The 576,716-nt window shown below is 42.5% G+C and overlaps 1 protein-coding gene across 1 annotated transcript; it reads right to left on the bottom strand.

Annotated features, from left to right (window-relative positions):
* Positions 1-276,960: 276,960 nt before the first annotated feature.
* Positions 276,961-538,401, bottom strand: SETBP1 (SET binding protein 1). The gene is made up of 7 exons (XM_050912893.1): positions 538,375-538,401; positions 521,499-522,159; positions 487,673-487,756; positions 419,765-419,836; positions 353,805-357,267; positions 283,304-283,471; positions 276,961-277,705 (listed from the first exon to the last, which is right to left on the bottom strand). The coding sequence occupies exons 2-7, from the start codon at positions 521,988-521,990 to the stop codon at positions 277,149-277,151; spliced, it is 4,836 nt and encodes a 1,611-aa protein (XP_050768850.1). The 5' UTR covers positions 521,991-522,159; positions 538,375-538,401; the 3' UTR covers positions 276,961-277,148.
* Between the last annotated feature and the right edge of the window lie 38,315 nt (positions 538,402-576,716).

The raw sequence follows: 576,716 nt of genomic DNA, 5'->3' as shown, positions 1-576,716 counted from the left end.
TCTAAATTCTGTAATTTTGAATTCTGCTTCCTGGTGCATGATGGCTTCTACAGTGTAAGTCCTTTTAATAATGACTAGGATATTGTGGTTCATTTACCTTCCGTGGGTCAGTTATTACTTTTCTGCAGTAAATGGCCGCGCACTATGACAAACACACAAAAATCAACTCTGCCCACAAACACACCTGCCTTGGCTGTCACTGCGCAGTCGCGATAACAGCCTATCTAGACTCAGCATTAGCTCCAGACCAGACCTAGCCCTAGCTGAGGCTCATGGTATAATGGTACCCTGAATTTATACAGATGGGACACTGCAGGAGATACTCTCTTTGCTTGTTTAAGTTTTTTCTAGCATCTGATCACGAGGGAGCAAAAGCTGTTGACATGTTGTCCGGTTGCTGAGTGAATGGCCCCTAAAAAGTCATTCATGCATCTATTGTGCTAGCATTGGGATGCTGGAAAGTGGTTGTGTCAGCAGAGAGTCGCTGTTGTAAAATTGGTAAAGATATTCTCAGGGAATGAGAAAACCAAGCCGGAGATATTCAGGTGAAATACAATTCTTAACAAAGAGATTTTCTGTGCAGCAGTTGCAATATAAATGGGGGACTTTCTAGTATCCCCCAATTAACATTACGTGGAAGTAAAGAGATGGATTTCTGGAGGAGACCCCAAACTGTTTATGATTCTGGGCCCATTTCAGCAAATTCTTTTATCCAAAAAAGGCACAATTTTTGAAAGCGTTTCACACTGAAATGCTTTTCCACATGAAATGTTTCAGTTCAGGAAATGCCAAAGCAATTCATGTCAGTATTTTTTTAAGAAATATTTTGACTTTTGTTTCAAAACATTTTTTTATATTTAAAAATTGACTACAGTGAAAAGGAAAAAAAAAAAGGTTAAATAAAAAAATCCCTAAATACACTCAGGACATAAGAAGATGTTTATTTTTGGAGTGAACAAATTCCTTCAAGTTGACCCCAAATGAAGTTTGTTATTACGCTTTTTTTACCTAGCTGGAAATCTTGAACATATTTCCTAGTAGACCTGCCCAGGATTTTCTCTTGGATTTCTTTTAGGTCACTGAACAGAAAAAAACCAGAAAAAAGGAAAAATCCATCTCTGCTGCGGAATGTATTGCAGGGAGCAGTCATGCCCTGGTTGGAGATGACACTGCATCTCTCTCTTATCTCTATGACTAACTTTCAGACAACCAAATTGCCTCCTAACATATGGAAGATGTATGGACAGGATTTTTTGTACAAGCCAGACTGCAGCAGATGGGTGACAAGTACAGCACTCTGTCTTTGATTTAGCAAAAATAATCTACTTCACATTCATGGAGACTGCATGGTTTTTCCATGAAGTTTCTATGCAGACTTACTTTGCTAAGGGCTCTGGTTATATTTCAAATAATTTGTAACTTGATTATGCTAATTTTTGTTCCGTCAGGGAGAATCTCATATATTTGATGCCCATTTCCTCTCCCTTGACCAGCCCTGTGACATCTCATGCATTTGCAGAGCAGCACTAGAGTCTTAAAGTGAGAGGAAAACTGCGGCTCAGCGGGTTCCTGATGGAGGCACAGTCCGTGGGCGAGCAACCACCAAGGCAGCCTGCAGAACAGCCCAGGCTGGTTCACAGAGGACTCTGTCACCCACACAGGAGGGCTGGACCTCCTGCACGTGGACAGTTAGCTGTTGGCCCCAAGGATGGGTCCCGATGAGCTCCAGCTCTCAAGACGATGCCATAATTCACCTTCTTACCCAATGATCACCTGGCCCATGCAGGGTTGTGCCTGTCCTACGGCTGTGATGTTCACAGAAACATTTGTGTGTCAGTCACATGATAGTAACACTCTGATGTGCCACTGTCACTCAGGACGTGACCCTGGGCATGGAGTTTCACATCCACATAGGCATGACAGGCACTGAGAGGCCTGTAAGCCACATCTGTCTGAAGAGTCATATGGTCCTGGCCCCTGAAATTCAGTTACAAATGTCTGTAAGATGTGTATAAGCCAAGGGCAAAGAAACCCTTTCAAGCTCAAGTTACATGCGATCATTCCAAATCCTAATTTCATGGCACAATTTGTTCTCTCTTTACTGAGGCTGTTCTCACACCCAAGCAGCCAGACAAAATACTTTTCAAGATGGGTGGAAAAAAGGAAAAAGAAAAAGGAAAAATAAAAAGGAAAAATAAAAGAACATGACACTCAAATTTATCCACCAGTGCTGGGAAGTGGACATCATGCAAGGATCCTACGCTGGAAGGGATGCTTTCTCCATGTCTCGAATGAGGACATGAGGGACACAAGAGGAAGAGCAAGGCTGATCACTCTTGCCCTGCTCTGTTTCTAGGCCAGCGGGTGCTGGCAGCGCTGCAGAGCAAACTCATTTCGCAAAATGAGCCTTTTCGACCGTGGTGCCCTGTGTGTTTTATAGGTCTACTCCCTCCCACACCAGTAAACTCTCTCGCTCTTAAGGCTCATCAGTGCAACCGCACACGTTCCCCTGCAGAGCAAGGACAGCTAGCCTCAGCTCTGCCTTTGAGGACTCAAACTAGGCTCTTACTAAACACAGTGAGTTTTTTTTTCTTTTTTCTTTAATTATCTATGATAGGCTGTGCTGAAGGAGCAGGCAGGGTGGACTGCAGCTCTGCTCTGTACACCAGGTGGCCTCAGTGGTATGTGCTTCAGTCCTGATGATCTCAAGGTGCAACTGTCGCTCCTGCTGATACCGTTTCTGTTTGCCGTGAGCTGAGCATGCTTACAGCACAGTGAAACAGAGCCAAGAATCATGCAACAGGAGAAAAAATAGAAGATAAAACACATGCATGGATGGGATTGATATCATAAGGCATCTGTTAAACACACATAATCAATTGCCCGTTGATATGAAACAGCTCTGCAGACAATACTGCTGTGTTGTAGCTACCTGGAGGAACAGAGAGTTGTTATCCTCTTGTCTTAGAATAAAGTCCTTAAAAAATAAAAACCTCAGCTGCAGTCAAGCATTTTGCATGTTGCCACATAAGAATTTATTCGTTAAAGAGGAGATGCAGGAACCGACAGATGACTGATAAACTGGCTGCATGGGAAACTGCATCGGGTCTCAGTGAGAGGTTGATTGTTCACAAGGAGGGAAGCTACTGGTGGAATTTCTTATCTCACTGAACTGACTTAATACGTGCACAAAGCAGGAGTACACTGATGAAATCTGCTGGTGACATGAAGTTAGAGGACACTATCAATGCAATGGAAAATTGTGAGTCATAGAAATTTGGCAAGGTTCAGTAGTACAAAATGTAGGTTGTCCACCTATGGTGGCAGTCATCGGACTAAATGTAAATTTCTATGCAGGAGTTACTCGCCATGAATTCTCTTTACTGTTAGCAGTGACAAAAGCACTGTAAACATACTATCCATGTCTTCCTAAAATAGATACCTAAGATACAGCTAAAGGACTTCACACTAAGCATAGCTATCACTCACTCTTGATGGTAAGAACTCCATAAGGAGTCTGGGTCAGCTGCCGATGCGTGAACTGTACTCATCTAGATATTGCAAAATGAACCACATCTGACTTCAGAGGAAAACAATCAAATTTCTGCAAGCTGGTGGCATCCATGGGGAGGGATGAAGAAAGGGCGGCTTGTGCTCTTCAGGCATGGAGACCTCTGATCTGTCACTACATGGGAAAAAAACCAAAAAATGAGAAGGTAAACTATGATCCTGGGATTGTTCAGTCAATATGTTTCCTCTATTGAAAGTCTTGATATGAGATTGTCATGGTTTAACCCCAGCCAGCAACTAAGCACCACGCAGCCGCTTCCCCCTCCCAGTGGGGTGGGGAGGAGGATCGGAAAAAAAGGTAAAACTCATGGGTTGAGATAAGAACAGTTTAATAACTAAAGTAAAATAAACACTACTAGCTAAGAATAATAATAGTAATAATAATATAATATAATAATAATAGTAATGAAAAGGAATATAACAAAAAAAGAGAAATAACACCCAAGAAAAGACAAGTGATGCACAATGCAATTGCTCACCACCCACTGACCGATGCCCAAGCAGCAATCCGCCCCTCCAGCCAACTCCCCCCAGTTTATATACTGGGCATGATGTTCCATGGTATGGAATACCCCTTTGGCTAGTTGGGGTCAGCTGTCCTGGCCATGCTACCTCCCAGCTTCTTGCACACCTGCTTGCTGGCAGAGCATGGGAAACTGGAAAATCCTTAACTTAAGATAAGCGCTACTTAGCAACAACTAAAACGTCAGCGTGTTATCAACATTATTCTCACACTAAATCCAAAACACAGCACTGTACCAGCTACTAGGAAGAAAATTAACTCTATCCCAGCCAAAACCAAGACAGAGACAGAAATGAACGGTGCCTGGATTTCCAACAGGAGCAAGTGCTAAGAGTGGCTGTGATGATGATCAAGCAGTGACCATCACTTCAGACAAGACTGAGGTAGTTTGACCAGTTGGCACGTGGAGGGCTTGTTGGCTCGAGACCCAACTCCAAATGAACTGGTGGATGTAATAAAACCAGTGTGTTTGGAAAGCCTGTGTGGCGTGCATCAGCCTGGACAACCTTGATGGAAGAGCTGTTTCTCACCAGGCATTCACTGCTGGACCACCAGAGCCTGAAGGAGTGGGAAAAGGAAGGGAAGGGAAGGGAAGGGAAGGGAAGGGAAGGGAAGGGAAGGGAAGGGAAGGGAAGGGAAGGGAAGGGAAGGGAAGGGAAGGGAAGGGAAGGGAAGGGAAGGGAAGGGAAGGGAAGGGAAGGGAAGGGAAGGGAAGGGAAGGAAGGGAAGGGAAGGGAAGGGAAGGGAAAGGCAGGCTGTGGGGCTTTCCAGATGCAGTCCAAGGTTTCTTTAAGAAGATTAGCCCTCAGGCTGTGAACCATCCTTCACATTGTCTCTTGCTTTTCTCAGCAGTATCGAAGCTGGTGCCATGTTTTCACTCTTTTTTTCTTGAGCTGTCTCCCCAGATACCATGCTAGCTGCATCTCTCCTTAGTATGGCTTCTTCCCCTGCCATGCCTACAGGGACCTGGTCAAGTGATGCCCCAGACTGCAGGCTTTTCCCACTCCCAGTAGGCTTTGCCAAGGATTGCTAAAAAAGCTTCCAGCCCCCTGCTCTGACTGCATGGGGATTAACTGGGCCCAGCCTGGGCTGGGGGTCAGTGCCACATCCTATAGCTTGACTTTTCTCCTCCTTTTTTCCCCTCACTTTTTATTCTTCCACAAATAGGAGAGGTACTTGAATGCTGAGTAATCAGAGGAGCCATTAGGACTGCAACTACTTGCCAGGGTGGAGAGATACATGACTGGAGAGACAGAAAAATCACAGAAAGATCTAAGAGAGGGAGGGAATAAGGAATTAAAAAGATCAATATCTAGAATTAAACCACCAGTCAACAGAGATTAATTGCAAGGGGAAGCAAGGCAGGGCTATGCAATACCTGATGTATTCTATTACAGCAGGAGGAAAACTCTACTTTTAGGAACTGGTTAGTAGCCAAATAAGTTGGTTAGAACATGTGAAACAATTTGAAATTCTGTGTGCCTTGCTTTTGGCATAGGAAGGAAAGGAAAGGAAAGAGGCATGGTTTGAAGATGACAAAGTTACTTGGGGAAGGTGGTGAGGTACCTTGGTGAGTTTAAGTACAGCCATGCAGTTGAAGAGTTAGACCAGAGACCATGCAAAGGCCTGATAAGGACATGGTGAGTCAGATACTGGACAATAGGGAGAAACTTTTTTCATTATTGTAAACAAAGACATTTTTTCCTCCTACAAGGTTTAATTGATCTCTGGAACTCACTACTATGAAGTATTACTGGGCATGCAATTTAGCGGGAGGAAGATATGGTTGGGAATACTCTGAGTTATCTCGCAGAGGATAGATGCATAATGGAAATACAATGTAATGTAAACTCTTATACTTTAGGGTATACAATCATTAACTGCTGACAGGCTTATATGGCAAAATTAGTCCGTAGTTGCTCAAAGGGGATTCTTGTGTCTTCCTCTGAGAAACTCTTGGAGGAAGGATACTGGATTAAAAGCATTGCTAATTGGATCCAGCTCCAGTCTTCCTATAACTTAGCAAATCTTTTCCATTTCTGACTCATATGGTATGGAAAAAATTCATATCTCCTGCAGGTTATATGCATTTCAATAAGAACAGAAGTTTAATTTCTATGAATGGCATTCTTGGGAAAAGGAAAAAGATCCAAAGAAAAGCAGAAAGCTGTAGTGTACTGGCTGTTTTGCAGGCTAGCCTACCTGCAGGCAGCTCGTGGAACTGCAGCGGTTGATAGTCAACGAACATCTCCCACAAAAACACTGCCTTAATTATAGGGACCTCTGAGACTTCCTCCACTGAGGCCTATTTGGCTATGTAGCATATGTTCAGATTTACAGAAGACAGAATTGCTTTTTCCTCCCATTTTTTTTTTAAATTTGAAAATCTATAATTAAAGACTATAAATCCCAGCATACAAGGTCATATTAAGGGAACTGAGTTAGAGACCAACACTTCTCAAGGTTCATGGGCCATCTGACTTCCCTGGGGGTGTTAGGTGCCCATTAGGTGCTGTTAAGTGGCTCTTTGGTACCTGGGCTTTTAGGTGCCTGTGCTGGTTTTGGCTGGGGTAGAGTTAATTTTCTTCACAGTAGCTGGTATGGGGCTAAGTTTTGGATTTGTGCAGGAAACAGTGTTGATAATTCAGGGATGTTTTCATTATTGCTGAGCATTGTTTACACAGAGCCAAGGCCTTTTCTGCTTCTCACCCCACCCCACCAGCCAGGAGGCTGGGGCTGCACAAGAAGCTGGGAGGGGACACAGCCGGGACAGCTGACCCCAACTGACCACAGGGATATTCCAGACCATATGACGTCATGCTCAGTGTACAAAGCTGGGGGAAGAAGAAGGAAGGGGGGGACATTCGGAGTGATGGCATTTGTCTTCCCAAGTGACCGTTACGTGTGATGGAGCCCTGCTTTCCTGGAGATGGCTGAACACCTGCCTGCCGATGGGAAGTGGTGAATGAATTCCTTGTTTTGCTTTGCTTGTGTGCACAGCTTTTGCTTTACCTATTAAACTGTCTTTATCTCAACCCACGAGTTTTTTCACTTTTACTCTTCCGATTCTTTCCCCCATTCCGATGTGGGGGGAATGAGCAAACGGCTGTGTGGTGCTTAGTTGCTGGCTGAGGTTAAACCACGACAGTGCCTCAGATGGTACACAGTCACAGCAAAGATGAAGAGAACTGCATTTCATTAACCTTTGGGATTCCTATGGTTTAAGGAAAGAACGTACGCTCTTGAGACCTCAGCTGGTATCTTTGACGAGAGCTCCTGAATTCTGTGGCTGTGCCAATAAATAGTGATAGTAAAATATCTGAAGAGGAGAAGAATAATTATTCTTCAGGATGGTAGGAACATATGATGGAATTCCCCATCCTCTGATAAACATATCTACAAACAAGTGATCAAATTGAAATACTTTTGGTTCATAAGCAGCTAATCTGCAAAGAAATCTCTCCCTTGTTCCTTCCATTGCCTTCACAACATTATTTTCATTTCTATCTAGATTTGTTTGCTTGTTAGTCTGTGGCCTCCCTCTAAGGATATAACTGCAGATGGATGAATTATTTTATTTTATTAAATATTATTCTTGGCTTTTTGGAGACGTTTTTTGTTTTGCTTTAATGATTATTCCTCCTGGTGTTATTTCAGTTTTCAATTACAACTTGTGCGTGTATGTGTCTGGTACACTACCATTTTGTAAATGGGTGTATGCACTTATTGTTAATTGATTCCCCAAATAAACCCAAATGCTTGCATTGAAATCATGTATTATATTTCTTGCATGCCACTGAGCTGGATGCCTTCCAGTTTGGCATCTATTGCTACTCCGGAGGTGGGCATCTTTCTCTCCCTGCCATTACATGAACAGAGATGCTCAAGTCAATTTTCTCTGCAGACCTCATAGCACTGGCTGATATCTCTGAATAAAGGTGGCCAAAGTTGCACTTCTAAGTGTGTATTTAACCATCTATAGAAATTATTGCTTTTTTTTTTTTTTAAAAAAAAGCACTGAACTCTCAGGAGCCCTCACAGGCTTCAGTGAGGGTTTTATTCCCTAAAGTCAGGCCATTATGAAGGATATTTTTCAAAAGCAGCCCTTGTTGGCCTATATCTGTTCCCACTGAAACCAAAGTCTGCTTGAGAGTTATCTCAGAAATGAGAATTAATCCACAATTGGTCCTTTAGCCAGTTTTTGCAGTCCCATATTTTTTCAGGCTTTAGCTAGAAAACACAGCTGAAGTCCCTGATGGTGGGACTGTGTACTTCAGCAGGTTTCAGCAGGTCATCTAGTTCCCGTTTATGCCAAAGAAGAAAGATAATCCCCTTTCAACTGTGATTCATCCCACATATTACAGACATCTATCTTAGGAGAAGATGAATCATTTCCTGGAGGTGCTTCTCTCTCTCTCTGTCTCTCTCTCCGTTTAGGAAGTCTAGAAAAAAGCTTAAGCAAGACTATAAATTGTAGATAGCTAAAATGAGGGAGATGAATCCCACTGTGCACCGAGAATCAATGACTGCTGATTCATTGAATTCTAACTTTCAAATGCTGTCAGCATTTCTGTTTTGACAGCAAAACTCTTTTTCTTTGGGATTTTCTACCGGTAACTAATTACTGCCATTTTTAACACAGACCCCCAAAAACATTAAACTGGCCCAATGTGCTGGTAGCCGTATGGACATCTGTGATGGAATTCAGTTGCTCAATCACAGGCACCTTAGTGTTGTTTTAGACACTGAGGGGTTTCATGTCTGGTCTCCAGATGCCAAAATGAGTCAAGTCTCCCATAAGGTTGGCTTCGTGTCTGCTGGTCCCAAGAGGATAACCCAAACGCAAGCCTATAGTTGGATCAAGCCCCTGGTAAGATGCCTTCAAAGAAAAGGAAGCAGAAGCTGGAGAGGTTGCACGTCCTGCCCCTGGCTGGATACCCATTAGCTGTTGGGCTGCCAAGGGGTGCTTCAGCCCTGCTTCTGCTGCATGTTGTTGCCTCCCACCCTGGTCAGTGTTACTCCTCAGGGATTTGCCTTCTGATGGCCATTTGGTAAAATAAGGTTATGCTTACTGCTTACAGATTCAAAAGCAAAGTTCATCTTGCTAGAAAGACGCCTCCACACTAATATTTAGCCAGTGGGAAGAGTGGTGTGAAACAGAGCAAACCATCCAAGGCATAAGTGTTCGGGGCTCACCTGCGCTAAAGAAACCTGAGCTAGCTCCCACCATGGTGTACATCTCGACTGCACAGCTCCTGCCATCGTGCAAAGGCAGCAGCTGAGGACCTGGAAGCAGAGTCGTGCAGTGGCCTGGGCTGAGCAGCCTGCTAATTAGCCTGGCCTTTCAGCGGGATTAATTATCACTGAGCTGATACAGCACAAATGCTTTTGGCTGCAGTACTAGCTTGGTTGGGACCTCTGCATGGTGTTGTATTATATATTGCAGTCAAGGCCAGAGTCAGCAAGGAAAATGTTTTGATGGTGATTGCATAATTGTGTGTGTTGATGACAGTGGCTAAACAACTGGAAGTGAGTATGAAAAGCACATGTAGCAGCTTGCTGAAAATAAACTACTCATCTCTTCAGACAGATAGCAGCAGCCTCACGTTCGCAAGCCCTGGTCCTCATGGGGGACCTCAACCTCCCTGATATCTGTTGGAGGGACAACACAGCAGGGCATAAGCAATCCAGGAGGTTCCTGGAATGTGTTGATGACAACTTCCTTCTCCAAGTGCTAGAGGAGCCAAGGAGGACAGGTGCTATGCTGGACCTTGTTCTCACCAAGAAGGAGGGGCTGGCGGGGAATGTGAAGCTCAAGGGCAGCCTTGGTTGCAGTGACCATGAAAAGGTGGAGTTCAAGATCCTCAGGGCAGTGAGGAGGGCTCACAGCAAGCTGGCTACCCTGGACTTCAGGAGAGCAGACTCTGGCCTCTTCAGGGATCTGCTTGGTAGAGTACCATGGGATAAAGCCCTGGAGGGAAGAGGGGCCCAAGAAAGCTGGTTAATATTCAAGGATCACCTCCTCCAAGCTCAGGAGCAATGCATCCTAACAAAGAGGAAGTCAGGCAAAAACACCAGGAGGCCTGCATGGATGAACAAGGAGCTCCTGGACAAACTCAAACACAAAAAGGAAGCCTACAGAGCATGGAAGCAAAGACAGGTAGCCTGGGAGGAATACAGAGAAATTGTCCGAGCAGCCAGGGATCAGGTTAGGAAAGCCAAATCCCTGATAGAATTAAAAGTGGCCAGGGACATCAAGGGCAGCAAGAAAAGCTTCTATAGGTACGTCGGTGATAAAAGGAAGACTAGGGAAAATGTGGGCCCTCTCTGGAAGGAAACGGGAGACCTGATTACCTGGGACATGGAGAAGGCTGAGCTGCTCAATGACTTTTTTGCCTCAGTCTTCACCAGTGAGTGCTCCAGCCTCACCACCCAAGTCGCAGAAGGCAAAGGCAGGGACTGGGAGAATGAATAACTGCCCACTGTAGGAGAAGATCAGGTTCGAGACCATCTAAGGAACCTGAAGGTGCACAAGTCCATGGGACCTGATGAGATGCATCTGCAGGTCCTGAGGGATCTTGCGGATGAAGTGGTTAAGCCACTATCCATCATATTTGAGAAGTCATGGCAGTTCAGGGAAGTTCCCACCGACTGGAAAAGGGGAAACATAACCCCCATTTTTAAAAAGGGAAGAAAGGAAGACCCAGGGAACTACAGGCCAGTCAGTCTCACCTCTGTGCCAGGCAAGATCATGGAGCAGATCCTCCTGGAAACTATGCTAAGGCACATGGAAAAGAAGGAGGTGATTGGTGACAGCCAACATGGTTTCACTAAGGGCAAATCGTGCCTGACAAATTTGGTGGCCTTCTACGACAGGGTTGCAGCATTGGTGGATAAGGGAAGAGCAACTGACATCATCTCCCTGGAGTTGGGCAAAGCTTTTGACACTGTCCCGCGTGACATCCTTGTCTCTAAATTGGAGAGACATGGATTTGACGGATGGATGGCTTGGTGGATAAGGAATTGTCTGGATGATAGCACTCAAAGATGACTGATGAGTGGCATTCCTCAGGGGTCAATATTGGGACTGGTGCTGTTTAACATCTTTGTTGGCAACATGGACAGTGGGACTGAGTGCACCCTCAGCAAGTTTGCCGACAACACCAAGCTGTGTGGTGCGGTCAACATGCTGGAGGGAAGGGATGCCATCCAGAGGGACCTCGACAGGCTTAAGAGGTGGGCCCGTGTGAACCTCATGAAGTTCAACAAGGCCAAGTGCAAGGTCCTGCACCTGGGTCGGGGCAATCCCAAGCACAAATACAGGCTGGGCGATGAGTGGATTGAGAGCAGCCCTGCCAAGGACTTGGGGGTATTAGTGGATGAAAAACTGAACATGGGCCAGCAATGTGCGCTTGCAGTGCAGAAAGCCAATCGCATCCTGGGCTGCATCAAAAGAAGTGTGGCTAGCAGGGAGTGAGGGAGTGGCTGGATGGTGCTTGGCTGCTGACTGGGGTTAAACCACGACACAGGTCGAGGGAGGTGATTCTGCCCCTCTACTCCATTCTCATGAGATCCCCCCTGGAGTACTGTGTTCAGCTCTGGGGCCCTCAGCATAAGAAAGACATGGACCTGCTCGAGCGGGTCCAGAGGAGGGCCATGAAGATGATCAAGGGGCTGCAGCACCTCCGCTATAAGGACAGGCTGAGACAGTTGAGGTTGTTTAGCCTGGAGAAGAGAAGGCTCTGGGAAGACCTTATAACAGCCTTGGAGTTCTTAAAGGGGGCCTACAGGAAAGGTGGGGAGGGACTCTTTATCAGGGAGTGTAGTGATAGAATGAGGGGTAACAGTTTTAAACTGAAAGAGGGTAGATTTAGATTGGATATTAAGAAGAAATTCTTTACTGTGAGGGTCATGAGGCACTGGAACAGGTTGCCCAGAGAAGTTGTGGATGCCCTCTCCCTGGAAGTGTTTAAGGCCAGGCTGGATGGGGCTTTGAGCAACCTGGTCTAGTGGAAGGTGTCCCTGCCCATGGCAGGGGGGTTGGAACTACATGATCTTTAAGGTCCCTTCCAACCCAAACCACTCTATGATTCTATGATTCTATCTCTGTGAAACTCTTCCTGGTTTAGCAAGTGACATTTTATTCCATGGAGTACCATAATGTCCCCTAAGCACCTGAGAACTCCTAGAATGATTTAAAAGTTGGTAGTCCTTCATACCAAAGTACAACACAGCATCCAAAGATTATTGAGCCTTAATACAAAGTCAAAGAGCATTTTTAAGATACCTCAGTATTACCTGGTTATCTACTGCTAAAGATGAAGCCATCATCTGGCTGAGCATGGGAATGTTTTAGAATTGGAAACACATAAACACTAAAAAACCCCAGGATCCTACAAGAAGTTGACAAAGGAGGTAATTTGTCTTACTCCAGTACTGATCATTCCTCAGCCACAAAATGCAATACAGAAATGTTAAGCATTGTGCCGTTGCTCAGCGTGCCCAAGTTTTCTGACGTGATCATCTGGAGTGGAGCTCATGCCCTTCTAAATGATACTTTCTCTACAGGTGGGACAGCAGCGTAAGGATGGCTGCATCAGAAAAGCCCAACTATCCATTTACTCTCCAATCCTGCCTCCAAAAGAAAGTTAGAAGAAATAATTCCTGAAAGTTGCAGCTAGGAGTTTAACACTTCCCAACATGAGAGATCTCTTCCTAGTCCCCATGCATGTATGTTAGTGACACTGATTATATCATATGGGGAGATGAACTTAATTGGAGTTGTGTTTTTCCCTAGAACTCTTCCTTATTTAGTGGCTGGCATGCATTGAAACGTAAGGTCAATCAAAAACCACGACACAACTACAAAACCCTCCCTGAGGCTATTTTCACAGTGAGGGAACTTACATGCTTAGGTGATTTGAGTTCACCGTTGTAGTCCTGCAGGTGGGTGAGTCTAGTATTTTGCAGTGACTTTGGCGTTTTCTGGCTATATCCATACAGTCAGGTTCAGGTAGTCATCCTGTTACTCTGTCCTTGCTCCTGGCTGTCATGAACCAGGTGCAACATACCAAAATAGCCCCTGCTTTAAAGCTAGCTCATGTCCCACCAGTGCCGGTGGGATGATCCATACCTGTCTGCAGAGGATGGCAGCTAATCTTCAGGGGAGACCTGAAGAAAACCCCCAGGATTTATTCCAATGTCCACATCTGACACCAAAATAAATAATCTGATGCAAAACCACAGTGATGTAGAGCTCTATCTAGTTTTCTTGTTGGCAGACATAAGCATTTGCTACATGCCAGTTTCAGGAGCATTTTTGTAGTCAGACTTTGTGTACCCTTTTCCTTTTGAATACTAGTAAAGGTCACATTGGTCTTGGCTACTCATTTATTTCCTTTCTCTCATTGAATTTTTAACAATAACAGGCGTTCGTCCAAAGCTCTGGGCTCCTCTACATTGCATTAAAATTCACAATGTCATTTGCTTTCAGTAAATATATTCAAATGGGCTGCCTTCAAAACTATAAATGACTCACCATACAATCAATCATAATTGCAGGACCCTGAATTTCTCCTCTACATGTTGTCCTCTAATGCCCAGAAGGAACACATGATGTAACTCTTACCAAAAACTACTTGGGGAAAAGAAATTACGTGTGATCATTTCTATTCTCTAAGGAAAACTTGGTAAGTTAAATACAGGACCAGTTTTGGCTGGAAAGTGAGACAGATAGATACATGTAAATTTTATGTTACCACTCAGAGGTCTGAGAGTTGCTGCACTTAAGAAAACTTATCTCTCTAATCAATTATTAAATTTCAAAATGGAACATGTGCTTCTCTCTTACTAATTTCCCATAAACCTCCCCCACGATATTAAACATACATATTCACATGCTGAAAGTCTGCTCGTTAAAACACTACATAGTCAAAGCTTCCAATCAGATAGAAATGATCAAGGCATCCCCTTATAGGATATAAAGAGTTATGCCAAGGAAACAAAGTAAAAGAAATGGCTAACTAGAAGTTATCCAAAATATTTTTTAATTGTAATCTCATTTTCCTCACAACACTGTGCAGTTAAAAAAAATGAAAAAAGAAAAGAAAAGATTAGGAATCTGATTAGTCCTGATTGATAGATAACAGTGAAACTACTGCCTTCCCCCTGTGCTCTTGGTAAGGTCAGGCATAGGTTTGTCACTAAATCACTGATATGAGAGGTAGAAGAGATCTATTAGGAAATCCTGACTTCTCTTTATAAGTGTAGAATTGTTCCCTCCAACATACTTTCTGAGGCTCTGTCTGGTCAAGCATTTAATGTCTCAAAACAGCGAGGCTCCAGTCACTTCCCTTGAGAGACGATTTTATTACCTAATAGATCTCAGTGTGAGGGACTGAGTTCCAAACTAAATTTTACTTTTCATGTTGCTAGAGAGTTACTCTGTCTCGGGAACGACTGCCTTAAACCCCTTGCCCTTTATCCTGTGATAAATCCGCCCTGTGTTCATACACCTTTGAACCGAGTGTTCAGCTCCTGGTTTACTGACTTTGCTACTTGAATCCATGCGCTCTTCCTCAAGGCTGATTTAAGTTACTATCAACTTTATTTAACCTACTGGTGCTTGATGGGTATGTTCAACGGAATGGTTAAATTCCCAATAGTCAACACTGTTCTCCTACAGCAAAGCTTACAAGAGATCAGCAACAAATATTGTTAGAGATGAAGAAATATGGGGAGATTGTATCTGTAGATCCCAGCTGTAGATATTCCTGAGGATAAAATAAACAAGTGCAATACATATCAACTTTCCCCTCTGCCTTTTTCATACATTACTTGTCTTCTTTGGGTCTCATCCAAAGACCTCTGAACTAAATGGAAAACTTTCACTGACTTCAATAAGCTTTGGGTCAACCCCTTAAGGGCAGCAATTTTGTCTTCCCAAAGTGTGTGACCATGATTCAGTGAGATACTTAAGCACACAACTGCCTTCAGTATTGGAGTTATCTCAGGGCCTTCAGTGAGATTTTTCATACACTAAATAAGAATGTGCTTAACCACCCTGCTGATTCTTCATATTTAATACAGAGTGGGCCCTATGGAATGCCAAACGTCGTATTTTTAATACTATGGATTTTATCTATATCAGATGTGTTGAAGTTAAATTTTATATGACGATAATTCAAAACACAAAGCCAATTACTCTGCTGGTATGGTCTCGTGTATTTACACTGCTGAAAAATCTGTCCCTTGACTTTATAACAGCTTGCTAATACAAGTTTCTTTCACTAACCTGTCTCAGAACATCATACAAAAGCGAAATCAAATAGAAGTATAAACTTCATAACCTATGATATATGTGGAGTAAATCCAGTGAAAACATTTTTGATAGAACAATTTTATGTTTAAAATGAAGGCTCATTGAAACTGAAATATTTTGTGGGAACATGACTATTTCAATGACATTTTCTATGGGAAAAATGTCTCAGCAAATTGCTTTGATTTTCTTATTTGTGCCACTAATGTAGAAATGATTTGTTTTGACAAAACAAAAAATGCATTTTTGAGTTTACCATATTGTTTTGTTTTGACTTATAGCAACTACTGATTTCGTCATGTAGTTTAATATAGTGTATTATATTCAATATTTCATTACAGTGTTTTTCAACATTATAACAATGAGGCATTTCTACTTTTCCAAAATAGTGCATCAATATTTCTCCATGAGGATTTTCAAAATTTCTGTTCTCTGAAAGTTTCTCTTTAAAAGTTTCAAATTTTTACTCCAGTTCAACCTGCAAACATGATTTCAGCATGTTCACAGCACTCACAAAAGTTTGAATTTCTGGACACTTGTAGTACCACCTCAATTATCGGTATTTGCTGGTTTAGGTCCAGATTCTCAGCTATGTCCAGTTGCAATCTGACCCAATGCCTTCCTTTGCCATGCATATCCTCATGACTGACTCTGAGCCTGCAATTTCAATCATGAGTTAAACTTTTATGAAAACTAGATGAATTTTAGAAAAAATATGCTAAGTCAGCAAGGTTACATTTTACATATAGATGTGAATAATCATAGCAAGCTATAGGCAAAGGAGAATCCAGCTACCTGGAGCTCCTGGCTGGAGACCAGCTGCTCCTCATCCTGCACCACTTGCTCACCCCAAAACCTGATGGTTGAAGCACTAGAGTCATTAGAAATCCTGCTCCGGGATTCCACATTGTAGTGCATGGTAGTGAGCCACACATGGCCACGTTTTGTTTATGACAGATGGCTCTTCCCGAAAATATGATGTGCGAGATTATGCTGACTTGGACAGTTCTGCATAAACTGTGGGGGATTGACAGGGTGTAATATACTTTTTCTGTTTACTTAAAGTCTAGAAGAGAATGGGCCAAACCCAGCGAAGAACAGCCTGTTTCAAAGATATTACGGCTGGAAAATGTTGTTTCTCACAGAGATCATCTCTCTATAATAAGCTTCATGGTGATCCTGTATGGTGGGGGAAAAACTATGCAGATTGGGAAAAGAGTCAATCACATGATTTTCATTTGTGTGTTATCATGGAAATGTCTGTGAGAGGAAAACGGAACTTCTGCTTGTCTCCACAGCTTAGCACAAAGCCAGCCTAGCTGGAAACAAGCTACCTCATGGCCTTGAAACTACTCATGGGAGCCATGTCAAATTCAAATGTAAGAAGAAGAATTTGTCAGTGATGAACAGGCACCCTTGGAGAGGCTGAGTTGATGGACAATTTGCAAAAGTCAGCTGGGAATTGGACCAAACAAAACACACATGCAACCTTGCTTGAATGACAGCTTGGAAGAGCTATACTGAATTTCTCAGCAAGCTGGGAAGCTGTAGCTCACACATGGGATATGCTCTACCTTTGTTTTTTTCCTAAACTTTGTTGAATGTTTGCTAAATGGAGAATGCATGCGTAATATGGGGTTAACCAAAACTCTCTTCCTAAAGCCTGAGGATTATAATTCATCATGAGATATTGGGGATATTCTTATGGCCCTCAATCAGTATAGATTAGTGTAGGTCTGGTGAGGTTAATGCGGCTGAACTAATTTGTGCCAGCCGAAGATCAAGTTCTGTTTCAAATGTTTTACTGAAAAAGGAGAAATTGAACCTGCTACTGAAAAAGGATCTCTCATCCCTTTCGGCTTTTCAGATTACACAGCAGACAGACAGACAGACAGACAGACAGACAGAGCACAGAGGGCATTTTGGTTGCAGCTTCTATTTTTGTCACTTCCCCTGAACTGTGTAAACCTCCCATGACTAAAATGTCTTTCTTTGGCACGGGGGAATCACGTCTATTGGGATGATATAACTAGAGTTGCGTGGGAAGCATTTTTTTCCTAGACTAAGAAACTGATATTAAAAAAAAATACCATTACATTCCAAATTGAGATCTTTGGACAAGTTCATGGGAAATAGGAGAGACCTACCCTCAAAACAGCTGGTTACCTCACACTTAGGTTAAAATGTGGGACTTCACAGCATGTCAAAGTCCATGTTTTTAGGTGCTTGGGAGGAGCCTCCTTTTCTGTAGCTGTCACATTGATTGGAAACTCCTTTCGAGAAAAAAATTTAAACCATATGTGCTTCTCTGAACAATTTTGTTTCTATCAAACTAACATTTGTTGATGGCAAAACATTTTGTTCCAAAAATTCCTCTGATGATAAGAATTCACTAAGTAAAGTTTGCCTAACCTTTTTGGAGCCCTTGACTGAAAAGCCATGGCTTGAAAGCAGCTGAAATCTGCCTGCTTAAAGAGCACTATGTCTTTCCCTCTGCAATTAGTATGGCTGAGTTCTGCACGGAAAAACGCTTCCAAATTTCCTCGCTGGTCTCACCAGGTTTTTGTCTCAGACTGTGTAATCCCATGATTATATGGTGATGTTGATGCAACGTGACATGGTATGTCAGTGGAGTTTCTAACAACTTATTTTGTAGCAGTGAAGGAAAAACCTAGCAGCTTGTGTGCTTAAACCAAAGCAGAATTAAGTAAAAGAAGGAAATCTGATAATCACTATGGAAGTCTGCTCGCAGGTAACTGGCAGCCTTTCCTGGAAGTTTCAATTAGTGCCCTTGTGCACAAAATGCTTGACAATCTGCCAGTCTACTCAATAGGTATCTCTGCCAGTCCATTCAGGAGATATCTGTATTTAGCAATATTTCAGGAGGATACTTGACTGGTTGACAAAAGGTCCTCCAGTATCAACCTTGTGTATGAGCACACAGATCAAATCCTTGAGCTGGTTACGATACACCCTTGGACATTTCCTCAGCTGGGGCTCAGAGTCCTGTTGGCCTTTTCATACACCTCTCAGAAGCGATTGCCTTTTGATCACAAATGGTAGGAGTGGGTATGATGGTCTCACAGACACTATTTAGGTCTCTGCTGCTACAGTCTCTCCTCAAAAAGGGGAATGTATCCCCTCCACTTGAAATTTCATATCTTTGCTAATGATTTTACCCTTCAGTCAAGAAAATACATATTTCTCTCTTTCTTGTTATGGGAATGCAACTTAGCTTGAGTTCTATCAGGAGAATAAAAAAAGCACTCCAGATTGCGTAAGAATAACCGCCTTCCTAGCCTTTCTCAGAGAGAGGTTAAATCGGTATAAGGTGCAACAAAAGATCAGGGAAGATTTTGAATGTTGTACGACATTGTTGAACCACAGATGAACATCTCTGAACACCAGCTGATCACAGAGGGAGTGCTGAATCCAGAGCGTGAAGAATGGCTTTTGTGAAATGTCAGCTGGTAATAATGCAGTGTGGTGTATCAGGGAGCACCGAAAAAGAGGTAAAAATCTGCTGAGCTGGGGTAGCACAGATTCAGTTGTGCAAAATTCATCTATAATAAGTACCTAAAAACCTTAAACAGCCTTGATTTTAAACTCCTTTGAAAATAATATAAGGCAGGGCTACTCAGACTACAGGGTTTTGATCCAGACCATTTGGGTGTTTTTGGAAGTAGACTTCTCACTGTTCTCTCAAGAAGCAGCGGTGATGTGGTACCTTGGCTCCGCACCATGAAGGCCTATGGAAGAGATGGCATGAGCTGGCATGCTCTTACATCTCCCAGAGGTGGAATGATTCCTGCTGAGTGGATACTTTGATAATTGAAGCCCTCTCATTGGAAAAGCCATTTGAGCATCTCCAACTATGAAACCATGATCGTTATTTTTCACCTATTTCCTAAAAGTTCTCCACTGCAAACAGATATAGCAAGACAATACTTAAGAGTCAGTGTTTAGCCCTTATAGGTGTGAATTATCTTAAGTGTGGTCACCCAAGCTTATTTTTCTAAGGTCATTCAAATAGGTGGCAATAAAATCTCATCTTTGAATTTATCTAAACTTCTTAAAAAAACTCAGAAAGAATTAATCTACAAGGGAACAACGTCCTGATTTAGAACACTCAAAATGAAAAGTAGCAGTCTGAGCTGTGATTTTTAGAAGTGTTAAATGTGTATGATTTTCAGATGAAATCAAGAGGAACAGGAGGGTGTTGTTTAGCCACAGTTTCACACCTTCATCTCTAGTGAATGCTCGCTTTGCTGGTCTAGTCTACACTGGTCTTGAAAGACAGCTGCTGCTCTCTGACGGCTCTTTGGAGTAGAAAGTGGTGCATGTTTTACTCTTCACCCTGTGCTGGCCAGAGGAACCAAACTCACCTTCAAGTTGTAATGGCCCGAGAGCACGCTGCAAGTGAGCTGTGCTGCCATAACCGCATGTGTGAGTGCACTTTGGCTGAGACTTAAAATGTCTCTTCACTTACAGCACAGGCTCAGTGCGTACATCTGGGTGAGTTACCCCACCTCAGGTGAGGCAAAGGTGATCATCTACTGCAGTCATTTACGACATATCCCTGTACCGAAGGCATAGGTAGCTCTGTAGCTCCCAACTCCTTTTACAGCTAGTACATGTAACACTTGTAAGGCAGAATTCAACTGACTTGCTTTAGATGCCTACTGCAGATAAGATGAATCATGTCCCAGAAGTGCTATTTCTTTCCAACACCTTTTTTGGGAGTCTAGAGAACTAGCTCAGATGTAGGCATCTATATTGCTGATGTCTAAAGTTAGGCAGGATTAGTTCATCTCAATAGAATTTAAGATATGATACTGGGAGTCTGAGCCCACACTGCCCTTGGCCACATGATTGTTAGATAAAAATAACAATATACAAGTGCAGCGGTCAAAGGCAATGCAGACAAACAGACTCAGTCTCAGCTCAGCTATTAACATAGCTATACAACCTGTGGGATCAGCTGACTCCCTCCAGACAGCTCAAAATGCAGCCAGGAACCCTGAAGGCTTCATTATCAAATTAGTGAAAGCTTTGACATCTCAAGATGCCCCTGAGAAGGGCTGTCTTTGTTGGCCACCAGACTGCTAATCCACAAAATCTGGTGAATAACTGGCTTGACATACTATTAGTATGTTTTATTAACTTGTCACGGATCATTATTAGTTCAACAATAAAAATTAGAGATGGATAAACACGTAGTCAGATTTGGAATTTGTCCTACAGCTTCTGCAATGTCCCTGTCTTAAGAATGTGAAAAGCAGTCCCCCTATTTTTCTAAGAAGTGTGGGTTTCCTTTTCCGAGAAAGTTAGTGATATTCACCTTGGATTAACTCAGAGAGAAGCAGGACAGTGCTTATTAGGCAAGACACATTAATACCTACACGAATAGTGACCACTCGCATATTGTGGATGCTGTTGCATATACAAATCCAGTATTAAAGATAAACAAAGACAGAGAAAGCATCCAGTTTTCAAGAAGGTATTCCTAAGGATGAAGGACCACAGCTGAAGAAGAGCTCTAGGTCTGTTGTAAGTTTGTTTTTTCCCTTTATTTTTCTGGAGCTGGCATGTGACATAGATTCATCTTTATCTTCATTTCCCTACAAATGTCTTTTTGTCTCTTCAGGTGTGAATTGTTATTTTCTATTGCAATCAGATGTCACCACCTCCAAATGTATCTCTGAAGAAATTTTTTGTTCATAATAAAAGAGAGTGATCGAGGGAGAAAGTGAGGAGATTTTAAAAAAGATACAAAGAAATCATTGATGTGATTGTAGAGTCTTGAACCTAAAAGGGGAATACAACATCCACTGAGTAAGGTGATGTTTCTCTGTTGCTGAAATGCCTTTTCACCAGTGTAATAATTTCAGCTGGTTTCAGTCAAGGACTGAGGAAGTGCCTGCTCTAGTTACGCCAGAAGGCCTCTTTCTGGGGAGATTTAATAAGGACTGCAGCACATTTAACCTCAGTCTTGCCTTACCTGAACGCTCATCCCCCTGCACGCTGCGTGGTTGGTGGTGAGGAGCCTGTCCTGAAAGGGTGAAAGATTTTCACTCCTCTCCCTCCTGGCAGTTAGACGGAATGGATCTGAAATAAGATGTCTCCAGGTAAATGTCTGCAGACCCCTCGGGAAAGAAGATCACCACACTCAGACCACTCCTGAGTGGGCTGCTGGGAGAAAGGGGACCAGGAGCAGACGCTGATGCTGTTTTGTGAGTTTGGCTCTTTGTTCTCTGGGCTTCTGTTAGAACCGTCTGAAAAAAGAGTCTGGCTAAAACAGCATCTTTGGGGGATTTCTCTGTTTTGATGAGAAAAAGTGAGCAGCTTTATTTTGTTTATAGCTCTGCTACTTTTATTTTGTGTTTTCTGCTTTTCCAGCCAAACTGAAGAATTAATTCTTTGTCCAGCCCAAGTGATATCCACAGAATGGAGGAAAGGAAGATAAATGAACAGGAGAATAAAAGAGATGATAGAAAGAATTGTACTCGTAGGGAGAAATTTCCTTGGAGGGTCTCATGATGTGTTTATGCTGATGGATACAGACAGACTGAAGCTCCCTTTCATGAGCAGCCCCAGACCTGAAACGTGGTTTTGTTCAGAGAAGTGCAGGCTTTCAGGGTGGGAGCTTGCTTGGGTCTGGGGGCCATCCAGTCACATTAGGCCATAGCTAAGCTTGAGCCATCAAACCTATTTTAAATGCATCTGAAATCCTGGTTAAATGGGGAGACTGCATTAGGGCCTTGGTTGGGTTCTTGACTCTCCTGGCTCAGGTGGTCATAGGGCCCATTTTCTGTGTGTGCTCAAGGGAAAAATATCCCTTTGGGTCTTTCTTTGTGTTCTGGTTGCAGAGGGGGACCATTCATCTGAAATCATGGTGAAGTCACAGACATTCCTATCAGCTGAAGTTTTCCCTAAAATCTGTGGAGATAGATTTTGGGGAAAAATGAAATGATATTTCGGTGAGGAGCAGCCATTTAAAGCTCACTCTTTTCCTGCATCTTGAACATCAGCTTCACAGAAAAACAGGTCCCAGGTAAATTTTAACCAAACCACACTCTTGAGTGCTGTCTTTTTGAATACAACTCACAAATATGACAGTTGAAATCGGAGACTTGACACTTGAGACACTGTCTTCATTTGACGCTGCCTTTGTTTGACGGATATTTGGCCTATTGGAGAGAACAGAGCTAACGGTCTTGTTAGGAGCTTGATTAACAACCAGCTTTAATGCACGGCCAAGCTGCCATGTAGCACGGCAATCATTCCATGCCTCTGTACTTACTACATGACCCTAGCAATAAAAACACTGCTAACTGCCGAGAGCAGCTAAAAAAGAAATAACCTTGAAATGGGGAAGCTGAGACAGTGGCATGGGATTTTACCACCATTTTGCTAATGAACCTCCCCCAAACCAGTTGCCTTCAGCTATTCAGCGGGTTTGAAACCTGCTGACTCAGAATCCAAATAGTGACAAGGCTTAAAACCCATGGTGGGGCTGGAAAATCAACCTGAATACCATTTCCTAAAGGTTTAGGTTGCTTTGATTCTCCTTTTGTTTTTTTTTTTCCCCAGGACCCTTGACTATCTGCAGTGAAAATAAGTTACTCTGCTTCCAGAAGACTGGTTTGAAGCAAACCAAGAATAAATGCGTGTGGGGAGCAGAGGTTGGTGTGTGCTATGGGCTGCACTTTACAATCCTATGGACAGTGTGTATCACGGAGCCAGGACTCACTCCTGATCAGGGTAACAAAGCTTGGAAAAAACACCTAAAATCATTTTCCTCCTCCGTGCTATGCACCCTTTGTGTACAATCAGAACCAAGTTTCTTGTCCTGGCTTCAGCACTCTGCCTTGTGCTGGGAACCGTCACAATCCTGTTAACTCTCGATGCAGTTCAAACAAAACATGTACTGACCCAGGCTTTACTTTGCACAGACACCTATAAACTCCTCTGACGATGCAAAAAAAACGCCCAGGAAACCTCTAATGACTCTGACAACTTAGTAGTCTGGGCTTTCTGCTCTTCTGAGAGATGGCCTCTCCAGCAGCGTACGTGTAGGCACTGGTTCAATACTGAGTCAGATGGAAGAGATCCAGCAACTGAATCACCAGCACCAGCTTCTGCCATCTACCTACTCACAAAGTTTATGCAGGCTTAGCCAGGGATGTCTGCTGGGTGCCTCCCCCAGCATGGCAGACCGGTCAGAGCGCTCCTAGAGCTCATCCCCTTGCCCCCAGGAAAATAACTTTCAAGACTAAAATACTGGAATAATGATTGAAACCCTTGATATGCTCCAGAAACAGTAGTTTCCTTTTCAGTTCTCATGCACTGTTGAGAATTAAGCCCTTTAAGCTTTCGTTTGTTTGTTAAACACAGGATGGACTATTATATTCTTCTCTGGAGACGCTTTTACTTAGAGTTAGAGATTGTGGAGAGATACTGTACTACAAACCAACTGTGAAAGCTTATTGTCCCTATCTCCCAGCAATAAATGAATTCCATAAATTGCAATTAATGATGCAACTGGGGAGTCTAGTTAAATGAGTGGCAGTCCTCCAAATACCTTGGCTTTTACTTTAAGAAAGGGCAGAGGTTTTCTATATTTTGGCAGTGTTTGTATGCCTCCTTGTGCCAAGAAAGGCCCACTGAAGCTGGAGAGACATTGCCTACAACAAAGCTGTTATGGTTTAGCATAGCAAACTATCGTACGTTTTGTAAGAGCTCTGCTCAATATCCATTAAATCAGGCCCGAGAGACAGGGGTAGTGTTAGTCACCAACAGCTAACACAGACCTAAATTGTGCCTGTACTGGGTGCAAATTTAAATTTGAAACTGCGCTGCTAACTTGCTATACGCTGCTTATCTTTGCAGGGTTCAAAGTTGGGTTGGTGTAAGAAATAAGGGCAATTCTCTGTTCCACAGTTCAGAACGAGTTTGTTGTGGGGAGGGGAGTCTAAGGACAGGCTATCTTTCACTCCTTGTTTAACATTGCCTGATGCAGCTCATGTTGTCCTGATTATGTGACAGGGAAAGTCCCACATGACTTCCCAAATCCTTATTAAATTGGCAGTGTCTCAGTCTTGTAGCTCTCCTGGTCCAGAAAAGAATTATTTTCAAAACATCAGAGACATGTCATCAGTTCAACCAAGTCTGCCTGAGTTTGCTGAGAGTCTGAAATAGGAGCTCTGTGCTGCACTCTTGGGCATTCATTTCAATAAATGCCATCAGATTTGCAGTGAAAAGTCAAAAGTTGATGAAGAAAGGACAGATATGTTGCACTAGAATATCTACAAAGTATGCAGAGTTTGTTTGTTTTTAATGGTGATGTCAGGAGATGGCAGTTTCAGAGTCCAGACGGACAAATTTGGCTATAAAAGTCGAGGAAATCTCATGTAAAGAATTCCAGTTTCACATGAAAACTGCAACTATTTTCCCAGCTAAGCTATTTCTGAAGGATACAAGAAGAGACAGATGGTGTAAGGAAAGAGGAGCTTGTTTAAAAAAAATAAGTGAAATCCACTAATGTATGTGTGTGTGTGTGTGTGTGTGTGTGTGATTAGTGCTGAAAAAAACTTTTACCCCCAAGAGTCTAAATTCATTTACAGAAAAATGAAGACGTCCAAGCAGATCCATATGTATCCAACCCAGATCACTTTTTCCCACTCAAAAAATGATAATTAACAACATTTTTCTGGAAATGTAAAGCTCTGGACTTCCTCCTGCCCTCCCTCCAATTTTCCCTCATTTCACCAAACTCAAAACCACCTTGTTGCTGTGCCCAGCATGAACAAAGGCAGGGAGCTACTTGTTACACACAGGGTCTATCCATCCAAGCTGTGCAACCAAACTCTTTCCTCTACCAGAATGCTTTTTCAGGTCAGGTCTTTTTTTTTTTTTTTTTTGAGCTGTTTTGACTGGTGCTCAACTAGGCAGAAATGTCAGCTTCAATTTGGAAAATACCTTACCTGCTCAAGTTTATAATCCTTTGTATATCATGTACCAGTTTTGTAACTGAATTGGCTCCTGGCGGGGTGCGGGTGATATTGCTCCGGTGGGGCTGTGCGCGCTCGCTGCAGGTGAGGACCTGACTCCTTCCAACAGCTGCTGCCATTATGTACTCAAATAACACGGCAGCCTTTACGTTGCTTTGTTTGCACTTTTTTGGTATTAAACTATAAAACACCCCACCCAGCTGTGTTTGTCTTTCTTTTTTTAACGTTTCCTTTCCTCCAGTTTTCTCCTCAAAGTATTTGTCACCTCTTCTTTTTTTTCCAATGCACGTATCCTTCTGTTTCATTTATGTGTACAGGGCAGTTCTGCTTTCTCTTGACCTTTTTTTCCCCTTCTTTCCTCTCCTGCTGCTTTTTCTGCCCTTTCCTCCTCTCCCTCTCTGTTTCTTCTCACCACCCTGTATGAGCATCACCGGGCCTGTCAACACCACCAGTGTAAAGGATGCTCCCTGGAAAAATGCATAGAGGACTAGAGGAGCAGCAATGGGTCTTGGGGAAGGTGGCTTGCTGGCAAATATCCAACTGCCAGGTGAACTGTGAACTTGCTGTAAAAAATACTTCCCACCTACAGGCTTCTGCTCCTCCTTGCAGGAGGATGCTCACTGCTGGTCGGCTTGTAACGTGGATGTACGGTGTTTGCTGTATGGGGCAAAGCTCCCCAGAAAGTCTGTGAGTGGTCCCATGGACAGGTACCTGTGGCCAGCCCAAGGTTTGCTTCGTTAGTGTTAGCGTGCCATGGGGACAATTAGGTGCCAACCATGCTTGGAGGTCCAGTGCAGAGGTCCACGGAGATGTTTTTTGATTTGGGGGGAAAAAAACATCAGGGAAGCTGAGCGAAGGGGTGGGGAGGATGGTGAGATGAACCTCCAGCACAGCGTTTCTGTTGCTTCCTTTTGCAATATGCCTGGTCACGGTTAAACGAGAAATGCAGGAAAAACTTGCTTCAGAAGCAGGCCGTGCAAGGGCTGAGCTCAGGAGCTAGACTCTCTTTTATTTATTGGGTTTTTTTGTGTGTATCTGTGTGTGCAGAGCCGGAATCATCGCCACAAGCTGGGTGGAGCCAGCTTATGGAGAATATCCAACTCGGGGTGAGACTGTAGTTTATGTCTTCCTTTCGCAGTCCACTTTCATTGATTGTTCCTGAATTGAAGCGTTTTCCAAGTGAAAGCTGGCTTACAGGCCCCCAGCTGCCTGCAAAACTTGGCAGCTGGGCTGGGGAGGAAGGTGGGGGGACGAAGCGGTTGCTTTTGATGTTCTCCTTGCAGTGCTTCTCAAGTGGCTAAATTTCAACAAATTGTCTCCTTCTCGGTCCACTGGCCACTGTTCCCAGATGTATGGAAGTAGGCAGGGTCTTTTAGGGCTACATAGTGCCGACACTTCTCACGGCACAGCATTTATGGAATAGCGTAGAGCGTTCAGAGGAGACAAAAATGTTCTCTTGCAGAAAGCAAAAAGATGGGACAGGGGTGCCTATTGCCTGGTATAAAATATATAGGAATTGTGCTTTCTGATTCTGCTTTCAGGATCCTGGATAGGCTGAAAGTCTAATGCAGGTAGTACTTTTGAGACCTGTAGGTTTCCATTTGTGTGTTTTGATTATCTTTTCTAAGTCATCGATGACTTGCATAGACTAGGAAAACATCAGCCACAGGTAGGAGACCTTTCTGAAGGATCAGCAAAGGTCTTCTCTAGCTGACGGTAGCAAAACGGCTGCTTCCTCAAACCTAAAGGGTATGCTTTGAACCATACGGTTACTGTTAAAATATAAACAGGGAGCCCTCACAGGTTCAAAAGATACGTGTGCGCTATGGTCAAAGGTGGGATGGTACCTTGTGTGGGAATAATGGCATTGGTTTGATGTTGAAAACATTGCTACCACCACAGTTTGGTTGAATCCACGTGAATCAACTGCTTAGGGGTTCACCCAGCATTTTGGGCAAAAGCTGAGCTTGCTGTCTGCTCTGCTACTGCTACTCAAATGAACTGATTTGAAGCAGTGGGTGCATTTACATGAGCTCATTTGCAGTGCAGTCATGCCAAGAGTTACCTGCATTGTTCAAGGCTGCATCTTCTGAGATGTGCTAGCTACAGTGATGTGAAGCAGACATAAACTCACTGGGGCGTATCAACTTTGGGCATCACCAAAATAGCACACCACTGAGTCTGAACTGACAGGTTTGAAACGTTCCTCTTGCCCAATGTCAAGTCCCTCTAGTGAGCAGTGAGAACAAGGATTCTTTAAGGACAAAATTTCAATATAGAGGCAGGAAAATATTTTAGGAGAGAACTGAGGTATTTACATCGTAGAAAGAGGAAAGCACATAACTGAGAGCACCTTGAAAAATTAACTGTCTCAAAAGGTGGATCATATTTTAAGGTACCCTAATATTTCCAAAATTTCAATATAAGAAATTTGAAGCAGAGTAAAGTTGGCATGAAAGAAGCAATACTGATACAATTTTAGAGCCTGACTTTGCGCACGCAATAGCCTCCAGCATGACACAAAGGGCACAAAAATGTAAAAATAAGATAAAGACTAGATGAGAAATTTTTGGCTCAGATGATTAATGAGGAGTGACAAAACCTTCTTTCTTTTTAAAGACATATCAAATTGACAGCAACTGAATCTTATTATCTGAGATAACTAGGACAGTGGGTAGTGCTGGGAGAGAGCTTTCTCCACAGCGGTGTACCTGCTGAGTGGCTGGGTAGAGATTTTCAAGAACCAACACTACCACCCTGACACCTTTGCCATGCAATAAATACACCACAGATTCATAGCCCTGATTCGTTGAGCTAGATGCGAGAATCACTAAGTGAAATGTATGGTCTGCATTGTGCGGCGGGTCAGACTCAGGTGATCCTATTGGTTTCTTCTGACCTTAAAACCCATGAATCATGGCACAGCGATGAACACTTCCCGCCTAAAAAACAGAGTCCAGAACCAAGAGAAAGACAGCTATGGAACAGAATGAGATCTGGGAGGCTGTATGGGAACTCAAGTTGTCTCCTTTCAAAACCCTTTTGCTCAAGGAAGGTAGCGTGCAGCAAGCCCAGGAGCAGGAGGATTTGCAGCCCAGGAGCTCCTGTGGGCTGCCTTGGTGCAGCTGGTTGGTGCACACCAAATGGGCTGTAGCAACCTCTGCTGTCACAGAGCAGAAAGGCCAGAGCCTGGGAAAAGTTGGAGGTGCTTCAAAATATGATTTTTAAGTGCCTAAATCCAAAATCGTGATGCTGGTTCAGCTGTTATTTAGCTTCACAAGCAGTTATATTTCAAGGGCACCTCAGGTTTTTATGCTTAATTTTTCCAGATGCCTGAAGATTTTTCTCACTCCCAATAAATTTCCAGAAATCAACAATGACTTTGGTTTTCTCCCCTGAGAAGCATGAGCCAGTGGATTTTCTCAGATTACCTCCAAGGCCGGGGTTTTTGACTTTTGCCATTTTTTAAAACACCAGAAGGGAGACCCTTCATTCATACAGCAGCACTCACCCACAAAGGGGATATCCACACCCAACTCTTTCCCTCCATGATGGTGTCAAATCCCTGTTTCTGGCCTCTCAGGAAACTGCTGTAACCACTAGTCTGTAAAGTGGGGTAGGAAAGAATTCAAGATTCATGGTCAGAAGGAGTGAGGCTGGTTCAGCTCACTTCCAGCAGCATACAAGAGGAGCTGGATCCGCTGTCAAGGGTAGAAGAAATTGGAGTTTTACAAGAAAAGCACTGAGAATGGCCAAGCAGAAGTGGAAGATTTAGGCAGATATCGTGTTACTGTTCATACAAACAGTATAGTTGCTCTTGGAAGGCAATAGGTTAGTGTTGGATCTCATCTCTATTCAAATCACAGCGAGTGGCCTTTTGTCTTCTAAAACAGATTTTCTTTTTTAAAACCATAGAAAAATACAGAAAGACACTAAATCAAAGACCCTATTTAAAGTAAGGATCATTAAAATGCAATATTTGCTATTTAAGTTTGTGACAGTAAGCTGGTATCTATCTTGTCTGCTCCAAATATAGTATTTTGTTTTCTGTTGAAGTCCAAAGATGGCCTTCTTTTTCAAATAACCATCTATTTGTACAATAAACCAAATCACAATGTCAGCACTGAGCATCTCGCAAAATTCTTTTTTTGTGAATGGTTGCTGTTTTCGTAAGTCTTTCCCCAGCCCAGATGAGAACCCAGAAATTCCCCCCAGAAGTCAGTGGGAATTTTTCCTTTAATATTCACAGGTCTTGAATCAAATGCCTCAGAAAAAAGGAGTTGCTAGATGAACTGAAGAATTAAAAAAGTGCAGTTTCTTCTGGATTTGTGTCCTGTTTTCCTTCCACCCCATTGGGATGACCTCAGTTTTCTGAGCTGTTTCTGTCCCCCAGCTGCTGCCGAGAGGATGCAATCCCTGTGTACATCCCCAATTCCTGTCCTCGTGGATACTCTCTGATCCTTCCTCTGAGTCTCAATTAGCAAGAAGCAGCACTTATGGCTCTTAGAAATGCATACACTGATTAGCGACCAGTAGTCTCATGCATAAAGGCCAGCTGGCAGCTAAAACTGAACAGAAAAGCTACTGATTTTCATGAAAAACCCTGGAATTTAACATCTTGGAGACCTCTACCCTTCTGTCAAAGTTGATCAGTGGGTTTACAGGTTATTGAAAGAGACTGACAGATGGCTGGACAGGCACAAAGCATGATCACACAAGCCCTGTTTTCTCAGGCTAAAGACCATGATTAACTTTTGAAAAACAAAATTCGATGTACCTGAATTAATCTTATCTCTAGTAGTGATTTATAAGCAACTTAGAGAATAACATGCAGCATGAGTTATATACTGGTGATGCACATCTAGAAACTTTTCCAGCATTATGAACTTCTAAACGTCTGTTTTTGATAGCATCCTCCTCCACACAGCAACAAATTCAAGTCAGCTGAAGAGATAAGCAGCTTATCTATTTTTAAGTTGCTTTTCTTTACTCTTTCTTGCAGCTACTTCATCAGTTAGAAAGCTCATGGAAAAAGGGCATTCCTAGGAGAGATTCACTAAGTGAGAGAAGGAAAGAACAAAATGCAAACACAGCTGATCCTCAGTGAATTGAAACTTCCCCCAAACACTGTCACAAATAGATACACATACTTCTAGCCTGGGATTTGGGATTCTGCTTTCTTATGCATCATATGCTAATTATCTTACCAGTCAGCCTGCAACATTTGATTTGGCATTTTTTCCTGCTTCTTGCTTGTAAATTTACATCAGAGAAGAGATAGGGTGAAATTATTAATGAAAATGTATCCACAGGTGTCTTTCCAAAGGAAGGGAGCAGAACTAGGATATGAAACAGATCTCACTTTCAGGTTTCCTTTTAACACATTTACATTTACCTCTGAACCCCACTAATTTGCATAGGCAAGAGGATAAAAGCAGTAACAAACATCTCAGCTGGTTCTGAATTTCCCCCACAGACAGAATTATATATCTGCTGTTCCTTTCTCTGTGTGTTTCTCTCGGGAAGCAGACAGCACAGTGTTCGCTCGCTGCTCTTGGTTCTTTCTAGTGGCATCCCAAGTTGTGCCTGGCAAAAAGAGAATTCCCCACTGAGCTGAGACATGGTAGGTGGGATTTCTCTGAGCAGAAGTGTCTAGAGCTGAGCTACTGCAGAGAAAGAGGGACTTCATCAGAAGTAAAGGCGCGCAATAAGATTAATTGTGGCCTAACAAGACCTATTTAGCTCAGCTGACGTTTGCTCTGATGAAGCCCCCGTCGTGACCACTGGGCACTGGAGCAATGAGGAGGAACCATGGAGGAGATATCAGCAATGTCACAAGCGGTTGAGAGGGAACGAAGGAGGAAGGATGAGCTTTTTTTCCCTCTTGATGTGTATGTACGTGCCTGTCTTATCCTGCAGCTAGAGTAAATTAGTCTTAGTTGCTCAATAAATGGGAGGCATCACACAGCAGTAAATCTGGAAGATGGATGTGAGCAGAGGAGGATGCGCGAGAAGATCGGCTCAAAGCAAATGTGTTGCTTGAGGAAAAAGTGCATTTTTTTTTCACAGTCAGTTAGGAGGTACCTTTTCACCAGGCAGTGACAACATGCAGGACAACAACTAGGCTGATTTGCATGTCTAACTTCAGTAAATATAACAACGAGGGTGGGTAGCTGTTAGATGCTCACTGCTCTTCAGGCGATGAAATGTGGGCTCACCAGGCTGTCTGTAGTGCCCTGCTTTTGAAAGCTCAGTGTATGCACGTTCGTAGCAGGAAGGAGTCAATTATTTTTTGGTCTGTCACAGAGTTGCCCCTTAGCCCACGATATACAGACGAGCATTCATTGTCCAGTGCTCTATTAGGCACGCTTTCTCCAATTTCCTGTTTGGATGGTTATTCTTTTCTTTCTGACCAAAAGAATTGCTTCAGTTTTTATCTGCCACAATTTGCTATATGACTAACCAAAACTTTTCATCAAAAAAAAATATTTTTTCTTAAAGAAGCAAATTCACTGAACTGCTCCCCCGCACAAAGAATCAAGCAAATGAAAACAAAACCACCTTTGATTGAGAAACTGAAAATGTCAACTGCAAATTCAACTGCTTTTATTTTTTTGCCATTCTTAGCTGAGTATTTCCATTTTTGAGCATTTTTTTCCCTCATTTTCAGTGTAGAGCAATGAGGAATCCTTGACTTTTAGTTTTTTCTACTAAAAAAATTCTGACCAACTCTTGCAACCAACCTATGGCTTCAAAACAACCCGATTCTAATGTAATTTACATGAGTCCTATATCACCCAGATGCTCCTGACAATTCAAAGAACTTTGTCCTGCATTTCACCAGAATACTTATGAACCATATTGGGCACAGCAGAGCTGTTAATGAAACTGGAACAGTATAATTACAACACGCTCATCCTTGAAGATGCAGGCAGATGTGGGGAAGTGTACTCCATTTGTCTCATTGAAATACCATTGCAAATTACCTCTGCGCTAACTACATTTAAATAGGAAATAAGGGGAAAAAAATCTTCCTTGATAATGACAAGACAAGAATATCCATAAAAAGGAAATAGAGATGACATACTTCTTTGCCTGTGACATACATTTTTTACATGGCTTAGGGGCTTTGCTTCCTGAGAGTTTACATCGTCAACTGTCAGGGCCCTTCCATGCATGATTTATGTACGCATAATAAAGACATTGCAGTTGAGGAACTGATCTGTGATTTCCAACAGCTTTGAATCTAACAGTAATAAAATATACAGCATATGAATAATATAGGCTTTAGTTAAAAAATATCAAGTTTTGAAAAATGGGAAGCATATTTATTTTCCATTGCTTCATCTGCTCTTTTTTTTTGAGGCAAATTGAACGACAGCTGTTAAGGGAGGCAGGCCAAAGATTTCCAATCCGGGGCCAGGCTGTGCACAGAGCATTGCATGGGCCCTCTCGCTCCCATTGCGGATCCCAGGCGCTCTGTGAGAGAGCAATTGGTAGTACAAACCCAGGGCAAGTCATCTCAGATCAGATTTGGAAGAGGACAGACTGTGAAGCTCTTGGAGCATGCATTTAAATAAGCTCTTCCTTTAATTTCACGAGACTTCCTATACCACTTTCGTAGCAAGGCTCGTGTACTAGCAATGCTGACTACTAGTATTATTTTACAAGACTGTCGAGAGGCCATCAGCAGAGATCACTGTGGTCATACTCACGCCATGCAATGATGAGCAGTGCCATGATGGCTCTCAGTCCAGTGAGTCTTGCTGAAATACATCTCATCCAGCTCATTAGCCTGCACGCATTCCTGCCTTGCACAGACAACAGGGCTAGGTTATAGAGCTGGTTTTCTTGGTGCTGCTGTTGGCTGTTCGCAGCACAGGACAAATGCACTGGAAGAGGCCACACCCCTTCTGAAAATCTCACTAATTCAGAGACTAGATGAAAGGGGCCTTTTTATTTTATATGATAAAATCAAGATACAGAGACTCAGTGATTTGGATAGAATCATGTAGGAAATCTGTGCTAACCTGTCCCTAATTCCTGTGTTCTTGTCCATCCCCATGAAATTTTCCATTTTATACTGACAGAGCTTTCTCAAGTGTCTAGGGAAATTTTACTGGTGCCGTGTCGCAGTCACATTTTAAAATTTGCCCCTGTTCAGGTTAATGAAACGAAATGGAGGATTAGATCGTGCTTAATGACAACAAGAACATGGCAAAGGTGCAAAACCCTTCAGGAGTTATCTCCAAATCTACATTAAAGTTCTCATTTGGCTCCGTAAGCAGGGAAAGCGGACAGAGGTCCTTCATAGCCTCAGAACCTATTTTAATTATCCCCTCCCTTGGTAATTATTAACAGGGGAGGAGAGAACTGCCTGCAAGTGTAAATGCTAATGGGTTCCCCTGAGAGCGCGAGTCCAGAACAGCAAGGAACGTACGATGGGCTAACAGCCTCTCCAACACATTGCTGCTGGCTTCGAGGGGGGATGGTGCAGTTGAGATGCCGATGACATTCTTCAACGACTTGAAGACTAAACTGCATGTCTTTATAAAAGCAAAGCTGTTCCTGCACTAAAATATTCAAGGGGAAAGGAAACTGTATAGCTAAAACTTGGGCTTTTGACATAGTCAAATGCTGTCAGAGCAAATAAGGAAGGGAAGGTAGAAAGGGGATCTGAAGGAGGTGGGAGCTGTGTCTTCACCACTGGTTAGGGTGTTGCCTTTAACAACAGCTCTCCAAGTGATTTCTAAAGTGGAAGGAGGCCTCAGAACAAACCAGAGAAGAGAAACCAGTTCATGCTCGCACCATGTCAAGAGGATGACAAGGCTTGTTAGAAAAAATAAAAGCCCAAACACTTGTGGGACTCAACATGCATCTGTACCTTGAAAAAGTCAGGTCCTGAGGTGTTATCCCAGGTCTAGCACATCAGGTGTTTGTTAGACCATTAACTAAGTATATTATTCAAAATCACCCACCTCCCTGTTAGGTGTTCCAGGTGCCAGATGAGAAGCACATTTGAAGGGTCTGTGATGAGCAGGCACTGATTGTGTTAAAAATAATGCTTTTCTCCAGAGACTTGAAACCAATTTTGCTATGCTTGGAGGGAATTTAGCACATAAGTGCCAGTGCGGAAGATGGAGTCAGAGGAAGTGATTCTTCCACTTTCTCAGGTGTTTTCCCCTGAGGTCCTCCCTCCAGCAGAAAACAGTCTGTGGAAAAGCCTTTGCATGGAGGTGGCATTGGGATATAAGAACACTGTTTCTTTGGTAGCCAGTTTGCTCTGAAAGTAACTTAAAATGGGATTTCACGTTTGTTGTTCCTCCCAAATTTTATGCATTGAGTTCACAAGACTCTTTTTTCAACGTCTACCAAATCTGAGAGCTGGCTGGAATTTGTCCCAGCTCAAACCCAACCCTCGAGCCACCTAGTGAGCATTGAGGTTGGTCCCACCCTTGCCGTTCAGCCCCTTTCCCACCATAGGACCTCCTGGAAGGCCTCATGAAGCCAGGGGCAAAGCTCAAGGCAGTATCTGGGAACAGACTGCTCCCTGGCCACCGCACACGAACGTTGGGTCATTCAAAGGCACATGAGAACAGAGCAGTTGATGTGGTGACAAATAAGCACATGAAAGCTTAGGAGAATTACCCTAGATTGGTTTGCAGGCGTGTTTATCACCATTTGGGTCACATTCTTCTTCTCTACATTTTGTACAGGGAGGATGGTTTGGGTTCTCCCCCATGACCAAGCCCTCTGGGGTATCTGTAAAACACCATTATTTCTACATTAAGATCAGAGAGAAGGCTTCCACGGGCTGTCTAGAAGAGGACTAATAAGGCTGAATGCTCTTAGAGGCTTTATGAACAAGACAAAACCTGGTGCACTGTTTTCTAAGACCTGTCTACATATGGGCCCTTTGGAGGTTGGTAGAGAGAGTAACCAAACTAGCTCCAGAACCAGCAGCTGCATCTCTGCTAATTAGTGCCCTGGGGTCAATTAGTCTGCTCATATCACCATATTGCCCTGACTGTCATGCTTTCAGGGTCCAAAGCTGGTGTCTTGGCATGGTGGGGACAGGACCCCAGCTGTCCCAGCTCTGAAAGGTGGATGGTGTGAAAAACTGTTGGAAGGCAGTGGGTAAGAGCCTGCGTGCAGGGTGAGGAGAGGGAGAGGTGCCGGTGCTGAGGACTTATGGTCAGAATTGGACCATGCTGTCATGGCCCCCTCCCCAAATCACACAAGACTAATTTAGGCAATGCTGCCTCTCCTGTGCTGCTGTTCTCCCTAACAAAGACGTAATGCTACAGCTTTCTCCCCCTCTGTCTTCTGCAACTGTCACCACCTCATGCCAAGACTCCAACATTTGGAGTGTTCTGAGCTAAAAAGCCCTGCTCGGATGATCATACTTATCTCAGCTGAAAGGCTTTCAAAGCCCAGCTTAGCCAAAATATGTGTGATATACATCACGAGTCCAGTCATCCCCCTTAGAGCCATCTATGAAGAGTTGTTTTTTAAAACCAAGCTTTTCCATTATCATTTTCTTCCATTCTTGTTTCAGCTCACTAAACATTAACCACCATGACCTACTGCATAAACCCAAACCATATTAAACAGATTAGGTTTATAGCCAAATCCTAACACCCTATTTGGGGAATGGCTACAATGCCTGGCTGTTTCTACAGTTCTGTGGGTTGGGGTTTTTTTGGACAAAGTTAAATCTTTTTACTTGACTGAAACATTTTGGATGTGTTTAACACCACCCTGCTAAAGCAAAACACATAGATGGAACCAATCCATTTCTTTAAGAACACTATTAAAAAATAAAACAAACATAAGCCCCAAACATATCTGCAATGTATATCCAAAACTTGTAAAAGGAACTGACAAGTTTTTATGAACTAGCTTATATATATGTGTGTATTTACATTTTATTCTTGCGGATTGTATTTATATCAGAACATAGGAAATGGCCTCTACCTTTCAATTTACATTGTGGCTCAACATAATCACATGCTTTCCCATGGATAAGAACGCACTACTCCTAACAGAGCTGCCAGCAAGCTGATGTAGAAAAGAACATTGCTGAATATCACAGTTTTAGTTTTCAAAGGAAAAGGCAAGGGAAGGCAAGGGGGAAAAAAGCCCCATAGGATGATATCAGCTGACAAAAGGATAAATGACAGGTCTGAAAATTCAGATTAAATCATCATCAACTAGAGGCATTCTGAGCAACGTCTCCACAGAATCAGTCCTATGCTTGGGGCTACCGGATGTTTTCATCAGTAATCTAGAATTAGATATAAAGTCATCGCTGACAGAATTTGCAGCTGATGAAGATTGGTAGAAGTATAAATAACTGCAGGGACAGTGTAAGCTAGATCACTGGTGAAGCTTGGCTTGTTCAGGCAAAACATGTTTTAATACAGCCAAATGCAATGCAGTCCATGCAGGAACACGGAATGCATACTTTGTTCCTATCACATAGTTATGAAATTTCATACGTAGGAAAGGGACAACCTTCCTGCAGGCAAGGAATGTGAGGGATGTTTATACGGGAGAGGTCACGATGGGTAAGTAACTCAACCTGAGCTTCACGTGTGCTGAGACACTCAGCATTCCTGCTTGTTCCAGGACACGTAGTGATGCCTGAATGGAGAGAGACGACTGCTGCGAATGGCAGGAGGGAGGTCCCAGCAGAGGTGGCTGACCTTGGTCCGAGGGGTAGCTTTCAGCCTCCCATCATCAGGAGTAGTGCTGTGCCATGTAAAGCCTGTTGTCATCCAGACAAGAGCTGGGAAATGAGAACTGAGGAGCTCAAGCCAAGGAAGCTATGCCTTCATAGCAATACATTTGAAAGTATTTTAATTAAAATCTTGACTAAATGATATAGTCAGTGAACAGGGAATGTGAAATAAATATGACATGACGAATTCCTAAATGGGTGAGTATGAATGATATTGCTGAGAAGATACAGATGACACATTTTACAAAGAATTGAAGTCTATGCTATAGGTAATACTAAGGAGCCCAGCCTGCTTGGAACCGAGTTTTACCTAAGTGCCTGTGATCCAGAGACCAAATTTTCGGCAAAGACCTTGGAGCGGACAGGAACCTCTGTCTGACCATGAGTTCAGGGCAGGAGGTCTCCACTAAGAGCTGAACATTAATTTAGATCTAGATAAAGCAAGCAAATCTACCTAACTTGTTATTAGTGGCCATGCTTATTACACTCTCCCAGTTTATGCAAGACCCTGGTTCATTTCTTGTTTCTGACACATCTCGCTTCTGACTTCTTTCTACCTGTTTTTCCCTTAACTGGGCATTAGTCAGCTAAACTTACCTGAAGGCAGAACCCACACTACTACAGAATAATTACTTCTATGGCTGTTAGTTTGCAGAGCCAAGATGCATCTAAATTTATAGGTATTTATCTGTATGTATATATGCTATATGTACTGTATAAATATTCCATATACTGTACTTCAGGGCCTTTAATGTTAAAAGTCATGATTCTTTCTTATATGCATATTCCCACTTCAATAGAATCTGATTGCAGCCCTGCACCTGTGTACAAAATCAAGATGAGTGAAATGGTAATGCTGCATACATCCCAGTTTGCTTTCTTTCAAGAATGTAAAAAAAAAGGGAGAAATCTCAGAAAAGAGCCAGACAAGGGCAGGATAAAATTCCTGAGAACGAGAGACTTTTTAAACTCATCCTGCTTACTTGGACAAGGAGAAGATGGAGAGGCAATTTGACTACTGGAGAAATATTTGTGTGGAGAGAAGAACCCGTTTGGAAAAGGGCTCTTTAATCAGACAGAGGAAAGCATGAGAGGGAACAGTGTGATTTAGAGTGAGATTAACTTTTTGCTGAGGAGGATTACAAGCCAGAACAAACTGCTAAGGAAAGCGACGGGTTCTCTGTTTTGCCCTTCCTGCAAATCAAGGCTGGGTGTCTCTCTGGAAGAGAATTTTCACTGAACATCTTGGGGGCAGCTGGGTGAAACTTAATAACCTGTGACATAGGTGATCTAAGCAAGATGATCCTTTGGCCTTAAAATCCCTGCATCTTGGGGATGGTGAAGAGCAGAGCCCTATATAGCAATGGAAACAGAACCAGAGTGTAAATACTGGAGGGGTAGAGCAATTAGGTCCAAGCAGCTAGGACGAAGAGTGCCATATCATTCGTTTTTTACACCCAAATGTCAGCTGGATGTTAAGTGGATGTTTTGAGACCATGAGGGTGGCATAAAGCCTTTGTACACAGAGTAGATGCACATAAGCCTTACTGCATTACTAGCCTCCTTTTAGGATCTCTCCTTTCCATATTTTGAGCTCTGGGGAAGGGATGTGCTCTGCCCAAATAGGAATTACATGAAGAAAGGACAAGGTGCTGTGCAGGTACCTTGAAGCACTGGTAATTCCCTTTTAGCTCAGTTTGTGTCTTGCTGTGTTTTTGTCATGAGGATATGGTATTTCATGAGTGGAAGAAGCTATTTTACCATGCCTTCTCTCAGCTCATGGTTTATTGCAAATATTGATGTTTTACGACATGGATGTTTTATTGTTGAATTTTCTGCTGGGCTGTTACTCGATTTCAGTAATGAATTCCAGCCTGCTTATTTATTTATTTACTTATTTTAAGGAGAGCTAACAAGTTTCACAAGAATTATGTGTCATAGGAAGGTATCTTAGCTAATTCAAAGAAGTAAATTGCAAGGGCAGGAAACCTCAGCATGTGAATTGCATTTTGTAAGAGACACACAAAGTGCAATATGTTCTCATCGTGGTAGAGGTCTCTACTGAGATAAAGAACTGCTGCACCAGGCAACGCGCACAGGCAATGCCATGCAAGACTTTTCCCATCCCATGGAGACTGCAGCAGGTCAACTGGCTGGGCTGACAGCTGGAGCTGCAAGATATTAATAAATAGCTTTCACTGGTAAACAAAAAAGCGGTTTATAAGGAAGGTAAACAATCCTGGTTTAGGAAACTGAGGCAGACAGCAAGGTGTGTGGCTATTCCTGAGGTCTCTTAGTAGACCAGTGGCAGTTGCAACCAAACAGGGCAGACTTCCTTGAGAAAAAGTGAAGTCTCACTCAATCCCTATCAGAAAAAGCCTCTTTTGTCTCAAAGCAGGGAAATCCCTCCTTGTCTGCAGCTGAGCGAGTGGACCACACACCCCTGAAATGTATGGTGCAATCACTAAACACAAGACGCTTCATACTCACATTTCCCTCCTCTTTAAAATATATCCAGAAGGCTTTTTTGATCCCAGATCTTGATCTGGAAACTAAATTTTGAGATGTTACCTATTAAAGTTGTTGGTAAGCAGGAGAGGGAGATCCCTTGCCAGCCTACTGGATAAATTTTTAGAGAAACATATCTTTCATTGGCTTGAATACTGATGAATCTTATTCTTTCTGAGTTAGATTTCTTATCTGAAAGTGAGTGCTTTGTTATCACTCATGCTTATTTCTCACGGGGACAACTTTCCTACCTCCCTGGCTATGCGAGGGTTAATGCGTAAATGAATGCTGGATGTACTGCATAAGTAAAGTCTTATCCTAAATGCTAAATTATCTTCCTCACTTGGACCCTCTCTGGACTTTGTAACTAAAAAAGGAAGAAAAGAAAACAGAAGAGAAGAGGCCACAGAAATCCCAAACTCCAGGTTTTTTTAATTCTTTGTTGCAAAGTACCAAAAGTATTCCTGAACTAGAGCAATTTTTAGTGAGAGAAAACACTACTGATATTTTTCTGAGAATAATTGACCTTTCTCCTTGCAAGATGCAGGTCAAACAATGTGCAGGGCAACATTTCCTTCTCCATCCATCACCAGACTTTGAGCTCCCGGGAACATCTCTGCATCCAGAACTGACTTCTCAGAGCTCAAATGTGGAGACCAAACCCTGCTACAACTCCAACACTCCAGCTCTTCCTGGACACGGAGCTTCACGTAACCCAAAACTTACATCCCTGCAGCATGATTTCCCTGTCAGTGCTTTCTCACACACTATAAAAGCCTTGAATGACTAGCTATGACAGCATCACCTCGTAAAACATGTCATATTACTGTCTTTCTTGACTCCACGCTGCATGTTCCCCACTCGTACAAGTGAGCATTCGTACTGGTCTGCCAAAGCAGCAGCAGAAGCCTCCAGCATCATACTTCTGACATTGGCCAATGCTAGATATCCTCCAGATGGTAAAAAATAATCTTCACAGACCTTGGAGGCACTGATGTGGTACCATACCAGCTGACACCAGCTGTTGATTACCTAAACCTTGTAATTTTTATTTTCGTTAATGTGCATCAGCTGCAGAGCTTACTGTCACATGACATATACAACTGTCTAATCTCTGTATTCTCCTCCAGATCAGGAATTTTTCTCAATACTGATCTATGATGCTACAAATTAATTATATCAGACATTAGGATATTTGCTTTGTTCCTTTAAAATGCATTCACAGAAGCACTCAGAGGACTACATAAGGTGTAGATGAACAATTTCATTTAGAAGTATCATTCTTGTATATATATTTGTGAGAGGTCTTTTATTTATTCTGTTAAATCAGGAAAAATAATCGTCTATCTTAATTTTTGTCTTTAGAAGCAGTATAATATATGCCAAATCAAACATGTAACTCATCCATCTTTAATAGCTTTCTTTGTGCCATATAACTGCACAGCAGCTGCTTTGTCAAATGACCAAGAAATTAGAGTTTGGCAAAACAGTGGTTTTCATCAGCATATGACCTTAAGATAACATTTACATTTCAGGAGATGCTGTTCCAGTCAGAACAGAACTGCAGGGCAAACTCACATCTCTGGATACTCATGGAGGCATCCGACAGAAAAGCTAATAAACGCACTAGATTAGTACAGTTCTATTTTCCATAAATCTGGGACATGTCCAGCAATGTCAAACTTGTTCCCGTGCGTTTAAATGAATAAATAAACCTAAGCTTACTCTGAAGCTCAGAAGTGAGGTGGAATTCATTTAGCTCATTACCATTTAAATGATAGATGGACAGGGTAAACTCTTTTCTTTTGAGGCAGGGGACGGACAATGTGGAGGCGAGAGCAGTGGTATTACATAGACGTGGGCTCCCAGGCTTAGATGATTGGATTCAGATGTTTCCAAGAAAATTATTTGCTCCAAAATGGCTCTTTGGTTACTAACAGGTATAGCAATCATATTTAAAATGTTTTTACTCACAGTCAGGCTCCTATAGCTTCAGTCACATAAGATTTACTGGAGGGTTTATCCTTGGGCTGCTCTGTTGAGTGCAGAGAATTCAGGTGGGTGTTTTCAGAGGGTTAGGCTGCCAAGACATACAAAGTAAAAACCAACATGTTTAGAGGAGAAATATTTTGCTTTTGCCATTTTAGCTATAATTTATTTCCAGCTTTTGCAGTAGGTCATTATTTGCCTCTCCTAAATTGCAGAGAAATTCAAAGGGGAGAGAGGTAACAGGTAGGTTTTTTGTTTGTTCATTTATTGTGCGAGAAAAGGAGGTAGAAAAGGGTAGCTGAGAACAAAAAGCTAAGATCTTCACACCCAGCCCAGGATGAGTGAGAAAGAAATATTTCACTGTTTTGTAAATTAATACAGTTCTCTATCAGCTAAGTTCCCTTAAGAAGAAGGAATAAAATGATAACTCATTTGTATTTGTCTTATTAAAAAGAGAAAAAAAAAGGGACCCCAAAACAGAGCAGAGAGCAGGAGATTTCACGTGTGACACTTATGCTGCAAAATCACAAATGACTTGCTGGATTTCTGGTTTTCTTGTAACCTTGAAGCTCGATGTAAGCTCACCAAAAGTTTCCTGAGCACCCACAGGTTCTCTTCTCACCAGTTTCCAGGGAGCTAACAGCTACTCACTGACTTGAGTCAGAGCTATGGACAGCTTGTATGTGTACAGGGCTGTGACAATATTTTGATCCCGATATCAGACACAAGTGGTGGCATGCGGAGCAGGATGGAGATAGTTGCGGGAATAGGTCACACATCTTATAACTCTTCTTCATACTAATTTTTCTTCCTAACAACGGAGCTCTTTAACAAATTGTCACACATGGGTGTTTTCTCAATCCAGCCAGTGTTAGTGGCCTCCTGGGTGGTGATAAACTCTGCACCAGCCCTGCCAGACCCCTGGGACAAGCCTTTTCCTATTCTTCACATCTGAAGCCTGATGTTCTGCCTAGACCTGGCTTTTTCTGCAGACCTCCTTTTTGCTGGGTGTTTCAGCATCCCCCCCTGCACTTCAGATCTCACAGATGAACATGGTCTGAGCTCCTTAGGGAGCGCACAGCCTTTCCTACCTCCCAGATTTCTCTTTCTGCAACAACTGGGAAAAATGCGAATAAGCCGTTTTCTTTTTTGCTGTCCAGGAGCAACTCTTGCATGACCATAACTTACAATAAGAAAATATACCGGATAAAATCCATCATAGCACCCTGTATTCCCTGCCATCCATGCAGCTCTGTCTCAAAGCATGCAGGATCCAAACCCATAAATGACGCTCCGCTCACACATCCAGCTCGGCACCAACTTTGAGCTCAAAATTGAAACAACCGTTTGCACAAAGAGGGAGACTATAAGTTGGAAAGGGAAGGTACGTGGGTATCATTGCTACTGGTGCAGCTCTTGCAAAGTGACTGGTGATGTTGCGTGCCTCAACACTGGGGCTACCAACATGCCAGGTCTGCAAAGCACTCAGTTTGCAGAATATGGAGTACCTGATGTTTTGAGTAGTTGAGCTGTCCAAAGGTGCTCAAGAAGAAGCACCTGAAAATCAATGGAGTGGAAGTCAGTACTACTGTAGATTTCTTTTTTTTGTGTTGGTTTTGGGAGTGTCTTTTTTACTGTGTGGGAGAAATCCAAAGCTTTCTCATTTTAGACTTGCAAATATGAGAAATTTTAAGAAAAGACAGAGAGGTGGAAGGGTGGTGTAGGACAGTGAAAACAATAGGATGATCCTTCATTTCCTTCCTTTGGTGAAACAAATAATGACAGCGTGAGCAGTAAGGAGGAATTTGGATGAAAAAGGGTGATTGACTTGCCATTCTGAATGCCGGAGGGTGTTATGTGAGCAGATGATAGTACTGGCAGATCTGCAAGTGACTATGGGGAATTAGATGCAAAAATGGCACTAAAGCAGAATCACTGGGGGTGAATCAGTATCTCAGGTAGGTTGGGTGTATCAGCAGAAACCAGCTTGGGAGAACGTCATATGTGACACCTAACCCAGGAAGAGGACCAGAGCAGGAGGGGCTGCAGGGTAGGTTGGTGGTGCTCGTCTGGATGCTCCTGCAGAGAGGAACCTGCCAGAGAACTGCAGGGAGAGGGGGGAACTTTTTCTCCTAAATAATTTAAAAAAGAAAATAGTCCCAGGTGACTTTTCACTGTCTCAGGGGTGGACTCTATGCCAGACTTGCTTGCTGCAGCAGAGTGTAACTAACTCAAGTGTCTCTAGACAGAGTCCCCGTTTCTTGACATTAAGGGAGCTCCAAGAGGGGCACTTTCTCTGAAGGCCTGTAAAGTTTTTTTTCCCCTCTTTCTTGGCCTGGAACAACCTAAATTTGTTAACACAAGCAGAATACAGTGCAAACTGCATTGCTTTTGGGAAGGACTTAAGTGGGTGAGCCTCGGATTTCCACTGAGGAGGGAAATTTTCTGAGAGGAGTTTATTTATGAGCAGGTTTGTATGCAGCTTGCCTGTTTGTGGACTGGTGTGTTGGCATTTCCTCTCTTTCGTCTCCCCCCAGTTTTGGAGTCTACAGCAGGCCTCCTTTAATACACACAAATAAAATGAGATGAAAAAAAGTATTAAAAATGTAGCTGAAGATTGGAGGAGGCAGAAAGAGGAGGAAGGGGAGAGACTTTTGCTTCTACAACACCAAAGAATGAAAACATCTGTGTCCAGTTGACTCACTTTCATAAAGATGCACTAGTCCTTAATCAAACCCATCCAGGGGATCTTGCCTGAGCTGTCGGGTTTATATCAACATTATGCAGCTGGCTCATGGGCAGCCATTCACTGGCTAGGTAGCTAACAGAGCTGAGGGATTTGCTTGTGTGTGACATTTTTTATTTTAATTTAAGGAGCTAGGCTGCATTTGCAAACCACGAATTACATTTCTCCGCTGTCGACAATTGCAATCGTTCTCATGGATGCCTCGTTGCTCTGGGTTTGAACCTCAGCCACGGTGCTATTGCCTCTGTGCCCACCTTTCAATTGCTGTTGATCCACCATCCATCCTCCCGATTCCCTGGCAGAGCAGCCTGTAGTTAGGCAGGCATGCTGCACCTCACCTGCTGCAAGCGTTTTTATTTTTGTTGGCTTGGGAAAAGCTGTTGGTCTCAGTTTCTTTTAAAATATTTTGTGCTAAAGAGAGGAAACGAAGCTGAGCTGCAGAGCCTGGGGGCTCCATTCACTGCTAAGCTTAACTTCTTCAGGTCAGCTGCCAACAGCTACCAACACTGTGTCTTGCAGCATCTGGTGTTGGAGGGTGATTTGGTAAAGCCCTCCATCATGTGCCTCCCTGTAAGCCCATGAGTCATCCTCCTGATTTCAGTGAGACTATTCAAATCATTTACATGTCTCAGCTGTAAATGGAGGTGGCAAATGGAAACAAAATGAAATATAGAGGTGTTTTCCTTTTTACATGTCGCCCGCAGGAGTGAATGACTTTGTTGATGCTGACAGGTCCTCCAGCCACAATATATAGTTTCTTAATGTATATTCATTAAAAAACCCCACTTGTTTAATTTCCAAGGAATAAACAAATGGGTTTCCAGACATCTTAAATTTAAAGTTTGTTCCCTCATATTTACCAGGGACCACACTCAGACTAGGATTACTCTAAGCAGCACATGGAAAACCTAATTGAATAGCATATTACAAGCTGAGGTCTGGCAATACTTTTCAGGTTAACTTGAGCAGAGGGCACCAGTTTTTGTGGCCAGCAGACCAGCATCTCACCACCTTTTCTTGCACCCAGCACATATCCACAGGTGGATCAAATGGAGGCTACCTCCAGAAAAAATTCAGACTTGCATCCTAGGCACAAAATAAAATGCCTAAACTGCTTTTCTACCTTGTCTAGGACGTTCTCTGGGTAAACCCATACTTAACCTCTGAACATGATGTTGGATCTTAATAGCTGGAAGGACCTTCATACAGAAGTGCAGTTTTAAGGCCAGCCATCAATTCCCAAACATTGCAGATGGTGCTGCTGGTGGTTGGACATCATTTGAACAGCACTAAATTACCCTCTGGCTCTCAGAAACATCCCTATTACCTAGAGTGGCAAACTGTTTCGACAGCTTAGGGGGCTTATGAGTAAAAATGTGGCAAGACAAGGGCAAACAGACAAGTGACCACAGGCTAGTCCAGTTATTCTCCAGAGAGCACCATAGACATGCTCTTACTCATGCCAGTCCAGGAGCAGGTTATCTCACATTTTCCTCAGGACTGAGTAGGTATAGGTAGAGTTACCACCGAGCGGGTGACATGCCAAAAATGCACACTGTTGCTTAGTTCATGGTGACGTGTTCATCTGCCCTTGTCTACAGTAACTTTGGGGCTATGACGAACAGAAGCTGCTGCAATGCTAACCTTACAGGGAATTTGCCTTCTTTTCTGTAAAAAAAATGTGCTGTAATGTATGGCTCTGGAAACTCCTCCGACATGCACATCTTCTTTCTTATGAATGATATGGATTTCATATCCCAGATTGCGTGGCTTTTCCGCTGGTGATCCAGGGAAACACCCCTTGGCTTTCTCATTCTGGTAAGAGTTTGTGAGCGATGGAGGAAGGGGAGAAAGGTCTTGTGAAAGAATCAAATCTGATCTGGAAATGACTGAGACCTGTTAAGCACAGAGCCTTGCAAAGCCATTTTTAGACCTCTGCTTTATAAATATAGTCCTCGCCACCAGCACCTGCTCTACCAATAAAGTATCATCTGCGAGATGTCACTCACTGACATTGCGTGTCACATACAGAAGCAGGCCAAGCATTTGCCGAGCTGAGTGTGTTCTCTAGAGGGAGGAATACAGCTACAGATTATATGACCTGGATAACATTTGACAGGATTATGCCTCCATGCATGTTTGCTCAGCACCTTATGCATTGAAGCTCCCCCAGTCTGGAGCCACAGGACATTACTGTAACCCAAGTATTATTTATGTTGGCAACCGAGAGATAGATCATGGGTGAGGAAAGAGAAAAAGAAGCATTTCTAGTGAATGAATTTGGGTGTTATGTCCTTTATAGCATCAAACATCTTAATATTAATAGAGACTATACTGACCTAAACACACAACAGAGAGATTCTGTCCCAGAAGCTTTATTTTCCATAGAGATCTTGATTTTCAGAGCTCACTCATATTTTTATACCTTTTTGTGGCTCAAATTTGCTCTTTTCTGCGTGACAGCTCCACTTCAGTGAGTGATGGAAGGATTTTCCTCCAGGAGAGGAGAGAGGTGGCAGAATTGCAGTGCCCCTACCTAGCAGCTACCTAGCAGGGCACACAACTGCAGTGAAGGGACAACTGCTTACCTCGTCTCTTTCCATTCCCAAGTGGAGTTAGAACTGGATTTGGACCTCATGGTTTGGGATTGCCTAGGGCAGACTTGATATATCAGCCAGACTTTGACCATTGCCTGCCCCAGCTCTACTGAGATGTGCCAGGGCAGGCAGCTTGGGCTCGGCATGGGGAACCCAGCACTCATCTGGAAATTTCCACGCTGAGCTCGTGGGCTCCTGTGCTGCGGTCACTGCTGGTATTCGCTAGCAGCACCGAAGCTGAACCCTACACTCAGCTCTGAGGTGGGTGAGCATGCGGAGGAGGTGATGCATCTGAAGTCTTGGTTGCTGAAATCACTGCCTGGCCATGTCACCACCACTTACCCCAGTCAGCCACTTGCTGGACATAGGGATATTAAGGGCATTGCTTTCCACTCCCAGCTTTTATAAGGTGCAATTGGGGCTCTCACTGTTCTTCAAAGCATCTCAGCTTAACTACCGAACTGTGGCCACGCAGCCTCCTTTCTTCTTCCTTTTGCTGTCCCCCATCTCTTTTTCAAGCACCTGCAGTGGCTTTCAGCATGCATTCATTCTCTCTCTTTTGCTTCCTGCATATATGTTCAAATTGTTATTTCCCATCAGATGTATCGCGTGAAGGTATTGAATTCCCACCCTTCCCACCCCTGTCTCAGAGCACTGACTCTGCTCTCACAGAAGCACCAGTTTTGTTATAACAGAGCTCAGCATTTAAGCTTCATTCTCAGATTCATCTGTCTTAAAACAGAAGATATTAAAAATATTGGTGATGGCGAAGCAGCGAGTGTAACCTCCAAATCTCCCCTGTTCAGATCAGATGTAGCCTTCCTGCTGTAATCATTCCTCTCTCCCCCTCCTCCCCTCCCTTCTCTCTCTTTTGGATATGTGTTTCTCTCTGACTGTGATTCTGCAGTGGCAGAAAGGGGTCAATCTATCTGTAAAAGATGGACTCAGCCAAGCTTTTCTAGCTCTTTCCTGCTGATGGCAATTATCCGGAGGTTGGCAGCGGTCCCAGAAACCTGCAGTTCCTGCAGTCCTGCTGCTGTGGGCCTGCTCCACAAAGCCAGCATCCTAAGAGGATCACTTGGTGTGATGCCCAGGAAATGACAAACAGAAAAGGTCACACGTACTCCAAAAAGATATACTGCTCGGCAAATTTAATTGACATTGTGCAGCTTTTCAAAGCGTCCCTGCAGACATTCCAGCATTTAACAGATGCAAGCAAAGAACAGCAAAATAACAGGGCTTTAGAGAAAGAGCAGAAAAAATACATTCTGTCCCCCCCAAAGAATTTTTTCATACCCCGGTAATATCCTTTCACATGGTCTATTGGATCAGGATAATTTTTTGTTACCCCTGGTCTGGCAAGTGAAATCTGCCATCCCATCCCCCAGCCTCCCTTCCTTCCCTCACGCACACACTGCTGCTTTTTAAATCATTGAGCTTTCATTACACAGGGTAACTGTCCTTTTTTTTCTCCTTGCATGTTTGTCTGTTAAAATACTGTACGAGGAACGAGCTCCCTGTCAAGCCCACTGCTCTCTGGAGGTTCACCGTTGTGTCCTGTCTTATCTAGCCAGAGGGAAAAATGCTGTCTGCATCAATGGGTGCTTTCTTTAATGAAAAGAAACAGGAGATCTGTGGAAATTTAAGAAGGTGTCTGATATCTAACGCTATTAGCAAGAGGTGGTGGGAAAGCAGGAGCGGCCAGAGTGATTCTAGGATGAAGGCAGGTGGTCCTGGTTCAGCAGCGACTGTACTCAGGAAGGACTCAGCTCTTCAGTTTTTTTATTTCAGCCTCCTTTTGCTGAGAACAAATTTAAAATCAATTTGATTTTGTGACTTTGTTTTTAATGTCCCCCAATTAAATAGAAAACTGTGGCCAAAAAAAAAAAAGTATAGTATGAGTACTGAAGATGAAGCAAACATGTGACACAACAAATCTGAATGCTTGGTCCATTTACACCCATGCAATTTGGGATGAAAGGCATCATCTTCCCTATATAGCTGGGACCATGCAATCACCATGATTTAGATGGCTGGGATAGTAAAGAAGCAAGGTTTGAGTCCGTTGGGAGCCTTGAATCTTCACGTCATGAGTCCCAGCAAGTATGTCAGCTGGACTGCTATAGAGAGAAGTGATTGATATTTCCAAAGTTTTCACAAGCTGCTAGCTATATAGAGGGCCAAAACTGTCCACTTGCATAGATGGTGTAAACTACTTGGTGCATTAGGCTAAACACTGCAGGACTGTATAAAGCAAACACAAAGATCCATGTGGGGTTTTCTCTGGTTACTGTATTTAAAAAGAATTAACTATCATATCTAGACTGTGAGTGTATACATGGATAGCATCTGTGAAACCCTGTTACTTATTTGCCTGAATATGGCTAGACTTTAGTCAAGCAATCTTACAACTGTAATTTCAACAGTCAGTCAGTGGGACAAATCATTTTTATTTAGCCGGAGAGCAGTATGATCAGAGATTTTACAGGGCATAAGAGCAGTACAACAGCAGCCTGTAGAAAACAGGGAAGATGGACAAGTGAAAGTAATTTTGCTTTGAAATACTGCTTTTCAATAATAAAACATACAGCTGGAAGTGTCAAAGTACCCTCTGAGCAACACCTAGGTCTACCAGTCATAAAAGGTGGGGAAACATGAGTTGACTTTTTTTGTAGCAGGCAAAACATCATTGTGGTAACTGTTGGGACCAGAACCCAAGACTCCCAGTCCACCTCTGTGCTTAAAGAGCAGATCGTACTCAAATAGAGGGGACTGGATAGTGACAGATCCATTTCAAGGTAAATTTCTCAATTTCGGTATTTGTCTGCTTCAAAGGAAGATGCCGTTGGGAAGAAAACATGACATTTGACTTCTTCAGCATGGAGGTGGCAACATCCACTTTCTAAAGGAAAGCTGAGCCTTACAGTTTAAGGAGAGGTGGTACCCTGTAGCTAAACCACAGATGTGGGGCAAATTTTCAGGACATTCTTTCTGATTCTGAACAGGATTTGTCCGTTCTTCATCCACCTCTGTGCCAGGGCAAAAGCTCAAAGCCCACAGTTGTAAACCTCATGTCAGTGCCTACACCAAGCCATGCAGAGTGGGAGAAACATTAGCCCTTCCTTTGAAATGTCCTTTGAAACTAGTGCAGTCCCATAACTGTTTTCAGCTCTGACAAAGTTTCTTTTGGTTCAAAATGTTCTGACTGTCAAGAAATGTGTGAACAAATATGCTTCAATTTACATGGTGTTATCAAAGGATTTTGGCTTCCTCGTGGACAAGACAATTCTAGTCTAAGAACCTGCTATCAGAAATAGTTAACTTTCCAACAGAAAGTGTTTCCAAGAAAGGGGTTTTGCTCTTGACAAAATCAGTGTATATTAAGTGACTCATAACTGTGTAATATTAATGGCTGGTTTCATAACACACTCTCCTGTTACACTGGACTTCACAGAAGCAACACAATAAAATTCAGAAGTTGAGCTCCTCTGTACTGCAGACTTCTGTTGACACAATTATATTGGTCAGGAGAGGCAAGAGGTGAGATCTCTGGCCAAAGAGCAGCATCAAGAAAAGCCTGATTGTAAAAAAAGGCGCAGAAGCCAAAACTGAGCTTTTACCATATCACTGCTTTCACTTCAGGATGGATGGGGCAGAGGAGGAAAGCTACGCTTTTCCCCCCAAATAGCCTAACCTTTTGTTTTTGTCTTCTGGGGGTGAAGATCTCTAAAGCATCTTGAGATTTTAAACACAAAATGTTTTCTGAATTAAAGCTTGATTTAGTTCTTCTGTCTCAAAAAGCAATAGCTCCAATCCTTTAGACCACAGGAAACTTGCCAGCTGTGGAAATATTAAGGCTTTTACTGTATGCAAGTGAGCTGTTCTGACTCCATCTGCTAAAATGGTAAATTTTCACATATGCTTGTTTTGACTGATACCCAATCCTGAGTACTTTGTAAGGCAGTTACACATGCAGGCCTGGTAAAAAATATTCAGCTCTTGCCAACTCAGGAAGACGATCGGTTCGTTAGAGGAAAGCGACAGGATGGGTCTTCATGATTAACTGGAGAGGGACAATGTTTGTAAACCACTGCCTTGTTTTCTCAGCAAAAATGTTACAAACCCCAAGAAGATACTGTAGCTTTTCTGGTCATTGTGGGAAAACAGGTGAAATGGCTAAAGGAAGGCATATACATCCTGATGAAATTCTTTTGATTTATGGACTACTAATATTCTGCAAGTCAATGTTGGGTTGATTTTATAAATCTTGCCACTAGGCTTTCCTGTTTTCATCTCTTGTAGCTAATAAGTGCCTGGAAATCTTAGTAGATTAAAACTTCAGGAAACATAGAAAATTTCACTTTGAAGCCACTCCTTTCTTCTCATGGAACATTTAGAACTAGAATAACAAAAAATTCTAAGAATAAATCCCTGTGGTGTATCAGTGTGAAATATTGTCAGTGGGAACTCAAAGAGTGTGTAGTCTCAGGAGAAAGGAGAGAACTCAACTTAATTAAAGCTTCTCATTTTAATTGCAAAATTTTATCATTCTTTAGTTCAATCTTTGCTAGGAAAAAAAGCATAAACTGAATTATGGCCAAGTATGATGGATGCTTCTTGCTATTACACAACTGTTTAGGAGGGAGTCGTGGAATCTTGCAGTAATTTTGTGGAAGGGACCTCTGGAGGTCACCTAATCGACCCTCCCCTCAAAGCAGGAAGCACTGTATAATCCTATTTCCAATCAAAACTGTGGGGAAATCAGGGCAGGAAGGAGGTCATGATCTGCCTTCCAGACAGCCTGCCTGCCTATGAATTTTATTCTCCCAGTTTTCAGCACAGAATCTGAACAGCTTGCATGGAGAACCAGCAACGTCAGCAAAGTCCCTAACAGATTTCACAAGGTCTCCAGATTTTCCATCTTTTTGAGATAAAAGTTCTGGAAGGAGTGAGGGTATTTTTCCTCTTTTTTTTTTTTTTTTAATATTTTTGAAAGATCTGATCAGCATCCTCTTATCTTGCTGCTGGGAGCACAGAAATAAGTCCAGGCAGCAGCATTATACACCTAATGATGAGAATTGCTTTTTAGATGAAAGCTTCATATTGCATCCTTAGGAGAGGGAAAACCTCGATCTACCCACTCTTTTTAATGCGTATCTTGCTGCTCTTGATCAAGAAATGCTTTGCCCTCAGTCCTCACATGCTCAGCTCAGTTATTTAAAATATGGTTGTAGGCTCATTAAAGACAAGAAGAGTCAGGATTTTGGTTTTATGTTTTGCTTGAAAGACTTGGACATTCCAGCCTGTACAGAGCTTTCTAAAATAATTCTGAGACTTCTGTCAGTTTTGATTTATAACAACATATGTCAGATTTAATTACACCATCACTCTATCTATTCATCACCGATGTTGCTCTCTGCAATGATCTTCACCGAATCTCCAAGGGACATGGTGACCTGAACTTGTTTCACCAGGGAACAACAGGATTAGATGTCCCCATGCCATCATGTTTTGCAGATTAGTGACTGTGCTAAAACTGAGGGGCATGGTCAGAGAGCACAAAGGGGCATAAAGCGGAGGTGCTGGGGATGTCCTTGCCCAAGCCTGCTCCATAACCAGCATTACTGTTAACAATCCCTGCTGAGAGGACTTGAAGCAGACCTGCACTGTGGATATATTCTTTATATGTAAATCTAACACACTCTTAGCGCCTCTGAGCTGCATTGTGTGAGTGTACCGATTTCACTGAGTACTGGCTCTAAAATCTTTAAGCCATGCTACGTTAGCTGGTAGTAGACAATTTATGGGATTCTTAACTTGGTTTTATGCAAAAAAATACCCCAACCCTTTTCTCTCCCTTAATTATCAGGAAGGAGGTTTTAATCAGTGCCAAAGCACTGTTTTCTGATGAAAAGTAGAGGAGATATAGGTATAATTATAGAACTACTTTATTGCTTCAGATCAGCACTTGCTGGAGTAACCACTCACGAAATCTGAGCTCTTTCTTTGGATGCTTTAAATTTATAGTCAAAATACAATATTGGTGTTTATTTTTTGTTTTACTTAATTTGGTTTGATCTCTCCTCAGCTTAAATTTCCTTACAGTCATAAATCCAAATAACTGTCAGACTATCATGGCAGCAGGTTCATCATTGAGCAGAGACTGAAGATCAAATACAGAATTTAATTAGCATTGGACAATGCTTGTAGGAGGGCAAAAACTTCCTAAAATGCTTGTAGGAGGGCAAAAACTTCCTAAAATAATTTTTTTTTTTTTTTTTCCTGTGAAACATTTAATTCTCTTGAGAGGAAGTTTGATTTTGAAGCTAAAGGCCTGAATTGGGGCTCTAAAGAGTTGAATCCTAAACAGCATTTTGGACCTTGGACAAATTTCAGGTAGCTTAATCCCAGATAGACATCATACAGTATCACAAATTTATAGAATAGTTCAGGTTGGAAGTGGACCTCTGAAGGTCATCAGGTCCAACCCCTGCTAAGCGCAAGTTATGCTTCAAAGTTAGATCTAGTTGCTCAGGGCCTTGTTCAGCTGAGTTCTGAAAATCTCAGAGGAAGGAGATCTGCACAACCTGCTTCCATGTATAACCACTCTCCAAGTGAAAAAGATTTCCTTATATCCAGTGGGTATTTCCTTTGCTGTATCTGGTGATCCCCTCTGAGAAGAGCCTGGGTCTGTCATACCTATGAATCCTCTTTGGTAGTCAAAGACTGCAATTAGATCCCACCTTAGTCTTTCCCTGGCTAAGCACTGCTGTTTGCATCTTTGCATGCAAACTACAAGGTCCCCAGAAACAAGAAGAGAAAGTTGGGCTCCTTAGACATGCCTTTTCATTTTGCTTTTGTTTTTGTTTTTTCCCCCCACTAGTATTAAAATGCCTTTGGGCAATATATTGAAATAACGACTGAAATTTCCTCTTCTGAACCATCTGAATTCTTCATTCTTTTATGCAAAGTGAAATAGGAAGGTCTGGGATCACTGTGTATGGCAACTGTGTCCACCTTTAGAGATATGACACAGTCCAGATAAGTGACACAGGAAAAAGTAAAATTCCTGTTTCTTGTACAAAGAAAGAGTTGAACTCATACTTTCACATCCTGGTTGTCAGAAATAGATGAAATTAAGTTTGCCACGACAATCATCAACTGCACAAGCAGATGCGTAACCGTATGACCTTATGACTTCGTAGATGGGTAGAGACATTTAGTCCATCCCATGAAACCTTTCAATATTAAAGAAGTTCTGCATCTAGTTCTGGGGCACATACAAAGATGAAAACCAAGAATAAATCATGAACTATGTACATTTATGCAAAACAACTAGAAACAGAAAAACTTAGATAAATGGAAAGGCAAGAAATTCGAAACCATCGAAAGGCTGAAATTCTGGCACCAGGCTATGGAACTCCTCACCACAAGATGTCATTGGGGCCAAGAAATTAGTAAGATCTGAACAGATAACAGGAATATCCAGAATGATCATAGATAACGCTAACAAAACCTTTGTGAAAGGGATTTAAGACTTCATGTTTCAGGGTTTAGACCGATCTGTGATGAAACATTCACTGAGAACAGATTACCCAACATCTGCCTTCTGCAGGCTTAGTACACATTCCTCAGAGGCATCTGGCCTGGATTGCTGCTGGAGACTGGATACATACTAGCTAGTCCATGTGTCTGATCCAGTCTGGCACTTCCTGCTTCATTCTGGCGCTTTTTTTTTTTCTTTCCCCTTTTTACCAGAGTAAAACATTACCAGAGAAAAGAAAGTTACTTTCCTGCAGTGTTCCCCTTCTCCCTGAACACCTGATTTTATGTACAGAATGGTGGAGATGAACAGAAAATAAAACTTCCCTGCACCATGATGGCTCTGGAGCTAGAATCCTCCAGGACAAGTGGCCATTGCCATTTTCCTCCTCTGTATCATCCATTCTGCTCGCTATGTAGCCATGTATTCCAAAAGAATGCATTTACCACCATTCTCTGTGCACCCCCATGCAGTCTATCCCCATTTGCTTGCCTAACTGCCTTGATTTCCCTAACCGCAATGAAAAGTTCAGCTCATGGGTTTCAAACCCCCAGGGTACCTGCTTGGAGAGAAAGACGTGAGCACCCATAACATCATTCCTTTTCATACTGCATGACCCAGCACTCCCTTACTTTGTCTTTGTTTCTGGCTGGCTGCACAAAGCTCTGGGATAGATCACAGCTCCATTGTGCATGCACATTACTCTCGCCCAACCTTCAGTACTATGTTAATTTTAGTACTCCCTGCTGTGGATTTAAATCACTGGGACAATTTCACTTGCCATGTAACTCAAACTAAGTCTGTTAGAGAGCAGAATAGATTAATTGAGTATACTACTTTTGTATCTTAAAGATCATTGTTCTTTTAAATATCACATGAGTTCTAAATATGTAACAGAAGATGATTGATATGTCTATTTTCCATACAGTATAACACAGCTTAATGGAGTCATAAGATTTCTGCCAACACATTATACGATTTGGAATCTAAGTAACTCTTAGATTACTGGCATCCATGTCTCCTACCACAAGTGATCACATACCGTGGTGGCAGCTGTGATATAAATCACAAGAGTATCTCTCTCTGACTGTCATTGCTATAACTAGGTTCCAGGAAAAGGAAAAAGGAATCTATCTACAAGCAGGTGAAATCCAAAGCGCTTATACCCAGAGGTTTCAGGCCCAACAGTTTAATTGCAATGGCAATACTACACCACACAACAATTTGTTCAGAACTGAAAAAATACTTATGTTTCGCTTTTGAAGACATCCTGCAATACTAGCTCTGTCCGCATCCCTCTCTGGTTGATAGAGGCTAACTCCATGCCAGAACTATACAACTGTGTTGACTCTTCGCCATCAGCTCTACTAGACAGTGATTACATTCAGGAGGACGGTGTATCTAAAGTTTGACACTTTTAGGTAACCTGAGGTTGTAGACAACCTTATTCCTTCAGATACTTTCGGTGCTACAGTAGGATGGTACTTCCTCCAGGAGGTGGGTGTAGTTTAAGTCAAAGGAGTTCTCAAAAGAGAGGTGAGGAATCTCTACTGATTCAGATCACATTTATTCAGGTTTCATCAGCAGCATTGCAGGTGGCTGTTGCTCACAGTTACTACTAAACACCTTTTTCCTGAACTGATCACTGTTCACCTTAAATGAGGGAACTGGTCTTATGTGGAAAAAATATATAGTGAAAAGCTTCAGGAAGTTCCCTTAAAGAGCAAAGGCATCACCTCTTGGTTCTACCACTCTACATATGTTGACATATAATCAAAAGCTCAACATTTACAAACTTCAATCCAAGCTAAGGGCTCAAACCTAACAGCAGTGGTGAAATAGCTCTACTCTTCACCCCTTTCAAGGTTGACACCACGAGACTCTCTGGTGCATGGAGAAGTAGAGATCAAACCTCCAAAGAAGAGCTATCAGTACTGCTTTTTTTTACTCCCACCACCGTGACATGTCTACTGCTCACCTCTCTGCTCTGTGAATAGTGTTCCTGAGGACAGACCACATCCCTGCCCACAGCCCTGTGAGTAAGAGCACTACAGGGGGGCCCTTACCCAAAGTGATTTAAACTCTCGCCGAATTGCCAACAAATCTGTGGGAGGAGAGGAGTCACTCCAAAGAACACGAAGGTTATTTGAAAAGGATTCGGATGTTGATTTTGACAGAAGGAGAAGAGCTTGTCTCTGACTCATCTTAAATTACAGACAGTATTTTTAAGAATGGTTTAGCTACACTGTGCACTATATTCTGCTGGGAATGAAGCACTCTGCTCATTGTGATCTTGATACCATCTGAGTCATTAGAAATGGTTGCCATGGATGAACCCATTTCAGACCTCGAAATACAAATTTCTCTGGACGAAGTGGCTGTATTTCTCCACTAATTTCATATTTGGATTCAATAGCTGAAATGAATTATGAAACTCTCTACACTGTCACATATTAAGAAGGAACTGTAAAATGCTGATAAGATGCCAAAATGAAGGCAAGGGGATTTAAAAGTCATTCTGTTGGTCTTCTTGATCTGGTAAGGATTTTAGACTGAGCTAATTACCATAGTACCTGAACACTCAACAGGCTGCGCAGAATTTGGTAGTGATCTTAGTAATAAGCTGAGTACACAATCATATCTATAACGTCTCCAAACATCTTCAACACACAGGTGAAAGCAGGGCTAATGGATCCAGTCCACATTGGACTGAAAGATCCATGTTTAATTTCTAAAACAAATGATCTGTTGAGAGTTTTCCCCCCTTGCTCATTATCACCTCCATTTAGACTGTGAGAGAAAGAGCAAGTCTAAGTTTGTACTGAGCACAGCCAATACAGTTGGGTCTCTGGGAAGTACTGTAATGTAAGGAACAATTCATACCACGCTTCCTAAGCTAGAGAAGCTGAGGATCACTGATGTAAGCACGTCAGCAGGCTTTGGACTTGAGAAAGAAGGGCTAAATTCTCCTGCCTTTTAGTGTCTCTATTCATTCCCCTTCTTTCATTCTGTAAAGAAGAGATGAATCCTTAGAACATAAGTTAGCTTTGGTATAAAAAGAAATTTTAAAAAGTTGAAATTAACAACTGAAAGGGAAAATCAGCTAATCAGTTGATTTTTTCCATCTTGAGTTGTAACTACAAGTACAGTAACAGCAGCATGATATTCAGCAGCAGGCAATCTAATTTATAGAAATAGGTGCCCAGAAGTTTTGAAATGAAATGTTTTGATGCTTTTTTCATCAAAAAGGATTGAGTTTAGAAGCTGGCCATAAACCTATGTCCTGGTTTCGAAACCAAGACAACCTATAACATTTATTTTTTTCTAAACTATAGGTTCAGCCATTCATGGAAGAAGGAACCAACATTTTGGGTACTTACACTAAGGTCTGTACAGATACCTGTGTTTCAGTTACTCACATCCTCGCTAAGGTGCCCTGGGTATTCACTGTGGTCAGATGCGGAAACATTTGTCTTTGTTTCTCGTGTTTTGACATGAGATGCCATCCTCATTTGACACCAGTATATGAGTTTATGTGATACTTTGGAGGAGTTTCTCAAAAAAATTCTTGAGGAGTTGTCTACAGACCCCCAATTCGAAAAGTCAGTCCTATTGACACCTGTTTGTTTATTCATATGACTGGGTGTGTAATTACAAGGCTGTATGAATTGCACTGTAGGGGGCAAGGAGATGTCATTTAAAATCAACAAATGCTTCCTGCAGTGTGTGCCATGGCACACGCTTTTTTTTTTGGCTACACTCCTCCCTCTGTAACTCTTCATTATGCTTCATATTGTAGCACCTTTGATGTTCTCTGGGCTGCTCCATCCTGATTTATATGTACCTCAGAATTTGATCCAAGTAGTAGGTTATTCTTATATTTTGAGAGACATGCATTGACACAAATGCAAAATCGATACTAAACTAATCCTCTTTGTTGCAATTACAGATCTCATAGCATAAAGCTTTGGTCAAGAATATTAGAAAGTAAAAGGAAATATATAAAATCCAGCCAAGAACCTATTCCACACCAGTGGCTCAGCCATATTCTTATTGACTTCAGTGGTATAAGATCAGGGCCAGAGTGTATCTAACACATACAGACAGGGCTCATGGTTTTAGTCCTATTCCCGTGTTTTTGTAAGGAGTCCTGTTCAAACATTTCTTTATGAAACAGGAGACTCATGATTTTAACAGTTTGCTCTTCTATGAGCACATGACCTATAACCCTGGCAGTTGGGTAGATTATTTCAAATCAAATAAGGAAGCCATTGTAATTAATCATTTGCAATAACTAAAACCAGTGATTGGCTGAGGATCTTGATTATTTCTACGCTAACTCTACTTATTTGTGAAATGAACTTTGCAATACTTACTATTATCTGTTGACAAGAGTTATCCTTCCTGTGTTATTCATAGTCTTATTCACTACTAATTTTTCCTACTTTTATAACCAGTACTGGCTGCCTCCAAGAGGAAGATTTTCACAGGGAAGAGAAAGCCTAACACAATAATTCTCCTCTTTTTTTTTTCTTTTTTTTTGGACTGGGACAAAAATCCCCAGCATATTTCTTTAGAAGGAAATCTTAGACTTTATGTATTCAACACATTGTGTGGAACTATTTCAGAGCTTTGGGTCATGAATGGCTTATTTCCATTAAAAGTAATGGTGTTATTCCTGGCGACGTGAGCTTGCGTGATTTTGCTCACAAGTAGAGATCTGCCTATACATATAAATCAGCCCCTGCAGTTTCAGGAGAACAGAGGAAGAGGAGGCACAGCTCATCTCGAACTTCTAAGCTATACCGGCAATTTACTTTTGCATTCTCCACCGCTGAGATTTCCATTGTTGTTTTAGTTCTATTGAACTCAGGATTAAATTGAAGGAAGCAATTTTGAAACCTGGCCTTGGGGGCCTCAAAGGCAAGGTTGTGGGGAGAGCAGCTCATGAATAGACTGCAGGCTGGGGTCTGCTGGGAAATGCACACCTGCCACAGAAAAGCACGATTAGCGCCGGCTCAACAAGCCTCATTTGCAACCTGTCTAGGAACCGCTCCTCGCCCTCTACTAATCAGGGCTTAACTTGTAAGAGGTGAAAGCAGCCTCCACTCAGTGCATTCCTCATTTTTTTTTTTTTATTTTTAATTTTAAGAAACTCCAAATACAAACTCTCCCCGGTGCCAAGACTGGCAGAGTCCGTCCTTACACAAAGAATGGATCTAACCTGCTGTCTTCACCAAGGCTTGAAACAGCCTAGGGCTGGGAAGAAAGTGTAGCATTTGGCTTTTTGCCCAGAAAATAAGACCCTCCGAAAGGTCACGCGCACACACATACTTGCAGAGAGGTCTCGTGGGAAAAGGAGATGGAGAAAAAATACTATTTTCTCCAAGGTTAATTGACTATAAGGTGAACTTCATCTGAGGACAGCCCCTTGGGCTGAATGCCTCTGTTTGTGATTTGGTTGGAGGGGAATAGATGATGCACTCAAAATAACCGTGTAGCAGGAAGGAGCACAACACATGGGAGAGCTGATTTTTATAATCTGGCCCTAACAAACAGCAAGCAGGGCTCAGTATCCACTGCAGCTTTCCTTTTCAGGAGCACTGGGCGCTTCACACCCTCTGCTGACGTCAGCAAGGACTATTAAGTGCTGGGCACCTTTGAAAAAGAGAATCCATGTGTAGGTGGCAAAATATGGACCTGGGGGCTCTAATTCAAGACTCTTAGTCAAGATCGTCCAAGGTATTTAGAAACCCAACTCCCACTGATTTTCAGTGAAAACCTTGGTACCCTTGAAGATCCCAGCCCTCATCTTTAACGGGGGGAAAATTATGATTGTGTGATTATATCAGCATATTAAATCAGTCATGGGCCCTAGGTAGATTTTAGGAGAGGTAGTTCACATGTACATGTTAGTTTACAGTTTAAAGACACCGAGAGGAACTCTGAAAGCTTATCTTTCCATAATGCCTTTTTGATGTAGCTTAGTATCCTTTTTTGTTTGAAGTGTGACACATCAGTGCACTGATTTCATTTAAACAGTCACTTGCTTTCCCGGACTTCTTTCCTTTTCCTGACAAAGCAATAGAGAATGGTGGGAGGAGGGGTGGATCGTTGTGTGCAGGAGGAGAAGCCCTTCAGTGGGCAAGACCTGCACTGTACGCCCTCAGGAGGCTCACACAGATCCTGACACTTCAGCTGTTAGCTCTGCTGTTAGTATTTTCCTAAGTAAGCAAGCCATTCATTGCTGGAGTGCCGTGCCTGGCTGCTTTTATACCATGAGGAAAAGGAAGAATTACAGGGAAGGGTTCAGCGTGGCAAGTGATCTCACAGAGTATGAGCCAGGTTTGGGTCCAAAATCTCATTGCGTTGTGAATGAAGAGCTGTTCCCAGGATAATGTACACCTCCTAACACAGGATCTTGGCCCAATGCTATGCTAACCCAACTATGGGATTTCCAGATCAGAGCAAGGTCTTGCTCACACAGCCTGGGAAAAGCAAGACTGGGTACATACCTGTACAGATGTACCTGGAAGCTGTTGACAATGGGTCAATGCTGTTGACAATGAGTCGATACTTGACTACTTAAGTCTTTCGACCATAGAGAAAATTAGCATCACAAAGATGGGCTGTTGTAAAAAGCCAGGCTCTAAGAGGAAGCACTAAAGATTCATATTCAGCTTTAGAGAACAGTGATTAATTGTTATTTATAATACAGGAGTACCTGGAGATCCCAGCTGGACTCAGGGCCTTGTTTTGCTGGCTTCTCTCCACTTCCCCTCTCCTGCTTCTCACAAAATACACCTTCCACTAGTATCAAAGCACTACTGAGAATACATTGTTTTACGGCCAAAGCCTAATCCTTCAGGAAACCGATCCTGGCCACTGTCTTATCAGCCACATATCGTTTGCCTTGATTTCAAGTTTAATCCTATCTGCAGATGGATTAACAAGTTGCAAGGTCCAGTAATTATAACCCGGAAAAAGTCCAACAAACCTCTTCACTTCTAAAGGGTGGGGGAAGAAGAAAAGAAATGGAAAAAACATCAGCTCGAAATATGTCCTCTAAGGACCACATTAAAATTTATAGATTAAAAAAAATATATCATGTATCAAAATGAAGCCAAATCAGCAGTTTTGGCCTTGCTTCTCTAAGCAGAAAGGCTTTGCTGTCTGACTTCTCCTTGGCTGCTTTCTAGGCCTGCAATTCACAGCTGCATTGAAGCGGAGCAGGTCCAATAATGCCATTTGTTTTCCACTTAAAAAAAAAGAAAAAAGAGAAAGAGGGACATATAAATGGATCATAGAAGAAGGGGGCCATTAGCAGACATTTAGTCTGACCATGGCTAGAAGTGCAGATGGTTCAGAGGAACACAGCCAACTTGGCGTTTATATAAGCTATCTTGTATCTCCCTCTTTTTTTCTGCACTGGCACTCAGATTGATTAAGAGGTCAAATAAAGGCTGCTTCAGTGTGAGAGTGTGCATGATATATGACAAAAAATTCTGTCTCACAGTTAAGGCTTTCTAAACAGCATAAAAGACAAATCAATGTATAAACTAACTCTCAGCCTGTTTAAGTCTTTTCTTCCTGAAAGCTGTATGGACCTCTCTCTCTCTTTTTTTTTTTTTCCTTTTCCAAATAACCTAATGACAAATATTTAGAGAAGTAAGTGAAGAAAACCAGGCAGAGCAGTGGAATGTGAACACAAGGAGGTAGAATAGGAAGGGTATTTTTAATAAAGCAGGTGAAAAATACTATAAACATATCTGATTTATTCAACAGACACAATAAATATTCTTCAACAAATGTCTTTTCTAAAGTGTAAGGAAGAAAAGTAAAAACCAAAGTGTGAAGGTCTTCCTAACTGACTGCTTCCCATGTGGCAACCTACCTACTGCACTGTCTAGCCTTTTGGCTCAGGTGTTTCTTGTGTGCTTGCTTTGCAAAGAAAAAATTTTGACTCTATGGAAGACAATTGAAATTTGATGGAGGAGATGTGTTCTACAATAACAAAAGTAATGATCTTTATAGGAATTTAGGCACCTGGGATTTTGATCCACCATGGTGTTTAGACATCTATCTTTCACTTGCTTTAGGGATACAGGATGTCTGAATACCTAACTGATGCCTAAATCATAGGCTCCTAACAAAGAAACCCTCACAAGACCTAGCTGGTGACCTGTTTGACTCTTTGAAACCTTCTGGGCGTAGATCTTCTCCACTGAACTTCAGACATCTTAAAGTGGTTCAGCATCTGAAAATCAGGCAAAGCTAGGAGCTTTATTAAAGGCAGAATCCCACCCCTCAGTACATCTAAAGATTTGGGTCTGAACTGAAGCTCAGGTTGCAATAGCTCAAGCAGGCTGACTGAACTCCTGCCTGCACTTTTAATGCTTAATTATCCCAGGTGCCACAGGGATGGATACATAGAAAACAGATGGAGAGGTATTCCTGAGCATCTAAAGATAAGCAGATCAGTTAGACCAGGTTCTGTAGATCTTGTTTGAATAGTTAATCACAGGAACACAGAGATGAAAAGAACCACATGGGTCACTGAGCCCGGGTCTGTGATATTTTCTCATTATGATTTACAACCTGGATAGTATCAAGAGCATGCCAGGTGCTTCATATAGTCAAACAGTCTGAGAAGCTGGTATTTATTTTGGAGCCAAAGGAGGCCTGCCTGTTTTATGAATCAAGGTTGTTGTTATTTTTTATGTTGAGGCTGGGAGATTGCTAATCATTTTGTTTACACTGTACTTTGTGGGGTGATATTTTTGCTCACCTCCATTACTGTTGACTCTGCATCGCATCCTAGTACTTTAATTTAAGAATCATGATTGTTAAAGCTTTCTTCATAACTTTACTGAGTTATCCTTGAATGTATTTTGCTTTGGGCTATTTAGACACAGCTGCACACACACATAGTTAGTGGAAATTATCAGTAAGTAAATATGTGTGTCATATGTGCTTAAGCCCACCCATATACATTCCCCAAATTTGTACATGATTTAAACATACTTATGCATATAGCATAAAAACTTCTTAAAAGTCCAACTGAATGGGAATTGTCCCATTACCTGAAGCAACCGATTGTTACTTTTCCAAACACAAAACAAGAAGACGATAGATACACCTTTTGTAGCTGGGATTATTGATGCAGTTTAATCACTTTGAATGTGCATAAAAGAATTAACAGCAGCCTGAAGTTAAAATTGATAACCAAAATTCTCATTTACTGAATGTGAGTTTACATGACAAAACCACATTGTTATGTCTGCTTTAAGGAAAAGTCTGTCATGGAGTTTGACATACTGGTATAAGTTTCTCTATAAATTTCACAGAGGAAGCAAGTGTAGATGATTTTAGAAGCATTTATTGGACTGTAGAAAGTGAACATTATTGAATAGGTCAATATTTTTTGAAAGATGCTCATATAAAACACTACTGAAAGATTCAGAAATGATCAGTAGATATTTTAAGCTTGCTACTGACAGAAGTGACATCTGACAAAGATGGGGATAAACATATCAATAAAAGATGTTATCTACAGTATACCATCCATTTATTTGAGTTGGTAACAATCAGATTATTGACTATTAATAATTTTGTAGCCCTTGGTAAATTATTTATGAATGTGCCCTTAATAAAAAGGTTTTGTTCATATGATTTACATATGAAAAGCTCCCTCTGATGCATAAAGTGCCCAAAGTGTTCACTGAGCAATTTTTTCTAGTAATGAAATGTCTTTGAAATCTGGCTGAGAGTAACAAATTTAAACCAGTGAAAACCACTTTGTAGGCACCACTATGAAAAGATCAGCTAGACTTCTGAAAATGGGCACAGAATGGAAAAAAACAGGCCTGGTAGGATGTTTCTTACAGCAGGAGTGTTTTCAGGAGTCCTTACAGATACCCAGTGTAAGGAGGTGTAACAGGAAGCATTTAAAGGTAATTTGGCTCAGGTACTAAACATTTCAACAACTGAATGTCGCTCAAAAAGTCAAACATAAAATGCAAAACCATCTGAGAAAACCCTTAAAAATAATCCCCAAACATACAGCTGAAAACACAAGTTCAGACACGTAAGCAGAAATGAATTTGCCAGACAATAAATTACGATAATGTGCCAAAGTATGACAGTAGATAGGCATGGCAGACATCTGTAACACATAAATACACAAGTGAGCTGGACACAAGCTATTGTGCCAAGACTTTCAGTGTGTGAGGACAATTTATTACAAGAAACAGAATCCAAAAGACATACAGAAAGCTCAAGAGATTCCTGTTAACCCTCCCTCCAAGACCGGTAAAGATCTGTTATGGTGGGACAGGCTACTTAATGGATTATTACTTAGCTTTTTAGTAATACAGAAGTATTCAGCGCATTAAGCGATGATGTACTACTAGCTTGTAAATGACAGATTGTTCATTACAGGACTTCAGAGAAGTTAATAATCATGATAATGGACCATGAGTCACAAGTGTCTCTTGTATATCACTTTTTCACTTTTATAGACAAGTATAAACTTATCACATCAAACGCTTGTACTACACAGTCAAGTGGGAGAATCAATTAAGCTGAAAGGATTCGCAGTGAAAACTGAGGGAAAAGTTTACCCAGCACACTGCCCTGCCTTTGTCAGCCATTCAGAGAGCTGGGGGAGGAAGAGCAACATCAACATCTAACAAGCTTTTTGAGGTAAAGGCAATTAACTTTGAAGCAGCTATGTAACCCTTTCGTAATAAAATATCTCAATCTATTACACTAAAATAATAACAAAAAGAAAAAAGCCATGGAAAAACTCCTGCAGAAAAAAGCTGAGCTCTTTAGAGACTGACCCTAGCCACCCTAGGGATTACTTATATGGGTAACAAAAGACCTGTTTTCCAATGACAATCAGAGTGATTGCCATCCATTGCCACATCTTCATTCTCCTTTTCTCCCGCTACAGTGGAGTGAAAACCAGTCCCTATTTCTAATTATTCACAATTATTCTAATTATTCCTTAACAATCACCAGAGGAAATGAAAGGAACGTCACAGACTGCAACACCAAAAACAGTCACTAAGACTTTCAGCAGATCTCCATATAGATGCCACAAAAGTTCTTCTGGGATGCAACCATATAGATGCCACAGAAGTTCTTCAAGGATGCAGATAAAATGATGACCGACATGACGATGTCCAACCTCATCCAAAAGCACCAAGAGTGAGAAACTCTGCCACTTTCCCTAGTGATCACTTCCAGTATCCAATTTTAACTTCTGGGCACTAGGTCTTGCATGTACAAAAAAAAAAAAAAAAAAAAAAAAAAAAAAAAAAAAAAAAAAAAAAAAAAAAAAAAAAAAAAAAAAAAAAAAAAAAAAAAAAAAAAAAAAAAAAAGTGTCACATGCCACCACTCGGACCTCCCCCCCCCCCCCCCCCCCCCCCCCCCCCCCCCCCCCCCCCCCCCCCCCCCCCCCCCCTGCGGCACCTGAGTCCTGGCAATGTACTTGCACAACAAAAAAAAAAAAAAAAAAAAAAGACTGGAAGGCTCTGTCCGCGCCAGGCATATATCTTTTCCATGTGTCATCACCTATAAAGTGATCAAAGAACCTTCTCACTGTTAAGAGGAGCAGATTGAGTTCCTAAATCTCTGCCGTGCACCATCTTGATGCACACATCAATATTGATAGCTTATAGTTATTTGGGACAGCATATTTAAAATACAGGTGGGCAAGTTCTGACAGGGAAGTTTTATGGAGACGATTTGGGGACTTTCATTTAACTTATGATAAAGTGATCCGTGAGTGATTTAGGATATTGCTAAAATTCTGGTTTGGTGGTATGGTATGCCAGCCTATTTTTTACTTCATACTTGTTAAAGGAAAATATGTTAAAATATGATTAAGTTTACTATTTTAAAGCCATATAGTTTTGAAGGTAAGAAAATGCTCTACGCCTTAGATGGACAGAGATTTTTTGCATTAAAAAAACACTTTTCCAATCTTTTTTGCTGTGCTAGAATTTTCTAATGTAAGAAGAAAGCACAAATGTTTAATGTGTTTGGAAAACCTTTCTTCCTAGTAAACATTGGAGTTTCTTCCCAGAACTCTTGGGACACAGGCCCAAGTTCATCCCACCTGCTTTCAAGAATTTATGTGAACCTCCTAGTTCTTCAAGCTCTGGGTTTTGTTTCTAGACTGGAGAGAGCATGTTGAGTGCATCTAGAAAGCAAGGCATTTCAGCTAAGATCACCTTTTCACCTGTTTCTTGATGATGTGGAAACATGTAGTGGGACAGGCAGGTCAAATATATTCAGAGTAGAACATGCACACTGTTGTCTGTCATATGGCAAATACTGTCCTTTACAGGTATATCAAGGAGTCAAGGTTTTTCCACCAACACTAGAATGGAAATTGGATGTTTTATTAAAACTGAAAAACTGCAGCATTTTGTAGAACAAAAAAACCTAGCCCAGAAAGTAAAATAACTTTCCACATTAAACTTAGACTGTTTGGACAACCTTGATGAAAGGAAAGCTAGAATTCTTTAATTTTTTTTTTCCGCAGATAAAGAACATCTCCTAAAATCATTATTACTAATTATACAATCCTGCTACACCTTGATTGTAGACTGTTGAATGAGGAGGAAAATAAAATGTCTTTATTAATGGATCTATTTAGTAACAATGAATATCAAAATTGTCAGTTTGGCCTTCTGGACCCAATGGCATACAGTAAATGAAGTAGTTACCATCATAGAGAGCTCCCTTGGCTTCCTAAACCCCATGATGTTGCTTAGAGACTCTTGGACCAACTTCAGGCTTGCTGTCTTTAAACAATTTAACCAGTGGTAATGTTTTAGACTCTTCCAGAAACATAAAAGGGCAGCTGGTATTGCCAATCTGCTTGTTTATCCTCCTGCTATTAAATTCATTATATTCTAATGAATTCGTTTTAAGCTGGAATTCTTCAGTAGCTCTACTGTTGTTACTGTCAATGTAAGTCAATGCTATTCTCATCTGAAGACTCCGATGTCTAATTTACTTGCTGTCAGTGCTCTGACTTTATGTATAGGTTGAGATTGTCAAATGCTGGACAGACACACTTGCAACCTAAATTTTATTGAGTCTAGAGTAAAAAAAAAGATCATACATAAATAGAGCTTAGACTGTCAGTGTAATGTAGTCTCTGGTAACAATATTCCGACTCCCCTCTTCTTATATCCAAAAGGAAGAACCAAATGGTAAGGAAAATCCACCAAGTAATGCAAGCAATTATATCTATTTTTCTGAAGATAATTAATCTGTTATAACAATACAGGAAGGCTACCATCCCTGCTTGTAAACACAGGCTGAGGTTATTTTATAAAACAGTGAAGCCACCCATTGCTGTTGTCCATCATTTATTACTTGCCTAATAAATACTTCAATTACATTTAATAAATAATGTATTCAGGCTCAGTGAAGTGATAATTCTTTAAATTAATTATTAAATTCATGCAAAAGGTTTTATTGCAAGTACTACTAAAGGAAATTTCTGCCTTTAATCTAAAGTGATTATTCTTTACGTGCAGTAAAGTCTCCATTTGCATATTATTAGTGAAGTAACCTTTAGTCTTCCTGGCAACAATAAAGATGCATCTCAATGTTGCTGTGCATAACGTTCTTGGTTAGCCTTCCAAAACTGAAGCAATGATAAACAATAAGTAATAAAGTCTTTGTTTATGGCCTTCTACCAGCTGTTTTTTGATATCTCAAATATACTACAATGACAAAATGTCCAGTAAATGTATTACAGCAAGTTGTTAAAAGGTGTTGCCTGCAGATGATTAGTTGATGGGAAACAGTAAAAGTGGAACGAATTAATGCCCTAGAGGTCTGAGTAGTAAATTCATCTCAAAAAGGTTTTTTAAAAGCCCTCTCTTTGATGGTCTCCCATGCTCTGAGCTACCCTGTACTTGCTGCTTTCCTTGCCTGCTGCACAGCAAAACCTCTGGGAGTTAGCCATGTTCTTCGGGAGGGCTCAATTCCCCAGATGGCAGATTTTTTTCTGTCTCGAGCAACTCTCAGCACTAACATAAAGTGTTTCCAACACCATCCTCATGTACCTGTCCTAACCTCCCCAGCAACGTGAGGAGGAACTTGCTAGGGAGGGAAGTCCCACTGACTTCCAATGAGAGAAACCGTTGAACTCTTTCTGTCTTTCTTTCTTTTTCCCTCTCTCTGTGTCTTTCTCTCTCTTCTTCACAGAAATCCTTAAAGCAGATATGATCCAGATTAGTGAGTCCAGAGGACCTGATTCATTCCTGTGAAGATTACCAGCTCATGACTGGAAAGACCTATCCCATGGATAAGCCCTTCTCCTGCAATATGGTGTAGTCCTGGAGCTGAGCTGGCAAACTGGTGCCAGCTGAGCAATAATTACCACTGATTCACAATGCTGCCTGAAATCAATCTTGAAATGTCAAGCCTAAGTGGCTTCTATGAGTACATCTGGCCAGGAGATGACTGCACTGGCTGGATTCTCCAGGTCTTGGTCCATCAGCTCTTCATCCATGGAGCCTTCTAAGGCCTGACTGCTGGGACCTTCGATATGTATGTACTCTGGGACTGATCTGTTTTGCAGTGAAACCCTGGCCTGATCCCCCACAGAGGTGTTTTCCTTTCAGAGATGCCATTTCATAGTGTAGTGCCATGATCAATGCTTAGATCTCAGCCAGACACGTAATCAATGCAGGTAACACCATCCAAGCACGTGGTGAGCAGTGAGGAACGTAGGCAAGAGTAGAGAGCACAATCTCTCCCTGGGATAAACAGAGGCATTGAGCACCCCTCACAACAACTGAAGCTAGAGTTTTCATTAAGTGGTCTGCTGCTCTGGATGATGGAAATCTAGGCTGCGTATAGGTCCTCAGATTTTTAACTTGAGTCCTGGGAGAGCCAATGATCCAAAAAAAGAGAGAATAATTACAGGTATTAAATTATGATCATATTTCCTCTCCTACAAGTCTATCGTCTCAAGCATAGTGAGGTTTTTAATGGATGTTCTCAACATAGTGCTTTGGTTTAGCCCTCTGTTTTTAAGCCGTCTAAAAAAAAATAGCCTCCAGAAGGACAGGACTGAAGTGAAATATTAAATTGACCACAGGCTCCTTTTTCCAACGTGCCAGGTGAAAAGACTTTTTTTCTTCAGAGTGTGTCCCTTGCCTTTTCTTTTTCTAGCTGCCAGTACAGGCCAAGTACAGGTTCTTTCGCCTGCCGGGTGTTTGGAAGTAAGATTTCTGAAAAACAAAGTCACCCAATGCATCCCAGTTGGAAGGACATTATTTGAAAGATGTTATGCTGTATTTAGTAAATCCACACAAGGAAAGCACGTACTGTTTCCCATAGGTTAACTAAGAGGTCAGGTGGGATTTTTCCCACCAAATGTCAAGTGTATAAGTTTTGTTGTCTGTTTGTCTGTGGTCAGTAAAGAAAAGCACCTCTAAAAGGCAATGCAATGTATCCTAAGGTGCATAGCTGGGACAAGCAGGGTACTTTTCCCATTGCAGTGGCCAAGCTCTGTAGAGGGACCCCAGTGCTTTACAGTGGCGTGTCTGAGACTACTGAAGTTAACCAGGATGAGTCCTGCCCATTGTAAAATCCAAGCAAAAAAAATTACAATTTGTAGCTTTTTGTGCTTCAGCAGATCAAGGCAAATAATGGGAAAGCATCAGGATGATTATTAAATTGTTAATGTCCAGGACAGGAAAACAGCTTGTCCTACATTAGCATTTTACCTTGTGTTGGTTGTCATGAGCTAGCTAAGATGCAGCTCCCCTTCCTTTCTCATGAAGCAAGACCCATTTTGCTCTTTAGCCAGATTTTTGTCCCAGATTTGGAGGCTGCAGAAAGAAGCTGCCGGACTGTTATCTCCCTTTCCAGATCTGATTCCAAATTAAAGGCATCTTCATTGACAAGTGACTCACTAATTAGTACAAAAATGCAATATATCTCAAATCTCTATAGACTCTGCTTTGAGATAAGAATGAATTCAGCATTTTAGGGAGCCAGGCTCCCTTCCCCCATCCTGCTCATATTCACATCTCTAACACGGAGACCTCTGGTTCACCTTTGAATCACTTATGTTCTCTTCACCGTAGCAATCAGCTCAGTCCTACATAGAGTGTAAAGTGCTGACATTTTCAAGCAGCCTAATGTTTCTTGCAGTCATCTAGCAGCCTTTCAAATGCAGAATCCTAGATGCCCTTGCTTTCCTTAATCAGCTAGCAGTGAAAAAGAAAAATGGAATAAAAAGACCTCATATATCCTCTTGTCCCCGCCCCGTGCAATCTGCTGTCCGTCCAAGCTAATCCGCCTACATCCCTCCCATTATACAGATGTGGTGAGATCTCTGAACACAAATATTGTAAACCTCAACATAACTCCACCGATTCACACTCAGGGAAATAAATTTAATTCACTCAGCTTCTCATCATCTTACAGCTCCTTTAGGGCTAATCATCTGTGTTAACTTTCTCTGGAGTCTTTCTAATGTCTAAGTGCTGCCGACTATTTTGTAGCCGAAATACATGTGGCAAGAGAACAAATTGCCCCACAGTGGATTTCTTTTCTACAACAGTGGTTTTACTATTAAAGAGAAAAGAATCAGGTTTGGAGTAGTGTTGGTTTAAGACTTGGATGGCAGGATATGTGGCTGACTATAACAGCTTCATACAGGAATTTGTAGTCAAATATTCTTTCTTGAAAAAAATGTACAGTATTTACGCATCCAGATAAACTTTTATGTCTATTCAAGAACCACAATGATCCCTTTGGTTTTAAGGAGAACGATGCTTTTCTCAGCATCCCAGTTTCTTGAATTACCAAATGTTAATAGCTAACCAGCTTGTTTTTGCAGATCTGTAATAAATACAGTCTTTAGTAGCAGGTCTTGAACGTTGATAAAAGGATACTCCTAATGCCTGACTTCAATCCTGACTCAAATGTGCTTTTTAGACATGTTACACAACATAGACACACTTTTGTTCAAGGCTGTGGATTCAAATTCTTGTTCTTCCACAGATTTACTATGTACTTGTGAGTAAGGACTTTCTATCTTTAAAATACTACTGACCATATATTTTTTTTCTTTACTGTCTGCTTAACATTCTCTGAGGGGCAGGGGTTGTTAGCATGTGTTTACATCAGGCTGTGAATTGCACGCTGCAGAAATCAGCAGAATTTATTCTCCTGCTTGTTGCCTCTCTACACCTACTTTGGCTTTCTTTCCCTTCACCTATCTTATTACCCTTTTTGATCTTAAGGGCCTCAATCACCATGGAGAGTTGAACTCCTAGGATTAATCCTCGTCCTCTGGCCTTTTCAATCCTGTTCATTCCTTGGTGGTAAGTGCCACTTAGACCTTTCTCTGTGATATGCCACCACCAGTATTCAATCTGTATGGCAAAACCAGAACTTGCCACCTACTCATTTAGCTTCTTCCCTTCTCACTTTTCCTCCTGGTTGCTAGGCCCTAAGGGGAATACACCTCTAATGGACATTTATCTGGTCTGATTATAGACTTCTGCTCTGAATTCCCTTCTGAGAGAGCCTTTCACTTTTTCCTCTGAGTTTACATAGAATCTGGGGAGATAAACCTCCTACTTTGGGCTAAATACAGATGTGGTGAGTAACACCCATGGGGTATCATCAGTTTTCAAACAGACCAAGCTGAAAAAAGATAATTTCCTTCACTAGAAATCTGATAATTCCTGCTTGTTTTCACACAGGGACCTTCCAAGGTTTTTAAGGAAGACAAAACCAAAGGCTATGCTAAGACCAATGCAGAAGAGGTGCTCGCTTGCAGTAAATGGGGATATATCTCTGCTTTGCAGGGTGAAAAGGGCTTCCCAGTTCTGTGCAGAGTTAGGACCTGGGTGTAACACCACTTTCTCCTCCAGCTCTCCTGCTTTCGATGGAGGGAGCACTTTCCCACAGACCCCTGCATTCTGGAAATGGAGCAGCAAAGACTGGGAACGGCCCCATCAAGGTCAGCTGCTTTCAGAAGGACACAGCTGGAGAGATGCAGTGTTTACCCCCAGTTCTCCAGCTCCCCAGTTGCCCCAGTTTTTTTGCTTCCCTTGCTTCACTTTGGATTCAATACTTACTTTGTGGACCAAGAATGGACTCCAGATATTGAAGCAGTGGCTTCTTCCAGTTGATCACATAGTTCCTATCTAGTGGTATTGATCAGGTTTTTTCCTTTCACAACAAAAAATCCATTTGGGGGCTGAAGAGCTTTTGAAAACTGAAAAGCCTCAGTTTTAGAAAGTAGCATTTTTCTTTGGAAGTCACAAAATTCCCAACCAGTTCTCACTATAGATTCAGGTTGCCAGGACCAGCGAGAGCTAAGCCTGGCACCCCAAGCACGGTTCTTACTGTTTGTTCCTTCTCTCTAGAAGAAGAGTTGCAAAAGCAGACCAAGAGTTTGGGTTTTCAGACAGCAAACTCCAAAGCTGTGGCTACTGGCATCATGTATGCCTTTCATATTTCAGCCAGCAACCATTCTCCTTATATCTTCAGTTAGGAAAAAGTGAGTGATGAAAATCATGACTGAGAAGATGGGCGGGTAAAGTGAGGATTGACTATTTGGCTCAGACACAGAAAGGCTGTCCACATTGTGAAGGGCACGTGGTAGCAGAGGTAGGGTTTGTTCTTTCTCCTTCTCCCAATGCAGCTCTGCAACTTTATCCTTTTCCTTCTGCAATATCCAGATGATGCAAGTGCTGCTATAGATGCTATTTCAGCTTTTTATAACTTCAGACACACAGATTACCTCCCCAGCACCCTTGTATTGCTGAGCATGTAAAAAAAAAATGGTTTAAAAATTGTAGTTTCCACTCATTATGTTCAATCTATTTCAATAGAAGGACTGAGTGGAAAAAGAAAGGCACAATGATTGCATGGCACTGTTCATATGCTTAGGGTGGAGGATTACATTTTGCTAAGCCTTCCAGGAAAATAAACCTCAGATAAACAAGAATGCTTTATGGAGGTATAAGGCTCTTTTGTCACCAATCAATGATATTTTGGCTTGCTTTGATTTCTTCACTGCCTGTCTCCATCTTCAGCTGGATGTATCATTCTGAGTAGTCTTGCTTTTTTTGCCTCTTTGTCTATTGATTTAGCTGAATTAATAGTACATCCACCAGAATGTCTGGCTTCCCCTGATATTTTTATTTGTTTTGCTATTAAAATTGTGCCTCATGTTTGATGGATCTGTTCTAGGGTGATGGAAAGAAAAGAAAGGTGAAAACAAAAATGTGTGGATTAAACTGGTTTGGAGGAATTATTGGGATATGAGGAAGGACCAGAGAGAAGTCAGGAACCGTATTTTGCATGAGAAAATACTTCCAAGTGCATGACACCAGATGCTCTCTCTGGTATTTCTTTGTTTTGAATAGCAGCTATTTGAAGATATTTAGCCAGAACTCGCTTTCCAAGCGGGAGAAGTAAAGAGAGGGAGGCAGCCCATCTAATTTCTGAATCATCATCAGAGCTGGAGCGCCTGTTCTCTCCCTGTCTCCAGTAACTAAGAGGAGCCTGCAGTGGCTACACTCCTAGTTTTGGCACCTCAGCTTAGAGGCTAAGGCTGTCTGGAAGGCATCCCAGATTATGTTCTCTTTTCCATCTTCTTCCACTTGTACTTAAATGAACATAGCTCCTGCAACTGTACAAGCAGGATCACGAATGACTTAAATGTGCTGAAGATGAGGTGTAACAGGGACATACCAAAAGTCCTGTCGAGCACCATCATCATTAGGAACTCAAATAGGCAAAATATGGCTGATTGCACCACCCTGTCCTCAGCCTTCAAGCTGACTGGAAATTGGTATTGAGGGTGAGGATTTGCTTGGAGATGTGAAAAAAAACAATTGGCACATATCAGATATCCTTCCTTTGGCCCGTCCTTTATTGTTTCTAAGTAATTATCTGCCTACCAGGGAGGACGTTGGCTCCTGCACTCCTATCCCACAGCCCAAAATCTCATGTTCAGCCACTTTGACGCAGACCTACATGCTTTCAGTGATTAGGATATTAATATTTCACTGCTGAGACCATAGGTCTGAGCTGATAGGATTTATGCCACTTGGTAAGGGAGCAGACTGGGAACTGCTCAATAACCTGGGGAGATTTTGCCAACCCTGAGGGGGCAGGACATGAAACAGGAGGACAAGCTGTGTACTTAAGCTGGTCAAGTATTTTTCAGAAGGGTTCTCCACTGGAAAATGTTGATTCAAGATCACTAAATGTGCCTTGGGAAAGTTTTGATTTCACTGGACATTTTCATTTGCATCAGGTGGGACTGAAGGTGAAATGTAGGCTCCAGGGAATTACTAAGTCACTGACCCCACAAGCAACCAAGGTCTGTGAGACCCAGGTATAAGGAGTAAGCATGAGTGCACAACAAAAATGTTCTCTACACCCAACAAGACTAAATCTCTACCATATAATGGCCTGTAAGAGAGCAAAAAGCACTCTACAGCTCCAGATACGACACTTAAAAAATCCTGCTGTTGGGATGAATCAATAGCAACTGAATTACCATTAGTAATATTAGCAACCATAACCTTTTTGATTTCTGGCATTTCTGGCAAGAGTTCATAGCATCAATTTAAAGCAAAAGTTAGTGGAAAGATGGCGCAGTGGCTCAGTTTCTATTAAAGTCCTCTTTGTCTTGTAGCACAGATGGAGTTCATACGGATAGCTAACATTGCTGCAAAATATGGAGATTATAATGAATAGGGCATCAAATGATAGAAAATACCAGTTAGAGTAATTACATTATCATATTTTTATATGGAAATTATTTTCCAGGCAAATGTTGCCTGTTTGGAGAAGTTGAAAACAACTCTAAATACATCCTTCTGTATGTCACAGAACAAAACAATTTTGAAGTTTAAAACCCATTATTTTAGAAGAGCTATTTATTTCAAGTAGGTGGCAATTTTCTTCCCCTCCCCCAGCCCACAGATTTCTGTAGCTATTCACCTCTCACAATTTTCATCTAGCCTGTTCTTTAGAAACCAATTGCAACTTTTAAAGTAGTCATCTATTTCCAATGGAAATCTTCACATCCCGCTCTTTAAGCTGCTTTTTCAAACTCTTAATAAATTGCCTCAGCTTGTAGAGTTAGTAATGACACTAAATAGTGGAGGGCTTTCATGAAATGTTCTGAACCTCAATTCTCTTCTCACCCTTTCTTTTGTCCACTGCTCCTTGCATTTTTGCAGAATTTCAACAATTGCTCGTTCAAGAGGAACAGATGCCTTTATTCTCCCACAACAGAATTTAGGAAATTTGCCAGATAAATGGGGATGAGGAGGGACATGTAAACAGGGTCAGCTGAAGTAGAATTGGATCTCGAAAGAGCAGTAAATACTTAGCTCTCACAAAGTACTTTTCTTGGCAAGAATAATCTCTTCAGGGAGAGAAAGAAGAAATCAGAAGGTGACTTTATGTTACAGAATTTACCTCCTGCTGCTGCTTTACAATCAGTGTCTGCAGTGAATTGGAAGTTTTTGAAAGCTAGGTAGGGTATCACAACACTGCAGCGCGCTCTGTAGGCACACTCCTTGTAGAAGTGCTGAAGATGAGAGGTGACCTCAAAGGATGGGAGATCAGGATTCGTAAACTCTTGAATCTGCCCAAGCGCCTGGCCGAGACTCTGGAGCTGCTGGCTGAGAAATGTGTCAGGATGATGTGGCTCAGGACATTACTGGCTTCCCTGGTGGAGAGCCCCCAACATAGAGAAAGAAGGGAGAATTCCTCAGGCTGCGTTTGATTGCAAGTTGCTGCAACCCTAGTGCCCATAAGACGGCATAAGATGGACACTCAGGAAGGCAGTATCAGATGAGGGAAATTTGTGTTAGCATGACTATATCCTGGATCATAAGGATATAGGGACACTACAAAAGAAGCAGGTGTCCTGAAAAAAACATTGTGGTCATGTAGGTACTAAAGCGCATATAGGTACCCAATGTTGTCACTAAGAGGGCAAATGCAATCCTGAACATCTAAGCAGGGGAATTACAAAGACAGCAAGGAAGCAATGTTTCTTGGTGTGTTATGAAACCGTTAGTGGAAGATGGTATCCCAGTGCTCGTTTCCACACTTCAAAAAAATACGAGCACGATTTAGAGTGGGAAAAACCTGTCTCACCATGAGAGATTTAAGAAGTTCAATCTATTCAGTTTATCCAGGAGTAGATTAAGAGGTGAATTGATCACAGTCTACGAATATCTATGTTGGGAAGAGATTTTAGAAAGCAGACAATTCTTTAATTGAATAGAGCAAAGCTTAATGAGATTTGGTAGTTTGAAACAAAGCTATTGTGAACTCAGAGTAGGAATGTGGCATACATTTTTTGACTGTGAAGATAATTAACCATTGAAGCAGTTTAACTGGGTATATGGAAGACTCTTCATCACTTGAAAATGAGCTAAAGATAAACTATTATTTAAACTCAATTAAGTGCTTGGTGCAGACATAGCTAGCAAGGTTTTGTGGTCTGGTGTTATGCACATCAGATTAGATGGCTATGATGGTCTCTTCTAAATTATAATTCTTCATTAATCATTTCTGTAGCAAAGGGATACTTCTTTAGAAAGGGCAGGATTTACTCTGAAGACTGCAATTAAGAACACTACATTATCACATATTTAATTCTATTGGAACATAAATGAGCTATAAAATTTAAAAGGCTTTAAGAAATAAAACACTCTGCACTTCTCAGGGCTTGCTATTTCTACCCTCTATAGTCAATGTTCACAGATTCATCCTCCCAGTTTTTAATCATCATCAGCTATCTAACCTTACTACAGAACTTCGTCTTCAGGAGCAATAGTATGGGAAACCATCCTTCTCTTCCTTTGCTATGCTCTGGGATCGAACCCCATGCCCTCTGACCTGAGGGGACAAAAGGAGTGTTGGAAAGCAAGGCAAGATAATTAGGGCATGCTCTGGTTTTGTTTGTTTGTTTTCTTGTTTTAAAGCAGCCTTTTAAAGAACCTCATGAGTAACAAAAATAACATTGCCATCTTCCATGCCAACTTGTCCATAAGGATGCTAGTCACCTGACTGATAAAATTCATTGATAAAAACCTCACTTGGTTATAGGAGAGATTAAAAAAATAAAATGCATGCAGTTGCCAGATCATTAGGGATATGAGGAAGAAACAGATTTTGTATGTGAGCTCTGCATCACTGCTGTAACCATATAGAGCTGAGGAAAAACAAATCACAAGATTACACACCAATGCACATCCATTGGTGATGGAGATGCTCATCCTCGATCAGGATCCTGCAGGGCACAACAAGCCACTGAGATCCGCAGAAGTAGATGCAGGGACTTGTACTTCTGAAATATAAACCTGTACTTGCTAAAGGAATTACTCACATCATCAACAGCTTGAGAAGTCTGCTGTCATTCAAGCAATATTAGAGTGAGGCATGAAAGAGGTTGTGCGTTTATTGTTTCCTACACCAAGGAATACACTTTTTGATATCAAGTCAATCCACCACCAAATCTATGCTAACTTCAGAGCATTCAGTACTTGTGTAGGTTTTTCCATGCAAGATTAATGGAATCTAAGGAAAATCTGCAGGTGTTTCTGTCACTCTCAGGCACCTCCTTCCAAATACTCCTTCCCCTAATGTTGTTCCAAGAGAAGTGGAGTGTAGAAAACGTACGAAGTTTTAAGAAGATCTTGCAAACAATTCTTGTAATAGCAGAACAGTGGGTCTCACTGCAGTGCCAAAAAAACCTGAAAGGTCTGAGTGAATAGACAAGCACCACAGGCTGCTTTCAAACCTGCTGAAATTCTTTGGACCTATCAAAAAATATTGAATTAAAGTGAAATACTGTGTTTTAACAAAATGAAGGAGTCCATATACAGAAATGTACAGACTTTCAAAAGGTTATACAGATTTAAAAAATAGATTCCCTATACCAAAAGTGAAGCTATTTGGATCGGCAATATTTTAAAATCAACCTGCATGCTCCAATTGTGACCAGTTAAAATGTGGGATGAGAAGCAGACTAATGAAGAAAACAATGATGAAAGGAAGGCTGATATGTTCAATGTATTTTTTGCTTTAGAAGGTGAAATACACTTATAAAGTTTGTTTTTCATAAAGAGAAGGCTTAAGGAGAACCTCCCCCTACACCACAGTGGAAACAATCTGGTGCCTTCAGACTCATGGAGTATGTAATTTCCCTTGGATTAAGATACTTGCTTTAGGTAGTTTGGTCTCTAAGACAATATGCAGACATTATTTTTTTTCCTAGGCAGCTTTGCAAAGCTTTGTCTCTGAGCTGTTTGCATTTGTTGTGGTTTTGACCTCCTGCAGTAGGTTGAACTTCTGTCTGGAACAGACAGAGTCAATGATGTGCCACAAAACCAACATGCAAAACCATTTGGGGCTTGTGTGGCTAAATGACTCAGTACCCAAAAGTCTGCTTATCACTGTACTTGGCATGAAGGCAACTTTTTTTCCCCTGAGTTTATGAAAACAGATTCCCATGAGGTCTTACAAAAAGCTGTGGCATGTTCTTCATCCCCACTGGGCAATTGAGAGAAAACAAACCACACTTGATTTTCCTAAAACAGGTAACTATCATAAATTAAGTAACTCATAGACACAAAACTACAGCTGAACAGAGCCATGGGTGACCCATGGACTCTGGAGGTATCCTCTGGCTCTGAGACATGGTGAGTCTCATACTCCACCCTTTGTAAAGTTAGTAGGATAGAGGTGCATAAATCTAAACTATCCTCAGATGAGAATATACCTCCTTATCCGGGAGTGAAACAAACCTACATCTAGAAGCTTTACGGTAACACTGTTATTTGCCCTCCTTAATTTCAGCCCTTTTCACATTCTTCTGGTACAGCTCCTCTGAGAAAGTCTTTCATTTTCAAGATAATGTAAAAAAGAGATTATACTCTCTCCTCCCTCCACCCCCAACCCCGCAAACCCTCGAGGAAACCAGTCTTCTAGTCCACACGACTCAGTCTTGATAAATCAGTGTTTCCAATGGGAAATAAATTGGTTACTTGACAAGTTCCCAACTGGTTCTAACAAGAAGTGGCAAAGGTCACAATATGATGAAAACTTGCTTTCTGTTAAAGCATTTCCCCTTCCACTGAGGTATCTCTGGACGCCTATTCTTGCCTTTCAGTCATTCTTCCGCTCGCTGACATCAAAACCTCCCCTAAGGAAACACCTGCCTGAGCTGGGAAAGGCGGCGGGAACTTTCTCATGGTGCTATGGCAGGGTTTGAACAGGGAAGGAGATCTGAGGTCTTTTCATCAGTTTTTGGACTTTCTCTTCCTCCCCCTGCCCTGCTCTGGGGCCAAGGTCTTGGAAGACAAAGTCCCCAGCTTGAGTTAGACATTTTGCAACTCATCTGTAGCTGCCAGCAGTAAAAACTCAACGGTCATCTTCACCCAAGAGGCATCCGTAAGGGATGCAAGGAAATTAGCAAGGAAGTGAGTCACAGAGTGGGCACATCCATCAGCCTGTTATCTTCCGTAAGGACCACCACAAAATCAGCTCATTCTTGTGCTATGCAGTGTATCCACATAGGCACAGGATGAGACGGGCTGTTCCAGTAACATAGTTAACGATGGTCAAGATAAACAAGTGGGACCCTGGAAATTAATACAAAGTTTCTCAAAGGTGCAAAGGATGGTGAAGTGACAAATTTCCACTGAAATTTGATGGAAGCCAGACACTGGCTTTTATTCATCCTTTTGAAATTTTCCCTGGTCTTTGAGATAGTTGTGGACATGAGTATTCTTTCCTGTTTATGAGGGGAAACTGGGAAGCTGATTCATTGATGAGTGTAGGAACATAAGAGAGAAAACTGAAGTCATTAAGGGGAGGAAAGAGATTGTTTAGGCTATAGCCTGTATGCGTCCATGCATATAGGTGTTGTACATTGTGGTAAATAGCAGATGACACTGTCAGATACTAAAATGAAACATAAGGAAGGAGTTTTTAGAGAGTGCAGCAACAAATTGTGGACCTTGTGGCTGTGGGGTATGGTGAATGCTAGAATATAAAGCGGCCTAACCACTTATGCTCTTAGCTAGTCCTACAACTTCTTTCATTGCAGAAGCAGTTTGGGCTCAAGAACTGGTTTGGTTTCAGTATCGTAATACGGTGCTTTACGGGGAAAGCAGCAAAAGAGTTTGTTTTCTACCTTAATTACTCTAATGATAGCAGGTTTTGAGGCACAATTGAGAACTAAATCTTGTTGCTTGGGTTGAGGACCTTTAGAAAGAGGATTGCCCACGTTCTGCTTACCCACCTCTATACTAGGCTGTTGGATAGAAAATAAACAACCAAGCTCGCCCAACATGATGCATCCATATAGCAAGCATTTGCAGTACTGATTTCTCCATGGCTAGGAACCTGACCTGCAAGGCTCTCACATCTGCTACTGCTCAGCAGAAGAGCAGCAATATATCAGTTATCTCACCATCAGCTATGCTTTGACCTTGGTGATGACTTCCCAGATGGATATTTTGTCAGTTCAGACTCTGGTACATACTTTTCCGGAGGCTTTTGCTTCCAGCCTTGTCCTTTTTACTGAAAACCATGTCCTATGTCTAACACAAGGAAAATTCCAATACTTTACATAGATTCTTTGATAATTTTGGCAGAAGAACTAATGATTCTTTTACATGCTTAAATTGAGAATATGCACAGCGTGACCTCCTGTAAAATCAGTTTTCCATCAAGCAACTGAACTCTGAAGATAAAGTCACCAGCTCAGGCTCAGCATCCTCCTTTGCTCTCTATCCATCTCTCCCCAGCCCTGTTTTTTTCTGTTAGTCTCTTCTACATGCTCTTTTAGGTGATTATCTCTGTTTCTGCAGTACTTTCACTTAGTCGTGAAAGGGTGAGGTTCTTCTCTAGTTTTTGCTGGTGAAATTCTCTGGAGGTCCATGCGATTACACCAGATTTACACCAACATAACTGGTATCACAAAGTGACCATAATACTCTTTCCCAAGCTCAGCATGAGCTCATGTCAGGGCTGTGCTTTCTTCTTCATTATCTCACTTCTACTCCATGTGGCATCTTTCCTGTCTGAAAATAGCTCCTAACTGAGCTATGCCTTCAGAAGAGTAGATGGAGAAAGAATCTTGCAAGTCTAGTAATAAACTAGAAAATGGCCGTGTCTTCCAAGGATTTGGGATCATTTGAGAAAGTGTATAGGTCCAGCTATTAGCTCAGATTGGAAAGTAATATTTTTTAAAAAAGTATTTTCATTCAATTTGTTAATTTAACTACAAATTTGTAGTTATTGATAAATCTTACTATAAATCAATATTCTAGAAAATAAGGCATAGGATGAATTACTTCAGTGCAGAGAAATAACTTCAAATAAATACTTTTCACTCTTAAATCTCAGCTTGTTTTCTCAGTATAAAACTTTTCCTTAAAATTCAGTCACTCTCTAAGTATTTCAATATGATGGAGTTCTTATGATGCATTCTACTTATTAACATTTCTTGATTTTGAGTCTTTTGTACAATTTTAACTAAGCATTTTTAGCTTTTCTTCCAGTCATAGCATCTATTCAAACCCATTTTCTTAAGAGAAACTGCCAGACACAGCCAGCGAACTCTCTTTCATACAGTTTCTTTAGAGCTTCAGTTGCCAATGCAAACAACTGGTTTTCAAGAAAGACGTGATGATGCAACACATGAACTGTAAAACAATCCAGAAAAAGGTGACATTGTAAAAATTCCATAATTTTTTAATATGGTTAAGAATTGCAGCATAAGTTTTCCTGGAAAAATAGCAGTGCTCTTCCCATTGCAGAAGAAAACAGATATAATTTTGTCTCTATTTGCACTCCTGCTGTCAGCACTTTTAATAATCTTTGCAGTGACAACTGTAGAAAAACTTGAAAATTCTGGGAGTTTTTCAACTCTAAAGTTCTGCACGACTCTCTGAAGGCTGCTGACTTCTTGGTAACCTTGCAGGCAGATGATGGGTCATGACGGGTAGGTCATGTAGGAGCCCCAAAGAGTTTCCACAGGTTGACCTACAGAGTCCAGCCTTGGCACATGATGCTCAAGAAGTTTCAAAGCCTTTGTGAAAGTACTGTAGAACAACCTGTACTTGACAACCATCAACCGGTCATAAAACCCGATATAATTCTGTAGTTAACCCAAGAGTCTTGTCACTATCTGAAAATCACCTCAGTAGTATCGGCAAAGCATTGCGTCATCTGAGTCGAAACAAATACCTCAACCCATCTCCTTCGGAAAGAACTGACTTTCCATGATTAGACTAGGGCCTGGATTTGATGGTATTGGAATTTCACACATGCATTTTGGGAGTTTTCATCTGATAATAGAGGAAAGCCATGCAGCTGCCCAATGTTATGACATTTTTTCCATTTGTACTGGGAATAGAAAGAGGATCTCTTTCATGTCTAGATGCTACTCATCACTATCAGAAAAATACCATCAGAGTTAGTCTAATTGCTATTCTTATCAAAAAGGCCACAGGGACAAACTTGCTGCTGGTGGTTTGCCTTGCCATTTCTGCACAAAAAGTACACTTTCCTTATTTCTTTCTGAGATATACTTGACCAGAGGGGACAGGTAGGAATTCTGTTGCCAAATAAAATTATTAAGGTTGTTTCCTAATATTTAAAGAAAAAAAATACATCTTTAAGGAAAATATATTATTTTATGACTTACTGGTTGTGGAATTGCAATAACTGCTATAGACATAGCTAGACAGGCAGAGAAGAAGAACTGCATTCTGCTCTCATTCCCATATGATATAGCCTGAAGTTTCATATGAACATTTTATAGCTGAATCATCTAAACTGTAGTTTTCCCTTCAGTTTTCCACACAGCAGAAACCCTCTTTCCCAGCCGAGTCTCCTGTTTAAGCCACGGATACTTTACAGTCCTCTTAGACACAGTTTCTGAAGAAACAAGGTGCGTGAGCAATGACTACCGCACTACAATGACTACCTTCATCAGCTCTGGTGAATGTATTCAACAGATAAAGAACTTAACTCCAGTGTACCTCCTACAAGTGATTCCGTGTGTGAACAGCTCCTTTGCCTGTTGTTAGAGCCAAAGGGTGATGAAAAGGCAAAGAAAAATAAGAAGCTACTGCAGATGACTCATCTCTTCTACCAGAAGCTAGAACAGGATAGCAAACCAAAGGTGTCTGCTGCACAGCTGACCCCAGGTGGATTCATCTTCGGCCTTAAGCATTATGTACATTAATTGTACCTTTATGACTACTGCACACACAATAAGAGTGGGAACTCAGAAATCAGCATCCTTATGAAATCAAATAATTAGATGAACAAAGTGTGAACCCTTTCACTAGGAAAGCTTCTGACAGTAAACTGCTGGTTTTGTTTCAGGCACAAAGGAGTCTTAAGGGCTGGAAAAAAATTGTTATTTTTTCCCTACACATATTGATTTGCTTAATAAATAGAACCTATCTTGGTGATATTAGCTGATATTTATTCCTTCTCCAAATCTGGTTACTAATAAAGACAATTTTCGGTATTGCAAAGGAAGGAATGCATGAAGGACGAAGGTCCCAAAAGAAAGTGAGTTGTGTTTGTGTATCTAATTCCCCTAAGGTCTGTGCAAATCATAAACATAGAATTTAGCAAGGACTCATGTAGGCTGTAGAAGAAAAATAAAACTACTCCAAAAGATTCATGTGTTTGTGCATGAAATCCAGCCTGTTTATTCAGCCAGTGGTTTGTGAGTAGTGGTGAAGAGGAAGGCATTCTTCATAAGGAAATCACAAATTTAGCATTTAATGTTCACAAATTGTGTCCAGAAACCTACATCTCAGGAGAAGTAAAATATATAGAGAGGTCTATGTGCTAAATCTGTGAGATTAAATCATCTAATCTGATATTTTGCATAAAGAAAGGTGGAAAATACCACCTCATTATGCCTAGATTAAGACAAATAACTTGTGCTTGACCAAAGCATTTCCAGCAAAGCGCTTGATCTTGATTTGAAGTCATCCAGAAAAAATACATCTGACTGAATATTGTCATCTGCAATGCATGTGTCTACATCTCAGCTAGTCACCCTGTTCTCCCATGAAAGTTATGGCTAAAAATATGTATTTATGGGGAAAAGTGCATCTCATCCTACAGTAAACATTTAAAACAGGTTAAAGAAATGGTGCCTATTTCCTAACAATGCCCATTTCAAGCCAACAGTAGTCTTTCTAACAAGTCCAGCAAGTTTTGATTTGGGTGTGGAGATTATGAGAACCTATACTACAATGAACCATCATTTTAAAAAACAGGTAGGGGCAAGACCGTACATTATTTCAGCTACTCCTACCTATCAGAGGAAGAAAGAGAGAACATTGCTGATACTTGCTTACTCTGCTTTTGCTGTTTTGTAAACTCACTTACAAAGCTCTATTCTGATTTGGGCATTTAAGTCTCTGCGGTTAAAGAAGCCCTATAGTAGCATTAAATATGAAGGCTACATTAGAGATGGAAGCTTTCTGAAAATTTCTGTACCTACAGACTAAGATATTATTTCTTCTGGAACAAAAATAATAATATTCCTACTCATATGCATGAGCTGGAGTTTACCTATGATGTAACTATTGTATAAAAATTACTGCAGTAATTTACACAGATCCCTAATCCCTCGCACATATTAATCTTTCCCTCTGAAACTATAAATTAGAAACGTAGTTAAATTCCTGTATTTTCTTTAAAATGTGGGTGCAGAGGGAGGAGTTCAAATACATAAGAAAGCCTTTCAACTGGTCTATTGAAGGACCAGGTGTGCAGCCTGCAAATTTCCCCTAAAAATGTAACTAAAAGTGGGTGTGAAGAATTAGAATGTGGCTCTGGCTTTAGAAGTTCCTTTAAAAAAAAAAAGAAGAAAAGTAAGCTTTATTTCCCACAAATGATTCGATAGTTAAAATTCACATTTCATTTACAGCGCAATAATATGTTATACGCACACACAGACACAGCTTGTCATTTTACATATGGGTTTTGTGAGGTTACAATGGCAATAAAAAAACAACCCACAGTTTTCCTGAAAAGGGAGCAGTGCTCCTTGCAAAGTTTCCTCTCACCGAGCACCACAGTCATGAAGAATGGTGCTTGGATTATGTTGTATCGATGGTTAATTTCAAATCTAGAAGTTGATTAACTTTGACTCATAGCATAAAAGGCCACGACCAATTATTATTCAGAAAAAATCCTGCTGTTTAGCCAAAGACCGCACCGAGCAATCCTGTACTTGATGTGCTTGTGATAAACGTTCGCATGACAAGGTTATTTGGTGTACAGCGGCTGGAGGGGTTGTCATAGCAACCCACGCACGATGCCCATAAATCTGATGTGTAGTTATCCTTGCTGTGTATGCAAAAAAACACAAAGCCAACTCAAGCAGTTTAATTTACAGCATTGACTGTCTCAAAAAAAAAAAAAAAAAAAAAAAAGAGGAATAATGAATTCCAAGGTAATAGACTTCTTCGGATTATATTCCTTCACAAGGAAAGTACTCCAAGAGCTGAGACAACCTCTTCAAAGCCAAAAAGACTTTTAAGACAATCATTATGGTAGGAAGTGCAGGTCATCATTAATACTGAGAAAGAAAAAAAAGAGCTCTCTTGAAAATCTCTGCTCAAGTATATTGATTGTTTTCTGCTACTTGCTCAAACAGCTGACTGTAAGTGAAAAAAAACCCAAACACCTTCTTTTTTATTTTGCTTTCGTTTTCCAGAAACGATGAGATGAAACCTTGAATCACCTGTCAAGTAGGCCACAACAAAATGCCCTCCTTTCCATAAAAAGTCACCAGGATAAGGAGAATCTGTCTTTCTCTATGGTTCTGTCTCATTCAAATACACGATAAAAATGAAGAGAAAGGTAATAAGACCACTGATTTCTGATGGGTAAAAAAGGTTGGTCTGGAGATTATAAAGATAGTAGAAGAAGAAGCAGGAGAGCAGGGCTTTTTAGGAACCAAGTCACCAAAACTTTCTGTTCGGCCAAGTTGCTTAAATTATGTGCCTCAGTCTCCCTATCTGTATAGCAGGGATGCCTTATTTCCATTCTCAGGAATAACTTATCACCCCCTTTAGAAAGAAATAATGTCTGGAAGAATGGAGATTTTAGAGTAAAACCACTTGCAGAGAGTAAGCGAGGAGCTCTGGACCATCCCCACCAGCACTGGGGAGAGCCCTGGTGGAAATCCTCTGCTGCTGGTGCCCCTCTAACCCGTACGAGGCTGCACCCACATGAAATACATGGGCACCAAGTAGCAACAGCAACGACTTTGTCTTGTATCTATACCTACACTGCTGTAAGCCACATACATGTGTAATGGGGTGTGACGAGTGCCAAATGCCTCCAAAGCATTTGGGACTCTCCTCTGGAGGATGCAGATATTTATTATTACTTCCAGACGCATAAATATTAATGAGTCAAGGGTCCTGGGCATAACCAAACCAAGAAGTTCCCAGGTGCAGAACAAGAGGGCATACTGTTCAGGATCATCTTCCTGCTCCAATGGCCAGGTCTTTCGCAAGGAGTTGCTTCAATAAAGACAGAAGATACTTCTAAATATGCAAAAGATTTCCCCAAAGTTTTCTAGCGTGTAAGACTGACATGATATTACATATCATTTATCTCCCAGGGACGACTGCAGCTATTTTCATCTAGAACAGCTGTTCTATGACTTCTTGTCATAGAAATAAATATCTAGGTATATAGATAAACTCAAAAGTATAGTGTAAATTACAAAAGGAGGAAACAAAGACACAACCTTACTGGCAAGAAATGGGGTGTCCTGACATAGACACTTCTGGAAAGTGATTCATCCCAGCCTGAGAGGGGTGCTCAACACAGTCAGATGATCACTGTCTGGAAAAGGATACTTCTGTCTGTCGGCACACAGGGATGCTGGGATGACTACCTCAAATTTAGATATCGAAAGATCTAAAAAGGAGTAATCTAAGCTTACCATAGGTGCCTACAGTGCAGATGTCTACACATGAGCTAGATATCTAGTATCCCACTATGCTCAGGGAGACTTAGGCAAGGCAGTTAATAAGCATTAGGGCAAAATTAATTTAATCCTTGAGTTGACTCTTAACTTTCAGTTAGAAGAATCACTTCCTAATTTCCATTTACTGCTTTGACTAGATTTTTGTTGATAATAGAAGTCTAGATGACTAGTTCATGTGTAGTCCCTTTCAACGTGGATCCCTAAACCTAGGTAAAATTGACCTCTCATGAAAATCCTTTCTTTTCACAGCCAGTATTGAAGCCTCAGTGACATCTGTGCCTCCCATATTCCTTCCTCCAGGTAACGGCTTTCTCAAGGATTCCTTCTTCCAAAAAAACTCATTTTGCAACACTACCCTTTTAAATGCCAAGTTGCTGTGGTGCCATGTTTTTAGTGAAGCAGGGTATTCCCACAGGGACAGTCAGCTTATACTGAGAAAACCTGCTACTTTGCCACTACCAACAACTTTTAGAGAAAGAATCACAAAGTCTCAGTGCGTGTGGTCTCGCACAGTGTAATAAAATGTGTCTCCAGGAGCGTGATCCAGCTTTGGTTAACTTCATACATCCACCACATAAATGGCAAAGCCCAAGCTGGTCATCCTGGGCTCCCTTTGTAGTCAACAGGGGGGAAGGGTGGGTGGGTGGAAAAAACACTTTTGGGACACGATTCATCTCACTGATTTTAGATCTATTTCAGGATAAAATGAATCACATCCTGAAAGATCTCTATAGGGAGCCCAGAGTGACTAATGCAGAAGTAAACACCTACATGACAGACACAGTCAAAAGACAATGGCTTCAATGCATCGCGTGCCATAGCAACCTCATGGAAGAAGAACATGATTTTTGCCTGTCCTTATAGCCTAATGACACAGCAATCAAGTGAGCAATTGCTCACTTCCAGATAGGTTTTATGCAGAACACAGAGTCAGAGTACAGTGGTGAAGCTCTTCTGTTTTTTTCTCTCCTGAGAAGCTGAAAAGACATAGTGTGAATCAGTGCTTCCTGCACAGAACCCATAGGACTTGGGCTGCTGCATCTTCTGAAGGGTTTCTGCTGAAACGAGTAGTGGCTATTTTGTTATTCTGTCTTTTCCTGCCTCTCGAGGGAAAAATAAATGCTTGGTATGTGGCAGTGGGGACCCTTGAAGCAAGGGGAAGCAAGAAGAAAGCTCTGTGGTTTCTCACATCCTTTATTTCTGCATGGCAAAAGGGAGAAATGGCCCAGTTGTGTGACCAGAGGGAATTTGTTTTGAAAACGGCTCTTCTGTGAAACTGCCAGGCAGCTGAAAGGAGGTTTTTCAAGCCAGTGATCCCGCTTCATGTCACGGGGGCTGAGAGCGGAGATGCTCTGGTCAGATTTCACTCTCCACAGAGTGCAGAGGTCTCACGCTCTAAACCCCGATGATCGAGGATGCTGGTGCTTGCTGAATTTCTTCTCTTTGCTGCATCTGCAGAAATGAAAGGTGAGCTTAAAGAGAAGCCCACAGGAGGCCACTGAGGGAAGATGTTAGCAAGAAACATCTTTCTTTCACTTTCTAGCCAAAGACTATTGACTACGTCGGTCCATATTTCATCATCAAAGGGTAGCTCAGAAAAAGCTACAGATGAAGGAAAGAAGCATGTTAAATTTAACATGAGGCATGTTAAAAAACTACCAGATGAATAAGAGAAGCATCTTAAAACAATAAAATACAGGATGTCTGGACCAACAGCACATACCACTGGAGTTCTCCAAGTTCCTGTTTGGTGATTTGAAAATATCAATGATTTATAGACTTGACTTTTTTTTTTTTCAATAAGACATTAAAGTTTATTACCTCACTTTACAATTATTCTCAATAATTTTAGAATAAAGCAAGCTAAGGAAAAACTCAGAGTTACTCTCCTTCAGTTAAATGTTGGGGGAACTAAAAAAAGATTGGAGGCAACCAGCTTTTCATACCATTTTCTTAAAGTATCTGAAAAAATACAATCAGATGGCAGCTTCTCACATTTTTTTTATGAGCCACTGATATATGCAGAGGAGAATGTAAATCTACCAGTCATGGGGACCGTGACACAAATGTGAAACTGATGTTAGAAGTAAAAATGAGAGAAAGCTCTGTTTTGGGCAAGCACCAGTGTTTGTAATGGTCAGACATCTCTGTGTAATCCTTTCCATAAAGGAAGATAACTATATCTTGGTTGATATCCTGGTGGCACCGAAGTGAAAGGAAAAGTAATTACTTTCAGTAGGACCAGTTTTTTTACCTCTTTATGTTTGGGTATATCCCTTCTAATCTGAAAAGACTTCAACTACATGTTCTGCAAACTCAACACCAGCTACAGGCACACGGATGGATTAACCTCTCCCAAGTCAAGCTGTCCTGACTTTAAAAAGCTGCAAACAGATGTCACAATCTCCAAAAGAGCCTTGGCTCAGACCCAGGAAAGGCAAATTTACCCTCTGGATGAGTCAGGGGCAATTTTCCCATGCGTTTTGCTGCCTGACTTTTAACTCCCCAGCTGCTCGTTTCTCACGCTCACGGACACACAGGCACAGGTTTGTGCCCAGCTGCCACTGTGCAACACACTCCAGGTTTATGCCTCGAGCTTTACCTCTCTGCTCATGTGTCCCCAGCCACAGGAGCTGCTTTGACTGTGACTGAACAGAACCCTTCCCTGGGTTGGATTAGACTATTGCACACACACACACACACACACACACACAAGGCAATGGAAAATACAGGGAAATATTTTTTTGTCCAGTCGTTCATTGAATTGTGATGTGAACGGTGCAGAAAAGAGGCATTACACAAAGTGCTGTGGACTTGTCAATGATCATAAATAGGAAAGCCTTCTGAATGATGCCACTGCTGTCAAAACAACACTCATTACCGGTATCCTGTTGAACAGTGGCATCACGGTGAAAAAATCCAAATATTGAATCATATGGATATTTTTTTTTGCAGTGTTTTGATGTTACCCATCCGTATAATAACCAGGTCCAGTTTGTGAGTTAGTGATTATTATCTAAGTGAAAATGGCTTACAGGCACAACAGGGAAAGTCATGAAATGGAAAACAAACAAGCAAAGTAAAACTGAAAATCTATTGACTGATCGATGAGGTGCATGCATTTCTTCAGGAAAACAAAGGAAGATTTAAGTCCATAAATGAGGCTGAAGCAAAATAAGAGAGCTTTGCAGAGGGCAGCTCATGAACCAGCAGTTGTGTTCACCCCAAGTGTTTCACCCCATCACACAAGATCCAGGAGAAGTGCTCCATGCCCCTTCACTCCCACTGAAACTTGCATTTGCTTCTGTGGGGCGTGTGTCTTTTTGACAGCTACTTCCCATGAGCAAATGAGTTCTTGCATGAGATGAGGGAGAAAGCAAGAGTTAAGCTCACACTAATTCTAGTCTCGCGCTGGAAGCTGCATGGGATCACACTGCTTAGCACAGCGGGGGAATAGGATCACCAGGAAAACCCTCAACCCAAGCTCTGTCAAAGTGACAGTCAAACAAGACAGACATGAATCTGACTACCACCTTCACAGCGAGGGCACTTGTTTAGCCTGACTCTGACAAGATAAAATTAAACTGCACCCAGCTAATAAATCTTAAAGGAGCTTAATTTTTATTTTATTTTTTTTTTAATAAATGATGCCTTGGGCAAGGATGAGTAGTCCAGAAGGAAAAAGGTTTATAATTTTTTTTTTTTAAATTCTATAATCCACCTTATCTGCTGTGTTTTCTAAATTATTACTGCCTCTGAAATATTCAGATCTGTGTTGGTTACATGAGCCCCAGTCCTGATGAGTTGTATTCAGCTAGTTGGGGAAATGAAACAGGAGCGTGCAACTTCCAGAGCCATTAAAGCTAAACAACTCAGCTTGATTTCTAAACACTCAGAGCCACTTACTGGTTCAAGAGCATTAAAAAAAATAAAATAATAAATATTATGTTGAAACTTGATTTTGAAGGAATCACAGTCTGCTTCTGGACATCCTGGCCTGGATTCATCTCACCTAACTTCAATTCTCAGTGAATGTGTCTCTCTAAACAGAAAGGTTAAATTTATTTCCAATAAATTATTCACTCAGGGTTGGTTATTACTATTCTACTGAATGCAAGTCTGAAAAGTTTGAAAGATATTCCTTAATGGATGGAAATGAGCAATTGAAAATGTAAGATGGGTATCAGGGGAAATTTCATAGGGGTAAGAAGTGCATCCTGGGATGCAGTTTTTCCTTACAGGCATAAAATTAGGTAACATTTCTTGGTCTGTCTTCAAGCTAGGTTAGATAAAGCACTAGGAAATGTCGTGAAAGGAATAATATTTGACCAACCTGTAGATTACTGGCCTTGAATAACTTTATGAGTTTTTAGCATAGTTTTGACAGTACTTCAATGATGCCTCTTTCAATCGTATTTCAGCCTGAGGTCACAGGGTACATGAGCATAACAAGGATAAAACCTACCAAAAGGCATTTACTCTGTTTGTTCTCTCCACACCACAAAAGAAAGAGCAGTTCAGAAACAGCTCTGACATGACTCTTCCAATAACACCATATCGCTGCTAGAAAACCGTAGCTCCAAAAAGACTTAAGATTGTTCCTTGGACAGACTTAATAACACTGCTGATTCTGACCCTCAGGAACACACGGTGACAAAAGACCTGTCAGATATATTGGGCCATAGTCGCTGAATGCCTTAAAAATAAGTAGTAAAACCTTGAAATCAATAGAGAATTTTACAGGGAGTTGGTGTAAGGATTGTAAAATAGGAGTGATGTGTTCACCTACGTGCTGATGCTTTTTTAGAGATGTGCTCTACCCTGTGCACGTGTCTGTGGCTGCCGTTGACATTAATGGGAGTCACACACCAGCGAGTGTAGGAAGGGGTTAGAGAGAGATTGAGGGTCAGGAGGACTCGTGTACCCTGAGCTGGATTTGGAACCCAGCTGCACAGGTGTAAATGGAGATGTGAAGTGACTTTTCCATATTTGTGCCAGTGTAAAGTTGATCAGTTTTTGTCTAGCCATTAAAAAAATGTTATGGTATATTAGATATACATTTTCTATGTTTGTTTTAGGCATATTGCACTAGATAAAAATTCTGTGTGATCTATAATAACTGTATGATGCACGCCTTTATTTCTATTTGTATATGCATATATACCTTTTAATGTTTATTATAAACATATTTTACGATTTTACCCTTTTATATCTGTTGGTACAGTTTTTCTTTATTTCCTATACAGGCATCTATGTACATTTCCAGCTCTTTTTTACTGATTCACTTGGAGATTCTCTTTGGAGCTGCATGCTTATTAGACACACAGACTCATATTGTGATGCCCTCAGTTGGCGAGCAGCTCCACTGGACTTTACTTCCAAGCGAAAGTTAAAAGTGCCCTTGGCTTTGTTACTCTTCCAAATATTACTCTATAGACCTAAGTTGGAGAAGCCTGTTCCGTTATTGCATCTGTAACATTTTTGTGAGCAGGCTGTGGGGTTTGCAAAGTTGCAGACCTCCTTGCTGCACCCAGAAGGTCACACTGTGGAGTCAAGGGCCACCATTCCCTTATCGCACCAGAGGTTAGAGCAAGGTCTTTCTGCCACAGAATTAAGGGAGATATTCACGTTATACTAGGTAGTACATAAAGCAGATGTCTTCCAAAGATATTTGCTGGTCAGTGTGAAGTTAGAATAAACCTATTTATACAAAATGAATACCTTCATCATACGCAAAAATTATTCTTCCCAGGTCAAAATTACCTATGCCTGGTCACAAAATGCCCACTTGAAACATCAACTTGTTGTCCCTTGTAAATAAATTAATCAAGAAATAGCAACACAATGGGTAATACTCCGAAAGAGAAGCCGAAGAAATGTGTCGTTCCATACTGAAGCAAAGACTGTACAGTTCATCTAATAAATCAGCAGGGGAATAGCAATGCAGAATCTGGTAAGCAGTGAAAGGCGCTGTGTATCCTCTCTACTCCTGCACTGACAGCCTTTTGAGGAAAACCAGTGTGTCCTCTCTTACGGATAAATGCTTTCCTCTGTGGCCTGTAAAGACAATTTTCACTGAAGGAAAGGCACCTTCACCTTTCAGAGTACTCCTGCAAGGGGAGCTAGATACGTAGCAGTGCAAAGTAGTAATTAAAAATACCTTTCACTCTGTAGTCCCCTTAGAAATTACAAGGGCTCCAGATTTTTATGAAGAAGAGTCAGTCCTGTGAAGACTGAAAGCTCTTTGGGGAAGGGACTGACTTCTTTTGAAGATGTGATCCAACTGAGCAAAAGGATACTCTGTGCTCACTGAAGGCATTTCAGTTCTATAATAAAACCAGAGACTACAACACCTAGACACCTGCAACTGCCTTTTCCTTGTTTTCTTTTCTGATACCCTCACTCATGACAAGGCTCTGTACAAATCACAGCTAGCACAGAGCTGATTTGCAGAGGAAACTCCCCACACTGTGTTTGTTTCAGCTGATTTTGTTCATTTATTTGTTTATCGTGTCTTGCGTCCCCTTAAGGTCTTTCATGTCAGATGCACACAGCATTTTATAAAGATCAAAGAAGTCAGCTTCATAGTCACTCCGCTTTGGACAGTGAGGAGCTGCTAGGTTTGCTTTACATGTAACAGCATCAGGCACAGAGAAAGGTTTTCCATAAAGCTCTAGCAGTCATGATGTTAGACCCCCACATATCCTGACTCCTCTGATTTTGAGCTTGTACCCTTAGTCAGGAGCAGAATCCAAGCTCTGGCTTTAAAACACTCTCACTGAAGAAAAGTTAACAGGTGCTGTTGTGCAAAGAGGTCTTCACCATCACGAATGACACTGTTTTAAACAGGTCAGGGATCTAAACTACTTCTAGAACTGGAAAAAACCCACATATTGGGCTAAAGAGTCTACAGGGTCTACCTGGACCTCCATAGTCTACAAGACACATTTTTGTATGTTAATGGGATGGTTTATATGTCAAGAGCGGCACACATGCCTGCACACAACTCTCGGTTCATTCTGTTACGGGATAGAATAAAAGATGCTTTTATTCAGTGGAAATATGAGCAGTGTAAAGGAAACGTTTTCCACTGAAGTATTTTTGGGCCTGGGATTACCATACAGGGTTTTGCTCAGATCTCTAAATGGATTCTCCCTGGGAAACAGGAGGTTACAAAAGCAGATGTCTGCCAGACACAATTGCCTGTTTCCCCCCAAGTGGCAAAGTCACTCAATTTGCTGAGTGTGGAAACCACTACAGCACAATATATAATATCTCAAGGCATTCATTTCAGGACACAGCATTCTTCCATTATCCACTCGCAGCCTTCAGCATTTCTTCAGACACACATTATTAAACCACAGCTAATTATTAAATATTTAACAAAGACTTTACAGTACATTGACTGCAGCTACCAAGGTAGGCAGAGCTATACAGATTGATTTCTCTGTGTCTGGAGCTCAGTATACATCAAACAGCATGGATGCTTTGAAATTTCAAATCACAAGGCCAAGTTTGGATGGTTGGTAGTGCTCAAAAGGAAGTGATTTCCTTATCCCACGAATATTTTTATGTTATTGAAAAGAAAAATCCAGAACAGAGAAAAAATCTTGGAATCTTAAAAAAAAATCTTCAAAGTGAAAGTATCTCTCGCTCTCTGGTTCAGTCAAAAAAATTCTTTCAGATAAATATGAAATATTTGGCCATCTTAATCTGTTATTATAATGTAATTCAATTTTTAAAAGGTAAGTTTCTTTCAAATGGAAATATTTTCATTTTTTAAATTTTAAAGGAAAGTGCCTTGAATTTTTGAGGAAAAGAAGAACAATTTAGCTAAAGTCAATCTCATTCAGTGGTAAGTTTTGCTAGCGTGACCTTTCAAACTTTGGAGTTGGCAGCTCGGTGTTTACATTTCAGCTTTGAAGACCTTTGTTTGAATCCAATTTACTTGTCATGTAGAATAAATGTTGGGACTTCTATTTAATCCTTTCACAGATATTTCTGCACACAGATTAATGAATTTTAAAGCCATTATGATCATCTAGTCTGACCTCCTGCGTAACACGAGTCATAAAATGTCACCCAGCAATTCTTACATCAAGCCAAATCATCTGTGGTTGAGCTAAGCCGTCACACCGTGTAGCATGACTTTCAGCATCTCCAGAGGAGCTGAACAGCAGCAAGAATCACAGTTTAGCAAAGATGATTTTTGTGGCAGAGAGGAGCATTGGCCGATTAGAGTTGCTAAGGTCCCATAGACTACAAAAAGTACAAAATTAACTGTTCGATGTCTTCAAAAAAAGCCAAATAAGAAGGCTGCTATGCATGTTTTTGGAGTCGTCCTTATTTATTAAGGTCAGGGATCAGCAATCTTGGGCACATGCTGTTAGCACTATTGCAACAGGATTGCAACCTCAAAATTTTGATCCACATTCCAGGAATGTGGGCTGGCAAGGGCAATAGCATTAAGTATGACTGGCAAGACCCGTGGCCCACTGCTTTGGTTCTTTTGGCACTCATTCAGGAACTGGTACTGCCAGTCACAGCTGCTCGGAGCAGCAGCTCTGAGGAAGGCTGTCAGAAGCTTTGGAAAACCTTTTTTCTCCTTCCTACCCACCATCATCATTTAGGGCAAAAAGATCCCCGGAGAGATTTTATCTTATGAAAAAATAGGGAGAAAGAAAAATGAAGGTTTCAGAGGGGAGATAAGAGAGTCAAATATTTATTTTGATGGATTTATCATTTATTTTCTCCTTCCATTGGGATACTGTGTTTCTTTGGAGGATTTTTATACACAAATGTGGTCATTTTGGCCATTCTTTGAGAATTATAAAATTGATACATGTGAATATCCACCTTTTTACCTTTTGAAGAAGCTGAGCAAATATTGCAATAACGGACCTTGATAAATATTATTGGTTGCTTTCGTCCCAAGCGTAGAATTACAGAGGTCAGATGGCAGGGAGGGAGTATTATCCTTCCCAGTGCCCGGGGCCAGTCCAGGCTTTCCCATCCTTCACCAGCACATTGCAGCTGCACAGCCATCTTGCTCCTCCATCAAGAACCCACTGAAGGTACAAATGGGTTAATTAAGAGACTCACATAAGTTTTTTAACAAAGCAGCCATAGAGGTGGGGTTAGATACCGGGGATGTTGGCTCCTCTGTCTGGTTTTTAGAAGTAGAGGTGATTGGGAGTGTTTGACAGAGTAGCCATTCTGTGGAAAATTGGGAATAAAGCAACATTTTCTCAGCTGGAATGTGCTTGCTCTGGTTAAACTTCTGTCAGAAAAGTTTTATCAGGGCCAAAATATTTTTTTTCTAGTCAAAATGAGAATCAGATGATTTTGATTCAGATGAAACAGGGACTCAGATACTATGTAGGCTCTGGTACCCCAAGGGGTGGGTCTGTTGATGGAGATTTATGAAAATTTACCCAGGTTTCTCTGAAACCGCTATATTTTTTTAAAGAAATTATGAATGAAAACATTTTGAAAAGTGCTGCAGAACAGCAGTCTCATTTCCCACCGAGCTTTGGGTAGGCTCAAAGGTCCTGTTCCTGCTTTCAGTCAACATTTCTCAGAACTGTTGCGGACTACAGGCTTCGGCCAAGCAACACTATCTTTCCTCAAAGAAATTCCAGCACCTTTTCCGTTAAGACCAAGAGGAAAAGTGCCTGTGCATTAAAGGGGTTGCTTCAAACCCATTTTGATCAATGGAAAGACTACCACTGATCGTGGCGGGGCTGGATCGTGCCCTGTATAGATACAGTATGGGGACGTACAGTCTGCAGAATCTGTTTGCAATGAAGTCAATGGGAGCTTTGCTTCACTACAGCCCAGTATTGATTCACTGGATGGCAAAATCATCAGATCAAATGTCTCTGCTCCCCATAAATTATCCAAAGCAGAGAAAAAAATGACCTCGCTGGTAATTATGGGAAACTTGCAACACATTTTCTTAAAATTGGGTTCCCTTGGGATAGACTTCGAGGAAGACTACATGTGAGTTGCCCTTTGAATAAAGAGGGGGAGATTTTTTCTGTGATGCTCAGCAAGTAAATAAGAAAAAACACAGAAAGAGAGCCCAATAAAAATGTTTATAATTACTGTGCTTAACAGGGCTTAGAAGAATGGCTTCCTCAGGAAAAAAAGCTCTTCCTTTTCCTTCCCTTCCTTGTTAATTGCATATAGAGCATTTCCTCTTCCCTTTTTCCTCCTATATTCTGAAAATAATTAGGAAGACAAATTTGAAAATTGGAAGACTTTTTATGGGCAGACTAATCCTAGAAGGAGACTAAATCATTGAAATTTGTGGGGGGACTATACAAGTCATCGAGCATGCCTCATTTGTCTCAATGAGGCAGAGCTAAAAAAGAACTGTGCTAGACTCAGACCTTGCAATAAGTGATATTTTAGAAATGTACTTTTTTTAAAAATGGATAATTCCCATTTTACAGCTGCTGATCTGACTGCTGCAGAGAGTTGGAATAATTTCTGCCAACACTCACTGCCTGGTTTGGTTTGGGCGAGTCACACCTATAACAAGTGTTTTGGGGCTTGTATGTAACCTGCTGGCTCTTGTTAAACTGCATTTCAGCCTTTGATGTATGTGAAACAATATTGCCAGTCCCCCTTACCACACAAATCATAAGGCTGACTAATAAAAATACAAAGATTGTGTATATAATAATGAGCTCCCAAAGGGTGGAAAGAAGGCTCTTTCACACTGAGCTGCACACAGGCACGTATTAATTCAGTTTGATTTGATCACTGGAAAATTGTGTCCTGTAATTACTAAGCAAACACGAGGTGGAATGACAGGGAAATGCAATGAAATGGGGCTTTGAGGTAGAAGACGAATTTTCAGAAAGTGCAGTTGGGAAGGAACACATACGAATCCTGCGCAACTGCCTTGAAATACAAGGGACCCATTGATTTGAAAATGAATTGTATGCTCACTTAGTGCTGCAGGACCTGCATGGGGCAGTATAGACCAAGAATTATCGTGAAAGAACTGGATTTTGGGCATCTGGGTTCTCATATAGTAGGCACCACTTTTGGAAAACATCAGCTTTTCTGAATGGCTCCCCTTTGGCATCCAAAATTATTGTTTGGTTTTTTTTTTTAAATTATATTTAGTTTCAATTTTAATAATCTATTTGCTGGATAATAACAACACTGTCTCCCTTTATTGGATGTTATGACAACTTACTAACTAAATTGGTTCAAAGTCCTTCAGTATATTCGCAAATAATGAGACCTAATCTCCTACATAATGATATCAATCGTTAGATATTAATTTTCAATGTTATTATTCATTAGTATTTGCAAATGAGGAAATGTATTTGCAATGTGGAGAGCTGCTCACCCAAAGTCATTCCACATGCTAGATGTCAAACTCTGCTAGAACTTGGCTTCCCTGGGTCCCAGACCAGGACTCTTGCATCTACAATGTACTACCCAAGTGCAATACACGTCTTTCCCTCAGGAAGCTACCCAAATTTGAATTATTCTGCAGAATTCCTTGGTGATGCTTAAAAAATTCTAGCCAACCTTGTAGATTGTGTGTACTGTGAATAAGAAATGGAAGGATGTATTCAAATACCAGTAAATCTTACTTTTTCTGCCTTCCCTGACAACGATGCTGCAAGATGTAAGGACAGCATGACAAAGCTGATGCTTTCAGCCTTGTTTCATTTCCTGCATTTGAATGCTTTAATATGGCAATAGACGTAGTTGGGCAGTATTATTAAGAAGAGTTTAATGCAAGGCCAGTGTATCGGCAACACGTGTACTGATGATAAAAGAGGGTGAGCACTGATCACCTTATCCATTCAAATCCCACTCTGAAGGCCAAATCCGTCTGCTTGCAAGTAGGTTCTCAAAGGTACCATTAACATGGAGAACGGTCTGTTCCTAGCAGTGCTTGTGAACTCAGTATGGGTGTTACTAATGGATTAGTGTCCTGACTCAGCTTCTCCACAGTTCTCTTTAATATACAGTAATTGCTTACGTTCAGAGCATTCGAGCGGTAGTCTGGCACATGCTGCAAAGTCTCAAGAAGGGACAGAGTTGCAGTAAAGCTTCTTGAGAAGAGAAACGAACAATTAATTTCCAGCAAACAATAAAAATAGAAGAAAAATTAAAGATGTAGGGATCCTAATAACGATGATGTGGACTGGTGGTGCCTTTATTAGTCTCCTTTGTGTTCTCGCTTGAAACATTTATCATCGCTGAACTAGCTGATTATTCTCTTTTAATTACTTCATATGGAATAATTAAATAAAATGAAGACAATAATCTTTTATAGATGGTTATGAAGAGGAACATTTTTTCTCAGGGAACTGAATACAGATTTCTTTCCCCTCCCCTTTAACTCCCAAGACTGTAGACATCTAATGCATTCAGTGCTACAGCATAAAAAGAGCTCCTGAATTCTCTGAATTATTTATTTTTAATAGTTAACCATCATTTAAAAGCCTCACCTGGATGACCTATGATTGAAGATCAAGCCTCATTGAGCACAGTATTTGTTCTGATGACACATTTCCAGACAATTTCCCGTGTGTTATATGAGAAGCTGAAAATGCTGCAAACTGCTCATATTTAAAAGGGCCATACCACCCTGCTGAGATTTCCCAGGCACCCAGAGCTGTTGATCTGTCCCTCTCTGCATAAAGCTGTGTGCCACACCGTGTTGAGGACATAGGACAAGAATATAGCAAGACTGCTTTGAGGTTACCCTTGATGAGATGGCACTTTCCCTTGCAGCAGCACTTCATAGCTTCTTGCCTTCTCCGTGGTCACAGCTCAGACCCCAAATCTGCATGAGGCTACAGGTCAGAGAGAGAGAGGCCAAGACACTTGGATGAAAATGTTCAAGAGCTGAGTATGGAGAAGCAGAAGCATGAAACTGGCTGCCAACTTGGCTTTCCCTCATCAATGTGAGGTGAAGACCATTTTTGGTTGTATCTTCTTGCTTTGTCCCAGCTAAGCTCCCTTGCACAGGCAGAGGTCTGTCAGGTTAGGAAGAAATAGATGGATGTGATCTATGAGCAGATGAGGTACGGATACATTCATGCTTCATATCATCAGAGAAAAAGTCTATGGAATAAGTTGCAGTCAAGTTGAGTCTTTAAAATAATGACAGGTAATCTAGTCCACATTGCAAGCAGAAGCTTGTGGCAACATGTAGGGCAGAGAGAAGGAAGCGTACAAAAGAACAGTAAGGGTGGAACTCGTTCCTCTACCTTGTAGATATTTGAGCATGTTTCTACCTACAGTCAATGAAGAAAAATTAATATTTCAAAGGAAGGGGGACACATTTCACCACCTGACATAGGGCATATGAATCATCCTCCCGTGCTCGTGAGCTGCTACAGCTCAGCCCACGTCTTACAAGCGTCCTTGGAAGAGGTGATGGTGAGGTTGTCAACAGGCAGATGGGTTGAGAATGGTAACCTATATTTCATACTCCACAGATCTGAACAACCACCAATATTTTTGCCTCTTTGTTCCTGCTGAGTTGCCAGAGAGGAGCAGACTAGCTGGCTCTCCTGCTGACTACAGTGGACCAAATTCTTTTGCAACAAACTCTCCAAGTGGGGAACATGACTGCTTCCCTGGAAGACGCTTGTTCCAGGAGGCAATGGGAAGGGCCTGCAATGAACTGTGGCTTTTCTCAACCTTTTAGCAGCCTTTTCTCCTGTGTAATCACAATCCCAAATGCAATCTTGATATTAACCAAACTTAAAAAATTAAGTTATAGATGGGATTTTTTTGAGAGGAAAGATGATCCTCTGGGTAGGGTTTTTTTGACTTAGTGGTATTCCTAAGAGTAAGAGTTTCTGAATCTGGAAAAGCAATCATTATTAATAACACAGTTCTTATAATACTTTCCTTTTCAAGATTTGTTTACCTATCACCATTGTTTGATCATAAATATACCCATTTTACAGCTTACTGAAAAGAACTCTTTTACAGCTTCAACTGAACAGATCTGGGGAATGCATTTTTTTTTGGAGGGGCCTGTGCTATTGAATGTCTAATCTGGGCTATGTCAACCTGCACATCTGAACACACAGACGCTCAAGATCAGACTCAATGTTGTTGTTGTTGCTTAAATTAGTTCACGGCCACACAGAAATATTTAACCCACCAATGTTTCCCTCTAGCCACCTGCCCTAATTCCAGGACAACACTGTTGCCCTGTGGTCTGAGTCCTGGCTCATTCTCAGTCCAGTTGAACAGCAAACTCTCTTAGAAAATTTGGTTCTCACAGGGCTTCCAGCGTCATAACCTACTGCAGGAAAAGACCATCATTTTGACTGTGCTTTACAGATGTCAAATCCTTTACGGGACTCAGTTTAAACTTTAGGCTCAATGTCAAAAATAATACCAAAAACTGGCTGTAATTACCTCCTGGAGTTAACTTGCAATAAATTAAAACAAAATTAAAAAAAAAATCCACCCCACATTTTAAAGGAATTTTGACTTTCTGCCTAGATATATATTTTTTCACTCCTTGCTTGGAAACTTAAAGAAGGGAACAATTAATGAAAACCAATTGCTAGAAAAGACATGGTTTTCAGATCATGTTTGTTTTTATATCTTAAAGTAGCCTGCTGTTTCTTAACATAGTTTTAATTCATAAAAAACCCCAGGACAGATTAGAAATGTAGATCAGATGAGGAAAGATATAAAATTATTTTTATTTTGACCCCATATTATTGACTACACTCCTGCATGCCTCATTTTTTTCTTGTTGGCTGCTGTAATAGTTTAGTATTTTTATAGTATGCATTATTATAATTAAAGGGGTGTATATTTTTATGGACGAAATACTCTTCTTGCAGCCATTGCCAGAGACTGTTAGTAAAATGCAATTAAATGCTGGCTTCTGGAATGGTAAAACATTTTGGTTTGTTTCCCTCCTCCAGCATACTATAGTTTTTACTTTTGCACCTTTTTCCTTCTCAGGTGCAACAGGAAACCAAAGGTCTGTGATGCCTCGAGGAGAGCAGATTGTGTGGGATTTGGGATCTTATCAGAAGTTGGAAATATGAGCCCAGATGTCTTGCTTAAATTTTCAAACTGGAAAAAACTGTTAGTTTGGGAAAAAATATCACTACATTTAGGTGTTTATCGAACACAAAACCTGAAATTCCAGGCTATAAGCAGGTAGAGCTCTCAGTCCACTCCTGAGACTGGACATTTGTCCACTGATGGAGATTTGACTGTGCAATTCACTGAACCAACAATATCAATGGCAACGTTGCTTCTTAAATTGCCTATTTCCAAAGGCAACCTCATCTATTTTGTCCCTAATTCATGCTTCCGCATCCTGTTTTACCGTCTTGGGTACACTGGAGTTGAGAGGACTCTGTTGCTCTAACATTTACCATGGGAGTAGGAGCTAACTGGGCTTTGGTGTCCATCTTGGTAAGCAAACCTGGAGATCTACCTTCTGCAAATAGACCCTGTTACCCTTTGAAAGTGATCTTTCCCTGTAGGATGGACTTTGCCACTCCTCTGATGCCTGACTGGCTATACTACATGGGTTTGAATCCCTCTTGACTTTCTTGTTTCCTGGACTTTGGCTTGATCCTGGACCATAAGTCTTGTCCAGATGTTAAGTTTGATCCAATCTTTGGTCTTTCTGGGTTTTGCTGCTTGGTTTTAAGTATAGTACGTAATTTATCAGTCTAAACTCAGTCTAGCTTCTGTGAAACCACTCTACATTTGTGTTATGTATGTATACACCAATAAACCAACCCCAAAGTAGTTTGCATGACCCCTCCTTTCAATAAAAAATGAGAGTCTAACTTTAAGCCAGAGTATCTGTGTCAGATCAGTCAGTCCTTGTTATGGGATTACCATTTGAGACTCAAGATAGCAACTTTTCAGAGTAAATAGTGAATTAATTATTCTATCTTTATCCCTAGAAAAAGAAAGTGCTAGTCTCTAAGTCGAAGACCTTGGATCCCCTACTACAAATGCTTGTGTTTTTCAAATTCAATCTATATAAGAAACATGAAGCACAGTGTGTAAAATATATCAAATTTTGCCTTTTTTTTTTTCATTTGTCAGTGTGAAAAAGTAACTCTGTGTGCGAGAACTAATTGCTGCCAGAAACTCACTTTATGGAAGTGATCAAAATGAGTAATTTTTTGAGTCTAATGGATTTGCTTCAAGAGGAAAGCAAAATGAGCCAAGAAAGAAGCATGTAGAGAGTTTTCCAAGGATTTAAGGTCAAATAAGACACCATCTTTCAGAAGTCTAATGAATGACAAGTAGGAAATCAAGACTTTAAGACACAGGAAAAAGTCACACTTTTACTGTAAGTGAGGATGCTTAAAAGAGAGTATCGTGATGGAGGTGAACCAATATTATTTAATGCATATAACAAAGTTATTTCGTTACCCCAACACAGAGAAACCCGTGTAAAGTCAGCATAATTACTGGTGAAATAAAGATGATAATTGTGAATTTTTTTGCATTTTTTCCCACATTAAACTTATTTTTAAAATTATCTTTAAATGCTTTATAAATGGTGAATCAAATGGTGGCATATTTTACAGTGCTGGTTGTTGGAAGGAGGGTTATCGCAGCGCCAGGTATATTTAATCACACCATCCCATAGTCCCCTGCTCCCCATTCATTATGCTGACAACTCCAGCCCAGCCCAGTGGCTTGTCTCCCATAGACCATTAGCTTGTTTACAAAAGGGGATGTAGAGTATCTGCCTCTCCCATCATCCTAAAGCATGACCCGAGACAAGAAGAGAATTCCAGTTTTGCGTGAGCGAAAAAGGGGAGTAGAGGAAGGAGGGGAGCAAAGGGGTAAAACCTGGTTTTTCCCATTGCTGGAGATGAATTATGAGATTTAAGTGAACAGGGGTGGGTTTGCCCACCTGATGCTTGTCCACTGTGTGAGTTGAGCTTGTCACTTCCACCTCTTTTTTCCATGTTCCCTGTTCAGATTGACCATTGTTCAGGACAGACAGTATCTAATGTGTACATGCTCAGTGCCTAATACAGCATGCAGTCAGTCTTGACAGGGACATCCAGGTGGTAGTGCAGCCAATACTTTTTTTGGACCCCAAGTGTAATCAGTCAGCTGTGCTACAGAAGTGAAGCAGCACAGCGGCTTTTCCAAATTCACTATTTTGTGATGTTCTCATAACAAGTAACTTGCTGGTTTCAGGTAGTCAGCTATGATCACCTGAGGAGAAAGGATTATAAATGAACTCCATCACTAAGGAAGGAGAATGGTGTCTGGGTCGGAAGGCAACGGAATTAGAAATGGTACTCTGTTTCTGAGATCACAAACATAGTGAATCAGAAAATGGAAAGCCAATGAGAAACAAAAAAGTCTTTGAGAGAAGAGAGATGGAATTCAGCATGTTTGGGGCAAAGAAATAGTCTCTAGATAAAACCCAGTTGTCCAGTCAGTGGAAGGTATACTGAGCAGTTTGTTCACCATCTTCTGCTATGAAACATACAGAACTTTTCCTGACTCTGTCTTCCTCAAATTTTATGTCTCCTATAACCCCACTAAATCCAATGAACTTATATCATAGTAAAAATGTATCTGTAGTAAATTCTACTCAGTCTAATAACTCTGTCACTAAGCTTGCAAACCCGTAATTTATGGATTTCGCTTTCTTGACCAATGTAGATGTGTGGCTTAACTAACCTTAAAGTGTCGCAAAAATCTATCAGACATTTGCCATTCCTACAATCTAGTACCAAATGTTTGTGGCAAAAGACAGGAAATTCAAATAAAAATAATAGTAACACTTAAGAACGCATGTTTAAAAACAATCTCACCAAGATATGCAGTAAAAGGCAAAGGAGAACCACAGTCACACCTTTTGTATATCTGCACTGATCACCTGTCCTTTTTACTCCTTTTCCCCATAGGGACAAGGAAGTCTTATGAATCTGCAGAATCCAAACAACATGTGAGAAGAAATTCCAACCTACCAACACGGAGAGAGAGATATGCTTATTTCCATTTCTAAAAAATGTATAACATTCAGGGGCTTTACAGGGATGAATTTAGAGGAGACAGGTCAAAAGGTCCGAAGTTCCTCCTCCAGCACTGCCTTACGTGTCCTGCACGCTTCTGCATGGCCAGACATGGCTGTGCGTTACTTTGCAGCATTTCCTAACCAAGCCAGCAGCATCACAGAGGTATCTGCTTCTGTGTTGTCTTGAGTTTTTAAAGGTTATATGTCTAGAAATAGCGTTTTCTCACTTTCCTCTGCTAGATCACCTTCAAGAGTCACTTGAACATGTTCTACCAAATGAATTATTCACTTCTGCAGTTGTGGATGTTAATGGTGCTCTAGTCTTGAGATCTCTGCTCCTCGCACACAGTAATTTTGTCTCTTGATGGCTGAAATGCCTTTTGTGTAGCCCAACTTAATAGGATCAGCTCAGAAACACTGAGGAGAAATGTAATGGTTTGAGATGCATAGAAGGGAAGACTAAGTGACCAAACAATCCTGTTTGGATATAAGGTAACTACAAAACTAACAGAACAAAACAGATAACTTTATTTCTATCAGTTAGAAAAGTTCTGTCTATTCACCTGTGAAAATCGGTTCTTGCCTGACACAGCAATCCTTTTTCTGCATGGCTTGAATTTTGCTGGCACTAATCAAGCTTTTATGGTGAACTATTTGAACGCAAATGAAGTTTAAAGATACTGTAATGTCTCATTTCAGGACGGATCTTTATGATTAGAAGAATAAATTATCCCAAGCATCCCCACATGCTGCAAGTTTATCATGCCTTTTTAACATGTCTGGAGAGATTTCACAGTGCAGATATTTTGCAGCTTCTCTTTTCATCTCCAAGAGAAACAATTACAATATGCTCATGTTCCTGCCATCTGATTACTTCTGCTTTGCTTTGCCCGCCCCTCCCCGTGATTTGCTGATAACATGGGCTGGAGAAGATCTAGGTGAAATATGGGGAGTTGATTTTTCACCAAGCATTTAGGATTGTGGTGGCAATGACCAGAGTTTTCCTGAACTAACACAGGGCTAACCAAAACCTAAGCATGAGGCTCACTGGGGACAAGAAAGCACAATGTGAAACAGCTGATGAAATTACTGATTCCTTAAGACTTGCAGCCAATGGTGGAGGCTACCCCTGTTAGAGGAGGAGAGGTGAGACCATCCTCTTCACTCCTCAATCTTTGGGAGGTGTTTCATTGGTTGTGGTAGATATCACTCTACTGGAGAATTGCAATAGTGAGACAAGAGTAGGCCTTGTAGGGGTCTTTTCTTTCACATACTCATGTCCTCTCACAGCAACAAGGCACATTTCCACCACAGCCCCACTAATGAGCACGTGCATCTTTTGGAAACCCAGCCAGAGTCACAGAGGAGCACTATGGAGCAAGATTCATTTGAACATCCCCTTCTTAACTCGGGAAAGGGAGCTCCTGGGCTCCGCATGGATCAGCCACTGCACAACCTCCTGCCCCATTAGGCTGGAGAGACTGAATACACAAGCCATTGCTCCCTGACTATTTGTACCACCTAGGTACTGGGACAACCTGACTGGGAGAGCTGGCTTGAACCTGAGTCATGCATCTTCATGCAGTGCTGCATAACTATCTGAAAGTATCTGATGCAGCGCCATCAACCCTGGCTTGGACAGGGCTACTCAAGATGTGTGCACCTGTAAGAGCAAGATTTTGATCTTGTCCTGAAAATGTTAAATTTTCTCACCTGGTTTCAGATGCATCCTCAAGTCTAATACTCCACAGCAATGAATTCCACAGGCAGACTGCACTGTAGGGTATTTCCTTTATTTGTTTTAAATTTACCTACCATTTATTTTAACGTATGAGCCCCAGTTCTCATATTACTGCAGAGTGTAAAGAGAAGGAATGATCAGCTTTTCTTATACCATTCATCATCTTAAATAGGCCAATTAAGCCCTTGTAATTATCCTTCTTTCCAAGTTAAATAATCCAAGTCTTTGCAGCTTCTCATATGGAAAGTCCATCATGCCTCTAAACCATTGAAAATTATATGGTGCTAATTTAAAACATGGCCACTTGTAATGTGTGTCTATGTCTATTTCTACTGACACTATGATTGTCAGCTAATTAAACATGTGTAACACAGAAAACACAACTCCAGCATTTTGTTCCCACATCCACTAACGAAGACGCAGTGAGTTCTAGGATGTAACAGCAATTTGTATGTGCTGAAGATGACCTGGCACCTTCCAGAGGGCTAGAAACCATGGAAGCTTACAAAATTGGTGAATAGGTTTTACTCCCTGACCTCTAGAGACAGGGAGCTCTTTGGCTATGTCCACACTATCCTGTCCTCCCGCTGGAGTTTCCCATCGCACTGATTCAGTCCCAGATAGAGGAAACTTCAGTCATTACTGAAGTCCAAATAACATCTAGGGTCCCCAGCTGAGATCAAGGCTCCATTGTGCTCGCAATGGCGTAAACACGTACTTACAGACAGTCCCTGCCCTAAAGGGCTTATAGTCTAAATAGAAGAGACAGATAAAGGGTGGGAGAGAAAATAAATGTGGAGTGACTTGCGCAGCTGCTGGGACAGCTGCTCTCGGAGGGAGCCGGGAACAGGACCCAGTTTGGAGGGGCTCGGGCCAGCGCATTAGCTACTGGGCTGTCCTGCTTCGCATTTTCTTGTGGAAAATGACATTTTAACCACCACATCTTGAAAGCGCCTGGTTAGAGAGAGCCTAAGGGACAGAGAAGTTAAAATACAAACGGTTACTCAGCGGCTTGGCACCCCTGTGTTGCGTCTGCTGCTGTTGTGGATAGAGCCAGCGCGATAGTTTTAGAGAAGACCTGATGTGGGAAAGGGGACACTGAAAGAAATGTGATGTCTCCTGTGGTTGCAGGTCATTGATTTATGTTAAACACTCAGAATTCAGGTCACATGCAAGCTTTGGCAAACTTCTGAGCAAATGAGCACTAGTAACTCATTTAGCACCAAAATGAAAAGAAGTCTTTGACCCAAAATCTTAGGAACATTTAAATTTGGAACCAGATTTTAGTGTGTCTTTGCACTCCAGTGTGGGGAGCTCTCAGGTCCTGCGTGGTGTATTGGCTATCACAGCATCTCACAGTTCACACGCAATGTTGACTAATAAATAAAAGGAAATAGATGGAAGACTGTGAGGAGCTTTCGCTGCCTGGGACATACACAACTTCACTCCCTATAGTCTTTCCTTGGCAGACTAATGTCTCCACTAAGAGCTGGTGAAAGCTGTCTGGGAGTCTGTGGCCTTGCCCGCATTGAATATCCAGGAAGCGATCCATTTTTGCCAGTTTGAGATGTGCAAACTCCCATGCAGTTTTATAAGCAGTAGTAAAATCTTACTCTTCTTCAGGGTGCTAAATCTGATGAGATTTCCTACTCATGAATGTATTGGTCATCCATATCAGCAGCATTTTACTTGCTTTGCCTACTGCAGAGTGCCAGCCCTGAATTTAAGACAGCCCAGTTCCCCAGTGTCCCAGGAAGACCTCCTAACGTGGGGATCCCTGCTGGGCAGACAAGACCTGACAGGGTGCTTCCTAAGATTACCTGATGCTCTTCAGTCACTCCTCATTTGAGGTATTTTTCCTGGCTGACTGAATTTCCAAGGGACAAAGCAGTGCAAGAGCCATAGGGTTTGCTGTGATCTCTGCAGAAGATCCCCTCTTCTGAGACTCTTTTTCCACCCTCTTGCTTGCAGCTACTTCAAGAGACAGACTTCTCCCTCCCATCCTCTTTGAGATGGAAATGACTGATCCAGCTCGTACTTGATTTTTTTCGATAGGTTGTACGCTTTTCTGCTTGTGTGCACTGCCTGGGTCTCTGCTTCATGCTCTCCACCCCAAGCACCTGCCAGCAAACCTGGTAGCCTCACAGCTTTAGCACTAGCCACTTCATTGCCAGTGGCACAGGAGGAACATTTTCTACGCACAACAACACTTACTTGCAAGCAGGTACACAGCCCATTAAGACAGTATATTTACAATAACATGCACGTAAGATTTTACAACCCTTCATGCCTATAGGTAGACACGTATGAGATTTGGGACCCAGTTTTCCTCAGGACAGTGTTACAACCTTCCTGCTATAACCTTCAATTTTCTCTCAGTGTATTTCCCTCTTCCTCTTTAAATCATAGCTAAAAAATCTCTTACAAATCCTAGTTTCTCAGTCTGGGCAAAACCTCTATATAACTAGCCCTGGGCAAAAAGAGTGAACACCTTATGAAGATATCCCTGACATATTCGTGTGATTTTTGGGATGTTCTCAAATTATGTTAACATGCATGTCTTCTTTCATCTCAAATTTGATCCAGTGACCTGGGTGCACTAGGATCCATCTTGATTGCTTCTAGCCACTGACGTACCCTCATTATCTAGTAAGGAAACGAAGACTGATATGCTCCTGACACAGAGGCCTATGCTTAGTAACTGAAGTTGGGTGAAACGATGCCAGCCTTGGGAAGGATCCTACTAGGGTGGCTTTGTTCCATCGCTGCTATACTACAGGGCCCTCTCCTAGCAGAGACAATGTGAAAGCCCTCAGAAGCCAGCATCCTGCCAACGTAGTTGTGAAAACCTCATCGAACAGCATAGCTGTGTCTACAGTAGGATTTTATTGGCAAAGATACATTGGCTGGGTACATCTGATTTTTTTCGTGCTTTTAGCCAAAGAAGCTATGCCAGCAACATCTCATAGCATAGACTTCACGGCAAGTAGCCCATCATAAATGCACTCACAGAGGCACGCAGAATGGTCATTAAAAAAGATGTTCCCCAGTTCTCTGCTTAGTTCTTGTTGGCCGCAGATATGTAGCAAAGTTAAAAATAAATAAATGAACCAATCTGCCAGCCACTTAATGCGAGTCAACAGCTGTCTCTTTGTGCTAGTAGGAACTCCAATCAGAGGTCATGATGTAAATGAATTTTAACAGCACCCAGTGTTCTCCCCAATGACTATGATTCTTTTGGGTCAGTCCTAGGTCACATAAGAGTGAAGGGAAAGTGCTTTCACTAACTTCTTTTCCTGGGACCAACTCACTCCAGAGATATTCCTTGCCAGAATTATGTGACTGCTTCACAGAACAAGATACTTTCCCTGGGTTAATCATTTAAAGATTTAATTCTCAGCTTATAAAAATAGTTCACACCGTAACAGAGAGTATTTTCAGGGTTTATCCTCTTCCTCTTTTTAAACTGATTTTCAATTCACTGTTACTCAATGTCGCTTCTGCTATTCATGGAGCACAGCCAAGTGAAACCAGGACCTGCTATGCTGCTGATTTACACTATAGAACCATTATTAGCTGAGTTCTGCATTGGCATTCCAGGCATTCCAGCTTGCAGCTAGTCTCCTGTGTATTTATTCATTCAAAATAATGACAGTGAAAGATGCCGGAGTGACAGCCTCATGGAGTGAAGAGGTCCTTCACTAAGCCGTGGAATAGGAACAGCAGAGCCAACGTGTGGCATCCCCTCCCCACACCTCCCGCACCCTCCTTGGTCCCAATCTGAAGGCTGTTTGCACCTTGCAGAGTTAAAGTACAAGGCAGAGCACTCACAAGGCCTAGTTAGTTTTTGATGAGATGCGCAAAAGTGCCATTTCTGCTCTCGCTGTCGGTTGTCTTTCATCATTCTTAGGCTAAAGAGTTCCCCAGCACAACTACACTCATCAGATGGCCCTATTTCTTGAATCACTAGGGCAAACACACAAAAAACCCCCTCAACCTCCAAACAATTTAGGACCCTAGGACTACTTTTCAGGAGTGACCTGGCCATGTAATTCACAGCTCCAGGTTACCGTTAGGGTAGATCTGAGGTCTCTAAACAGTGCAACCATTTGGCCCAGTGCCCAGAGCACACTGCTCACTCTTCTTCTTTCAGTCCTTTCCCTCCCACTCTTTTGTAAGAAGGAAGCATCATGATAGATCATTAATGTTATGAAAAATGCGCTCTTGGAGACAAGCGGGTGTAGCGGGGAGGCAATTAAAATGTTCCATTGTGTTAAGCGCTGTGCAAACAGTGAAACAATGGTCCCTGGCGTGGGGATCTCACTACTGAGACGCTGCATACAATAGCAGCGATACACACCACCTATTATAGACTATTTGGTGTATCCATTTTAGGTGTGAGTCATAGCCTAACTCCTCTGTATAGGCCAAGAAATAGATGCCTCCAGGGAGTGACTCAGAGCACCTAAGTTAGATGGCAAAAAATCATATGGTATTAATATCCCCGGTCAGTACACGGAGCAGAGTGAGGGAGAATAACCACCTTTCGCCTAATGGACCGCTCTCCCTAAGCTCCTTCCATTGCCAACAGGAGCAGAAAGACTTCTGCACACAAAGTGATTCAGAGCGTCCAAGTCGAGCTCTCCCTCCTCCTGATGGAAACCATTTCTCTTTGCTGACAACAGAGCAGGGAGTCTGGGGATAGTAAGTTCATTAGGCTAAAATAACCTCTCGTAACACCCTTGTAGCTAGCAGGAAAAGCAGCATGCAGCTACCTAACTTTGTCAGGTTGCCCACTAAATTTATTAATGGATATAAATTGGCCAAAAAATTGGGGGAAAGGGGAGAGAATCCATTTACAGGAAAACAAACATCTTTCCACATCTCAGCCAAACACACTCAAGAACAATAATGAAAAACATGCAGCATTTCAATAAATTTGACATCTCCTCTCAGACACCTCTGTGATTTACATTTAAAGCATGACACTGCGAAGCCCCAGCCACCACAGTGCTGGGCTGTTTAAGCATGAAGCTGGTCTGTGCCTTCAGTCTGGCTGCGGGGAAGATGCCCATGCAGAGGACTTCGCAAGCTGTGTGCTGAGTACCTGCCCTCCCAGGTCACACACACTGCCTTCGAGGAAGGCAGTACCTCTTGCCTAAGGTGGTTAGAAGAAGACACCGGGACTTAGGGCTGCAGGAACCACCTCCCAACACTCAAGGGCAGCTTGTGCATCACAACTGAGTTTTCTTCTATGCCATCCATAACACTGGTCTAACAGTATCTACTTATTTCCTATCAGCTTTAGTCAACTGATGCTTGCAAAGCACTCAGAGGCCCTCAGTTTAAATGTGCTAATGGAAGAGCAAAGTGTCATAAAAGCACGCGGTGCGACCGCCGCCACACGCTTCCCCTCCCTCTCCCCGGCGAGCTGACGTGCATGGCTGCTGCTCCACCATGACCTTCTACGGTGGTGCTGTGGCAGCCTATTTCTTCACGGGGGCATTTGGGCTGACAATGCGAAGCTCCTTTTCCCACATAATTGAAAGGAATTTCTGATTATGCACAGGGATGTCAGCAGTGCGAGGAGCTTGGACGCCTTCCAGCCGCAGCCGGATCCAATGACAGTGCTGCGATTTCTCCTTTTTTGGCACTCTACTTGTGAACTTTCTGCTCCCTTCTGGGAGTGATTTCTCAAGATAATACACTGCTGCTCCAGCTTCTCTCTCTGATGGCCTAGATTTATAGCTTCTGCAAGGCGTGAGAGGGGAAGGGATGTGGGAGAGGCAGGGAGGATGAAAGCAGAGAGGGAAATTATTTTTTGGTTGGGGTTTTATTATTTTGGTCCCACTCTGCTACAGTGACTGTCTCCAGGCTTTGCACAAAAACAGTCTGTCATTTCCATCTCTGTAATGCTCTTTACTGCCTGCAGTAAAAGGTTGAAAGTACACACGTGTTTTTCTGGCCTCTCTTTAGTCCAGCCCCCGTGAATATGTGGTACGAAGTGAGCACTACATTTATCTCTGACCTTTTCACCATCTCTTGCATCTGTTAACTGAAAAGAGCGGAAGATGTCCCCAGCCTCCTCTCCTACAGAGCAGATGATACTGGTGACTTGATTTACTTTATCTCTATCAGTCCCAACTTGCCTCAAATCTTTCCAAATGTCTAATTTATCTAAAGCCTTCATTGCTCTAGCTACACTGGGGAAAAACAAAACAACCGCCCCAAAAACCCCAGCCACTGATTTTCAGGGAGAAATATTTAAAAATTCCAGATGCTGTGCTCAGAAATTTAGTAACACCATAATTAACTAGGACAAAAATTTCTCTCTCTGGATGTGCTAAATGGCTGAATATCCTCTTTCCCCAGAGACTTCAGACTATTGAAGATGTTTCTGTAACATCAGAACTATATTGTGCAGGTATTTCAACCCTCTCTCTTAGCACCTCCAGGAAGGTGGGACAGTGCTGCCATCCCTGTTTTACAGGTAGGGAATGGGGAACTGAGGCACAGAACTTATCTAAGACAGGCCAGGTGAGTTACCTTTTGAATATACCTGTTCCTCCCTGCTGTTTATAAAGGTAGGTCATCGATGTCTTATAGGATTACATCCATAATCCTGTATGGCTGCGATCAGCTGAGATGAATACCACTCTTTGACGCTCAGCAAGGTCACCCAGGAAGCGTAGAGCAAAGCGGTGAAACAAGCCTTTGTATTTTACCAATGACCTGGTGAATAGTACGTGCACCCCCTTATGAGGTGTTAGTTCCTGAGATGTTCAGATAGCATTGCTGGGAAAGGCAGGGGGGTGCTGAGCAGCTCCTGGGGTCGGTCTTGGACTGCATTTCAGCTTTGGTGTCTTCCTGGCTGCCCTGGGGATTCCAAGGCAATTCTGTGGTGCTCACTGGCCTTAGCTACCAGGGCGTTTCAGTTCTTCAGGTTGCGTCTAGAAAGGGAAATAGCACTAACAAATCTGCCTGTGCTCAGCTGCACATTTCTCATCATCTTGGATAGCCAAATTGCCAGTGCTGAGTGCTCTTTTCTAGGGGTTGTGGCTCAAGTCCTCCCTCTCCAAGGAGAATACGTCAGGAGACTGACCTGAAAAACTTGCAATTTATCTTGTTCCTGTTTATCTTTTGCTGGTTGCATCTGCAGGAGTCTCAAACTTCCCCTCACTATAAGCTTTTTAAAATTACTTCTGGGAATCTCAGGTAACCCAATTCCAGGTACTGAGGCCTAAGGAAAAGCTTTTGCATATGGAGGGATGTAAAATCAAATGGTGACTGGGGGGCTAGACATAGTGCTTTCTTATGAGGACTGCAGGAAAGCATCCTAAAGGTCAGGACTGGAAAATGTTTGCACAACACTTTCCTGATGCTTTGAGTATTTCAGCACAAAACCACATGCTCTGGCTGTAACAATACATCCTAATTAAGCACCGCAGAGAATCAGATCGGGCTTGCATTCAAAGCAGAAATGAAGTTGACCACTTGGTGCCCCCGGAGTCTGGGTCCCTGGGCAGAGGCTGTGATTGAAATGACCTTATATACAATCAGTCACAGGAGTCAAACTCCTCCTCAGCGAGGATTGGTCTCTGGTGATTGGAAGCCTTTCGCTTCCTCTCAGAAATCAGAGTGACAAAGACGTGCCAACTGGTTGAGGAAATTATATTTTATTCAACTTATCAGCATGTGAAAGATAACAGAAATGAGCTGCAGAACCAAGTCGCAATCTCTTCTGTGATGGCAATTGCAGAGGGAGAGAAGAAATACTGCAGCAGGGCAGGTACTACGGATTGCTGGCATGTCCTGTGCCACCACAGACCTCCTGCGTGGCCTTGCAAGGTTGCTCGGGGCTGTGTGCAGGTGGCACAGCAGTCCCCATGCCTAAGTCACAGAAAGCAAAGAGCGATTCAGACGATGCACCATCCGCCGCTGTCAAAGAGTCCAAGGAAAACAACGGCCACAATGCCTGGATTAGGTAAATCACTGAGCGTGCGTGCCTCACGTTGAGCGTTGTGATGGCCTTGCTCTGCTGATGGCGTACAGATCAGGAGTCAGGCAGATGGGGAGAGCGGCCACTCTCAATTACCCGTTATTGTCTTGAACTGGGAAGCCACAGAAATCTGGATGCTTAAGCCAGGCACCTGTAGCAGGAAACTTAATGCAGCTTTAAGCGCTATGCTCGTCATTTCCTTATCTATAAAATGGGGTTAACAGCAGTGTCTGCTAGCAGAGGAGGGATGTGAAGGTAGGTGGCAAAAGCTGTGGTGTGCGCAGACACCCTGGCCGTGGAGATTGTGTACGCTCCTGTCTGGCTCTGCTACCCACCAGCTGCGTAAAGGGCAGGTTGTGTCCCCAAGGCTCCCATGAACGGGAATCCCCCTCTCGCCTGGAGACTTTCTCTCTTGGTGCTTTTTGTGCTCGAGGTGTTTTTGTGCATGAATGTAGGCAAAAAGAGAGTAAAGCTGACCTGGCCATGAAGCCACATGACATTTCTGGCTGCAATGATGCCTTTGCTATCCAGGGGGCATTCCCCCTTCTCCCCCTGAGTGAGTAAGGAGAGACCACACACCTGAAGTGGTAAAACCAAAAGTTAGGCTCAAGGTTAGTGTGATCAGAGACAAAATATTTATTAGCTTGGTAGTAAACTTTGTACTGGCAAGCAATACTAATAAAAAGTGTTTTTGATGTATGCAATACTTATTGGTATATGCATTAAAACATGTGGTGGAATCTGGGGGCATAATAAAATGGCTGCTTTAGTTAAACCCAGAAGAAGAGTGTCTGGTGGTTAGGCTGGAGAAGAGGATGGGAGCAGAGCGAGGGTACCCACTTTAACTGCTTCATTGCTGGATGCTGCTGCGGTATGGCCACAAAAAGGGTGTTTTTACGTGAAGCTACAAGGCCCCTGAACTAATGGTGTTTCCCAATAATGCAATTTTCCTCCACTGCCCTGCAGAGAAGACACTCCCCCCCCCCGCCCCGAACAATGTTTTCACTGCTATTTTATCACCAGACCTAATTTGATTTAACAAGCCTGGCCCAGATATTTCAAGGGCTTACAGATTAGGAAGTCCTTGTGATTACATGGACAGTGTTCATAAAATTCAATGTATCAGGCAAATTGTAAACAGGAAAAGATCAGCACAATTTTATTTACTCCACACTACTGCAGGTTTGATTCCGGTCCAGCTCCCTGGGAAAAGGAAGATGGAGGCTGTATTCTCTCTGCAGTCTACGCAGGACATTGCTGATGTTCATGCCCCGTCTGTGCTACTTTCAATATATTTTTAAAATATTTTCTCCTTCCTTGGCACTTTGATACTTGAGACACACATTCGTATCTCCTCTGAAAGGTGTGTTCAAGTCTTTTTTTTTCCCATGTAAGGGAGTCCCCTAGTTATTTGTATGTTTGAAGGGGAAAAAACTTCTTGATGTATAGCTGAAGAGAACGGAGTTAAAGATTTTCTTTATTTGTATGTTTATATGGAATTGGGGCATTTAGCATTCATAACCAAGAAGTTCAGAATTCTCCTAGAGAAAGGTGATGGCAGAGGGAATAGATCAAAATTTTCTTGCTGTCTCCATGAGCAAGGCCCTCACTAAAATCATAAGGAATAGCAACTGTGCTTCTCCATTTAATTTGCTTTTGCAGAAATGAAATGCACTCATTTTCCCCTGTGCAAAACTGTTTGAAGAGCTTAGAGATCCTGAGGCCTGATCAGTGCATATGTGGTACTGGGTTCAGTATATAACCCCACGAATGGTGCCTTCATTCGTTTAGGAACTTGTTCAACTGTCTGATAAACATCGTCGCTCCAGATTAGGCTAAATACAGCACTCTGCCTTCCCTTAGCAGGAGTCATCGCTAACAATCGTATGTTAGATGAAGTAGCCTGGGGGTTCTTTGTATTTAACATCAAAGCAGGGCAAAACAAACGCAATTACAGTCCGACAATGAAATTTGTATCTGTTGTAAATGTCCTTAGCTACATAGCAGAAAATCCAGATACAGATGAGCTAAAAACAGCTCCAAAATGAGTGGTGAGGGAAAGTTGCAATTTCTTTTTAATTTATGAGGAAAGAGATAGCAGACAGTATATAAACCTCACAAAATATTTACTTTTTGTTTAAGCTGCGGAGTAAAAATAACTTTCCATTCATCATGTGAGTGACTGTACAGTATGAGGCCAACTGGGAAACTGCTCTCAGCCTCGAGCAATGTGACGTTTTTGACTTCAGAGGCAGGGAAAGGAGATCTTCAGTGCTGTGCCTTGGACTAATGGCCAGCAAACACTCCTTGTAAAGACCTAACGCAAGATCACTCTTCATTTTGCCAAGATGACACTTATCCAACCTAAGAAGAGCAGTGGGGAGTGGGGAAGTGACTTTACTCCTCCTTAGAAACCAGCATTTGTTAATTAGCATTTCCTGTCCCACCTTTGGAAATCAACTCTCAGCCTTTTTACAGAGTCTCAGAGCAAGAGCCCAAGAAGCTGGGAAGAGGTTATCCTGTTTCCTAATCATTACTGTGCAGTGGGCAAGTAGAAAATTAACATTAAATCCAGTTAGGACTCCAGCAAACTAATTCTCTGTAATTTTGGATGAATCTCCTTTTGTCTGGCTCAGGACTGGTGGTGCTTCCCTAAGGGACTTTATGCACCATCCATATTTTTTGTTTCTTAAGTACACTTGTTTTAATATACCAAATGCTTCCTCTCTCTGCTGTGCAGTACCAATTGTTTTAATTTAATGACCAGGCTTCTGTTCCTTTACTTTTATTGAGTAATGTTGCAGTTTCAGGAGGGCTCCTTGAAGCAGAAGATGTGAACGTAAGTGAAGACATTAATGTGAATAACCAAACCAGAACATGTCCCTGAGACTGCTGGACTGAAAATACATCTTTTGCTCGCTAAAAAATATAAAAGGCTCTTGAACAAAACTCATCTGATGTGCAATCCGATTCATTTCCACCAAGTTCTGCAGTGGGGAGAGCCAAACTCTGAAGTTTTCCCTAGATGAGACACAACGTACAGGAAGACCGCTGAGCTCCCCAGTGAGAAAATGTCAAGAGTCCTTACTCTAGCTGATCTTGTGGCTCTGCAGACCGCTTGAATCACAAGGTCAGGGCATGGTAAGATAGCTGGTTATATCTTCTTTAAAACTGGCTAAACATATTTTAAATAATGCACGCCACAAATGAGAAAGTATTTTCCACTGAGGTGGGTTGCATCATCTCAGCTCTCTGAAGATTATGGTTTACTGCTTGTTAATGCCACTTGCCAAGGACACGTTTTATTGCCTTTGTGTTACTGTATGTCAGTCAGGAATAAATCTCTGTAGAGCTTCTATGTCACTCTTCAGCCACACGTAACCTCATTTATATTCAACAAACTTTCCTTGCCTTCTCTCTCCCTTGCCTCCCGCCCCCTCTTCCTTCGGAGAAGGCATTTCAATGAATCTGTGCGGGCACAATTTAGGACTGAAACGGAGATCTCTATTCAGAGGCTGAACAAATTCTCACCAGCTTCCTTAGACGTAGGGCTAAGCTCCTCGGTTCCCTTCGCCCCTTTGTCTGCAAGTTTTTCGGGGCCAGACTGCCAAGTTCAAGCGAGGCTCCGATCTCTCCTCTTTCACAGGCCTCCTGATTAGTGGCTTTCTTTTTCCAGGACTATAGATACAATTATTAGAAATTCCTTTTTTTGTGAACACATTGAATGAAGGTATGAATGGAGATGCTAAGACGAAGAAAGTGAGAAGCTTAATATAACTTCGGCTTCTGTAGTTAATTAGATTTGGATGGCTTCAGAGGAGCAGCTGTATTTTTTTTTTTTTTAATTGAAGTTACATAAAGGGCTATTCAAGGTATTTTGGGTGGGGAGGGGAGACTGTATAAAATAAAGAAGCTGTGAGATGGGTTTTGGAAATACACCCTCTCCCTCTCTTCCTTTTTGGGAAACAGTGGTGGGGAGAGTAAAAAGAGAAAAAGAAAAAATGTCCCATCATCAAAGGGGATAACAGAATCGCTGGCGCTACTGCTAATACCCTGTGTCTGAGGCACAGTAAGCAGAATGCATATTCAAACAGGAAGATTTCTTTTTTTGTTCAGAGATAATCTGAAATGCAGAAGTCTGAAATGCATTCCTTTGCACATCCAGAACACTAGATCTCAAACTTTAAAAGGACATTGCCAAGATAAAGATCACATTCAGCATTTAAAGCATTTCAAGAAAATATGTCCCTTCCTATCTGCCTGAAATCTTCAAGTCGCTAAAAGAAGGCACGGATTTTGAAACCCAAGTGACATTGCAGCAGTTAGTTACACTCTATGTTTATTCTTCACCCTGCCTGGTGAAGGAAATGAGACTGGTCAGCTCCGTCTGCTGTTTCGTGTCATACCAGATTTCTCTTCTTGCACCACAGACGCTGCAGCTGCCTCTGCAATCCCAGGCGTGCCCAGAACCTCAGTCTTAACTGAATTTTCAAATACATAAAAAGATGGACTTTAGATTGCATTAGGTTTTGCAGCCCTGTTTTTCTTTCACCCTAATCTACATGTTAATCCCAAGGCACTTTAGGAAAGTGGCTTTCTTTCACCGAGGGCATTTCAGGAGCTAAATCCTCAGCTCATGCAGACAGATATCCTTTGACTGCAATTGTGCTGATTTGTCCTCAGCTAAGCATGCAAGCCTGGGCTACAGGAGAGGGTGTCCGTCACTTCAGTCACACCAACACACTGCACTGATTTCAGGGTGGTGACTACATGATCACATTGATTATATTGCTAAATCAATCAGTGTATTTTGGCCTTCTCGCCTAGATTATCAATCAGGTGAATCAGGAAGGAGAATTCTGCTCTTGATATCCCACTGTATTATTTATAAAGGTGGAAGGATGAGAAAACAAACAAAAAAAGAATTCAGCTATTTGTCACTATCAAAATTTTTGCAGTTCCACAAGAAATGCCACTTACAAAATCCCTGTTTCCTAAATTTGAATTCTCTGATGTCTAATAGTACACGTATGCTCACAATGATATTTTTGTCTCAAAGAGAGGCAGTGGTTTGGGCTTTAGCCCTCTAACCAAGTGCATGTTTTCTTAGAAAACGGTAGGAGAGCATCTCTGAGATCTTCACTTCTTTATCAATACTCTTTTTAAATTGACTGATGTGTTGGGAAGGAGGTGATTTGTCAGCACAGCCTATCAGTCTCATTACTTTCTCTTTCTTCTCCTCTATTTGGAGCTGAAATAGAAGTTTTTATGAACTTAAAATTATTTAAAAAAACAAAAAATAAGCTCAGTTTCCCAAAATGTCTGCAGTGATTTGCTTAGGAAAAAAAAAAGTTGTTAGCATGGTATGAAGTTTTGAATTGTTATTTTTTTGAATTGAAAAAATGTTATGGAAATGTTGAAATGAAAAAATACTTTAAACTGAAATAAGAAAACATTTAATAAAACATTTCAGACTTCTGAGTGATTTTTGTCAAATTTGTCAACACATTCTTAAAACGTTGTGAAAACAGGAAAAAAAAAGTGTGAAAATTTTTCCAGCTACTTCACATTGGATTCAACTATACCAATCTTTTGTCAGTTCAGAACAGTATAAATACCATCTTTCCTTATGACACTTGAGAAAGGAAAAAAAAAAAGGAAGAAAAAGCTTGATTTGCCCTGTAGATTTAACAGTTGGAGAAAAGGTGTAGGTGCGTAGACTAACAAGGAACAGCGTTGGTGGGTTCGCAAGAATTCTGGCATGAACTTCTGGGTTCAAGACTGAGTGGATGGTCTAAGAGGAAGAAAAAGCTGCCAGAAAATATATGCAGTATCATTCTCAGGAGACAGGGTAGCAGTACCAGGGAATGGAGTTTGTGGCATTTGGTTTCTGGTTTAGAGACCAGCTTCCAGTTGCTAAAGCAAGCAAGCCACCTCCAGCATAGTCATGATGCAGAGATGCTTTGTTTTACTGTAAACATCCTAGCTTGGTTACTAGAGACTCCAAGCTCTATAAAGTCTGAAAAGCAAAATAAATTATCACGCCTGGAGTTCTTCACTGCCACAACTAAGCCGCTTCCACTTCCTAAGGTAAATCTTTTTTAACTAGCTTAGTTACCTCTAAACTGTTGTGCAGTTCTACCCAAAAAACATTTCTCATTTTGCTGTTAAGCTTTACCTTTCTATTAATTGTTCTCTTAGAGTAAAGATATGTGTTCATGATAAGGGAGTGTCTGCTGCTGGGAAGACGAGGAAGGAGAGACAAAGGATGAGGTTATGGTTATTAGGAAGCAACTGGATTGCCCATATGCAAGGGTCTTGGCTAAAAATCGGTGGAACTTAAAGTATTGGTATGTGACATAAACCAGATCATTTGAAGGAAATAGAAACATGGCAGAAAAGCTCTCATTGGAGTGTTCAAGAAGATACTGAGGAATAAGCAAAAGTCAGCACTGACCAATAAAAGGAAATGGGTGGTGGGAGAAGAAAGGTTTATTAATAACTTGTTGAAAAAATCACCAGCAACTTTTTCCTGTGCCTTCAATAGATAAGCTCAGTAGCAATTCTGGTCTAAATATCTGTGCCTTGAATTTAAATTCACTCTTTAAATATTTGTATAGTGACTTAAAAATTCCCTTTCTGTAAATATTCCCAACAGGATAAGGTGGATATTGAAATGTTTGCACACAAAAAGTGTAGTCACTGTGAAAGCAAATCCATTAAAAAAGTGTTGAGCAAATATTCAGAGGAAATGAGAATAAAATGAATGAAAAAGGCTTTAAGGGGGTTTGGAAAAGAGGCAGGTGAAGTCATTGTGATAGTGCCATGTCAGATTAGTGCTCTGAAAGGGCTGTAGGGTTCAAAGTAGTTAAGACATTATTTACCCCTGCAATAAAACAAGTATTATTTTTACTCACATTAATCAGTAGACTTGTAAACCCATTAGAAAACATAGTCCACATATAATAGGAAGGAGGAAAATCAATGTAGAATGGTAAACTAGTAACAATGAGTGAAACTAAACGAGTTTTCTGTGATTTCCTACCTTTTCAAATTGCATTACTTATTAGAATAAACCCTTCAGGGAGCTTGCTGTAGACCTGACTGAAATACTGTAGAACAAATTGGTAACTAAACGGGGCATCAAAATAAAAGAGTAACTCAATAATATAATCCTTTATCCAGAGGTCCTAACTACTAATCTGACTCTATCACTGGGCTGTCTGATTTGATATGTTTTTTCTAAGAGTATTCAGATTCAATTACCTTGATTGGAGAATTACATGGCACTCATCTGGAAGTAACTCTACTGCAGTCAGGGAACCACAGCCTTAGGAAGCAGCTGCCTTGCTCTCAGACATCAAGTTGCCAAGAGCCTGTGGTCAGAAGATGGCTAAGAAGGAAACTGGTGGGCTTCAAAAATGTCTAGGAAGTATTCAAGCTAATTATACCCATGACCTCCAAGAAATGGTCTCCAGACCGGGGCAGTGTTTAAAATGGCAGAAGGGACTTGAAGGAACCTTCATGAAACAGCTGTGGTTGGTGGGGGCTACCATAACTGCTGCATTGTCCGGATGCAGAAAGGGCTGAGTTTTGTTGATGTTCACATTATGGATGTGAACAGAGAAGCTGAGACCAGGAAGAAAGCTTCATTATCTTGGGAAGTGTAAGGGCCTGATTAGCCTCTCTGCTTTGAAGCACTTAGGGCCAAAACTTGATCCCTACTATGGTTTCCTTATGTTCAGTGGAAAGGTGCAGTCACATCCAGAAAGGATCTTAGGTCACCTCACATAAGGGCCTACAGTTAGGTAGGGAAAAATTTAGAACTACGAGATAGTAAAGGCCTCACTAGTGTTATAAAAACACAGTGCAGCTAACAAATCTAAATAAATTGCATTTTTACATCTGCAAACCTGTATGTTGAAATAACTCATGAATGAATAACCCCCTACCCACACAAAAACACTGCTGTTTTAAAGAATGAAGAACATGTTTTGCAGCATCAGAAAAGGGTGAGGAATAAATATACTTCTCAGCTGTGTCACATTGTTATCTTGGATTTTAAATAGTTCTTGTTTCTATTCAGTCAGAACATTTAGCACTGCAATTGTCTTAAGAAAATCTCCTTTACCAAGCAAAATGTACTTTGAATATGTTAAGTAATAATGAAATCCAGTTATTGCAATTGCAAACATTCATCTTAAGTTAAATGGATGGCTCCCTTCAAACCTGGGTTTGTTGACTGTTCTCAGCACAGAGCTGGCTAACGCTCTCTGTCTATCCCTAATACTTTTGAGATGATTTTCTCTGTCTTGTATTCCAAAAAGCAGTCAGATGGGAATAACTCTTGCTCTTGACACTGTAAACATGATCCATAACTCTGCAAGTGAGTCACCGGGTCACAACAACATGACCATGACTCTATGAAGAACAGGTTTGAGAAAGCGGATCTTATATTCACTTATTGCTCGTCACATTTGTCTGTTTGAGGAAAACTTCCTACACAGCTTCTGCACAATAGGAAAGACAGGCAGAGCCAGGATGTGTGATAGTGGGGTGGTGCATGAACCCCACTCACGTAGCTCTCTCCATAGCATGGCCTGCGGCTGCACAGAAGCAGAAAAAGTAAAACAGACTTTTTACTTCCAGAAACAGTTCAGCATTGACCAACGTGTAATCCAGCCAAGGGCGTGATGTGGTCTTCAGAAAGTTATGAGGGGGGAGAAAATCGTAACATCGTAATGGAGGGACACCTTCATCAGTGCTTGGCCACTTAATCCAGATTCTTATGTTCAAGATAAATAACAAGCTATCAAAAATACATAGGAGACAACTCCCCCGTGCCCAATTCTGCAATACAGTCCAGATATACAATGCATAAAGTTTAGTAGAATGACATTGATATAAGAAACATGAACCATCTTACAAGAACTGACACGCACAATGGTGGGTCAAGCCTATGAATACAAACAGTAAAAATTAGCCTTTTCCCCACCTTCTTTCCAGAGAACCGGGGGTGGAAAGTGAATCCTCCCCGCCCCCACAAAAAAGTGCTAGCAGGAAAGGGAGAGAGTCCTTGCCACCTCCCACAGATGAAAAAATGTTGATAGAACAGTGTAGATGGCAGATTTCAGTGAAACAGAGACATTATTCTGGAGAAATCACTTATATTGCTTTTGATTATGGATTTTTAACTGACCCACATAAAAGTAGTTCTTAGAGAGCCTAGATGTGATAATGGTTGTTTGGACCCTCAGAAGGACACTCAAAAATGATCTTCTAAGAAATCCCTTTCATTTCACCACTATACTAAGGCTACAGATGTGAGATTAGATTAAACTAAAACCAGAAAATCCTTTGAAGATCACCTGATCACCTTTCCAGTGCAGAATCAGTCGGTGCATTTTCAAAATTCTTCTTTCCACTCACTTTTACCAGGAGAACCAAGGGTTTCTCCAATAGAGCTTCCTTTGGAACCTATTCCAGGTTTTGAATGAGGTTTTCATTAGGATTTTCCTCCCTAATATTTTCCATTGCTTAATTTCGTCCCATTATATCTAATTACACTCCCCTGAGCAACTTGAAACTATTCTTATATCTCCCTTCAGATACTTACAGACAATTATCTTGTTCCCTATCCCTATTTGCCAAGTTACAGTTATTTAGTTGTTTTAACCTTTTGTTCCATTAACTTGACTTTCCTGTTATCCAAAGGCTATACAGTACCTTACTTAATAGGAAAGAAAGGTTTGGAATGACTCATACTATTGTAAGCATAATGGGTTAGGTTTGCAAAATATTTGTCTCCTCCTTGCAATCATAGTCACAAGTATTCCATCACATTTGAAACTCCTAGTTCCTGGCATTCTGTGGATGGTTATCAAAAAGATTTGACCTTTTAATAATTTCATAATTGATGTACTAGTCTGCTGCTGCTGAGTATTATTGACTACAAGGATTTATTAGCTTTCTTCTTCCATTACATGAGAGAAAAAAACAAAATAGCTATCTTATTGTTCCACACTGGTGATGTCATCTAAGGATTCTTGACCAAGACTTTGGAATATCAATCAAGGAAGAGACTATCTGAGGTTAACTGTAAGACCAGACTTACTAGATGACTTCAGTAACTCTAAATATTTGTGGCACAGCTTGTAGACTACTGGCTTTCAAACATTTCTGAAGTTCTCCCAAAGAGAAAATTTTACAGAAGAGAGGGAATAATAGTTTGGTAGAGTCAACGTGAACTAAATCACTAAGTTTTGGGTCAATACAAATGTTCAGTTCTGTTCAGATTCATGTTTTTAACAATAACAAAACCCTGGTCAATTAAGCCTCAACTCATTTCACCTAAAGGCAGCCATGTAGAAGATAAGCATGCAGACTAACCTAGTTCCTCCGCAGGCATCTCTAGAAAGTGATGTATTTCACCTGTCTTTGATATTGATCTTGGTGTATAACATGCTGCTAGAGCATATTTTCACGATCTGCCAGTAACACAAAAACAGAAAATACTTTGGACACAAGCAGCTTTGGAAACAACTCACCAGGCTGTAATACTCCCAAAAAACCAAGGTATTTAATGAGCAGTGGCATTAACGAAGCCTTTTTCCTTATCAGTTTGGGTAGCTTATTCTTCTAGCTTCCTTTCCTTTCCCTCACCCTGTATCATGTATGATGAAAAGCCGTGATGCCTTCCGTCCCCCCTTACATCCCACAGCTCTCCCCTGGGAAAGGACAGCCTGTGTGCTGCCAGAGATGTGGGAATGTCTGCACTGACTGCTAGGTACCCAGGCTGGATGGATACCTACTCACACAGCTCAGTCTTTTTCTCTGTGTGACTATTGGATCTCCTCTTCTAGCCAGTTGCCAGTCTCATGTACCTCTGAGGAATGTAGTATCACCAGGATATTACAGGAGAGTTATAAACCCATCTTCAAATCTGACTGAAACAGGCCAAAAGATCCCAGAGTTATTAAGTGGAGAACACAGATGGACAAATGATAGTATGATCGCAGAAGCCTTTTTCCTTTCAGAAACTCAGCTAAAGAAAGAACAAACCCTTTAGACAGAATTAAATCATAACTTTTTCTTTTTTTTTTTTTTTTTTTTTATCAGGGACTTGCTATCGGTTTCCCCCTTGCTGCCATGAAAATTGAGAAACTGGGAATCCAATTACAAAGGCTAGATAAAAGGGAATGATAGTGAAGAATTTTAATTGGATGGAAAAGACATTGAATGCATGTTCACTAGATACATGCTTCAAAAGCCCTAGCACTACGAGTGTACAGGCAGAGGTCACTGTAGAAAGGGATATAAGGTGACTTAAACACAGAAATAGTGAACCACAGCTCTGGTGTTCAATCAATAGGGCCAGCGAGAGCTGCTGGACCTCCGGTGCAATTGATTACTTCAAGAGGTAGTAAATAGTGATACTGACATTTAGAATGTGGCCAAAACAAAATCGCTCATCTCTTTTGTCAGCTTTATTTAAAGTGTGAAAAGCCTCAGCAGCAGGTACCAAGGATTTGGTAACCTTTTATTTCCAAGGCTTACTATAAGGAAAAGGACATGTTGTTTGGGGCTCTGTTCTGAATAGCTCTTACTGTGGCGTTTTTAATTATTATTACTGTACGCTGCTGCAGTAGAGAAAAAAAGGACATAGTCTACGCTTTCGTGTACAGCGTGGTGACCCAAAGTTCTCTTGATACTTTAAATTAAAAAAGTCCAAGTTGTTTGGCTTGAAATATGATTTGAACTTTGCAGAAGTTTCCTGCTAAATATGGCAAGTAGCAGTCATTCAAGCCCTGCTAAGGTAAGCAAAACTGGTTTGCATGCAGGAAGACTCAAAATTTAAATCCAGCTGAGCCTGAGCATTCCTCAAAACAGTTTGGTAAATTTTATCTTGTGGTATCTCCAGACCCATGGGATGCTGGCATTTAAATTACAGTGCAAACCCAATGGCAAAATTCCCACTGATTTCAAAGATGTCAGGATTTCACTCATCAGAATGAGATCATCTATCAAACCTCCTTGTTCAGCCCCTGTGAATACAGGAGCGTGCCACCTGAGGTATCTGACTACAATTCAGGCTGAGGTGTGTGGTTTTAATCTCTTTCTTTGAGAGAGGAGCCCAGCATCTGACAAGACTTTGAAGTTAGGATATGTACCATGAATTAAATTCCTTTGCTGCTGGGCTCTGTCTGTGGGGAAACTATTTACCTTTTAAATGATGCACTTTCTCAGACCTGTCACTGTAAAGCAGACCCACACCTGACTCTATAGCTTCTGTTAATGGACCTGAAGAAGTTTTATTGGAAGGACTGCAGGAAAACAGAAACAGCCACACCAGATTTGATGGTCCATCCAGTGAAGCTGTTGATGCTAGATCTTCCAAGGAAAAGATATAAACATGCCTGTAATGGATACTATAAAGATCCTGCTCACAGCAGAAATGTTCCCCTAATCCATATGTCTGCAATGCAGACAATGAAATCTCCTTCTCTTACACTGGAAACATGGAGCTTCCTCCTGCCCTTCCTTCTCAGACGTCCTTCAGGAAGGACAGACAACTGTGCCTGCACAGACTGAGAAAGAGTCACGTCTTTAAAGAGTGAAAGAGGTTGGGGTTTACACAAATTAACCCCTACTTGTAGTTGTTGATCCCACAAAACCGTTGCTATATTGTATTTAGCTACTGCGTCATACTTTGGTGTAGTGACAGTTAAAGGCATGCACTGGTTTTTGCACTGTAAAGGTGCAACCATAGAACATCATGCTCAGTATATAAACTGGGGGGAGTTGGCTGAGAGGGGTGGATCGCTGCTCGGGCATCAGTCAGCGGGTGGTGAGCAACTGCATTGTGCATCACTTGTCTTTTCTTGGGTTTTATTTCACGAATTTGCATGTCATCCTTGTGCAGGGGCCATGCTAATGTAATGTTAATCATGACGTTCCATGGTATGGAATATCCCTTTGGCTAGTTCAGGTCAGCTGCCCCGGCCATGCTCCCTCCCAGCTTCTTGCACACCTGCTTGCTGGCAGAGCATGGGAAACTGAAAAATCCTTAACTTAGGATAAAGCGCTACTTAGCAACAACTAAAACATCAGAGTGTTATCAACATCATTCTCACACTAAATCCCAAACACACTGTACCAGTTACTAAGAAGAAAATTAACTCTATCCCAGCCAAACCCAGGACAGAGTAGAAATATAGTGCCGCCTCACCTGTCCTGCCTCCACATATAACCACTCTGAAGCCAAAAAGAGAGTACCCATTTTTCTATGTCCCAATGAAATAGCAATGCACCATCCTGGATGTGAACTGGCACACACCATCCCTGCACTCATAACATGACCAATTCATAACCCGCTTGACCTGTTCACGGCATACTAAAGAGCTGACTGCATTGCTTTTTAGGAATAGTTTTATTCTCCTCCACTGTCTGAAAGGTCAAACATTCTTGACCTCCACAAATAATTGGTGATACTAAGACATGCTGGAGAACTGTTTTTATCTGTGCAATTTAAAATGACATTAGGAAAAGGAGAGATAAAATAATTGAAATGGTCACTTTAAACACTTTTATTTTTACCTCTAGTTCTAATAAAAAATGCAATGTAAGTATACAAAACTTCAGATAATTTTCTGAAATCAATGCTTATACAGGAACCTCAATGTATACCAGAGGGACTGAAGAGGAAAAAATAATTACATCTCTCTTCCTTTCTTTGATTTATATCTGTGTTTGTATCTACATCTTCTCTATATCAAAGTCTCCAAACCCTCTCTTTTGCCACTCTAAGGGTATTTATAATACCTTCAACATAAACTTTTATACACACCTACTATTTTCAAGTAAAATTTTATCTTTTTATAATTATTTTAAACTAATTTGACTGTCCATTAGCAGAGTTGTAGCAAAACATATTGTCATCTGTACCTTTCAATTGTACCCCTCCTTCTTCACCCTAAAGCTTGTTGCAACTCGCAAGCTCTTTCCAGTAGGTGATTACAGACACTATTGCCACCACCTCTAAAGACTTGCAACCCCTCTTTCTGGAAACCAGCTATAAGTGTTACATAAATATATGTAACTCTAGTTCAGTTATTTTCTTGCCCTTCCCATGCTACAGATCTATCTACTAGTAACTTCTGTTAACATACACACCCTCCTTATCTTGAAAGAATCAGGCACAGTCTGTCTGAAAACAAACTTGATTATAAGGCAGCAATAACAGATGGCAGCAAGTCAAAGAACATTATAGATGTCATCTGCCAAAGGAATTTTCTTACAGCTTGTGGACACTGAATTATTGACACAGAGTTAGGGTTTTTTTGGGTGGCTGCCTTTTTTTGCAATGCTGTTTTCATTATAGTATTATGATGGTAAAGTTTTCTAGAGGCTATCATTATAATTTGCTCTGTAGCTCTTCCTAGAGGTTCCTTTTGGGACCTGAGTATGACAGATATGTGGGTGAGATAATTAATTTCAGAAATCTTTAGATATTGGCTATGGACTGATCTGAACTAGTCATCAAGAAGTCCCTTTGGATACAGTTGAGAGGAAATCACAACTAAATGGTGATTCAGCTGACCTAGCTTAGGTAGCTAACTTAGGCTGGAGGGGCTTTGTCGTTAAAGTGCCCATTTCCCTCCATTGATTATAAAGGAAATCTAGACAACTAGATTCAGACAAAATTCAGACAAAGAACCACTAAAGTCAACTATCATTTTGTGAGAATAAACCTGTCCAAAAGACAGTCAATGGCCCTCAAGAAATCATGCAAAAAGGACTACAAACAGAAGTACATAGGAGGTTATGCATACTTGAGTGAGACGGTTCTGAGCCGTATGATTAGCCACAGACACAGTGAAAATCTCCTATTAGTAAGCACAGCAATATTTTTTGCAGATGTTACAGCAGGGAGAATTTTAAGGAAAGAATGGTGAAGGTGAAGAGAGCAGTTTCTGAGGATGTTTTCAAGGAATGCCTTCCATGCACTGTGGGAATGGGAGAAAAAAGTTGTTTTGCTTGTGAAATTTAACAAAAAATGTCATAACTCTGGCACTGCAAGTAGGAGGGAATAGGGAATGACCATACTGATTATATACAAGGAAGCATTGTGCATGGTGCAGATATAACATAAAAAGTCTTAGAAGTTTGTGTTGAAGCAATGGAATGGGAAGAACCTTTGGAAAGATACACAAAAGGAAGCAACATTTTCAAAACAATAGGCAAACAAAATGGTCTCTGCTGGAGTCTAGGAAAAGTAAATGCTTGATTTTCTTTTGCTCTTGCATTTCTGCAAGGCTTTATAGTACTTATCTGTCTCACTTTCCTAACCAATAACATTTGCGTATGTTTTACGTGCAGTTCTCAGCTTAGACTAACAGCTGGTGATGGACTCTTAAGTGTATTTAAAGGCTGAAGACTGTTCAGCAAAGGCACTGGAGCCTTTCCTCATGATACCCTGCTGATCCCTCTCCTTTTTTGAGGAAGCATTGGTGGGACAGAAGAATATCTGGATCTTTGCAGCTCAGTCAATCATTCATCCTCTTTCTGATATCATCAGTCTGGCACCAACAACTAAAGGAGTTGACTGCCACACCTAGTGTCTAGCTGAAATTTCCCTTGCTGCATTTTTAGCCCACAATTACTTTCTTTGTGCATGAGGGGCATGAAGAACAAATAATAATTTTTTTTCTTTGCAGCAGTCTTTTATGTATCTCGGGATTGTTATACCTTCAGTCTTCTTTTCTCCAAACCAAGCAATCCCAGTTTTTTCAATTCTCCTTTGTAGGCCATGCTTTCAAGACCTCTAATCATTCTTCCTGATCTTCTCTGAACTGTCTTCAATTAAGCCACATCTCTCTTGATGTTTACTGAACAAAGTCATCTGGATCTGCTGAATTTGAAGTAAACACAAACAAATAGTGATGCAAAGCTGTGCTGGAGCACAAGAGGCAAAGATTGTGGTTGAGAACAAGACAATTACGTTAATAACTTCTTATCCTCAGTCTATGTGTGTTCTTGGGAGTTGTCAGCTGAGCCCTAAGGAATGCTGAGCCATTGGTATTCACCATCTTTATTCAAATTAAACCACATAAATAAAAAGTGCCAACAGACAACAGCCTTTGAAGATACTGAATCTCTAACGCATATTGCTTTTCATTGCTGTGCTTTATTTTCGCTTAAATAATAATGAGATTCTGGAGAGGAGATAAGGCTGGGGGGCACACCTGAACCTGCACCTGGGAAGTGTTGCTGATTCTGGGCATTGGAGTTTGTGGGCATTGGTTATCCTCCAGCTCTACTGGCTTTGAGCAGCCCAACATCTGCAGTTACTGGGGACCAGTATGTACCAAGCTAAAAAGTCTCACAGCTAAAAAGTACCAAGCACTACCAAGCAAGTAGTCACACAATGGGAAGAGTATCTGCATTTTCTAAATAAACTCCATGTTCTGGATTTCCTAACTTTCCAGCATCTCTCCAGCTTTTTAGGTTGCTGACTTCCTTTCAGCAACAGCTCATGTCTTCATGTTCCCTTCTCATTCTTCGCCACAGCAGTCAGGTTCATAACTGCTCTCCCAGTGCTGCTCATGCACAATGTTGTGCATCCATCCCCTCTGGATATGTTTGCTGCCTTGCATCATTCTTGTATGACACAGACTTCCCACCCCACAGTTTACACTTTCTATCTTTCCATTCTCTGCTTCTTCACCAAATGTCCCCCAATTGCACCCAAATATCTGGTAAAACCACTCCTGACTCAATTTAACCTAAGCCCCATTCTCCAAAAGTTGCATCCCGCTTTCAGTACCTGACATACTTTTGTACCTCTCCCTTGCCTAGTGGGAAGACTTTTCAGGGACTCTGCATTGCACAGCACTGGAGATCAAAGTCTTCTCTTTGATGTCAGAAGACCCGGAGCCTCCCCTCTCTCCCTGCAGTTCCCCTCCCCCACAATTTAGCTTTACAACATTTTGAGAGAAGCAGTAAAATGGAGAAGAGAGAGAAAAAGGCAAGGTGGAATTTTCCTGGATTTCCCCTGTTCCCTCAGGATATACTCTATGCCTCTCCCCTTCTCCTTAAGTTATGTCTGCCAGCCCCAGAACCGGGCTCCTAACATTATGTGATCTCCATATACAACTGTAAGAAAAGCAGTGCAAAAGCCTCGGGCATCTTAAGAAAAAAAACATATTAACTACCTAAAGAAAAATCTTGAACAAGAGCAAAGCCATGACATTTTACAGCATAAGGATTAGCTACCGCAGAATATACTATTAAAGGTAAATTATTGCTTCTATCATTATCTTAATAGACTGATGGATGTGGAAAATATTTACAGCAATCCGGTAAGGTGAGGAACTCTGTATTATTAGAAATGAAAACAGCCGCTATTTTAGTTTTGAGGAAAATGAACTAACTTCTGTTTTTCTATTGAAAAATGACCTATGTATTTGAGCCTTCATTGGATTATATCTCAATGCAGCTTTTTCTGTCTCTGCTTTCTGGCTCTGGCTGGATGTAGTACTAGAAGCAGCTATGCAGGTTGAGGTGAACTCATTACACTGATCCTACCCCTAAATCAAAGCAATGACCTGCATGGAGCTCCAAGCCAGCTCCATTCACTCCTTCCCAGGGTCATGCAACAACACATAGAAAAAGGAAACATATTGCTACACCTGTAGTAAGAAGTGCAGAGTGGTTCAGTGTCCTTAGTGCAACCAGAAGTTTTCACCTCCTCTCCTTAAGCCAATGTGGGACCTCATCAGTCCTTCTTTTCAGTCTCACGGGGCCAGGCGGAGAGCCACCAAGGCCACCACAAACTCCCTCGTGGCAGAGTTATGCAGCAGGGCTTGCTACATGCCGTGAGATAGCAGAGGAAACATGGCCTGGTGAGATAACTAATCAGCTAACAGCCCTGAATCGAACAGGGAACAAAACATGTCAGCTGTCACTTATGGTAGCATACACTGTCCAATTTCATTCAACTGGGTTACATTAATACTCATCTCCTTTCCTATTTAAGCATAGCTGATTCTTAATTAACTTTTCCTAACATGTCACTCTCGATTGTATTCACTGCATACATTATCCAGTCCAGATATTTTGGGGAAGGGACATGTTAGAACAAACATCTTTCCAGTTATGCATAAATGGGGCCATTAGGAACACATACACCTTAAAAAGTTTAGTCACTTGAGTATATGCCTCTGGCATGCCTGATTTTCTTTTAGTATTTCCTTGTGTGTAAGAAGAAGACTGAGATCTCAAATTGTACAGACAAATGAACACCTGAGTTCATGAATTTTATTTTCCTTCCCAACTCTTTCATTCTAGAAAGCTCATTGAGGAAGGCTCTTCATTTTATACTGGTCACATTTTTGGTATATATTGCTCTTTCAACAAAAAACCCTAAGAGCCCCACACTTCCTCCATTTTAGTCCCAGTTTTCTCAACTGCTACATTCTCCATTAACTTCAGGGTTTTTTTGATATGATAATTGAGTGAGCAGTTGCACTCAACAGACAACAGAGAAAATAGCATATCAAAGCTTGATCTTTCTTGAGTGATATCACAGATACTACACCAGGTTCTATCTTGTCCAAGAACATCACCTCACCCTTTCTAATTTGGCTCAATTCTTTACCGTGCCTATCCATGCCAGCAACATTCTTTAGGTTTTCTCTGTACGGTTTCAATTCTATATTCACACAGGATGCAACATAAAATGATCTGCACAAAGTAGAGATCAGCCTGAATCATGAGGTTTGGGTCCTGTTCCCAAGAATATTCATGTCTTGGAGAACCAAATCTGGCGAATAAAGGCTTTTCTATATAATAAAACTTGCAGTAAACAGCACAAGCTCCAACACCCACCTTTTGCTGTACTGACTCTACTAAAGTGACACCAGAAAAGCTCTTCTTTTGCTAAGTCACAGGTATAAGGGCTTCTCACTGAGACTACAGCACCACTTGAATCAGAGCTGATATACATAAGAATAACAAGGCAAATAAGGAAAATAAATTGGAGGGGGGGGTAGGAAAAAAAAAGTGGGAAACCAGGTCACTCCAGTAGCGGGAAGAGGGAGGGAAAAGGAAGATTTGAGTAGGGTGGAGAAGTCCTAAAGAACTGGGATTCCCATTTCTGCTGCGATGAGGAAGGGATCATAGTGATGGAGGCAGTTGCTGCCTCACATTGCCCAGCTCCAACCCTCTCCTTTTCCTCTGAGGAGGAAGCATCAGGGTCCAAAATAGGCAGTTGAGCCACAGCTGGTTTGCTCCTCTTCCCTCTTTCTTAGGAATCTCATCTCCACGGTGGTTGCCTGCCTTGCCCGTGCCCTGACATGGACGTTGTGTCTAGCAATAAATTATTGTTTCTGTCAGCCAGCGCCAGAAGACCCTCAATGCAACAGAAACAAAGCACAGCCCTGAGATCCCATCTCTGCCAAAAAAGCCATCAAACTGAGTTCCCCTGGAGGGTTTTTAATCGACTACAGGTAGGTTAAAATCCAAAGAAAAAGAAAAAAAAGTGTTTCCTAATGCTCTTAGCTGCAGTTTTCTTGGAGCGACAATGCATTACTGTGGATTGCTACTCCATTTTCATCCTCTGCAAAAATGAGGTCTCTCATAATTAGTGTCTGGAAAGATAGCAGGTGTCCAAGGCTGGGGTTTTTTTTACCTTCCTTCTCTTTTTTCTTTTGTAGTATGAAGGTGAGTTAACAACACTCTCTGTTCTGCTGAACTCAAGCTAGATCCAGCTGAACTTCAATTCATCCCAGCAGCAAACTGTTTATTAAAGACCTGTCAAATGCCCATATTCTGTGGATCATCACAGGAGCTGACAGTGTGACAAAGGCTTGAAATCCAGTGCATATCACTGGAGGATGCCATTAAAATGAAAGTGAGACCAAAACCTCGCAGCTGTCACTCATTATCTAGGACATTCTCACACAGTAGATCTCGCACACTTCCCTTTATCTAACATGGGTCTCCTCTTCTAACTTCCCCATTTTCGCTGTAATGAAACAGCTTTCGAACAAAAACATTTTGAAACAAAAAAAATCCATAAATCTCTATTAAAGATGTGTATTTCTACTCCATTTGGAGTTCTCCTGCATGTCCAGTTAATCACTGTATCTCTCTTTTTGGTCACCTGCTGCTTATTTTATAGGCTGTTATATTTTAGAGCTTGAAAAGAAGAATAAATAGAAATGACTGAATTTCAATGATTCAAACAGAGCTTTTACAAGAAAAATTGTCCTCAGCCATTTGCCCTTATCTCAGACCAAGCCTGAACATAACTTTGTTCCAGTTCAAATGAGACAGGCTAATAATGTTTCTGTCCTCATTATTTTTGGGGTTTTCTCCCATTTTTCCAATTCTGGTTTTGACTGGGAATTTAGTGGCTGTGATAGCTAGATCAAGGCTGTATCAGTACTGTCAGCGAACAGCTCTTAGTCATGAGAAAAGGCTGGTCTTAGCTGTATTGACCAAAGGTGGGAAATACCCGAAGCCTTATAAGCTCATTCTGAAAATGCTTGATATCCAGTCTGTCAGACCAATTTTACACCCATTTAGCTCTGTCAACATCAGAGACACTATGCCAGAGCAAAAATAATGGAGTGTTGACTCAGGCTTCTATAATTTTTAAGTCATTCTTGATTTACTTTAGGCTATAGTATATTTAATTGCCTCTTGTCTTCACTCTTGAACCCAGGTCTCAAGGTCTTTCCATTACAAAACCAGTGGCCAAAGGAAGATCCAAATACAAGACAAAATCTACATTATAATTACTTGACTGTGACCTCATCATATGTCCGACCTAATTATGAAATGGTTCCACTTTTTTATGTCTATAATTGCTACAAATTCATATTAAAAGGAAGGTCATCCATATTAGCACAGCTTTCATATTTATTACACTACTCTGTCACTGCTTTGATGTTAAAGATTTTGACAAATATATTTGGTCTAAAAAACATATTAAGGGTAATTATGTCATTTACACATGGATTTTTGTGATTAAAGAATTTTATTTTTAGAATCTCAGTGCGCAACTTACCTTACACTGTAATTATTTAAAAGTTTCATTTTGCGTTAATATATACACAACTGCTACAAAAATTGTCAGAATAATTCTAGTACGACTGCAGAATAAATTCTGTTCCATTAAGAACAGAGAGTTAATAATGCCAGTCATACACTTAAACTTAGGGGTAATTATACACATTTAAAAATATATTCTAAGTGTAATTACAGTGGAATTGCAGTAAAACTGCTATGCAATGAAAAACACTCCATTACCCAGCATACCTGAGGCAGGTGGAAACTTAACTGAATCAGATGACTTAGTATTTAAGCCAGGTACTTGGAAAGTTTTTCAGGGACATGTTAGTTAATACAGAACAGCCAAAATACAGGGATTTTTTTTTTTTCTTTTAAATCTTTGATAAATTACAGTTAAGGCTAATAACACACAGCAGTGACAAAATGTCCATGACACTGACAGTACAAAAAGTGTTAGAAAAACTAGGCTATTCAGACCAAAGGTTTTGATTTTGGCCTCACTTTCTAAATGCAGTTAAATATGGTAGCAGTTTTGGGGAGGGATTAGACAGCAGTTATTTAGACTGGAGAAAGAAAAAGAGGACGGTATGAGAAAAGCCTGTGTAATGCTGCCCAGAACAAGAAGTTGCCCACTAGAAAGATGCCTGGAAAGATGGAAACCGTTCTGTGTGCCTCCTGCTCTGCTTAGGAAAATGAGGCATATATTTACATATTCTTCATGACTAAAAAGGATGGCACTCATGCATTACTTGACTATAGTAGCAATACTGTCTCCTGACAGAACAACCCTGGAGGCCCCAAATACTGATTAATTGCTCATGACATAAGGAGTTATGTTAGTATCAGCAGTGGGATTTGGTTCCCAGGGAGAGAAATCGCAGACTGGTAATTCCTCTTGATCCAAGCTGGAACAAATAACAGAAACGATCACACAGATCAGATAATCTGAAACAAGAACCAAAACAAGGGCCAAAGATGAAACAAGAAGGCTTTAAAAGAATATCTGGAAGCATCCCTGAAAGATCTTAGAGTTGAGCTGTATTTGGGGAGAAAAAATATTTGGTAGCACAAAAGCTACAAAAAGTCTGAACAGACCCGGGACCTCTCTAGTAAAGCTCCCGTCCTAGCCTGGCAAGGTGGATCAGGGAGGTGCAAGCTGACCCCAAGCGTAGCAGAGGACATGAAAAAACTTATGGCTCCATCTAGGATTTGCTACCCGAGATGCGCTGCAGCATGGATTTGGGGAGCTGAAAACATCAGCTTCCGAAAGAAATAAAAGGCGTGCAGACCAGCATGTCTGGATGAGTCAGTGGATGAGGAACTGGGCCAGTTGGAAGATTTGGTAAGACTGGGCACATATATCTTCCACATTGTCTGTAACCAACAGAGACCTGGAACAGAAAGGCTGGATTATCCCAGCCTGAGTAACACAGAAGCCAATTATTTTTGAGGGAAAAAACTCCCTGGGAGTTCTTGCTTCTGTTCAATTTCATAGTCCAAGTGAAAAACTTGGAGACTAGATAAAAAGTGTGCGAGGGAGAGAGGGAAGGGACAGGGGCATTTTCAGGCAGCCAACTCGCTTAGCTCATCTTCAGTGGTACTGCAGCACCGTATCCCCAGGAAAGAAGCTGCATTATCCAAATCTGGTAGAAGCCCTTTTTTTGGCATGTGATGGCAAGGACTCATCTCAGCTTGCCAGAGCGCACCTAAGGAGACCCCACCTGAACCTACAAAGAGCCTGTGGAGACTAGTCCTCCTGGCATGCCCAAACACCAGATCCCTGGAGCAGCTGACGGTTGAAGAAAGACACAGCTGTACTGAAGGTGGCAATTTAAGATCAGCAAAATAAGGCCCAGGGCTGAAGTGGAGACTCCTGAATTTACCAAAGATCCTGGAGAGTTCCTTGGTTCAGTCTAACCAAAGAAGAAGAAGGGACTACTCACAATGGAAGTGGGTCACTGTAATGCATGGCAACACGTGGAGACATGGCTCAGGTGTGTTGGGTAAGAGGTTTTAACGTGGCTCGTGAAAACTGTGGTAGACTGACAGGAGGAACTTTGGTCTATAACTGAGGGAAACGAGCAACTGGAAAAAGAAAATTTGCAGGAATAATTTAATTAAATACTGACACAACGAAAAGAGACTTTGATAAATCCAAGGCTGGACAGGACAGAGCCTCACCATTGCTCGGTGAGCACCACCCAGCTGCTTGCGTGAACTTGCAGATCATCAGCTGGAGATATACTTTGGGGGTAGAAGGCTCTGTGTTCAAACACGGGCAGTGGAAAACCAGTCATGGAATTTTGCTAATACAAAAATCTGTGAAGGACACAGGAATAACCAGCCAAACTGCAAGAGTTGATTTTCACATGATTCTAGAGAGAATGGAGCCCAGACCCACCACAGATGGAGACAGTGACAGGAGGGCAGGAAAAGACAGGGGAAAACTTGGATGCTGGAATTCGTTCAGAAGCCTGTCCACATGAGCAAATACTCAGTTTGATTTCATTTTTGGTAGTAACTGTGTCATAAACATCAGAAGTGGCCAACAAATGCAATCTTTAGAAAAGTCCTTTAAAGAGGCCAGTTAAGTAAAATATGATTTCTAAGCATTTAGAAATAATAATAATAATAGTAAAAATAAACCAACAGTATGTCCTAAAACCATGCTGAATTCAATTCCAGAGCTGTAACCTTGGACTCAGTGAAAATACGGATGATGCTGATCAAGCTGGAGATTGGCACAGCAGCATACATTGAACAGCTACTCCATCATGTCACAGTATGAAAAAGGGAAGACTGAACAAGTCACTGGGGAAAGATATCAGCACAGCATGAATTAGCCTTCCACCAGTCCCAGAATCTCACCATATTTTTGGCTAAAATACATAGCAGAAACAGATTTTCTTTGGAAGACAGAGGATGAAGTGCTAGAATCTGCTTTGTTTTCAGAATAGATGTTGACCAGGATGCTATAGTTGGCCCAATGTCTGTGTGAAAATATGCGTAGGGATGTGCAACTGGAACCTAAAACAAGGTGAGGAGTACTGTCACAGCAGGATGAGGCTTGAGGTCATTTAAAATGAGATTAGAGTGAAGCACACTGCAGCTTCCCAAGTGGCCTGTCACAAGGGCCCTTGGTTTACCAGGACCGCAATATAGCTGCAGCGACTGAGTGAGAAGAGGAAATTCTTTGGGGACTGAGTGTCATTGAGCTCAGAGTTGAACCCTAGTGACTGCTTCTGCCTTACCCTCCCCTTGCTTCAAAATTTTCAGTAATGCTTACAGACAGCAATACTTAGGGACTGGATTCAAGAGTCGAACGGACCTGGCATGGTGGTGCCATATGAAGAAAAGTTTCCAAAGAAAAGATCTTGGGAAAAAAAACTTGCCCAAAAGGAAGTTCTGGTTGTGGTTAAATCTGTAAGACATTTTTGCCATGGGCTGCAAGACAGCATAGCTGTGGTTAGATCAGGCCAAAGTTTCTTACACTGGCTCTTTTAATTCAGAAATCCTGGGGAAACTTGCCAGGTGGTTGAAAAAATTGCCTTGTTTTGATTTCATGGTCATATTGAGGCCTGGGTGTGAAAACATAGTAAAGCTGATGCTCTTCCAGATGATGTTATTGGGAAGCTAATTGCAAACATTGTCTCAGGCAGGAGTGGGAGGAGCCAGTTGCTCCAGAGAAGGCGCCTGCTTGGGAAAAATTGAGCGTTTCTTCTTTTTCCTTTTTTTTCTTCTTTTTTTTTTTTTTCTTTTTCCTTTTTTTTCTTCTTTTTCCTTTTCTGACTAGTTTGAGAAAGTACAGTGAGGTTGCAGAAGAGGACTCTAGGAAAGGACTTCCAGAAACATACATTGGTATCAAAATGGAGTGGCTAGAAAATAATTTGAAAAAATTGACCATCCAGAACCACAGTTTCCCTGCATGTCTCTACTCAATGTACGTGCAAGCTCTCACCCTGGTCAGAAGATCCAGAAAATGAGACACTCAAAGAGTAACACACTTGGGACCGATGTGTGAAAAACAGAGTCTAGGAGAGCTTTCTGGATTACTGAGAAGTCACTGGCAGGGAGGTGGATGCCCTACAGACCCCCGTATCCCATTCTAATCATCTCTGATTTATCTCTAGGACACTCTGCAGTCTGCCCACTGGTGGGTCTTGTGCTGAAACATGCTGGACAACCTCAGACTCAGGTGACAGTGACAACTTGTGAGTGCTGTGGTATATCTCTATGCAGGGTGTGCAAGCAGCAGACAAAATGCAGCAGTGTATATTAATTTCCTTACATGCTTTATATCTGGCTAAATGTAAAGAGTGAGAAACGAATCTGTTCAGGCAAAATCTGCTTGTACAGTTTGCCTCTGGAACAGGTATAGAGGCTTCCATCTGCAATGGTGGAGGAAAAGCTTATCACTGAATCTCAGTTAAGAAATTTATTTTTTTTTTCAGGTTGTATATCGAGTGTTTAATTACTTATCAAATTCTTGCCAAAGTGGAGGCATCTCAGAGTGAAGAAGAGAGTTTAATTTCAGTATCCATTTTGTTCCTCCTCCACAGTTCTCAATTCCTTCCTGTGAAGGATATTTTTCAGCGTCGTGGTTTAACCCAGCCAGCAACCGAGCACTGCACAGCTGCTTGCTCACTCACCCCACAATAGGATGGGGGAGAGAATCAGAAAAGTAAAAGTGAGAAAACTTGTGGGTTGAGATAAAGACAGTTTAATAGGTAAAGTAAAAGCCGTGCACACAAGCAAAGCAAAACAAGGAATTCATTCAGCACTTCCCATCGGCAGGCAGGTGTTCAGCCATCTCCAGGAAAGCAGGCTCCATCATGCATAATGGTTACTTGGGAAGACAAATGCCATCACCCCGAACATCCCCCCTTCCTTCTTCTTCCCCCAGCTTTATACACTGAGCATGACGTCACATGGTATGGAATATCCCTGTGGTCAGTTGGGGTCAGCTGTCCCGGCTGTGTCCCCTCCCAACTTCTTGTGCAGCCCCAGCCTCCTGGCTGGTGGGGTGGGGTGAGAAGCAGGAAAGGCCTTGACTCTGTGTCAGCACTGCTCAGCAGTAACTAAAACATCCCTGAATTACCAACACTGTTTTCAGCACAAATCCAAAACCTAGCCCCATACCAGCTACTATGAAGAAAATTAACTCTACCCCAGCCAAAACCAGCACATTCAGTTTGGAGTTTGGAGTTTCAAATCTCAAGACTTCCTTCTGTAACATGAGTAAATGACTTCTTTTTATTGAAAGTATTTGTTGTGCTTTAATTTAGCTGATTTTTTTTTTTCAACAAATGAACCATAAACTTTTTTTTCAATTTCTTTTCCTCCCCTTTTGTTTTAACCAAACATCATCTTTTCAGTTGCCGCTGAAAACCAAATAACTTCTTCTGGTTTTCAATCCAATTTTTCACGAAAAACTCCTCATTTTCATATCATTGCCAGGCTTTATTTCATATCTTAACTTTAAAACTTCTCTAACTAATTGCATAGTTTTAGCATGGGCGCTCGAAAAGTCTCGCAAACTCATGCCTCATTCACACGCACCAGTTCCCCAGGTTCAGCCACGCTCTAAAGGCAGAGTCCAGTCTTTTCCAGACCCCTAAAATTGGGGTCCCTTTATCATCTCTCAAAATACACATTTCTCCAAGCTGTAGGAGAATGTCTTAGAGGCCGGTGTAATTGGCAGAAGACAAAACAGCACTGTTTTGGGCACGGACTAGAAAGCATGTAGGCATTAAAACAATTCAACGTGGCTAGCATTAATTTACTATACTGTTTATGATTAAAGCAAACCTGTCCAAACAGTTAGTCAGATGGAGCTGAGTTTGCACAGCTTTGTCTAGATGTCTTGTCTTATTTAGGATCTGGACCTCTGGGAAACAGGAATGCAGAGGCAAAGATGCGTTGTGATACACAAGTACAGAGCGGATAAATTCATCAGCGCTGGGTGGACGGTGGCTAAATGCTGGTTAAAACTCTCCAAGCCCTGCTGCTTTTTGCAACGGGCATTGTATTAAATTCAAGTTTTACACCAGCCACCTCTTGTAGCTGTTCAAAAGGTCTGGTCTACGGTGGGGAGAGGAACTTTCCAGTAGGCTGAAGGAGTACAGGTGGTTGAGTTTACCAGCTTTCCAAGTGGTTTTCATTTCTTTTTCCTTCCTGAGATAGTTAAATGCACATTCCTCAGCTGTGTAAAAACAAATGGTCTACTCTCCCACTTCGGGTGGATTTTAAATGAAAGCCAGGCTTAATTAGAGCTTTTGAAAGCTTAAGAGTTAATACGTGCCCATTAAACAGTAACCACCAATCATTTACTGTCTGGTTGCTAGCAATAAGGAGCCTCGCAAGCAGCTCTGGCCGTCGGCGCTCACGGGCATGCCGACGTGGGATGTGGGGCTGCATTAGTGGGGACCATCTTAGGAGGAAGGATCACGTGCGTGGCACCATGCCCGGCTTGGGAGGGCAGGCAGAGGCCAGGGAAAGAAGGAGCAGATGTTTGACCTTTTGGAGGCTTGGAGAAATGTCTCCAGCTCAGAAACACGAGGAGGGTTAACTTGTCTCTCTGTTGAATTTGCCATGGGGTTTGAGCTTGCAGGGAGGTGGCGAGAGGCATTGGCTCTGAGTGGCCACCAGCAGACCGGCACCACTTGGCATTTTGCTGGCCAGCTCTTCAGCTCCGTAAGCCAACAGCATGAGGGTGACATGTACCTGGCGAGGATCACAGCTGCACAGGATGAATCCCTACAGTTGTCCCTGTGCAGGAAACACCACAAGAATTATTGTTCCTACTTTATAGGTTTGGGAAGCCGGGGATTAAATAAGTTGTCAAAGGCCACACAGAAAGCCAGTTGCAAAGCAGGCAGTACGCCGTGAGCCCTCTCTGCTCTCAGAGGCAGCTCGCAGACCACACTGCGTCTTAAAGGCAGCCATTCAACAACCCTGTGGCTTGTATATATGTTTAAATGGAAGACAAATTGCAGCATTTTTGTCTTTATTTGCACTTGTAACATCTGTCCAGACTTCTAAGACTGCACAATGACTGATGAGTAGTTCAGTAAAGATCTCTAGCAGACAAAACAGACATGCAACACACAAGGAGTTATATGTTTAGCTTCCCTGCAAAAATCTCACTGACAGTCTTGCAATAAATATATAATTTTATGGCCTATTTCTCAATCATATTCTGCTACATAATATCATGCTAAGAACTGCTAGCTACCTTGCCAATGGAAATATGTTGCTGGCAAGCGGTAAGTCTCTCCAGATCTGCTCAAGGAGTCATAACTGTAACAATATAAGCAAATAGATCATCAGCATATTCCTTTCTGTATTTTTTTTCTCTTTTTCTTTCCTCTCCTCCTTCTTTCCCCTCATTTTCCCCTCTCACTTTCTTCCATCTCCCCTTCTCCCCATCCCTCCCCCTTGCTCACTCCTCCATTAGTGTTTAGAAGATTTCACAGTTTTCTCCCAACCCTGGAAAGAATGTAAGTCGATGCTGCTGATTGCCTTTGAAAACATTTGGAACAAATTATCTCTACTTTTGGAATCTGAATAAAGGAATGCGAGCCTCACTGGAGAAATATGAAATACAGGGTGGGATTCACAGAAGGTCTGTAGCTTTTTTTCCCCTCTTTCTTTTAAAAAAAGAAAATAATACACTCTTTCTTTATTTTTTTTTTCCTTCTTTTTGTTAGTTCAGGTTGGAAAATATTTCATCTGGGAAAAGTGAAGAGTCTAGGGAAGTGCTTTTTGTGAAGTGGCATCTTCACAGCTCTTTTAAAGGTGAAAATAATGATTGGCGTGAGTCAATTGTTAGCATGAACTCCGTGAACCCAGTGGGCTTGATGAAGAAATGAAGCAGGTCTTGGATTCTCTCTGTCTTCTCCGGTAAGGGAGGATTTGGGTCGCTAAAGTCTCCTTTTCCTGCCTTATTCTGTTTTTAGATAACTTGCCTCAGTTTCCCTGTCTTCAGGCTGCTGCCACACTGTGGTGCTGTGGAGTTGCCATCAGTAAAACAACAGAGACCTCCTGAGGAAAGGTGCTGTGTAAATTTAGGACAAGTCACACATTTCCAGATTCAGGCTTTCCTACGTGTAGGAGTATTTGTATCCAAGATTTTATTTTGTCTCGTTGCAGAAAATGGTGCCAACCACAAAATTTGGTTCCAAATCATGATACAAATGGCTCAAATTTGGTGGAAGGAATTGGGAACTAGAGCTTTTTTTTTTCTTTTTTTCCTTTTTTGTTGTTTTATTTTGTTTTATTTTGTTTTGTTTTGGGTTCAGACTCATGTCTAGTATAAATGCAAAAACCTTATAACAGAAAGATGGACAACTTTGCACTTCTTGAGGCCTCAAACTAGAAAGCAGGTCAAAAGCAGAATGGCTAAAATTGGGATGTGCACTGGCTAATATTTTCAGGCTGCTGACACACAGACAGGTCTGTGGGCACAGCGGCAGGAGGAGCAGGTGAGAAAGCAAACACCAACCTTTACAAAATCAGTAACTAGCTGGTCCACAGACACTTGTTTGGTTTTAGGAACATTACATCCTTTTACTCTTGAGGCTTAATCAAAAGAAAATGAGGACAGAAACTTGCCTTGAGGACCAGCTGTTAGACCCAGTGTTGTTGGTTCCCTTGGGCCCCGCGTGGCCACCACGGGCCACTGGACCATGGCCTGACAGGTCTGGGTTTAGCCCTTCCCTGGAGAAACTTGTAAACTGGGGAAGAGTGTCTCACAGGGGTTTTCAACTACACTGAGCTTCTGCTTAGTTTGCAAAAAATGGAAAGTACCAATGACCAAGACATTTTCCCGTTTCTCTTCTGCTTTTCTGGAAACTCTCCAGCGGAGCTGAAGCCTATCCACACTAAAAAGCTGATGTGGCTACTGAGTTCAACCTGGTAAGCAGAACTGAATATAAATTGCTCTGAAGATCAAATAAACTTTTTTAAAAGAGCAGATGAAAACTGGTTTCTAAGCTTTGGACTTTTTGTTTTGTTTCCTTGACTCATAAAGCTTTGGTGAATCCTGCCCTTAAGTACCAGAGACGGCAATAGATGCCAAAGCCCTGGCAGGTTTGAATCTGTCCACATAAACCCCGTGGGTGTGAATTTGATTCTTTCCAATGATTGTTTTGGAATGATTTAGTCACATTGTTTTGACCTACTTTCCCTAGTTGCAAACTCCGTCCAAGCTGGTTATTGTTTATACAAAAGGACCGTGAAGGCTCTTTTATACACTGGTATGTTACTTCTGATAAATTTAATAAATAAGCTAAGAAAAAAAAAAAAGAAAAAAGAAAATAGGAAAAAGTCATTATAGGCAAAAAACAGACTGTACCATAGGATGCAGCTCTTTGTCCAAATTCTGGCAAAAGTCTCAATGCAAAGAAGAGGGTTCAGAGGGTGACTCCAGCAGGTTTGGTCCTCAGCATTTTGTAAGATAAGATATGAGAAAGGAACCAGGAGAGAATTCATTGTGGGCTGAAAAAAAGAAGATGGCTCAGAGGACAAAATCAAGTCCTCCGTGCCTTGTGGCAAGTCACAAATTGAAGGGCTGAGAGATGGCCAGGAGATGAAGGAAGGTCATCTACGAGGGGTTTGGAGACCATCACCTGGCAGTTCCCTGCCAGATCACAGGCAGTAAATTACCGGCAGCTGGGCCATGGGGGTATTTTTTGGAGACCCTCTCCTGGTTGTTCTGACAGGCAGTTTGGGCTCGTCAGTGCTACTGCGATAGCAATAATAGAGATGATTGGATTCCTGCTTCCTGGAGAGAGAACGTGCCCTACGGAGCTGGGGAGAGATAGGAATCAGGAAGATCATAAAAGATGGGAAGGCAACAGTTGAGGCAGGGAGTCATTAAAGGGAAGTTAATACTGTGAGTGGGAGGTAGTCTAAGAATATATTAGAAGCTGAAATGTAAACTTGAAGGGCAAATCTAACCCTCTACATCTACAATTGTCAAAACAGACCTAGGGACTGAAGTGCCACAATTTTTTACAGGAAACTTGACATCTAGTAGCTTTTTACGCCTCTGGTAATCAACTTCTTCATATCTGACAGCTGGACTTGGAGCAAGTACTCTTCTTCCAGTGTTTGCTAACACCTTGGAATAACACCATCACTGAGAAAAACACAAGCCAACCTCTTGTCTCCACCAGGGAAATCAGAAATGATCATTAAGACCATCGGGTTCCCACTTCCTATACAACATAAGCAGGAAAACATCTCTGTGTTAGGTCAGTTTTGAACCAAAGCACAGAAAAAATAAAAAATTGAGTGTAAATATGTCTTCAACACCAGATCTCCTGGACTTTAGGAAATTCACATAAGCATACAGCTCCACTCAGCTTAAAAGCTTACAGCAATGAAATATTACCAATAAAACATCATCAATAGACTTTCACATACAGTAATTGGAATGCAAAAGGTATTTAATCTTCAAGCATAGCATACATCATGGCTGCAGCCTGGAAAACTGAGAATAACAGCAGTTATATCCCTTTGCATTTTCTGCATTTTAGTTCTGTGCAAGACAAAGAAAACATCTGCAGGGAAAATATCAATCCTGTGGCAAAGGTTACGAATTAAACTGCTCCGTAAATATGTATATACATCTAAGATATATACATGATTCTGAAAGGAAGCCAGTCATCCAGACATTGATTTTCCTGCAAGAAATATAATTCACTGATGCACAGTTGCTGTAATTTAACAAGCATTATTTGCTCTTCTCATACATGGATTTTTGCATTCAAAGGATATGGTTTGCTAATAACTTTGTGCATATGTGTTGCAGAAGAGGGAAATCTTTACCTAGAAATCTTTATCTCCACTGAATGCTACCTTTCAGCTAATGAGATTGCTGTCACCTAAATTTTCATTGTTTTAAGAGCAAGTGGCTGCCGACAGTTTCCTTTCAAGCTTGAATGATGAAAGGAAAACACCACGCTGCCTCATCTGGCTAGCTTGCTGAGAGCTAATGAGCCTGAGGCTGCACCCATCTTTGCTATACTAGTGTGACCTTATGTCTGCTAATGCACAGAGAAGGAGTGAAAAATGTACTGCTAGTTCCCTCCAACAGTTCCCTGGGGACATGCTGAATGTGCCAAACAATTTAGTAAATATATATCAAGTTACTGTGTTGAAACATACTCCAATGTATTGCGACCCTAAGTATCTCAATCAAAAGATCATATTTTATTTTTGCTTATCTTCCCCCTCTGTGTTCAACATTTGATAATTCCTCTTTAAAAAGGATATATTTTCTTGCTAAATTTTAAACATTGTACAAAAATTTTCACTTGGTGCTTAGTTTTGTAGTAGATTACCTGAAATTTTTAACTGTTTTTTTTTTATTTATTTTTTATTTTTTTTTCTACCAGGTAAATAGAAGTTGATGTGAGATTTAACAGTGCAGATTTGAAGGTGGCTTAGCCGTTAGCCACTGAAAGCACTAAGTAGCATGGACCATGCATCTTGAAAAGATTTTCCATGCATAGTCAATAGAAAAAATTTCATGGCTTCCCCTTGATGGAATCTCTTTCCTTTTTGTGCTCAGTTTCCATAAATATTGCTGGAAATCAGCTTTACTGGATTTTAAGATCAAACTTTCATTTACAAACTTTACACTCAAATATGCAGTTTGAAATTCTCCCTGTATGGTAGTTATTTGCTGAAGCCATCTAATAAGGAACGGAAATGCCACCAAGCAGTATGTATATACATATATATAAATAGCCCTGTGAAATTGAAATATTCACAATGGATAGTGGGTTTTTGAAGGCTATAGAAGCTATAGAGATTTTTGATTAAAAAAAAAAATAATTATGTTAAGTCAGTTAAATAATGTTAGTTTCCTAATGAAAGTCAAAGCAAAACATAAAAATCTAAAAGTATCAAATAAGTTATGAGTGATTACTTATTTTCATAGCTCTGGGACTTGTCATCTGCTGGAATACAGTTCAGGGCCTTGATCTGGCCAGTGATCTTTGTGAGCTATGCAGTAGATTTGCCTTTTATCTAACAGAGCCTTCTTGTGTCTTGGTATTTTTGGCAACACCTGGAAAGCACAGCCTAGACTGATGAGTATCTCTGTTCACATAAATGTGAAGCATGGAGCAAAAGTGGATTAAAAAAAAAAAAAGAGTTTTAACCTCTGGCAGGAAACAGTCATCAATTCTGAATATTTTGGGGTGATCTGGTCAAAAAGACAATGGATGAATCGGGTTGAGAGGACTGCACCAGATCTTTTCCTGATCAAGTCAGTCTTGCGTCTTCTGGTAACATTAATGCTAGCTGTGATAAATGAAGAGCTTCGCTTTCATACCTCACCAGATGTCTGTATCACCCATTTATTCCATTATAAATTCAAACACAAACCTTTCAAAAGATATCTGTCAGGCTGGCCACAAAACAGAACAAAGCTCTGAGGTGGTGACTCCTCTAAATATACCCAGGCTATTCCTCTGTGGCATGAGGATGTGCTTAACACATCACAGAATCACTGCCTTATCCCAGGAGATAAATAACTTAGATTTTCTTCATAAGATACTGTTGGGCAAAAAGTCCCAAGACAGGCTCTGATCACTTCTCGCAACCTTGGAGCATGCAGAGTTTAAATCTTTTAGAGATGTTACTTACTCCAGAAGACCTTATCAGCTGTTGGCAGCAGCACCCTGTGTAGTTTGTCAGTTTATGAAGTTTACAGATCTTTACACACAGAAACAGAATAGACTTTTTTAGCTATTCCATCTAGCCCACAGCTCCCCTCCATGTGCTCTTCAGTCAAGCTTCTGAGGCCTCAAGAAAAAAAAATTCTACCATTTCCCTCGAGGACAGTCTTGGCAACTGAAGAGGTGCTTATCTTTTGGGAAGTCACTCCCTACACTGAAAGAAAGGAGCTTTACAAAAGGCAGTCCTGATCCCAAACAAATAAAGTACAGGGAGAAGACACTGCTTTCCCCATTTCGAGGGCAGAGGATGCCAGGAGGGAAGATGAGACTATTGACCCCAAGTGGCAGTGGACTGATCGTGTTTGCCCCCCAACGCCCCGGTGCCTGCCAGGGCTGTCTCTGCCGGGCTGCTCAGCTCCAGGCGGATGTGCTGCAAAGAGGCAGATCTGAACACAGACCTCCTGCCCTGTGCCTCGGTGTCCGCACTTTTTAGTAGGCTGTTTTGTTTTGTTTTGCGGTTGCCAACCGGCACTTTTTCCTCTGTCGTTGGAACAGTAGAAGTGCTGGCTCGTTGGCACGGGAGCTGCTTTTCCCTCAGCATTAAGGCTGTCTGAGTTATTATTGCATTGCAGTCACCCAGTCTCTTTTGCTTTCTGTGGCATCAGCATTTCCCTGCAATAGCTGGTGCAGTGCACTCTAACCCTGTGGATGTGCTTTATAAGCCCTGAGCCTCGAATAACAGGAGCAATGTTTTCTTCTTTGTGGTCTCTGCCTTCATTGTAAATAAGTATTAGGTCTGAAACATGGAAACTTATGTTTGATTTCCTTTATTTGCCTCCATCCACACCTTCCTGAACTGCTGCAGTAAATCCTTCATACTAATTATTATCCTTTAAGACTCACAGAACAGCAAATGCTTACACACTGCTTAATGCACAGAGATGCAGCATGGCTCCTATCCAAAAGCTACAATCAAACCAGGACAAGATTAAGTATATTCAAGGCAAACACACCCACAATCTAATCAAGACAAAAGAAGAAATCCTGGCTCTGTTTGAGTCAATGGGAGTTTTGCCACTGACTTCAGTGAGGTTAGGATTTCACCCAAGATAAACAAGTATGAGACAAGACAAAATAAAATAGTTTAGAAGTGGGAAGGTTTGTGGATGAGTCATGGGAGAATAAGGGAAGGGATATTTACTTCCTAGGGGGAATGAAGATGAGGCAAAAATGAAATATGAATATTTATATTTGGCTGAGTGCAGTGAAGGAAAAGTGAGGGGTCCCGGCGTGCACTGCAGTGTGGAGCCCGCACCTTTCTGACGGCTTCAGGGAGGCCACCGAGACGTGGCTGGGTGGCTGGCCCCGCGGGCAATCTGCTGACGAGGGGTCGACACCATGGCCCAATAGGCAGTGTGACAAATGGCTTTGCCAAAACCTCACCAATTACATTTTCCCTCATTGTAATTGTTCCCTCCTGCAAAAGTTCTGGAAGGTTCTTTACCAGGCTTTATTTTCCATTTTTTGACACCTGGAGGGCAATAATGAAAGTCCCAAAACTAAAAGAACCTCCTTTGATTAAAAAATAATAGAAGTAAAATGTTTTTGAAGAAAAAATATGGTTTTTTTCCTAACATGTCCAGCTTAGCATGAAAAGATTACTTTAATTTTTTTTTTTTTCAAGCAGCAAAAACATTTCACCTGTTGTTCTTTTGGGGTGTGGGTTTCTTGGTGATACAGTGTGAGTATATATTTTACAAAAGCTGGGATCTTTCACTCTTGGTCTTGCTCTCAATGGAAAGAGAAGCCTGGGTCTTGTCTTAGGAGACACCATCTATCCTCAACCTCGTGGTCCCTGCCACTTGCAGGACCAGTCACTAGGGAGAGGAGCTACCACTGCTTCCTGAGTAAGCGCATGGGTGCCTTCACCATGCGGGCTTTCTTCTGGCTGTGGTGAAATGGTGCTTAAAGTGGGTAAAATGTTATGGCAATCTCAGCAAGCAGTAGCCTTGCTGAGGTTGCCATCCCTCTGCAAGGAAAGCTGTGCTGCTCCAGAAAATGATCCTCCAAGATGCCAGCTCTGAATTACCTTCTGCAGGACTTTGCTGCTACCTGTTCTTGAAATCAGCAGCACAAAGTCCAGCTGAAGGCCAGTCACTGGTGGTTACCCCTGGGGTACAGGGGTACCTATACTGGAGCCAATACTATTTAATACCTTCATTGATGAACTGAACAATGGGACTCAGCAAGTCTGGAGAAGGTACAGAACTGGGAGGCTGATACACCGGATGGATGTGCTGCTACTCAGAGGGACATGGACAGCCTGGTGAAATGGGTCCACAGGAACCCAGTGAAGCTTAGCAAAGGGAAGTGCCATTCCTGTCCCCGGGGAGGAATAACCCCCGTCACTCCATCCCTGCAGATGCTTAAAACCTGACTGGACACAACCCTGAGCAACCTGCTCTGGCTGACCATACTTGAGCAGGGGGTTGAACTAGATGATCTTCTTCAACTTCAGTACAACTCTACCTCAGCTGCAGTTAATAGAGGTTTCTTGACACACTTGACTGGGAACGAGACTGAGCATTAGTAAAATCGGTATGACTGAATCACCTTATGAAACTAAAGATGCTGACAGTTTACGATACCTATAATGATGGTGGCTTCCATTAAAATGTCGTTCATGAAACAGCTCTTACCACCTTAATTTACTATTCCGAGTGCATAGGAGACTTTGGCATCCCATATACTAGTGAATAGCAACTTATTAAACTCTCTCGATCACAATTTCTTGAGAGACCTGAAGACAACAAAGAGGGAGAGAGAATATTTTGACTCAGTCACAAAGAGTCACTGTCCTCAAGGCTACTTAGTGCTGCTTCAGGGCTGCAGAGCTGCTGACAGGGAAACTCCACTGCTGCTCTGCTCTGCATTGAATCCCTGCTGAAGGAGGAACAGATCTGAAATCCATTTTCCCTTTGCTAAAAGGAGCCAGTAAGGAGCACTTAAGAGACAGTGTAAGAACAGAGCATGGGTAGTGCAATTTTTTCTACTGCTAGTCCTATCTAGCCGATAATAAGCAATAGAGAGACCTCCTCCTTGAATTTTGTCCAATTTCTTTCAACCTCCGTAACATCTTATGGCTATGAGTTCCCCTGGAACTGCAGGGGAGCAGGAGCCAAATGTAGCCTTGCAGTGCCCTTATATCTCTTATCTGGCTTCTGCAACAACCCCCCTGGGCATAAATAAGATCAGCTTCAAAGCAGCAAGAGGATGAAGAGGGATCTAGACTACTGCAGGTGGAGAGTGCGTGGTTTGTAATGAGTGCTTGAAAATAGCATAGCTGCATCTGTCCTTGCAGCAGAGGTACAGAAGAAACCAAAGACAGCAGTCTAAGAAGAGGCCCAAAGGCAGCAGAAAGCACAATAAACAGATAAACAGGGAAGATATTTTCTATGCTTTTCCATTCTTTCAGATTGCCTTCCTTTAAAATGCCCCTGTATGGGTACTTATACTACTTTGCAGTGAGGAGGAAGACAATTTGTGGTGAGACCTTGTTGATGTCTCAGCCCAGAAAGTTCCCAAAGAATTTTTACTTTCACACAAACTTCACCCTGGTCCCCAAAAATCACATTCCAGACCTTTCTTGCTATAAGTCTGTATCTGGTTATCTGTTACTGGAACCACAATGTGGCCATGAAACTCAGACTCATCCTCGGCGTGGAGGCCTGCCAAGATCTCCAAATCTTTTACAACTAGTGTTTCAATCAATTTATTTATTCACCTAATCAAAAAGTAAATAATATATACAATTTCAGGGCTTCAAAGATTCTGTCTGCCATGGTGGGATACAAATGAAACCACAGTTTTCGTAATGCTGGTGATAGCTGACAGTAGCTGTTTGGTAAAATAAGCTCTGACTGACTCACACAGAACATGCCTCCTGGAAGCAAGAACCATTAAAAAACCAGGCTAAATGGTGTGAATTAAGCAAGATTCAGAGCCTAAATAGTAAGGGTAGACATAGTTGTTATTGTCATAAAAACCAAGGATTTAACCCAGAAAAATACCTGTCTGCTGGGCTGAAAACATGAGTGGTACTTGGGGCAAAACTAAAAAAAAGCAAAGGAAGCTGATGAAAAGGTCCCCCAACACCCTAAGTAAGCCATATTACATATTCAATTCCAAGACTATCTTGGCTGGTTTCTTAAGCAATTGATTCATTCAGATAAAATAAAATCAAGCAAGATTTGGTGTTTCTACATCCATTTGGAAAAGTTACACTAATTAATTAGTATTTTACATGAGGATGAAAATTAAATAAGAATTTTATGGAGTCAGCAATGCTTTCCTCCATTACCTGAAGGAACAAAGGGTAACACCTGAACTCAGATTCCAGCCTTCACTGATTATAAACTGCTTTAGAAATTAAAGGTGTGGCAACCATTTTGGGCAGCAGCTGACAGCTGTGCCCTGAATGACAAAATAAGACAGTCAACTTAATGCAGTGAGAGATTCAAGAAAGAGATGACTGATCCGTTTCCAGATGAGATCCATAAGCAATGGATTTAAAAAAAAAAAAAACTAAAATACTGGGGGGACATTCTGGAAAGTGTGAATTGACAAAACAAGCTTGTTGCATCAACAGCAGAGTCTGAAAGTAGGACAAATAAGAATAGACAATCAAGAATGATAACAAGAAAGGCGTGGAGATAGACAAGCCTAAGCACAGCACAGAAGAATGAGACACACACCACACACCCCCTCCCCAAATGGATTTGAAGTAGTTATTGAAATGGGCCAGCTGCTTAGGAAGCCGAAGAGAAACATCTTGTGAATCTTGGTGCATTTTACTGGTTACTGTGAATTACAGATGCAAACAGCTGATATTAGAGAGCATTGCTAGTTCACCCCTCTATTACCACCTTTTCTACTAACAGTCTTTTCAGTCAGCTTAGTTAGGCTGAGTAGGAGTATATAAACATTTTCATGAAAGCTCCAAACTGAGCAACATGTTTCTGGCTTTCTCCCCAAACTGAAGCCTGAGATCAGTTTGTCAAGAAATCTTTTAGGGAACTGTTAGGAGGAAAACTTCTCCCTCTGGCAGAGCTTATAGTCTGCAAAAAAAGCCATGTGGAAAGCCCTCCCTCCAACGGAGAACCTCCATTCTTTGCGGCAAGGACAATTATACACTTACTAGTTTTGTAGGCACATGGCAATGATCAAGCGATCCTCATTTGGGATCATCCCTACTTGACCAGCTCTGAGCTATCTCTACTGTAGGCTCGCCTGTTGTGATGAACAGTTATATTTTTGTTATGGTAGATGCCACAAACAGCTGGCATAGTAGGTGGCAACACTAAGATGGGAAAGGCAGTATAAGCTCAGGACACATCCAACAGAACGTTGATTCATTCCCTGACAGACCAGAGCAAACCAGATATCTGTATCCTAACTACAGCATCAAAGTCTATGTTTAGTCAATGAAAAAGCTGGGAATAGCTTAGCATAACTGGGAAATACAAGATCATCCCCCTGGAATTATTTAAGCAGGATTGCTCTGCTTATACAAAGTGGTTTCTCTATGGTTAAGCACATTGTCTGGTCCTGGTATTAGTGCCTCCCCCTTCTAAGCTTGCTAAGCCCCAGTGGGATGCAAGATAGTCAGTGGAGACAAGCACTGGGACCACAATGTGAGACTCATAATGAACCTCCTGGACTGCCACCAAATCCAGCTAGTGTCTAAGTTACTGTGTCATGTGGATGCTTTTGCTTAGCACATCCGTCTTGTGATGCAAAATGAGAGCAAAGCCACTTGGTGTGTTGATCAGTAGCTGCTTATAGAATAGAATAGAATAGAATAGCATAGAATATTTCAGTTGGAAGGTACCTACAATGATCATCTAGTCCAACTGCTTATGCTATGCTAACCTTGTTGCTTGCAGTTTGTGAACATCCACGTGGCAGTTTTGTGGCTGCATGTATAGATCCAGAAGCCTGTGTACTTGAAAAACAGATCTTTAAAAAGGAGAACGGAACTGAAAGTCTGACACACCAAAACAATCATGTTGCATCCCATCCCGTTTCATGCTGTACTGATATTTTCCTTTAGAAGGCCACTCAAACACATACCAGCTGCTAACCTGCCTACTGTCCAAAGATGGGCCAATTTATCGGTCTCTGGTACCTTGTATAACCATTCGCACCAGTGAAAGGTCACTGTAAAAATACAGCACATCAGAGCTGCGCTGTTTAACACCCACTGTGTACAGATGTAAGTGGCTAGCCACTGCAGAAAGCAACTGAGAATAGATCCAACATGCTACGCTAATTAAATGTCTGACCAGACGTAACTAGAGGAAAAGCAGAGGAAAAGGAGGGCTCAGTTTCTTATTTGTTAACACAAACATTCAGACAATTTTTGTGGTCACAAAGCATATTTACACTTTCTATAATACCAGGAATAAACACAACAACAACAAAAATTACTGGAATTGCCAATGACTTCATCATCTGTATCAGAAATATAGCATTCTTCATGGTGTTCTGTGAAGAACAAGCTCTTTTGCTGTTGCATCAAACATCTTAAATAAATTATATTCCCCCCAGTGCCAATGTGAAGGTTGTAGCAAAAGCTCCGTGTTCGGATAGTTTGGAAACCTATCATCTGATAAAGATGTGTTCATAAAAAAGCAGATAGCGCCAGACTGTTCCAATAGCTTCCTGGTTTTCTACACAAATGTAACTGATTTTCTAGACAAAAGAGATGTGAAAAGCCTCATTTGTTAGGATGCTCTTACAACATTTGATGAAGTGCTACCTGAGACACAATCTAGCTACCTGGTGAAGATGGAGAAATGCACAGGAAATCATTGGGTGGGAGAGGGAGTGGCTAAAGAGCAGACAGCAAGGGGTAACAGTGAAATCTGAATTATTATTCTGGAGGGAGACAACGCTCTTGGACCTCACTGTTTTTCTGCTCATGCTGGCAGAGGGCACGATCTTTCACTGTTAATACAGAGGAACGTCAGAAGGTGGCACAGATATGGCATGAGCTTGGAAACTTGATTGAGAGGAATATCATATCATTCAACAGCACGGTGCAAAATCATGAGTCCTGGGGGCAAGTGTCTTAATATTTTGATATTCTGATAATTTGAGAGCTCATCCTTTGGAACGATTGAGGAGGGGATGGCCTAGAGGCACTAGCTGATCACAGGCTGAAGTTGTGGAATGACATATATGATCTAATAGTTTGCAAAAGGGGGAGTAATTTCTAGTGGAGAAAATGTGAAGAAGTGTTACTGGTGAGAAGTTCTCTGAAGACATGTTCAAGAGAGACGGAACAAGTGTGCAAGAAGTTATAGTGTAATAAGACAAAGGAATTCTTGCAACAGTAAGGCAAAACCCGACCATTTTTAAGGTGTTTCTCTTTATGAAGTAAAGTTCATAAAGTTTATGAAGGGAAGTTCGGTAAGTTTATGCAGTGGACTATATGAGATACCTGTAGTAGTCAAGGCTAAACTCAGTGGTCCAGGAGATATGTAGGCACATAACAATCTCAATTTCCAAGTTACTTGTAGCTCTTTATGACTTTTATTTCTTGTATAAATGCCATTTTTTAGCTTAGATACCTTCCTCTTTTTCCCCTAGTGCTTACCCCCTGTCCCCTTCACTTCAGCAGGCTAAAATGCTACACTCCGTTAGAGCATTCACCTGGTCAGATAGGCAAAAAGTGGGATGACTTCACCCACACTGTGCACAGGTGAGTATGGTACAGGTCCAGCTGACAAGGCACCTTGGGGCAGAGCTGTGCCATCCCCTTCAGCACGACTTATCTCTACACCATCAGCTGTTAATGCAACCTGATGGCTTCTAGACTGGAGGTGGTTCACTTCTGGTGAGCTTGAAGCATCTGCCCATTCAGTTAGACCCTCTCCACAAGCGTTGCCTCTCATTTAGAAGCTGAAGAGTGGATTAACGGAAGATACCACTGAGCTAGGGGTAAGCAAACACCTGCCCAAACAAAATGTGGTAAAAGCCAATGACCCTCAAACATTTGTATCAGGCAAAAGTCATACTTTCTTGGGAGCTCTCTCGTCAAGTCTAGAGAACTAGTGACACGCACATTTTTTATCATTTATGAGTTGCAGACTGTTGTCATGGCTTCCCAGACAAATGGTAATGTGTCGGGCATACATCTAAATTCCTCCCTCTCAAATATCAAACCAGAAAGTACTCGTGGTGCAGACAGAGGGGAATTACTCAGAAAGAACAGGACTAGAGGGGTCGGCAAGAAAGGAGCATTCGGCAATTCAGCCTGTTACACTGTCAATGATTTTGCAGAATCAGATTCTATCTGTCTCAGTTCTGCTCTAATTTTTCTTTGATTCTGTTGCAGTCAATATTTCTGTATTCCTATTAGTCTAGCAAATGTTAGTGTAAGCTGCAAATTTCACTTGTACTTTGAAATATCAAAACAGTTTTTTTCTTAACTGCAGCAATTTCTTCCACCTTGGAATTTCAGTTTTTTTCACAATCACTGCCTATAACCAATTGCACAGTTGCTCTTCTAACCAGCCTGGTTATAGACATAGACAGACTGCTTTTTTAAAAAAAATTTGCTTCACGTTAATCTCTTTGCAGAATTACAGATTAACCCGAGATCAGCTGAGATAAGAGGAACGAGACACCGGGTACTAAATATTCTCATAATTTCAGAGTCTCTTCAGACAAAGTAGTTTTGAATTTGCTCCTTATTTTCCAGATCATCAGCTTTAATTGTAAACTATTCATCATTACAGACTATGGCCGGCATGAAATCTTAACAACTGCGGAAGCTTTTTAAATCCAACACACAAACCTCCCTACCTATGGGGGTTCAGAAGGAAAGCTTTTTTAACTGTTTGTGTCCACATTGGTAACCAGCTCCTGAAATAGTGCTCCGGAAAGTGCTTCGAGATTTCTGGATGAGAAGAAATCCCATTCTCAAATCCAGTAAATATACAAAACCATAGCTTATTTGAAATGCATCTGCACATTTGAAATGCTTCCTCTGCTGTTTTCTGTAAGATAAGCCCTGCACCTTGAGAAGTAATGAAGACCTTTTGCTGGTCAGGAGGCACTGCTGTTAGTGAACATGCCAAAACCTGATAACATAAAGACAGAAAAGGAGAGAAATTTTCTTGTGTCACTTGAACCCACCAGCCCTGACAGTGAGACGCTGGATCAGCAGGCCAAAAAGGCCAGTTCAGCCAGATTAGCAAAGTTTCTATGACCACTCAGCTTTCTTCCAAGAAACATTTCTCTGTATGAAGGCCGTCAGCTTCAGGAACCTGTAAACTATGTTCCATTAGACTATTCTATAAGAATAGTCGTCATGAGAAATGTGTTAGTCACGCAGCAATATTAAGAATGTCAATTTCTGTAGGCTTCTTTGCAGTGATTAGGTCCAGGAGTTCAATCTAAATCAGCTGAAAAAATACTTTATTAATGCTAAGAAATAGCAGCTTTAGCAAAGACAGAAATATTGTGTAGAAATCCTGACTAGAGTAAAAGTTTTGGACCAGGGCTCAAGAAATTTAGAACGAAGCAATGCTTTTTTCCTTTCAGAATTAATAATTTTTGCCCAAATCCATTGGTTTTATTCAAGTTTGTCAAACAGTGCAGGGACGAGGTTAACTTCACCAATTGTAACTGTAGGCAACAGGAGTGGTCTTCCATCACCTTGCAGCCAAGGGCTGGGATATTCACCTACGCTGTGAAAAGTCCAATTCAATTTCCTTTTCTGCTGCTGACGATTTGAACTTGCGTATCCCAGGTCAGTGAATTAATTAGGATGCTCTGTGGGTTGCCTGGTGGCGAGACGCTTGGTCCCTCCTCCACATTCTCCAGCTTTCCACCGCGGGTGCTGTTTTATGTTGTATAAATAGTTAATCACAGGCACTGGGACTGCCACAGGAGCGCTCCGGCTTGCAGACGGCATTGAACTGGCAGGGCAAGGAGTCATTCAGCCTCTCCCTGGCTCAGTTCGTCTATTGAAATACAGCACAAAGGTTCCAGTAGACGAGATGATGAAAGGCCAGCCCTCTGCATGCCCCGCAACCTCTGATTAGGACACTCACTGCAACCGTAGGAGTTGTTCATCCAAATCCTTGCTTTGAACTTTTTTCCCTCTCTTTTCAGAAGTCTCTCACATTCTCCGTCCCTCAGTTTTCCGCCTCTTATGGGAAAACTATGAGGTGGCCAGAGCCTACAGTGCTGTAGGCTTTAGAAATGTTTACATTGTGTAGGAATAACACAGAAAGCAAAATGAGTGCATGGTGTAGCACGTTACATTCCACTGAAAGGTGATTCCCCCAGGCTTGGACAGGCAGTCATTGCACAACCATGCAGACCAGTCCCATGTGGAACAAACACATCATGTCATCGGATCCCACCATCATTTTGTAAGGTGGTTATATGTTGCCAGTGCTCTGCAAATTGATTCTGACAAGAAGGATAATAATAATACGCCATCCACTAGACCATCTGGTCTTTCTTCCCCAAAATATCTTAATCAACTACTAGAGATGTTTAATACGCATCACAGCAAGAATTATTTGCGGGTATTAAACAGTGGCTGAAACCAAACACAGAGAAAGAACATACACCCATAGTCTTAGCTGGTGTGGAGTACTGTAGCAGTCATTAAGGCTATGCTGACTTGAGCCGGTTGAGCATACGGCCCACCATATTTAGAAACACAGTATTAAGAGAGGTTATGCTCTGAAACTTAATAAAATTACAAATTGGAATATCTCTAGTGAAATTAATGATCCAAAATATTACAGTCAAGCAGAAGTCAGCCTTGTCTTGAATTTTGAAGGTCATTTGGAGTCATAAAAATGCAGGTTTATGCTTTAGAGCTTTGAAACAATAATAAGGTAAAGGGGACATTTGACAGTGAGGGGAAAAAAAGAGTCATCTGTCCCCCCATATTGCAATTAACTTGCTGAAAAAACCTATGGAGAACTGCCCCCCTCCCCCCAAAAAACCCTAAACCCACAAAACCAAACCCCTAGTGACATTCAGAATAAGCTGGTGGCCACTATGTCTTTTAACTTGTTCTTGTGACTGGGCAGAAGAGGGTACAAAAAAAAAGACCCCATGGAGAAGGTGTCTTAGCTCAGACATTAGGTGTTGCCTGGTTGCCAACCTGACATCCTTCTTTCCTCCTGCAAACCCATAACAGGAACTGGACAAATGATGGATTTAGGGAAAAATCAGGAGGAAAAAAGAAAATAGCTTCAGTCAAGCCAAAGCAAAGTACTTTGGCTTACTTAGTGGAATGAAAAAAAACCCAAAAAAACCTAAAAAACCAAACCCAACAAAGTCCCCAGGGAAACAAAAAGTTTTGGGGAAAAAAAATATTTATTCAGTTTCAAGGCAGTTTTTCTGGTTTTAGAGAAAAAATTGTTTCAGGTTATCTTCCCTTTCCCTAATTGTGTCAGCACCTTAATTTTTCTTCTTTTTTTAAAAGGGAAAGAAGGTTGCTTTTGAATTGACTGATTCTAATAAAAAAATCTTCTAGCTTTTTAAAACTAAATCTCTCATTTTGCAGCTTTGGAAATACATTTTTTTTTAACTTAAAAAAATCCTTCGTAGTCTGCTGCCAAAAGCATATGTTGTATTGGATCAAATTTTCAGATAATTACTTATCTCACAGAAATATTTTATCCATCTCTACGCAAGACCAACAGAGGGTGGAGATATTACTAAGTCCCTAGAGAGAAGAAAAAAGAACAATGAGGAATGAACTACTGAAAAAAAGAAATTACCCCAAATGAGAGAAGGAATTTGTTGCTTGGAGGAGGAGGATACAAGTGAATTAAACAAGAGCTGATCTTACTGCTTTTGGCCAAAAATATTTGAACAGGTTTGGCAAGCCAGTCACAGCTTAAAAATCCCTGCACTAGGATTGCCTTATTCCTTGGTCCAAGTCATACATGGTAGGGATTAAACATGCGCCTGATGTGCCTAATTTTCCACATGTAATGTGGGAGTAATGAATGCTACCTTGGCGCCCTGAGAGTATAGAGATACGTATGGAAGTACAGGGTGAAACCCGAATCTAACTGAAATCAATAGCAGAATTTCCTTTGACCTTGGGTTCTTCTCTTTTATTCCTGTCATTGTTCCTCTAGTTTCTTTTTCACCCATAAGAACAAGATTTCAGAAAGGAAAAATCAGAGGATGTGTCTGTTTGTGTCACCTTTATGATACAGTCATGTACCCCATCTCCGTTATATCAGGCCTTATACACAAACAGTGAGAGATCCTTCCCTCAAAGACCTCACAACTCCTACCATCAAAGCAACGACTAGAGAAAAGGAGATATTTGCTCTTTAGTTTCCAAACACTGTGGTTGACCTGCTCCCTTCTGGAAGTGAGTTCAGGCTTAAGCATTTGCCAAGAAAGCTTTCTCCCTGGACCACACAAATCTGACTTTCAACTAGAGATAGCAATATTTTTTCAGGCTTTTTTTTTTCTCTCTCTCACGTGGAAAGAGCATTAGTATAATTAAATTTTTAGAAGGGGCAACATTAACAAAAAAGAAAAAGGTAAAACTAAATCAATACAAGGTAATGTTCGAGCTGACCTGTGCTGAAATATAATTTTGAAATTTTCAGTCCATGAAACTGTCCCTAGATTGACTTTTTATCTTCATTTTTGCAGGAAAAAAATGCTTTTATATTCACATTTTCATGGGAGAGGAAAATTGTTTTCCATGCAGCTGTATACTTCAAGTTGACAGCTGCATTTTTCACGGATATGATCACTCAAGCTGAGGTTGTCACTCAAGCAGCTTGAGCTGATCCCATGCAGGGCTTTGGAAATGACCAGAGCTACCTTGAAATTGTCCTGAAGAGAGAAGAGCCCCAGGACAACAAACACTTCAGGGCCATGTTGCTATGCAGACCGTTTGCTCTGTTCTGACCCCAAAAAAGCTTTGCATCACTAGTTTTATATTTCCTGTATACGACAAGACAGAATCCATGAAGTCCAAAGTGTTAATACTCATACTGTCGGTACATTGCAGGAGGCAGGACTGGATCCTGCTTCTCCTGTAGGGTATGGTTGCCCACTGCTCCAAATCTTACAAGTGTCAAAGTCAGAATGAATACTGCCTTAGAGCTCTGGAAAGATGAGCTATAATCTCATGTCAACCCATGTGTGAAGGCAGGGCTGGCACAAGGATTTCCATCCTTATAGGTTGTGGATTGTATTCCCCAACGTCCAGTTTTGAAAGGTCAATTTTAATCTGCTTGAGGTATGAAGGGACCCATGGTGGTTTTTATTGGAAAATAAAAAACCAAAACAAAACCAACACACTTGTCTTGTTGAGTCACTGACACCTAAGAGGCAGTCAATAGAATTTGCATTGACAGCAAAATAAGGCAGAGTCTCTCTGGGGAAAAGAGAAACTTGCTTTCTCTCAATATCTTCTTACGGAGCTCAGACTTACACCCCTTCCTCATCACCTCTGCATAATTACTGCTTCAGTTTGGATTTTCCCAAAATAAAAAGCAAACCCCCAAATCTTGTGCACCCTGTGAAGCTGAAGGCAAGAAATGTGAGTCAGCCATGGAGTTGCAGGACATTATAAGTAACCTACACGTGTAACTTGCTCTCTTTCAAATACCTCATCAATCTGGAAGCTACACTCCCCATATGTCTCTTCTGCCAATTCGTTTTAACTGTCAAAGAGGTTGTTTTCAAAGGACTCGAGTGACAGCTCAGAAATCCATCTTGGTGGATTGGCAGGGCCTGGGAACTGTGTCTCTGAACTGTACAGAGGTCAGCCATTCAATTTCATACGGGTTCCCATGATTTATACATGCCCCAGCTCTCGATACAGAACAGCCCGTGCTTCCTCTGTTCGTCAGGATGTAATGCCTGTCTAGGGATTGCTCCCTTCTGTATAGCGTGTAGAATTAAAAAGCACAATGCCAGTGCTAAAATAGATCAATACACTATTATTATTCTTATATCAAAAGGGGCAGCAGGTAGGTGTCCTGTGAACACAAAATCTGGTAAAAGGACTTGCCTTGTCTGACGTTCGCTGGACCCCCCTCTGGTTGGTCGTTTGAGCAGCATTAATGGGCACAGGTAAAAATCAGCCCTTGGTATAGGCAAAGAAACTCGTCTGGTAAGATGTACAAGGGAGAAGGAGGGAATTCACAAGGAATTTCTTGTGAGCAATAGCAATGCTTTACAACACTAAAACCTTTCAAGATATTCTAGTATGTTTATTCTCTGGACAAAGGAGGGAAATTTTAGAAAGAGACAGAGGAAGTGGTTTGCCCAGCTCACACAGTTTCAAAGGAAGGAACCAAGATTTCTGGGTTACCAGCCCTGCCTTGCTCCACGCAGTGTGATACCTTTGTCATTCCTATGTCGCTTCAGCCATCCAAAGTACTCAGTCATAGGAACAGTCAGGAGAATTCAAAGCTAGCCTGCAAACCTGGCCTGGAAACACCATGAGAACAAAAAAGGTGTCCAGAACATGCCAAGAAATTTACATTTGAGATCTGCAGAATGATTCCATCCCAGAAATGCTCAGACATTTGACAAATTTTGAAAGACAGAGGGGAAGGGGTGCTCTTATTTTTTTCTTTCTGTTGCCTTTTTGCTTAATCCCATTCACTGTGATCTCGTGTGCTGGGATATCCGAAGTCCTGAGGACTACCCTATGCATCCGGTACTAAATCTTGCAGAGCAGAGCACCAGACTGAAAACACCTCACCAGCACCATCTCTTTAAACCTCATACATCGTCTGTCTTTCTGTGCTACACATAATTGCAGCTCTGGTAGCATCAGCCTCCTGGCGTGAGTCCATACACTGAGCGATTATTCTCTTCAATCCAGACTGATAGAAGGCTTCATGCCTTGGCAAAATGACTAAGCTATCTATATATCTATGCTCTTTTTATGACTTGGAAAGTTAAACTGCTTTCTGTCTTGATTATTTGCCTTTGAGAAACTTGCAAAATAAAAGGCAACAATATAAATGGAACCAATATGTTGAAGTTCACCTTCTCTACTTGATTTCACAAGCAACTCCCTATTCTCCCTATTATTGGCAGACTTTTTTTTTTGCACCTGTCTAGCTTGCCCCGTCGTTTGATAGTGACAGAAGAGGAGAATCTAGGAATGTAAAAATACATTCTCTTATATTTTCTAAAAGACCTGCTGGTGCTTGTAGCAGATCAAGGAGAAATGAGCCAGCCCAGACAGTATTTGCCTTGTAACGCAGCTAAGTCACGTATGCGCTGCTAAAGGCAAACCATTCCATTGGCTTTCCCTTAAGCTGTTAGTGATTTGGATGCTCCATTTGAATTTCCTGCTAGTCAAAGTAACCCAGCCAGTAAAGGCCCAAACATCTCACAGTAACTGTTTGCACAAGATGGATGATGGATCACAGATACAGTTTCATCAATCTCAAGTGGCCTTCTGCACCATTCCTGGTCCCTTTACCATCTTTGTGCTGACTTCCCAGGGCTTTGGAAGGACATATCGCTCTTGGTGAGCACTCTCCTGGCATGTCCATCAACAACTTGAAACCAGCACAGGATGATGAGACCACTCTTAATTTCTCTCCTAGTGTCTAAGCATCGCTATCCAGTAAGGACTAAACAGCAGTGAGCCCAGATCCCTGTCAAATGTCGGCGCATTCATTTTCATTACACCTAAATAACTGTTCTCCATAGCTGAATACTGTGACACTGGAGAAAGAAGGAAGACTTGTGCCTCTTTGTCCTATTTCATCTCTCTCACGTGGGTACGCTACTGGCATATTTATTGCAAACAGCACCTGCACCAAAAGGTGGTGCTCTGGGTAAATGGTTGTTCGTGTCATGGTTGCTGGTTGGGATGTTGTGAAGTGAGTCCTGCCTTCGTGGATTTGCACTGTCCTTGTGCACCCTCTAAATTCATTAATTATGACAATATCAACAGTCAGCAAATGCCACCACATGTTTATGTTGAGCTTATGAAGAGCCATAGCCATTTTCTTCTCTTTCAGCTCCAACCATTTCCTTTTCCCATTTGTAGGTGGTCCAAATACAGCTTTATATGTGTTTTAACAATCCAAGAACATCTGTAAAAGGTTTATGCCATGCATGGAAACAGAGGAAAGGAGAAGCCTGAAAAATAAATACTTCTCAATACCATTTCAGGATACCCTGTATTTCGTCAGAGCCTCCTGAGCTTTCTTTGGAGAGGTTTAGCAGATCAGCCACCCCACACCAGAATGTATCCCAGCATGGAGGAATATTCCTGAAAACAAAACTTATTCCTGTGCATAGTGTCAGATCCAAAGTGATAGGCAGGAAACTTCCTTCCTCTGTGTTCTTGGTGCAGATGCAGGCGATTTTTCTTTGAAGAAATTAAGTTCAAAGCAAAGAACCAAGTTGAGCTGGGCAGTGTCCCATTTTACTCTGAGAGCTCACCCTGTGCCAAGCACACTGACTCCTGGCTATCTTGGGAGCTGAGATGCGATTGTAAACCAAAAGAATAAATCTACAGTGAGGTATGCCTAATATGCTTTTTCATATACTACCTCACCAGCATGGTCAGTAAAATATAAAAGAAGCTACCTTTCTCCTAGTTCATGTACCCTCAGTGGAGGAGTGCAGTATAAAAATGTACTGCCTACATAGATTTACATACAGATGGCTTATGGTTTGCTATTTCATAAGCAGCAGCTGAATAGTGTATTTCCTACAAATTTCAGCTGGACAGGCAGCTCTCATACTGCATGCAAGTAACGGAGATGGCATAAATGACGCCTGTCTGTTTTTCCTGCATTCCCAGCGTAGCATGCCTCGTTGCAGAGACAGCTCTGTGGCATGTCACAAGCAGTATGCAATCCTTTCACCAAAATGCCACAGGCTATAAAATCCTTCTCTCTGTCTCATAAAAGAAATGAAAGAGGTCTCCACCGCCTTTTGTAAATGGCAGCCTCCCATCAAATGCAGAGACTGGGGACAGGCCAGAAGATGCTTCTCACTTCGTATTTCTCAACACAGGTAAAATGAAGTCAATGAAGCCAATTTACTCCTTTTGGCGATCCTGAACTTAAAGCAGCAGAGGCAAATGCAAGATTATGTTTGATACAAATTCATGAGTTTATTCACACTGAGAGGCATTTTGTACTCAAAATTTGAGAAAGTAATCCACAGCAAACAGCCACGAAGTAGAATGAAATATATAGAGCAGGATTATTCAGCAGCTGTCAATTTGACTTTTGTTTATGGAACCAATATCTTATAGGAATTACCCAAATCCAAAAAGTTCATGATTATTGTTAATGACATTAAGCATTGCGTACTGTACATTGCAGATTGTAAAACTGGCACTTTGCCAACCAGTTACCTACTGGAACACTCATTAGAACACAGGATTAATTCAATTCCTTGGAAAAGAGCTCAGGCAAGTGAGTTTTCAGACAGCAGGATAAAAAATACATGGATTGCATTAAACAAAATGTTCCTGTTTGTCCAAAGCAAGCATCTTTTTGGATTCCTTTGGATTCCTGCAACTGAAAAGCAAAGGAAAATGTGGTTTGGGGTTCAGCCTGTTTTGGGAGGGAGCCCACAAACTGTCATGAAAACACTACATCACAGCAAAGCTCCCGTTTCTTCTTTCTTTCTCCCTTTAAGCTATATTATAGATTTCGTGTTCATGAAAGGAGATTAAAGATGAAGACAAAGGGCTGTCTTAAAACCTCCAATCCCACAGAACGCAAAGCAAATAAAATCCCTTGTTATTGTTCTCCCCGCTTTTCTCAAAACCTGTGGAGTCTGGCTTACGACTTTTGAATGTTTGGGGTCGGTGGGACTGACTAGCCTGCGGATAGGCAGAAACTGAGTCCGCTCAGAGCTGACGCAGAAAACCAGAACCAGAAACAAGGGCCAGCCTTGTCGGTGCTTCAGGGTGCTGCTGGCTCACACAGGGGAGAGGCCTCTTGCATCTTATGCTCTCCCCTCCCCTTGCTCAGCCAGTGCCAACTGCCAGTTGTTTTCCAGCAAAATCAGACAATCAGTTACGTTAAATGGCAATGATATGACGCAGTCACTCCGCCCCGTCCAGCTGGGATCGCTCTCCTTGTAATACCATTCTTGCAGCCAAGTGCTGAATATCTCCAAGGAAAAGATCTGAGCCAACAAGGTGGCAAAGTGGCTTAAACCCCACCTCTCCGTGGGCTAGGAGCCCGCACAATGTCTATTCTGGCTTAACTGATGGGCAGGAACTCATTAAGCGGCGGTAACTTGCACAGGGGCCCTCAGTTTCATTGCTTTTGTACTTTCAACATCCCTTTGCCTCTGATGCCTGCCCCTGTCTACCTCGGCGTGTGGGAATCATGTTTTCCTATGTGTCTCTGCAAAGTGCCTAGCTCTCTGCTGGTGACTCGGTCTGTAATACATGGTGACCTTTAGGCCAGCAGAATCATCCATGCAGCCACAGTTTTATTTGCATTAATGTTAAATAGTGTGTACAAAAGCAAAAAGAAGCCGGCATATAATATCTTTCTTTTTTTTTTCCAAAAGGTTAAATTAGTATACATGGTATGGAATCTCCACGGTTTTCACTTTATCTGCTACAGAGCTTGAACTATAGTCTTTTGGTCCAAATGGAGAAAAATCAATAGTATCATACTGATACACAAGAAATTTTATTAAAGTAGCCATGGGCATCTCCACAACCTTACCCTATCAAGCTGGCTTGCTAATTGGTTTGCAACAGTGTGGCTGCCATGAAAATTACCCAGGTCTGTCTTGTGAAAATCTGGCTCTATCAGCATCAAGAACACAAACAGCCAGGGAAGCTGTCAAAGGTCGCTTCCTAGTTGTTGGGAACAGAAAATGAAGCTTGTTAACATTCTGCTGCTGCTTCTTCTAGGGAGAAAAAAACACATCAGTGCTGCAGGGAGCTGTCCTCTGGAGGATTGAACAAAGATGATCAAGCTTCTCTCTGCTCAATTCCACTCACCCATCAGGCTTTCATTGATGGGGAAGCCTAAAAAAACCTGCCAGAAGTGTCATTTCATACCTGCCTGAAGTCTTTAGTTTGGAGTGCTTCGCTTATTTGTCCATCACAACACAGTCTCTCTCCCTTTTACACATCATCTCTCCTCTTTGCTGCGCCCTGGTTTGTCGCCGTGCTAAAGCAATGCCAAATTCAAAATGGCCTGAAAAAACATCAGTGTATCTGGGTAAAAATGAATTAAAATGTTGTAAAGTTTTGCAAGAAATGCCAATTATAGATAGAAGAGAGGAGAGCCACAGTCTCTAAATCCCCCCTGTCACCGAGCTCCAATCCAGAAAGCAAGAAAGGCTTTGGCTGGCTGCACGAGTTTACAGTTATGTCTCTAAGGCAAAAATGTTGCTAGAAGGCAAAAATGTTGCTTGAAGGATGCTGTTGCCTGAGTGAACCTATGCCAGCAAGAAGATGCAGCAGATCCCAATGCATCTATGTAGGGAGCAGCCGCTGCTGAGTAGGTTCAGTTCACGTCAGATGTTAGCTACACTAAATTAGCACTGAGTTGCTCCCTGGTTTGCACCAGAGTTTGTCACAGGATTCTGTGATGGAAAAAAGCCCCTGACATCTTGCTCAATCCATCTGAAAGGCCGGATGGACAGTAGAAGATGTTCAAACCCAGTTTTTTTTTTCTTCCAGTTCTTCAATTCAAAATGTGACCCGAAAAATAAATAAATCAGTTTTACCCAGTAATGACAACAAGGAACTTCAGCAGCCAGGCACTGCACAAGCAGTGAATATGGGGCTGCCCTTGTCTCCAAGAAATGGAGACCTAGGTAGGAGTTTTCTGTCACATGTGCAGTCTTCCATAATGAAAACTTCATTAGGACCAGCCGCAACTCAGACATAATTGTCCATGGCCTAAAGCATATCCAATGCAATTTCAGACACACAGAAGATAAATATGGTTTACAGTCACTTTTGGGCCAGGCAAGTGCCTGTTCAATCTCCTGACCATCTTATTCTAATGATGGGGTCTCGATAGCTTGGAGGCCCTCCTTGTTTGTGTGAATGTGTAGGCACCATGGACTGCTAGGATCTCCCTCCCATGAGAGCAGATTTGGAGCCTGGCTGGTTCATAGCAGCTCTGTAAACCACATAACCCCCCAGAAGTTCTCAAGGTTAAACTGCCTTTAGCGCTGATGTGTGGCCTTCCTGTACCAAAAGATCTAGCTCATGGTCTTAAATTGAGCTAACTACTTGTGTTGGTATAGGACCCTGAAGACTAACTCAAAAATTTCTGCCTGTGTTGTTGTTGTTGCTGCTAAAAAAATAGGGTAGACAATTTGTCACAGAAAGCATATGGAGGAATCATGGAAGGAATAATGCCAAACTTGCACCTTTCTTTGTTCACAGTTTATTATGAAGATATTTTTAATTTCTCCAGCCAGCTCTCTGGAGATGCTTTCAGCTTTTCTATATTGCGATGGAAGGAAGCTAATTTAAGGATCAGCCATGCAAAATCTTCTATCTATCTTAGCCATTCCAAAATAGTAAACTTCTAAGTGGTCAGCGGATTAGGAAAAAAAACCAAAACAACTAAGAAAGTGTGAAATATGGCTTCAAGAACTAGGTTTGAAAGAAATGCAGGATTTCAACATGAAGTTTGATGTATAATCTTTTTCCTTAATATCGAGTGGTTGTGTGAAACTACAAGAGTCGCATCTGCTTGTCCTATTCACTTTTCCATTAGCCTACTCACACCAATAGAACATCTTAAATTTTCAGGAAGAAGAAGAAAGATGAATTTTCTGTCATTGTTAACCCCCCCCCCACTATTTCTAAGGGGAAAAGAATATTTTTTTTTCAGGCGGAACAGAGGACACTGGGCAGGAAAACAAATTGATTCAGAAAGCCATTGAACTCTATGAATAGCTCAAATGTCTTCGAACTGGTAATAATTGGCAATAGTTTGTTATTATGCTACCGGAGTCTGCTAAAATGTCTCTTCCTCCACCTCACACACAGATGCACACACTTTAAATGCAATATTAAAGGTACCCTTGACTAGTAAAGATCCTGTCAAACTATGCTAATCAAATCCAGCTTTGATTTCATGCTTACTTTTCTGCTCATCCCAATTGTAAAGCTAAGCTGTAATTAATACATAAGAGGCTGGTGATTATACAGTATTAGGCTGAACATATAGAGTGAACATACAGCATTAGTTTACATTTCAATAGATCAGACACTGTAAAGAAATAAGATCAACTCACAAGGTCTGGTATTAGCAGGTTGCTAACTTATCTCGGTGACAATCTTGAGCTCTTGCATTGATCTCCTGCTACTGGCGACATCTTTTGCATCTGCCTGTGTGTACGTTTATACATGTATGTGCAGACTAAATAGTGTACTCTTTCCCTTTTAATTTTTTGGAAGTTGAATTTTAAGCTGTATCACCCAGGAAATCATTAGTATTTCTTTGGAAATGGACCTGACAGGTGACCGCCATAGCAGAGATGATGTGCCTCCAGCAAGCAGACCTGCAAGCTGTGCTCGCTCCCTGCCTGCCTGCTCAGGGACAGCCCACAAGGAGGGCAGAATGTATAAAGGAACAAACATCGCAGCATTAACCGGCACCCTACTGCCAGAGGATACATAAAAACTGGAGGAGTCCCTTCAGATAGCTTGTCAAAGACCTGCTAAGGTCTTCTTTGTATCCCCCTGCCAGCAGAAAAAAAAAGCTTTCCGTAGTCTGAAATACTTAGAACTAGAAGAAAGGACATATGACTCCAAGAAAAGTCCTGGGATTCATCATTCAGCTTTATAACACAGGAAATCACACTAACTGTGATAAATAGTGAAAAGCTAAGATGAGGAAGAAGTAGCCCCCTATGATCCTGAACCTACTTGTGGTTTCTCTGGGGTAAATCCGGAGCCATTGTAGAAAAAAGAAACAACAGAGGTCCAGACCTTCAAAGTCAACTTGGCACCATAAAAGTTTAAGCAGTTCATCCTTTGAACAGTGCTATGCCTCAAAACATTTTTTATTTAAGAAAAAAAAAAAAGAAAAGACAAGGAAAGGAAGGTTCAGTTATAGAGAGAGCTTTATTCTGCGTGCAGGAACCAATTGCATTTCACTGCAGAACCACACAAGAGCAATCCTCCCGTGTTGAGCACAGCCGTGCCATGGCTGTGGCATGCCATTTCCCCGTACCGTAATGAGATCATATGTGAAAGCCTAAATTATGCAAATGAAAAGGCTCCACTAATACTGTTGAAATATTCCTGGAGTGTACACTTGACAACCTCAAAGTACATTTCACACCACTAATGACTTCATCACTAACACAATTGTCATGAGTCAAGCAGTTTCCATAGCAACGCCCTAGTACAGCTGTTTACCCATATAAAGTACTGCACCTACTTAGTTACATATACAGACAGATCACTAGATTCCTAGGTACTGAAATTGAAATAATTCAATTTTCAGTGTCTCTCTTTATGAAGTGATTCTGCCAGCTATAGGTATTAGCATATCAATGTGACTTTGACAGGGTCTGCTGCAAAAGACATATTTTGCAGGCACTTCATGTCAATTAGAGCCCTAACTGTTTCATGGAATAATCATTCCTGCCAGATTAAGGTCAGGCTGCAAGGTAATTTAATTGGTGCCATTATATCTAGGGGGAAAAAATGCTCTAATAAAGTGCACACACTGTAGCTGCCAGTGAGGATGTGCTATGCGACATGAAAGGGATTGCCTTCCTAAAGTGTATGGGCAAACCATTTAGAGAGAAAGAAATAAGATGGAAACAACTTCAGATGCTTTGTTTCCAACAAAATTCCAGTGTGTTTGACCAAAGGGGTATTTTATTTCACTTGAAGTGGTGCTATTCACAAGGGAGGAAGCACTGAAGAAAAATAAATAAGAATAACGAAAAAAAAAATCCCCTCACTCTATGTACGTCTTCTTATCTCCTGTGGAATGACAAACACTTTAATTAAAAATCTGCAAAAATCAAAACAAAGTCTCTTTTTCCCAGGGCTCTGATGGCTGGGATGTAGCGAGCCGGGCGGAAACCTCCCTGGCCTCCCCCTGGGGAGCAGGACCAGCAGGATTACTCTTTCCTCCTGCAGAAACTTTCGGCCAACAACTTGTTTCATGAGCAGCATGAGTTCAGTTTCCTATGGAGTCAGGTAGATTATCCCCTAAATTTCCCCTACCTATCCATAATTCAGCTTCTCACACTTTTCCAGAGGCCCCTTTCCCCCTGCAAGAGCCAGGTGCTGGGGTGCCCAGTTAAAGAGGCATGACATGAGCATGTGTCAACATGGGCACGGGAATACCAACTGCATGGTCATTGGGGTCTACTTTCTTCTACCCGGAAAAGGGCAATAATTCAGATCTTTTTTATTTCTCCAGGTCTTGATTTTCACCAGTTTTTTTAGAAATTTAATTTTCCTCAAAGGACATGTTTTTTTCTCTTTCGCTTAAAGCCAGCAAAGTTTTCAGGAGACTGACAGATGGACAATGCAGAGAGTTCTCCAATATGATAAGCTTATAACATACGAAGATCATGAGAAAATAAGATTCTTAGCTCTATATCCACATCCCATGATGGCTTACCTAATGACAACAACCTTACAACAACCGCCAATGTTTTGAACTCACCCTCTTTCTTGGCAAAACAGAGCACTGGGGAAAGTATCTGCCTTGCAAACTGATTACTCCTCATAGAGTTGGCCATGCTCAGCACTGTGGTCATAACCACACTCTAAATACCAGTATAGCAAAGATTAGGTTAACTGAAGAATATATGATGTTTATCAAAGGCTCAAGGCCAGATTTTCAGTTGATGTAAACTGTCTCATTTTCACAGACTTCATCTAGGCTGCAATCGTTTAAATAAAGTCGAGGATATTAATAAAATATTGTGACAGTTTCAAGAATAACAGAGAAAAGGTTAGTTAGATTCTATATAACCCAAAGTGTTTACAATGTGTTTGTAAGGACTATGCAAACTGTAGCTTTTATGTAGCACTATATTTTTTTTGCATAGAAATAAGCATATTCCAAAACTGCAATTTCAGACCGGTAAATTCTGCAACCACAGAATACTTGTTTTTATGACTTTACCATGAAATAAAACATTGTGTGCTTAAAGTTGTGCTTATTACGTTGTGACGTGAAAATTGATCATAATCAACTTAAGCTCAAAAAACAGAGATGAGAATGAAAGTTTTCTTATTTTTTGAATGAAAAAAATATGATATATAACAGGAAATTCTGCCAAACCAGAACAATTCTGCAAAATTGAAGCAATGGAAAAAGATCAGATTCTGAGCCCTTTGAATTTCCCTATGAATATTTCAAAAGACTCTATTCATTATTACTATTTCCTTTTACTATCCACTCAGGCTTACAGTGGAACTATTTAAAAAAGATATAAGAAAGATTTTTTGCTGCTATGAATATTGCATAAACTAACCGAGTTAAGGTCAAGCAAAGGTAGATTATAAATGGAAATGAAAGTTTTTTGTCATTATTATTTTCCTTTAAATATATCTGCTAGAACATTTTGGTTCAGCATCCCATCCGAATGCATTTGATCAGCCATAAATTATCCATTAAAAACTCCATTAATCCCATTACAAATGTAGTCTAGCTTCCATCATTTGGTTCAGCCTTGGTCATGAATGCAGGAACAGGGATAGTGGGGTGAAAGAGAGCTCTGGATTTTGAAGGCTCAGCAGCTGAAAGAATTTCTGTTAGAAAGACCATTCATTTTTTTTAGCAAAGTGAAGGGCATCATATTTTAGGGTAATAGATATTGCGGCCACAAAACAACTAATCATAGAATCATAGAGTCATTTAGGTTGGAAAAGACCTTTAAGATCATTGAGTCCAACCATAAATCTAACGCTGCAAAGTCCACCGTGTCCCTAAGCACCACATCTACACATCTTTTAAATACCTCCAGGGATGGTGACTCCACCACTTCCCTGGGCAGCCTGTTCCAATGCTTGATAACCCTTTTGGTGAAGAATTTTTTTCCTAATATCCAATCTAAACCTCCCCTGCCGCAACTTGAGGCCTTTTCCTCTTGTCCTATCGCTTATTACTTGGGAGAAGAGGCTGACCCCCACCTCACTACAACCTCCTTTCAGGTAGTTGTAGAGAGAGAGAAGGTCTCCCCTCAGCCTCCTTTTCTCCAGGCTAAACAACCCCAGTTGCCTCAGCCGCTCCTCAGAAGACTTGTTCTCCAGACCCTTCACCAGCTTCGTTGCCCTTCTTTGGACACACTCCAGCACCTCCATGTCCTTCTTGTAGTGAGGGGCCCAAAACTGAACACAGTATTCGAGGTGCGGCCTCACCAGGGCCAAGTACAGGGGGACAACCACTTCCCTAGTGCTGCTGGCCACACCATTTCTGATAGAAGCCAGGATGCCATTGGCCTTCTTGGCCACCTGGGCACACTGCTGGCTCATATTCAGCCGGCTGTTGACCGACACCCCCAGGTCCTTTTCCGCCAGGCAGCTTTCCAGCTGCTCTTCCCCAAGCCTGTAGCGTTGCATGGGGTTGTTGTGACCCAAGTGCAGGACCTGGCACTGAGTCTTGTTGAACCTCATACAATTGGCCTTGGCCTATCGATCCAGCCTGTCCAGCTCCCTCTCGAGAGCCTTCCTACCCTCAAGCAGATCAACACTCCCGCCCAACTTGGTGTTGTCTGCAAACTTCCTGAGGGTGCACTCGATCCCCTCATCCAGAGCATTGATAAAGATATTAAACAGAACTGGCCCCAATACTGAGCCCTGGGGAACACCACTTGTGACCGGCCGCCAACTGGATTTAACTCCATTCACCACAACTCTTTAGGCCCAGCCATCCAGCCAATTTTTTACCCAGCAAAGCGTATGCCCATCCAAGCCATGAGCAGCCAGTTTCTCCAGGAGAATGCCTTGGGAAACGGTGTAAACAACATCCACAGCCTTTCCCTCATCCACTAAGCGGGTCACCTTGTCATAGAAGGAGATCAGGTTAGTCAAGCAGGACCTGCCTTGCATAAACCCATGGTGACTGGGCCTGATCACCTGGTTGTCCTGTATGTGTTGTGTGGTGGCACTCAAGATGATCTGCTCCATAACCTTCCCCGGCACCAAGGTCAGATGTATCAGCATACGGAGCAAACTTTATATTGGTTGACACTTAGGTTATGCATGCAAAACTGTAGCAGATCTCTAGACAAAGCAACGTAAAAAAGCAAGATTTAGTGACAGCAAGCATAGATTTAGAAACTTGAATCTACTTTAGCTATGCTTATAAGGGGTCCCCCTTGCTTTCTTTCACTGTCTTCTTACCCAAAAAGCCAAAGAGGATGGAGGCAGTACACAGTCTCTGCAGTTCCCTGATGAGGACACATACCTATAGGTGTCCCGTTAGACTTCTTTGTAGTTAATGGAGATACGGGGCATTTTTCAGCTCACTTATACTAGAGTCCAACACAGGCGGAGATGACTAACTCTGTAGGCTCTACTGACTGCATCAGCTAGACCTCCAGCCTCCTTTATCGCTAGTGCCATTTGAGGTGTCCCAGGATAGCTAAGAGATCCTCACAGAGCTGGCAGATATAATGTGGGACCAATAAGAAAACCATACTCTTCTAAAGTGGTAGCTGGAAGCCAGATGGGAAGGACATCTCAAATGCATATAAATGGGCAATTTAATTAAGACCTTGGTGATATAATGGAAGTTTAGATAGATAAGTCTTCACAGACTTCATTACATTCCTGGTGAAAGCAAAATACTGTCTTTCCTCTGGCCAGAGCCATGTACAGAACAGAGTATAAATACATACAGAGGTAGGATGATGAGTCTCACATATTTTCCACCTGCCTCTCAACACAGACACTATGGACTATGTAGGTTTAACACAGTTCTGCACACAAAGACTAGATATAAAATCCCCACTAGATAACCAGTTACACTATCAATAATTTGAAAATGTAAGATGTTTGCTGGTAGGAATGTAAGTTTTGCATTCTAGAAAATGCAAGATGAGTTGAAACTCTGTATGGGTGTCGCTGCATCCGTGTTGTCATAAATCCTTCTGTCGTAACTGAGGGAAGGAAAGCGCGAGCCTATTCAACAAGCATCTTTTCTTTGAACTCATAAGACCTACCTGTTGCTTTTCCCTCACCTGGAAGAAACAGGGATTCACTGTTAAAGCATCAGTCATTGCTTCAACAGTGGTGAAGCAGTGAAGTGAGCTGTCTGCTGTGGTCTGGGTGTTGAGTTCCTGCTCCTTTCACGGGCAATTGGTCCACAACTATAACACAACTGTTTTCATGAGTGTCTTTGCAATCATCACTAGAGCATGTTGAGAACATTACTCTGGGCATGATCCGTGGTATATAGAAAACATCGTGCTCTTCAACAGAAGATATTCATGAGGAGCTCTGCGCTACCATGCAGATAAACTGCAGCTGTGCTGTGACTTTGGCTCCTACTTGCAATATTACACTTGTTACGCTACCTACAGCTTCCAGCTACACCCATGCATCTGCCTGGGGCTGGAGGAGATGAACAGAGTTTTGATGAGTTGTTAGACTTGTGCACATATGTGCTAGTAAGGCCACTCGCATCATACAGGAGCCCCCGAGGCCTGGGAAGTGGCTGGCTGGGGATGTGGGAGGTAGCAGTGGGCAAACAGATTGATTTTCTGCTTGCTTTAGGAAGTATTACAGTCCCTTTTCTCTCTTTTTTTGTCTTTTTCTCCAATAATCCCCTCCTCTTCAGTTCCTTGTGATAGGAATGAACTTGTTCCCCGAGTCCATAGAGAGCTGGGTTCAATGGAAGTGATTTAAGGACCAGGACAACATCTAGATCGCAGGAGGAACAACTCTTTTTTGTTTCTTTATTTTTTACTTTTGAAAGACAAGAAAAGCCAGAGATGGAAAGTTTTCACATTTGTGAAAACATTTTCTTTCAAAGGTTTTCAGACAACAAATAAACTAAACAGATGACGAAAGCTGATGAAAACTGGGAAAATATTGTCATAAACAGACATTTCCAAAATACATTTCCATCTGGCTGAAAGCCACTTTCATTCTTTTTTCTAATCTTGTTTTGAATGAAATCACTTTTAGCAAAGCTCTCGGCAGATCTGGAGATACCCCTCTGATGCTAAGGCCTGAGTGCTTAATTGCCATTAGCTTTCTCTTTGTCAGGTGAAGCAAATCAGGTGAGTTTGGCTAGGGACATCCATTTTGCCATGAGAAGGCCCTTTAAGCAGCAGGCAACAATTTTTGGCTCTACTGTGTTTTCAGCCCGCAGCATCCTTATTTACCCAGCAAAGAAACCCATTATCAGAAAAAAATACATTCCTGACTTCAAGTTTTGAATGCTTGCACACAGCTGCTATGATGCATAGAGCAGAGAAAACAGCTCAGAGCACGTGCAAAGGAAGAATATATTAAGTTATATTCAAGGGAATAAACCTGACAAAGGATTTTATGCCTGATTTTTTTTACAGAAGGAAGACAACTTGCAAATGTATATCTCTGGAAAGAGGAGGCGGTAATGAACAAGGACAGTGCATTTCCCAGTAGGTGATGAGTAAGCCGAGGGATAGCTGCAGGATTCCGTGATGTACTCTGCTGTCACAAAGATTTTACACATAGGCTGGACAACCTGTTCAATAAATCAACATGCATCTATCATTTTTTTTTTTTCCCAGGTATCTATTTGGAAACTCACAGCCGCATTATAATGCATGCACAATGCAGTGTTTGTTAACTTGGCATACCCTTTTCATCATTGCCAATCGTATGCTATCTCTTGGGGGTGAATCATCATTATATAACATAGCACATATGGTACCATGTGATGATCCTTGTCCTTGCTGGGGAAAGAACAAAAAGAAACTGAAAAACCACACAAGAGTATTAACACAAAGGTACACACACATCCTAGCAATCATATACAGGTTAGACTGGCTACCGGGCATGTTTTCCTCACCTCTCAAAAACACTTATTGATTTCAGTGGGAAATGTTCTTGCCTAACTGATACAGACTCTGGTCTCTGGGGTAATTAATGGGAAAATTTATGTTTTTCTTTTTTTTTGAATCGGATCTTGCTTTGAAAGGAGGAATTCCAGCTCACTTCAGTAGTCCAAGCAGAGCCTTGCGTTAAGCTCTTGCTCATCCTTGTTTTACTTTCCTATGCACTGCGCCGGTCTAGCTCAGGACACAAAGCAAAGTGAATTCTTGACATCAAAAGGCTGATGTAAAGCTGGAGAAGATCTACTTGATGGTCCCAAAATAAAAGGAAAGAGTGAGGCTGTTGTATAGGAAGTTATTAGTTAAACTGAACAAGACTTTAAAAAGTGGCTAAAGCAGAGTAACAGCAACTTGGGCTATGCCTAGCCCAGATCACACACTGCACTGGGAATGGAGAGCATTAAGGAAATGCTGAGTTATCAGCAGAAGTTTCCATTATCACTGCCTCCAACAATGGGCATCTCCACCATTCCCGTAAAATGTAGCCTACAGCCAAAGTGTATTGGAAACTCTATGACTGGGAGAGAAGGTTCAGGGTTTGTCTCAGATGCTCAGCAAGGGATATGCCCATCTATAAGTGAATGGTTTGTTCACTTGGAAAGATAGATTCAGTCAGGCGCCATGGGCCTCTTCTCATGAACTGTGCGGTGAGTTCAGTTTTCGAAAAATAATGTAACCTGCAATGGAAACTACCAAGACTACCACTGCCACAGACAGCCGCGGCAGCAGTAAAATCGTGCCTCAGAGCGCAGTCGTGCCCGAGATGGAAGCATCGCTGGAAGATGACAGCATTTGCACTGCAGATGTGAAATAGCCTCATATGTCGTAAAACTGGCTCTCCCAGGTTTGGGAAGAAAAAGAAGAAAAAAACCCCATCAAGTCCTCCTGCTCTTAAAATTCAAACTTCCTCAAGAACTTTCAGAAGATTTGATCTTTTCCATAGACGTTTCAGGAACTTTTCACAAGCAACAATTTGCCTCTGTCTTGCTGTTTGACATTTTGTTTTGCAATTGGACCAACCAAGCCGCTAACAGCCAAAGAAAGGTATAAAATACCATCAGAAAGGAAGAATTGGAAATGACTAATACACATAATTTTGGAAAAATTGTCTTGATTTTCACCAGAATGCACTATTATATATGACAGTATGAAAACAAGGATAGGGCAGAAAAGTACCTTGCTTCTCTGATTTACTAAGCCATCATGGGAGTACATAGGTGTTTAAATCTATACCGAGTTAAGATTTATTTGGGTAATTGTCATTCTAATTTTGTCTGTAGTTTACAGTTAAATATTCTTTCACATGGACTCTTTCTCTTAACAGTTATATCAAAACATCTCTATGTATTAATACAAGGCATGACTCTGATGGGAGTTTTATCCGTCAAGAATGTCATCTTCTGAGTCCACAATTCACCATGTATACAATAGGGAAAAGGAGGAAAAAAGTACCTGCCAAGTATTCCCAACATACTTTCAGACAGTAGCAGTAACACTGAGGTTTAAAAGAATATTGGAATAGGATATTGCAACATGTCCAAATCCTTCTGCATTGCAATGTCTCGTATTTAAAAAACAAAAGAAAAAAAAATAATATGCCATGTTTCAGTAGATCACTTTCTATCAACATAACATGCTTACTTATGGAGCAAGAAAATAAGTTAATGTGTCAGGCACAGGGAGAGTGAAGTAATGAGCCACTTGCTGGGATCCAAGTTAAAAGGAATGTATACAAATGCATTGGAGGAGTGCTCTGAGGTTGGAGGGGACCATGTGATGGCAGAGCAGCATTTGCAGGGGTCTGGCAGGCAGAAAGAGGGGGTTTACTCTGGCCACTGGGAGAGAAGTAGTAATTTAACATCACTGATGCTCTAGAGAGAGTTTCAGAGGTTCAGTCAGGAATTACTCTATTTTGTCTTTAAGAAGAAATGTGAAGCATTCTGAATTATCCGAGCATGACTTTAGAGTATAATTATGAAAGATAAAATTCAAACCTTTTTATAAAAGGTCCATCAATTCCAAGAGGATTTTTCTTTCTTTTTTTTTTTTTTTAAATGATGAGATTGATTTAGTTTGATTTGATTTGATTTTCTAGCTTCTGTGGATGAAAGGACAGGCAACAATGATCTATTGTATACACAGTCTGTTGTCTGATTTTATTTTTTCCTGAAGGTGGATTAAACCACACATTTTTTAGAAAGGTACCTAGTCTTGCCTTAAACTTTCCAAATAAGAGGGAATCCACCATGTCGGCTGATGAGGAGATCCAATATACTGCAACTGGCACTAGTAGAAAATTGGGTGTAATTTCAAGTTTGAATTTCTCTTAGTTTTAGCTCTTGGACGTTCCTATACTTGTGTCTGAAAAATTAAAATACCCATTTCTGCCCAGTCTCCTGCTATACAAGTTTTCCATATGTCAGCAGCCATGCACAGTGCTCAAATCACATGGACCCTTTTTTTTCCCCCAAATACAAATTGATAATACTTGCCTTCCATCTGCAGAAACCCTTTTTTTTCTTACTCCATTTTATTTCGAGCAACCACAAGAAATTTAGTAGCTTTTCTACCAATGCTGAGTAATGAACAGAGATGAATGACTGTTTTTTTTGAATGAGTGCATTTGTTAGGGAAAAAAAAAAAACAACAACAAAACACAGTTCCAGAGGGATGTGAGTTATTCATGAAGTGTGGTCAAAATCAATATAAATCTTTGTGGCCAAAAGAGCTGAAAGAACATTTGGAAATATCTAATATTTTGTGTTGACATTTTCTGAAGAAAAGTTTGCCATTTTTGTTTCCAAGTGTCACTTTGTCTGGAAATTCGAAGAACGTTTGTTATTCCTATAATTATAACACAGTGACAATATTACATATTTTCCCCGATATTTCCCTTTTGGTATTTTCTGAGACCATATTTGTTCGAATATCACACCAAAATCCCACACTGATAGTCATCGCCTCGCATTTCCTACTTTTGAGATTAATTTTCAGTTGCTTTTATTTTTCACTGCAGTGTCTTCTATCTTATAAATTTGATCCATAGCTTCCGTTGATGGGTGTTGCACATTTTGTTTAGTTTATGAACTTACTCTATTAGATTTTGAACCTTTGGTCAGGCAATTCCAAACACTCATTACTGCACTCATTACTGGTCATCTGAAAACCATTGTCGCATCTTCAGATTTTACTGGCAAAGATTTATCTCATTGATATAAATGCTGAAGAGAGCTGGATTAAGACCCTAATCCCTTGGAGACTGCATTAGCAGCAACTCAACTCATTGATTTCTCCCCATTAAAAACTCCGTTTCAAGACCTGTCAGGCAGGGAGTTTTAATCCATCTAATGTGTGCCCTGTTAATTCTATATAATGTAGGTTTTTTTAATCTAAATGTCATGTGGTACTAAATCAAATTCATTGGAGAAATCCAAGTATATTTTGTCAACAGCATTGTCTTTATCAACCAGACGTGTAATGTTGTCAAAAAAAATATAACACGTTTGTTTGACAAGACCTGCTTTCCATGCAAACATGTTGACTAGCACTAATTATACTTTTAGCTTCTAATTCTTTGTTGACAGAGTCCTGAATTAACTGTTCCAATAGTTTGGCCAGACTGACATCTGACTAACCAGTTTACTGAGTCATCTCTTCTGCTCCGTTCAAATGCTGGGATTTTACTGGCAGTCATCCAACCTTCAGGAAATTTCCTCAACTTTCCAAAAACTTGTTAAAATCTGGTTTGGAGGCCAATCAGCTAGTTCCTTTTAGATCTCCGGACATCAGATATACATGTCTGATTATTTAACAGTGACTTATGTTTTCCTCTAAAACAGATGGCCATCACTCTATTCTATTCACTGCTTAATCTCGGAGGATACCTCTTCTGCTCCACATCTCTCACAGGACAGAACTACATGTTTTAATAGGTATTTTTATACTTAAAACATTTTTAACGCATCCTAGAAAACACTTTCTGGCATCACTGTATGCACATTTAGTAATGGACAGCAAAGACTGAGGGGTTTTTTATCCCTATAATTTTGTAATTGCATTTTTATACATTTTCACATAAGTTAACCTCTCCACTCTATGTTGATTTTTTTTTTCAGATGTCCTATCATTTCTTTCACACCTCCTTTTGACACATATCTCAAACTTACATTTTAGAAGTCTTCTGATTATGAAAAATATTTCTCAAAATTGATGACATTCATCTATTCATCAGCAAGGTGGGGAAGAGGTTTCTTTCCTTTGCCTCCTGGTTTGCGGCTCTAGCTGCTAAACTCTATTGCATCTTCATCAAACTTAAACAATTAGATTGGAAATGGACATATACTTCTTTACTCACAAAGAAAACACAGATTTCTCAGGCAACGGTCCCCAATTTGCACAGTGTTTCAGGACCTGATGGTTATTATTCAAAAAACCCTAAACCATAAAGTCTATCTGTAACAGAGCAGGCCACTGAACTTACATGTCCAATTTTTTTCAACCACTTCACCAACACTTCTCAATAAAGTTTTTTAATTCTCTCTTGAAGAGCACTCTAAGAATTTGTATTTCACCATTACTGTTAGTATGACTACTGTACTAGGGAACAAAAAAATAATGACAATTATATTTTTTGGTGGGTGAGGAAACACAAAACCTGATGCCATCATGGTCACAGCTCACATACTGAAGAGGAAATGGTTGTCGGGGCCAATTTGCACATTATTGTTTAAGTTCTTGAGGAAGGGAAGGATTTGGCCCTATGCCAGTATTTTGTGATCAAACCAATATGCTCAGGTTTGTATGGCTAATTAAGAAAAAATATGTTTACTATTTCTACACAATTAATTCTGCAAGGAAAAGGAGTCTTTCAAAGAGAAACTGGAGTAAGTCAAGTCTCTGTGAGCTTTGGTGAGTCGGGGTACACCAGATAATGGAAAAACTCACACAGTGATACAGGTCTCTTACTTTCTGTTTCTGATCCTGAGACAGTATGTGTGGAGCCATCACAGGTCTTCCTGGACTTGAAAATGTTTTGCTCCCACTTGCTTATAAGGAGCCATGGATGATTGTGCCTTTGAAAAGCTGTCCCTCCTGTTTCCTGCCTAGCACATTGCACTCTCCTGATCTTTATCTATGGCATTTACCAATCAAAAAGCAGGAAAATACACGTCCAACTTGAGACAATGGATAACTTGCATTATCTAATTAATGAAGCTATACCCCTTGATATTATGAACCACAGCGAGCTTACAGAGTGTTACTTGTTTGTAACATGGTGAAGAGGCAAGCCCTGAGATGCCAAAGAACTGCAGGGTGAGATGGATAACTTGTTTGACATGACAGAAGCCAAAACACGAGAAGTAAAGAGGACTCTGGACAAGTCAACACAGATGCACGTGGAAGGGATGGACTAAATCTTGGGAGCCGGACCCTTAACCCAAGCCTTGAGTACAAGAGCACTGATTCTCCTTCAGTGTTCTAGAAAAATAATTCTGAATCCAACCCTTTTGCAAAGTTTGAAACCATTTATATTCAAGATCAACAAAGTGTCGATTTTATCTTCTGTCCTCTTGCAAAGATCTGTCCAGAATGTACACTTATAATGAATATAGAAATAATAAACCTACTTTTTAAAACACATTTTGACTAGCAGTTCATGACTGCTTTCAACAACCTTTATATTGCTTTTTACAATGGTGCCATATCTTTAAAAGAGGTGAATGTGCCCAGAGCCTGGTTAGAGAGAATGAAGGTGAGAGATGCGTTCCTACATTCCTCCTATTTTCATTCTCCTTTTCCTACGGTTATGAGCAAACTCCTCTCCACCCCATTTCTGTAGATTACTTCTATTTATTCTTTTGTTCCTGTTTCCAAGAATACATCTTCAGAGTCAATTCGAGCTTCAATAGATGGCAATTACTAAAGAAATGAAATACTATTACCCCCCATCTTCAAGTATTTTGGCCACATTCTTCTTGGCTTTTCTGTTTTCAATATCTAAAGTACAGCACTCCTTCAGTGCCCTTGAAGAAGTACTTGTTACGTTACTGGATGCATTATTCCTTAGAAGAAGAAGGGAAAAAAATATCATCTTTCAATTTATGAATCATTCTTATCTTTACTCTTCACCTTTAGTTCTCTTTGTGCTTCCTCCTCTTACGGTCTTCTAAATTATTTCTGGACAAATATAATGTCACTAAGTTGGAACACTGTTTTGCTAGTACTTTTATCAATGTTTTTACTCCTGCCATCTTTAAGCAGTGCACCCTCACTCATTTGGCACCCAATAACCTTATTTTATTCTCCAGAAAGCTATTTTTCCTTTTTTCTCACCTACTGCAGAGCTGCTGATTTTATTTATTTATTTATTTATTTATTTATTTTAATTTTTCCATTTGCCATTGCTTTGGCTCAAGTGCATGTCTGGACTAAGGTACATTGGCTCTTGCCAGAGGTGCAGAGTTCTCTGGCTCTGATTTCCGCAAAAGCTGTAGCATAGAAATGAAACCAAAGGACACCATTCAGAAGGGACTTTCTTATCTATGCAAGTAATGAGTGTCAGGGATGCTTGTAGAATTAAATAGTAGAACGACATTATAATGTGCTCCAAAGAAGGCAAAGAACTATTGATGGATCAAGGATCAAATACTTCTTCCTAATTACTCTACCCAAAATCAGTTATGAACATAATTTATGTCTCTGCTTATGGCAGGGGAAGAAGATTAATTCTCTCTGATCAAGGAAAATAAAAATCTTGCAAACATTCATTCTGCTAAATAAATAAACATCAATTGCAATCGATCCCAATTTTAAACATTGTTTTACATCTGTAATTTTACATGTTACTGAACATGAGCAATGCCCATGCACTTAACGTGGCCGCAGTGGCAAGGTTAAAATGCAGTTGGACCTTTTAGCAATGGACATTACCAACCTACTGATATAGACCAGACCTACCAGGCAAGGAGGATAAATATTGTCAGATGAATATTAAAATACATGGAGATATGAAGGTTATGAACCAAGACAAGAGGCTAGGGCAAACATACTTGACTTCACAGTCTGGGTGGGCAAACAGTTACCTCAAATCACAGCACCTGAGAAACCTCTGCAACAAGTAGATGTGCTGCAGTTCCCCATCCAGCATCAGATATAAAATGTGCAAGCTGACTTCCCTGAGGGGGATGCGTACACCAAAACAATGAGAGATCAGTCACCCAGAGCAGTCACGCAGACAAGATAGAATAGCTGGGCAGCTCTTCAGTAATATTCTGTGTTTTTATAGCATTTTTCCACTTTGGAGAGCTCTCCTAAATGTTAACCAGAACCACATGGCTGGCAAGTCACAGCTATGTGAGCCACAGGAACCCCGACAAAAGCACCACCACCTCTATTGTATTCCCTGCAGTACGGTAAGGTTTCACAGCACGGCCTGAAGCTATGTCGACTCCAAACTGGGTCTTCAGAAGGAGCTTGCAGGAGGTAGGATACAGGTACATTACACAACGGTTATGATCCGATGTTTCTTGTTTCCTGAGCTGTTTGTTGCTACTATAGAAATTCAGAGGCAGTTTTTAAGTCTGATACGTCTATTCCAAATGTTAGAACATACTTAAGGCATTTGTGAACCACACGTGGCTGCCCTCGAAGCGACACGACTCTCAGCAGCACAAGCACAGTGTTTGTGTCTACCTTTATTCCAATGTAGCATTTGCTGAAGTCAGATGTAATAAAGACCCAACACATAGAGCTGGGTGGTGTTTTGCCCTCCAGCCTTAAAGCTGTTAACTCTGGTCTGTGAGAGAGCTTAGATACCATGAGGACAGCAAATATCCATAAATCAGTACAGACTAATGCTATTCATAAATTCTCCAAAACCATGTGCTATGGAGCTCCTAGTGCAAGTGGGTCTTACAACTGTATTACACAGTGGACTATTCCCCAATAGGAGTGTTGGGAAGTTCAGTTGCAAGAAAGGACAATACAGCAATCCTTATCTTACGCAGGAAACTGAGGCACAAAGAAGCCAACAACTAGAAAGTCAACTGTAAGAGGACTTCTGAATGTCTTTGGGGATCCACATTGAACTGATCTGCCCACGATCACTCCTAAAATTTGTGGTAGCACAGTGAGCCTCCCAAGCCTGGGGGGAAAAAAAAAAAAATAGCGCCAGGGCATGGAAGTAGGGTGTTGCAATTAATTTTCCCATTTTTCAACCTTATTTCAAATATATGTTTTCACAGCTTTTTGGCAGTTTTAGGTGGGGGAAGGAATTGAGAAAGCTGGAAGAGCAAAGGAACGAGAACAAAATAAATTAAATGGTGAGCACTGACTGACACTTTCTTTAAACCTTAGGCCCCTGTTCATCTTTGCTGAAAGCTGATTCTGTAATGTGCAAAATTAGTGCCTTAGAATTTTACTAGATTTCTAGTGAATTTTATCATATTTTGCTTGATTTAAACAAAGACCTTCTCCAAGTACTGGCGTGCAGACTGATACAATGCTTAGAAAAGAAGGAAGCTGGAAAGCTGTCTGGAAAACTACCTTGAGAAATACCTTGTGGCAAGGTGCCTCAAATGTATATCTTAGTTTAACATGTAGATTCCTACAATGTGTTGTAAAGTGCTTTGGGACACGGGTATAAGATTTAGTGTTTGTTATTGCTATTGCATTAGCATAGGTGAAGAGCACTTATGTATGGAACATGCATGTATACACACATATAAAGCAGTATGACTGCCATAATACATATTGCATGTAGTAAAGCTGAGCCTGGAACTTTAGCTCAGTGTTTGGGAAGAAATCGAGTCACTGCAATCCATCTGTCCCTCTGTGAATGCATGGGAGAAGAGGGTGGTGAGGTGACAGTCATGCTCGTGATGCTGTTGCAGGAATTTCCTTATATATATGTGTGTGTGCACATACATATGTGTGTGTATGGCTGAAACCACAAGTATTTGAAATGTTCTTAGAGGAAAGCAGTCTCAGACCTGTGGAATGTCCGTTGTGGAAATGAAATGACCATGACGTGACCCACCACATGCCACCACTACAGAAGATAAGTCTCTGATCTTAAAGAGAGAAGTGGTTGCTACAGCACCCTTAGATAAGAAGCAAGCAGTCAAAATGACATGGCTAAGAAATGTAATGGGTAGATGTTTGAGGACACTAGCTCTGTGTAAATTGATGGTTGGGCTGAGCAAGTTGGCAAAGTAAGGATCAGGGCTGAATATCCTGAAGCTTTGCAGCTATGTGCTCTCAAGACAATTCTCGTCTCATCTGGATTTCCACCCAGAAAAGCCCCTGACGGTGGAGTTACTCCCCATTTACACCATTAGGATGGTGCTTGCAGTCTCCCGCCTGTAAGTGACAAAGCTGTCAGCAAAGCCTTGCCCAGCACGATTTCCAGGTGAAGCTAGTAATGGTTTTGTATTAATAGGAAGGGTAGCTGAGTTTTAGACCCTTTCCTTGAAGAAAGCAGCTAGGGAAAAATCGGACCTCTTTTGTTTAAAAAAAAAAAAGACTAAAAGAAGATAATCAAGGCTTGTGTATCTATGTATGTGTGAGGGAAAGTGTTGGTGAGAGAGCGAGCTGTGCAAGGGGAGACCATTTGCTCAAATCGGATAGCATTACTAATACATAACGCCTCCGCCAGCAAGGCACTGCACAGCTGGAATTAATCTGAGAGAATGTGTGTTGCTGCATAGACAAGCGCAGAAAACTTTCCCCGTGTGAAGGCAGCGTGAAAGCCCTGCCCTGTGGCTTGGAAGCACTTCATCAGGCCCTGACAGCACAGACATCTTCTTTAGACCATCCGTTTTGGGGGGGAAATGCACTCCACCCTGCTCATATAAACACTCAGGAGGGCCTTTTTGTTTTATTTCATGATATTTCACAGATCACAGCTCGCTCTCCCCTCCCTGATTTCTTTTTTTTTTTCCCCCTAATTATCCGATTAGTTTTGCTCTTCTCTTGCCTTATTGCATCGGCTCCGAACCCAATTGAAAAAATGCCATGGCTTATTTACACTGAACAGCTATTCAGGCCAAAAGCAGCTGCTCCATTTAGCCAAGCACCTCTGTGTTACCCAGTTTCTCTGCTTGTTATAATAAGGTGCTTTCTTTTAAACGCACGCTGTGAGGAGGTAGTATTGAAATGTATGCAGCAGATGATGGTTCTCTCTGAAAGGGGTTTTTGAAAACTCGGTGAGCCCAGGGTCATTATTAGTAAACGATTGCCCAGTAAAAGACAAGTCTATCCAGAAGTGCAGTACAACCATAGCTGATTTCAGGCAGACTCATGCATATGTGTGGTTCCTTGCCTCCAAGCCCCTCTTTGCTCCAGTCTGGACCTGAAAGGTTTCTGATTTGCATCAGTAAGTGATTTACCCCTAAGATTTCAGCTTGCCACTGTGACCTAGTCTCCTTTTGTCACGTAGCAGAGCTCCCTTCCTACACAAATGTAGCCATAAGGAATCAAGGGAAATAAGAAAAATGCTTTGAAAGGGAAAGAATGAGTTTTTAGTGCAGAAAATGAGACAAAATGCACTTTTGCAGGGAAAAAATATGACTTTGAGGGGAAAGTTTTGTCCTGTTTTTGAGTGAAAGCAAAAATAGACATGCTCATACACACACACATGGAGATTTAGCTTGCAAACATTGATTTAATGTTCATTTCACCCCTAATTATCCTCCTAATAGCTATCGAAAGTCTCACATAGTCACCAAATTGAAAATAAGTTCCTGTGCACCACTTCCAATTATTGCAGGAATTATGGCTTTATTGCCATTATTTACTTTCCTCAGCTATAATGTATGCCTGGCCTTGAATTACCCCACTGTAGGAGCCAGTGACTCCAATATGTTTTGTAAAATGATTTTCTTGGTTTTCACTTCCCTCCAGCTCTTCTTTCCATCCTGACTCCCCAGCTTCACCCCTTAAGTATTGCTCCTGCATTTAATGTCACTCCTTCTCCTACTTCCACTTTGAGAAGCATTTTTTCCTAATCTCTGTAGAATTTTCTTCCCTTTCTTTCAGACTTTTTTCCCCCCAAGATCTTGGCCGAATTCTTTGGTCCCTGGATGGCTGGCCAAAGATTTCCCAAGTCTCAGGAGATTCCCTCAGGTAGTATATATCCAGCATAGCTACCTCTAAAAAAATCTTGCTCCCATTTGTCTGGATTGGGACTGTGCCAGGGCTATCACAGATGGAAAAGGGCTGCTGGACAAGCCAGAGGCTGTTTGCAGGAGCCAGCAGAAGGTCACTGTTGCTGAACTCCACTGGCTCACCATTTACTTCAGTGAGATAACTGAGCTGAACCGGGTAACTGGTATTTGGCCTAATGCATAATTTGTGTTTGATGAACACACGCCTTCCAGAAATGTGTCCAGTTGTGATCTACAGGCTAAAAGCTGGTGGAGTCAGTGCTTCATTTGTTAGTTTGACTTTCCTGGCTGAAAAACCAGAAAATAAACAAGCAAATGAGAGTTTAAAAAAATAACCCCACCAACTCTGTGCCCAATTTCTCATTTGAATTTGTCTGGCTTCAGCTTCTAGGCTTGTTAAACCTTTCTGATTGGTTTTTAAGACTTTTGGTATTTTCTTCTTCTGAAGGTGCTCCATTAACTCTCAATACTCTTTTTGATAAATTAAGCAGATTGTATTCCCAAAGTGTCTGACTAGGAGGCATTTTTGCCACCTCTTAAATAACTGTGCGACTTTCTTCTGCAATTGCAGCTTTTCAATGTGCAGTTTTTCACTTTAAAACATAGGTGTCTGATCTGGATACAGGATTCTAGTTTTGCTGTATAGATGCGTAAATCATGAGCTAATGGGGAAGAGAGAAGACCTACATTTCCTTTCCCACCAAGGTAATCCACACCTGCATGGGCCATTCATCTTCACGACTTATCCTCATCTTTCCTCAGAGCTATCTCATGCCCTGTTTGATGGCTTCTGTAACTCTCATCCGTTGACAATGAACCCAGGATTCATCCTGCCTCACCTTTGGGCTGCAAACCAGGGTGTCTTACCTCTTCAATAACAAGAGATAGACACTGATAAAAGGACATTCAGTATTTAATGGGTACCCACTTCTTTCTCCACTGATTACAGAAGAAACTTTAGGTAACTATTTTTCCCCTGGGTGTACTGATTAGATGTCTATCGTATAGTGGATTTTTCTTTCTGGTCTAAATGTGTTTCTGAGCTGATCACCTAACCGAGGTTCCTCATGCTGTTAGTGAGCACAATATCGAACAATTGGTATTGCAATGCCAAACACATGTTTCTCAATCATGAGAAGCCTAAGGAGAACAAGCTGATTAAAGCTTTGCTTCAAAAGACCCTACATTTCACATAATAGAGCCACTATCAAGTATGCAATTAGTGTGTGTGTTTTTATTGCAGTGTAGACATAGGTGTAAAGGAGTCTCCTTGCTAAGACTGGTTATTGTAGGACAGGGAGACTGCAGGACATGATGTACGCACGGCTAGATGGCTACCCAGCCTGTCTAGAAGAGAACTGCTGCTGCGTATCTCCCTTCATGCAGTGCTTCTGAGTAATGGTTCTCTACCCATAAATGTCCAAAGTGTTTTAAAGGCCATTGGATGGAGAGGAATGATTAATAACAGTAATTCATAAAGGCTATGTTTGCATGTCATCGTTTATCAGAATTCTCCAAATGGTAACTGAATTCTCTAAATGGGAACCGAAATGGGGAGATTTAAAAGGACCTTAGCCAAAAGTTTCATCATGGACTTAAGGGCTTGCAGGATTTCACTGTCAGAAGCACGCTCAAAAGTTCCAGAGATTTTTTCAGCAATACGAATCACTAGTCATTTCTGGAAGTCCCATACTGATCTCTTCTTGCCCATAAATAGCACATCATATCACCACACCTACCGATTCTCTTGGGAAGATGAGACTGACTTTCAGAGATGCCTGAAGGCTTCTTTTTGTGCTTTTTCATGGGTTTTGTGTTCCCATGCTTTAAGTTCCCTTGCAACAAATACAGGGAAAACTTAAACTTTTCTTAAAAAGCACCTATATATTCATAGGCACATATGCAAAAGAGAGCACTAGTAGAGAGAGCGCTCTACTCCTGAAATGCAGCCATACATTAGAAGGACTGTGGCTACTAACTAGAAGTTAATAGCAATGCATGCAATAATTGAAATCAGCAAGTCAACAAAAATGATATGGTTTAGAACTGCAAGAGGAGAACTTCTTTGGAGGTTTTACAGAGGTTGTATAACTGTTCTCTGTATTCAAAGGTGACTACTTTGAGGATACTTCACCATCAGTCCACAGTCAGTAAACCCTTCCCTTGGGTTATACATTCATTGCTAGGGTAACATTTCCGCAGGTACAGCAGTTTCTCTGGATTTACCATAGATATATTTTAGAAAATCAGGTCTTGCATCACCTCTGTACTGTGCTTTTTGTTTCCTGGGGAGTGGGGTTTAGTAACTCTAACGATACTCTGCTTATACAAAGCACTATATAAGTGCTTTGAGATAAACCACACAACCACCAGTTAGAAATCAAAGCTGTTCTCTACAAACACACATCTGTTTGCAATGGTTTCTTTCCTTCATCCTCCTTCTCTGACATCCCCCTCCCATCAGCTGGGTCATCCCCAAAGCACAGAAAGTTGATTTTGTGGGAAACATATTGATTTAATTTCTTACCTGTGAAATCAAAGCTTATAATGAATCAGTCTGCAAGTAGTGCTCCCTGACAAACAACATCCCTGCCAAACACAAGATTCAGCCAGAAATCAAATTTCTAGGTGTTACTGTTTACTAAGAAAAATCATCAGATCATTTTTATTCCCAAAACATTCCATAAAGCCTCAGTCTGATTTCTATTTAATAAGATGGTGGGGGGCAGGGGGAAATAATTCAAATCTCCTAATACTGTTTGGGCTTGCTGGCTTTGAACAGAATTGATTTCATATTATGGATTTCCATCTTTGCCCTTCACTTGGTACAATACGTTAGGAAACAAACACTAGGTAGTAATTTAATCATACTGTTATGCATATTTTTAATAGGCAAGTGGCCAAATAATATTTTGTCAGCTAGTTTTAAAGGAGACTTTTATGTAACTAAATGCGACCAGTTTTTCCCAGCCACATTCAAACGTCCAAATTCCAGTTTCATCTTTTTAGATATATAAAGGATTTTTACCTTTGCTATTACTATTTCCTACTCTAAGCTTCTTACAGTCATTAATTGTACACTTTCCTAATCTGACACCACCTCTAAAGAGTATTGAAGAATTATTCTCCCTGTTTTTATCTGTAGGAAACAAAACCTCAAACAGGTTGAAGCCCAGATCCTTAAGACCATTTTGATAGTTAACCCCCTTAGATTTCAAGGGAAATCTTAGAAGGCTGAGGAGTTGGGTCCAGGTGATTTGTGCAGTCATAGAGGAAATGTGTGGTGGGGAAGCAGCTGAACTGTAGCCACCTTAGATGTGTAACCATTTCCTAACCTCAGGATGATCCTTTTCCTGACTGTTGAATAATCCTTTTCTCTAAGGACCAAAATCACAATGGAGGGAAGTGCTTTTTTTTCCCTAAGTGAGAAATAGTCGTATACCTTTGATTTGGAAGTTCAGGAATGGAAAAAGCAAATATCAAATATTGTTAAAATTCGTTCAGTTCTCCTTTTAATGTATAGAGGAGGAGTTTGTGGATGGTTGTGACAGAAGGCAACAGAAAGCATTGTTTTTCCTGGGCTATGAGTTTGCTTCCAGACTTAGGTGCTGTGCTCTTCAGTTAAAAGTATCACAAAAGCAATCTGCAGGATTCAGGAGCAACAGAAATAGTTTCATTTTCATTTATTTCATGTATTCCTAGCACCAATGTAACCACATGTATTTTCTCATGGATGTCCTTTGGAAAATGTTTAGAAATCTTGGGAAAGTTTTGAAGTTAATGGATTTGGAGCCACCTGTCCTTTTTGGGGTAATAAGCCCAAGCAATAATTCCCAGAAATTAGCTGCTCAGCCTCTCCAGCAGTGCGGGCTTTCTTCACTATGTCAGGATGGACAAGCAAACGCAGAGCATGCACGTAGGTAACTCGGAGGGAAAGAGCAGCTGTAACATAAATCCAGTCAATTGGAAATCACAAGGATCTCAAGGACTTCAGATCCTTTAAGGACTACTTCTGCTATGACTCTCATAAGCAATGCAAGAAATAGCGACGGTTTAATGGCTAGACTAAGGGATGCTATATGACTATATATACTTGACAGACTCCTTCTCAAACTACTCATCTCTTTGTATTGCCTGTTCATGGCAGAATCCTTCTTCATCGGCTCAGTCCCACAAAAACTTATGTATGTACTTAACTTTCTGAACTCTGAGCAGTCCCACTGACTTCAGCATAGCTACCCTTGGTGCAAAATTAAGTGTAGACATAAATCATTGCAGGACTGAGCCTAGAGTACAGCGTGGTGAATAGTTTCTCTTCAGGAAAGCATTTATTTCCTGAAGGCACCATTTCAGCTTAAAGTTTTCACATATTTGTGTTATACTTAGTGAGTCAGTTGGGAAGCAGTGTTGAAGGATAACTGGAAATGCCCAAAATACACATTACTAAATACAATATTTTAAATTTGGGGAGTTAGGCCCACAAAGGAATTCAGATACCATGACAATGTCTAAGAAAGAAGTGTCAAAGAAATTTGTACTTTTCCATCTCAGCCCAAATGAGCAGGGTAATCATCTAGGAAGAAAGATATTGGAGTTTAAATTTCCTCTTTGCTTGAAAGTATGAACTTGAATTTAAGTCTCCAACACCTTTAGAAAATTATGTCTTAAACAATGGCCTGTGGAATCTGGAAAGGTTACACAAGGCCAGGTTTGTGAACCCAGTCCTCTGGTGATTTTAGTACTCCCTTCCAAATGTTAAATATGTGTTAAAAGTAACCAATTAAAAAAAAAAAAAAAAGAAAAAAAAGAAAAAAATCCTCATATTTCCAGATTGATTAAAAGTAATGTCATGGCTTTTTACTTAATCACATTTTGTGCTGTGGCTGAAGCAAACAATAAGAAATTATTCCCAAAGATGTAGCTATGACAGCAGTGACTCACAAACAGGACTTTAAGGTACTCCCAGTGTCTAAATATTAAATATTTATTACAGTTCTATAAAATTTTACATTCATTATACTGCTTGCTTGTTTTACCAGTCCTCAAGGGACTGGGAAGATTCTGTATTTGCTTCCCCTTTCCAGCACATCAAACCTTTTTTCATGATACCCCTATTAAACCATACGTCTCCCCAGTTTCCCGTAGACTGTCACTGAGTCATATCGGTATCAGTGCAGAAACTCCAGCTGAGTCTCACTGACGTCAGTCAGAAAAAGGATGAAAAAAATTTGCCAAACCCCAGAATTCTTAAAAATACTGCAGTTAGCAAGACTGTCCTTAGTCAGGTCACTCATGTTCAGTTGCAACTTCCTTTCTGCATTTGCATGTTGATTGTCAATGCTTTCTTATCCGTCTGTATAGCATCATGCATATTGCCAGCACGACACAAATAAATGAGCTGATGAATAAATAATAGCAATCAATAGAAACAAACATAGAATTGACTGGCCTCCTCCTTGTTCTCACTGAAGGAGATGCCAAAAGTAATCAAGCAGCATAAATTATAAAATATAAGTTCAACATTAGAAAGTCATTGTTTCAATATTTTAAGAAACCTGCAGTGTGAATAAGGTAATGTGCTGGCTATAAAACATTTAGACAGTTTTGTTTTGCTTTCAGCAAATGCCTATCTCTACTCCCACTGAAGTCAACAATAAGCCTCCTGGTGCAGAATGGCTTCCAAAATCTTCCGAAATGGTTTCTACGAAATAAAGTGTTTGCAATTTTTTTTTACCTAGAGAAATTCTCCTTTGTAAGGGGTTGATGTGTCACAGAAAACCAGTTTAACCCAGTTTGCCAAGGACCTGAGGAGTTAAGAAACAAGTACTTGTCAACAGAGAGTTTCTGCACGTGGTTAAATGGTGAAATTCTCCTATAGAAGCAGTTTTTGAAGTAATATTGAAATAACTGGTTTTAGCAGATGCATTACTTCTTCTCTAGGTGCCTTTAAGCATTCTCACCCCTCTTGAATCTTTATATCACCTCTTTCTTTTGTCCCTTTCATATTTATACGGAGAAGTCCTATTTACATTTGTGATACTTACCACAAACCAGCTTTAATTCAGTGATACTGGTACTTCTCACAGTTTCTTTGTGTTCTTCCTATCTCTAATGACCTGTTGGCCATATATTTACATGCAAGGAGAAACCCCATTGAGAGCCACAATAGCTGTGGAAGAATTTTGCAGCATCCAGCACAAAGGAACCATGATGTCCAGCCTTACCATAATAGATACATTAAAAAAAAAACAAAAAACAAAAAACAAACGACAAAAAACCCAAACAAAAACCCCCAAACGCAACTCCCCAAACACAATAGCACTGCATGAGTAATAACAACAATGACCTGTAAAGTGGAGGGTGCCTTGACCTGTATAGTGGAGGGTGCCTTGCAACTCCTCTTCCCCACTGGATGCCAAATTGTGTTTTATTAGACAAAGAAGGCTCCAGTAGACAAAACCCAAAAGATTACAAGGGGCCATGTTGCACCCATGTGTAATTGTTCTGTAGTGCCGTATGATAATTTGCAGTACGTATATATTGAGATAATACCACGGGGTATTTTTCTCTAGTAGAATGCATATCTATTGTTAAGTAACTGATGACAAAGGCTGGCACATTATTAAAGGCTGGACTGAGTTCAGAATTTAATATTCCCCTCGCATTTCAAGCAATTTTCAATGTCCACAACTGTCATCTAACATTGTTTCCAAGTTGCAATTCAGTGGGAGAAAAATAGCTATCCATGTAGGGCTTCACAGTGACACATCTGTTATGTTATTTATCTTAAGTGTGAAGACAGGAATGAACCAACTTCCAGCCTCATAATTCAGAACTGAACATAATAGAAATTAAAGGGAGAAAAGAAAGGGACAGCATCTTTGTGTGAATGTAGGTTAATGGAATATCATGTGAAACTGCTTTTGCCAGAATTACTCTCCCTGGTTCCTTCCAACTGTACTTATCATGATGTAAATCAGGAGGAGCTTCATTAAGTGAATTGACTCACATTGGCCCAAACAGCTGTAAACCAGATCTGAACGAGGCACAATATCACTGCAAGGGGTCTGTTGTGTGAAGCCTTTCCCTGATTAAAATGATGGGACAAACACTCGAACCTTTCAGACCTGAAATGTGTTTCTCCTCCAAGGCAGCTGCCCAACACTGTATTTTTTTAAAGCATTCCCTCCTTTGCACTTCAGTATTTTGGGGCTTGCCCCACCCGCCCCTCACCAGGACTCGCCGCACACAATTTCATGGAACTTCCAAACATTTCCTGTGGAGCAAAAAACCCAAACTTTCTAAACTCTACTTTGCTTCAGGGCATCTAATCTTGAAAGTTATGTGTGCTGTTAAAAATTGGCTTTCAAATCATGGAACTAGGCCTTCAGGGATACTTTCTTTCTCTTCGGTTTTGTTTTTTTTTTGCTCTTCATAAGAAGTTTCAGAGCTGCAGAGCCTCAAGCCAAAAGAAATAGTTGTACAGGCAAGTTTTCTACACCGAATTCGAGAGAACAAGAGGCCTGCTGGGGTGCTTGCTAGGGGCTATCTCGCCCTCCCGCATTCGCATGCCTCCCACAAGGCTCCACGTAGCTGATATGAAAATGAGTACATGAACTCCTGGGTGAACTTTTAAATTGGCCCTGCTTCTTCCTCTCACCTTGGCTGTTTCAGACACGTTCTTCTTGTTCAAGGATGACTTTCCAGCTATTTTTCACCCTTCTAAAATGAAATTACGTAAATGTATGAAAATGAATTAGCTGGAAAGGCCCAAAACCTCCCCAGTAGCAACAGTTACCAGAATTTGATGGTCCCAAAGCACTAGTTATCACTGCTTCTGTGCTAGGATTATGCTTTTCATCTAACTGGGATTTAGCAATGGCCTTTTTCAGAATTTATTGATATTTATGGGAATAAGGTGGTCACCAGTCATTGCAGTTCCCAAAGAGCATTCTTCTGAGTAACAGGAACATTCCCATTATTAAACAGTGGCTTTACCGTACATAGTCCAACAGTGCTGTTTGGCTCCTTACTGATAACTACTTAGAAAACACAGTTCTTACCCTCAAATTAACAGATCACTGCTTTTTCTTGGTATACTGTTATATGTGACAGAGATAGGGCTTTGCTTCTGCTTGTGTTAGAAGACACTTTTTTGTGTCACAGAAGACACTACATATATATAGAATATTCTGTTTCCTACATTTTAGGGACAAAAGAGATCACTATTCTTCTCTAGTCTGACCTCTTGCATAAAAAAAAGCCGTGAAATTTTGCTTTGTGAGCCCTGAAATGGTAAAATTAAATCGGAAAAAAATGAATGAATGCTGTCAGATTTCACATTAAAAATGGCTTTTCAAAGATGCATACACGAAAAGAAATGCTTAAATTAAGTGTTTCGCACACCAAACAGGCTGTTAGATAGAAGACTTCTACTTTGGCACTACTATTATTATTTATTGTATATTACGGCACTGCCCCTAGTTGTGCCTTTGTAATAAAAGACAGATTCCCTTTCCCTCTCCCTCTCCCTTCCTGACATTGAGAAATTGCAAACAAAGGCACTGACCATGCCAAGCTTCACACCCATGGTGAATCTCACACATTGCAAGTGTCTCCTCTGAAATCCATGTCTGTGCACAGACCAACGCAGACACGGATGATGCCGTAGCTATGTGCCTGTGCCCGTACAAGTAAAACCATACGGTTGGTGGGAGGGTTTAAGTACTTGCTCATGTCTGTGTATACTATTTTTAAAGTCATAGAATTCACAAATTATTTCTTTTCCTGAAAGTTAAACAAGGGAAATGCCCTGGTTGGCAGAGATTGTAGCCAGTTCATGCCTCCACTGAACTGGATGTCAGAAGACAAGTGCACAGGTCAGGGTGTGAGATGTCACTTCATGTTTCCCCATCCCAATATCCCACAGGGACAGGACATAAACTTTATTTTATACACTGAGGAGTCCTGGCACAAGGCAGATGATACGTTTCTTGCCCCAAAATCACCAGCTAGCAGCAGAACAGCAGGGAAATGCATTTCTCCCCCTCCCAGGGTCACGCTGTTTGCGTGGTGATCTGTCCTGCATGAGTGAACAGAAGTACAAGTATGCCATTTTCTCCTGTGTGTTGATCTCTGTGTTTAGCTTACCTACACAGAAGGTTTTTCAAATGCACTTAACGGGTATTAACTTGTAGTTCCTTACAACTCTCCAGTCAGATTGCTGAGCAATTATACACATACTTTCTGTTTTCAGAAACTCAGACAGAGACTCCAAGGACTAAATCAACCTAAGGTGCAGAAATTTGTTCTACCACAACTAATTATCCAATGAAAACTCTCGGTTCAGCAATATATCTGAAAATAGAGTGCTCGGAAAGCCAACCTAGCATTTCAGTCTATTTATAATATAAACCTTCACTATAGCCAACATTGTTAAGAGGTTTTTATAGTATATAGCATGAAGTTTTGGTCTTTAATTACTCCTTTAATCTTTGTTGGGCTTGTTCCTGAGAACAAGTTACACTCCTGCTTTTTACAGGATAAATAGCTTCCAGGAATGCATCAGACTGCCGCAGGGGTCAGAGAGTGCATTTACTGAACACCGCTCTATTTCAGCCTAAATCCTGACTGATCTGTTTTTGCTTACTGGAAGTGTAATTAATATAGCTAATTAACAAAAGACCACCCAAAATTTTTGATTTTTCTTTTTTTTTTCTTTTTCGGAGGAAGAGAATTTACACAAGTCTTCATTTGTTTCATGTGGTTCCCCTTCCAGCTGGAATGGTCAGCTGTTTGTAGGGATGTTAAATCCTTATATGTTAATACGAGGATTATATTAAATATATGTTAATATAAGGACTATGTTAAATCTAAAAAAATGTACTGTTGTTGTCCATTTGTATTATCTGATGGATGGCTTATGGGACTACAGCATTTTTTTTTTTTTGTTACTTTTTCAGATCATATCCAGGGGTCAAGACGGCACTTTGACTCCTGGTACAAACTCACAGGTGGTCGTCAAAGACAAGGTATTTTTTCTGCTGTCCTGCAGTATGACAGGGAGCCACTGGAGGTGTTTGTTTCACAATGACATGCCGTGTTCCCAATTCCTGGAAATACTGTGGGGGAAGAACCCTACTGTTTTCTGGATACCCTTGAAACACGTCTTGAGGTGTTGAATAATGGGAGATTGACCTCTTGTTGCAATTATGGATCTCTCCTGTAAGAATAGAACTCTTCTATTCACCAGATATCCCCAAATAATTCTTAACAGAAGATAAACATTAAAGGAAAAAAGGATATTTACTACTGTTCTTTTTAACATTTGATTCAGAAGTCAATGCCCCAGGTGACAATTGTCCACACCTTTGCTCCCTCTATCTCAGCCTCCATTCTCAAGCAAAGTGTATACAATTTCCCCCACGGAAGAGGATCCTGATCTGGAGATATACCCCCTTACAGACCTAACATCTCCTTGGGATTCAAATTCAAAACTCTCCTCATTCAGGAGGATTTCTCAGGACTTCAGAAATGCAAATGACTCTTGAGCAAGGCAAATTAGAGTTATCTCCTTGCCCAAAACATAATTGTTGGAAATTCCTTCACCCATTGGAAGGAAAGAAGGTTTTTCTTGCCAGAGAGAGATTCAATCATTCGTACATAACTTTTGTTTTCCCAAAATCTCTATTTCATATACACTGATGACTGACCTGTATTCATGCATGCAAATGAGACTTCATGCATGTGGTTAGTTCTTAATTCTTGGACAAGGTTCTTGGACGCAACTGTAGCTGGATAAGGATTTAACAGCTTTCTGGAGTGCTGACACTTCATCCTGTTTTGACCAACATCTGCCTGTTGTAAAGTTATTGTGCAACACTGGAGAGTTACTAATTGGTCACCAAAGGCATATGGACCACATCGGTTCCCAACATTAAAATAGATTAAGATTTTAAATGGTGCATGATCACTGCATTGATTTTCTGGAACATGCTAGATTTCATAGAAGGAGAAGAAGAAAGGAAGAGTTGTGAAGAAGTAATAAGAGGGTATCACTGAGAGGTGGCATATGATAAAAGGAAGGAAGGTAGGACTGAGGAGAACAGTAGTGATATTACTCCATAAGAAGCTGTGGGCTATAGCTGAAGAACTTTCGACTATGACTAGGAGAATAAGAAGAAAAGGAAAAAGAGAAAGTGTGTCTGAGGAAAGAAAAGCAGAAATGTAAGGCATGGAAGGATATATCACAAAAGTGTATGTATGTTAATAGCTGATAGTTGAATTGATTGCCTTAATAGTAGTGAAGGCAAAAACTGCTAAACCATGAGGATTAGGAGACCGAACTTAATAATGCAATAATTCTGTAGAGGTATTCCTCGGACTGCACAAAGCCACAACAGTCCTGGAAGTGTATGGCAAATAGTCTGTGCAACTGCACTAAAGAATAAAACACATTAAGTTTATCTCATATAGCTGCACAAGTTGCCTGTGATCAGCTTATTTGAATTGCTGGAGGTGACTGAGCTCATGAATGATTTGTATGTTTGTTCAAAAGGGTTTTTAACTCCAAGGAGAGTCTTCTCCACAGAGCTATCTGAATTGTCATTATCAACACTTTGTGTAGCTACTTTTATTCTCAGAAATTGTTCGCAAGCTAGTATTGATTTCTGAAAATTGATTTATTCATAAACATTCACTAAGCAGCTTTGACAAACAGTTTCTGGGCTACGAGGTATTCATGAATGGCACCTACTCACCACAAAACGTACATTATGCGTCATGTTTTACTTCACTCATATGGTATTGCGCCCGTCCCTGGACTGGTCAGTTAAAATGTAACTAGTGACTGGATGACTAAAGTATAATGGCCAATCTTGAATCACGAATGACATATAAATATTCAGAAAAGCTTCGTTTGGGGAACACAAGAGACCTGAAAACAGATTCAGACGCAGACTGCGGTCATTCATATACTCATGAATAACCTTACGAGACCTCAGAGGAGCAGAGAAGTAAATCCACATATTAATTTGTGCCTAACCTCATTTTGTTATTCCAAGGGCTCTAATCTAACCCAGAGGGAGAGCAGAATTTACATGAGAGAGTCATTAGAAAAAAATGCATAAACAGCCTTTGAAACAGAGATGAACACACAGATCTATCTCCTTTCCAAAGCAAGCATCCGCCATGCTGGATTTGAGAGCTCTACAGTCAGTTCATGTCTCTTTCAGACTCAAAAAAATCTTGGATTATTTTCTCATCAGCTTCACTGTTTCTACAAAAAAGTGGTAAATTTAATGTAGCATAATCTGGTGTCTGTTGAGCTCCTTGTAGGAGCCATGAGGTCTATTTTTAATCTGTTCAGGTAAAAGTGAACTCAAACCTAGGCTTCACATGGAGCCACGTGCTCCAACAAATAGGACTGCAAGCTTCATTTATAAAGGATGTGCAACATCAACAGCTTTTCCTCCTTTACCTACCTTCTAAAGACTAGCTACAGAAAGAAAGGACTCGGGCATGAGAAAGTATTACTGTACTTTAGAACACCTGCAGAAAGAGAAAATTAGATGCAGGGAAGTTTTATTTTTCCTAAAAAAAAGTCATTGATGGAGTTCAGGCTTATCCAATATTAGCTGGCAGTTCAGATAATATTTTCAGAGTTGAAATTTTGACTCTGTTCTGAGGAAAGGCACAACTCAGTATAATTGAGCAGGTTCTATCAAAACAAAGTGATACAGTGAGGGATATAGTCAGCGTTCAGCAGACTGCAAATTATGTCTCTATCTAGATGCCTGTGAGAAACGGCTGTACACAGCAGCAGATCTTTAAAAATCAAAGTCCTACCAAGGCGAAGCAATTGAGATCCATAATATGCAGTCATCTGCTGTGTCATTTCCAGAGCTTTTCTTTGTCTCATCAGAGGCAACTGAGGGTTGAACGCTAACTTTCTTATCAAATTGTGAAATATTTAAAAAACCCCACTCATGACAGCACTGTTGGGACCAAACTTCCCAAGGGTTGTGATGATAAGATTATGATAAGGTTATGTAGAAAAGAAATATTCTAAACTAATAAGATTAAACAGGGTGAGATCATCCATTGACGAATTTATCCCATGACCAAGAACAATGTAATGGGATTAATGATGAGGATTTTTGATCATAATAAGATGTAGGCTGATGCCTGAGAGAAAGTTCAGTGGTCACAACAACTGCAGCGAGTCCCATGTGTAAAGACAACATAATAATGCTTAACTGGCAAAATGCCTTGTTGCGAAGAGAAGCCTTTGCTATCACTTTATGGGAAAGCTCTACAGAATTTAATAGACAACTGTAATCTTCCTTTCATTATTATTTCTACTTTCTAACTGGTCCATCTAAATGCAATGGAAACACTGTATCCATGGCAAAGCTTTTTATATAGCTAAAGCGTCTTGCCAAGTAATCTTATTTGCTACTGGATATAATATGTAGCACACTTAAAGAGGAGGCAGTTTTTTGTTACGTGCTCCCTTTGGCCACAGGGATCCTCTTTCCCATGGGGGGTTCATATCAGCACGTCATGGGCTTTGTCCTCTCACTCTGCAAACTTAGTTTGGAAACCGTAAGGCTTAGGTCTTATGAGGACTTTGGACAACGTCCTTTACCCTGGCTCGGTGAGACTGACACACACTTGGTCACTTTGGGACATTTCCAGGAGACATTCCTCGGGGAACACTCAAAGGCTGTGTGTTACAGAGAGGTCCATCGTGATCCGGGCTATGCTGATCTCAGGGTAAAATTCATCTCACCTAGACATGAGCTGGTGACCCTAGGTCCTCTTTGCGGTTAGCGAAGAGAAATACAGTATTCTGCAGAAATTCATTTCACCAACATCAGAAGATTAATTTAGGATGATATGAATCATCTTTAAAAACATCCCTCTTTCTCACGACCAAGTGAAAACAGAGGGACTAGTTCAAGAAGCCAACTATATTTATTCAGATGATAATGAAGGACTGTTCTGTATTATGACTTGCCTCTTTTTCCCCGATATGCAAGGTAGACTTGATCAATGTGATTGCTATTGTTAGTGAAAGTATAGGGGGTTTATTCGGAAAAAAACCCCAACCTTTAGATTTCTGATTACAAAATCTTTTTTGGGTCTCTAAGTGAAATGATACACTCACAAAAGCTCCTTATTTGATAAGAAAGTCACTCCTTTTGCTTCAGAAAAAGAGCAATTGAGCAAAATTTTACAAACTTACCATAACTCTAAAATAGTTTTACAAATATTGGCCAGCTGAACTCAGAAAGATCCTGTAACATAGTTCTCCTATTTTATATATGGGGAAACACAGACGTCAAAAGATGACATTGTGAGCACTGTGAAATAATTGGTAATAATTATTAAAAGGTTATTCTATGGGGGCTCATCAGTTAGAAGGCCATCAATGTAAAAAATGTAACTACATGCTCTCCAAAAGCAGGACAAGAGATTCCTAAAAGACATGGTTTTAGTGGAACTCATTCGACAAAAAGGCACAGTTACAAGTAGCAGTCAGAGAGTGTGTGTAACTACGTAGACAGTAAGAGGAAAAAAAGTCTTGGCAAGTATGTGCTTTGAAGTTTTCCACATAACTACGCTTTCATAAAGAGAGGCCACGCACAGACCCTATTGAACCCAAATGGCGTGTCTGAAACAACTTACATACAGAGAGCTTTCAGGGAGCATGTTTGACTGTTTTCAAGATTATATTTATGTTTATGTTCCTTACATGTGCTTAAAACTCCACATCTTTTTTATTGGCTTTGATTGATTTAGACCAAACCCAGTTCTTCAAATAATTGACATTTTTACAACTCAAAGATCCTGTATAGGTACTTGTTTGCAGCTGAATTTCAGCCTGATCATATCTAAAATAATCTTCATAATAATCCTAAAGTATTTGCCAATTCTATCATCCATTAACTTTTTATGGTATGCAAACACTTCACGTTTTACTGACATATTCCAAAAACATGTACAGAGGGACTAACTAGGCATGGGAGCAAGGGAGTTATCCTTAATTTGTAATTTCCTGTTATTGTAAATTATACCTGCTCTGCATCTTTATGGCCTCCTTCCATCTTGAAGTGTTACTATGTTACTTTTCTGTTTAACTTATGCACTTTGAATCTTGTAAAAACTACAGTAAAAGTCAATAGAAATGCAATAACATTGTGTCAATCAAAAGCAACGGAACAATCCCTATTGAGCAAACGATTGGAAAGCTACAGCTAAAATGCAATTGCACCATGTTGCAATTGATTAAAGATATGAATGAGAAAATTAAAAGTTTTATTCCAGTTTTAGTTATTACCAGTGGCTTAATTTATAGAGCAGTTACTTTGATCCTATCTAGAGTCCTGTAAAGAGGCTGCCAGTACAAGCAGCAATGCTGTATTCCTTCCATTAATATGGATTACCCATGATCATCCTAAATGCACAATCACTCAGCAAATGTTGCCACAATATAAGCCCACTTCTATTCTGTTTATGTGAGTACTCAGGCAAGAACTTCTTTTTTTTTATAAGGAACAAGAAAACAGTTGTACGAAAGGTCCATCCCGCTCAGTATCCATGCCTGACAGTGCCCTGCAGCAAAGCCCCAGGGAAGAGTACGATAACAGGGGAAGCCTAAAGTCATCCTTCCCCAGTATGATTTTAGTGATGTGGCTCAGGGACCTGTTGACCCAGCTCTGCACATCTTTGTCTTTAACAGTCTTTGCTGGTTTTTTTTTTCCCCCTGCACTTGGTTAATCACTTCTTGAACCCAATCTAGATTACATGTGAGCTTTCAAGCAAATAACTTGGGGACATTGTGCTGATTTCAGCCTCTATTGTAACTTCATGTTTGAAGATAAAATTTCTCACAGGGCGACTGGAATGGACCAAATGTTGAGCAGAGAGGAAGCCATCGCTTCAGCAATGGGGATGGGGATATCTAAGAAAAGAGAAAGGGTAATTTCAAGGCTGGTGTGGGTAATTTTTTTCTGCTCTATCCAATTTTGGCGTATGCCTGGGAGTAAAATAGCTTCTTTGTGAATCCAGACATCCTTCTGGTAAATATGGCAATTTGATTCTAAGCTCATTTTACGCACAGCAGAGAAATAAGCAATCATAAACTATGTCATCATAAATAAAAGTCTTATTGAGCTCAGGCAAAGAAAACCAATCAATAGAGGACACGCATCCCCAGTGAAAGCAACAGCTAATGCTCTGCGGTTCCTGGTGGATACTCTGTTATTGTATTTTAAAACCACAAGGAATTCCCTGTGTCATCAGCAATGACCACTTTATTGCTGGTGAATTAGGAAATGAGCAGGGCTAAAGGTGCATTTGAATTCCACGGACTCATTCATTGAGCCCATCTTCCAATGCAGATCACCTCGTTATCTCATGGGCTTGGACGGGTTCAGAAAAAGAAAACCAGGCTCTTCCTTGAGTTTCAACTTACACATGATACCAGAGAATGGTGTTTTCTGCTATTCCAGCTACAGCAAGGCAAATTAAGGTTGTTTATCAGTGAAAAACAAAGGACTGAGCTGATCAGCTGTCACACATTTATGTCTACTCGTTTGGTTGTTTCAGTCAAAAACCCAAACCCAAAACAAAACTTCTGCAATTTTTCCAGAAGTGTTACACTTCCTAACATTTCCTAGATTGAATATATCTTTTTTTAAAGAGCAAAATTCTCTATTTCAAAGTAGCTCTATTCATTTTTTATAAGAAAATCTTTTTGAAAATTAATGGGTCCAACCTGAAATAAATAATTTTATTTATATCTAAAAAAGCCCTTTTATTCAACTTGGAAAACCATATACTCCCTTCCCCTGCACCCCCCCCCCCCATATTTTTTATATCATGGAATATTTTTAATGAATCAGAAGTTTTAGCAAACTGAAAACTATCTATGCTAATTTTGCATTTCTACTATTTATCCCATGATGAATACTATGCTGACTACCATCAGATGCATTAAATCAGACTCATTTAGTCTAAAATGTGATCAAACTTCATTTAAACAATGCAATTTCTTGAAAGTATTAGAGAAGAACAGTATCAAATCATTCATTTCTCTCTTGCTTAATGAATTATTGATTTGTGCTTTCCTTTTGAATGATAGCGTTCTGATGTGATAAACGTTGATTTGAATCTTTATACAAATATTGTATATCATCAGCATGTTATGGCAACAGAATAATACATACCAAGATAGATCTGAAGGGATGGAATAATACAAAAAACCATTATGAGGTGCCGCAACTGTGTGCAAATGTGTGTGAGGGTGCATATGTAAAATAGCAAATAGAAATGAAAGTAATACCTCCAGGGGGATGATAATGGTGCAGAATTATAGAAAGTTTACATTTGGGTTAACACTGAACAGGAAACCTTGGAAATGAAAAATAATTACTTTCTACTACTAGCAATTCTTCTAACTTGACATTTCTTGCAACCACAAGTGCATAGCTGTCACAGGTTTAAAGGGAGAGCTCTCTTACACCCTGCTCATATTCAGAAGCTTTAGCTTCATGTACAGCTATTCACGCCAATGGGAACTACACAGTCAAAAGACAAAAGAAAAGTGCTGAGAGCAGTAAACACATAGATAATCCTGTCCACCAAACAATTTTGCATTTCCTTTATGCACCATTTATTTCAGACAAAAAAGCTGCTGAGAGATTTACGTCAAAGTGATTTCCACAACTCAGCTGCTCAAGGCTGGGGAGATGATTGAAGCACTGAGCTACACTTTCCCGGGGACCTGTGCATACCCCTACCCTGCCATGCCTGGGGGTGGGAGATCTCACATGCTCTCCCTCAGACAAGTTCATTTCTAGCATCAGCTGGGTGGGTTTTGGCAGTCTGGATGAGGGGAAAGAGCCTGCAGTTACTGAGAGACAAAGGGACAATTGTCTGTCTTTTTTCCCTTGGACAGCAGTAGGACCCCAGCACAGGTTGTCCTTCCTTTGAGCTGTCATGCCCAAAGTGGACAGGCTGTGAAGGTGTTCCACCATCCTTCTACTGAGCCCTCTGCAAAGAAGGCAGCACCCCTTTCACATCCATGGGGGAGAAAGCAGTGCTCAGGGCACACACAGGGCCAAAATAGCCAGATGTTTCATAACACAAGCCAAAACATTCATATCCCATTCAAAAATACTCATGCTTGTCATGCAAAAATCCTCAAATGATTATGGCTGCACTGGGAAAACAAGTTCTCATGGTATCATATACATTCACAGCGATTTAGACTTGCAACTAATGACCTATAACTATTATCCACCAGGCCTACATTGGGATTTTGCCTAGATGGCTACAAAGGGTGAGGAATAAATATCACCATTCAGGGACTAACCAGATCTAAGCACGCAAGCTTAGACCAACAAATGCAAAGTGAGGCCAGGGAGACGCAGAAGCTGGGCTCCTTCTCTCTCTAACATCACAACTAGCATGCCCCATGAGGTTGAGAGGGTGTTGCCATTTATCTTGCTGTAGGCCAACAACAGGATACAATCCCTTAGAGTAGGAAACAATCCAGTTTTCATGTGAGCATCACCACACAGGCAACATTGGCCAGCTTACTATAAAACCCTGGCTCAATGATATACCTGTAAGTAGAACCTAACATAAGGTTCATCAGGCTAGGCAAGGTGTACAAATAAAAATATTCAAATAAATTTGTATAGCGATCCATATCCTACATTTTTTTTCCATACACATGCTTTTATACATGTTCCCACTCTTTTAAAGTGTCTCTCCAGACTCAATAGACTCAATAGAACGAGATGCCCCTGAAAATTTTGCATGAGACTGTTTCCCAGGAGTAGGTGGTTAATTCAGAGTTGAAACTTTAGCTTCTTCTAGTCTCACCAGAATCTGATATCATATTTCTATCACTCAATGAAAATGAGTTCTCCATTCCCAGGAAATATTTCTAGTATTAATTTAGAGAATGAATCACTTTTTTGTGGTTATCAGTAAAAAACCCCAAACAGCCCATTTAAAACCCATTAGCAAGCATAAGAAGGCTAAAGAAGGCATAATTCATGTAATTTTTTTTCCTCTTTCCACATATTTAAGTGTTTTGGAACACGATGCATAACATACACAGCTCTGATTGTCCAGAGGTAGATTGACATCCTGCACCAATGGTCTTACATACGGAGTGGGAAAATGAAACTTGAGACTTCAGTTTACAAATAGCTGGGAAAAAAATAGATCGCAGGGTTGAAAACTTGTAATCATTATGGCATTTGCATTATGACAAATTAAAACCTGGTATTCTAGGTTACAAACAGTGCTATAAAGCTGGTATTCTACACTGTGTATTGCAAGCTCATTTAAAATGTACTCTTCCACGACATGATGAGAACACAAATTATAATTAGGAAAGTAACCCAAGCAGAAAATTAGTCTGGAAGACTAGTCTGAGTGTGCTCCTGCAGACAAAGCCATCCTGTGTCCTAACTTTACTGTCTCAGTATAGGGAGAGATTGATGCAGAAGATAAAGACAAGGACAGATATGGCTTTCCGGGCAGGGAAAAAAAAAGGCTTTGCAAGTATGTTCTGTAGTGTTTGAGTTGTGCAAACATGCACAAAGAGAAGCCCCACCACATCCCGTCTTTGCGGAGTTACTCACAGCGTAGGCTGTTACAGCTGCGACGTACAGGTCTGTACCTGGATTTTTGTTCCATAATCCTACTCATAGGTAAAAATCCACATTTATGAGCACAGATGAGGTCTGCTGACCCCACCCTGAACCGAGAGCCTACTTGCACAAGTAAATGTACCCAACATTTGTAACCAACAAAGGGTTAGCTGTAAAGGTAATGATCTGAGAAAAAACGTGGTTCAAAATTTCATTCAGAAACAAATAGACCAAAAAAGAAAAAAAGTCAAACAGTCAAAAAGTACTTGCTACCACTAAACGATAAACCAAATAAATGATCTTGAGAAACTTATAAGCAAGCAAGACACATATCTGAAAACATTTGCATTTGAGGTTTTCTCTTCTGGAAAAGTTTTGTGGGGTTTAAAAGAAAAGCCAAATACTTCTGTACAAATCACTTGGTGTCTCTGTACTTTACCTAGAAAGACTGGAACAAACCCACTGATTGGAAAATTATACCTATCTTTTAGGTGTCTCTTCTTGTGGAAAGGGGACCTGTATACTAGACGGTGGTTACATCGGACTCAAAGGAAAAGATCATAATTTTCTATTAAATCTTATTTGCTTTTTCTGTAAGAGTTGGTTTTCTTGAAGTAACAGATACTACTTAGTTGTAAGGGCACCCATGACTTCCCAGCACCTTACAGAATTTAGTAGATTTGTCCTTATTTAGAAAAAGATAAAAAGGAAAACAAAAAACCTACTAAGGCAAGGAGCTATATCAACAGTTGTAATGAAAAACAATTGTGCTCTGCTCTAAGGGACCAGATTTTGGCAAAAAAATGCAATGTTTGGCGAGTCTGAAGCTAGATGCCTACCTAACACACAAGATTTTAAAAAGTGAGAATTAAGGTGTGAGAGGCCTTCTTTTCTCCAGGGGTGTCTTGCTCCATGCCTGTCAGTGCATGCAGCATCGGTCAAGACTTCAGCAAAACAGTCATTTGTTAGAAGGATGTGTAAAAATGTTACCAGGTTGCAGAAGAACACGCCACAGCCCCTGTGCTGTACCCTGAGTTCAGCTCTTCTCAGTTTCTATCCATTATCTGGGGAATTTATCACAATTGCTGCAAGTGTTACCCAAAATATTTACCCTGAATACATCTTTGATCTCAAATGTAACTGCACGATCCAGAAATTTGGTGCGCCCCGGCATCAGCTTTTCCCTGGCTGTGTGCTGTCGTCCTGAATCCTTTCTGATACCGTCTCACCTGCCTCTGGGAGTACAGAGTAGCAACTTGAAAGTCACTCTCTGAGCACAGTTTTTACCCTATATATTTTCAATATCCATTTTTAGTGCCTTTTTGGATGAAATAAACAAAACAAGAGGAACAGAGACTGTAAGTGAGAGTAGAAACATTGCTAGGAATGAGTTGCCCTCCTAGTTTTTGTGGGACAAACATTACTTGACATTTAGGGGAACATATAAAGACATCAAAACACATTCAACTTGACACAGCCTTAGACCCAAATCCATCATCTCGACTCTGCAAGAACCCAAATTATCTACGGCAGCTCCTGCTGCTCACTGGGGATTTGCCATGTTTATCTAATCAGTAAATGTTATTTCTATCTCCTACTCACAGGCTAGTTGGAGCATCTCACTTCAGTGATGAAATGGCGTGGAGATTCAGCCAGTGGTTGGTGACAGGGATAAGAAATCCAAATGAGGAAAAAGCTCCAGGAAGAGTTGCTTGGACCTAAATGAAAGAGCAGATTGATTAAGGGATAGTTGCTCATCTCATTTTAAGGCTGAGGCGCATTATGTTTATTGATTTCACATTACTTCATATGCAAATTCAAAAAATTTTGTACTGCATCCCATGTGCCCAAGAGCTTGGGAAAAGAGAATTATAATTTCACATACAGTGCATTGTCTGAGACAGGGTGAATACATGACTTCAGTGTTTATTTAAATCCATCCCTGGGAGCAATGTTTAATACAGGCTTGAATACTATGCTTCTGTTCATTTGGAGGTGATTTAAAACCTTGTCTGGAGTAAGCATGTGTTTATGAATTGTTGTTCAGGGTACAGATATTTCCTGAATTGGGCTGTAGAAGAACCCAAAAGTTTCCAAACCCAAAAGTTTCCAAACCCAAAAGTTTCCAAACCCAAAAGTTTCCAAACCCAAAAGTTTCCAAACCCAAAAGTTTCCAAACCCAAAAGTTTCCAAACCCAAAAACTGAAGTAAAAGCTTATTATTGAAAAGCACATAAACACCTTTGTGGCCAAAAATCGTCTTTTAAACTTCATCTGAGACATGTGTTGTGAATTTGCAGTGCCCATTTTGAAAAATTTTAGGCATAGTATTTTTTTGTATTCAAGATGTCAAAAAGTTTTATAAAAGGGAAGCACTTTCTGTAAAGAAAAAATTGGGAAATGAATGCAAATTCATTTTTACTGCTTGTCAGAGCCTTCATTTAGGTTTTAGTTTTGATGAAAAGAAAACAATACAAAATCATCGAAAAAAACCCCCAGCAATGATGATGTAGAAGATTTGGGCAACTGCATTTTTTTCTTTGATCACTGATTCCTGATTTTTCATTCCTCCCCTATATATTTCAGAGAAATGCCTTCTGGCAAGTAGCTATATATTATAAGTTAATTTAATTTTAAAACTCTGGTTTGGTGACATTTATAGGATGTTTAACACTTTCCAAAACTCTGACGGTATTTATATTCCTGGATATAGGAACCTAATTTCAAGTTTAAAAATACTGACTCATAGGCTTCTCGAGATGTGTGAGAAATGTCCTTTAGAACATGCATAAGATGACAAGAATAAAGGTGTTGGGCTAAAAACCTAGTTGGAGAAATAAAAACCCACCCGGAAAGCTGTTAATCTGCTCATGTAAAACTGCACCGAGCAGCCTGCAACTTCCTTGTGTAAGGTTTCTAGCCAAAGGACGGCTTGGGCTGTACGAAGACTTACTGAACTGGAACTCAGTAAGTCTAGCTTAGTCTTCAGTAAGTCTAACTTGAGGATGCACATGCTAGGATGTAGCCAACAGGAGGGGGAACTTGGTTATTAACATTTTGTTATTGAACTAGGCACTAACACTTTCTGAAAGTTCAGTATTTCTATTTACTGGAGTTCCCTGAGTCCAAGAAGCAGGATATGTATTCCCCGTGAAAAGGATTTTCTATGTTGGCAGCTTTCAGAATACCTGGTGCTTGTCATACAGACCTGGATTCAGGTGATAACACAATATCTGGTTTTATTATGAACAAAAAAACCTAAAGAAAACCCAAACAAAAATACTTTCAGTATTAACCATAGTGGTTGCAAGTAAAAAAAAGTACTATTGAAACAGCAGCCCTTACAGTTATGCTAGCAGAGGGCAAGGCAGACCCAAAGCTCTTCTTTGCCAAAAAATATCTCATGATCTGAACTCCTTTTCAGGATTTTAGAAATTATTGGGTTAGTCAGTATTTTTCTGAAAACTTGAAAAATTACACTACCAATTTTTTTGGCAATTTTCCATCACTTGGTTGGGTTGAAGAAATTAGAAACGTTCTGCTTTCCTGGGCTTTTCAGCACCTCCTCCTTTCCACCCTCCTACAGATTAAAAATGGTATGATATAGCAAGACTGGCCAGAAGGAAGAATATGCAGAGAAGCACATTCCAGAGCCTCAGGCTTTCAAACTCCAGAAGACAGGGATGAAAGCTCCAGACAGGCGTGCATCCATGCTGTTAGAAGGTGTAGCCCCAAGATTACAAGTAATGTCCAGTTGAGAAATCTTCCCTTAAATTTGAAACTCACAGGCTGCTCCCCTCTGCCTCCTCCCTTGCTGCCTAACTCCTCCAGTTTTAATTAATGACGCTATTAAGTACCTTCATTGCAATATAAGACCCTGTTCAGGCAGTATGCGGGAGCACTTTGAAAGAGCCCTCCAGACAAACAAGAACTGTGATTACTCTTTTCATGTTAAGACTTCTTTAAAAAATATGTGGACATATAGAGAGGTCATTGCAGACTTCTTAAGTGAAATCTGTACCTGCATTAGTGCTCTTCAGCAGCCGAAATAGGTTGAAGAGGACTAAGTATGGAAAAAGCTCAGATTTGTTTCTGTCTTCAGAGTATACCCTTTCCTATCTGACCTCTAAATACGGTTCCTGCAGTGCTTTGTCCATGAGGACCATTCAGTAGTCCCAGTGATTGGCCCAATGGCCAAAATCCTACAACCAGATATAGGCGTTACCCTTTAATTGCGATGCTCTTAATAATTTGCTGTGCCCGTAATAATTTGTTCTAATTTTTGGTCAGCCCTGAACTGGTCAGGCAGTTGGACTAGATGATCATTGTAGGTCCCTTCCAACTGAAATATTCTATCCTATCCTATTCTAATTGCTAGCCCCAGACTCAGACTGGTACCTTATCAAAAGCTTCCCCTCACTGATGTATGGAAACAACTCTTCCTCTGGAGCTCCTTGCCTTGGAGGACAACTCTGGGAATACAGCTTTAAGAGCTAGATGTTATGAGGATGGGGGTGAGGTACCCCAGCCTGATCCGAGAGGTTTTCTTGACCTCTCAGATCTGATATTTTCCCTTATCTCCATCTCCTCTACTGACATACAGATCTTGCTACATCATTTCTGTCCCTGACCACTATCGGTAGACTTCTCCTATTTACCGATTGCCTTATCTCTGCCACAGCCTCATTAACTCAATACACCCTGCAAGTTTTCACCTTCCCCTAGTCCCACAAGGATTTCTCAAGACAGTACGTGCCAATACAATGTCCAGGTGTGGCTGAGATGGCCCAGAGATATAGGAAAAGATTAGTTCTCTGGTCTGCAACACAACGTTATATCAAGCTTCATTACTCAAAAGTAAATTCCCTTTTGCTTTACTGCACAGCAACATGTGATTGCTTAAGGCCAAGCCATTTTTCCGAAGGAAAGGGAGGGAAGCATCTCTGTAAATTGTTTTACTCTGCTTGTTTGCTAGTCACCATTGTGAATCAGACACTGCAGCAGATAAAGTCTTTAACTTAAGCTGAAAACCAAAGCATCATGACTGCGGCCGTAACAGCCGCCTCTCCTGTGTGGAGAGGGGAGGCAAGGGAAGCTATAACACCATTCGTGACTGGATTACCACAGATCAATGCAAACTCAATGACTAAATATTTTCTTCCTATTCTCTTTCGCTTCCTTTTTTTTTTTTATTTTAGCTCGGTGTTCGGGTGCAAGCGCCAAACGAATAAAACATCCTTACTGCAATGTAAAAGGGGAGAGAGGAGAGTGAAAAGAAAGAGGGGGAAATATTTTTAGGGCTGGTTTGTATAACACTGGTTTCCAGCATGTTGCAAATCTACTGGTGTCCCTTTAAGAATACTCTTATCTCAGTTTATAAAAGTTAATGGCATTAAAAATACAGTAATTAACATGTTCATAATGTAAATGCTAATCATTTAACATGTCAAGCATCTTCATCCCCTACTGAATCAATATGAATTATTAAAAGAGACTCTTTAAGACCTTTAAAATCAACTCTCAAAGCATGCACTAAACAACCACACCGTTGGCATACGGGAGCACCAAGTTACAAATTCATGTGTTAGACTGTCTGACACACTCGTTCTCTTTGATGGGAAAAAACAAAACCAAAAAACCTCCCCTCAAAATCTTATATTCAGAACTGCATAATCTGCATGCATAAGTGAAGTGATTTTTTTTTTTTTCTTTCTCAGAGATTTTCTGATTTCTTTAAAAGTAAACTTTAAAGAGAGGAAATAAAACAAAAAAGAAAAATAATCTATTCAGGTTATGGAATAAGTTTTTCCATAGCAAAGTTGTGTGACAATCCAAAATGCTGTTGAAGCAATAAGTATATAAAGATAATAAAAAATAAATCTAATAAAGTAAAAGTTAAAGTTCCTAGTTTTAAAACAGTTTCTGTCAAGATTGTTATTGGTCATGAAGAAAGCTGTATATGCATTTGGAAATTGATTTTAAATGTTATAAATTCTAACTAATGACTAATTCTTAAAATAAAGGTTATTCCCATGTTTACTGCATAAAAAGCAAGAAATTTTTTTATTTTCAAACATCTGCAAAATAGAGACGGAATTATTATATGGATGCATCTTACCTCACAGCCAGCTCACGATGCTTCAAGAAAGTCATGAAATCTCTTTTGCGTATATATATCTATGTAAAGACAGCCAAACATCTGCATCAGATGGCTGTTTCCTGGTCAGCCCATTGAAAGAAGATGGCAGATATGAAATTTTTTTTTGTTACAAATACAAAATAAATGAAGTTTTGCAATCAAGTACAAAACCCATCACATAAGCAGTGGGTCTCAAATACTTTCCTATCAAATTGCACAATGCTCGTGTTAACATCTTGTTCTACTTGAACAATCAGATAACGAACTGGATGTTAATAGGTCAGAGGTTGTTCTTGCTTTGGGAAAATCTTCTGTGCCCATGAAGTTAATTGGTAGGCATTTTTCACGATGCTATGGTACTTCACTACAGCTGGACCAGATTTTCAGTGGGAGTACAAGAGCATAGCCCCCCTGCCTTATACATAACCAGATTAACTTACACCAGCTGGGAATTTAGCCCTCATTTTCTGTATCTTCATCCACCTGATCTCAGGTATAAGTTAGAAGTTCTACCTGGGCAATCCTAAATCCCTTCTTTATTGTGAGAAAGGAGGAAACTCATTTCAGAGAGGTTAAAATTTTACAAAGTTTGTGTACTCAGGAATAATTTATGAGGGGTTATATGTCTGATAGGAGATAAGAACTCATGTACCTTGCTTTCCTAGCATGAAAGATAGGTTTTAACCTCCTACTACCCCCCTCCAAAAAATAAAAAAAAAAAGAAAAACCAACTAGGACAAAGTTCAGCACACTGCCTCAGATGCCTTGAGATTAGCACAAATTACAGTCAAAGGGCAAATAGAAGATGGAGAATTCCAGATCTGGGGCAAAATAAGTCAGCTGCAGTTAGGGAGGCTTTTCATGCCTGTCAGAAGGAGAAGAAGCTACTTTATATTTGAGGGACATGTCTTGCTGCCAGTCCCTTGTGACTTTATAGTAAAAACTTCTTTTCGCAACAGGATATGAAAAAGCACGAAAGATGTGAGCATGCTCTAGTGTTTTCTAACTCATCTAATGAAAAACGTTACATCTGAACCACTCTTGGTAAGCTCTTAAACCATTCTGGCTACATTTTTATTATTTCTGAGAACTCAGAAGTATCATTACACCAAGACCTTCTCTGAATTCCTATTTGAATTTCCCAAAATGTTTGTTAAGACTACGTAGTAACCAGATTGATGTGGGCACTTGATGCTTTAATACCTGCCTCTGGAAATAAACACAAGACAGACTTCGAAGTTCTGTAAAAGGTGGGAGAGCTGAAACAAAAATCTTGCTAGATTTCCCTAGCTTATCTTCTCATGACCTGAATGTGAGATAAATTTTCCTTCCTTTTTTTGTCTTTTTATTTTAAACTTGTACACCTGCAACAAATGTTCCTAAAGTTAGAGATCCAGACTCAAAAGTTTCACATAAATGCAAACAGAATTACAGTGCAATTAGCTTTTACAGGATATTATTTGTATTGCTCTCTCACAACACAAAGCACAGACAGAGCAAGCATTAGGCTACAAGTTTACCAAAGTAGTTAAGGAAAATACATAAAGGCAGGAAACCAAGCACCATGAGGAAAGACAGGGGACAAATGTGAACCTCCTTGGCTGTGAGCAGTGCCAAGAAGTATGACCAAACTAGATTTTTACTTTTTTCACTATCCCATATAGGACAACTGTCCAGGAGAGAGGAGGTGAGGTTGAAGCCGTGAAGAGGGGAAGGAAGAAGAGAGACAAAGGGGGGAGATGTTACAGTTGAAAGGGATGCTCTTTGGAGATGATGGCTGAGTTGGTCACTGCGTAAATATAACCAAATAGTATGATCCTTAAACCACTCCAGGACTGTAATTATGTAATAGAAATAACAGTCCTAAATGAGAGGGAGAGTGCAGAAATCCCTCAATGCGGGTAAAACACTGATGTTGGAAACAAGAATCTTCTATAATGCATTACAAATCCTCACAAAACAGGAGACCCTAGAGCCTGTCAGCATAAAACTGATCAATAGCTAAGTGGGGTATGTGAAACTAAATAAGAAAGGGTGGTTCCATGGATTCATTTGCTCTTTCTAAGAATCCTGATACTGTGAGTTGTTGTCCAGGACTGAACCTCCCAGGAAATTACATCACACTAATGTTGTCTTGTACTAGGTGATTTGCTACGATTTAATTTTGCAGAGATGTAAACGGACACAGCAGTATCAGAACGTGGTAAAAGGATTATCATCTGGAAAAGCTTACACTAATGGCATGAAAAAAGACAGGACAGAAAGCAAGCACACACAATACAGTTGTGATGAGATTACTTGATCATGCATAACTCCAAACTGAGTGTCTTTAATATAAGGAATTATTCTTTAGGGAAAGAAGCACTGAGCAACAGAACCCATTGTTCATTTAATGTCCATAATTTTTTCCCCCAAGATTTGGTTTTAAAAATTATGTCTTTCTATTCTATAACAATGGTAATTTGCTCATTACCACATGAGGAAATTGGTGATGAAGCACAGCCCTTAAGTATGCATGGCTATAATTTAAGAAAATACAGTATCAAGGCAAGGTATTAATATACAAGCCAGCTTGGTAATGTCCAAGTTTAGATTCTGTAGTATGCAAAGAAGAAATGAGAAAAAAAATCTAGAATTTGCCTTATGACTTGCTGTCAGCTTTGAGCATCTAGTGACTTAGCAGAGGTATGGCCAGCAGTTTGTAATTTCTGTGGGAAAGGTACAGTGAGCGACATTTCTATTTGGGATGCAGACATGGTGAACTATACAGTATCTGCAGTGACAAATTATCTGCTGAGAAGAAAAGCCATGTGGTTGTCATGCATATCTGATCCTCTAATTACACATATACACACAGACACTGTTAAAAGAAGGGGCTTCTCCAACAGAGAATGCTTCCAGCAGGATTAGACTTGCAGATCTGTCCATCTTAGGGTATGAACACAAATCTTAAAAGATGAATTAACACAATGGTCTGGTATTCTTAGAGATGGGAAATGAAAAAGAGGGACAGGGAAAGGAACTGAAGTCACACAGCAGCTTGTTTAGAAGACCAGAAAAAAGCTAAGGCCAGCTTCCTTCAAAGCTGGCCACGGACCTGAAGTCAAGATTAGCACACTGGCAGAACCCAGAACTTTGCAAATCTGACTTTCAGCTGGCTTATTACTCGCTATGGCAGAACTTTTGACCTCATCTACCTTGGAATCTGTTGTCAGCCAAAGGGGATCTGTCACCTCTGAAAATCAGCCTGACTTTATTCCCTACTTCTCTTCAAGATCCTGTGGACAAATCTGACTTACATCAGACATGACTGACTTCACAAGGCAGACACACAGAAAACTTGAATTCAAGCTGAAAACCTCTTCTGATTCTCCTATGAGAGTGAAAAAAAGAATCAAAACTGTCATCCCACCTGTTAGTGTTCTATTCAAAATAGATATTCATCATGTATTTCACATCAATGAAGATGCTAGGTCATTAATGTTGGGATGGAAGGACATAGAAAGAAGTATATATTGCAGTAGAGCTCTGTGTCTCGGAGGTCCACCTCTCCTGGAAAAGGTCGCATCAAACTTCATCATCCCCATGAGCTGTGATGGTCCCTCTTCCAGCACGTGACACGAAAGACCAGACTCATTCCTGGATCTGATGCTGTCTAGGCTATGGAAAAAGATATGGACAAGATCTTTCTATCAGCCTCCTGCCTGATGAAAGGGAAGATGCTTATGCCATTTTTGAAAAATGCTGCATGCTGCTGTTATAGAAGTTGGGACCGAAGGACTGTCAGACCAGTGACTGCATTTGCACATTTTGAAAAAGGAGATGGGGAGAAATATCTGCTGGAGTAGAAAGAGAGGGAATCACTCTTGCCTGAGCCCAGGCTTGGGTGGGATTCCTTCGGTCCCTTCCCAGACATCAGTGATTTTAGATCTTTTCTACGTGAAAAGAAGGCTCAAATCGTTCCTGAGCTCCTTGACCCTTTCCAGCCCATCATAGCAACTCCATGTATCCACATTGTCACCAGCAAGAGTTCAGTCCTCATTTCCTACAGGAGGACCAGTCTGTAGAGCTCACATGGCTCCTCTCAGGTCCAGTCTAACGAGGAGTCAAGGGTGCCAATTCAAGACAAGTTGCAAGATGTGCTCCAGAGAGCAGAAGGGCTTGGGGACAGTTTTCAGTACAGATTTGCAGTCCTTTAGGACTTCTGCACACGTGATCTGAATACTCTGAACTACTGGACTGTCATTACCTTCATCTTGTCCAAATCCACCACAGTCAGGTCTAAAGCTGCAGCTGTAAGGGTTGTGCTGGATGGAGTAGGGGAAGCCAAGCGAGATGAGTCACACAGACTGAGGTTAGAAACCTGGTCGTGGTACTACCTCCATGCATTGGAGCCAGTTGATGCCAGGGAAAAGAAACAAAACACACACATCTGTGTCTTACATGCCCATTTTTCTTGGCCAAACGCAGTGGCAGTGAGAGACCTTGGGGACAATGTTGCAGGAAGCAGAGGAAATCACAGGTTTTTCAATTTTATAGACTACCGGCAGGCAGAGTGGCAGCTCAAAACTGGAAGAAATGTACCACACTGACACTCGTATGTCTCCTATGAGCCGGACTCATTTATTCTGTATAAAACAAATGTTCATTGTGGGATCAGTTGGCAGGGCAAGGAGACATTAAATACCTCCTCCTGCTTCCCAGCAACACCAGTCTTACAACAAGGAATCATCTTGAAATCACCACTCCTGCAAGGAAAATATTTCATGCATCTCCCAATGCTCATCTTTTTTTCCGTGGAAATGCTGTTATTTGAAGAAGAGGAGCCTACTTTAAACAATTTGCTCTGCTCTTACTGTGACAGAGTTTTATCTACCTGTCTTGCTATTTTTCATGCAAGTTTTCTGGCTGTCCTGTGTCTAAATTCACAGAGCTTAACATAAGCCTCACAGCTAGGAAATAGCCGAAATGTAAGAATACAAAGTTATTGGATCTCTGACTTTAACCAGCTTCACTGTCGCTCTCCTCACCTTGCAATTCCACTTCCATCACCAAAATCCTCTGCTGAAATATGAGCCCTGAAGACATGGAGCCTCACACTGTAACAGAAAAACAGTGTGCTTTTCTGGGAACCACCCATAAGTGAGCATTTCAGTGTTCCACTTCTTGGTGATTTTTCAGCTGAAAATATTAGGTAAAATAGTATCAATGTATTCTGGCTGCTACAATGTCTCCCACAAATAATTTCCAATTTTTTTTTTAATCTTCCCCCAGGAAATAATTCTTTTTGAATTTAAAAAACTTTCTTTTCCATGTGAAGCATCAATACATATATTACCTCCATATGAGACATTGGTACAAACAAAATGTGTATAGTGATTGAAATAGGCTTTGCTAAAACATGGTGATGAGCTAAATTCCATCAGCTGTCTGCAGTTTTCTGAAAAAGCTCTATTTTATTTTGGTGTTCAGATAAATGTCTCTTTTTCCTTTACTTCTCATTTAGCCTCCTGTAGTACCAATATAACATGCATGCAGGGATAGGTGATTCCAAGGAACAAAATCTTTAGGACTTCACCCGCCCTAAAACAAACAACTTGTCCACTGTTTTTAACCAAAGACTTCTTGAGGTTTAAAACTCTCAGTCCACAGTTTGCTGAATCCAGCTGGTATCTATCATCTTAGCTGCATGGCTGGGAGTTTGGCACCAGCAGGGTTTTATTTTCTGCTCAGCCTCCAGCAAAATTCTTCTTGGCTATTTTAACAGTTTTGACTTCAGGGACTGCCGTATTATTTTTGACTCTAAGGAAGGACGGACAGTTTATAGCAGAGGGCCCTGGGGGACCTGTATTTGGCACCTTGCTGTGTCACAGGTACTTGTTATGTGGATACTACTATGAAGGCTAGCTTCCCTCTGCCTACATCTTCTGTCCGTAAAACAGGAGACATGCAGCTATCATCGTTAAGCTGGAGAAGAGCTATCAATTAGAGCAAGAGAAAGCAGTCATGAAATCCGCACAAGCACCTCACAGAAAGTTAGAACAAACACTTTTCTTTCTATTTGCCATTCTGTTTCCGCATCCACTAACTACAGAGGCTCCCGAGAAAAACAGGAATGCAGCTGTCTTCTCACTTCAAGTGAGATCATTCAGTTCGGTAGGCAAAGGAAATAAAGAGCTGAGAGAGCACTGAAGTGGAGGTTATGTTTCCTTTGGAACTGCTGTTTATAATGTGTACGCTGCAGAAGATGCTTATTTACTCCCTTTAGAATAGCTCCTGCACTCAGAGCTATTTTTGTTGTGTTGCTCTTACGGTCCTCAGAGAACAGCAGGGTGTATCCTTTTTTCACACAAACCTTTGAGAAGCCACTTGAGATTCAGGCCTTCTCTAACAGAGCCCTACTCTGCCTCTTGGGAGAAGGAAGACCTGTACCACCACCTCCCTCTTCCTGAAGTCTCCAGTTTTGATGAATTAAGAAAAACTTTTTTTTTTTTATTAAAAAGTAACCATACGGCCTCCTTCTGGTAGGAAGAGTAGATAATACATAAATGGCTTCAGACAGTAGTATAACATACAACAGTTCACGCACAGCCTTCACTATGCTGCATCCTCCCCTCCACCTCCCTCAAGGTTTTTTTGAGTCTAAGTGCACACGGCTATTCAGTCACAAACATCTCTGCAGGTACTTTCTGCTCTAATCTGTACCTCTGTGGAGACCGCCAGGGCATACCAGAAACACGGTTGTGTGGTCTTTCATTTAACTTGTTGTAAATTAAACCAATAAAAATATCGGGTCAAAAAGAATCTTTCACAGGTACGACTGGTTGTGGCAACTACTTGGTAGTGGAAAGAGATGGACTAGATCATCTTGGGAAGTCTTGTGTCATCTTGCTTCCTTTAAGTAACGTGTTGCTCTGTATTCAGACTTAATTTCCCTGGAGACAATACCATCAGGGCATCAGGGCACTTCCTAATTTGAGTATCAAATTTCAGGTATAAGGAGATATTTTACTAGTTGATGTTGGCAACCATGCTAGCAAGACTTTACGGGACTTTGAAAGAATGACTTGACTTACCACAAATACTTCCTCTTGTAACATAAGAATCTTTTGGTCTAGACACAGAAGTGGCAAAGGATATATTGTGCTAGCACAAGTATGAGAGAGCAAGCTCCTAAACAAAGGTTTCCCACTGCCGATCTGGCATTCACGAGTCTGGTTAATTTGTTGGACATTAGAGAAAAAGATTGTTGAGGAGACTCTCCCATGTATTGCTAAAAGAGAATGCTCTCCCCAGAAACGTAGCCTGAATGGGAGGCAAATAGACTGCAAAAGTTAGTCCTGATTTCGCTGTCCTTTGCCTGCTGAATGCTAACTTAGGCAGAACAGCTCCATTAAAAAACAAAAAGGAGGAAGAAGTCTTGCCTTGCCCTATAGTTATAACTATGGTGCAACTGGGTATCAGGGGTGTGCCTCAGAGCATACCAAATGCACTTTGTCATGAATTCCCTGCCTGGTCCTGGAGCTCCCCAGCTTGTCTTTGAGTAGGTGAGACAAAAGACTAGTCTGAGATGATGGACTGACTTTGGACAAGGTGGTTGACTGAACTCTTACCCTTCATAACAAAGTATTTGACTAACTGGTGCAGCAGCTCTCCAAGTGGGGATTTTAGATGGTCCTAGAGATACCCCAGCTTCAGTAGCCCCTGCTATGCCCAGACCACTTCACAGACACTATTTGAATGCAATTTTATACAAATAAGACACTTGTAAGTTGTCGATAGGAACTGTTCCTACAGATAAAGAAATTGTCACATAGTACAGTCTTTTGCACATAGTTTGGAGACATAGCATACGTAGTTTAAGCAAATCAAGAGCAATGGATCTGGTGTGGTCATATAGGACCATGGGCTGGCTGGCTATAAGGACTGAGCAGAGCAGCAGTTTGGTGACCAAACTGCTCATCAGGGTCATCATTCCTGTGACGATTAGAGTCACTCTTAAAAGCATGAGGAGTTTTTTCCTTTTTCTGTTAGAAAGCAGCATGCCACCAAACTCCTTTATCCAACCTCAGATCACTTCATCCGATATGGCTTTGCCTTATGGATTGCAGGTACTATTTTCTGTATAGTGCTTTAGAAAGCAGGAAAGAAGTGTGAAGACCTACTGGCCAATTATCCTGCTAAACTTGTGAGACAAGCCCTTAAGACTAAAGTTATTTGCGAAGTACTGTGGGAGTATGCATGAGTTTCCTGAAGCATCCTGTAGGTTTGAAAGGTTCTGGTTAATCTGAAGGCAGAGGCAAGTGCACACACATGTGTGCGTGTGTGTGTGTGCGTGTGCACATAGTGAGACATAATAATAATGTATATGTGAGTAAAAAGAGAGAAGGATTCTTTTTCCTGAAAAAGCAGCCTCTGAATTTGCTCAGTACAGTGCTGTTCCAGCCTAGAGCAAGTTGCAGAAGATTAATTCACTGAAAAACTCATGTTTTTTTTCTCCTTGGCCTGGAACTTTCAAAAGTGTTTGGGAAATGCCATGAAGGAATTTGTCTGCATGGAGCTCTCCAAAAAGCGAAACAAGAGATGCTTCACACTCGCATGTGAAGAAACCTTATTATATCTGCTCTAGGGGAGAAGGAATATGTAACACATACGCTCCTGCAGGAGATGAAATTCATTTTAATTAATGGAGACCTCAAAAATCAGGCGCAAAAGACATTAATCAACTAACCAACTTTCCATGGTGTTGGTTTTACCCACTAGCCTATGCTCCTTAATGACTCAATTTAGTGTGTGTAACATTTAACAGCCGGGACAATATCAGGACTCTAGTTAGAAAACTGCTGCCAATAGAAAGTGCTGGATCCTGTCATTAAATCAAAGCATTGGTTCCCTTCCTATTACCCAGAGGTTGCTAAAGGATGCTTTTTTTGACAGGGAAATATAAGTAAAATAAATAAACTGTCAGAGCTGACTTTCTTCTTTTCACGGTTTGTGTTAATTTATTAAAGCACGATGGAATTAATGGAAATGTGGCTGAGGCGACACCCTGCTTCTATGTCAGTCACAGGTAGCCTGCGATATAACATACCTATGAAAATATCGCATAGTTTAAGAAGAATGAGGAATAATTTGAGTATCAGAACTCATGAATTCCAACCGCCAAAGTTTTTGTCTCCTGCACGTTGGATTAAATAATACTGAATACTGAATGCATCCCTTACTAGACACCAGAGAATCCGCACAATCCCCTTGACAGAGAAAAGGCCTCTCTGTTGTCTTGGGTTTAGAGTATTTTTGATTCTCCCACACATTTTTTTATTTGTTAATAATTCTTTTAAGTCTGAATGTTTAATTTGTTGAATTCTTTCTCTTTGGGGGAGTATTGATCAGGCATCTTCCACCACTCGGCCACTTCTTTTCAAGAATGCTGTGAGGACTGGGTAGCTCTGACAGCATCACTCCTCTGTCAGATCTGCAGCTGATGAATGGATCCAGCAGTTATTAAGTGGGACTGACAGACACAATGATCATCCAAGCCTCATTTCCTGAAGAAACCAGGCTAAAAATTGTTCAGTAATTATCTCTAATTGGCCAGGATGCATCTCCAGCATTCAATGAGGAATATATTAATCTGATATTTACCTTCATCTTTTTTTTTCCTTTCAACACTAAAACAATCTTTTGTCCCTACCTCACACCTTCCCAGTGGTTCTTCCAAATACCTGCCTCCCTAGAGCAGCTGTCTAGGGCATTTCTCTGTCCAGATTCCTTAACACAGCTACTAGGGGTCTTTTTATATACAAGATAATCTTGGATAACATGATGATAACTTGTGGAAAATTTGGATAACTATCAGCCTCTGGCAATAACAGAACTATTTCCTGAGGTAGTCAAAATAACCGGGTAACTGAGCCTTCTAACAACCCCAGCAAAAGTGAGAATGACCTTGGATCACAAGGCCACCAGAACCTGGAGGTGGAATTGCCTTTATCTTTCCTTGAGCAAGGAAACTTCTGAAACCATCCACCCAAAGGTTTTGAGTCTCTCATGATATGTTTCACTAGACCATGGAAAAGAGCAAGTTTTCAGATAGAAGCAACTCCAGTTTACTGGGATGGAAAGCAGCAAGCACACCTCTGCTCTTAGGAAACACTCTCTGAATGAATATAATACTGAATCCAAATGAAGGCATCACCACTCTGCAGAGTGTAATCCAAGCATATTTAGATGTTCAGTTCCCACTGAGAGTCAATCCTGGTCACCAGTGACTGCCATTCATGGATCACAGGATCAGTTACAAAATTTCTGTGTATATTTGTACATTTAAGTGGGATCAAATTACCATTTACGAGGTGAAATTCAGTTGTAGCTAAACAGCTAACAGCAGCTCCGTGTTTCTGTGCATTGCTACTGTTTCACAGAGTAAGACAAAAAAACAAACAAGGTTTTGCAATTGCAAGATGTAAAATACATAACTTTGGAAAGGACTCTTCTTAAAATTTGAAAGGGAACAGAATGAAATTTCACAGGCCAGTCATTTATATTAAATTGGGAGATGGGGAGGAGGAGGAAAGAGGGATGGTTATTCTGTTAATGCAGGTGGAATGGAAGACATGACCCTTCAGCGGGAAGCACTGCTGTACGTGTACATCTCAACTCTGTAAAATGGGTTTCAACACTGCTCTGTGGGATAAACCGTGATGTTTGCATTAGGCCATAGTTTAACAGCTACTGACACATAAGGATGTCATGGTACAAAGAGAATGACGTCACAGTGTGTCTTGATTGCATTACAAATGACTCAGTAGGACGCTAAAAGTGGTTCGCTGATATTCTGCTAAATAAATTTAAAGAACTCTGAAGACTAAAGGGTTATTTCCTTGGGGGAAAGTGAGGGAAAACAGGGGATTAAAGGTATTTACTGGTAAAGGAGAGGGGAGAGAGACCAAAATAGTATCTTCCAAAGGGACTGCTCCAGGGCTGTAGCGCTTCACCGCAGTCAAACCAAAGTGGCCAGGGCTGCAAAGACCATGTGGCAGAGATTTTTAATTAAAAAAAGATATATTTTTTGGTCTTGCAAAGGAGAGCGCATGGCACGGATTTAATGTGGTAAAAGAGCAAGGTATTAGAGAGAAATTGCTTTTTCTGAGTGCTTGTTTCAGTTGTTCAGTTGGTTATAAAGCTAATGTTTCCAGGAGAGGATTCGCAGCTATCACAAAACTATACTTAATCTTGCACTCTTGAATTCAGCCTAGCTCAATGCAACAAGAAGTGCTGAATAGAGAAAAGAAATACACATTTTAAGTGTAATTTTATCATTTCTGTATTTCTTTATTTCTAAAAAGATAGAGTCCAACAAGTAACCTATTATTTTCTTTGAGAGACTTGGCTTGTGACATTTTCTTATAACTCAAAATTTTCAACATCTGTCTCTAATTAAGAAACATTTTTCTACTAGGAACAACGATTACAGTGTCTGAAAGTGCTGTTACATAGATATGATTCATATCTCCCTCCTAAGAAGCTCGTCTTATGTCCTGAAATTCGAGATTTGTAAATCCTTTAGCTAAACATTTATATCTGCTACTTAGGCCTTGATTGTGCAGGTGCTTAAATTTGCAATGTTTTGCTGAGGTTGGTCTGTAAATGCATAACAGACGTGTAAGTGTTTTGCAAGTCTGGGAACTTTTCTGTCAAGGCTTTTCTAGTTTTAGGTAATATGTATTGAATTCTGTCTCCTGTGCAATACATTTTACAGTAAAAAGTGCCCCATGCGAAAAATTAACTTACTGCACTGACTGCCAACCGCTTTCCTCAAATTATAAAATAAGCATAGAAAGATGCCTGACTGAAAACAAAACAAAAAAAAAAAAGAAAACTGGTTGTCTAAATTTTAATTTTAGATAAGCATTAAGGTTGGTTTCTTTGTTTGTTTGTTTGTTTGTTTGTGTTTGGGTTTTTTTGTCAGCTAATAAAAAGAACCTTTTCCTGTATTATACATTGTGGAAGACTGTGTCAGGAATATAATCTGGGCTGTATTTATTTCTGCATACAATTCTCTGAGGTGAATTTATCTAGAGATTAAGATGACCTCTTCCCTGACAATTCAGTGCTGCTTGCCAAATGTTTGATGGGAGAATGATACATGACAGTGCCATGTCCTTCCCTCACATAAAATAATACATAATAGCTGTATACAACCTTGGAAAGGACACTACTGTGCTTCAAATACATATCTACACTACTCTAATTAAAAAGAAAGTCAGCTAAGTTATTGTATGGTTTAGCACAGACAACAGTGCAGCACACAGAAAGGATTAAAAAAAAAAGGTAAAAGTCACTTACCTTATTAAAATATACAAAGCAAAGGGGAAAGCCACCACTGGTATGGCCAAGAGTCCTCTATTTAAATCTGAGGGCTGAGTGGGCTTTTTTGTGCATCATGTGCATCATTTTTTCTCCTGTTTTAGCACAGGATAAAGAAATACAGTGTGGAACTCTGAGTCAGGTTAGATTGATCATGTATTTCTTCTCTCATTTGGGAGCAGACAGGTTCGATAGAGAGACTTGGGAGAAACTGTGTTCCCTCACACCTGCATATCTACCAACGCCAGATCAACTTACAACCGCAAGCCTTGAAGCTTAGCAGAGGTTCACTGATAAGGAACTTCTTTTTCCTTAGTTGTGTCTTATGTTGTGACGACTAAACCATCTTACCCTAGAGACTTGGCGGAAAATGCAAAAACAAATCTCTTACTGTTTCTCAATGAGATGCCTACATTTAAACTAGATTAAGAAAGAATAACTCTGAGGAGCACATTAAGATCAGAGGAAAATAGTAATATATGGCATTGCTGAAAAAGAATTGCCAGCGACCTTTTATATATGGCTTAACGTGACCAAGTGCATTTTTTCTGAACCAAAAGTAACTAAATTTTATCAGTGTTGTATTATCTAGCACAAGCAAAGCATAACACTTACATTGGTATTTGGCTTTTTTGTCCTAAGCTACTGTCTCTTCCCATTCATCTCCACTTTGTAGATGGGTGAAACCACTCTAAGTTGTCTCCGAACAGACGAATCTGTGTCATGGCTGTGTGGTAATGCTGGGTGCCCAAAGGGGTGTATGAATTAATGGATTCAGTTGCAGAGTCTGACCCATTTCAGATCATTTCTATGGGGTGTATTGAAAAAAGCTAATACTATGGAAAAGAGACATCAAAATATTTTAATATAAGGAGATTGAATTGTGCTCTGTGAACTTGGGAGAATTTGGGATCTTCTCAGCTGACAGAACTTCCTATCCTTGGAGCCTGAAAGGACTCCGAGTTGGTTAGAAATTGAGGTGGGGAAAAATTTCAATTTTCTCTTGAATAGCTTCTTTTTCCCCCCTGGCATACATTCCTTCACTCCCTTCTCCCTCAGGTCTGATAGATAACAAACACATCGTCCTCCAGGACCTTCAATATGGTATGCGCTCTTAAGAGAACTCAAGTAAGGGATGACTTAAAGAAGGAGGAGAAGAATTGTTTAATTTGTGGTATTTTCTAGTTTTATGATCTTGCTGTAAGTTTAGGCCTGCCTTCTTTGTCCATTTGATTATTTTTTAAACATATTAGAGAAAGAGAGAGAAAGAGGTACCACTGGGTATTGCTTTATAATCTAAACAACAAATAATAATGTATTATATGGAAGTTATAAAGGAATAAATCCACTCTCTAGAATATTAGTATTGAAGAGGAATGACATAGAAGCATTTTAGGGCTGGCTACACCTGATGCAGATTCAGACACGAATTTTGTATCTGTAGCCATCATTAAAAAAGAGCAGATCTTGCCAAGATTTTTTGACATACTTAACCTCAAACTTTGAAAGCCATCCTGTTGATTTAAATCAAACTAATCATTTAGGTAAAACTAAGCGACGTGGTGGCAAGTACCAATCACAAAATTAGGCCTTCTCCCATAGGAGAATGAAGCTGAAAGGTACAAATCTTGACTATAAAAGTAGTTGATGACATTTTAGGCTCAGTGACTTCCCTGCACTTACTTAACTGTGACCATTTCAATGTGACCATGCTCTAATATGATTATGGTCATTTATGTTGGTCTGATGCACTTGCAAGGAGTCAAAGTGTCTTCAGTGCTGTTCTCTTTTGGCCCCTGCCACGTGCTGACCCACATCAAAGCCTTGAACACGGGTGCCAAAAGCTCCAGACGCGATAATGTGTATGTGGAAAATATGCAAATCATCCTCAGGAAGAAATTTCCATTTCTGTACCAGTAGTTTTCACTTTAATCCTTTTGCCTTGAAGATTTCATTTCCTTGGAAGAAGGGGGAGGAAGGGGATGGATAATCGCTCTCTAGTTCCATTTCTGTTGTTGCAGGGCCCTGATACTGAGATCCCATTTCTCAAGCTTTATTGACTTTGATAAAAGCCTCTGACTTGCCGAACTTGCTCTCACTTTAGGTACAGCTATAGAATTATGGATTTTCTGACAAAATAATTAATCTTTCTCTTTCTTGCTCTCTCTTTACGTATGTGTGGGAACCCAATAAGCTCACTTATAAAATGTTTTTATGCAACTTCTATCTAAAAACAGTAAGCTTTTTTTTCTCATAAACTTCCAGGAAAAATGGCCAAGATGATCTCTGCGTTGCCATGCTAGATACAAGAAGCCATCACATGTTCTGCCATTGCACAAGCCACTCTAATTAACATCCTTGCAAGAGAGCTCAACAATGAGGCTAAGAAACAGATGGACAACTGGAATGAAACCTCTCTTTTGATAAAACAACTAAGTGGAGAGGGACACATTCAGATTCCACCCTAACCTTTTTCATATCCCTACTGTTACTTTATTTAGGGAAAGACTATAAAAATTAATTCAGTTTAGCATCGAATTGTGAGATATAGTGAGGCTGTTGCTCCACCACTTCAGTGCTGTATTTGATGACCATAGTATATCTGCACTTGGAAAGAAAGTAATACCTTATGACCTTAATGTATTTATTATTTTCTTTATCATATTTTGAAAATCTATTGGGACAGAATACTTTATATTCTGGGTATAAACCTCTTTAGGCAGAAAAAAAATTGTACTGTAGCTGGAGAATTGTGTAGTCACTTTAAAAACTTGGAAACTGGAGCCAAACTTCTTGATTCACATGGGAAAGCTGTGGTAAAACCAAGAAATTTATATCTTGGTTAAATTCTATGACTCAGACATTTAAGGAAGCTACCACAGTTTAACAAGTTTCTGTGGGTCAGCTGAGCTGCGGTCATTGTCTGTGTGTACATTTTTAGCCCACATGTGATGGAAGATAATGCAAGTTATCTTAATGCTCTTCATTGCAGTCTAAGTCAAGACAGAGGATCCCACACCAGCAGTAGACTAAGAGCATACACGAGGGTGGTTACTGTATGGTAACTCTGTAAGCCACGGCAAATTGATCTGATGCTTGACCCCTCAGTCTGGTGAGCAGAGTGTGAGACTGCTTCTCCTTTCTTTTACCAGGTACCCCCAAGGGACAGATCCTAACACTGGTGTTGTCGTCACCTCTCAAAGTAGGGAAAGAATATCCTGACGGTTGCTGACCCACGTGCAAAATAAAATCTAAACTGATATTGCAATAGTGAAGTGATAATAGTTTTCAGTAATCTTTCTGGGTCGGTGTTCAGGTTTTCCAGACATGGATATGCTGGCCTTCAGAACTTGCAACAACTCCTCTTCCCTCCCCATGCACACACATGAGAAGACATTAGATATATGATGATATTATTGGTAAGCTCTTTCTTTTTTTGCATTGAAGTTGTGAATAACATCATAAAAGTTAGATTCTGGAATTCCAGAGAAGGGAATATCAATTAAAATTAATGATACAGATGCAATGAGTTTACCTCTGAGTCCAGAGTTTCCCTTGTCACGAGGATCCAAGTTTCAGTGCTTCAGGTGCCAAGGTTATTGATCACTATTAATCTCTTAAGTCCATCTGTTTCTCACAGGTGCACAAGCAGGAAAACAAGGACCCAGCATCCATCAGAATTAGTGAAGGAGATAAGCTGTACCATGCTAAAGAAATCAGAATATTGCAGGCTTTTGCTGAGGAACTGATTTCCCAGCCTTTCTGTCTCTCTAGCACACAGCCATTATTTTCGATGCCACAGCAGATTGCCACATCCAGCCACATCAGATTGTCTTCCCTCTCCACCCTTAGATGCACCTTTAGGGAGAACAAACCACAGCAAATGCTCTGACCCACACTACCCAATCCCTTCCTCATCCCTTTTTATCAGCCGGAATGTCTTCTGTTTATTTATTCATTTATTTTTCTCCTGAGCCCCTTTGGAGATTTGTGGTTGATGATGATTTGTTTGATGCAAAAAGCCTTTGCAATGGGATTCTGGAGTGAATTTCATGTCACCAAGAGTATGAAAGGATGGAATGAAGTCAATGCTAAAAGGAGCCAAAGGCTGTTGCAGAAAGTAAAGTTCCAACTTGCTGTTCTATGGCTATAAAGTTATAACAAGAAAATGGAAGGATTAAACCAATGAACAAAAAAATGCATTTTTGAAGAAGACTTAAAAAAATAAAACAAGGCCTTGGCAGTAGTTTTTATAGCCTGAATATAACAGTTAACTCTACTGAAGATTTATTTGGGAGTTTTAACCTTTTTACTAACGTTATGAATGACTGGACTGTATGTTGCCTCTGAACCAGATAAAATACATAGTGATCTTATTCATATTGGACACAATAACTTTTGTGGCACAGATCTAAAATATTATCCTCATAGCAATGACAGAACTTTATTTTATATTTATTTCAAATTCTAGGTATAAGCAGACAGTTATAGGTCCTCATATTTGCAAACATCAGAAAGTAACAATCTAGGAGAGGAACAACTTTTAACTAACCCAGTGGCCGCTCCTTGTCCTGGCATAATAAATGCATACGAAAAACATCCCATAAACTATTCTTGTGATACAAACTTCATGCTTGTCTTAAGCTTTTTTATCCCATTGTAGAGCTAGTAACTTCCCAAGCTGTACAGAGTTAGGTTCTCCCAGTTCTCTATTCATACCTTATCTCTCTGGCTCTTTCTGATGGTCCACGATTGATGAGTCTGATGCAACAACAGAGTTAACTTGTCAGGTCTTCACCCAGTAATAAAAAACCAGTTAGTAAGGAATTAAGTGTCATAACATACCTTCCTGTGTCCTAAGCAGTGGACATAAGCCTTGTGTTCACCTTATTTGCCATGGGTATTTCAAATGCTTGTGATGTCTTTGGGAGTGTGTAACAGTGCAGTCAGGCAGGTATCCCTGTGTTTTGGCCTGTTACTCTCCCAGGGTCTCTGCTTCACCCCATGGAGGTGGGAAATGAGTTCTCTTTCTTCAGCATCTCCAACGCACAGGAAGCCATCTTCACGTAAACAGCCAGTGAAGGTGAGCTTGAACTACCACTAATTCATGGTCAGACACTCCTCCTGCAGACTTTGCTGTAGCATAATCATTTGTAGGGCAGAGCTGTGGCAGGCAGCCGAGGGGCACCAGTATCCAAATCCACTAGACTAAGATTTACCAAAGACAGTGTGTCAAAGTCCTAATTTCAGAGTTTTTCCCTGACAGACTGTCATATTAGAATGATAACACTGGGAAAACATTATAACATCCCAACAATTACATTTAAAAGGCATATTAAATTTACTATCAATTTAGGTGTGTGATTGTGCATATGTAAATAATAAAGTGATAATAAAGTACCAAATCATTTTAATACATTTTAACTTCAGATCTAAGACACAGGTCTCCAAAGTTTGGAGGGTTGGTTTTTTCCTTCGTCAGTATCAAAGACTTGTCCAGTGTACCTTGCAGTAGGGTTAAATGTGAATTTTTCCTGTGACAGCAAGATACCTCCTGGATGGGGTGGTATTGTTGTCTTTTCAGGTAATTTGAAGTCACTGGAAAACTGCTATTCTTTCAATGTCCTGTTCATCATGTCTCATGGGAAAGCGCATTTCATTAGTTTATACTCCCCATGGTTCTGTCTTGGGTTTGGTGGGAACGAACTAATTGCAAGCTTAGATGAAATAATCTCATTGCCCATTACCATGTTAGAAGGTTGAGTTTTTATCTGTTCAAGCTGTTTAGCTTGCTTCACAACATGTGGCTTGTCCTGGGGAAATAAATCGATCTTAACAACATCTCCAGCTATAGTCATGGAAAAGTCTCTACAATCCACTACTGAGTGTTGGACCAGGCTTCTGTTAAAGACTTCTGTGAGTTTCTTTATGAGCAGCTTAGCAATTTGATCTGTCAAGCTGATGGCTTAAGTATGGAGATGATGTGATGTGACCGAATTCCCATTCTCATATAAATAACATAGCTCTCTGCCAGTAAACTGGGGTTGCAGTCTGAAATTAAATAGTTTGGGATGCTTTGCTTTCTAAAGTACTACATTGCTTGCCTTACAGTATCTCAGTAGTAATGTCTAGCAATTCATCTATTTCCCAGATGTCTGAGTATTAGTCTACTTTGAATAACTTGGAATTAAACGGTGCCTTCCCTGCCCTACTTCTGTTCATCTTCTGGGGAGGCTTTGCACTTTAGGTATCTCATTTCTTTGCTTGCTCTGTTTTTGCCCATGTGTCACCCATGCTAACCAGGTCTCTGATGTCCTTGGCCATATTTAGCCAGGATATTGGTTTTGTAGACGCCTGCTTGGTATTCCCGAGATAGCCTCTGCTTTCAGTGATCAGATTGTTATAATTCAACTGACTACATCTGCAATGGTACTATGTATCCTTTATTCACATATCACGATGCTTCCAGCATTTCTGAGAGTTGACTTGGCCTTCTTCTGTGTGACTGTCAACTCTAACAGAATGGTACATCAACAGCTGGATAAATTTCTTGGTAGATAATCATCAAATCTTTCACACACAAGCCAGCTTGGCTGAGGATTTCCATATCTTTTCATGTTTTCTTTAGTTTCCTCTAGTTGAGAATCTCATATGTTAGTTTATTTTCATATTTTCAATATGCAGAGTTTTCTCTGATGAGAGATGAGAAACCAACTTTATACGTCTCATTTCATTACACGTGATACTGCAGGCTCAGTAGTGTGCATTGAACTCACACTGAAAATGGGTTTTAGCCATTTTCATTTCAAACGGTTCCCCGTCCCTGAAAAGAGCACACCTTCTTTGTGTCGGACACAGTAACATCCATATAAATCTTACCAGACGTCCCTTGGACACAATGATACCGTATGCATCATTCAGGCCACTCTGTGTAGCCTCTTTCTCCATATCATCTTCTCAGCATGGATAGTTGGCCGGCAGGTTTTTTTGAGACACAAGTTAGCTGAATCAAGTAACCATTTTATGGACCACCTTTATCCAGTTGACATATCAAGGATTCAAAGACATTTAAGAAGCTTAGAAGAAGCTTACTTTATAAATCCTAATAGTAATAATAATTTTAATGTATTTCTGAGAAGATATTTGCTGTAACAATTCTATATTTTGGGAAGTATTGGAAGCCATTGGAGCAGATGAAGTGTTCCATCTATCATACCTCAACCAGTTGCAACCTTGTCTTAATTTTGTTTGTATTAAATTTCAAATGTATTCGGTGACTCGTTCTTGCAAACAGATGGGGTTGTGATTGTGACCTGCCACAGCTTCTGTCACGCTGCCTCTGTGGGCTATGCATGGATGTAGGTGGATTTACATACATACATAAGTGCTAAGCTACAGACAGTGATGAGTGATTCAGAGCAACTCCCTGCCAGGGCTTCTAGTGCCTGTTTTCCTGTGCAGTCATGGAAAGAAGCAGGAACCAACCTGCTGTAGGAGCTTAACTGAGGTATGGCAATATTTCTCTGGTAAAAGTAAGGAAGTATTAATGTCATTACATTGCCAAAGACTTTGAGGAGGACATATCTGCAATACTGGGTATAGCTTTGCAGCACTCACACCGCTCATGTAAGCGTGCGTTTTCTTGGACCCTCTGGCACTGCTTGTCAGTGAGATGATATCCCATTATTTCCTCCAGACAAAAGAAGGTAAAGAGACTAAGAGCTAAAACATACCCCCAAGGAGAGCTTTAGAAAAAGAAAATGGAAATGAATCCTGAACCCGCAAAGCCAAGACTAGTCCCAAACAAGTCAGGGCACAGAAGATGAAAACAAAAACCTCAACCTGTGCCTGCTTAAATCTGCAAATAAGCAGGTCTAACTCATGGTGCACAAGAATGAGCTGTAAAAGGAAGACATTTGCTTTGAGAAACTGAAGAGTTGTGCAAGCACAGAGAGGAAACAGAGCTGTCAAATTCAATACTACAGTCTGAAGGAGTTGAGAAGTCAGGGAATGATGAGGTCAGTGCTGTTTCTGAATAAGGACAAGGTTATAGATTTGCTGTACTATCCTGGAAAAGTGAAAATTTTGAAGAGCTTATGCTTAGGAATAAAGTAAAATAATTGGCAGTTGAAAAGCTAAGAGTGGCATAGGAAGAAGTGGAAGAGTAACCAGCTTGAGGGGTCTCGAGGGAGAGAGAACAGCTCCCAGATTAAGATGATTTAATTTAGGTGTTCGTAGGAAGGTGTATACATGTGAGTTACGTACCTAAGCAATCAGTACCTTAAACTAAAGTCAACGGAGAGGGAGTCAATACAGTCAATAGAGGCTGGTGGAAGATTCAGCTCATCATATGGCTGCACTGGTTGCCTGAACAGTCTCTATTCAGCCTAGTGTACTGATGAGAGGCTTGATTCAGTTACCAAAACACCAGCCTTTTGTACTGTCTGGGATGCCCTCTATTATTTGAGACATTCTCTGGGGCTGGTGGATATGACCCATGACCGATGAGAGATGCATGCTCCTCTAGATTAAAAATTAGAGACTATGTTACATTCTAGAAAATCTCAGACAATGTCTGGTACCAACATTTAGTCAACTGAATTGGGTTTTGGATTGTACAAAGATCACAGATACTCATCTCATTTGTACACCCCTAAATGTAGGTGTCTCAGTCTGTGATCTGAATCCCATCTTAAATAATCAATTATACTGAGATTAATTTGAGCTCTGGACTTCTCATGCAAGTGGGACTTGTACATGACTTGTACAAGCAGGAGCTCTGGACTTAAATACAGAGATTTAAGCCTCACAACAGGATGCCTCTCTTATCAACTAGTGTGTGAGTCATAGAGCATAGTACAAGAGATAAAGCAGAACAAAGAGAATGTGCGATGTGTATATATCTGTGGCTTTGGAAAATAGAATTTGCACTGATCCTAATTTATTTCTTTAGAAAGAAACTGTGAGATATGGACACTCAAGGAGGCAGAAATATCTAGGCAAGAACTAAATAATTAAGACAGCCCCAAAATCAGGAAAATGCTTGCATAGGTTTGAAAAAAAAAAACCAAAACCAAACAAACCAGAAAAAAGACAGGAAATCAATGTCTAGTCCTTTACCTATCAAAATATTCCTTAAAGGGAATAAAAGTAATATTTTTTATAAGAAAATTTCAGATTTGCTGTAAAACTTTGATTTTCCATGAGAAAACAAGAATAAGGAAAATTGAAAATTACAATATTTTTTCAGGACAGTTCTGATGTTTCTTTCTCCCTGTACAGGTAATTTATGGAAGACTATTTCCGCAAAATGAAAGAGGACGATTGGGAGGGGGAGGTGTCCACACTGATTTGGGGAAGTCCCCTCCCCTCTAAAAGAATTAAAACTAAGGAGCTTGGTCTTGCAAAAAAAGGCTTTTCTATTTCTCAGACAGCTTTACTGGTCAGTAATGTTGTCATTCTGTTTTGCCAGTGCTGTCATATGGCAACAAGAGAAGCATGATCTATATTTATAATTATTATGTGCTACTGTTGAGGAAGGAATGGTTAGATTCCCCCAGTTCATAATATTCCCTATCTGTGACATGTCCTGTCCCTTTGGCTTCTCTACAGCAGTTTTGAACGGGTTATTTTCAGTCTTATTATTATTTCTTGCTGCCTGTGCTTTCAAGTTTCCCTCTGACTTTAATTAAAGTGTCCTTAGGCTTGTGCATGTAAAAAGCTAACAAGTTCACCCAGTCAAGATCTCTCCTAATTACAATGCAAAGTAGGAGTTCAAGTGAGGAGAACATCAAACAGTTTTCATGTGACATATGAGAGCTTGACACTGTATTTTGACAGGCCTGTTGTAGAATACATGATGCCACTAAAATACATTTTAAAAGTAATATCCCAGCTTACACATCAGCCACCAAACAAGTCAATAGTGTAGAGAGCAAGCTGTACAACATGCTGTGTAGAGCAAAAGACAGTGTTTGGTGTGTTATTGACGTGTTATATAAACAGTGGTAAAATCCAAAATACAACAACTTTTGGTTTTGCTTCTTACGTGTGATGGTGTTTACAGATGAACCAAATCTATAGGGCAGTTCTTCAAATCTAGGTGACTACAATGTAGCTGCTTGATGGAAGATTAAGCAGTGGACCTTCACCATTAACAAACACAGCCTGCCATAGCATGAGCTAAACAGTGCAGCCTTTCTAGGCCAGAGTAGAGGGCAACCACATTTTCCGTAGATGTGACACAGAGAGAAGGCATAATACAACCTCGTCACACTAGGAGTCTATGCACCAAAATACATTCTTTTCACCCCAATTGCCTTTATGATCACTATAAGCTGTAGGTCCAACACTGCAGGTGCTTAGAAAGCCAGGCTGTGAACCCAGCATATGCCTTCCTTTTAGGCTGCAGTTCATCCACTCTAGGCTGAGACTAATCATGCCAAGAGGTCTCATTTTTTCCCACTGCTTGTAAAAGGAGACGAAGGTGACTAGCTTAGATGTCAACGCTGCAAGCATCTTCACTTAGCCACGTGAACCCCACCAGTGTACCAATTTCTCTGTATTGTCTATGTCCTCTCTTAAAATTTTAGCTCTCCAAGTAGGCATATAGTATGTAAGCTAGTTGAGGAAGAAGACAAGCTGGGACTGGGAGAAAGGAAGAAGGGAGGGAGGATATGATTAGTGTATATTATCAGAGCCAAAACAAACACAGAGTTTTTACTCAGAGCTTTTCTCTGTCCGCAGAATGTTTGTTGCTGTTGCTAAAATTGGAATTTTCTTGGAAAATACATTGTTTGGTTGAGGTCTTGAGATATTGCAAATAAGATTGAGAAACAACAGAAGATGTGAAGAATACGTCAGTGAAAAGTATGAGAGGTTAATTTCCTGACCTTCAGCTCTAGTCATAACTCACCATCATCAGCAATGCCGTGAGCACCCTGCCGTCAGAGCTGACACTACGATAGCAGGAATGGGTGAGTCAAGTCCTGTGGGCGTGCAGATGACTGTACAGGACTCCTGCATGACAAGCACCTTTTATTTCACCATTTTCGGTGCCACTCAGCACTCAGCAGTGACCTCTTCAGTTGCAAGATCAATAGACTGAACGAGAAGAGGTGGAGAAAGGAGGAATGCAAGAGAGACAAAGACCAGAAATGCATAGAAGAACAGAGAAGGGAAGGGAAGGAATGGGATCTACAATGTGAAAAGGGCACTATTTTTTTTTTAAGAGTTGCACAGAGTCAATCACACACCTTTTTGGTCAAGGGTGACACTTCTGGGATATTCCCACAGCATCTCAGCTGCAATTTCTGCATTCCACTGTCAATATGAATGCAATGTTAATAGCAAAATTATTTCATACAGTGTATTGCAGCTTAAATATTTAAAGCAGCCTAACTGCAGAGCATCTGAACTGCAAAACAGCCACTTATCTGGGCAAAATTTAGGACTGAACAGCAGAGGTTTTCTGTATTGCCTCACAACTCAGGCCAAAAGGAGGCAACAGCCACCAAATTTTGCTTTCTGCTCATCCCCGGCTGAGAAAAGCAACGATTTCCTTAGAATTGGATGCAAGCACAAAATATGCTTGGAGGCAAAATAATGTGCAGAGACTAGAAACATAGTGTCTCATATCTTAGAACATCTTAGGCATCCATTAGGAGAGCTGCATTTACCTAAACGTATTTCAGCGTGAATTGTCTTGTAAGGAGTGTACGTAGACAGTGTTGTAGTTACTGTAACAGCCACAGGGCCTCCCTGAATGGCATAGCACAACATACTGTACTTAATGTTGACACTGTTCAGTGAAACAATTATTACAATCAATTTGACTTCTAATGCGACTTCTCTTGTAAATCTCTGGGTCATTAACCTTAACAACATCAATGTACTGTCAGTATCCAATTCCACCAAATTAGTGTCCGAGGTAATAGGAGAAGGAATGTATTAATGTGTTATTGGTGACTAATAAAGACAGCAACCCTTTAATGTGCTATGAAGAACAACTGAAGCATGCAAGGGAAGAGGAAGCAGACAAAGTCAGGGCAGCAGACACATTTGGTGGTATATGTCAGGTCATCAGATTAGGTGTTAAACAGCTTAACCTCTTTACAACAGACTCAGGAGGACCAGGGATGGGGCTGGGTCCATGGCATATGACAAACAAGCAATGCATTTCATTTTGGGCTGGGCAAAAGAGCCCTTCTTCACAAAGCAGCGCTCCATGTTCCAGCAGCTGAAGAGCAGCATCATGTAAAATCATATGGTTGTACTAAAAAGAAAGGGAAAATACTCCTAACTATGAAAGGATTTAATTTTTTTAGCCCCCATCATGCTCCATAATGTAGCTTGCACTTCAGAGAACTCAGGTTATGCTGGGCTGATATAAATAGGCCTTTGCATCAGTGCCATCCAGTTTATCTTCCAGCTGGCAGGCTCTAAGTGACGTCTTCTGATACTGTTTGAGACGGCTCTTTACCGGGACGATAGGTGTCACAGCCCATCACGTCCACCACCGCGAAAAGAACGCTGAGTGCTCACAACCCGGCAGAAAGGGTGCACCGAGGCTCCGGAGGGAGCAACCGAGTGAGTGCTGGAAATCCCACTGACATCCAAGTGTCAGGAGAAGCGCTGTGTTTAAAGTTGACTCCTGCCAGCTTGCATTAGTGGAGAATGGTCTGGTGGGTGAACATGGCATGACACAGGCAGGATTTGGATCCCCTTTAATGCCATGCAACATCAGTCTTTACCTGTAATTACTGAATGGGCAATACATTCCTCTTCCAAGAAAAGTTGTGTTCAGATAGTTGATACAGCATAGAATAATGCTTCAACAGACATCACTCAATAATAATAAAGAAAAGCCAAGATAACATTATTTTCATCCCACATTCCCAAAGATCTTTATAGGTTATAAACCTAAATTACCAATTCAACACCAAAACAGAAATCATTTAAAATCAACCTTTCAGAGCAGAAGAAATGGACATGAAGAATTGGTGACAAGTTTAATCATGAAGGCAACATTTCTTGAACAAAATAGATTAAGCACTTCATTTAGGGATTGTCAGGATCACTGAGTTAATACCTTTTCCTATAGAAAAAGTGCTATAGGATTTTAAAGTTTATCCTATAATTAGGATTCTTGTCTTAGGGCTGAAAAACATCATTCCGTGTTGTGGTAGGGCACTGTCCCTGATGCCTAATTTCTATTCTGCAAATCCATACACAAAGGTAAAGAAAATCAATAATGATAATAAAGTAATCCTTATATTTTGGCAAAGTAAATACTAGATGTATAAAAATACAAACACAAGACTTCAGCAAGTTTTATATTAGAGAACTTTTGTCCTGCACAACTGGTCAAACCCCATGGTTATTTATTTGCTAAAAATTCTAATTTTCCCCCATCATGAAAACCTGATGAAACGTGTAATTATAAACTCATAATGAGTGAAATTTTAACCATCTCTACTGTCTAAAAAAAACCCCAAAACTCTGCCGTGATAGCCTGATACCAAACCTATCAAATAGTTTCCAACAGTATTGATGAATTCTGGATGAGGCTTTTGTACATGGTCGAGCTTATCATTAGTCTCATCAAATGGGATTAATTTCACCTAACTTCAACCACCTAATAGGTTAGGTGTCTAAACTGAGATAGTTAAATGATCATCTTCTATAACCAATAGCTTTAGATAAATCCTCTGAGGTCAGGGGGAGGGAGAGAAAGGGTTGCAGTTACCTGAGGTAGGTAAGTAGCCTGGAGGAAAGAACCAGCGTTTGCTGATATCTCTCCCTATTGATGGAGGAAGAAACTGAGATGACTAGTTCAAAGCTGATTAAATCTTTGACTTTTGTTTGACTAAATACAGCTGTGTGACGGGTCATACCTCTTCTGAACAATTAGCTTGTAAGGTGGGGCAGTGGCATGTCATGGAGCACTCTGGTGACAGGCAGAAAAAAGTATTTGTACCTAATTAAAAATATAGAAAGGGGAATAAAAGGTGGGACATACTTTCTTTTTTTACTGTGCTGCCATGGGTTATCCTTTTAATTTTCTCCCTCTCCTGCATGCCAAAGTAGCATAGAGTTTACCTTATCTTCATCTTTCTTTCCTTGCCTTTTTTAATGCTACAAGAACACGGAGTCTGACACTTGTATTGTTTTGCCTTGGGCTGTGTCTGCAAGAGAAAATGGAGGCAATAGCTCTACTTTCAGCAACGAGTAGCCTAAGAACTTTTTTTATTCAGGAGGATCTGATGAAGGAGGAAGTTTTTATTTCCCCAGGCCATTTCCATGGCATGAATTATGAATATCATGGAAATGTGGCTATTACACATTTGAGAACATGTTACTGCATAAGACCCACAAGTGGGGAGGGGATAGAGGGAGGATCATACTCAATTTTAAATTATGTGAAGAAACAGAGTGAATTTTCAGCATGCGTGCAGATTATCATTGTGGTTTGTATTTCTATCATTTAGACAAAACAATGCTGTTTTGTTTAATAAAAATATACAGAATATTTTATACATGGATTAATTGGTATGCCAAATGTCATAAATAATACCTAATATTTGATAGCACTTTTCTTGAATGCAATACTTTATGAACATTGGGTGGCATTGCCTCTTGAGATTCAGCCTCTTTGCATCATTCAGGAGCTGCAAAAAGACCTGAAACCATTAGAAATGGCCAAATAGTGCAAATCAGCAGATTCACATACGCCAGTCTAAACTGGCATAAACCAACACTGCTGTTGAAAGAGGCAGTCACATCTCCCATCATTTATTCCTACCCAGGCTGTACAACCCAGCCAACAAAAACCCAAGCATTGAATTGATTAGTTTTAATCAACTTTCTTAACCTGTTCAGCGTGTGGTTGCATAATGCTTGCGTTGGCCTATGGAAGGAGGTGCCGTAGGGACAGAGGAGGATGAGGCTCACGCCTTAATTGCTGCATTAGCTCATGCTAGCTTGAAGTTGAACACGAAACTATGACCGAAGATCCTATCTCCTACAGAGAGAGATCCACCAATAGTGGGCACTACCCTTCCACCTATATCATATGGGTTGTGCATGGGGAAGCAGCTGTAACCGAGCACTTCCATCCTGTATATCGGCCAACCTGCGAGTTTGTTGCCTTTTCAGCAGAGAAGTGGACTCTCCCAGTACTGAATCTTCAAGGCCAAGAAGGGCTGCTCTACTGAAAGAACTACATTAGTCAACACAAAGTATTGGACTCCATGAAGCAGTAACTGAATACATTTTTTGTTGCCTCCGTTATACCAGAGGTCAGACTCAATGAGATAATCCTCCTTTATGGCCTTAAAGTGTATAAAAACAGATAAAATTAATCCAGAGGACACTCTTGTGCCTGTAGATGCCTAGCAAGTTATCATCTGCTCTATCTGACTTTTGGTATTTGGGGTCATTTGAATTCACGGGCTCTTATTGCTCTTCCATTATTAGATTTTCTGTCCTTGCAGCTCCCAGCCTTTATGGGCTCATAGGCAGAAGTAATGAGTGAGTAATGTGAGCGGCATCTTTCTTTGCTCTCCCTGCCAACCTGGACCACAGTCATAATCTCCTTAATTTTAAAAGGTTTTAATTTTCTATGGCCATGAGGAAAGTCAGAACATCTCCTGGGTAGAATACAGTCTGCAACTCACACGCCAGAGGCAATTGCTCTAATACGTGGCTTCTCTGGAAGAAGGGTCACATATAGGTATCAGGCCCATCGTTCCTTTCTTGGATTAGTAAGGAGGAGGATTTTTCATCTCCATCGTGGTTTAAAGAAGGAGAAGTCTGAAGGGACAGGTCTGAGATGACGACAGTGTCCCAGGAAAAACATTGAGGAGCATTGCCATAGGACTTTTCGGGTTATTTCTGTTTCCACCCAGAAAAATATTTGTTTAATCATAAAGTGTATATTTTTTTTAATGTGGACTGAATGTGACATTTTGTGGTATACTTACGCCTCATCAGAGTAACATACCAATAATAATGCTTCCTGACAGGTAGTAGTGAATTTTTCTTTACAGCTCCCAGGAGACATGAACAAGTGCTGTTCTTCGGTTTTTGGATGGAAATCAAGGAATAAGTGTCTTGCCTCATAATACACATTAAGTCAGTCACAGAGTTGGGAACCAAACATACGTGAACTTGACTCCCTGTCTGGATCTGTAATCAAAGCACCAACTGTCAGTAAATTAAAATCTTAATAATACCAATATATGTGAAAAACATACACGTCTGAAGATGGATGAAGCAAAATCTATCTGGAAGTTTCTACAATACTTTTTTTTAATTTATTTTTTTTAATTTTAAATCTTTCTACCAGAAATGCACGACCCATTTCCTAAGTACAAAAAGAAATGTGGACAGTCAAAGAATACCAACTCATGGAAATAAACGGGAGGGGAGTCTTGGCTCTCAATTACACAGATCCTTTGTCACAGCTCAAGTGTGTTCTTTTGGCCTGTGAGTGAGATGGTTTTCTTACTAAGTCAGGCACTGGCAGAGTTTTTATCTTCATCACTTTAATGGAGCATGTCCATTATTCGATGAGTTAATTTCAGAAAGGGGGCCAAGTTTGGAAGGATTAACTGCCAGCTAAAGAAACAAAGCTTTCATGATCTCCTGCCTATCTTGCTCGGGGGGGGAATTGATGCAGCTTTCTATGTGTGTGCTCATTTCCAAGTGCCTTCATGAGACATGGCGTGACAAAGGCTGCCAAGTGTTTAGCACAATAAATGGAACCACATTTTAAACACAATAAAAACCTAATGAAACCAGCCTCTTTTAAAGCCACCCACCTTTAGCACAACACATTAGAGGCTTTGTAATAGAAAAGCAAAAGGAAACAATAAAAGACATTTCTTTATATAAAAAAAAAAAACCCAACCCTCTATATAGGCATACAAACACAGGACCCTTAGTGGAAATAAAAAGACCAGTAGATTTAAAGTTATTGCTTAAAAGGCAGCAGTGGTAGAAGAAGAGGTGCGCTCAAGGGAAGCAGTCTCCACAGTGGAGCTAAAGATCTTAGGGAACGAGCAGGCAACACCTGAAGGTGAGCTGTACCCCTAGAAGAAACGTGGAGAGTCAGACTGGTGATCACCGCATTGGAAACTGAAGCCGACATTAAATGCTTATGAGGCTTTTTTCTGCAGTAAGGGAAATCAGACAAAGCTTCTCCCTCCGGCCACTGTTTGGACTGGTCCAGCCTCGCCTAGCAAAGGAGATGGCTGAGGACCAGAGAGAAAGAGCTCTTTTCTGTGACTATTCGGACTATTCAGAGATGCTGTCTGCTTCCAGACTGCACAAATTTCTTCTCCCAATAGAGCCTGGTGTACAGACAGGGTAAGAGGTGAGGGACATGAAAGAAGAAGCAGGAGGGGAATGTGCCCTTGAAGGGGGCTTTTCTGAGAGTATTTGGGGTCTCTGGGTGGCACATCCTTGGCTTTAGCACAGCTGTGCTGGCTAGTTATTGGGCCACAGCCCAGGGGAGCAGCACTCCTGATGCTCATAGTTTTCCCCAAAAAAGAGGGACGGGAAGTTCCCAAAAGCTGTGGTGGAGTAGACAAAATAAACAGTTTCAGTATGTGTTTTACTCCACGTAGAATTACCTGATCTCCAATTCAAGATGCTAGAAATGCTAAAACTGAAGACTGGTAAATATACTATTGAGAGGGTTTTTTTATGTTAATGGTTCAGACAGCAACAAAGACTTTTCAGTTCTCTGACAGCAAATGTTTTTCAGCTTAAATGTATATATATGTGTATATTTAGAAGAAGAAGATTGATACACTTCTGTGGGCTTACTTTCAGCTAAAGGGGAAGGAGAGATCAAGCTGGGAGTGGTACATTTGTCTTTATCTTCTACTAGTGAAAGGTTTTTTAGGGAAACTTATAAACAATTTTGTAAGTTAAAACGGCTCCAGTGCACCTCTAACGTAACACTGATGGCCCAGATCGGGGAGCCATAAATGGCTTCTCCCTTTCTTCCACATGTCCAAAAAAGTGCAGAAAAGTGTGAGGCACCTATAAAAGCTTTGAAACCTATGTGGCTTCTAAAAAGAAATATTTCTCTAGAATATGGCACAGAGTTGCATGGTGTAGAAACAGCTTCATATATTCATAGTATAGAAATAGAAACGTTTTTAAAGCTGCCTTCCTTACACCTCACTCCCAGTGGGTACAAGAAGGCAAATCAGGCCAATGGGTGTACTCTGGCACTCTCCTCTCCCTCAATAATTTCTTTTTGATACTGGCTTCGGAGCTCAGAGAGCAGAAGAAAGTCTTGCTCTATTTGGGTGTCATTCAAGTTTTTCCTTGTATCATATGCAAAAGATATTAGTCAAATAAAATGTAAGCCTATCTGACTCCTAACCAGAAGATATGATGATGATACTATCTGCTGCTTTTTTTTTTCATGGTGACCTTTTTTTGTGTGGCCTGAGGGAAATAGTAAGTAGTTAGCTCTCCACAGAAACTTGCGATACATCAAAAGTTCCCGGACTGACATGGAGCTTCAGTCACATTCCTTTTGGTTTAGTGGCAATGACATTTTTTGTTGTTGTTGAGGTAGCTTTAGCTTTATTCTTTTCAGAAGAACCAATTTCTTGGAAAGGAGTGGATTGAATATAAATCAGTGTCCTGAAGCAGCCTGCAAATTTTCCAGACATCTAGTTTGACACTTTTAGGTCCCCGGGTGTCATCTCTAAGGAGAAAACTAGCAGTAAAGATGCCTGCAGTTTGTAAACAATGGCAAGAAGAACATCCTGACAGGAGGCTGTAATGTGGTCTTTTTTCTCTTAGTTATTTACTTGCTGAAGAGTGAGATTTTTTCCTCCGGCCCCTTCCGTGACAGAAGGATCCCGCTCTATGTGCTGCAATAGCATTCAACACTTGCCATTTCCACAGAGATCTGCCTCCACGAAGGGCGCAAAGAGAAGCCCTTGGGGCTGCTGCCTTGGCACGCTCCCCTGCAAGTGGGACCTACAGAGACACAGCCCCATGTAATACGATTTGGCAGTTCCCCCACCATTTCAGCGGAGCAGCAGCGTTACACCTCAGGGGCTCCAAATCACAAAGAAGATCTGACGCTTTCCAACCTGCGGTTAGCGTAAGGCATCCACGAATGGTCTAGTCATAGCCAGAAAGCAAAGGAGTCAGGACAGTGATGGTTTCATTTAACATATGAAGAAACCCAAGCGTAGAGGCTTTCCCTCAACGCTGGAGACAGCTGTGTGTGTGGCCTTGCTGTTTGCCAGGGAGATCCCAGCACCGACTGTGCCATATAATTCTGCCTCCAGAAGACAGAGGAGGGCAATATCCAGCCTGTGCCCTCAGCTGGAAGAAGTATGGATGTGAAGACACAACCTGATATATCACGAACTATGAAATGTGCTTGCTTTCAAAGAAAAAGGAGGTTTTCTGAGTTGCTGAACGAGCTATTCCTTCAGCTTTCAGCCACTGTCTTTAACTAGCTTTAACAGACCAGGGAGTTTGCTTACAAATATTTCAACATAAGGCTTTTCACTTGTTATGAAATGAGTCAAATGTGACTAGATAGAGCCAGCTGTCATGCAAGCTTCTCCCCATATTTTTGCCAGGCTGTCGCTATGTGCAGTACCTATATACCACCATATAGTATTTTGGCTGTTACAGCTTTGCATAGCAAAGCTGAAGATATGAGCGGGCCCTGAATGTCTTTAGTCTTGAGGCACATATATATGGTCCCAAATATAGGAGATGCAAGTTAACTGTCACCTTAAAGAAGACATGTTGCGCTGATAAGTAGAGGGCATTACTAACAGCTCCTGAATATCCCTTTAATGTTTCTGTAATAAACGTGTATGTTCAGAAGGTGAGTTTGGTTAATGGAATCAAACATGCACATTTTCTGCGGTTAAGAAATTACATTGCCTCATATCACTTTGAAGACTTTTTACAGATCTGTTCGTTCGAGGAACATCACAGACAACTATGTGGGGTGATCAACAGAGGGCAACTCCATCTGCCCCAAACCTGGACTTCCTTTAACGGATCTTATTTTTAATGGTTTCTTCTCCTCCGTTTGTTTCTGAGACTGTACATTCAGGTTCCATTTATGTTTAAAACCACCACAAAAGGTCCTTCACTTTTAAGGTGAAAAAGAGATTGGTAGCAACACAATTTTTGATGTTTAGGATGTCACCACCAGTCTCGCTAGTGAAACAGCACAAACACAGTGGTGAGGGAAGGCAATACTTTCCGCTTTCCCAAAGGAGGAGATTTTGTAGTCAGACAGCTTGCAATTATATTTGGATTTTACTCTCAGTGGTCAATTAATATTTTCTGCCTTTTCTAACCGAAGTAAAGCAATAGTCCTTTCAATAGGCATCCCCGAGATCTCCCTGAAGGCCCTTAGGAGAAGCTGGGACACGGCTGCTTGTGAGAACGTTGATGGTGACACTAGTGTCGTACCAGAGCTGGTGCAGCTCAGGGTCAGAAGAGGTCTGCCCAACCTCCGACCTCCAAGCCTGCTCCATCCAACCATCCCAGGTTATTACCAGGGATATGTTGCCACCACCTGATGACTGTGAGATGGCTCTGAAGTGAAGTGAAAAATGCTCAGGAGACCTTCGGCTTTCTCCGTTCATCTCTCATTGGGCAGCAGTCACATCACAAAAAACCACCACCAAGAGCTGACCCGTCACCTGCCTGCCTTTACACAAGAGGCCAGAGGAAAATGAATGTGGAGACGAAGCGATCCTCCCCCATGTAAGCGTTCAGGTCAGGGTTGAGGGCACTTTGGCTGGGGGCTGGCCAAGCCAGACAGGCTGGTGGGAGTGAGCGTGGTTTTGCCTCTGATCAGTAACTGCGTGTTCTTTGGGTAAACTCAGGACTTCAAGGTCCAGAGCTGCCAGTGGAGTATCTTTCATCAGCACAGAAAAAATCCCCTTGCTTCCCTCACCTGCCACTTCCCAACGAACCTCTGAAGCCTGCTGAAACTTTTATAGCCGCTTCCTGCTTGATCCTGAAAACCTGCACTATGCTTAATATGCTGTTCAGGTAGAGTGGGCCAAATCCCCTGCTGGTGTAAACCAGAGGCAACATTTTACATTGCATTACATTTACATTAACCTCTGTGAACATGACCCAACAGGAGACTTGGCCCTTTAGCCTCAGGAGCCTTTAAAGAACACATATTAATGAAAATAAAATAAGACAAAAGCAACATGAAAGTGCATGTAGACTTGCAGATTTCAAATCCTTTCTTACCCCAAACAGAGCACAAAGAGAAAGATAAATGGCATTTTGTTGCAAGCAGAGAGCAGATGATAAATGTGTAGGGTTCATGATCTAATGTGAGAAAATGTTTATTTTCTTTGCCTGGGGAAAAGAAAATAAAGTAAATCCAGCTAACTAACAGCTCAGCTGTTTTTCTCTACACTCAGTTGCCCCCACCTGATTGCATTATGGCAAGACCGGCTCGCGTCAGGAAACTGTTCATTCCCTGGTACAGCTTCACAGCAGGAGGGCAGGTTGAAAATGTTGTTGTTGTTTTCTTTTCTTCTCCTCTAAGGTGCCTCCTTCTGGTGTACCAGCTTGGTGCTGCTCTCTTTGTGTATGTGGGATTTCATCTCCCCACTCTGTGCTCCATGTTGGATGTCTCTAATGAGATCATTTGGACTTGGATTTCAGTTGGCACTGGTGACCTGCAAGCACAAAGGTCTGAAGAAAAAATAGGATCACTGAATCTTTTTTCTTTTTTCTTTTTTTTTTTTTTTGAGGGAAGAAGGGTTAGGGAAAAAAGACAGAAAGGAAATAAATTTATTTTCATGTGAAATTGAAACCTTGGCTTAACTGAAGTCCTCAAGAGTTTGGGAGGTGGTTTATTTTAGAAATCAGAACTGGACTTTAGTCCAGTCATTAGTCATTAGAATAAAATTATGGCATTTCTTTCTAGTCCACATTTTATACTGCTTTTTTTCTCCTTCTTCCCTCCTCAATCCATAAGAAGTCTCTCTTTGGAGAGGTAGCTGGGGAAATGAATGGTACCAGGCCTCTCTAACGAGCAGTGGAACGTTCCCCCCCGTCCCCCCCCCATTACCATCGCTTTGGTTCCAGGCCTGTTGAAGAGTTTCTGTAAGTCAGTACAGACTAATGTCAGTCTGGTTAGTCCTTGAACATAATATATTGGGGAGTGAATAGAGGTCTCATCCTGGTCCCTAGCTGACAATGAACCTACCCTTGAAAAAGAGGTGGTAATTAGCTTCTCTGCTGGCATCCTTAGAAGAAGAAGTAGGGATTGATTGGGCTCTGTAGCCCAAATTGCCTACTTGCCACTAAAAGAAAGATCAGCTTATTGTTTCAGAATAATGTAAGAAAGGCTGGTGCTGCTCCCATTCAGACAGTATGGAGTGAGATGGATCTTGCGTGGTGTAAGCGAGCAATGGTCCATTGAAGAGAAATTCAATGGGTGATCTTGTCTGGTACAAAGGTTTGTTTCAACTCATGAATTATGCATAAGGCTCACTCATTTGATCACCATTTCATGCTCCTCTCTCAGAGTCCCTCACCCAGCCACATCACAGGCAGAGAATGCACTGCTGTGATGGCGTGCAGCTTTGTGTGGCTTGTCCCCATCCCCGTCCCCAGCCCAAGGGTAATGGCTCTCCCAGGCTCCCACCTTGCAGAGTGAGTCCCTCCCCATCAGCACGTGCAGTGGGTACAAATATATTTCAGAGAGCCCAGGATGAAATGGCTGCAGTGCTGGTTTGGCACTTTTCATGAACAATAAAATCACCACAAAATTTAAGTATACAATGTACTAGTGATCAAAGGGTTTAGTTTCTTAGTAAAATTCTACTTTTCTTGTTGTACCTAATAAAACTCTTAACTTTTCCCCCAAAAATATTTTGTAGGTAGTGTTTCTTTCCTGTCAGCTAGCAATCACAGCTAGAATGACAATATTGCTGGGAAATAGTATAAACCACCGTGGAACATCCAAAGGCTTGGCTGGCTTCAGCCTGTTTTCTGCACAGCAGGCCCTGACTTTAATATCTCATCTTAACAGAGAACAATTTCTCTGGGAAAAGCAATAATCACACAATTTGCTCACTGTGCCTCTGTATAGTTGCAGGCTCTCAATGGGAAAGGAGGCAAGTCATTTGGATTTCTATTTTAATTGGATGCAGCACTGAAAAAATAGACATTGCTGAAACCTTCAGATGTATTCATCTTATTTTTGGTTGCGAACCAGCTTCTGTATGCTCAGAGACACCTCATGTTAATGATTAAACTTCTCAAATGAGTAATATGGGAAAGGAGAGAAAATCAGCTTTTTCCTTCAACAATCCTTTGCAAAACCCAAATCCCAGAGGTGAAGGTGGGAAGGCAGGAATGCCAACAAGGCAACTTACATGTCACACTGGTAACAGAAAACATCTTATCGTGTGCCAAAGGGTCTCTCTGATAAGGTAGCTGGGGTGACTGCCTGTATTGGCGTTCCAGGTTGATGCTGTTTGGGATGCTGTAAATTAAATCTTTCGACCTCTTCCTAAGACTCCAGCCCCTCGTTCCCTGGCAGTGGACTGAGCCCTTCAGTCACGACCCAGGAGATCTTTCTACATCCCAGAGTTCTCCCCAAAACGCTCATGCTATAAATCCCACTTCCATTCCAACAACTCACTACCATGCTGGTGATTATATGCTTTCAAGATGCTTTGAGCGCAGTGGAGAAACAGAAATATTACAGAAAATCACCCCTGGGAGCACACAGCTGATCAGCACCGCTGGATATTTTCTGCAGCATTCATGCCGTGGGCAGCTTCTCATCGCTTTTACTGGTGGGACCATCTGGCTGTGGCTCCTGTGACCGTGGAGGGTTGGAGACCCTCACAGGGGCATCGCTCAAAGACATAGCCAGAGATGGAGGGGGAACACCCATGGAGGCAGAAAGATTGGGGGAGAGTGTGGGAATAAGAGATGCTATTAAGATAATTACTGTAAAAGGAAAACCCTTACTACATACTAAAATCCTGACTTCTGTCTTATCACTCACTCTCTCTTTTTAAAGTGTGAATTTAATGCTGCTGTAAAGTGCCTGAGTGGCAGCTCTGGGGTGCGATGGTCTCTATCCCTAGGACAGAGGGAAGAAACTGAGCAAAGTTTCTTCCGCATGAGCCTGCAAATGTGTTTCAGCTTCAGCCATGTGGCTTGGTCAGGAGCGGCGGGGAGGAGAGTCCCTTCCAAGTAAGGAGCCCAAAGAAATCCCACAACCGTTCCAGATACACGGCGCAGGGCCTCTGGAGGAAATACTGCAACTCCTGACACCGCCAAGCCCGCAGTGCAGGCGAGCGGTTAAGTGCGAGTTAAAGCACAAACTAATGTAGGTGCATGGTTAGCTGGTTTGCCAAGTCAGGAATAACAAGCCGGTCACGTTTCACACCCCTGGTTTGGATGTGTGGCTGAACAGCGCTGGATGAACCAAGTTCTGCAGGGAGGTTTACAAGGACCGCTCCGGATCCGCATGCCTTCACTGTGTCTGGACGGCTCGTTTCACGCCAGTGTTAATTCCACTGGAGTGAAAACCGGCTGAATTCAGGGGTGAAACATGAGGCTGATGCATTTCTCTTTCCAACATGGCTTGCCACTGGGTTACTAGGTCCAGCGGTTGCAAGAGCTGGGCTGGACGGCAGTTCCCGTTGTCCTGGAGATACAGCATTATCATTCTGCTACCGGCTTTGCTCCATCTGGCTCCGTCAGCATCACTCACTGCCACCCTCCTGTGCCCCTCTGCATGTCTCAGGCTGTCTCTTTGAATCTTTCCTCGAGACTGCCTGGTTTTCCTCCAGGCAGCGGCTGCGAAACACTGACTGCTCAGACCTGAGCGAGAGCCCCATGCTGAGCAATGAAGAGCCACATGCGGTTCGGCAGCCGTAGCCTTGGACTCTGCGCCGGCAAGCAGTGGCGCAGGCCAGGGCCGGCACATGGTTCGCATCAAATTGCTGTGTTTTATTTTCCTGAGTTATTTTTATTAATGGCTGTTTCTAAATAGACTTCCTGAGCTGTGTTCACAATGCACTTGCTAGTGTAAACTCCAGAGTGTTCACACCTCCAGCTGGTTACATGGATACTGCATTTCTATGCCTTAGCTATCCCCGAATCTGATTTTTGTCAACTGGAAGCTTGCACTTATTTTGAATTTCCACCAGAACCAGTGAGGAGTTGTATGAACCCAGAAAGCAGCCCACAAATGGGGTCACAGGATCATAGTGTTGTGTTAAGAACACTCGAACATAATTTAGATAAAGCTTTATTTCTTATCCAATCTCATTTCTATAAAATGAAGTTATTTGCCCCAGTTGGAATACACGCCTTGTTTTCGCGCTGCATTTTGTTTATTTTTTCTGGTTGAGATCAATTAATTTTTCCTTAGATGCTTCTTATACTTCACTTTGCTTTCCTGTTAGGATATTGGGATGGAGCTATTTCAGAGCAGTGGTCAGCCTTAACTAAGGATAGTACCGTTTCCCTTGGACAACCAAGGCAGTAGGTTTTAACGTTTCTGTATAGCTAAGCCCTTCTTTTAACTGACATAAGGAGGAGGCTGAAAAATCAGTGATAATGGGATAAATCCACAGCTAATAGAGATGAATGTAGTTGACTGTTACAATTGGATGTTATCACACATGGCCCAAGTAACTTGCAGCCCTGAAATTAATGGTGAACTAAGGTATGATTTCATGGTGTCTGACATTTCTGAACTTTATAGACTGCAGTCCATGGAGATCTAATGTCAGAGGAGCATTCGCTTCTAGTCCATAGAGCGATGGCTCATAGAATGTTGATTAGTATTCTGCTTGTTTCCAGCTTCTAAGGTTGTTTTAAGGAAAACGAAAACACTTATTATAGCTTTTTAATGGTACTTTCTGCTGGAAGTATTTATAGCAGTTGGCACAGAGACATCCTAGGGACTGAGAAAGAAAGAAGTGGCTAGCAGGTTCGTAATGCAGAGGGGAAGTGCTTGTATAGAAATTTATGTTCTTGTTTGTGGTCTGCTCCCTACATTTCAGGATCCTTACTCTGGATAATAAATTCCTTAGAACAAAATGGAAAAATTGCACTAGACACTTTTTTTTTTAATCACTATTATTGTTCTATAGTCATAAATTTCAAGGCCAAGCAGAATGATGGGGTTCATCTGCTTCCTGCTTACCACGGGCTGTGGAGAGTTACTCAGTAATTCTTACATCAAGCTCTAAATTCTGCTGTCAAAACCTTGACAAAATAACCAAAAGCAGAGGAAAATCTCCTTCATCCTGGGCAAGGTATTCCAGTAGTTAATTACTTATACGTGCTGTGGGTGAAGAGACTGACCTTTGTAAATAGTGAAAATGTTGTTATGGGCAAATTTTTAACTGCACTTTCCCATTCATTTATTACAGAGTCTTTTGAAGAGGAATTTCATGTTAATTTGGTCTTGCGTAAATTTAATGCTTGGGGAAAATAAGAAGTTAATAGCACTGATTTCTTCCAAGTGTACGACGAAAATGGATTTGCAACATTAACTATGCAGCTAATGTGCAGTGTTTTAGAAATATGCTTCATTTACTGTTAAACTGAATTTTTAGTGGCAGAGGTGAGCACAAAAGTATAGCTAAGCAGGACAGCATGTAAAAGAAAAGTCTTGCTCCATCATCTGCTGGCCATGATTGCTGTTCCACACTACCCACCCAAGGCGAGAGCCAGACACTATCATCATCAGGAAGAGAAGGGTCAAGAGCAGTTTTTTAAAACAGCTGAGAGGGAAATTGATGTAGAAATAGGCAAAGAATATTGTGAAAAAAGCACAGAACAAAAAGAAAATAGTAACCAGGAAAAGTATCTGAAATAACTAACAGTCCCCTTGGAAGCAAGAAGGTGAAGGATTTGGAAATTACTAAGGTACCATGCACTATTCTTGCAGAAGTAAAATGCTGTTTAGTTTTTCTACCATCAGATAGGTGGTTTTATTGTACATAGAAATGAATCCACACCACACTTCTGCCTAGATGACTAGCTCGGATGAGGTCTGATAGATATGCTAATCTACATCTCAAAACCAAAGGATGTGGCATTCAGACGTGGCCACTTCTGTTTCCCCAGTCCAAATGAGCAAGTACCTAATCGCAAGGGTTGGTTAGTAGGGAACATGTTTAGACTGAAAATGAATTTGGAAATTCCTCGTTACTTACTCTCTACTGAAATTTCTTGTTGCTGGAAAAATCAGTTTATTGTTGGAAACTACACAGGTGCCTTATCAAGAAATGCACAGTCTGAGAAAAGCGGTTTACAAATCCATATGTTGTATTTGGGTATTGAGTGAACCACTAATTATCCTCCAACAGTGCCTACTAGCAGATGCCTAAGGAAAAAGTGTAGAAAAAAACCCATTCAGCTTCCTAAGGTACTTTTTGAGCCAAACATAGAATTGAGACCAGTTTGTTTAATAGCTGCCAATGGACCAAGGAAAAAGAATAAATATTTAGGATGACTTGTTTGAAAATAGCTTCCTTTACACATCTATGAATTAATGTCTTTGGGCTGTTCATGGCAAAGCATGAACCACATGAAACTGATTCAACATTACATCAAATCCTATGACCAATATATATTTTTGAATATTAAGCAGGGGACGCCAAATAAGAAGACCAGACCAACTCAGCAGAGAGGTTAAGGAAAGTACACACGTAAGATAGATGAACAAGACAAGAGATACATCTTGGAGAATGAAGCACATAAACCAAATCTTCTGGAGAACATATACAATAGAAGTGATCAGGAAGGAGACATGACCAAGCACATAAAAGATTTCTTAGAAGACAAGGTTTTCTCAGAACTCATTTAGATAATGTGTGAAACCATAAACTTAATGCCAACTTTGCTATACATTTCACTGTGAGAGTAGGAAAATGTTCCAATAAAAATCATTCAAGACATCTTTGAAACAGCCACGTCAGTCTATACTTGTGTCAAAGCTGCTAATCCTAGAGTGAAATGAATTGAAATTTCTTGTCTTCCAAAGGCCAACTCTATCTGTGAGAGCTAGACTGTGTCTACACTTAGCCGCCGTGACACACCGGCATATGACAGGTATGAGGTGTGATTGTACCTTTGACACTAACATGACACTTTTTAAAGGCAACTAAGGATGCAAAATCCAAACAATACTTCTGTGATGTGAGCGAACTGAAAAGTTATCAATGATTTATTGCCAGTGAATTTCTGCAGGGATATGCCCAGTATTGTAATATTTTAATTAATGACCTGAATTATGGAAGAGTAGGTATGCCTATTGAACTTGCAAATGATGTGAAGCTGAAGAGAAATGGAGGATGCAAGCCTCTCTGAGGTTTAGAATTCAAGCTGATCTTGTAAAAACTGATGTAATGACCTGAAGAAAAAGGATACACTTCAGCCAAAAGAACAGGGAACAACTGTCTACAAAAAAGTCATCTATAAAATTTCAGGATAGACAATGACTGATGCAGCCCTGCAGAAAAGATCGGTCATAGTAAATACCAAGCTGAACAAAATCAACACCATTATTGGTGATAAAAAAGACACTACCTTATTAGGATGCATTAATAGAAGAAATGAGCATATCTGATGAGTATTGTTGAAATTTCAGCTGGATAATTCTGTTCTGTTTTGAGCACCACAAATAATGAAGGAAGTTGGGAATCAAGTGGAGGCTGGAAGAAATTCAGGAGAGGGTAACAGAAATGATCTGAGGTTTAGCGATTGGAACAGCTGGGAAAAATTGAAACAACTGAAGTTATTTAATTTATAAAATGACCAGGAGTAGACATCATAAGCATTTTCAAGTACATAAAAAATACTGTGTTAGGAGGAAGGAGCAAAGTAAGAGCTGTTGTCCTTGTTTCCTAGGTGTGGGTGAGTAATAATGGGCTGAAATTGCAGCAGGATTTTTGAAAGTCTAATAGTATTAGGGGATTTATTATTGTATTATATTACCTAGGGATGTTGTGAAAGTCTTCTATAAGAAGTTAGGCAAATATCTGCATGAATAACATAATGAATTTAGTTCTGTTTAAGGCATGGGAATGGACTATACAGTCTTTTTGTGATGCTTTTTTTACCCTCAACTCTATAATTATAATGGTGAAATGGGAAATCAGGCATATAAGAGAGAAACCTTTCAGCAGAAGTTAACAATTTCTGTGAGTCGTTAGATCAAGGATGGATACCCTACAGCATGGAAGCTGAATATGATTCAGGACTCTATGCATATAGCTTGTCACCCTGCTGTATTTTGGGGATGTGACATGGTTATGGAACAAAAGTAATGCATACATTAATAGGAGAGCCAAGAAAGGTGTCAGAAAATCTTGTTTGGTCCTCACCAAGGAAAAAGTTTCGCATAAAAATGCATATTCAAACTCTCTAGAGTTTATGAATCCGTTACTGAACTATAGCAGTGCTGCGAAACTACCCATCGTCATGTTCTTAATTGAACCAATAGCTGAAAAAGTGGCAATAGTGGCAATTAATCATAAAGATTTTTTCTTGTACTTCTAGTTTTTTCAAGGGAAACAAGAGTTCCGTAAGGTCAAATCTCCTACAAAACTACTTTTGTTGGGGAAATGTAGCAAGACCATTTGTCAACATTGAGAATGCTCATTTTGGCTGAAACTAAATTACCTAGGGAGCCAAAAAATGATGAATTTACAGATGGTTGATGTCAAGGCAAGTTGCCAGATTCTTTTCCCTGGCCTTTTCTACAGGAACAAAACAATGTTGAATTGATACCTTGCACACCTTTTCTCTCCTTTCCTCAATGCATCTAACAAATAACAGGCAAAAAAAAATAACATATGGTCAATATAACTAAATAATCAGAGTATGTTATTTGCAATTCAGCATCTGCCCATTTGCCATTATAAATGCTTTTTTTTAATAGTCATTTTTAGAGATGATATGTTTTGTTTATGTATGATTAATTAAAAAATAATTATCCTCGGCTAGGAGAATGAGAAACAATAAATGGGCCATAAAATCTAAACAAACACAGAGGCTGTTGTCGTTTCTTTAAATCACAGCTAAGAATATTTACTGCAGTGGTAAAAGACATACTGAACCAGCCACAACAGATAGTCGAGGTAAGCTAACAACTATAATAGCAAATACTACTCAGTAAGAGGTATACCAACATCCTAAACCACCTCATTTCTAGTTTTGGTGGATCTTGCATTAACATGAAAAATGAAATAACTTATATCATACAAACTTGTAAAAAAAAGATCTTTCTCTCCCCAGCCTGATTGCATAGGAAAAAATCAGCGGATGATCACGACTTGTGCCTACTGAGGAAAATCTCCTGGACTAATCTACTCTGACTGCACACTTCCACCGTATTTCTCTGTGTACTTACATATCAAGATGCTTTGCAAGAAAATGTCTTATGCCCCAACTTGGAGAATCTTTGCTTATTGAAATTAATGGAAATCTTAAAATTGGAAAAGAAACGGAAAGCAATGGCTATAGGTGTAACCCTATCATGTGAAAGCATTATAACAGTGACACAACTATTAATTCTCACTGAGAAGTTTGCAGTCATCTCTATCCATTCACAAGAAGTCTCTGAAATCTTTGGGGCAGGGGTGTCTAATACCTGGTCTATCTTGCATCTGAACTGTTTATTTTCCTACCTAGATCACAAAAGCCTTTGAAATCATCCTCTACAAGTGTATATATGCATTGACAGGACTCAGTAGATAATAAGGACAGTCATAAATTGCCAGAATGTGTATTATGATATACAGACTATCACCATGTACTGTCATAAGTCAGTCCATTCCACCCAATGGTATTTCTGGATAAAGCAGGGCTTTGAGTATGATGTTCCAGTGAGATTTTGAGAAGCTAAATTCCTTTTTTTATACAATGTCTGTTTTCTGTCTTCTGTACTGGACACGTGTGAGTGCATATGTGTATGCGTGTATCCTTTTCACTGGAGGGAACAGTTTTTACTGCCATGGGTAAGAAGACTTGTGTCCCAAAGATCGTTTTAATCCTTAAATCCAGTTTTCACTCTGAGAAAAAACTACTTCTTCTAAGTCCAGAAACTGACGGAAGACCCTCTCATGAAAACCAAGTGCATGATTCCTATGAACCCTCATCCTTCCTCCTTTCTTGCATTAGCTTAAGAAAAAACAAACAAAAAAAAACAAAACAAAACAAAAAACACCCACTCTGCCAGAAAAATACCTCACAAGGTGTGAGTGCAGAAGTCTATGTGCAGCAAACAAGTGTAATGGCAGACACATTTTATAAGCTGTGTTTATAACCTGTTTTGAATTTGGCCAAGCACACAAAATATCTCTTTTCTAATGAAAAGTCAGATAAAACCTCCATGAGGAAGTACCAATTTACTGGTGCTCCCTCTTTGGGTTGTGGCAGGAAAGAAGACCTTTGCCTAGGGGTCATCTCTGTTAAGTATGTTTCAACCATGTGAGGTGTCCAGTGAGTCCCTTCTTTCGCTCACTTCCCATCTTTCCCAGTGCAACCAGCAAACTATTTATAGGCAGAAAGTGGGTAGTGGATTAGGTATGTGTTGTAAAAGTGACTAGTTTCCCCTAGCAATTAATGAATAATTGTAGCACTGGATGCATATGTATAGATTGTAGAAGGCAGCAACATGTCAGAGTTATTTGGGTTTGAAGAACAGCCAAGGACTGTGAACACCCAAACTCTACATCACTGTCCTTCTTTTGAGGTAGATGTTGGACTAAGGCTGTAGATCAAATGTCTCCTATAATCAATGAGAATGATAAGCAATCCAGATCACCAGGATTCTAAATCAGCATCCAGAGGAGCTTCTTTCCAGTCCATGGAGCTCCCAGGCCAACTTTGCACTTTAATTGAATGCCCCAGTATCTAGAGTTAAGGAGAAATCAAGACTGCTACTATTGGTACTACTACTGGTAGTTTAACATGATATCTCTCTAATATTAAATAGGGCCAATTTTTTTCCTGTTGAAGGACTAGGGAAATCATTGGCTCTTAAATGGATTTTCCATATGATATTAATAACAATAATATTTTACTTAGAACATACATTGAAAATATATGTGCATATCTAAAACAATATGAAGGATGAATCAAGCACCCAAAAATCTAAAAATTAAAGAAGTCCCATTTTTGAAAAAAGATCAGGACCAAAGAAGAAAACAAAACCAGTTTTAGAGACCACATATACTGCAGCACAAGTAGGACACATAGAAGAGGAGGTATCAGTACTTGGAGCAATAGGGACTGAAGTGAGCTCGTTTCCATGAGAAACATCAGGTCTTGCACAGAGATCAGTTTTACTCACGACAGCTATTATCCATGACTTACAGAATTAGCCCTGTTCTCGGTTTTCCGTATTTGGGCCTCATCTTCCAGCTGGTCTCTTTCCATCTTCTCCTGTTGATCTTGCTGGCACTTGAAACTTATTACAGCCACAAGCAAAATAACTATCCTTATTCCCCAGAACATCACAGTCTAGTTCTGTGGACAATGCTTTGCTATCCTTCTTTTGCCCCAGACATACAATATTCTGAAAATGCCACTTCTCCCTTCAAATCCATACTCAGATATCTTCATTCAACCCACTTTATCAAACTTGTTTCCACCTCTGATTTTAACTAATAAAGCAGTGCCTCAGTGTTCCACATCCTTACAATGCAGTTTTTCTCCTAAAACTATAGCTGAACATTTCTTCTTTCTGCTCCACTCTTCTGAAAGCTCAGAGTATGAAGATGAACCAGTAAAGACCCTATGAACAACACAGTTCAGATGATATTCCAGCATGAATGCATGTATATACACTTTTGAGTGGGGGGGTATGTAGCTTAGATAGGCACACTGTATACACAGAAATTCTGCTCAGAAAGACAAACGTTTCTGCTTAGTTCTCCCTTCTCCAGTTTTAATGCCTTGCCCTCAAACCTCAGTCCTCTTATCTGCTTTTACAGCTTCTCACATTGCCCCTGTCAGTTCCACTGAATAAATGATGTCATTCTTGTCTGCTTGAATGTTTACTTCTTTCTGCACTGCCCTTGGCACAGAATACTCTTCCCAAAACTAATCCATCCTGAAAGCCATTTTTCTTTTCCTTCCGATCTACCCTCAAGGCCCACAGTAAAATGCCAGCTGCAAATGGCTAAGCAGATGCTAAGAATGTAAAAGCTTTTTAAAGTATCTGCCTCCTGAAGCCAACTCTACATTCTCAAAGTGAGCACCTAAACTACCAACGCAGGCAAGGGAAGACCCAGGAAACTCGAGATATGACTGACTGCGAAAAGCGGAGCGGAGCGATGATTAGCGTTAGCCTGCTGAACAGGCAGCTTTCAAATCTGCTAAGGGCTGGTGCGTGTCTGAAAAAAACACCACAGTCTTTACATCTTAGTTATCTTAGTCGGAGCTTCAGGGGCACACCGCTCACCACTCTCTGATCAAAGCCCAGAGCCTCCAGTGGAAAGAAGCCAAGAAAACTGTTTTCCTTTACAATGGAAGGAAGCGGTAACAGCAGCTGCAGCTGATGCCATGTGTTTGTACACCAGCTCGCTGGCTAGACTCTTCCGCCAGGAAAGAGAAGTGACAGACTCACACTCAGTTTCTTGACATGCCGGAGAACGTCCAAGCCTCTACCATGCTTTGAAAGAAAGCAGTAGACAAAACATCCTCTGAGAGACATCTGCTCTAACAGATATGTAATAAAACCATCACCCCACAAAAAACCACTAAAACAAACCAGGGAGAGAAAGAGCTTACTCGTGAATGTAGACAGAGCCTGACCAGCTAGATGGGGATGTGCTGAAATCCAATGTTGCAAACCTGGGGACCTTCTAAAACCAAAGGAAACCACTAGATGGTTAGGGTGAGGTGGTGGCTTGGAAGGGAGTACCTTGCCAAGGACTTAGGTCCCAGACTACTCTAGATTTTCTCCAGGTTTATATAAATTGTCCTGTGGAAGAGTGGGGAAGGTAAGCTAGGTTTCTAGCATCCCGTTTCCAAATCTTTCTCTTTTAAAATGCAGCTACTTGGTATTTCTAATTTTACCACTGCTCTTTAGAGGACTATATATTTATACATTGTCCAGTATAATGAGACCATAAGCTAAGTGTTTTGGGAAGGACTAATACAAATTATGCAAATGATAACAGAGAAATGAAGAAAAGCTATGAATCTGGAGCAAAAAACTACATCTTCTCTGAGAGCTTGTTCCTTCTTTATGAGCTCTGTTGTACTGTGTGATTCTGTGCAAAGTTCTGAGTGTGCTCTTCACTTGACACAGCATAATCTGAACAAAAAGCTATTTAACAGGCATTTTCTCTTTATCTTCTTACTTACACGTACCAAAAAACCACCAAGTGAGCCATTCAAATAAAGTTTACTCCTTCCCTTTAATTGAATTTACTGGTTTCAATATAGTTGCAGATTCAGCACCATTATTTAATTTCAGGATTTAATGAATGTTGTCAGATCTCCTTAAGGGATACCCATGAGGCTGATGAACTGGCTCCTGGTTCACTTGTGCCATGTAGTCTTAAATTGCATTTAACCAAGAAAAGGTTTAGCCCTCTTGCTTCCCTTGACCTATATGACACATCTCTGAACATCTCTGTGTGTTACACCTGTAGGAAAATGTTCCCCTGTGTATGCAACTCCCTGACACCTTCAGGGTCATTGCTAGCCTCTTATTCTTCCTTGCAGCTTCTGTTCATCTTGCACAGAAGCAGAAGAAAATAGGCTCTATAGGGATTCAGCTAGTGCATTGTCTCCAGGTATATCTACCTGATCAGGATGTCATCCACGTCTGTTGATCTTGCTGTGGCAGATATAGCACAGTAGCTATCCCCACACAAAGGCATTTCATGATTTATCAGTGCAATTGATCAAAGGCTCCCTCCTTCCCCCAAATTATCGTACCCCCATTGTGCTGATTCGTGGCCTAAGTTTTGGGAAGTGATAAGGGCACCTGATATATGAAAACTATGTACTGCTGCACAGGACAGAAATGAATGTACTATTGAATGTGATAATCAGAGTAATTAACAGAGATTAATAAGAAAATATTTCAGAGACCTATTTTTGAGCTATACCATGGGGCCATTCTCCATTTTAAAAAGGACATCATATTATCATTAGTCACTTTAGCTTTAAACATTAAAGAAATGTTTGTAAAAAACTTCTTGGTGTCCTGATGATAATTCAATCTTGACTCACTACCACCTATGCGACCAACTTACCCAGCTACTGTCTCAGAAAACAGCTACAAATTTTACTTTCTCCTTCCCTCTACATCCATGAACATCCCCCATTTTTCCTTCAAAAATCAAGAAAGAAAGAATTTTCAAAGGTCATAAATTGTTCCCCCAAATAACATTATGTTTCTGCCTATAAAAATGTTACCAAAAATCTAACCTGCATATAGAAATGGAAGATAAGAATCTAACGAGATAAAATTGGGATCAACTATAGCAAGTAAGTGCCTTTCTTTAAGCAACTGGAACACAATCTGCAGGCCAGAATGAGGGAACAACCAATTGCTCTTGCTTTGCAGCATAATTCACCAATACTGAAGAAGAGAACTGATTTAAACAAGAAATTAGAGCTGGTAAAAGGGGTGAAAAGAGGGGAAGAAATATTGATAAGACTGGATATGTGCAATAAACATAAGCAAGAGGTAAGGAGTGAAAATAAGAGTATTGGAGAACAATAGCACACTACAAAGGTATATTTATATCATGGCATTCTACTGCTAGGTCCAATTTAGTCTTACAGATAAACTATGAGAGAAGATGCAACTCTAAATCTGCTTGTAAGCTATACATGTGTGTTTGTTGAACAACAAAGATCAAAAATCTCCAAGCCAGTGTGAACTCAAATACACCTTGGTGTAAATATATTAGTTTAGATAACAACAACACAACTAGACTGCATGACTCTGTCTCTTAGGTGACATAATTAGATACATAATTACATAATTTCTGATTTCAGAGCCAGCTCTCTTGATGCATAGCCTGTGGTAATTTCACCAAGCTCTCTATGCAGATAACTAGATCATAATGGACTTACATGCTGTCCATTGCACTGGAATTGTTTAGAACTGATAGAAAATCAGAACCTTTTAACTAAAAGTTCAGAAATTTAGCAGGCAGAGCTTACTACCATAGTGAGCCTTTACTATAACATTAAAAGGAGTTAACAAACATCTAAGACACAGTTTGAGGGAAAACAGGGATTTATGTATCCCTCAGTCAGCCTACCAAAACCAGAAGCAGTTTTGCAGCAGAGCAAGCACAAGTTTGCTCTGTGGCTTCCATTTCATCATGTACTCCTAGTTGCCTAACAAGTCGAACCAACTACAAAATAACTTAGAAGTAAAGACACCTTGTTTTAGTGGGTAATGTCAATGAATTAAAAAATAATCTACCGTAACTATTGTTGCTATTGTCAAAGAGCATGTGCATTTTCCCTTCAATTATTTCCCAAACAGAATATATTTGAGAATGCCGGGAAATCAGAGTGTGTGAGGAAGATCTACAGACAGGTATGGATAAGGAGAAAGAGAATAAAAAATACTGACCAGAACCCTAGTGGCATCTAAAAAGTCTCCCTCCTCCTGTTGTAATCACAAACATGCAATCCAGTACTGCTAGCAATACTCAATGTGCTGGATGCCATCATCTTTTTTTTGTGGAAGCAGTGGACAGATGTGTTTTCTGAGTCAGTATCTCAGCCCCCTCTGATACACTTTTGTAAAGACTTAAAAAGAAACTTTTTGGATAAAAGGAGTGCTGATTGCCTCTTTTTCTCATCGTTAGCTGCCGATCTGTACCAACCACTGCTGAAGGTACTTCCCTGCCAGAGAATTTGTTTAAATTTAAAAATCAACTTTAGCTATGATGCTGAGCTCCCAAGCTGATGCTGATGAACTATTTTGATACTGCCACTATATCATTCAAGTATGATGTGTGATGCATTTGCATTGAATTTCTCCAAGCTGTGTTCTAATTGGAGCATCAACCCTGTCTCTGGCTACAAAATGAGAATTTTGTTTTTCTTGCATCAAGGATTTTCCCGTAATTACATATCCCTCTCTCATCAGTGATAGGTCTTTTCTTAAGAAGACTCCTGCCATGAACATCCCTTGGAAGGATCTTCGTATGGATTTGCAAGCAGAATGCAGTTAACCATTGTTTTCTCATGGAGCCAAACTGCTTTGGGCACTGTATTTAGTGCCTCTGGCAGTCATGATTTATCTCGTGGAAGATCTAAAAGTGTCATTTTGGGTAAAGTACACTGTAATTGCTGTGTAGGAAGCTTCTAGGTGCTAGGTTTTTCTTTTGTTACCTAAGAAAGGGAGCAGAACTCTCTCTTCCCTTGGTCTTGATTTTGTATCTGAAAGTTGCTCTAAAATTTGCCAGTAAAGTAATGTAATGGGATTAATAAGGACCATGGAGCCGTTCAGGAACCTGAAATTGTCTACTCAGCTGTGTCACTGATATACAGTGTCAATTATGCTGGGGTGCTTCATCGTCTCGATTGTATTTCTGCTGCTTCTGACCTGCTGCCTCTCTTCTCCGGTTAGACTATAATCTCACCCAGGAACTTAACTGATTGTCTCCTATCACAGCAGTACTTTAGTGGTGAGTGGGATCACAAAATAATAATAAAATAAATCTAATTAATTCAGAAGATCTGACGGGTTTTCACATATTTTGGATATCCTGGTGTCTTAGCTGACCCTGAGTGAATGTACTTTCTCTTACCAGATCCTGAGCCTGAGCAGTCCCAGCTGTTTCTCTAAAGCTTGAAAGAGAGACTACTTGGAGATCACCCACAGAAACAGAAAATAGGAATAAAATCAGGAACCATGACAAAATGGACAGAAAATGTGAGGTGGCAGAGATGGGACTGCAACGGAAGAGTCCATTTGGTCCCATATCTGTACTGCTGTTCCAGGGCAGTTGTTTTTTATCCTCCTCTACCAAAGAATAACACATTGCAGTGTCGCTGCATGAGAAACAACTCTCTATGCCTTGCTTGACCTGGGGTCCCATTTTCTGCTTTTGCAACAGTCCTCTAGCAAGAGATTAACACTGTGGTTGGCGGCTGGGTACTGTGTGGTTGGCATCCAGCTGGGTGTCGTTCCAGAATTTCCTCCTCCCCTCTCTCAACCCTTCTGATGTGTTAGAGTCTGGGTGCTTATTCCAAATCATCAGACCGTGTCATTTAACAATGTTTGGCAAGTTTTATTTATTAAATATTTTCCAACAAAAGCCTGTAAGGCAACAGAAAAGTAAAGCATAAAATACATTTGACTTAATTGGCAGCAGCAGACTGCATGCGTCAGAAGGAATTAACCTCCAATAAAGCAGGATATGCAGGAAACACAATGTACTAGTTTGATACGGTCTTTCAAAGCTACCACTTCCTGGAACAGAGGCAGAAACACAGGTTGCCTAAGCCTGGAAAAGGCCATTGGATTTATGTGCATGCAATAACTCTCAAAAGATCCCACACACGCACATCTAGAAACCTAGCAAGAAGGAATTCAGGATTCTTTTGCCATGTCAGGGATTTCATATTCTTTTTCCTCGTCAGTGTTTGGATCCAAGGCAGGTGGAGCACAATGTTTATGCTTCACCTTCAGTGATTCACCCACAACGTCCTTGCCCAGTCTATGATCTGAATATCAAAGCAATCAGACCAGACAGCTATCATTTTTAGGGCACCCTTATCAGTGAAGATATAAATAAATGACTGATCCAAAACTACATAGCTAGTATCTTCAGACGCCCGCCCAATGTGAACAGACGTGCTTGAGAACTATTTATAGAAAGCTGAAAAAAGAAAGGATTTCGTATTATTTTTTGAGGTAATGAAGGATGGACAGCAACATATGGCTGCAGTAAAGAAGGACAAAGAAACCCTTGCCCTGGTTTAAAGATTCATTTTCACTTTGCTGTGTAAACGACATGGCCTCATTTTTCATGGTTAAAAGAAATAAAGAAAGAAGCTGACTTGGAGAGAATGTCCTGTCATGAAAGTCTTGATAAGGATGTTCTCTTGTACAAATTGCACCTTTCCTGCAAGGAATTCACAGCCTTTTGGTAATGTTAACAAATAGTCCTTCAATGTATGCAAGCACTACTCGTGGTAAACTGAGGCCTGGGGCTAGGAACACCTTGTGAGATTGTTTAAAACAGGAGTTGATCAATTCCTATTTCTACTCAATAAAATGATTAAACTTCAGTTTGGCCGACTGGGACTAGGTTTTGGAATTGGAAATCAGGGAAATGCTCGTTCTTGTAGCAGCAATTAATCATCACTTAATTTTAAAGTGTTTAAATCATATTGATGTCAGTGGGACTAAACCAAAGCTTAAATGCAAGTTCTTGTTTATATTATGTCCCCAATTTCCATAAGTGTGTGTTAACGTGATTTTCTGAATTGAGACAACAGTGATTCAGATCCCAGAGAGGCTAGGCCTCCTTGCTCCCCCTTTTTTTCAGGAAGAAAAAGCAAAGTCATTCTTGGCTGATAGGATCTGGTCCCTCAGGGTCACCCTGGCCATTCTGGAGATAACTTTCTGGTGAACCACCATTTGAAAACAGAGCAAACCAAAAAACCTTCTCACAGTATCCTGAGCAAAAACCTAATAGCTGGCTTCAAGCCAGATTCTTCATTTTTATTTTATTCACACTTTTACTAAAATCACCAAGATTCACATTTTGGAAAGTCTGTCTTTAATAGCCCCCTCAACTAACTCCATGGCCTCTTCTTAAAATATTCAGAAAACACAGAGCTATGTGTGGTACTTCAAAATGGAAGTACCCAATAGCACTGTACAACTTGGACGATATGAGCCTCATTTTCTCAGTGTTTCAGTTGCCTCCCCTAACAAATGGGATTGCACAATGGCTTGATCTTGGGCACAAAGCACCTTGCATCCCCATGAGAAAGTAAGTTGCTGAGATGCATAGCAGGTGGAAGTATTTGACCCTCGGATACTTGGGGTAGATGTTCAATCAGCATAAATTGTCCATGAGGAGCTATGGGATCAACAGCACCTAAACATTATTATAATATCTGTGAAGTAAATGAAGCTAAGTCCGTTTATATCAGAGAGAGCATCCCCTTGAAGTCCCATCTTTGTAAGCAGACTTCTGTACAACTGCTGTCTTTATTGTCAGACCTTTGATGTCATTTGCTGATCCTTGACCAGGATTTTGGGAAACTGTAAGTATCAAAAACTCAAGCAAAGAAAGTTTTGCTTCTTGCAGTAACTATCTATTTATCTGCAGTTTAAAGAGAGAGAATTGAGGACTAATGGTCACTAACTATGCCCTGATGGTAGCTGTTTAATGAGGATAAATGATGAGTGCTGTGTCAGCTTAGAAAGCAGCAATAAAGTCCCAGTAAGCAAGCAGGCTGCCTCTTCCATCTTCTGTCACAAGATCCATTTTTATACTCTCTCTATGACCTAAATCTTCATATCCTCCAGCCTCTCCCTCTCCCTCCCTTCAATGAATGTCCTTTTGTGTTTCTGAACTCATCGCTTCCCCTTCAAGTGTGCTGCTTTTTTTTTTTCTGTCTTCTAGAAAACTAAGCAGTGCCCTCCTTTGTCATTATCTTCATTACAGCTCTGCCACATCATCATTTGCTTCCTTCAGAGATCACTTTTCATCCCTTTTCTAATTGTGTTCTTGCCATGCTCTGAAAATGCTCACCCGCAGATGCTCTTCATGTGCTCTCTTCCTTGCCTTTACCTTGCAGAGGCTTTCACAGTCTACCCTTTTAACTAATTTTCTGCTTGATATACTTGTTCTTTGAGTATATAAACAGAATATTGGGCAAGGCAAATAGAAGACACTAAGAGCTGTTTGAGTCCACAAATAATATTGTGGCATGTTAAATCAGGGAGATGCAGCAAGGAATTTTGTTCCCTTTGAGTCAATGACAAAACTTCTATTGATTCAATTGGAGCATTATTTACTGATAATATTTGTGGGGTAGTTTAAGAATTGCCAGATATGAGCATGCGTGGGAGTAGAATGGAGACAAGCAAGAAATTTTTCATGCCTTTTCAAAGATGTTCAAGGCTAATAAAAAAATTATACCTGTGATTTTTCTCCTCTTCTGGAGCAGGTCGCCTGGAAAAGGACAGAGAGATGATAGGGTCCCTGTTCTGTGCTTTGCATCACCAACTGGGGGAGATCCAGGAGATAAATCCCGCCAGGCAAACAGATGCCGTACAAGCTACATCTGTTTCAAGCACTGCAGAAGAAACACTGGGCTTCTTATATGCTTGATTTATGCAGGGCTGATGTACTGCATGATACCTAGGACCTGGAGAATTTTTTCAGAATTTTTTTGAAGTGCAACAGAGTCCCGAGAAGAAGTAGATATTAACACTTAAATACCTTCCTGATACATAGAAAACTAAGTCTCATCTTTTTCCCAAGGACTCTCCACTTCTTCTACCCTATTCTTTCCACCACAACTCTTATAAAACCATGGTGACCTAGCTACTAGTGTTGCTGAACCAGTTTTCCAAACATTTGATTTTTAACAAAGGTCTATATTCTCAACATGACACTTCTTACAGGCAACAAACAACAGTAGTTTGTATTACATCATATTACTAGCAGCACTCCAAAGCCACTTTGGGATGAATAGTTTCCATAAGGAAAATGAAAACAGATCTTTTGCTCCTGCAAACTGCTTTAACACATTTGAAACTGATAGTGCTGATCTGCATAAGCTGAGAATGTGAACCAGTGGGTCTTGCTCTGTGTTACAGAGAAAGTTAATTGTCAAAATGAAATGACTTATGATTGCACTAACATTCTGTTAAACCCCTCTTACAACTCCTGTGGTGCTTTCACACCAGTTATTCCTGCAGCTCACAGTAAAAAATGCATAGATCGTTTGATATGCCACCCTTCACTGTGATTTTTATACTTTCTATTAGCTCTGAAACCTCTATGCTAGCACACTAGTGATGTGGTTCATTAGTTGCCCATAAAAGGCCAAACATATTTTTTCTGTTGACATCTATGCTTCCCTTTGCTTTCTAGAACTTGCCAGATGGTGTGTACTGAAGGACTTTGAGTAGGGTCCTGTCACTGATCCCCTCAAAGTCACTGGAAAATTTTTCTACTTAGTCAGTAACAGTGGAATTGTTCTAAAATTATGTGCATGCTTTTTGTTACAGAATAGCAACTAATGCTGTCATGAGCTCACACAACTTGCATACAAGCTGCAGGCATCTCCACCAACTAAACTTTCCTTGACACAAAATAAATTCAACATATGAGATAGCTCTGGAGTCTGGTGGGAAAAGGTACCATGAGGGAGAGCGAGGATAAGGTTGAGGCTTGTCTCTGCCAGCTGAGGATGAGTTAAGGTCACCGCAGTCAGTCTCCTTACCCCAGGGGACACGAACAACCTCCACTATCAAAAGTGAATTAAGATCGTACTTTGACCCAAGGGATAGTACTCATCTCCTTATCCATACCTTGAAGGTGGAGTGTGAAATTCCCTCCTAAGTTCAAACTCCAATAATGTGGAGGATGACCAAAGAAGGTTTGAACAGAGCTTCACTACTTCTACGAGCAAAGGTTGCTCAGACAAAAAGGAGGATAATCAGAGAAGAACATTATTTCTGATGACAGTTGTTTCCAACACACTTGGTGTTCTCATTATTTTCAATTATTTCAGGGCAGAGATTAATAATGAAAGTATTCTAAGTAAATTTGGAAAACACTTAACTCGTGTAAAATGAGACAACAGAACAGTATCTCATTAAACAAAGAGTACCTAAAAAAAGTTACAACCTACCAGAGCTTGTGAATTTCCTAAACTTTGTTTCTAAGACTTTCAAAAGTTTTTCTCAGAGGTGGTTTAATCCACAGGAGCAGACTGTGAAGTAGTTACCAGGGATGAAACAGTTACAGAGAAATCCTAGCAAAAGCCTGACTTTACCCTGAGAAAGCAGATGGGGATGCTGATCAAAGACTCCTCCCTGCCCAGGAGGAGACTGGTGAGGAGCATGGTGCTCTGACACTGTACATGGTGTCAGCAGTCTGGTGAAAAAAAAGAGACCAGAGGCAAGAAAGCATGAAAACCTCACAGATGGAGTCCCTCATGCCCTGTCCCCCTCCAGTGACAGCAACCCAACATCCCCAACTCTCGCTCCCCAACAGCTGCTCTCCCAGCCTTGCTCCATCATGCCTGCAAGGTGACACCATGAAAGTACAGCAGAGCTTAGTGGCGGTGGGAGGTAAATCTCAGAAAAGAGCTGGCGGGAGGGGAGATCAGTCCTGAGATTCTGCAGCAGCAAGCATGAAACTTGACAGTTCACAGATGCTTCCAAAGGAGTCTTACCACAGGCTTTTTACAAAAATGTGGTTAGAGTTGGAGACCAGTGGCTTATACATCACAAAGCCCGATAAAAACAGTGAACGAAGACATCAGCGCTTTTGCAAATTGTTGTCAAAAGCTGGGGCTACGCATATGTTAGAGAGAGAAAGAGGAGAAAGAAAAAAAACCATCACATTTGAGACCTTTGGAGCAGCTCTACTCCAGTAACATAAAGCAATAGCTGTGAAAACAGCAGTCAGAGTCTTTGCAGTTGGATAAGTTGTTCTCACCAAGCCAACCCATCCTGTAAAGCTTCAGAAGGGAAGAACGTAAGAGGACACTCAGTTATCTATCCTGCCTGAGCATCGCTGCCTTCTCCAGGAAGCAAGATTTAATTTCCACGCGCAGGTTGCTGAGCCATTGGGGAAGGTGGTGAATCCTCTCTGAGGAGGAGGAAAAAGATGAAATCTAATGTTGCTGCAGAAGAACTTGTGGATGTTGAGGCTGACTGTATAATGGCAGCTGACCACTCTCAGCAGCAACTTGGAAAAGAAACTTAAAACCATGCTACAACCAACTCCCGGTCTTATAGTCACAGAAGAGATTTTGCAGAATGGAATATACCCCTTGGCCTACAGCCCTTCGTCTCTGATGCTCAGTGAGGTGAGGGTTGGCTTCCGTCACCCCCTCGTCCATAACCCAGGCCCTGGGGCTCCCTTCTCTGCAGGGATCTGGAGAGGGACGCTCCATCTGCTTCAGGAGTAGAAATCCCACCTGGGTGGCCCGTACTACTGTACTGGTGCCTGGGGACACAATTGGGACCAGAGACGTTTCTGTTCATTTGGTGATACGCGCAGCCTCAAAGTGTGAGTCCCCCTTTTGTCCGTGGGGCCCATGGCACAGTCCATTTTTAACTTTTTAAGGATATTCTGGGAAAAATAAAAAAAAAATAAAGAAACGAAACAAGGACAGAACCAAAGCATGTTTTTCTCCATTACCATAAAGAGGGCTTGTGAATGCATGGTATTAGTATCCCAAAAGCTATTAAACTCCTTAGTGATGGGAAACAGATGGAAAATAAGACAAAAGAATTCACAACTCATGTTAGACTGAATTGAATTCCTTTAATTTCACACAATGAATAACATATGAATAGGATTAACTTTTTTTTTTCTTTTTTTTTTTTAGTTAAGTGCTCTATACTGTGCTAACCTGATTTGGTAGCGAAAAGACTGAGCTTTGTTTTAGAAAAAAATGTTTAAAAACCAACATCTAAGATCATGAAGGAGCATGACATTAAAGCATGCCAGATGTATCTAAGCCTCAAAGAACATCAAGTCCATATCCATTTTTAAATGTACAAAAATGCTTCATGAATAAAAACTGTTACAAAAAGAACATTTCAAACAATGTACAAGTTTTTTTCTTGCCTCTATATTCAATAAAATACAAATACATTTTTTTGCTCTAAAATATGTTTACATACAATCAAAGTAGAACATGCAAATTACACTTTAAAAAAGGCTTTTAAAAACCACTTATGAATACAAACTAAAAATTAGCCAGCACGACTTATAGAACAATCTTGTGCCCCATTCGTTTGATTTTTTTTAATTTTTTTTGAAATACAGTATATACATATTTAACACTTCATGTGCATTTATTATTTAAGAAATAGCTTAAAAAAATAAAGAAAAAGAAAAGTAAAACAAACCAACATGGGATTGAACTGCTTCCCCATGTTGTCCAATTGGCAGCTCTTTTCATGTTTTTACATTTTTTTTTCTTTTTCTTTTTTTTCTACGTAGTGTTTTATACAACCTAGGCAGGCATCTTAAGGAGATCTCAAATATGTGTCCTTTGTTGAAATGTGCTTCTAATTATCTCAGAACTGCTGCACCCCAGTTTTTGGATGATATGGAAGGAAGAGGCATTGCAAGGGCATGATGTTTGTTTTCTTAATTCAGAAAACCATCCTGTTTTGGTTATTTTTTTCTTTTTCCTGTCTTTTTTTGTTGTTCTTTTTACTCTTCAGGACGCTACTTAAATGTGCTTAAGTGCAGTCCTGAATCAGGGCCTGTGAAAATAAGAGTTGGGGAAATCCTTGTGTACGGAACAGCGATTCCTGTTTATTCGTCGTATTGCTGTAGCGCTCAGAAGCCCCAGTGACGAACCAACACCTCATTGTACCAGACGCTACCCAAAAAATGTAACAACACAAACAGAATATTCTACACGAATGGTCCAAAGCATTGTTGTCAAGTGGAGAGTCGTGGGCCACGCTGTAGGAGACCCTAGTAGCTGATGACTATTATCACTCTTTTTTTTCTTTTTTTTTTTGTTTTTTTTTTTGACAGTTACCCAAAAACATGCAAGGTGCTTCACAGAAAATTTAATATTGAAGGGCTCAAGAAACTGGCAGTATGACGCTCTTGGAGATATAAGTGGTTGTTTTTTTTTCCTCTCTCCCCGCACGCTTGTACCCATTCCTGGTTTTACACTGGGTTGAGGAATACAGGACCCACGGAGAGGATGCAAACCCATGGCCTCATTTCCTACGGCTCACAGCCATGTGATTTTGTTTTGCATTTTTATTGAAGCATGCTAAGATGTGTGTTAATCTGTGACACAGCGGAGGTGTTTGAAAGGTCTTTTTGGTCTTAATACGCAAAAGGGCTTTCACCCCAGTTTTATACAGTTCTTGGAAATGTGTGGAGAGAATTTAGAGAGTTCCTCAGTAAATCTTCCTAGTGGTAGGGGGGGAAAAAAAATCAAAAAGCTCATTACTGGAATATTGTTGGGTAATAAACTGCAGGAGTGGGATTTTAGCCTTAAGCCCTAAAACTAAATCCTTTATGATCTGCATGTAGTACATCGCCTTATAATATTATTCTGTCAGCAACTTGCTTATCATATTTATAGACTATGCAACATGCAGAACACAAATTCTGAGTGCCATCTAACAGTATTTTCAGCCTGTTTTCATATAAATTAACAAGCTAATCTTCCTGCCAGCCAGGACTGGCTGCACCGCGCTGTTGTTTGGACAAACAGCCAAGGCTGTACTGCAGCACTGCGCTCTACCAGCACCTTCTTGCAGCGAAAAATAAAATTTGGGTGTCTGGATAGAGCCCATCCTACACTGACAGCTTGCAGCTACCAAGTCTTGAATGCTACCCTTAGTTTCTCTAGGACTAAAAGGACCTCTTAATTTTTTCCCTTAGTGAAGGGTATATGGGCTTGTACCCTCTGAGTGGACGCTCTCCTTAAGCACTGTGCCTCTAGCAGCATTTTGGATAGTACTTTTTGGCAGGATAAGAGCATTTTTTTCCCAGAGCTCGGGAGCATAGGAGGCAGCAGCCATTCGGTGATCCTTCCCTGGGGTGGTTGTATCCCAGTGCATCCAGAAAGGTGCAGCCCAAATCCAGCCCTTACCGGCACTCTGTAAGGTCTGCCACGTCTTGAAGCCACGATGAGCATTCAATGACAGACTTTGGTCCTTTCAGACCTTCGCTCCACTCGCTACACGTTGAAATGTCCTTCAATGCTAATAAAGAGATCACTGAAGATAAAACTAAGGATAAATTGTTGTCTGGCTTAGTTTCAGCTTATAGGCTACCTGGAATACCAAACTTACAGATTTTCTTGCATTTTAAGCGATACTGTCACCTACTTTCAGGCCCAAAGGAGAGAGGGAAAAAAAAGATTTCTGAATCAACTAAACCTCAGTCCAATGCTTTTTCAGGAAGAAGGGAGGAGCTCGAGAAGGCTTAAGCATTTTTTTCTGCAGGCCTACAACTTCAGTCAATAACACTGTGTTAATTCAAGAGAACTGAAAAGCAAAATTTGTTGTAACAGAATGAGCAACTGGCCAGTTTATTTCTAAGCTGCATTAATTGGAAAACAAAAAGCGCAAATGAGTATGGTGAATGATGCAAAACAAATTGGAAACAAAATTCTGCGATCCCTCTTACCAGTTTTAAGGAGATAGGATCTCAAGATTTGTTCCAGCCTTTAAAAAAATAAAATAAATCCCCTCTCCCAGCCCCCCAGCCCAATCCAAACCCCAAATGCATTCAGTTTTAATAAGCTAAGGTGCTATCACAGAAGAAAAATCAGTCTCTAAAAATAATGAGCTGTATGTTTACAGTGTTCCTTTAACACCATAGTCTTGATATGATTTTTGTAAATAAATAACAGAATAGAAACACAATATTTTTTTGCGGGGACTTTTTTTCTTGGGTTTGTTGGTTGGGTTTTTTTAGTGTCGTGCTATTTGAAGTTTCCTTGGCAATAAGCCAGTTCAAAGATTTCTCAAAAAAGGGAATAGCAGTTGGCTTGTGAATCATTAAATAATTCCAATCCCCACTCCCTTGCTGGAATTTTCCCTCCCCCCTCCCATTTTAATATCCATCTTGCCATGCCAGGTGTTGAGTGTACTGAAGAACTTTAAAAAGAAATGAAATAAAGTTGAAAGTACCTATTTCAAATTTCAACAACTGACTTCTTTTTTAAAAGCATTGTTACTGCAATGGAACAGTTTCATGTTCAGTCTTTGTTTTAGTTAAACATTTTAATTGGGCTGTGGAAATGGAGCTCGGGTATTTTACCCAAGTTAAATCAACTACAGTGGCTAACGTACAACTCGAATGAGAAATGTACAATTTGAACTGACCATTTAAAGAGACGATTTGTCACACACAGTTTGCATCCATGCAGACTGAGAGCTTTATAATTACATTATGTACAAAAAAAAAAAAATTTTTTTTTTAGTTTATTAAGGCAACCACAACTTGGAGAACATGTCCAAAGTGGCATTAATACAATTGCAGTGGTGATACCCTTTGAACATTTTTTTTTTTTATTTTCAGATAAGAACACTTATTCCTTTTCTTTTTTAAGAAATAATTGCCAAGAAAGAACCTATTTTCCATAGAGTTTTGTTCTCTATTTTTTAAAACAATCTACTTTATCTATTTTCTTTAAAAGAACATATCAAGGCATTGCTACCCAATGCAAATTATTCGGATCCTGGGTTTCCCATCAATTTCACTGGGAATTGCAGGTGGTAAGAACTGGTAGGTTTGGGCCCTGTCTTTTTACTCTATTTTTCTGTCCTATTTTTTTCTTTTATCTTTTTTATATTCTTTTTTTGGTGATTTTGTCCATGTTTACTATAACTCTATTCCCCAGAAGTGTCTTGCTGTTCTCTACTCATATGTACCGAGCATCAAAACAACTTGGTTGACGGATGACTCCTTTTTCACATGCCATTGAAAATGCCAAGTTGCTTCATAGAAACGTGCTATCATAACTGAATATCCATGTACACCTTATTTTAAATGCTGTGATATTCCGTCGTTCCTTGGGATAGCACTCGGAATGAGTGTGCGCGCGTATAAGGCTCTACTTTTCTATTGCCTATATTGCAGCTAGTTGTAACTAGGCAAGTAAATGAGAAAGAAATATATAGTTCTAGCAGGAGTCAGACATTTTGGGTTATGCTGCCCCAAAGCCTGGTAGGTATATAAAACTGGAAAAAAAAAAAAAATTCAAACAGATTATAACCAAGATCACAGTTGAGAAAATTACACTATTTTTTTGTTGGGTTTTTTTTTGTTTCTTTTTTTTCTTTTTTACAGTGATTTCTACTATGGTATTGTTACTCTTAGTTTCACCTGGCCCGCCAAACAGAATCGGAGTTAAGCATGCAGCCCTAGTGACAACGTTCAGCTCTCTGAGAGGACGACCTCCCGCCTCCGGGTACGGTGTGAGAACAGCAATGCTGAGATGCTGATTAGTTTTGGAAACTCTGCAAAGTAGATGCTCTCCCCAACTTTGACACCCACCCCCCTGCCCCCCTTACCCTCCACCTTTCCCGCACCCTTTCCCCCTCTTTCCTGGGGGGAGCTGGGGCCAAAGTGATGAAGAGAAAGATGCAAACCCCGGCTGGCACAGCTCTCCACGACGGATTCCGGCCGCCGAAGGGACGAGTGAGTCTGGTGCTGCCGCAGGGGCGAAGCGGACCACGTGCCTCCAGTCCCTCAGTCCCGGCGTGCCCCGTTACCAGCACCCAACATCCAACAAGGTGCGCCGGCCTTAGGGAAGGCCTTCGCTTTCATTCCCTCTGCCTTTCCGGTGCCGCTTCACTTTCACGTCCTCCTCTTCCTCCTGTGGGGACTTGCTTTTCCTTTTCCCAACCCGGGGTGTCCGGGGCGGAGGGAGAGGGGGCGGAGGGGGGGGAGGAGGGAGAGGAGGCGGTGGGGGTGGTGTCTCTCTCGCCATGTGTATGACAGCCTCGATGGTGGCCATGATTGTATCTTGAGTGGCTGCTTGCTCCAATATCAAAGGGTTGAGTGTCGGTCTCTGACCTCTTTTGCTGGGAAGGTCAATGCATTTTTCCAGAACGGGCATTTGGTCTCTGGAGTCTTCGTCAAAGGAAAGGGGTTGCTTCCGAGGACGCCCCCTCCTCTTCTTGACGAAGTTATTGCCTGTCTTTGATTGTCTCTGCAGCCGCTTGGCTTTCAGGATCTTGTTCACATGATCCAGGTTCTTCTTTGTGGACAGGATCTTGGTGTAGTTGCACATCTTGCGCACCTCACACTGGATTGCTTCAATTTCACGGCGCTTGAACCTTTTTTTCAGTGGTGGGCTGGCTGTTGGGAGACAAGGAGAGAAACAGGGGTAGGTCAAACCACAGTGAATGGAAACGCTCCTTTGCCTGCTTTCAGTGTCATGAAGACTAGATACTTTTAAGCCCAGTAGGCTGAATATGACTACTGAAGAAGCGATGGCTGTGAGAAAGGACTCTGCATAGAAAAGCAACTAAAAAGAAGTTAAAGGATTATTTATTACAGTCCCAGAAGAATTGCTGTTACTTCCTTTTTTGCTGTCCTAGATGAAAATACAACTTTGACTATTAAGCAGTCTTCAGAGGTTTCTCTCTGTCTCTCCCCTCTTCTAAAGCAACAAAGCTTTTCTGCAGCAACGTTTTACCATGGGTTTGCTTCATTCTCATTTCTAAACCTCTAGTGGGAGGGAAGGAAGGGCTGCTTAGCATAGCTGTCATATTGGCCCATCGTAACTATTAAACTTTCTCTACCCCAAACATACACTCCTGATGTCTTCACCCCAGCCTTTAATTCTTGCCATGGATGCCAGTTAGTAGGAAAAGTGTTTGTTACTGAAACTAGTGGGCACAGACAAGCTGTGTGGGTCACTTCACCTGTGGCAAATTCATTACCCCTGCCTGAGTTTCTTTACTATCATCTCTACAGATACTAGCTGAAACTACTCAGTCATATAATTGACTTTAATGGCCCCCGAAGTAAACTTACTCCTGGTTCAGATCAGTTACTTTAGATCTGAATGGAGTCCAAAGTAGTTAAGTCTCTTGCCAAGGTCACGTTGTGAGTCATTGTCAGAGCTGGAAAGAGTACCCAGCATTTCTTGGCTCCTGGTCCTTTGCTTAGGACATGAGACCTTGCTAGTTTTTCTTAAATTATCTCATTGTCCTTTACTGAACGTGGCATCTGTTCAGAGTTCAGGATTTGCACACAGATTAAAAGTAACTACCCCTTTGTGAGAGAAACAGAATGTATTCATTCTGCTATTGCAATAACTGGTGCTCCCTTTCACTCCTAACATATCCGTTCTGCGCTGCTGGAAAAGAAATGATGGAGTTCAGAATTTCTTTTCGGTAAAGAATAAAACATCCCACTAAATTAACCTCAGCCCACATCTACTTGCAAACTTAATTTACACCTGACTGTCAAGCAGTCATTTGGTTTCGAAATCCTTGAAGTTTCCAGAGCAGCCAAGATTTTAAGAAAGGTTCATTTGGGGGTTATCACTCCCTTCATGGCTAACAGGCTAATCTTCTAGCGGTAGTTTAAATAAAGTTGCTATTGTAGCTTTTTCTGTAGATAACCAGGAGCCATCAAGTGGTAGAATCTCCTCTTGTTCGCTATGGGCTATGACAGATTCAGCATACAAACCTCACTCACTGGTCTCCCCTCTTGGAGAACATAAATTATTGGCTCTTATACCACCATGTTGCTTGGATTCAGCAAAGAGCTTGCATAAACAAACCCAAGTTACAATGCAAGAAGTAGGAGTGAGTCATAAACAAAACACAGACATATGCTCTCTTATAAATAAAGACCTGGATGGCCAACTTCCCAAAGTCTGGTTTTCATTAATTACAAAACAAAATACATTTTCCATATGTAACCCACTCCCCACACCAAAAAGAAAAATAAAACCCACTTGTAGTTTGTGATTCACAGAGGACAGAAGAAAAGAGGAATGCAGTCATTTTGGTACCAAAGAAAAAGAGAAAGGAAATGAAATATCCAAGTTGCTCAGGAGAAGCTAATTAGTTGCACAAAATTCCTCTCAAGTAGGTCACCCCTAAAAAGTGTGGATGCAAGAGCCCTAAGGGCAAGCGGCAGCGAGCTATTTCTCAGTCATCTTGATCAAAAAAAGGTTAAATCCCTGTCACACAAAATGATTACTCTCACCTGGCCTCACTGGTGATTGACATATATAGTCCCAGTATTTCCAGCCCTAAGCATTCAACTCCTTTGAGTCCCTCCCAGATCCTGAGAGTAGCTTCAGGTCAGAAGATGTAGGAAAGCAAACATTTGGCACAGTCTTCATGTTTGCTGTCCACCTTCTGCCTTTCGTTGCTATTGTCAGGGCACATTTTCAAGACTTTTTTTGAGAATTCCCATATTCAAGATGCGATTTATTTTTTCCAGAAACTAAAGCTGAAATTTTTCAGTGGATGATGGAAATCTTGAAGATGGGAAATTTAGCAGAAATACAGGACAAATTGCAAGGTTCATGGTGAAATCAGGAGATTTGGCATTACTCTCAAATTTCATTGGAAAGAAAGTAAGCCAAAGGACAGGAAACAAATTTGAAACAAAGCATTAGCCAAGTATCTGCAAAGATTTTATGTCTTTACTGAGATTTATCTGCAGTCAGTTGTTTCTGCAGCTTAGTATTACCACCCCATCACAGTTAATGGAGATCTGGTCTGTATAGCCAGTAGAGGATGACCTCCGTTTCTAAAATGGGAACTCAATGCAATTTAAAGTGACCATGGACATCCTTCTGACACCCTGATACTGGATAAGGAAGGTGCAGGTCTCCTGTCCATCCTACCAAATCCAGTGGATGTCTTAGGTACCCAAGCGGTCCAGGTCACCCAGGCTGAGTGTCCTGAGTGGAGCCTGATGGCGAGTAAACAGTGCCTGAGTGGAGCAAAGGTAGGCATCTGCTTTCTGCCAAATTGTCTAGTTCTCCAAAATTAACGGGTATGCAGACAGTTATGGGTAGATGTCTACACTTACATGTAAATCTATAAGCTGAACGCCACTCTCAGTGTCTTCCTTCACTTTGTTTAGATACTTTTTTCCCCCTCCTAAAACTTTGCAAGCTGACAGTCCGATTCCTTTTGGACTGAAACTCATTTTCTCATTTAGAAAAAAAAATTCTGTGCTGTTCTATGCTGGCTTACTGCACTAATTTTTCTTTTGTAAATGCTTTGGGGTGTTTACGACTTTCTCAGGAAGCTTGTTAGAAGCTACTAATAATGCTTTTGCTTTTCTTCCTAGCAAGCCTCTGAACTTGTAAGCTCTAGAAAGTATTTGAGTTGTGTTACATAGTCTGCCAATAGTCAGAATGCATGTACTGAATAAGTAATATTCTTTCAAGTCAGGCTTTTTAAAGGAGATATTAGGAAACCCAATATTATTTTGACTATTAAGAGCCAGGGACATCTGATTCTACATTTGTTGTAGGGAGACTATGCGGAAAAGAGTCTGATGGGTCTGCAGGGGGAAGATTTGATGAGGTGTGCATATGACAAAATATCAGGGAGATCTGCCAAAATAAACCACTATTGAAGTGAGAGCCATTAGGTGTTATCAACTCATCTGGAAGCTCTTGGTGAGCAATCTTTGATATAAAATATTTTCCTATATTGCCATGTGATATACTGCTCTGCTGAAAAGCAAAGCTAAGTACTGATCTTTTCCATTTTATCCAGACAGACCCTGCCCAACTCTGGACCCAAGTTGCTCTGCATTGTTTTTAGGCTTTGTTGTTCTCTTCCTGCACATGCTTTGCTGTTTGCACATGGAAATCTTGCTTTGGGAGGAAGACTTTTGTCTTGCTCTATTTGGTGGAATTCATCTAGAAAGGGTTGAAGAGGAGGTGGGGAATAGTAACACTATGTCGGCATGCTAGCATATGAAAAAGGGAATATGCTCTTACAGAGATGATACAACATGGTGACAACCTCCAGGTGCTGGGGATGCATGAGGGGACACTTTTTTGCCTGGGCGCAGTTATCTCCCTACACTTCCCCCAGGTTGCATGGCCACACGCTGCCTCCATGAAGGCCTGAAGCTATTTGGCAAAATTCAGCCGAAAGTGAAGAGAAACTAGAAATACTTGACGCAGCACAGGTGCTTGTACATTCCTTCATCCTTTTCCCCCTCTCCAAACAACCTCACCTAGCTGCCCCAAACAAGCAAGAACCAATGTTAGTCTGAAAACACAGCTTTACACATTTAAAATAAGGCCCACGGAGGCCTGGTGTTTCTCCCCTCCCCGGGGTACACAGATGCAGTGAGGTTCCATCTCACAGACAAAGACAAATTGAAAAGGCTGCAGGCCATGCTGGGAAGTCATGCAGGATTGATATGACGCTGGAAATAGCTTCTGAAGCAAAGAGGGAAATCTCTACCAAAAATATACATTTCCAAGGGTAGCTTAGAGCAGGCTGGAGGACCCACTCCAGCACAGTGGTGTTGAACAAGGAGGTGAGCCCAGGTAGATCAGACCCCTTGGAAGTTCTCCATCGGTCCCCTAACTTTATTCTGGATGGCTTTGTTATGTCTGCAGCACTAAAATCCTTCTTACTGCCTGTCATTCTCCATCCCTTCAGAGTTGCCCGAGGCCACTTGCAAGAACATGGCACAGAGAAGACTGTTTGCTCAACAGCTGGGCTCAGTTTGTCGACTTGGTTTGAATGGAGGAATTTTCAAAGAGCTCCCTATTAATTACAGGAAACCCATAGCACTGTCCTGTTTTCCCATTAACACAGTTTCTTGCAGTTTTCAACTAAATTATTTCAACATCTGGGCTACAGATAAACCAACAATTTAATTAGACTTCTGAAAATGGAAAGAATGAACTATGCAGTCAAGCATACACTTTCATCTTGAAACTGATCATAAAATATTTGTGTGCTTTCATTCTCTGCTGCATTAAAAATCTGTCCTTAGTTTATATATAGGAAAGTATTAAAGACTAAACAGAGAATCCTGATTTTTTAATATAAAAATTTATCCTTATAGAGGCTACTTTACAGCATGGATCCCTTGTTTTCACTATTTATTCAGGAAATGAGAGGAAAATCAAAAGGAGTGCACTGAAACAACACTTTCAATTGAATAATTAAATATGTAATCATTCCGTAACTCAGTGATACAAATCCATTTTTTGTGAATGTGGAATCAAAGGTTTGACAAGACTAATGGCTGCATGTAGGGTAATGTACTGTGGGTTCCCCATTTACTGGAAATTAAGACACAATGCAAGATTAACTTCTCTACCTATGCCCAAGAAAAGTCATGATGATGCCTGAATGACTTGGCTCAATTTCTGACTGTATAAAGCTATCACCTTTCTGATCTGATTCAAAATAGAAGCACAAAACATAAGTTGATTGAAAACCATGCTATTCTGTCTTATTTATTCAGATATATTTTAAATCACTGTTCATTGCCCCAGACAATTTCACATTTGCAAGACAGAATATTATGCTAAAATCACTGAAGTATGCAGAAAGAAATCTCAGCTGCTCCTTAGCTATTCACTGTCTATTCGGCATGTTCATGCTACAGAGATGGGAACATTCAAATAAATGAACAACGGGGCTGAGAAAGGAACCCTAGAGTCTTGCTTCGAAGTCCCCTGCTAGACCATACGTGCTGGTGCTACTTGTGTCCTCATTATTGCACAAGTGGCGGTATGTGAATAAAATAAATTTGATATGCCAAGATATGATCATGATAAGAAAGTGTTAGAAAAATTACAGCCTGATTATCACATTAGATATGCACATTTGCAGCTACTTCTCCAATCAGGAATAGCAGTACAAGCACATATTGTTCAGTGCAGTGCCAGAAGGAAGAGAATGGGGAAGAAATAAAGGGGATGGAGGGAAACAACTTTACCTGCTTCAGATGTTGCTGATGATGAAGGTAGGAGAGATAATACTGGAGTCGGCATTGCAACACTGTCAACAGCTGCTGGTTTCCTTCTGGTCATCATGTTACAGGCAGAACTTTCCATTTTACCATGAAGTGAAGTCTGGTCTGCTTTTAAGTGGGGACCTGCAATTCCTGGGAAAGGAAAAAAAAATTCGGATGAACGTTGATAAAGGAACATGTCTGGGGAATATCAAGAGTAGCCAGTTGCTGTCCTTGCCACCCCAATACATTTCCATATTTCCCTGTGTATGTGCCTGCAATATGGTCTTGATACTAGCAAGGATCATCATTGTTATTTGTTTTTGATAATTTTGCTTAAGGATGTACCATCACTGATCTCTATAAACAATGGTAAACCAACATAATAATTCCACATTACTACTTTTTCTTCTCCAAGCAAACACACACCCTGATACATGATAAAGACAGACATGCTTCATATCTCTGTTTAGTGGGATTGTCTATTTGTCATTCCCTGGGTAGTTTATTCTCCACACATACTTACATACTTCTCTTCTATAATGACCTGACTCAGTGGGTGTTTCATCTGAGTAAGGAGCAGGCATCAGGAACAGCCTCAATATGTAATTCCCTGTCTAAAGCATATTACCCTTATATTTATTTTTTAGGAATTCCCTTCCTAATGAAAATTTACCTTACAACTCATCTAAGAGATGGGAGTTTAAAAAAAACCCAACACTTTGTCATACATTTTTCTACCTAGGGATTACAATGCAGAATAAACGAGTAGTAGAAATATACCAAAGAGGTCAAATATTCCAGAAAAATAAAAGTTATGCACTCAGAGCTGGTAGATTCCTCCCTTAACAATGTTTCTCAAACTCTCTTATGATTTGAACACATTTTATTTGCTTGTAAATGTGTCAAATTTGAACGGCTGGGATTGAAATGTTACATATTAGGTATCTGCCTAATACACCTGAATGCGTATCCACCCATTTATATGTAATATTTGTGTGAGTTCATGTGTGTGTATACATATCGCATATATATCTATGAGTATATGAATTTACTAAGCAGAAAGGCAGCTAAAATGCCTCGGTCACTTTTTACAATAAGACTGGGAGGTTTTTTGCCCATTTTAGAAAACTCCTAACGGTTGCTGCTTTGTAAAAATCCAGTAGCCCTGCTCTCATGAGACCGGAGCAAAAGTCTGTTAGGGTGAGGACTTCGTGTTGTGTCTTTGCCACCTTATGAAAACCTCTCCCAGTCTCTGTGATGCTGGGCTTCAACATACCCAGGACAGCCATTCATTTTTCGAAGGTAATCCTTCATAAATTCTTTCTCTTTTCAAATCTCAACCAGCACATGGGCCTCAGAAAAAATGCATCAGATTTTGGCAATTAAATTACATGAAGATTCTAAATATCACAGGGCAGCTGAGGTTGGAAGTTCCTCTTGAGATCACCTAGTCCACCCCACCCTGCTCAAGCAGGGTCAGCTAGAGCAGGTCATCCTGGACCATGTCTGGTCGATTTTGAATATCTCCAAGGAGGGAGACTCCACAACCTCTCTGGGCAACCTGTTCATCCTCACAGTAAAAACGTGTTGTTCAGACATAACCTCCTGTGTTTCAGTTTGTGCCCACTCCCTCTTGTCCTGTCACTGGGTACCACTGAGAAGAGTCTGGCTCCATCTTCTTTACTCTTCCCCACCAGAGATTTGTACACATGGATAAGACCCCCCTGAGCCTTCTCTTCTCCAGGCTGAACAGTCCCAGCTCTCTCAGCCTTTTCTCATAACAGAGATGCTCCAGACCCTTAATCATCTTTGTGGCCTTTTGTTGGACTCTCTCCCATATGTCCATATCTCTATTGTACGGAAGAGCCCAGAACTGGACACAGTATTCCAGGTGTGGCCTCACCAGTGCTAAATAAAGGGGAAGGATCCCCTCCCTTGATGTGCTGGCAACGCTTCTCCTAATGCAGCCTAGGAAGCTGTTGGCCTTTTTTGCTGCAAGTGCACATTGCTGGATCATAATCACCTTGTTGTCCACCAGGACCCCGAGGGCCTTTTCTACCAAGTTGCTTTCCAGCTGGTCAGCCCCCAACAGGTACTGGTACATGGGGTTATTCCTCCCCAGGTGCAGGACTTTGTACTTGCCCTTGTTGAACTTCATGAGGTTCCTGTCAGCCCATTTCTCCAGCCTGTCGAGGTCCCTCTGGATGACAGCATGACCCTCTGGCATATCAACCACTCCTCCCAGTTTTGTACCTTCTCCAGATTTGTTGAGGGTGTGCTCTACTCCATCACCCTGGTTATTAATTAACATGTTAAATATTTTTGGCCCCTGGATAAAACCCTGGGGTGCGCCACTAATGACAGGCTTCTGGCTGGACTTTGTGCCACTGATCGTAACCCTTTGAGCCCAGCAGTTCAGCCGGTTTTCTGTCCATCATAGCATACTTTTATCTAGTCTGTATTTCATCAGTTAGTCTATGAGGAAGTTATAGAATACAGTGCTGAAAGTCTTACTAAAGTCAAGATAAGCAACATCAGATTGGTCAGGCATGATTTCCCCTTCATAAATCTATGCTAACTACTCCCGATTACTTTCTTCTCCTTCATATCTTTGGAAATGCTTTCCAGGATTATTTGCTCCATCACCTCCCCAGGGATTGAGATGAGGCTGACCAGCCTATTGCTCCCTGGGTCTTTCTTCTTGCCCTTATTGGACTGACATTTGCTCTCTTCTAGTCCTCAGGATCCTCTCCCGACCACCACAACCTTTCAAAAATAATCGAGATTGGCCTCACAATGACACCAGCCAGCTCCCTGAGCAATTTTGGGTGCATCTTGTCAAGTCCCATGGACTTAAGTATGTCCAGTTTGTTTAACTGTTCCCTAACCAAATCCTCCTCCACCAAGAGTAAGTTTCCTTTCCTCACCAATCTCAGGGGCCTGGGATTCCTGAAGGCCAGTCTTACCAGTAAAGATCAAGGCAAAGAAGGCAATGAGTACCTCAGTCTTTTGCTGGTCTTTTGTCACCAGGGTCCCTGTTTCATTCAGCAGGAGGCCCACATTTTCCCTAGGCTGCTTTTTGCTGCTTATGTACCTGTAGAAACATTTCTTGTTGCCCTTCTGCCCTTGCTAGATTCAACTCCAGAGAGACTTTGGCTTCCTAAGCCCATCGCTGCATGCTTGGACATTGTCTCTATAGTTCTCTGGGTCACCTGTTCCTGCTTCCACCTCTTTTTTGCTTCCTTTTTATGTCTGATATTATTCAGGAGCTCCTTGGTCATTCATGCAAGTCTCCTGCCACCTTTCCTTGATTGAATTTGCCACTCAGATTTGGTTTGGTATGTCTCTGCAATTTCCCTGATCCAAGCCCCAAGCCACCATCAAACCTCCCTGGACAGCAGACCAGGTCAGTAGATGGGGGCCTTTATCCCCTGCAGCAATGAGCCCCCACTGCTACCCCTGGCTGCACCTCGATAGCACCTGGTAGTTCCTCAAAGAGTTCCCACAAGTACCCTGATACCTAGAATCATAGAACCATAGAATCATTTAGGTTAGAAAAGACCTTTAAGATCTTTGAGTCCAACCGTTAACCTAGCACTGCCAAGTCCACCACTAAACCATGTCCCTAAGTGCTACATCTACATGTCTTTTAAATACCTCCAGGGATGGTGACTCCACCACTTCCCTGGGCAGCCTGTTCCAGTGCTTGATAACCCTTTTGGTGAAGGAATTTTTCCTAATATCCGATCTAAACTTCCCCTGGTGCAACTTGAGGCCATTTCCTTTTGTCCTATCACTTGCTACTTGGGAGAAGAGACCGACACCCACCTCGCTACAGCCTCCTTTCAGCTAGTTGTAGAGAGCGAGAAGGTCTCCCCTCAGCCTCCCTTCCTCCAGGCTAAACAACCCCAGTGCCCTCAGCTGCTCCTCGTAAGACTTGTTCTCCAGACCCTTCACCAGCTTTGTTGCTCTTCTTCAGATGCGCTCCAGCACCTCCATGTCCTTCTTGTAGTGAGGGGCCCAAAACTGAACACAGTATTCGAGGTGCGGCCTCACCAGTGCCAAGTACAGGGGGACAACCACTTCCCTAGTCCTGCTGGCCACACTCTTTCTGATAGAAGCCAGGATGCCATTGGCCTTCTTGGCCACCTGGGCACACTGCTGGCTCATATTCAGCTGGCTGTCGACCAACACCCCCAGGTCCTTTTCCGCCAGGCAGCTTTCCAGCTGCTCTTCCCCAAGCCTGTAGCGTTGCATGGGGTTGTTGTGACCCAAGTGCAGGACCTGGCACTGAGTCTTGTTGAACCTCATACAATTGGCCTTGGCCCATTGATCCAGCCTGTCCAGATCCCTCTGGAGAGCCTTCCTACCCTCAAGCAGATCAACACTCCCGCCCAACTTGGTGTCGTCTGCAAACTTACTGAGGGTGCACTCGATCCCCTCATCCAGATCATTGATAAAGATATTAACAGAAATGGCCCCAATACTGAGCCCTGGGGAACACCACTTGTGACCAGCCACCAACTGGATTTAACTCCATTCACCACAACTCTTTGGGCCTGGCCATCCAGCCAATTTTTTACCCAGTGAACAGTAAGCCGTGAGCAGCCAGTTTCTGAAGGAGAATGCTGTGGGAAACGGTGTCAGAGTCTTTACTAAAGTCCAGGATAAACAACATCCACAGCCTTTCCCTCATCCACTAAGCGGGTCACCTTGTCATAGAAGGAGATCAGGTTAGTCAAGCAGGACCTGCCTTTCATAAACCCATGGTGACTGGGCCTGATCATCTGGTTGTCCTGTACGTGCCGTGTGATGGCACTCAAGATGATCTGCTCCATAACCTTCCCCAGCGCCGAGGTCAGGCTGACAGGCCTGTAGTTCCCCGGATCCTCCTTCTGGCCCTTCTTGTAGATGGGCATCACATTTGCTAACCTCCAGTCAACTGGGACTTCCACAGTTTGCCAGGACTGCTGATAAATGATGGAAAGTGGCTTGGTGAGCACTTCTGCCAGCTCCCTCAGTACCCTTGGGTGGATCCCATCCAGCCCCATAGACCTGTGTGTCTAAGTGGTGTAGCAAGTGGCTAACCATTTCCCCTTGGATTATGGGGGCTTCATTTTGCTCCCCATCCCTGTCTTCTAGCTCAGGGGGCTGGGTACCCCGAGAACAACTGGTCTTACTATTAAAGACTGAGGCAAAGAAGACATTAAGTACCTCAGCCTTTTCCTCATTCTTTCCCAGAAGATCAAGAAGATCTCGAAGCAGAGCCAGAAACTGCTGCACAAACTTCTGTGTCTGTTGGCTGCACTCAGCCTCTCCAGATACCAGCCAACATTTCCTTGTATTTGCAGCTTGGAGCTGCTATGAACAGTCCCTACCTTTGTCCCTTGCACATGAAATAAAAAATGTCAGGAGACATATGGGTTGTCTGAGAAACTGTGGAAGAGATCTCCAGCAGACTCAGACACAGAAGAACTGCACTGGTGAGAGGTGTCTGAAACACAGGGCTACAGAATGGGCCAGTCTGGGATAGGAGTCCTGATGAACCTGTGACCTGATATCAGCCTGTAGACTTAATGGAGGAGAATGGGTCTGAGTGCAGAAACAGTCAGGAGCAAGACAGAATTACAAGTCATGGCTTGGTGGAGGAGTCTCTGCCTATTAGACCACACATCCTTCCAGAGCCTCAAATCTAGTATTAAGCATCTCAAATTGTATCCGTTCAACTTCAACCTCGCTCTGCTCAGCTTCTCTGTTGCAAATGAGAACAATAATATACCCCTCATCTCAAGAGCAGCGCTGTGAAAATTATCAACATTCATGAAACATTCATCTATTCATACCAAGGCTTAGACATGTGGAATAAATGAGACATGATGTCACACACTAAATAGCGAGAGGAAAATCTACCTACCAAATAGCTGTTCATTAGGTGAGCGCTGTACATTGAATAAAGAAGTGTCCCATAGAATAACTAGGATATTTGACTAGGTAATTATGCCTATGGGAACACAGCACTATGGAACTGTGCATATGCAAAACTGAGGTTTCACCACTCCATAGTGCTTGAGTTTGAGCCTTAAACATTATTTATTCATGAATGTAGTTTGTTCGCAAGAAATGTGCATATGTGGGTGTATGTATCAATACACATACACATATATGCATGTGCATATGGTACATAATAATGCTAACAACCTCATAAATTCAACATCTGGTTCTAATTAAACTGAAGGGCCTATATAAAGAGCCGTATGAAAACATGCAGCTGTAACCTGTTGACCTCTATTGATAAAAAAAAAAGTCTCTGTGAAGCTGTGCTTCAACATATCAAGGGACAGTCATTCATTTTTTCAAAGGTAATCCCTCACAAACCACTTATCCTCTCAAATCTCTACCTGCACACAGTGTTTGCATTAGGGACCTTGATTTATGGATTCCCACTCCTTGGATGGAGAGGCCGACTTCCTGTTGCCGTGGTTACTTGGATCTTGGTTCAAGGTTAAACTACTCCCAAATCAAAATCAGTGGCAGGCAGGGCATCTAACAGCCAGGTTATTGACTACCCTAGGATGCTTAAAGGTCAAAGACCAAAGTGCTGCTTACTGCCTTTGGGGTGAGTCAATATTTTCAATATTTTTATCCTGTTTCTTCTGAAGAAGTAGTTGCTGCTCAATTACCACCTATCTGGGTTTAGCAAGGTCATACAAATCATTGAAGAAAATCCTTCCCCTACAGAAGAGATACAAATGTAATGAATTACTTCAAAGTCCACATGGCCCAATTGCAGCTCATCGCCGGTGAATCATGGGTTCAGCCATCTGTCTTTTGTTTTAGGCACTTGGTGTCTTCAGCCTATATCACTCACCTCACTGAAATTCTCGTCTAAATTGAGGAACAGGAGTAATTTATGGATCTGGAGCAGCCAATAAGGAAGAACCATCGGGTTTCTTTCACAGATACCAAAATGCAGAGACTCGGAGGCACCATTGGAAACCCACGGAGGTGCAGCGATTTGCTCACAAGACTGATTCATGCTGCAGTAGTGGGAGGTCTATCCCTTGAGTGGATGGACCTGCTGGGGCGGTATCATTACCTTTCGTTGGACTTTTTCTTCTCATTTGGGGTGCTCTGTTCAGAAGGCCTTACGTAAAAGAACCCCCCAGTTCAACCCATCTTTGAATCAGGTGAAGATAAATCATCTGCAACACCATCACAGGGGGCTCAGAGTTTAAAATTCACACACACGCATCCATGATTCCAGTGTATTTTATCCTTTGCCGCAGCTCCAGAGAGAGAACAAGATGATGTATACAGGTGGCCTGATTCAGACCTTATTTATCGCCTGTCTGTTGATCTCTGTGCATTTCCTCCAAATTGGAGCCCGCTTCATCCCATGAAAGACCTATACCTTAACTTCCCTGAGTCCTGCTGATAGCACAGACAGCACTGTGTGCACATGCAAGCGAGCAACAGGCGGCAAAGCAGGGAGGAAATCAATCATTATTTGTTTAATGAGAAAGGGCAAAGGGAAAGGACAGTTTCAAAAGCAAGGGCAGACATGAAGGAGATTATCAAGAACCTAAAAAAATGATGGTGTGATTATAAATAAATAATCATAATGATCATAAGTAAAAGGGTGAATCAGGAGAAGCACTATTCTAGGTCAGGGCAGACTGGCAGAAAGCCTGTGTATGAGGGAACACAACACTGATGTGAAACTGGCCTTTTTCTTAAAAATTTATGGGTCCCCTGATACTTTGGATAAAAAACTGGCATTCCTCATTCACTGGCTAAGCATCTTATGAGCTCTGACTGATAATTAATACATTAATTTTAAAGGCCTAGTCATTATTGTTGTTGTTATTAAGTACTTACGTTGCAAGTAATGTGGTCTAGCTCCATTGTGCTAGGTTCTGTACAAACGGATTAATTAACTATCCTTGCTTTATTGTTAAATCATGCTCACTCTGCTTATTGTATTCATCTGTTTTCTCTCATCTCGCACTTATATGGAAAGGTTCTTGGACAACATCCACCTTTTCTTCTTTAATTTGTGTACAGAATCTAGCACAATGCTCACCCAGGCTGGAACTCTAAGTGCCAGTTCAAAAGAGATAATAAATGTTAATTTGCCATTGGAAAATGGAGAAAATCAGCTGATAAAAACTGATCTCAGTGAAGCTTCTGCTAGGGAAGATTTTTCTTTAGAGAGTTCATTGAGTTCGATTTCATACTCCCCACAGATTTCTGGAAATTCACAGCTGTACTTAAATTGTTTATGCATCTGACCATTGTTATCAGAAAACTCTTACAAACAATTTTTCTCCCAGTGTCTTTGCATAATGTAGCTACGCAATGCAGCTGTACAGGAATGCACCACTAAACATTAAGTTAGTCATAGTATTTGCATTTTGATAACTCCTCCGCTTTGAATAAAGAACCAGAAGAAACCTCGTATCTGTGTGAATCTTTTCTTAAGGCTGATTTTAAATAAATCAGTCAAAAGTTTGGCATTGCATCATATTCCAGAAGGGAGAACTGAATTACTATGTGATAAATGTAGTTAAGGAAAGTAATTATTCTTCTTAAAGTAATATTATTACCTTTCTAACTTATGGAATTCATTTCCCTGGCTTCTATTTGACGTGTATTATCATTTAAAAATAACTGTACTTTCAATGTACGGCACTGCTTTATGGCTTTAGGTCCTTTTATCTTCCTCCCTTTTCCACCACCACATTAGAAACTTCAAATTCCACCTCTTCTATGAGAGATTTTCTATTCTGCAGGATGTGTCCCCCTGAATAAAACCAAGTTCCTGTAGAATAAAAAAAAAAAATTACTCTCGTTGCCAACAGGCAAAAATTTAAGACATGGAGACTGCTTTATTTCATTCCAGCTATTTTCCTACTTCTATTTTTTTTTTTTTTTTAAATCAGGATAGCTTTAGAGAAAGAAAGAGGGAGACGGAGAAAGCCATCATTAGATAGATCTTCTGATCTTTATCTGCAGTAGCACAGTCAGAAGAGCTAATGCTATGATGATAGCTTTGAAATCTCTTAGGAATTGGATAAAGAGAAGCGATAGTGATGAACTCCCAGCTAATAAACACAGAGTGCTTATTTCTGCAGAATGATCAATTTCCAGATGTCCTGAGGCTTGTCTGATACAGTTGATTTACTCATTCTCCCTCACTTCACTAATAAAGCTCAAGTCCAACATCAGATTAGAGAAGAGCCAGATTTCTTAAAGGGGCAGGAGGAGGGCTGGCATCATGGCACGCAAATGCTGGGAGACATACTAATCTCTTCTGCCTCCTCCTATAACCACCAAGCTGTCTTAAACAGCTGCCTTCCTCTGCTGAAATCATACACTTTATCCGCTTTGGGTTAGTACAGTAATACAGACAATTAATTTGTTATCTTGTTAGTGGAAATTTAATGCAATGATCTAAAAGAACTCTTACATATTGTGATAAACTTTAGTGCCTCCAGGGCGCTTCTCTTCCATAGGACTCATTTCACATCCCATCCATTATGTAAATGAGATGTGGAAATAGTTTAGTTCCCCTAATGTATCTGTACACTGATGGATTGCACAAAGTCAGCCCTACTGAAACTAATGAGGTTAAATGCATCTTGCCATTCCTTTCTACTTGGGTGAATCTCTGTGCCTGAGTTCAAGAAACGCGGTGCAAGTCTTCCTCTTTGCTTCTTTATGAAGATAATTGCGTTTCCTGACAGGGAGCACAGTGGCAACTGCTGCATACCTGAAGCCTTGCAAGGCGTTACTTAAGCAAGAGGAGCAGCTGCTGTTGCTATATACAGCTGTGGGGTTGGCTGTAGAGGCTTCAGATCATCTTCCACTTTTGGGAGGCGGGTCCCAGGACTGCGTGGAGCTGCAGGCTGCAGGAATCTGCAGGCTACAACGACACGCAATGTTGGAAAACAACAGAGCTGTTAGCGTTATCGATGAAAGAACTAAACCCAAGGAGGAAAGGGTAAGGAAGCGTTATTTTGCTCATCATAAGGATGAGTCTCAAATCTCCATTGCTCCTCCAGCTAAAAGGATGGTCAGCTGTAATTTGAAATTTCAAAAGGCCAATCTCCCACCTGTTTCAAGCCTATACTTGCAGTGAATTAGAGTTCCTAGGAGGTGGAGTCTTGAGTTTTGCCTTTTCGTTTTGCTTTGGAATTGCTTTTTCCGGTACTGGTACCAGAAGAATCACGGATCCTCCTTCTCATTCCCATCCCTCCTCCTCTGCATATTGCCAGCATGAAATGCTGGGGGCCTGGGTCAGGAGACTGAGGAATAAAGGACGTGCAGCTTCAGTCATGGGAGATGAAGTGATGTGTATCTGGAAGTTCAGTCCCTTGTGTACTCAAAGATGAAAATGGATTTAATGGAGCTGGTGGAAGCAGATCATATTCCAGGGCAGTACAGGACAGTAACTCAAGGGGACTGTAAGTGTGTTCATACGTAGTCTCCTCCAGCCCCACTGCGTGCCCTTCCCAGGCCCCCAGCCCTTCAAACAGAGTGGGACTGGGATTTGAAAATGTCATGGAAGCAAACACCGAATTTTGTCATGCCAGGAAGTGACGAACAAATGACATGAGGATTTCCAGTAGAAGTTGCGTCAAAGTAGAAGAACATGTTAGTTACATGCAGGTGACAGCAATCAATAAATTTAACAAGAGAAAAACTCAAAGGTTCAAAAGACTAATTCAGAGACAAAGGCTCCAGGATCCCAGGCCTTGTGAACATGGATTTAAGCTAAAGGGGCTTGCTAATGGGTTCAGAGTCAAAGGTTTTTCCTGCCCAGAGTCTGAAACTTTTAGTTGAGCAGAAAGTTATAGTTTACAGTTGTTGGAGACTGACAGAATCAAGAGACAGACAGAGACTGATGGTGTTGGAGAAATGAAATTTGCCATGAAATATCTCAGCGAATGAATCATTTAATACACAGTGATGAAGAACTAAATTCTCTCATGGAGAGGGAAGGAGAAAAATTAAAATCTTTGAAAGAAGTGAAACGAAAAAGAACGGTTTGAGGGAGGATGGTTAGGTGGAAGAGCGAGCTAAAAGGCTCTTTTTTAATGCATAATAAGCCATTAGGTACGCTGAGGGGCAGAAATAAAAAGACCTGCAGCTAGGAGCAAGGAACTACCTAGAGATGAGTAGTCACACCGAGATGAGCTGTCATAGTGGATGAGGATATGCTCACTGGGGAGGAAGGAAATGGAAGATAGGATTTCTTTCTCAAGAACACAGCTGAGGAAAGACAGATGGGGAAATTTCAGTCCGTAAGTAATGAGAAAAGTCAAGGGTGGTGTTTTGAGTTGTTGTTTTTCTTAAGAACAGGGATGATCATTTTTAAATGTGGCAGATAGAGCTGATATTCCCTAGGCAAATGGAGTTGGGAGCAGTTCGTATTTATCACAGATTAAATGGGACACTGACAGCTTTGGTAGGAGAGTGCTGGCATGAAGCATGAGCAGAAGAGTCAAGTTGCTAGTGGGGGGAGGACGAATGAGGCACAAGGGCTGGGCTGGTGTAATGATGGAGTCATTTTTCAGGCACATCCAGTGTACAAAAAGTGATGAAATCTAAGAGAAGTTAGCAAAATAATTAGCAAAAATCTTGCTGAACAAGTTCGACTAAGAGACCTCCACTGAGAAAAAACAGCGCAATGTTCCTCCAGAAACGGTAAGGCTTCATTCTCCCTGTGTATGCATTCAGCAAAAGAGAATATCTGTACGATGCACAAATTCAGCTGATTTTTTTTTTCTTTCTAACTGAAATGTTATATTTGCATTACACCAGTTTACGTAGTCCTGTGGTGATGTCTGTGTTAGAAAAGTAAACAGTACCAGGGATGTTGCTCGAACCCAGCTACCCATACTGTTACACAAAAGGAAAACAAGAGAACCAGGTGAGCACTTCCACCATCTAACTTAGTCCAGTAATATCTGAACTGGTCCCCAGAGGGGTCCACACCTTTCTATTCACCACAGCCGCAAGCGAAGGCAGCTAAGGCATGGTGGTAGGCACTTGGGGACGAGTGGGATGAGGATGGGCTGAAAGTCACGGAGCTGATAAAAGCATCCAAGACTGCTGACTTCTAAGTTAGCGTTCTCCCTACTGGGCAGCCTAGTCATTTCATTTTTCTTCTTTATCTGTAATAAGCTATGCCCCAGTTCATACAATGAGAAATACTCTGAGTATGACATGCATTTGAAGTAAAATCTCAGCACTTAATAGAAGTCCCCACATACCCTGCAATCTAGGAGACTATAACAGAGGAGTTTTTATTTTTAGAAGGTTTCGTGCTGGCTTTGTTTTAATATCTGAGTCCATTCATCCCACTTTAATGCTGATTTATCACTAAATTGAGTGCTTGCTTTATCAGCACCAGAGATGAAAAATAATGCACACTGGGAGTGCATATATAGTTCTTCTCCTCTCTCATTTTCTGTATTTCAGATCAATAGATATGGGGTATTTTTTTACCTTTCATTCTGAAAACCACAGTAATTGAGTGCAATATGAAAACTGAAATCTATTTAAACAGATGCATAGGTAAGATCATAAGTGTTATTGCCAATTAACCTCAGCAACAAAGAAGTTTAATAGTTAGCTAGCATCATGGTATATAGGACTTTAATTGTTGCCCTATTCTAATGGCATTCTGCAAACAACTAAAATATTTGAAAATGATCAAATAGAGTACAATTATTTTAGCAGCTTAGGGTTACTGTGAATGGGGAAAGAACAAACAGACAGATCTAGAATTCAGGATTTTTCCTGAAGTTCATCCTTTCCCTTGTACCCTATTAAAAACCTCAGTGATACGCCATTTCTCTGATACGAACTTTAGTGTAAAATCTTTGGATTTTACATATTTTTCAAAGGAAAATTCTGAAGGAAATATTTTATTGAGTGTGGTTTTCATTAAAATTCTTGCTGGAGACTGCTTCCTATAACAGTGTAAGAAGGATGGCAGAGAGACCACATGTAATAAGGTCAGAGACTCCCTCTGTGGAGTACAGACACAAGAAGGGATCTGACTGATGAAGAAGAGGTTAAAGAGGTGAAGAGTGCAAAGTGGAATGAAGTAGGGAAATAGATGGAAATAGGAGACAAAGAATAGATTGGAAAGAAGCTGGAGGATGGAAATCGCTTATTACAGACATGTGTGAAAAGCAGATTGACAAGAACCAGAATAAAGAACATAGTGGGAAAACCCTAAATGCTCTTAACTGCTGACATTTGGAGTTACGCTATCAACTTGAATGCTGCACATCTATGCCTGAGCCACTCTAAATTTCCAGAGTGCTTTTCTGCACAGCTTTGGTGCAAGCCTGTCTTCAGTTTTCACATTTACTAGAGCCAAAACAGGATATTTTAAGTTCTTCAACCAATGAACTTCTCTCCCCATCGCCTTATATGCTTATTTTATAGCACCAGGCAGACAAAATACAGAAAGGTGTATCAGGGTAGGAATATGTTCACTTTAAGCATCCACTCTGAGAGAGCACCATGATGGAGTAAAGAGGATACAAGCACAGCTTTTCTTTAATTATGATTGCTTTCCTTGGGTGGCAGAATTTTATTATCCAAAAGGAAAGATTTAACAGTGGCTGAATCTGCTGAAATTCTGACCCTGACTGACATTTTGATCAGGCCATCAAACTATGGAAAAAACAATGAACTTGAGTAAACTGCCACACACAGGCTCTCCAACCTTTATGCTTGAAATTAAGTTGTTACTTTATTTGCTCAGCACTCCATGTCCCAGTACAGATTTACCTAAGGATAGGTCCCAGTTTCAGACAATTGTTTGCAAAAGCTGGCCTTGGAAGTTTTGCAGAAAAAACTAGAATTCTGGGAGAAAGAAGTCTAAAGGGATTTTATTTAGCAGTTTGGGCATGAAAAGGCACTCAGGCCTTGTTTTCTCCTACTGGGACAACTGCCCAGTAAAACAGCTCAATCAAATTCAATATTTTGAATTTTACCTTCGAAAAAAAATCTATGGATTTGCACTTACACCCTCCTGAGGGTGTTTTTGGTTTTTTTTTAATAACTAAGGGAATAGGGGGTTCATCTCATCTAACTTTAGGTGGCCGCAACCTGGGTGTCTACATGAGAGCTATGTGTGTAAGCTGCCATGACAGGCAACAGAGGTCAAATTAATACAGTCAGAAGAGTGAAGTGGGTTGTTTCATCTGAAAAAGTGGATCTACTTTAGTCCAGGTTTAATTACTTTCCAGGCTCCATTGGCTAAACTTTCACTGACTATAATGAAAGCTGAGAAACCCAACTCACATAGCGATCTTATGCTGTAGACACCCAGATTTGGGTGAGAGGATCCATCCTCCCCCCAAAGCTCTTTGGCCAAATCACAATCTCGCCAGTTTAAATTCCTCCTACTCAAATGGAGAGGCTCATATGTGGATGGTACATCCCTGGGCCAGGAGTGTAAGCTCTATACAGGCACCTGGTTGTATTTGAAATGCCCTGAAGTATTCGAAACATTCGAGGGAGGCTGGCAGATATGATAAAGGGCTTCAGGCAAGACCTCTGCCCTTCTGCAAAAGCAGCTGGAGGCCAGGCAGGATATCCTAGGCATCTCAAATGACAGTTGACTACTACGTGTGGGCAAACGAATCGAGCCCTGAGCCTTCATTTTCACTTGTCCCAAAGTCTCTTGTGGGTAGGGAAATATCTCATCATTGTAAATATCCCCTTGTCACCAATGAAGGAGCAGCACAAACATGCCCTGTCAACTCTTCCCTGAATGGGAAGCAAAACGGCTGCAATGCAAGGCATCAAAGTATATGTGCAGTAAATTTAAACCCGTGATCCTTTAGGATGGATTTGTTACCCATGAAGAAAATTAGAATTTTTTTTTTTCTGTCCCATGACAAGGGTCTTTTGTTTGACATTATAAAGAAGTGAGTACATTTTTTTTCTTTCTCCTACTAAACAGAGCATTAAAAAAAAAAAATAAACAAACAAACCCCAGTGACCCAGCAATTCAAAATTGCTGGTGAGAGAAAAACGCAGGAACTTACGGGACACAACTCTGTACTTGCTAGCACGTACAGAAGGAATTAATGAAATAAATACAGCCTACCCAATAGATACAAGAACAAGCCACCCGAAGTGCATAATTCTCTTCATCTGTGTTTGACGCTAACTCAAAGCAAAGAGGGCAAAATGTTTCAGAATTATTAGACAACTAACTAAGCTTAACATTTCCGCTCCCTTCTTGTTTATCCGTTCTTCATTGTTCATTTAGTGATGGGAAAAGGCTCTGGAGGCAAAACCATCATGATGGCTTACACACATATATCACTTAAATCCAGCTCAACCTCTCAAAAAACCCTCTAAAGGCAGCCTAAGTTATGGTTAGGTCTTAAGATGAGTTTCTCCACAGGAATTTCTCTCCTCCCCGCAAACATAAGAGTCATTTCATCTAGAGATGTGAATCCTCAGAGATGGGAAAAACCCCCACAAAATGGGAAAGACGCATCAGTAAAATATCTTCATTGATGAAGATTAACTGTTTCAATGAAGAAAAAAAATGTTTAGCAACTGCGGGGCATTTTCAGGGCTTGCTGTGCTATTTCTGTATAGCTGTGCGGCTGTTTCTCATTCCAGGAGTTAAAGAAAAAAAAAAGTCTTCTGTTTTTTTAAATGATCTGGAAGCACTTGGCATGTGACTTCTGAAGTGTTTAGCACAGTCTTACAAAAACGTCATGAAAATTTATCAGCCTAGGCCCCAAATCTACTTGCCTGCCTTGTATCATCAGTCATCATGCTAATGAAAATACTAATGACATTTCAATTGCGTTTCAAGAGAAATGAGCTGCTTCAACTGAACAGGAATTAGAAAAAAAAATTAAATTTTTGCACAAAGAGTATATCACTCTCTCTTTTTATTATTAATTAGATGAAGCGTTTGGTTTCAGTGAAGTCTGGGGTCCCATTGTACAAGCCACAGTAGACATAAAAAGTGAGAAACGGGCCACGTCACTAAACAGAGAAAGGAAACAAAAGAGATAAGAACAAGGAATGGAATGGGAAACACAGAAACACTCAAAATGTTTTCAAGTCACTCAGTGAAGTCTAAGCTAAGTTATATTAGGACTTTAGATGATCAACGGAGAGAAGACGACATCTCCAGAGGTCAACTCACTCCATCTGGGCTAGATGCCTACGTTTGGGTATGATTAACTGCCCCTGCAGACGCCCAGATTGGCTAGCTCAGACACAGACATCAAAGTTTTAGAAGCCAAGGTACGGTTGTATGAATCGCAGGCAAAACATCTCCCTGCCACCACACAGCAGGTCAGCGAGGGATGCAGCTTCACCCTTCTGGTCCCCATCCCAATTCCCTATCATAGCTGCTGTCTTGGGGTTATTGCTAGGATGGGTGCAAGCAGCGCATCTCTGGAGCACAGGGGCTGAAGAAACAGGTGGTTGAGCTCCCCAGGTGGCACCACATATCCTGGCCTTGTATTGCCAGGAAGGAGCTGGACAAGAGGTCCCCAGCAGATGAAGATGTCAGTAGGTGGTGCTGATGACCAAGGCGTGCAAGCCCTGGTTTCACTGCACCAGTGCACCTTGATCATGTGCAGTACCTGTTCCCTCCCGCAGCTCACATTTTCCCTGGAGATCATACACATTCATCACATTGTCTTCACAGACTGGCAATGTCTAGCGCAAGTTCTGCCTGTTACGTTTCTCAATTGCTGTCTTTACCTTAACCTACAAGTTTTTTCGCCTTATTTTCTCCCCCTGTCCTGATGAAGAGCCGGAGTGAGAGAGCAGCTGGGTGGGTGTCTGGCAGCTGGCCAAGGTCAACCCACCACAGTAGGGGACAGGGAGGGGGTGCCCTTAGGAGGTCTTGAGATGGGTGCATGTGGGTGCCACGGTCTTAGAAAGGAGAAGCTGTGGCAAGAAGTTGGGACTGGTGTGGGACAGCAAGGCGGGGCACTTGCTCCCAGGCACGGTCCCTGCTGTGTGGCTTGGAAAAGCACCAGCACTAAAGTAGCTGTCTGCACCAGTGGGTAGGCAGACTTGACAACCCAGGGGATGCTTGCCAGGTCTGGTCCTAAACCAAACACTTTACATTTTGGAAATTTTGGAAACTTTTGAGCAAAAAGATGAAAGGGGGATGCAATGCCTTTCCTCAAAAAAAAAAAAAAAAAAAAAAGAAAAACAAAAAAGTGACCCCGTAAAGCCACAACAGTTCCCATGTTCCAGTCTGCTCTGCCATGAAACCAGAACAAATAGGCTGCGGCACGGTTTTGAGAGTCGATTATAAAACACCCCATCAGAACATAAACATCCCACATCGACAAAGTAATCTCTGTGGATCTCAGTGGGCCTGACCTGCTGCTGCCCTCTTCCTTGTATAGTCATGAATACAAATGCAAGGTGAATGCTGGCTGCCTTCTGATCTGGTGACATTTTACACCCATGTTACTGATGTCAACAACTGCATGAGAGAGCAGAGAATCAAACTCAGGATAACCGCTTGCAAAAAATAGAAGAGCAAGCTGAAGGCACGTTTCCAAGGAGTTTAGGTATTTCAGATCTGAAGCTTACATGGCTAAGTCAATCCTTTCTGCACTCCCACATTTACTTAGGGAAAAGCCTTATACTTGACTTTGCACTATAATTCACCGTTTGAACAGACGCTGCCCTATCTCAACAGGAGAGCTGTTCTCCGTTCCTGCCATCTCACTTTGTGAGTACTAAATTAGTGCAGAGAAATACCTCCCCAACAAAACTATTCAGAAATCTTTGGAGATCAAAGCCTGCAAGTTTTGTCTCTGGTATGCAATGGGAGAAAAATATGACTTGTGGCTTATTCTGTTCAAATGGTCCTTTCTCTTTTTAAGCAAACAGACAAATAAACAGCAAATGCCCTATTCCCACCTGGCATTAGTACAATGTTATGTTTGAGGCTTTAAAAGCGTAAAAGTCAAACCATTCAAAATGATGGGTCCCGTAGCAAATGTAACGTGGTCCCAAGGGTACCTACGTAGTGCATGGTATTGCTGCACATGGTATTAACTTTTATGCTTTCGTCTATATATGCAATGTGGCTCATTTATAGTTGCTCTGGGAACCACTATGTTTACATAAATTTTAATTTCCTGTCTTTTGTTTGTTCTCTTTATCATCTTTCTAAAACAAAATTTTCCTTGTGAATTTTAGTGCTCAACCAATTATCTGCAGATGGAGGCACAGGAGAATTGACATCCTCTGATTTTTCCATGTGGCCCTGGCAATACGCCTCCACTTCGGTTTGGAACCCTTAGAAACTGTGGAGCTCCAGCAGTGGCACAGTATTTCTACCAGAGCAGGCCTGTTCCCACGGGTCGTGGCGATTTTGGGCCGTTGTCTCCTGGGATCTGGCCAAAACCTTCCTGCTGAGTTGACATGGGCCATATTTACTGTATCATAACTCATTTTCCTGTTTTTGTTTTCCTTTTAAATGCATGCAGCTTGTGAATTGAATGAATCTGGTGGTTGACTTCATATAACCACACTTGAGTTATATGCCCTCAGATTTTGGTGCGAAAGCCCTTTGCCACCTGCTCGGATAACTAAAGGTCTTTCCAGCTGCTCGAAATACATCTTTTGTTCAAGCTTGCAAAACTAGTGCCTCGCTCAGCAGAGATCTGACGGCACCTTGTTGCAAAACATTACTATAAAAGATTGAATCCTTAGAGATGCCAGTTGCACAGAAAAAAAATCCATGATGGTCCAGCTACAGATTAATGCAGTGATCTTCATGAACTGTTAATTAAAATTCAGCATTGACAGGACCAAGCCTTGCTACTATTTTTTAGGGAAACAAAGAATAACAGATAAAGCCAAATTATAATAGATCGGTGCAGCAAATCCAAGAAAAATATGGCAGTTCTCGGCAGCTGTGATAGGAATCCTTCCTCTTCTTGAATAATAAAGGCTTTTGCTAATTTTAACCAGAGCCGAATCTGAAAAACCTGCAGCCGCATGTGACTCAGACAGCCCCAAGGGAACGGGAGGTGGGGGGAGATATGTGTGTGTGTGTATGTCTGTGTGTATAATCTAACAGTGCCCAGAGCTTTTGAGATCCTGGACCACTTCAATCGCACAGGCCAGATTCATTAAAAACCCTGGCTACATTCCAGCAGTTAAAATTGAAGCAGCATATTTATTGCATTTTGCTCAAATAAATCTGAAAACGTGTGAATCATATCCCTTGGAGAGATGGGGAGAAGTAAACAGTCTCAGGCTCACACTTAGAAGCAGGGTATGACGAAGAACAAAGATACAGGAGGGTCATCGTCGCAGGGCGCTGCAGGATGCTTGTCGAGTCAGAGGGTTTGGGAAGCTGAGGGCTCAGCCGCCATTTTCTCCACTGCTGCTATTCTGGCCTCAGATCGACTGTTTAGTTTTCTCTATTTTATTTATACCCGTGCACACACACACGCGCGCGTATATTTTAAAGAGCTTCTTAGCTTATGCAACTCCACTCTGCGGTTCTCTGTGGTTTTCCAGATGCTGTTCATGACGCTGGCACCTCACCCCAATTGCAGCTGCATTCAGCTGGGATTCAATTACAGCCTGTCTTGCAAAGGCAGATTGGTTTTTCAAAGATAACATATTTTGGGAAGGGATTTTATTTTTTTTTTTCCTCCCAAAAAGCAATTTTTATTAAGAAGGGATAGGCATGACTTGTAGCTTGATCTTGCCAGGTGCTGAATGCCTCCAGACAGGTCCTTAGCACCCTCGATATTGTTCTACTTCAGCACTTTTTAGAGAACACACAGCACCCTGCAGGGTTCAATTCTGCAAGATTAAAGTGCTGGCAGAGCAGGCTCCAAGCCTGCTGCTCCCGTGGGGAAACTATCAGGAACGGTATGTTGATAACCAGTTTTCTCACGACTGATTTTGCAAATAGTAATCAGCTTAAAATTAGCACACCTAATCATTGATTTTTTTGGACAGATTTTTTTGGGAAAGGAGGGTAGACAAGTGTTGCAAAAACAGGAGGTGATTGAATAGTCCTCCAAGGCTTTCTCTGCACCCTGGACCTTCTTCTTCCTCGGGCAATGTGTAGCTTTCCCCAAGGTGATGCTGTGCAAAGAGTCCCATGGCTTGGCTGGGTGGGATACAGGCAGCGTGGGAGGTGAAGGGGGGCTCGACGCTGATGCCCAGCAGCTCGATGCGGCTGCACTGTGGGCAGAGTGGGAAGGAAAGGATGGGTTTGTAAGGTTGCGGTGGACTCTGAGAGACTGGTGTTGGGATTAAGAGCACACCCTCTGAGCACAAGGGCTTGGAGGGGTGGAGGGATGACAGGTTTTAAGCTTCCAGTCCTTGTTTTCACTTAACCACATTTTCCTATTCAATTATCGGTTGCACTAATGAACGCAAATTAACAATGTTATTGCTTCCTTCCAGCTTTGGATGGTGCTCAAAGAGGCTGAACACAGTACTAGGACTCAACTCGGGACACAGACACCGCTGCTTCTAAAGCATCTTGAGAAATGAAACAGAACAAAGCCGTACATCACCTATTCCTGATATTAGGCAACAAAATAAGCAGCCTGGTTTTTGGGGATGCCTGTTGCCCATGGCGTCTGGTGAAAACCTTGGGAGCAGCTGATAGCAGGCACCTTGGCAACCCAGGTGATAAAACGTGGAGTTTTGGTGACTAATGTACAGCCACTTTTTGGCAAGTGCTGGTCTACACTCTCCTGCCTCGGTCTCCCCTATCTGTAATAGGAGCAGAACACTTATCTCAGCTATGGGGCTGGCAAAAATAGTAAGTAATATGAAGATGAAAAAAAATTGCTTTTTCTAAAGAAGAAATGGTGCTTATTAAATGAAAGTATGCTGAGGCTGTTTGCTCTTTTTTGGATCGGACAAGGAGACAATAATAGGTTTATTTATTACTTGTGTACAGCTCTAGCTTTCCTCAGTCCTTCTATATGTGATTTATCTGCATGCCATTAAATCCAACTGCCCTTTTCAAAGACTTACTGAAGTCCGTTAGTTGCAGGGGAAGCAGCTTTAGCACAAAGGAAGAGAACAGACCTAGGAAATAAAACTGCACGGTTTTGATGGAGGAATTTCTTCAAATTAATAAAGACCAAATAGGTAAGGCAGGCAGAGCAGCAAGGAGGGCAGTGCAGGCATGGTGCAGCAGCAGAGACCCTCAGTATGTGTCCTCCCTGGGCCACTGAAGGGCTGACGGAGCACTGAGCTTTTACAGGTCTCTGCCTGCCTGTTTGATATATTTAGCTGCAGTGGGAAAGCTTGCGGGGGCCATGAAGAAACCATGCTTCATTAAAGAGATGCAAGAGTGGCTTGCAGCTGAGAGCAGCTCAGCACAGCTTCTCCAAGACCACCCGGGGAGTTCCTTCTGCCAATGGGTCCCATGGCCCTGGGCACAGGTAGCGAGGTGAGAGATGGAGCTGGGGTTTGCTTTGCAAAACTTCACTGCTCGGGGTTTGGTTTTGGGAAACAGCATCCGGTCGTGGTTCAGATCAAGCTCCTGTTTAATCTGAATCCTAGAGTTTAATAATAGCTTTGCATGTGCCTCATAGCGCCTTTTGCTTGAGCAGTGCAAAACATTTTTATATATATTAACAAATCTGGCTACCCAGAACCCCCGGAGGCGAGAAACATGATCCTTATTTCTAGTGAGTGAAACTAAGCAATCCCATTGATTTTGTATCATAATTTCTCTTGAGTTTTAGTGGGGAGGCATATACTGTATCTAAAGGCAGACTTCTGTATTATACCAGTAGTATCTTTGCGATAAAGACAGAATGTTTAATTCCCCAAATAATCTTTCCTTCTCTAATTAGTGAATCTGAAGACACAAAGAGTAATTGAAGGTCCGTTCAAACGGTCCTAGGGGAGCATTGCCATCATAGCAGGGGGATGCTGACATGAGATGGTAGCACAGGGACCGGAGAATAAATGAGGCATTTGAACCACAGAAGAGGACAACACTGCAGACCTTCAGCATCCCTGACATTCATTCTATGTAGTGCAGGGAACAGCCATTAATAATTATTTTAATGACCTGCTCCTCAAGTACACTAAATAAAATATAGCAGAAAGGAGGAAAAGGGAAGATATCTACCCTTCCCATACTAAGCACCTAGAGCCTGTACCTCTCCGTTGCCTGTATCTGTATATCTCTACTTGCATATTGCTGATTTCCTAGCAGACTGCTAAAAGTGTCTTGGTTTTTGCATGGTTTTTGACATCAGAACATCTACCTCGTCAGTTTTGCTTTGTAAAAATAATATTTAAAAAAAAAAAACCAAAACAACCCAAAACATAGGGCATAAGTCCCTGCTTGTGTTGACAGGGAGGAATTTAGGGTAGGTAAGGAAAGGTTGTCTAAATATTGGCCCATCTGACTTCTGGAATGTGTTTAATAAAGACATTTTTCACGATGGCATAGTACAGTGTCCACTAAAGCCTTAACTGGATTTCTATTGACTGCAGTGTGCTTTGGATTGCGCCTTAAATGAATAAAATAAAATAAAATAAAATAAACATCTACTTCATCAGCTTGATGCATGCATATTTAGTTGAAAGGTTTCCACTAAATGGAGGGAGAGTTGTGAAGCTAAATCTCCAGGCGTGACATCAAAGATTTGGCTAGAGAAACGTATTTATTAAGGCTAAGCAGGACTTTAGCGAACACAGTTTAAAAATAAAAGCATGGGTCTCAAAATGCAGTGCCAGCTCTCTGCTAATTCCCTCCTCCCTCATCACATATATTTTCCTTTAAGGAAAAACAAAAGCTCGCAGACCACTTGTGTGGCATGTTATTTGCTGCCTGTAAATAGAAACAGGCATGTTACCCGCCTCCGAAAAATGCAGTTTGTAACTGTAAGACCAACTGACCTTCAACTGCGGTGGCACTTTGTGGCCCCCACATGCAAACAATCATCTATTGATTCCCAAGGCCTCCAGCTTCAAACCCACTCTTGTTTTCAAGAGGCTTCCAGTTGCAGACAAGACACTGTCTTTGCTAATTCTCCCTGCCCGGAGGCTGCTCGGTATTTCTGCTGCTCGCTTGAAGTGTTATCAAAATAACGATGGCTTGCAAAGCAGAATTATTGAATGTTAGTTTTTCGCTGCTTTGGAGTAGAGGCAATGAACTCATAGTCGTACAAATGGGCTTTTATTACTGCCCTCTTTGCACATCTGCCAGAAAGAATATTGAGGAATATGATATGGGAAATATACAGCACCAGGAGGAGGGATGGAGTAGATCAGCCACGACTGCAATGTTTCCCAGGGCAAATTTCAGTGAATCAAAGGCCATTGAGGAAAGCTGCTTAAGCCTCTGTGTTCTCTATAAGCACATTACTGTATGTACGCCACAAACAAATCCGCTTTACGGACTACAGGGAAGAGAGGGAGGGATCCTACAGAATGAGACTCGAAAAGGAAATGCTCTCAAACCGTATCTCAGATCTTCATCACAACAGCAAAAATTTGCATTTCCATTGCCTCCTTCATTTCAAAGTTTCAAATGCTCCGATCTCTTTGGTATACCACCAAAGTGCAGGTGTGAGGTACACAACACTTGTGCAGCGCACACACCTCTACACCAGCAGTTTGGGATGGGCTGCGATCGTAATATGTTGGCTTGGAAAAGGTGGCTTAGGCTGTGATGGGCAGGGATAAAGCTGGAGACTGCACTCCCTCCCGGCCAAGGCAGCAACTTATCTAGTCCAAGCAGAAAGGATTTGTGCTTTTGCTGGTACGTTTAGGTAGATTAATATCAACTAACTGAAACTGCCTGAACATTAGGTGGGTATGGTCAGAGCTTGTGACTCAGGGTTTGGAGATGTGTATCTCAGGATGGAGATTCCATTGATTCCTCTCCATGGACTGTAATTAGTGACCTATCCACTTGTCATTAGCCTCTCTCATCCCAAAGGAAGCAGTCCTTAATCTCTACTACTGAATGAGACCTCGACGGAAAATGGTGCATTACTCCTAGTGTGAGTCATTGTGGCAACCTAGAGCATTGACTTGGCACGGACTCTAGGGAAGACACAGGATCTACTGAGTCTCTAACAATTCAGGTCACAACCCTCACTCCCTTGTGGCGTTTTTTCCACGTAATTATGGGGCTTCACTTTACTAAGCATGTGATAAATTAAACACACAGAAAAAAAAAAGAACCTGGGTTTGAGTAGAAGAATTAATAGGTGAGCAGTGAAGGAGAGCACCTCATGGGCTAGGAAATATTAATTACTGCTTAGGGACCTGAACTTCCTAACTGTTAAATATCTCCCAATAGATCCAATGAACGTTTTGAGGAGAAAATGGCAGCCCTTACTTTCCCCTGGAAGAGGCATCCAACAGACTCACAAGAACGACAAATAACACAGTCTAAAGCAGAGGAGGTGTGGCTACATACAAAGAGTGAGCCACAAGAGAATTTGCTTGTTTGTTTGATTCAATGTTACTGTATTAAAAACAACTGGACAAAGATTGCAAGGGAAGTCCAGGTGGTAATCTGAGCATCCTATGCTGACCAGCATGCAGATAGACCATGGAAAGAGAGAAGCCACACAAAGGAATACTGCCAGCTACTGCAGCCTTAACGTCTTGTAATTTTATTGCGCTACATTTTTCTTAAAAGTGGAAACTTCTCGAAATGAGTGATGAGTGCACGTCAGATGTCTTTAAAAAAACCAAAAAGGGTTACTTGTGATGGGGATGAGAAAAAACACTTACTGCACTCCAGAAATACATGAAGTAACAAGTTGAATACAATGGAAACTGCCTTTTTCATATTTGTAAATATTGAAAAAAATTGAGTCATTCCCCAAATTGCTGGTGCCTGAGAGTGTTAGAAGCATTTGGGGTGTTATGGCATTGTTAGGACATTAGGATCAATGTCTTCAGATGATAATTCAAGAGAAGGGGGAGGCCTCAGTGAAGTGCTTTACTGGGAGGCGGTGGAAGAAATCAGCTCTCCCTGCAGTAATCCTGAAGGTTTAGGTTTATGGGGCTCCGACAGCCCCTATAGCCTCCTATAGGAGGGGAGCAACATGACCGAGCCTGCAGTATAGACTTTCTCCCTTACATGCCTGGCGTGCTCTGTGTACCATCATGTCGGCAAATGCTGGGAAGACAAGTCCTGCACTTCTGCACTCAGGAAGAGACAGAGGTGTTGGGGAGGTATTAGTGTAAATGTTGGTGGTGTAAGGAGATATTGTTGATTGCACTCATAAATAAGCACAGCAAAAGTCTCTCACAAAATCAGTTTATGAGGGTCAGAACACTGGAAAACCTGTCCAGGAGGGACCAGATCCTAAGTTAGACAAAATGGACGTTGTGCTGGTTTAAGCTACGTGGCCTTACAGAGAAGGTATGTACGGACTGATTTTTGAGCTCAGAAGCTCAAAAAATGGGCTTTCACAGATTCTGAGTGACGCATAAGCTAGTCTTCTCCAGTGTGACAGATACCACCCCCTTGAACTAAAATGTAGTTAAAAAACTCTTAGGTGAACACCTTATTACTTTCCCCCAAAGACTTTCCAGGGACTATCCTTATCCAGCTTGGATTTTGTTCCTTACAGTAAAATCACACTCCAGGACTGACCTGGTCTGTGTTCATCTCCAAGGGGAGCAATTACTGAGGCTTTCAGTTGATTTCCCACATTTCACATCCCCTTACTCTTTTGCCCTGTAGGAAATGAGGTAGAGAAGGGAGGCTGCGACCAGCGTTACACATTGCTAAGGATAAACCAGCTTCCAGTCTACCGAAAAGTTGCTTTCCCCTAAGAACAGCTTTCTCCCTCTGTGTCATTCCTGCAATCGTTGACTGACTTGTGTTGAAGGGATATTATGCCAAATCTCTGACATTGGATCTCTGCTCAAGATGCAGCTTTTGATGGGAGAATGTCAATGTAATTGGTTGCTGTAGTAATCCTAGAGCATTTTTTTTCCTGGAAGGATCCTATCTCATCCCTGAAGCTAACCTGACACAATTTCTATAGTTTGTTTATTCTCAAAGCCCAACTTTCAGAGGGGAAGAATGATGAAACTATTGCAACAGAGATTCCCCAAAGGATTTGGGTTACTGAAATGCAAAAGAAAATAAATATATATATATGTACACACACTTAGGCTTAGAATCATTTGTATCTTCAACGATCACCATGACAATTAAGTGATACTTTATTTACTTAGACTCCACAGACCATGGCAAGTGGGAGGAAAAAACAAGTTATGTCTGAACATTAATATCTGTGTTTCCAACTCAAAGTTTATTTTTCCTGCTTGGAGTGATATTTGTCATTTACTTAAAACCTGCACCATAACAAGGCATACATTGATCTTCCAGCACTTTTTTCTTCAGTGTTCCTTCCATAGTCTCTTCTTTTCTTTCTTTAACTGTTTCCCAAGTTCCCAAACAAGATGACATCAGTTCAGAAATAGGAGGCCTGAGCCCTTGCTACTTTTGGAGAGCAAAGTGTCTTAGCACAGAAGTTGGAGAGGGAAGAAGACAAAAAGCCACAACTGAATGTCCAGGGATCCTGTGGTTATGACTTGTCTGCCTACTAAAAATGCTGTTCCTAATTTTCTGGTGTGTTCCTTGAAAGCATATCTGCCTGCGTTGGTGGGTCTCGACAGTCCAAGTTTAGGTCAGATATATTAGAAATGGAAAAGCCATATTAGCTCAGCTAGCCCATCCTTCCAGCCGTCCCAGAATAGGTCAATCCATTCAGCCTTAAATGACTGGGCTTCCCCAACTTCCCTGGGGGACACTATTTCAAAGTCTGATAGGTTTTCCTTGTACGAGCCTCTCCTGATGTTAGATTAATTTAGTTTTGGTTACTGAAGGGGAGGGCTTAAAAACTGTCTTCTGATGTGGGAAGGACAGTGCTGTGGGTGCTTAATTTGAAAGAAGAGATTTTCTCAAGCTGCCAAGCATCTGTAGAAAAGGGCTTTTAAAGGACCCTCAACTGGGCGAGCAAGGCACTAGGCGCTTTTGAAAGATTGTTTATATATATGTATATATAGAAATGGATATACATATGTAAATATATACACGTATATGTAATATAAAAATTACGGGTTATTAAAAGCTGGTGTCAGGGCAGAACTTACGCTGAAATGCTTGTCCGAAATGTTTCTGAGGGGTCATCTCCCCAGTCCTTCTGCCACAGGCTTGTCACCGCTTACAGAGGCAGATGAACAAGTCCCCTAAGTAGAACTGAACATGACACTTCACTGTAAGTAAATATGTTACATAGCCTCTTTTATGCTCTTTAACATCATACAGTAAGGCTTAGCTGTGGAAAGAGCTCTCCACAGCTATGATGAGCACCCTTCCAGGCTGTACATACATGATGACCTAGATTATCTAACTATTGGCTGTGTATGAGAATAATAGCTTTAATTATAACGGCACAAAAATCTCTCCTCAAGCTGTGCGGCACTTGCTGCAATGACAGCAGACGTGCTCCTGCGACTGGGAAGATGCCGGAGGAAGCGGGAGGAACGGGCTGGTTCTGGCATTGCCCCGTTCAAAGTGACAGTCTTTTAGGAAGGTTTGTGCTGAAAACAGTTTAGCAATATTGCCGCGTAGCCCACATTACCACTGCTGTTTGTCTTCCTCTGCAGGCACTCGGTGCTGTTATTCCCTTGTCCTGGCTCCAACATGCATTACTCACTGACCTCTTTTCAGTCTCCGTGGCTCTCTTCATCAACGCAAGCTCCACTGGCTTTAAGAAAACTGGCCCCAATTCCCCTTACTGGCCTTGACAAAGGAACTGGCAGTAGCTCAGCTCCATTTCTTATTTGTACTTGATCCGATGTGCTACCTTCTCTCCAGAAACTTACCCCTTGCTACTTGCCTGCTAAGTGGTTAATTTATGCTGGGGTCATAGTAATAATTAAAAATTTAAAAAAGTTACTGCCCCCAAACAAATGTTACCTTCCTCTGATAGAGACAGGGATAGATGAAAGGGTTTGGGTGTAAATATTATGCCACAAAGGTTTTAAATAAAGACATCAGGGCTACACGTAGGCTGAGAGGGAAGGGGGATTAGAGAGACAACACATGCACGGCATCCGGACATATTTCATGGGACTAAGGGCCCATAATTTATCCAGTGCAGCATGGCAAATGGATCTGCCAGCTGACCTGGTCAAGAAACATTTGCCAAAGGTGATGCGCGCACGTTGGAGGTGGCCGCATTGGCACCGTGCCGATGGCACCTGTTCAGTAGGAGCCCTAAGTCGTGTGGGGTAAGGACGGCGACTGCACCTTCCCTCTGACAAAGTGAGGGGCTCTTCTCTGGGAAACTAATTGGAGACAAAAAGCATAAAGACATCCCTAAAGACTTCGGCGAGATTTTCTTGTTGGTCCTTTTTTTCATCTTTTTGCCTTCAAAAGTTTGTGTGGTTTTGAGAAAGATCAAGTAAATCTGCATGAACTACATGGGACAGGCAGTAGAGAAACATTGTCCTTGCCCTTGTGCAACAGGGAAGAAAAATAGGTTTTAAGGAGCAAATTAGGTGCTTTTGTGTCCTCTTTATCCATTAGGGATTCACTGAAGGTGGAGTGAGAAAAAGCATTCACTGCCCTGCAAAGGGAGGCCAAAGAGAGAGGGCAAACAGTGTCTCCCTCCAAATGAGCAGGTTTTGAGCTCCTGGAGTTGTGGAGCACTGCAGTTTCCTCCTGCCTTCTAGTAAACGCAGGTATAACTCCATCGAGCTGACAATAATGTGACACAGACTGCAGCTGTGATATTATTGCGATTTAAATACATCAAAAATGGACTGCCACGACTTCTGCGAACAGACAACGTGATAGATGTGGATGTGAGAGCAGACAGGTGGATAAATGGGCAGGGAGACAGAGCAACAAATAATATCCTCTAATCCCAAACTAGAAATGAAAAGCCGCAAGGGTGGCTTTGCCCTCTCTTTGAGCTCTTCTCTCCTCCCGAAGTTCAACCTGAGGAAGTCATCAGGTTTCTCATTTCCCACCACTAATGCAAGGGAAATCTGCAATGACGAGTGCTTAGGCAGTTGGCAATGTTATTCTCTGGAAACTATAAAATGCTGAAACCTTTTTTCTCAGCCATATGATTTCTGCTGACCGGAGACCTACAAAGAAGCAGGCCAGCATCAGAACAAAGCCTGAGGCTGCTGCAGTGGCCAGGTCCTTCAGGATCGCCTGTAGACTCAAAACCAGTCCAACAAACAGGCTGCGGCACTCCAGAAAGTTCACAGCGTCTCCATATCCTGAACCACGCTGGTCTTAATACCAACCCTAGCTCATCAGAAATGCCCTCAGCACCCCGGGAACAGCTTAAACCCAACCATATGCAGCTCTCTGTGTGATCTCTCCGCAAACAAGTGTTAATATTATGCTAAGACCCCATGTGTTCAGCAGATTCCCCATTCCTGTGGATGAACCAAACTTGAAGCTGTTAATTTTACAGATGCTGCTAAACCAGAACCTGAGTTATGAGAATCTTTAAATGTTAACACAACTGCATGCTTTTGCCCAGTCTTTGCAAATATCCCCTCTCTTTTTAATGGACTAGTAGGGGGTTCAGAGCCCAAACTCAAATCAGGGGTCTCAGCAGGATTCTAGACTATTTTGTGTATAAAGGACTTAAATGATACAATATGGACTTTTTTTTTTCCTTTTCTTTCACATAATTTCTTTCCAGCCTATATCCTCTGGTCTGGGTGGCACACAGACTTTCCCAAACACTTTTGCTCTCACTTGAGAATTTACTTACATGTGTTTAGAATATACTGATAGCTTTTGAGACAGAAAACGTAATCAAAACCGACCATAACCCATAGTAGCAAAAATCAAGTGTCTTTAGCTTAAATATTTGCTTCCCCAGAAAAGCTGGGAAAAAACAGCTCTTGCACTTTCAAGTCACTGATGGAGAATTGCCACATACTACTGCACAGGGAAAGAGTCATAACATATCTAATGTATTATCCCCAGTCCAGCAAGTTATGGCTAATTAGTTGGAACATAAACAGCTGAAGTTAAAATGCCAGAGTCAGGCTTTGACTGCATAGCTGTGAGTTCAAACCACATTGCCATGTTTCAAAGAGCTTTGAAGCAATAAGGATTGAAGCAACACAAACATTTTGTTGCCCTACAGAGGAGGGGAGGGCGAAGAAAATGACCTGAGATTACAACCTTGCAGTTGACTTGTTGTCAGAATTTTTAACGTATCAGGAAACCTCCTGATTTCAGCAAAGTTCTGCTGATTAAAGGATCAACAGATACATCAAAAGTGCAAGCCACCAGTTCATTAAACAGGAGTTGGATTAATCCAAACCCTGCTTTCAAAGCTAAGCTGCTCTCTCTCTGCTTAACAGCAAGCAGAGACTCCTTTTTATTGAGAGACTAACACAACTTTATGATAGCACTAAACAGATACAACTGTCTTCTTATCTTATAGAAAAAAGGGTGCCTGCTGAAATAACTACATTACTGGGCAGCTACTGTGTTTCCACGGAGCAGTAAACTCAAAGTTCAGATCAGTGCCATGCCGATAATGAGTCGATAGTAGGCATATATGAGCGCAGATAATCAGGAGAGCAGGTAGACAGATAACGCTAAACTTTTATGGCCCTCTTCATTCAAATGTAGGGGAAACTGTAATGATTACAAAGAATCACATTAACGGCTAAAGAAAAGAATGGGACGTCTCTGGCTGCTCTGGGGGTTTTGCTGCAGCTCCAGAGTTTCCCTGCTCCTGGAGCAAATCGCTCTGTCCCCATGCCTCAGTTTCCCTCCTGCAGTGAGGTGCTCCAAGGACAACGCTTTAGTGATGCTTGGCTCCTCCTATAAGACCTTCCTCCAGGAGAAACCTGGACGAAGGGTCAGGAAAGCTATGTCAATATAGTGATGCTGATCCCATCACTCAGAGATGCTGAGTGGGAGCTGGTGTTCCCAGACCGACTGGTCCCTCTACGTTACCAGGTTGGGTACAGAGAAGAGCAGCTCTGAAGAGCGATCCCCCTATCCCAGTTAGCCAGGAGAAAACGGGGAGCAAAAACGTCCATCTGGACTCCAACCCATTCTCCAGCACCTTTGCCCATTTCAAAGCCTCTTTGGCACCCACATCGGCGGCGCCCATTCCCCCATGAATGCAGGGGAAGCCTGCTGTTGGTATTACAACATTTACCCAGAAAAACGGGAAATGTGAGTTTAACCCATCCTCAGAGGGACCCAAACCTGCCACCTCCCAGGGCAGCGCTCAGAACATGCGCTGAGTTTTCTCTGTGCTCTGCCAGCACTCAGAGGCAGTCAGAGGAGAACCAGCTCAGCTCTAAAAGCTGTAGTGCCGCGGTGAGCCGCTCTCAGAGCATCCTGCCAATACGACTCGTTATTACCCAGGCAGGACAAACCTGCCTTGAAAGCACCTCTTGTTGCCTCCTTCCCAGAGAGCGGAGTGGGACTCATCAGACTGACCATGGCTGCCTACAAGTGGAAACACTGATTTCTGAGCAAGTCCTTTGTCGGCAGCAGCAACTAGTCATTATAGCCAACAGAGTTTAAGGGGCAACTCAGCCCGACTTAAAGTAGATGCTTTTGGATGAACAATGCCACTGCCTGCATTGACCAAGCTGCACTGACCCCTTTCTCACCACCTTTCCCATGCCATGCTGGGCTGGTTGGGTCAGCGGTTTTGGGTTTAAGTCCCGCTTGCATAGCGCAGTATCTACGAGTGCTGCGTTTTAGGTGCTGCAACTGTCCGTCGCTCACGTGTGGCGTCAGCAGAAATACGCAATGCAAATGAATTAGCCAGAATGCTACATCCTTTCACCTGCAACACAGTGCTGTTAAATGGCGCACGCATCACCCTCCTTCCTCGCATCCGTGTCGGCTGCAAATTTACAGCACTCAGGGGAGGATGACGCGGTCTTTATTATCCCCTTCCTCTTCCCTGCGCCTGTTGCAACATGCGGTACTTGCCTCACACTCCCTGTACGCAGCAGAAAGGATAGCAGGGCTTGGGATATGCTGCGGCAGCCTAAAAAAAATGTCTTTCTGCTTTAAACGCGCTTGGCGGAGAACGAGAGTCTGATTCTCATCTCCAGCGTGGCAGCATGAAACAGGAGTAACTTCCTTGCAACCAGGGGGATGAGATGAAAACGAGCCTGGGAGACAGGGGCTGCCTGCTTGATTGATTTATTGCATCAAAATTTAAGCTTTCAAAGCCTTTTTCTTTTCCCTTCGTTTTTGGTTTTACCTGCTAAAGGGTAGTCGCTCCAGACTAAAATAATCATAATCATCATAAAAGGAGTCAAGCTGCTTCTCCCCTAAATGAGTTCATTTTCTTGGATTCCTCTCTTATAGTAGGAGGATTGAAGCAGGGCAGATAAAAGCTGGAGGCTGCGAACAGAGAGGGTAAAGCCACCCACACATTGTAATAACAACCAGTATTTTAAATCTGGCACTACCTTTGGAAACATTTACGGTCTTAAAACATAATTATAAAGATACGGGGGTGGGGGGGCGGTGGGAAGAAAGACACACACACTGAAAAGAAGAAAAATGAGTGAAACAACTGTTTAATTTCTTGCTGTCATTAATACCAGAGTATTAAATAAAATCTCCCAGATGAATAAAATGACTCTGTTGAGACAAAAACAAAATTCCACTGGACTGGCCCTGGTTTTTGCAAATAGCAATATGTGTATGCAAAGGAATTCCTTGTCCCTGAAAATGTTTACAACTCAGAAATAATTGAAATCAGAAGCCAATTCTTTCCACAAAAAAGAGGCTTTTTTTCTGCATTTGTTTCTTTCCTTCTCTTTCTCCTTCTCTCCCTCTCCATTGCTGAAGGTAAGCCTCCCTGTAATTTTAACCCTTTCCAGCTCAGATCCAGGGAAAAAGCAGAATTGCCTTAGAGATGTGCCAGGTTTTCCCCCAACGATTTTCAACAATAACAAACCTCTCTGCCTAGGTCAATTACAGAAGAAAGGGGTGGCAATTCAATTCATTTTTGTTATTTTGTGTTTTTCAGACAAAGATCTCAAAACATTTACAAGTTTTAGTGAATCAAACCTCAAAGGGCCTCTGAAAGAGAGGAAAGTACCAGCATTCCCCATCTGCAGTTGTTATAAGCACTTCTTTACAGATCATAATTAGAAACAATTGAAAGGTATATGGGAAAAAAATCCCATTAGAAGAAAAAAACATCCTGGTGAGTCCTGTTGTGCTTTGTTTTCCACAATACAAGGACCGTACCGTCCAAATTCCCCTCATATTCCTTCCTCTTCCTTTATGTGCACCATTGGTTAAGTTATCTCCAAGGATTAGAAAACACTCTGGTTCCCTGATTCATTTGGTCTTCAGACTCCCATCAGGACATGGCTGGAAGTTCTAACAAACTTAGATATTCAAACTATGAATAACAAAACCAGTGGTGACCTTCTGCTGTGGCTGCAGGGGATTTGAGAGCAGGTCTCCCCAGTTAATTCTTACTAGGGTCCACTCTTCTATTTTAAACACACAGAAACTGGACAGTCTCACTTGTGCATTTTTGGGTTGCTCAGAAACAAGCTATTTATCTGCTGAGACAATGCAATAGGCATTTTATTCTTCATTAAACTTAGCTTCCTACTACTTTTACTTCTTTCTAGGCATAGATGCTTTCTATTAGAAACACCAAATCAAGCTTCAATTTTATTTTATTTTTTACACTTTTAATTGGAAGGCATTTTATTTTCAGATAAAGAAACCTAATGTGAAGAATGGTACTTTTGACCAGCAGCAAGCCCTAGGAGGTTTCCTGCAGGACCAGCTGCTCCAGTTATTAAACTGTTTCGATATATTCCTAAGAAAAACATTGCCTTTTTTCTTTTTTTAGAAGCATGCCACAGAAAATAGAGTACTCTATGTTAATTTTGATGCATACTGAATCTTCCAGTTTGCACAAGGGGGAGAGGAGGAGCCTGTTGTAGCCATTTTCCTCTATATAACTTCCCCAGGTGCTTGAAAGTGAAAAGCAAATGTGGGCAGCTGAAGATGTTTTATTCTACTTCTTCCTCAAAAAAACCTAATGTGACTAAAAGGGTAACATCAGCCGTGCTCCCTCTGCTTCTTGGAGGGTGGCGTTAGGAGAAGGCAAGCTATCAAAGTAGTCCTTGGAGACACCTCCCATCACATTGCTTCTCTGACATCCAGGAAATCACCAAAGGTTTTTACTAAAGATAGACTTTAACTCCTCAAAAAAGGAAGTCCTTCGACTCACTGAGCAGTTCAGAGAAACACATCGACGTCCGCACCCTGCTTGGCTGTCGTGCATAAGAGGGCAATTGGCACCATTGGATTCAACTTCACGAAGAAGTACTTGAACAGTTCAGTGCTCTACATATGATCATTTATTGACTAAGTTGTCCAGGTGAACGACTACATCTTTCATCATTGGTAGAGGACAACTTGTCTAATAGAGCAGATCCCTATACTCTCTGATGTACCCACACCAAAAACCTGCAGGCTGTGTATGTCGTGTGTGTTGGTCGTCTCACCCATAGCAAGGGAAAAAAACCCTGATTTGTGGTTTGCCTTCATGAATGTGCTTACTATGTCCTTGGAAGTATCTCCATTTGGTGACCATCAGATTTCAAGAAGAGGCATTTTACATATTTTCAATAATTTTGGATCACACACTTTTTCAGAGTTTCATAATTTACTTGGGGCCTCTTGTCATCTGAGAAGATCGCAATGATCCTTTGTGGTCTTTTTCTCAGTACTCGTTTAAAAAATTTTTCAAATTATAATAGTCATTCAATGAATACAATTTGCCTGGAAACGTAAAAAGGCACTGGCACTCCTTTCCTCCTGATTTACATGAGGACGTTTCTTGCTTTGCCTCAAATGGGATCCATCTCATTTCCAGTTACCACCACCAGTTACCCTGAACCTCGGCAGCCCCGTCTGCAAGCTGCCCAGATACGGTCTTCACAAGCAGGAAGAAAGCATGGATAATACCTCAGGAGGGTGATCCTGTGTCTGCGCATGGCTTTTGGGCCAGACTCACAGTCCCAAGAAGAGCAGTTAGGGGCTGGTGGTGAGGTAAGAGATCTCTGACAATCTGCGCACACGCAACTGGGAAGTCAAAGAAGATCCAACAACTACAAAATATCCGAGATGTCAGAGTTACTGCACCACTTTTAGGGTATTTTAATTAATTAGTCAATTAATTAGTGATCTCAAAGCAGTGTCAGCTGGAAAGGGATAGCGTGTAAGCACAAACTAGACTGTGATTTGTTCCGATTCAGTCTGGTTTCAGGGCATGTGAGATTTTCCAATAAGATCAGGTCATGCGTGTCTTTGTCCATGAAGATTGAGAGTGGCAGTACAGCAGCAAGGCAGCAGCCTGTTGTAAGATCAGTGTGTGGCTCTGTCTCATAAGATTGTACTGAAAACTGCTTGAGATGAGGTGAATTTGTAGTGAGAAGACACAAAACTATAGGTCTGTGGATTTCTTTCACTCACCTTGAACTGTATTCAATACTTACTGACTGCCTACCTTTAAATTACTACATACAACTAAATGGAGAAGGCACATACCATCATATATATTTTTAGCATCATTAAACATCATGTAGCAATTTCAGTCTGTTAAATAGGCCTGGGATCTGCAAAGATGCTGGCATCTAGATTGCTGCCCACTTCTGAAAGTGAAATGGTGCTAATGATACCCAAAACAGCAGTGGAAAATGTATGTTATTTTATGACACAGTCACTGATAGACAGGAATGACCTTCAGATGTGATGACTGTATATTTAAGTACCTACATTTCCCCAGATGCTTGCTCCAAATAACAACAGACATAAAGACAGGGTCAAAATGGGCTGAATTGCAAAAGTACCATATTTAGCATACAGTCTTGAGGCGGATATGTGACATTTCAGCCATATTTGATAATACCTGGCTCAGGTCTCTGCGTAGCTTCTTAGATCTGCAAAAATCCCTATCTAATGTCCCTTTAGGTAGTGTTTGCTGCTGAACAGCCTCTTACTGCCTCCAAAATGTGGTGCTAATTAACGTGAAGCAAGTTACAATATGTGCTAAAGATTCCGGCTTTGTTACTTATTTAATGAGCTTCGTGGGATTTGAAAATGAGGCTCAAAGTAGCAGGGGAAACCTCATAATTAGTTTCAATTAGAAGAAGTTCCTACGCATTACAACTATTTGATAAACTGCAGAGGGAAAAAGAACTACTGAACAGATACAAATCACTAGCTTTGTTTCATTTGTTATTATACTTATTTTCTTCTTAATTAGTGCTGATTGGCTTATGATCCTAATTAATGCAAAGGAATTTGGAATGGTATACAATGGTATGGCTTAGAAGATGCCAGAGTGTACAACTGCTAAATTATTGCTAATTGTTATTTACACAAGGACAGGAAGACTAAGTAATGTGCTGCCTAATTAGCATTAAAGATATGGTTTCCATTTCCAAATTAAACGAAGGCAAATGGGATAAAATCATTACGGTTACCAAAAAACCCCTCATCCTTCTCTCTGAAAGTCAATAGTTGCATTGCCAACAATTTTTTTTAAAAGAAACAACCAAAACCAGCCAAGAAATAAAAGACCTTCAAAAAAAGTGTAGACCCTTAATCCAAAGTGGACACTGTTGAAACCTTTTCAGCTGCCACTTCAAAATGTTTCATGTTATATCCATTACGGGGATATATTACTAACAGCAAGCACTGTGCCAATCTTAATTAGGGAAGACCGTAACGATTTTAGCAGTTAGTACAGGTGTGCCCAGCCTATAGCATTGCTCTGCTTCAGCGGTTACAAAGAACCGGTGTCTTCAGTTACTCCCTTCAGAGCTACGCGGGAAAGCGTCCAACCCTGAAACATCAGAAAACTTGGACAAAATTCCTGAATTTTGTCCTGGCTTGGCCACTGACTCACTGTCTGGCCTTCGTAGTCACTTCACCTCTGCTTCATCTTCCTCACGGACAAAGCAAGGCAATAGTCTCTTTGATAAATCCATTGGCACTCATAAAGCGCTTGTCAATATAGCAGATTTACGTACCCATTTCACAAGGTATCTCCAAGAATTACTTAATTCTTTGAATACACAAAATGCTGTGTCAGTGTCATGGTAATTATCTCACTTTTTTGTGTTTAATCACTCAACATTGGAAACAAGATAAAAAGTCTCAACATTAAGGTTTATGGAAAACATGTTGTGTGAGAAAGGAAAAGCCCAAGGCATTTAAAGAAAGCTCCAAATTCTTTTTTCTTTCTTTATATCAGTTTTGATGGGCCTCAAACAACATAATATGCAGTGGCTGTCGCAGGACTTCTGTTTGCACTGTGATTTTTGCAAAAATAGACACTTTATAGCTTTAATGCTTTTTTTTTTGTTTGTTTCTTTTCCTGCTCTCCTGTACCTTGGTGCCAAGGGAATGGCCAGGATGATCTAATAGGTCTTTTCTATCTCTAATTTCCATGATTTGATGAAAAACTATATTCTGCACACTTCTCAGCCACATATACAAACATTATTCTTGGCCACTAGTCTATGTTTAAGGATGTCATTCACTTCTCAGGGTTTCTAAAGGTTACATTTTTATACATACATAAGCATGCATACATTTGGTCTACAGTACCTCCATGTCAATTTTCTTTTTTGAAATAATTTGAAATAAAAAAAAAAATCAACCCAAAATATCTTCAAGTCAGGGAGACCGTAGATATTGGATGTTTTCTGACCAAATACTTGTATACACATACACATCTATGTTACAAACATACATGCGTATATAACAGGACACTGCCTGTGCTTGTCTGAGTTGCCTTGTTCCGATTTGCTTCAGGGCTCAGAGAGTTTGTGCTTCGCTGCCAGCAAGGGGCCTTTCATTTACCAGATCAATGCAGATAACTCAGCACAGCCCTGCAGTATTGCTGAATGAAGATGCAGGCTTGTGCACGAAAAATACACAGTTTTCCTGGAGAAAAATGAGTACTGAAATCTGAGCAACAGACATTTCTCTGACCAGCCTGCACTTAAGGCTCCAATCCAGCAGCACAAACTGAGTCCACTTGGGCTTCCTTCTCACTTACGTGAAGTCCCCTTTTAAATTATAAAAGAGCCATTTTCTCCTATTAGGGTTTTAGCCTGCCAAACCTATCCAAACAGGACTTGCTGGAAATGGGAACTCAGCCTGCAGCCTTTACTGATGCCACTTACATGCCTGAAGTTGAGTTTGTGCTTAAGCTGCTTGCTGAATCCTGAAAGCCTTTAAAAGGTTTCATTTTTGTCTTGAATGGTGTTCACAGTCTTTCATCCTCACCATAACTCACCCCATGCTGCCTACCCACACATGGCTCCTTCCCTCCATGCAATCCGCTCCACTCTTCCTCCTGAGCCACCTCATCACCCTCTTGCACCCGGTGTAGCCGCTGCATGCCATCCCAGACACAGCCATGGTGGCACTGCAGTGGTGGGTGACACCAGCATCGTGTAGATGGCTGAGGATCCATTTAGAAAGATGACAGCATGTTGCCTGCTGTACCTTTCCCTGGGCCATCATCTCCCATTTCAGCGACGTTTTCCCCAGATAAACCATTCTAACATACTGCAGAACTACACCATGTTGCAGTCTCCCGGCTTTCAGGCACCGGCTGTCTTCTACGTGTCCTCTCTGGCTCACCTCTCTGCTGGCATATTCATATTGTTTAACTTCACTCATCTCTGGGTCTCTCCAGGTACAACGGCTCCTGCTCTATGCCTTGCAAGCGCCCTCAGAAACCTTCCTCAGCTTCGCCGTTGTGCTGAGGACTCCCAGCCAGGCTCTGCCCTGCTGCCAAAATTCACCAGCTTTCTTCAGCTCCCACCCTGCACACCCCGTGCTTCAGCAGACCTCCGTACCCCCACCCAAGCCTCAAGGTTTTGCAAGAAGAGCGCTGTGAGAGACGTGCAAACGTGTTGAAGACAGACTTGTCAGCTAGGCTAAACTCCAGCCCACCACGGCAATGCTGGGGAAGGGGGAACAGCATTCGGCACGCCTGGGCCCCAGATGAAGCAGGGTGTCCCCAGCAATGCGCCTTCCAACATGGTCTCCTGGCATGCAGGACCTCGCATGCTGGCTGCGCCTCGGCGTGGTCCCACACCTTGTCTCCTTGAGGAGACCGTGGCAGAGGCACCAAGGGAGGCGGCAGCAAGGCTCCACACCTTGCCAGCACCGCAGATGAGATCCAGCACATTTTCAGTTCCCATTTAATTGTCATCTTGGCCTGGCTACTGAACAACTGTTTTTTTCTCAATGGATTTTGCCAAGTTAGAAGTTTTTTATTGTCTGGTTTAAAGCATAATCTGGCTGTGAGTGAAATTAATGGTTGTTGTATTATTCATTTCACCTGGAGCAAGAACAGGTCTATATATTTACCCAAGACCTGATACTAGCACTTACCACAGGAGCATCTGAGAGGCATCGGAGTCCTACGCTTGTTATCTTTGGTTCAGTCAATTGACCGACATTCAGGAGTAGAGCAGAAAAAACACTCTATGTTCTTCATTTTTTGGCTGGGGGAGAAAAAAAGCCTCGGGAACAATGTGGATAAAAGGAGACATTCAAATTTGGAGGACATTTCCTGAGCATTATAAGAAATTTAGATAAGGTCACATTCAAGAACTCCTTGAATATATATCTTTCAAATCATTTGTACCTCTGCAGTGACACACTGACAACATTAATAAAAATCAGAGGCTGTGAACTAAAATCAGAATCTGCCTCAAACTTACGAATTTTCAATTCACAGAGCGCTGCATGCGGATAGCTCGTTGGACTCGATGCCTTAAGCTAAAAATCAACTTCATATTCCCCCTCCCAGGCTGCTGCAGTTATCATAAAATTGTTCCCATCCAATGGCTACAAAGCAGCCTCTGGAAAATGAGAATATTGCCATTCCTGTCGCTAGTGGAGATGATCCTGTTACAAGAATAGCATGAAACAGGCACTAATTCTTTGAACTCTTTTCTCAGACCTTGAAGTAAGGGTCGAGGCAGGCTGGCTGTAGAACAGTGTGACTGCTTGTTCTGTTATGGATTTACTGTCCTTGCTGAAGAGAAAAAAAGACTTAATTTTTCGAGAATATTGCATCCAGTGCTTTTCTTCTCATCATTAAGCTCAATTACCTTTTCACTAAACACACAGGAGAGCCTTGGAGGGGGCCACTTGAATTTGCGCTTAGGAATTTATCTTGGATAGACTTGTAAATAGACTAAACCACTGCTTATATTTTATCAAACACTGTGATTTTAAAAACAGGCATCATGAAAGTCCCCAGCTTCCCCCTGTTTTTTATCGGGATTTGTTGACCTTGTTGCGTGTAGCAAGGCTCGAGGACTCACTTCACCACTGTGAAAGTGTGTGACCGACTCAGCACAGTTTATTTTCCTGGTAAGTAAATGGAAGATCTAAATTCAAGACTCCAGACCTGCCTGGCACAGATGACTTTGTTTCCCACATTATCAGCTCTGAATGAGGCCAGCCAGTCTTGGCAAAGGATAGAATTAGAAGAGAAGGACCTGCAATAAGAGGCAAATTTCTAAGAGTGGAGATTTACTAGAAGAAAGGTAAATTCTCCACAGCCCGGCGCTTTTATACCTTGCCGGACTATCTCCTCCCATTCAATACCAAGCTAAGAGGGTTCATTTAAATAGTAACCAAGAGTCACTCTTTCCTGTGCTGGAGCATTTGGGTGATGGGTTTGGTTTGTGCTTTGCAGCAGGTCACCACAGATGATCCTAACAACCTGTTCAATCTGTAAACCTCAGACCCAGATTCCCTGAGGACGGTCCCAGCAGCAAACGCTTCGCTTGATGCCTTCTCATAAATAACATCAAGGTTAACTGACGTCACATGTCTGGACACCGAAACAGAAACCAAACACGGAAATAAACACCAAGTTCTTGATCAATAATAATTATTAATATATATATTCTCTGATAGGGATCTGCACCAGCTGTGACCAAGTCTGTACAGAAAGACATTAACATCTTTCCACCTCTCAGGAAACACAGTAAAACCCACAGCGGAAAGGCACAAGGTAAGGACTACTTGGTTGGAAGCTATCTGATTGCAAAGCAACCTCTCTATATCCATTGTCTAGGCAAAACCCCAATATATCCCTTGGAGAAAGTACCTCTGATAAAAGCGTCAACCACCCCATGAGCAAAAAGAATGTGCTGACTTGGTCCTAGTACATGATTAAGAAGCAATAAGGTATCTAGGAGGAAGGCTGCAGCAATGAAATAATATATACAACACACACACAGAGGTGATGTATTTAAGAACCACAGCAAAAAAAATATGTAGAAATATGCAGAATGCATGCTACTCTTGACTCATAATGCACAAGGGCCTTGAGATCGACGGAGGAAAAGCGCTACAGCAGAACAAAGTCTCGTTTTATTACCACAATTATTGATCCAATGAGTGCTTTTTTTAAAGCAGCACATGGCCATTTTCCTCATCTTTTGCTGGTAACCAAATCTCCCTCCTCCCTCTTACCCTCAGTTTTACTGTTATTGGCTTTAAATTAAGCCAGCAAAACGATGGCATTTTTTTGCAGCCTAACTGGTTAAATGTTGAAGCATAAAATGAACGGTTTCAAGTCATATCCTCAAAGCTGATTAAAAGTAATCCTGCAGATGCTAAATATGGATTACCACAGCAATTACTGAAAATTCATAACCTTGCTAAAAAGGCATTCTAACAGAGTTCTGCAGCATGCCGTAGTTAAGGGCTGTTTACTTTTTAAAAACAATTTGCAGTATAATGTGTGGAAACATGGTCTTACACGAGCTTCATCCAGTTCTGAATACAAAATTGTTCGTGGCTGTTGAGAGCTCTCTCCTGATATCCGGTACCACCACAAACAGTGTTTTGGCTATCTCTATCGGCTATTGGACTAACTCTGACTCATATTATGTTCTCATTATATCTCTTTTACAGTTTAAAAAGGTTTGAAATCTATTTCATTCCTAATTTAAGGCCATTTCATACTATATGTCACTCTAGGGCAAAGACACTTATGGCATTAAGGTCTGTATGTTCAAGCCTGTCTACTACACAGACTTTACTTAGCATCGTTACACCCTATCACCGGTGATAATCTAATGAGCAAGAATCTGGCAGTTTTAACCCAGAACCTCTAAATAATATATGTGAACGCAGTAATTATGAAAAACTTTCCATGTCCCCTCTTTAATATAGATTTAGCATTGTTTTCAGCGACAGTTAAATCTGTGCTGAGCTTCGGCAAATTCTTATATTGGCAACTCTGCTACAACTGTGATTCTCACCAAACATCAGTGGTTAAAGCTGTCTTTTCCATGGCTGAGCTCAGATGGAAAGAGAACATCGTCTCCCAGCTTCAGAAATGTAAAAAAAAACAGAAGGGGAATGGATAAGTGCTCCTCTGTATTTTACTGACCTTTCTGGCAATGCAACTCTGTTGACAACAGCAGAGAACTATGAATGTAACTACAGCAGACTGTTGCTGTCTTCCTGAAGTTCATTTTTTCTAGACTGAAGATTTATGATTTTTTTTTTCTAATAACAAAGAAAATAAATAATTGGGAGTTCACTGTATTTTGTTTAAGTGGTTCTTACAGTTCTTAAAGATTTTTTTCAATACATGAGGAGATGTTATAGCTGTAGATTTTTTTCTTATTGTCTCCACTTAACCTGGAGAAAGACTGAAAATGAATAAGAATAATCCATGCATGAAGAAAACAGTGCTTGAGTTCACCTTACAGTGTTCCTAGGTAAGAGCATTAGAGGATGGAAGCATAGGGATTAAATAATTTGATCTAAAGTTTGGTTAAGGTTAACACATTCTACCCTTCCACCTCTTAGTGACTTGAAGGCAAATGGGATACATTTGCAAGTTTTGAAATCAGATGCCTCGATTACTTTTCTGTTCCCTGATAAGGCAAATGTTACTCTACATATGGGGGACACTGATTACGAAGGTACAAATACTTTGCCCTTATCTAGCATCAGTCCATGGATGTCATATTGAAACGTGATCCCTCTACATAAGTCTGATAATATCAAATCAAACAAGAAAGAAATATGTTTCAGCTGATAAAACCATCCTTCCTGTAACAACAAGTGAATTTCATGAATCATATACTTTAAAAAAAAAAAAAAAAAGAGAGAGAGAGAGATCTAGCCTAAGTATTTCTTTTCACACTTGCTGCAGTCTCCTACTGCCCACTGGCTGCAATTATGTGCTTCCAGCGGATCAGGTTGGTGGTGGTCCCAGTCGCACCAGCAACCACGATGACAAATAAGCTCTTTGCTCGCTTCCACCAGCTCAGATTCCCAAGGAGATCGGTCACTAATGAGAACTTTCAATACAGGCTCTAGAGAGGGAAGACCCAAAATTCCCCTTCTTAAGCAAGATCTGTGCTGCTCCCTACACTCTTCCAAAGGCACTAATCAATTTGAGACGTGAGGACTTATTGTTGCCTCCTACTCTTTTCTGTCTGTGTTCAGTCTCCACTAAACAGAAGATGCAAAGCTAATGAAATTAAAAAGTTAACTTAGATTTTTTCCAGCCTGCTGATGTATTGCCTCAAAAGAGTTGTCTTTTGTACGTGTGCCTGTTGAGGGAAGAGGAAAGGCTTTTAATTATATCTGAAAAGGATTCTCCCCATCTCTACAGAAGGGCTCTTGACATTTTTTGAAGACTAGGCATCTTCTGTTGCACTAGCAATGGAGCGTGTATGACAGAAACAGAGCGTGTTGCCTTTCCTAGTTGGTAAAATGACCCATGCTGCTAATGGCAAAGCCCTCAAAACTTTCTGTTTAGCAGGATCCTACACAAATACAGATCAATAGCTTCAATTTGATTCTCACCAGTCCATCTGTAAAAACAGTATCATTCATATGTCTGCTGTCAACACAATTGCTCTCTCTGATCCAAACAATTTGTTGTTTGTTCCTATTTGTTCAGAAAAAAAACACTCTGAACATTCAGATTAATCTGAAAAAGCTACTCCTTTTCAAACTTCTCTGTGCTTCATAATACTTTTGCTGCATCTTCTATGCATTAGAGAGCAGTTATCACACAGAAATGCAATTAATCTTTCTTTTTTACAAAAAAAGCATGGAGTGACTTTGAATGATTCCTTCACTAATAGTGACTTTAAACTAAATGGTAGATAGATTTTAATATAGAATACAGGTACTTCTTCTGGATGGTAAGAGCACTCTTTACCATGCTGGAGTTAATGCTGGAACACTCTAAGGTGTTTAAGGAGAAAAGAACATAGAAAGAATGATGGAACTTTTGATTTGCAGGAAAACATTACATGAATTACTTAAGCCCAAGTAAATGATGACTAAAAGTAGAGATGATAACAATCTGCAGGTGTTTGATGGAGACAAACATAGAGGAAGAGGTTTTCTTAGGGTCATCCAAAGGGTAAAAGTAGCAGCAATGCTAGATGGACAAGATAAATTAATAGGTTTTCTCCACCTCTAATGACTATGATTCTATTATATTAAAACAGAGGAAAAGCTACAGAGAAATACTGAACCCATTTCTAATCCAGACCTTCGCTGACAGATTAAATAGTACAGTAGATTGTAATTTCTTCTTTTGTAGTCAAATGTTAATTAGATTCCTCGCAGCTGTCTGTACATCCTTCTGAGTTGGCTGATGAGCACATTAACAATGTGAGCTGATTCAAGAGTAGAACGAAACTTCCTTATGAAGGATAATGACACATTTGAAGCACAGACTGGTCCCACCGAAATACAAAACCCACTAGTTCGCAATGGCTCTGTTGCATATTTTATACCATGTGCACATGGCTTTGCTGTACTGGCAGGCTCCAAAGAATCTATGAATCTCAGCTCCTCCACCAACGCAGCTATCGAGCATTAAAAAAGCAGAGAAATTGGAAGCTAATAGATAATTTTTTCCATCTTTTCCAACTAGTCATAGGAAATAGTCAAATCACTTGACACTTCTAAGCCTTCCTCACACATTCGTAAAATGAGGAAACATTACTTCTCGTGTTAGCTTATTGTTGGTAAAACCTCAGAGTGTCCATGGCTGAATATTACTGAGGTGCAAACTATTATGCCACTATATCAGCGTCAGTTCCATTCATTCCCAGGCATTTTGTCATTTTCCTGGACCTTTAGTCAAGTAATAAACTGGAGATGGAGGTCTCTGTCCAATTACCTTGTTCTAGAATTGTCTTGAAAACAGTTCTTTTGCAGTCAGTTTTGTTTCGATTATATTAAAGGCAAGAATTAAAGTTCAAATTTGAAACAAACCAATCAATTGAATTCTTCTCAGAGACAAATGAATAAAATACTAAGAATGGGTTTAAAATTCAGCTTTGGGTTCCTTCTTTTAGATTAAACTGTCTGAAATCATTGCTTAAACATGTAATCCACCCACCTAAATCCTGGGACTAGGATTTTGACATATAACTTTCCACTGAAATGAATGAAAATTCATGCCTAAGTGCTCTACTTGGCTTTGAAAATTCTACCTTTTATTTTAAAACCTAGCACAGTATTTACATAACAGACTGAAACAGCTCTAGTTGTTACTGTAAATTTAGAATAAATGACATATATATTAAAAATTTGGGGCATGACTTTTAAAACATCTCCTACTATGTGCTCATAAATAGCCATGGATATAAATTAGGGCAGGTAGGCGAGCTGATATCACCTTCAACGCAACAAAATAGATACCCAGTTGCCATCATTTCCACTTGCAGTTTATTTTGCCAGCAGTTAGTTTTGGGGGTGCTGCCTCAAAACATTCTTTGAAGGGTGAATACTGCAGCAGTTACATTACTTTCCGTAAGCCTGATGTTTTGTCCTTTTGAAATAATGGAATTAGACCTCAGGTCTGAAAAATGATCCTGTAGTGGAAGGAGAATGGAATATATGATCTAATAAGTCCTATGATTCTTACTTATGATCTAATTGCCAGCCAAATATAAATTCCTCTTTAAAATCAAATCTGATTTTTTTCATTGCATCAAAAAATTGCTTGAAATGTGACTCTTCAAGAGGAACAAAATTTTGTTTTTGTACTTTGCTGATGCAGCCTCTGCTTGAGCACTGTTCTTGCAATAACCACATAAAGCATTCCTGTTCAAAGGTTCTGTTATTGTCAAGGAGATGGATTATAAAACAACTTTATATTGTGCAATCTGCAGATTTTATTGACAAAGGTGTCAGGAGCAGAAGAACTGGGAGTCTCTCTGCTTGTCATGGGATAAATAAGAGGATCTTCAGAGCTCTTAGCTTTATTCAATTTGTTTAGATACAAGTTGACTGTGAGCATTGATTCGATGCGAGACCGGTTATGGATTTTTAGGTAGGTACATACACAGTGGGGAGTAATAGACGGCTCTAAAGTGAGTACAAGGCTGCAGTTCACTTGGGAGGCTGCAGAGATCATGCAAGTCCAGCTGTATAAGCATGCTGGATCAAGGGCAGACGGGTCTGATCCTCCAACAGAAGTGTTTTCTCCTCCCACTCCAGCAACAAAATATTGCTTGATCTCTTCTCCCGTGGGGGAACCTCATGACAGGTCATATTTGTGTGCTAGAGGGTCTCCATTCATAGCCCCTCATTATTTAAAGCTTAGTTTCCCACCCATATCGCCACAAACAGCAAAAGTCTAAGCTGATGAGTAACAGAATCACAAAATACCAGCTAATTTGCTGGTTAAGGCATGTCAGAATGTGAGACTAACACAATACTTTGCTCTTCAACTATCTGGTTTCTACTACAACACGGTGTCTTTTCCTCATTCATATGCCACCTAGCCAGTCTGCCATTTCCCTGGAGGCAAAGTCTTTGCCTTCATATCTGTCTAAAAAGTACAAGCTTGCTGAAGGCGTGCTACAAAGCAGGTACAGTTAATGTGAATGTCCAAGTAAAACACATGGTCCTAAACTCTCATCCCACATCATTATCATGATTAAACCTAGTCCTGAAAACTCTTCCTGCCTTCAGGCAGAAATACCCTTGGGAGTCGTCTCACTGGAAGCCCAAACCCAGTGTGGGTTTCCCTAGGCAAGTGAAAGTCAACATGAAAGTCAGTAGGAATAAATTGCTAGGGTGGTGGCTGAATGAGAAGATCAAACTCTAAAAGATGATTCAACATCTTTTGCCCAGAGAATAATGTTTTAGTAACAGTGGAAGCTCCCCCTGCACTTCTCCGCCAACTGAGCTTATAAAGTATTTCTGCTGGGTACCTCTGATGGTGCTGTTGCAAAGATGGATGGCGCTCAGTGCAGAAGATGAGGAAAGAGGTAAGGGAGGGTGGGATTTATCTCATATTCCAGCCACCTATAAGTTATGTATCTAATCTTAACCAGTCATCTAGTCTGCCTCCATAAGGACAGGCAACTGTCATGTTGATTCAAATCTTTGGTCATATCTCCAAGAGGATCTTAACTGCAAACCAACTCATTTCAGGCTGAAAATCCATTACATTGCAATTTTCACTGAGTATCAAGCTGGATGGGATTTGGTCTGAAATCTCTGGAATAAAGGATTGCTTCCTTAGGCTTTTGAGCCATGTAGGCACCATGTATTATATCAGTTATCAGGCTCTGACATTTCACAACTCATGCAAGATAGTTCAAACTTATCCTTTGTTGCTCTGCATGCTGTTGAAGTAATTAAAAATGGAAAACGCTCTGAAGCCTTTTGCTGGTAACGGTACTTTAAACATAAAAGCCCTCCTTCATCTTTGTTGAACTCTTTGGATTTGCACTGGTATAAATTACTTGTTCAGCACCAGCGTAATTTTTTACTTAATATAACACTGGAAAGAGAACAACGTATTTAGGAGGATTTTTTTTTTCTTAGATATTGTTTTCTTTCAGCCAGATCTCTAGCTAATTCTGTTTATTTTTCAATTCCCAGCAATGGTGAGAAACCTGTAATGTTTTGATCTTTCAAACATTCTTCACAAAATGCTCCAAGGTCTTTATCTTACAGATAAGTCTGTTCTTCTGTTTTATTATATGTTCAGGCAGAGTTATTCCAAACTAAGAATTCGAACATTGTGTTTCTCACCACAAGGCTAAGCTGAAGGGGACAAGGCAACTTGCACTTTTTCCTTACTGGGATGAAGTGTCTCAATAAAAAGCTAAAATAGAAAATTATTTAAAACTTATATGATTCACTAAATAGAACTTCACTGGCTGTTTTCAAGTATTCTGACAAGTTTCCAACATCATCCAGTTTCAAAATAATGGATCATTAAAACAAAGCCATGAGAATGTTATCAGCTGATTGCTAAAGAACAGTGAATTAGGAGATCTGGCTCCTATTGCTAGATATAATCCAGGTTTGGGAAAGCCACTTAACGTCTCTGAATCTTGCCAGTGTTTCATAGAAGGATGTTGAAGAACTCCACGCTGGACAAGTGCCCACTTCCCAGCATCAGCAGCACTGAGTCACTGATGTTGGAAATGCTGAAGGTCTACCCACGACAGATGGAAATACAGAACACCAATAAATGACAATACAGAGATGCTCAGATTTTAAGGATAGGGATTGCATTTCGCTGAATATCTTTTTATCAAGCCAAGTAATTTGTGTGTGAATACACACTAGCAGGCACCCAGTCTTGATCTGTAATCTTTAAGAAATGGAGCATCTACACTGTGGTAATCACAGTCATACCTTCATTATCACCTTGGCTTTTCTTTACGTTCCTCCCAAATTGCTCTTTAATTCCTTTGCCCGTATTCAGGTGTCTGAGTCTGGAGCTGAATCCCAGCCCTTCTCTTCACGTTGGAGACCCTTCCACGTTCCATCAGCAGGATAACATCCCTCATTCTCTATGTAAATGGGGGCTGCTGTCAATGATTAATCACAGACCATCACACCATTTTCCATTGGCCTTCCATATACTTCTCAAATTAAACACTTCTGCACCATCTCCCATGGCATTTTTTACACTTCGATGCGGTTTCCTCTAACCCGCCACGCAGTTATCTCACTGTTTGCCTTCCAACTCTCCTTTTCTGTAGTACCTACAAACCCTTTCAGTCATATCAGTGTCCTTCCTGTCAAACTGACCAACACAGTCTCATTGCTCCTCCATCCACCTTTACCCTCTATCTTTTGTTTTATAATTAGATTACAGAGGGTTTTGATCCCCGACCGACCCTTGTTATTGCAGGCTAATGATGATAATAAAAACCACAGGGTAAGCGTGCAAGTGTTTGTGCTCACAACTCTTCCCTGTATCTCTGCAGTGCTCTACTCACTGTGCTCATAAACCAGACACCAAGCTGGGCTTGCAAAGCAGCCATGAGAGCTGGAGGCCAAGTCAGCACAGCCTTCCCGTTGCAGACACTGTTTGCTGGAGTGGGATGCCAGGTGCCTGGGACACCCAGCGAATTGAATCTGCAAGAGCTGACCAGTGCTTAATCATAAACGCAGAGTAGGCACCCAGGGTTGTAGCCCAGGGTGCAGAAACTCCAGGGAAAACATCCTGGGGCTTTCATTACAAAAAACGCACAGTGCCTTTGAGTTGCAGTGATAGAAGTAGTACAGCTCTTGCAAGATACAGCACATCACTGGAGAGCTTCATTCTCTCTTCCTCTCCCATCTTCCTTTTGCAATAAGGAACTGAAAATGTATTTGTAGGAGGAAAGGGCTAATTTGGTTAAGGGCATAAGATTAATAAACTCCTCCCCTTATGAAAATATCCTGTGATTTTTAATAGCCATTAAAACCCCAAAGGATCTAATCTCTTAGGTTTTAACTCAAAGGACTTGTTCTGCCTGTACTAAATGGCCAAGTACTCAATAGATCTGCATTAGCTTGGTAATGATCCTACTGGCATTTGAAATTATGGCTAGACTGATCTGAGGCATATGGCTTAAGCCGCTAAGCCACTGCCTGTTGTCTCTGTTTTTCATTTGACTTGGTAGCTTCCTGAGGTCCTGAATTCATCCTTGAGGATAACGCAAGCTTTGCCTGGCAGTGAGTGAGCTGTCACGACTTACCTATGTGACATTTAAGTGGGGTAAAGAAGGATTACTCTAAATGCCTGACTTAACCCAACTAAAGTTTGACCCGTCACATTATATTTCAGTGTCATTTTCGTGTGTGTGGTTTAGTTATTTACACGTTGCCGTCTGTTTTCTTTGGAAAGTTTCAAATATTGAACAAGAGCCAATCTTTAGCCCAAGGTTAACATAAACAGCAAACAAGGACGTTCCTAGTACCTGTCTAGAAGCAGTTTACTGACGTGCTCTGTTTCTGACAATAATTTTATATGCTTTTGAAAAAATGAACTCAAGAAAGTGTTGGCATGAGAAATGCCAAAAATCAGCCTTTTTACAAAAACGAACTATCATACGCTGCTTTAAAATAATCAGTTGAAATTAACTGCACTAAACTGGTGCAAAGGACAGGAAAAGTGGGCCTAGCCTCTGCTAAACTAGCTGATAGCATTTATAAAATATATTTGTCCTAAGAGGGAAGGAAGTAAAATGTAACTCTCTTTTCAGCACTAACATCCAAGTTTTTCCTCCTAGGCAGTGACATGATGTTCCCGGCAAGCAAATGGCACTCGAGTCACAGGGCTCCAGCCTGCTGCCTGTGCTGCCTTCCTGTACAGCATCACGTCGAGCTTCGTGGGGTGGAGGAGAAGCACCTTGGACCTTTCTTTCGTGAGCAGAGATGTTACAGAACTTGTCAGAGGCTGTGCAGAGCAGCAGCAAGATGTGCTGTCAATCAGGGATTGGAGTCTCATATGCATCCTCCCGAACTCCCTCGTCTCTCTGGCACGCTGTCTCTCCAGGTCAACCCCCGAGGCAGCTACTGGGGTGGCTTGGTGCCTCCAAAGCACTCATTTTCTGAGCTCACCACAGCAGTGATCATTTCAGCAGAGGTGCACCATTAATCACATCTAGGACCAGAGGAATCCTTGGGGGGGAGCAGGAAATCTCCCCAGAGTCACTCCTGCAAATGATGTACTCCTGCCCACGGTACCTCTTCCCTTTCCTGGGAAAGGCACGGCATGGCTGTCTCTCCCACGTGCTGCAAAGACTCCCTCTGGCAAAACAGCTCTAATCAGTGCTGCTCAGCAAATCACGGCAGTCACTTACATTAACTTTATGAGTTACACAACTAACACGCTCATGCAGATGTTGTTTGCAGAATATTGGAGACGATGCCAGCCAGACACTTGGCACCAAGACCCAATCTGGGAGATGAGGAGCTTTCTAGGCTCATTCCTAACATTCATTATTTTCGTATTTAATAAGAAAATTGATGCGACACATCAGGGAGACCGGTCAGTCAGCTAGCATGGAAACTATTAGTGCAGAAAAATGAATAGACTGGCAGTTAAATGTCTGCAACACCCACACACTCCCTGGAAACAACTTAGAAACAGGGTTATTCATCTGAATTTATCCCATGGTCCCTGGGTCTCATAATGGTGGCTGAAACACTTTGCACTGCTTGTTGCTGGATCTGGGTACTGTGTGGTGAATGGTGAGTGTTTTTAAGGCAGAGTTGTCCCAAGTCTTAAAATCCAGCAGGCAGAGCTCAGAAACTTTGCAGAAACACTTGTGTGACACTGGGCATTTTCCTGGGTACAAACCCTCCGGAGATCAGTTTCCTAATGATGGCTTCAAGGGGGATCTGTGGGGTGATTGGTTTTAGAAAGTCATTCAGGTATAGCGGGTCCTGGAAGTCTTTCTTTACAAATACTGTTTTCCATAGTCACTGTCAATCACTCTCTAGCACCAGTACAGGGAAGAAGTGTCTTTAAAATTTCCCTCAAAAGAAAAGTCTCACTAACAGGGGCTCTTGTCTCTTGGGTTGCTACTTGCACCCAAGTCCCAGTTTCAGACAATGCAAATGGAAAACTCTCAAGTTCATCTTTTATTCTCTTATATGGTTTTCTTCACTGCTTACACCTCTTTGGCTATGCTCACACCTCTTTGGCTATATCTACACCAGTAAATAAAATGAGCCAGCATGCATTGTCTGACCCTGAAAGCAAGTGGATGGCATTGCTTGTCTTACTAGGGCTAAATTTCCTACCTGAAACAGGGTAGCCTTATCCGTGTCTTGCTGACTGAAAACCATCCCTGGCTCACGATGCCCACTGAGTCATGCTCAGATGTTATTTGGAGAGAGCTTACCAGGCACAGGCCAAAATGTGCCAGGGAGCAGGCTAACAGCAGCTCAGGAAAATCATCTCCCGTCCCCATTCAATCCACCAGCACAGATGTTGCCTTTGGGTCTGCAGCTCAATTCATCAATTCAACACCATTAAGATCAGTGGATATTGAAGAGATTTGCACTCATGTTCGCAACAATAAAATTTCCCCCCAGCTCTTATCTTAGGATGTGATGAATCACCCTCTCAAAGTTGCTTCCTCCCTCCAGTGACCATAGGAGGAGCTCAGATGACTAGTTTCTACCGGTTGCCTAACTTTCGGGTGGCTAAAGTTAGATGAAAATCCCATGCTAAAGGATTAAGGACTTCCTCCATTTTTAAATCTGAATGGTATTAAAACCAACCTCAATTTTGCAGGGAATGAAGAAGTCCTACTTAGAACATATGCAGTTCAGTTCTTTCCTGTGAAGTTGCCATATGGCAGGGGAGTGATGGGAAGAAGAAAAATATTGACAGTGATGATATATCTTATTACAGAGCATACGGACCAAATTTTCCTCTCAGTTACACTAGTGAAAATCTGGAGTGAACAGCCCTGTCTTGATAGGAAAATCAGATCAGTCAGTGGATATACAAAGCCAATTATGAGAGTGAAACAAAAGCAAACTTGAGAAACATTATGGCATAGTAAAGAAGACATGTGGTAGGATGCCAGAAGACAGGAAGTCATTGGACCCAGCACACTTACTCTTCCTTTGAAAAAATCATCCAATCTACAGTAACCACAAGTGGTCAGGATCTTGTTTTATGCCTGAACTTGGCAAACTGAATGAAAGCTGCCCAAAAACATCTGTTCTGGGTTCCAAACATTTATATAGCCCTTTGTTAGAGTACCAAAGATGGCATCACATCAATAGAAAGGAAGCATTGCAGAAGAAAGCAGTACAAGGATGCTAGAGGGAAAAGTCCAAGATTAACACAAGACCTGCAATGTTTTACACACCAATAACTTCCATTTATTCCTTGCTGAACATTCAGCTGATCAAAACTTTGAACTATATTTGACAGATAAAACCAGCAAGTGCTTCAAGAAGAGAGACCATGGTGCATTCCTATTTCTGTACTATTTAGAAATACATTATAGACAACTTATCAGCAAAAGCTGCAAAGACAGCACTGTTTGTCTACTACATTACAAAGTCACAAAGGCAAACAGGTAGCTGAGAAGACTTCTGGAAATATAATGGGGAGTATATTTACTCAATAATAGTTGAGTGTGGTTTATTTAAAACTCAGTCTTGCAACCAACTAGCAAATGAATTTTTTTCTATTCAGGATCCTTTTCAGCCCATGTAAGATAATCAGAAATATATGTTTTTGGACCTATATGGCAGCATGATGCCATTCATGTAAACTAGAAGAAGAAAATAGCAAAAACTCAGCCAGACAAATAAAAAAACCTAAAAAACCCAAATAGAATTACCATCAGCAATTCTGCACACAAGAGAGTTAAACTGCAACTTAATAAATAAACTATGTATATTTTTTCTTGGAGGCCTATAAAGACAGAGTTTTTGCAAACGAGTTCAAAGACGAACTATAGCCAGCTCAGTGTCCACAGTTTCTTTGGAAGCAGCACAGAACATTTGGCCAGAAGAAACGATGCCAACTATCCAGTGCAAAGCCTATACTTCAATTTGCAAAAGCAAAAAGCTGTGATTTATACCTCTGAAAGGAAGAAGTAAAAAAAAAAAAAAAAAAAAAGAATCTAACAGTACATTCTGTGTAGGTTTATTATTTTGCCAACAGTTTGTGGGTTGGATGATGAGGTACGTTCCTGAAGATTAGACATCACCATTTTTTTAAAACAAACAAAACAGCAGGAAAAATCAAAATTCCCCTAAAGCAGAAGCTTTCCTTGTGAAAGTTCAGAGCTGCTGTGGCTCCCCCTTGGCTCCTTTTTTTTTAAAAAGAAAATTCATCAACCAACAGTGTTAATCAGCTTTGGCTCACAGACAGCATTTTTGCTTCCAGTTGAGGACAATTAGAGGCACAGTGTCAACTGGTCATTTATTAGGTTGTGTAAAGCTCTGTGGATACACATTGTTTTTGTGACATCAAAAAATTCTCATGAAAAATAGTACTGGTTTCTTCTCCTTTTAAACTCAATTCACTAGTTCAGAGGAAACAAAGTAGTGTTTTGCAGAATAAATGCACACTGAAAGCGAGCAGTGTAGCTCCACTGACAAAATCAACTGACAAGTGAAAATCAAGTGGGGTAGATGGTGAGCTATTAATCCATTTGTTCAAACCTGGTAATATCCTTTGTAGTATGGCTAAGGGAATGGGGTCTTGATCTACATAAATATTAAGTGATGAAATTTAAGAAGAGGAAGATTTGGTCCTTTATAATTATCGTGACAATATTGCCATCACATGATTGTCCAACATGATTTCTTCAGGCCTCCTAAACTATCAAAACCCCCTTAATGGATGTCTTTAGTAGGTGATCCACAAATATGTTCATGATAGAGCCTCAAGAAATTATTCAAAATTGGGCCAGATATTACAGTTAAAAATGGAATATTGTTTCTCAGAGAGGAATCTTTTTCATTGTCATGACTTCTCCTAGCCACCAAAGGCCTATTCTAAGACTGCAAATTAAAAGTCAAAATAAATATATCATCATTGTGCAATAAAAAAGCCCCGCCAAAAAAAAAAAAAAAAAAAAAAAGCACATGAAATCCCAAGGGATGAAACAATGTCATTCTGCAGCCTGAAAAATATCACTTATTGCTGAAGAAAGGCACTCATAGGTTGCACATTGTTAGACGGTTCTTCCGGGTTTCTTGGCAGTTGGTTCGAAAAATCTCTCTCTTTAAACTTGCCTTTAAAGTGTCTTATATAATCTTAGTTAGAACAACAGAAATTTGGGAAGCAAAAAAACCACATTTAGAGCAATTCCAGGTACCTGTTGTAATGCTAGTCACAGTCTTCCAGTCCCCAAAACGTGTGTGGGATTTCAGCACACCACTACACAACTGTCACTCTCCTCCTTAGAGGTAGCTGCCCATCAATGAATAAATGAATTTTCTTTGTAAACTTCATCTCCTTTGGCAACACCAGGCAACTCCTGGCAAGTCAGGGCTGAAGGCGTTCAGGCAATGTAAAGGTATCTTTCTCCAGGTCCTACTTAGTATAAATCAGGATGTGTCCTTATTGAAATCTTAGCCCTGCCCACAGTTTCTCCCTGCTGAGCCTCATATTTTATGAATCATTACTATTACTCTGGAGCTGGTTTCCATGAGGGCTCTCATCTTTAATGTTTTTGTTCCTAATAGAGTGGTCACATTTCAACTTTCGGTTCCTGTGGCAGGATTTATCGAAAGTATTATGAAGACAAAAACAACTCCATGAGTTTCCAAAGTGTAGATGGTAAGAGTATTTACTATTATGCTGGGAGAGAAAAAGAAGGGATATAAAAGGTGATTCACAAGGACAAAAGCCAATCTGTTAATCAGGGGAGGGAGGAAGAGATGCCTTCCACAGACACATAGTGCCATTTTCTTCTTCTACATGCCTTCTCGTCTGCATCCTTTGGATGGGATACCAGATGAAGTAGATGCAGTACAGCAATTATTACTTTATTCTGAAATGTGGTAATTGAACAAAACACAGAAGTGTGGTACATCAAGTCGATACATGCTTATAGAAATACATGTGGCTGATCAGTCTTCATGGCAACTGGATTTTTCTTATTTGTGTGAATTTCACAAACTGCATCTTCCTCCTCCTCTTCTTCTTCTTTTTATTTTTTTTTTCTTTCCTATTCAATTTTGTATTATTTTCTAGGACCTTTTAAACCAAGATTATGCCCCGCTGGCAAATTTTCCTATAGGAGTGCGATAGTCATCAAGAGAACAATGTCATTTGGATGAAATAAGACTCCCTAAGGAACCCCTTAAGAGCTGGAAAATCTATAAAGTTCCTACTGAAAGGTAACCCAACTTGTGATTTGGTCTTTTAAAGTAAAATATTAGGGATGCTTTATAGATTTGGAGTATTTCTTGTTATGGGAAAGAGAAGATCACTGCTTTCTTAGGTTATCAATATATTTGGGAGGCAGAAATAATACCTCCAGTGAATTTCATGTTCCCATTGAAATGTCTTTACTTGTTTTAAACAAGGCAAGAATTACAAAATGATACTATGCTGACAAGATCTAAAAATAAAGTTGCTTGGCAATTGTGTTAAAATAAGCACTGCTACTAGCTTGATGTACATAGGAGGGAAACCATATCCTAAAAATGACTTCTATTGCCTCTGGGCATAGTCACCCAGGTGGAGAAATGGCACCTGCTCTTCTTTAAGTCATTTATCAGGTCTGGGGGAAAAAATCTCTGGAGAGCACATCCCTATCTGTAGAGAAGAGGTCAGCACTGCTCTATTTCTGTCTTTGGTATCTGTGCATAACTGTGGTTGATGCTGCAATAAGAATTACTGACACTCATGCACAATGATGCATTTAAGTCTGTTGCAATTAGCTGTTTCTCGCTCTGACACGGACCTTCTGGCATTAGACCTCCCTGCACCTTGGTTTATCCACCCGTGAAATGAGGGTAAAGATACCGACCTCTCTTGTAAAACCAGTCTGAGATTTGCTGCTGAAAAGCACCACGTACAAATTAGGTAGAATATTTAATACCTAAAAGCACATGTAAAAAGAGCACAAACTCCATTGGCTTGTCAGCTCTTATTGAGAGACGCACTCTTGTGACATTCACTTCTGTCTGAGCTTGACTCAAGTGGCCAGTTTACATGAGACTCCATTGACCGCTGGACAGTTTATATTGGTAAAATTTTACTTGGTCTTCAAGGCATCTCTTATCCTCTGAATTAGGAATTGCCCCTGGGGGCAAATGTAAATTCTGTCTTCGATGAGGGCATAAGACATAAGGATGGTATATGATAATAACAGAAGGGATGATGCTTTCTAGTTACAGCAACGGGTTGGAAAAATGAGTACTCTTCCGTGGCAAGGGTCAATACAAAAGGGTCATTCGTCAGGTCTAATTTAGTGGACCAAACACTACCAGGACAATGCATGAGGGCCAGGCGGCAATGCCAGAACCCCTCTTGCACACAGTCGGGAGCAACAGAAGCTGCCAGTACCATGTCATGCACATGAAAAGAGCTGCCCCTGGTGCAGGGGACCTGCTGATAGGACCACATCAGCCATCTGGATGGCCATCCAGCCGCCTCCTCCTGAGGCCGTCTATTCCTGGTGGCTAGCTGAATGGCAGCATCCCTTGGGTGTTTAGTGGCATCACTTGGAATTATACTGTTTAGTGGCAGACGCTCCCCCTCTCTCCTGTCTTTGCCCTGTAGCATTTGCCTGTGTTTCCCATAGCAGTGGAGCCAAAGTGCTTAGCAAGTAAGTTTATAGCATTCTTTATTAAGAATTTACATATAGAGAAAAAAAAGCCTGACTAGGAACCTAATGAGCTATTTTGTAATTTGATGAAACAGTGTGACCTACCAAGGGACTTAGTCCAAGGAGTTTTGTGTGCTAATCTGGTGCTAAGCACAAGATGGACTTCGGGGATACCAACTTCTCTTGGGTGTCTTGCCCACCGTTGAAACTGCATGGCTATAATGAACATCAGTCATACTAGAGAAATGGAAGACCATAAGCTACGTGGGGGACTACAGTACTCAGGATGAGAATCTGTGCTAGCCAACACTGTCATTGGGGAGTAATTAGGTCTTCTGCAAATCCTAGTAGGAGTCTCACATCCCCAGCTACCTTCTGGCCCATCTTGCTTAAACACTGAGCGCTGGGTGACTGAGGACTCCAGCATAGATGGGGTAATACTGAGAGGAAAAAAAGAGGGGGGAGCTGCCAGCACTTTGGCCAGCATTCTTGGAGTGAGAAGTAATGTCTCTTCCCCGGAACATTTTAACCAGTGTAAATATATCAATACTATCCACATTTTAAGTAGGCTTCTTTGTGATTCATGATGAATCAGAGGATGCAGCTGCCCTGCTCTGTGCTCAGGTATGGTGTGAAAGTGAAGTAGAAAGTGCCGTCAAGTCATAATAATACACTTTGTTTATAGACCTCATTTCATTTCCAACATTTCAAAGCCTTGTCAGTATTAATTAATTAAAATCTTGCAACAGCTTTTTGAGTTGGGCAAGGACTATTATATCGTTATATCAGTCGGTAAACGTAGAGACCCTGAAGGCTAGACTGAGACTGCTTGCTTTAGGCACTCAATTTATTTGTTGCAACATCTAAAAAAAATAGGTGCTTGGCTCCAGCAGAATGATTCAGATCACTTAAGGCAGGTGCCTACGCAAACTATACAAGCAACATGGAGATGGATGCCTCTGAAGTAGCACCCAAGCGATATTCACGCATTTCTCCATCAACTGAATGGCGAGCTGTGGGTCCTTCATGGGATGATTTAGTGTGGTTGCACGCAGCCACTCAGGCGTAGGCACTAGGAAATATTATTCTCACGAGTGTGGCTGGGTAAGTGCTTAATTCAAGGCTCAATAGTGTGCAGTCCTGCTTATGTGGGAATCAAAATGCAAATTCCCCTCCGAAGGGCAAGCACCTGTGTTGTGGGGTAAGTGGGAGGAGGAAGCACAAGATAATAATGGTTTGAGTGCTTATCCAGAAAATAGAAAAGTAGAGATCTAGGTTGTCCAGTCCGAGGAGGTCTGACCCCAGCATTTCCACTTGCCCCGACTATACCAGGCTACAGGTAAGACTGGAGTGGAGGCATTGCCTCCTCCTGCTGAAGGTCAACCGCTCAACAACCAGAAGTGTAAGATGCAGAAGCTAGAGAGCTTTAGCCCAGTGGAAGGGGAGGTCTTTTGTTTGTATATCTTCTATTTTAGAGCTCCATCAGACAAATGGCATGAATCGAGTTAGGCCAGGGAACAGGCTTTCTCTCATGCCCCAGGCTTAGCTGGCATTTAGGAATGCCCGGGTGTTTCCACACTCTCAGACTGACTTGTCCCTCTCGTGTATCCTGGTATCCAGGTCCTCCACACTCTGTGCTTGTTAGCTGGCCATTAGGAAGCCATTTGTTCCATCCAAGAAGAAAGCTGGGCATCACCATGATGACAGTGTGCTCCAGGCTCTGCTCCAGGCACAGTGCGGACATGCACCACACAACTTTGGCTCTTTACCTGGTGCAATATTGCAACACTAGCCTGAAGTCCCTAAACCCCAGTATCCCTCCTGTCACTTCCCAGAGCACACAGGAAGCAGATGGCTGCAGAAAAGCCCCTATTTTGGCATCTGTATTAGGAAAAAAAACCCAGAAATACCTATAATTGTACCCCAGGGCTACAGGGAGATGTTGCCCAGTGGAGATCACGATCAAGCTCTGTGCAGCGTGGATCAGTCTGCCCACTCTCAGCTGTGTGAACACAAGCCAGCCTGCAACAAGCAGTTCAGAGGCGTAGACTCTCTTTCTGGTTTGACCCACAAAAACAGTATAAACATGCCCCAAATTTCTCTTGCTGAGGTGTTCCATGCTAGCTCAATGTCACCTAAAACTGGTGAGTTTTGTCAGGCCGTGACTTAATGAAGTGGGTCCTTTTCAACACCTCGGGAGATATTAGCAGCTCCTCACCCACTTGTGAGTCATGATGGGCTGCCAGGAGCTGTCGATCACTGAACACATGCGAAACCATATGCTTATGTGCTTAAGTTACTCTTAAGTCCAAAACACACTGTTCAGATTTATATATACAAAGAGTTTCTCTGGGATGTAGGTTCTTCTTCAGATGAAACAGAGTGAGCCATTCCCTGGGACTTAGACACATCCAGTTCGTTCTCGCAGGGACTTAAGTTGACTCATGGATCGTCTAAATCACATTCGCTCCCTTCTTCAAACTATGCAGCATCTCAGAAACAGAGCCGAGTAAAAGACTCGGGAGTCCTGAACCTGGGCTTGAGCCTGATTTATTATCATTTTTACCTGTTAGGGGTTTTTTTGATCTCAGCAAGCATCTCTCCCAATTAGCAGTAGAGAAGGAGAATTTGGGTTAATGCATCCTGCTCTACCCACTCTTTAACATAAGAGTGGCTCCTATTAGCGTTTTAGCAGTTTGTCCTTTTATGCAAGAACTTGAACAGCTGACTTGGCTAAACTTTTAATGGGTACGTTTCTAGTGTGGGAGGAAATGTTAAGCACTTCTTATTGTTACTTAGAATTACACACCCAAACGCCATAGCTCCATCCAGAGTTCCCAGGCATCTCGCTACTTTACTATCTACCACAGCACACCATATCACAAGTAAGATCTTCCTTACCGCCTAAAGTAATGTCGTGAGGCAGTGTAGGAGCCAAAGAATGCTGGGTTTGCAAAATGCATGCATTGCTTCAGATTGCAATGAATTCATTTAAGAGGAGATCATGTAACAACCATTAATTTCAGTGCAATAGATTTCTCTGCTCTTCTTATTTACCGAGATGTTGTCTCACTAGATCAAATCAATGAAATTACGACAGATCGCCCAGTGTACCAACAACAGCCAATATCTGCCTAGCATCTCGGAGAGGCATCCCTTTATCAAATGCCTCCAGTTTCTGTCTGCCACATCTCTACCGTTCAGTCTGTTCTGTTGGAAACAGAAAAGTTAAAGTTTTCCAATGTACTTGGCTGAGCCAGAAGCTCTTTTGGGCAGTCATGCACAGGCGCACGTATTGACTGCCCTGCTAGCAGTAAATTTGGCCCCGCCGTGCCAAAGGAGATGTGCTATTGTCCTTGGGTGCACTTCTGGAGGCCACGTGTGGGGCGTACACAACTCCACCCTCAGCTGAGGTGGGAAACTTGTTCAAAGTGGTTTTGAGGTTTTGTTAAGAAGCAAAACAGGAAATCTGCATGAATCTGGAGTTTAACTATTTTTTTAACTTGTTGCTCTCCCAGAGTTGTTTTTTTTAAAATAGAAAATAAATAAATATCAGAATGACAAACATTCTGCAACTGACCACGTCCCAGTTCTGGGATAAGCCCAAGGTTTTACTGGTGCAGACTAGACTTCAGGCAGCAAAGAGAACCTGGAGTAGTCCAGGGATTTTTTCTTTTCTTTTTTAAGCAAACCAAGCAACTCAAAGGCTGTGTCAACTTACTTAAGTGCTCTTTATGCCAACTAATCATAGCTGGCACGGAAAACAATGCTGACTATTGCTCCCTTCCCTGCCTACACTGCAGGCGAGGAAGGCCAAAGACACAGAGCTGAAACGGCAGCTTTGTGGCATCCGGAGAGACTCCGCATCCTCAGCCCGGCTGCTTGGGAGCAGAGGAAGGACCACTGAGTTGCTCCTAAAAATCAGTGAAAAGGACAACGAACATGTCAGTGGGGTGAGAAGCATCAACACAAGCCTGCCTGCCTGCCCCAACATGCTGACCCCCATACACATTATCACTACCACTGCTGAGGGCATCTGGTGCCCTTGTCCCTTTCGTCACCAACCTTCCCTCTGGTAACCGTGAAAACCATAAGAGCTGGTTTTATAGCCCTAGTCATGTGGGCCCTCCCCAGCCCTGAGAAAGCTATGGTGAAACCATCAAATTGTCTCGGGAGTCTGGGAATGGGAAAGCTATCCCTACTGGTCTCGATGCGGGACCTAACGGCAAAAAACTCCATCACCAGAACTGCAAACTACTGAGCTTTGTGGTACCTTGCTGATTCACTTTCTTGTGACACTGCTGAGCAGACTCGACCTAGATGTCTCCACAACTCTGTTTCTAGTGCTATACAATGCTGGGTTTGGGTCAGATTCTGTGAAGAGATATGCTGTTGTCATTCACAAACAACCACACTAAGACAAGTGAGTTACTGATAGGTATAATACAAATTGGCTGAGCTATATCTTGCAATTGGGATCAACCAGACAAGCTCCTCACAGTTTGCTCCCAGTTTATTTAAGCTGTTTGTGAGTGCTGCATAAGGCACCAGCAATGCTTTCGCTGCTGCTCCAGCATCACTCTGACGTCAGCACTTTGATTTGATTTTCTGTCACTGTTCTCGCAGATTAAATTTCAACCAGTGACCCACAGCTTGATAGCTCATTAGCAAATCCCTCTGAGCCATCTACTCCTGCCCTTGCTTGACAGTATCTGCGTTGCACATACTCCCGAAGCCTCCTGAAATCAGCACCGCCCCATGTGAAAGCTCGGTCAAACTCAGTGCTGTTGCAAAAGCCTATGGGGATCCATGCCCAGCTGCATGTTTTCAATGACAAATCACTAACGATTCCTCTTATGAGTCCTTGGGTCTTTTCAAGTCATTGAGATTGTGTAAAAACTCCTTCATGGACAGTCAAAGCTTTCCTTTCCCACCCCTCCCCTCAGCCCTTGATCTATAGGGGAATTATTCTGACTTCCTTCTCGGTTAAACCTTAAAACAGGATATTCTTACTCCTTTTGTTGTTCAGCATCATTATTGCAATCAGGCAGATTAAGGCAGCTGGGATAATGCTCTTCCAGCTTTCTTTTGCTGTGATACATGAATATAAAACTCTTGGTAGGCAGTGGCAATGGCGAAGCTGCCTCAGATCGTGCTCACAGACCCCAACTCTCGCTTTTGCAGTTGAGTGGGACGGGACGCAGGTTGCCCTGAGGGCATTACGATCCCGGCAGGTATCTTGAGTGCAGCTTTTCCTACGCCCAGCTTTGAGTCACGTTGACCAGCAGGTTAATAGTGAAGATACAGCCATTGCTTTGTTTTACTTCCTCCGTGCATCTGAACAGACCTCTTGCCTTGTACCTAGATTATCAATGCCTTTGAGCAAGAAATTATATTGCGTAAAGCCCAGAGCTATAGCACACACTTTTCCTTCTAACTCTTCTTAAACTGCCACCTATAGAAGTATCCAGGCTGCACACTGTCAAAATCTTAACCAACCCTCTTCCTCCAAGCTAAGAAAATCTCTACAAATGCTGAACCGAGGCTGTTTTCAGGACCCAGCAGGTAGAGCACAGCCGCAAGGACTCCGGTGTGCCCCCCACTGAAGCCACAGATGGGACTTCTCAGCCCCACGCTCTCTTTTCACCTCGACAGATACTTTGCTCCAGAACTCAACCTCACCAATTTCAATGGGGAGACGCTTGATTTACGCCGGGCTGAGACGAGAATCCGGCCGTGATTCTTTATTGCCTTTTAAAGCCAAGAGCCCAGCAGAAGCCAATTGTGTCTGACGTGAAGCTGCTGCACACCCAACGTGGAATCTGCACAACTCCATAAACCAGCAGTGGTCTAAATAAAAACTTCAAACAAGACATTCTGGCATTGGCCAGAAAGAGCGAAGATAAATAGCTGGGAGCCGCCAAGTTGAGAAGGAAGAACGGCTTGACTGTTGGACAGAGAGCAAAGTAAGAGGCAGAAATTAGGCAGGGTGCTGGGAGGCTTGTAACACTCCCAAAAAGCAAAGGGGTCACAGCATTTAATTTGATTAATTCATCGCTGGTCCAAAAGACTTTGTACTGAGCCTCAGGCAGCGCAATAAACATACAATCATTAAGAGAGGAAATAAAAGATTGGTTGGGTGGTAAATACTCCAGCTCCCTCTCCCACTCCAGCTTCCCTCTTGTTTCTTCTCTCCTTGGTCAGTGCAAACATTGGAAGCAACACAGTAAGCAAGCGGTAGCATTAAAACAACAACAACAACAACAAAACTCACTGTATTTCAAATGCCTTGGTCAAAACACTTTCAAGGAAAGCTTTGACTTGCTTTCCTCATAATTTTTGTTTTCCCTCAACAGCCCATTCCTCTAGGAAATGCCGTGGCCAGAATGGAGCAACAGTCATGCTAGCCTGGCCTCCTCTCCCCAAGACTGGCAGAAGACTTAGTGGAAAACAAGAAGGACATTTATCCTAAGGGGGGCAGATAATGTTTTTGGGGGTCATTTCAGTAGTTTTGGTTGTACTCCTGAGCATCCAGGGGCCCAAAGAGGGGTTTTGATGAATGTAATTGTATTTACAAAGAATGATATTTTGTAAAGCTCCGATGCTAACTTTTACGGGCCAGATGGTATGAACACTCACCCTGTAACTGTACAGTGCCCATACCTCACCACAGGACACAGGGGGAGGGGACAACCCCCCCACTGACACTGGGGCTGGAAAACTTTTGCAGTTGCTTGAAGCTATGTAGGAGCCTGGGGTGTCTGAGGAAACCACAGCAGAGGCAGAGCTGGGGAAAGGGAGGGTGACTAATACTCCATACATCCTCAGCGAGCGAAGCTCATGTCTGGCTCTTCTCCCATCCACTTCAAGCACTGCCACTGCTCCCATGCTGCATTCGCTGGGCATCGATGTGTATCAGACCTCACTGTGGCTCTGTACAACAGGAAACTGCTTTTATCCCCTTTACCCAGACAGACACTGAGGTTTACTGCAATTTAGACACTTTTCTGCAGTCACATGAGAAAACTAGGATATGGAAGACGGGCCTCCAAATCCTGGACCACGCATCAGCCCGCTTCTGCATCTGTGCACACCATACCATATGACACTTAGGTCCTGTTGAGTCAAATGCCACTACTGAAGAAAGTAAGGTGACTGACACGTGTGTTTGAATTTATATCTAATGAACTTCGTTCATCACCTGATTGTCACTTCTCCTCCCTTGTTCCAGTATGTAAAGGCGCATCCATAAGTATATATGCAAGACTCAACCAGTACAGACATTCATTTTATGTCTCTAAGCTGGTCAGATGAGAAAATATTCATCAAATATAGTGTTGGACCACTGTTTCCCCTATTACTAAAATAATGTGTTCACTGCAGAATAATAAAGCAACTCTGTGATTATAAAAAAAAAAAAATTATTCGTGGAAAGTATTATTATACAAAAATCAGCAAAGTTTGATTAATAAGGCAGTTGGCTAACTCTATTTGCCTGCGTCTTCCATATACATTCAGAAGAATAAATATGCTTACTCACTACTGAAATACAGATCCTTTCTTGGTGTAAAACTGTGGCTGATTAAGGCTTCATAATAATAGTCCAGAACTGCATATGCTGTTTCTTATAAAAAAACCCCAAGCATCACCCCACTCAAACCAAAACAAAACTCATGATGGCTTTGCCAATATTTCACCATGTTTGTTTTTGCTCATAGCAAGTCCTGTTTTAAATCACACTAATGCATTTGACTTCTGAGAGAGGACGAACCAGAGATTTATTCAGTGCTGTGTGGCAACAGCCCATTCTAGCAGGAAACTGAGCTGTGGAGGGGAGTTTTGTCAGGGAAGAAATCTCATCTGGATAAATGACACTCCTCAGCAGAGCGTGGTTACTTATATGTGTGTTTGTACTGACATCAGATGAATGCTGTTCATTTGTTTGATTGTCATTTCTCCTCCCTTCCTCCAGTATTCCTCCTACTCTCCCTTTGGAAGGTTTAATCATCCAGTGTAAGGCTTTTTAACTGGAACAAGGGCACTTTTAAGATAAAAACGTTGGAAAATAACTTTAAACAAATGCAACATACGGTTGTGCATTTAATAAGCTTGACTTGCATATGTACGCACGCATGACACAGCCCTTCTTCTTCTGCTCAAGTCATGGGGTCAAACACTACTCACTGTGTGATGCCCATCATCCATCTAAAGCTGATATTGATTTCTTCAGAGTTAAACTAGCACCATACAGACTAGCTGAGGAGGAAAGTTCAAATCAGAAGAAATTCAGCTTGTAGCACTGCTGGACGTTGAGGGGGGAAGGCGTGGGGGGGGTTGTAGGTAAGTTAAGCATTAATTTGTAAAGCATGTTTGTCATGCTAACTATCCAGCATTCAGAGACTGATGATTAGTACCTTCCTAATAGCTGCATATGATTAACTTTATATTCCTGTAAATTTACTGTGCATGGTGTCTGTGCTATATCTGATGAAACCCATGTACTTATTAGCTGATCTTTGAGCCATGATGCCCAATATGCAAGCAAGGCAATCTTTGCTTGTGTAATCATCACTTAAAAAAAAAAGAGGCAGAAATACTGCGAGCGTAAAGCAGCACAGGCCTTGATTAGTCTCACTGCAAAGAAAAGCAGAAATACAGTCCTGCATATAGTGACTTTTGACCTCTGCTTCACCCCCAACTACATCCTGGCCTGCAATGATTGTCACTAGGACATAATCAGACAGGTTGTATATGCAAATTACCATCTTATCTATGCATCTTAAATTGTTAAATGTGCTTTTCCTCACTTGCCCACCTAAGGAAATAGGGAAGAGGTAACCATTCCTGCTTTTTTTCCAAGGCACAAGCTCTGGCATCAAGACTGCTCATCAGCAATGCAAGTCTCTTCTTCAGCATCACGTGTGAAAGCGAAGCAGGCAGACACACGACAAGGAGATGCGGAGTTTGCTATAAGGACCTCTTTAAAATACAGCTCTGCTCTCAGTCTCCCCAGCCCAGCTGTGGCACCAATCTGTGGCCTCTCCCTGGGTCCCTCACCTGGGGCTGTAGTAACTACTGGAGAGCAGATGAAAGGATCAGCCACCCAGCTGTGCGCGGTGCCTCAGGTCACAGAGTGCCAGCGGGGCCCCAACAATGTTTTGTAGATGCAAGAGGTGTGCCTCTGGCTGCGGGGAGTGGAAGGAGGGAGTCAACTGAGTCAATGCTTGGTGCGCACACCTTGAAAGTTCAGTTTAGGATGTGCCCAAGTGACAGCATGACTGCGGCGAGGCAGGATCTGAAACACCTTCTGCTGTATCCTTGCCTATAGGCCAGGCTAATGCCACCGGACTAATCTTCTGCATCAGCCAAACAGGAAAGCAGGGCTTAATTAGTTTTGATTAATTAGTCTTTCTAAATGCAGGAGGGTTAGGTGAGCACAAAAATCTTACAAAAAGAGTAATTTCAGAAAAATGCAGCAGGAAGAAACAGGTCATGGGGAGTGGATGGGAAGGAAGGTGGGAAGAGTTCCTAACTAGTGCTTATGGAAAGGACTCCAGTTTCTCCAGAAAAATGGTGGAGAAACAGGCAGTGCACTGGGAGAATAGCCATATGCATTAACACTGCACATTTAACCCCAAGAGGTCCCAAGAGATGTAAAATGAGCCAAAGCTGACAAGGTCCCCACTAAATGGCCAGTGATAGTCCAAGCTGATGCAGTACAGGGAATGGACATTTGCTGTGGCCAACCAAGGTGACTGGTGGCACTCCCTCAATGGGACCCTTCACTCTTGATACAGATTTCTTGTGCCAGGACTGCAACCAGCTCCTCCAGAAAGTAAGAGGGACAACTCTTCCCTTGACATCCTAATCTTTCTAGATTGTAAAATCATACATAGGCTTTAAGGTTATACGGCAGGACTGCTTTCTATCATATGCATGACCACTACATAGCACCAGGGAACACTAAACTTTTCAGAAATGGCTAAGTGCTGTTACGACACAGATAATAATAAAAATAACAACAATACAATGGCACCTGCACCAACACACTACACTGAAACAAACTGCAATGCCTGAATGCCAAAGAGCACTAAATGGTTCTCTCATCACTCTTATCACAGATATCTCTGCCGAGTGTGGGTGTTTTTTACTCCATATTTCATCTCCGGCAACATACAATGAAGTTGCAAATGGCACTACTGAGCATGCCAAAATACCCATGCAGTAAAGATAACACTGAAATTGTGATATAAATCTATTTTCAGCTTTCATCTGAATATTCAGGATGTCTCCTCTTATCTCTGTTATATATTATTTTTATATTGTGAAAGATGACAAATACCGAATGGCAGGAGCAATCAGGCTATGGAAATTGCCTCCTGGGACACAGCTATATGTTCTCATAGGGCTTTTTTTTCTTTTACCTTTTATTTTTATGATTAGCCAATCACCTCAGGGAAATGGAAGGTGAATTAGGAGAAAGAAGGTCAAGGTTATCATGGAAAAGTTTAATCCCTCCTCAGTGGGAACCGGTTAATAGTTATGGCTAGACTCAAGTGCGGACCTCTGTTGGGAATCCCAGTGAAGGTCAAAGGCAGAGAGGAAAAAAAGCCGCACTGAGATCTTAGACTGTCATAAGCAGACAGATGTTCCTAGGCTTTAATGAGCAGTCTTGGCTCCAGGCCTTTCTTGGCAGAGCTGTTTAGTTTTAGTATTTTTCCTTGTAGTGCAAGGTATGGCTCTGGTTAGCTGGCTCTGCTTAGCTAACTGCTGCTGATTTTTCCATCTAAATAATAGCTTGACAATGAAGAAACCAGTTCATAATCTATGACTTGATGGATTAGATCATGAGGAACGATGTGCAGTTGTAATCACGAAAAGTAAAAATAAATAAAAATAATAATTTTAGTTTAAATGAGAACCAGTTTTAAAAGTTTGAACAGCAAATCTGATGGAGCTCCTACTGCAAGTTCTACCACTCCATCTTACATTTTTATCGTTATGGACAATAACCTGAAGGAAAATAACAAGAAATGGACTTTTTCTTTACCAATTCTATTTCCAAGTCAGCCTGGCGGGGATCATGCCCCTACTTTGGAAGCTCATATGGGTTCAACAGTGCTCAGAATTTTCTCTTGACAATTTGTTATGCCTAAGGGAAATATATTAAATTGGAAAGTACAGGTTTATCAAACATCTTCTGTTCAGAAAGCAAAAAGGCTACAAATCCGACTGTTATCAAATTGTGAAATCAGTAACTTGCACTAAAAAAACTGAGAAATAGCCTTGTTAAAAATTTTGAAGACTCTTAACTCTTGTCTGCTAGGACACAACTTCCTTAATGCAATAGCCACCACAGCACTTGGTGGAGAATAACTTTGTTCTTTGTCAGGCATGTAGCAACCTTGATATAACCAGTGACAGAATTCAGTCTCTTTTCCGGGTGTCACAATCGGTCTGATATAATACGATATCATGAATGGGAATATTTTCATGGGATAAGCTCTCATTTTAGACTGCTTTTCATTGCTATAGTCCAGATTCTGGTCTCAGTGAAGGAAATGGAAATGTCTAGGTGGCTTAAGCATGAGCAGTCTTTGGATCTCAATCAGTTACAAGTCAATAAAAAACTTAAGAGCCTCACATTGGCAGGTTATACAAATTCTCTGCTCCCTCTGTGTTCTCAGCTGATTCTCTTTTCATTTTGGAGGCTATGAATTATGTTTCTTTGAAGCTCTTTTTTAGCACATCAGAATCTCATCCACCACTGGTTGGTTCAGTAAAGCTCACCCTTTTCCAGAACCAAGTGTGAAATCTGCTTTGTGATAAATATCTGATGGTGCAGGAGCTCTGGGCTTGCTCCCAAGCTAAATTCATTTATATTGCAGCAAAACACCTGCCTCTGTGTCATCATGAAAGCAGCTCCCTATTGTAAAGTACAATTCAGTCTCTCAGACAAGATTCAGATTCCTTTTTTTTTGTTCCCCCTCTGCAGGAAGGAACAGATGTCCTTAGCAGCCGAAAGGAGCTTCCTCCCTCCTCATCTACCCAGCTTATATTGCCAAGTCATGACTCCTGAAACTCTTCAGAGTCAATCGGCTATGGTTTATTGTTTCCATGACACCAGTCCCTTCCCACAGCCACTCAATGCTCAGGATAATTACTTTACGTGACACCTGCCGACTGGAAGTGACAGATTTACACTAGGATTGTAGGCAGGGTCTCCATATATTCAGCCCAGCTAGCGCTGTGATGGGTCCCTCTGGATCAGCAGGACACACCAGTCATGAGGCACTGACCCAGCTCCACAACTTCCCGCGCATCTGGTCCATCCCATCAACAAACGGCTTTTGTACGCTTTGTGGGCCAGAGCAGAGACTCTCTGCTCAGTACCATGGCTGTTCTCCCAAAGGCTGGGCAACGACCACCACCCCGCGACATTAGTCACCAGTAAGAGGGATGCCTACCTTGCCAACACGTATTGTAATTGCTGCTGTTGCAGAATGCAATGGTGAGATTTTTGGAGGAAGCGCAACAAGCTATGAGAGATAGGTGAAGGCAGGAAAAATATTTATAAAAATGCTGTGTCACAACTCAAAGACTTTTAAAGGTTTTGGCTTAATACGTGGCCAACTTTCTTGCTGATCTCCCCAAAGTTTGGATGCAGAATGGGAGTCAATTATAAAAAGCCAGAGAAGTTATTGACTCGTAAACATATTTGCTGTAAATGGCAAGTCCCTCTTTGTTCAGCATTAAAACTTAAATGCAGTAAGGTAAAATAGAATAAAGCAGAGCTTACCTGAAGAGGCTGAAGAATCATAAGTACTTCTGTCCTTCCTATTTGTCCTGAAGGGCTGAATGTCCTTTTCCCTGTAAGTTCCAAACCCTTCAAAGCTTCTTCTTTTATTCCCACTTGCATCGTTGTCCCGCTTCTCACTTGAGGAATTCATTTCACCAAACATGTCCAGGGACTCTGACCTTCCATTACTCTCAGTATTACCAGAGTATCTCTTTGTGCAAGAGTCAATGGGATCATTGCTTGAGTCACTTTTATCTTTACTCTGTGTCCACTGCTGGGCATCAGAAAGTGATAACGTAGACAGCGTATCCACTTCAAAGTTACTCTTTGAGCCTTTGTGTCCGGTTTCACAATGCTGGTGCTTCTGCTTCTCCTTATGCTTGCTTTTCTCGTTGAGCAAGGAGAGGTCTTTATCTGAGCCGCTTAGCCTTTCATTGATCGCATGGCTGGAGAAGCCAGTGGACTTGCTAGCAAAGAGACCACTCAGATCTTCATGTGTCCCCAATATCCTCTCATCCTTATGCTTGTGCTTATGTTTGTGTTTCCTTTTGTGAAGTCGGCCACTCGAAAGGCTTGTTCCTCCAACCTTTGGAGGAGCCAAAGAGGACTGCATGTCTCCAAGGCCCATTCCCACAGGTGTTTGTAGGTGCACTCCATGTTTCGCTTTATGCTTGGCAGTGGTGGACATCTTCATATGAGAGCTTGCATGGAACTGGGGTGGGGGCACGGTAGGTCTCATAAATGGGGAAGCCGCTCCGAGCGTGTGAGACAGGTACAAAGGAGCTGGATACTGACCATAGTAACCAAGATTCATCATAGGCATTGATGTGTAAGGCATTCCATAGGGTGCATAGTAACTCCCACTGGGAATAGGGTAACCGAACCCTTGTAAAAAAGGCACCTTTGTCATGGTGTCATTGGTTTTGGCAGGTCTACCACGCTTCTTCTTAGACTTCATGTCAGAGGTCCTACGAAGATAGAGCAATGGGTCATACTGGATATATGGCACAGGGTAGTAGTGATCAAAATTAATCCTGAAGATGCTGGGATATGGATTTTCATGATAAAATGTGTAACTTCTATGGGAAATCCTGAACACTTGAAACTTATTGATGAGTTCCTCAAGGTCTGCCAGAAACTGGAGGTCATCTCTGTTCTGCAGGCTTTTCCTTTTCCTCTTGTGCTTTGGCTTTTTAATACTCTCATGAGAGAGAAAGTTATCCACAATGAGATGTTTCTGCCGGTGACCATGCCTGTTCTTTGTGCTGGTGTCAGATGGGATAGCCTCTGGATTGTCCAGGGTGCAGAAATCAAAGGAGTATCTCCGGCGGGATTCTGAGCTTTTCTCGGCTTGGTCAGAAGTGCTGTTGTTGTCTGTACCTATCCCACTGTCGCTTGGTATGGTTTCTTCACTGTGAGACTCACTCACTGGCGACAGCGTGACTTCTTTCAGAGAACCTATTTCACAGAGGTGGGAAGGTGAATTAGCCATTAACCTGGGTGGAGACAGCTTCCAAGTTCCACTGTGCATTCCTTTCTGGGTTTTTGTAGGAAGAGCACTGATAGGTTGAAGATTTGGCATAGTTTTTAACTCTGAAAAATTTGTTTCAGTGCTTGCAGGGCTAAGGTTGCCGTTAGTCCCCACTAACTGTGTCGAAAGCGGATGAATGGCTGCTGGTGACGATGCCACAAGTGACTGCAGGTTGGAAGGCACTGCTGGGTTTTCTGGCTGGCTGGAAACAGGCCTTGAGTGCTTGATGGCTGTCTTAGGTTCTTCTGGCTGAGGCTGCAGCTCTGCTCTTGGCTTTCTGCCCCGTTTTTTGCCAATGTAGATAGTTCCCCTCTTGCTGACATTGATCTGCTTCCCTAGTCTGGCATCAATGGTGGTTGGCCCAGCACTAGACGGTGGCTGGACTTTTGCTTTCAGAGCTATGCTGCTGGAGCAGGAGGACAAGATCTGATTGAGAATATTCTTCCTCTTGAGGGTCTTCATTTTATTAATGGTCTTGATGGTCTTCTTATCCAAGACCCCAAGCTTCCCGACCTTTTTGTGAAACTTGAGTTCACTGATGGACTTGTCCTCTCCCGGGACCATCTGGGCCAACTTGGCCAGATTCCGTCTCCTCTTCCTTTTCTTTGTTCCTGGAAATTCGCGATTGATTGGACTCACTGGGCTGGTGGAGGTTCCCTCATGAATAGTTTCAACAGTGAGTAAAGGCTGTTTCTTTGGTCGTCCTCTTTTTTTCTTGACAGGTGTGATCACAGTAAGACTGTCTGTATTGGTGTACAGAGGGCTGGATGGTGTGATGGGATAGGCTGAAGGAGGCTCCACCATCAGCTTCTCAGATGTCATGGAGGTCTCCCGAAGGATAGATTTAGGTTTGCTGCAGGTCCATCGCCGCTTAGCTGCATGTTTGGGGTGCTGGACCTCAGATAATTTGCCAGCTGTGGGAAGATCGGTGGGTAGGAGAGCGGATGTCACAGCTACAGATTTTCTGAGTCTGGTGGCACTGTTGGGGGAAGCTTTGTCAGTGAGCACACCGCTGTTGATAGCTACTAAGGGGGACTCGTTTTCAATCACTTTCCCTGGCTTTGTGGCTCGAAGATCTTTTTTACTCCCCTCTGGTTGAGAGCTAGTCCTGTTTGCTACTTCACTGCTCATAGCAAGTCCAGAAGGCAGGCTTTTCTCCTGGATAGTTTTCTCTATGGAAGATTTTGTGGATTGCCTTTTTTTCCTTTTGTGGCCAGATGTATCTGTTGTCGGAGACTTTATTGGGATAGTAATTCGTACGTGACTCGTGTCACTTTCGCAACTGCTAGCAGAAGTGGGATTCTGCTTCGAGGGTGATGTATCCAACACACTGTCCATTGAGTAAGACTCCTTTTTCCCTTCCATGCTGTCATGGGATTTGCTATCAAATGCTTTCTGAGCACTCTTCACCCATTCGATGTCTGCCGTTTGGATGGTTTGACTTATCAAGTCCTTTTTGCTGGACTTCTTCTTTGTACTCCCGGTGGGCTGATCGGGGGCCTCCAGCTGCACAGCTCCTTCTTGATCACCGAGAGGCAAAAGCCCATTGCACTCGGAGGTGCTGCTTGGCTGGGCGGCTGCGCTGATGTTGTTGGGTGATGGGACTGCACTGCAAATGGCAAGCTCTTTACTGCTGGCCGACAGCTGCCCCCACGTGCTGCTGGCGCAGGACTTCTTTGCTTGGGATTTGCTGAAGGAAACTCCTGGCTCTGGAGCGGGGACCTTGGTGGCACTAACTGCTTCTCGACTGGGTTCTGTGTTGATGAAGCAACTCTGAGAAGCGGATCCAGTATCGGAGCTCGCTGACCAGTCAAGATGGTGCTGGTTGCTACTTTTCTGCTGGTGCTTTGATTTTAAGGTGTCACCGGTGAAGTCTTGTTGGAGGCCTGGATCGTAGTGCAGAGCAGGATGTTTTTGTGGCCTATCATAAACCTGGAAGGTAGAAGAAAATAAATAGAAAAAAAATTAGTTTATCAGTCCATTCATAACCCCTGGTTGCAGCTCTTTATTTGTACAGTGAATGACAACTCTTCTTAACCAATGTCCTTGTAAGGGTTAGGAGCCTTATAAAGTCTTCTTATACTTCAGCCAAATTTGCATTTAGATTCATGCTCTGTAAACAAGTTTTGTTTTGTTTTCCCACTCTAAAAACAATGGAAATATTTCTATAAATGCTAAATTGCTAAGGAAACAGATTCTATTGATTTTTAATTTAAAACACAAGTAAAATATTCCCTTTTAACGGATGAATGGTGCAACTCAGCCTCCTGGTGAGAATCCCTTTTTCCTAAAAAATAATCCCTCACAGAACTTGATGCTCAACAACAGCAATTAAGCTCATTGTTGTAAACAAGAAAAATGCAAAATTATCTCCGAATTTGTAACAAACAAGAGGAAAACCCATGGGTCCACTTCCCTATGAAGCCAGGATCTGCAAAGATTTACTTGCTTAAATTTCCACATAGAAGTCATCCCCGCAAACTTAGTGCTTAAAATCATATGCATAGCGTCAAGTGTGTGAGGCATACTTGGCAGGTTCAAGATATGCATTACTGCCTTTCCATTTTAATAATCTGCTATTTGCAATGTTCGTAAGAGATATTTTCAGTATGATTTCTAATCCAGCAGCAGCTCTTCAAATCGCAGAGGTTACAGTAAGGGCAGAATTATGCTGAAGACTGTTACAGAGCAAAAGAAAGTCTACTTTTTTTTCTTGGTGGGCCTCCTTCAGCTAAAGAAATTATGTTTGTTAGAACTGTAAGCTTTTGAAAAGTCTCTGAAAGAAAAAAAAAAATATATTTTTTTTTTTACTTTCACTAACTGACCTCTTCTAGCCATTTATTTTCTCCTATTACATTTAGGAGCTTTTTTGCAAAGCTCTGGATCAAACTGTGCAACTGATTTCATACACCTAGTACCGCAAAAACCTGTTTTTAGCAAACTGCAATGACATGGTTCTGAAAGCCAAATAAATGATGAGAGACTTAAAATAAATGTGTAACCAAGGAAAGAACAATAGAAAACAACTGCTAAGTGTCTTGCGTTTCTGCAAACACCCTGTTACAATTAAGTTTCTATCAGTAGCATTACGTTAGATCCCTGTTCAGTGTGTTTGCAACAGAAGCTTTGGGGCAAGGAGGTCATCAGCATAAGAGGGTTTTGAGCTGGGAGACAAGGTGTCCCCAGTTCTGAGCAACTTCAGAGGGATCTGAAAAGTGCTAAACATCCCCAAGCCCATGGGGCATTATTTAGTGACCAGTAAACCTACTGGTCATATTGGCAAATTGATGTTGAGCCATCCTTCATGTGCACATAAAAATGGGCATGTGGCTTTTTTGGAATAGGCAATAACGATGAAGCTGTTCTGGTCCATCGTCTGAGGAGTAATCAGGGACTCTTAAATACTGTGGATAGTTCAGCTGTCGTGCACATGGACGAGCCATGCTCAGGGAAAGCAGAGATTTCCAGGAATTGTGGAGTGAGAAAATGAAAGCACACAGCTGCGGTGGAGCTGCAGATGTCGCGGGCAAGCGACACCCGGTTTCTTCAGCCTGAGAAAAGAGCCGAAAGCATAAACAGCCCTCAGGGGAATGAATCAGTTCCTCCTCCTCCTCCTCCTCCTCCTCCTCCTCCTCGCAGTGGCCTCCCACACTCGAGCCACACAGCGCACCGTGGCCACGACCCACGCCGCTGATGCCCTCCTTCAGAAAATGGAGCCCACCCGCGTCCACATCCTTGGGATGAGGCCAGGGAGGGGTTGAAAGGAAATCAGCAGCACTGGCACTAAAGTTTGACAGTTTGTTTTTATTTCAATTTTTTTAAACTGATCACAAAGCTCCTGAGCTTCTTTTTACATCAGCTGTTTGGGGCTTCTCCTGCCCCCAGGCCACCAGGTTGGGTACACTCTCAGCTGGGCATGAGGAGATGTGCAGGAGGTGGCCATCCCCTGGTGAGGTCCTAGTGGGCTGGAGGTGGGTGCCCTCCACCCAAGCCTCACATTAAACATCATCTTCCTGAGGTATCATGATTTGTGATGTGGAAAAGCCCTGGAAATGATGGGCTGAGGCCTCTCTTGGACCCAAGGACCCGCACTGAGGCAGAGCCAGGCTGTTTCTGCACAGACCCTGGCCTTACGGCTGAAATCAAAGGAACTCCTTATGCCCACGTTATTTCCAAAATGCTGAGCTGTGAAGCTAAAGGACCTGAAAAATTTCACTTGGAAGGAAAAAAAAAAAAAAAGAAAGAGGGTTACAGCAGTGAGTGAAAACATCACATGCTGGCAACACCCTGGTCCCTCCAAGTCCACCACACACACAGAGATCTCTAGTTTAAAAGGAGCAATAATCTCTGATCTATATTTTAAGGCAGTTAATAAGGGCTCAGAACTGAGAGGCCAGCTATATATCAACAATGAATGCTGATATATCGCTTGGCTCCTCCAGCCTCATTTCCTCGGCCTGCACATTATAAAATGATGATGCAACTTCCAACATATCCCTAATGATAGCCTTGTCATTACTCCAGCACCACAGGCCACCACAACATCTATCTTACAATTCATGAGAAAGATATGCCTATGTCATCAGAGGTGCCAACTCTGAAGGCATTTAATCACACGGATAAGCACTCCGATTTCAACAGGCCTTCAAAAAATGACCAATCTGCAGGATCAGGGGACTCCATTTCCTAAGCGCGATGTCAAAACTTTATATCTGCCCAAGCACATAACAGTCCACTGGATTTCCTCATGCAACTTCTTCCAGAATAACTTTTACTATTTGCTCTCCCTTGCCAGACACGTCCATATCACCCCAAAATAATTCTTCTGCAGCACAGCAACCAGAGATCGTTTGGCTGCAGCAGGTTGGGTTTCACTGGCTGCAACAGTTATGTGGGGACCGGTTACCTAAAAGCACTACTAAATCAGTTGAAAGTAATGCAGCCAAGTACATTTTATTCCCCGTGTATCCATCTGGGTTGCTGTCTGATCCCATTGGTCCTAATGTTTAGGCTTCAATTTTCCCTGCTGGGTGAGCACCACCCTAAGAAGCCAACAAGCCCCAGCTCAGCTAACCTAAACCTCTGCTGAGCTAGCGGAGGACGCCAGAGCTGTCCGTAGGGTGAGGGCAAACAGGGCTCTTCAGAAACCTGTATCTTGATGCCTTTCATGCAAGTTCATTACTTTATTTGTCAGTAAGTGTGCAATATACTGTAGCTCCATAGGTCTTGGCAAGGGGTTGTTGACCTGAATAGAGTTCCTATGGCAGCATGGGCAAGACCGGCATCAAAAATAGTGGACTTTTTAATGAAAACGGGAAGATTCACCTTTATTTACTTTTTAGTTTATGAGACCCTAAAAATACTTCAAGCTTCAGCGCCTGTCTCTATTTGTAGTTTGCCCCTTCATTAAATGGGATTTTCTTCAGCAGCTAGCTATTCTGCACTGGAAGTCTGCTCCTTCTTTTGTGAAAGTAGAAGTGTAACTTAACCCATGCGATTTTATCACAGCTCACCAGACTTGGTCAATATTTCTTTTGATATTCAGTTTACTAGATATGCTTAGTGGGTAATAATCCCATCTTTCCTTTAAAGAAAATAAAATACACATAAAGAAGCTAATAGTTTTCATAACTGCAAAGAAGTTTGAGCAACGTGATCCAGCACATGCTAAACCTTAGACTAAAAAAATAAAGTTGAATCCTCTTATTGGTAATATACAATTTTAATGTCAAACTCATGAGTTTCAGTCCTCAGCTTTGGCAATGGTGGGTAGACCTATGAGCGGGATACATCCCTTATACTGGCAACTGAAGAGCACTGGCTAGAGAGCAGAGGAGGTGGGACTGTTTGTTTACACCTGCCTTGCCAGACCTATGCAACCCTGCACCTGCAGATGTGATTACTCCTCTTAACAGTTTTGTTCTGGCAAGCAGCCCTTGCAACTGAGGGAATGAGACTGTATCAGTCCCAGGATGAGCGGCACCCTACTCTGCAAGCAGTACCCAGCAGCAGAATCCATCCTTCAGGGACTCTTTTCATTTAACTACTGGATGTCTCACTCTGCCTCCCCATTCCCTCGCCTGAGCTTCTCTCTAAATCCACATGCTGCTTCCAGTCCCAAAGCAAAAAGTGGGAGGAGATGCCAGCAACCAAATCAAGAGCTTAGTAAAATAATAATAATAATAAGAAAAAATCCAAATAGAAATGAATATAACTAGAAATAATAATCATAAAATACACAATTAGAGAAACCCATCACCTGAAAATGATCTGATTGCTTGCAGGGGATGGTACCCCCCTGCTCCAATCGCACCTTTTTGTGGAGGTAACACACATACAGCTTGTCAAGAATCTGGCTTGCAAATCAAAGTTAATACTACAACGCCCCCTCTTTAAATCATTCGCAGATCCATCTGTGTAATGGCTCCTCAAGTGTAATTTCCTATTAAGAGGCTTTATCTGGAGAGATAAGCAGCTGGTTCCCATGTCACTAATTGCTGTCTGCTGTGATTTTAAAACATCTGCACCATTGTGCTCTTCATTTTCATATTCTAATCACCCTGAAACTTGAAAAAGGTACATCATTGATTGTTTCTGTGGGTTAATTAGTACACAGTCTCCTTGTAGAGACAATTTAAAGGCAGTCAGAACCTCAATCAGCAAGTTTGTTTTAAAAATTAATAACATCGGGAGTGTCTGTGGGGATTGGCATCCACAGTGACACATCAGAGTGTGCTCTGGGGACATACCATCCTTTGTTATCTTCTTCATAGGCTGGAAATAAAATTAAAAAAAAAAAAAAGAAAAGAAAAAGAGGAAAGGCTTTCCTAAATGAATAATGTCACTTAGAATCAGAGTCTTGGGAAGTGCTTTCTTTTATCTCAAGGCCGCCCCTGCCTCTCCAGCAAGAACGAATCTCATCAAAACACTGTATAATACCTCTGTGTGGTCTAGGAACTTGTAAGCCATTTTTGGTAGCAATTTTGGCAACTGGGAGCTGGTATCTCATTGGAAATCCATGGGGTGAAGCTGTGACTGCTTGGATGTGTGTGGACATTTGCTCTGCTTGCCACTTGGGTTGGCTAGAAGCTGGGTCACCAGGTGCTGTCTCCAAGCCACACAGAGAAGAATATTAGCTCAGGCACAGCACTCTGCTATGGCAGTGATATTGCATGCAAAGTAGACTTTCCTGGTAACCAGCCAGCTCAGAGCAAAGGCAGGCTTGAATTCATACCTGTTTTAACTTAAGCTTATACTTGAAAGTACTCCAGACAATGCTGATAACAGACCTTTGGTGCCTAGCAAAAGGTCAACCTGAGATTTTCAAGACTGAATGAATAAATCTGGCGGCACTGAGGTTAAGTGGAAAATGCAGCGGGCACCTGCCTTCTGCAAAATCACACTCTGTTTTGGTCCTTTGCAAGGATCTCCTAAAAACTGGAGTAGCTCCAGGTGATTTGTTCCTCTTGGAAAAAGCTTTCTCTTCAGTTTCTGCTTCCTAGACATGCATGAAAACATGTTACTGGAGAAGAAAACCCTTTGAGAGGAAGAAAAACCTGAGATTTCTAGCTCAAACACATGAATAAATAATCCTGGCTCAGTTCATACTTTTGCTCAAAATTGAGCATTTCCTCTTGTGTCCCGATGGGACAGCTGCAAACTGCTCACTGGAAGGCTTTAATCAGAACGACAGGTTGGAGATATTTCACGTATTTTGGTGAGTGCACTGAGCCTTCCTGTGGTAGCATTACTCTGTAAATAAAAGATACCAAGCAGAGGAGACACCAGGTTCATGGGAACTTAACTCTGCCCTGATGACTTACAGATTGAGCAGTCATTGACATGAAATGTGATCAATTTATAGGAAGGGCCTGTGATCAAGTCAGATGAGTTCATAATAGCAAGTGTCTGAAATGATTTCAGGAAGTCCTTTAGGTCCTCGGTGACTCCTACCACGGAGGAGGGATCACAAACTGGCATATGGCACTTGCTGGAAGTGCAAACTGCAGTAGCGTCTCTGAGAAACCCCACTGAATCTGGTTCAGAACTGATGTAGGGGCTTTAATTCCAATTAAAATACTAATGAAAAAAAATGTCAGCAGGCACTAACATAAAATTCATCATTATCATCCCAAACAAGGGTGATTTTCCAGAGCAGTTTGGCAAATTTATCGCTCCCAGAGTTTACTCCTTCCCCAGCTCCCGGAGTCTTCAATAGCACAAAGCCCAAACACTGCCACGCTCACAGGAGCAAGGATCATTCGTTAGACATCGGAAGAGAGGCAGGAATTAACACGAAGCTGCAGGGGGACTACTTGAGAGCAAGACACAGCATGGGGTGGGAGTGGGTTAATTAAAAGCAAAACATTACCTATTTGTGTCCATTCACCGAACACAAACATCACAGACTGTGGTGCAAGTCTCGCACAAATCGGGAGGATCTTCGCTGAAGCTGCTGGAGGTCCTTCCAGATTTGCACTCCCATTGCTATGTAGCTCTGTCTTCCCTGAGATATTTGTGTAATCGTGTCAATACGGAGAAATGGAAATTCAGGCTTTTGCATTGTAATTGTTTTGAGAATACCTATCTAAAGTACTTATCCTTAAGGAAAAGACAAAGTAATGCACAGAGATTACTGGAGGGTCCAAAGATGCTCACGTGGTTGCAAATCATAATTTTTCATGCATTCCCGGTAAAGCATCATGATTTGCTAAATAATTCAGAAATTCCAAAGTTATTCCAAATTATTTTTTCTACTAACTTTAAACTGGATAATTTGAACACTGTTTCAATCTTCTGCCAGATTTCAGACACTTCCATTTTCCACATAGAAGGATTGAGGATTTTATTTGGGCAAATTGCAACAATATGTTGAATTTATAAAGGTAGGATTTGGTGCTGCGGGCTGATCTGTTCCTTACTAGTGGGATAGACCCATCTCTGCACATATTTTCTTTATCAAATGTTTAAACAACCCTGCTCTTTTCAGGGCTTTGTATTAAGCACCGAGTCTGGGAAAACTATAAACAATGGGATTTTCCTGTCACCTCTAACAAAGAGCCCATCACCACCGACATAACAATGCGGTTTAAATATCGTGTTTAAGCATAACAGAGTTTGCCGCCTCAGTTTAGGCAGCTGGGAGAGAACAATTGGGCAGCCGCTAAGGTGGACTACAATGGGACTCACACAATTTTGCCCATTCATCTGGTGAGATACCCCTGGTTCGGTCCTTGTTTGGCCTCAAGCCAGCGCAAAGATTTTTAAGCGAGCATTTCAGACATCACGTCTGCGAAGCCAGGGCTCGCAGAGCAAGACGCCTTTGCTAAGCTGCACGCTTTCATTTGTCCAAAAGCCTTGCTAATGAACTTAGCAGCAGCAGTGATATTAAGGCTTTATTATTCATATATAAAACATACTTCCATCCTTTTGGAAGCGATATAGTTCCATGAAGCTCGACCTACTCTTCCTGGTGTGTAACTACAACGTTGCACGTCCAGGTTTCTATCTTATCCTGCTCTTCCACTTTGCTCTGTAATATCAAGTTGTAGAGGGCAATGTATATCTGTATAGTGACTTGGCCAAAATCGAACAGCAGAAGGATCCCAAGACGGGCTGGGACCTGCAGAAACACAAGCAGTAAGGGGTATTCATCTCTGAAAGTTTTGTGCTGTTGTCCAGGACGTTAATGCTTCAGCACGTCTCGTATTACTAAATTGGAAATAAGGATGTGAGCAGCTGTGCACCGTAAGTTTCTGCTATAATTTTTAAAAGCCTGCAGTGCTTAATTTGCATTGAAAGATTTCTTTTATCCTTCATTTAGTATAGGAATTGCACTGTTACCCTGAATACTTCTTTTTTTCCAAGAGTTGGGGGGAAATATAAATGGCTTTTCCATTGAGGCCAGTGATTCTTTCCACTAGAGTTAAATAATTTGATTATAAATTGAGTCCTTAAATGTCAAGGAGAGGCTGAATTCACCTGAAAACAGGCATATAGAGAAGCTCATAAAAGCTGTGAGCTCCAGTCAGTTAGCTCATCATTCTTTTAACATGCACTTCATTTAGCAGTTACTGACCGCCAGATTAATTCTTTCAAAGCATCCTGATTGCAGCTAAGGTCTAGCATGAAGTATTGCATGTGCAACAGCATTAGCAAAACGTCCAGAAATCTGCCAGAACATCTATCTGGTGCAGCTGGGTTAAAGCTCATGAAAATTTGCGGGAGAGGTCAAATGTCCAGTGTCTTCCCACCTCCCTGCACTAAGATCTTAGTCCTGTACCATGAATTCAGAGAAAGCATCACCTGCGCCTTCAGCAAATTCACCCTGACAAGATGAACTTCAGTGATCTACAGGAAAATGTGGGAGGTTCGTTCCCTCTGGAAAATCTACCTAAAGAGGTCATACGTAACGAATTTCTGGCTCCACTGGTTCCGTACTGAAAAGTCACTGCACTCCGTGCAAAGCTAGCAAATGGTGCGGGGTGTACCATCCGGTGATGGGACATGTTCTGAACTCTCTCAAAAAGCTGGTCTCAGATCAGACTCCCAAGTGGGATTCTACTTTGTTTTCACCAGTAAAATAATTATCTGCTGATGGAAGGGAATAGGAACACACTCATCTTCCCTTGCACTGCATGTAGTCCTTCTAACCGTCCAAGCAGGCATGCGGTGAAACCTGCCCCATTTGCAAAAGGCTACAGGATGAGTGGAGTTTCAGAAGCTTTATCCTCCCAGTTTGCCTATAATCTGTGCCTATTTTTCCACCACTGTTGGCAGATAAAGAGTGATCCCTCTCCCCTTTTCCCTGGAACCGGCAGCAACCCCAGGAGGTGATAACTGGGGAAATTTGCTGCACGTGTTGAAGATGTCAAAAGCAAGGCAGATGTCTCTGTTTCTGGACTAGAATTGATGCCCCTGTGACATAGTTGTTGAGGATTTTAGTCCTCAATCAATCAGGTGATTTTAGTTTCCGCCCCTAAGGAAGGCAGGTTTGAAGAAAGACACCCAGCACTGCACCAGGACGCCTGAGGTATGGACATGGGCTATGAGGGATGCTAATGCCCACCTGCAAGTCCTCTTTCAAGACTGAAACAGCGGTGATTTTGGGCAGCAGCAAAATCACAAGCTGCCCTGGCTAAACCTGAACGCTCTCCTATAAGAACTGATTTTACCATCCCCTGGATTCAGCTCCCTGCAGATGCCTCTTCCACCCAGATGCTTTTGCAGGCTCCCCACCACACCCGTAGCAAAGGCTTTCCCACTGAGGAAAATTCAACCAGGGTAGCAACAATGTTTTGGAGCAACAACAACAACAAAAGAATGACATAAAATATTTCTCTGGCAATGCTAGGTGGGGTGATGACGAGTGACACTGCATTTTTGGGGCATCGCTGTGCTTGTTCTGAATGACACGTATCTCTGCTTTGATGTTCATCCCTCGTCTCTCCTTCCTCCTCTCCCTCCCCAGCTATGGTGAAATCACCTTTACTAATAAACCTCCAGCTCGAATACCAGGTTTTATTTAGTGTGCTATAAAAACAGTCATTTCTCAGATCATAAAAGGGGCTCAACAGGACTGCATCATTTTGCTGAAGTGAGTTTTCTGGTGGAGCGATTCTCTCTTCTAAATGCCACAGTCCCCCACTACCAGTATTTATGTACCAAAATAAAATGCAATTTTCTGTATTTTATTAAGTGTGAATCTCCAGCGGAAATCCATTTGGGAGCTGAACCCAAGATTTAATTGTCCCTTGATTTTATACTTTCAAGACTTTCTCAACCGTTTTCACAACAACAGCACCAGGCTAACTACAGTTTTATTAAGGTACAGCAGCATTACTTAAAGGCCCTGACCAAGTTTAGGTTTGGCTTCTACACACATAAATCAGCATCAGCACAGACCAGAAAAAGACAGGGCAGGGAACAGTAGTCTAGAAAAGAGGATTGTAAAGTACCCCAAGCACAGCTTTGTGCTTAAATGACTTCCCGAACTTCTCTAGCTTCTCACCTAAGAAAGGGTAAAATTCAGCTTATTGAGTCCCCAGTCTTTCACCCATGAGATTGAACAGGCAGGTGGAAAGCCTTTTAATATAAATTCAGACCTGGGATTAGCATCCAGAACAGCAAAGCTTGTAGCTCTCCTGGGTCAGAACTTGGCTTATCCTATGCTGACGATCTGGTCTGGAGAAACCCTTAAATTCTTGAATCTGTGCAGAAATTCAGTGATTTCTATGCACATGCTCCCCTTAGGAGTGGAGACATCGAGACCAGACAGAGCGATGGTGCGGTACTGCCAGCACTTCAGAGCATTGCCCTTTTAATTGCCCTTGTTCTAGTAACTCACCTAAGTACATTTCTTTGCTCTACACATGTTGACAAAGCACAACCATTCCCAGCCCTGCTATTGCTTCCTCTTAAGTGCTGACTGTGTGCTCGAGTTCAGTAACTCTATAAAAATACCGACACCGAAGATACAGTCCCCTATCCAAGCAGCTTGGCACACAGGGTAAATCAGAAGCAGGCAGTACATGTTTCAGACATCAAAATGCGTTTGTCCATCACTAAGGGAGCAAAGTTATGCCTCTTTCCATTCAAAATGTGACTTATTCTGAAGGATTGGCATTGGAAGAGTTGGCAGAAGTGTTTCCAGGAGCTACTAGAGAGGAGAGAGTGGGAGATCGGCCAAAGCACAGGTGAACCTGGTTTTATAAGCATCTGAGATACACATCAAAGGGACTAAAAATACATGGGGACAAGAGTGCCACAGAAGGTCCTTCAGTTTAGCAGACATACAGGGTTTGAACCCGAAGCTAGAAAAACTGAGATGAGAAACATGGCCCACATTTTTAATAGGGGGTATAAATAATCATGAGAACAGCTTATCATAGCAATGGATTCTCTATTACCAGAAGTTTCTTTTAAATCAAGTCGGGGTGTTTTTCTAACTGATATGCATTAGCGCACAACAGCTATTGGACTTGTAACAGGAATACATTTAGGCAAATCCCCTGGTATGAGTCACGCAGGAGGTTTGACTAAGTGATCACAATGGCTCTTTCTAGCCTTAAAAATCTGTGACTATATATCCTCTCTATATCCTCCAGTGTTTTGTCCAACCTGGTGTTAAGCAATTCCAGCAATGTGTCTTCAACCCCTTCCTCTGGGAGGCTATATCCCAGCATCATAAATCTCGCTGTTCAGAGTCTCTTCTCTCTTCCCCTGGAATCATTTCCATCCCTAGACATACCTCAGTTCTGGATTCATCCCAACAATTCCTCCTCATCCTTGGCACCAAAAAGAATATTTCACATTTTTTAACAATTCATTTCACTTGCCATATTCCCTGCTGCTGTAAAGTGGCATGTCCCACTGCTACAACAGAGTTGATTTACTAGGAAGGGCCTTTCTACCTCAACAAGCCTGGTGAGATGTGGTTCCCCCCGGAACAAGGATGGGCAGCGTTGTACCACACACGGTTCTGCAAGTGCGAGCGATGCCAAATACCATCGGCTCAACGCACTCAGGCTACCAACGTGGCACAGGGGATGTTACTGTGATTCCTGTTGCCGTTCCTCTGCGCTGGCTGAGCATGGACTTTCGAGAGGCAAACATTCCTCCGGACTGACTCTGTCCTCACCAAATAGCCGAGGTTTGGCCCTGAACTTTAAGAGGAGGCACCAAGTCTGATACCCAATCTGGATCTAAGTCTCACAGACATCTGTAAAACAGCATGAAATCAAAACATCCTGGATCTGAAGACATGAAGAACCCTGGAGTCAGTTTTAGGCATTGGCTGCCTTTTTTTTTTTTTTTTTCTGTTTTAAATATGGAAGAACATATTGATTTGGTCTTTTCTGGTTTAAATTTCTCCGCTGTTTTGTATGCTGCATCACAGTCTCAAAACGTGAGCCCAAATGCAAACCTCTGAACTGTTGGAGGTCTCTGCCTCAATCCAAATGTCATGCTTGGTGCTCCGAAGGGTGTTTGGGGGTTTTTGGGTGCAGGGGGAGAAAAAAGAGCAAAAACTAAATCTCAAACCACGGTACAAAAAGGTTGCATATGTTGAAGTCACTGGTGCAAAGACTATTCAGTGACTGCTTTAAACATACTTCAAATAAGAAAAAAAAATTCTATTGCACTCTAGGTATTTACTTATTACTCAATAGTTATTATTTCTTTTTGTGTTTTTTCCCCCCTTTGTTCCGTTTGCTGCTAGACAATGCACACACTTCCGCATGGTCCCCCTTTAAGGATTTCTCTCAAGGATACATGGATATCTATTTTCTGCAACCAGAGAGAAAAACCTTCTGAAATCAGTGCAGATTCATCACCCACCCTGCACATGACCTTATCAGCAGTTGCAATGGGTGGCCCCCGTGGAATACTATGGAAAGGGCAAAGCTGGAAAATGTGCACTTTAAAGTGCCAGAGACTTTCGTTTGGTGTGCAGCACTTGTAATTTCTGCTGCTGCAGACTGCTCAGCTTGTTATGGATATCTGAGAATTTGGGTTTTCCCTGACTAGAGGTCAAGAGATTTATTACAGTAAAATTTTTTTTTGCCTTTTTTTTTTCCTCCTGGAGTAGGTAAGACATAATTGAGGGTGCCAGATACCTGCATGTATAATATCTCCAGAGATGAAGAGAGAAGAGAAATAAAGCTTCCTGGCACTCCTTTCCCCACATGTAACATATTTTGTATTTACTTTTACTGATGAAGGGAATACTTAAAGAGAAGCCAGTGCTGTGCACAAAGGCTAGGCTTCGGTACAAGAGGTATGATAAAAAAATTGACCTAAATTCTTCCTGCCCCATCCAGGGACACATTTAGGTTTGTCAGACTGACAAGGACTCAGGTGGATGGACTGCAGCAGGAGCTATTAAAAATTGAGTTTTTAGTCTCATCTACATACATGTTCCCATCTGGTGGCATCTCCTTGTAAATATATCCAGAACAGGCAATCATTTCTATTAGCTTGCATGCCCTTCTCCACCAGGAACCGTGGCTATGCATTTTGTAAAAATACTACTTCAGTGAGTAAAAACAGTGTGTTTGTGCGTTTACGTGTGGCAGGGGGGTATAAACCGATGAATAAACAAGTAACAAAAGTTTATTACATGTGTTTTCTATCATGGTCTTCAAAATGACATTCACCACATCATTTACACGAAGCAAAAGGACCTTGTTGGTATCTAAAGTCTATCTTCAATAAATCTCAAAGCTCTTCATGAAAGAAATAGGAGTCATTATGCTGCACACTACAGATGGAAATACTAAGGCTCAGTGATTTGCCCAAGGTCTTTCCATATTCCTTCGCTAGTGCCAGTAGAAGAATTTAGGTTTCCTTACCCTTGCTTTTGCCAGTGCCCATGAAGGTTCCCATGACCAAGGTCCCAAGTCCATGTTCCCAAGACATTTTACAATCTGGATAAACATGACTTCAAATAAATGAATGTCTGGCTGAAGTGCAAACAAACTGATCCTTTGCTATATGAGTCTGCGCGTGCCATCAAAAGTGGCCATGGGTATCACAGACGCAACTGGAATCCCCGTTTGCCAAAGGAGGACAAACATGCGCCTGTGTTTCAGCACAGCAGGTACACTTTCGCAGCCAGCCAGCTGGGATTTGGGGGAGTCTCAGACTACAGGACTATGATTTCTATGCTGCAAACCCATAAGCAAGTGTTTTTTAAGACCTTTAGCTTTGTGGTGATATTAAAATGGATTATCCAAGCATCTGCGGTTGCTGCACACCTGCAATGCTCTACCTGCCCCTCTGTGTGCATGCGTCTGTGTGTGAGTGTGTTGGTGGGTGTTTAATTTTAAAGAAGGGCTTTGTTTCTCACAGAAAGAAACCCCAGACTGTGGGGAAGATCCCCAGTCATCCACCCTTGAGGTAATTACACTAGGAAAAGCTATCAGGTCTATCCACTTCTCATGAAGCAAAGGACACGGTCGCAGGCATCAAGTGACCTCATGTTTCTGCTGCTCAAACTCCCAGCAACCCACAGCAACTTAAATTAGAACATGTGCAATATAATTAGATTTCCTTCCCTTGCAGACTTGTCGTGCTTCTCCTGTCTGAAAAGGAGGGGACACTTCAGACAGAGGCTACAGCTCAGCAGGGCTGTCTGCTGCTCAGCAGGGTTTTGCTTTGAGCGAGATAGGAAAAAGGCTGCGATTAAAGCAAAGCCTTTGTGCTTTCAGCTCCTGCCCTCCAGAAACAGAGTTTTTAGTTAGGAACCACAGAAAGTAAATTCTAGAGTCAGAGGTAAAATAAGAAATTCAGGTCAGGATTCAAATCCAAGTTTCCTCCACATGACTGAGCTGTTTGTTACCAAGGCTGTAGCTTGGAGCGACCTGGTCAGGTATGAGATCAGGTTTGGAATCACACCGATTAAAATATTGCAGGAATTGGCCCTCCAGCCCCATCTGCAGAAAAGCTTGGTGCAGCTCCTCAGTCGGAGCAGAGTATTCGCAGAGTGTGGCCCCGGCCACCAAACTCTGACCAACACCTGGTTTAGGAGCCTGGATTCCCTATACAATCCATGAGGCCTCCAGAGAGGACATCAGAGCATGCTAACTCACTCCGCTGGCTATATAGGGCACCTGAGCAGCTAATTCAGGCACCTAAATTAGACATCTAAAGGGAGGCAGGATGAATATAACCCAATTTACGTCAGTGTCCCGTAATACACATTTAACCCCTTTCCTGCTGCTCCGTATCAGAGCCGAAAGGGCTGAACTATGCCTTTACAAAAGTCTTTCAGAAACACTTCCTGACCAATAAAATGTACAGAGGCCCAACCTGTTCCTGACAAAATTTTCAAGATTTCCACCTTTTTTCTTTTTTTTTTTTTTTTTTTTGCATAGAGATCCTTGAAGTTCTTTGAAAATGCATTTTGAATACAGTAAATTGTGATCTATTTGGGTGTTGCCTAATGTCATCCCTCCTGCCTGAAGCAGAGAATTTTTCATTCCTCACCATCAACCTATAACATCACAAAGTCTTGAAAGACTTCTCTTTCCTTTTTGAGGTAAACCATGGAAGAGCAAAGAGATAATCTTGGATACACCACAGTGTCTGTGTCTTTTCTTCACTTTTCCCAGGCAAATAAAAGTAATTTGAAAACAAAAACAAAGAACAAACTTACGCACACAATTCAAATTTAAACCCAGTCTTTTTTGGTATGTTAACAGACATTAACAATTCCTTGTACTCTCCTTGAAAGTGCTGCATTATGCAAATGGGCATTTGAAAACAGAGAAAGTCTGTTACCCTGATTCAAGCTGGTCATGCTGTTCAGATGACCACACTTCTAGCTTCTTGTTCAAACTTCTATTCGGTCTTTTGAGGTTTGCTCATCAGTAAAATCTCAACTTCTGGATATTCTGTTAACCACAGGGTACAGCAGCTGACCACAGGAAGAATGCAACTGAGCCAGCTGCCTGCTGCCCACGGAGCAGCACCATCACCTGCCTCTGGGCATCCTTTGCTCCTGCTTCTTCTATAGGTTATTTCCAACAAGAACACCTCTGCTCCATTTGTGGTGCTTCCAGAGAGGCTTCATCCCATCACCACACCTTTAATGAGCAGTGCATTACTCAGCCCTCTCAGCCAAGTGCAGACAATGGCTGTGAGACTAGAAAGGCTTTTTCCTCTGCTGTGATTAAATGTGGTTTAAGGTAAGCATACTCTGCCCTAGCTGGGTTTTTGACTCTTGGTCACTGTTCCCCAGGCTTACAGGTTCAGCAGAGGGGAAAAAAGAATGTATCATCATGAAAAGGGCTAGGGAGAGAGTAGATGTCTGATTTTAGACATCTAACCTGAGCGTGGGGAGTAGGAGTCTCGCCACCCACACAGTCAGTGGATTTTGGCCACATAGACGCTGGACCAAGCCTTGGTCCTTACTTGGGCATCCTTTGGAGGACTCATGCCCCCACTTCTTTCTTTCAACTACCACTTTACAATTCCTGTCACCTCTAGCTATTTTACCTGGAAAACACGCAGGACTGTGCAAGTAAGCATGGTCTAACTGATCTAGGAGTTTGGAGATTGTTGTTGTGTTCTTGTATCTGCCACTGACTTCAGCATTCCCTGGTCTTTGATACGTCCAGGGACATTCTTCTGTAATGTGATTATTGGGCAAAACTGAACCACAAATTTGGCAGAGGCTTCTAACTACTAGTATGATATAAATTATGATTTTAGTAAAGAAGGTGTTTCAGAATTTTTTTCCAATTCCAGAGGAGGCCCTGCTGAAGTGAGGGTGTCTGCACGATTTCCTCAAATGAACACAGGCTGAAATGCATAAATTTAAAAGAAAAAAAGCAGTGGATAAAACTCATTAAGTTTTGACCATTTCAGCTCATCACCTTCTCTGAAGGCCCTGTCCCATCACAAAACACGTAACTTAATGAGAACAACTTTCCAAGAAAATAAGGGGAGTGGGGTCACCTAGTTTAAGCTCCAGTGATTTGATTTTCACTCCCACCAGGGCAGCAACCCCAGGACCTGGACGAGATATCTTTCCCCCACTTGCAGGTGGGTTTGTCTGGTACCAGCACCCCTGACCAGTAGACAAGCTGCAATGTTTAGCTGAAGTGTGTGCTATGCCTACTTGTTTGTTGGGCAAGCAGCAAGAGCTAATGCAACAGTGCTTTTTGTTAGTGAACTGAAGAAAAGAGCTAAAGTTTCTCCCTTCCAACCAATGTATCCTGATAGGAAAGAAATAAAGTTTGGCCCTTCCAGGAGAGCAAGGCTTAATGCAAGAGTTAGTGAGGGAGCCTAAGAGGCATCAGAGCAGCACAAAATCCCTTCTGAAGCACACAAGAGGGGTCATAGGTGCCTGTTTAAATTTTCTGCCCATGCTACAGTAACATGGGCAGCAAACAAAGCCAGGCTGCTGTCTAACAATCTTGCCTCAGAAACAGCGACGGTTTGGGGAAAATAACTGCAAAGCTATGGTGTAACTCAAATGAAAACATGAAGGTTACTAGGGATACGAGGAGACTCATGGAGTAATTAAATAACCAACAGACACACACACCCACACACGCAGCCCTCATTTACTCAAAACCCTGACAGTTGTTTATTGAGAAGTAGGTGTTGACAGTTCACTTGTCTTGGATGGATTTCTCCCGGAATAAACATCAGTGCTTTCAAAATGCCTGATCCCATTTTCTTGTAAAAGAAAAAATTTAAAAAAATTTAAAAAACCCCACAGACACTATACACAGAGTGGGTATCATTACTGCTATGTGCCGTGGAGAGGGAACTCCATGTATGGGAAAGATTGAACTACAAGAGTGTTTTGGAAAATGAAGAGTTATTTCGCAATAGGCCATGACATCTCCCTTGGAGAAAACTTGCCCAGATTCTGCAGATTACTTTGCAGATGGAAAAGGGACAATGTCTGATTGCAATATACTCTCAGATAAAGTTAAATTTGACTTGATCTAGAAACTTTGCCTCCCCAGGGGGCCAACACTGAACACTGAAGGCATCTATCCCTCTTTAAGGTAATCTTTATATTCAAGTGCAGGTGTAATTGATAACGTTGGTGTAGTCTCCATTGTAAAACAGAGTCCATTGAATGCCAAAAGGCTGAGCAAAAGTCCCCTTCTCAGTCCTGGCGCTGTGCTATCAACAGCTGAAGAGATGGCTGGCTTTTCACAACACAAATAGGAGGAAAGGGATGAAATGAAAGGAAATTCAGGCTTAATATTAGAACCTGCTGACAGCGAGATGTATTAAGTTATAGGGTAGCCTACAGATGCAACAGGAAACCCATTTTTTGAATACATAGGACTAGAAAAAGTAATGGGGAATGGAGAAAATGCTACAGGGAAAAATTGTGCAATGATAGGAAGAGAGACATCAAGGTGATCTATCTACATCTTTCCCATTCTTCCCTTCCATGTTTCTGCAGTAATCCCAGAGTTTCTGCTGTTTGAAGAATTTTATTGCACATAATCAAAACAAGGCTACTCTGATACAGGTCTGAGAAATCCCTCATGGTCATAAGGGGCAAAACCAAGGATACGTAATGTTGAGCAAGGGTGGATTTCAGTAACTACTCTGAGCTACTGGATCAGCACTTCGATGTGCATATGAGCCCACATTTACAAGTCTCTAACAGAGGTAAGCACCTTATAAGGATCCCACTCCTGACTTTCCTTGCATTAGAAATGTAGGTACATTAATCCAGGGCATGGTCTATGTTTGCATTATCAAAGCCTGTAGCAAGAATCAATCCTAGATAACATAAGACTTGTTAGCAACGCTCCAGACTCCTGTGAGTCTTCTCTCCTTATTCTTTTACTTGGCTTCAAGTGCTTTTAAAACCACTCTTATCCATACATCATTTTCAGGAGACATGCATTAGCAAACCCATCTGAAGATACTTCTTTTGAAGGTATAATTAAAACCTTACACACAGTAAAATTTAATTTTTGCACTGGGTCTGAAACCATTTCGCCAGGATGTTACTAGGTTTGCCACACTCCCTGACTTAGCAGTCAAAGCAATCAAGCAAATAACCATCTTTCTTACACACATGCTTAAACAGGCCTTACACACTTGCTGCGTGCATTCTCCAGGGGACCTTTAGATGCTGTTTTGTATACACTGCAGCGTGGGCATTCAGTGGTGTGAAATAAAAAAGTTAGTGCCATGGCAAAAGTTCCAAACACAGAAAACACAGCTCAGGATGCATAAATAATTAAACAGTGTGCATTTAAAATATGAGCCATTAAAAACAGCCTTTGTGGGGAAAAAAAAATAAAAGAAACTGTAGGATGCAAGTTAATCTTTCATAAGGCAAACCTTCAGACAGTTGCTTCTTCATGGACACTTCAGAGTGCTCTGTTTCCTTTTGAACCAAGCATTCATACAAAAAAGCGTTTTGACAATCCCACTAGGATGCTCATCCTCTGTGTTCAGAGAGAGATTTATAAAGATCACAAGGCAGGATTGTGAATATAATGATCCCAGGGATTAGCCTTTCTTCCAACTATGGTAGGGCAGTCCTTTGGATCTATCTGAAATCAGAGAGGGGGCTCTTGACTGTGAGCCAGCGTGCGGCTTTCTTCTCACTACCACTGTCCCTTCCCCACCTTCTCTCATGTTCTTGCAATACTTTAAATACTTAAAAGTTTAAAGCAGTCATATGTTAGCTATCACTCTCCCTGTCAAGGGAAAATGAAGGAATCTCCATTAAGAGTCAGTGAACTGTTGCTCCCAGTCAGAGTGGATCTACTACTGGCAAGTGCTGTTAAAGTATTGATAAAGGAGCATATTTAACCTACTGGAAAATCAAGCCCAAAGGATAAGAAAAAGCTTATTCAGAGGAAAGAAGGTTTTGTGATTAGGACACTGGATAGGTATTTAGAAGACCTCTTATTTCCTCTTATTCTCTTATACCCTCTTTGACTTTGAGCAAGGAACTTGATTGTTACCAGCCAAAACACCAGGAAAGGTCAGCTCTTGTTTAGGCATTTAAGATTGGATTTAATAGGAGCTGGGATCACTCCCTAGTCAAGATGCCTGATTTAGGAACATAGTCAGCGGTCACCCAGAGGCATTTCTGTGGTCAGTAAGAGAGAAAAAGAGGCACTTCCATAGGGTGATCAGGCCAATGAAAAACCTAACTTGTGCTTTAGGGGTCCATGGGCTGTGGCTGGAGTCTAAGGATAAAAACAGCCTTCTCAGAAGATGATGAGACTTTGCAAAATATTGTCCCAAATGCCGTGGCTTTCTGTCCAAAAAGGAGAGAAGTAGTAATCCTTCCCTTCTCTTGCTGCATACCCCTGTTTTGGCTTTAGCCTATAAGCTCCGAGGTGCAGGACCCGTCTCTCACAGCGCCTAGCACAACAGGGGTGTCGTGGTTTAACCCCAGCCAGCAGCCAAGCACCACGCAGCCGCTCCCTCACTCCGCCCCGCTGCTCTCAGTGGGATGGGGAGGAGAATCGGGAAAGAAGGTAAAACTCGTGGGTTGAGATAAGAATGGTTTAATAACTAAAATAAAATATAATACTAACAATAATAATAATAATGAAATATACTACTACTACTACTACTACTAGTTGTAATGAAAAGAAATATAAGAAAAAAAAGAAGAGGGGAAAAAAAAAAAAGAAAAAACCCAGTGATGCACAATGCAATTGCTCACCACCTGCTGACCGATGCCCGAGCAGTGATCTGCCCCTCCTGGCCAACTCCCCCCAGTTTATATACTGGGCATGACGTTCCATGGTATGAAATATCCCTTTGGCTAGTTCGGGTCAGCTGCCCCGGCCATGCTCCTTCCCAGCTCCTTGCACACCTGCTTGCTGGCAGAGCATGGGAAACTGAAAAATCCTTAACTTAAGATAAGCGCTACTTAGCAACAACTAAAACATCAGCGTGTTATCAACAGTATTCTCACATTAAATCCAAAACACAGCACTGTACCAGCTGCTAAGAAGAAAATTAACTCTATCCCAGCTGAAACCAGGACAAGGGGTCTGGTTTAGTTCAGGTCTTCTCAGACTATCTGAATAGAGTGGAGACACACACATTTAACTGATTTAACTGCTTTAACCCCTTGCACCTGAGGACTAAAGGAAAGAGCAATAACATCATAAAAGTAGTCGAAATAGTATCACTCATACAAGAAGAGCAAACTAGCATGCCTGAGGAACTGTGTACTACCCGTCAATATTTCCCCAAATTTTTACGCATGTGAACTTTTAAGTAATCACATTGGTTTATATAAGCTATATAATAAGTATATATAATAGATGACATAAAAGCTTGTCATAAAAACAGTACACTGGCAAAGACAAGAACCTGAAAGATCTCATGACTCGATGAGTTTGTGAGCGTGACCTCAATTCAGTCCATTTCTGCAAACAGATTAATGGTACAGACTTTAATTACATGGTCACATACTGCTCTTTTCTGCAGGGCCCCTGCTTCACCGAGTGCCTGTGAGAGGTTTTCATTCCTGTAACTTTATAGCACATTAATCATGGGTGATGAGGCCATGAATCAGTTATGCGAGTCATCCCAAATGCATACTGACGAAATCTGTAAACCACCACCCAGCACCCATATTCTGATTATCCACCTATGTCACAGATGAACTATTTTTGGATTGTTTTAAACAGCTCTGAGGACATTTGGTGCTTTTTCAGTAGCACAGGGATATCTGACCCACCATCCCCATAATACCATGTTCCTCAGTTACCATATGGTCATTTATGAAGGGCTCAGGAAGGAAAAATGTGATGGTCCAATATTTAACGCCTTCTGTGGTGACCTAGGGCAACCTTCTGCATGGAAAAAAACTACCGTAATATCTTTAGACACAAGTTGTATTGAACTACAAAATGTAAATAACCTTTTACGTGGTGTTACAAAGCCCCTAACTTTGTGATCCATTTAAAAAACATAAACTCGGTGACAGTTTAATATCTTTTAAAAAATCTCATTTGTACAAGGCAGAATGTTGCTCATTGCGATTTTACATCTACGTGTGTACAAACAAGACGGTCACGATTTGGAGGGTATTTCTTTTTTTAAAATTTTTTATGTTTGGCTCTGGGTAGGTAAAAGGTAAAAGGAGCTCTTTCCAGGAACAGCAGATGAAGTAATAAAAAGGCAAAGACAAGTAGATTTACTGTATTTCGTTCCTATTCGTCATACAGAAACTTGTACACAGGTTGTTGCAACTATTGGTGTTGTCCTTTCTTGTTAGTGGCTTGAAATCCACCACTCACTGAGTCATAAATATTACATTTGAAAGGACTTTTCAGGCCATTCAAACCACCCTCTTGCAATAGGTACAATGGTCCCTACTGAATATTCACAAGCATAAGTCAGTTTTGCCATCAGAAGGGTCATTTGCCTTCTAATTACCCTGGAAATAATGCAACGGACCACTAGCTCTTCACCACAACACATATATTACTTTCTAGTATACTCCAATATATACACACATATATTGTACTTGTCTATTTAGTTCACTGCTAAAATATATCCAGCCATCAGTATGTTGTCCAACAAACCCCACTGCTGACCTAAAGTCTCAAACAAGAAATCTCTTCCTGTGTTTTAAAGCCTAATTTGAAAATGCATAGAGAACTAACAGCAGCTTTTCTTTTAAGAGTACTGATAGTTAAAATCATTTGCTTTCAGAAATTCTGTTTTACTAGGATTTTAGAGGGGGAGGAAATAAGAAACAATGGCTTTGAAGTAGTTCATCTCAGAGAAAGAAATTAGATCAGGGTTCATATTTTATAGTGATTTACATCTTGTGCAACCCCATTACATTTAATGGGACTACTGAAGGTCTGTGTCAACATGGAATGTGACTCTTCAGGCTTAAGTGCCGTGATTCATGGACTGGGTTACAGTGGTCACTGTTTTTAGGATAAGACTTTATCTCCTGGGACTACTGAGAGAGACTTTAGTTTTATTTCTTTGGGGTTTTGTTTTCCTTTTCTTTGCTTCTTTAGGAATATTCAAGGGGATTAGCCAGTCCGTCAGATGCCCATATTTCATGTCTTTTGCTGTCACAATTATTCTAAAGGGAGTACCTGGACTCCTGGCATGTATACTGTCATGTTTTTTGATGGCACACCAACTTACTATTGATCATATAGAACATGTAGCACTCAGAAGGGAGCAGTACTGCCTGCAAGTGAAAACTAAAGGCCAAGGCCAAGAAAGGCAGTATTTTATAAATACATATGGTGATATTCCCCCTCTTAACTTCTATTTGCTTTCTTGCTTTTTCTTTTTGTTTATCCTACAAGGGCCTGAAATGAGTATATGTGGGCTTATATATATTTTTTTCTTGTAAAGATTTATAATATTAAATTACTACTGTGGATGAACCAGAGTTGCTACGTAGTTTTTGACGTTGTTGAAACAACAGACTGCATGCATATATTTGAGATGCTATTGAATGAAATGATTTGTGCCTTTTGCTATCTCTCAGGAGGGCTGTAAGAGTATAATGAATATTTAACATTTCTATTTTATTTTTATTAGATTTTGTAGCACCTTATAAACTACAAGAAGCACTTACTGCTTTGTCCCATATATACTTTTCCTGGCTGGGACAGTAAACTGCTAGACAGCATTTAGAAACCATTCTGAAAAGGGAAAAATACTCTGGCAAAATTACTTCAGATTACTGAAATACCCCCAAATATAGGAATAATTCTGTGGGATATTTCATAACTGCAGTTTCTAAGGAGGACTGCGAGCACATTTCGCACCTGAAATGCAGTACACAAGGCCCACTCCCACCCAGGAGTTTCCATTCAAAAGGAAAAATAAAACAAACATCTATAAAGTCACTTGTGTTTCAAGCAGAAACTAATGCGTGCAGGAAACAGATATTTAACTCTCCCACCAGTTTATTCTGTAAGGGCTGGTGAATTTACAATGGAATATTCCAAAGGAAACTAGGTTCAAGTCACACCAGTGCGAAAGCACTTTCTATTTGATACTATCCTGGCAGCTGTTGGAAGCGCCGTGTCCTTTCTCTAGGTGCAGCGACTATGCGGGAGTGGGATGAAATCTAATCTGGGAAGCTCTAAATTAAGGCATGCCTACACTTTGTGCTTTGCCTAGGCTCTTAAATTTGTTTCTGTCCAGCTACGACTGCTGTCATGCAAAATCTTATTTCATAAAAGCTCGTTTGTACTTTGAGCTTGCAACTCCTTGCCCAGAAGAGGATATACATACAATTATTATCTTTTTGGTGTACCACTGCAGAAGACTGTGGGTATCCCCTCTCAAGTAGTACCTGAGTGCTCATTGCCTTTCACAACAGAAGTAAGATACTATAGGCGTTATGGAAAGACTGTTTTTCTCCCCAAAATTGGACACTAGCTCATTAAAATCAGGGCAAAAGAACCCCCAAACCAAACACAGAGGCTTGAAGCATTACCATGTCCCTTCCCATTTCAAATGGCAAGTGGGTGCTTTTGATCGTGTTGCAGCATTTATTTACCGCCTTCCTAAACACATGTAAAAAGCTCTTCAAGGCTCAATTTGAATCTCTTGCCCTCTGACAGGGTGTAGGACCAGAGCCTGCTACTCTGCAGCTTGCTTCACTCGTCCTTTATTAATGGTTTACCTTTCTGCCTCCTGATACCTCCCAGCATGAGCACAGAAACCCCAGCAGCTATGTGACCTTTGCAGAGGCAAGGAAGGGGAAGAGAGGAGAAGAGAGTTTAGAGGTGGGTTTGATCTGCTCCGCAAACACTGACCATGCCGCGAAACAAACAGCTGCAAGAAAAGACAAAGAAGGTCTGAGAACGGAAACCAATATATTCTGAAAGCTGGGAGCGGTTAAACGCGATGAAGAGCCACAGCAGCTGACGGGGAGGGAGCTGGGAGCCGGAGGAGGGAAGGCTCTGTCACATGCATTCGGCATATTGTCATTTTTCAATACTCACATTAAGAACAACCAAACCACAAAGTTTCATAACTTGTCATTTAGCTTAAGGGGGGAAGAAGAAGAAAAAGAAAAAAAGAAGGTTAAAAGAGGAATAATAAAAACACCTCTGAACCACTGAGAATTGCAAGGTGACCTTCAAACAAAATCTGGGGTGAGCAACCCATTTCTTGTCTTCAGATGTCATTCGTTTCCTAGCTCGCTCTTTGCAAAGGAAGGACGAAAGACAGTTTCTCAAGTCGGCTGCAGGAAGATGAACAGAACAAGGACTTTCTGTTTGTACTTCTGTGTTCCTCTTTTTGAAATAATAACAGCGAATACTATGATCAGAAGTGACTGCCTGGGGGATTTTTTCTTTCAGTTTTTAGTGCGTTTCTCTCCCTGCTTAGTGAAGGATCCATGCAAATAAGTGGAGGGTTTGCACCGGAGAGACTGCATGGGGGGAAACAGCCAAATTGATTGCACACCCATCAGTTTGCACACAAGCACTGCCAAGTGCCTGGAGTACACAATCTAAAAAAGAGAACAGCACATTGTGTTCTCTTGAACTGGTTTAACTTCTTGAAATCTTAGGCACTCCTTGTAATAATTGCTCATATTTAAGACACAAGTCTGATTTTTCATTTAAGCTTCCCTTGCTCTTCTATCACAGTTTTAGTTCATAGATCTCAGGAACCTCACAAGTGTCAAGATCTTTGATGGCATTTAGGTGGGGAAATGGAGGTGCAGAAAGATGATGTCATTTGGTCTATGTCGCCCGTCCCGTCGGGGAACAATTCTGCAATCTCATTCAGACCTCTCAAATTCCAGTCCCTTCTTTTGCAAATTGCTATCACTTTAAAACATGTATGCGTAATAAGATATAAACTGTCATGTCTCAGGATGTAAGCCAAACACTGAGCGGGGGCAGCGGATAAGAAGCTATTTTTCTTATGAGCAAATTATAACTACTGTTATTGTCTACTATGTGGTTTCTTGCACGCTCCTTTGAAGCATCTGGTATTGGCTACAGTCAGTAATTGGAAGCTCGTAATAAGAGAGTAATAAGACTTTGACTGGTGTAACAGTTCCTGTGTTCCAATGTTTAACAAATCTCAAGAGTTAAAAAACAACTCCTTTACTCAGTATCTAGGTAGTTTTCCTGAGCGAATGAAGGCTGGCTTTTGTTGAATTCAAGCTTTCATCAGCAAAAAGCAGAAAAAGGTTTAGATCCTTATATCCTCATTATAAATGTTAACTTTCTGAATACGAACCCATTCATTTAGTGATGAAATAAAATCTTTCTTGTTTCTCTGCCACTCCTCCCAGCTCTGTCCTCCAGGTGCAGCAGGGGCTCTGGATATAAGGCACTCAGCTGAGAATTATGAGACAGTGTTAAGCACCTCCCAGACTATGGAAAATGTTCTGCATCTCCCAAGATGGGGTTAGCACCTCACAGGACATATGCACCATCACGGGATAAAAGCTATTATTATCTCTTAGTAAACGTTTCTCACAGTACGGTAGCGATGATGCACCTGAGTCAGAAAAGCAGTTAGCAATGAGAAAGCATCTCACGTCATAAAGAAGTCTGAATGGTGGTGCGTGTTTCCATCAGGATGTTGGTATCTCCAAGACGTGTAGATGTGGTGCTTAGGGACATGGTTTAGTGGTGGGCTTGGCAGTGTTAGGTTTACGATTGGACTCAATGATCTTAAGGGTGTTTTCCAACCTAAATGAGTCTATGATTCTAAGATACCAACTTCTTGAACTACTCCTTGAATAGGAGCAGTGATGCTTTCTCACACACTTTCATATCTTCAAGCCAGCTAATGAATCTCACTTTTTCCAACTTTCCCTTTTGTTAGAAGAAGGGTATAATCTCAGTGACTAAAAACGTGAATGATCCCAGTTTAAAACGAAACAAAATTAAAAGACTTTTCAGGAGGAAAAAAAAAAAGGACTTTAGGGTTACAAATACAAATAGATTTCTGCACTTCTCATAGTCTATTGACCATAGCGAGCTCTGGCAAAGTGGGAAAAACGAATGTCACTTCAGAGCCAAGGTTTCGCAGGTTGTCTTAAAAGCTTCAGCTGTTTATTTCCTGCTGGAGAGACCCCTTAGGCATTTTCTGTACCTGTGCTGCAAGTGAAGCTCCTGTTGACGTCAGTAGGAGTGTGTCACGCAGGAGAGAAAACTGCACTAAGAGGCCTCTGCTTAATGGGACAGAGAAATTTTACAAGCAGAAAGCATGTGTAAGCTCCAAAAGTGCAAAGTTTCCTCTGTATCCACAGTTCAGGTCAGTGTACAGTGATTTTCCCCCAGGCAACCTTTGCACAGAAAACTCAGTCACAGCAAGATTTGTGCCTCCAAGGGAAGCAGCAGGTTAACACTCACCTCAACCACCGCATTACCATGGGCACCCTGAGAGGAGCTGCTACAGAGAAAATTCACCACTGGCTGAGGCAATGCACATACCATCATGTCAGCAACAGCTGGATGTGGCAAGAGTATCATGTCCCCCATAATTGGAGAGGATCGGATTTCTCTGCAGCAGTGAGTGGGAACTGAAGAATGGCTAAACAGCCTGTGGTACAGTACCACGGGAGCCTGCAAATTGCATAGGCGAAGAATCAAAAAGAGCCGCGTAGTAATGACAATCCCGTTCCTTCCCGTGCCATCTGGTTGCACCATTACTGCTCACACATCAGGCTGCGCTTGCATAGTGATATAGGCAACATATTGCTATTTTCAGGATCAGTGGTGCAGAGACCCAATCTGGGCATGACGTCTGCAATGACACATGTTTACACAGCCTCTCTACTTCACAGAACTTCTGAAATTCAAATTTATCCAAACCAGTGAGATATGCCAGGATTGCTCTTCCATTGCTTAGGTGGACGGCAGCAGCTGTTGGATACTCAAGAGTAACTATCCAGGAAGATAATGGACCAGGAGAAGGTAGCCTGATAACAGGCAACTGGCAGGGACCGAGACTTGCTGTACGGCCATACTCAACTTCTCTGCAATTATACAAAGAGTGATAAACTCGCTCTGCCTTGGGAATCCTCTATCTACTCACCGATGCACTACAAAGCTTCCTAGCTAGTATGTGGTCCAAGTCAACCAACACCGCCAATGCAAGCCATCTTGCAGCGTGAACATGACTGGGACATCTAGGACACATTTCCCTCCCTGAGGTCCATAGAAAGACAACAACAGACTTGCCTGTGCTGAGGAACCTGCCAGAGGCACCCACCCCTTCCCTTGACGAGGGAGGGCGTTTAAGGTGATTAAGCCCCTATATTAAATACCACAGTTGCTCACCTCAGATGTGGGCAGAGCATTGCTCCAAGTGGCTTGAGGCACACCTCTAGTGTGATGACAGGCTCGTCATCCTGAGCGACAGGGCTAGACTCAAGGAATTTGGGCACACTACACAGGAGTTCGCTATTAACAGGATACGCAAGAGGCACAGGTCTAAACCAAGTAACACCAAGTGATGAAGTGGAATTGGAGCTGAGCCAGGAAGACTACAGGATAGGAAGAAATGAGAGATGAAAGCGTTTTTAACACTGTCTCCACATGCTCAACAAGGATTTTCTCAAGAGTCTTTGCTTTATAAATGCTCTGTAACGTATAGCATTTTTTCCAGATCTGCCCTTCCTCTGATCATTACTTACACAGAAAGAATCAAATTGCTATGGCAGTTGCATTAATCCTTTCAAAACGGCTCTTTTCTGCTTTTATTCTTAAGATGCAAGGCATGGTAATTCCACCAAAACCTGTGAGATTGCTGGGACTGCATACCACAGTAACTCAGAACAGGATTTGGCCCACCTTTACCCACATCCGTGCTCCTAAAGAGATGAGAGTGATATTCTCAGGTCCTCCTTTCAAAACACAGAATGCTTCACCAACATGGGAATACGACTCAAGCAGTAACTGACTCATAAATGATGCAAAGCAAGTACTACCACGAAACAGGTCTCTGCCCTATAAATTCAGGGCTGCTGTTCCACAGCTCCTAGGTGTCCCACAGAGGGATGTGTCTTTCCTCAGGCATCTAAAAATGAGATGCCTGAATGTGAACGAGTCACCGTAGGCTTCCTTGATAGTCAATGGAGAGGAACAGGTACCCCAGAGGACAATTCGCGTCACACTAAAACAGGCGTCTAAGGCATGTCAAATGGATTGCTCCCTGGAGATACCTATTTCTTACTGTTGACTAAAAAGGGAGCCCAGGGTGACCGGTTCAACCTTAGGGATCTAACTTTAGACATCTAAAGTTGTGTGAAATGAATCACACACGTAGAGGGACTAGAAGATCATCTATCTTTTATATGTCATAGAGCTTTAATTTTTACCCAGTTACTTTTTTGTTGAGCCCAATAACTTTTGTCTAAAACGTTTCCTCCAGAGAGGCCTTCAATCTTGAAGACATCAAAAGATGAAGAATTCGTCACTTCCCCTGGCCACTTGTTTCAATGATTAACCACTATCACTGTGAAAAACGCTGCTGGTTCCAATTCACCCTTGGTTAATATTGCATTTCCCTCTGCTATTTTGAAGAGATTGCTGTAGTTCCTCTCTGGAAGCACTGATGCAGTTTCAGAACACCAGGTCTGAAGGGCAAGTGGTCCAGTCTTTTTTCCCTTTCAAAAATAAAGATCTTTGTACAAACTACCCACCTAGCAGAAAAACTGCTTCATTTTTATGTTGAACTAGGACGTTCTTTAATAAGACCAATGTCTTTCCATACCCTAGCTTCCCAGGGATCTGAAAGAATGCTACAAATATTAATAAATCATATCTCAGCATCCCTTTAAATAAATATTGGTACGCACCCATAGGGAGCAGAGAAACTAAAGGGCAGAGAGGACAAGTAACTGACTCAGCTCTAGAGCAGAGATGGGAGCAGATCTCCTCTTTCCTGATTTATAACAATGTCTTTTAAGCACCGGATTTCAGTTAACACTCTGCCACCTTTAGTCACGCCTTTTTTCTTTTCTACTGCAACAGGACATATACGGGTTGGAGAGGAGAAATTTTATCTTCAGTGCTTGGTTTCCAATAACCAAGGAGCACTTTTTTGTTCTCTTTATACTACGTCCAAAAGAAAAGGTTCCCAGTCTCTGACTTGGGCTTCATGGCATTACAATACCTGTGTGTTGCAACAGTCAACAAGTTACAATGATCATCTGAGAGAAATTTCGATGAGCTTCTCTTACTTTTACCTCTACATCAGTAACCACACCAAATCTCAAATAAATCTCTGCATATGATGAAATGGGCATTTGCAGATAGAAACTGGGCAAGGAGGAGGGCAGTTAGCCAAATCACTAGCAAAAATGCAAAGAGCTGTGTGAATACTAAATGTGTTAGAAAGAGCCCTTCGACACAAGTGTCTGTATTCTCTTTATTTGATTGCCATTATTTATATTATCATAGATGAGGAGCCTATTGCACCTTGCACTGCACAATCAAATAACAGCAATGATAATCCAGGTTTCTATTTTCATAGGACTCCATCTACTACAGCCAAAGTGAAAGAATATCCTTGAAAATATCTCCGTATAAAAAAACCCCACGGCTATATATAGATGCTAGATGGAGTTAATCGTATCATGCAGATAACATGTCTCTATGATCAGCTTCCAGATACACCTAGTAACAGCAGGGTTCCTGCCAATTTTACGTCTTTCAAGCTATTTCATAATGGACATGAACAGGAGACATCCTTAAGTATAAACTTCTCTCCTGGTCTTAGGTTCTGTTATCTTTATCTTACAGCACTCTCTTCACCTCACATTTATGGTAACTGTGTGCTTTGTTTTTCCTACTTCAAACTGAATACTCCTTCTGAAAGAAGAACTCAGCAACTTTAAGGCATCTTATTATCACTATGCATGTCTAGAGCAGAACATGCTGTTATAAATGGTCCCCACCCACAGTTTGGATGATATGGTGACCTAAGAACTCTGTGATCAGAGTCAGCATAAGAAGATATTGTTGTATGCGCACACGTGCACACACGCCCTCTTCCAAATACTGCTGCTACTACTACTACTAATTATTATTATTATTATTATTATTATTATTATTACTTTTTTCCATATATGCTCTTTAGCACATTTAGCTTTTGAGGAACTGGCTTAAATGGATGGTGAAATTGTTATGCACCTGCAAGACAGAGCTGGAACCTCATTGAGTTTGCTTTTGTACCAACCATGCCAGAGGCTGCCCATCAAACCCTGTGCAAATTACTTTTTCTGAACTGTCCAACCAAAACATAGATTTAGAAATGTCCACATACCTTCCCAGAGTGTTTAGCATGCTTTAGATGAAGGTCATAATAAAAGTACTAGTTTTATTATTCCACAGTTTCAGCAGATGGTCTCAACTATTAAGAATCAATTTGAGCCTATTAAGAATGTCATCTATTCTATTTCCAGACAATATCGCAGCAGTTCAACCTCATTACTTATCTGTCACTATGAAAAGTAGCTAAACCTTCATCCATCACATCCAGCTACTTCTTGCCCAGAATTCTTGATCTGTTTTTCCTAGATTTTTTTTTTTCTGCTAAATTATTCCTCTCCTTTAAGTTCTACAGCAATGTGGGCATCCATTCCCTATTCCCCCCCACCCCAAAAAATATGTGCTATAAGAATGTCTAGTCTTCATGTAGCAAATTTTCTGAAGAATCTCAAAGTACATCACAAAGGACAAATGTATCATTATACCCGTTACTCAGATGAGACATCTGAGGTATGTGGCCGTTTGTCTACATAATTTAACAAATTTTGTGATCTCTGAAGGTAAATAAAGAAATCGATGTTGACAGAGCACAAGCTTCATTTTTTATATCATACAGACTCCCAAAATTTCCAGGACTACTGTCAGCTCTTTTTTTCCAGTTGCTGCTCTAGCTTCTTCAGCCAATCATTTTTAAAAGTAATTTCCAAATAACTATTTCCAAATTTTGCCTTGGCTGAAAGCTATTTTTCCTTGGAAAAGTATTTCTGCAAATTCTGTTCACTGACTTTTAAAATCTACACGAGTAAATCTTTACAGCATGTATTTTATTTTTTTCAAGGAATGAGTGGTGCTTCACACTGCATCGTAATTAGCAAAGTCATTAGTAACTTATTCCTATGTTTTGAAAAACCCAGTCTGATCTTTGGAGGCCCTGTTTTGGAGGATCGAGATTCAGACCCATATTACATACTCACATCTTTCTTTTCTCTCTTTTATAAAATTAGCCACAAACTAAGTAAATGCCATTTGACTATGAACTGGATTTAAAACTTCAAGGGTTATCCAGATACATTCACTTTATCAATCATGTTTATATAATGCTTAATCACGTTTAACTTATTGAAACAAGACTATAATCAACATCCATGACTACCATATTTATTAATGCTTATGGACAGATGAGAAGTAATCACTAAAGGTACAGTCATCCAACATGTCTCATGTGACTGCAGCTGTGATATCCTTTATTGCATGAATTCAGAGGAGGAAAGGAAAATTTTGATTGCGATAACTCAATCACATTAGGAGAAAAAATATCTAATACATATCATCTATCTATTTTTATATGACAACATAGAAAGAGACACTTCAAAAAAAAAAAGATGCTTTGAAATCACTGAAGAGATGTATTTGCTGATATCTAATACAACTGCCACTTTAGGGGAATATGGCTTTTTTCCCATCACAGAGAATATCTGGAAACATGAGAAGCATCAATCAATACCTTCAATTGCTTGAGAGGCAGTATTAAACAAGAGAAAAGACCGCTTCCTTTTCTGCTATGTTCTACTATGAATGTCTACACAGAAGGCCTATGTTCCAGCCAAGGCAATTAATGATTAATTCAAAACAGACATAGCTTGTTTAGAGAAAGCGGGGAGCCCACGAAACTGAGCTCTGCATGATGACTTCATTAAAAAGAAAAAGCCTGAGCATCACCTCAGGGGGGTAGGGGGTTGAAAGAAAAGTCCAAAGCCTTTTTCTGCACTCTTTGAACTTCCATCAAGCAGGTTGCTGAGCCATTTTCCTATGGTTTCACGCACCACATGGGAGGAAAGACCTTCACCAGGTAGAGACCTGTAGCAAAATTGTCCATCTATGGTGCTCCGTGGTTCTTCTCATCTCTGAGTCACCTGAGTGGGAGATGACTTTGGACTTGATTGCTTAATCCACTCCCTGAGGCTGTGGTTGCAGCCAGTCTCACCATTAACATCCTTGACACACTGCGGCTGGACTACATCACCCACTGGAGGAGGTATCTCCCAACTTGACAGCTGCTTCTCCTGCTTGTAAGATCTTAAGAGCTGTAAATGTTTAACTAATATTTACTCTATTTCAGCTTATGGGCTGGATTTTGTCTTTTGTAGCCAGCTGGAGGGGCAGTGCAGCAGTGGAAAGCACAGGAGAAATTTGGGCTGGCTTGGCCAGAATCCTGTCTGGGATTCCCTGAGGAGAAGACGTTGCCATGGCAGCTTTGCTGATCCTTCAACTGGTGCAATAGCTGCTGTTGCTACATTAAGCCAGCTCTGCTGGTCTGTGAAGGTGAGCAGCCTTCTCTGGGTAATTAGAAAAGTACCTGCTTCCCCGCACACTTCTGTTACTCATCCCTCCATCTGCCTAACATACACAAAGATTTTGTTATCCTTTCTGCAGGAGATGACCTGCCACAGCCGTCACGCTGTTCATCTCTCAAGACCGTGACAGCCAGCTCTGGCACATAATGGGCTACAGCTTTTACTGAGGGACTCAAGCTGGCCCAGTAAGGTACCTCCTAGGAATGAGAGAGTGATGTACTTTCATTTTAGATCTGAGCTCCACAGTGGCATTCATCCTCTTCTTCTAGATTTTTTGTGCTTTGTCTCATGCCTATGGCATCCAAATCTACTACAAAAAATACCTGATGAAGGGCTGAACCAGTCAGGATTGACCCAGTTGATATCTACAGCCTGGGATCTTCACCTGGGAAGAAGATCTCAATCTTTTATTTGAAGAACTGAGCAAGGTTGTCCCCTGTGCAAACATAGCCAAAGTGTTAACACCCCTTCACCTCTTACACAAGGCCTGCTGCCTGGATCACACAGATGAGCCAGAGTTGAAGCTCTTTGTCTCTTAAATCCACATCTCACACCTCACTGGAGAAAGCCCTAAGGCCACCGATGACTCTGAGCAGCAGACATTCACCCGTCTAGCCTGCTGAAAATGTGCCAGATGAAATCAATGGGATCGTAAGCATTTAAAGAGGAATTACTACTGCTCAACCAGCTAAAAACGTCCTTTATCAGACACAGCCTCAGTCGCATCCCTTTGCTTGAGCTGTAAACAAAGCACATCAAACTGGAGGTTGCATAGATCTATGTGCAGGTAGCAGCCTCTGCTCCTTGTCTTCTCAAGGTGACAGCCATTATAGAAGAAGGAAGGAAGAGGTATGGTTTATTGCACACAGATCTTGCAGTTCTGGAAATGACACAACTACCATACCCATCTCATGGGGCAGGTCTGAGAAATGAACACATGATTAAGACCTTTGAGGTCTCTACGTTAAAAAGAGACATAGCAATGTTGCTGTGATTTAATTCATGCATGCACGCACTTCAACCCAGACTAATTCCCCGGGGTTAAAATGAAATAGAGTTTAAATCTAACAAGGGTAGAAACTCATAACCAATTCCTAGGCTTCTCAAAGAGAATATCAAATGACGTGAAATCCTTAAATGCCCTGAATGAGACACAGACATCTGAAATGGAGTTACTTGTCTCCTATAAAAAAAAAAGAAATTAAGTTAATTCTTTACCTTCTTTCTACCACCCTTAGAAAATAAAACTTGTTCAAGCATAAAAACAGACTAAGCTTTACTAAAACCGAGTGCAGATTTTAAGCACCTACTGTAAAAGGACAAGTTGTTTGTGCAACTGATATGATATTATGAAACTTTAGACATTTCTTTCACAACTGACAAGGAACTGAATGCATTAGACAGGCCTGTTTCACATCAGAAGCCACAAAGGCTCCCAAGTCCGTATTCCTCTGGATTTTTCTCTGAACTCCATTGTTTGTGGTTAAAAAACCAAAAGGGTCTGACCCATTTTAAAAGAAGGAAATCATATTTCTTAGGCTGCAAATGATACTCACTGCTAGCAGAAAAACAACTGGCGCTTAATCCTCCTGAAGAAAGGAAATGTCCCAGGTCGAAGTCACAACACATAATCCCCCACAGAAAGTAGGGAAAAAAATAAAATACACCAGGTCCAGGCTGGTGGTGCAGAACCACATAGCACTGGCAAAGGTTACAAACAGCTCTGTCAAACACAGCTGATTTCCATCTAACAACCAAAGCAGTGAGATGTTTTTGGTGGAAGGTTAGCATTACTTTTTTGGCAAAGCAGCATTGTACCTTTATTCTCAAATATCGCTTCATGGTGGGAAGTGTTGCACAGAGTAATGAAAAACAATAATCTATCTTCAAAGTCCTTTTGAAAGGTCTAGCTCATTCCAGTTCCTCAGGGCAAAGCGAGACAAGGCTAAGTGGAATTTTTTCCATTTCACAGATGGGAAAGATGAGGCAACAAAGCAAAGGATTAAATTGGGGGGGGAGGTTGGTGTAATTCTGTTTTTGGATGTTCAGATTGCAGTCTCAGGCAACTCGTCTTTTTGCATTTGCATTCAACTTCAGGGTAAACATTTTTGCGCTTTTTACCAATGTAGCGCATGAGATCACTACATCTGCAACTCATTGCGCAGCGTAAGTGCACCAATTGGCCTGAACATCAGGGAAGTAAGCCCACAAGTTTGGATGAATCTCTGGCTTTTTGCCAAGCATGCAGAGATCTTGTTACTTAGAATAATTACTGAGTTACCCTCTTTGCAGGGAGAAGAGGAAATTACAGGAGCCAATTTTTTTGCCAAGCCTTAGCACGAGAACTCAGGACATCCTGGGTCTCTCTCCTGCTCAGATCACTGGGTTTCCTCTACGTTCCAGCAATTCCCAATGCAAATGGATTTAGCAATAAGGAAGATGCATATCCGAGCAGGGAGTTTGCTCCCGCTGCTGAAGGAAAGAGAGAAAAAGACTCTTAGCATGACTACAGACAATCTAGTACTGAACTTGTGGACTGCTCATTTTCCCTTGGAAACTCCAGTTAATCACTTTCCCTTTTCTTGGCACTCCGCAGTGAGTTGCTCTCTAAGGCGCTGACCCTGTTACTACTGACTACCAAGCCTAACACTTATTATCATGATAAGTCTCATTGGTTAAAGCAGCCTTCTCCTAATGGTTTTCACATACACTTTACAGCCTGGCATAATTCACCATTGCCTTGTCCCAGTGCAAAAGAACAGTGAAAAACTGACATTTTATTTGCACAGTGTGTGTATTTTCTGTAGTGCCAATACTTCCAAGATGTAGGGCAATGTCCATTAGGACCCCGGGTTGTATTGGCCAAACCGAGGTTGAGAGGTTACTGAGACAAGTCTCTCTGTTGATCACAGATCAAAAGTAAGCGAGGTAGATTTCATCTAGCCTCACCACCTGTACATTACAGACCACACAATTACCCTGGTTACTCCTTGCATCAAGTCCAGTAAAGTTTAAATAAATCACATATTCTGCAAAAACCTCCTATCATGTCCCAAGGCAGCAAATCTCCAGGAACCAACTTGGTTTAATCTGTTAAACATTTGCCCCTTTATTGTAACTTGTACTTGTCTGGTTTTAACTTCTGGTCATAGGTTTTGTTCTGTTTTTCTCATTGTGGTGGGTACTTTCCATGGGTAATTTCTTTGTATACAGAACTCCATAACTTGCATTTTATTGTATGACACTCCGAGTTGCCTGGCAAGTCAGTCTGTTTCAGTGTCTGTTGTCATGAAAAGTCAATCTATCCAGAAGAAATTACAAAAAGGATGTGAAATCATGACAGTCCGGGTAATTTCCTTTCCAACTATAGCTCTGTTGACATTAACTACAACATTAGCAGCTATGAATTAGGTTTGTCATGTACACTCCATGCAAAGAAGAAAACAAATGGAAAAGTTAAATATTTACTCTCTGACAGCTTATTTTTTTGCAAGTGTATTTTTTAACTAAAGTTCTCCAAAACCATCCCAAACCATTTTGCCAAGGGAACTGCTGTTTGCAGGATCAGGAGATTGTGTTTGCTTAAGCACGTCTGTGGAGCCAAAAGAAAATAAAAAGAAAATAAATAAAAATTTGAAAAAAATCTACTTTCACCCATTCTTCATCCATTATTTTATTAACCACAATTGCAAGGTTAGAAAAATACCTACTCCATTAACCTCCAAGGCATCAGACACAGGACTCCAAAGCTCATTTTGTGCTTAGTTCTGCTAACTTTCAGCACCTACTGATACTGCATGGCACCATGCAAAGTAGATTGGACTGAGATTTTTTTTAAATGGCAACTTGGTCAAATCACGCTTTCGGTTATTAATAAATACCATACCCCAGGGTCAGCTCAAACTTTCCACTACATGCTTGAGGTGACTGAATGATAAACAAACGATCAGTGGGAAATTTTGATGCTGGCATATGCCGTCTGGTTAGCTTTTAGAAGGAGGAAGTGAGAATATGTATGGTTGATTTGCCAAAGTAGTTTAAAAGGAAAGAAAAATATTAAAAAAAGAAAAAAGTACAGTCCTTCCGTCTTCACTTTCTTATGCAGATACCTATAATCAGACTTTTACTTGTACAGAGAGGTGCCAAAATAAACAGGACTTGCTCTCAGAGTATCCATTAACTTCAATTTGGGTACTCAGTGTGCTAAGGCTCTCTGTAAGAAAGTTTACTTTTAAGCGCCTAGAAAGGGTTGAAGTGACTGGCTAGGAAACAGTCATCCTGATTTGGATATTTCTGGCAAGGCAAAAGCACGAGGATAATAGGATGTCTGAAATTGATTCATTTCCTGGCTAGATCAAATTCCAGACTGATTTAATATAAGTGGCCAAAGCATAGAGAAAGGAACTAACGCGGTACTGTTCTCTGTGGGCAGTGTAAGAAATAATGTAATCAAACTGGGGTGAAGGAAATATAGATGAGACATTAAAAGAAACAAGTAAATGGTAAGGTTAGTTGCATGTTGGTGCAGGTCACCTGAAGGACTCACCATCCCTGGATGTGAGTAGGAGCAAATTAGATGAACATGTGTTGAATAGTTTGAGGTAGAGCTGGTCCTGCCTTAAGGAGGATGGATGCAGTGACCTCTCGAGTTTGGTCTGATAAGACATCTGTCATACATAGCTCTAGAGAGAAAGTATCCTCTAAATGTGACAAGCGCCAGTACCAGACTCATGCTTCACTCCCCAGATGGCCAAACTTTTGGTACTACTGTGACCCTATATTCTTAGTAATTGAGGATGGGATTTGTTGCACCTAACTTAGAAGACTGTAGGCCTACCCACACCAAGAGAGGAGAGGAGAGGAGAGGAGAGGAGAGGAGAGGAGAGGAGAGGAGAGGAGAGGAGAGGAGAGGAGAGGAGAGGAGAGGAGAGGAGAGGAGAGGAGAGGAGAGGTAATCTTTTCCCTCAACATTGTGAGAATCTCTTTATAAAATGCCAATAAAAGAGGAATGAGTATCATCTTTCTCTGTGCAATTACATGGCATCTTTCATATGAAGAGCTCAAAGCACTTTTCAACCATTCATTAAACCCAGGAATTGAGGGGGATGTCATTAATCTGCTCATTTGTAAAATGCAAAGGCAGCTAACAAGGTGAGGTGTCTTGCCCGCAGGCTGTATGGCAGAGCAGGAGCAAAGATGGAGGTGCAACCTTGGGGCCAAGTTTTGTCCAAAGTCAGGAGCTTTCCTCCTCCAAGACCACTGAAAACGGGACATTGGTAATGCAGGGAAATTTGATACCCAGCAGTTTGATGCAAAATGGAAAAAAATTCCATAGCCTCATGGTCTTCAAAAGCCCTTTGGATCTCTTTCTCCACTACATCACGCTGCATGTGCCCACTGTCAGCACTGAAACACCCAAAGGAAAAGCCAGCATAAAGTGAAGACCTCTGGATAGGGCAACATTTCTGCCACATACATGAGCAAACATTCACAGAGCACTGAAATGGTCATGGTGTCCTGTCATGAACTGCAGGACACATTAGCTATTCTAGACATCAGGTGTCCAGGACATAATGACCTCTTAATTAATGGCTAAATAATGACCACTTACAATTAAGCTGTCAGAAGACAGAGGAAAGAATAATGGTAAGTACAATTCCCTGTTTACAGTAGGAGTCTCTCCCATTTCTTGTGTCCTAGGCTCAGTTCTTAAACACCTTTCTTGTCCACGGGTTTTTCCTTTCCTATTTTGCTCGCATAAATGAGAAATGCAATTTCAGTTCCAAGGAAGCCTTCTTCAGGAAATTAGGAACATCTCTTTCTGCATTCAGGTTGGGGGGCAGAAAGAGCAGAAAAGCCCGCCTGAATTTTTAACAATTGGTGTGGAAATATCCACATATGAACTCCAGACCCTTGGTTTTTCAGCTATAGCAACGTTTCCCTCCTGGGAAACCCTTGGGCCTGTCCATCTGCCGTACAGTATGGTGACTACTACTACAATGGCACTTTAACAATAACTGTGCTCTTTTGAACCTCCCCATTCAAGTCACTCCATTGATTATTCGGAAGAATGCAGACTCTTGTGTTATTTGATCGGCACATATACTCTGAGCATTTAATCCCCTCAAATATTTTTCAATAACTTCCTTTAATTACAAGGAAAACACGTCGAGTGATGCATGCATTGAAGAGCTTCCCCTCATGTCTCTTTTTTTTTTTTTCCTGTTTAATGAAGAATTTGAATCACTTTTCAGCTTCTTAATCCTATAATCCTGGAAGGAATTTGCTCTCTTCCAAACCCTGGGGGTGGTAGGCTTATGCTTAGTACAGTACACCCCGGAGATTTTTCAGCAGTATCTTTCCAGAGGAGTCCCAAATACCTGCATTCCTCAGCTGCGTGGCCAGCGTGTAACCCAGCCTCACCAAAAGCACCTTGCTTAAGTGATTCAGGGACTGACTTCTCCATGGGAGGTGCGGGGATAACACAACACGGTAGCCACAAGGTGTTCAGAGAACCAAGCTTTGCCGGGAGGAATGGGTACACGGCGCCAAGCAGGACAGTTTTACCAACACATTTATTACATTCAAAGGCAGGGAAAGGGCCACCTTGCTAATGCTGCATCCTTGCACCTTACTGCCTCCCATTCCCCGGAGAGACTGAGGAATGATGGACAAGTCTGTACAACTGCTCTTGTTGGAAAGGTTGGCCTGAACCTGTTGGCTGTACGGTCTTTGCCTTGAAGGGAGCTGGGTGCATTTGCAGCACGCGACACTCTCCCCTGCGAGCACGGCGTGCTCGCTGCACAACAACTTCAGACTTGTCTAGTTATGTTTGAAGAAAAACCTTTGTTGTTGCAATGAGACAGCTCTTTTTGCAATGAAACGAAAGTCCACAATTTTCCTCCTCCCGTTTCTGCTGTAGTATCAAGGAACTCCAATGATACATGAAGTACAAATTTTCCACCTTGTCTTTCCAGGCTGTTGTTTCTCAAGGGGTGGCCTGTGGGTCTTTAGGGAACCATAAAATGTCAAAAAATGGTGCATGGAACAACTGTAAACGAGTAAAACCACAGTAACAACCCAAACCCTTCCCTCGTAATTCCATACATGCCAGCAAGCAGACAGGGGAAAAGAAAGCTGTAAATACACTTTCAAAGTTTTGCAGCATTTTTAGCTGGTTGTAAATCAAACACCTTGGGGCTCCCTTGGCCAGAGCAGGTCTTGGCTTACTCTCCAAATGTCTAAGTGTTCTTTCATTGCAAGCAGCACAGAAATGGCACTGCAAAGGCATCTGCTATTCACTCCTCTCCCGTTCTAGGTCATGCTCCTCAGCTCGCTTTCTTTTTCTCATGCTTGTTAGTTCAAGTAACCATTGTTTTGTTAGTGGTTAGTTATCTAATCCTGTTACACGTAACCGTTGTCATTACGTTTTGTGCTAAAGTAACAACGCTAAGAAACGACTAGGAAACCTGAACAACCCTAAGTGTATCTCTGTCTTGCCGAGATAAGATGCCATCACAGGGCTCAGTTGAAATATGGCTGGATAAAGAGGAGCACATGGGACACGTTGGTGTTGGATGTTGATGTGGACACAGCATGGATGCAGTGCACGCAGTAAGGACATGTGGGGCACGAGGGTGTTGCTTGCACATCATCTCCCTCCAGCTGAGGGAACTGAAACTTGAAGGCCAATGTTTTAGTGCTGGATCGGCCTGAAAGCCTGGCCTGTTTTCAAAGGTTTGCACATTTTAGTGCAACCCTGATGATCAGTTTTATGATCTGACAATTGACAAACTTGCTAACACCTTAATCACAGCTCAGCTGGCAGAAGATGATGAAAAATTATGTCATACTGTGAGGTATGACTGCTGCTTTCCATTGCCGTGATAGACTCCAGTACCTATTTCATACCCGAATAGCCCATCTCATGTTGCTCCTTCTACAGGGGCAATGACTTCGTTGCTTGCCTGGCTGAAGCACCGTATAATAAGCAGCAGTGTAAATTAGAGGTCTATCACTGATGCAAAGTGATTGCCTTACATTTTCCAAAATTCTTCATCTATTTTACCATAAACTTGCATTAAGGGAACACAATTTTGCTCTCATCAGAAGTGAGCTGACATAAAACTGACTGAAGGAACGCACCTCTAAGAATATTTTGCAGCATATACGGCAAGCTGCGTATATATGACAGGAGCGGATGGGATACATGCTGATGTCATCTCTAGGAGAAAAGTCTCATTAGAGCGTACAGGACTGACAGTTTCTATCCAGACTTTGCTTGTACATGTGCCGCCCTCACCTCGAGCCTGGAAAGTAGCTGGGCAAGTTTAATGAATGAAGCCCATTAAAACCCCCAGGTTTGCAGAAGGGTGAACCAAGTCACACGGAAGTTGTCACTTGCTGCAGGTCACACGTCAATTCAGGACTGGAGCTAGTGACAGAATCTAGGAAAAGACCTGAAGGAACAATATATTTTTGGGGAAAAAAATCTACATAAAATAGCACAGGAAGTGTATTTTCTCATATTCTGGGTGAAAAAAAAAGAAGTCCAGTTCTTTTTACTCTCTCATTTACGTTTCCTCTCTTTCATCCTTCCTCCCCTCTCCATCTTTCTCAGTATAAAGTGTGCCTTTCAACAAGAAAATTTAAAACATTTCCTTGGAAAATAGCAGCACTTCATGTTTTTTCCAGAGTTCCTATCTCCATTTTCGGAGCCAAAATTATTGGGTGAATTTAGTTCCAATGTATAAACCATTTATTTGGGCAATGCTATACTTTTTTCCCACAAATTTTCTGGTAAAAATACAAAAACCTAAATAATAATCACCAGTCCTCACTAGGAAACCACATACCCGTGCCTTTCTTGCACTCTCACTGCCTTTGTCCTTGTAATAGTTGTATTATCAGCCACGACCCCAATGCTTACATGGCGCTTCAAAGCCCCGTAAGGACTATTATCCCCTCTCAAAAAGTAGAAGAAAGTGAAATTCACTGCACAGAGGAATTGGCGAGCTTGTGGTGGGACAAAATAAACACTCTGGAAAGGGAGCCCTGAGGAGATGGCTTCCTTCCAGCAGCACAGACCAAGGGCTTTTCTGTAGCAAGAGGAGTATTTTGCTCAAAGAGCCGCACCCAGCAAAGACAATCTGGGAAGGTAACCTCGCAGCAGCTATAATCCTGCCGGGATGAACCAGAGCCTTCAGCTCATGAATTTGTTGCCTCTGGAGGGTGTTTGAAGAGGAGATGTGGGAGGGGGCACAGATGTGTCCCCCTAGCGCGGGTGTATTCGGAGCCAGTACCACGCATGGGAGTGCAGGGGTGAAGAGGAGGGGGATGACCTCCACCACGTCTGTGCTCTCTGCAGCGCACAGATGGGCGAATTAATAAGAAGAAAGGAGTCCAGCTACTGAAATTGCCCTTCTACGTGCTTGCCATGGTTTTCATTATTGAAAGACTCCCTGTTTATAAGATCCCAGGCGTGCTAAATAATAATAATAATAAAAAAAATCCTAACCATTCTCATAAACACAGATTATTCTTTTTTTTTTTTTACCTAAGACAAAACCCAGGGACCCCCTTGCCCACAGTAATCCCTCCTCTCAGCCCCAGCCTCCTCCCTCCATGGACAGCAGGGCCACTATGAGCAAAGGAGAAGGAGCAAAGCCCGAGGGCGCTGGCAGGGCACAGCAGTCAGTGTGTCACTGTGATAATCTGCTTAAAGGAGGGGGCCAGAGCATAATTAAATATCCTGGCCTGAAGTCCTAATAGAGCAGCTGGAAGATCTGATACTCTCCCCATAATAAACTGTAGCTCATTTATTACTGCTTTGCATATGTATCTAGAAATGAGTTCAGCCCCAAGCCCTGTCTCTCCCCAGTCTCTATCACCAGAGATACCGACCTCCTGTTCTCAGGTTATTGTTGCAACGATGACACCTACTTTTATCTACATCTGAGAAGCCACAAAACTAAGCAAGAAGAATTTGTCACACGTTTTCCTGTGGCAGCCACAAAACCATGCGTGGCAAAATCTTCTTACAAAATCATTGCAAATTCATGAAAAGGAGAGCTGGCCTTTCAGAACACACTTTTCCACGATTTTGTTTGCACATTATCAGGGAGGATGCTTTGAGTTTCCAAACGTCCTTTAGCAATTCAGCAGGATGAGGAGCAACCAGCTGGAAGTCACACAGCAGCTGGCCACTGGGCTCCTCAAAAGAGAGGAAAACCTCTCTTGGCTTGTGTGAGTCCAACAAGACAGAGACATTTTCTCTCTACTGATATATCAGAGATTTAATAACAGGGAGGTGAGAGAGCTGCTTAGGCTCATTTGCACACTGAGAGCGGGAGAGAAGAGGGTATGAATAAATTTAGGATATAGACTGGAAGAAGCAGTGGGGACAACCAACCGAACGAAGGTTAAGCTGGAACTTAATAGATTTGTGTCGAGGGGATTACAGGACACAGGGGATGCACTCACCATGAGCTGGATATGACAACCCAAGAGACCCTGTCCAGCTTTACATTGACCTGATTCAACCTTTGCGCAAACATCATTCAGATGATAGTACAGAGATGATAGCGATAACGGTGGTTAGGATGCTGAGTGTGCATGGCTCTCTCCCACGCCCAGAGCTCTGTTTCGGTTGTACAGGGAGCCTGGAAGTCCAGCTGGGACTAGATGCCCACCTTCTTAAGACAGGTAACGGTAGGGTGATAACTGCACCCTTTGTCATCCCTGTTTTCTCCTCCATATGCTTCCCTGTAGTCCTGCATTTGAATGGCTTTCCTCATCCTTTGGCACCAGCTATTTTTGGTTCTTCCAGAAGGTGAAATCGAACTTCCTGCTGATGTAAAGCATGATAGCTCCACTTCGGCCATGGAGTTACGTGAATGTAAAACTGGCAGGAGATCAGTCAGGCCTTCAGATACAGCAGACATTAACGGCTGAAGTTCATTCAAATACTGTAGCTTCCACTTGGATTATCTCACCCTTTTGTCAGGTTAATCAAAATGTGCCTGGCTGCCTTATCCCTGATGCTCAAAGAACACACCACATACTCTGACCTTTTGCAACATGCAAGAGGTCTATATTTCACATGCCAGCTATTCATCAGTAAGAACGGGTAAACCTAATGGCTTCCTGCAAGAATGCTATTTTTATAGAGATAAAGAGAAAAACAATCTAATAAAAGCACTGTCTTAGAGAGCAGCCATCATTTTCTTCTCACAAAAAATTCATTTTTGCTGGTAAGACAAATCAGGTTGGCCTCATAGACCTTTTCTTTTTTTTTTCATTCCAACTGAACAAAAGTACCTGCAAGGTAAATAAAGTGCTAATTTTCAGGGGGCTGGAATTTGGGAAGGAGCAGACGTTTTTCAGGACTCATTCTTAAGGAGAGGTAGTGGCATGCACCTTTAACGTTCAGATGCCAAGCTGTCAGCAAGCAACTTCAACACCGCCTTTATCTATCCTGTTTTCTATTTATACATTACACAAAGCTATTTTTTCCTAGGTTTAATTGCACATCAAAGGACCAACTGAATGAATCGGTTTGGGAGGTTGCTGATAGCAACACTGGGGAATCCTGCAAATGCAGGTCTAAAATTTCAGTTCTTTCCAGTCGTATATTAGCTAATATGGGGAAAGCCAGTGAAACATTTAGCAAGCAAAAGCACCCTGGCTGTGCTTCTATTATTTGCAAGTTCAAGCTGGACATAGAGAAGATTAAATAACTATTTATTATAATAATTCCCTCCCTCTAACCACACATTTCCTACCAAAGGAGACACCAATGACAATGCTCATTTCAACCTTTCAGAGATGTAGTGGCAGATCTTTGAAGACATTCAGGTGTCTCAAAGTCCATGAACATGGACTTAAAAATGGTCCTTAAAAATGGAATATAGTCTCCTATTCATTCAGGGGTGTGTAAAATGAATCTCCTAGTTACCTTTAGGCCAAATATGTTTGCCTTGGCAAATATGGATTTTGAAGGACTGTTCCAGGATTACAGGAACACAAAAATCACAACATTAAAATTGATTATATTGGACACAGTATCAGACTGAGTGTTTCACTGACTTGGTAAGTGAATAGAAATGCCTATACCTATATATTCCCCTTGTAACAGAGATGTGAGCACCGCAAAGTACCTCAGCTGGCTTAAAACCATTTTCCCAGCACCGAGCCCGTCTCCTCTAAGCCTTATGCACAAGAAAAGTAAACAAGCACAACTCCAGTCTAAGTTGCACAGCCCTTTTTGACATGTTGACTTGATTATTTTTGTCTACTTCCCCAAGCTTTCCAGCTCATACTGACTTAGCTTCTCTCAGATGAAACCTCCGGCAAAGCTGCTGGTGTTTCAAGATCCTTAAAACTCACTCCTTTGAATGTCTCAATGTCAATTATTGCTTATTTATGAAAGGAAAAGAAAAGCAAAACACACCGACCCAGACTCAGGAAATAATGAATAGACAGAGTTCCACATTCATAAATAAAACAATATACTTCCTATAGCTCTTACATAATCTTAAAGGGTTGTTTTGTTTTAAAACCAGCACCATTTTAGTAGGTCTTTTAGTTCTACTACTGTTCTGCTACTTTTAAGTGGGAGAGGTGTTTGACAAGTGAATCTTCAGTAATGACAACTGCAGCTTTTATTGACTTTTTTGAAAATATTGAGCTAACTCAGAATTACTAAGCTCAACAGCACTTGTGAGTGTAAACTAAAACAATATGTGACTGGTACACATTGCATGAGAATTTATTTAATGTTAAACCCAACAGAAGCTGATGGCCAAACTTAGAGACATTTAAATGCTGTTGGAAAACCTCTTCCCTCCCTGGATTGGACATAATCCACCTCTGGGCTTTATTCCACTGCACACACACAAGTATAATTTACCATAATAATTTATAATGGTGCATAAATTTGTAATAGGGCCGGTTTCCTTAAGCTGTTTCTGTTCACTTGCAGAAACATGACTTTCTGAAGAGCACAGCCATACAAGGAGATGGATGCAGGTTTGGGTTGAGGTAGAAGAGCTGAAAGATGGCTCAGCCCTCATTGCCAGTGCTTCCTCATGCCACACAGCTCTGCATGGGCCAGTCCCATGAGGAATGCCTCCAAATAGCTTGAGAGAACATACCTGCTTGCAGATGCAGCAAACTAATTATGTGGAGCCAAATCTCAATGGAAATAATAATAATAAGAATTAGAATGTTCCAAACAGTACTCATCTGGGAATCTCAATTAGCTTCACAAACAGTAATTAATTTAGCTTCTTAACTCTCTGCAAGACAGAGAATTACTAATCTTCCCATTTTATGGATGGGGATATACACATGCAGAAATGTCTACAAGACACTAGCTGGAGTTAGACAGCACATCTTCTCATGGCCTGTTCTCTACTTTGTGCTGTCTCCCATCATATCAGCTGGTCTTCTCCCTTTCTTTTCAGGCAAAACTATATTCTGCTGTTTTGGACCAAAGAAGAAATGTCTCCAAAGTCTCCTAGGGTTTAACGTAACCAAAGTCTGCAGCACTTGGTGCGAGACCTGCATGAAATACCATTGCTTGGTGTCCCCTGTGCTGCGACAGAAAATGTGTTCAGACAGGAACCAACTGGATTTGACTTAGTTACCCAAAAGTGAAGTTTCCCTAATGAGGCTGATGGCAAATTTGGCTTTATTTCTTTTGCTGAATACTGCTATTACCTAGCAGATGACCTTATAAAAAAGTCCGAATAAATACCAGGAGAGAGACCTGCCTGCCTTTGACGTTAGATGCAGGACATGAAGTGTCAGGGCTCTGAGGGCAGCACTCCAACACGGCGAGATAACGGGTCCTTCCCTAAAATAAACAGCAAGCCGGCCATACCAACAGAACTGCCTCTAGCTTTATAATCCCTTTGCCATTTTAAATCTCCGGATGAGTTATTATATTGCAACACATACACAATTAGTACGTCATGATCCCTCAAACATACTCCATAAGTATATAGGGGATGGGGAGGAATAAAGAAAAAGGCTAGTGACATTGATACCAATCTTAACTGAACTTGATTGGCCTGCTTTCTGAAAAGGAAAATCTTTGGGTATCCTCAAAATATTAAAGAAGTTTGTTTTAGTTGAGAATTAACTGAATATGGTATGGACTTAGGGACTGCTGAATTACTAGCTGTTCCACAAATGTTCACGCATAAACTGTCTTTCAATATGAGGCTGTCCTTCAGGTAAGACAGGAGGTAGGAGATGTTCTCATCTATTTTTAACTTGGTCGCAAAGCAGGTTGGTGACTTGGAAAAACTATTTTTCATTGTGTCTCGGTTTCCCACAAAGAAAACAAGGCTTGCAGCTGGTGTCCATGGCAGCTGTGCTGCAGTGAATACAAAGTGGATGAAAAATACTACCACTGGACTGTGTAAGGGGAGATTTCAGACCCACTCACATTTTGTAGCAGTTTGGAGGACTGCCTAAACTGCCAGGCAATGGAGAATGAGGTCCATTGCAGTGACACCGCTGGAAAAAGGAACTACCTCCCAGTGTGCTCATCTCCTAAAGCCAAAGCCTGCTTTAATTTTCCCAGTTTAGGGTTACTAAACAGTTCCCCTGCAAATTCCCTTTGCCACATTTCTCTGAAGTGAGCCAGCAGCTCGTCTGCTTTGTGTCTATTTGTGGCCGATATGAACTGCGAGGGCTGAAAACACGTCCAGAGGATCTTTTACAATTCCTGGTGACAAGGAGGGCTGTGAGCAGCAAAGTGTGTCACATATATTTGTCAGCTGCAAAGCTGAAACCGATAGCAGGGTACGAACAGAGAGCTGATAGCCTCACCTCTAGCTGATACTTCATGTGGCAGATCGTGTTTCTGGGGGCTCCTTTGCCCACCCCAGGGATGGCTAGAAACAAGTCCTGCTGCACCCTGGTGAGGATGTGCTCATGTTATCTCCCCAGCTGCCTGGGACCGAAAGGTCAGAGTAAACCAGGTACACAAGAAAGCCCTGCATGAACTATCTGCTGTTTGTCAGTGCTTAAATACTCAGAGGCCTGTGTCGGTCAGGATGATGTTATTATGGCTTTGCTATTGCTCCCTGCTTGCAGGGCTCTCCAGGCACCTGCACCCAGGAGCTGGTTGTGAAGACAAGCTGGGAGGCAAAGCTGAGCGCAGGCCACCGAAACCATGAGGCAGCCGGGAGCAAGGCTGGCATGTGCAAAATGCACCGTCACTGGGGCTCTAGAGATGGCAGTCGCTGCTACGGGAGGATGAAAGGGCGGGGAAGACGTTACGCACCTTTGAGGTGAAGCCACCCCTTGGCATCTCATGTAGGACAGAGGAAATATCATCCAACCCTCCCCAGCCTGGACCTGAGTGGAGAGGGAAGGGAATTCAACTGGCTTTTAAAATCTCTGGAAGATATCGCAGTGGTTTACATTCAAGGTGTCAGTCAGGCAGATGCATTCCTTAATGTCCATGATTAGCCCTTTCCCCCGATTAACAGGAGAAGAATCACAGCTTTTGTGCGGAGTGGCTGTGGAGACACCCATTAATTTCCATGGACTTGAATGTAAACAGTAATGAAAAACTCCCGCTAACTTTCCAAGCAGACTTGCTTTGAGTGCGCACGTGTCCTTGTGTGCCTTTGCCACCTGGAAAGATACAAGGTCCCTCTTTCTCTCCCTGAGACAAAAGCGATCAGCTTCAGAGCCACCATACCCAGCAGATCCCAACTGCCCGCTCCTTGAGAAGCTGCTTGGCTTCTTGGGAGGATTCTTTATTTTTTAAACTCCGTGGCAGAAGGGGAAGGGAAGGATCATCTTTGCTTTCACAGAGTAGTTGGGAACAATAGCAGCATCTCCTGCTCCCAAGAAGCTCATCACCCTTTGGCGATACCCTGCCCTGGCTGGAAGGGAGCACAGGAGGAGGAGGGCTATTCTGGGCTCTGAGCCGGGCCCCGGGAAAAGAGAAAGCATGAGGAAAAAAAGAGAGAGAAGCTCTGCAAATGAACAGTCAGCATAAACAAAGCCTATCAGCCCAGGCAAGAGGCCGAAGCACGACTGCACTAAACAAATCACGGTGGAATCAGCAATTGGCAAAGTAATTGGCGTTATTACAGCTGATGGAAAATTTTTGATGCCGCCCATGTTCGCTTTTGAAACACTACTCAGACATTTAATTGGCTCAGTTCTCATGTAGCTGATTGCTCTTTTTTTCCTTCTGGAGTGTATCAGGCTTGTATCTACAGACAGAAACTTTGGGATGCGCTTCCCTGGCTCTGTCCACTGGCCATGAGATGGGGGATGAAGCTTTGCACAAACTAAGCAATGCAGGAAAAATGTGTGGAGAGAAATAGGTCTGACCTGGGAATTTGAGTCATTTCAACCTCTGTGTTCCCCCGGTTCTTTGCAAGTTCAAATCTAGCGCTACCAAACAGCCCTATCCTTGCAGCACGTAAAACACTGCGAGTTAAACACAGGGATGCAAATTGTATTTGGTGATGTCATCAAAGCGTGGTTTCGGTGCTTTAGTCACCACGCAGGTAAGATTGCCTTCTCTCTCACACACAAATGCTTGTGTGAGCACCCTCTGGCATGTTTCTCACACTATTTGATAAAAAAATTAACAATGGCTGAGTGTCTGTGCTCAGGAAACACTTCTACTTGCTAGACCCTTTGGCCAAAGCATCCTCATCCTCTGATTTGAGCCCTCTTCCAGAAAACCAACTGTCCCCCATAGCGGGGTCAGGCCTGCATGGACAGGGAAATTTCAGCGAGAGGCTTCAAAGTCTTTTCCCAGTGTTTTTTAAAAGCCTCACAATATCATTAATCTGTAGGGAGCAGCCAGGTCCTTGAGGTATATAAAATTGAGGAATGGCGCTTTTTTAAGCTTTCATCAGAAAGAGCAGCTTGGCTTGGTGCTGAGACACACATTCAGCTTTCTTTTTAAGCTCCACTCCCTAGGTCTAGTCTTAACCCCTTGATCTGCCGTTTGGAGGACATCCAGGTCGAGGAGCAGAAAGCTCTTTCCTTGGCCAGGCGATGGCTCCATAGGGCAGACAAGGCTGTGGAGGAAGGATGCTGTTGTCCGCTTCCCTCCTCCGTTCCTCTAGTCTGTCTAGAGCTGTATGACCACAGGCTGCCTTAATGGGAAATGCCGCAGTGGCAGTGGCTCTGCAGCTGTGTGAAGGGATGGCTCTTCAATTATCAGGGAGTCGTTTTCGAGTACGCCTTTTCCCTGGAAGCAGTGGGAAGATTTCTGAACCCGCCTGATTGATTCATTCATCGGCTGATTTCACTGGGATACGATCCATTTAGATTTACAGCTCGTTTCCAAGGAGGAGGGAGCCCAGAGGGGCTCATCCGTCATATCCTCCGTCATTGCAAATCAAAGGCAGCTCCATGCCGGGAGACTCCCAATGCCAAAGGGAGAGGGCATTTGGCAGCACGGCTCCCAGAGACTTCTGAAGCTGCTGGACACCAATCCCCTTGTTTTTCTTGAAAAAAAACCCTCTCCCTGTGAAATACTTTGGCACATGATGGCAAAGGACACGCTGTAGGATTTGAAGGGACATGGTGGCCCTTCAACAGCCAGCATTGCATGGCTGGACTGAAGGGTGGCCCCTCAAAGTCTGCAGTAAGGCTGGCCAGTATGGCCATCTGTAACACAGCAAAGCAATTTGGGAACACCACAGGTTCCTGACTCAGAGACCAGAAGGATGGCTTCAGGATTAAGCCCCTGCTCCAGAGCTTTTAGGACCCCCCCTAGAAGCACAGGGTTGGGGAATGGGATCATTTTAAACAAACAGATGCCCTTCCACCCAAAACAACTGGCCAATTATGGGTGACCCAGCACCACAGTTAGCATTTGCAGGGAATTACAGTATTGCGCTGTCGTGGTTTAACCCCAGCCGGCAACTAAGCACCACGTGGTCGCTCGCTCACTCCTCCTACCCAGTGGGATGGGGGAGAGAATAGAAAAAAAAAAGTAAAATTCATGGGCTGAGATAAAGACAGTTTAATAGGACAGAAAGGAAGGAAGTAATAATAATGATAATAATAATAATATGACAATAATAACAATAATAAAAGAATTAGAATATACAAAACAAGTGCTACACAAGGCAGTTGCTCACCACTCGCTGACTGATGCTCAGTCAGTTCCCAAGCAGCGATCCGCCCTCCCAGCCAGCTCCCCCCAGTTTCTATACTGGGCATGACGTCATATGGTATGGAATATCCCTTTGGCCAGTTTGGGTCAGCTGTCCTGGCTGTGTCCGCTCCCAACTTCTTGTGCCCCTCCAGCCTTCCTGCTGGCTGGGCAGGAGAAGCTGAAAAATCCTTGACTTAGCATAAACACTACTTAGCAACAACTAAAACCATCAGTGTGTTATCAACATTATTCTCATACTAAATCCAAAACATAACACTATACCAGCTACTAGGAGGAAAATTAACTCTAACCCAGCCGAAACCAGGACATGCCCCCACGTCTCTGTGCCTCCCGAGTCGGTGCTGCTGCCACTGCCAGACACCAGCACAGGACCTGGCGAGTCCTACAGAGCTTCAGAAGAAGACTGAACCCAAGCTGCCTTCAAAGCAAATTTGAGAGCAGAAGACAACAAACAGGCAAGGTCAATACAGGGAAGGTCAGCTCTTCCCTTCTCCATGCCAAACAAGACTTACAGAAAATCCCACTAGAAAGAGCCAACAGGCTATGGCCAGTGATAAAAATGGAAGGAAAACAAAGGCAGCCTCATGCTATTTGTTTTATCTACCAAGCTGAATATTTTCCTTTCCAGTTACCACTTCTGAGTGCTTGACTCTGTTAGAGAAGAGCAATCCAGTGCCCCAGGAAGCCAACAGGGAGATGTCCGCTCCCTTCATCCCAGTTTGGTGCAAGCCTTTGATTCACACCCCATACGAGGCTGTCTACAAAGGGGTAAAGCTTCCCATTGGAGATGCACTGGACTCCCAGGATGGGATATAAGAAGATCGAGGTCTGCTCCCTGCAGTGCTGCTCTGTGGCCACAACCAAATCACCTCACTTACTGTTTTTTCTGTTCTCTGAAATGGGCATAGCGTCTTGCCCTGCTTTGTGAGATGCTGAGATTTATGTGGGAAAAGCATGACATAAAAACTAAGTATCGTCACATAAAGCAAGATGAAGCTATAAAAAGAAGCCAAGGTAATGTGGGTGCCATTAAAATCCTGACACTGAGTGCTAGAAGTGGCTTAAATTTGCTGCGGTACTCCTGCTGTTCCCTTTTATTAAGCACGGGGAAATATTGCCTTGCAGATAAACATTGTGATGTGGTAAATGTCCAGAATTTAATGAAGTCCATTATAATTGATGAAAATGTACCTTTCATTAGTTTATGAATGCCTTATTCATATACATTTTTTTAAAAAATCCAGAACGAATATTTTCCCTAAGCAAGTGCCAAGAGAGTAAACAACTTCTGCTAACACACCTTCATCTCTTCTCCAAGGCTGTCTCTCCTGCAAAGGAAAGGCTCTTGTTACACATCCACCAGCCCTGTCCACAGTCCTCTTGCAAACCTCTCCCAGTGCGATGCACCCGACCCCAGTAACAGCTGGCCACAGCTGGGTGTGTCGATAGGCACCGCAAAGCCTTTTCCCACTGCTGTCTACCTGCCTCTGCCAACCCTTCAACTCCCGTCTTCACCTTTTAATGTCATACAGTCTTTGGGCCAAGAACAATAATATATTTACTTTATGATGCGCCGACCACGACAGGGATTTTTATGGACTACCACAATATCATCTTCTTAACTGTGGACATGCTGCTGATTAAAGGGGTCACATTGGCAGCAAGGGAATCTATAATGTCTTTATTTGTTCACAGGAAGGATACACCGGGCGTTCAAGTTTCTTTCTCCAGCTTCGGCCTCTTGGTGCTTTGATCCTGACCACCTTTGAGAATAAAAGGGGAATTTAGCTCTTAAATGCGATTCGGTCACTGGTGTCTCGGTTAACACCACCGATAAAAGGATCGGTTTCTTTGTTACACAGGACAAGGCTGAGACCACAGAGTTGAAATAGGAGTAGCATGAAAAAAAAGTATCTTTTTAGCTAAAAAGGGCCAACCATTAAACATGTAAATAAATGAGTGGCTATTGAGTTTTAATAGCACACTCTATTGTGTTGCTCATTCATGAAGAGGGGTGAGGATAAAATGTTTTGAGGCTTGGAAAAGATTTTTTTTTTTTAAATTAGAGAATTACACATCATAGTATTTCAGCACCAGGAACACCTGCTGACAGCATGATTGCAAAACAGGACATTCTTGAGGCTGTAAGAAAATGGGCACAAAAAAGAGAAACCTGTTATCAAGTAAAATATCTGAAGACTGTGGTTGAGCGTGTGTTTTTTTCTCTGACTTTTAAAAGCGTCACATCCTCAAATTCAAACAAGCAGATGGCTGCCAGAAACACTCTGAAACCAGCAAGCTGTTTGCGTTGGACACATCATTTTGGTGTCTTGGCCTCTTGACTCTCACATTGATTTTTATTTCATTTGGTTTTGATCCAAGGCAATTGGAGAGGATTTTAAAGTCACCAATGACCTCTGAACTTCAATGATGGCATTGTGGGGCATTTTATCTAAAAGAGGAGATAAGAGCAGAAATGGCTATTCACTCAGCATCCAAAGAAAAAAAAACCTATAATGACGTCATTTGTGGTTTCAGTTGAAGCAGCTGAAGTAAGCTGCTGAGGCTGTACAGAGAAGAGGTGATACTGCTGGAAAGAGAAATGTTCTGAAGAGTGTGCAACCATGGCATCGCCTCCTTTTGTTGATAGTACACAGCCACAACTGATGACAACTTCAGCTCTAACTCCATGTTCTTGCAAAGTAGCAACCCTGAGCAACCCTGAGTCATACCTACTCCTGCCTGAGTGTCTGAATTTTTGTTTCTTCCCTCTGAAAGATTGTAGAAATGTAATCTTTGATATGAAGTTGGGTCTTAGGAAATGCCAGTAGATAAAGAGCCTTGCATTGCATTTCCCCTGTAACTCAGACTGCTTTGAGCACATCAAACCTGACCTTGATTCCTCCCAGTAAGAGATAATACACATCTCTTGTTCCTCACATAGACTTCCCAAGACATTGTCTTGAGCTTCATCTCCCAGGTGCTAAATGGCTTGCCATGCAGGAGATAAGCTGAAGCTCTCAGATGAAGGATAAGGCTGATAAATTTGCTCCTTGGGAGCAAGGGGACCTCTGACGATGTGGGTAAAGGTCACCTGGAAGTTAGAACTAGGTTGGTAACATCATCAAAAAAAATCCTGAGGTAGACACCCTGCGGCACACATGCCTCACACCGAGGGGAGGACCCTGGCCACCGTTAGTCATGTTCCTCCATATGCTGTGGGAAGTTTCTCAGACCCTGTGGGATGGCTGAGTACGCGACCATGTTAGCGGAGTGAGTCGCTCAAGGTTCAGATGGCTCCATGTCAGGAGCCACGTGGGCTGCGATGCTGCTCCTCCTTCTGCCACACGGCAAGGAAGGCTCCTATGACAGGAGTGACCTAAAGAAAAAGGAGTTGCTGGGTGTCTTCCCGGTGATTTCAGTGGGCTTTGTGCAAGGGGCTCTTTGTTGCTACCACCCTGCTCCATTCATACCTATTCAAAGGCTAGTTGTTACCCTTCTGCCCGATATTGTCTGTGAGCACAGCGGGTCCTGACAACACTGAATCAGAGATGAGGCCACCTTCCCAAGTAGGGGAGTGAGGCACTGCAGAGGGTACCATTTCTCCTGATTCCCTCTTCCTAAGGGAAAGACATTTTCCTCTCTCACCTTGTCAGGGGCTCTCATGAACTCCTTCCAGCCATCTGAGGCTCCTGCTTTTATGTTTCCACCATTGTCCTGCACCTTTTCCCAGCCATGGTGGCATGGTGGAGCCATTTCTTTCTCCCAGATGCCTACATCTCCTCACTTATCCTCACCAAGGTTATGCTCTGCTCACGCCCGGGTTACTTTCTCCCCAGCACTCTTATTATTGAAGTAGAGCCGGGAGCATCCTATAGTGCAGCTGCTGCTCAAATACAAGAGACCAGAGCTATAGTATTCCTATATGAAGAGTACTATGCCGACTGATTTTAATGGCACATAGATAAAATACTGGTTTAATTTATCTGGATCTAGTAAAATCTGAAAAAAGCTTACAGGAAATCACGCCTATATCTCAGTTAATGAAATTCTGGGCTGCTTCTGGGAAGACTGACAATTGTAAAACCAGTCTGCCAAACTTTCATTCACAGCTTCATTGCAAAGCCATTACAGATATGGCAAAGACCACCAAACTCACAGGGGGGGGTGTGAACACACATGCAGAAATGGGGAGCACCACATTTTCTTCCTCCCAAGGCAACCTGGCAGCCTGGAGGAGGCAGGAGAGTAAAGAACGGATGCTCTCGATGCTGCCAGCACACCTCAATGTTGCAGGACTTTTTTTTCCCAACCAATAACCTGAGCCTGAAGTCACCTCTGCAAGCAAACCACATGAGCCTTCACTAACGATGTTGCTCACGACGCTTGGACAAGGCTGCCAGAGGTCTCAGGCCATCCATCCGCAGCCCATCTCACTCTTCCCATGAAGAAAAGCACACCGGGACTTTGATTAGTTTGGCCGGCCAGGCTGCTGCGCTGCACCGTTAGAGGCGGATACTGGAGCTGATGCAGCTTGATTTTACCGGTGTTCTTTGCAGCTGGTTTGCTGCACCCACAAACCACAGAAGGCCGAAATGAAACTATATGCACCATATCTGCAGGTCGCTTGTGCCCTGATACCCTTGTGTTTATGTTTGTGCTCATTATTATACACGGAAGGCGGGTGTGCAGAAAACATTGGTCCCTGGGGGATAGCACGCCACAGAGATTTTCAAGTGGGCTCCTCTGCAAGTAAAAGCCAGGGTGCTAGCAAGTAATGCCTGCAAAGTTTGATGCCTTGATTTCTGCTGTGTGGATCAATATTAACAGTAATATTGTATTTCCAGGGCATACTCAACTGACAGAACTATTGATTATTTGGTATGTAGCAGTGCATTGATACTTGATAGCAAACTGGGACACTGAAACAATAAATGTGCAGTTGTTAACAAGCAACACGGGGCATTGAGTTTCAGTGACACAACTGGGATATCGCTTCCTTTGTCTAAAATGGAACATCTTTAACATGTCAAAAATATAATTTACTTACCTGACTTGCTGAAATACCTGGGGAAAATACCTTCTTCACTGAAACCTGCAGATTAAGGTCATGTTTCCAAATATGTGCCAAATTCAATCAATAATTTCATCCCCACTGTGACCAAACACTTGAGGTATTCTTGAAGGGAAAATGTTTTGTTTGATATGTTTAAACATGTATTATATCAGATCACCTTGTGCATGAACAGATTTCAGTGAAAGAAAAGATAATGAAACATTACACTTTGGTTGCAGTAGTCGAGCCAAAGTGATTTTTTTCTCCTAGGTTTTTGATTCATTCTGAAAAAAGTAGAGATATGTATATATATTTGGATAGGGTGAACTCGAAATCAAACTTTCTTTATCAAACAAAGGGTTTACTTATATTTGAAAGATGTAATGCTATATCCTTCCATGAGCTGTTTTATTATGTATAAGTCTACAATTGCTTCCTATGGACACATTTAACTATCAACCACCAAACCATTAAAAGGAAATTATATAGAACACCAATCTTATGGCTGGAACCTATTGAAAAAGGAGCTTCCCTATGGTGAGGGAGAAAGAAATACTTTCTATGAGGAAAAATAATGGGTGGCACTTGCTGTTGCAGGAAAGAACACCTCAATGACTTAATACTCTTTTTATCTGAGCTCGGAGAGGAAGGGGAGGTGACTAGTAAATATGCAGGAAATGTACCTGTACTATACATAGCCTTTTTCTGGGATAATATAGCCTTTTCTCTGCTATCAGCATGTTGAACCCTGTAGGCTTAGCTGCCTTAGCAACCGTCTACGATTTGGAGAGGTCAGGACCAAGGGAGGCTGAATCAGCCTCTGATGGTGGCTCCCCTCTCCCACTGCTGACAAATGGAGTTTAGGATGACGGAGTCCAGTTTCTCAGTTGGGCCTGAGCCTCTTCAGCCACTAGTGAATTAAATGTGCCCAGAAATATTCCCAGGCATTGAGGCCAACTGGCACAGAACAGTTTGTATCTCTGCTCGCAACCATGTCTTAACTTCCCTAATGCAGCAGCTAAATGCAAACAGCTCACTGGGATGAACCCTGATCCATGCTTAGGAATGATTTAGGAACGTACTAGTTGTCGTGGACCAAAAGTGTGCCAAGGGCTGGTCTAGTAGTTTGAGTATACCTATTCACACTCCTGTGAACATTCCCAGACACTGCTTAACTTGCTTAAGACAGATGCAGCCTAAGACATTGGTATGATATATGTCCTTCTTCCTCTTTTCCTGCCCAAGATCATCTCTTTCCAGTCAGGAGAAGGGAAGTGTATGGCTCTAAATTTGATTATAACAATAATCTTTTGCTGGTTCATGAAATCACTCTTATTCAGTGAGAAACTGGAGATTACTGCTGCCTGCAATCTAAGAGTAACTGGAAGGAACCAGATGTTATGTGTTTAAAATGACAAAGAAGTTATACATGGGCAGCTTAGCTTCATAAACAAACCACCGTCCTATTTTTCCCATCCCACACCACTGTCATCTGCCTGGTACTACATCTTCAACATTTGCAACTTTAAACTGCATACCCCAAAAAAAGCAGCTCACCTCAAGTAGTTGCCATATGCTCTGATCATGCTACATTGGAGGACCATAAGATGTCCCATAGGAACTTCTGTGCTGAGCTACCCAAGGCAAAACAAGTCTGTTTTCATGGGTCCCTCTGAGCTACAAGAAGCTGAACACAAGCTCTTTACTTTGAGAAAAATTGGCTATATCAGGGCAGGAACCATCTGGCAGAAGGCACAGCAGGATTAACTCAATCCCACACCAAGAGGGAAGATCTTGGTATGGTGTCACCCAAGTCCGGGCACCCTCCTACATCCCACAGGGACCCAACCACAACAAGGCAGCGGAGGGAGGCAGAGGAAACATTTTGTACCTACACCCTCTTCACCACACACACCACAAAGCCTTCTCAGTGGAAAGGTTTCAAAGCTGCCATCAGAAGCTCTTACTCTCAGATGGGAGCCGTTCAGAGGAACCCATCCCTTTGAATGGTTTCGGTCACAACGCTTGCAACGCTCGTCCATGGGCATCACCCGTGCAGCAACCGACTCGTGGTTTGCAGATGGAGCTTGGGAGGGAGTACCTTATCCTAGTGAGCTGGCTGTATTTCAGCAATGGCCCTTTCTTAGTGAACAGACAGCACCAAGGCTGCCATCCACCCTTTGCAGTGCCTGCTTTTCCCAAAGAAAAGATGGTGGAGACTTGTGTCAGGCAGCTGGTGCCTCTTCCCAGCTCCTATTTGGACACCTCCATGGCCCTGGCAGCTGCAGCTAAAATGTGGGCTCACAGCCTCAACATTTCACGGCAGCTCTCTGACTCAGGAAGCTATAATGCCAGGAGGATGGCGGATGATTTCATGCCAGCAGAATCTAATACCTTATGAACCTATGATCTAGTGCAAAAGGCAGGAGGAGTGGGAAGCCCAGCAGGCACCTGATTGAAGAGGCTGGGGGAGATAAGAGGAGACAGTGTCCTGCTGTGCATTTCCTCCACCTCCATAACCTTCTCATTTTCAAAGAGTTTCCATAGGGCTGTGGCAGCTATTGTTCTCCAGACCTGGTGCATCAGCATCCCCACGACACTGACAGCAGTTTGGGATTCACACACTGCCAGCCCTTCTCCTTTGTCCCATCGTGAAAATGAGCACCTCGTTTGGCTTCAAGAGGAAGCAAAACGTGTACAACTTGGTGCTAACTGTGTACAGGGCTATGCTACATACTCCAAAACCAGCGTGGGCTGCCTGGGCACATGCTCATGCTCAGATAGACCCAAATGCATTTACATCAGACTTCACAAACACGTGTCTGTCCTTCCTTCCTTCCAGAAGTGGCCACAGCAGCCAGATCAAACTTTGGCACAACCATTATCGGTGTGCAGAGTCAGCAATGAATGAGCATTCCTTTATGCCCAATTATCAAGGAGGCTGAAGATTCATATTGGCCATTAAGATAAAAAGGAGGCTAATTTAAACCAACAGCAAAGTTTAAGGAGTAATCCTCCACAGGCAGGTAGGTAAGAAAGATCAACGTAAAAGTTGTTCTTGTTTCTGTTTGGCTCTGTAAAAAGAGAAGTACTATGAGGGTTGTGCCTTTTTTAAAACCTGCATTTTTTTCCTAAAAAAGGATTGAAATAGGTTTAAGCATTACTGTTATTATCTCAAAAATGACAGAGACATTTCCATGTGAATGTTTCCCTTCGCAGTCAGATATCCATATTCACCATGAGCATACCTTCGATTCGGGGACTGCAGCTCCCCTGCGGTCCAAGGACTCAGGGTCCATTTTGTGCAGATCTTTCTGCCAAAATGGGGTTATTAGTGATAGGAAATACTGCAAGGTCACCCACAGCCTTGACAGAAACAGGAGGGTAGGATAATATTAGGGAGAAACTGTAAGCTGTAATATCCAACTGTATTTGGCAAACACAAGCGTATTTGGATTGCCTGTACCAGTATTTCACTTCCCTGTTTTCAAATTATTGTCCTGGCCCTAGTGATTAACCACCTGAATATACCGAAGAAGGATATTCACAGGAAGGATCTCGTGATAAAAAGGCTATTCCTGGCCCTCTTTCCATCACATCATAATCTGTCCGCTAATATGGCTTGAGATCTCAGCTGATCAAAAGGTCATAAGATGCTACCGCTAAGTATCACTCTGTCTCTGTTCAGCCGAAGGCATTTTTACTCCATACAGCAGGCAGAGGAATGCAATAGCAAAGCCTTCAAATCTGTTTGTATAATAGATGAAGTCTTTGTTATACGGCATTTATCTTCCTTCAGGGAGTGACACCTGATAAATAAATCTCTAGTTCCCAGAGAATTTAAATAAAACAAAGGCAAATCATCTCCCTGCACACCGTAAATATATAACTGCAGAGAAGGTACGAGTTCCTACTCTCCCACCGTTTCCTTTGCTACAAAAGCTATAAAGTGCTGACCACCCTCAAATTCTGCCAAAATCAAGAAACCCAAATCCCTGAGTACATTACAAAGAGTATGGTGATGCCATAGGAGAGACTAAAAGATACATCACTCATTTAGGCTAATGAAATGGTAAAAATTACCTCCTTTTTTTTCCTTTAAGTTAGCAAGAAGCAAAAACCAAAGAAAGGGGGCTTATTAGCATATCAATAGGAATAATGGAGTGAAAATGGGGGGAAATCTAGTAAATGGGGGGAAACCTAGTAAATGGGGTCATGTGTTTCCCAGTGAATAACACTAGGGTGGACAATTTTCAAACATCCTGGGATGAATAAAATACCCAACCACATCCTACCCAACACCACCACATTGGCCGGTTGGTCACCACTGTAGTGCAGTGTGCCGGTAGCAGCGGGTCCATCGGTCCTGCACTGCACCCATCCCTGGGTGCCAGCCATCACCTCCAGCACTGACTGCAGCCGCTTCTCTGGCCGTCCTGCTTCCAAGCGGTTCAACGTGGGCAAAACCACAGATCGCTGCCCAAAACAGCAGGGAGAGAGGGTACCACTGCCAACAACCACCTGCCACCTGAAGCCCTCGTCTAGCGGGTCTGCAGAGCTAGTTTCTGTGAGCATTGCCATTGGAAAAAGCACTGTTTTGTGTCTCCCGCACACCTGAAGAGTTGTCACAACCAAATTAAACCCCTCAGCGTTTCCCAGACTATCTGCCTGATCCCTGGCTCTCCAGCTGCAGAGCTCTACACCAGGACCAACAGACAGTTTCTTTAACTGCAACTGGCAGTCATTTCGCTCCTCTCCATGCTTTCAAAGCTGAGAGCCATCAAAGATTAGCAGAAAAAATCATGACTATTTTTCCCTAAGAAGCAGCACTGGTAATAGGCTTCAGGAAAAATCCTCCTAAATGCAAGTGATAAGCGTAGACTGTGTGAAGGCTGACAGGTCTGATTATAATTATCACTGCGAAGGGACCAGCACTAACCTCCCTTCTGGAAGGCAATGACAATTCCTGGAAGGGAACATGCAAGTGAATTATCATAAACAAAATCATCGCAAGTGGAATTGTCTTTTACTGGGAAACTAAGGCCCTGATTGGGGGGGGGGGGGAATCAAAACCTTGAGCACTTATTAAAGTTCATTCCAGTAGAAAATGGCACTCAATCATATGCTTAAGTTTCACTGACTTCAGGATGATGGGAGCAAAAGAATGAAGTGGGACACGTGAAGCATGGGATGGAGTCATGCATGTAAGAGGTGTTTGGAAATAAAGGATATCTTCTGAAACCATACTTAGAGAACATGCTCTGCAATGTAACATGAACAGAGAGTCCCAGAGAGCATGTTGGTCCAGACTGAGCTAAATATTCAAGACTAAGACAAAACTCAGGCAGCCTTGTACCAACCTTTCCCCCTTCCTCACATCCTAGTAGGAAGAAAGCCAAACAGAACCAACACAGAGCTCTTCAAATTGCATCTATACACTGACTGAAATACCACATGAGCTTTTCAGCAGTGTTTTGAGGTAGATATGGTAGGTAGTATTCCTTCAAGATCATCCTGCCCTAACCTTCTTTGTGCTTTCTCTGACAGCATTACATTTTACTTAGGCTGCAGGTTGTTTTGACATTTCTTATTCTATTTCCATTGGAAATTCGGAAATAGAGAAACTTGGGCAATCTGGAATAAGACTAGCAGTACAGTAGCTTTTTCTTTCTGAGCACAGGGAAACAGATATTATCTTCTTAATAGTGGGCTATAACTGCAGAGGAGATGAAGAGAAGAGCCTCAGAGTCAAAGGCAGTTCTAGGAGTTTCATTCTCATTATATCTCAATGGAGTGAAGCAAATAAATTGCGCAAGGAGACATATGGAAGCTCACTACGCAAATGGCCTATTTAAGGCTCTTACTTCCTAATTAGGTCCTGGTGTCAGGAGGTTGGTAACAATTATTCACACATAGATCATTTGGATACAATACAAACTGTTCTAAAACCCAAACCATCATAATGGCATGCATTAAAAAGAAGCCCTATTTAGCTTGATCTTTTCAGACTCTTTTGCTTAGCGCTTAAAATATCAGTTTCTGTGCTACGCACACACTAAATTTTGTGTCTAACACTGCAATAATTGGTTTGGAAGGGGAAAAGGAAGAAACAAAAACCTTCACAGCCATAACCCCTTGTTCTTACCTTGTTCACAGATTTCGTCACTGGACTCTGCACAGGGAACCCACACTCTCTTCCCAAATTCTTCATCTGACTCTGTGGCGTTTCCCAGAGCAAAGAGAAAAGAGAAAACCTTGATTGTGGGAATGACCGTGCAGAAAATGGTCATAAGCATCCAAAGTTTCGCTCTGCCCTTCTCCATTTCCTTACAGCTTTCTGCGTGCCCACCACCACCTGCCAGCCGGGGCCCTTTGAGCACCCGGTGCTGGGGTTCACCTTTGGCCCTGCTCAGTTTTGGAAGGTCCCCCAAGCTTCTCCTTAACCCACACAGATGTGTAGGTTTCTCCTGCCAAGTAGCCCTGGTAAGCATATCGGCATCACAGGACCATCACGGCTTTCCCTGGCTGCCACAGTGCACGCAATGAGCCGTGATGGCAGGGAGTGGTGCCATGGATTCCTATGACAACCCGCGTCAGAAAGGCTTGGGAAGAGCAGGAAGGTGTCACAGGATGCCAACCCGCCTGCTTTGTTTAAGAGTTAGAGAAGGGAGCTGAAGCCAAGGATTACTACATTGCAAAACCATTTAAAACAGGGTAAGTGCTTGTGATTCAACATCGTGACTGCAGTAAACCCACTCTGCCCTGTGCTTCTGCACTTCTGGTACAAAAACGAGCTCTTCCTCTCCCCTTCTTCCCCTCCCACCTCCTCTCCTCTCTTTGTCCACCTCTCCAGTCCTTCACACAAGGGTGAAATTTTTTACATTTTCACCTGTGGTGATGCAGATCAGAGAGTGTTTGCTTTGCTTTGCTTTTCACTGATTTTGCCCAAGGCATCCTTTTAAGCGGCAGCCTGTGCAAAGATAATAGGTGGCACGATTCTCTGTAACTGGAATCAGCAACAAATCAGCCATCTGCCACTCCAGGGGTCTGAGATTAACCCAGCCACTGGACCGTGACTGCAAAGCATTTGCACATTTAGATTACAGAAATGTGAGGTTACCGGTCCAAAAAAATAAAAGACTGGGAGTGGGGAAGGTGTGGGGAGAAGGGGTGGAAGATAGCCTTGGAAGAGTCCTCCGGATTAACCCTTCCAGACACAAGTCACCTCATAACAACTCCAAGCAGACAACATTTGTCATTATAAAGTGTTAAAAGGATGAAGGATTTGAAGGAAGCAACTTGAGATTCATGAGACATGTTTCAGGGAAATACATCCAAAGACAGCTCTTTGATACAGGGAGAAATAAAGATGAAGACATTCAGCTGCCTTGTCAATGCCTTGCAATGCTCCTTGGGAAGTATGACCAAGCTGCCCAGATGGCTTACTTGGACCACTTGGAAAGTACAAGAGTAACATTTTTGTCCCAAGATGGACAAGATCCATTATACAAGCTCCCTTACTCCGGAGCATTGTCAAGATATTGAGGAAATGAAATTTCCTGCATTCTGAAATATCAAGGTTTAGGAAGGTCTCTTTATTTGCTGTCCTCAGTTTACCTTCCTGAATAACAAACACCACATTGCTACTTTGTGCACATGCATGCTGTCGGTTCACATTAATATTTGTCCGTATCTTTGGGATCCTCTCTATAAATCTGTTGGGAATTGTTATCTGGTAACTGAAGTATTAAGAGGTTTAAATTAGTAGTAAATACAAGCTGGCTCCACATCTAAAAGCGTGAGCCATGCTCTGCGCAGGTGCCTGGTGGGTTAGGACAGCCGCCAGGGTCTCCTCTGCTCACTTTGATGTGGGCTTTAATCCCCACTCCTGGCATTTGCTTTTGTAGGTTGGAATCCCATGGTCGGCGATCTCAGGTTAAAAAGAGGAGGCTGTGCCCAGAGAAAGAGGTGCAGCTGCAGCCAAGAGTATCAGCAAGGACTTCTGGGAAATTCGGGCAAGGTCAGCGTGGTATGTGCCCTTGGTGAGGATGGTAGCTTAAACACACAACTCATCTCATTAAGTCCAAAGAGGCAACGGAAAAGCAAGCAGCAAGCACATGTGTGCATACAAACCCACCTATTTTTATGTATGTACTTTATTCATGAAGAACAGGTAGGATCGGGTGGAAGGTACAACGGCACACCGACTACTCCAAGTTAATTGGCCAACTCTCTTGTTGACATTTGCCATGGTTTCTTCACCCTCTCCAAGGTTTCCTGGGCCAAGCACTACATACCCCTCACTTGCAACAAAGAAAAAAGAGCAAGAAGAGACGACAGCATCTCCTCTGTGCAAGCCCAAGTCGAACTGCAGCAACTACATGGTTCAAGGCACAGCTGAGAGCTGAGGAAAAGCAAGGGATCAGCTGCTGCAGACATCCTACTCCACACAAAACCTGCTAGCATCACCTCAGAAATAAGTGAACCTCCTAGCAGCGTTAATTTGGGACTAAGCTTTCGATCCTCCACAGAGGAAGGACCATTGATTTGCGAGGAGCTGTGAGAAGAAGAGGGTGAGGAGAGCAGGCTGGATAACACCTTTAAGTCTCCCTAAATACCCCACTGTTTATCACAGTATTTCCAAAAGGCATTGGTGCTCCAAAATCAGGTCTACGTGTCTGAAAACAAAGGTGAGGTTTGAAGTGGTTTGGACATATACTAGGGCATAGTTTTCAGGTGAGAGAGAGGTCACGGGGATCATCCCATGCCTGGGACTACAAACTAGGCCAAGCTAACAACCCAACAACCCACAAGCTTCTGAGATGCAGCAAGTTAATGAGCCTCTACCCGTGCTTTAGAAAGGTGTCCTTGAACTTGACCTGCTGGCTGTGTCAGTGTTAAAACTGCTGTTAAAACAGGATCCGGACACTTTTTCAAACCCAGAGGCAGGAGTTTTCTTTTTCTCCAGTCTCCAATTTCTGTAAAGCCAACCTAAAACTTCAGATCCAAATGCCAGAACGATCCAGAAAGGAGTATGTGTGTGGTGGTGGGAAAATCTTTGCATTCAGCTTCAACTATTGAACTACTACAAGAATGCTTGTGCTGGTAATAATTTTTAAAATGTTTAAAAAAACCCCAAAACCTCATTAAAAAAAAAAAAAAAAGTACTTTAATGTACCTTTTCCTAGCCTGTGAATGGAGGGAAGAGGGGACCAACACAGGGCAAAACCTTTCCTTTCAGACAAAAATCACAGTAAAACTCCAGCCCATCCCTTGCAAATTAATCAACCTTACGAATTGCTGTCGAAGTTTCAGCATGATTTTTTTTGTTTGTTTTATCCAGGCAAGCTTTGCAGGAAGGGGCTTTTGCAACTGAAGCACCGACACTGAGTTAACCAGGCACTCAGCTGAGCCGGGGAGCCGCCTGGAAGTTGCCTCGTCCCCCAGCAAATGAGAAGCAGAGGGGAACACCGACGCAGACGACGCTGCACCTTGCAGAGATTCGCATGTCCTACAAGTAACCTTGCATCAGGATACAGAGCCACGAGAGCAGCCTTATGGGTACGGAGAGAGGAGGAGGAGGACAGCGAGGAGGAGGGGAAGGAGTGGCAACAGGAAAACAATCAGAAAACTCCCTGGGAATCAAGTCTTCTCTTCCTCCCTAGGAAATAATTTAAAAAAATAAAAATCCCTCCCCGATACGGAGATGGCAGGAGGGGATGAGCACACTTGCCCCTTCTCTGCTTATAATCTTTTCCAGCAAGCATCGTAACAGACACCCATGGGCTAGAGACTGGCTACAAGCAGAGCATTTCTGCCAGGTGCTTGCCACACTGCACCAGCCCCGGGGTGCAAGGTGCTGTCCCCCTTCTACACCCTGTCTACCCCAAGTCCCCAGCAAGGGACCCCACTCTTTCCCAGAACCGCTAAATATCACTGGGAGTGGATGGGGGAGAAAAGGGTCACATTTAAAAAGCAAAAGGGGAAGCAGAGAGGAGGGATAACATCCCTGAGCCCGGCCGGCGGCCCCGCGGCTGCAGCCATTCTCATTCCCAGCACGTTTTGCTGCTCTCCAGCGCAGCCCAGCTTCGAAATATTAGTGCGGCGCAGAGTGCCATTTTCGAGTCGCTGCAGCTCCTTCTTGGCACCGGTTCAGCTTTTTGTCTTGCCTTCTCCTCCAAGCGCCCAGCGGAGGGAGGAGGAAAGAAAGGAAGAAAATAAAGCCCCGCCGCTTCGCCGCCGGGGCCGTCAGCCTCCGCGCGGCACCCCCCGCCCTGCCTGCGGCACCCCGCACCCTCCCAGCCCACTCCCAACCAAACCACTCGGCAAACATAAATCTCTTCCCACCTCCACAGCAGCCAGTTCACAGCCTCCTTCCCCCCGCTCCCGCCACCCCTTTTCATCGCTCTCTCCTTTGTACTCCTCTAAATTTTTCCAGCCAAGCGTTACAACCTTCCACACCCCCCCCCCTTTCTCCTCCATCCTCAGCCCTCCCACCTCCTCCCCTCACATCGGCAAAAAGAATCGTGCCATGGTTGCCAATGCACTGGCATCTCCTCCGAGCGGAGAGCCACTGCACCCGCAACATGCCTGGCAGGTCCAATCCAGCTCACAGCTGCCCAAGTGCAGGCAAGCTGCAGTGCTCACGGGCGCACACGCATGTGCACACACACGTGTCACAGGGCAGGACATACTCCGTTTGCATCCCTTGGCATTGCTGTAAATACAAACTTCCTGCAGGCTTGCATTTGGCAACTGAATTCCTCCTCCTGCTTGTGGGGCCGGGAGAAAAACAGAGGCAGAATAACGAGGGAGGGAGGGAGGGAGGGAGGGAGGGAGGGTGTATTTTTTTAAGCAACCCAAACATGGCACTGAGCACTTCCACCAACAACTTCTCAGTCTGCTGTGCTGGCAACCAGCTGCTGGTTCCAGCCTGGCACCAGCTTTGATTTGTTTTTCTCTCCTCTTAAATGCCCTCCTCCCAAATATTTATTCCCCTATTTTTTTTCTTTTTACTTTTTCCCTTCCCTTTTTCCCTCTTAGCTTGTCTACAGAGGGACTCCCTCCCACTCCCACCCACAAATCCAAAGTAGCACATGCGGAAGGAGCACCAAGGGGAGTGAAACGTGAAGTAACACTCAATGGACCAAGAAGAGGCGAAAAAAACCCCATATGTACACACAACATATGTATGCTCTTCTCTGAGGAAGAAGGAGAGAGTGAGAGATGCCCTAAAAGCAGGCAACATGATGCTTGTGCATGCCAGGATGTGCAAGCCCCAGCCCCCTCCACGAAGGAGGGAGGAGACAGGTTTGGTTGGGAGGTAGAGAAAGGTTGACGCAAAACACGTGTTCTCCATGGAAAGGACCCGAGAGAGCCAACTTTCAGCCAGCGATGTGACTCCAATTAAACCAGAGTTTGAAACACTGGCATACGCATGATGGAGATAAAGTGGTATAAAATACACCTTGCCTGGTGCCTGGAGAGAAGAGATTTGGAGAAAAAAAATATAATAATGCTGATGCTGGGGATGGCTTGAGAGGGACATGGAGGGAGGAGAGAAGATGTGCCAAGGATTTTAGCACGTTGGCACGAGTGCATTAAGCTGCAAGCCAGGTGGGAGACCCAGAGCAGGGTACGGCCCCGTCAGCAGCCGCTGGTGACCAGGGGGTTTTTTATGAGCCTGGTTGGACTGCTTTATCCACTGAGACACATCAGGACTCCTTGGAAGCCACAGGAGTTAGAGGACGGTGGAACAGATGGGCACTCACTGTGTCTCAGGCCCGGTGCCTCCACTCCCTGCGGCAACGAGTCCCTCAGGAGGCCCAGCAAAAGTGCCAGGAAAAGGCTGGTTCTCGCTAAACACGCTCCAGCCACCCCAGGGAATAGCAGAGCAACCGGCTCGAAAGCAGGGTCGCAGAGACAGACCGGGAGACAGACAGACAGACAGCATGCTCGGGGTGATACAGACAAAACAGCAGTGTCCTGAGCAGCTGCCTAATATGTATCTTGGCAAAATCTCGCCTGGCTGTGGATGAAGCAGAAATCGCAGGCTGGAATCGTAAACCCATCAATTGGTCCGACTTTTGCTTCCCTGGCCTGCACGTATAACGCAGGAGGAACGCTGGATGACACCCGCTAGCTGCCAGGAGCCACATGGAGGAGCTGGTCCTTCGGCCGCCGTCAGCTGCTGCGTGTGGAGCAGCTGATGAGCAGGCGCTGAAGTGGACTTAAAATAAGCAGATGCCCTGCTGTGACTGCACTCATTAAGGGATGAGTGAGTTTGCATACTTAAACCGAGCCTCAGGCCTGTGCCCTTAGGAGGACCTCTACCACTGGGATGTGTCCGCTGTGCAAGGTCCACATTGGAGCTATCTCCAGGCCACCACAGCGTGGCTGGGGCTGGCTGGGTTGGATGGAGCAACGGGGCTCCAAATCCCCTCTTCTGAGTTGTGGTTTCACTGTCCCAGGCCCTTTGCATAAGGATGTCATCCAGCGTTGGCAACAGTTCCTCCCAATGTCTGCTTCCAAAGTCAGCCAGTGTCCATCTGAATCCTCTCTCCCAGATGGTTTACATGTCTGTTTTCTCTCTTTGCTATTCCTCAGGCTTAGGGTGGGTTTCTGCCCTTCCCCTCCAGCCTTTACTACCAAGTGCTGGCATTTGGCAGGGCAGACTGAGTCCCTCACGTGTGTCCGTGGCAAAGCAGACCCTGAAACCTCAGTTGGAGGCTCCTGCAGAGAAGCATCCCTGCCTGGAGGTATCATTGAAGTGACTCCCAGATAGAGGCACTTTCAGATCCTTTGAGTCGAAAGGTGCTATAAATAAAAGATATTACAGACTAACAAGTTCTCAGTTGCAAACTGGAGTGGGAAAGAATATTTTAGCATCCTCTTTCTAAGCACATTAACTCTTGGCAGACATGATCGTTCAGGTCTTCAGAGCTGAAAACTTCACGCAGTACACAGCACGTTGAGTCCACATGCTGCATCTCCAGTTTCAACAGCTCTAAAATCGACACTGCCCCTATGCTATATCCCCCCAGTGCAGCGAGCATCCAAATATTGTGTCGTTTTGGGGGTTACAACAGTAAATACACACTCCGTGGTGATCTTTCCCAGGAAAAACTCAGCCTTCGCCGCTGTAAGCTCACAATAGACAGTGCCTAAAGATTTTTATCAACTGGCTTCTGATGCTTCCCTTCCCAGGGTGAGCAAGCACTTTGTATCAATCTGACTTGCTTTAGTGCAGTGACCCAGCGCTGTGCTCCGCTGCTGAAAGTTCAGGTCCCAGCTGCGGGGCTAAACTCTTGCTGACACTGCGCTGATTTCTCCGTCTCTGTCACCCACACTGCCAGGGAGTGGGGGGGGGGGATGTTGTTTTTTTCCAGGCTGGAAAAGAAAGAAAACAATCGTGCAAAACGCAGAGAAGATGTGGCAAAGGAGAAGGGGGAGGAAAGCGATCCCGATGTGTGCGGTGAGATCGAGGAGAGGAAATCCTTTGGGCAGCACGGGGCACTTCATCACGTTCTTCTTTTTCTTCACCGAGGAGAAAATCTTGCTCAAGAGGCAATTAAAATGTTATGGGCAAGGAAAAGCTTTTAGGATGCCTCGAAGAACTTGTGTGCGTGTGAAAGTGCACGGGGAGAGATGCAGAAGGGGAAATCGCTATTAGTGACGGGTGAACTACAAAAGGTTGGGTGGTTTGTTTTGGATAAAGATCCCCACATGCAGATGCTTATCTAAAGCCCTCAGTCTTCAGAGCAGGGCTGGAAATGTCTTAAGAACAGACCCTTCTTGCATGATTTCCAGTATCTCTCAGAGCAGTCACCCATGCCAAAAATACCACGAAAACAGCTTTTTTTCTTCTTCTTTTTCTTTTATGCAGTGTTTTGGCTCTTCTGCTTCTGGTTCCAAGCAAAACCTAAAACCGTGAAGTCTTTGACTTGAAGGTTGGACTGTGCTTATTTAATTTGAAGCCATCCTGGTTCTCATGACTGCACACATACGAGGGAAATAAGGAAAAATGGTGCTGTGATTCTATGGAAAACTTTAAAAGAAAAGAAGACTCCCTGAAAATTGGCAGAAAAACAGGCTAGTTTCCCTAAGAGAGGACTACAAGCCTTGATTTCTCCCACCTTAAGCAGACTACTTATCTGTAAGCTGGCTATTCTTCCCATAGATAACATGCAAGATCACAGCAATCCCAGTTCAAATGAGCCTGTTAGCCTTGGGTGGTTATTAGTCAGTAAATACTATTGAATCAATAAACAAAATAAAGACTTTGAAGAGTCTTGTTTCCCCACCCAATCTTGAAACTCATCAGATCTGCAGTAGCCCTAATTTGACAGCGAAGGAAGAAAGAAAACAGTTTGAACATATCAGGTGCCCTCCAGTTTTCTTAAATCAGAGTGTAATTGAGGTAAAATAGCCCAGGGATGGTGCTGTTGGGATGAAAGCAGTATGTTTTGCTCAAGTCCTCTGGACAAACAGGGCTGTTGCAGGGCCGGTTTTGATCTCTGGCTGGATTTACACCAGGATATCTCAAGTAATGTTGCTCAGTGTGTAAGGCAGATCAGAATCAGGCCAGTGTGCTTGTAAGGATGTTGCCAGATATCCTATGTCCCTGGACTATTCACCTCGGGAAGGGTAAAAGCACATACATTCACTCTACGTGTAGTAAAGAATGAATGTTTTGCTGTTAAAGACCAGATGATGTTCTTCCTAAATGATTTCTTGCAATCTTTTTTCCTGCCTTTCCTATTATTTATTAATTACTCAAGCAATGATCTTCAGCTCATCCAAGTGGTTTGGAGACCAGGACTCGGGTCTTTAGCTGGTACAAATCAGTATAACTCAATCCAAGTCAACAGAAACGATGGACGAAATCAGTGGAAAAGGTGTGACCAAGAGTTTATACTACACAGCCTTCCAAAACAAGGACACAGCCTTCTAGACAGCACAGTACATATAGTCTAAGTATTTTCTCATTGAAACTGATGGCACTTCTTGTGGTTGACCAAGACAGGTACAGGAGGCCCAAGTCCCCGTTCATGTCCACATGTGTGAATCGGGAGCAGCTCCATCGCCCGTCACATGCTGTGCTCTTTGCAAAATCTGTTCATCGTGTCCTGCTAAATGCTGCAGGATGCTGATCATGTTTGTCAAAACTTGGCTGTTGTGCAGCTTCTTAGTTTAGATGGTGGGAGGGAGGGATGGGTTTAACTTTTGGCTTGAAAGAAAGCAAGTAAAAGATCTGGACCCTTTCAAGAATGCTGGAACAGTTGAGAAATCTGGCTCTGAGCTTTTTTGAAAAAGTGACCCAATCAATCTAGTTATTACACCATTCTCTTGCCTATGACTAACACATGGATTGATATTTACTTGCAGGAAATGCTGGTGAGAGATGGGGGTTCCCATTCACTCGTGCTGTTTACCGCTCCCCCGAGATCACAGGCTTCAGCGATGATGGAGCAGACTGCTTCACAGGTGCATGGTTTATACGCCAAAACGGGTTGTAAATCAGAGCGGAGGAAGAAAGGGCTGGAACAACGCTTGTTTGTAGAAGCGACCGTTGGAAAGGGATGTTGACCGCATTCATTTTACAGGTCTCATCTCCTAAGTCTACGCTTCCTCACACTGCGCCGGAGGGATTGGGTCCCAGGTCGGAAATCCAAGGAGCACGCCAATAATTTGCCAGAGATTACACAGGAGGTGAACTTGTCCCTGATCTCCATTATTGGTTCAAAACCAGGAATTCTCATACCCTTTCAGACAGATGGCTGGTCCTATTACTTCTTATGTTAGATTTCCCATTGAGGCTGAAAGCAAATCCACATTCAAGCTGAAAGTAAACAACCTGCAAATTCAAAAGGCATTAACTCGAACTGCCAAAGCATTTTCTGCGTATGCTGCAGATGTCAAATAGACAGTTTCCCACAGCCCTGAGCCTAGACACATAACTAAGTTACACAGAAAAACCTTCCACCCAGCCCGAAAATCCATCCTGTGCAAAACTCACTCTCCTCGCTGGCGTTTTAAGGGCTGGAGCCTCAGCTGGACTGAATTAATGTAGTCGCTCTGATTTGAATAGAGCTACGCCAATTTATACCAGATGAGGATTTCACCCTTTGGAGGCCAAATGGGAAATGGCTATCCACTACTTTTTTAACAGTGTGGTTTGAGAAAAAAATAAGATGTGGTGTATTTTAAAGACTGAAAGAACACTAAGTCTCTTTCCATTTCTATGATAAATTTTTGAAGAAACCTATTACAGAGCTTGGTCCTAAAGAATCAGGCTTTGCAGAAAAATGCGTATAGATAGCACAACTTATAAATACAAACAACACAAGTTACCCAACTTATTCTGATTCCTGATACCTTCCAAAACACCAACAAAAAGTTAACTAGGAACCCAAGCACGACATCGCTGTGGTATTGCAGGAAATTCAGAAAGTGGAAAGGACTGAATAAACCAGTCTCTTTTTTCCTGCCAGGGCTGAATGAAGAGGACAAAACCCATGAAAATAAACCATACAAACAAAAAAACCCACCCATATGCCTTGAAATGCTCTGAACATTAGTACCATGGTGTGCTCCTCGCTGTAAAGACGTGCAAGATTGTTTTTCTAATACATTTTGGTGTAAATCGAACAGCACCACTGAAGTCAGATTCTGTAAATCAGGATTCATTCCATTTAAAGCAACATAACCTCATGGTATACATTCAGGAATGATTACCCAAATGAAGCCTGTGATTTATATGATAGGAGGCCCCACTTACAGACTCGGATGTGCCTTGATTTTCCCCAAAGTAAACTGGAGGTCAAATATTAAACCAATAGAAATGAACGGAGATTTTTAAGAAAATGATAATGGGAAATCAAGCTTTAAACTGTTTAACTTGAAGCCACTAGACTGATGCAGCTCATCAGAAAATTCACCTCCTCTTTCCTCCAGCCATAGTTATTTTCACTTTACAATTCAGTGTAAGCTGGCAATTAGTAATACTTTGTCTGTTTATAGAGCCTTCCATCTGAGGATCTAGAAACACTTTGTAAACGCTAATGAATTAAGCTTCTTAACACCCCCTGTGAGACAGATACTACTATCTCATTTGCACAGCTCGGAGAAGAGGTGCAGGTTTGCTGAGGGTTGGAGCCAGCCAGTGGCAGAGCAGGAAAACCACTGTAGACCATGAACCTCACCTTCAGCTCAACAACGCAAGGCTTTCAATGGATGCGGTGATGTGCCTGGCAACTTTGGGAGCTTATACTTATCTCTCAGAACTGCCAGTGTGCTCTGATGTCTGGCAGGCTGAAAACACAGAGGGTTGAACTTCTACCCATAGAGAGAACTTAAGGCCCACTTACTGTTGGACAGAAGCACCATGAATATACCATCTGTCCTCACCTGAAACAATCATTCACAAATATGGTCCTCTGACATGGCAAACAGGAGAGAAAACTGAGAATTCAGTTGTCCTTACTTGGTTTTTAATAATAACACCAACCCTGGACAAAACAATACAAATGTCTGGGAGGATTCCTTTCCTTTTCTTTGCACCTTTAATTGCCCGTATCTTTTTCTTATGTAGAGGAAAGGTAAAATATTCAAGCCTGCTTGCAAGTCATGATGACAAGAGGGACTTAAAAGATTTTTAAAGAAAGTCTAAAGGTTTTGCTTCCACCACTATCAGGAATGCTTAGATCCTAGGCAAGCCTTAGGACAAGATAGGCATTGATGAGACGAGTATTTTTTTCCCAAAGCACAGTCTCGTTGATTTAAGAGCAGCTAATGTTTGGTACCTATTTGAAGCATTTTTCCACGTAGCCCTTCTCCAAATGCATGGCAATCGGACAATTTCCATGATGATTCTCTGTCTAAAAATACACACCTCCCCCTCTTTTCAATCTATCACTGAGCCAGTCAGCCTGTTTATTGTTGAAGTTTTGCCCGTTTAATAGTGCACTTAGGAAAGCTTAATACAAACATTGACCAATTCATTGCTGTCACAAAAATAAAAGCCTTAGAAATCATTCATCTAAGCAGGAGTCAAGAGCAAGAGTCTCTTATTTAGAGATCGGTCAATAAGAAACGATGTTATGGAAGCTATTCTAAACAGACCAGACTTTTTTAATTATTTTTTTTAAACACCTCTTTTCTTCCACAGATTGAAATTGAGGAGAACAGCAAATAAAATATTTGGTTTTGCTTTCGAAATTTGTTGGTGACCTTAAATCCCAGAAATGGGGCACTACAGAAGAGACAGGCATCTGATACATTCAGTGTGTTGATTTGTGAACTATTAGCAGATTGCTGTTTGCCTAAAAATACGTATTTGAAATTCTTTTCTAAAAACTCTTCTTGATCTCTTCCCAATTCATGAACTGTTAAATGTCTGCACGACACGGCAATGTTTGTCTCCTGAACAGAGGGACATTACGATCCCTAGAAGCAGGTTTCCAGTGGGAATATTAAAGGCACTATTCAGGAATATTCTCCAGTATTCGCAGCCTCCACAAACACCCCTGCTCACAAACATGTTTGCTGGAATATTTGTCAAGAGCAAACAAGACGGGATGGTGGGAGAAAGTGTACAAAGTCTAACCAAGCTTATAAAAACCCAACAGCTAATGAATACTTGTGGAAAATGTCTTACGGTATTTCCTCAGCTATGGATGCTAATTAGGAAAGCCTATAAAGCTAAAACTCTTTTGCTGCCTACCTCCTCGTGTACTCCAGAATTGAAAGCCACTTCCATGGCTCGCTCTATCATGTTCATCCCCATTACATCTGCTGGATCCAGAAGCAGTTTTTAAAAATTTTTGTGTGCTTATCAAATGGGTGAGGTTGTGAACAACTGGACAGAGGCCCAGAAACTCATTTCACATAAGCGTCTTGATGGCTAATAGCCTTTTACCGTCTCTGACCAAAAAAAGACCTACATATGATATGAATATATACGTAGATTGGTCAATATGTCTTATTGCCCAATATTGAATCACCACAGTGTTACATAGCACTATGGATCCTCTCTTCAGGCCCCTTTCTTCAGCGACAGAACAGCTTTTGGATTGGGTCTTCTTCTACAAACAACCCAGTAGGTATGCAAAGAAACACAGCCAACTCATGTTCCTACAGGACATTGGCTCAAAAGCACACGGCCAGGGAAGGGAGGAGAATTGCAAGGAAAGCCAGTGGACATCCTCAGGTCTACATGTCTGGGTGTTTGAGGATAGTGAATTATGGACACTGAGCCAAGGCAATGGCATGCAGGTGAGTAGGTGTTCATGCCTGAGAAAATCAGCTCTTACTAAGTGCAAACCCTGCTTAAAAAGCAAGGCATTGAGATCCAGCATTTTTAGTTAACAGCAACCAAAGGAAGCATTTACGATGCATGGCAGCAGGAGACAGCACGAGGTTAACATGAACTTGCCCATTGAAAAACCTATCTAGGGAGACAGTTTGCTCTTCTTCTCCCATGAGTTGTATTTTACAAACTCTGGACCAAATTCTGCTCCTAAAGGCAAGCTTTAATTCAGTGGGACTACTGTGAACCTCCTCTGCCACACTACTGGTGATAACACAGGACAGGTTAGTTTGCGGTCAGGGCCAAGCTGAATTTGTACCTGGGCTCCTCAAAATGCTCTTGCAATGTCAAGGCTCACCATAAGCGCTTGTAACTCACCACCATATCTGTTTTCCAGTGAAGCTACCTTTTTCACCTGAGCCCCTCAGTATGTTTTCTGAGCAGGAGTTTACTGAAAATGATCTTTGCTCTGCTGTGCATGCAGCCAGCTCGCATAGTAACGAGATAGAGTTGTTCTCCTTTCTTTTAAAAAAATGCAAATCCTAGTTCACTGCAAATAGGTTATTATTTTGCAAATTCTGTCTATTAACTGAATACATCATTCCTTATGTTTCTCTCTCCGGGAAGGTAAGGGAAAGTGATGGACCATCTAGAATTTTTACAGACTATCCTCTCTGGTCATGCATTGCTAGAGATGGTACTGTATAATGCATGACTTACCTGCAAAGACATTGGAGGAGTAATGAAATAAGCAGATGCTCCGTCAGCAGGCTTTTAAAACATTGGTATTGCAATCTGAGATGCAGTCAGCCATTACATGCATATGCCCTTTATTTATGGAGCTGATAAAGGCTCTGTGTCAGGAGCAGTCAAGCTGCCTTTTTACTTTCTACCTTTCCTCACATTAAAGAAACTTGCTGTCTGGTTATTTTATTCTCATGCAAGCTCCAGATCTGGGAGGAAAAGCAGGATTTACCTCCTAACTCATCTATTAAAAATAGAGGTCTACAAAACAGACAACTTCACCCAAACAAATCACCAGGGACTCCCTATAGTGATTCCTCTCCTCCTAACACACGTGATGTCTGAAATAGGTGGATCTCACTGGGGTTACCTATTTCTCTCCATTGGCTAGAAAGGGAGCCCAGAACAACTAGCCCAGCTGTAGGTGAGAACACCACAGATGCCCACACCACCAGACTCGCACATATTCACTCATCTCTAATTTCAATTTTGTGTACTTTTCTATCATCAGTGTTGTTCTAGGTAATTTCATGACAGCATCGAACACATCTTCCCCCAAACTCCATTCCAAGCACCAATGGTAGATAAGAAAACGGTGGAAGGCTGGCACGGATCAAAGGGAAGGATGGTGTTAACATTAACAGCCAGCATACGAGGAGCATTTTGCACTATAAATAAAATAGCGTTGTTCAGCTGCACGAGCAGCAAAGTTCTGAAGCCATCGAGCTGCATGGCTGTGGCTCAGGGGAGAATTTCAGTTCAGGCTCAACACTGTGTTGGACCACTAGTACATCACCCAAAGGTTCACAGCAAAACAGATGATGGGACACAGAAAAGCTCTTCTTCCTAACACCGCAAAGGAAACTGCTGCTTGCTGACTGACAGCTCCCCAGCCAGCTTATGTGCATCTAATTACTGAGCCGCAACCCAAATCAAAATGCCCCGTTGCAGCTGGTGTCTCACTTAATCCATTCATAACACGAGCTAATTAGCATTGATGTTTTTGGGCAAGTTTATTCCAAATGTGGTCAAGTCCCAGGCTTTCAGCTTAGTTGCTAGGACCCATTGAGGATCCTGGGAGAGGCTGTGTTTCTGCCCAGAAGGCATTTTCTGGCTTGCTGATGGAGAGGCTCAGGAGTGGGTTCAGGGGAAGATGCTGTGCTGGGCTGAGATGAACACTGGCATATAAGCAATGCTGCTAAGCTGCTTTTGCTCCTACACCCTACCTCCATGCAGAAGAGTTTGTAGCAGAATCAGGATATTTCATAGTTTTCCTCCGATTGGAATTCAAATGTCCTGACTGGGAAAAAAAAAGAAGGGAAAAAAAAAAGAAAAAAGAAAAAGCAAAACAAAGAAAACTTGGAAAGTGGGAGAAGTCAAGAAACAATTCTGTACTTTATTGTATTCTTTGTGAGCAGAGCTGAGAAAAGAGGCCAGTTACTGGAGCTTTGCATTTCCTTTTCAACCTATGGGATTAGAAGACGAGAGCAGGTGCTAATGGGAATTTTGCCCATGGCAGAAAATCAGGATCCTAAATCTTCATCGCTGGAAATCACGAAAACCCCTAGCAATGATCTATAATGGCTGCACTTGGAAATTGGTGATATAAGGAATTGTCACTTGGCAGAAAACCGACTTTCCGCTCCTTCGGCACACCACAATTTCAGTTTAATTTGTAACAGGATGCAAGTGTAAATGAACTGACAACAGAGCTATCAGCTATTCTGTTGGTAACACTTGGAGCAATAGTTTCGATTTGACTAGACACAGCTGTCCACTGCATGGAACGACCTTTAGCCCCATCCTTGGCGAAATTCAATTCTCTCCATGTCTGACTTCGTCCACGGGGACTTGAGTAGCGGAGCTGCCAGAATAATCAGCGCATTGCTTAATGACAGGCACTCCAATGAGCAACGCGGTTGTGCATTGTCAGAAACGGAGCCCGCAGCTCCGGGGAAGGGCGGGGGGGGGGGGAGCCTCCTTGTTATTCAAAAGGAAATAAAGCGGTTGTATAGGAGCAAACGCGGATGCGTGTGGCCGGCTCTGCCCGGCGAGCGTCACCAATGCACTCGGCGCCACATGTGTGTATGTAAACACGGAGTTTTCTTGTGTGTTTGTCAGCAAATATGCATTTTTATTAGATTCACCTCTCAAAAAAGGCTGGGATTCTGCTGCTGCTCTGCATTGTACCACTGTGAAACGCAGTTTCTATTTACATAAGTCTAAACGTGCATACATCCCATATGGTGATGCTTACATGGCCATCCAGATGTATACCATCTAAACATGTGTATACATATGTATAGATATACACACTTTTGGTGTGTTTATTACATTGACCACTGCAATAAGAAAGACGTTTAGACTGCAAGCATCAAAAAAAATAGGAATTTCCCAACTTTACAGCTATTTGTGCAAACTTATTTCTGTTTGAGTGGGTGTCTCTCCAGCAGCGTGACCGAAGCACTCTCTTACACGTGAGAGGAAAGGTTTGTCACCACGGGATTAACACATATGTGCCCCAACCCACATCATGGCTGGTTCCACAAGGATGAACCCAGCACTTCCTAATTTTTTAGCTGGTTGATTCAGGAGCCTGAACACAGAAAACAGAAATTATGTTGGGTCCACAAGAGGACCCATCCTTTCCTTCATCGAGGATCATCGGAGATACGCACTGCTTTGGCTGGCAAGACTTGCTACAACTACTGCTAGTGGGAGATTGCAAGGGGTGAGGCACCAGCTCCACCTGCCCCACGAGCCCCCAGGGATTTCTCTCTTTGCTATTTTTGCTTTGGCAGCGCTGTGAGCCCAGCTCTGTGGAAGATTCGTGTTCAGTTATTATTCTGACCTGCTGCCAACATTTTCCTGAGAAACACAAGTGAGAAATGGGGAACAGCAATCTTACACAGCTCATAACTCAGCCAGAATGGAGGGGAGTTTCATGGGAGAAGGGAAAGGCATGTCTTCGGCTGCAGAGGTTTTGTCCCTGCCAAAATTCAAAGGCTCTTTTTCAAACAATAGAGATGTTACAGCTTCTTTTAAAAAAATACAAAAATAAAGAGGCCACAAGAACCTTTGATAATGGAAAACCTCGGGTTTTCCTAAAACCTAAAAAAAACCCTAAAAAAGCTGGTCTTCGTAGATGAGAAAACAAGGTGGTCTCCAAAACTCTGTGAAATCATATTACAATGGGGCATGTTAAATAACCCAAATATAGGAGTCACTGCCGCTGCCCTGTCACACACAACCTACTAACTGTTCCTGCTATTTATTCAAGAAAGGGAGAAATTACACAGACCCTAAATGTTTCTCCTCAAGTCAGTCCATCCAACAGCTTTGGGCAGACATGGCTGCACACAGTTTGGTCCAGTTTTTACTGTGTGGTTTCTCCCTCCCCATCCCTGTTTGTTCCTCCCTGGCTCTTTCCTTGACCTCCCCTGTCACCTACCCCACTGCACCAACACTTTTTCACCAGCCCCTTCAGTGGCCCTCAATGGCCAGGTCCTCTCCTGCATTTGCCTTGTGCTAATGGGTTCACCGTCTTTGTTGCTGACATCCACGCTCTCCCTTCTTGCTTTTCCTTCATTTCCCTCACTCTGTTTTTCATTTTTTCACCTGTAACTTTTGATGGCTCCATATACCTGCAGAAACATGCACAACTAATACATGTTTTTTATTCTTTCCCTTCTCTCCAAATGCCTGAATAATTCAGAAACCAATATTTTAGGATGGCTGCATAGTAGCAACAGTAGAAGAGTATCACCTCTTCAGCTAGCTCAGAAGAATATAGCACCTTGCTGGGAACTTGTATGAAGCATCACAGGAGTATGTCATGCAAAGAGAAGCTCAGTATAGCTTTTCTGGATGATTGGCAGAGATGTTATTCCCGTTCTTGAGCATGTACTGCTTTTTATTAACTTAAAACCAGATATTCTTGGTTCAAAGTCCTCAATTAGTAATGCAGAAATGAGGCAAACTGAGACATCCATGAGATATCCACCGTGGTTTCCAGTGAGCAGTTGACGTGCACACAACTGAAAATACGTGTTTTCTTCCATATATATGCAAAATTTTCATTTCCTCATTTGATAACCACTTTTTTTCCCTCTTCAATTAAATCCAAATAGGCAAAGTAGAAAATAAACAAAAGTTGCAAAATAACTGTCAAAGGTACATAAATCAAACTCCTCATGAACAATCTTTCTCTTTTTGTTCTCCGCTATCAAATCCATTTATGAAGCTTGAAATATTTCTGTAGGTGCTACTAAACCAACACATTATAGAACAAACAGAAAGTCCCTCAGCAATGCAGAAAAAATATTTTCTACAGTCCTGAGAACTAGAGTATTAAACTGATCCTTAGATAAATAAGCCCTTCCCAGAATAGACCATTGGAACAAGCTATGTAATACTAAAACTGGAAGGTATTTACCATCGCACCGAGATGTACAGGCATTCCCCCAAGTCTCCTGCCAATCTCAGCGGCCTAAAACCCCTCCTGGCAAGTCCACAATGTGCAACTGTACAGAGCACTGCGTGTGCATACCAGAAAAGTATCACCAACAATGATGGGACTCCAGAAATTGGGTTAAGTAGGCAGGCATTGCTGCTCCCATCGCTACTGCAGAGGTAGCAGCAAGGGAAAAATAATGCTAGTTATCTAAATAAATAGATAGTTAGCAGGGAAAGGATGAAACTCAGCTGCAGTGAGAGCAGAGAAAGAATATGGTGACATGACATGGGTATCTCTGCTCATCTCCAGCCACCCATCTCCAACAGGGGTGATCTCCACCGTCATCCAGTTCCTTAAACTCTGACTCAGATTCAACACTTATGGAAAGGATTCAAGGCCACAGTGACAGTCATGCTCCCTGGGGGGAAGCAGGGACCAGGAGGAAACCACCCTACTTTCCAGTTCTTCATGTTCGCTAAAAGCCCACACCCCCAGCTACCGTCTTTCAGAAATGCCTCTCCCATCCTTGAGAGCTGGAAACCTGCACTCATTTACTCACAAACAGGGAACTCTGCCAGCAGCCTCACAACCTGCAGATTTTGATTGCATTAATTTGTTCCAAAGTGGGTTTTCCTCTTGAGCCTGGAGTAGAAGGCAATTAATTAAGATCCATTTCCCCCCCCCTATCGGATTAAAACAGATTAAATGGCAGCAGTAGGACAGCCATGCCTGGGATAGGGATTCTTGGAGAAGCAGGGCTTTCTCTGTCTTCCACACGGGAAGCTGATCCTACTACTTTGCTCAGCTGAGCTTGGATCATCTCTAAAAGGTGCCCTACATGTTAGCCTGCAAGACTGGGAAGTCCCACTGTCATTTCCCAGGCGCAGAAGCCCAACTGCAAACCAGTGTGAACAAACACACTTTCTGCTCAACCACTTCCATTACAGTTAATGAACACTGTGCTGGGAATGGACTGAAAACAGCATCACATACGGAAATGCTCCTCCTTAACCTGTGTGTGACTGCCGTGTTAAATAGCCAAAAGCCACCAGCACTCTTCGAAGGCCACTCTCCTCCTCGATGGTGAGGAAGGGGAGAGAGGGCATTATAGGACAGCCCTTTGGGATGCCACGTCCTCCTGGAAATAACCCTCTGCGTGTGGTCCCTGGCCTGGTGAGAAACAGTCATAGCTAAGCAGATGACTGTTGAGTAATTTCTGAGAAATTAGAGACAGGCAAATCAATCAATCAATTAGGAGCACCAAATGTACATTGAATTTGATCTACTCTTCAGAGAGGATTAGAAGAAAGAAAAGGAATTGTCCATAATCCAGCCCCTCCGCCAACATTTTCTGTTGTATTCTCTAATTTCCCAGCTAGAAATCAAACCCAAGGCCCTCCAACTCGCCCAGGTCCCTAATTCTGCCCAGATTGAAGACTACGGCAATACTTTAACCCAAACGCATCACACAGCTTCCAAACACCTTATGCATTACCTAGAAGTTCAGCTCAGTTCTTACAGCGGCAATTTAACCTGCTTAAAGTGGAAATCCGAGGAAATCCTCTGCCAGTGTCTACTATTTGCAGATGCAATGTGCTAAGCTATGGAACCACGTTCAGGATCAACCCATCAGTCGGAAGCAGAGCCTTTACCCTGGCAGTGTCGCAAATGTCTTCGCTGCCACTGGTACAAGACTTTACCCTGGGGGAAATGGCCAAGGTGATGAAACGTTGCTCTTCTGTTTTCAAGCAACGTATAGAAAAGTGAAAACAACAGCAAAAATGTTCTCCTTCTAATTGAAAACACAGTACCAGTTAATGGTCTTTGAAGTGAGTGTGTGTGTGTGTTTCATGGGGGAAGGAGGAGAAATGGATCGCTGTAACCAACAGCACCCCAAAGGACTATAAATCAAACAGCATACAGCTGTTGGTATCAAATATAACTCCTTTCGCACTACATCAAAAAGCTTTAATTAACAACTAATTTATTCAAGAGGAAAAAAAAAAAATTCCCTTGCACCAAATAATTGTATTATAACTGGGGGACTAGGCTGTGTATTTTCCCCCTCTCTAAAGCATGACAGGAGAGGAAATTGAGCCTTTAGAGAACAGCTAAGTAGAAAAATGGATCAAAGATTCGGAGGGCTTGTTGATTGGCTTTTTGAGTCAGCAGAGACCAAATCAGCCCATTTAATGAAAAAAGCCACACTGCAAAGTCTGTTTGCTCTAGGACCTACTTTTAATAAAAATGCTTATAAAGATAAATGGCATCAGCTTGCACCAGGCACGGTGCGGACAGGTGTTGCACAAGCCTCCCTGCACGGCGATGTCAATTCTGCTCCGCACCTCTGTTTTGTCGGCCACGGACAGGTCCAGATTGCCAAGCAAGGTTTCAGCCGCGCGGGGCTTTCAGCAGAGCAGCCAAATGTCTGCAGGGCAGCCATTGGCAATCTCCGAACATGCTTGCTTGGGAGCTAAACCACGCTTGAACTCCAAATGTGAAAGGCCAGGCTGGTAAATCAATTCCTTCCTTCCCCTCGCGCTGGGAAGCGTGTGCCTGAGCAGCCCAGAGCTTGCACGCACCCAACGCTGCTGCTCTTCCACAAGCCAAGAGCCCACGCACAAGCATCCCTCTACTCCAGAACGAGGACGGCGACCGGAGCCACGAGGCACAACCTGGGTCCCTTTCTCATCTGCTGCCAACCTCACTACGGCAAGAATTGGAGGGATGTTTCTTTTATTTTTTTCTTTTTTTCCTCCATAACTTTGTGCTAGCGACGACTAACTAATCTCTGGTGGGGCAAGGTAAGTGCCATTATCCTGCTTTAATGGCTAATGAAGCCGAAGCAGAGTAAGTAGTTTACTGGTTGTCTCGTCTTCAGGGCCCCATCATGCATGTTTTACTGTTCCTCCGAGTGCAGTGAAGTTTCCCATTAATGCTGCCATTGATTACAGTGTACAATCTTCGGGGCAGGGACTGTGATTTTCTTTTCATTTGCTTAATGAAAAGCACACTGCCTTTTAATTCCTCTGGATTCAGTTGCCTAGGTATTAGGTGGGAGCCCCGATGTAAACGCAGAGGGGGACAGCCGTGCGGCAGTGCCACGTGGTGTGCATGAACCAGCTGAGGCTGATGCAGAAGACGCGGGCTGCAGCTTCAGAGCCTTTCTCTGTATTCAACCCCACCTCTGAATCCATGTCTGGGTAGTGCTGGTCCACCACCATGCACATTGCTATTCTGAAAACTCTTTAAGTATATATAAAGCCTAATCAGGTTGTGACATGAATGATTTTTGGTAATAAAATGGTTTAAAGAAAGGATTGGGTTTGCTGCTGCAAACATCAAACTTAACCGACAGTGCAACATATAAACACTATCCAACCCAGAGGACAATAATAATGGCAAACTGGCTAATTGATTAGTTTAGGTATAAGGTTAAATAATTGGGTACAGCGTTCTAATGATATATCACACCATAGCAATGATTTGAAAGGCAGGCAAAATTTATTTTGCCTTTGTGATAGCTTTATCCTGTTAGACCTCAAAAATTAAAAATATTGTTCAACAAAATCACTATAATTTATAAAGAACACTCCAAAAAGTGAAAAAAGGTCTTAAAAACTGATCAGCTTAAATGTTTTTGATGTATTTCAAACACACAGGTATATGCTAAAATACGTTTGCTGTACAGATTTCAGAGGTAACTTTCACAAATGACGTTGTTCAAGCTTTTAAGTCACGATCTAAAGCTTTTACACATGTAAAACTGAAAAAGACCTATACTAGTGCTACAGGCAGATGCTGTTAAAAAGTCTTTTTTTGGTTAGTTTAATTTAGTTTAATAAGCCCTGAACATCAAGTCCATGAACAGGATAGCTTTACGCACAAAAGCATCGTGGTCCTGATCTCCCTGTGATAAATAATTATGCCATTAAAGACGTGAATGTGTTAGATAAGTTTCCTAGCCACCAAGAACAGTTTCCAGTCATTCCTGTTGACTGGCACTGGTTACGTAAGAGAAAGGAAAACGGGAGAACATGGGAAGTCAAGGCTGCAGGGAGTGGATTGATTGGCAACCTGGTGGCCAAGACACCCACCTAGGCTCAGGTCCTGCCTCTGTTAGTGACTACAAAGATGAAAAACACTTCGTCTTTTGAATCCTCATTTATAAAATAAAGATATTCATCTCCGTGTGAAAGTCAATGGGCTGTGATGCTCAGGTTCCTTTGGGCATTACAAATTATGAAAAAAATATAATTTTCCAAGAACAATCTTCCTACTTGCTTCCATCAATGATCAATTTAAGCCTAGTGCATAAAATCTGACAACTCTATGCTGGGCTTAAGTATCTTTTATTGTTGGTCATAAATTGTCTACCTCCTTATAAATCTAGTTACAGAATATAAATATACTCAGGAAATGTCTCCTTGAAATTAAGTAAAAAATACAGCACACAACAGTAAGACCCAAGCTAAAAGAAAGCCTACTGGCATATGGAAGCCTTTTTTGTTATTATTGTGGAAAGTAAGGGCTAAATTCATGTTCTTCCCGATCTGGAGAATTCTCTTCTCCCACCGGCTGACCTGCTTGGGACGAGCGGAGCCTCACCTCGCCCCATGCCCAGGAGGAGATGTAGAGAGGAGGGGCCATCACGGGTGCTTCAAGCTAGAGATGGTCTAAGCACAGCAGCATCCTTCGTTTCTCAAGGGCCCTTTTTTTATTTCGCACACTCCTTCCGTTTCCTGTTTTCTCTCACTCCTTCCCTTTCTTACCCCCCAAACAATAAAAGCTCAATGGGAATGCAAATGCAGCTCTCCGTTTAAAATCCCAGCTGAGAAGGCAGTGTGTCACCCATATTTATGAGCTCTAAATGGCTTTTATCAAAGTGAGGTCGCACTAAATCACCCCCAAGCTGTCATAAATACAAATGACTCGACATAGTCTGCAACAAGCCTTCGGGGGAAAATTATATGATCTGCTGTTGCAGTTATGCTATATCACACAGCAAGCTCATATATTTCCACTGGCAAGGTAACCTGATCCTTCAAAGGACACTAATAGGTGAAAAGGGGATGAGAGAAATAGTGAATCAAGCGGTGTGTGCCTGCGCGTGTGCATGCACATACGTGCATGCACCTCCGAGCTAAAACCCAGGCTCTTCTCCCAAATGGAAGAGGAGGTCCTCATGGCTTGGAGTATGAGGTTTCCTTGGCTGCCTCAATGGAGCAGGGAAGCTGCCAGCCAAGAGAGAAAGATCCAGGGGCTCACCAGGGTATTTCCCATTTTAAAAATTCATGTGAAGGCATGAAAATTATTAAGATATGAACCAGAGCTATCCAGACTCCAAAGACTGGACCACTTCCAAGCAAATTAAAGGAGCCATTCCTCCATGTCAGCTGGCGAAGCCCAGGATTATAGCAAAGTCTACCACAGGATAAAGAGGAAATCCTTATAAAGGAGGCATGAACTGGGCAGTGGAAAAAAACAGTATGAGCTTCTGAGATAACAGGCACTAATTATTTTTTTTCGTTAACCTCTCTTCTATATATTAAGTGCTGTTTATATGTGCGTAAACGTAGAAACACACACATCTATAAAGAAGGAGAAATTCTGATCAGATACCACCTAATCCGTAGACAGTGGCAGTAATTTGGGGGAGCCTCCAGAGATGGAGTTTAGCACAGCCCATCGGCACTGTCCCCATCCGGCTCTTTGCAGAGAGTCTTGCATGATTTGAGGTGACAGTGTGGAGGCTTGCGTTCAACAGCTCTTCCTACGGTCACGCTATGCTGTTGCATCAGTTTGCATACAAAATAAGTCAACTCCAATGAGCGTTAGTTCGTTTTTTATATCTGGGATGAAGACAGCGCCTCTGTCTGCTTGGCAAACAGTTACAATGATAAGTCAGTTTGGGTTTGCTATCTCTAGCCTAATAGAGGCAATATGCCAATTTCAGCAATCCAGGTCGGATGCAGGCATTTATAATGGTACCCTTCTCGGAGAATGAGGTCTCTAACATTAAATTATGTATTTTAATTAAAAGCTGAACTTACAGAGCTTGAGCTACTAAACTTGATTTTCAACTGCTGTGAGCCTGGTGGAAAACAAGTGGGCAGCACTGCCATTTTCTGTTGTTGAGCTTTTCACAGTCACTCTTCTTAGAAAACCTGCTCATTTTGGAGCTGAAAAGACAGCCTAGTGAAATGCACGTTTGAGTGATGGACCAAAAGCACACCGAAGAGGACGATAGGAGCAAAGCCATCAGAAATCCTGTGCTGAACTCCTTTTGCCGTGATGCATAGTACTGCTTCCCCCAGGTGGATCATCTCCTACAAGCGTCCGGGGACAGACAGACTTGCCTGGAGCTGGGGGATGAGGGTTATCAGCTCTGCCCTGCCTGCTGGAAAGCCTGCGCTGTCAAATGGGAAAAGCCCAAGGAGTAAATGAGCTAAACACCCTGCCTGAACCAGCTCGCGCTTCAGGAAGAACTTGACCAGCTTCCACAGCTGGTCTCTTGGCACGAGCTAGCGCTGCTTGGCTTCACGGGTAGGCAAGCAAAAAAGACACAAGGCGTTCTTGCAAAACAATGAGGTGGTGGCAGGCTGACCTGTGCCGACGGGTCAAGCAACAAGGCTCGCCATCTGAGAAACGGCACCTGGAAGCTGTCCAGCTGTCTGTCCAATGTGATTAAAAGCAAAATATGAAATGCTTCAGAAGAGGGAGAAATAGGATCGCAGGTCTGGGTTGCATAATATCATGCATTTGTGTAACCAGTCTAAACAGAGCGTGTGAGTCGACCAGATGTTTCTCATTTCAGTGTACAGCACTGCGGAGCAAATCAGAAACCAACAAGCGCCAAACACAACGGCGGCTTTGCCAGCGCTGTTGTAATCGGAGCTCGACAAAGGGCACTGTCAACCCCAATCTCTGGGCAGGCGGGTCAACCTCCCGGCTGGTTAAAGAAGCCAGCTCATTCTTTATGCTGAATACCTATATCTAAGCTAAATATCCGTAGTAGCTAGTAAACATGGGGTTGGGGCTCAGTCATTGAGTCAACCATTGTCAGAAAACGAGCCAGCAGGGACGTGTATATGATTTGATCCATTCTGGGAGTGGGCCATAATGTAATACGTATTTATTTAGATAGAGCTGGATACTGACTTTGTGACACAAAACCAGCCTATATGAAAACATGAAGGAAAAATGAATGTACACCCTCATTTATGACTATAGTACCATACCAGGAAACACTGACCTCTACTCAAGGACCAATATTCTTCCACCTCCCTAGACAGAGGAGGTACGTTGGGTCAATGCTCTGAAGGGGTGACCAACTTTTCTATGCTAGGGGCCACTTTTATTCCCAGATGGGCATGCATAGAGCTATAATGAATTAGTAAACCTTAGGCAGATGCAATCTGGATCAATGTCTGTCTTGTCTGGATCCCCAAAATTCCCAATAGCACCGCAGCTGGGGACTACTTTTGAGTTCAGATTTTGTATTTTGCAGCTCAACTGCATTTCAGCTGTGCAAAACATGAACTAATTTGAATGCCTAATTGGATCTTTCGTTACCAAGCAAGGGTTGTGATAGTGAAGATAAATGAAACAACTGAATTAATACACCTGTGCAAGCTTCAACATAGGCTAAGTGCAGTCAAAATATAAGTATTGCCATCCACTACTTCTTTTTAAGCCACTGCATCCCAATACAAAATGATGATAATGATTATTCCAGACGTGAACCCTGTTTGTTCATGTTTCCTTTTCAAGATTAGCTCCTCCAAGCTTAGCTGAGGGGTTAAAACAACTTACCCAGAAAAGAATTAAAACAACGTTTGTTCTATGTTTGATCAAAATGTTATATTTTGAACTGCTCTGGGGATACTTCTCTGTTTGTTTCTTGAGGTGGGAAGAAGGATACTTTCTATTTCCATCAGGCCAATTTAACTACAATTTGTAGCAACGGAAATATTATTAGGTATAGTAAGTGGGTGACAGTGACAACAATTATAACAAATGGATCAAGCATACTCTTGAGTCTTCTACTTGCTAAAATCTCAGAAGAAGAAAATTTCTGCCTTAAAGAGCCTTGTAGTAGTCACTGCCTCTGGAAAAAACAACATTAAACTTGCAGGCAAACCTTGGTAGCAGATGACTGGAGCATTATTTTGGACCAAAAGAGAGCAGACAATGTGATGAACACAGAGGTGATAAAATATATCACAGCAGATCAAACTTCAGTTTGGGATCTGGCCAAAATCAGCTTCCAGGTAATCTGGACTTTCAATGAGTAAATTAGTTAGTGCATTTACCAAAGACTTATCATTTAAGAAATCTATGTATTGCACTGGCATGAGTGAATGGAATTGCTATTGTGTGAAAGTAGTGTGATGGTACAGAGAATATGCTTAGACTTCTGTACTGAAAAATCTGCTTAACCCAGGTGAGTTCCCCAGGCCTGTTCAGTAAGTCTCAACTCTTCACGTTGGGAGGTCTCATCTGTTGTTGCATAATTATGCGTCACGTTGGTAAAGTAACCTTGCTCAAATCTGAAATCCTTTCTCACATGAGTAGCAAGTTTTTCAGCAGCAGCTGAAAAAAAACAGCTTTATGGGTGCAGGCTCTGAGCTGACACAGGTTTTACCCCGCGGTACTTTATTTGGCCCTACCTATTCAAGCTCTGGGTAGATAAGTACAATAGGGAACTCTTAAAGTTTCAAAAAATTCAGAAACTTATCAAAGTAACACAAGAAAACAGTGGCACAATCCATAGAAAACACGCAAGAAGCTGCTTCAAGAGCACAAGACTGTGTTTCTCTTTCAGGTAGGATTCAAGAAACTGGGCTCATAACCAGAGCCATTGACTTTGGAAGGACATTCACAGAAATACCTTGTGGCTATCTACCTGGGGTACACAAGATGCTACGCAGACCCTTTAGCAAATTCAGAGTAATACACAGATTCATAGCTCTTAAGGCCAGCAGAGACCTGAGAGGACAGACAGACAAACTTTTTTGGCTGAATCAGATATGAGGAAGGAGTTACTGCTACCAATCCATGCCCAACTGGCTCTTCTGGACAGGGATTGCTGCTGGCCCAGTCTTGCTGGCTGCCTTGTCATCTGAGTGGGTCCTAACCCACATTTGTACTCCAACAGGGCTAGAGTTCTTTTGGATGAACAGCTAAACTGAGAGAGCCGAGGCAGTGACATCCTGAAACCGCAGGGACTGAGAAGGCATGAGAACCAGTTGTCCAGAGCGCGACCTGCACATCCCAGGTCTCCTGCAGACAGAACAATTTATCTGACCTTTCGTCTGGGTTATCCAAGCTGACCGTACAATTTTGCCCATCTATGCTCTGAATCATGCTCAGAAATTGCCTGGCTCAATGAATCTTTCAGAAGGTCACGCAACCTTGCCTGGAGACATCAGGAGATGGAGAGAGCCTATGATGAGTTTTGCTCAAACAATCGTATCGCCCTCGCTGTTCAAAATGTGTTTACCAGCCCTGATGCAGCCTGCCTGGTTATAACTTCCATCCGTTCGTGTACCTGTCTCTTCCAGGCAATATAGAAGAAGATTCAAGAGACGACAAGCTGCCTCTCACCATCCAACAGAGAGGACTCGCTGCTATATGATAATGCCCTGCAAGGAACGAAAGTTTGAAATAATATCCAGCAGGAAAAAGAAGAAAAAAAAGACTCACACAGATACACACACACACACACTGCCGTTGCAGTCTCCCCCCACAGTCCTCCTTTGTCCCTGTAGCTGCCATTGCCCCCCCTAGCCCGCGCTCCCCTCTGTCCTCCCGACCCCTCCTCTCCCTCCATTCATTCTTCCAGAATTTATCCCGCTTCTTTAACTCGGCATGTGTCTGGGCAGATGTCCAAAAACCCTCCCTTCAGCAACCGGGGGGAGGAAATTCCTCCAATTCAACCCAGGCTCTTTCCCCCCACCCTGCTCCCCGCCTTCACTCTCCCTCTTTTTCTTGCTCCTTCTCTTTTAACATGCTGAATGATTGATAACGCTCGCCTCGCCTCACCGCTGCCTGTTTGAGTCCTTTCTGCCCGGCATCTGCAGCCCTGTAGGGAAACCAGCTCTCCTAGGTGATGGGACTTTGGGGACCCCCTTCGGTTCTTTTCACAAATTAAATAAATAAAAGGAAAGAGGAGAAAAGCACAAGGGAGTCTGGAAAGTTTTGGGGGGGGGTGGGGAAAGGGAGTAGCTTAGAAAAGCCCTTGATTAGGACAGGTCCAAAGCAAACAAACAAATTAAAAGCAACTCCTCTGCATGCCCCCGATTCTCTGTTTGCCATTAAAAAGCGAGTGGAAAGCTTTGTTCTGTTGTTTTGCATTTTGGGGCCCAAATAGTAAGTTTGTGCAGAACTTCCAGCTTCCTGCGATGCCGTCATGATGAATGAGTTTGTTGTCTTAAATTCACACCTTCTGGAGCCATTCATTTACTTGAAAATCTTGGACTTCATTTAAAAATAAATAAAAATGTATTTGTCTTTCCAACAGCGGAAAGAGGTTAGACAACATGAGTAATAGCACCTTATACTTCAGAATCAAAAAACATATCTAATTTCTGTGTGTCATGTCATTGTGCATTACGTTCGTACATATATGTAAGAATCCTGTTTTCATAGTTCTCAAAGTATTCACAGGATGCCATGCTAATGTCTAGATTCTGATTAGATGTTCATGTTCACTTTATAATTTGCATTTCAGGCATGAAACTCATTGAAACTGATGTTCAGGCCATGTTATTTTAGCGCTGTATATAGTACATGTATAATATATATGTACACTATACATGTACTACATGTAAGAAACTCCCATTAAAGTAGTGACTTAAAACTCAATTATTATTACTATTATCATCTGAAATGCAAGTGAGACCTCGTGGCCTGTACCAGGATCAGAGCATCATTGCACTGGGCAGCATGTGCCGAGAGAGAGAAGCCCTGAGGAGGTTCCAGAAGGATAGGTAAAAAGGGAAGATTGTTACCCCCATTTAACAGAGGGACTCTGGAGAAGGACCAAATTATGAAGTTCATTTTATCTAACTTAGACATCCAAGTGTCTCCTGATTCCAGACTCCATCTGTAGCCAACAAACCAGCATTTCCACAGAGTTCCCTGAGAAAGACCTTGAGTGACTGTCTCAGGTGTGACATGACTTTAGGATATGCAAAGTTATGTCACTTTAATCCAACCAATGTCACCCAGAAAGTCTCTGGCAGAGCTGAGATTTCTGTCCACGTATCTCATTCCCTAGTCCAGTGCCTTAGCAAAGAGAGAAAAAAAAATATCTATTTTTCTTAGCAATGCTACCTGTCTTCTCAGTAACAGAAAAATTGCTCTTTCAAACCAGAAGAAACAGATAGCATAAACTCTTCATATTTTATTAATCAAGAGACTGAGTTTTGAGGCTTTGCCTGAAAATGAAAGGTAAGTTTCCATGACATGATAATTCAAAGTAAAATAAACAAGTCACTCGCATTTAAAAGAAGTTACATTTAAACCTTAATAAGATGAAAACAAAAAGTAATAATCAGCAACCTGATTTTTCTTCTCTTTTTTTAAATCGAGGCAAAAGACCATCATGTCAATAACACCTGGGAAAACTCCGTGTTGAATATTTATTCCTTGTTAGCTCGTAAACTCTCAGCGGCCTTGCAGTAAGTGATCTCCCTCTCCTGGGCCTAGAGGATACTTGTTGTTTCTGTGTAGGTAGTAATCTATCTATCTGCTGCAAGCTGCTGACTACCTCATCAGGATCTGGGGAAGATAAGTCCTCATTTATTTCTTTGAAACAACTGTGAAGTGCTATTGGGAGATTTCAGATGTATTTCCTTGTCAGATGTGTCCACACTGAAGGTCTCCTAATGCAAAGCTGGTAATTACCAGAGGTGAAATATCCAACACAAACATCCAACCTACCAACCCAGCGCTCACCCGGCACCACTGAATGACATATCCCATGAAAATAATAGCAATAATAATCCATTTTTCAAAGACATTTCCTGACAGAAGGCTTGCTTCCCTTGGAGGCAAGTGTTAATGGTGTCCCACAAATCCAACATGACCTTCACAAAGAATTCATTTGTTTCTGAAGCCTGATCATGTAAAGACTGGCAAACTCAATTGTTTTCAGAGAAAATAGTTAGCTCTTGATTTCCGAGCTCCCCAAAGATCACTCAGAAACCTGAGGCGAAGAAATTATCATCATGCTCCCCAAAATGTCCTAGACACAGAACTGCTCATGTCCCGTCTCAAAACACTGGGTGGTCTCAGCTGCCAATTAATTTCACTTTTTTTGCTGCACCTACCGCTGCATTTATAATATGGCCTTTCCAGTTTAAATACTGCAAAATACTAGGTATGAAAACTGAGATGCAACCCTTTGCTGCCCCACCACCCGATGAAGCTTTCCTGGTGAGGGTTGCCACCAGGCAGAGGCAGCTCTCGATCCTGGAAACACGACCCAGAGCCAGAAGCCGCTCAGCCTCCTTCAAGCAATCCTACGGTGGGCTCAGCTGCAGGGATTTGAGCTCCCAGGGGTGCCAACGTGAGGAATTTGTCCCTGCTGGGTCCTGAACGAGCGACTGCTAAATGGCAACTGTACACTTTGAGTCGAGAGGGGGAAACCTCCCTGATCTGTCGGTGGTAGCAATGATTACCTGGTATCCTCTTTCCAGACCTCTCGTTGCTCTCGAATGTGAGGCCACTACAAACGATTTCAAGCCACATATTTGGAAGCAATACGGGTTTATAGTTTCCACAGATGTCTTTTTTTTTTTTTTCACTTGAACACTATCTATTTAAGTATCTGTCAAAGTACTCTTGTTCTCCTGCAGACAGGCACGGTTTCAGGGACTGAGCCTTCCCCTGCAATAAAAGCCCAACCAATTCAATGTTTTCTTGGATGAGAGATACATGACCTAAGCTTTATGCACTGAGGTGGGAGAGATGTCCACTTTTTGTTTAGCCAAGCACGCAAATAAGTTCCCGTCTTTGACTTAGATTCAGATGCAAATTCAGCTAAAGTACCACTGGAGATCAGCCAAACTCCCTCCAGCTATCACCATCTCCCTTGTGCACCTCATCCTTGTCCCATTAGAAGGACGGTAAGAGTCACTCCAAAATCCCGCTGGCATTGCTCTGCTCTGCATACCCATGGCAGGAAGAGCTGCCCCAAGCCAGCAGCCAGTGGGCTGGGGGATGGCTCTGTGGGGATATTTGGAGGGGTTTCAAAAGCGCTATATGACCACATTAGCCTCTGGTTGTGCCCGAGCTATGGGGCATCACTCCTATAATTAATTTATAGCTGAGGATGCAGCTTTCTTGCTTCTGTCTCCCATGAGCGAACTTGGGTACGAGGCTCTATAAATGGTGTATATGTAAGTGTTCCTCTGAGCCACTGGTGGATGAAGGTGGAGAAGTGACTGCAAACACACTGGGGTCAGTTCTCTTTCCTCTCCATGTACTCATCCTACAGGCAATCCCTCTTTGCATCTGTGAGCCAAAATTTCAGTTTTTTTTTTAACCTGTGGAATCATTGAAATCTCCCCCAAGAAAAAAAAAAATAGGATAGATTTATCAAAATCTATGCCCATAAAAACAACTGCAGGCTTCACTCTGAATGGACCCAGTAGGTTTTAAACCATTTTGTAACCGCTAGCGGCTATGGACCCATAATGTCAATCTCATTTGTCATGGGTGCAGGGGGGAATAAATGCCCATTACCAATGATTTGTTTATGATTCCACAGAGAATGCAATCCTGAAAAAAAAACCAAACCAAAAACGGGAGGAGTAGTAATTTCTTCCCATTTATTGAGTAGCTGGAGACACTTGGTTTTGAACAAAATGTAATTGGCCATTGGTATGTGGCAGCAGAGCTATGAAGCAAAGGGAAAACAAGATAGCAGTGGGTTGGAAGGGTTTACATAAAGAGAACATGATGGGGCAGAGAGGAGACTATAACAAACATGGAAGGCAGAAAATCTTATCAATAATTAGTAGCATGGCATCATCTGTAGGCCTTGCCCTGGCGTGCCAACAAATCAGACTCCAAGCCCCATGAACCTCATGCCTTTGGCTTCTGGTTGTATCCATGGTATGGGACACACTAAAATGGATATAAGTATCTATAGCTATATCTGTATTTATATATGCATCTATATCTATATTTATAATCATATCTGTATCCATCTGTATCTATACATATACCTATACATATACTTATCTATCTATCTCTATCTCCAACTCCATATCTATATCTATCTCTATCTCCATATCTATATCTATCTCTGTATCTATCTTTATCTATATCTACTTCAGGACCATGATTTTTATTTAAAAGTTTACAGAAGACAAACAGAAAATGGCTGCCTGAAGGACGGCACAGAAATTTAGAGGGGAAAAAATGTGACAAAAAGAAACAAATGAAAGATTATGCATCCCTGCATTGTCCTCTTCAAAACTAGCTTTTAAGTGATTGTTTATGACCAAAGTTGGTCTGCGTCCCACTGGCCCCGAGTTCAGTGAAAGCTCCTGGTTTTCCCTATGTAACGTATGAATTTAACCTGAAGGGCAACATTATCATTTGACCCGTGAGAGTGTAAGCCCCAAAGATCATCAATTCCCTTAAATTGGTGGCCCAGCCACTCATTTAACGCCTCCCCGTCAGCTTGAAATAAGACTTACAGTTTGATAGGTCAAAGTGAAAAGGGGAGGACAGGAGAGGGGAAGAAGGAAAAAAAAAAAGACAGACTGATTGCCACAGCAATAAAATTAAAAAAAAAAAAAAAGAGGAGGAAACACTCCTCAGTGAAAGCATTGTCAAAAATATATATATGGGGAGGAGCAATTTTACAACCTCTTGTAACCCAGTGGTCCTGAGGTATTGCCTTTCACCGTCTACCCAGGAACAGGCCTCCGAGAGGTTGTAAAAACACCATCTATTATTCCCAGAGACCGAGGCATCATCTGGAGGGGCTTTCTTGTACCGAGAGGCTTTGCTCTCGTCGCAGGCACCGCACGCAGGTGGCTGCCAGCATGCAGTGCCCATGCCGAGAGCAAAGCCTCACATGGGGTGAGTGTGTCAGAGGAGAAGGGAACGGGGTGCTCATCCCCCTCCAGCTCCTGCCCCGGGGTCCCCACAGAGCCCTCCAGCCCTTGCAGGGTGCTGGTAGGGTGCTTTGTGGATGCAGCTGCAGGGGGCCTCACTTCTGCCTGCATCCCTGTGATGCAGGCAGGGACGGAGGCAAATGATGCATTTGGATGTAAAGTGCACCCCAGGCTGTCCCTCACCCCCTCTCCAAGCCCATCATCTTTGCCAGACTTGTTTGTCCTTGCCCCATGTGCCTGGCTGCTCTTTGGTCACTGGTTTTCTTCCTATTTCTTAATGGCCTGCACCGAATTTCCAAAGTTTTTTCCCCCCATACTAGTGATTTGTTTCCTGATTTTCTTTTTTTTTCTTTTTTTTTTTTTCCTGCGCTGCCTGGCAGCAATAACCAGAGCAAAGGAAATGATTTGCTTACAAGGTGTGTTGAAGAAACTCTTGGAGGCTGCCTGGTTAAATAGACAAAAGAATCAAAAACCAGTGAGGACACCAACTCTGGAAACCAAACCAAACTACATACATCCCCAGAAAGATGAAATAATAAAACCCCATGCATAGAGAAAGTTTTCTCTGCCAAGGACCCCAAGGAGGTGGGGGACCAGTGGGTCCTCCAGAAACCTGACCAGAGCAAGGTTGCACTGACACCCCCACTCGCCTCCTGTCTCCAAGGCTGTGGTCCTTCTCCCCCTCCTCAAGAACTGCAGGATGCTACCAAACAGTTTTCACAGCCACAAAGCTCACATTTCTGTTTTTTTAATCCAACACCATACTCATTATTAATAAGAGTGAGGAGTTTAGATGCAGCATTTGGCTCTGGGTCAGGGCCAAAGCAGGACATGTGGTCTCACCTGCATCCCCTGTGTCCCATGTTTGGACCACACTTCAGTTTCATCTTTACAGGTGTATTTTTCCCCCTAGTTTTCAGGCTCATAGGCCCAGGTACGTGCATACCCAACATACCATCCACACTGCTCATTGTCTCCATTTTAATGGGTTTACTTCCAACATGAGACACAATCCTAAACAGTCTCCTGGAAGAAGCAAAGCACCACTGCCATGGGTGGCAGCCCCTTTTCTCACCTCCCGCTTGGTCCCACTTCTCCTTTTTCTTTCCAAAAATGTCCAGCCAGACACATCAAGGGTGAGACCCCTCCTACAGACATCTCTTCTCATCCCAGTTGTGAGCTGAGGCTTGGGTTTCTTTAAGTATCCGTATAAAATCCTCAAGCGGAGGTAGTTTGCAGGTGGGTGAAGCCATCTACAGTCTCTGCTGCTGGCATCCACTTGAGGTCCCCAGTGAGTGACCCCACCAGCCCTTCCTCCTTGGAGATGGAGGGACCATGGCCATAGGATCTCAGCTCAAGGATGGGGGCCCAGCAAGTGCCCATGAGCCACCCCGGCTTTTCGGAAATGTGATGGAAACCGATGGCACTTGTCATTTGTTTTGCTTTTTGCTCGTGTTCTGGTGCCTCCTGCAGCACTGGTGTCCTCAATCTCCTGGTCCCTGGGGTGGGTTAAGCCAGCTGGCCCCATACCTCCGGGCCAAGGTGGGGGAAGAGGAGGGACCTGCCTCCCACAAGCCCTGTTTACACGGTAATGAATACCTCTTAGCCATATCTATTGTAATAAGTATTACATTATCAAACGAGGCCTCGGCACTCTACCAGGCACTCAAGTGTGACTAAGCATCCAGCCTCTTGCTACAGGAGATGGGTTAAATTTACAGCCTGTCCTCCCCGGCCACAGCCAGGGCCTTTGGAGAAAAAGGCAGCTGCTCCTCCCTGGAGCACAGGGCACCCGTTATTGTCTGCCCTGATCAATGTCCAGAAGTCCCTGGGTAGAATAAAGCTCAGCACAGTCCCTTGTGCAGCACCCCAGCCACACAGCACCTATTCGACCACAGGTCCAGCACCGAGGAAGGGGAGGGATGGGGAAGGGAGCATGGGAGACAGAGCCTGCCGAAGGCCCCGGTGATGGAGAGGGGCATCCTGCTGGCATCCCCCTGGACTCCTTTTCAGTGACTAGCTTGTGGCAATTGTCAAGACAAGGAGCAAAAGGGTGCAGGATAAAAAAAATCTCTGAACTCATGCTTTTTCCAAAGTGCCGGCGATCTGGACGCAATGACAGGGAGCAGGGCTGCAAGAAGGTGCATGAACCACATGGCAGGATCACTTTCCCTTTTCCTCTTCCCTGGGGAAGTACAGCAAAGGCAACAGCCCCATACAACCCGGGGCCAGAGCAGATGAACTGATGCCCTTCCTTTCCCTTTACCATACATCCATTAAGATGCTGTATCTCACACGTCCTGCAAAGCGCTCCATATACACCTCCGGCAACCTCATTCCCTCTGCTCTGCACAAAGGCTGTATTCAGCATGAAATTATTTCATCACAGCTCCTTAATTTATTTGCTTAGGCAGCAACTTTTGTCTTCTTGTTATCTGAAGATCACAACGTTACCCAGCACTTTTCTTGTGCCATTTAATCCTAAATTTCTTCTCCACCATCAATCCTAAATCTGACCTCCACCACGTGTGGTCAAATCTATTGAAATAGATTTGTAAAGTTTGATCAAACAATCGATTTGTCAATACTTTCAGTATCTTTAAAATTCAAGCAGGATATAAATACAGCAGCCAACAGGCTACTTGTGCGCTATCTGCTCCGACTCTGATTTTCTATAACAAATGATCATGTAAAACCACCTAGAGAGCTTTTTCCTGAAGCTCTTTGTATACAAACCAGTATCTACAGCCAGTCGAGACATCACCACCTACATATGATTACTAGCAGAGTTCCCTCAACACACAACCTCAAGAACAGCCATTTCCTCACGTTCACCTCTACACAATACTCAGTTCCAAGCCATTTCGAAACCAGTAGAGGATAACTGCTGAGTTAAAATTCAGAATTCATTAGTACACCTGAAAATCCTTCTTTCTCCAGCTTCTCCCATCTAGTCCAGCTCTACGAGGCGATGGTGACTGGGAGCCATTCCCAGAAACCGAAACAAATCAAACAGGGAAAACCAAACAAACAATCAAATGACCTGGGACAGTTGAAACATAATATAATTTGTCTCAAGGAACTCTTTCTGTTCCCTAAAAGAATTAAATCCCAAGGTACAGAAGTCCTTTCCACTATAATTTTCCAGCTTGAACTGGAAACTGGAAATTCACATTTCCAGTGAATGAAGCATAGAGAGGCAATCAAAAGAATAATAGAGCATGCTAAGTGTACAAGTCTAAGCATCTACCCTTGCATCCCAGAAAAAAAAAAAAAAAGAAGAACCCTCCTCAAAGGAAACTATAAATGCCTAATACAATGAAAAAGATAGAATTTTATGGGTCCAATTACATAACTGTGGAGCCAAGTACATGCACAACTCCCATTTCTGAACACAAGAAACCCCGTCTGCCAGTACAATCCATCTGTTTACTTATATACATTGCAACGTCCAGCCTTTTCTGGATTGTCCACTTGTTAAACAGTTCTGTAAAGTACTCTTACGTTTTCACTCCGCCCAGTAGCTTCCTCCGTAACCCACAACTGTGGTATAAAAATGTGGCATGGACTGAAATATTCAAGTAAATCTTTTTACTGTATATAGTCTTATGGAATAGTTTGAATGTGATCCTACTCTTACGAGAGAAGCCACACTGGATATCTGATAGCACAGAGAGGCAATATGACAGTATTATTATTATTATATTATTATTATTATAATATTATATGTGTTCATTTCCCTTCCTATCATTGACAAGATCGCAAAATCATGAGTTTATTTATTGACGCTTTCACTGGATCCAGCGTACCAGGACATGATCCCAACAATCCCACACAAAGAGGAACCGCAGATCTAGATTTAGGGAAATACTTTCCAGCTTGGGCCCATCTCAGAAACTTCTGTGTTTAATTAGATATCCTTGATATATAATTGCAGGTCCACCAGCACAGTAACCGGGACTGGGATTGCTTTCCACTGCAGTGGCAGCCTCTTGATTCTGATGTAACACATCTAAGGGTTGGGCACCTACCATTGGAGATGCCTCCAAGCAAGGACAACTTTTGGGAAAGCAGGAATTGGTGAACACCATGAGGGGAAGGATCAGAGCCTGAATCATCAAACCTGTAGTTCCTTGCTCAGCTGTTGACTCTGGAAATCTCTCTTTTCTCAAGGTGGGTGCGACCCCAGGCAGGCAAACTCACACAACCAAGACCACGCCGGTCACGATTGCCCTATTAATGAGGAAGGCAGCAGGGCTGTTTTTAGATTTGCATCTCACAGAGGATTTTGTAGGGACAACTTTGCTTCAGAGAAACCATTTGCCTCCCAACAGCGTGCCAAGTAAAACACTTTCCAAGTCGGGCGGCCACTATATATGATCATCCACCTCCCTTTTTCGCTAACGGGACGACACACAGCCTCCGGTGCCTACCAGAGGGCATTCAGCTTAGAAAACACTAATGCATAAAAACGTCTGCAGACTGACTACGTGAATGCCAATATACATTTTTAATTTGAATAATATGCAGTGTTTACCATAATTAGACAGCGCATTAACATGATTAAACCAGCGCTGCGGATCAGAGTGGCAAGGCACCCGACTCGAGTCTGAAGCCTTTATTGCCGGGAGAAGCGTGTTGTGCTTGTCCATTGAGCGGCTGCGTGCCCTGCCCTTTTGCAGTGTGAGTTTGAAGCTGTCATTGCAGGGGGCAAAATTTTCCTTGACAAGCAAACAAATCCATTAACATGTTAACAGGTTTTGCGTGTACGTGTGGAAAATATTAAGCATGCCAACACAACAGCGTGGTTAGGAGGGTAATATTTATTCTAAGACAACAAAATGCTCAAGTTTTACTACGGGAGAGCAGGCGATGTGCTTTACCTATCCTGAAAGGCAGGAAAGGAATTGATTTTCAATAGCGGTTAAAATAACAGAACTAGGAATCAGCAGAAATCACTGCTATTTATAGCTGCTAGCTTGTTGATCTCTAACTTTAGCATCCATCGAATGGCCACAATTATATCGCTATGTATGATTGCTTTGTGTATATCCTCCAAGTACTCCAAATCACAGCCTGCTCTCCTACTCGTCGCTGGGAGCTTTGCCATTGATTTTAATCAGGCCAGAACTTCACCCTTGTTTCAGCCAGCAGAAATCCTGGCACCAGACCTTTTCTCTGGAGCAAGCCAAACGCGAGGGAAAGTGGAAATGATGGCAAATGGACACAAAGGCTGCCCACATATTTACAAGTGGGAGCATCCAGTTGTGGAGTTTTGGTGGGGTGGGAGGGGGTCTGCTGCGTTTATTTAATTCTGAGCATTGGAGGAACGTGAGCAGGGATTGCTTTAGAAAGATAGTAGCTGGGCACACAGAAAAGAAAAAAATAATAAACATTAAGTAAAAGTAGATGGTGATTCACAATCCCTTCATATTCATACTTTCACTTGCAATATTTGGTTTCTCCGTGTACATCAGATAAGCACCCTTGCTTTTATTCATGAAGGAATTCAGCGACGAGAGCTATTCCAAAACGCAGCAGCTGCAGAGCATTAAGGGTGCTCTAACCATTAAGGGGCATCTGGAACATCTCAAAATTAGTATTGCATCAGGCCACAGGCCACAGATATTTCCATACAACGGGCACACTTCAATTCATTCCAGCTTTAGCTGTGTTCCAGCAGTATGCCCAGTGCTTAAGACTGGGAAAGCCCATGCAAGCTGCACCAGTTTCACAATTGTCAGGGAATGATTTTCAACATATAATCTGCAAAGCAAAGTGGAGCAACCCGCAACACAGCAGTAAGATCATATCTTAATTTTTACAAATGCTTTGCTTATGAAATGAGTGCCTAAAGTCAATAAAATGTCCTTCTGAGCAAGGTGTGATAAAAACTTGCAGGGCATCTTACAGAGTGTGCGCTCCAAATGCCTAAAGCAGGCACAAGGTAGAACTGAGATGCAGTATATAAGTAGAATGAATGTGGCGACAGCTGTAAATATTATGTTATTCCCTGACATCTCAGTGCCATTCAGCCTAGTTTAACAGTGGGGTCATCTGAGGAAGGGATTAGTGGGCACAGAAGACAAAGAGAGGATGAGGTGATGGAGAATAGACTGCACTAAACTGCAAGAGCATCCTGGTGACACCAGCAGCACCCACAGGTACCTGCTCAAGCCACTTTCTTGTCCCTCTTCTTCCAGTGTAGGGTCTGTAGCCAAATCATCCCTCTCTTTTTCTTTCCAAAAGGGCACGTGGCTTGGGGCTGGGGGAGCCAGCGTGAATGGATATGGGAGAGCAAAAGAAAAAAGCGTGTGTGTGTGTTGTTGGGCATAGTGGAGGGTGTAACTATGAGGTTTATACACAGTCATTGTTGTGGTGAAGGGTGTTAATGCAAGTTAAGAAGCCTCTATTAGATAATCTTGCCCAAGGGTTAGGTTTTGAAAGAGAAAGATGAGAGCAGGATATTCAGGAGTGTCCTGCATGAGCCCTCTCCCACTGCCAGGGAACACGGGAACTTCACCGCATCCTTCAGCAGCGACAGACAATACCGAGCCCTTCTGATAATCTCACTCCATGTATACAGAAAAAACCTTAGAAGACCAGAAAAAAGAAACCCTTAGTGGTTTATTTCTGCCTTAAACCCTCTCTGGCATTCCTAGGAAACCAAACGTAACCCTTTCACTGAATTTCAAGGGGATACTAGAGCAGAGCTCTGCTGGTTTCTTTTGAAGCCCTTTGATAACAAGATGATAAGAGCAACATAAGAGAGATGGGGAAAGAAACACAGATCACAGGATAAGCACAACTTCTGCAAGGAAAGGACTCTTTGTAATACTTTCTCACATCTCAGGACACCTGACAAGAGCAAGCAAAAAATTGCTCTGTATCTAGTAACAAATCCAAACTTTTCATCTCTGGTTTTCTCCAATTCCATGTCTAACTAGTGTTTTCCTTGCTTCCAGGATGAAAAAAATAATCCAATCCAGAGGTTATCTGCATGCCCCCACAGTATACCGGGCTGGGGCATGCAAGGGTCACTCCTGATGGAGCTTGATGCTTGCAAGGGCCAAGTTATTTCAGCAGGAGCTGAAGATGCTGGATACCCTATGTTCAACACAGTGGATGATTTCTAGCCTCAGAGGACTTGCTCACGGACCACAGGACTCGAAGGAACCTCCCCAGCACGGCGCAGGGCTCGCTCACTCCTGGAAGTCTGACTACAGAGTCACAGCAGGGCTTCCCCAAGTCTGACTTCAGCACTTGGAGGAGGAGGAAGGGTGGATTTTTGCCTCTGAACCGAACAGCTCCAACTCCGCTTTTGGCAGTTCAAAGCCTGCCTCGCTGCAGCTGACTGCGCAGATACGAAAAAATTAGGTTAAGGAGTGAAGCGGCTTCACTTGCGAGGCTCAGCTGGGGGTCCAGCCTTCGTGGTGGAGCTGGCAGCAACGCTCTGCTGAGGCCACGGCGGAGGACGGCACAGCGTCTGGCATGGATGAAGCTCCTAGTCCCGCTCCGTGGCACTGAAATCACATTAGCTGATAATAACACTGCTGGAGGAGCCTCACGCAGAATCAGGTATGTCTCCCTACTCTTGTAAAACTCATTACAGAGAGGACGGGTGTCCCTGACGGGATCAGCAGTGCCACTGGGACTTGGGACCACCGATCCCCACTGTCGGAGCAATATCAGCCTCCCAGAGACGACATCCCTCCCTTTCACGCTCTCACTACTCTGTGGTGCGATGCCATTGCTTAATGACTGGCTCAAGCCAGCACCACGTTCACATCCCAGGATGGCTCAAGACATACTAGGATATATATTCCAGGTTTGTCCCCAGGCCCCTGAAGTATAGATCATTTTTAGAGTGGCTAAGGGTTGTGACCTATCTCCTGGACTATAAATCTAAGAGGACAATGTACTCGCTCTGCTTCACTCCTCATACTCTAAACCAAAAAATTATTGTCCAAAGACTGAATGGGAGGGGAGCGTGCACTTTTTCTCTATAAGCAATGAGAAGCAGGTATCAAAAACGTACAATCTGTAGTGCTCAGAGCATTGTAAAGGGGGTCTAATAAGAATTTCCCAAATGGAATAATATGTGCAGTCCTTTCCCACATTGTCTGGGTTTGCTTGATTGTGTGTATGCTCAGTGAATGTGGAAGGACTAGAGATAAGAGAGAAAATAAAGGTACAATATTCTAGACCTCTTACAGATGATAAAGGAGAAAGCATATAGAGTCCTGCAACCAGGATCATTCCCTGCCTTGTGTTGCTGGAGGGTTCATTATGACCCCAAAGTCTTTAAATGGATTTTTGTAAAAAATACTGATTCGTGTTAAGCATTGCACATATGACTAGATGATTCTTTGTAACTTGTGCTCTGGAGAAAACGTAGAGGATGAGCAGTCTGGCCTTAATGGTTTGTGCATCCATAAATCATTTGGGACACCGCACAGGTCCTGTCTGTGCACATTAGCTACATTTAAATCCCCAGGGGCACACAGCAACAAGGGGATGTGCGCACTCCTTTCTCCCAAAGAATCACCAATCCGGTGCATTTGGACTATCATCAAGCCTGCTTCACTTCAAAACTGTCACTTCCTATGATACAAGAGCCTTGGGCTTTCCTTCCCAGGAAGGAAAATACAAAAGGCTGTCTGAACTTCTGGGCACCTTGGGCATTGCCTTCGGCATCCCCGTGGCTTGCCAAGTCTTCAGAGTTCCTTAACGCCTCTGCGCTGAGATGCGCTGTAACCCTGCGATGCTCCTCCATAGAGCCTGTCAGGATGAGCGCATCCCTTTCAACACCAGTGCTCTCCCAGCTTAAAAATAGCGGTCAAGGCTTGGAAGGGGAAAGAAAAAAAAAGATTCAAATCTAATTACCTCGAAAGGCTTCATCCTCATTCACAGCAAGAGAAAGAACAGGCTCCTTTCTAGCTTTTGCAGCCCCAAAGAATCAAGATAAAATCTCAGAGATGATCTCTTCATGCTCCTTCTCCAGGGAGGTGAGCAGAGGGACAGACCCTCCTGTTGAGTGCACAGACATGGCACACATGGACCATCTTTCTTTGGTCCAGGCTGAGAAAGGGCTTTTGAAGAATGCTGTTGGAAATGCAGATTTTGCCTTCAAAAGTACAACTCGGGGAGGGGGGGGGCGGTGCAAGGTCAGAAGGGGGGTCCCATCTCAAATTTTAAATAGCACATAAGAAAGCGCAACTGGACAGGAATGAGGGAGGAACAGAGGGATGGAGGATGGCAATAGAGGAAGGTCAGGGCAAAATATCTAAAGTATAAATATTCCTCGCAGCTTTGTCTGTAACTCCTGGGATCAGCCCCTCACAGCGTATAAACCAACAGAACACCACTGACGTCAGGGAGCCGTGCCAACAGGCGCCGGCAGGAGACCTGTGTCCAGACCAGCCCCACATCTCCCCTCAGGGCCAGATTCACAGCCCTGGGTGGCCGGCGGCAGGATTCCCATGGGAGTAGCAGCGCTGGGCGAAAGAGCCCAGGAGAGCTCTCCAACCTAAAAGGAGCATCTGCGCAGGAACAAACGTCCATCCGTCTGTCCGTCGAGCAGCACATTCTGTCCTGGCTGTCAGATGCAGCCCTGTGTACATTGCTGCCTGATCTATATTTAGCCCCTGATGTAACTAAAGTCAATAGTATTCCATTAAGGCAGCTGCTCCTAACTCCCGAATAGGCTTTCCTACACCGGCTCCACCTACACGTCAAAAATCTGGACATATACAGCTACAAAACCTTCCCGTGTTTATATACACAGCGGCACGGTTTCGAATAGAAAATGTACGACTGTTAGCATAGTTTAACGGTCTGCTATATAACAGCAGCGGCACTTTTTTTAAAAGAGACATTGATTCATCTTGTCCAGGGGTGAGTTTAAAGGGCTTAAGCTTCACTGCAAGTCAATATTGGCCTTTCCCTTTTTAGGGTATGTTTCTGCACTGGAGCATTCCTTATCTCTGTTGCCGATGACAGGTTCTGTGAAGGGTTTTGTAGTGTTTTCTGGGAAGGAAGACGTGTGTATGAAAAAGAAGAATCACATTGCAAATCCCACACTTGAGCCTGTAAGAAGTTTACATCTGGTGTTTTGTATTACTTAAATGAGGGCTTGCGCCAGGCACTGTATGAATATTCCTATATGATTGCTTTTCCAAAGTAAAATTCCAGTTTAAACATTTTGGGTTTCCTTTCAGTTTTGCTATGAAATGCTACAGAAGGCATTGCAATGCAAAGTGCTAGAGAATTGTGGTTCCCTGGCACAGCCCAGGGAAGTGCAGGAATTAAAGTGATTACCAAGATAAAGAAAAGGCACAGACCTCAAATCATGAATGGGGAGGGGGAGGAAATCTCATATAACTATTTTCTGCAAAAGATCCATCCATCCCTCTACATGATGATGTACGTAGTGAAAATGCCCCAAATACGTTAAAACTAACACATAAATAGAGTCCTGTAAAAGAAACACACTTCAAGAAATATTCAAGAAGTATGGCAGGGTTAGACTTGAAGTTAGTACTGCCTGTGTTCAATCCTTTGACCTCCACCATGTGTGCTAGAAGGACACAGAGAACCTCTGTTGGCATTTCTGAGTAAATATAAATATTCCTTCCACTAGCAAGGTACATTTGGAAACACAAAATGATGACTCAGGAGTCTGCAGACACGTTGCCATTTAGATCAGTGGTTAAAGCCAAGCCAGCCAGTTGTTAAGCAAAGTCTATTCCCAACTGATAGCTATCTAATAGTTTTTAAGAAATGAACGAATGCTTGTTCATTTTGAAATACAAAAATTTAAATTAAACACTATAAAGGATAAATATTAACCAGGATTTGGTGCCTTCAGAGAGATCAGGGGTTTAATGGCAAAGTTTCCTTAACCATGCAGCCCAGAACACAAACAAACATCTCTGGCCACACTAGGACATACAGTGAAGTGACACCCAAAAGGGCACCCGGACGCTCACATGTACCCCCTGCAGCCATGCGTGACACCACAGTGCTGAGACACCACAGGTCACACTTGGTTTTGAATGCCACTGATGAACCACAGAAGTAGTCCCATCTCTGCAGACCCAGACCTCAGCTGGGGCAGAGGCTGGGGGAGTAGCACCCTCTGGAAGTCAGGCTAAAACCAACCACTACCTGAACATCACAGATCACAGCAAAAGCTTCCAAATTCACCTCCTAAAGGTTACGGTTGCTCTTTACAAAGACATGGAGACCAAGCGCTCAAAAGCATTGCTGTTTGAGACTTGTTTGAGACTTGCACCCGGGATGGGAAGCACCAGAGAAGCCCCAGGTGGGTCAGGAGGGAATAAAGGTAAGGAGGTAAAAACATTTCAAGAATATTGCCTAAGCGACACACTGACTCCCCAGTGAAGCCTGGGTACAACCTGAGGTCTCTGATTTCTTTTCAAACCTCTAGGCATAAAGACTTCTTTCTAAAGGATTGCCTTTCTCTGTCCTCCCATGGTCATTAGAGGCACTGATGGCGATGATGGAGAGAAGCCACCTGCGGAGACGGCTACCTGGCTGTGCCTCTCCATACCTGGGATCAGCTATGTCCCACCCTCCCAGGGAACAGCACAGGATTCATCACATCCCCCTTTTCTCAAGAGCCATGCTACTAACCAGCTGGTCCATGGATATGTCTGCTGGGGATGTGGAGTAACTCCAGATTACCCCCCTGAGAGCTCGGAGGATGGGGTAACGCTAGAAATCCTTGGCATGAAACAGCAAGGCATGGATTATCTCAGCCAGATCAGCTCAAAAAACCAAATCAGTTTGTACTTCTCAAAATGATTTCTCTAGAAATTCATTAGCATGGAGAAAACCCCTTGGGATGAGGATGCTCTCTGGAGGAGGAGATCAGCCTTAAAATATGGGAAGCCTGTAATTTTTCTGGCAGTCTATTCATTTGTTTTTCAAAAAAGGATGTTTGGAGATGTGTAAATTCTGGGAAATGTATCCCACTGCGTAATGGCACTGCTGAAAGTTTGCGGGAAGAAAAAAAGAGTACGTTTTTTAATCCTTTTAGAAATGCAAAATTTCCAGTTTTAAAAATTCAGGGTCAAAGCAGGTGCTTATGGTGACGCTTGCAGTAGAAGAACAATAGACCAGAACAGAAGAGAAACTATTTTCTTTATTCAGGTAAGAACCTCATTAAAAATCAATAGGCCTAATTTATCCCTGATAACATTCTGTTGAAGTCTGTACGTTTACCCTAGGGATTAATTTAGCCTAATGGGTCTTCATGCACGAACAACAGAGGCAAGGTTTGATTCTTGGAAGTGACCGCATAGCAAATGCTACTACAGGACTTGATCCTATCACTTGCGAAGACAGAGTGGGTTGAAATATCTAATAGGCTCAAAGCCCTTGAATGATGTCCAAATACAGCCTGTGGTGAATAAATGTTTTACGGCCAATCATATGTCACCGTGAATCAACTTTTTTATTGATGTTCCTAACGATAAAATGAAAGAACAGAGATCAATTTATATATTTCACAGAAAAAAAAAAAAAAAAAAAGAGATGTGTGATCTTCCATCCCTTGTGGACACTGGCAAAAGTGAGTCATCCTGACCTACCGTGATCCTTGCAAGGAGATATTTTTCTCCAGTCCTAGAAAATGAGCATTTGCCTTGCAAGGCTCTGCTCTCGCAAAAAAAAAAATCTGAACACTAAAGAGCATGGTTTCACTGAGAATATGTGACAGTGAATTAGTGGCCCTCAGGTGTCGGTATACAGGCCAACGAATTAAATTAAGCTCTTTGCTTCTGTTCTAATGTAGCAGAACTAATGCAGTCACGGCTCAGCACTGCAGCTTCTTAAATGTGGGCACTGCTGCTGCCACAGGGAAGGGAACCTGGTTTCCGTCCCCCGGGGAGGCCGGCTGGAGTCAGCAAGCAACCCTGGGAGCTGTGACATAACGTCTGAAGACATGGGCAGGAGGAGGACCAGGCAGCAGAGGCAGCTCCAGTTCCAGTCTTAACGCCATTAGAGGGGAAATCAAGCACAGTGGCTTTTAAGCACGGTCTGAGGAAGCATCAAGCTAGGAGACCGAAAAAATCCCCAACAACAACAACAACAACAACAAAATCCCAACAGGGCAGCAGTAACCCTTTCGCTTTCGCTTCCTCGTGCAGAAAAAAGCAGTGCTTGGAGGTCCAGAAAAAACCTTTTCCATAAAGCTGAGGCTGCCACGATGACAACCAAGGAGCGTTAGGCTTAAGGAAATCAAGACAAGCCCTACAGAACTGCTGGTGGCAGCACCATGGAAACATCCATCTTAAAAAAAAAAAAAAAAAAAAAGAAATGAAAAAAAAAAGAGCCTCTTTCTGAAGACTTGGTGTTCCCATACATTCTGTGCTTCCCTGACTGTATCTTTCGCCTTCCTGCTCCTGCCCCTCCCATCACCCTTGCTGCACAGTAGCAAGCTAGTTAAATATTAACCATGATAGGAAATGATTAATGAATTATCAATAGCAATCAAATTGCATAATGCAAACAGCTGGACAGTAAGGAAAAATACTGGCTGCTGTGTCTTTATTATTACATTGGAGAGAAGGTGGAGGCAGAAAGTAAGTTAGAAGGCTGCTATGTCTACTATAGATCCTGAAATGTATCCTCTACGGGTAACTCTGGAAAGTGGAGCATAAAAACTCGTGCAAAACTCTGTGCTTGATCTGCATGTAGACAGCTATGAAGACAGTGCATACAAAATCCCATCTTTGCCCATGCAAACGAAAGGGTAGAAGCGTTGCCAGCAACTGCTCGTGCAAAGCCAGGCTGTAACAGCACATGCCTGAAGAAGAGTAGGAGCGAGGCTTCTTGGGCAGGAGGCTCTTGCTTGATCCACTTTCATCACCAGCATTTCCAGCTGGTTAGTGAACAAATAAACACTCTGAAAGTTTCTCATGAGGTAGCCAAGATATTTTTCCTAGTAACAGTCAAGCCTCGCGATATAAAGCGCTGTCCTAAGAAGTTCCTCCAAGGGTAAACTGAAGCAAAGTGGTGATAAGGTCAATATTTTCAAATGGGGTTGCCTAAAATATCCAGCAAAGTCAATAATAATCAAGACAACCACTAATTTGGATTACTCCATTGGGGTGTAACTACACGACTTGAAACTTTCATGTTTGAAAACATCGGCCTTAACCATTTGCTCGTGGTTAAAGAGCGGATAAGGAGCAGACCTGTTCTGGTTTTCAGACCTAACCGCTAAAAACAAGGCATGAAAAAGGCTGAAAAGGCAACATGGGCACAAGAACTTGCTCATCTATCACCTTGAGAGAGGGCTGCTCTCTGGGAAAGGGCTGGGATAGATGATAAAGGCAATCAGAGGAGCATGGAAACCCATCTGCCGTCGAGGTGTTCCCAGCTGGCTCTGGAAAAGGGATGTGCGCTACTCAGCCCTTCTCACTCCCTCTGGAAACACAAGTGCCAGTAGCTCAGCCGCTGACTTCTTTTACTTTCGGACATGGATGACATTGAGTGGCGTATCTTTAACAGCTCTTGCTTTTCTAGTTAAGCATTAATGTTTAACGAGATCAGCCTGCAGTTGCTCGTTAGTGTGCAGTGCTCCAGCTAATTAATACATCACCGGGAGAGCCGGCCTGGGAAAGGAGAGTGAGCAAGTGCATTCCTGAGGCATTTCTCAGCCTTCAGAAAAGGGAAGGAAAAAAAAAAAAAGGAAATATGGGCAAAGGGTTCTTCAGAGAGGGGGAAAAAAAAGAGTTGAGTCCTCTGAATGTTTGTGCAGCAATGCTCAGCTGACTTTCTATGAAGAGGCTGTCTCTCACCACGCCAGCATCCTCCTGATAAAAGACGAGTATGTAGCCCGCAAGGAGCGGTACCGAAGAGGCAGCTCGAGTGTCACGAAAACACATCGGCCCTGACAGCCGCACACATTTTCCAAGCAAGAAGAAACAAACAAACCATCTTCTCCCCGCTGTCCCTGCTAATTCCTCTTGCCAGCTCACCTCCTGCAACGGAGGTCACGGGGAGATCAGGAAAGTCTTGTCAGCACCTGGCTTGAGGCTGCTCCATCGCACTTGGCAGAGCTGGTACCTGCTCAGCAGGCAGGGATTTATTTTAGAAATAATATGCATTACTGCTAATTCTCACAAATGTAACAGGATTCCCACGAATTTTCAATTTATTGCGCCTACAGTCCCGTTGCCTGCGTCAAGCAATAATTTGTCAGCCTTGCTGCTGAAGATGCAAATCTTTAAAATGCAACTCCCGTATTTCCTAGCATTTCAGAATCCAGCAGGAAAACTGAAAGACCCTTTTGTGGTTCCCTCAATTCAAATTTCAGCCCAATTTTTAAACCTGGGAAGTGCTTTTGGAGCTACTGGCTGAACAAAATTTAAATATCTGCGGTCGCTCCTACTTTAAATAGTGTCTTAGAGCCTAGTGTTCATTTTTTACAGCTATTTTAGAATGTAAAAATAAAAACCGTAATTGTCTCTTTTTATAGGAAAAGGCAGCCGCACAGTGTAAAACTCTTATTTGTATGTAATATGAAAGAGCAGGCAGGGTCATCAGAAACACTAAGCATAAAAATTTGTAGGTTAGTTTTTAGACATTTAGTTGTGGGATTGTTGGAAGGAAGCAGAGAAATGGGCCAATATAACTATCACAGATCTAGGAAAAGGACCCAGCTTCTACAAGGGAAGTGTGTTGCAGCTGCCAACATGGAAGAAATAGTTATTTGGCGGTGAATCATACCCATTTTAGGATTACAAATCATACCTATATGTGAGCCACTATCAGCAGCATTATAATTGGAGTTGCTAATACTGCTAAAGTCAAAATATTTGAAGATTGTGCGCCAGGCTCCTTAAAAACACTGAATTAGCTTTAAAATCATACAAATTAGATCCTATTTATGTGCCTTCTGAGTTTCAGGGACTTTAAAATTTAAGCCTCATCACTCATTGATGCCGCTGCAGGTGTTTAAAAGGAAAAAAAAAAACAGGGGAAAAAACCAAACCACCGCACACCTCATATCATAACACTCTTAAAAATCACAAGAGTTGGCTATGCAGGTCCCAAAACAAAACTGAGCCCATGCAAACCAACCATCCTTCCACTCCTGGATCCAGCTGAGTGCTAAGTGGATAACGTAGGCAGGAGGTAAAGATTCAAATGTTGATGCTCGAGCAAACTGAAATGAATCGGCAAAGTTAGGAACTTTGGCACGGCAAGAATGAAAGCTTTTCATTGCTGCATACTGAGTCTGCGGAGACTAAATGGAAACTGTGCTCCACCGCCTTTTTTGTTACTGGGTAAATGACAACTGATACAGAAGGACAGTTTGCTACTATTGCTGGAGATGGAGTGAAGGAGGGAAGTGAGAGAGGAGGAGAAGTGCATTGTACAATAGGGAACAGCTGAGAACGATGCTTTAGTGGTAAATGGGAGTCTCCGGTACGAGATACGATCTTTACTTAAGCTATGCTTTGAGCATCCTTTCCATAGCAGTAAATATAACACCGGGGGAAGAAAATTCTAACACTCATTAGACAATTCAAGAGCAACGACATTATTTAAGAGAAAGATCTAAATTCGTTTACTTTTAGTCTTAAATCTCATAGACACAATCATGTATGTATGTAAATACGTCCACACATAGATGCAAACTTTATTTTCAATAGCTATATGGCCTGAATTATTGGAATAACTGGAATCTGTTATCATGATCGCTAATGGATTTCTCCTGGCACCAGTCTCTGAGATTAAGAAGTTGCGCTACCCCTGTTATCAGATGAGAGAACTCAGTTAGTAGACAAGCTCCAGGGTGACCCAGCAAGGCTGGAGTTGAGCAGAGTTCAAACATGATTTTCAGTGGTCCAGGAAACGCTTGATTTAAGCAGGGGTTAAGCAGGGGACAATTTGGCTCATAATCTTGGGTAGATAAGGAAAAGTGACAATGAGTATGAAACAAATAAGCTCATTATTATGACAGAAGAAATGTAAGGGCCCGTGTTCGACTGAGATGCCACTGCACCAGGTCTTGAAGAAATACAGGTCAAGAGACTTGGAGGAGCTGAAAACCAGAAATAGTAATTTACTTCTAACGCCTAGTTACTAAGTGTAACTTCTCTAACACCCAGGTGGTGTGCACATGGGATCAGAGACAACACCACTGCTGCCATAGAAACCCGAGTAGCGGCAATATTGACATGCTGCTGTTCAGCCACTGATCTTTTCTGGAATCACTGTACCTGTCCATGGGGCCAGTGACTCGCTCTTCTGGCAATCAATTGTTACTGAATTGCTAGTAACGGTATGCGGACCGAACAAAACCCAAGAACTTTCATGTAATCCTACACACATTTAAAAAAAAAAAAAAAACAAAACAAAAAACAAACAAAAGAACCCAAGACAAATGGATCATTCACTCTCCCAGAAAACTCATCCACAAGCCTAGTTCATCATCACCTGAAAACACTGGAAAAGAAAGGAAAACCTAAATACACATCTAGCAGTACTTCACTTGGACTTGAGATTGTGTCTATTAACAACACAACACACGAAGGCGAAGCCTTCACCTCCACTGATGTCCTGACATTGCAACTCACTTGCTGCCTTCCCTGTTCATCTGGTTTCTTTCCATGATATTGCTGTCTCTGGAAAGATGGCTGGACTGTCACTGCCACTTGGAGAAAGCTCGTGCCGAGGAGGACAGGAGGCAGCACCCTGGGTAGTGCCCAGCACATGGGGCCACTTCATCTCAGAGCTTCCCATCGCTTTTAAAGGCTGGTGTATAATGGCATAACAGGAATAGTTTGGGCATTTTAAAGGTTAAAAGATTAAAAAGTAGAGAATCATCTTCCCAAGTGATAAAAATCAGCACGGTTTTAGCAATGCACTGAAAATCCTCCTCCTCTGAAATGAACTTGGTGCGAGTCTGGCATGCAGGAGGGGAAGTTTCAGCTCAAACACTGTGAGTTGCCACAGCCCAAACAACCAAATCAGGGACTTATCATGGGAAGTGACAGGCAACCTCAACTATAAGCGAGGTCATCAGCTCCATCTAAACACTTTCTTTGAAATATATCTGCAGGGGAATAAAAACAGGATGGCAAACGATTCAAGACTAAATACTCCGACATACCCTGCAATACCCTTTGCACTCTCTTTTGGACTCCAGGAAAAGCTGGGAAGCTGAGTAGCAGCTCCATTTCCGTTCCTTTTTCACCTCCCCTCAAGAAGAGCGACTTTTAACCTTATTATTTATATTACCCTTGCATCTGCAATTAGGCACTGCACAAACACGCAATTGGAGGGAAGTACCTGCCCCAAGGAGCCCACAGATGGGCAGAGGCAGGGGAAGCGTTAGACCGGGAGATAAACCGTCTCGCTCCATGTCATGAGGCAGAGCTGGGTGTATGGGCCAGCTCTCAGCTTGGTGACACTAAACTCCTCCTGCGGTGACACAGAGCAGCCACGCACCCATCTCCGTACTGCCAGCCGCATCTGCCTGCGGCGGCAACTGCCCATCTGGCTTCCCAGGCGAGGGAGGTCAAGCATGGAGGAGGTGAGCGCATCCCGTGGCCGCATCCCTTTCTGCTGGGTTGGATGCAATTAGCTGGAGTCATTAGAGCTGCCTTCATGCCTTCTAGAGCCATCACCCCTCCCATGAAGCCCATCCTGTGGATGATGGGCACGCTCCGCTCCATCAGGGTCTTACCAAGGCCAGCTGGCTCAACAGGGGGGCTTGGTAAAATAAAGACGAAATCCAACTTGAGCAGTAGCTTTAAGATTTTTATCTGTATTTTTTTGCAACTCCAGCCTTTTTTATCTCTCCTCCAATTTCTCCCTTTGTAGGCACCTATACTGTCCTGGTGGGGCCCACAAGCTGAAAACCTTTCATCCCTCTGCAGCTCGAAAGCAGCGAGATGTTTATTTTCTTCCTCTTTTCTCAGACTTAATGAAAGCTTTTAAACACAAATGGCTGGAGATTCACACCTCACTTCCAGAGTATATCTGAATTCACTAAAAGCTCTTAGGTTTCCTGTCACCCAGTGAACATAAACAAAGCCCACAAACAAGCACACCTCCCCTTGGAAACTATGAAAAACCAGAAAGAGCTAAAACCAGCATTGAAGACCTTCGGCTGACAGGTTGAATAACAAACACACGCGTGTGCACACACGCACGCACACACCTACCTTGCTCGCGGGTCAGTCCCTGCGCTGGAATGTGTAATACAAGCACAGCAGCTGCCTATACCACTAATCTAAGGAAAAGGTCAAAGAAAGGTATGTATCCAGCATTTGCTTTGAAATACTCTGCAAGGAGAATGCGGTGGGATTTTTCCTTTCTGTTGTCTTTCCCATACTTCTCCACGGCCCTTTCACATTCATGCCACCAAGAGAAGCAAACAGGGTTGCCTCTGATGTTAAAGATCACTTATATAGTCCTCTGAACTGGGTTGGGTTTTGGGGTTTTTTTTGAGCAATCAAGGAGGATGGAAGGTATGATTTGTTTTGGACAGGGAGTTGCTTAAATATTAAGCAGTGAAATGTAGTTGCAGCTGCTACTCGGGAAGGATAGTGGTGATCTTGTATGAGGAAGAGATGAACCTTCTGATGTTTTGAGGTCAAAAACAGCCTAATAATGGAATCAGGTAACAGGGAAAAAATTAGAAATCTTAAAACTACATTGAAGGAAAAAATCTAGATTAGAGCTGTGCAGGGTAATCCTCTCTATGAACACTGCCTCACTCTTTGAGACAGCATTCATCAAAAACCAGGAGTATTCTCTAAAGGACACAACCCTTTAGCAATAATGCTAGAATGCAGCTTTTCCCTTGCTTAATTTCTTTACGAAAGTGGAAGGAAAATAGTAATCTCTATAATTCATGTATTGATAGCAAAATGTTTAACATCTCAACCCTGAGAAGAAAAGAGCAAATTCACAGGAATTACTCTATGAATTTGCCACAAAAGGATTCCTTCTCCACCCATATTATTATTATTTTTTGGTGGTAGATTATTTTTCTAATAGGATTAACATTACCCTCTTGGCTTCTGTGTAAATGGGTGAGTTCACCTTGCCATAAGCTGTTTCAGCTGGAACAGAGAAAAGAGATTTCTCAAATCCTTGAAGTTTAAAAAAAAAAAAAAAAGTCTCCTGATGGGTTATTCTTCCCATAAATAGAGACATTCATATTGGCATCCCTCATGATGGAAACATTCTCGATAAAGGCTGTCCCAGATCCAACCAGTTAAACTTCAAGGAAAAGGTCTTGGAAGAACTTAATGGGCTACAAAGCTCTTGCCTTGTTATACCAAAAAAAAAAGCACGCTCGAGGCTCAGCACTGCCAAAAACTGCTCAGATGGGCTGGGTGGACCCCCCTCACTCTCCCTTCATCACTTCTGCATCACAAACCTGTCCCCCTTCTTTTCACTCCTGTCCTATTGTTGGAGGTGATGCCTTTTTGTGACCCAGCTCTACTAGAAAAAGGTTTCATTTCAGTGCTGAGAGAAATGTAGAAGAGTCCTTCAGGATGAAAGGTAAGATAAGAAAAGCAACTTATTCCATCACCCTAAAGAGCAGCTCTTCCAGAGGAGGCAGGCCATTTGCATGCCATTTGGGTTTGCTGGGAGAGATGCCTCTATTTTTCTCCCATCCCTGCCTCCCAGTCCATGAGCGAACGCAAGGCTGAAGAGGAAAGTCTACATTACACTCCAAACGCATTACTGCTCCCCGCGCATTGCTATAGGCCATCAGAATAAACCTGACAGCGCTTTGAAGTCTGTAAACCGATTCCTAGGTAACTGCTTAGAGTCTCTCCCCTTCCCATGCCCCAAACAGCTTTTCATTTGATGTTCTGGCACAGAGCTAATCTGAGAAAGGATCAGAAACTCGACGCTATTGACAGTAGTGACAGGAGTGTCTCAGTGTGACAGCTGATTGAGTCCGTCTCGCATTTCACTGACAAACTCAATTGCTCCAGTAAATCGAGTGGAAGTCAATACAGGCAGCTCCTCCTTGGGCCCTGGGTGCATCCCCCCTCCTCGAGCCCTCCTGGGGGCCCCTTGCCACTGCCACCTCTTGTAGGACTCAGCTGAGAGCACCATCCCTGTGTGCAATGGAGAAATGTACCCGCAGCTCACGCGGGCTTCGAGGGCAGCAATGCAATGTTCACCCTGCTGATATAAAGCTTGGTTTATCTTACTTCTTCCCCTTCATCATTTTCCCTTTTTTTTGTTTTTTCGGTTTTTTTTTCATAGAGAGACCTCCTGGAAAATCAAATTTCATCCTAAATCCTCAGCCCAGGCTTACGCCATAAAAACCAGGCAGTGATGGAGGTGCAGGAGTGCGGTCTCTGCATGGCCAGCCGACCCCAAGCAATGCCCATGTGGCAGTGCACGTTGGGGATAAGTAAAGGAAATACAAGTCTGTCTCTGCTGGCTTTCTCTGGTGTAAATCAGCAATAAAAGCCAGCTGCGAGGAGCAAAATCTTATAAAGGTAGAAGAGGTGGGAGAAGAGGCTCAAGCCCATTGCAGATGGCAACCTTGTGTTGGCGGGGAGTAACCAGGCAATTAAGTCAGTGACTTAACAGGCTTTTTCCATACTTTAATTGTGAAGCAGGGGTGTCTGTGGCTCAGAGCAAGCAAACCACAAAGCAGACTAAAGCACCAGGCACGGGGAACCTGAATTTGCGCAGAAAACGGCGCAGGGAGATGGGCTACATGGTGAGGAACATATGCAGGCTACTGTTTGCAAATGGAAATCAAATAGGTTGCCATTACCAATAATGAAGTGTGAGGTTGGCGTGGTTTCTGCCTCTCAGATTTCAGCACGGTTTATTTTTATAGAGGCAGCTTCCTCGTGCAAAGTGTTGGCAAACAGGCTGCTGGCAGGGAGGCGGGGAGGGGGGAGCGGGGAGGACGGGGCTTCTTGGGGAGGGCACAGGAGCCTTTCCCACCTGCTGGGATGGAGCAGCAAGCGGTGGAGACGGAGCTCCAGGAGAGAAAAGTGAAATTTCATAGAGACAAATGGCCGAGCTATTACTCTTGTTGACGAGAGGAGTAAGGGAAGATGCAGGAGCAGAGGGAGGAGAAAGTAAAATGGTGCTGAGCAGGTATCAGGTGCTGAGAGGGCAAGGGTTAAAGAAAACAAGCTGAAAGATAGAGTCGTGCAAACGAAATAACAGACTCTCTGCTGCATGCAGTCATATGAACAAGTAACTACAGACACCCCTACCTAAACATATTCCCCCATCCCCAGATTCTTAGAGCACGTCAAGCTTTGCCTCCACTTACCCTACCCAGCAAACAGCTGAGGATACAAAAGCTACACTGTCCTGCCTGCCTTAAAAGAAATCAACTTAAACATTACAACACCTCCACCCCAGCGTTATGCTCTGATGCCAGGATCAACACGTAGACGGGCTGCCCGCCCCGCTCCCACTGCTGCTCCCTGGCAGCTCAACACCTCGGAGCCGAAGCATCCTGCAGGCTTCCCTCCCTCCCGGCTCTGCACGGACACGTGTGCTCCCAACCAAATGACCTCATCTGGACCGGATTGAGCCTTCCAAGTCAAAATAAATACAGCACATTGGAACTGGCGGCGATTTTCAAAGGTTTAAGTTGAGTCCCTCTCAATTTTCACTCAGCACTTTATACATTTTGTCTGCTACAAAATGGGAGCATTTTATATTCCCAGCTCCGATACATATTTTATGAACCTTCAGAAAAGCTGCCTCCTATGCAGTTAATATTTTGGTTCCAAAGTTAACTGGTTAAAACGCGTATTAATAGATTGGGTATGGAAAAAAAAGAAGGGGGGAAAAAAAAAAAGGCAGGTGAGAAATGCTGGGGGAAGAAAAATAGCAGCAATGTTTGGAATGGCTCTGCAGCCAAGACAGCAAACCTGGTCTTTTTAATGGGACCACCCAAGTGAGCAAGACCTTAAGCTCTTATTCACGTGTGCTATGTTCACTGCAGTGTAATTCAAAGTCCAGAGGGGAGTTAGAAAAAGTAATAGTGGGCTTTAATAAGGGCTTAGCAGATGAGAGAAAGTACTGGGTTCCCACCAAACTTCATTCCCAAACTTGCCAGCAGAATATCATGTGATCTCAAGTCCGGTTCAATAAACACAGGAGCAGGGAGATGGTGCTGCTGGAACAAGCTGTCACTGCCTGGACTTGCCAGAAGTCAACTGTTGTTCATCAGCTTTTCCTGAATATACTGTTGTGGGATTTTTCTGGAGGTGAGTAACACCACCTCCTCTAAACACATTCCTGACTTCCAAACCAAAAAAAACCCCCAACAAACCCAAAAATCTCTTCTGAAGGCCGCTTAACAGAATAGCACTTGAGCTTGTGGTATTTTCTCCAAAAAGCAGCCTATACAAGAAGCCTTCCTTATTTTAAAGTCATTAGTTAGTTCAACACCAATCCTTTATGTGTTGGGTTGGCTGAGTCAGGTTTAAGGTTCATTTCCAGGTCATAATTAAAAATATTGCTGGTGAGGAAACTGTATTTACGATGCTGTAAATGCCAAGATAAGACAAACGAAGAAGTAATACAGGAAAGAGAATTTTAGAAAGCCACTTTCTAAAGCAACTTTTTAACCACTTGTTCTTGGCTAAAAGCATAGGAGAAGTGGACGGAGATACAACAGATCACCCAACAACGGCAAAGCTGGATTCTTAGATTACCGTCCCTATTGCTTTCTCCAGTCTAGCCGAAACACTCCCATCAGCAAAAGCCTATCGTTAGATTTAGTGATGGCATCTCCAAAGACAGAGCAATAGTTGTGTGCAGGTTTGGCTGTATCAGTATCCTTTCTCTCTGGGATTACACTGTTTGTATCCTAGCCTCTAGGAAAGAGGATGATTGATGTATAACAGCAGAGGAGGGAGGAGGGGGACAAAGGGGAGGGGGAGAAGACAGCAAAATCTGGTGCCCAACATGAAACATTTAAGCCCTAAACTTCTGTGCGGATATGATCCTACCCTGCCGCGTTGTTATTTTTTTGCCACAGAATTAAAAAGAAGGACTTTTCCTGGTGTCACTGCAGGCCACAGAGGATAAATCCAAATGACAGGGCTTAAGTTATGAATATGGGGAATTAGAGATGAGAAGTAAAGCAGCTTATAATGACTCTCCCATTTGCTCTCTGGAATACAAGCTTCAGTATTGATTTTGAAATGCCCTGTCTTCCTCCTAGCAGCTTCTTGAAAATGAAGTTTGAGAGTTTCTTCGCCTTGCAGCCTCTTCAGCATGATTTGATAATGATAAAAAGAGAATATAAAAGCTTTTGCAGGCTGTTATTCATCAGGAATCATTCCCTTGTTTTCTAAGTACAACCACTGACCTCTAGGGAGGATGTTGAGAGAGATATTTCAATTGATTTCCTTATGAGGATAGCCTCCATTCCCAACACAGTCAGTGGAGGGAGGTATGGATGCCTCAACAACACGTCTGTCAGTCAGTCACCTAAAGTCAAACCATAGGAGTGCCCTGCAAAAAGCCTACAACAGCTCTGACCTTACAGCACCAGGGAACACAGAGTTCATGGGAAGTGGCTAGCATCTCCTTGTCATCCTGTTTACGTGGATACTCAGGCAGCCTCAGGACACTTATCCAAGTCTCGGCCCATAACACCTATAGACAACGCAAGTGTCCATATCCAAATGGAAACTTTCGCACCACCTCATCATCACATATTTTCCCATGCCTACAAAGTGACAAGGAAAAAGACCAAGCAGCCCAGGGTGTATTGAGAAGGACACAGGGCTGGGAAAGTTAATTTTATCATCTTTTCTGACCCCAGCTGTGGGGTAAGGTAATCACATTTCCCACTCAGTTGCAAAACATTTTGAGCTCTTTTTAAAGGGCTTGACATCAGCTACAAAAATAGTCATGATGGGCATCTTTGGTGGGACAAAACACAGGGCCTCATCCCTCATAGCTTTTCCCTATTTACTCAGTCTCAATGTTGTGCAGGTAGAGTCTAACCCATTCCAACAATGGAGTGAAATAACCACTCTGTCAAATAACTCACATCCTTGAAGAGATAAGAGTAAGGAGGAAAACTAAGGTGAAATAACTTGGCTATGTTTGTAGAACAGATCAGTGTTGGAGAATGAGAGCTGATTTCCCAGCCTCCTACACCAATACTCAGCTGCTAGACTGATCCTGCTGCCCTCCAAAAATGAACTTCACTACCTGAGGAAGGACAGTGAGGTTTCCTGTGGCTTTTCATTTTCCTCTGCATTTTTTTTTCTCAACAAAAGAAAATCCATTAATATTCGATCATTCCTGCATGTAAGATGCAGTTGCTAAAATGATTTTGCACTTAACAGCCTCCAGTTGTAGACTGAATTGATGACACTTAAAATGTGCCCATGAGCCATAGCAGAATGATCCCATTACAGCAGTGCTTTAGTAATGTTGTGTTAGTTAACGTTATGTTGTCTGGTTTTGAGGGTTTGAGCTGTGAATATATTCTCCAGGCTGGAACCAGTTGCAGAGAGGATTTAGTCCTGCAGCAAATCATATGGCTTCTTCTTTTATTTTTTTCCTGCTTTAGATCAGATTTTTGTCTGGTTCTTTTTAAGATACAACATAAAAAAAGAATAAAACATCCCTCTGTCAGGATGCTAGTAGGAGCCATGCTATATTTCAAGCCAGTGTTAACCTACCTCAGGCAAGGCCTACACCACGCTAATATCCAAGTACTCCCCAGTCTTTAACATGAAGGATATCCATACTGCTTTCACTGCTTTATAAAGAGAGCTGAGGTCTTGCGGGAATTAAATCACACATATGGTTGTATAGGAAACGTGTGGCAGACTGAGGGACTGAACCAGCATCTCTGAAGGGTTAGCTGACTCCGTAGACACTGAACCATTTCTTCTTCCACCAGCTATAAAGACTTTCAAACTATAGCTTGAATGATTTCTCCCCTGCACAAGAGGTTTTTTCCTTCTACAAAGACCACTTTGGTTGCAGTTTTATTTGACAGAGCTTTCTGAGTGGTTTCCAGGAGGTAATGTTTTAAAAACTGGTTTTGACCTATATAAGGAAACTAAACCCACGGTACACACCTATCTTAGGCTGCTACTGCCTCTTAGCAAACCAGACTCGTATGCACAAACAAGAAACTCACAAAGTGGGATATAACAAAGAGTAAAAGGATATAAGGAACAAAAGACTGTTTAGATGGAGCAACACAAAAATGTTCCTATCAGCATGGTCAACTCAACAGCAGAACAGGCTCCCACAAGAAAATCAGGAAGAGTCATCGCCTGAGCTGCTGGAGGATGCAACTGAATACATTTTCCATGAATAACCAGTGTCATGACAGAATATTTGCTGAATGCCGAACAACCATATTGGGTACAATTCCAGACAGATGACCTGCTGAGATTTAGGACCTGAATTTCATCTTGTCTTGACATTGACTCTGGTACAATGTGAGTAAAAGAAGGGTGCAAACTGCCACCATTCTGCTTGGGTAGCATTTTGCACCCATGCCGAGACAGGCGTGAAGTGCTCCACAAAGTTGCAAGCGCAACACTCCAACCAACAAGCGGGTCCTTCTCTCCATCTGCCACCCTCCACAAAGCCTTTGCGCTTTCCTTGCACCTCACAGCACTCAGCAGCTCTGAGCAGGCCGTTCAGTTTGCGTGAGTCTCAGAGTAGATAGGATCTGGATTCACGTGGCATCTGTCATCTAAAAGGTGGCTGACTGATACTGACCCTGCCATGGTGTCTTCACACGTTGGCATCTGCTAAGGGGAAATGGGAACAAGACAGAGTGGGAAAGGTAGCAAATGCAGCCAGAATGCCAGAGAGCGATGGGGAAAGATGGTCCTTACTGTATCATAATCAAATGGACAAGTCCAAATCTTCACCTATGCCTTTTCCTTATTCATCTGCATGTCGTCCCTGTCCTGGTTGAGTCTGCTCGCAGCAGGTAAGCTGCTAACACAGAGGCCATGGGACCACTTGGAGTGGCTTAGCAGTGCAGTTTCTCTCTTCTGACTCTTTCCCTCTCTGCCCGTGTAGAGAGATCAGTGAAAACAACAAAATAGTTATTAATGCTCCCTGGGATTGCAGAGCCTGAAATGACATGAGACAGCATTTTCTTCGGCTGCTTTAGTTCTCTTTTAGCACGCTGCTGCGTGTTTGCCTTTGAGGAGTATAAATGACCCTTTCAAATTCAGGATTTGAGGCTGACGATGACAATTGATAACACTAATTTTTTCATGTGTGAAGCACTTTTCATTCAGAGGGCTCTCAAATTGCTTTTCAAAACCGTACAGCTTCCCTTCATCCACCGCCGAAATGAACCTACCTCCAAGGTGGAAAAAAGGACCCATCAATGCAAGGTGGCAGTACACAGCAATTTAGGGGAGGAAGTGAAGAATAATGTGTCCTGCTGAAGGTGCAGGGTCAAGTCGAGTTGGCAGAGCACATATCCTGAATGAGAGCCTAGACAAAACATCATCGCCAGGACTCGCACGCTCCAACTTAGGAGGGAAAGTGCCACGGGATCATCACTCACTAGAAAAGGTCAGAGCCCGAAGTTTTACATCTCGAACAGGGGCAGGGCACCACGTTAAAGCACACGTTCAGAACTGCCTCAAAAGAAAAAAAAAAAGCAATTTGCTGACTGCAATTTCTGAAGCCTTTCCTGCAAAAAAGGGCACTATGAGTTTTTTGGTCCCCCCCTTCCTGTAGAAAGGAAAGGCTCTATTGAACTTCAGTCTACGCTGTGCTACGCTTTACAGGAAGCCCAGCCCATTTTGAATTTAATATGAACTGTAAGAGGAGACCACAAGGTGGGAAACTCTTGAAGTGAGTACAAGACTATTCATAAAATGAGTGAGAAAAGGAAATAGGTGATTATAAAAGGTCATTAGAAATGTCAGCTTACCAATGGCATTGTATGAAGGGAGGTGTAACCCACTGCAACACAAACCTATTACAGCTGAACTTGCAAAGGACACCCATAACTTCAATCTCTTTTGTTCGGAGGCTTACGTTTAGGAAGTTTCTTTCATAACATCATCCCTCCAAAACTTACATAAATCCAAAGAAAGGGGACTTAGCCACCCAGCTTCCGTTTCACAACTGCTTCAATTCCACACAACAGATGAATGAAACCAAAAAACTTTCCCAGCCACCAGGAACACAGATGCTTAGCACTAGATTCAGCAATTACCAAAGCACAACTGCTGTATGAAATTGGGAGGTCCAGAGAAAAGGCAGCTGGTGAGTCTCTCATTCAAATACCTCTTGTCCCCAATCAGATCCCATTGAGAGGAAGAGATTTCCAGCTTTTAAAAAAAGTTTCCTGAGATTAAATTTTCTACAGCATTTTGATTCACCAAGTGGAACTCTTTTCCCCCTACAGCACCACCAGCAGCAAGAAAATTGCGGTGGGTGAACGGAAAAGCAAGGGTGGTCCACCTTACTGAGACCAACATTCTTATCATGGGGGGAAAAACACCCTGATCTGGCAGCAGGAACAAGACGCAGAAATATTATATGAGTAAGTATTTTGGAAAAGAAAAGATTAATTGGTGGGATGAGCATAATGACAAAGCTACAAGGTTTGCTTATAATAGGTACCAGCGCCAAAAGGAATATGTTTGTCAGTGGTGCTATATGTAACAGTTCCCCGAGATCTCAAAGGACTGGATGATCTAGGACAGTTTCCTATAGTCCCATGTTCCTTGTATGATCACCTAGCCTGCTTTATTCAGCGAAGGAAATATTTTTAAGGGTGCTTTACCGCCCAGACACCTCAGACATTTAACATCCTCTCTCTTTGTATTTTACTTCTTGTTTTAGCTTTGTATAACTTGTACAGAATCCAATGATTTTTCAAGTAGAGATTCAAACTCTGCCATAAACTCAGAGCAGGAGACGGTGGACAGCATACCTTCACTCCCCCAATTCTCTCCTCCTGCTTTCTTCCACTCATGTATTTCCAAGTCAGCCAATGCTTTCATTTATTTTTATTACTCTTATTTCTTTTAGTGGAGAGAAACATTAACCTTGGGGGTGTGATCCAGACTTGCTCAGATGGAGTGCGGGAGCCTTTGCACTCCCTCATTTCATGCTTCAGTGCATTTTTTGCTGACAAGTGGAAGAATGCAAGGGAGAGCCAGCAAAGCTAAGGCAGATTCTCCGAAACCTGGTCTCATCCCGCTGCTACACCCTCAACAGATATTACAGCGCCGGCTGCCAAAGGAACTTAGCACTGACACAGTTCAGGCCAGGCCAGTTAGCTATTTAAAGAGGTGGGTTTATTTATATACTTTTTACCCTCCTTCCCTCCCCTCCAAACTCCCCCTCTGTTTTTTTAAGACGGGAAATTACCAGTAGCCCTGAGCACGTAAAATTTGACAGTGGTTTACCAGATAATTTGTATTGGTCCCTTTGTCTTTGCTGGTACTTTTATTCTTCAATAAATTCCTTCAACCATTAAACAGTGTTACTCCCACAACAACTTTGGCAGAGATCAAAAGAGTGTGGCAGGTTTGCTCCAAGATTCTACTGCTACCCTCCAGGTATCGAAGAACTAGATGGAGACAAAAGATGTTTTTCTTTCCTTTGCTCTCTTCTAAAGGGTTTTGTCCTGGATTTCCATACAGTCAATGAAAACATTTTAAAAAGTAATTAAGGTGGATTTTGGGGGGTGAGGGGATTGGGGAGATTGGTTTCAATCCAGTACTTAAGTCATTGTGCTTTTGCTGAAATAACGATGACATCCATTGATAGCACTGCCTCACCTTCTCAAAAAGAACCTGTACTGCTAGGAAAACCAGAATAATTATGAATTAAACTACTGTCTACTCTCAGCAGATCTCTGGTGACACAAGTGGTAAGGAGATATATTTTGAGATATATATATATATATATACACACAGGCCTGCAATCCCCAGTCCAGTGACCTGGAGAGAGAAGCTGGAATCCTCACAACTTTGTGCACAAGGTGAACAGTGCTGCTCGCCTCACCTCAACAGTGCAGTGTTTCTTCAAGGAATCCAGAAATCCTCAAAAAAAGGTGGTTGGTTTGGGGTCTGCTTGGTACAACTGGAGTCCCAGAAAGCTAAGTTCATCTGCAGTCTCGTCAGCTGTTGAAACCTGCTACGACCACTAGAATAGACCTTAAAATCTTATCCTTGCAAGGACTGCACGTGCATTAGGTTATACTGGGATCTACCTAAGTTTAAAAAAGAAAATCAAGCGGACAAATAAAAAAGCATCAGAGAGATTATTTCAACCCCAACACTGAATTCAACCTTTGGAAAGAGGCAAACTCTCAGGAGGTTTCAGGGGAAAGAAGGACACTCAGATGAGGCCAAAGAAGCCCACAGGGGAAGCTGCCTATTTCGTTTCTGGAACTTGGACGATGTGCGTCTATTTTTAATTTTGAACCGAGTTCCTCTGCCTCCTGCCAGAAGTCCTGAGCCCCGTGCCGGTGCAACGAGAGCAGTGGCCCAGCCATCCCCTAATAGCTATTACTTCTTAATAAAGAGCAGCACTTAGGCAAGGGATGAGGTTACTGTCAGAGGGGTCATGATTAATAATGATTAATCTGATCCTTGCCAACATGAACTGGATCCACCATTCACTAAATAATTACTCTGCAGCATGGATACCGTTTCCAGAGGAGGCATACATTTGTCATATTAAAACCAAAAACAAACACACGGAAGGACAGGAGGATCTGTAACAGTTCTCAGTAACACTTAAGCTCATGCGAGCCACCAGAAAAGTTAAGCAAAGAGAAAAAAGAAAAAAATTAAAGGGTAAGAGCAGTTAAACATTGATGAGCCGCCTACCTTTTGGGAGAAGCGATGGAAAACAAATAAAACTAAACCCTGAGAAGGCAGAGCTGCATGTGTTGAGAATATGGAGCACTCTGCCACTTCTGGTTCTCAACCTTATGCACACCTCTAATATGCACATTATTTGTCCACCCACACATTTTCCCCCTGTTTTTAAATGACATTATGTTTTCCTCAGAAAGTACACAAATGAAATCACTCCCCAGGAACCATCTTTCCTGCTTTATGTTAATATACTACTTAGTGCAAGGAAATCCTAGTCCAGGATTGCCATTCTTATGCAAAAACGCACCTCAAATAATAAGCAACAGTATAATAATTTATGGGGAGGCATAAATTACTGGGAAAGTAATAACCATTCTGAAGAGCATATATGAACCTTACAATTACAGTAGGATGTCTGTGGTGCAGAGACTTGGTTCTGGGCCTTGGAGCACAGATGAATTTCCCTCCCACAGAGCACACAAACAACTGGCAATGGTACCAATGGCAGCCAAGGACACAGGGGTTTTGCTGCCAAGAGGTGGCCTTATTTTGGGACTCCTCTCAGTCATCCTGCTTCACCGACCCAAAGCTTCATCAAGACCATCCACGGAGGATGGGACTTTAGTTCTTCAGTGCACTCAGCTGTATTCCCTTTGAGGTTTTCAAAGCTTTTGTGGGATTTATATTGCACAGCTTAGGCTTCCACCTATCTTGTAGGGTTTGATTTCGACTGAGAGGCCACACAACATAGACCACCAGTCCCTCTCCTGCTCTGGTGCAAATCCAGAAGGAAGGTTGGGTTCCTTGTGACTCTTGTGAAATCCCAGCCCCATGTGAACCTGTTTGGACTTCTGCCCTCGACAGTGACAGGGCCAGGATTTACACGCTGGTGACTTGCACCATGGAAAATATCATGCAGATGGGTGCCTTTAGATGCCAGACTCAGGGAAGCAGGTCTCAGGTCAACGAGGTTAAGGTACCTTCTCTTCTAGAGGCGTACAGGAGAAATGTCAGTACACGAAATCCTCAGCAATGGGGTCATGACTTGGTTCAGCTGGGGATTTTCACTGGTGGGGCAGTGTGTCTAGGACTTTTTGCAAGTTTCCAAATTAACTTAAAAGAATGAAAAAATTAAAATCTTTGCAAAGCATCACCTTTCACAAAAATTCAGCCGACAAGTAGCTGGTTAGTCTCAAACCTTTAAATAGTTAATGGTATAAAACCCACGTATCTATTTATGTGTACATTAATGAAAATGAAAACTAAGTTGCATTTTCACACAACTTTACAGAGGCATTACAGGAAAACACAAAGCAAGACCGGGAAAAAAAAAAAAAAAAAGAAAAAGCCCCCAACAACAATAATGAAGGTAAATCTTTAAAATCTGAGACAGGGCACAGGAGGAGCTCTGCAACAAAAACTAAGCTCTGCAAACAAAACTAAATCCAGTGCAGTGTTTTTCCCCTTCACAGAGTGAAACAAGCTGTTCCTAAAATAATGCTTCCTTCGTTTTCTGGCAATTAGTGTCCTGAAGGATTAGCCTACAATCGTCGGCAAGTGTTTGCCTTTCCCAGCCAATGTCACCATAGAAGTCTGTGTTTATCTACAAGGCCCAGGGGATAATTTATAAGCTGAGCTGAGGTCCTGCATTCACAGACAAATGTTCCACACTGCCACCCACCCTCCTATACTAGTTTCCTCCCCATCCACCTCCTGTCCCCTGAAATACTGACAGGACCCTGCCAGGGGCACAACGAATGAGCTTTACAGCCTCTGGAGCAAGCACTTGCCCAATAGTTTATGCTGATACAGCAAAAAAGAGTTACTGAGATGGTCAACACATAACTAGACATCAAAAATTAGTTCAGAAAGTAACCGAACGCAAAGAATAATTTATCACTGTCCCAGAAAACATAAAAGAGAGTGGGATTTTTTTTTCCCTTCAAAAACTATTGCCTACTCTATAATTAAAGTATCGCCATCAATGAGTTTTAGGTTCAACACTCAGGGTTTGTTAGAGGTAGTGTTTTGTAAAACCTCTCTGCAATCAAGATGTTCCCATTTCGTTTTTAATCTCTACTACAAGCAGTCTGACACTGCTTTAGTCCTGCTGTAAATCAAGAGTGATTCAACCAGAGTACATCAGAATACAAAAGACTGAAATTGGTAAAAGTGTTTCATTTCTAAATTAATTTTCTCCTGATGTGTTAGAATCTCAACATGAGAAAATTAACCTTGTATTTGAGAGAATGGGAAGCTATTCTTTGAAGAAAAGTAATATGAATCCTTGTCTCGATGGTGAACTGATAGTATAGTTGATGACAATGAATTTGTTATTTTGAAAATACTAATTAAAGAAAAAAACCACCAACTTCAATGAAAGACTCAATCCTGCAAAGCATTTATAAGTGTGACCAACGTTCCTCACAACAGAGCCCACCGCAGGATAGCTAGATCTGTTCTCAGATCTTCTCAGACATTAAGAGAACAAGGCTCAGAGACATTGTTATTAATTAGGGTTGATGAACATGCATGTTGAAAATGAAAAACATTTTTCCTCCTGAGAATTCATCTCTTTTCCCATCAGTAAATTATCAGGAGTTCCTGGAGCTTTGTGGACACTGTTTGAAGCTGCTTCAGGTCTATACCTGGTCACAGGTTGTTCACAAGGTACCTTAGAGAGCAAAATTATTTGGTATTTGAGATCAACTGCTTCGCTTTACCACATTTAACACTGGATGACGCAATATTTATAAATTGTTTCTGCTCAAATCAAATTTTTTTTCATCTTTGGAAAGAATGATCTCCGGATTCAAACTCCTGTTTAACTACAAAACCGGAAGGTCATACTAACTGAAAATTTTGACAGAGACAAACTTGGCTGGTCTGAATAAGTGCAAAATGGTAAGAGGTAGAAAGAGACCACCAGCTGGCTGTCGTTCAGAGCGCAGTCCACCTCGCTTGCAATTACTGAACCCTACAAGTGGTCCCACTGACGTCAATTTGACCAATTTTAGAATGTGGGGCCATTCATTCCAAGTAATGAATATTGAAACTTGGCCATCGGTTTGTGAACAAGTTTTTACACGTCTATCATGAGGAACCTCAATAAAGAATGTTCTTGTGATGGTGTCACTTCAGAACAAAAGCATGCAACGAATGGCACGTTTCTCTAACTATCGCCCATCCAGGCAGCTACAGTACGAGACCAAAGGTTGCATGCATTTAGCTAGCAAGGAAGTGCAATATTCTTTAAGAAAGGCATTGCCTGGAGTGGATTTCTATAAAGAAACAGAATTCATGAATAAATAAACCAGATGGGAGTAAGTAAGGCTACGGCATTAGCAGCTTCTAGTGCAATGAATTCCTGATCTGGCTTGAGGGTTTTTCTACAAATAACAAATACAAAAACATTAATGTTGTATCATTGTCAGCCATGCCAACGACTCCGTTTGTGTTCAGGAACCCTGATATGCAACAGCACAGTTCAAATCAACCAGATGTTAACACATTCTTTTATTTCCACCAGTTAAGGTACATGTTGACTGACCTGATCTGAGTCTTTCACTTGAGCATTTTTCCCTTTTCTGCAACCACAACTCATGAGCAGTTTTGCATCTCCAATGACTTTTCCCTATAAGAGATAAGGCAAGAAAAACATCAGAACAATCTGAACCACTGAAGACCAAGAGGCTTGTATTTATGACCAGACGCAGGGGAAGAAAGGGCCTTAGGGAAGCCTGTGGACTCATCCTGCATTTCTGGGTGAGACCCTTCCACAGAGGGGTAGCTCCCAAGCTGCCAAGGAGACTTCCCCAAAGGCCAATATCACAGCATCAGGAATGTCACATAGACAGGAGCAGAAGGAAAGCAAGGTGTGTAGAAAAACACAGTGGGAATACGGGCAAGCCAAGCTGAAAAGGAACCGGTTATTTTAACCCAATGTTTTCATGCACATACATCAACAGGAACAAGTTTCTCATGCTCAGAGAGTACAATTACCAAACTGGAGTGACTTGAAGTAAAGCTCATACACACCAGCATTTCTGTTCACTCTTACCAAGTTAGTGTTTACTTGCTTGTAGTGTAGCTAGATTTGGTGAAATAAAGTCTACAGGTGTGAGTTGCCCTCATTAGGATAACTTGTCCAAATAAACCCTGGCAAGTCCTTGCCAGGAATTCAACAGCCCACCCTCACCCAACACTGCTGGCGCAGACGCTGCAACATCGATAACACGCTGGGGCCAACAGAGATTTACAAAGAAACAGGGTCCCCTCACCCTCCTTTTGCCTACAACCAACAGTTTGGGAAATAAGCTGATCCCAAACACTTTCTTTTCGTTGACGACCCATCAGACTGACTGAACATGGTCCGAGCAGCAAGGTCTCTCACGTTAACATGGTTCTTTTCTGGGGATTGAGTCACTTTGGTTCTTCACTGAAGTGTTTTTGGAGCTTATCAGACTTGGATGTCTTGATAAATCACCATGGCAGAAAGGGGCTAGGATTCCAGGTTTGGTCAAAATGCTCCTTGAGCTCAAACAGTAACACAGCCAATTGAGTCCCCACAAACCCATCACAATTACTTGCTTTCCCATAGACACACACACAAAGACATTGCCTTTTTTTCAGACTTTTGCTGTCCGCAGCTGAAAAATAAACACTCTCAGCATCTGCTGGGCAACAGGGGGAGAATCTGTTCACGTGCAGCCACGGAGAGTCACGAGATTTCAGCTGGATGAATTTATATGGAAAAGAAGACCTCAACATTAAAGCAGTTAATGAGTTTAGCCAAGTGGAAGTGCTCTGCCCTAAATGATGAGGAAAGGAAAGGGCACTATTAAAAGGAATTGCAGCCATTGTTCAATGTCAGGGCACAGCAGAGAGATCACCCTTGGTGGCAGGAATTACAAACAGGCAGATAAACTTCTGGTCACCTTGGCAGAGCCTGCAACCTGCCAGGTGTGGTGAGATCTCTTACTTGGTGACCCCAGCATCTCGTAAGTCCCAGCAAGGTCAGATAATGTGCAAAAATTATCTTTTCTCCTCTTTCCAAAAGAGACGCTGGGAAAAAAAAAGACACTAAAAAAGGCTGTACCTACTCCTGATACCTAACCAAAACACCCAGTGTTTGGACTGCTGATTGCAACCTGTCAAATTTCAAGGTTTTCAGGGGACTACTTCCAACTGGCATCCTCTGCCTGTGACTCCCATCTGTCAAAGGTATTTCGCTCTTGCCCCATTACTACAGTCCTTCAACAATTAGTCCGTAATCTCTTAAATTCGAAAACCATTCCCCAGAAAGAAGTGATTAAACTAAAATATAAAGCAATTGTATTAAATTACTATGTTAGGGATAGGAAACTGAGGCACAGGGAGAGACCTGTCTGTCTAACCAAAGGAGACTTTCTAGGCACCCCACAGTATATGAGACAAGTTAGAGTAACAAAAGGACCAAAGGGAAACCCACACATTTCCTAACAGGCAGCTGATGGACAGCCGGGATACCTTAGGCAGCCTATAGCAGCAGCATATACCTGTGTTTAGGAAACTGGATTCATACATGACTTGCTGATGGTCAACCTGTCCCAGTATCCACTGCAAAGTCATTATGTTGAAAAAGATACTCCAGCCCTTTTTACACCACAAACCAAAGAAAAACTCCCATTTTTAGACCCTTCTCTGGCTTCTAGGCTAGACTGTCATGCAACCTGAGCTCATGGCAAACAATGGCCATGTTCTCCTGTCCGACTGGAAGTATCACCAGCTTTATTTAACAGAGAGAAATTGCAAGATGTTGCCCATAATCACCTGGAAAATCAAGAGCAGAGGGAGAATATGAACCCAAAACTTGTCAGTTTTTTCTTTTTCCCTGACAGCACAAGAATGCAGGGGCTCTTCCATTCCCTAAAAAAGCAAACGAAAGCAATGCACTGGATGAATAATCCCATCTCCTTTTCCAACTGCAGATGCACCTCTCCTAATGTGCATCGCCTGAATTAGCTGCTACCTCCACCTTTTTTTAGGAAAGCTTATTATGAGCAGATGCTTAATTTAGGGATAGGTGTCTAACATTACGCAGCTAAGTTGAAAGGCAAAAAAAAAAAAAAAGCATATGGACAACATTTGCAGCCAGTCGCAACTCCGTTTAAGAGCAGATGGAGGCCTTGTCATTCAGGGGTTTCCTCGCATACACCAAGCAGTTCAGTGGGGATAGGGAAAGGGGCTTCTGTTTGGATGCTTCTGTCTGGAACCAGATTAGAAGAAAGCACGCTTTTCCGCAGCACACGCCTTGTGTTACATTAAACATGCGTATGCAACTTCAGCTTTTATTCAGAGATCTGAAACAGCCCTCCAGGGTGCTAAGGGTCAGTGAGTTTTTGTTTGTTTATCTGTATGTTATTTTACAGTTTCTAGTGCCCAAGGAGTTTGTTAAGAAATTAAAACACCTCGCTGGGGCTATCCTGCTGTGGTTGTTGCCTCCTAATATATCCCTCCCTCCTTCGTCCAGCAGCGCCTGATGCTTACAAGGAACGGAGAGGAAAGCACTGCAAAGAGAGGAGCCTCATCTCACGGGGTAATCTAGACATTCAGTCTCAATTTATGGAGCATGATTTCCATGTTTCGTGGCCTTTTAATAACAGGATTGGGGAGGAGCACAGTGATCTTGAAAGCTCACAGATGTATTGCTACTAAATGATCCTGTGCTGCCTGCTCTTGACGCGATGCTCTGGTTTAGAAGGTAATTTTCCAGTGGAGAAGCTCGTTTTGCCTTCTGCTGGCTCCCACCCATCATCAGACATCCCCCTTCCCAAGGCAAAGAGCAAGAAGGCTCCTCGGCAAGCACTAAAGAGCAAAGCACATATGTCCCATTATCCCACCTCTTATAGAGAGTCTCGCTGGCCTCACCCTCCTCCTTGCACCACGGGCTCCAACAGTTGGCCAAATTTTGCAGAAAAAGAAGAAAAATAATAACAGTAATAGTAACAGGCTTAATTATCTCAGCTGTACGGGTGACAGGAGCTGATCAGTTGCCAGTTTTAACAGCCTGTGGTCGAGAAACACCAAACTGTGTCACCCAGAAGTCAAATGAGGGCCGGTCACAACTCGCTTCACGCCAGCGGCTCCAGGGGGAGGCGTGGGGGCACACACAAATCGCCGCCGTCAGGGCAGCCCCGGAGGCTGTGGCGAGCCCCGACGCTGCTGCGTTGCCCAGAGCGGTCCTGCGTGGAGCTGCCAGCCCCGTTTAAAGGAGTCAGACGCGATGCACATGGCACCGGCGGGCCTCCATGGAGCTGCCAGGCTCCATGCTCCAGAGGAGCTGGCCGGGATTAACCAGAGGATCCCGTCTTCCTCTTGCTCTCCCAAGTCTGTGGCTGGAAATATCACCTCAAGAGGTGGGCTCAGCTTAGCAGCACTGTGCCATGCACCTTGCAGCCGCTGGCAGGTCCAGTTGGGCTCTGACCTGCTCGGTTCCCATCAGCCTTCCTCGATTTTGAGCAACGGCCATCAAAAACACTGGCAGTAGCCTCACTCTCAAGGAGCTGGCACAATCCATCTCCACTTGGCCCCTGGAAGGTCTCACTCACCAAACCTGGCCCTGGCTTTCAGCTGTTCACGCTCTCTCCATCTCTCCTGCCTTGCAATACCCTCAAAATGTCCCCCACCAACAGATGAAAACGTGAGGTGCAGAAAAGATAACTGAGCCTTGGCCCTTGGCAACCTGGGGAAGAGCACAGCTTCCAGCGTGGCCTTTCCAAGGCTTTTATCAGCATTTCAGCTGCTGAAGCAGCCTGGCTCTTCACGGAGAAGTACTTCAGTACAGAAGTACTGAAAGAGCTTTGTGAAGCTGAGCCGAGCAGCGCTTCGCAGCCTCTTCCCTTTTCTTCCTCTCCTGTCTTACGCCACCAAAATAGCTCTCCAGCATGATACCCACCTAAACACAGCGATTGTGCCTGCTCAGGAATGACAAGCATGTAGGGAGGCGATGCCGTCCTTTTCTGACTCCTTCTCCATCCATCCGAATATCCCAACATTTCCATGACCAGAGAGCACATTTGCAGCCACCTCCCCTGACATCCTGCACCAGGCAGGCTGTGCAATTCAGTCTGCTGTCCTGCCACTGAGCTTAGTAGCTATTTTTAAGCAAAATCATTACTGTTTTTCACTATGGGCTACTTAGTAACAAGCCAAGAGGAACATGGTGGCTTTATTATTTATTTTTTTTTTTCCCTAGGGCTGTAGTTCAGTTTTTCACCAAGAAGAAAACATGCATATAGCACTGCAACAGTGAACCCTAAAAAAAAAATCCACATGGGTGCATAAATGATGTTGGGAAGAACAATGTATTCAGTGTTTATGTTTTTACACTGTTCTGCCAGGGTGATCCACGCGTCTTGAAGAACCGGTGCCCAAGTGCCTACAGTGGTAGAGTGGGAGAGGAGAAGGGGGGAAACGAAGGGAAACGAGAACTGAATCCAAGGTGGAGGCAAGCGGCAGTACAACAGACAGCTGGTGTTTGGGTGGTGGTAAATCACCCTGAAATGAGCCTCTTCCCTCAGCTCAATGAGGCCTAAACAACAAAGGAAGGCACAGCTTGCAGCCGGACAGCCTGCTAGCCAACCACAGACACACATGACAGCTTCATTCAGGAGCCCGGAGTCAATACAAAAGCTTCGAAATCAATCCGACATCCTGCGACCTCAAACAATGCGCCAAATCTTCTCAGAATTGGAGCCCCAAATGAGGGGGAGCAGCATTCAAGGGAGATCAAACCACAGGGCTGGCATTGAAAGGGACTAAAAAGGAGAAGAATGTTCCCAGTTTATTAATGGCGAGGTCTGGCCGGCTGCATCCCAGCCGCCATAGGTTACGTTCATTAAAGGGCAGCGCTTTGCACGTATTATGCAGAGCGCCCAGAGAGTATGTGTGTGTGCGTGTGTGCGCGAGCGTGCCCCTCACTTGCTAGAGATCAGGATGTGCCTTTCTGCTTAGCACTGTTGTCTCCATCAGAAATTCCTCCTGTGTGAACCACAAACGGGGTTTTTTCCCACTTGAGCGACTGTATGGGCACAGACGCGCGCACGCCCTTGCACATACGCACGCTCTCTCTCATCCCCGAGCCTGAAAAGCATAAAGGAACTCAGACAGGCTCTTTCCAAGGAAAAAAAAAAAAAAAGCCCAACGTTTCACATCCCTTTCCCTCCTGGCCATAGTTTCAGCTCACACACACACAAAATCTATTACAAAAGGCTGAAGCATTATGCAATTGCCGCCGCCGCTGCTGCTGGAGTTGATTGCTCCATAAACCCTTGTCCGCTCCTACACGCCATAAAGGACCTGGTCCCACAGCACAACAAACCCACAAAGAGGAGAAAAGGAAAAAGAAGTGCTTCGGTCCCCGGAGTTGCCCCCGCCGGGTAGGATTGCCCCCTCTGGGGTAGCTTCACCTGCAGCATCTGTCTTGTAGCACCGCACACAAATGGCACCCTTCCCCCTACAGCAACAAAAAGGCCGAGCAAACCCTTTTTATCAGCTTCCCTTTGAAGGCAGGTGGAGAAGTAGAATATAGACACACACACAAAAAAAGATAAATACCATTTGTAAAAGCACTGTTTGGATTTGCCTGTCCTAATTATCTTTTTTTCAGCTGCCACATGTTTGAAAGAGTCAGACCTTGCAAGTTTTCTCCTCCTCAGCTGCACAGCTCAAGACGGAGCGCTCACTAGAGGAGGTCAAACTTGAAAAACACTTCTGTTTTGTGCTGAAATGGGAGTAGATGAAGATAAAGGGCTGAATTTTTCAAAGCTGTCTATAGATTTTGATGCACATTTCCAATGCATTTTCACTGAAGACATATCAAAGTCCAATCGCCTTTGCTTTTAAAGTGTAACACTGATTTTATATTCAGAACAGATACGGCTGTGGGAGCTAGTAACCTCTCCCAAATTTGGAGAAACTTAGGCGCACAGAAACTGAAAACAATAAATGTTCCTTAGGATGCAGCAATTCCAACACATTTTATTCTCAAAAGTTGGGGAAATCAGCATTAAGACTCCACAAAAAAACTTTATGCTTTACTCACCCTTTACTTCACTAGTCTACACTATTGTTGCCACAACTCTGGAGTCCTTAGAAACCATGAGCATGATCCCTATCTCCTCCTCTAAGAAGACAGCTCTATTTTTACCTCGTGATAATGTTATATAGATGCCAGAGGGCAACTGGGCAAAGGCAAGTATAGCAGATTCAACAAGGTTTTTCTCCAGCACAAGGTAGGATGGTAGATCAACTCTATGTGCAAGACAAGATGCGGTGATATTCAAACCCCAGGCAAGAAGACCAGAGAAGTCCCCACCTGGTTTATCAACAGTAAGACAAAAAGCCTCTCAATTAGCATTTGTACAAAGACGAAGACTGCAGCCAGGCTGGGTGAGTGCCCAAAGATGTGGTAGATGAGTGGTAGGAAACGATGGAGGGCTGCAATGATTCCTAGCACTGCAGATGAAAGAGAGTCTGCAGGGATCAGATGGAGAAAGATTCAAGGTTAAGTTTGTTGGGAGGATAATCGGGTTGAAACTTTTCATTTTAAAACATGTTTTTCTTCACACTGAAATAGCACTTTTTGTTTCAGATATCTAGCGAGTCCAAATGTACATTTTTCAAATTCAGGAAAACCAAGCTTTTATTTGGGTGAGCTGCCTTTTTTTTTTTTTTTTGCTTGCTTGACTGCTTTAAACTTTGCTATTTGAATAATTTAACAATCTATCTTAAATATTTCACCAATAAATCACAGGCTTGTGTTTCTATTTCATGTTAAAACTAATCAGTGGAGTAACGTCTGAGCTGGAAGTTAAAATTCTGCTCCACCAAGCGGGCGATGCATAATCATTTCTCCGCAGACTGTCTGGTGAATAAAAACTTCTCTGCAGCATTAATGTCATATAAAAAGTTCTTTGTGCAGGCGTAGAGCACAACCGCGGTCCAGGATCGTCTGCATCCTGCCAACAGGGCTCGACATTTCCAGAGCTAATTGGTTTGTAGAGTTTTCCCACCCTGCCAAGCACGAGCATGGAGCGCACAGCTGAATCCCATCCACGGGCGCGTCGAGCCAGAGTCCCACTTCGCCAGTCAGGATGCTGATAATATTCACAGAGCTCCAAATGGTCCACATGGGTGATGATTGTATTGGGATTCCTTGCTCGTTCCCATCAAAGAGGAGCAAATCGAAAAAAAAATTCGGATGTTGTTGGCCAAAATGAGAGATTTTTAAAAATGCCTCTGGGGTGAAGGAGATGAGAGCCTGTACCAAGGAACCCCACATCTCATTGAGCATCAATGGGAATAAAACTTCTCAAGTTCCTAAATTGTGTAGGCATTTTAAACTACATTTCAAAGAAGTTCTGATGCAAAATTAACACATTTATAAAAACTAAGAAAAGTACACCTACACCTCCTCACTGTCTCCCAAAGTCCCAGTTCATCAAAATGAAGCCAGGAAGCCTCACATGTATATAATTTAGTGCAATTAACTCTAATTTTGTTCCGAAATCATTGAGACGCATTCAAGGTAAGACCCACTTTGGTCTCAGTCAGCAAAATCCAAAATGCATGAACGATGTGAATAGATAGCAAGAAGCTAACATATTGAATCCAAAAAGCAAAACAGAAGAGAGAAAAATGAATGCCAAAAGGGAAGGGAAGGGGAAAGGGGAATAGCTACATTATTACTAAACTGCCTTTCATTTTGTTTTGTGTCAAATTTTTACTTAGTTTTGTAACAAAACATAAAAAGTCATGCCTTTTGCTGCAAAGAAGTCTACAGTGGATGATCTCATGTTGATATCCATAGTAAAGTATGAGCAAAACATACACAATCATATGCACAGACAGAAATCATCTTGGGCAACATGATTCCTCTTCTGCAGCTGGGCAAACGTCTCCGCATCGCAGCTCCTAAGACTGGCTGGAGCGTGCCTGGGGGAGGGTGGGCGAGGTGGAAATTGGAGACATGTCCTCCTCCTCCTCCTCGTTTGAGGACAGACATCTCCATCTTTCCTCCCCGTGTGCAGCCGACAAGACTTCCTGCACAAACTGCCAGGGAAACAGCTAATTTACTGCTTTGTGTCAGGAATGCAGCCAGGGCTTCGGTCCCCTGCGCCCCGGACTTCCTCGGCTGGGCTGCTTCAACCCAAAAAGGGTCTCCCCTTCCTCCTGCCCCTCCCCTCCAACACACACTCCTCCTCCTCTTCTGCTTTTGTAACTCATCTCCCTGCAAGCTAGTTCCCAACAGGAGTCGAAATTAAACAGGCTGCCCATATGCCATGGCTCACTTGTTGTCTGTTCCCCTCACTGCCATCTGGCCTATTTGCTCAGCCAAAGGGAAAAGAAAAAAAAAAAAAATGGGGGGGGGGGGGAAGAAAAGAAAAAGGGGTGGGGGGAGAAGAAGAAGAAGAAGGATAAAGCCAGACACAATGAGGACGAGGAGGGAGGTGATGATGCTGTCTCTCGCATCTGCTCCTTGGCCAGGCTCCCAGATAGATCAGTAATGGAGAACAGCAGAACCAGTGACAATTAACCCAAACACAGTCCTGTTTATTTAACCTGTTCAGAGAGATCAGCTCATGTGCTGCTCCCCTGGCAAGGAGGCACCACACTCCAGCAAGGAGCTTCCCACCGAGAAACCTCCAGCCAGAGGAGGCAAAGGGAGATCCTCATCTCCTGAACTGGGCTGGAGAAAACCCCCCAGATTCTTCAGAGCATGACGACTGTGCTGCTGGGCTGAGGTTTTCCTTAACTTTCCAAATCACCTTATTTTTTTTTATACAGCAGCACAGGCAGAAGAGCAAGGAGAGATGTGACTGGGTGTGGGGGGAGTTACAAGTCTACCCTGGTTTTGATGCACATTAATTTCTAAAGATCCTGACCCTGCAAAAACCAGAGGAGAGGAAAGGAAAAAAAAGAAAAGAAAGAAACCCCAAGAGAAAAAGCAAAATGATCCTGAAACACCTTGTTATTTCCACACTGCTTCTCTAAACACAGAAAAGTTTCCAGCCCTGCAAGGTGTTGGGCGCAGAGATTTTTTTTTTAAAAAAGGAAAAAGAAAAGAGGGTAGCTCAAGAAACTGCATGGCTCACCGTCACTAAACATTTGTGCCAGGGTGGGGAGAAAGTCTGGGAGCAGAGCTGTGGGAATAACAGAAGTTATGTTTGTTTTTCAGGCTGAAATGAAAACTTCAAGATTAAAAAAAAAAAATAGATTAACTTGAAAAATAGTTTTCTAAAGAGGAAAGCTACTAAGCCATTTACACAGCAGAATGAAAAGGGGGTAAGAAAACTGCTTTTTCAACACCTTTTACTGTTTTTTCTTTTTTTTTTAATTTGTAATGAGATATTGCATACATGTGCAAAGCCTAGTGCATGTGCTGATAAGGAATTTAATTGCGTTCCAGTCCTCTTACCTAGTTTTGCACGTATTTACCTCCAAGAAAAGGGAGCAGAATTCAGCTCGTGTTTGTCTGCAGAGTGCAAACTGCGGGTAGCACAGAAGCGTGTGCGCGAAAACACGTGCCTCGCGCTGAGATAGGTATCAAAAGCCATACGGTTGGTTTGTCTCAAGGCAGACACCGCTGAGCCATGAGACGATGATAATTACCATTAGAGCTCCATGAGATCATGGTGGGGAAGCCCCTGCGGGGAGAGGCGGCCGAGGAGGAAGAGCAGACCTCCTCTTTCCGAGGCAGCAGGGGTTGCGTGCGGGCACAGAGAAGCCCCAGATGCTTCCCAGAAGGAAAGGTGTTGCTGCACAGACCATTAGGGAAAGAGCCCTTCCATTAGCCGTGTGCCTACACCTGAGTCCTTCACAAACACAGAGGAGAAGACATAATCCTGCCTGAAGACGGTACCTTCTGATTCACGCTTATGTTTTCCCATTGCAGCCTGACCCTACAATAGAGCAAAATTGAGCAGGTTGAATGTTTTCACACGTGATCATTCCTCTGCTTGCAACCACTGAGCAAAATGAGTGTTGCCTGTCTTAGGCTCCCCATTTTTCTACAGCTGCATCTGCACATGTAGATAACATGCAGAGCGTGGTAATGGGTGCCCCAAAGCAAAGGCTGCATTGATTTTTCCAGCAGTTGGGCTTGTGGTTCCTAGTAATAGAGAATGACTCTTTCCCCATCCAAGTAGCCCACTTGCAGCCTTTGGAAGGGACAAAATGCTTTGTGAATGCAAAATACTTTGTGACAGTGGAAACAGAAACCAGAAGTTCACCTAAACCCGAAACACGGCAGCGTTTCCGACTTTAACGCTGCTGCAGTCACTCTGCAGTGGGGCCTCCAGCTTTGGGAACCGTTAAAAGCAACAACAACAACAACAGCCAGAGAGAAGTCCTCTGCGAGGAGATGAATTCCACCACAGGTTTCAGCTGACATCACCAGCCCGTCCACGCTCCGCTCTTGTGGTTTATGATCTCACCATGAAGTACCTCCATGGAGTCATTCCCTCCCATCTTACTGCAGCCCATCCATTATCCTCTACCTAATTGCTTCCACAGTGCCGCTGCAACAGAGATATTTCCTACAGCTGAACATTTGTATTCCCAAGAGTTGGCACCTGCCGGGTCAAGTTCCTCAGTCTTTACATTTGATGTTACTACAATGGGAAGATGTTCCAGTGAACAGAAAAGCACACAGAGCCAGCAATCAATCTGATTCCTCTGTTTGGATTATCTTTTAAACAAAAGGGGACTTGCTAAAGATCATCTTACGTTATTCCACGGAAACAGGATGGAAGAAAAGGGGAATGGTGTCGAGCGCAATCTGTCCAATACACCATTAAATCAGAATTCCCCAGTTAGGGGTAACAATGAACTGCAATAAAGTCAACGGGAAGGGGGTGCAGTATAGAAAATTGGGAAGAGGTGGGGGGGGGTGTTGGGGTTTTTTTGTGTTTTTGTTTTGAGATGTGGGAGTTGGGAGCAACCAACACTGAACTGATGGCATCCAAGCTGACTCCTGAACACTGCGAACCCCCCCGGGGTCTCAGCTTCCCACAAAACCAGCCAATTCATCCTGTGAAGAGAATGAGGATGCTCCCCATTTTGTAGCTGGCAGTGAAAGCCCCAGGAATCCCTCAATGTGCCCACTCTCAGGATAGCATCTGCAGCAGGTCAAGGAGCAGCAGGTACCATCTTTCACATCTCTGACTGGAGCTTTTAAGCACAAAGCCACTTCAGAAACACGTCATTTCGCATTTCCACTCTGTAGTGATGTTCCAAAATACTTTGCATCTGCATATTGGGCTAAGGGAAGATGCTGTCCTCTCATGACTACACTATTGGTGTGAACTGAGAAATTTTGGGGTCAGTCCTTGACTTGCTTTCCCTCTGTAATTTTTTTGTATTCGGAAAGTCCCTTTAACTCTCTCTGTGATTCTTTCCCTCCTCCCATGTCTAATGGTAAGAAACCCTTTCATTACAGGACTTTGTCCTGGTTTTGGCTAGGATAGAGTTAATTTTCTTCCCAGTAGCTGGTACAGTGTTATGTTTTGGATTTAGTAGGAGAATAATGTTGATAACACACTGATGGTTTTCGTTGTTGCTAAGTAGTGTTTATACTAAGTCAAGGATTTTTCAGCCTCTCATGCCCAGCCAGCAAGAAGGCTGGAGGGGCACAAGAAGTTGGGAGGGGACACGGCCAGGACAGCTGACCCAAACTGGCCAAAGGGATATTCCATACCATATGACGTCATGCCCAGTATAGAAACTGGGGGGAGTTGGCTGGGAGGGGCGGATCACTGCTCGGGAGCTAACTAGGCATCGGTCAGCGAGTGGTGAGCAACTGCCTTGTGCATCACTTGTTTTGTATAGTCTAATTATTTTAGTATTATTATTGTCTTATTACTATTATCATTATCATTATTTTTTCTTCCTTTCTGTGCTATTAAACTGTCTTTATCTCAACCCATGAGGTTTTTTTTCGATTCTCTCCCCCATCCCACTGGGTGGGGGGAGTGAGCGAGCGTCTGCATGGTGCTTAGTTGCCAGCTGGGGTTAAACCACGACAGACTTCTCCAATGGGCCTGAGAGAAGTTTTTCAAACCAATATTAGGATCATCTCTAATCTAGCATACCTGAGGTGTTCAACTGTGACTCCTTGATTTATGCCAACAGAACCTAAGGCCTTCAAAATCTCTCCCATCCAAATATTGGACTAATCCAGGCATACTGGATCTGTCAAGATCCAGATAATTCAACCTCCAGCAGGTACAAGACCACTAGTAGTGAAACTCAAGGGATCGTGTTTGCCCACCTTGGCCTCACAAAGGCCAAAGGACTTTTGTTACCCTTAAAGAGGAGCTTTCTCAGTGCCATATCATGCCTAACCATGCCGGCGAGAGGGGGAACACACTCAGGGACTATTGCTGTGACATGTTGCCACTCGTTGGCCAAGGAAGCCCAACCACATCACTAGTATGAAGAGTCAAAGATGTGAGAGCAGCCTGAAGACATGAGGCCCGCCATCCACATCTCCCAGCCATGAAGTGGATGGGTGTTGGTGCAAGGTCGCAATACTTGTCTCAGCTGGTCGTTTTTATTAGGTTCTCACCCTTAGGGGTGCTTTAAGGCCATTTGCTTTCCTCAACTCCTTGTATCAGCTATCTCAGCACCCAGGCTGGAAATTAAAAAAAATTCCCAAGGCTTTGAGTCACCGTGGGCTGCAAATCCACTATTTAAGACTGGACCTAAGCTTATGCCTTCATACTGCTGCAAGAGCTGGACCTAAAATTACAGGAATCAGAGTGGTAATAGGCAAGTCAGAGGCAAGCATGAGGAGATAACCAGCAGCTGGCCAGGCAGCTTAATTTGTGACAAAGGAGACAAAGCATGACCGAAAGCCCCTTAATTCCCAGCAGAGGCTGGGGGCAGCCCAGGCGGAGCAGCAGGGCCAGGACAGAGCAGTGGTGGCTGTGGCTCCTGCCCACCGGAGCCAGCCTCCTCCCTGGCCTGCCTGGAGTTTTCAAAGGCCTAAATCAAACCAGCAGGAGGAACTTGAACGCCTATAAATCTTCAGTTTGGACTTGGTTTAATAATGGTGTCAGTTTAAAAAAAAAAATTTTTAAAAAGCCCAATGATCTCTCCCATCTAACCAAATGCGGCCAAAAAAAGCATGTTTTTTTTCTTCTAAATTGCCCAAAGGCAATGTAGATTTTTGTGTGGATGACTGAAGCCTGAAAACCACTCCAATTTCTGCACATTTTCATTCTTTGACAAAAGAATTACATTTTTGGGGAAGGCAAGGATAAATTTATTTTCGTTCAAAGTCTGAGGGAGATCTTTCCAACCAAACTTATCAAACTTTACCAAACTTTTCCTTTTCTTCAACTCTCACCCATGTTACTTCAGCATCTTTTTAACATTTCATGTTCACTTTCACCTAAGCTCGCTCATGGTATTTGCCTGAGGTGTAACAAGGCAATGGGGGAAGGATGAAGCATAGCTATAATTCCTAAAATATCCCAAACAAGCAAAGTGTCCTGTAGGAAACGGGAACAAACTGAGCCACTATCCCAGTCACAAAATGTTACAGCAACGGGGCAAGCAACTGAATTAATAATATCACGATGTTGATAGCTCTTACTGTAAAACACCATCCCTCCTTTCAGCCCCAGATGCTAGGAACTGCGTTGCTTTGAACTGTTATCACCCATTCCTCCCACCCATTCATTTGAGAAGATAAAAATCAAGGTCTGGGCTGCTGAGTCAGATTACAAACACCCAAACAAGACATTTACCCAGACTTGGTTTTGGTCACTTCTTCGCTGAAACTCTGTGTCATGGGGCTGGCAGGAGACTCATAACTTTTTTCAGAGAAATGAGCCACTGAGAACCAGAAACCACATGCGGGGAGGGGAAAAAAAAATAAATAAATTTGCTTTGTGAACAGGGCAAATTTCTAAACTTCTGGTCAGAAGCTGGTTCTTCTCAACATAAAATCCTGAGCAACTGAGTAGACAACCCTGGAGAAATATTATGGCCTGGAGGATAAAACACTAGCCTGGAAATTGTGAAATTTAAGCTTTTTGGTACAGCAATATCATGTATGAATAACCTGTGGCAACTCAGGTTACAGCTGTGAGCCTCAGTTTCCCCTGAAAACTGATATCCAAAGCGGTTTGGCTCTTCCCACAAAAAAAACTCTACTAAAAGAGGTCGATATTATGGGTACTATTTTAGAAACTAAAACTTCTGAGGTGACTAGACTCATCAGTACCCTGAGGGAAGCTCTTCTCTTTTTGTTACATGAAAAAGTACGATTTCCCACTCTGGGATGAGCTGAACCTTCAGATCGTTACAGCTGAAGACACCCTGGCAAAGCTCAGAGTTTCCATTTCTCTTGGGCTTCTTCAAGTCTCCTTTTTAGTTTCAGTTTATATTTCCTGTCTCCCCCCCCCCCTTTCATTTTTGGGGCTTCAAATGCAAACAAAAACCAAAAGCATCACTGACGCAAGGTCTTTTTGTATTTCTCTCATTTTGACTAGAAACCAGAGCAGGCCAAATAAAATGAAATGACACTTAGATATCACTTTGGGGTTCCAAATGCTTTGTAAACCTTAGGAACTACCTCTTTTATCATAGAGGATGGCGTGTGCTATCATATCCTTTATTTGCAGAGAGGGAGGTCAAAACAGAGTAAGTTTAATGGCTTGATATTTTCATTTTAAGCACACAATCCATGTTTCCAATTCCTTGGCTTGCGTACCGGATGCCCCTGGGTTTTGAGATGCAAACCCCTTTGGAGTTTAAGCCCCAAACTTTCATGCAAATGTGATGCAGCACACGTGCTGAAAACATTCATGATTAAATAAAACCAAACCTCCCTTGCTGAACACAGAAGGGAGAAACTTCCCTTTTGGAGGTGAACAGGGGTTCACGGCTGAGAACCGTGGTCTTTGCTGCAAGACACGGTTTCATGTTGGTCTCAGATCCGCTAGCCTCTCGACATCCCCAAGCCAAATAAACAATGAGGAGTTTTTAACTGATTTTGATTGACTTCTCATCCTCGTGCTCAGTTTTTTTTGGCAGGGTTGCAAATGAAGCTCTTTAGTGATTACAGCTAGAGCTGTTAAAGCTCCCTTGCTCCCTGCCCTGTGAGGAGCACAGAGGACGAGTGCTCACATCTTCCTCCTAATTTCAGCACCTGGGAATTATTCCCCATATCCTGCAATTTTGACCTCTTTTCCTTTCAGTGCCACTTGCGCTCAGAAAGCAAAAATCCAGTCCCGGGGGAATATATGGGATGTTTTACATCCCAGGACAACACTTTCAACACTTTGTTTTGGGACTGAAAAAGGAGGCAAGACAATCACCTGCTTGAGTGAGCTCTTTGGACGAGGCAAACAAGTGTCACTTTGTTCTCACTTGTGCAACTCGGGCAGAGACTGAGAGGGGTATGGGAAGGTCAAGACAGACCCGTGATTTAAAGGCAGGATGGTTTGGTGGCTGAATGAGCTGGGGGCTTCACTTTCAGCTCATGCTGATACAGAGCATTACGCAGAGGGAGGCATGGGAGTGCCTCAGTTTCCCCACTGTAAGGTGGGGACTGCGCTGCCTACTCCCATCACAGGGCTCCTGATAAAGCACTCCTGAATCAAGACACAAATCTGCAGTGCCGAGCAACCAACACACCAGCCGTTTCATGGCCATACAGCTGGAAAAGAGTTGTCCCTTGCCTTGCTCTGGGAGCAGGAGTATTGCCCCAACCCTGTCACCCACCTTCCAGGGCCAGTTGTAAAGCAAGGCCGGCAGAAGGGAACCCTGGCAGACCTCAGCATGCCTCACTTGAAGGTGATCCACAAAGCAAGGCAAGCTTTCTTTCCTTTTGCTTAACAACAAAGTTTTGGACCTGCTGATGAATGCTGAAGCTTTAACCAAGTGCATACTGACTATAAAAAAAGCTCCCGACTGCCTCTTGGGTATCTTTAAGGAGCACATAAGACTTCAAGGGCCCAAACACAACACAACTTGCTGGCCACGAATAGGATATACCCTTGCCAAAACCTTCCTCTGCTGCAGCTATGGCATTCTCCAGAAAATATTTTATAAGCCAGTCTCCGAGTTTTATGACATGAGCGTATAGAAGCGAACGTAAACTCCGCTGACCCTCGTGCTGCTTTTTGGCTCAAGGAACTGCTTCTTTTTACATCTTTCTTCCCCTTCTCCCCGGCTCCTTAACTAACCACAGATTTCTAAGTAAGAAGGAAATTACGCTAATTGAAACCTTCTCAGTACATTATCAGCTTTAGCGGGAGCATTTGGGGAAGGGGAAGGCAGAAGGCTTAGGGCAGAGGGGAAGCGCAGGATTAAATCACCCCTTGGAGGAAGATGTCAGGGTGTGAAAGGCCAGCTAACTGCTTTTGGTAATATCAGGCTGGAACTTCCTTCTCCCAAGTGCCACCAGAGCCTCCCACCCATGTCCAAGATCAAGCCAGGGATGCTGGAGGACCAGGTCAAGGCAGGCAGGACCCGATGCAGCCGACCTGTGATGCACCAGACAAACACAATTTCTCTCCCTTCGCTTTCACAATGACTGTAACAGCCCTGCCCGGGTGCGCAGGCATCACGCATCAGTCGGGCTTGAAACGCAGCTGAGTATTATCCATGCTACAAGTGGACGTACTCGAGGGTTGAGTAGTTGTCATGTTTTATCGACACACCATCAGATCTCATCGGCATCGTGCGCTGAAACAGCTCATTCACCTCCTGACCAGCAGATGATAGCTGGATCCTCACAACACCCAGATTTTTCATGATAGCACTTCCATGCAAGAAGCTAGACTTGCAAAGCAAGACTTCTGTGGCCACAAAAACATCAGGAATGGGTCAGATTCTGCTTGGGAGACATTCTGAGTTCACAAGGGGAGTATTTTGACACTACAGTTGCATGGGAAAAATGACCAAGCAAAACGTAAGCACCAGACTCCAGGAATTTCCATGAGCATAAGCACAAAGTTTTTGGAAACAGGTTTAGCGGGAATGGTGTTTCCACTGAAGTCCTTCCCTCCTTCCCCTCCCCGGCTGCCTGACTTTCCCAGAGTCTCAATTTGCAGCCTGCCTGAATACCACTCAAAATATTTTCTCAATTAGAGGAGAAAACAGGAATTTGCCACTTGTCTGCCTCTATTCTGCTGCCTGTCAGCATTCAGCAAATATTTCAATCGTAGTCCTTTGCATGCTGCTAGCCCCGCTCATTTAACCTTTGGCCCTTCCCTAGGCTAATCCATCGGCCTTTACCTTCAAATCTTTACAGCCAAGGGCTGACTGAGGGCTGGGCTGGCAGGGAGGATGAAAGGGGTTGGGGGGATAACTTATGCCAGACTCCAATATTGCATTTTTGAGGGGGGAGTAGAAGGGGTGAAAATCTCTGACCACGCTCCTCAAAGAATTTGATATACTAGCAGCTGGGATTTGTGCTTCCACATCTGGGAAACAATGAGGAAAATTAACACACTTAAAAAAAAAAAAAAGAGAGAGAAAGGAGGCCTCCATCATCTCGGCTCTCCTCTGCACAGGCAGTGGCATCCTGAAGCAGGTACCTAATTGCCCGCAGAGCCTTTGCTCTTCTTCTCCCGCCTCGGCAGCTCTCCTCCCCGTCTCACGTGTCGCTGAGATTAGTAGCTAACGGTTCCACTGTCAAAAGTGCATGTGATGAAAATAATGCCCAGAGCGCAGCCTGTCAGCCTCAGAAGCGCCTGCTCGACTTTGATGGCAGAGGATCCCGAAAGCCCGCGCCCGCCCGGCCTCCCCCCCAGCCGGCCGCTCAGCCGAGCATCCATCGTGGCTCTCCTGGGGCCGTGCCCAGTCGCCTGCTGTATGAGAAATCGCTGACCCTTCCGTCACGTGGATGCTTTAATTGTTCACATCGGTATTTTGTTTCTCTCTACCGTAGACAGTTTGCTGTCTGTTATCTGTCCTTCATATGTAATTAATTGTGCTGTCTCCCGGCTCATTAGAAACAAGCCCCTCTCCTCCCTTCCCCCCCTCTCCCCCGGCCAAGTCACAGTGCGCATTATTTAGGTTAAATCATGTTTAAGTAACTACATAAATAGTAGGTCGAGTTTGCCTTTTGTCTAGGCTGAGACTGTTGCTTGGCTCCTTTCTCAACGTGCCAGACCAGGAAAGCCCTTGTTGCTGGAAGCTCTCGAAGGGAAACCCTCACCAGGCAGAGCAGCCGTGCCACCCCAGGAGCAGGGGAAGGTCCTTCGAGCAGAAGGCTCGTCCAGTAGGTAAGAAGAATGAGCTGCCAAACTTTAATAAGGCAGGCGTAAAAGTCAGCACTGCAGAGCAAAAATCCTGCCAAGAGGATGTTCATCGTCTAGCAAGAGGTAACAGCAAGAGGAAGGTGAGGTTTGGTTTTTTTTTTTTTTCCTTTCCCCTCCGCAGCTTATTCTAGCCAGCAAAATGCACTTCAGGTGACATCACTTCACACATCCCAGGTCACCCGCTACTGTCTGAGCAGACCTCTCTTGCAGCTACAGCATTGAAACTCAGGTGCTACAATGCAAGTGAAAGACTTCTGAGCTTTCATTCAATTAAGAATGAAATGATAGTTTCTGAAGTGGGTTCCCTCAGTGCACCGGTTAAAAAAAAAATAATTGAGGATGTGGGTATACAGGTTCAAGCAATCTAAAAACCAACATGAATCATCACCTCGAACTCAAACAAAACCTGCACCGAACTGTCTTAAAGGGTTACGGTAGTTAAACTAAAGCCTGTAAAGTTCATTTGCTCACTTTTCTGGGCCAAAGCTTAATGTCCTTGTAGACCATTTTCCTGTGCAAAAGCACCTCTAATATCAGCTGATGTAAAGATTTGAGGATTTAAATATCTGCTTCTAGCTGTGAATAACCACTGACAGAACGAGCATGAGAAAGCTTGTTTCCTCGAGATTTCCAGCTTAGCTTAAGAGATTTAATCATCTGGATGAGCTTCGGGTGAATCATCTGAACTTTTGGATACCGACTGCAGCCAAGACCTCCCATCTTCTTTGTGTGTGCACATCCTCACTGATAGACCTGGCCTAGCCAAATGCTTTAACTGATTGGACAGGGCTCAGCTTTGCTGGATTGCCTGCACAAAGGTTGTGAAGGGCTTCAGTGAAGACTTCCACATGAAAAGCACTGCAGACATTTCCAGCGGTGTTATATGAAGCTAAATTACTGCTTGGGAAAACTGCTTATACTAGGAATGCGAGGCAATGAAGTTCTCTCTTCCCAGCACAATCTGGGCGCAGATGATGGCAGAACAAAAGCTTTCCGGGCTGCCCAAGACCAATGAATCTCACCAGTGACATGGGAAGACCACCATGAAGAGCCAGGGCATAGTTCAGTTTTCCAGTCTATCTACAGCTGGCCCTCTCCACCGCAAGGGCTTAAAAAGGATGGAGGTCACGAGCACGTGTCATGCAAGTCACTAAAGTTGTTTTATCAGAGACCCTCAATCTAAACTTGCTGCCTGGGCTTAATACAGCTGCTGATCTACCAGGGAAATGTGCTGCTATTGAGCTGAATCCACCAAAATGGCAGTCCGGCTTCTCATCCCTACCCAACTTGCCCTTCAAACACCGCTCATACCGCTTCAGGAGGAGACAGTCCCCCCTGCAACTTTTTCCAAATCTAGGCAGACAGAAATAAAATATCCACAGCTTGGTTCATCAGAAACACATCCGGCTTTTAGGTGATGTTGTATTATTAATAATATATGCTCTAAAAAAAAAAAAGTTCTCAAGAAGGAAAGGGGAAAAGAAGGAAGAAAGAAAAACACACACGAGTGGGGGAAGGGGGGAAAAAGGACAACAATCTGAGACTTTCAATGGGAATGTCCAAAAATAACACAAACAGGATCTCCCTGCCATCTGCTCCGATCCTCTCTGAATGGCTTTCAAAGCAAAAAGCCTTGCCAAAACCTGACAAACAAAGCACCAAGCATCAGTTTTAATGGAATACCAATACTGCATTCCTCCTTCCCCCCGTTTTGCTACATAGACACACACCTTCCACACCCCTCCAGTTGCCAAATAAATGACACTATGCAAAAAAATTTGCTTCGGTTACGAAGCTGAACAAGGAATAATTTTGCAAGTGCTCCCGTATGTCTCTGCTTCTCCGCTTACAATGGACACTAATAAGATTTGCCATAACTAATTCATTCTTTCACGCCATTACCCTATTCTCTACCTTAAAAAAAAAAAAAAAATTATTCTGCCTATCCCATGTGTATTTTTCTGCAACTTTCACACAGTTGAAACACAAGGGTTTCAACAGTAAAGCCCACCCGTCACAGAGCACACTTTCAACTTAGTTTAGGCCCCTCAGCGAGGTTTTAAGGTGAGTTTTACTAAACCTAAAGGAACAGAAGAATGTTTGTCACTTTTTTCCTTTGATTTTCCATTCTCATTTAAGAAAAAGAGATGTCTAAAGGGAATGATGGGGAACGGGGAGGCATAGGAGAGCTGCGATCTCAACACCAAAGGCAATGTGTTAGTGCACATAAAGTAGAAAGTCTCGACTCCAAAGGCAATGTGCTAGCACATATAAAGCAGAAGCAAAATTCACTAGCTGCAAAACTCAGTAACTCTCCTATGCTTCACTTCGGCCCGGCTAAGCGAAGCAAACACAAAGCAAACACCCAGCAGCAACACCTAGGAATCGATGAAGCCTCCAGCCCGCGCTCCGCTTTTAGTCCTTCACGACTAAATACAGCTCCGGGATGCAGAGATCTTGAAGGGCAGAAACCAATTTTACTTTGGGGTTTTTCTGTTATTGTTTTTTTTTTTTTTAATGATTCACATCTCTCCTGACAAACCTAAGAAACAAAACCAAAATGCTTAAATCCACACTTCTTTTTTGCACTTTGCTCCCTCTGCTATTGAGATATTTTTATGTGCCAGGAGCACACCTTTACCAGTGCTGATCAAGCTTTTTTTTTCCCCCCTCTTTTTTTTTTTTTTTTTTAAAACATCTGAGGCCTAAATTACTTGAACAAACAAAAGAGTTTTCCCTCCCTCTCTTCCCGGCTGCCAACCCCCCCAGTGCTGGATCTGCCCCTCCTCCTCCGGCACACAAATGGCCTCACACCAGACAGGATGGAGGGAGGGCTCCCAATTACGTCTTTTTATTAACGAGAGGCCACGGCGGGGAAGGGACTGGGGTGGGGTGGGGGACAGACAGCGGCTGCCAGCTCCTTCCCGTCACCCAAAATGGGGGAACAGAGATTGCGGGTAACCTGCCAGGAAGGAAGCCCACCCGTGAGAGCTTTGGGCCACCTGCCAGCTCACCCCATGCCATGGGATGCCGTGGTGGGCAAGCATTGCTGGTCTGCCCCCCCCCACCACGTCTGGGAAAGGGTGGCAGGGAAGTCCTGCGGGGACCTCGGTTGTTTCTTGCAGCCCGTGGATGGGGAGAGCTGGGTGGTGGCGGGAGCCTGCTGGATGCACCAAGCCATGGGGGTGGGCGCAGGGATCCTTGCTGCAGTTGGAGCAGCAGAAGGTGGGATGCCTTCTCCAGTGGCCCTGGGTGAGACATCTCTGTCTGCCTCGATTTTCTGCTTGCAAACTGGGGAAGACCTTAGGAAAGTGCTGAAAAGTTATGCTCTTTGGTAGTATTCAGACATGATAGTTACAGGGCACTGCCTTCTATTTTCTGTAAGTACCATCCATCATCTAACGCCTTTCCCCCTGTCTCTGTAGTGATTCATTTTCTTGTTCCACTAGGAAAGATAGGAGGGTATTTTTTGAGAAAAAGCCATGGTCAAAATCAAAACTCTTTCCTTCTCTCCCCTTTCAATCTCAGGCCACCCTTTGCATTCCCCCTTCAACGTTGTGGCATCACACCTGATGACAAACCTCCTGAGTCCCTCAGGCCTCCGATTCACCCATCAGACCCTCTCCAGTGCTGCCTGCGTGGCTGTCTCCGTCTCGCAGAGCCCAAATCCTCCTTTCTCCTTACCTCGCTGTTTAAATTCCTCTCCCACTGGGCTGCCAGCTTTTCCTCGGGAACAAAGCACAGCCCCCGTGAGCAAACATTTCTACCCATCTGTGTTCAGCAGCCACGACAAAAATGGCTCCCCTTACTCCCAAAGCCCCCCTAATTTTTCCCCAGACCTCACAACACACCTGATGTCCTTTCTGACTCTTTCCCCACTCTCAAAAACTAGATTTGGTCGCTTTGTCCAGTCTTTGGGTTTGTTTATTTATTTACGGACCTTTATCCTACCTGTGCTCCTTGTCGAGTCTGTTTTGGGGTCAACCTCTAGCTGTGTTTTCACGCAAGTGGCAAGACTGCGGGTAGGCAGCGAAGATGCAGGTGAGCAAAGGGGACTATAAGGAGAGCATAAAGCATTTTGACTTTTTCTAACCAGGGATTAACACATGGGTTTTAAACAAGGGGACTCCCTTCCCAGCTGACAGCAGCAGCTGCAGCTTCTGACTTGCTTGCAGAGTGGCAGGGAATCGAATCAAAGAGAAAAGAAAAAAGAGGACAACCCTTCCTTGGGGAGTAGGAAACACAATACGAGCTATTCTAAAACCCCTGCAAATACTGGCTTGGTTTTAGGTCAGGCTCTCCTTCCCCCTTCTGTCTCGTGTCCCCCCCCCCTCCTCTCGCAACAAAGGGAAATTGGTATTTTTCAGAATTCTCCTGAAAGCCAACCCGGCAGATGGTTCTTTCCATGCTGGGGAGGGAACAAAAAGAAAAAACCTGCCAGGATACACATCACCGAGATGTGACAAAGATGGGCATGGTGGCTGGCCTCTGACCCAGGGATTTCACATAGGCCTATTAAACCATGTGGCCAAGATGGACTGAGTCGACTTACAACTCCAGCACGCAGCTGCTGTACCCCACAGGCTCGTGCTAAGTTTTATTAGCTTAAGTCAGGCCAGATAGACTGAAGAAAGACAGGGTTTCTCTACATTTCCATCCCACCTTTTCAGCACCTTAGGACAATCCCTCACGCCAACGTCTTAACGGGTGGACGTGAAGTTCAGCGGCCAAATTCACAATGAAATAGTAAAAGGCTTATTTAGACAGTAATTAGCAACTGCCTTACTTTACCAAAGTCTTACATACACATCAGTAATATGAACTCCTGAAAAGAAAATATGAACTCCAGAAAGCCAAGGGTAAGTCACTGTCAGTCCTTCTATCACAGTCAAATGCTTCAGGTTAAGGATCTGGCTGTCCATCACAAGCTGCCTTCCCTTTTCTTTAAAACTTCTTCTTTTCTCTAGATGACATCAACAGCCAAATTCCCACTCTTTTCAAGGGTGCCCCAAGCAGACCCAAGCACTCCACATCCCAAGCACCCAAGTTGATTCCAAGGATGAAGCATGACTTGGTTACGTGCCACGTCTGCCAATCAAAGCACGGGGAGCAGCAAAGGACGTGCTGCCCTCCCGCAGAGCTGCCCCGTGCTTCACAAATTCCCATGAAGCACGTTGGCAGTTGCTGTCCCCGAGTGACTAATAGCAGCTCCTGCCCACGCCCAGAGTCAATGACCTAAGGACAGATCAATCCCTCCCCATCACGCTCTTCCCAGTTCCTCTTGCGATCGCTGTGCTGTAGTCACAGAAGGAAACAGGCTTTCCCCCCCACCTCTCCTTCAAATCAGGAATATAATTACAAGTAATGCAATGGAATTAAGACAAGAGAGAGAAAAGGCTGGAGGGAATTCGTCCTAATGATTACATAAATTATGGAAGAAAAGTATCCCATGGAAAGCGAGAGGCTGTCTTTGGGAAGAGTACTCAGCTGAGCACTGGTGAACGCGACGTCAGAAAACAGGCAAGACAAATTAATTATCCCCATCTAACCTGCACATACATGGGGTATAAGAAGTAAACCACGGCGTCAATCCGGTACCATCAGTTCCCAGTGGAAGATGCAACAAAACAAGTGCCTTCAAGCTCCCTGCTAATACACATTAGGCAGGATACTGATGTAGGGACTGTCCCTGGAGCTGAAAAGACTTTGGTGGGAGGCAGAAATGAGGGTTGATCAAGCCCCCGTTAGTGCTGCTGCTCCCCAGTGGAAAAATATCTGCCTCAGGTCTATTTTTCTTAGTCTTAAGGGTGAGCTTTCACCAAATTACCCACCTGGGAATACAGCAGGTAAAATTTCGGTGAAGCTACCCGGGCCAGCACAATATTTTAGCATATACTGGGGCATGGAGGAGACTACTGAAAAAAAAAGTCCATTTAGAAATTACAGCGTAGACTCTACCTTGAAGGTAGGAGGAAACTATTTCCGACGTATCCTCCTGGGAAACGCTTGCCAAGCATGTTACAGAAGTGCCTTTTCACAGAAGCACCAGGTGGGGAACCGGCAACATTACTCCACCATGAAGCAAGGGCGTGATCAGTGGTGACACATCCGAGTGTCCACTGCTCAGCCATCAGCAAGGAGAGTGGGGCCATGGCCTCTGGCTCATTTGCTTGTGCCACCACATTCCTCCCGAGAGTGTTGGGCAAGGCAAAATTACCCACAAATCCCCTCAGGGCTGATTCTCATCTTTCAGCCGTGAGGATGGAGAGCGGCTCACATGAAGCTAAGGCGCTGGAAAGTGCTGAAATTCCTCAATGAACCACCCAGGTTTATAGTGGTAGAGTTGTTGTAACACCCATGTCAATAAAAGATACCATCTCTCTCTACAAACTTTGCCACCCAGGTGAGACAGAGAGCCATGAGAAACTGATGAGAAGATAATGAGTCCTCCAGTAAATATTCCTCATTTGACTCTTACCTCATGTTAGGGTTTACAGACCAGAAGGGACTATTAAGGGCATCTAAATGGACTGATTGTACACTGGCCCCAAAACTCCACCCCCCTCATTTCTGCATCAAGCCCTAACTCTTCTTTGAGATAAATTTCATTTTTAAGCTAGCAGTGAAGATGCAGAGAGTTAATAATTTTGAAACAAATTCACCAGTTTCAATGACAAGTAGAAGAGGACTGGCTTCCAGAAGGGCTGTGCACCCAGTGCTTGAAGATCAGGCCACCACCTGGGAGACTCTGTTGTGTCATGGTTAAGCAACCACAGCTCAGTGAAAAAGGCCCGAGTGTTACCCTGGCCTGCAACAGGTTCCTTGAGTGAGTCACTTAATCTTATTGCTCTATTTCACATACTGTACTAAGAGACAAGATGATTTCATTTCTCCTTCTTTTGTTTCTACAGAGCTTGTGAACTTCTTGCAGGAGGACAAGCTCTCCTGATGCCTTCATAGAGGACCTGCCAACAGTAGACATTGATGTACAACAGGAACAGGAGGCACCATCTTAAAATGAGCTTGGTAGAGACACACTTAGTTCTGCAAACACAGTTGCAGTTAACTGTCCATCTTGAATGACCATGTCCTCATCTTCAGCAATGCTATCTTCCACAGTGACCACAGTCCAAGCCACATCTCAAATATGCAACCTCATTTCTGTAGTAAGACACCTTTGCCCTTCCACTGTCCCTTTCACTGCTAGCCCACAGCTCCAGCAAAAAAAGAAGATAATAACAAGGTATTTTTCTTGATACCACCCTGGAGAAGTAAAGTTTTTTCCAGGCTGACCATCCTACTTGGAAGCAGTGTCCTGCTACTGGTGCATGCACCATTGCTTGAGAATCCCTCTCCTGATAGCAACCGCCTGCAGCTCGGAGTCCAAATATAACCACGATGTAGAAATAGCACTTCATGTCATGAAATGAAGGAGCCAACAGCCACTGGTCTAATTCACATTAGAGGTCATGGCAAGAAATGGAAAATAGCGCTCTTACGAAAACACAGCTAACTGGACTTGTCCTCGAGGGTCACGTAGCAAATGGAATCATTTTAAGGTTCAAGAGTTGGAAAAGTCTCAGCATTAAAAAACAAAACACTGCATGTTTACTCTGGATATTTTTAGACTGGTTTCCTAAGGAAACAAGGCTAACACGATCACACTGTGTTTGCGTTAGTGTGTATGTGAATGCACACACAAACTCCTTGCCCGCCTGCATGATCCTCTCCTCAATGTTTTTTGAATATTTTGGCCGATTTTGATCAAATGTGATGTAAGAACAGAAATCATTGAGATACGATATTCAAAAAAGTTTTGTTCAAATTGTTCGCTGGCCAGAAGAAAGGGACCCCTGAGAGGCTCCCAAAGAGGGCTTGGCCAGCAAGTTCACTCATCGTTAGACACCAGAGAAGCCACATAAGAGGAAAGTGGTCAGAAACCAACTTTCACAAGTTTCAGTGCTCTTAGAAAAAGAAAAAAAAGACAAGCTGAGGGCAGCAGGTGAAGCCACTCTTTCCATTCAAAAGAACTCAAGACGAGTCCATCACGCAGTCCCACTGACTATGCAGGGGAATGTGGGCAGCCAGAAGCCCGTCTGGGAATGAAGCGTGTGAAGAATTAGACCTGACCTGAGGGCGCCAGCTGGGTGTGCGTGTGTGTGTGAAAAAGAGATTGAAGATGAAAAAGCTGGAGGTAAATCAGAAGGTATATGTGGTCAGGCATGCCTGGAAGGAGAGGAGAGGGAGCGCTGCATGCAAAAGTTGATGCTAGAGGAACGTGAGCATGTGCATGAAGGACTGACACCCCCGTGCATCCCAAGACCTCTGCAAATGAAGACACAACCAGTACAGAGGTTTGCAGCTCTGGGTGTACATGCCAGCGCGTCGCGTCTCCGGCACATCTCTGTTAGCCTGGAGGCCACGGTGCTTTCGAAACACAACCAGCTTGCGCGGACTTGGCCAAGCCTTTATGAGGCTGCTGGGAGCAGCACCTGTCCCCTCCTGCAGTTCGGTGGTGGGGACTGTGGGACCTCCAGCTGGACCCTCAGCTTCCGTGCGCAGGTCCCAGTTGCTTCCCTGCAGCGCCTCCTCAACCCCAAAACCAGCACTGAGGACATTTTGTCATGGTTTGAAAAGAGAGGCACAGCACAAGCAAACAAGGAAATGTCACAGAGGGCCATCGAAACTCGGCCGTGGGAGCGACCGCTGCAAAACAAAACCTGTCCTGGACACGGACGGCCTCCACAAGCCCGGGTCAAATGGCAGCTAATCAAATACAGTGAGTATTCCTCATTTGGCACTCTACGTTAAGGAGTAAAAGCTTGCTTAGATTTCCCCAGACCATCCTTTCACGGCCAGATGTTTGCTTCTTTAAGAAATACTTGACTACATGCAAAAAAAAAAAAAATCAGTCACAATTCTTTGGCAGCAGACAGTGAGGAATGGGCATCAGCTGGCTCAGGCAGAGCACCGAGCTGGAAAAGAAACCTTGCCTTATTCCTGTCACAAGATAGCCATGACATGATGCAAGGTGGACACTGGTCCAGCAGGCGTTGGAGAAGGAGAAGGAAGGGTAAGAGTCGGGATCCAGCGCTCTCTGATCTTCACAGGGAGGACTGAACCACCTTCAGGAGGGACCAGCCTCCAGGTGACTACGTGGGGGCCCAAGAGGACTCAGCTCCCGCTCTGGGCACCTAAGGTGCCTTCAAGGATCAAGATGAACCTGAGCCTGAGTGGTTCTCAGCTCACAGCAAAACTGGTTTCTTAAGCTCTGAAGTTTTTACAAAGAAATTCATTCCTGCTTTCTTTTTGGGGGGAGCCCGAGGTAGTTGTGGTGGGAGGGCACCAAACTGCAGCTGTTTCATTTGTGCCTTCAACAATGCGGTAGAAAGAAAAGCTAGCCAAAAAGAAACTTGGGATGAATATCAAAGTGCTGAGTTTGTGTAGCTTTGCACCCATACGTTTGTGTAGAAAGACTGTAAAACCGCCAGGAGCCTCGTGCCTGTTAGAGCAGCTCTGAATTGGTCTCTCAGCTGCTCAAAAGCCAGTTTCACCTTAAATGCAACTAGAAGAAGACTTCCCCGCTGTGCTGGCACTTCTGGGGCTCTACCACTATTCCATAACCTGGGCAGAGGTCTACACTGCTGGCTTGAGCTTCAGGTACCTACCACCAGCATCATTTAGAGCAGCTTCAAGGCTTTGCTAAGCAAGAGTAGGGACCAAACCAGCACAGAAACAGGTCCAGGCTGAAGGGGCTATGGAGCCTCCATCCTTTGGAGAAAAAAAAAGAAAAAGAAGCTGTAAATCAAAGCCTGCCGCTTCAAGCAGGTACCACCACAAATGCGCAAGTGCCTTCTCCTCCTTGCTAAGCCACAGGCAGCACAGGGAGCAAGCACTTACGTCAACTCCCTGAGCCACGTTTGGGATCGCGACAGGAAGAGCTGACTCAGAGGACATCTCACACGGGGATGCCTTTAGCAAAGAGGAATAAGCATGCACTATGAGCAATTGGATGATCATGCACACAAATCACCGGGGAGAGGAGTCTGGCACAGGGGTAACCCGACAAGAGCTGCGGATGCGCATGAGAACCTGGAGGGAAAGTGCAATGTGCAGTCAGCGATGCAAAGAAGGGGGAAGGAGAGGAGGGGGAAGCGTTCATGATCTTCTGGAAGCAGGAGGGGTGCAAAGGGGAAAGCGTGCAAATGAAAGAGTCCTCAAGGAAAGGCGAACCGCAGGAGAAAGTTGCGTGTGTGGGGCAGAGGAAAGGAAGACGATGAATTGAATTTCAAGGGAAAAAGTGCTGGAACTGCTTCCTGCAGAGAAATGGCAAATACCTACAGGAACTCAAAGGAAAAAAAGGTGTTGCAAGAAAATCCAAGGATAGAGTTTCCTCTGACTGCACACAAGGAAGCTTTACTTCAAATCAACTTGCTGTCACTTATCTCTCAGCAATAAAACGCATTCATCCATCCAAAGCTCTCAAAAACCCCAGTGCAATAATAATTACAAAAAAATGAGTTTACATCCCCCAAAGCAGGACATTATGCATATGATGGAAGCTCCAAAGAAACTTTGTCAGGCTATGCTTAAAGAAAGAAGGAGGTGGAAAAAAAAGTGTTTGCAGACACAAGAAAATAGACAGAGCAGCAAATGCAGGGAGGGGAAAAAAAAAAAGGAAATAAAACAAAACCAGGGAAATACTGCTCATCTGGGGCTTGTTAAATGCTACATGACAGGCAGGGAATGCTGATGGATTGCTTCATTGCGTTTGGTGCCACGCTTTCAGTGCCCTTCCAGACTGACAGCGTGTTTCCTGATCCGAAGGAAAAGGCACCTTTAGTGCTACTGAGGATGCTGGACTCGAGCAACCCTGCTGCAGGTGGGAGAGCAGCAGCTGCAGGGCTTGCCAACATGCCAGCAGGACATCCTTTGGGCTCCTGGCTTTTTTTATTCCCTCCCTCTCCAATCAGACTAAATGAAATTGAACCATTTGTGGGTTTAGAAGTGGTAAGGGTTCAGCCCACTCCATCCCCAGGCACCGAAGAGTTGAAATAAGAGCAAATGCTTACAGAACGTTTGTGCACTTTCCAGTTGCCACACAGTGGCCGCACGGACAGCCCAAGCTACGATTCACCTTCCGAGCAGCCCCGGGAAAGGGGTTAGGAAACTATCTTCACTCTTATTTTCAAGAAGGGGAAGCTGATGTGAAACTTGGCATGGTCACGACTTAAAAGAAACCCCAAAAGTTGTTGGGTTGCAGCCAAGCATTCAAGCCGGCAGAGCAGAGGTTCCGAACGCTGATGCTCTCTCACCCTCTGCCTCCCTCCCTGCTCTGGGGCATCAGCAACCGCACCCAGCAAGATCCTCTCCTGGATTCCCTCCCCTCCCATTCATGATCGCATAACATCCCCAGGGCGACTGCTCACACGGAAAAGCAACATGAGGAAAGTATTTAATGTATGTTTACGTCTTTTAATATAGTGTAGCAGCTGGAATCAAAGGCAGAAAAACCAGGCCTCGGCACACAAGCAGCGTGGCTCTCCACAGAGCCCGCTTCTAATCACCGCCGCTCCCTGGACCACAGCTTTAGAAATCAGGCACTAGCCCCTATTGCCTAATTAGCAGAGCAGTGGAAAGCTTAGGAACAGGCATATCTTCTTCCTCCCTAAGTGGCCACTGAATAAATGCTATATTCCCAGTTCACAGCCCCTTTTTACATTGCTGGCATTACCAGTCTTTTGTGTACCCACATGCTGTTACTTAAATTGCTTCCATGTTTTCATTACTTGCCCTCTGTGCTGTGTGTATTGAAACTCCTGCAAGAACGCTGAAGTGGTATTTCAAAGCACTGGGGACTACTGGAGATGTGGCTGAAATTATTATGCAACAAACTTAAGTGATTTTTCAAGTCCTGATAGAGTTTGCTCCTCCTCAGGGGGAAAGATAAATTCAGGTGCTACTCCATGAGGCGCAGGACAACCGCTCCCAGCCACCAGAGACACAAGCATGGCACTTGCAGCTCAGGTTATGCTCAGCTCTCCATCCTTATATACAGGTCTATGAGGCCTGTATATATGCCCTGCATCCATAAGTGAGGTGGTAAACTCAAATTACAATGCTGCTCCCATGAGCAAGAGAAATGTGTACATTGGGCCAAACTCTGCTGGTAAAAATCCACAGAGGACAGTGGAATGACGCCAGCTGAAGATCTGCCCCACTGGTTTAAATGCGTTGTTCCCTGCTGCTGCTGCCAGTAGCTGCTTTTCTGGAGTTTGTGCTGATTAAAGCAACAGGCAATCAAACAGCCTAACTGAAATATCAAAACCACCAGAATCATTTAAATGTGACAATCGCTTTCTTTTTTTAACCACTACCGCAGCTCTCAACGGTTCTGCAAGCACATGCAGAAGGTACCTGCATACTCCTCTCGCCTAGGGAAACCCACGGGTGGACCAGACAGCTTCAGCTCCATTCAAGTTTCGACTTGCTGTTTCCTCCTAACTATCTTCTCCAAAAAATCTCTGTAACTGCCATGAGACACACACATCGGCCATGAAAGCAATCGCGCTGCCAGCACTGGAACCCTTCTCCCACCGATTTCCAGCCTCCCTCTCCTGTAGTGCCTTTCATCACCCCTTGATACGAGATGTTCGCAGCCAAGGCCTGATCCTGCAACGCGTGAGCTAAGAGGCGGTCGTGTGCGAAATCCCTTTGGCTGCAGGGATGCAGGTTATTTACCATCCCGGTGATGCAGGCTGCAGGTCTCCAGGCATCAGGCCCCTTGAGATCACAGCACTGGGGTCTTGCAGATCCCTGCTGGGGACTTCTCTGCCACAGCCCCGGCTCAGCAGCTGCCGCGCGGCAGCCGTTGGGTGTTATGCTAATGGATGCGCCGGTGCGGCAGCCCTCTCCCCATCTGCTCAGAGTATCCACCTGCTGGGTTTTTTTTTTTGTTTTGTTTTGTTTTGTTTTAATGGCCAGATTAGGCCAGTGCTGTCCCAAAGCGCTTCCAGCCTGCGTACGGGTTGCAAACGCAGCACCAGCCAGCTTGGACCTCGCAGCACAAGTGCAAGCTGGATGCAGCCACATTTAGGCTGTGATCCATTTTTTTCGAACTCCTTATCTTTCTGCAATTAAAGTCTCACCCTGAGCGTAACCACACTACAGGGTGCTTTTTTTGTGGTTGTTGGGGTTGGGTTTTTTTGCACATAGTTTCCTTATAGTTAGCTTTATTTATTTAGCCTTTTTGGATGGCCACATGAAGGAACGATCATGCCTTCCATACCCATCTGACCGGGTGATAAATAGAAATGAAAGCTCCAATTTGAAAGCTCTGATTTCTAAGCAGTCATATTCTCCACAGTCCATGCACGGTAGGCAGTGGTTTGCAAGTCTTTTTTTCTCCCTGCATGGCCATGGAGGGATTTCTTGTGACACCTTTGCTGTCACTGAGCATGGTCTCACACAACCGCTAGTTCCCCTGAGACCTCTGCAAGTATTCAGGGAGGAAAGGGAAGTGGAAATAAGACATTGCTCGGTGCTAAGAAGACAGCTCATCCTTCTCTATAGGTGGGAAAATCTCTTCTCAGTGTATTATAGGGCCAAACCTCTGCAGTGCTAAAAAGAGCTATTTTTTTCATGCACATGGAGTATGCCATTTAGCAGGACTGTAGGAAAAAAAATCCCCTTGATTTTGGTTTTTTTGTTCAAGTTCAGCTTCTAAGAGAAGTACTTTCAGAGTGAGCAATGCTAATCTCCCTGGGCTCTGCCTTGAGTCATTGGGAAATATTGATGCTTCAAAAAGTAATTCAGAGTTACCAGAATTTTGGTCTAAGTCTGCCGAGGACACTGTCTCCAGGGAGAGCCATTGGCAATTAGCCTCCTCAAGGCTTCAAGTAGCCCTTTGAGCATCCATCAAGTGTATAAGGTATGGGAGAAGTGGAGACCTTCTGCACAGCAAGGGATTCAAGCTGCATGAGCAGGAAAGCCAAGTCATGCCCCGAGCTCTAATCAGTGGACGCCTACATCCCGGATGAATTTGTCCAGGTTTTGGAGAAACTCATGAGTCTTTCATCAAATCTGGGTTCCTGTCTGAACTCATCATGATACCCACGTGTTACTAAGGAGGGAGGGGTGAAGTATTTGTACTGTGATAAAGCCTCAACCCGTCCAAAGCTCCTTTGTGTAATGCCTAGGACAGAAAACACCACTACACCCAAAATAACATGAGTAGTCACCAGGTGCCCCTCCCCCCACCAGTACTGCTTAAAACACTTGAGCTAAATTTGTTTTAAAGACTAAGTGTAGAGGACATTACTGAAAAAATCAAGCCAACAGCAAAACAAAAGGGTGCTCCTGAAAACAGCTCATACAAAGAAAGGTTTTTCTTTCTTTTCCCCTCCCTCTTCCTCTCCTTGACTAAATGAAAAAATAAAAATAAAAAGATCAGTTTTTACCCAAACTTAAAGTACCAAAAATTTCTCTCCAGAAGGATATTTCAAGAAAATGATATGCATCTGGAAGAAAATGAGACTTATATTGGAAGTATTTTCTGAAGCATAACTATAGCGTTGCTAGCACAATGCTGTAATCAAGAATAATGGAGCCCTTCGCCTGGTATACAGGAATGGATTCAATTGTTCACCGTGCACATATCTGTATTTTAAAAATGTAGTCGAAAGCTTTAACTGTCAAAAAGGCTCGAGCATTAGTGCTCAGACACAAAGCAGTTTAGAAGTGGGCTCCTTCATTTATCACTCATGCAATGATTAATCTTAAATCTCAATTACGCACCATAATAGAAGAGGCCCAGCTGAACTTTTGATCCCTTCTGAACTGGTTCATCTGAAGGATAGTTCAAGATCATCCCCGCAGCTTACACGGCAGTGCAGGATGATACCCGCTCCGTATTACCTCCTCCGCAACCAAGTGGGGTCTTTGCAAACCTTGCAAAGGTTATGCCTTGGACACAAACTGTTTGAGTAGGTTTAATCCTACCCTCTCCCTCTGCTTTCAGAAGAAAGGGGAAATACAGGAAAGAAATGGACTTACCTTCTTTTTGGAGTGTGATCTGTCCTCCTCTTTAGCTGCTTTGCTATTTTTCCCAGCTCTGGAAAGCTTCTGCTCCCCAGACTGCTTGATGGTGATTTTGATCTCGGGAGGGCAAATATAGTTCTCCAAGTTCTTTGGGGGCTTCTTAGCTCTCTTGGTGGTCTGGATCTTTAGTTTTAAACTCCCCTCCGTGAAGTTAGCCTCCTTGATGGAAAATTCCTGCTCCTCCAGGCCGTCTCCCGCCACCCATTTCTCGCTGTCCGCATTGGAAGTGGAATCCACATCTCTCCCAGAACCCAGCTCATCCTCTTCCTCGGGCTCCAGCCTCTCACCGCTCACCGGGATCCCTTTCCCCGAGCCCGCCGCAGGCAGCATCGTCTCCCCCGCGCAGCCGGAGGCAGGCGGAGGCTTCGCGGAGGTGACGGTGGCTGGCAGAAAGTCTGCCTCACCCCCCCTTTGCCGGGAGCTGCCCAAAGTCTCCCTGGGCTCCATAGCAATACCGCAGTGCCCTGGAGTTTTATCAGAGGGAAGGGGAGCGCTGGAGGGGATGAGGAGAACAAGGGCAGGTACGATTCCAGGGAACGAATGGTAACTGTCTGCCGAATTCAACGTCCCGATCGCCCAGAGGCTGCAAGGAGCTCAGAAGAGACCAAATCTGCCACTGTCAAAAGAAAGGAGAAGAAAAAAAGGAAGTTAGCACGTGCACACGTGTCAAACGCGAGTGTGGAGATGACTGAAACAGGGCACGCTTGGGCTTCCCCTGCAGCATCTCAAGGGCCTTCCTTGAAGCAAAATGGGAACCGAGGCCAGCCGGCATTTCTGAGGGCTGGATCTGGTATCACAAAGCAAGGAATGATAGCCACGTGTATCGCTAAATTGATGAAAATGGATATATAAAGAAGACAAACAATGGTGTATAAATTCAAATGCCTTCAACTCTGGGCTTGGGAAATAAATGAGGGAGCAACCAGCTCTCCACACCCATGAACCTCCTCATTACTTCAAAGTGCTCGGTTTTTTAGAGGGGAAAAAGATAGAGGCAGACGATTGCCTCCAGTTAAAAAATAACCCAGTGATCAGAGCACGGAAAACATGGTGTTGCCCTATGAATCAGGCAGAATAGTTTCAAACTCCCTATTTGCCCACTTGCCAGGTGAGAGAGAGATGCCCTCAGCTGCCAGCTATTCTGGGGGGACTCTGCTTTGGATAAATTATTCATTACACACTGGGCCAGGCACACATTGTCTGCAGCCCAGGATGCTCCCTGGGATGCTGGAAGTGCAAGAGGATCCGCCTGTGTCTCTTGCAGGGCATATCAGGGACACGAGTATTGAGGATGATAGAGGAAAGATAAACTCAATGTTTTCCAGAGTTCCTCATGCCCTTGGGTACTGCTGCTCTGTGGCAAAGGCTTGGGCTGACTGAAGCAAAGACTGTGCTCTCATCCTTTCAAATCTGGCCTTTCTTTAAAACATCGCAGAATGAACCCTTTGAGATGGAAGCACTCGTATTCAGTACCTTACAAAGTCTTGTCCAAAGTTAATGGGAGAAGCTGTGAATGTTCAACTGAGGCAGAAGATGTATCACCCAATGACATAGAAAGGCTAAGCCAAATACCAAACCTTTGGTTAAAAAAAAAACCAACCACGTAGGGTGTTTTTAAAGGTGTTGAGGTGCTTTCATACACCCTCCCTAAAATCCCCCATATAGTCACCCCCCACTTTCCATCATGGCAAGCCAGTTTAGGCTACAAAATTAGCAGAAGAGTATCTCAGAGAGAAACAAAGATATTTTCTGCTACTTTAGCAGAAACAGCTCCCTGGTGGGTCAGAGGAGTATCACTTCTGGCATACAGAGAAGGAAAAAAGAAGGCACTGCCAGGAGTAGGTGCTGGGGGTGCAGACCTACTCTTTCAGCAGTAGCTCCCTGCTAGATTAGCCCTGCTACACTGCCAAACCCCACCCCTTGACCAACTGCAAGCAAGATCTGAGCACAGCCAGGGATTTCCCAGGTCCTTCTTAGTAGCAATAAACCGTAAAGGAGAAACAAAAATGATCTTGTTACCTATCACCAAATGATAACAGCATTATCAGTGTAGGCTATTCTACTTTAAAGCACAGTTCATCAAGAAAAACCACATGTTCTTGTACCACTGGCTTCCTTCTGCTTTATAAAAATACCTTGCACAAGCTTAAAATTCAAAAAGAAGTAATAACAAGCACCTTTTATTAGTTATATATCCACATTTCCAGTGGAGTATGGCCATGGGTCACTTGTCTGACCCTAGCACATATGGTTACTAATGGAAAGTCCTAAGCATCCTAGAGCTCCGTGAAATCATTGGGTGACCTCCACCCAGGTCCCAGCGGACACAAATTAAAATAAAGTTCCCATAAATAGCACAAGCTGACAGCCCAAGCAGAAAAAAAAAAAAAAAAAAAAGGAAGAACTATCATGGAGCCTGAATTGCCATCTGGCCTTAGAGATGGTTTCTGTAGCTCATAGTAGATGGAAGTACACCATAAAAACACTTATGCTTAAGTTGCACATCTTCTGGCAATAGGGAGGAGACTCATTTCCCAGAGCTGCTGCCACTGGTCTCATTTAAGGTGATCTTGAAGAACTACCAGACCCAAGGTCCCCTGCACGCCTGCCTTGACTCACCCTGCGGTCAGCAAGTCTCTCCATTTCACCACCTGTTAAACAAAGATCACATTTACCTCATTCGAACCCATTGTAGGGTGGGTTAGTTAATGCCCTTGCATAGTTTTGAACCCAAGTGTTTACCATGTGGTAGTCGCTAATTACTAATGTAATTAGTACATTAAAGCCACCCAGTTGCAAGGAGCTGCTCCACCTAATTGACCAACCTTGCACCTTGCCTCTCCTTTGTGCCTATGGAGGTGATGGGAGTCAGGGTTACCTTCCTCTTCCAACCGGTCCAATCAAAAAAAAAGGTCGTCCTATTTATCTGCCATTTCGCATTGTTAATCTCCTTGGAGAGGGACGCAATGTACACATACTCCTGGGCTGCAACACAAACACAAGGTGGTAAAAGCTCGGCTGTGCAGCATTCCAGGGAGTTACTGCTCTGGTATGCATGCATGTACAATGGGCACTCTGTGTCGGCCTCCGCCCACAGGCTTTTAACCTCTCTCGCTGCTGGTAAAAAAGAGAAGGCTTCTGGCAGACAGCATCTAGCTCAGCAGGAAGGGCAGCAGGATGACGCCGCAGCCACTAAGGGTGCAGGGAAGGGACCACAGCCACCAGCACCACGAACCGACCCGCCTGGGACCCTACGTTGAATGGGAGCTGAAATAAAACTCATAGCTCCGAGCTGGGAAAGGTCTTTCAGGTTTTGAATCATTGGGTAATGTTTTATGAAGGGTGAATAAAAAGCCAGGTTTCTGCTCCAAAGTCTGGTTGTGGGTCTTGGACCCAAGCTGTAGGTCATGATGCCCAAACACTCATCCCCGCTTGGCTGTGTGCCTCCAGGTCAGTAGAAACAAGCAACAGATGATTCAAGTCATTGCATCACACCAGTGTCAGGTGAGTTCATGCCAAATCCACCTTAAAATCCCACTTAAAAATATTGGCTTCTTGTTCTGCTGAGAGCCTGCAGATGATATCACCAGACCCGCAGGTAGCAACAAATAACCCTGCACACTCAAACACCATGCAGAATTAACTGGGTCATTGTTTCAGGTATCTCCTTACTCTCCTCTAGGGTTAATAGTTAAATGACTTGGGTGCAGGGACATTATACTTGTCTTTCTTGTTTGGGCAGGCTACCTGTGCTTTGACTAATTAGGAAACCTCACTTCAGGCTTCTGAATGCGTAACCTCTTTTGGAAACCTCCCCATCTCCCCTCTCCAGACTGCCTGCGAGCAGAAGCGCTGAAGGGACAGCGATGAACACTTTTCCTCCAGCAGCTCTTCTGCCTTGGCTGGCAATGCGCAGATCTGGAAATCCAGGGAGGAAGCGGATTTTCCAGGAGACCTCTAGCTCTATTTTAAACACCCGAGAGATGGGGGCCATCTAGACTTTTAAGTGTTCACCCGAACTGCCCTTCCAGGCCTCTGAGGCTCGCCAGCATCAAGTCCTGTTCAATAAGCAACTACAGAGGGGTTTTACCATCCGAATTAAGCTCCCAGAGGAAAGTGTTACTGCTAGCAGGCTTCCTGCAGTCAAGTTAAATTTGAGGAGGATAATTCACAGGTGAATGACAACAAATTTCACAGAAGTTGGCATTAGCTCTTAATTAGGGAGAGATTCACGCTTCCTCTGATAAGTACTGAGAAATAATCAAACGCTTGTGTGTTCAGCCTTGCTATGGCTGCTGACATGTTTCTTATCAGCTCCTCTGGGCACCTCAAACACACTTCTGGAGGCAAAGGCCTGAAGTACAAGACCATCCTTTAGGTCATACTAGATGCCTCCCATTAAGGGTTCTGAATACGCTCCCTTCTCCTGCCTCAGGCAACTACTCATGCTTGCAAGTATTCAGACGCCAGGGCTATAAAGTGATTAAACCGAAAATTTGCTGAGGACAAAAACAGAGGTGAGAGCCCACAGCAGGGGGGAGAAATCCACCTATTGGGGATTCTCCGTGAACCGAAAGTGGGTATAACACTTGGCATGGCTTTTGCCCTATGCACAGGAGCAACCACATTCGTAACAAGCAAACGCTGATTAGACAAATACAAGCAAGCCAGGTTCAGCTGCCCAGCGCTTGTGCTGCTGCTCTGATTTGCTCAAGCCCCGGGAGCACCAGCAGAGAGCTCGGAGCAATATTAAGAGATGCTGTCCAAATCCCATAGTACGCTAATCCCAGCCATGACCGTAGCTACTGAGACTGCTTTCATTTTATCCATAGACTCCGAAATACCTTAAGATGAAAAAGAAAAAAAATTCTATTGAACAGGTTCAAGTGAGGGGAAACTGAGGCATGAATCCAAAAGTGTCATAGTGAACGTGAAGTGGAGCCCACATCTTCTCGAACCCCACATGTATCATGTTGCCTTTGGATCGCACATTCTCTCATGTGACATACAGTTAAATCCCTAATCTCTGCAAAATATCAGAAGTCCTGGAAGCTTCTTTACACTCCATCTTTTTAAAACCATTCACCACAAAGCACTGGAGACTATACAGCAATATTTAATGATGAGATATCACCTTTCACTCCAAAGACTCCCGGGTTGCTTCCTTGATTATATATGCCACCGCTGAAATGTAGCTGTCTCTGGGGCAGAGGCCAGTGGACAACCCACATTACACCCGAGGGAAAGTTTTGGTCAGAAACCTGCTTTTATGAGAAGTGTCAGTGAAACTTCAGAATCCATCATGGGACATAAAAACCCAACAGCCTGGCATGCAGCAAGCTGCAATGAACTCAGTTAACCCACATTAGGAATACAAAAAAAAAAAAAAAAAAAAGCCCCAACCTATTTCTTCATTACCGCTTTGCAAAAAAACTAGGAATTTCAAGCGTGGTTGTGGTCGCAGACCTTTGCACTGCCAGATCACCAGCAGCATCAGTTTGATGCAGATCAGGAACAGGCATCTGATCACGCTTCTATCGAACGGACCAGAGCACACAAGATGAGGGTTAAGCCTTTCTTCATGCCAACTTAAAGGCAGTTCCAGAGGATGGGTGAAACTTGTGAGCCATAAAGCCAGCGTGGTGCAGACAAGTGACATAGTATGACGCAATACAAAGTCTCCTGGGATAAAATTAAGTTACTGCAAATTTTTTTGAACAAATTTGAACCAGGAGAGTGAGTTTATACTGGATCAATATCATGCACCTGTAGCATATTTAATCAGTTGCTCAGAGCCCTGGAGCTAGATTTATCACGTCTTTGGACCACAGCCTTAGTTACTTCCTGTGGCCATGATACTCTGAAAGAACAACCCAGCTTTGGTAAGGAGCTGGAAAAATGACTGTGACAACTATTTTCCATCCACACTATAGATCCCATAGGAAATATCCTCTCCCTTTCACCCGCCTTGCGTCAATCAGGACAGAAACAAGGCAGAAGGACTTCCCCTTCAAGCAAAACAAGTGAACACCATCTCTTAATAAAGAATCAGAGATGGCCTGGTGATATCCAAATCCCAACAAGGCACAACCCTGAGCATCCTGCCCTAGGTGACCCTGCGCTGAGCATTGTGGTGGACTGGACGATCTCCAGAGACCCTTCCAACCCCAGACATTCTGTGCTTCTGTGATGTGTTATTTGGCCTCTACCTCCAGTGCTAGGCAAATTGGTCTCTCTACTGCATGACAATTTCAAACACACTGTTAAAATTCCCATCTATAAGATATACCTGCATAAAGAGATGTATAAAATAGATGTGGGTATACAACAGGTACAGTGTGAGATCCTCAACTGATAAGAATAATTGCAAGTGGAATGACCATACGTGAATGCCTGTAATCCACAGAATGTATATAAAAATAACTAACTAAGGCATGTGATTCATTAATAAGGTGAATTAGAAGAAGAAAGGTGGTTCCTCTCCACATGGTCCCCTTGTCTCCAACACTGCTTTTGTCCCAGTCCTTCCACCTCTGCCCCTGATTTGCATGGGTTATGTGAGGGCTTTCTCTGAAGGGAAGGGATGCAAGCTCTCCCAGGTGTGGTCTATCCACATGAAAACAAGGAGCAAGGATTAAAGGTAGTTACCAGAACAGCAGAATGTAATCTTCACTCATTTCCATTGGATTGCCCTGAGTCTAAGCGCTACCAGCCCTCTGCACCTCCACCAGCATGACTGAGTAACACTGACTGATGACTCTGCCTCAGCGTGCCCAAGCCCAGTGAAGGAAGCCAGGAAAAGCCACACTGGAGGGGAAAAGACAAGATGATAACCCAAAGATCTATCACAGCTAGGTGAGGCTGCAAGCATCCCCCCCAAGATAAAGAGAGAGAAATAAATGAGAGCCCAAGCATATCCATAATTACGGAGACATGTAAGTGTGTACATTACACACGTGTGTATCTGTCTTCTCAACACAGAGATATTAAAAGTAGATTATGGAATCATATTTGACTCCATAATTAGGTTTGAGACTCCATAATTAGATCAGATAGTCACCTTTCTATGTAAGTAACTATCGTACAGCACTGAAGGGAGGGCCAACTGAATGATTAAACAACTGACATAGCCATAAATCACAAGGCCCATAAAAGCAATACTGCCCAAGGTACAGCTGTGGCAACAGTCAGCGTAGCAAAGCACCCATCTGCGGTAGGAGGAGAGATGCCCATCACGTTGCCCAAGGACTTTTACAAGCTCCTGCCTGAGAACTGTGCCAAGGTTTTGTAAATCTACTCACTCACAACCTAAAGCTGTATCTGGATGTCGGGGAAGGGAGTATGGTCATCAGAGCTGTGAACACCTCCTCATGCTGACTTCTGGCCTCTAAAGGACCAACCTCCTCCCATTTGTGCCCTCCGAGACAAACACTGCTGCAGGACTGCTCTGAAGCTGGGCTCGGTTCACTGGATTTACACCTCTGAATCAAGGAATAGTGTTTGATCCTAATGACATCAAGAGTCGGCATGTCATTTTTACCCATCACCCTTGTGAAGATCAGGCCTCTGGGACACTAGAAAGCAGAATGAGATGCCAACTGTGCTCCAACTCATTACAACACAAAAAGCCAAGGCAGGAGATTTGCCTACGTCAGGTCAACACCAGGTTGCTGAGCTCCCAGACCAAGTATTATCACTCTCGGCGTGATGTATAATCAAAGGTGTCTCCTGAGATGATCCAAGAGAATACCCCGAGCACTCTGCTGGGTGCAGCAGTGTGTGCCACTACGAGGATAAAACATATTCCATTAACAACAGCCATAAAACTCTTTGGGGAAAAGTGTCAACGTGCACAAGAAGGGGACTTCAAATGCTTACTCCGTTCTAGCCAGCTCTTGCCAAGCGCGCCATCCTGGAGGTAGTGGCAGCCACTCCAGGCTACAAATGGAAAGTTTTATGGGTATTTAGGGAAAGGTTATTGGCACAGAGACCAGCCACAGAAAGCAAAACCCTGCACAATTCCATCATCTGTGTTACCAAACTTTCCTAGATCGACTCTGCTCTTGGAGAGCTGCCATCAGACACAGTAGCCTCCTACTAACACCGTCGTGGTAGGGCAATAATCTCTCCTTCTCCCTCTGATCAAACATTTCCCTCTGCACCCTGAAACGTGTGGAAAATGATTTCTCTATATAAATCAGTAACGAGAGGTTTGTTTTTATTTACTGCTGCTGCCACGGGACTCCTCCTTCCTCCTTTTCTTTTTTTTTTCCCCCCCTCCTCCATTATTTCATTTTCTCTTGAACAAGTGCCAAATATAGCAGCTTTCCCTCCCTTCAGGAAAAACAAAGAAATAAATAAAATAAAGCAACACATCTGATAGGGAATGCACCAGGTCTTGGCTCAACATCTATTCCTCAGAGCTGTAAGTGATGGCACAAGGAGGACCAAAAAGGCTTCGGTCCAGGATCTATCCTGTGCCCAGTCTAGAGGCTGTACAAACAACACATCCCATATTGATCTATTCTGCACGCTTCGAATGAGACTAGGAATAAGAAAGGTTGGATTTTGTCCATGCAGGCTTGCACTGTGTGTTTCCATGCTGAGTAAGCAGTGCTTGGTGCTGTATTATGTACCAAGCACCCCCAGCATCAAGGGGGGACTGTGGGAAAATAGGGAATACAAAGGGCATGCAAGAAGAAGAGAAATAATTTGGGGTATTTAGAGGAAGGCATTGAGACTGCTCTGCCTTGCAGAATGTATTAGTCTTTCGACTTTGAGGGAGGAGAGAGCGTCTGAGTCAGCAAGACAAGAAATACCCTTAAAGCCTCATGGATTGCAGAAGAAAAAGCAGGAGGCAAAAGCAGCGCAGGACACAAGTGGATGCGGCTGGATGTGCACAGGGCAAAGAGCAGCCCACGGTGCTGGGACAGTGATGTCAAGAGGCATAAACGTTAGTCGGGAGTGTGCCGGTGGGAAGACCTGAGGCCAAGAATAAAGGCAAGATAACCAACAGCTGCTATGGGCAAAGGAAAGGAGTAGCTTCACCTCTAATGAGGCTGAAGAGGAAGCGGTTACAGAAGTGCTCGGAGAAGTTGAGTCAGACGGGAGATAAGAGCCTGCTGAGTACCTGCACACCCGAAAGGCCTCTCCAGCTGAACTACTTCATTGTGCTCTTTGTGCGGCTTTGCACACATCGGACTCCCTCCGAGGCAGCAAATAGGATCGGGAGCACCAGATCCATGACTCAAATCCCTATTCAAGCAGGACCAGGACTTTGGGTTGTTATTCCCTTGTAACGCCACTGACTTTAGGAGGATGTTAAAGGTTGGGATGGGGTCAGAATTTGGAGGAATCCAAGGTCAAGTCAGTCATGGGTGCCCCTTGTCTCCATTAATGACGTATGGGTCTCCGTCTCCTAATCTGAGTCCTTCACTTAGGTCCCAACGAAGCAAAGGTTGGTCTGTGGGCTCCGATGGGTCAAGAGGCCCCTGAACTGAGGCGTCCATACCACTGCTCCCCAGCTGGAGATGGATGCAGGTTTGAATAGGGTCCCAGTTCCTACCTAGGGCCACGCTGCAGCTTATCGTTATTTTAATTGTTGCTCACACTATTTTTTTTCAGAGGTTTTCCTTAAGGGCCCTGGGAGATCTGTTCACTGAGCTAAGCCTGAAGAAAATGTTCTGGCCTGAAAGCCACATTTAAAAGGCAGCATGTTTTAAGAGCAGATGTGTCTTCAACTCTGATAAAAGGAAGGGGGAGGAGGACCTATGTTTCTGTGACTACCTCCTATGATACAGAACTGGGATCTAATGTAACCAACACCTATAGCAAATGCCATTTATGACACTTATCCAGCAGGATTTGTAGGGACAGTGCCTCTCTCTTTAAGCCAACAGACTAAAAGATCTCCATCGACTTTAGGATGTCTACAATGACACTTTTAATTTGTCATGGCATCAGAAACCATGACCTCCATTTTTTTGTCCCACTCACACCAAAAGAAGACAGAGGCCTTCAACAAGCCCTATGTTTATATCCATTTATCAGCTCAAAGTCCAGCAGGTTAGACTGCTGCCCTGTTTAAAAGCATGTGGTTAGAATAATTTAAAAGGGAAAAGTGTTTCCTCTTCTTCCCCCACTCTCACTTTTTCAGAATAAATTGGAAAAAAAAAAAAGGAACAAATGACAGCTGGAGAGAATTTACTCAATCTTTCAGGAAGAAAATTGTCATCAAGCAAAGAGAAAGCATGACATTTTTCAGCCCATTAGGTGAAGGTTTATGGAAGTTACAAGGATGTGAATATATGGGTTAATATTTTAAACTGTTTTGCAACCTTAGGAACAATGGGCATGTATAATAACACTTTGCCCAGATGCCTGCTATAACACTTTACATGTATACAATCCCGATTGAACACTTACTATACTCCCCCAGTTAAGCTTCACGTCTCTGATCCCTTCTGAAAAAGAACTGAAGAATTCAGCAGAGAATTATTCCCCTGTGCAGAATTCTATTGAATCCCCACTATAGAGCTCCATAGGAATGCTTTAGAGAGAAAAAGAAAAAAAAAAAAAGAAAAAAAAAGAAAGAAAGAAAAAGAAAAAACTACAGGAAGGATTTCCTTGTCTAGCAAACTAATAGGATTTCAGAGGAGTTTTGGTGGAAACCCCAATGCATTCTCCAAAGCCAAAAATTTAGCAAGACTCAAGGAGAGGTAGGCATGGATCACAGCATCACTGCAGCATACGCTGGGTCTGGAAACACACGGGGAAGTTAGGCCACTGTCCAAGTCTTAGAAATCACATCAGTAGGATATTCAGGATATGTGGATTCATATGGAGGAAAGACATGCCTGTAACGCCTTGCAGCTTGACCTTTGGTTTGAGTATCATCATTTTCTCCCTTCCATCTTAAAACCAACTTCCTCATCTGCTGAAATACCAGGACAGAAACAGAATGATTCATTGTATACATATATATCTCTCAGTTTTAAAGGTTAAGGCTAACAAAAATTTCAAAGTAACATAAAACCTCAGGCTTCCGATCTTTAACCCATCTCTAATTTTGAGGTATTTAAGTGAGTCCTGGGTTACCCCATGCTTGCCTACCACACATTCTTCTGAACAGCTTTCCCAAGCACTATTACAGGAGATACTGTACTACAGTAGAGGAAACTTCTCTCATCGCTGCCACATTCATAGAGCCCTTAACTGCCCAGGGCTGCACAGCAACGCTTACAGAAACAGGAATTCACTCCTTCAGAGGCAGTGAGAAGCTAAATAAGTCAGCCCACAACAACATTTAGCCACAACCCCAGCACCCCACTCTCCCAGGCATTTGCATCCCAATATATCATGCACTGCAGAACCAAGCCTTGGGCCACGCTGTGCTCTGGTATTCACCAGGGCAGGTCAGAGCCTTGCCACCACCTTCTGACCTCACGTTTGCATGGAAATCGGTCTCCTCCTGCATGGCTTTTCCACACATTGAGCTTGCTTTCAAAAAAGTGCCTCAGACTCACCAGCCCTACACAGGGAAGACAACTCAGGCTCATCCTTATCATCTGCACAACTCCTTTTTTCCCTGCAAGACGCCTGTGCTGGATGGACACGTACACAAGCCCCACCACTGTCCCCACTCGTAAGCAAGAGTAAACCTGACCCTGGGATCTGTGAGCGATACCAGTGACCGTATTCCCAGAGTACTTCTCTGGCCACCTTCCTGTTTTGTCACCTGTGCTTCAGCCCCATCATTTTCCCTTTCCTATCTGAAGTCAACAGGGTCATTGTCACACGCTGGCAATGGCACGCAGGTTCAGTGGACAGGCAGCCAGGCAAATATCATAGAGATACAAAGGCCTGAGCCCTTGCGAAGATCCCCAGCTAGACTTGGAAGTAAACTAGAGCCGTAAAGATCATAATCAAGCCCGGATCAAATTCTCCTAATCCTCGGGTGTTTGAGGTCCGGAGTTTCGATTTGGCCTTTTAGAGAGAGAGGTGACTAACCTGAGAACCCTTCAAAATTTTCAATTTCATAAAAGACAACAAAAGCCTAAATGAAATAATGTCAGAAGATTGCTTTTCATATCCAGCTGCCCCACAGCTTACAGTAAAAGCTCATCATTGTGTTTGGACAATCCGTGCTGCAAAGTAAATCCAACTCCAAAAGGGCAAAATAGCCCCTAACTCTACTCCCTCTCAAGAGCTGATACGCAGAAATTACCACTCCCTACTTCCTTCACACATTTCCTCCGCTCTGAAAGACAAGCTGCGTTATTCTCTGACTGCTTTTATTCAATTTAAGAAATGATTTTGCCTTCTTTTTTTTTGCCCCACCTATTTATCCCCCTCGCTTTGCTCTCTCTACGACCAGTTAAATGTGAATGCAGAATCCAGGTGCCTGTTGGGGAGCTGCACTTGTTCCCAGCATCCAGCAGATCTCTAAGCAGGTATGAAGATGCAAGAAACTTTTGAAACCCTATCAAGTGAAGCCTTCACGTTGGGAGAAGGAGAAAGAAACTGTCTCTAAGGGTTTGAGTGCACCTCAGAAGCAACTGTGCTAACAACGCACGCTTGCAACCTGATTTCATGCCTGTATCAGAAGGCAAAGCAGTCCCAACCTCGAAAGTTTGGAAATTGTTTTCAGATCTGACAGTCCCCTCAGGCTAGAACCTGGAGTTGAGGGGGTTTAAAGTCCTTCTTTAATGAAGATGACAATTTCCTAAAAGGATGAGTCATTTTATTTCCTCAACAATAATAATGGGAAAGGAAACTTTTTTTTATCAAGTTGGAAAGAGAGAAAGTAAAAAGAACAGAACCTATAATAGCAGCAAAACCAGTCCCAGTAGAAACCACAAGCCCTGCAGCAAAACACTGGGAACTTTCTCCGCTAAAGTTCTCCCACAGACTCTCGCCTTTCTTGCTAGGCTTTGGACTAGCTCTAAACCTTGGATTGCTGCTGCCCTAAGAGTGCCTGGACTTCCCAGCAACGACGCTAGATTTTGCTGTGGGTTTCATCTGACCACCGGTTTTTTTTTTGTGCACAGATTTGATGCCCTTCTCTCATCATCAAACGCATGCTTAATCGAGGCACGCACACGCTCCAAACCCTGCATGCCTGCATGTTATGGTAGGCAAAAATGGCACGCTGAATTTTCTGAACATGGCTTAAATCCTATTTAATTGGCCCTACTGTGGGCCATGCATCATGGAGTAGATTTTGGCAGTTATTAATGCTGCCTTTCAACATCATTGCAGACCCACAGATCACAGATACTCCAGAGATGGGTATTTAACGGGGAGCAAGAAAGACCACCTAGGCATATGGTTAAACAAATCACTCATCAATTCACTGGGAGAGCTTTCATTTCCATCACAGCAATCTGTTGGATCCCAGAACTGTTTTTACGTGGTTCATTAGACAATAGCCTTTCTTGCTACTAGTTGGGTCAAGAGTCAAAATTGCTGTGTAATTGCAAGTCTCGGAGCACAAGGCAAGAGTTTTTCAGTCCTGGAGGGTGTTGTCCAAAGGGGAAAGAAAACAGAAGGGAAAGATTATGTGTGAGCAATTGAGCCCTACTGAGAGGGCAAAAAAAGTCACAGAAACTGGGATTAGCCAAATCTTGTAATGGAAAACAAGAGTCCTGTTGGTAAGCTGGCACTTACACCTAAGAGATGTGCGTGCTGGGGAAAAGGAGCTCAAAGGATGGGTCAAAACAGACCAGAAGAGGAGATTAAGCAGCATCTGAAGCCAAAAAATGATGGTTGGACCTTTTCAAGCATTTAACTCCTTGAGTTAATTAAGCACGTGGCAATAGCAGTTGTTAAAAAAGAACAGTTCCCAACTTAATCCAAGTACATTATTGGAAATGATACTGAGCAACCTCAGTAGAGAAACCCAGTAAATATCAAGTCAAGCTAAATAGCTCAGTTATGATTATTATTAATAATAAATCATGGCCACTGTTTCTTTTGTTTGCCAACAACTAGCATAGTTTACGGCTCTGCACAAACCTAACACACCATTTTATTACATTTCAGAGAGTGCATCCTCCTAAAATGATAATGTGTTAATAATCTTTGCTGGGCTTTTTGGCAGGAACCAAAGAGCTCAAACAACTTGAAATAACATCAGCAAAAAATTATTTATTCCCCATCCCTAGTTGCAGAGAAAACAGAGGTTTTCTTGGCTCAGTTACTTCTCAATAGATTTCTGGTTTCAATTAAAACTTTGAGTCTGAGAAGTTAAAAAAAAAAAAGCCAAAGCCAATAAGAGATGGAAGAGAAGTCTCCATTCACTGAGCGTTTCTGCTTTTTTTCCCCCCCCTGCTTTTACATAACCCTTCCGAGCTAAGAGCAGAGATTAAAGTACAACTTCATTGTTTGGAGGGGTTTTTCTCCTTTCAGCTAAAAATCAAATGGAGATGAAAAAAGTTTCTCCTTTGAAGGGAAGGAGCTTCTGACAGAGGGGAGTAATCTCAGCGAAGGCCGAGGAAGCGCAGAAAGGTGTGCGTGAAACAGCCGCTTGCACATTTTCCCTGATAGGCATTTTTTCTCCCGTCTACGATAAAAGGTCCGAGACACTTGTTTCCTCAGGTTTGTGCTATCGCTGCCTAACGTTAGACAGCCGATTATATCATTACTGTAGCCTGCACCAAGTTAGTCCTGGCTGCAGGGGCTGTCGGATCAATAATTGTTCCCATTTGGGTCCATAATATTCAACACGGGATTGGATTTGCCAGCAGTCCTTTACCCCTGAAATCCTCCTGTCAATACCAAAAGGATCAAATTACTTTCCCTGACAGCAGAGGACTAGCAGGCTCAGCGCTTTGCTCGCCTCGCACATCCTTTGCGGTTTGACAGATGGACATATAAGGCAACACGGTGGGGGTCCCCCCGTCCCCCCCCTCCAACCCGGCCCGGCCTGGCACGGCCCCGGCAGGGCCACCACGGGCCCGCGGCTAATGAAACACCTCTGCTTGCGGGGGGAGAAGCCCTACCCGGGCTCCCCCTTACTTACACACACACACACACACACACCCCCCCAACCTCCCCGCCGGCCGCATTTGCTTGTGGCGGACTCCTCCCAGTGCCCAGCTCGGCTCGCCTTGCTCACTGCAGCCGCCGGCCCACACCCCCAGCCCGGGGTGGGGGGCACCGTCACCCAACGGCACCGGGATGGGTGGGCAGTGCCCCCCCCTACCCCCCCCCAGCCACCTCCCCGTGCACCCCCCCCTCCATGCATATCCTCCTCCCCCGCGGGGAATTCCCCCCCCCCATCTCCCCTTGCAAACCCGCCCGGGGATGGGGAACCTGCCCGCCGGGGGGGGTGGCCGGGCCGGGTCCCCGTGTCCCCCCCCCGCCGCAGGCTGCCGCTCCCCGGGTCCGGCTCCCGGTGGCGAAGTGCCCTTTTAGCATCAGGCGTCAGGCCCGAGATTATCAGTGCCGTTTATTTGAAGCGGAAACGAATCGGAAATCCTTCTCTCAACTGCCTTTTTAGACACATAAATACACACAGGCAGGGGCAGGCAGCGCAGGAGACCGCCGGTGCCCGGTGTGATGCGCGCACACACACACACACACACACACTCACACACACACCGGGAAATGAGGGCGGGAGGGGGCCCCCCGCCTCGCCGGAGGGAGCTGATTTCCCACTGCCCGCCGGGGAAACCCGGCGAGGAAGGGGTGTGAGTGTGAGTGTGTGTGTGTGTGTGTGAGTGTGAGTGCACGGAGGTGGGCAGGGAGCCTTGCGCCAGGGCTGGAGTTGACAATAGCCGGCCGCGGCTGCAGGCTGCGTTTTGCTGCCCCCCCCCCCCCCGCGATAATATCGGCGATATTTAAACCGCCCAAAGCTGAACTCCACTTCCACCCGGGGCGGGGGGGGGAGCGGGGCCACTGGGGTCCCGGAGGCGGCAATCACCGGCTTATTAATAACCATTATTAACGCGCCTCACTTCGCCACCGAGCAGGGAGGGGGGGGGTCCCGCATTGCTAATTACTCCCCCCCTTCTCCACCCCCACCCCCCAGCCCCCACTTCTTTGCTCCTGCAAATTGCCGCTTTTCGGGGCTGCGTGTCCTTTTCAATGTCAAAACAAGCGCGGGGCCGCGGCGGCCGCCCCGGGGCAGCGGCTCTGCCCCCCCCCCCCCCCCCCCAGCGCCGAGCACCGCCGCGGACCCCCACGCACACACACACTCACACTCACACACACTCATGAGACACACACACACACACACAAATCCCCATAAGGTTACAATGTTGCTCTCTAGCTCCACTTAACCTGCAATTTACGAAGCGGGGGGGGGGGGGTGTCTCCCCCCCCTCTCCTTTCCACACGCACACACATAGCTGCCACCTACCCCCGGCACCGTCGGGGAAACACATATAGGCTACCAAAGTGGGGGGGCGGGGGAATAAGAGGGGGTAAATACATTATGCAAACTCCTCAAAAAATTGCAACCCCTTCCCAGCAGCACGGTTTTACATACCACCCCCCCCCAATCACACACACACACCCCCCCACCAGCCACAAAGCATGGGGAGGGAAGGGTCGGAGGGGGAGAGGAGGACTCGCATGCATTGCACAGCGGCGAAATATTCCCCCCCCCCCAAATAAATAAAGCCCTTTCCGCGCCATTGCAAAGTCACAACATGAAAAAAAAAGGAGACGACATTAACTTTTGCATGCAGAGGGGAAAAAGGGGGGGGGGGGGAAGGGAAAAGAGAGAGGGGTAAGACCCTCCTGCAATCCAGATCATCAAGACAGACCTTTCCTCGATGGCTCAGGTTTTTTGTTGCTTCCCCCCCCCCCCCCTCCTTTTACTAACCCATATCCCCAAAACGGCAGCGGGGGCTTCTTAGCAGCTTCCTCTTCTTCTTCTTTCTTCCTCCTCCTCCTCCTCCTCCTCCTCCCTCGGATTCCCCCCTTCTTGTCTCTTCTCTTTTAGATCCCGGTTTCAATCCCTCGCCACAGCCCCCAAAGGTGCTTTTGCTTGTGTTGCGGCAAACCCATGGCGGTGTTCATCTGTCAGATTAGGGGAGCGCACGGCCGCGCAGCACACGCAGAGCGGAGAGGGAGGAGGGCGGGGGGAGGAGGGAAGACACCCGGGGAGAGGGAGATGGACGGACAGACAGACGGATAGATAGCTCGATAGATAAATGATAGATAGATAGATAAATAGAGCGAGATAGAGCGAGAAGGGGGGAAAATGGCGTCTTGGAAGCCGGAATCCCGGAGTAAATCAAATTAACACGCAACACCCGGAGCAGTCCCGGCTAATTTTAGCAGGATCCAAAATAAAATGAAAAGGAAAAGGGGGGTGGGAAGGAGGAGAAGGAGGAGGGGGGGGGGGTGAAAGAAAGGAGGAGGGGGGGAAGGAGGAAAAAAAAAGGGGGAGAGAGAAAAAAAAAAAAGAAAAAATCAATGCACTGGATAAAATCCTGGATTTGAAATCGATGGAGCTTGTCTCTGGCTCTCTGGCTCTCTGGCTTTTTCTTTTCTTTTCCTTCTTTTTTTTTTTTGGAAGGGGGCTTTTTTTGCTTTCTGTTTGTTGTTGGTGGTTGTTTGGGGGCCTTTTGAAGGGGGGCGAGGGGGGGAAGCGTTTTCGGTTTTGCTTTTCCCGGCGAGGAGTTTTAAAAAAAAAAAAAAAAAAAGACACCAAAAAAAAAAAAAAGAAAAGAAAGAAAGAGCAAAACCCCGCGACGAGAAAAGGGCTGCTTTGGCGGCGAGGAAGCTGTTCCCTTTATTCCGGCTCTCTCGTCTCCGGAGCGGGCCCGTGCTGGTGCCGGAGCTCCGGCGGGCTGCGGGGCTGCGGCCGCCCGCTCCCCCCGCCGCGCCGCGCCGCGCCGCCCCACGCCGGGCCGCGCCGAGGGAGGGCAAAGGGGAGGCGGGGGGGGAAAAAAAAACACCCCCCCTTTTCCTAACGGGCACGGGATCGATGCTCACACACACAGAGCCACAGCCACACACACACACACACACACACACACACCCCTCCTCGGAAAGGGGGCGTCGGGGGGCTGCTTTTTGCTCCCCGCTGGATTTTCCTTTCTCTGTCTTTTTATTTTGTCTTTCGGTCTGGTTCCCCCCCCTCTCTCCCTCCCTGCAAGGGGCGGCGATTTGTTTAAGCAGATCTGGGGGCTGATGGCTCCGTCTCTCTCTTTCCTCTGTTTCTCTCGCTCGCTCCCGGAGTCCTGCAGCACTGGGGCGGGAGGGGGGGGGGGGAATAAATGGTAATGATCAGGCGCGCACACACACACACACACAGACACACAGACACACAGACACACACTCGGTGTGGCTGCAATGCTCAGCCCTGGGTTAATGTACTCAACAGTGCCACTACCTGACACAACAGCAGCAGTGATGGGGGCAGGGGAGAAAAGGCAGAGAAGGTGAGACTCAGGTTAGTGGTATTTATCCCACTCCGATCTCTCCCTCTCTCACGCCCCCCCCAACCCCCCCATCCTTTTCAGAGTGCAACCCTTGCGGGCTCATGACCTATGCGAGAGAATTTTGGGGTCCACTGACTGCTGTTCAGACCTGAGGTGAGGAATCCCTCTCTGGGGCTGGGGGAGACAAGCAAGGACTCCCAACACCTATTGTAAGGATTAAAGACACCCCCCACCTTTCAGTACGAAGCAGTAACGGTGCCCAAAATATAGCACAAATTCAGCTCTGGGCCAATGGAACTGTGCAAAATCCAAGTCCTTGGGCTTTTGCTTTCCCACCCTTGCCCTGCCAGTGGTCTGGATGACGCTGCTATTTGGGTTGCCAGTTTGGCAAACCTTTACTCACAGGAGTAAATTGTTGGCTTGCCTGAGTAATCACACAGGTGATGAAGAGAAACTGTTAGAAAAGGGAAGGTTTGTGGGATGGAGCTGTGGAAGTGTACTTACAGGTGAAGGTAACATTGGGGAGGGGTAGGGAGTACCTCCCTGGGTACCTCTGCACGTTTGATCCCTTGCAGAGATGGTACCACAGGGATCCCTGTCCCAGAGTGTTGCAGGAGGCTCAAAGTACACCGAGTTTCTCCCTTTTGCTCTGGGACAAACGATAACCGCAGGCCATCATCAGTGTGACCTGAATTCAGGGTTCAACTGATGCAAGGACTACCTGGGTTGACCCCCACCAGCCATGGAGGCTTATTCCAAGATCCCCTAAATGTGTGGCAACAGATCTACAACACAGATCCCAATCTAACACCAGCTGGGTAGGAGAGCTTTGCGTGGTCCACGAGATGCCACCGTAGCCCTCACCAACCCTCAGCAGACTCAGGTGAGTATGTGCCCTCAGCCCCACTGTGTTTCCTCATGCTTCCCGGGAAAAGCTCCTAGATAAAAAACACACCAAGCCATCATTTCCCTTTAGGATCTCTCCACATGACTGACCTCTGCGGTGATACCTACAAATCCCAAACTGATGAGCTTGGGTCGAGGCAACGGTCTGTGCCTGTCCTTCTTCTCTCATGGCCCTTTCCTCCCGCTTCTCACCACCAATAGGAGAAAATAAATAAACAAATCAATAAAATACACAAAAACCAGATGACCAACAGATCAACCCCACCTCCATCCCAAACAAATACGCAACCCAAAAACTTTTGAATCGGAAATGTCACGCTGAAAATGTTGACATTTCTGATTGAAACCAAACAAGAATTGTCATTTCGAATCAGCGCTTTGACACGGAAGGGAGGCTTGTTTGTTTAAATTATATCGCCCAACTGGAGCTACATTTTGTCATTTTGTATCCGAATGAAACAAAAAGAAATAGTTTCAACGTTTCTTGGCAGAGCTGCCAGTGACATTTTCCTGTGAAGAATTTTGGTTTCAAATACTTCTGGCAGGTAAACTCTGTGCATCGAAGAGCTCCATTGACCATTGTCTTCCTCCTTGGAATAAGCCAACACATGGGTACGAAATAATTGGCTTGATTGGATTAACACAGAAGACCAAATTATGGACCAAAATACTCAAAAAAAAAAAAAAAGAAAAAGAAAAAATCACTTTTGATTTTCCTTTGTTAGAAAATAGTGTTTTGTTTATATTTAATAAGTTTGGGATAAAAAGTGTTTTGTGAGCCTTTGCTCTTTTTATCTTGTCTTTCTTTTCTTCTGGAGAGTATACATATACATATACAAATATATTTAAGCAGCCCCACTTAAATAATTTCAAACTGAGAAGTTCAATTTGGGAAGCAATCAAGATAATGACTTATTTAATGCTCGCTCACTTTGAAAACATGGGGGAGTCTAAAAAAATAATAATAAAAAAGCCTCAAAACTACTGAAGGAAGGTTTTGATTGACCTAAAGTTATTTTTAGGCCTGTCTTATGTATAACTGGAAAAAAAAAAAATCACACCTGGTTACCTGTAGACCTCAAATTCTAAAAAGACCAATCAGGATAAAATTCATAAGCAAAAAAGATCCATTCCTTTGAGTGGTTACCTTGTAGGACGTGCGTGCATAAATCATTGTGGATCAGGGTTGACATCAAAGGTTTTCTTACCTATGGTTTTGTCTTCTAGATCTAGAACATTTTTCTTTTTTTAAAAAATCTCCTCCCTCTGACTCTGCTGTGTGTCAGGGAGTTCGTACCATGTAAGTGGATAATCTGAAAAAGGAAATTTCCTTCTCTTTGTTCTTTTCACTTAAAAAATACTATGGTATTCATAAAGTTGGTTTGGTTCCTGCAGCAGACCTGAGATGAGTTTCCTATTTATGTCTAACAATCTGTACATGACCTTGACTGCATGAGACAGGCAGATGTTTTATAATGAAGGCCATGAGCCTGTTATTTTTATATAAATAGCATATTGAGTTAAATATGTATATAAGTCTTTCTAGGTTCAAGGTATGAATTAATGTTATGCAGAATTATTGGGTGATTTGTAAGTTAATGTGAAAGAAAAAATGTCTCTTGCAAGACCCCCAGTAAAACACTGGTAACACTTTATATGATTCAAAAATACAAACAAATCATTAAAAACAACCATTTGCAATTGTTTTAATTGCTTAAATCAGACCACTTTCCTTATGTGTTTTAGCTTCTCAGCTGTCTAGCACACTTCTGAGGTTTACATAGAAGATTATCTATCTATCTATCTATCTATCTATCATCTATCTATCTATCATCTATCTATCTATTTATCTATATACACATACATAAACTCTTAGACATACAATAGTTAGCAATTCATTGTATCCCGCTACAACGCAAGCGAGGAGCGATTATATTCTAAGAAGGACAGTTGAAAACAGAGGGGGAATGTGAATGTGTTTCAACCCTCCCATTTTTTGCTCAAGAATTGGAAATCCAACTGTTTGAACAATTGGCCCCAAAATAGAAATAACAATGATTTTTAAAGTTGCCCTTTTATTTTGTAAATCCCTCAGACATATGGTATTGAGTTTCAACATTGTTGTGTGAACAATGGCAGGCAAGAATCAAAATTCAGGGCCAAGGGATTGGAAACCAAGTGCAAACTAATTTTAGAAGACATAAACCCCCTCTTTTGGTTGATTCTCCATGAGTTTAGCATATTTATACCCCCAGCATCCCCAAACCTTTTCTCTTGTACATTATTTTGATAACTGAGTACTGTTATCCCTATCTCAGCATCTTCTTGATGTTGACAAAGACTGTGCCATGCTCACTACTGTCCAAAAACAAAAGAAAAAGATTTTGTCTCCAATTTCTCAACCAGGACAATTAGAAGAAAACCTTGGTAGCTTAGCAACATTGTAGTACAGTGTGGGAGATGACCGCACGGGAGGCTCAGGTTCAAGTCCAGACTTTCTTATCTATCAGATCTTTCCGCAGCCGCCTTCCCCCTACAGAGCCAGTGACTAAACATTTCTCTGTAATCAGGCAGCATACAAAAGTTGTAGGGCTCAATGATGCAGCGCTTTCTGACACACCAGCAGAAGACCAGGACCTGCCCTTTGCCCAGGCTGCTCAGACATGCGAGTCCTTTTGAAAACCTTTGAATGTTTGCCTCCTGTAGCTCTTTCAACATCCATCAGTTTGTTACTGCTCTTACTGTTGTGGTTATATTTCGCAGTCTTTCCTGAGCAAACAAGTAACTCTGATCTTGTAAGCGCACGAAATTCTTTCCTTCATAAATAACTTCAAAGAAACTAATTACTAATAAGCATCAAAACCTATCCTGGATTCTCATGTGCATCGTTGATCTATGATGGTGTGGATTTCACAGTTTTCATACTGATCACAACTTTGCATATATATGTATATATAGCCTTGAATATATGTACTTATATATATTTAAGGCTTTATAAACTAATATAGAAGCAGTAACATGAATAAGAAGCAGAACACATTAGCAGAAATATAACATCAGTCAATGAAGCACGGGACCGGCAGGAGGTAATTTAAAGCTACATCATTTAGGATAGGGAGTGAATGGAAATACTGGATCTGCTTGGGAATTCCAGGTATAAAGAATTGTTTAATCTAGCTAGGAAAGTTATAAAAGGAATTGATAACTACAAGTTGAATTCAGAGAAAAGATCACATTGCAATGAAGACGTATGTGGTTCATAGTGATTAATCATTCCAGAAACTTAATAGGAGGATTGGCAAAAATCATCATCTCATGACATTTTCAGGTTGGAGACTGGATGACTTCCTAGAAGATATATTTTAGCCAAGCAAAAGTAATTGGGTTCAGGACAAGAGCAGACATGAAATGAGTTAAGAACTGCCTGACTGACAGATCTCTGAAAGTAATTGTCAATGTAGAATTATTGTCGAAGAGGAGTGTTACTAGAGTTTTCCCTTATGCTATTCATCAGTGATCTGGAAGTAAATATAAAACTATTCCTGATGACATTTGCAGATGACATTATGGTTGGTGAAACAGCAAAGAATGAGAGTTCGGGGCAGCCTGACGTAACAAACTGCACCGCCTGGCTTGGGCAAACAAAATGCATTTTAATGCAGTAAGATGCTAGTTGCAATAAGGTGTTTCTTGCAAACACAGACAAAAACCTGGACGAGCACTGCAGTGCTGGCTTCGAGTTGGACCCTCAAATCTGCAAGCGCTGATGCGATCCTTGGCTCTGCAGCCAGGTGACTTGTGGTGTATGGCACTAGTAAGGTTGAACTCGAGAGGCTGTTTATGGGTCTGACAGCCACATTTTAAAACATATGGTGACAAAATTGGAGAGGGTAGAGAAAAGAGCCACAAAAAATGATTGAGGGCTGGAGAAAACGATTTGCAGGGCAAGCGTTGAAGAATTATGTTTAGCTATCAGAAATAGATTTGATTCCAGGGGAAAAATGCCTTGTAGGCGAGGAAATTACATGGTACCAAGGGACCAGAGTTAGGTACCTAATTTCTCAAAGGAGCAGAGCTGGGACCATTCCTCCCTTCAGCATTTCCTACATAACAGTTTAAGTGACCCCTACCCACTGTAAATCCAACTAATTTCTAACTCTGTCCACATATTGTAATTGAAAGACCTCACTTAAAGCTTTGGGGTCCGCTTTGGGGCTAGGTGTTATATTGCTCTGGTGCAATTCTGGATTTGGCCTGGGATTTCTTTCTGGAAACAAAGTTTAACTGAATAAAAGAAAACTATTCTTTAGCTTAAGCCAAGCTGAAGTATTGATGACCCTGACAGGCTGGAGACAGACTAGATGGCCTAGATGGTCCTTTCTGGCTTGGCAATCTTTGAAAATCAATTTGCAGAAGAATCATGTAAATGTCTCTCGGACTTTGACTGACAGCAACGTATATACAGTGCGGTTCTCATGAAAGGTGCCATATAGTACCAAGCAAAATCTTACTACTCCTCGTTGAAAGTAGCCATCCAATGGCTGAAGAAACGCTGCCATAAGGCGAGGACGAATCGTGACTTTTCCTAAGAAATTGTTCAATCACTGAAACTGGAGGTTTTTGCTTTGACTGGGTTTGGCTCAGAAAATGTCTCCAACCCAAGACAAACTTCTTGGCATAGAAAGGGACAGAGCCTCGCCTTCATAGTAAGATCCCACTGGTGATGTGCGATATCATGACTTCCATCTCCAACCTGTCCAAATCAGAGCAGATACCTGAACCTCGTCTTCCAGATCAGTGCTCCAAGTATGACACAGCTGGCTGTTCTTGGATGGCTCTGCCATTGTATTTTATTGGGCTGTTCTGTTAGGCGTGGACAACATTAACTGGATCAGAAATACTTGATTTCTCTTGTCCAAGTATGTTCTCAGTCCCATGGAGAGGGTAACAATTTTTATTTCTCATGAAAAAACACAGAACGGCCTTGGCTTTACTGAAATATGAAGTGTACTCCCCCCCCCCCCCAAAAAAAAAACCCACACCAACAACCTTCAGAGAATATGAGAATGTCTTCCTCCTTTGCTTTGTATGATTTTACTGGGCCAGTCACACAGTAGGAAACACAGACCGTGAGATAACGGCAGCAGTCAGAGGCTGCATTTCACAGGTGAGCTGAGGTTGGCCTCTGAAATTATTTAGAGGAAAAAAAAAGAGCATGCTCACATGCTATTAGTAATGTGTAAAATCCTTCAGATGGCAATGGATAATATCCATATGGATATCCATCCATGGATAATATCCATATGGAGAATATCCAGTTCTCAGTATCTATGCACCTTCTTTATCTAAAATCATCTTAGCTGTTCCTTTCCTTCCAGGGCTTTGCAAAACTTGGCACATGGATGTTTTTTATGCTTAAATTATTTATCATTGTTGTGGGACACCTGAAACTTTTGACGATGGAAACATGAGGAACAAGGTGTATCGCATTTCAGCGTGAAGCTCCATCTGAATAGTAGTTTGCAAACATACTTCGGGGTGTTTGGCATCGTGTGCGTGAATGAACCTCTGCCAGCCCATGCACAGCGAGAACAAGACCCCACAAGGCCAGGGTGCAATATTCAGCAAGAATCACCGCTGGTATTAATCCTCTGTCATTTGTGTTGGGTCTCATCTAAGGGACAGCACCTTTCCCAGCCAGGCAGTTGATGGCATCAGGATGGCCAATGTGCTTGTGGAACATCCGAGCCTCTACCACAGTAAGCAGTAGCACACCCGGTAGAAAGCAGATTATATTTGTCAGTGTTGGGTCTACAGCAGAGCCTCAGGATACCTAATTCTGCCTTTTCTCCCTTTTCCCTGTTCATTACCATTCCCTGACACCCCCGTGGTGATAGCCAGCCTTGGCATCAGGTGGTGCAGAGCTCCCCCGAGTCACAGGGAGCAGCATCAGGCGTCAGCCCGAGCGACCCTCGCTCCCCAACCCGAGGGAAAACCAAGCAAGAAACGCTAGGTCTGCAAAACCGACAGCTGATTGATTCCCCGTGCTCCGGGGAATGCGCAGCGCAACTTTTTAATTCACACCTCGGTCATTTATCAACGTTTTCTCATCGCAGAATTTCTCTATCGGCGAGTTAAATTTGGAAAAAAAAAAAAATACAACTCAAAATTACGTGGGTGCCGGGGGCTGACGCGGGTGGGTTTTGCCGCACGGCTAGAGCATTCCCTTGCCTTTTGCACCACAGCATCTTTTTCTTGCCCTTTTCCCTGCCAACCTCTTGAATTTTTTTTTTTTTTTTGAATTTGGGGTGGTTTTGGTTGAAGAGCCATGAAGCATTGCCCCCTGCCGGCAGGTCGCACAGCTGGCTGCGAGCGCGGCGGTGTCCGTCCGTCCGTCTGTCCGTCCGCCACGGCTCCCGCAGCGCTTAGGCTGGGGAGAGGATTAAAAGCGTCAAGGTTTGCAAGTCGATATTTCGATTTTGGAAAAGAAAGGAGAGGAAAGGCAGAAAGAAATCGTCAGCACCAAAAGCATTGCTTGCGTCCGTAGAATTTAATACACAAATACGGGTTTATGGGGTTTTTTTTCCTTTTTCTTTTTTTTTTTTTGTTTTTGGTTATGCTTTAAAATATTAACTGACGAAGCGTTTCTTGCTCCAGCTGCACAACATTGTGCTCATGCAGCAGCATGTGTGATTGAGAGAGACTCGTGCAGTCCCGTTGTTCATTAGGAGTGAAACGCAGACTAACAGTATGGGTGGTAAAAAGTCACTGACAATAAAAAATTGTTTGAGAACAGGATGTGGCTACCTTAGGTGCTAATTTGGCCCTTGATTATAGCAGGATCTAAGCAGCTCATAGGCTCATAGAAAAACATTTATATGCACAAGCTGCAGGACTTGAGGGGAATCCAGTGCTCCTATTTTACAGGCAAGGAGGTGAGGCATAAAAAAATGAAAATTATTTACAATGGGTCGCAATGGGAGCCTTGGGCAGGAGGGTTTGAATTCGCATTTCTCATACCCTAGACTCATCTCGCCCAGCCCACAGATGAGTTTTCCTTGCTCCGAAGTTTACACCAGCTCAGGCCAGCTTAAGCCGCGAGGAATTTAGGTAACAGGATACATTTTAAACTTTTTTTCACTTTGACAAAACTCTGCCTCTCAGATAAATTATATAATATGGAGCAGAAAACTTCTAGTGAGAGCAAGCTAAAAATATAAGATTTTTTCTTTTTTTTTTCTCTCCATCTCACAGCTCCTGTTCCCAAATTACACTTGCCTTGCTCAGAGTCTTAGAAAGCTGACACAGAACAAATTGTCCTATGTAAATTGCAAGTTTCCCTGCTGATTGACAGCAATCCACAAAGATGGACTAATTCCAGAGGAAGTCAAGCAAAGACTGTGTCATAACTATTAACCCAATTTTAAAGATGTTCCAAATTGCTGCTGAGTTGCCAGCACGTCCTTCATATAACGGCGCACGTAAATCCGAAGTACGGGAGCCAGACAGAGTACACGTGAGCGGGATGTAGCGGGCTACAGGTTGTACATGTGCGGTTTTGCTCCCCTGGCTACTGCAGCCTGTGTTGGGGAGGGACAACCACGTACTCCTCGCTCCTTCCTGGAGACTTTGATCTTGAAGACTTGCAACGGGCAGTCAAGCATACGACCAGTTACATTCTTTCGGCCCGTTTTGGCTGCTGTTGTCCTTAAACCAAAACAAGTCATTAAGGGAGCAAAGACAATTATTTTTTGAAATTTGTGTACGGGAAAGAGAGAGGGAATATGGGCTGCTGTAAAATTGGTATTGTCACACAGCTGATTTGATTATGCCACTCCTTACCGCAGAGCCGTGACTGAGTTTATCGAGGTCTCCCTTTGCAAGTGATAATAAACCTAATAGCTGCCCACAGCTTAATATTTTTTCTTGCACTACATATGTTCACTTTTGGTCCTTAGATTATTTTTTTCTCCAGTCTCCATCTGTTCTTTTGCCTTTGAGGTACTTTAGTTACCATGGAAATGACAACATCATCTGGATGGGTGGAGCTTCGTGCAGTGTAAAGTTGGTTTCCTATATAAAGTGATTTGCAAGGTATGGGGATGGCTGACAAAAATACAGCATTTTATGTGATAGCTTTTCATGTTTTAGGTGTGCAACAGAGAGATACCTGTGTGTGCTCATGAGTGCACGAGGCACAATGTGGCTGTTCCAAGAGGGGGCATGTGTTTCATTTTTGCTCTGCCAGCTGAAATCTTTCACTTGAGTCTTTCATGCCTGATTTCCTACAACCTTTAGTTGCAAGTTGTTTTTTATTTGAGAAGACCCTATTGTAAGACACTTTCTGAGTCCTGTGATTGTCAGATGGGTCAGGCCAGGCGGAGAGCTCGTTCCCTGGAGATGTGCATCTTTTGTCATCATTGCCATGAAGAAGATTAGAAGGAGTTAATTCAGTGGGTGGTTGTCACATGGGCTTTGTTGTCCCGTTATGTGTGTGGCATTGCCTCCTTGGTCTCTGGGAGGTGTCTTGTGCCTTCAACAAGTCCACACAACAAACGATCCATGATCAATACGATCCAGAGATCACTTAAAACAATTGTACATGGACATCACACGTTTCATCTCAACAAATCTGGCAAATCCAGGACAGAGCCCTTGTTTATACCAAATCAGACCTTATTTCAGTAGTGATCCCATGGACTTTAGCACAGTCCCAGAAGCTGTTATCCACTATTAGCCCCTGTAACACCTGGCAATATTGATTATACAGCCTCGTGGAGATGAAGGTAGTTTAGATGAATAATGATTTTTGGCAAAGGATATTAAAAGAAGGGCCAGATATGTCAAAAAGATGAGAACTTGGCCCATGAAACTTAATATTAAGACCTGTACGGTCTCCAAATGCTTTTAGGCTAGTTCATATATTCAGTGGATGTCTCTTAAAGAACCTGAAGTGCTCTCTGCTTGTCTAATCAGGTGCGTGAATGGGGCCAGGGGATATGTCACAGAAAAGATTTTAATGGAGTTCCCACTGAGACCAAACAGGAAAGTGCTAATTCGTCAGAACATATGCAAACATGGGTTCCTGATGGAGAGTCTCTCAAACACAGGCACGTCTGGCTGGCTGGGACAGCATTCAGTTCTTAGAAAGTTTGGTGCGGAGAGGGTGAGGATCCCACAAAACAACAGGGGGTCCCATGCAAAGTCCATGGGGATGACTTTGGTCAGTGCTTAGAGTCTTCTGAAGAGAGGACTCTAAGGTCAAATCCTTGGATCTTCTCTCCTAAGCTTATTTTGTCATGTGGCTAGAGTGATAGTGTTTGTTTATTTCTATTATGGCTATTTTTAGGTGCTCTAACTCCAGCTGCAGCCATTTCTTACCACAACAATCCTTTCAAGAAACAACCTCCCCAGCAACACTGGAAATCTTTCCCGTGGAAAAAAAACCAACAACAAAACAACAACAAAAAAACCAACAAGAAAAACTAACAAACTCAGCAGCCAGCAGTAGAAATCCTTCTCAAAGGCACATTCCAGCAATAAATAAACTCTTGATTCTCAGAAAGCTCAGAAACCGGTGGTGGTGCTGGGGTTTTTGCAGCAATTCAGGAAAATCCATCTCTTGATCCAGCATGGATGGCAAACTCCAGGGCCAGGGACCCTTCAGCAGTCTCCCTTGATTTCTTTTTTGTGCCTTGGCTGCAGAGAGCTGGGGCATTCATGTGTCAGGCACCATCCTGGCTAAAACACGAGCAATTGCACCAGTGAACTCCGGAGCGAAGAGCGTGACCTGTTATAATCGGTGCCAAGAGCTTTTAGCCGGGCGGCGACAGGCTTGCACTCGGCGTGAAGGGAGCACAGAAGGAGTGCTCATCAGACAGACTCATCAGGAGAAAGCGAGGGCCCAGGGGAAAAAAAGGCTGGTTTCAGCCTTCTTAGAGATGGGGATGTCTGAAGCGACACCTCCGCAAAGGCTGCCGGCAGCCGGGGCCGCTTCCAGTGTTGCAGTGTCACGCTCCGGGCGCGACAAACCACTTAATAAGCCGGCAGCTGCTCCCAGCATCAGTTCGTCTCCAGAGCAGTTTCCATCCGAGCCCTATGTGGAGTGTGTTGGAGTCATAGAAAAATAGGGCTCAGAGGGACTGGGAGAGGTCACCACCATCACCTCCGCCACCCTGCTGACACAGCCTATGCAGCAAGCACCAGATCTGAGAGGACAGCTTTGAAACCTCTTGGGCAGAGACAGGCAGGAGCAAAAAACCAAACAAAAAAAGCCCTTTCCTGCTATAATATGGCCAGCTAAGAGCAAGTGGGGATTTAGCGGTAGATGGCCTCCAGGCATCTCAGTGGTTCATTTCAATCCTTTTTGCGGCTCGGCTTGCTTTCTGCGCAAACTTAAAAGCTGAATTTGCTGGGGTTGCTTCAGAGGTCCTCAACTATTTTTCCTAGGGGTCAGTTTTCCTGAAGTCTCTAGCAGGTCACAGCATCTGCTATCAGGTCCTTTGTCGGGATGGTTGGCCACCAGACGTGGCCTTCACCTGTAGCAATGCTCTTCACAAGAATATGGGATCTTCCAAGGGAAGGGAGGAGATATTCCTCAGCCAGGAGCTCAACAATCTCCAGCACAAAGTACACAAGATCCAGATCCAAAGAGAGATGAGGTGTAAGGAGACATGGACTAGTCCTAGATGTACAAATGTGGTTTTCTTACATTAAACATAGGGTTGTTACAACCTAAATTCCAGTTGTCGCCTTCCCTTGAGCTGATTCACAGTGGAAATCCAGCCTAACTGAAGTTAATCCAAGTGCAGAGCCCAAACCTGGGGTTCTTTGTTCTGATCTGCTGTCCGGTTGAAGCCACAGTGGGGTAAGCAGATCCCTTATTTTGTAATAGGTCTTCCCCTCACACTTTATAAGAGGCATTTTACAGCTCAGACGTAGCAAGAAGAAAAGTAGGACTTGATTTTTTTTCTGACTTAGACCTTTATAGGGGTGTGCACTGTAAAAAGTTAAAAACTTGCGAGTTTGTCTTTAATGTATCTGTTTTTAATGAACTATTTGTGTTCTACGTTTGGATTACAGTTTTGTGAGCAATCAGCTTGTTGATCTGCTAGCCAAACCTCTCAAAATAACATGACTGTTTTTCTTTGAGGTTATTCAGCTATTAATTTTTTTTCTTGCTCTTTTTCCCACCGAAATGGTAAACTGGCGGGGAAATAATTAGGTTAAATTCAATGTGTTTCTTTCTGTACTCATTTCTTGATTTTAGATAAATACGGGAATTAGAGTGAATGTGAAAATAAGAGATGTTGACTTAAAGAAATAAGTCTTTTCTGACCAAAGCAATCAAAGCAATTAAATGAATGAAATATGAATTTGCACATAGTTTATGAATTTGGGGTTTTTTGGTTTTAAGGTTTTTTGGGGGGAAGTACATACTAGTTCGCAAAATGTCACCAGGATCTAATTAGGATCAAGATATTAAACTGGCATTGAAAACTAGAGTGGAGGGTCTGGTATGTGGGCTTCATGTGTTCAGGGTTTCTTCACCCCTGCAGGAAGTGGGGAGAAGTGGTTTGTATCAGCTGCACCCTGTACATTGTTTTCTCATTCGTCACCAAATGCCAGGAGCTGCAGTAATCCATCCTGGAAGTGACAAACATATGATACCATGCGGCCTGATCCTGTGGGAGGAAGGGTGGAATTTCCTATGGGTGCAGATGCCTCAAGAAAAAGGACTTTTTTTTAAGCCTGGAGTCTCTTCCTGGCTGTCCCAGGTTAGTGACGAATGGACCATGATTTCGAGGCTTTATACCATGTCATTAGTCTTTTCTAGTAATTTCTATTGTTTTCATTGTGAGTATTTCTCTGTTGATTCCAAAGGGACCATTGTGGATTTGGACTGTGGTAGGAATCATTCCCACATATGAAAGCCTAGGATTTTTTTTATCCTTAATTTACTGATTAGGTATTCGCTGCATCTGTTACTTGTACCCTTGTTTCTCACAATCCTAGATCTGTCAGAATATACTCTGACCTTTAGCCACAGAAAAAAATAATCTTATAACAGGATTTACAATGAAAATATGTACTTGTTTGATGAAAGCCATTGGAATGGCAGCCATCCTCTTAAGGGCAGGATTAAGGTCACAAAGGCAGAAGGAACATTATTATTTCCTGGTCTGAGGAGTGTTGGTCAGTCCATCCTCCAGGTTATCTCACATCCTATATGATACATCCATAACTATGAATCAAATGCAAAAACTTGTTTGCTGGACTTCTTCAACAGATGTTCATAGTCCAGAGAAGCTGGGTGATTTCCATGTCATGTGCCAGTATCTCCTCTCCTTCCTCACACCCCTTTTCAACATCCGAGGCCGAGACATTTGGAGCAGAAGCAGAGCCGTACCCATCACCTCAGAGATCCTGCTCGTGAACACAGCTATGAAAACCGAGGTAGCCGTAGATTTGTTGCTGCGCATCCACACATAGTCACATGCAATTACACTGGTCCATGGGTGTTTCATGATGTGCTGTCGCTAAATTCACATCTGGGGAAAACCTTGCTGAAATTGTTTTTGCGCCCCCCGCCGTGTTTCTTGTGAGGTTAAAGGAGTCCTTGGTTGCCTGTTACATTATGGCTGTGCAATCTATGATGCAGCTAACCCTGTAGCTCTTCCTGAGGTTTGGCTGATGTGCTTTGGGCATCATCTTTCAACACATGGACAGTGCCAAGGCTTTTTTGATGGGGATGGGAAGTGTCTACTGCATAAAACAGAAAAGTGTTTCGCCCAGACTATTGCCAAGCCATTGTGCAGCTGCACCACCAGCTCGTCCCCTTTCAGGAGGGACACAGCAGTATTTACCCCAGGCTTAGGCAGGGATGTAACTTCACAAGAAGCAGAAAAGAACAGTGCAAGCTGCAAAGATTTATAAAGCTTGGCCTTTACATCACCCTGGGGACTGGTTCCCCATGAGCATTGCATCCTTCAGTTTAAATTCTGGATACTCTTTCTGGCTCATCTTTTCTCCAGGTGCCTTGCATCCTTTATTTGCTCTTCCTCTTCTTTTAAACTTACTCTTGCTCTCACAGGAGCACCTGCAGTATATAAAAACACAACAAAAGCACTTAATCTAGTCTGACATTTTCACTCTGGAACTTTGGTTGTTTTTCTTGAGTGAAGTAGCTTGTTTCCTACACCCATCAGTAGCTTTATACTCAACAGAGCTGGTAAGAAAACACATTTCCTGTCTAGGAAGAAATGTTGTTTTTTCAAATTTGTTCTGATTCAAAATTGAGCTTATAGAAAAATGTCTTTTCAGAATTTCCCATGGAATGAAAATTCTGGTTAAAAAACCCCACCAACCACACATTAAAAAGCCCCAAACAGCAAAAGAATTTCCATAGACAGAGTTCAGACCATACATTTATTATTGTAAAAGTAGTATGACAGCGATCCCGATTCAGTTATCCACATAACGATTTCTAATGTTCTTTGATACATCAAAGAGTGTCTGGGGTAGCTCCAGGGGCCTGGAGGATGTGGCACAGGACTTCTGCCCTTCTGGAACAGCCCATAAAAAACCTGGTGGGGTACTCCAGGACATCTCAGATGCCACCAAACCTCTGTGAATGGGTAAAGAAACTGAGCTCTGAAACTGTGCACGCCTCATTTTGGGGGACTTGGTCTGTGAGCTCAGCCCTACCTCTGCCTCTTTGCTGAAGTTTGATCTAAAGAATCTCACTCGGTATCGGCGCTGTGCTGATTTCAGCATGTGTGCCTGCGTCTGAGAGATGGTCCACTAAATCTCCTGCATGCCAGCGTTTCCAAACCAGGGTGTAGAACTGTGAAGCTTGCCTGAGTGCTCAGTGCAACCCTTGGAGTGTATGTTTGAGTGTGGACCCTGACTTACAGTTTGACATGTTTATCCCTGTAACATTGCTAACATTGACAGCTCTTGTGTCACGCCAGAAAAATTCAATTTATATCATGTTTCCCAAAACCTTGCAAAGCCTGGGCCAGACAGACATCCTCAATGCTCTATATACACAGCCTCGTATCAGTTCAAATAACTAGGAAAAAAAGAGGCACATAAATAAAAAGAACAGAGCAGATTAAAATAAACGGGGTTACAGATGCTGGACTCACTTTTATTCAGAGTCCAGCTCATCGCTAGCACTGCCTTGATAGTGCTCCCCTTCCCCCTTTTGACCTTTTCTTTTAGGCCAAGCCCGTGACCTTGGGTGAGCCAGCTCATTTTACACCTTGGCCTAACTACAGCCAGAGGAGCAGAGGGTGGAATATGATAACCGTCCACATCTTTATCATAGGTGAAAACAGGCAGAGTAATCATTTAGGGTGGCTGAAGTAGGTAAGGCTGGGAGTAATGAGATGGAAAGTTTAGATTGAGTATCAAGATAAAATTACCCACAATACATTCTTTTAGGCAAGGGGATGTATTAAGTCTCAATTAGTGGCAGTATGGTCTAATAGCACCACAGCTACTGACAGCATTATGGTCCCTTGGCCTATTAAATCATCTTTCAAAGAAACGGATGGAAGGCTGAACTGGACACAAACCACCGGTAACTGTAATATAAGGACTAATCCCATGATGGAGCCAGAGTGGAATAAATAGGTAATTTCCATGTCACTCATGAGAAGATATTGTACCAGGTAATGGTATCCACCAAGCTCTGTGTCTGTGCAAAGATCCCTGATGGCATTTTCAGAACTGCCTAAGTGACTCAGGAGTCCCAATCCTCTTTTGAAAACCAGTATGGTAATTTAGGCATCTAAAACCTATTGTACCACCTAGTGAGAATGAGGTTTATGAAGCTCCCTCTCTTAAAACTGCTTGGGTTTGAAATGCCCATCTAGACACATAGATTCATATTTATGTGGAGCACGGCAGGCAGACACAGGCTTGCTCTGCCTGTTCTCTACAGAGAAGGACTAACAGAAAGCTTGGTACAGGATAAATCTGGTCCCTATGTTTTGGGGGTTTTTTTGGCACACAGCAGGGGCTTACCTGCAGTTTGCAGTGCAAGCAAACTCCTAAACCATGATGAAACTAGGATGAAGTCTCCCAAAGTGGCATCTTGTGGGATGTTTCTTTCTGAATGCATGTTCTGATGACACATGTACTACACGAATCAATGTATGTCACCGCCGAATGTAATGCATCTTCAATGCAGAAACAAGTTAGTGGCAGACGAGCATCCAGCTCTGAATCTTCATGTCACTGCCACAAGCCTGAACGCTATAGAAATCCAGAGCATCAAGGGTATTATTGTAATTTGCATAAGCAGAAAACACAGTGATTAAAAGTTATCAAAGAAAGCTATCGCTCAGTTGTCAGCTCCACAAGCAGATTCCAGTGATGTCTTTCCAGCTCCTTCATAATAATCTCCATAAGTTCTTGCTAAGAGCTGCATTGAAGTAACCTGTCATTTACTCTGTCTTTCACCAATTCAGCTCAAAGAGATGCGCCAGCTGTGATCACTTGGAGTCAGAGCTGCTGTGTTGCAAAGCATCGCTACAGCTGCAGGCAAAATGTACAATTGGGAGATCTGCCGAACCCAAAAGTCATGGAAAAAGCAGAGCTGTGCCACCCATAGCACCCTGCCATTGCGGCAGGAGAAGTATCGCCCTGGGAGAGGAGAGCTCGGTCTCCGGCATGCTTTGCATGTGACGAACAGGGGCACTATGTAGGAAGGCGTTCCCTGTCTGAATGGTGTCTTGTCTTCTCTTTTCGTGGTTTCTGCTGGCCTCTGGTGTGGAAGCAGGGTGAACAAAAGGCTGTGGAAAACACCACAGGTCGCGAGAGGTAGCAGGATGGTTGCCCGCATTCTCCACACTCCTTAGCGGATTCCGACTTCCATGGCCGGATCCTGGTCGAACTGGAAGACCTGATGTTTTGTTGATGATGGGTAAGTCTTCATCTGATTCAGTTTTCCCAATACGTACTGCTGAGTGCCACAAAACCAAGGAGGTGTTATAAAGCTCCCTCAGGCAAGATGATGTCATTTCCAGCCTACATGTGCTTTGGAAGGATAGAAAATGCCATTATCAGTCAAACATGACCTTTCAAGGTAGAAAATGAGATTTAAACACAGTCTGTTCTTCCCATGGCCATGTTTCTCTACCTTAGAAAGCATCTCCTGACACACATGCTCCAGGTGGCTGGACTTCTGTCTCCCACACTCAAGATTTGTCTTTCTATTTTTTTTTTCCTTTTCTTTCCCTAATCTCCAAATGCAAATGTTTAACGTGGACCAGTTTAGCACAACTGTAGAGTCGGTGCAATTTTACTGAAGTTTCCAGAACTGACACCAATCTTGCATTTCTTTTTCTGCCAAGCAAAACTCATTTGCTGAGGCCAAAAGTGAGACCAGCTCTCCCGCTGACACTCAGGAGATGGGGCAGCCAGAATGGTTCTGTGGGCTGCGAGTCTTGCTGTTGTGCTTCACGCAGACATTCGTCCCTACTGTCCATTTCATTACCCTTCATCTAATGACTGATATCTCTGGGTGTAAAACACAAGCACCCCTGTGACAAGGTTGTCTCAGACATTTGGGCTTCTTGGAAACCTCAGCCTATCAACAGCTAGTGGGTTCTTGGGGCTAAGTGAAATAATTACATCTTCTTCTATGGAGCCAATTAGAGGCTGATGATAACATTATCACAATTACCTGATTAAACTTTTGCTCACTGTCCTTTAGAATTACTTCCAGTCCTCTTCAGACACTGAAAAGCATGAGGCTATGAAACAACGGTAGCGATGCCGAGAGCTTCCTTGGTGCTGTCATTGCCAAGAGACTGGGTGTCAAATTGTTCAGGTCTTCTTCAGCCGCAAAATCTGGATTAGGCTGGAACCAAACAGGTATATGAAAAAGGCATGGGGCATAAGCAGGCCAAATCAAAAAGACTTGTGGACTATTCTCCAGTGTCATGGTTCCTGGCTGGTGGTCCAGGCTATGTTTCAAACCACCTTTGTCATGGCACACCAGAGTCAAACCTCATCCTGAGGACAGCTTGATTAGACTAAGGATCTGTCTCAGTATAGTTAGCCTCCTGAACTCAACTTAATTTGTTATATTGCTAATCTCTAAGCCCATTACATCCAGAAGCATTTAAGACTTAATTTACTAAGTAAGTGAATTGTGAGAGAGAAAAACAACAAAGAAAGGAGGGAAAAAAATCAAATAAAAAGGAAATTCCAAGCTATTAAAACATGCTTTTGGGGACCAGAGGTATGTGAGACCTCTCAGTGTGAGTTAATGAGTGGTTTTCTCCATGTAACTGTGATAGGACATAAGTCTCTTGAAGTTTGGAAAAGCACGTTATCAGACTTGCATCCAGATCTTGGAGCCTGAGGGACTTCTCTGGGCTCTATGATGGCAATACCTGAGCACCTCAGCTTTTATATTTAAAGAGATGCAGATAACTGTATTATTTCCAGATGAAACATGGAGGCACAGAGAGCTAGGTAATCTCTATTGGATTTACCCATATCCGATAGCCAATCTGTGACAGAGACAGAAAATAGGCCTGAGGCCTACCTGGCCCACAGAGGCCGCCTTCTCATCTGTAATTCATCTTTCTGCTCTCAGTCTAGGATTTTGAAGGTTCAAGGAACGCATGCAAAGAACTGCCTCTCTTTCCAATGAATGAAACACAGTTGCCCCGAGTTCTTCCAGAGCAGGGCTAAAGCTCTGTGGTTTGTGCAGCCCAGTTTTTCAATGCCTCCTGTTTTGGGTTGGAGCTTCAAGATCGAACAAGCTTCACAATTCAGCTTGGCTGCTTGCACAGCGACATCATGTGGAACTGCACACCAGCCCAGCACGAGACCCTGATGGGCTCCCCGGTGAACCTGGCCTTGAGCTGGATTTCCAGCCCAGCCCAAACAAACCTGGCTTCTGCTCTCATTCTCAACTGCTTCCCACGTCTCCCATGTTTACTCTGGCAGTAGATACCTTCAGCGCCCAAATCTTGTAAAACCTAAATGTGGTCCCAAACCACATCACTTGGTTTTGGATCAAGATTCGAATTTCCAAGCATGTCTGAGTCCAGGATTTCTATTATTTGGCCTGCCATAGACGTGAAGTCACCCTAGAAATGTGCATCTGGAAAACAGACAATTTCCAATCATTCAAGAGAGGTTTTGGATTCATGGGTACATCCATTTCTGCATCTAGCACAAACATTGGTATTCCAATATTTCACTAACGCCTGTAAATGCAATGGGGTTTCTAGGTCTTACTATTACGCTAATAGGAATGAGGCCCCTTTTTGCTCTGAGTTAAGATATGGTGTTTAACCCAAAAAAGAAAAAAAAAAAGCTCCTATATTACAGGCAGGTTTACTAATATTTTCAAGGTTATAAGACAATCTGTTACAAAACTGAGAGCAGGACCTGTAAATCCAATGTTTCATTAAGAGGGTGGAACATGTTAACAGAATAGAGGATATTGTCTGTTGGCAAATGCTATGGATCAATTCATTTTATTCCTGGGTACATGTTCCTGTGGAATCGGGCTAACTTTCCTCTCTGTCAAATATAATACATATGGTTCTGGCAACATCTGTTTTGTTTCACTTGCTAGAGCTGTGGGACTCTAGACTCAATAAGGTCTTTCCAATTCAAAGAATAAAAGCTCCCAGGAAAGCTAGCCAGGAGCCCCTGTTTTTACAATAGATTGCTTGGCTTGTTGCAATCCATTCAGCCAAACATTTTTTTACAGAGTTTGAAAGCACTGTGTGAATACCAAGTACACGAATTGTGATTAGCAGCTTCCCTTGGAAGTCTCCTTCTAGGAGCTCTTATTTGATTTGATCTTGTCTCAGGTAAATAAAAGGAACAAAGTGGAAATGGCCTTTGACCCACTAATTAATCACTTGTTTCTGTTAACTATTCCTCCGTCAATGTTATTAAGTGGCAGCATCCGAGGGTAAATAGGCAACTGTGTAAAGAGGCTTAAGTGCCATCTGTCCTTACCTGCTAAGGTTCTTTTGCCCTTTGGAGTTGATCCCTTGTTCTTATTGCCTTTTTTTTTTTTTTTTTAATCTTAGGAAGAGATTTGCATGCAATATGATTAAAATACACAGCTGGCCAATTCAGCCCCAGCTCCATGGCTGTTTGAAGACACTCAGCGATTGCAAGCAAGCGTGGTTACAGACGCACTGTTTATCTCTCAGTGATCAGAGTAACGAAGACAGCAACTGCTGTCACATGCAGAGCAATGGTGATTAGCAATAGTTAATGTGTGTGTTGAATATTAGCAAGGAAGTATTTACTCATACAGCCCTGATGAGGACTTGCAATGAATGATAAATACTCCTTCCAAGAACAAGCCTGGAAGATGACTATCTGATAGTACTCTTTCTGTTGGACCAGTTAGAAGCATGGCGTTAAGTCTTATTCATCTCCCCCTTCTTATGGCATACATTTTGTCCTACACAAGCATTCAGATATGTTTTCCACCCAGATGTCATTTAAGTGGAAGAAAACAACACAGGAAGATAGATTTCATTGATCCATCTCTAGGATGTGGGTGAATTGCTCCTGCAGGTGAGTTGAAGGATGGAGAATCAAGCCACTGATGCTTACAAACGCTTGTGCAAAATGATGGTATCATCATTCACACGTCTAGTTGCATCTTCCTCCCTATTATGTGATCTTTCTATGTCTGGATGGATACTTGTTTCTATCAGCTGGCCTGACACCAGCTTTACTCTTCAGGTTTCTAGTTAATGCCTAAGGTCATCTTTTGGGCAACCTGTTACATTGTAACAAGCGTGCTCTGTACTTTTGCAGAAAGACAGACTAAATTGGGTTCTGTGCAAGACTGCACAGCATAAATCTCAGAGTTCAGAGAGACCAATAGGACTTCTTCATGTTTTACAATGCTCACAACTTCATCTCCACAAAAAAGCAGGGTTGAACAAGATTCTGACAATCTTCATGTCTACTGATGGAGGTGGGAGTTGTGGCACTTGTCAGTTTTCAGGATTATGGGCCCTTATCTTTTGAGATTAAACTGGACCCATGTATTGTAAGGGTCCAGTCCTAAGCCATCAATGTTCTCAGTGATATTTGTAGCCTTTAGGCTGGATTTATTGTTGAGCAGATCAATGCTATTTACTCAAAATCCTTGCAAAAGTACCATCATTGTTGCTTCTTTGCCATGAGCTATTCATGAACGTGGGTGGGCTGTTTGAAATCTGCATACTCACAGTGCAGAAGCGAAAAGCAGTACAATTGGTGGAGTTTCACGGACTGGTAAAATGCCCCTTGAATAAAAAGTGGCCGAGTCAGTGGAGTTGCACTAAAGTAATTGAGGTTACAGCCAGGCTATCAAAGCAGGGTCCTTCCCTCTACCTTGATGCATTAGAGAGCAGAACCTGGCCCAGAGCCCGTAATCAGTTTGAACAATCTGTCAGGTGCTTTGGGATCTGGAGGTGAAAGGTGCTACGTAAATGTCAGTCATCATGTGCTGGAGCGCTACATCCAGGCTGAGAAGCACAGCCTGCCAGAGACACTTCAACAGGGTGTTAGGAGTGATCTTCTTGCAAAACATACTGCACTAGATGTATGGATGTTTATTGAGCAGAATCATGTAATTCCGGTTACTATAAATCACCTGACACACTTTCCTTTATCTCCCTATTTTATCTAATTTTGATTGTGTCTTGTCCCAAGTTTTCTTTATTATTTACATAAATCAAACCAAATAGCCACGTACTAAGATATTTATTTATACAAAAGAGGTGTGATCCCAGCTCCCTGAAGCTTTTTATAGAAAATAACAGAGCAGAGTGAATCATTTAAGCTGGATGGTTTATTTGGTTGTGGATTGCTCTTTTTGGTTCATGAAATGTTTATGAGCCAATCACAACATTCTCACATGCATTCGTTATTGAAAACAACCTGTGAAGTAATGAATAGCTCACACAGGGGCTGGGGAGGACATTCATTGCTGAGACTTCAAAACACACACTGCATCTATTACTTACAGGAGTCACCTGGTTATCTCGCTGCTTCCTGATTGCATTCCTTAATTAACCAACAGAGTGTGAATTTTGAGTATTGCACCCATGTACGTGGCTCGATGGTTGCTCTCAGGGATATTCAGTGGCTCAGAAGACTTGAACCTAGGCCCAGATAAACAAGTCAGATCCAGGAGAGGGGATGGGCCATAAACAGCCTCCTATATAGATGTGATTTTTCCTTCAGTGAGTATTTGCGACTTTATGTTCCAGGTTTGCTTTTCAACAGGCTAAAGCTTCCTAAAAGTGATTGCAAAAACAAAGAAGAGACTATCCTATTTGGGTCCTCTGTGACACAAAGCACCTTTCCAGGCAAGAAACTGAACACAAATTCCTTTCTCTGAATACCTGCAGAATATTTTTCATGCCGTATGGCACCAATGAAGGGACTCTCCTTTCCTTCTCTGGGGGGAGAATAGGTGGTAGAAGAGGGAGATGTTGGGCAGCTGTGCAGAAAGAGGGCAGCAAGGCTGGGGAGGGACGAGAAGGAGCTTTTCTACTTCAAGTCACAAGATGTGGGGAGACCATGGGGAATGTGTATGTAGGTCAGGTGAGGTTGCTCTCCCAGGCTCTCTGCATGCTGTGCTTGACACAGTTCCCCTCAGAGGGCAATTCAGAGCTCTCTTGACACTGTCTTCAGGAGGGGTCTGGGAAAACCAGGTTCAAGAGAGCCTCTGTGAAGACTTTCTCACCTCTCACTGTTCCTCCTTCTGTGATCTATTCAGTTCTTGATTTCCGTTTTCCTCTTTTCCCTTTTAGTTTCTGCTTTATAACAGCAAAATCAAAGTTAGGAGATGTTTGTGTTTTTCACTTCAGTTTTGAAGGTGGAACATGCAAAATCCTTTCACCTGTGACATACAAATCCAAGTTTTCCTTAGCTAATAGCATGTTGTTAGTATAATTTAATTTCAGTATCTCCAAAGTGAAGGGCTTTTTTCTCCTCTGTATCTTTATAGGTTCGCGCATGTAAACAGCATCCAGTACCTAAGAATCGCAGAGGTACAGTTCTCAGCAAAATCATCTGGGAATAGACCAACCTGTAAGTATCACTCTAAATTTTGCATATTTGTTATTTTGTGTGTGTTTGCATGCTGATGGAGCATGGTTGTCTTTTATGAGCAAAGAAAAAAACCACATGAGAATGCTTACAAGCTAGAAAAAGGGAGATACAGGAAACAGCGGCTATTTCTGGAGTGGTCTTTTTGGAGCAGAATTGTTTTGATTTGATCTATTAAATAAGAAGGTCAAGAAAGGCAAGAGAAGAAACAAAATTCTTGTATAAGACAGTTCTGTTGTTGTAAGTGCAATGCTAAAAAGTTATTACTAAGAAAGGAGCTTCTTCAGTTTTGCATGTCCCATGGTTTTTAGAAAGCTGTTTTCCATTTAATGGCTGAAATACAGATAGCATTCTTTGGCACCAGGAACTTTTTTTCTTTTTTTTTTTTTTTCCCCCAACACTCTTAGAATCAAGATTCAACTTTCAATCATCTTGTGAACAGGGCTGAGAAGTTTTTAGGTTTTTTAATGAAAAAAACCCTAAAAATAATTACAATATTTAAGTCACTTAATAAAGGCATATTCTTTAAAAATATGTACTGGGCATAAAAGAATCATTTAAAAATTAGGGGAAGATACAAGACATCCCTCCACCCACTAATCTTTGGTTTGAGCATTTATCATATACTGGCAAGTTTAAAGAGTGAACCTGGCAGCAGAGACCTTCATGAAATGATGGTGATATTTATGAGATACACTTGGATACCCCTTGGAAAGAGCAGGGAAAAAGGCACCAGCTTTTCTTGGGGCACCTCCTTGTCACAATCTCAGCTGAGACCTTAGCACTAAGCCTGAGTAATTTTTCCTCATCAGCAGGCTGAAGTCTCCCTAGAAGATGTTGAGAACGGTGACCACTTTGAGAAAGTCTATGTGAATGTAATAGGAAGGTGAAAGGAAAAAAAAAGAAAAAGTAAGTAGTAGCTTTTGCTAAATAGAATATAAATTGCTAAAAGGGTACATTTAAAGGAAATTGGTCATAAATTCTTAAGTATTTTCAAAGTTTGGATGCAGCCATATGTTAGCAAAAAGAGTCCAAAATAAAGTCAGACTTCGGAAATGTCTGAAAAGTTCCCTTTTCACACAAACATGAACTCATAAATAAACCATGGATTTAGCTGAATATCCCGCCCACATCAATATGATCTTGTGTCACAACTAAGTGGTGTAAATTTCTATGATTCATATTAGAAGGATGAAGCTAAATGCCAGCTTTAAGTGACAGGTATTCACCAATAAACCCTAATACCATATATGTGCAGCACTGTGTTCTGCTTCAAATACACATTATCGTATAGAGATAAAATCATAAGTTTCAAAATGCGTATGTACATGAACCTGTAAAAAAATACATGAACTTGCAGGAATTTGGCTCAGCCTCTCCACTGTGACTTTCTCTCCAGAATGACTCTCCAGTTTCATTCCCAATGCCCATCGCTAACATCTCGCTTAAAACAATTTATTCTCTGAACCTCCCTTCCCATCAAAAGTAAGGGAGGGTGGCACAGCAGATACTTCAAAGTGACCATGATGCTGGCAGACCAAAGCAGCATCCCCTCTATCTCTGTCTATCATTTGCTGTAGTGAACAAATTAGCGCCTGCCTGGGTTCCAGGCTCTGCTCCTTCCATCATGAAAGAGGCTACTAGGAGGTTTATGGCAATGCTTTTGCCCCTACTGTTGCCTCCAGAAAAGCCAGCCCTAAAGGAGAAGATAATAAGGCTCCTAGTCTCAGCCATATGATTATCCTGTGCTAATGTCGCCCACTTCCCCTGGAGTGCAGAACTTGTAACTATTACATGACTTTCATTTTTACATATGTAAGGAAAATGCCTTGATTCCCACAAGCTGTCAGTTAATGTTACAATGCTTAACTGAGAGGCTGCAAGCATCACCCACTCCTTAAAATGCTAATGATCTGCCTCAGATGTGTGATCACAGAAGCCCATGAGCTGGGCTGTTTTGTAGTCCCCTTGTATTTTTAGCTTATAGCAATAATCTTGTGCTGTGTGCTTCTGGGTTTGTAGTTTGTTTGGGGTTTCTGTTTTTTTGTTGGGTTTTTTTTGTTGGGTTTTTTTTTTTTAAGCCTCCTGTGTGCTCACTGGATCGACTGGGGTGGGGGGAGGCGGAAAGGAAGCCTACCTCTAAACATTTCTAAGTCATAAATAGAGGGAAAAGCAGGAATAAAATATCATGGGAAAAACAGAATGGGATATACTGCAGAGGCAGAGATACGAAACATCAGCTCTATTTAATCTTCCGCGTGCAGTGCCTAGCCCCACGGAGCACTCAGATCAGCGTCTGAAGCTATCTGTCTTGCTGTGTTATTAAAAGGCAAAAAGCTGAAGTTCTCCTGGAATTTCCAAATCTGTTTCTGAGATTCAAGTTCATCGTGTAACGCTCAAGATCACGTCTACTCTTGGTCTGGGAAATTTAGTTTGGTGATGGGGCTGAGGTTACAGAACAAAAGAAAACATGCCCACCCACTTCCTTTTTCTCCAGACCTTCCTCCGCTAGAAATAAGTGTCTCTTGGTAAATATGAAATATCTGATTGTTGCCTTAGTAAGGCCTAGGTGCCGAGCAGCACGGTCCCACAGAGGCTTTCAGGAACTAAATGAAAATTAGTTTCAGTACAAGCCTCAGTACATTTGCAACCCAGACTAAGGTCAGTGTTTGGACACCTATTTAGAGAAGGTGAAAAGTCAAGTAAAACGTTGACTTGCTTGTCCGTAAAAGGCAATAATAACTAAATCAATAATCATGCTCTAGGATGTTGCTAGAGGCTTTTGAACGGCCCTTGTGTGTATCATCCTTCAGATGAGTTGTGCTTACTAAGCACAACTCACATTTTGGTTGCTGTACATGTCAGAACTTTTATTTATTAGGGAGCTGGTTGCTGCTGACACTTTAATTTTAAATCCAAAAACCCAAAATAATAATATTAGTCTGTGGAAAGTGCTAATATTATTTTGAGATGTGCATCTTTCCCTTTTCCCAGTGTCTGACTTAACTGGTCTAAATGGCCACTATCCCATTCTCTCTGTGGCAATGAATCTTTTATTTTTTTAAATTTTATTATTATTCTTTTCTTCATGGCTATGCAGCTTCAAATAAAAGGAGACTTGAAGTTTCAGAGCCTCCCCACCCCCAAACTTTTCTTTGAGGTTCAGTACAGACTGTCCCCTTGATGAAATACATTCAAGAAGACCTTCTTTAAAAATCCTGCCAGGGTAGTGTTGAATGGTGTTGGGATCTTGATGGTTTGAGATGTGGAAACCTGGCTGAGGTCTCAGCTGAGGCTTTGAAGGCTTTGGGATGTTATCTACACAGGGAATTGGACTCCCCTCTTTTGGGTCTCATTCTTAGGCTAGAAAATAATGTTCAGGCTGTCTCTCTTTCCTGGGGCAAGTAATTGAGCATCCAGTGTATTTCACCTTTATTGGTTAGGAAAAGAGGTGATAAAAGAATGTAGTCTATTCCTTAGGATTTTATGGTGTCATTTCGATGAAGTTAGATGTTAACTACTTGCATGAAACACTTTTTAATGGAACACACTTTTGCCAGATGGGAGAAAATATGCTGCTTGCTGCTATTTTATTTTTCTGTGTTTCCCTCAGGCTCCATCTATATTACAGCCATAACCCAATCCCAAAACCCAATCACAACAAGGTTGCCATCTTACCCCGTCGCAGAATGGTTAACAGTTCCCGAGCTGAAGACGTCTAACCATGTTTCTGAAACAGGGTAAGATGTTAGAGGATACCTTAATACCACTTGCAGTTCAAAGATTTAGCAAGATCAAAAGGAATTGGTTAGCGCCTCATCAGTCCTCCTGGTTCAATCATGTTGAACCATGTTTTCTGGCTGAGGTTAGCTGTATTTTAATTCAGGTTTTAGGTTCACATCTCTCAGCGCACAGCTGTGCGAGCAATCATATTCAAGTGAACGCCTTTCCTCGTGATACTAAATGCTGCAGGATCAAGGGCTCAGCAAAAATACTATTTCTTGTCACTCTTTCCCCTTCACAGGAGACAAAGCTGGGCTGTAAGCCCAACTTATAAAAACCCTGACCAGCTCCAAACTTTGACGAAGGTGACGGTATGTGGGTTCATGTGATTTTTTTTTTTTTTTTTTTTTCCCCTCGGGGCAGCAGAACCACCTGAGACCACGCAGGTCTCGGCCTCAAATTGGCTCATGGATCTGGGATATGGGAAAGGTTTAATGAGGGGATCATGCATTTAATACTGTATTTTCAGCCTGGTTTTAGCTGTAGCTTGCAGTGCCATCAAGACTATGGTTGCAAAGACTCAGCCCGGGGTTTGACTATCAGTAGTTATGAGCATCCACTGCTTCCTGCAGTTAAATCTGCAGAAATAGGTGCCAAGTGTTTAGGAGTGTGAGCCCTAAAAGGATGTTACCTTTCCTAGCTTTTCATCGCCCAAGGCGACACAGTTGCCTATAAATAGTTAATGGTGCTCCTTCCAAAGTCTCATTCTCCTTTTAAGGGTCGTCGTTATCTCCATTTTAAGGTTGAACCGAGATTTAAATTTAACTTCACGTTATTGAGATGCAAATCACCCTGGTCTCATAAGTATTATATGTCTAAACCATATTTTTCATCATGAAACTCTCTCTCTTTTTTTTTTTTTAAGTATTTCCCTTTAAGTACATTTTTCCATTAAACTAAATATATGTTTAATTTTTTTCTCCTCCAAAGGCAAGGTCCTTTCAACTCATGCCAGTGTTATTATTTCTCAAAACGAGTTTCATCTTGATCCATAAACATTTTATGCCAAGAATAATGCCGTTTTAAAGACAATAAGTGCCTATTTCTGCCTGAGGCCATCGGAAACCCCGTAAAGGAGGCAGTAGGAATTAAAGACACTTAATCATATTTCCCCATTTTTAACTGTTATTTTTTTTACACTCTGAAGCAGTTTTTCTATCCTTGCTGAGTCCTATTGAATGCCATAAATCTTAATTAAAGATGTAATTTTTTTTCTTTATGAAATCTGAGCTGGAAAGGACATTTCTTATTTTTAAGACTAGCACTGTGTGCAGGCTCATAAAACAAACAAGACTTTTACACTCGCGGGGTTTCAAAACCAGTTATTGCTGCCATCATGTCGAATTGGTTCCATAATTATTATTATTGTTGGGTTTGGTGTTTTTATGATTATTATTAATGCCTGAGCTTTGCATTTTCTATGCACAAGATATCATGGGGAAAATAATAACTTACACAATGTGCATATCTGTATGGAAAATGGAGGAAGGCTTATAGAAATATACCCATCAGCACAGGGATTTGTTTTTAATATATTCATTATAAGGTGTTGTGATTTTTGTTGGGTTGTTTTGTGGTGGTTTTTTTTTTTTTTTTTCAGTGCAGGAGCTGTTTCAGTTGGGTAGACTTAAATAACAGAGCTTGTTTGGTGTAAACTTGCATCAGTTTATTGAAGCCAAGAGAATTACATTGCTTTATACTGGGAGAAGTGCTACCTCTGATAATGTAATTTTCCCACTGTTCCCCATACTTTTCCTATTGAGAGGAAGGAGGAGAGCAAAGTTTCACTGTCTTATCTGTATTGGTAGGAAGAAATAGGTACTCCACACCTCTCAAGATGAGACTGTATTTGTAGTATCTTCCTGTAGCTGAAGTGGAAAACACTGCAGAAAGGTTTTGATCTGAAGCCCATTAAATTCAATGGGAAGATTTGTGTCGGCTCTTGGTAACAAGCAATATTTGCTCTGTTTTAATGGCACCTGCTGGAAGTATATCATTTGACAGTCTTGTTCTGAGCGCTAAGGCATTTTAACAGCCTGCTCTAAAGTCAAGGAAAATCAACATGAATTTTCCCAATAATTTCATCACCTTTTTTTGATTGAGCTTCTTATAGACTAATTGAGGCAGATACCATCGCAGTGAACTTCCCTTGCAATGGGGATTGTAGGAAGCACTGGCTACCAGGTTATGATGGCTTTCCAAGCACTTCTCACCACAGAAACAGAGTGATGCCATTAAACTTAACAAATTACTGAGCACTCCTGGTGTGGAGGAAGTAGCAGTACAGGCACATCCATAACCGTAGTCCATCTATTCACAGCTTCCAGCCTGGCAGACGCTTAGGGAGCCCATTGACTTTCCGTGGGATAATTTCAGACTTCATGTTAAGGTTAGTCATGTATTTACATACTAACACACTTGCAGTCCTGCTGGGTGGTAATGATACGTCCATTTAAATTTGGCTCGTGTACCTGGAGTTTTTCCAGTTAATACTGGTATGCCTCTGCATTTTGGAAAATAGAACAAAAGAAAGGCTAGAAGTATTGCACATCAAGGAACAAGCTGTTGGTTAAAGGTGTGAGCTAGCGTACGAAAATGTGATTCTTCAGTCATTAAGCACATGAATAATGTTGCTCCTGTGAGTAATGCTGCTAAGTCAACAATGAAACATTCATGTGAATAAACCTACCTATGGCTAAGTCTTTGTGGGGGTGTCACCTCGTGCTCTCACCTTCTGCTGCAAGGTCACCGTGTTTCCACAGCTGCCAAGTCAACCAATGAGACACCAGTGGCTTTTATTAGATACTCATAGTTACTGTTCCTTAACACAACATGACCTTCCTCAATGAAGCCTGAATCAAAAGGCCATTGATTTACTAGCTGTAAAGTGATGTTTCCTCACTGGCATCTAATAATTTATTTAAAACATGGTTTTGCCAGGAAAATCTCTCATTATTTTAGATTCACATCTCTGCTTTCAGAGGCATTTTGGAAGATAGCGAAAATGCAAAGAGAATATGTTTCCCATCACTGACTAAGCAAGAATACCAGTCGCAGACTTTATTTTGTGTAGGTTTCACACTTGCGGCTACAGTATGTCAGTTCTACATGGGTAATGAATTTGGGGGAAAAGTAGGAAGCACTTATTCTATATCGCAAATCAGTTGCTGTATTTGGTAGTTTCCATTTATCATACATGATAATAATTATGTTGTTACAGCTATTCTGAAGCTTCCTAGTGAAGGATCATTATTTTCATGCTTGCTCTAGTTTATAAAGGGTAAAAGGACTATGATGGGGGAAAAAAAAAAAACTGTTGGTAGCTTTGTCCTCAAGGTGGTACAATTTTGGGGGCAAGGATTATAAAAGAAAGATGGAACTTTCTTCTGAGGATCCCCTGATAAGTGCTAGTAGAAGGAAAGACCAGAAGCATTCTGGGTCATGGATGGTAGGGAGAAAGAGTGGTTCTAGTGGGGTCATGTAATTAAGGAAGCTGGTTTGAGGACAGGATAGATCAATATTTCCCAAACTTTAAAAATCCAGATCAAATAATCTGTTTGGACAAAAAACAAAAATTAAAAAAAAAAAAAAAAATCCAAGGATCATCTTGTGCAGCATTACTCCAACAGACTCTACTTATGACAAAAACTTTTTAGGAAGCGGGATTGACCTTGAGTACTCAGTCATTTCTTTTTGTTGTTTTCCTTTTTTTTTTTTTTCTTGCTTATACTCCTGGGACCGTGCTCCTGTGTGATCTTACAAGAATTTTAGCACTCATTTCGCAGACCCTATTCTGACACCTTCCAGATACTCAGCAGTCCATATACTACAGGCTGAGAAACACAGGACAGGACAATTTCCCCAGGCTCCAGCCAACCTTATTTGCTATAATGCTGTGATCTTGCAAGCTCTTGGCTGTACAAGTAATTTAAAGCAGGTGAGCAGGGAACTGACATAGGTCATTTTGAGTTATTTTAGCTTAATTAATTTTTCAGTTCATGACATATCTTGTTGAAAGCTGATTAACTGTGGTTTTGATTGACTGTTATATCACTTTTTTTTAAAACAGTCATGAAACGAAACCCTCCAAATCATAATATTAACAAAACCTCCTTCTACTACCTCTGACAAACATTAGTGAAGTTTGCCCATGTTTTTCAGTCTTTTGCTTTTTTGTTGTTTTATCAGCTATGCACACACATATATATATACATACCTACATATGTATGCGTATACACACACACACATATATATATAAAGTTATCTATTTTCTTGTTCAAGTCCTAAACGTAAGTGGTGGGTACTGAGGTAGAGTATTGTTAAAACTATGTTTTGAGGGGAGCTTCAAGCTGGTTTTTCCATATGAACATTTTGTGTACAGCTCACAGGTTGAAAGGGTAAATATAACTTCTGGATTGGTATGGATATGTACTTTATTCCAAACCACTGAGGCAGTAATGCCGTTGACACCAGATGGCTGTTCAATATCTGGAGAACGGTCAAATGTTTCTGATGAGTGTCTGCGGCTGATGAGGTTAGTTCTTCTCCTGGCAGTCTGGTGAGGATATCAGTGGGTTTTTTGTTGTTCTTTTTTCTTTTCTTTTTTTTTTTTTTCTTTTCAGTAAAGCCTCTGTTTCTTTGCAGTGGTGAACCTGGGACTACTAACTGTTTTCAATGTGGGTTAGAATAAGCCTCAAAACCGGGATACATGGACAGGTCTAGGTGGAGGACCTTAACTTATTGCCTTGCACTTATTCTATGACTTAATAGAAATTTTACATTTAGGATTCTGTATCAAGTTATTTACTAAATTCACTGGCACATTAAAAAATATACTGTCATTCAAGGACTACTTCATATCTGAAAACATTATCTAGGCTGTTCTAGGCATTAGAATTAATCATCAGAATACAAAATCTCCTCTCTGTTGTGACCTCAGAAGAAGTTCAGATGAATATACAATGCTGGACTTGGATCTATTGTGGCTTGAATTATAAAAGCAGAATCTGAAAACCGTCAGACTTTACAGATGATGGGATTCAGATCTGCTCTGATAGCTAAGGTTTATGGCTCAGGTCCATCTTTATAATAACATTATGTTAACTTTAAAAAAAGACTTCCCAGCAACTTAATAGGCAAATTATAGCAAATAATTATCAGTCCCTAGCTCAGTCTTTTTTTTTCCAGTGGGTTTAAACAATGCAAGTACTTTAATTACATGATTATTTATGCAATAACATCTTTGTCAAAGTTAACGTTTTAATAAAGAAACAAGAATTTTCCTGATAATTAAATAACCAATGAATAAAATTATGCATTCATACTGAGAAATGACTGGTCTGCCTTAAATAGAAACAGATACGTTTTCACAAGCCTGTGAGCTGTTTGTTTGCATTTGTGAACATAAGAAGCTCTGCCTCTGAATGAACCAAAGGACACCTTTACCTCCTGGTGAAGGCAATGGAGGGAGTTGTTGACATCAGTGAGAAGGAGATCGTGGTGCGCAGCTGGGGAGGTGAGCAGTCCCCAGCTGCACAAACAGATAGCCAGGTTTGCACATGTACAAGAAATGAACCCGATCTTCTGAGTCAGGTCCAGGAAAGGGCTGTGCATCTGAAACTCTAGACTGCTAAAAAAAACAGAAAAGAGGAAAAAAAAAACCAACCCAACCCATATACACCTACAAGAGTCTACCTAAGTGAATAGGACTAAGTTGTATAGAAAAGGCCTCCTTTCCAATAAAAATACAGATGTTCATCTTTCATGATTTCACCCTTTTCATGAGCGTATTCCTGCCACCTATTTTTTCAGCTCATGGTCAATTTCGTAACTAAATAATATCTTCTGGAAAATACAATTTCATAATAAGTGAAAAAAATATTCCAGGGGTTGGCCGAAAGTCCAGACATTTCGAGCAGGTAAAGGTGAAAGGCATTAATTGAAATTGTTGCTGTTGGGTAAAATTTTTCATTTCAAGAAGATAAAAATATTTTCCTCTGACTTTTTTTCCTAAATAGATTTTGACTACTTCAAAAAAATTTATTTTTTTTTTTTAGTGGAATGTTATGCCAATAGTAACTCATGTAGTGTACGTACATGTATATTGCATTCTTACCTTCTATATGTAAAAGCCAAATACAGTATTTTACTTCATCAAAAATGAATCATTTTGTGGTTCCAACTAAAATATTTTTAAAGTCTTGTTCATCTCAATTTTTACAATTGTAGTGTGATTCAGAAGAGAGAAAAGAAAAAGTTTTTTACCATATTAGAACTACACACAGATTGTTTGTATCTCTAAATGCTCTTCCTTTCGTTGTGCTTCGCCTGCTCACCGATGTTCATGATGGCCCTGCAGCAGCCTGGCACAGGAGAAGCGACCTGGACAGAAGGCAGGAAGCTCTCGTGCTCCTGGTTCCGCTGCAGCCTGACTTTGCACTGTGAGACCCAGTTCTTCTGCAAGAACCGGTTTATTATCCAATATATGACCTAGCTGAAGGGTTTAAAACAAGCTGTGGCCTGTGGCATCCAAAAAGGCAAAAGTGGAGCTCAAGCCGTGTGGGAAAACTGCCGCCTGTCATTAACAAACACCATCCGTCTCCAGAGCAGCGTAATACCACACACCATGCCATTGGGGACTGTGGATGTGACAGGAACGGTTGAGCTGGGTTTTTTTTTTCAAGCTACATGAATTGGAGTATTTATCTGTTTCGTGTTACAGTGAAGTATCCAGTAAGCTGGGTGGACCCTTCCCTCCAGTTCGTTAGGATGCAGTGCAGTTGAGTGAATTGGACTCATCCCATCAGGGTGACGTGCAAGACAGCTACAGTAAGGTGACCGAACGTGGCTGAAGAAGTGTGACTTGTGGTGGTCCTGCTCAGGGTTGGTGTGTGGGCCCTGTGGAAGGGAGCTCAACTTTGAGGTTCAGAAATGAGGCTTCGGGCATTGAGCTGGGGGAGGTGCTGAACCCAGAAATATTTAATATATATTTTCTCAAGACAGGCCTGCTGCATAAACTACAGAAAACCCAGGTGTCAGCCTACCAGCTATAACCATTCTTGTCACCAGTGTTGCACGCTGTATTTTGAAGGCAATAAGGCTTACGCTTATGACAGGAAATTGTCACGGATGTAATTATACGTACGATATGGTTAAATTCCAGTGCAATATGTATTACCACCCATCAGTTACAATAATCACCATACAGATACAATCTGTTTCCTGATAAAATGCAGAGGTTTGTAACACATCATACATTGTGCTCACAGAGAAAACCCTGCCTGGGACTCAACACCCTTTGTCCACTTTAATTGTTATTACTTGTAGCTGCGTGGTACCTGGGGGATAATTATTCTCCTATTGTATGTTCTGAAAGGGCAGAAGCCATTCAGGCAGCTGAATTGGTAAAACGAGAACTAGCGATCTGGATGGGGGAAGAGGTTGTCCACTCCTGGCCAGGTTGTTCTTACTAGTTGAAAGGCCACCTGTGAACTGGATCACATAATTCAGGTTGGAAGGGACTGCTGAGGGTCATTTACCCCAGCCTGTCCTGTTGCATGAGGTTAGCTTACCCCAGATACTGGACTCAACTTTGGGAATTTTCTGCCAGCCCATTGCTCCGGGCCGTTAGAGTCCCTCTGAGTAAGAGCTTTGCCCTCCAGCATATCAGCCTCTCAGTCCAACTTGGTATCATCCACAAGCTTGCTGAGAAGGCACTCTGTCCCCTTGTCTGGGTAAAGAGCTTGAACAGTATTGTCCCTAGTAGCAATCCCTGAGGCATGTCACCAGCAGCTGGCCACAGGTTGGACTTTGTACCACTGACCACCGCCCTATAAGCCTGGCAATCTAGCTAGTTTTCCACACTCATCTTAGAATGTTTATTCAGTTTATATCTTGGTAATTTGGCTATAAGTATATTCTGGGAGACTGTGTCAAAATCTTTGCTCAAGTCGAGGTGTATAACACCCGCTGCTTTCCCCTTGCCCCCAGAGCCACGATTCAAATCTCAAACACAAAATATCACATTAATTTTGTAGAGTGGGAAGCTGAGGCACAAGTAATTGGATTGCCCACTGGTTTCTAGGGTCACAAGGAAGGGTATTAAGAAGGTAGATAGAGTTTCCTCAAGGGTTTTGAAGGGTTTGTGTCTTTCGCAGGGGTTAGGACTGTTTTCTGCATGTTGGTAAGAGTAGGTACAATGCAGCTGCTTGTACAAGAAGGCTGGATCCCAACAGAACGCTACTGATTTGTCTATGTATGTGATGCCCCATTTTAATTACCCTGAGTTTACTCTATGGGCATCCCTTCCATTATCTGAAATCAGGCTTCAGTGTGTCCGCCTACCCCACCGGCACGGGTCAAGAATCCCAACCAAAAACATTGCCCTAATTTAACTAAATCAGGGGCACACCATATTTTTTAGTTAAACAAAGGCAACTCAGCATTTAGATCATCTTTCTTCTTTCAGCTGCTGCCCCTTGCCTGGCGTGTAAATTAAGAGCTCTTGTGTTAACCATTGATTTTCCTCCCCGGTACTAAGATCCCAAGGGGACACATCCTGCTGGGTTTATTCTTGAGGAAGCCCATTCCACTGCTGCACAAAGCTGGCATTGTCAGGAAGATTTAGCTCCCGATGATAAAACATCTTTCATTGTGAATTCTTCTCATCATAAGGAGCTTACAGATCCTAAATCACAGTGGGGCCACCCCTTCTTTTGCTCTCAGTGCACCATCGTAACTCTTCCACCTTAACTATCAGAGGAATGCTGTCTATGCCTCTTATCATGCCTGGGTCAAAGGTGAATATCTGAGCTTCTGGGTCACGGTGATACGAAGTGCTGTGAAATATGGTAATAACAATCTTTCAGGAATCTCTGAGGCCGTTCTGTAAACGTACAAGCAGGCCCGTGTGACTCTGTTTTTTGTCTTCCACTGCAGACGTGGTGCTACCTTGAACGAAGAGGTTAAAAAATCCTCCTGAAAGCAGCTTCTGTGTTTGGAGTGGTGAGGGGGAAAGGGCTGGGTTTTAGCCATTGATAATATTGGGGAACAGCTGAGAGGGGAGTTTACGTAGCTATCTCTGGTCTGCAGTTGAGCTCACAAGCCTTGCAGGCTTGATGCAGGTCACTAGTGTAAATAGACACTGATTACTCTTGGAGTCATTCAGTAACCTTTCAGCACTCCTTCTCCTTAAAATAGAGCTCTTTGTTCATGGGAGGGAACAAAATAAAACAAGAGTCTCATCCATGAGCTAAAAGCTTCTTCTAATTATCAATTATCCTTCCCCGAGATAAGCTTTTTTTCCCTTCCTGCTGGAATTTTGGCTGCCAGTGTGGTCCCTACTATTTTTCTTTAAATAAGAAAAAGGGAAGATGGGATACGAACGGATTAACTAACCACCACTGGCCTCCACGGAGAACTGCATCTTTGGGGAGTGCTTTCAGTCTTTCTGGAGCCCGGACAAATCTTGGCTGTGGAGCATCAAGGTAAAAGACAATAAGAAATAGAGGAGCTTTCCTGGGCTTGTGGCAGGCAGCAGGGGAAGGCTGGAGGAGCTGTCGAACAAAGTGCTCTTTATTCTGCGGAGCACGGGGAGCAGTGTGCGTGCATGGTAATTAGAGGAGAAAGGCCAGCCGCCGCTGGTGTGTCCTGAACCTGTAATAATCATAATCGAAATAAAAAACACCGCAAGATGGAGCATGATTTCCTATCGCCAGACGCACAGAGAGAGCACAGAGGCTTGCTCGCCTCTTGCTGCAGAGACCAGGAGACAAAAAGGAGGCTTTTCCTCTGTGCATTTAGGTAATGGGCAGAATCTAAATAGATTCTATTCCTGTAGACAGCCCTGCTGAAGCAGATGTAGGTCACTCCCTCAAAACCCTGCTGCATTTCCCTAACCCCAGAAGGAATTAAAATAAAGAGGTGCTTCACGGTAGTGCAGCAAACGTACTGTAATAATACTGTGACATTAAATTTA

Source organism: Gymnogyps californianus, chromosome Z (genome assembly GCF_018139145.2).
Source record: "Gymnogyps californianus isolate 813 chromosome Z, ASM1813914v2, whole genome shotgun sequence".
Taxonomy (NCBI): domain Eukaryota; kingdom Metazoa; phylum Chordata; class Aves; order Accipitriformes; family Cathartidae; genus Gymnogyps; species Gymnogyps californianus.
The sequence above is the reverse complement of the archived record's forward strand: the minus strand, read 5'-3'. Positions and strand labels throughout refer to the sequence as shown.

Coding starts and splice junctions, on each gene's coding strand:
- SETBP1 (XM_050912893.1), bottom strand. CDS start 521,990: ATGGAGCCCAGGGAGACTTTGGGCAGCTCCCGGCAAAGGGGGGGTGAG. Junction 487,757..521,498: donor GATCACACTCCAAAAAGAAG/GTAAGTCCATTT, acceptor TATCTCTTATAG/GGAAAAGTCATTGGAGATGC. Junction 277,706..283,303: donor ATCAGCAACATCTGAAGCAG/GTAAAGTTGTTT, acceptor GTCTCCCAACAG/CCAGCCCACCACTGAAAAAA.